Below are 576,716 nucleotides of genomic sequence, written 5' to 3'. Positions count from 1 at the left end.
CAAGCAAGCACTAATCCTCCACTGTGAGCTTCCCGTGGCTGCTGTGTCATCTTCACACGCGTCTAATTAAAGACTTCCCAACCTTTTTGGAACAAACGCACTGTGTACTTAGTCTTTGCCCTGTCATAGCCACATCCATTAGTTCCATTTGCATACATGTTCAATTCCACTGCCCTCTAATGAGCGTCAGCACAAAGACGGCCTTTCGTCTTTAAACCCAAAAGGTAAATATTGTGTTTTTTTCCCGTCTTCGCACGGCACCCAGGAGCCGCCGTGCCGTGTCTGTGATGTGTCAGTGCATCTGTAAACCACTCAAGGGGACTCTCAGGCCCTTTTTACACACCAGACCTCGCCCCACTGCACCTGAACAATGCACTAGTTCTTTGCCGGACCGAGTCCAGCACTGCTGCGCTGCAAGTAAAAATCAAACCTTTGTAAGTCCCCAAAAGACCAGGACTAGGAGAATGCAACACAAGTGTTTTTCTGCAATAAAACCGAGTTTAACCATTCTTTCATCACTTTAATGACAACTATATGCTTTAGGTGGGGGGTTTATTCCTGCATCACCAGCCAATGGTGAAAAACCCAAAAAATACTTGGTTACTGAGCCTCAAGAGACAAACACCTCATCTAATGTAATGTAATGAATATTTGAAGTCGAACTGTTTAGGGATTATAGACGTCCCCAGACTGTTCTGTGATAATATTTTTATGAATTATTTGAATCTATTCTATTAATGCATGTTAGCATTTTAGCTAATTTATTCATGTCGAAAGGCAACTACACACATGGTATGATGTGGAGACATTATGTGACTGCCTTAACACTTTTGGGACTTGAGGCTGTCTCGCTAGGTGCTCGCATGGTAGCCGTAGGCATGTTAGCATTGTAGCTAATTTACTCATGTCTAAAGGCAACTACACAAATGGTATGATGTGGGGACATTATGGGACTGCCTTAACACTTTTGGGACTTGAGGCTGTCTCGCTAGGTGCTAGCATGGTAGCCGTTAGCATGTTAGCATTGTAGCTAATTTACTCATGTCTAAAGGCAACTACACACATGGTATGATGTGGGGACATTATGGGACTGCCTTAACACTTTTGGGACTTGAGGCTGTCTCGCTAGGTGCTAGCATGGTAGCCGTTAGCATGTTAGCATTTAAGCTAATTTACAAAAGCTACTTTTGGTTGCCATTTTGTTAGCAAGCGAATGGGATGCTAACCGGACGTTTTGTCATAGAAAGAACACAACAGGACTCGGGCAGTCTATTAATAACACGACAAGACGTGCGCCATATTGTATGCTAATCTGAAGCTGTACGCAAAGCGGGGAAACATTTTCAACATGAACCGAAAAACACGCCAAATAAGGCCCCACTGTGTTGCCTCGTCAGCACCCGCCCTAATCCTTCTGTTTCAGCCAATCAGATTACACCTTGCCTCCGTCCTGTTATCTGCTGTGTTTCTCTTGCTTCCGCCATTGTTGGTTCCCCCCACACGTCCCACCAAAGAATAAGTGACACAAATGTGAGATGATTAAATACTGTAGGTTTATTTGAAATACAGATGTGTACATTTTGAATCAACCCCTGATGGGGAAAGGGGGGGCGGGGGAGCATCACAGTTCAGTTCTAGAATAATATCAGTTCACACGTCTCTTCGTGCCTAAAAAAAAACAAAAAAAAACAACAAAACCTCAGTGTTTTCTGCTCAAACATCAGAAATAGGATAGGTTTCTGTATATACAGCATTCTTGTACGACAAGAAATAGCACATTCTCCATACATCACTTCAGTGATGATTAACATTGATTTACTGGATACAAAGAGACAATGCATATGCGAGGACTGGTGCTAGATCAGCTAAATTTGGCAAGTCAAATTCATGACCGACTCCGTAGCAGAGGTGGAAAACAACGGCTAAATTAATAAATCCCTGAACATTTAAATGTGCAAAACGGTTGAAAAAAAAAAAACATCGTAGAAAAGCTAGAAAAAACAAAGCATCACATTGCACTTCCTTCTGTGTGTGTGTGAACGTGATGTGACATGAGCTTACTGTTGTGTTTTCATTGAGATACATAAGCAAGAAAAAACTCCAATGACATAAAAAAAAAATCCCTTTACAGAAGAGTCTTCATTATGGTATCACACAAATAAATACATTGCATCCAAGCCATCACTTTACATTATATTACCATTGCTGCATGATATAACTATATTTATATATATATATAGATATATCTCTAATAGAATTCATTACAAATTTGGTAGCATTAAAAACAATGAAAGGAAGTTAAGAGGAAGCTTAGTTCATTCATTCAAGAGGATGCATGTGTGTGAACTCATCAGGTTTGGCGAGCGTCATCACGCAGAGAAGCTAAAGCTAATCATCCGTCTCACACACACACACACACACACACACACACACACTCAGTGTCTCTTATTCCTCAAGTCATCCGTGTATTGTATCTCCTTGCAAGCTCAAAGTGCTTTTTCCTCTCTTTTATGCACCTGTTCCAAACTATTAGTGGCTTTTTAAGGTTTCCGTCAAAAATGTGGCTTCGTTTTTTTTACTTGCACTTGCATGGCTTCATTGCATGTTTTTAATAGGACTTTTTTCCGCTTCCACCTCACGCACACAATAGCCGTCTTTGTGTTGGGTGAAATCTATCTTTACAAGAGTCTCTGCGACGTGAAACCAAGCATCAGAGAGAAAGAGAGAGAAAGCCAGCTCACTGATAAGGCAGTGTGGATAAAAGGTTTCCTCAAAGAAAATATTGCTGTTGATATACATCATAATTCCCCGTAATCATCCCCAAGTCACAAGAATAGGATCTCATTTACTTTTAGAAAGAAAAAAACATATATACATACTATAAATTATGAATATATATATATATATAATCCAGTGTCCTTTTTTATTTTAGATTTCCAGATTGATCCGTCTGAAACCGGCTTTCAGCCCTCACATGGAGATGACAAAAAAAAAAACCTTCAGAATTTCGGTTATATTTCGCTGGCACCGTCTGACGCTGATTGAAGTGCTCAAAGCTCCGATAGGATGCGCGTGAGGCTTAACGGAAAACAGATTCGGAATGCGGACGGGAGAGCTTTAAGGCTGATTGACTGACTCGTGCACCGCAGCGCTTCGTGGCGAGAGTCATGGCGACGCCGCAAGAGACGGAGAAATCACATGGTTACATTTGTCCCTTCGTGTGTGTCGGGTGTTCAACAGCAGGTTTTGGGTTGGTTTGCAGCTTTGGTCTGTTTACAGCAGTGGTGTCCAAAGGTCAGCCTGGGGGGGGGCAGCTCCTTTATTTTCTTGGCCTGCGGTAGATTTTAGAAATATATATTTTGAAGTTTTTGTTCTGTAAAAAACATATCGCTTTTAATTGACTAGCAAAATTTTTCTTTTAATTTTTTTTGTACAATTGTCAATTAGAAAAAAAATCTTTCCAATTTGACTTTGTCCAAAAAAAACAATTTTAAATTAACAGAAAAAATTTTACCCACATATTTCATACATACGGCAAAACAATTTAATTTTTTTTTAGAACTTATAATTTTTTTTAATTGACAAACAAAATGTTTTTAAAAAATCAAAATAATTGTATTATTAATTTAACAATTGTAGATTAAAAACCTTTAAAAAGTAATCCATCATCTGGTATCATGTTTGACTTAAAAAAAATCACAGAAAAAAATATTTTTAGAATATTTAGAAGTTTTTTTCTATGTAAAAAAGGGCATTTTTCTCAATTTGTTTGGATTGAAGAATACTTTATACTATGTCATTTCAACAATTGATTTTTCATTGACTTTTTAAAATTATCCAGAAATAAGTAGACTTTTGTTGTTATTGGCTTTGACTTTGTCCAAAGGAGAAAAAAACGTAGAATAAATTTATAGATAATATTTTATCATACGTATTTATATAGTCAGGAAAATAATTTCAATTGAAAAAATAAAATATATTGTCCAATATTTAACCAATATCATGATCGGATTGAGTTGGGATTGAGTATCAAAGTTGTTCCATTTTTCTATGGGCCGCCCTTGGTTAGAGAAGCTTTGGACACCCCTGGTTTACAGGCTTTACATGATGAAGTCACATTCAAGTTAATTGGGGTGGGGTCAGGGGGGGGTTTGCAGCTTCTAAATAAAAAGCATCTGCATTGACGAGAAAGGCCGCATCATGCATGGAAAGCTAAGTCTGTGATGATGATGATGATGATGATGATGATGACGTCAGTGCAAAGTGCGGAGGAATGTAATGACGCGATGGCACTTGGTGCAGATTGACAGCCGACGGACGGACAAGCACACAGACGAAGACGGAAAGGTCAGGTTCATGGTCAGCATTCAGTAGTATGGCATCAGGGGACGGAGGAGGAGGAGGAGGGAGGGGGGGGTCACGTCCTCCCTTGAAGGTCGACCGGATCCTCACAGATGGAGGTGAAGAGGACGCCAGACGTCGCCTTCTCACCAGCTTGGGATTTCGGAAGGCGTCTCCGGGAAGGGGCAAGACGCTCCCTAGTGTCTCGTTGGAGGCTGCCCTCCACCGCTTTGCTCAAAGGTTGCTGGCGTGGGTGTGGTGTCAAAAAAATCAGCTGCTTCTTTTCTTCAGACTCCGCGTTGTCGTCCATCTTGTCGGTCATGTTGACACCTGAGAGGCGGAGAAGTGGGATTGGGTGGTTAGTGTCCTCTCGATAAATTAAATTAAATTAAATTAAATTAAATTAAATTAAATTAAATTAAATTAAATTAAATTAAATTAAATTAAATTAAATTAAATTAAATTAAATTAAATTAAATTAAATTAAATTAAAAAAAACTTCAACTATATTAGGAAAGCAGGAAGTGAACAAATGTAACAGTTAGTGATTGTAAAAGTACCAGATGGAGGGGTAGGATTTAGTAAGCTTTGCTTCTTCCTACTCCTTTTTTTTTTTTTTTTTTTTTTTGTCCCGTCCAGCCATTGGGGCAGATAGTATTGTTGATCTAGATTCAATTGTAATCTGATGCATGTTCAAATGAAATTAAACCATTACCATAATATTCTGCCTTTATTCCCTTATGAGAACTTTTTCACAACCAAATTTTTCAACGATATTTGTTTCTAATAGACCAACTTAAAAAATATAAATTTGAACTCTTCACTCCTAAAATAAATAAACGCTGCTGAATAAATGAGGATGACGAGCAGCCCTAATCTCCTAAACTGTTACACATCACAAGCGATCCCGTAGGAAGCTCAGATACGGCAAGCCCCAATTAACATTCTCCACGGGTGGACTCAGTCCGACTCCGCCCTGTGCGTTAACTTCAGGACATCCTCTCGCTAGTGGCTGTCAAACGGGTCAGCGTGAGATCTGACAGCGGAACTTCACAGGTTAGCCCGTGGAGGAAAATCACATCTAGGAGCGAAACCCGTCCAGTCGCTGCTGTCCCGAGTGGTAAAGTGTTTATACAGCTGCAGGCCGTCATGGAGTAGAAGCTCTAGAACGTCAGTCGTTATCTGGGAATGTCGTTATTTTCGCTGATGTCGAATTCGAGAACACCTAACGCGGATGGGACTAAGATTAAAGTCCAAAAGTCCAAATCCTGTTCGCATCTATACACCAAAGAACTTTATTCATTCATTTTCTACCGCTTTTTCCTCACAAAAAAGCGGGGGTGGTGGAGCCTATCCCAGCTGTCTTCGGGCGAGAGGCGGGTACACCCTGGACTGAAACAACTACAGTTCCCATGATGCTTTCGGAAGACAGACCCTTGTATTAATATCACATGTTTTAATAGACGTCCTGTTTTGATCTGACAAATCTTAAGTACCTTTGATCAAGTGTGGTATTACGATTACGCTTGCAGGGGTGCTGGAGCCTATCCCAGCTGTCTTGGGACGAGAGGCGGGGTTCACCCCGGACTAGTGGTCGGCCAATCACAGGGCACATATAGACAAACAACCATTCACACTCACATTCATACCTATGGACAATTTGGAGTCGCCAATTAACCTAGCATGTTTTTGGAATGTGGGAAAAACCCACGCATGCACGGGGAGAACATGCAAACTCCACACAGAGATGACCGAGGGTGGAATCGAACACTGTCCTCCTAGCTGTGAGGTCTGTGCGCTAACCACTCGACCACCGTGCCGCCCCCAAAGAACTTTATCCGAGCGTTTTATTCACAATAGAAATAGCATTAAATGGCTAGGAAGTCCATGAACATGCAGGGGGGGGGTCATCTACTGTAGACGGAGTCCAAAAGTGGAACTCTGCCAAACTCCGTGGTTGTCACTAATCCCATTGTTGCAGCACTTGTAGGTTGCGTTCAGGGCACCACTAGGCGAACTACAATAGACAACGCCGTCTGTTATCACCACATCACAACAATGGCACCTTGGAAAAGCCCGGAAGACACTGTAGCTGTCCGATGTCGGGCCAACACCTTCCCTGTCTCCTTCAGCAGATGGAAGAGATGCCGAGAGCGGGAATGAGTGGAGAGTAGGCTATTTGGAGATTTGATGGGCTTAAGGAGCACAAATAACGTCCATCTGGTGGAAATGGCGCTTTAAGGGAATTGTTTGGGGGAAACTTTTTCCACCGGAGGTCACATTTTAAAATTCTATTTTTAGAATCAGCAGCGGGCCACAAACGGCTCCCGGGCCACACGTTGGACACCCGTGACATTGTGTATGCAGGCTATTTTACATGATTTGAAATGACATGAAGGCACACACGGAGGTGGTTGTGGGGTTTTTCCTAGAGAATGAGGTTCAGGCTGGGGGGGGGGGGGGGGTGTACCAAAACATGTGTTGGTATGGATGCAGGGAAAATATTTAGGTCACAGGCTGGTGGTATCAGGAAGGTCCTGACAGATGGCCGTAGACCATTAATTCCATACCATTGTCTTGGGGTGGGGGCGGCACGGCGATGGAGTGGTTAGCGCACAGACCTCACTGCGAGGACACCAGGGTTCAATTCCACCCTCGGCCATCTCTGTGTGGAGTTTGCATGTTACATGCTCGGTTAATTGGCGACTTAATTGGTGAGTGTGAATGGTTGTTTGTAATTATTTTAGAATTAATCTAATTTATTTTGGGATTAATCAAGTTACTTACAACAAATAAAATGAAACATTATGTACTGGGGGCTGCAAGGCAGTCGAGTGGTTAACACGCAGACCTCACAGCTAGGAGACCAGGGTTCAATTCCACCCTCGGCCATCTCTGTGTGGAGTTTGCATGTTCTCCCCGTGCATGCGTGGGTTTTCTCCGGGTACTCCGGTTTCCTCCCACATTCCATTCATTTTCTACCGCTTTTCCTCACGAAGGTCGCGGGGGGTGCTGGAGCCTATCCCAGAGGAGGGGTACACCCTGGACTGGTGGCCAGCCAATCACAGGGCACATAAAGACAAACAACCATTCACACTCACATTCATACCTATGGACAATTTGGAGTCGCCAATTAACCGAGCATGTTTTTTTTGGAATGTGGGAGGAAACCGGAGTACCCGGAGAAATTTATTTCTTAGTCAGGAACTGGTATTTACCCGAAACTCATATATGTTCGACTGCTGTTTCCTAAAGCACGGAAAAATGTCGATTTTTTTTTCTGATGAAAAACATGAATCTAATCTTTCTGTGCCATGCAGCCGTGTAATTTAATGTAATTTAATGTAATTTAATGTAATTTAATATAATTTAATGTAATTTAATGTAATTTTTATTATTTATTTTTGTTATATACCAAAGTACTAAGTGATATGAGCATCCAATGCCATAATGGGTACCATAGTAAGTGTCAATATAGTGATATATATATAGCACATCATGACGGGTTCAATCCTTATTATTTTAGCTGTTTGAAGATGAACTATATCCAATATTATATCCTATATTATGGTAACAAAGTCATAATATTAAGAAATGAAAACCTCCAAAGATGATTTAAGAAGAAAGCTGAAATATTTGTACCATTTGCCAAGTTGATAATGATAATACACTTTTAGCGACCCGCCTTCCTTTCCACTTTATGTGCATACAATGTTTGCCACATAATCATAAATAATCATACATTGTACAACAAGAGCGGCACAACTTTGAACTTGAGTCCAAACACGATAACCTTTTACTCGTAAGTCATTAGTCGTCATGAGGGAGTGTTGTTCTTCGATATCGGCCCACGCGTCCCTGTCCCCCCCACCCCACCCATTGTTCTACGGTGCCGAGCTGGCCGCCGTGCTGCCCTTTTACCCCTGGTTAATAATTAGAGCGTTTCTCCGCCGTGTGTGTGTGAGTCCGATAAAAAGGCCACAGGAAGGAGGGAAGGCCAGCTCGGGCTTTTGATAAGATTCCAGATCGTTGGTGAAGTAACCACGCCAAGAATGTTAAGACAATGCCACTGTAAGCAAGCCGTCAGTCATGTGTGTATTACTCCGTGCTAGCCAAGTCTGGATAACCTCATGTCAGAGTGTGTGTGTGTGTGTGGGGGGGGGATTAATATGCGGGCCTTTGAATGAAAGGAAATGGAAGAGGAGAAAAGTCTGTTTACCTGATCACACCTTGACTGAAGTGGACGGTCGAGAAAGCTGGCTCAACCTGATGGGAGAGAGAAGAATTGTTGTATAATTAATCCTGCATACTTGGGGGTTCGGGGGGGGGTACCCCAAATTCAGACTTCACTGACCCCAAATTCTGCCTAGCAACCAGGACCACATACAGTAGTATCTCGCCCACCGGTAAGCATAAATGTAGATTGGCGAATGCGTGTATCGGGTGGACGTGGGGGGGATGGGGCGGGGGGCACGCAATGAGTCCGAGCTATTTACGGCAACTCCGCATCCCGAAATAAAAGAACCGACCACCTCAAAAATAAAACGATGCTGCTTGAAGCTGGAAATAGAGAGACGCGCTCCAGTGGGTAAACTTGTTCAGATCCGCTGCTTTTAAAAATAGATACGCAACCACGTACCCCGGGGGAGGGGGTTGGTGGGGGCGCCGCTCGGTAAAGTCAAGGGGAATTTATTTATCGGAGGCTTTATAGCGTGAATGTAATCTATAAATATCAGCGGTGGAACAACCCTTTGTCGTACAACGTCGTCTTCGGCGCTCTCGTTCCCTTGGGGGACGCCGTTACGTAACAACTGCTGCTCTTCAAGTTTTTCTTCATTGATAGATTTCCGAGACAAATTCATAAGAACTGATGACTTAAGACATAAAGTACTCTAAGATCATAATGTTTCTGCACTTTTCCGGCAAAGAAAGCAAAGTAATATGACAGAATATCAATAAATACTATGTTTTAGATGGTAGTCCTGTCCTCACGAGGGTCGTGGGGGGTGCTGGAGCCTATCCCAGCTGTCTTCAGGGCGAGAGGCAGGGGTACACCCTGGACTGGTGGCCAGCCAATCACAGGGCACATATCGACAAACAACCATTCACACTCACATTCATACCTATGGACAATTTGGAGTGGCTAATTAACCTAGCATGTTTTTTTGGAAAACCCACGCATGCACGGGGAGAACATGCAAACTCCACACAGAGATGGCCGAGGGTGGAATTGAACCCTGGTCTCCTAGCTGTGAGGTCTGCGCGCTAACCACTAGACACTAGTTTTATTGAATTTTATGTAATTTAATTTTATGTAATTTAATTTTATTTAATTTTTATTTATTTTTATTATTTATTATTTTATTATGTTTTTAGTATTAGGTCTCCTAGCTGTGAGGTCTGCGCGCTAACCACACGACCGCCGTGCAGTGAATAGGATAATACGAAACATTTATCCAGTGGAACCGTTAAGAAGGTCCGCCTTTAACCGAAACAGATGCTAACCAAGTCAATAACATTAATCCTTTGGGAGCAGACACGTTTTCAATGAAAGTAAAAGTAGCTTTTAATGTTCATTTATCACTTTCATTTCTGCATGTAAAAGTATAAAAACATGTTTTATATCGTATGCTACTCAGAAAGTGTATGTAAACTGAGGCGCATTTTTGCTGTTAACTGAAAAAACATGCTAACCGGGCCTGTATTTCAAATTAATATTGTTCTATTGGACACAGTGTTTTGTAATTGATCCACACGGTATTACAGACGAGCGACTGTAACCGACAAAGTGGCTTTTTTCGGGGTCATTCTTTCGATGTACTGCCTTTTTCCAGAAGCTGGGCCCAAGGAAACCACATCACAGCGTACTTATGGCAGGCATGGACCTACACCGCTGCTGTAAAATAATAATTTAACAATACACGGAGGAAATATTAACGGCTTGGATGGTAGCCTGGCAGGCGCATTTCAAAGCAAATTGGTGGTTTCCCACAAAAGCCTTTCAAACATTGATTTTTTTTTCTGTTTAAACTGCAGCCAGTTCCTCCTATTTGTCTCCGATGGGGGGTGTTTTTGGGTGTGGGACGATGCAGACAAAGCCAGCGCCTGCAGACAAGACGTCAGGCATCAGACTGCCATCCTGTCTAAAAATGTCCCCCATCTTCAGCAGGAAGGAAGTCATTTCTGAGAGTGCTGGCAGCAGGGGAGTATGTCCATGTGATAAAAAAAAAAAAAAGTGGGACAAAATAAGCAGCAAGAAAACAAGAAGTGATGTTTCTCCCCTCGAAAGAGGATGATGGGCTGTTTGCTTTGGCCTTTTAAGGCTGCGTGCAGCTACCGTGCCCTCTGTTTTCTTCACAATGGGGTGTTAAGAGAGAGAGCCAGGAAGACGACGGGTGGCAGCTGCTAGAAAAAAGGAAGGACTCGAACTTTAACTCCAACAACTCCGATACAACTTAAACAACTTAAATATCGGTCCTACATTTATTTCATCTACATATTTAGACCATGAAAACATACCATGTAAGGGTTTGAATGGCTTAAAGAATGCTAACAATGCTAACGCCTAGCATAATAATGCCTACTCGTAAAAACGGTAAAAAAATGCTACTTTAATATTACCATGCTCGCGATGCTGACATGCTAACGCCTAGCATAACAATACTAATTGTATGCGCCAACCTCTGAAAATGTTAGTATACTTATGTTAGCAATGCTAACATGAGCATGCTAGCACCTAGCATAATAATGCCTACCCATAAAAACGGTAAAAAAATGCTATTACTTTAATATTAGCATGCTAGCAATGCTGACATGCTAACGCCTAGCATAATAATGGCTTAAAGAATGCTAACAATGCTAACACCTAGCATAATAATACTAATTGTATGCGCCTACCTCTGAAAATGTTCGTATACTTATGTTAGCAATGCTAACATGAGCATGCTAGCACCTAGCATAATAATGCCTACCCGTAAAAACGGTAAAAAATGCTACTACTTTAATATTAACATGCTAGCAATGCTGACATGTTAACGCCTAGCATAATGGCTTAAAGAATGCTAACAATGATAACGCCTATCATAACAATACTAATTGTATGCGCCTACCTCTGAAAATGTTAGTATACTTATGTTAGCAATGCGAACATGAGCATGCTAGCACCTAGCATAATAATGCCTACTCGTAAAAACGGTAAAAAAAATTTGACTATGTTAATATTAGCATGCTCGCAATTCTGACATGCTAACGCCTAGCATAAAAATACTAATTATATGCGCCTACCTCTGAAAATGTTGGTAAAAACGGTAAAAAAAATTCTACTACGTTAATATTAACATGCTAGCAATGCTGACATGCTAACGCCGAACATGATAGTGGTGTTTATATACGCATCTTCCCATGAAAATAGCAAAAAATAATGCTGGCATGCTAATGTTAGCATGCTAGCAATGCTAACATGCTAATGTTAGCCATTTATTTGTGGAATTATATGCTCAAGTGTGAAATATTCCAGGTATTTTCAATCCCTGGTAATAAATAATACCAAACCACGTACTGATCCTGTGCCTTGTCTCGGTCGTCCAAAAAGAAGAGGGCGGTGGCCAGGAAGAACATGCCGCCCAGGACGATGATGAAGGGACATAGCATGAGGGCGTAGCCCAGGCTGAGGAAGCTCCACAGCGCTGACGTAGCGTAGCTTTCACGTAAGCCGTCTGAAATCTGCGCCGAGAAGAAGAGAAAGGAAGATTAAGCGTATGCAACATATGTGTGGTGGACAGGAAGTGACGTCGGAGGTTCAGAGTTGAGTTTTAGCTTTTATGGCCACAATAGAGGCAGTGTTAGTATTAAAATAAATAAATAAATCAATAAAAATTAAATAATAATAAAAATTAAATAAAATTAAATTATGTAAAATTAAATAAAATTAAATAAAATTAAATTACATAAAATTAAATAAAATTAAATAAAATTAAATAAAATTAAATAAAATTTAATTAAATAAGTGGTCGAGTGGTTAGCGCGCAGACCTCACAGCTAGGAGACCCGAGTTCAATCCCACTCTCGGCCATCTCTGTGTGGAGTTTGCATGTTCTCCCCGTGCATGCGTGGGTTTTCCGGTTCTCCGGGTACTCCGGTTTCCTCCCACATTCCAAAAACATGCTAGGTTAATTGGCGACTCCAAATTGTCCATAGGTATGAATGTGAGTGTGAATGGTTGTTTGTCTATATGTGCCCTGTGATTGGCTGGCCACCAGTCCAGGGTGTCCCGAAGTCCCGAAGACAGCTGGGATAGGTTCCAGCACCGGTAGAAAATGAATAAATATTATTATTATTACTACTACTACGGTGCCTATTGTGCATTAAAAACCTGCTTGTGTTCCTCAGTAACATTGCTGACACCTAGTGACCAGTGTTGAGTACTACACAGCATTACATCTTTGAATGTACTTTTAATGCTTGAAAATGCTTCATTTTTCCCATAAAATCTGCTTAAATATACACATTTTTGTACTAATGGTTGTATTCATCTATGAAATATGAAAAGTTGTAACCGCTCATGATAGGCGGAAGCCGTGTTGTGTAATATGTGGAAAAAAAACATGCTAGCAAGACACCGACACATAAAAAGATAAGAATAACACCCAGCGGTGTGAACGTGGGTTCATCATTCATATCGTAAATGTGATAGAGTAATTGTGCCCGTAAATCAGGTGTAAGAGCTTCTTGTCGGGTCAAAGGTCACATTGAGTATACGCCGCACATCAGCAAAATGAGAACATCGGTGGAAGGAAGTGCTGACAGGAGGATGCGTGCGTATTATATCATCCATGTGCACACTTTCTTTGACTTGCCCGCCTCCCACTCTGCCAGCTGCCATGTCCCACTCATGGAAAATGATCCGGTTATGTGTTTTTCTCTTGGGATTCCTACGTGACAACTGCCTACCAGCCACATCTCGGCTCACTGACAACAGAGTGTGCGGGCGTACAAGCCATTAAAGTCCACTCCGCTGCAGAAGGTTGAGGAAGTTCATCCTCGGAGCGCAAGTCAAAAAAACAGCCGAGTCGGCTTTCTCGTTCAGAAAGCTGCATGGGGTGACGGTGCCTACGCTCGCTACGCACGTCACACTTGGATGCTATACCTCAGCTAGGAACACAGGGAGTGGGCGATGACGCACTTGGAGGATTCTGGCCGTGGAGTTGTCATTGGCACATTAAAAAAAAACAAAAAACGACCCAGTATCGATGTTCTAGCTAACGTGGGACATTTGTTCTACAAAACATGGCCGTGATCATCTTACTTTGGTTCCATTTCCAGCATTGGGGGGTTCAAACACAACGCCTTTAAGCTTATCAGCGCTTGGAGATGATCCACTTCTCATTTTTTTTCTTTCTGATTCACTAATCAAAGGCTTTCTAACCGAGGCGCCCATGAGCATTGCATCAGTCACACAGCATACCATAGGTAGAAAAAATACAAAAACAAAAGCATTTTTTGCAGGTAATTTTTTTTCACTCTGGAGTATAAGTTGCAGGAACAGCCAACCTATGAAAAAAAGTGCAACTTATAGTCCAGAAAATACGGGATATATATTAAATTATTTATATTATATTACATGGTATTATTTATATATATTTAACATTTATTTTAACATTTATATTTCACATTTTCTTTAGTTTTAACATTTATTTTCTGATTTTTTTTCTATTCATTTATAAGTCGCTCTGGAGTATAAGTTGCAGGAACAGCCAACCTAGGAAAAAATGTGCGACTTATAGTCCAGAAAATACGGGATATATATTATATTATTTATATTATATTACATGGTATTATTTATATATATTTAACATTTATTTTAACATTTATATTTCACATTTTCTTTAGTTTTAACATTTATTTTCTCATTTTTTTTATATTCATTTATAAGTCACTCTGGAGTATAAGTTGCAGGAACAGCCAACCTAGGAAAAAATGTGCGACTTATAGTCCAGAAAATACAGGATATATATTATATTATTTATATTATATTACATGATATTATTTATATATATTTAACATTTATTTTAACATTTATATTTCACATTTTCTTTAGTTTTAACATTTATTTTCAGATTTTTTTTATATTCATTTATAAGTCGCTCTGGAGTATAAGTTGCAGGAACAGCCAACCTAGGAAAAAAAGTGTGACTTATAGTCTGCAAAAATACGGTCCATATTGTATCCACTTTAGAAGTGGTTGGCCTACATTCCACAGTCCTGATTGGTCAAATTCAGTTGATCAGTGGATCATATTCACAATTCAATATTCTCGTTCCTGCAAAGTCAACATTTTGGGTGGGTAAAAAATTTGGCCGTGATTCCAATTCCATCACTTTACATTAGTGGTGAGTACCTCCACATTGTCTCCTTTAAAATGTGCTGAGTCAGTGTGTGAGGCATATTAGGGCCTAAAGCGAGACTCTGATTCATGGCTTCCTTTATCATGAACCAACCATGCCAACTGAAGAGAGAATGGGAGAGGATTATTGCAAATGTTTGCAAATGCAAGAGCAAAATCAGCTTTTTTATGGGTTGGTTCGTTGCTATGACACCCCCACCCGCGCCTGGTCAACGATATAAGGTTGTGAGGGTCTTACCAGGCCTATCAGGTACGGACTTCCCGCATCGCCCAGGAGGTGGGAGGTGAAGCTCTGAAACGCCACCGCTGTTGCCCTCCGCGTGGGAATAACCACAAACTGCACAAAGACAAGAAGACGTGGACATCACGGAAGGAAAATGGAGTCAGAGATGTGTCATACCGTTTATTCATGGATTGGTGATTTTTATTTCATTTTTTAATCACTTTTTTGTAATAATAAATTAGTATTAAACACTCTCTTGACAGTTAATAATATTAAAATTACATGTTCAAAATATTTAATTTAATTGTCTCAAAAGTTAATATAGTTGTTGATTTTAAAAAATTACAAAATTTTTAAAAAACAATACATTTGATTAAAAAAAACATTGCCTCTCCAGTTAATAATGTGAATTAATTGATTATTATAATATTTATTTTAAATGATAAATTAGATTAAAACCATTTATTCATGGATTGGAGATTTTTATTTCATTGTTAATAACTTTTTTGTAATAAATTAGTATTAAACACTCTCTTGACGGTTAATAATATTAAAATTACATGTTCAAAATATTTAATTTAATTGTCTTAAAATAATATATTAATAATAATATATTAATATATATTAATATAGTTGTTGATTAAAAAAACAAATTTACAAGATTTAAAAAAATACAATACATTTGATTAAAACATTGCCTCTCCAGTTAATAATGTGAATTAATTGATTATTATAATTTTTATTTTAAATGATAAATTAGATAAAAACATTGTCTCAACCATTACTATAGGTAATTGAACTTGAATTACATAATTTTATTTTTTTAATAATTATTTTTTTATTACATAAAAAATATTTCAATTAAAACAATGCTTCCATAGTTAATTGATTGATTAAAAAACTTTTTTATATAATGAATTAGATGAAAACATTGCTTCTGCAGTTAAAAATGTCTGTGAACAGATTATCTGAAATTCCTATTTTGGTGAAAAATGATTCCGTGTTCCGAGATATGAAGTCACAGACGTTATACAAAAATTCAGTTCAGCGTTTTCCGAAAAAATACTTTTCAATACACTTAAAAGACATTTTGAGGGCAGACCAAATGGCAGCACAACGTGGGCATTTGTAATGACATTTATCATAATAAAAGAATTCCCATAGACGCCAAGACTAAGTATAGCTTCCCAGTACTTACCATTAAGATGTCGGCCGTTATGGCCCAGTTGAGGAAGAGCAGCGTCTCTCCTATGAAGATGCAAACCTAAATAAAGAAGACGACATTTAGCACCATACAGAGTGGCCATTGAGACGGAGCAGTTTCCACTGTGTGGCAAAGAGGAAGCCGCGAGGGGGGACGTGGACGTTACGGTTCCCTCAGTATGTGTGGCCGGGCGCCGCCGCCGCCGCTGAGGAAAACTGCTTTGGTTGTGCTGCGGTGGAAAAACATCTTATTAGGATTTGGCTCGACTCTACGAAAACACGCGGGTCTTCGGCTTGATTCTGATGAGACAAGCCGAAAAACTGCACGGATGATAAAGATTATACGCTTTACATATATTATATATATATATATAATATATATATACATATATATATATATATAGGATTTACAGGGTGGAGCAGTAAACTTTGAATAGCTTGTTGTGGTGGCACTCGAACGTTGTGGGACGGCTGCTATTGCCATTTAGACATTTTCTTCCAAACAAACCCTTTGGGGATTTGTTTGCAGTGGAACCTATGCGGTCCGCTTTTAAACGGGCCTGTTGATGTGAGTTTCCTGCTGAGGGAACACCCCTCGCTCGGGCGCCAGCGCTCTGGCCGCGCCTGATATCGTAGGAGCGGACACACGACGCGACCCCCAGACGGTACGAATTAGCGATGTGTTGATGAGACAACAGCTGCCAGAGGTCAGTCTGCCCGGACGAGGCAAAGCGGACCGTGTCGCGTTCTATAATGTGACACATCTGTCGGCGCCGTGCCGTGAAAGCAGAGCTTGTATCTCACGTACGAGGGCGGCTGCTCCGTCAGAGGATTTCATGTTTTAACAGACGAGAGCTCTCACCTGTTTTTGACACTCAGGAAGTCGGCTTCTTGCAGAAATATCATTATTAGTTAGATCGGGGGGGGGGGCATACCTGTTCCACATGGTGGACAATGGAAGGACGAAAGGACCACTTTGATGATGTAAGACGTTCTAGGCTACGTATTTCTAGAAGAAACCACCTCAGCTTTGTGATCCGGGTGGAAAAGGCCGATTATTAGAATGTATTTTAGTCTTAGCTTCGTTTTTCCTGGGTATTTTTCATCGTACGACTTTATTCCCATAATATATAGCTTTATTCCCATAATACTTGACTTTATTCCCATAATATATGGCTTTATTCCCATAATACTTGACTTTATTCCCATAATACTTGACTTTATTCCCATAATATTTGACTTTATTCCCATAATACTTGACTTTATTCCCATAATATTTGACTATTCTCATAATATATGGCTTTATTCCCATAATATATGGCTTTATTCCCATAATATTTGACTTTATTCCCATAATATATGGTTTTATTCCCATAATATATGGTTTTATTCCCATAATATTTGACTTTATTCCCATAATATTTGACTATTCCCATAATATATGGCTTTATTCTCATAATATATGGCTTTATTCCCATAATATTTGACTTTATTCCCATAATAGTTGACTTTATTCCTATATTTGACTTTATTCCCATAATATATGGCTTTATTCCCATACTATTTGACTTTATTCCCATAATACTTGACTTTATTCCCATAATATTTGACTCTATTCCCATAATATATGGCTTTATTTCCATAATATTTGACTTTATTCCAATAATACTTTACTTTGGTCCTATAATATTTGACTTTATTCCCATAATATTTGACTTTATTCCCATAATACTTGACTTAAGTCCTATAATATTTTACTTTATTCCCATAATATTTGACTTTATTCCCATAATACTTGACTTTAGTCCTATAATATATGACTTTATTCCCATAATATTTGACTTTATTCCCATAATACTTTGACTTTTCCCCCCCCAAATATATTGTCTCTTTAATATTTCAACTCAGATACTAAAATTTCCCATCATATTTTACTTTCTCTTCATATTTTGACTTTATTCTCAGTTGTTTTTTCCAATTACTGCTGTTTGTTTCTGCTTTTTTTTTTTTTAACATTAAAAAAAATTTTTTACAAAAATTTTGTAAATATTCTTGTAATAGTATGACTGGTTCTTCAACCTATTTTTCCAAAAATGACTTCATATGTTGATCCATCTTTTTCCACTTTGCTGCATCATGAGTGGCCAACTGCGTTGTTGTTGTTGTGAGCAATTTCCTGTTTTTTCTTTGTGTTTGATAAAAGTGAGAAGTACGTCTGTTAAATATTTCTCGATCATTTGTCAGCCGTTGGTGGCCAAACATGCACGTCAGGCATCTCCAACATGCGAGTCTTACATAAGCTCCTGTGATGTTCTTCTTTGCCACGACAAAGATGAGGCAGATGAAGATGGCTGAGCCCAGCATGCTGACGGCGCACACCAGCGGGTCGGCTCGCTCCGTCTTCTGGCGGCACAGACGCGTGGTGGCGGCCCCGATGAGCACGCCTAACAGGCCCGTGACGCAGGTGATGGCCCCGAAGATGAGACTGAAACGTAGAAGGGATATTGTCGTTCATGTACGTGGAACATTTTGATCGGAAGAGGAAGCGGTAGAGCGATTTCTCTCACGTCTCCGTGCTGCTGCAGATCTCCTTGGTGCCGCACGGCTCTGCGGTCTTCTGCACCACCTGAGCTCTGGCCAGGTAAATGGGAATCCACATCCCGAACGCACCAGTGGCGAAGGACACGGCTGCGGACGCCATGGAGGAGAACACATAGCTCCGACTACACAGGGGAAAAAAAATACAATCAGCAAAGATAAACTACAATAGCACTTATTATTATTATCCTATTTTCTGGACTATAAGTTGCAATAATAAATGCAATAATTAGGTAGAAAAAAAACATACATAAATCGCACTGGAGTATAAGTCGCACAAGGCCAAAAATGAATAATTAGGTACAAAAAAACATACATAAGTCGCACTGGAGTATAAGCCGCACAAGGCCAAAAATGCATAATTGGGTAGAAAAAAACATACATAAGTTGCACTGGAGTATAAGTCGCACAAGCTCAAAAATGCATAATTAAGTAGAAAAAACATACATAAGTCGCACTGGAGTATGAGTCGCACAAGGCCAAAAATGCATAATTGGGTAGAAAGAAAACATACATAAGTCGCACAAGGCCAAAAATGCATAATTAAGTAGAAAAAACATACATAAGTCGCACTGAAGTATAAGTCGCACAAAGCCAAAAATGCATAATTAGGTAGAAAAAAACATACATAAGTCACACAAGGCCAAAAATGCATAATTAGGTACAAAAAACATACATAAGTCGCACTGAAGTATAAGTCGCACAAGGCCAAAAATGCATAATTAGCTAGAAAAAAAACATACATAAGTCGCACTGGTGTATAAGTCGCACAAGGCCAAAAATGAATAATTAGGTACAAAAAAACATACATAAGTCGCACTGGAGTATAAGCCGCACAAGGCCAAAAATGCATAATTGGGTAGAAAAAAACATACATAAGTTGCACTGGAGTATAAGTGGCATTTTTTGCGGGTAATTTATTTTAACTACTTGACCAAAACAGACATTACGTCCTCTTGGAAGGCAAGTTCTAACATTAATAAAAAAATAATAATTTAATATAAACATGAACAGAAAAGGTGTCCAGTTTTTATGTAACATAAACACTTTTTTCATTTATAAGTCGCTCTGGAGTATAAGTCGCAGGAACAGCCAACCTAGGAAAAAAAGTGCGACTTATAGTCTGGAAAATACGGTATTGGTATTGCTATGATGATATGATGAGGAGAGTCTAAGCTAAGCTCCAGCTTAGCTCGTATTCCTCCGCGCCTATGTTGACGTTCTCAGTACCGTTTGCGAGCACTTCCACTCGGCCGGGCGGTAGAGCTAAAAATCGAAAATCCAAAAGCTGTCGAGTGGAAGATGTTAAACCAACCAGACTTGATGTCAGCAAAATATTGGCAAAATCGACAGAGTCCAAGATTTGAAGACACCCGAAAAAATCAGCACACACTTACATGATTAAAAAAAAAAATGGCCGTGTGTGTTCTAAGGCGCCTACTGCTGCTCGAAATGAAAGCATTATTAAGTCATTGTCTAAGTCACTAACTTCACGTTGTGTTGTTCATGAAGGTTTAAAAACACGAAACAATGTTTGAACGCTGAATTGTGGCCACGTGAAGCCTTAAAGCGTCTTTGACCAGAAGTGCTAAATAAAGTGAAATGCAGCGAGAGCTGACAGTTTTATGTCGGGGACAAAAATAACACGCCATTAGAAACGGCGTCCAGACGTGCTGAATGTAGAAGATTGTGTTGCCCGACACTGGCGCTATTCCTCAGATGAAGAACATGGCGCCTCACTTGGACTACACGTTGCAATACGCCCCCACGGGAGGACTTTTTAAAGCTATTTTAAGAAATGTGGCGACCAAAAAAGGTCATATAACAAAAGTGACACACATCCAAAAGCTGCCCTCGCTCGCGGTTTGAACGTGCGTGATTGACAACAGCTCGTTGCGTCTGATGATTTTCACGCCATTGACGGCGTCAGCGTGCTAAGGATGTCGATTTGAATCTAAAAGCCGAAAGCTTACTTTTTCGCCAGCGCCTTCATGTCGCACAGCCACGACGTGCTCGTCTTGATGCGTCCTCCCATCTGGTCGGCGCTTCCTCGCTTTGGCTCAGGCACAAAGAGCAGGATCAGAGTTCCCGCGGTCATGCCCAAAACTGGAGACACCTATTCGGGAAAGGAGAGTTTCGATAAAAGGAATAAACCTTGGAGGTACAAAAACCAGGTGTACTGCATCTGGACGTTGGGGCTGGACTTAGTCCATACCATCCGGTCTTGGTGCAGCAAGGCTCCTAAGAAGGGTTTTGGCTTTGACAACCGGTCCTCAGTTAAATGTGAACTGTTCTTATGCACTAAGAGGCAGGGGTGTCACAATTTAGGATCACAATTTAAGATATTATGTTGTATTGTCGACAAAGATCATGTTTGACGGTGAAGGGTGGCTGACGTCATCGGCAGGGTTTTCAGATTTTATCACTCTGGGGGGAAAAAATACTGTTTCAGGGAACAGAGAATCATATATACCGTATTTTCCGGACTATAAGTCACACTTTTTTTCCTAGGTTGGCTGTTCCTGCAACTTATACTCCAGAGCAACTTATAAATGAATATAAAAAAAGAAAATAAACGTTAAAACAAAAGACAAATGTAAAATATAAATGTTAAAATAAATGTTAAATATATATAAATAATATAATGTAATATAATATAAATAATATAATGTAATATAATATAAATAATATAATGTAATATAATATAAATTATATAATGTAATATAATATAAATTATATAATATAAAGTAATATATATAGACCATATTTTGCAGACTATAAGTCACACTTTCATAGGTTGGCTGTTCCTGCAACTCATACTCCAGAGCAACTTATAAATGAATATTAAAAGAGCTTTTATTGTAGAAAATCGGAACCAAAGCACTGAAAAAATTTGTATATTTTTCTGTATTTAATAAATGCGTTTTTTTGGTTTTTTTGGGGGGGGGGGGGCCCTAGCCCAGACCCTAGCTCCAGTGGCCCCCGGGTAAATTGAGTTTGAGACCCCTGATTTAAAAGATATGTTCTATATATGTCCTCTCAGTAATAGCCAGGTAACAAAAGAATTAAATTTATGAATATGATTCTTTTGAGGTTAATTTTACCATTTTTGGAAATTAAAATGGAGGGGTATTTCATATTTCATAGTCTATATCGTATATTGTTTGTCATAACATTTTTAGTATGCAGTCATGCAAGGCAACCTATGTTTAAAAAAACAAAACAACCTTTTCACCCTTGGTAATAATTCAACAAGGCACAGTGAAACCATGACCTTTGAACCCCCGACTCCCACAGGGCCCATTAGGCACTTCCTGTATGTACGTATGTATGGATGGTTGGCAATCCCTCATATTAGCGACCGCTCGCCCTCCCCTGCACCTTCTCTCCACGGACCCCCCTTTTTGCCAACCACGTTTTGTGCAAACAAGGAGCCTCGCAGGAACCCGACGGGCGAAAACAAGCGGAAACCGTCGAGTCATTTCAGCGACAGCAGGATACGACTAAAGCGAACACGTTTCATGTCTTCATATCTGTTTTCCTATGAATGCCACAACGGTGATGAATTGGCTTTTGGGATTGTGGTGTTGGAATGTCACTGCGGCCGCGGTGGACCCGACGGCGCCCGGCTCATTGTTATGTTTTTTAATGTTCCAACAAGTCCAGTAGGAACTGACTTCCTGTTTTCTCAAACCTCGCCAACTGTCGCTCATATCCAGGAATCCAAAGGAATCGGCGGTGACCTGCTGTGACGGAACATTTAGTTTGTGTCTTTTAAATGTCAGTCGCTTCATTACGAGGAGTCGCAGCCTTTAAATTGTTTCAGGGTTTTTTTTTTAAAAGCTGACCCTGAAGTCAGCCTCACCCGGGGTGGGGGTGTCCTGTTAGACCTTTCATTGCTGGAGCTTCATTATGGCCGCCGTGCTTTTAAAGGCGGCTCACGTCTGCAGTGTTTTGTCTTGCATTCACTGGAGCCACGGTAAAAAGAGCATGGAGACAAAAATGTCTTACGGGGGTGTCCAAACTTTTTCCACTGACGGCCACTTACTGAAACATCAACAGATGTGGGGAGCCATTTTGTCGACGGGCAATATAGACACCTTTTGGTTAAATATACCGTATTTTCTGGAATATAAGTCACTCCGGAGTATAAGTCGCACAAGGCCAACAATGCATAATTAGGTAGAAAAAACATATATAAATCGCACAGGGCCAAAAATGCATAACTAGGTAGAAAAAACATATATAAGTCGCACTGGAGTATAAGTCGCACAAGGCCAAAAAAGCATAATTAGGTAGAAAAAAACATACATAAGTCACACTGGAGTATAAGTCGCATTTTTTGCGGGTATTTTCCAAACAACTTGACCAAAACAGACATTACGTTCTCTTGGAAGGCAAGTCTTTGACTTTTTTTTACTTTTTATCATTTATAAGTCGCTCTGGAGTATAAGTCGCAGGAACAGCCAACCTAGGAAAAAAAGTGCAACTTATAGTCCAGAAAATACGGTATCTAGACGGTAACGATTCTTTTTTCAGTCAATTACCATATTTTCTGGACTATAAGTCGCTCCGGAGTATAAGTCGCACAAGGCCAAAAATGCATAATTAGGTAGAAAAAAAACATATAAGTCGCACTGGAGTATAAGTCGCATTTTTTGCGGGTAATTTATTTTCCAAACTACTTGACCAAAACAGACATTACGTCCTCTTGGAAGGCAAGTCATTGACTTTTTTTTTTTTTTACTTTTTTTCATTTATAAGTCGCTCTGGAGTATAAGTCGCAGGAACAGCCAACCTAGGAAAAAAGTGCCACTTATAGTCCGGAAAATACGGTATTTAGACGGTAACGATTCTTTTTTCAGTCGATTGCCGTATTTTCTGGACTATCAGTCGCTCCAGAGTATAAGTCGCACAAGATGCATAGTTAAGTAGAAAAAAACATACATAAGTCGCGCTGGAGTATAAGTCGCATTTTTTGCCGGTAGTTTATTTTATGACCAAAACAGACATTACGTCCTCTTGGAAGGCAAGTTGTAAGATATGCTAACACAATGGTTATTCAGCTACACAAAAAATAAACATGAACACAAAAGATGTCCAGTGTTTATGGAACATAAACACTTTTTTCATTTATAAGTCGCTCTGGAGTATAAGTCGCAGGAACAGCCAACCTAGGAAAAAAAGTGCAACTTATAGTCCCGGAAAATACGGTTTATGACGCTTGAACGGACGGTGAATTTGGGGAGGTATAGAATAATATATTACATTATATTTTTTATAAATATTTAACATTTATTTGAACATTTATATTTCACATTTGTCTTTACTTTTAACATTTATTTTCCTATTTTTTTAATATTCATTTATAAGTCGCTCTGGAGTATAAGTCGCAGGAACAGCCAACTTATGAAAAACAGTGCGACTTGAACCTCGGTTAGCATCCACCTTGGTTAGCATGTTTTTCTGTTAAATTTATGCCAAAACTTTGCCTTGGTTTAAGTACATTTTCTGTTTTGTCGTTATTAATGCGCTGCACGAGTCCGACTTTTTAATCACCAGTCGTCCTTAGCTTCCAACAAAGAAGCTAGCCCGTTTATGATATCCGTAGCGGTTGTTTTTACAGTTTTGCAGGTAGTCTATTAACAGAAAAACAAACGCTCGTCTGGTTCATCCGTCAAACCAGCTGGGATCGCTGATGACAAGCGGTACAGCGACTGTACGGACGGACGGACGGATGGTATAAAAAAAGCATTTTCCTTCATGCTACATGATGCTACCAGTAGTGAAAGGTTTTCTTATATAGACTCCGGGGCTTGAACTGATGCCAGTATGTGTGTGTGTGCGAGTCGTTAAGCCTTCAGCTCTATTTGCACTGTCACTTCATTGCAATGTCCAACCATGTGTGTCCCCTTGGTGTTCACTCAAAAACGACCCTTCTGAACCCGGATCCATCACCAACTGGACCACTACCCTGCAGGAGGGCCTCTAAATCTGTCTTTGTGTTTGTTTGTGTGTGTGTGTGTGTGTGTGTGTGTGTGCGTCCTTACCCTTAGTGCCCAGTGCCAATCTCCTGCAGCTACTTTGGCGCTGGTGCCCAGGATGTAACCCAATCCGCTGCAGGAAAACAGAACAACTGCCGATTACACACACACACATCAGCGACACATGGATGTTATTTCTATATGAAGAATATGACTCATGCGCCCGACTTTGCCGTGTTTGTTTTCCGCCCTTTTAGTTTACCACTAAACGCATCCTGTTTGTAGCCTGATTAAAGACTTGCGTCTCCGCACTTGACAGCCTGAGATGAAGAGTGGTAGTGAAAACAGTTGTGATTGGCTACTGTGTATTTAAATTGTGTCTGTTTGCAGTGAAGGGGGGGGGGGTCACGATTGCGGTAAAAAATCCCATCAGTGTGATAGACTGAAATGGCAACATAACCTGCAAATTTACTGGAAACGGTCGACTGAATGAAAAAAAAAAAAAAGAGGCGCATCGATTTCCTGTGAATATCAGTGGGAAAGAAGGACAAAGTCAGAAGCCAAAAATATACCACTTCCACATGGAATGGGAGGAGAGGTTTTTTTTTCACTCTCACATGATCACACTCTAAACCCGAATGTTCAAAGTACTTAAATAAATGAAGTTATGCATACTCAAATTTCTTTAAAAAAGTTCTAATAACTTAATTATGTCAAGTTCATTTAACATGTTGTTCCATTTTGAGTACTTTCAACTAATATGTTTTGATTAAATTGAACTATGGTTATATTAAATTAAATAAATTAAGTTATGCATCCTCAAAGTTTGTAAAAAAGTTCTAATAACTTTCATTTAACATGTTCCATTTTGAGTACTTTTAACTAATATGTTTGATATGGATGCTGTATGGTATCATGTACCCAGAAAAAATTATTACGTTTGATTCATGTTCATGTTAAAGGTTAAATAACTGTTAATAGTTATCCTCCCGATCCGTGTGGAAGTGGTAAGTTTTTGGCTATTTAAGTTTAAAGGAAATAATTTGAAGGCTACCGTTTAGGTGGCTAGCTCTCTAGTTTGCGAGTTAGCATGTGTCTCAAGACCCTGTTCATTTTAATCTGAAAAAAATCATTTGTCTACCCACCAACTATATGTGCTTTCTTAAGTTTTTATTATTATTATTATTATATATTTTTATTACTGATTGATTGACTTTCTTTATTCTTGATTTGTTTATTTATTTTTCATCTTATTTTGTGTAGAAAAATAAAAAGTAAGATATTTGAGAACAGTGAAATGTTTTATCAGAGCTTTTCTTGTAGAAAATCGGAACCAAAGCAAAGTTTATTCATTTTTCTGTTTTTAATAAATGCGTTTTTTTGTTTTTTTGGAAAAAACCTGATGCGGCCCAGTCTCGCCCAGACCCTAGCTCCAGTGGCCCCCAAGTAAATACTTGGGGAATTGGGGAATTATGGTTGCCCCTTCATGGGTAAAAGGGACTGTGTGAATTTCAGAGGCTATGGCTATCCCGGGCTAGTAAGAGGCTATTTTTTCAACTTAGCATCTTCCACCCATGAAAGTAGATTACGTAAGTATTCAGCATATTATAATGTAAGCGGTAATGCTACATTGCTTCGGTAGTATTCTGCATGTATGAGGTCTGCATGTTGGTACGCGCTTTACCGTGCATAACGTTCAACCTCAAAGGGCCGACTGCGCTCCAACCACCGGTGCATTCATCTTTTATTTATTTAGCTTTGTTTACTTTCTCCCAATGGTCCATTTTCTTATGGAATACATCAAAAAGTTCCCATACTCATGCAGTACTTCTTTACAAAATACAAACAGTTACGTGCGGAAGCGACCCATCTGGATAATTGATAATTGATAATTCTCGAGAGTGGAGTTTCCACGTTTTTCTGGTGCTTACCTTCCCAGCGGGATGGCCAGGTAGAAGACGGAGAGCATCATGGTGCGTCTGTTGTTGGTGAACAAGTCTCCTATGATGGTGGGGGAGATGGAGGAGTAGCTGGACTCCCCGATGCCCACCAGGCCCCTGGAGAGCACAAACAGCCAGTAGTACTGCAAAGAGAAAGAGAAGCAGACGGTGAAGGTCAGTGAGCGACATCGTCTGGCTTCTCGACAAACATCGAACGTAGGAGGAGGCCACCTTGACAGAAAGGGAAATATGTTATATTAAATCATCTGATAACATTACATCAACTGTTTCCATGGCAACACACTCTCTGGATACAGACTCCTGATGCTGCAAAATATTAGTTCCTTCAACTATTTGTGGGCGGCGTAATTTAACGCACAATTTGATCAAGCGGGAGGCTGAGATGGATTGTATTGGTTACAGATTATGCGTATCACGTTCATCGCCTCAGCACCTTGTACTGTAGATACTGCCATCAAAGCAGTTTCTATTTAGGCTACCATAAAAAATTGTACAAAAGGTGTAGTTACACAACATCACAATATCCCGTCAAAGCATCTTCGTGCTGGAAAAAAACACTGAGTCACGTTCATCGCTTCAGCACCTTGTACTGTAGATACTGCCATCAAAGCAGTTTCTATTTAGGCTGCCATAAAAAAATGTACAAAAGGTGTAGTTACACAACATCACATTATCCCGTCAAAGTATCATCGTGCTGGAAAAAAACATCGAGTCACGTTCATCGCTTCAGCACCTTGTACTGTAGATACTGCCATCAAAGCAGTTTCTATTTAGGCTGCCATAAAAAAATGTAAAAAAGGTGTAGTTACACAACATCACATTATCCCGTCAAAGTATCGTCGTGCTGGAAAAAAACATCGAGTCACGTTCATCGCTTCAGCACCTTGTACTGTAGATACTGCCATCAAAGCAGTTTCTATTTAGGCTGCCATAAAAAAATGTACAAAAGGTGTAGTTACACAACATCATAATATCCCATCAAAGCATCTTCCTGCTGGAAAACATTGAGTCACGTTCATCGCTTCAGCACCTTGTACTGTAGATACTGCCATCAAAGCAGTTTCTATTTAGGTTACCATAAAAAATTGTACAAAAGGTGTAGTTACACAACATCACAATATCCCGTCAAAGCATCTTTGTGCTGGAAAAAAACACTGAGTCACGTTCATCGCTTCAGCACCTTGTACTGTAGATACTGCCATCAAAGCAGTTTCTATTTAGGCTGCCATAAAAAAATGTACAAAAGGTGTAGTTACACAACATCACATTATCCCGTCAAAGTATCATCGTGCTGGAAAAAAACACAGAGTCACGTTCATCGCTTCAGCACCTTGTACTGTAGATACTGCCATCAAAGCAGTTTCTATTTAGGCTACCATAAAGAAAAACTGTACAAAAGGTGTAGTTACACAACATCACAATATCCCGTCAAAGCATCTTCGTGCTGGAAAAAAATCCATGGAGTCACGTTCATCGCTTCAGCACCTTGTACTGTAGATACTGCCATCAAAACAGTTTCTATTTAGGCTGCCTTAAAAAATTGTACAAAAGGTGTAGTTACACAACATCACAATATCCCGTCAAAGCATTTTCCTGCTGGAAAACATTGAGTCACGTTCTTCAGCACCTTGTACTGTAGATACTGCCATCAAAGCAGTTTCTATTTGTCTTCTCGCTTTGGGCAGCGGTTAATTGGTTCCCAGGCTGACCGCGTTACAGGATTCATTAACAAATATAATATTTTCCTATTTGGAGCATGGAAAACCGATTTGACTTTTTAACATCATTAGAGCCCTGTAGTCATGACATAACACCCCTATAGTCACATTTATGCTACAATTATTCATTGTTTACACCACATTGCAACTCGGGGAGATTTGAGAGCGCCGCTAACTAGCAAGCTAGTCAGTTAGTATCAGAAAATTGGGTGTCCTAATTTTTTCAAATCTCTAAATTACATTTTTTGGCGCCCCCTGTGGGTTGTACTCAATGTCCTAGCATACATGGAATACAGATATTGTCATAGTCGTTGACTTATGGGTAATTACTAACTAAGTCCCACCTGATGTCGGCCATGTTTTTCAATCAAACGTGCTAAAATTTCACTAGCATGCATTTAAAAGTTGTGTACCAAATGTTGTGGTAATTTGTATAAATATGCTAACGTTCCAGGTTGTTTTTAAAATCATAAATCCACACTCTAAGGGCTTATAAGTGGCAATTAGTCACCATGTTTGACGACATGGTGTATTTTAGTTCAATGCGGTTAGAACACTCAAGAACATGTGCTTGAAGAGCCCTAAAGTGGCTGAGGACAGGTCCTTAGGGTGGGGGATGGTGGGGGATGGGGGGGGGGGCGCTTCATCCCATCTCAGCCATAATCCGCCTGACTGCCATCTTGGAGCACCCCCCCCCCACACACACACACACACACACACTCCCCCCCAGAGACCATCTCGGCGCTGTCATTGCTTCTGCAGCTCCTGGCTGTGCAGGAAGCCGACCCGTTCGCTGGAGACGTGACACGGGGCGAGCCGGCGGCGCTGCTCTGCAGTCACGCCGAGCGCTGCGACAACTTGACAGGCTCGGCGGTTCATGCTGCGTGTGCCTGTCAGTCAAGGATGGCATCGTTCGGACTTTTTGTTATGGAAGCTACATTTTTAGAGGAACTTTGATAAGTCAATACACGAATATATGTATGTGAAACTTGAAATTATTATTCATTCATTCATTTTCGCCTATCCCAGCTGTCTTGGGGCGAGATGCAGGGGTACACCCTGGACTGGTCGCCAGTCCAGTCACAATTTTGGGCACAATTTATTCAAAATGATTTAAATTATATGTGCAATTTACTGTTTATGCTGTACAATGTTGTTCATAATTGATGTCATCTATTCATTCTCCACATTATTATTATTATTATTATTATTCATTCATTTTATACCGCTTTTTCCTCACGAGGGTCGCGGGCGGGGCGGGGGGGCTGGAGCCTATCCCAGCTGTCTTTGGGCGAGAGGCGGGGTACACCTTGGACTGGGCACAATTTATTCAAAATTATTTTATGTGCAATTTACTGTTTACTTTGAAAAATTTCAAAATTATTTTATGTGCAATTTACTGTTTACTTTGAAAATTTTCAAAATTATTTTATGTGCAATTTACTGTTTACTTTGAAAAATTTTAAAATTATTTTATGTGCAATTTACTGTTTACTTTGTACATTGTTGTTCATATTTGATGTCATCTATTTATTCTCTACATTATTATTATTATTATTATTTATTGTTGCCAAAATACATAAACTAAGCCACAACATGAACAACAAATTTAATGAAATTTTAAATTTTAAATTTTAAATTTTAAATTTTAAATTTTAAATTTTAAATTTTAAATTTTAAATTTTAAATTTTAAATTTTAAATTTTAAATTTTAAATTTTAAATTTTAAATTTTAAATTTTAATTTAAAATTCATTAAAATTCATTAAATTCAATAACATTTTAAAATTTAATTTAAAATTTAAAATTTAAAATTTAAAATTTAAAATTTAAAATTTAAAATTTAAAATTTAAAATTTACATTAAATTAAAAATAATAACATGGGATTATTATTATTATCTATTATTATTATTTTACGGGAGCCAGGCAACGACATTTCATTGGCAATTCCACTGCTGTGTTATTGTGCAATGACAATAAAGGAAGTCTATATGTGCAACAGGACGAAATCTGACACCGATATCACATTTTTATCCTGATATCGAGCCGATAATTATTGTTACCGATATTTATCGGACATCCCTAATATTTAATAAAGTAGATCATTTTAAAAGTAGCTAAGTGAGGGCGATACGGTACTACATCCCATCTTGAAGCCCCTGCCATCTTGAATGCTAACGAAGGCTTATGCTGTGCTAGTAAATCTTCCCATGTACAGTAATTACCCCTGAGAGTAATTAAATAACGTAATGAACACAGAGGCTCTTAAAGATATCAAAGCTAACTGTCAGGGTAGTGAAAGCACCATCTTATCTCCAGACAAAGCAAAGGCTTCCATTAGTTCATTGGATGAAGCTGGAAGAAAGAGACGTTAAAAAAAAAAAAGTGTCTGGAGCGTGTCATTCCATTTCCATCGTTTTGCATAATAAGCGTATCGGCGGTAATCGGCTCGCACACTGTGGACATGTGCCGCCGTTGTTCCGCGGTGTCGCTGCAACTTACGTCCTCGCCGATGAAGGAGCTCAGCAGCGTCACGGTGGACCAGAAGAAAATGCCGCAGCTCAGGATGGCCTTTCTGTTGAAGCGGTCGCCCAGGTAACCGAAGATGGGAGCCGCCACCATGAAGCTGCAGATGAACACTGTGGAAGAAGGAAGAAATGATGATGATGACGGCGGCCATGATTCTCATTTTTTAAAAGGTGCTTGAACTTGTGTTGACTAGTTAGGAGGCCTCATTCCCCCGGGACTGAGTCCATATTGCCGGTCAAGGTCAGGACACAGAGCCGCGTTTTGCCTTTTTAATCCTCTCAAATCTGACTTTGGAATCTTTGTGAAGCAGAAAGGGCAGCGGTTTTGCTCTTGACAGCTGTTTTGACACACAGGCAGCATAAAGACGTAGAGGAGGAAAGTGAAAAGAGAAAAAAAAAAAAAAAAAAGAGGAGGGGGTGAGGACGTTACATAACATACACACATCCCAGTTTTCACAGAGGCTCAACAGGATAAGAGACGGGAATCAAACGTTATACGCCGTTAATAAACACATCTCCTTTTCTGACCCTTTTGTCGACATAAAATTGCAGGCTCAATAAAAAAAAAATGTATCGGCCAGTTTAAGTCGGCACGTAGTATTAATAACTCCATCATCACTAAACTGCAACATAACTACTGTACTTACACACCCTAGTAAACAAATACGCATACTGAAGCAGATTTGATGTACTATAGGGGTGTTATTTCATGTCTACAGGGCTCTAATAATATAAAAAGCCGTATTCAAAAAGTTGTAAACAGGTTTTTTTATGCTCAAACTACAAAAATATTCCATTTATAAATAAGGAATCAATAAATTGGGAATGGGCTGCACGGTGGTCGAGTGGTTAGGGCGCAGACCTCACAGCCAGGAGACATATATAATATAGAATATAGAATATTTCAACTTTGTTCTGAAAATTATTTTTGTAAAAATGCTTTTTCTCCAATTCTTTTGACTTTATTCTTGTACAAAAACAAATTCCCCATTTTTGCTGTTTTTTTGTGTAGTTTTCTTTATTTAATAATAAATTAATAAATATAAATAAATAAATTATGCAATAAATACATGCAATAAATAAATAAATAAATTATGCAATAAATTAAAATTAATTATATATTTAGAATGTGCTCTCGGGCCACACTTTGGACACCCTTGTTCTGTCCTATAAAATGACTGCTGACGTGTTTTGTTTTGTTTTTTTCTTGGTAATGGTAGGCTGCACGGCGGTTGAGTGGTTAGCGCGCAGACCTCACAGCTAGGAGATCCGAGTTCAATCCCATGTCCTCCCCGTGCATGCGTGGGTTTTCTCCGGGTACTCCGGTTTCCTCCCACATTCCAAAAACATGCTAGGTTAATTAGCGACTCCAAATTGTCCATAGGTATGAATGTGAGTGTGAATGGTTGTTTGTCTATATGTGAGCTGTGATTGGCTGGCCACCGGTCCAGGGTGTACCCCGCCTCTTGCACCTCGAAGATAGCTGGGATAGGCTCCAGCACCCCCCGCGATGAAAATGAATGAATGAATGAATAAATTGTGAATTAACTGGAACCAATTAACTGCAATCAGCGAGGAATGACTATATATATATATATATATATATATATAATATACATAAGTAAATAGTTCCTCTTATGTCGATGTGGTCAGCCAATCAAAGTGCTTCCACTGTATTATGTGGACAGTTTGAACATTAAACACTTTCATACGCCTCATAAAGGATGATTCAAACTAATTAAAAACCGAGCAGTTACATAAGAATAATATAATAGCTTTAATTATCCTGTTAGGGGGCGAGCTGGAGCCTATCCCAGCCAGTCAATAACAAGTCACAGTATATTACTACCCCATTTGGTGTGCCTCCATCATTGGCGCTGATTGCGTAACGCTAAACGACTCTGTTGACGGCTCCACGCAGGTTCCACTCTGAAGAGCTTTGCTAAGTCACACATCATAATTCCAGCATTTTTCTTGCACAACTGGTGTGACACCAGGCCAGAAAGACACGAGCAAGAACACACACACACACACACACACACAGTGTGGGCCCCCAGCTGGTCCATATGCCTTTTAAAAGGAAAGGCCGTAGACCATTACTCACTCTTTAGCAGCTTGTCATTAATGGCTCCATTTGAGGTCATTAGCAAAGTCCCACATCACCGTCTCCACGTTTGTCTTTATTTCTTCTGACATCCTAATTTGTTGGTCAGATAAGCCATTCCTGACGCCTCGTTATCGCCCAAGCAAAGTCAAGTCCCTGGACAACGTGTTCGCAATTATTCAGGCGACTTAAAACGGCTGAATTTTAAAAAGATTTGTACATGAATAGACCGCAGGACCGGGTCTTCGTGACTTAGTCCACAACATAAACCGGACTAACTTAGGCGGCTTCCAGTGTACTTTCCTAATAATGCATACAAAACTGGGCCATGATCACAACTGGAACCCAAATCCATTGGGCTCCTCCATTATCCGGGTCTGGGTCATGGGGGCAGCAGTCTCATTAGGGAAGCCCAGACTTCCCCGGGCCACCTCCTGCAGCTCCACTGGGAGGACACCAAAGCGTTCCCAGGCCAGCTGTGAAATCCCGATAACGTGTCCTAAGTCTGCCTTATATAGGGTGGGCATGCCCAGAACACCTCACCATTTTGAGCTAACTCAAATTACTCAAATTTCTTCTAAACTTCAGTCGCCAAAAATTTACCACTTCCACATGGGATGTGAGAAGACCTTTTTTTCACTCTAATCTCATCCAAAATGGTCAAAATCATGCTAACATGCTAATGCTATTAAACACATGCAAAACTATATCCACATCTACAACCCGCAAGGCATGCTCATTAGGGAAGCCCAGACTTCCCAGTCCCCGGTCACCTCCTTCAGCTCCACTGGGAGGACACCAAGGCGTTCCCAGGCCAGCTGTGAAATCTCTCTCGTGTGTCCTAGGTCTGCCTTGTACCGGGTGGGCATGCCCAGAACACCTCACCATGAAGGTGTCCGGCCGAGCTCACTCAAATTACTCAAATTTCTTCTAAACTTCAGTCGCCAAAAATTTACCACTTCCACATGGGATGTGAGAAGACCTTTTTTTCCACTCTAATCTCATCGAAAATGGTCAAAATCATGCTAACATGCTAATGCTATTAAACACATGCAAAACTATATCCACATCTACAACCCGCAAGGCATGCTCATTAGGGAAGCCCAGATTTCCCGGTCCCCGGCCACCTCCTCCAGCTCCACTGGGAGGACACCAAGGCGTTCCCAGGCCAGCTGTGAAATCTCTCTCGTGTGTCCTAGGTCTGCCTTGTACCGGGTGGGCATGCCCAGAACACCTCACCATGGAGGGGTCCGGCCGAGCTAACTCAAATTACTCAAATTTCTTCTAAACTTCAGTCGCCAAAAATTTACCCCTTCCACATGGGATGTGAGAAGACCTTTTTTTCCACTCTAATCTCATCGAAAATGGTCAAAATCATGCTAACATGCTAATGCTATTAAACACATGCAAAACTATATCCACATCTACACCCCGCAAGGCATGCTCATTAGGGAAGCCCAGACTTCCCTGCCCCCGGCCACCTCCTCCAGCTCCACTGGGAGGACACCAAGGCGTTCCCAGGTCAGCTGTGAAATCCCTCTAGCGTGTCCTAGGTCTGCCTTGTACCGGGTGGGCATGCCCAGAACACCTCACCGGGAAGGGGTCCGGCCGAGCTAAACAGTTTGCTAAAATTTCTTCTAAACTTCAGTCGTCAAAAATTTACCACTTCCACATGGGATGGGAGAAGACTTTTTTTTCACTCGAATCTCATTGAAAATGGTCAAAATCATGCTAACATGCTAATGCTATTAAACACATGCAAAACGATATCCACATCTACGACCCGCAAGGCATGCTGGGTAACCGTGTGAAAGTTCCCTCCATGAAATTTGCTGGTTTTGAGGGTAACTCATGCTCCTCCAGGACGTCCCTGTTATGTTGCGTTCAAGCGCTCAAGAAAATCTATCATGACTTCTCACCACCGTGCTTACTTTAATGAATCCTGTATGATTTTTTGAAACAATAAGAAGTGGTTCTGCTTAGGAACATACTAACTCACGTGGAATTAATTGAATGAAAGGTACAGATGAAATATAAATCCATACAGTCATCATTTGGAAGTGGAAAGGTACACTCCATCATACCACACCATACAGTAAACATCCCTTCAGTATGAATCATGCATAAATTGCAGCCCGTCCGCAAAAGCCACATTCCAAAGTATCCACCTTCTTCCTGTTTAGTCGGACAAACAGGACAAATCCACGCTGAAAGCTTTCACAGAGAGAAATCCCCAAAGCTCAGCGATCTTTAAAAATAGTAAATGTAGTCATGCTAATATAGCAGTAGAACCCAAACAGTCCCATGGATGTTTACGCTGCGGGCCCGAGGGGAGGCCAGGATTTGAACATCTAATTTGGGGATTAAAACGCTTCTTTTTTTTTCTTCACCTATTTATTTAAAATTAGCATTTAACTCCGGATGCGAAACGGAACAGTTAGGTTAAGCAATCGCACGTCACGTTTAAGTCTCCGTCTGCTTCTAGTCTGGTTCTAAAAGTCGCCCGGACTCGGTGACTGACATGTCGTGGTGACTCAAGGGAGTGCCAAACCTGTTCTTTCCAAATGACATGCATATTTCCCATTGACACTCAGCGAGCGAAATACGTCAATTACAGCCGTGTGAGAACATTCCACGGCCGACCGATGACTTAGTCGGACGACGTGATGGACACGTCAACGACAGGAATCATTGTGATGAATTCTAACTTGTGTGAAACAAATAGAAAGTCAAACCATCCTCACACTTTGAATTATTCGTATGTGAAGTCCCATTGGTCGGGTGGCGATATTGTACGTAGCCTCACACACATAAATAACCCACCATGGGGCAAAAAAACCCCCCAAAAAAACAGTGCCGGCATAATTTTTTGGAGAAAATTTCAAGTAAACTTTCATTTTGACACAAATTTTTTACCATATATGTTTCACCAAAATACATAAAAAACTAAGCCACAACATGAACAACACAAAAAATATGTGCCTTTTCACTTCCTGGTTGCTGTGCTGGGTATATTTCCATTGGACGTCTTATAAAAGGCTGTTTTTCTATCTTCAAAAAACCAAACATGCTCTCTTTTATGATGCAGTTTCATTATCACCTCTTTTTACCTCTAGTGTAAAAAAACATCAACTATAAATACACAAATGAGTTAATAATTTGTGATGTTTTCTGGTTGAATGCGTACATATTATTTTCATTTTTGCATGCAAGCATTTTCCAAACATAAAAATGTCTAAATGAAGTAAAATGCATTGAAAGACACTGATGTAGCATTCGACACTGACCACTAGGTGTCAGTAATGTTACCGTTATGCTCGGTGAGACAAACAATCGCCAGATTTGATTGCCTTTTGTTGCAGGTTTGAATTATCGGCCGTACTAAGTACTGACCTGTTATTTACTGTCAGGAAAGTACACACCATGCTGGTAAAATAAGTAAAAAAAAAAAAGGTAAATTAAATTAAATTAAATTAAATTAAAAATAATAACATGGGATTCTAAGTCCTTTGTGGAATGCTACTTTCAAAACAGGTGAGTTAATATGTCATCAAACGACAACAGAGTCAAAGTATTTTTCCAGTCCATCCAACTGAGAATTACTACAATTGCTAGTATCCCCAATACTTTGAAGACATAAAGGCAGACATTAAGGTCTCGCTTAAATTAAATTAAATTAAATTAAATTAAATTAAATTAAATTAAATTAAATTAAATTAAATTAAATTAAATTAAATTAAATTAAATTAAATTAAATTAAATTAAATTAAATTAAATTAAATTAAATTAAAAATACTAACATGGGATTCTAAGTCCTTTGTCATCTCAGAAAAAAAACCAATTTAAATTAAATTAAATTAAATTAAAAATACTAACATAGGATTCTAAGTCCTTTGTCATCTCAGAAAAAAAATTTAAATTAAATTAAATTAAAAACATGGGATTCTAAGTCCTTTGTGCAGCGCTACTTTCAAAACAGGTGAGTTAATACATCACCAAAAGATAACACAGTCAAAGTATTTTTCCAGTCCATCCAACTGAGAATTACTACAATTGCTCGTATCCCCAATACTTTGATGACATAAAGGCAGACATTAAGGTCTCGCTTTGATTGTTGGCCAGCAGCTCCACAAAACCTCTTGAGATGACTCACCCATGAATGCAAGGTACAGTGAATAGGGAGCATCAAGAGGAAATGCGGACACAATTCTATTTATACGAGAGCGTTTAGCCGTGTGCTGTTTACTCACTCGGCCTGTGCAAACACATTTGCCCGTGAAGCCCAGGACTCGCCGGAAGCCGGCCGGCACCTGGGAGGCTCGACTGTGGGACAGATGTTTTGTTTGAATGCGAGTAGAATGGTAGCGTTTGACTGTTTGAATGGAATGGTTTATACTTGCTCTAAAAGGGGGACGGTAAGATGATGCCATTCGCAAACAGACCTTGAAGGCAACAAAGCTTTTTTATTCACAAGCACCAAAGTGTTTGGAAATGCTGAAAGCATCTGCCGAGTCTGGAGGGGAGTCGAGGTTATCGACAATTTCATGTTTTACTGTCCGAATAACTGCTAACAAAGGAAGTGGTGGTGGTGACGCAATGCCGTATATATCGTCTTTGCGCCGATGCTCGGAGCTCCTCGGAGAAGAGAGGCGTATTTCCCATCGTAAGTCTTTCAGCCGTGAAACCTGACAGTCAGGACAGACAAAGCTGGAGGAATTTGACCATTTACACCAGAAAAGGAGACGGTCTGAGGAGCAAAGAGACGCAACAATAAGCGGGTCTGTACGTGTCTGCAGGCTAGACGGTGTCAATCAGTCTCGTTTGCAGACACGGTTTCTGTGACAGGGTTTATCACACGGCTATTCCCCGCATAAATACCGCCTCCCTCCCCACCTTTGCTTAGCAACGAATGTTTGTATGAACGGCTACCATCACTCTAATATTGACCCATCTTCACTTTCATATAAAATTTAATAAAAATTAAATTAAATTAAATTAAGTATAATTTAATTTAATTTAATTTAATTTAATTTAATTTAATTTAATTTAATTTAATTTAATTTAATTTAATTTAATTTAATTTAATTTAATTTAATTTAATTGCTGCACGGTGGTCAAGTGGTAAGCGTGCAGACCTCACAGCTAGGAGGACCAGGGTTTGATTCCACCCTCGGCCATCTCTGTGTGGAGTTTGCATGTTCTCCCGGTGCATGCGTGATTTTTCTCCGGGTACTCCGGTTTCCTCCCACATTCCAAAAACATGCTAGGTTAATTAGCGACTCCAAATTGTCCATAGGTATGAATGTGAGTGTGAATGGTTGTTTGTCTATATGTGCCCTGTGATTGGCTGGCCACCAGTCCAGGGTGTACCCCGCCTCTTGCCTTGAAGACAGCTGGGATAGGCTCCAGCACCCCTCTTGACCCCCGTGAGGATAAGCGGTAGAAAATGAATGAATGATTGTGCACTGGGGGGGGGGTGTACAACGATGAATCTCGCACACAATAAAACTAAAATAAAGTAAAATTATTCCAACAACATGCATGCTAGATTAATTGGCGACTCCAAATTGTCCATAGGTATGAATGTGAGTGTGAATGGTTGTTTGTCTATATGTGCCCTGTGATTGGCTGGCCACCAGTCCAGGGTGTACAAGACAACTGGGATAGGCTCCAGCACCCCCTGCTACCCTTGTCGGAAAAAGCGGTAGAAAATGAATGAATGAATGAAAACTAAAATGAATGTTTCCGGTGCATATTCACTCAAACAAGTGAGATTGCTTTCGCTATTTTCAGCCATGTTGCTAAGCAACCACGGTAACTCCAACGTAAAGCTGTAAATTTGTGCGTGTTTATTGCCACCCTGTCAGCGCTCAGACAATGCGATGCGCTGAACATACAAGAATCCCCAGCCTGGATGCTGCTGACACGCCGCCGCTTTAAGCACGTCAGGAACTCACCCCGGAACAGGACATAGTAGCTATGATGCCGCAGCTTATTCATCCATGCGGAGGGACCTGGAACATGTTGAAGTGTGCAAATAATTAGCACTTATGCTATTAGCGCCAGGAGAGGGCCGCATACTGAAACGTCACGGAAGCGGGAGCCATTATCATATTTACAATTTAGCAGAAGGATGACATTTGAACAGAAAGTTCAACTTTATCGTCAGATATAATATTTTGACTATCATCATAAAATTTCCCTTTTATTTACTTTGTAGAAATATTTCAACTTCCTTCTCATACATTTTCTAATATTATGACTTTAGACAATAAAAAAACAACTACAGGCTCTTAATAGCCCGTGGGCTGCAGTTTGAACACCCCTGTTTTAGCATCTGTGGTGGGTAATTAGATACCGCTAATTATTGGCCCGATATCAGTAGCGGAATTTTTCCAGATCATGAAAAGCAATATTAAAAAAAAAAGATATGTCATGTTACACATATCGGTATCGGCTGATATCAGTATCCGCTGATTATGGTATCGGTTGATATCGGTATTGGCTGATATCAGTATCGTCTGATATTGGTATTGGTTGATATTGGTATCGGCTGATTATGGTATCGGTTGATATTGGTATCAGCTGATATCAGTATTGGCATCGGTTGATATCGGTATCGGTTGATATCGGTATCGGTTGATATCAGTATCGGCAGATATCGGTATTGCTTGATATCAGTATCGGCTGATATCGGTATCGGAAATTGAGAGTTGGATGATATCGGCATATCGGTTTTCAGCAAAAAAGTCAATATCGGACATCCCTACTGGCGAGCGGTGGGCCATTAAACAAGCCACCGCGGACCCCAAATGGCCCACGGGCCTCATTTTGGACACCAATGATTTTTCTTTTTTTTTGCTTAAATATAGTCATAAAGTAAAGAAAGAAAAAGGGTGTACATTTACGAGAGAAAAACGGCAAACATTTGCAAGCAATATTACAAGAATAAATTTGGAAAATTTACAAGGAAAAAAAAAACGTTCCAAGAATAAAGTCGTAAATCTATGAGAGAAAAACGGTGTACATTTACAAGCAAAAAAGTCGTAATGTACAGAATTAACTTGTAAATTTGCAAGAATAAAGTCACAAAGTCGTACATTTGTGCCAGAAAAACTTTAAATTTGTAAATATACAAGAAAAAAAAAATTACATTTCCAAGAATAATGTAAATTTCCAAAAGGAAAAAAAATTCCATGCCAAAAAAATCAGGAAAAAAAATTTCAGGCAAGCTTTTATTTATAATGTGGCAGCAAAACAGAGCAGTTGAGCCCAAACAGATTAGCATGTCCAGCCCTTCTCATTACAGACCCCGCCCCTCCCCACGCCCGGGGCCAAAGGTCACATATATTAAGTCCCCCCTTTTCATAGCTGTCTCAAGCAATGCCTGATTCTCAAAATCTTTCATTTTTTTCTGCTGTATTTTTCTATTTCTTGTAATATTCTGACTTTATTATGATAACATGGATGTTTGACATTACTGGCTGAAGGAATTGGGATTCAAACCAGCGGCCGCTGCTGTAATTTGACAAACTGTCAAATCCAAATATGACATGTTCTGCTCCTGCGGTTGCGAGGCGGACATTGAATGGTGCGTAAATGTTTGTTTTGGCTTCTGTGCCACACAAAACCGTATACCAACAACATTAGCATTTGTACGTTTTCTGGGAAAAGAGGGAATTCTGGTCTTTCCACAACCATGGCATGATTTTGGTCTATCCTGTTCATGAGCATGTTTTATTTATATTTATAATATTTCATATTACCCAATGTGTGTGTGTGATCTATCAAGTGTACAGCTGGGAGTCTCTCATGATTAATGGGACGGCCTGCGGAGTCTGTGACACTCGTATTTGGATCTTCACGCGTATCAGGATTCGGCCTTCGGGATTCCCCCTTCGTGTGGCGCCCTATATATTCCCGCATTCCAACCATTTCTGATCACCACAAGTTTTACCCCCGCAACCCTCCCCTCCCTCTGTTCTAGTCCTGACCGGTGTTGGGTTACCGATCTGTCGGCTGCCTTTTGATGAAGTCTGGGAAGTTTTTTGCAGCTCTCTCGTCTGCATGTGAACAAATAATTCCTACACAACTCCCGCTTAATCCCGTTTTTATTGTATCCCATCTTCCCGCCTTTCCGAGCTGGTAGCCGGTGCTTGTCACAGCTGCAGTTGATCTCCACTACCTGCCGTGTGAGGGCTGCAGCTGGGGGGAATTAGGAAAAAGGGAAGGGGGGCCGGCAACATCATCTACTGCAGGGGTTGATGTTTACGTTTTACTGGGCATGCCCCATTGACTATTCTGTTGGATTATAGCGCCGCATGGAGACAAGAGATTGGAATATTCCTTTCCATGGATACCATTGTTTTCAGAAATTCCTCATTAAAACAAAAATAAATTGGTGGTATCGACCTGATCCAGATCCGTCTTTCTCAGGAATGGTGATCGACGACCACCCGGAAAATTGTAATCGCTGCACCCTTCATATTTTATAGCCGTCGTTTCATTTGCCGAGTGAAACACAGCCAACATTTAACCGTGTCTTTGCATTTATTTAAATCAGGGGTTTCAAACACGCGGCCCGTGGGCCAAATGTGGCCCGCAGGACACTAGTTTGAGGCCCCCGCCTTGATATGAAAGTTTATTGTTAGTGCGGCACGCGCAAGTATGATATGGATGCTGTATGGTATCATGTACCCAGAAAAAAATTATTACGTTTGATTCATGTTCATGTTAAAGGTTAAATAACTGTTAATAGTTATCCTCCCTATCCGTGTGGAAGTGGTAAGTTTTTGGCTATTTAAGTTGAAAGGAAATAACTTGGAGGCTACCGTTTAGGTCGCTAGATGTCTAGTTTGCGAGTTAGCATGTGTCTCAAGACCCTGCAGTTGCGCAATATGTTGTAAATAAAAAGAGTATAAATGTGACTATAGTCGTGTTTTGTCATGTCTACAGGGCTCTAATAATGCTTTGTTCATTTTAATCTGAAAAAAATCATTTGTCTACCCACCAACTATATGTGGTTTCTTAATTTTTAATTATTTGCCAATTTTTTATTATTTATTATTATATTTATTTATTACTGATTGATTGATTTTCTTTATTCTTGATGTTATTTCGTGTAGAAAAATAAAAAGTAAGATATTTGAGAACAGTGGAATGTTTTATCAGAACTTTTATTGTAGAAAATTGGACCCAAAGCAAAGTTAATTCATTTTTCTGTTTTTAATAAATGCGTTTTTTGTTTTTTTTTTTAAAAACCTGATGCGGCCCAGCCTTGCCCAGACCCTAGCTCCAGTGGCCCCCCAAGTAAATTGAGTTTAAGACCCCTGATCTACTGTATGTTTTTTTTGTTTTTTTTAGCAGCCCAGGCTATAAGCAAACACATATGCTACCAATAAGATACACAGCTTTTCAAGGCTGCTGGAATAATAAAAATTGATTTTTTTTTCTCAGGGTTGCTCGCTGTGACTGCTAACACAGCTGAGCATAAAAATCCAGCCCGGCACAGCGGTTATTGTTCTTTTTTTTTTTTTTTTTTTGCTTAGTACGCTTAGTACTGAAGCAGCCGGCATAATGACGACGACAGCCGACCCCGCTTGTTTGAATTTGTCGTTACGCTAATAGGATATGAAAAATAGAGCTGACACGCTCGTCTTAAAGGGGACACACACACTCTTCATGTGTAGCGGCGCTATCTTTGACCTTGGCTAAATAAATGGGGCCGACCTTAGCATAAAAATTCACCGTAGAATGTAAACACTAAGGGTCGCTAACTAGTGTGCAGCTAAGAGAGGAAAGCAGTACTAGTAGTAGTACTAGTAGTAGTACTAGTAGTGGAGGCGTTGCAGCCCCATCAAAAGGAAGCTTAGACAACACTTAATGACAAGAGGTATGCATGCGTGGGCGTCATTACCACCCGAGGGCGTGCGGGCCCCAGCTCTCCGGCCCGTCCGTCACGGAGATGCTCTCACCTGAGCCCCGCAGACTCGGGGGCTCTTTGGCTGGAAATGGCAGCCCTGCACTAATGGCCCTCGGGGCTGTCTGAGGTGAGTGACGCTCTCACACAGCTGTGAAGCGGACCCGTCCCCGAGGGGGCGCAGAGGGCAGGAAAGGTTAATGGAAGCGGGGTTTTCACCTGGATGGTATTACCTTTGGTTCAAGAAATTGGAGTTGTCGATGTCACACGGGGTTTTTGCACAAAGTGCTTTGAGGCAAATGAGAAATAAAGTCCTAATAGGATTAATTATCCCCAAGTGGGACGGGGTGGAAGCCATGTTGGATGTACGCAGGCTTTTAATGAGGAGCCGTCGGCATACTGTCTGTGCGCCATTCCGTGTTGGACTGCCCACCTTGTGTGTAACGTGACACTCAGACACGCACGCTCTCACACGGCAACTGACATGACGGCGCTCGGCTCTTAACATGGTGTCAGTCTGTCATTGGGCTGCTATGTGAGCTCCAGGAATGAGGCCACAGGTGCCGTGGGAGACTTGCACCGCCGGCGCTGACAAAACATCTCCCCGGTATCGACGACGTTTATTTTTTTTATTGTGGTGCTTTTATTTGCCCCACAATGGCGTCATGACTTGATGGAATGGTGTTTGTTTACCTAATTTATAAAAGCACCTTGGTTACCGTCATGTGTGTTATTTTGGGTCATTTTTTGTATTTCTCAACTTTCTTTGGCTCGGTTGCGGGTTATTTTGAAGCCATAAAGAAGAAAATTTAAGCAGGGACTTGTGGCGTAACAATGTTAGTTAGCAAATAACTACAGTCAACCCCTGATGACATCATAGATGGGTGACGGATGATTTGTGATTTAAAAAAAAAAATGTTAAGAACACAGTTGGACACTCACTGTATGCTAACCGAGGTTCCACTACATTAGCATCAGTGTTGACGAGTTTTAATGAAACTTGGCCTTTTGCTGTTTTTTACCCTTTTTTTTTTTTACATTTTCCATATGTTTCAACTCTCAAATAATTTTTGTAAATTTTTCTTCTAATATTAGAACTTTTTTGGCTTTATTCACATAATATTATAACTATATTATCATATTATAACATTAAATTATGATTAGATTATTCTTGAAAATTTTCCACTTTTTTGTCTTTATATTTTGACTTTATTCTTTATTTAATTACTGCTTTATTATTAATATTGCAGCTTTATTCTTGGAAATTTTCTTCTTGAAATGATGACTTTATTTACACAATATTTTGACTTTATTTCTCATATGATATTTCCAAAAAATTACATCTTTATTCATTCATTCATTTGTTGTTTTTCACAGTGTCACTTTAAAAAATCTCGAATATTTGAACTTTCTGCTCCTACAATGATTTTTTGTTCTAATATTGTGACGTTGCTCTTGTGAAATTCTTCTTAAGATTTTGACTTTTTTCTTTTAATATTTTGACTTTATACTTTCCATTTTGTTTGTTTTTTTGCCTTGTTAAATTGTATTTTCAGAATGTGCCACAAATGGCCCCCAGGTCTCACCTTGGACACCCCTGTTCCATAATATTGACACTACAACAGACATTACCTACAGACCCGCTATGAGTTTTTTCTTGCCTTTTCTTCCCATATTCTCTATCAAAGTTTGAACTTTCTTTGTAAGTCATAAAAAAAAGCACACAGAAAATACGCAGTGCGCTTGAACACCTCAACAGCGCATGACGCACTTTGCTTATTAGACAGAAGAAGTTTTTTCACTATTCTGTGATTCTAGGAACAAACAAATTAAATATTTAAATAGCTTCCTTGTCTGGAATCTGTCTATAGTGTCCTAACTCTGAAAGAACCACTAGCCATTTTCCGACAGGTGGACACCTGTTTGATGATTTTAGTGGCGTACGGACACCGCCGTTCGTGGATGAACCACGTTCCGTCCAATGGAAGCCTCTCCGGTTTCCTTCTCCGCGGTGAGAAGTCAATCAGTGCTTGATCAGCTGTTTGGACCCCCTCACAGCTGCTCCTATTTTGTCTCCTTCCCTTAGTCGCTATCCCCTCGGTACCTCGCTCTCTCGTTCTATCAGCAGTTTGGCAGCTGTCCTCGCCTCGTTGTCGCTCCCGCTGGCACCTTACAAGAGTTTGAGAGACTCGGGGTTGAAGGCAAATGGAGCGGAGAAGAAAGATGCACCTGTGGCCAGCGGCTTTTAATCTCATGCATTATTTATTCCCAAAGCCAAATCATTGCAAGTCCTTCTCCTGCCCGAGACCAGAATAGAAAGATGACCCCGTGATTCGCCGACATCACCGCGCGTCTATGCGTGTGTCTCTATATCAGGAATATTTTTATAGGACGTGTCTCGTAGGAGGGCAGCTGTGGTCGGGCGATTGGAACGCTGCTCCCGTTCACTTCCTGTCAAAAAGCAGCTTGAAACAGAACGCTATTGAAGGAATCACCTCTTATTTGTCCAATCAACACATGTGACGTATCTACGTTATCATATTACCCGAATTAAGTCAGAATATTACAAGAAATAGAAAAATACAGCAGAAAAAATGAAAGATTTTGAGAATCAGGCATTGCATGAGACAGCTATGAAAAGGGGGGACTTAATATATGTGACCTTTGGACCCGGGCATATGGAGGGGCGGGGTCAGGAGTGAGAAGGGCTGGACTGTGCTCAACTGCTCTGTTTTGCTGCCACATTATAAATAAAAGCTTACATAAACTTTTTTTTTCTAGATTTTTTTTGGCATGGAATTTTTTTCCTCTTGGAAATTTACATTATTCTTGGAAATGTAAATTTTTTTTCTCAGAAATGTATTCTTGTATATCACTTTTTTACTTGTAAATTTACAAATTTTTTTCTCGTGCAAATTTACTACTTTTTTCCGCATAAATTTGTGACTTTACTCTTGCAAATGTACAAGTTTATTCTGTAAATTACTATTTTTTTTCTTGTAAATGTACGCCGTTTTTCTCTCCGAGATTTCCGACTTTATTCTTGTAACGTTTTTTTTTTCCTCATAAATTTTCCAACTTTATTCTTGTAATATTACAACTGTTTTTGCTTGCAAATGCTGTTTTTCTCTTGTAAATGTACAAGTATATTCTCGTAAATTTTCTTTATTCATGACTATATTTACGCGAAAAAAAATCATATACGACTTTTTTTCTCCTAAATTTTCTCGTGAATTTGTGACTTTATTCTTACAAATTTTCAAGTCTATTCTGTAAATTACTATTTTTTTTCTTGTAAATGTACGCCGTTTTTCTCTCCGAGATTTCCGACTTTATTCTTGTAACGTTTTTTTTTTCCTCATAAATTTTCCAACTTTATTCTTGTAATATTACAACTGTTTTTGCTTGCAAATGCTGTTTTTCTCTTGTAAATGTACAAGTATATTCTCGTAAATTTTCTTTATTCATGACTATATTTACGCGAAAAAAAAATCATTTACGACTTTTTTTTCTCCTAAATTTTCTCGTGAATTTGTGACTTTATTCTTACAAATTTTCAAGTTTATTCTGTAAATTACTACTTTTTTGCTTGTTACTGTACAATGTTTTTCTCGAGTAGATTTACGACTTTATTCTTGTAACGTTTTTCCTTTATTATTGTATTATTACAACCTTTTTGTTTGCCGTTTTTCTATATTCTCGTCAAAAAGCAGCTTGAAACAGAACGCTATTGAAGGAATCACCTCTTATTTGTCCAATCAACACATGTGACTTCGGCGTGTAATTATGTCAAATATTCATGTTATCGTATTACCCGAATTAAGTCAGAATATTACAAGAAATAGAAAAATACAGCAGAAAAAATGAAAGATTTTGAGAATCAGGCATTGCATGAGACAGCTATGAAAAGGGGGGACTTAATAGATGTGACCTTTGGCCCCGGGCGTATGAAGGGGCGGGGTCAGGGGTGAGAAGGGCTGGACATGCTAATCTGGTTGTGCTCAACTGCTCTGTTTTGCTGCCACATTATAAATAAAAGCTTGCCTGAAATTTTTTTTCTTGATTTTTTTTGGCATGGAATTTTTTTTCCTCTTGGAAATTTACATTATTCTTGGAAATGTACATTTTTTTTCCTCAGAAATGTATTCTTATATATCACTTTTTTACTTGTAAATTTACACGTTTTTTTTTCTCGCGCGCAAATTTACTTTAATTTTTTACGTGTAAATTTGTGACTTTATTCTAGCAGTAAAGTCAAGTGTATTGATGACTTTGTCTCCCAAGATACGTGGACTTCTGTGATTATGGATCAATCTTCCGGCGGTCTCTAGTTTAGATTTTGGTTATGTTGACGAACCCCTCCTCAGCCCGCCTGGGGGTGTTGACATTGACGGCTTCCACTCTAAGCTGTCACATGATCAGGAGAGTCTATAGTCTAAGTACTGTAGAATGTACATACAGTTTCATCGGGAACCCAAGCTAGGTCACGGTCCCGTTCAGGGTTCAGTTTGTTTTTTTGTTTTTTTTTAAAGGTGTGAGGAAAGCGAGACAACGCCCGCTGCCTGTCAAACACCTCCCCCGGTAGTTTGTGTTCCCAGGTGGAGGGGGGGGGCTAACACGACAAAGGCGGCGAAGAGGGAGCGAAGGCAGAGCAGGTCTGGCTCGCAGGTGCTCACAGAGACTGGGATTGTTCTCCTCTGGGGGGGGGGGGGGGGGGGACGTAGGTGGAGATGGGAGTGGTGACCCGAAGCGGAGTGGACGCGCATACTGTAAATACATCCAACCGCCCTCATTACATTACATCACATCACCCCGTAACTTGGCCTGACGTTCGCACCTAGGCTCCCGGACTGCGCCCACCCGCTCCCCACACATCACAAATCCGGGACATGTAGCATTCCTCAGTGTGTTGTGAGGAAAGGTCGTCTGGGGATCAGGGGCCAAGCGGAGTCTGAGCCACAACAGGTCGAGACAGGCCAAACAACAGCGTACGTAGGTTTGCTACTTTTAGCACTGGCGGCTGACGTGGAGACGCAGGAGGGCACGTCGGGAACGTCGGGAACGTCGGGCGTGTGTGAATAACTCCAATTAACGTCCGTATGAGTCAAAGTGTTTCTTGTTGACATTCCATAGGAATCTTCTGTTGCGACATGCGCTACAGAGGCGTTGATGCTTAGCTGTCAAACGGCAAAGTAATAAAACAGGAGATGCTACAATGGAATTGGGTGAAAATTAAGATTCCGGAGTGATGAAATGGGTTTTCGACTGGGAAAAAACAAAATGATTACCGTAAATTCCAGACTATAAAAGCACCACAATGAAATAAACATCGATACCGTTTTCCCACGGCACCTGTGGCCTCATTTTAGGAGCAGAAAGTTTAAATATTCAAGATTTTTTTTAAAGTGAAACTGTGGAAAAACAACAAATGAATTAATGAATAAAGATGTAATTTTTTGGAAATATAATATGAGAAATAAAGTCAAAATACTGTGTAAATAAAGTCATAATTTTAAAAACAAAATTTCCAAGAATAAAGCTGCAATATTAATAATAAAGCAGTCATTTTACAAGAATAAAGTCAAAATATAAAGACAAAAAAGTGGAAATTTTTCAAGAATAATCTAATAATAATTTAATGTTATAATATGATAATATAGTTATAATATTATGTGAATAAAACCAAAAAAGTTATATTAGAAGAAAAATTTACAAAAATTGTGTAAATATAGTCATCATTTTAAAAACAAAATTTCCAAGAATAAAGCTGCAATATTAATAATAAAGCAGTATTTTTACAAGAATAAAGTCAAAATATAAAGACAAAAAAAGTGGACATTTTTCAAGAATAATCCAATAATAATTGGGTGAAAAAATTAGATTCCGGAGTGATGAAATTGGTTTTTGACTGGGGAAAAAACAAAATGATTACCGTAAATTTCCGGACTATAAGCCTCTACTTTTTTCCCAAACTTTTCCCAAAGTCATAATTCTAAAAAACAAAATTTCCAAGAATAAACCTACAATATTAATAATAAAGCAGTAATTTTACAAGAATAAAGTCAAAATATAAAGACAAAAAAAGTGGAAATTTTTCAAGAATAATCCAATAATAATAGGGTGAAAAAATTAGATTACGGAGTGATGAAATGGGTTTTCAACTGGGAAAAAACAAAATGATTACCGTGAATTCCGGACTATAAGCCAAAAACTAAATTCCCAAGAACAAAGCTGCAATATTAACAATAAAGCAGTAATTTTACGATAATAAAGTCAAAATACGAAGACAAAAAAGTGGATTTTTTTCAAGAATAATCCAATAATAATTTTATGTTATAATATGATAATATAGTTATAATATTATGTGAATCAAGTCAAAAAATTATAGAAATAAAGTTGTAATATTGGGAAAAAATTACAAAGATTATTTGAGAGGTGAAATATATGGAAAATGTAAAAAACAAACAAAAAAATGGGTAAAAAACAGCAAAAGGCCAAGTTTAAATAAAACTCGTCGACACTGATGCTAATGTAGTGGAACCTCGGTTAGCATACATTGAGTGTCCAGCTGTGTTCTTAACATTTTTTGCCCGTTTTTTTTGTTTTTTTTTCTTCCCCTGGATGGTATTTTTACTCGAAGACACCATTGAGGTCACCCCAAGTTTGTCCAGGAACATCAAGCATAGCAGGAAAACACTGAGCTGTATTCTTTCCCAAACTCAAGCTAGCCCGCTTGGCCTCAATGGAGCTTTGTGTGCAGGACCCGTGGACGTTGAAATGACTCTGAGGCCACACTGAGACAAGACTGGCTCCTGTCCTCCAATAAGAGGTCTTTGCAAAGGTATCTCCCTAAAAAGGTGGATTCATTAGAACCCAGATTGGAGGAAACCCTGCCCTAAGTCGAGGTGCACACACATTATAGCTGCAAGCCTGCCTTCAATCCCGATTTCGGATTTGTTTTCCTTTCTTGCTTTGACCGCTGCTGCAGAAGTAAGGCAACACCGGCTCCCAGAACACCCCATTAACGCTCCGTTATGTAACTATTTACTTTAACGTAAGACCTTCATTAATAGCAGGCAATTTTGATGACACGCCAACCGCTAATAGGGAGAACGGTGCACGTGCTCATCAAGCAAAAAAACACATCGTTCCCTACAGCCGAAGCATTGCACTGACACGTCATAAAACAAGCTTTTTGTCAGCATATTCCGCACCTGCATTTTTATATCATTAGCATTTTATGGAGGTGCCAATGATTTCACTGCATGTGCACGACCACTGGGATTAAAGAAGACGTACCTGTTTGTAGCAAGGCCACTCCGCTGTCAGACACCTCGTAATGCTTCTGGATGTCCTGCGCCACGCCTGCGAACAGGAGAGGAACATCTTCATGAGTTTACACGACACCGTTCTTCATTTAGTGACAAGCTGCAGACTCACGATGGACGGACGGCACATGTTCATGTGACGGTTATTATTCCTAAAAGAAGCAAAATATTGATTTCTCTATTCAAATGTTCTCAGCAAAATACTTCAGGGACAAAAAGTAGTGAAATTTGTCTCGGTTTAGGTCAGGGGTCTCAAACACGCGGCCCGCGGGCCAAATGTGGTCCGCAGGACACTAGTTTGAGGCCCCCGCGCAAGTTTGATATGGATGCTGTATGGTATCATGTACCCAGAAAAAATTATTACGTTTGATTCATGTTCATGTTAAAGGTTAAATAACTGTTAATAGTTATCCTCCCTATCCGTGTGGAAGTGGTAAGTTTTTGGCTATTTAAGTTGAAAGGGAATAACTTGAAGGCTACCGTTTTAGGTGGCTAGCGCTCTAGTTTGCGAGTTAGCATGTGTCTCGAGACCCTGCAGTTGCGCAATATGTTGTAAATAAAAAGAGTATAAATGTGACTATAGTCGTGTTTTGTCATGTCTACAGGGCTCTAATAATGCTTTGTTCATTTTAATCTGAAAAAAAATAATTTGTCTACCCACCAACTATATGTGGTTTCTTAAGTTTTTACTATTTGCCGTTTTATTATTATTATTATATTTATTTATTTATTACTGATTAATTGATTTTCTTTATTCTTGATTTGTTTATTTATTTTTCATCTTATTTTGTGTAGAAAAATAAAAAGTAAGATATTTGAGAACAGTGGAATGTTTTATCAGAGCTTTTATTGTAGAAAATCGAAACCAAAGCAAAGTTTATTCATTTTTCTGTTTTTAATAAATGCGTTTTTTTGTTTTTTTTTTTGGAAAACCTGATGCGGCCCAGTCTCGCCCAGACCCTAACTCCAGTGGCCCCCAGGTAAATTGAGTTTGAGTCCCCTGATTTAAATAAAGGTGCAAATTGTGTTTTCAAACTATATCCAAGCGCGGCGAGCCGTGTAATGAACCGTGCTAATCTGTAACGGATTACAGAGAGCAAGTAGCTCTTTGTTTGCGTAGCGGCCTATCGGAACTCTCATCTCCACTCTCGGCGAGGCCCCCCTTAAAGCCGGCAAAGCAAACATCGTCCACTCTGTTTGTCTAATCCGCCGAGATGTTTCTTCTCCCGTACGCTCGTAAAAGAAACGCAACGGCAGAAATTCTAAGATGTTTCATTCCGATGAGGTAACACAAAGACAAATCCTCGCCCAAGCCGGCAGCACTTAGAGGTGTTGCCATGGCGATGTTGGTGCGGGTATTCCAAAACGATAAAGGTCAAGCAACCACGCAGGAATTGAGCTGTCTTTTTTTTTTTATACTGACACTGCAGAGGCAGAAGTGGTCTTCGGTTTTGGGGTCCTTGTTTTGCCGTATCTTTGTGCGCGACCAATTGGGCTATCCCGCCTCCAATCCAAGACTTAAAGATGGTATTATTTGCGGATGATACCACTGCTTTTTGTTCTGGAGGGAGGACAGACGGTCACACTAAAAAGATGGTTTGATGATAATAGATTGTCCTTGAACTTAAATAAAACTAAAATCATGATGTTTGCTAACAGCAGAAAGGACACGCACCAGCAAATACAAATAGACGGTGTGGACATTGAAAGGGTGAACCAAAATACATTTCTGGGAACCTCATATTACAAATATACAACATAAGGTGGCCGGAAATATTGCAATATTGAACAAAGCAAAAATTTGTTCTCAATCAGAAATCACTCCACACTCTTTATTGCTCTCTGGTTCTACCATATCTTACTTATTGTATGGAAATATGGGCTAATAACTATAAAAGCAATCTTCACTCGCTATAAATGTACTGCAAAAAAAAGGTCAGTAAGGATAATTCATAATGCCGCCTACAGAGAACATATAATTGATGTTCTTCAGAGCCTGCATGATAAAATGAATACGAATGAGTGTGATCGGGAAACAAATACACAACACTGTGTGTACACGACAAAAACATGAACCCGTAAGATAAATAATTTACCACTTCCACACTGAATGGGAGTAGAGGCTAATGGTCGGGTAATGGTCTTTGAATTAGTCTTCTGAATGCCTTATCTTATCTATTATGTGGAAATATGGGCTAATAACTATAAAAGCAATCTTCACTCGCTAAATGTACTGCAAAAAAAAGTCAGTAAGGATAATTCAGAATGCCGCCTATACAGAGAACATACTAACTCCTTATTTCTAAAATCACAAATACTTCAACTTGCTGATATAGTTCATCTTCAAACAGCTAAAATAATAATGCATAAGGCTAAAAATAACCAATTAGTTAAAAATGTCATCCAATACTTCTCTACAAGAGAGGAGAAATATGATCTCAGGGAAGAAGTACATCTGAAACACTTCTATGCTGGGACTACATTAAAAAGCAAAAGCATTTCAGTATGTGGAATCAAACTATGGGATGGATTGAGTAAGGGAATCAAACAATGCACAACGATGAGCCAATTCAAGAAACAATACAAGCAGTTGATGTTTGCTAAATACAAGGATGAAGAGTCTTGAACCAGTCATGATGTGCTATATATATATCACTATATTGACACTTACTATGGTACCCATTATGGCATTGTATATGTGACAAAAAAATAAATTATTTTATTTTATTTTATTTTGATTTATTTTGATTTAATTTAATTTTTTATTTTTTATTTTACTTTTCTTTTCTTTTCTTTTATGAAAGCAGGAAGTGAACAAATGTAACAGTTACTGATTGTAAAAGTACCAGATGGAGGGGTTAGGGTTAGGGTTAGGTTTTTATTTTATTTTATTTTATTTTAATTTAATTTAATTTAATTTAATTTAATTTAATTTAATTTAATTTAATTTAATTTAATTTAATTTAATTTTTTTTATTTTACTTTTCTTTTCTTTTATGAAAGCAGGAAGTGAACAAATGTAACAGTTACTGATTGTAAAAGTACCAGATGAAGGGGTAGGATTTAATAAGCTTTGCTTCTTCCTACTCCTTTTGGACATGTGGAACTGGGAACTGATTATGGGATGCATTCAATTGTAATCTGATGCATGTTCAAATGAAATAAAACCATTACCGTTACCAATGCGTCTGGGAATCGGTCGTGCGTTCATGCAACGTGATTAAAAACTTTATCTGATGAACATATCTCATCAGCTTTTCTCATCATTCTTGAAATGGTAATAAGACTTTGTGGGCAGTCTGTGCACCTCAGTGGATTCATCTCATTAAAGCAAAGTTAATGATTTTCTCAGACCTGCGGGGATTTTGTGTGCATGTGAGAATGACGCAAGAGCCATCAGAGGAATGTGGACACACCTGATTGAACATATTACCCAACTACAACAATGTACACTAACCAGCTACTATCAGCCCCGCCTGTTGGAATACACCGACACCCTCCCGGGGGGAACAGACCACCCCCGGTTCATGGAACCAGGAAGTAGCTTGTCATCTATCAAACACAACCACAACCAAAAACAATGTAATTTTTGTGTTGTTGAAGCGTACACAGAACGCGTACGCTGCCTACAGCCGCAAACAGAGACTTCATACATAAGTCGGTGCAATGCAGAGCTGACGCTTATTCCTACCCGCTCATGAAGTCTGCCTTTGTGACCCCATTTTTGAGCGAGCGGAAAGGGGACCCAAATTAGTAAACATAGCACACATGCGCCATTTACAAGAGCCAACGTGCAGGGTTTGAATATGAACGGCGCTGTTAGCTGTTTGGCTATTGTAGGGATGCTACCATTGTTATCGGATGGCATTTTCAGTGTATTGTAGCGTTGCTGCTATTATTATGGGCTGGCAATTTCAGTCTATTGTAGGCATGCTCCCGTCGTTATCGGTTGTACCTAATGCCTGTAGCGAAACCCCGCATGGTGAGTCCCCCGCGATATCACTCAGATGATCGGAATCGCATCTCTGGTGTTACGCTTACGTTACGTTACGCTTGACAGAAAAGCTTGAGTAATTGAGACACCCACGGTGACGCTAAAGGTAACACATGTGGAACACACGACCACACGGACGATGCAGTATTTAGCATATTCGCTTACACGCCAATATATGCAAAGCAATGCTATTTTTGACTCATTTTCAACCCGCAAGGCATGCTGGGTAACTTTCTGTTGGGCAGGTGTGGTTTATTTATTTCAGTCATTTTTGTTTATTTTTATTTATTGATTTATTTATATGACATATATATGCATTTATTTTATTTTTTATTATTATTAAATTTAATAATTAATATTTTATGACATATATGCATTTATTCTAACATTTAAATTGAATAATTAATATTTTATGACATATATGCATTTATTTTTAATTTTTAATTTAATAATTAATATTTTATTTTATTAGTAATTTCGATTTTTTTAATGTATTTATGCCCTCATTAATTAATTTTATTTTATTATACTTTTATTTAAGTGAAACCAAGCAAATTTGTTTTTGGGAAATTGACTGTCGTGTTTCTTAAATCTGTCATCTTTTGAATCATGAATAGACATAATTACATGTCCAATGAGGAAGATCATAACTTCTCAGGCTGGGCTGCATCAGGTTTTCCAAAAAAAAACCACACACATTTATTAAAAATAGAAAAATGAATAAACTTTGCTTTTGTTCCGATTTTCTACAAAAAAAGCTCTGATAAAACATTCCACTGTTCTCAAATATCTTACTTTTTATTTTTCTACACAAAATAAGATGAAAAATAAATAAACAAATCAAGAATAAAGAAAATCAATCAGTAATAAATAAATAAATTAAACAATAATAATAATAATAAACTGACAAATAATAAAAACTTAAGAAAGCACATATAGTTGGTGGGTAGACAAATGATTTTTTTCAGATTAAAATGAACAAAGCATTATTAGAGCCCTGTAGACATGACAAAACACGACTATAGTCACATTTATACTCTTTTTATTTACAACATATTGCGCAACTGCAGGGTCTTGAGACACATGCTAACTCGCAAACTAGAGAGCTAGCGACCTTAAACGGTAGCCTTCAAGTTATTTCCTTTAAACTTAAAGAGCCAAAAACTTACCACTTCCACACGGATAGGGAGGATAACTATTAACAGTTATTTAACCTTTAACATGAACATGAATCAAACGTAATAATTTTTTCTGGGTACATGATACCATACAGCATCCATATCAAACTTGCGGCGGGCCGCACTGACATTGAACTTTCATATCAAGGCGGGGGCCTCAAACTAGTGTCCTGCGGGCCACATTTGGCCCGCGGGCCGCGTGTTTGAGACCCCTGCTCTATATAGTACAGCGTGTGTTTGAAAGGCAACCAGTGGATGGAAGTCATTCATTCTGGCCAAAATCTGGCGTGAAGCGGTAGACCGCCGTGCTCATGCGGCTCAATCCCCCCCCCCCCCCTTCCTTCCCTTCATTCCGGCTAAGGAGGGCGATCACCCAGTCAGTATAAATAGTCGGTGAGAGACCGAGGCAGGAAATATAATAACTAAGGAGAAAGTGCATGTTTGGGTTTGTTCTTATGATCAGTTTTTAGATACGAGCATGAGAGAGACAAACAAACGTGCAGAAAAGGGCCGCCGTGTAAAGCGGTTACGACGCAAGCGAAGAGAAGCCGACCACAAATATGTCCGACTGTGGCCGTTGGGGCTCCTGACCGACTGTTCTCCTCCCTCGCCATGTGGCCACAACGGGCGAGGAAGCCATTTTTTTTTTTTTCATTTCAATACTTTTTCCTGCCACACAGAAAGGAAATGTGCTGCAAATGTCTTGAGAAACACATCAGCGCTGACTTCATGGCTTCACGGCTTATTGAGGCGGATTCCAACCCCCCCACAAAAATAACAAGAGGTGGGAAGTCCTGGTTGAGAACGTACAGGAGTCACGTCAACGACTTCTATGATATATGACAACGCAGACACTCCGACTCGTCACATTGATTCGCTAATCAAAAGCTTCCATTCAGCTCCGGATCTCGTGGCGCATTATTCCCAGCCAGTACGTGCTAAATATTTCATATCTGTAGTGAGAATACACGGTGAAGCGCCGGGAGAGCAGACTGAACCTATAGCTCATCAATAATCCATCCAGGATCCGCTTGTTCACAGGAGATTATGCATCGGATGAAATGGGAACGGGGGGGGCAAAGGTATTTGAGGGGGGGGCTGACAAGGTGGTCTCCATTAAATACCCGAAGGGCGTTGAACTCGACCTTCACAGCAGACATCTGTGAGCGATAAGACCAGAACTTAACACACACGATCTGGACAATAGCTTTGCAGATATTTACGTTTTGCTGGAACGCTGTCCAGGCACGGGCGAGTACCGATCCCATTGCTGGGATCAGCCGTACGCTTGTCTTTTATTCGGCAAAATACAATCGAATTAATTATTCACAAGATATATTACATATTATGCTAGTTTATTGTGTCAACTATATATTTTGGTGCGATAGCTTAGCATTTTTTTAAGTGTTACCATACATCCATCGCTCATAAACACATTGTATACATTATCGGGTTTGCAACAAAATAAGAAGATCGAGTCAGAGTTGTCAACAAAGCGATCATTCGATCAAAAATACATTCGAGTGAGCCTCGATTTGCCTATTTTTTGATTTACATACAAAAATACAAGCCAAAATTTCACCTTGGGTAGCAAAAATTTGTATTTTTAAGAATGTACACTGTTAGTGTACGTCCTAGTTAGCATGTTTTTTGGTTTACATAAAAAATACAAGCCAAACTTTCACCTTGGGTAGCAAACATTTTTATTTTCAAGGATGTACACTGGAACCTCTGTTAGTGTACGCCCCAGTTAGCATGTTTTTTGGTTTACATAAAAAATGCAAACCAAAATTTCACCTTGGGTAGCAAAAATTTTTATTTTCAAGGATGTACACTGGAACCTCTGTTAGTGTACACCCCAGTTAGCATGTTTTTTGGTTTACATAAAAAATGCAAACCAAAATTTCACCTTGGGTAGCAAAAATTTTTATTTTCAAGGATGTACACTGGAACCTCTGTTAGTGTACGCCCCAGTTAGCATGTTTTTTGGTTTACATAAAAAATGCAAACCAAAATTTCACCTTGAGTCGCAAACATTAAAATTTTCAAAAATGTACACTGGAACCTCTGTTAGTGTACGTCCTAGTTAGCATGTTTTTTGGTTTACAGAAAAAATGCAAGCCAAAATTTCACCTTGAGTCGCAAACATTAAATTTTTCAAAGATGTACACTAGAACCTCTGTTAGTGTACACCCCAGTTAGCATGTTTTTTGGTTTACATAAAAAATGTAAACCAAAATTTCACCTTTTACATTTAAAAGGTTTACCTTGGTTCGTGTCCATGTTCTGTTTCAAGAAAGTTCAGTGTAACCTTGGTTAGCATATGCTCCAGTTAGAACATTTTTCCTTTTACATATAAAATTTTGGCCGAAATTTCACCTTGGTTCGTGTCCATTTTCTGTTTCAAGCAACAAGAGTATAACCTTGGTTAGCGTACGCCCTGGTTAGCACATTTTTCCATTTATATATAAAATTTTGGCCGAAATTTCACCAAGGTTTGTGTCCATTTTCTGTTTCAAGCAAGTAGAGTATAACCTTGGTTAGCGGACGCCCCAGTTAGAACATTTTTCCTTTTACATATAAAATTTTGGCCGAAATTTCACCTTGGTTCGTGTCCATGTTCTGTTTCAAGCAAGTAGAGTGTAACCTTGGTTAGCGTACGCCCCAGTTACAACATTTTTCCTTTTACATATAAAATTTTGGCCGAAATTTCACCTTGGTTCGTGTCCATTTTCTGTTTCAAGCAACAAGAGTATAACCTTGGTTAGCGTACGCCCCAGTTAGCACATTTTTCCATTTATATATAAAATTTTGGCTGAAATTTCACCTTGGTTTGTGTCCATTTTCTGTTTCAAGCAAGTAGAGTGTAACCTTGGTTAGCGGACGCCCCAGTTAGCACATTTTTCCTTTTATATATAACATGTTGGCCAAAATTTCACCTTGGTTTGTGTCCATTTTCTGTTTCAAGCAACAAGAGTATAACCTTGGTTAGCGTACGCCCCGGTAAGCACATTTTGGCCAAATTTGCATTTATGTACATTTGAAATAGTTTTCTGGCACGGCCACCCCGGTCAGCCTTATCACTGCTTCGCATCACAAGAAGCCTGCCTGGAAGTCTGATGCGGATTGGAGTCATTGTCTATTTTTAATGAGCTTGTATCTCCCCACACGCGTTGGACGATGAGACTGATATGAATCAGCTGAAACATCCTCGCTGTGTAATTATTACAAACAGCCAAGATAAGCTTCGACTATCTTCAAGGTTTTTTTTTTATTAACGCAAGACAACTTTAATTATGCCAGGATGAAGCTGTGTGTGTCTTTCGACCGTGAAAATAATCCACTGATGCGCTCCTGATGAAGTCACGGTGGCGGTGCCGAGCAAAGTCATTGTTTAAGAAGATAGGCTTTGTTTTTGGTATGGAAAGAAAAAAAAAACACAACTTATAGCTTTTTAATAGGCGCAGACCATCAAACGCTAAATGTGGTTTTTGGTTTCTGGACCGTGCGTACTGGAATGTCACCATGTCTCCTTCGTGCGACGTCTTCCACCACTTCCACTCCAGTACATGAAAAAGGATTCCCTTCTGGGCAGCCATAACGACTACATTGGGCCCATAAATAATAACATATCTTGTGTCATTTCAACATTTATTTCCATGCTACAAATTCTGAGATGTATAAATACGAGAGCTGAACATGTTATTACCGTCCCGAGACTTCCGTCCTGACTTCTCGGACCCACACGGATCGTCACGTTGACATGAGCGGTTGTCAGCGTAACCCAATCAAACCGTTGCTTGTACTTTTGTCTGGGACTTTTGGTCACAGAACTTTTGGAGAAATTCTTCATTTTTTTAACCTACGGCAGTTTTTGGACTTTGACATAATTACAAATCTGCTTTTGGGCCATTCCGATAAAATAAAATGCCGAAATGCACAGCATAGCGGCCTGCACATTGATGTGATTGCATATGTAAGAAATACAATTCAATGTCTGTCGGTGAAAAATTGTATTATTAGTATGAGATTTGGTCTTTTTTTCTATTTTTATCTTTTTTTAAAATATATTATATTATATATATTATTATTTTATATATATATTAATATTATATATATATTTAATAACTTTGTATTATTTGTATTATTTATATATAATTATTTATATTTTATATAAATTTATATACATTTTATTTATATTATTTTTTATTATCTATTCAATATATATATTAATATTATATATATTTAATATATTTTTATTATTTATATATATTTATATTTTATATAAATAAATACATTTATATAAATTTTATTTATATTATTATTTTTTATTATTATATATTTAATATATTTTTCCTGAAATAATAATAATAAAATAATAAAATAAAATATAAAATATAATATTTTATTAAATATATAATATATCAAATAATAATAATATGTAATATTAGGATTTTATTCCCATAATATTTTGACTTTATTCCAAAAATATAATAACTTTTTCCCAAAAATGGAAACTTTATTTTGCTTGTTTCTCATAATATTACAACTATTTTTTTCCCGTATTTCAACTCTGTGCTGCTGAAACAACATTATTTTTTTCTGCAATTTTCCTGAAACTTACCAATGTTTTACAGCTGAATAATAAAGAACACAAAAAGGTAAAATGATGAAAGTTCCACGTCTAAATAATCATAGAACCCAATATTCTGTATGCCTTGAAAGATCACTCCCAATCATCTAACATGGCCGGTACTGAAAGTGAGTCAAAAAAAGAACCTGACCCATTTTCTAAATATGGATGACGATATTCACAACTGAGAATTGGAGATGCACGGACTCGGTGTGTGTCGATCCAAGTCCAAGTCCAAGTCCAAGCATCATCCCGCCTCTACGCCTTGCATCATCCCAGCAGCCCACGTAGCGACTGCGCGGTGGGCAGCCTCAGGCCTGGCACGCTAATAAGTCAGTCATTAAACGCTGTGAAATCAACCTTTGAACTGAAAACGCCCGTGCACATGCTCGCCGTTCGGAAATTCACTGCATTGATTTTGAAGCGCAATGACGGCGGGGGGGGGGGGGTTCTTGGATGATGTGACTGCAACTGCTGCGACCGTGATGCAGGCAGACGTGGATGCAAGGACGCTAAAAATGATGGAACAAACGCAGCTTTGCCTTGCGCCTGAATAGAAAATATTATTATATAATCCACGCCCCCCCCCCCCCCCCCCCCCCCCGCGCCCCCGCCCCCCCAGCTGTTGACGCTATCACATGTAAATACGAGGAAAGATTATCTTTATTCCTGAAGCCGGGATGTTCAAATGCAGCGCCGCTGTCAATAAACTGCCACATACGACAGCTGTCAGAGTTTGCATAAATACGCCAGTTAATATTACATTTATATTAATATTTAATATTTACTCAAATATAATATTTTATTCAAGTAATTTTTGGGCTTTTTTTTAATTTTTCAAATACGTTTGTTTCTCGTAATGTTGCGACTATTTCAGCTCTATGCTCCTAAAATGATGTTTATTGCTATGACTACATTATTATTATTATTAGGGATGTCCGATATTGGCTTTTTTGCAAAAAATCGATATGCCAATATTGTCCGACTCTGATATGTGTAACATGACACAACTCCTATAGTGTAAGGAACACATATGTGGATTTTTTTTAATGATTGGGGGAAAAAATCTGATACCAATGTCCACCGATATCATATTTTTATGTTGAAATTGGGCCGATTTTTATATGTGCCGATAATTATCGGCAATAATAATTATATATAATAATTATTAGTAGTAGTAATAATAATATTATAAAATATAATATCATGTATATATGTATATGTATATAATGTATTATAATAATATAATATAATAATTATTGTTATTATTATTACGTTGACATAACTCCTATGGGGTTAGGAACACATATGTGGATTTTTTTAGTGATTGGGGGGGAAAAATCTGACATCAACGTCGACCAATATCACATTTTTATGTTGAAAATGGGCCGATTTTTATGCATGCTCATAATTATTGGCAATAATCATTATATATAATATATAATTATTATTATTATTGTGAGTAGTAATAATAATTATTATTAATTATAATAATAATAATATATTATATAATATCATGTATATATGTACGTATATATATACATATGTATATAATGTATTATAATAATATAATATAATAATTGTTATTATTATTACGTTATTATCTGTTTTGGTTAGGTGTGACTCTAACCAAAACAGATGCCGTGTCAAATTTTTCCCAGAATAAATAATAATGGAAAAGCAATATACCATCGATACGGGGAAAATGCCATATGTTTTGGTTAGAGTCGGACGCTAACGGAGGTGCCACTGTAATGCTGCTTTGTGTTGCCATCATTAGATTTCCTATCAAGTTGGTGCTAACAGCCTCCTTATCTTTTTACCGTTCGGTAGCTTGCCGAGTCAACGGCTTGCTCGTTGATCTTTGACATGTTAAGGGGGGGTTGAGGGGGGGGTTGCGCTCTGGTAATCACTGCGCCAGAGATACTTGAGGGATTCCGCACGTTGCTGTGTAAGGCACACTGTCAAGCAATAATTCCAGTCTGGACTCCCTGAATTCCATCTCCGTGAGAATAAATAAATAAGAGCGGTAGAGACTTGTTGTACAGGTCAACTGTTTTGGTTTTAGTCACGCAGCTGACCTTTTTGATGCTAATGCTACATTTACATTTCCTTCAGAAATGTCCTCGTTTTTCCACACAGGACAGAATACTGAAAAAACAAAGGATGCGTGGGCCACCTTGATATTGGTTACTTTTAGCTAGCAACCATTCACACTCACATTCATACCTATGGACAATTTGGAGTCGCTAATTAACCTAGCATGTTTTTGGAATGTGGGAGGAAACCGGAGTACCCGGAGAAAACCCACGCATGCACGGGGAGAACATGCAAACTCCACACAGAGATGGCCGAGGGTGGAATCGAACCCTGGTCTCCTAGCTGTCTACTATATTGTGTAATATATTCTTTAAAGTTGACTATAGGGGTGTTATTTCATCTCCAGAGAGCTCTAATAATGTGTAAACATGAAAATCATCTATTTATAAATAAGGAATCAGTCATTCATTCATTCATTTTCTACCGCTTTTTCCTCACAAGGGTCGTGGGGGTGCTGGAGCCTATCCCAGCTGTCTTCGGGCGAGAGGCGGGGTACACCCTGGACTGGTGGCCAGCCAATCACAGGGCACATATAGACAAACAACCATTCACACTCACATTCATACCTATGGACAATTTGGAGTGGCTAATTAACCTAGCATGTTTTTGGAATGTGGGAGGAAACCGGAGTACCCGGAGAAAACCCACGCATGCACGGGGAGAACATGCAAACTCCACACAGAGATGGCCGAGGGTGGAATCGAACCCTGGTCTCCTAGCTGTGAGGTCTTTATGTCTACTATATTGTGTAATATATTCTTTAAAGTTGACTATAGGGGTGTTATTTCATCTCCAGAGAGCTCTAATAATGTGTAAAGAGGTTTTTGATGCTCTAACTATGAAAATCTTCCATTTATAAATAAGGAATCATACTTTGCGGAAATTCACTTATCACATTTGGGTATGGAACCGATAAACTTCCGATTTAGTAATTAATTTATTACCAACTTAGGATGATTCCGATGTGTCTATTTTGGTGAAAAGATCACACGAATGTTGAATTGCAAATGTGCGGGATCCAGTGTACGTGGTCCTAATTGACCCAGTGGTTGACTCCCCTGACTTCCGTACAGGCTGTGATTGGCTGCATGAGCAGCAGTAGTCCCAAATCAACAGGGATAGGTAGTCTCCAGCTCCCGGACAGGACAGGATAAGCATTGGAAAAAGGAGATAATTTAAACAAAATGGCAAAGTGTGAAGTTTCGGAGATTCCCAAAGTGAAAAAGGAACCAAAAAGTGACTTTCCACGTTTCCATTCCATGTCGAGTTCACGTCTGCGGTGAAAGCTGATGCAAGGGGGAGTGTGTTTGCTCGATGGTAAAAATCCGGGGTGGCCACATGAAAGAATCTGCAGGGGCAGAGGAAGGAGCACTGTCTAATTCCATTGGTTTCTATTACAGACGTCAGCTAAATTGGAGCCTTAAGAACACACGGCGTGTTTGCTCGCCGTGCAGCACGCTAGGATATCGAAATAAAGACATTACTAAGAAATATGTCTGGAAAAGTCCGCCATGTGGTTGTCGGTGACTCTATTTTAACACCAGGGTATAAAAATCTAAATAGGAGATGTTGTTGACATGCAGTAAAAGTAAACCCAAAGTGTTGACTTGAAGGGATGATCTAATTGGAAACAGCCAGGAATCAGAAGAAAGGAGCAGCCGCCATAAAAACTTGTGCAACTGTTCTGTGCCGACCTTTCATGTGTAAAAGAAATGAAACAAGATCCGCACACAGCCTAGCACTGTTTACATATGCGGTGATGTAACAGCTAACAATTACCCCCCCCCCATTCCAAAATCCCTGCATGCCAGTGATCCCCACTCGGGGTTCGAACATCGCTCCCTCGCTGTGTTGCGCTTGTCTGACTATGGCTAAGTCACTTTACACCGATAAAAAACTAGCTTACATGACATTACCTTAACTTGCACGACGGAGTCTATGCAGAATGAAAAAAGCTCCTCCCATTTTGTGTGGAAGTGGTCCCATTTAGGCTTGTGACTTTATCATTTTCTACGGTTTTCAGTACAAAAAATCTTCTATTTATTATTAAATTCACTTATCACGGTCTAGTCTGGACCCAATTAACTAGAATCAGAAGATAAGACATAAATAAGACTCGTGCTCGGGTGTTTCAACAAATGTCTCATGGGTGCGCGGACATTTTCTGACAAACAATCAGCCATGTTTATTCATTTTTGAAAACTGGCAAGCAAGAGTCTATGCAGAATGAAAAAAGTTCCTCCCATTTTGTGTGGAAGTGGTCCCATTTAGGCTTGTGACTTTGTCCTTTTCTATGGTTTTAAGTACAAAAATCTTCTATTTATTATTAAATTCACTTATCACAGTCAAGTCTGGACTCAATCAACTGCGCTAAACAAGGGATGACTGCACTTGGTGCAGAATGAAAAAAAGCTCTCCTCACATTTTGTGTGGAAGTGGTCCCATTTAGGCTTGTGACTTTGTCCTTTTGTATGGTTTTAAGTACAAAAATCTTCGATTTATTATTAAATTCACTTATCACAGTCAAGTCTGGACTCAATCAACTGCGCTAAACGAGGGACGACTGCACTTGAATATCCAGTCATCCAAACCGTTCATCGCTTTTAATTGGTTCCAGGCCAGACTGTCCTAAATATGTTTCCACAGATTAGGTTTCCTTATTTATAAATCAAACTTTTTGGTAGTTAGCGCATTCAGAACAACTTTCAACATGGTTTTTAATACTGTTAGAGCTCTGTAGACATACAATAACACCCCTATAGTCACCTTTATACTCATATTACCCAATATAGTACATGGAATCAGAAGATAAGACATAAATAAGACTCATACTCGGGTGTTTCAATAAATATCTCACATTTCCTGACAAACAATCGGCCATATTTATTAATTTTTGAAAACTGCCAAGCAAGAGTCTATGCAGAATGAAAAAATCTCTCCTCCCATTTTGTGTGGAAGTGGTCCCATTTAGACATAAATAAGACTTGTGCTCGGGTGTTTCAATAAATATCTCACATTTCCTGACAAACAATCGGCCATATTTATTAATTTTTGAAAACTGCCAAGCAAGAGTTTATGCAGAATGAAAAAATCTCTCCTCCCATTTTGTGTGGAAGTGGTCCCATTTAGACATAAATAAGACTTATTCTCGGGTGTTTCAATAAATTTCCTGACAAACAATCGGCCATATTTATTAATTTTGAAAACTGCCAAGCAACTGCTGTCGTTTGATTCACCGTGGAACTGAAACTCGGTTCCCTTCCGCTACAGCCAACACTTCCACACACGCCAGACGGCGGCGGCGACGGCGGCGTGTGACATCATGTAGCGGCGAGGAAATACGTGGTACGCATTTATCCCGTACCCATGTGTCGATGCCGGTCGAGAGTCGCGTTGGGTCGGGATGTGGACGATAACCAAAACACGCAGCCTGTCAGACTGGATGTATCGCTACATCTTTATTCCTGCGTGACAAAGAGCTTGTCTTAAGAGGATTATCACCACAGCTCGTCTACGTCTAAGCGCAAGATGCCAAAAGTTCACAAGCAGAGAGCTCCTCCGCTCGCCCAATGGGACGCATCCTTGTTTTGGCGCATTCCTGGAGTGACAGCTTGACGCGTTTTTTTTTTTTTCACGTGCATGAAGCCCGGGGCCCTAATCTGCAGCTCCCCAACAGATTAGCATGCGGCCCTCAAATTACCCCCCTTTACTGGCTCTCGGAGGGGGGTGCGCACGAGACTGCGGCGGAGTTAAAAGAGATCAAGGTTGCAAATAACTTCAAGTGGCGAGTGTCTGCTTCGCATATCCTCATATTCGCTGGAAAAAAAAGAAAAAAAACGACTTAATCCCTTCTTTATGATAAGCTCGAGGGGTGTCTGCTGTGCAACCAAGTCCAGGGTTTAAGGGTTCCAAGCAGCCTCAAATTCAATTAAATGTAAGGGTAATAAAAAAAAGTATTTGAGGTGATTTAATGGTTTAAAGTTACAGGGACGGTACACCATAATATATTTATGTACATACATAAATGTATTATTCAACAAGTAGGCTGGAAAGGAAGTACTTTAACACTTAAAGAACCTTATATAGCGTCATATACCGTATTTTCCGGACTATAAGTGGCACTTTTTTCCTAGGTTGGCTGTTCCTGCGACTTATACTCCAGAGCAACTTATAAATTAATATTAAAAAAAATAAGAAAATAAATGTTAAATATATATAAATAATATAATGTAATATAATATAAATAATATAATATAATAAATAAATAAATAAATATATATATAGATACCGTATTTTCCGGACAAAAAGTTGCGCTTTTTTTTTCCCATAGGTTGGCTGTTCCTGCAACTTATACTCCAGAGCGACTTATAAATGAATATAAAAAAATAAGAAAATAAATGTTAAAATAAATGTTTAATATATATAAATAATATAATGTAATATAATATAAATAATATATTGTAATGTAATATAATATATATATATATATATATACCGTATTTTCCAGACTATAAGTCGCACTTTTTTCCCTAGGTTGGCTGTTCCTGCGACTTATACTCCAGAGCGACTAATATATAAATATTATAATGTAATGTAAATATGTAAATATTATAATATAATGTTATATATATATATATACCATATTTTCTGGACTATAAGTCACGACTTATAAATGAATTTAAAAAAATAAGAAAATAAATGTTAAAACTAAGGACAAATGTGAAATATAAATGTTGAAATAAATATTAAGTATATATATATATATATACTGTATTTTCCAGACTATAAGTGGCAATTTTTCATAGGTTGGCTGTTCCTGTAACTTATAGTCCAGAGCGACTTATAAATTAATATTTAAAAAAGAATAAAAAAAATAAATGTTAAAACTAAGGACAAATGTGAAATATAAATGTTAAAATAAATGTTAATTTCCGGACTATAAGTGGCACTTTTTTCCATAGGTTGGCTGTTGACTTATACTCTGAAGTGACTTATACTCCATAAAATACAGTAGTTATTGTTTTGATGTCATTAACATCAACCTGCCCTCAGGCACCGAAGTAGGAAATGAGCCACTAGCGACAGTATAATATTCCATATTTACATTTCATGTCGATGAATATGGACTGTAATCCACAAACAAATCCATCATACTCCGACATCCCTGGAAGGTGGTCAGGAAAAGCCCCTCCTTGCATCCACGGCCGTGCGTAGTATAATGCGGCCTTGTCTGCGTCAGACAGTCATAAAAAGGACCACAGGGCGCTCTACGTCAACGCCGTGACTCAGCTGAGCTCAAAAATGGACGTGGTCCTTCGTTGTCATTGGCTGCCTTTGCCCTTTAGCAAAACCTGAAGGGTCGTCGGACCTGGACTTGTATTAAGACCACAATGCATCTTCTACATGCTACACAACTACCAACAAGTTGGGCAAGGGAGTGTGTATATATGTGTGTATATGTGTGTATATGTGTGTGTGTGTGGTTTTGGTTTCATTTTCTGTCTGCTGCACATCACCGGGTGCAATTTTCCCAACATTCCTGCCAGGCAGAAAAGCTCCGGTGTCTGGAACGGTCACTCTCTGTAGTACTGACAATGCTTTAGTGATCCCCCCCCCCACCCCCCCCCAAACACACACACACACACACTCCAGTCACGGCTATCGGTACAAAGACCTTTTGACGTTCAGGAGAAGGAGGAGGGGGTGTGGCCTGTCTTCATCCCAATGCAGCCTCCATTCTACGTCCACTTTCTTCCAACGGGGCCCGCCTTCCACTGCAGCAGCCGGCCCCTCCTCCCATCACAACTCCCCTCTCTCATTCATCCCGGGAATGGTGGTCTGGATGTGTGTGTGTGTGTGGATGCGGGAGAGAGAGGGGGGGGGGGCATTTATTCCATGAATGCTTTCTGAGGGTGTGCGCTCATGTCTGCGTAATTGACTTGGGATTAGGATGAGTGGGATTTTTTTGGGGAAAACGGAAAGCAAAACACCCGTTTCTTTCCCTCGGTGTTCCCAGATCCGACTTCCACGCAGCAGACCTTGAATTATTTGGTATAAGCGACTTTACGGGAGTTATTTTTCCTTGGGAAAAAAGACCGGATACACTGTGTTGGGAAGATTCAACCGTCTAATTACTGATGCCGTGTCGCTCGCCCAGCAGAACAGGAGAGAAAGCCCGGAGATGTTCCTGCTAGGGAATTTTTCCAAGGGTCCGATGCCCATCCCGGACATACATAATGCAAAACATTATGGTGCCGCACCCACATCCACCCAATGACCACAACTCATCTTCCCAAAAGTTCTCACAGGACCTTCTCAAGGTGGACAGAATGGGAATGTCGGAATCCCTTGGAATAATATCCACAAATGCATCAAGCTAGCATTCGTTATTTGTACAACAGCAATTGAATGCAACACTGAAGAAACGCAGGATTAACACCCGATTGCCTCATCTCAGCATCTCACAACCAAGCTGAAGAAAAAAAAAAAAAAAAAAAAAGCTTCATCAACACACCACACCCCCCCCCCCCCCCCCCCCCAACAGGAAGTGATGGCACCTTGTCTCCTCTTTAAATCTATTTTGAGACATCAATACTGTAGGCTATTGATCAATGTGTAATCATTCGTCCACAGTAAAGCGTTTCCTTGAGAGACGGGCTTGATTCAATCAGCACCACTGTGGTCTACGCAAGCACGTAAACGCACCGCAAGTGTGGACGGTCCACGGCGGTGAGGCAATCCCATTGTTCCGCCCGCCTCAGCTGAGGTGAGCGGATGAAGACCGAAGACAATTCAATATGTCCGCATAAAAAGCAGATTAACGTGTGTGTTTTTTTATCGGCAAATTAAAATAAAAAAGCTCTCTTACCGGCTACGGTGTATCTGTCCATGTAATTGAGGACGTTCCCAAAACTGAGGATCCCAGCAGCGGCAGCCGGCGAGCGGCACCGGAGCAGCGCGGCGCGAAATTTCTGCCCGGGTTTGCAGGCGTGGAGGTCCGGGTTGGCTTTAAGCGCAGCGGGGCTCATGCTGCCCGACAGCGTGCGCACCTCTTCGGAACTGCCGCAGGCTTCCAGCTGGCATCCATCGCCGTCCACGCACATTTTCTGGCGCAAAGTGACAGCGAGAAGAAAAAAAACAAAAAAAACGGAGAAGGACAAGAAATACTTGGAAGAAAGAGCAGCCTAAGGAATCCGCTCGTCTAGTCTAGTTGTCCTAAAACCTGGAGCGCAGGATGAGCTCCTGTCCGGATCATATTTTTCCACCAGTGACTGACGGCAGGAGCGCTCCTCACTTGACTTTTTTTTTTTTTCCCCAGGCTGTCAAGGCAAAGCGAGCGCAGGGGGCGTGGTGACATTATGTAGACCACGCCCCGTGCGTGTCCCGCAGCCAATGAGAGAAGCCCCCCCCCACGATTAGGCTGCAGATGCCGGGGAAACTACTGCAAAGCGTGGAGGGGCTGGATAAGATAACTGATGGGGAAGACTGGGTGGGAACCGCGATTAATGACTTCTTATCACGGCTTGTAGTACTCTGTGGAAATGTTATGTTTAAAGTACTACATTGTATGGATGTGTAGGATATGTATGTAATACCCGGGCAGCCACAGGAACCCCAATGTGGTGCCGAGACCAGGAGTTCTAAAATGTTCTCCAAGTGGGACCAATGGTCAATAAGTCGTATTTAATTGTATTATTTTTACATTATTATTTCATTTTTAGAATTCATTTTTTATGTATTTGTATTATTTTTTGCTGTCATTTCAGCTATTATTTTTATTTTTATGATATTTTGCATTTTTATTTAATTGAGTTTAATTTTGACATTTAATTAGTCATTTTATTTGTATGTATTTTTTACACTACTTTTATTCAAGTCATAGTTTTTTTATTATTATTATTTTTTTTTATGCTTTAATTTCAGTTCATAAATGTTTATTATTTTTGACGTTTTTATTTAATTCATTTTAAAAAAGCGGTAGAAAATGAATGAATTAATTTTTATTTATTTTGTTAGTTTTTACACTTACTTTTATTTAAGTCATTGACATTTTTGTCTTTATTTGTATTTTTTATGCTTTCATTTCAGTTCATAAATTTTTATTATTTTTTATGTTTTTATTTAATTCATTTTTAAAAAAGCGGTAGAAAATGAATGAATGAATGAATTTTTATTTATTTTGATAGTGTTTACACTTACTTTTATTTAAGTCATTTTTAGTTCTACATTTTTTGACGTTTTTGTCTTTATTTGTATTTTTTATGCTTTCATTTCAGTTCATACATTTTTATTATTTTTGACATTTTTATTGAATTCATTTAAAAAATATTATTTTTACACTTACTTTTATTTAAGTAATTTTTAGTTATACTTTTTTTGACGTTTTTGTCTTCATTTGTATTTTTTATGCTTTCATTTCAGTTCATGAATTTTTAGTATTTTTGACATTTTTATTGAATTCATTTCAAATTTTTATTTAGACTTTATTGCCATAGTATTTAGACTTTAATGCCATAATATGTAGACTTTATTCCCATAATATTTAGACTTTATTCCCACAATATTTAAACTTGATTTCCACAATATTTAGACTTTAGTCCCAAAATATTTAGACTTTACTTCCATAATATTTAGACTTTATTGCCATAATATGTAGACTTTATTTCCACAATATTTAGACTTTATTTCCACAATATTTAGACTTTATTCCCATAATATTTAGACTTTACTTCCATAATATTTAGACTTTATTGCCATAATATGTAGACTTTATTTCCACAATATTTAGACTTTATTTCCACAATATTTAGACTTTATTCCCATAATATTTAGACTTTATTGCCATAGTATTTAGACTTTAATGGCATTATATTTAGACTTTATTCCCAAAATATTTAGACTTTACTTCCATAATATTTAGACTTTATTGCCATAATATGTAGACTTTATTCCCATAATATTTGGACTTTATTCCCACAATATTTAAACTTGATTTCCACAATATTTAGACTTTAGTCCCAAAATATTTAGACTTTGTTGCCATAATATGTAGACTTTATTCCCATAATATTTAGACTTTATTGCCACAACTTAACTCGTCGGACTGACTCAGAGAAGAAGAACCGAGGAAGGGAGCCGCGAGTGCACAGTTGTTCTTTCTTCGGGATGTGTTTGATATGCGGCTCATGTCTGCGGGACCCTGTGTGGTTTTTTTCTGTCAAACAGAAGAGCTGGGCGGACTCGGACCTATCTCTGGCAGCTTTTCTTGCTATGTGGCCCGGAGCCACTGAGTCACCGCTCGGCTCTCTGAAGCCTTCCTTCCTGTCTCGGCTCAGGGCTGAGCCTCTAGTGCAGGATGGGAGATAACCGGCTAATCGCCGGGCCCAGCGACCGCTCGGCGATAAGGACGCATCAACATGCAAATAAAGTAGAAGAAGACGGAATGGCTGTCAGCTTGTTTACATACCGGCGGTCTCTGCCGTCTTCTCGTCTTGCGATCATTCGAATCGTCTGAGTCGTTCTTTCTGTTGTCGGTCAGACGCTTGGTGACATCACAAAGATATCAAACAAGTCGACTTCCCATTTTTCTGCATTTGAAAGACGTACATTTTTACATCATAGTCATAATAAGAAGAACTCTTTGATGAACACACTGGTCATGTGATGCTTATCTTATTTTATTGCTTTTATTGCTATCTTTTTGGATGCAGAAACACGCGGCGATTACGCCCAACGCACCGATTACGCCCAACGCACCGATTACGCCCAACGCATCGACAACGGCAACTGGAGTTAGAGCAGGTGACAAAACAGGCAAAACAGGAAGTGACAAAATAAGAGGCTACAAATGGAACCGGTGAATAAAAGGAGAAAATAAGCAATCTGTCACGCAGGCAAACAAACACACATAGGGTGTGACGGAGATGACATCACTTCCTGTTGTGTGCAGAACAACCAATACTGGCTTAGCTTTTTTTTTTTTTTTTAGGTTTGATAAACGAAGGATTATCTGACTTTTCATCCAGTTGGGTTCGGACTTTTTGAAAGGATGCAAAGGCCACTTTGATATTTTCATGTAGTATTAAACACGTACTACATGTACTGTAAATATGAAAAGAATATATGAAAATGTATTTAAGGTTTGTGGTCAGGTTTTGTAGATTTTTGCTTTTTTATTATTATTAATTTTCCAAATATTTCAACTCTCTTCTTAGATATTTAACTTATTATTTACGTTACATTTAACTTATTTATTTTATTATTCATTGCCATAATATTTAGACTTTATTGTCATTATATTTAGACTTTATTCCCATAATATTTAGACTTTATTTCTACAATATTTAGACTTTATTCCCATAATATTTAGACTTTATTTCTACAATATTTAGACTTTATTCCCACAATATTTAGACTTTATTTCTACAATATTTAGACTTTATTCCCACAATATTTAAACTTTATTCCCACAATATTTAGACTTTATTTCCACAATATTAAGACTTTATTCTCATAATACTTGGAATTTATTCCCCCAAATATTTAGATTCTATTCTCATAATATTTATACTTTATTGCCACAATATTTAGACTTTATTCCCATAATATTTTGACTTTATTCCCATAATATTTTGACTTTATTCCCACAATATTTAGACTTAATTCCCACAATATTTAGACTTTATTGCCATAATATTTTGACTTTATTGCCACAATATTTAGACGTTATTGCCATAATATTTACACTTTATTGTCATTGTATTTAGACTTTATTCCCATAATATTTAGACTTTATTTCTACAATATTTAGACTTTATTGCCACAATATTTAGACGTTATTGCCATAATATTTAGACTTTATTGCCATAATATGGAGACTTTATTCCCATAAATATTTAATCTTTATTCCCACAATATTTAGACTTTATTTCCACAATACTTAGACTTTATTCTCATAATATTTAGAATTTATTCCCCCAAATATTTAGATTTTATTCCCATCATATTTAGACTTTATTGCCACAATATTTACATTTTATTCCCACAATATTTAGACTTTATTCTCATAATATTTAGAATTTATTCCCCCAAATATTTAGATTTTATTCCCATAATATTTATACTTTATTCCCACAATATTTAGACTTTATTCCCATAATATTTAGACTTTATTCCCATAATATTGAAACTTTACGCCATTAAATGTCATTACTTTTCATATTCATAAAACTACATATTCTCATTATTAGCATTTCACTTATTTCTCTTAGTATTGTGACTTTATTCTTGTAAAAATGACTCCTGTTGTGTTTTTTTTTATGTTATTTTTATTGTAAGAATGCCTTTTTAGAGGGTGTGGTAGTCCAATAAAAAAACAGCCACGGGGCCCCAAGTGCCCCCCCCCCTCCCCATGAAATCTCTGCAATAAGAGGATGACTGGAGATGGCTCATTGTATCCTAGCCAATACTAAAAGTATGTTAAAAAATAAAATATCAACAATAAAATGTATGAAAAATGAGCATTAAACATCAGAAATACGTACACAAAGTACACAAAGTATTCAGGTATTCACTTGGAGTTTTTTACGTTGAGCCCTGAGATGAGAGCAAACAATAGTATTTCCAAATACAGTAATCACACAACCTTTGTTTTCCTTTGTCGCTCCAATGAGTCGTGTTTACGTCCACTTTAATGCACACATTTCCCCTTCCTGGACTCATGGAACATTCTTCACACCAAACGTCCTGGTTTCCGCGGGTACACAATGTACGCCGAACAACTGGAAGGAGAGAATGGACATGGACGTACCTCGCCCGCTCATAAAACATACACAATTTCCAACACTGTAGGAAATGACCCACGGTGGCCATTCGCTGTGGGGGGGGGAGCTAATGAAGCGTCTAGCTGGACCTGCTCCTAAACACGTTTTAAGACCTGATCCACCAGAAGATGGGAACATGTCCTCGAAGGGATCAGCGTTGACAGTTTTACAAACATATTTCATTTCATGGGTTTTTTTTACTCGCTTTTTGCTAATAATTTTGTACTTTATACTAATGAATCAATCTGCTCTGTTTTATGGTTGACTACTTATTATTACTTCAAAAATACCTGTTTACGCATTATTAGAGCTCTCTGGACATGAAATAACACCCCTATAGTCAACTTTAAATAATATATTACACAATATATTATTATTACAATATATATTTATATGCATATACATATATATACATATATAAGAAGATGCATTCAAAGACATTATATATATATATGTTTGTATTGTTGTTTTTAGCCAATTTTATGCTAACAAAATGCTTAATTTAGTTTAATTATGTGAAATATGCATATATTTATATGCATATACATATATATACATATATATAAGAAGATGCTTTCAAAGACATTATATATATATGTATGTATATGCATATAAATATATGCATATTTCACATAATTAAACTAAATTAAGCATTTTGTTAGCATAAAATTGGCTAAAAACAACAATACAAACATATATATATATATAATGTCTTTGAATGCATCTTCTTATATATATGTATATATATGTATATGCATATAAATATATGCATATTTCACATAATTAAACTAAATTAAGCATTTTGTTAGCATAAAATTGGCTAAAAAACAACAATACAAACACGTCTCGAAGAAGATGCATTCAAAGACATTTTATCAACATGTAGTACTCTACAGCGGTCACTAGGTGTCAGTAATGTTACATTGATGAGACCATGTAAAAGAAGGGAACACAACAGGGAACTCTTCCAATACTAACATGTGTGAGTCTATATTATGTCTTATGTGTTGTATTTACTATTATTATGTTTACTATATTGTGTAATATATTCCTTAAAGTTGACTATAGGGGTGTTATTTCATGTCCAGAGAGCTCTAATAATGCATAAAACAGGTTTTCTGTGGTCTAATTATGAAAATCTTCCATTTGTAAATAAGGAATCATGCATTTATTCATTCATTTTCTACCGTGGGGGGTCGTGGGGGGTGCTGGAGCCTATCCCAGCACATATAGACAAACAACCATTCACACTCACATTCATACCTATGGACAATTTGGAGTCGCTAATTAACCTAGCATGTTTTTGGAATATGGGAGGAAACCGTAAACTCCACACAGAGATGGCCGAGGGTGGAATTGAACCCTGGTCTCTTAGCTGTGAGGTCTGCGCGCTAACCACTCGACAGCCCTCCAATACTAACATGTATGAGTCTATATTATGTCGTATATTTCGTATTTAGTATTATTATGTCTACTATGTTGTGTAATATATTCCTTAAAGTTGACTATAGGGGTGTTATTTCATGTCCAGAGAGCTCTAATAATGCGTAAAACAGGTTTTCGGTGGTCTAATTACAAAAATCTTCCATTTATAAATCAGGAACCGATAAATATCGGTTTACTACGCATATTGGTATCAGTATCGGCTGATATCGGTATGGGAAATTGAGAGTTGGACAATATCGGACAACTCTAATATTTATATATTGAAATAAATAATAATTTCCTCTGTCAAAGGAAATAGTATTATCGGACACTATTTATTATTATTATTTTCTACTATTATTTTTGTAATTAGACCACCGAAAACCTGTTATGCATTATTAGAGCTCTCTGGACATGAAATAACACCCCTATAGTCAACTTCAAAGAATATATGACACAATATAGTAGACATACGACATATAAGACAATACTATATCGGACCCCCCCCCCCCCCCGCCTGACTGAAACCTTTTGAACATTTCAAGTTCCAGGTGTGTCCCACACAAAATAAACATCACCACAGTGGACTTTGGGAGCAGCTGACGTCTTGTGGCGTTGACCACCTGACTTCGTTTTTTAGAGCCGGTGCCGTCTGGCCTTCGATCGGACTTGAGGTGTCTGTTCTACCATTTTGACATTTCCGCAAACCCCCTCCCCCCCTTGACCTCCGTGTTGTCTGTTCCGGAGCAACTGCTCTCCTCCTGCCATGACTCCTCACTGAAGTGGAGCAGCTGAGCAATGACCGGATCTGTGCCGCTGTGCGTACGATGAAGCAGGAGCAGCAGGCCGAGGGACAGCGGCGACTACATTTAATATTCAAGGGCAAAGACGGCATATTTTATTAGCTATTTTCATTATTTATTCCGCAGATGGGTCTCCTTGGTCCCGGGTCACTCGTCTCGGTTGCGGCGACTTAACAGTCTGCTGTGATATCATCATCTTACACGTCCTGGCGCTGAATAATTCCCCTCGGCTTCAATTCTTAATGCAGCTAAAGTAAACGTACATTCAGGTCTGCTTAAACGGACACAATGGGAGCCGCTACACAACACAAGTCCACATGAGCCGCCAGACCAGATCTGCGTGGTGCTGCGGCTCGTATTTATAGTCTTCATGGGGCTTTGTAATTACCACCTTGCATTCGCTCCATCCCGGCGGCCAGCAGGATTCTGGAACAGGAATGCTAAATACATAGAGGCGGACGGCATTGGGCCATTGTAGCGCCAACCGCACAGTTGGATGAGTGTCGCTTACGGTCCGCACCGTGACTGCGACTCGTTTGTGCGACTTTCCGATGAGCTTAAGGTATTTGATGAACAGATATAAAAAGCTGGGCTGCACGGTGGATGAGTGGTTAGCGCGCAGACCTCTCAGCTAGGAGACCCGTGTTCAATTCCACCATCGGACTTCTCTGTTTGCATGTTCTCCCCGTGCATGCGAAAAAAAATCTGATACCAACGTTGACCGATATCACATTTTTATGTTTTTATGGGTACCAATAAGTATCTGCAATAATAATTATATATAATATGTAATAATTATTATAATAATAATTATTATTATTCTCATTATTATATAATATAATATACATTTTTATGTTGAAATTGGGCCAATTTTTATGGGTACCGATAATTATCGGCAATAATAATTATATATAATATATAATAATAATTATTATTATTTTTATCATTATTATATAATGATAATAATTATTAGCATTCAATAATAATAATCATTATTATCATTATTATATCATTATAATAATTATTATTATTCTTATTATTATATAATGATAATAATAACTCTTATTATTGTTATAATTATTGTTATTATTATTATCAGGCATCCCGAGTTATTACTGGATGAGATTATTTATTCCCATAAAATTGTGACTTTTTTCTCAATATTTTGACTTTATTGTCATGAAAATGGCTGCACGGCGGAAGAGTGGTTATCGCGCAGACCTCACAGCTAGGAGACCTGTGTTCAATTCCACCATCGGCCATCTCTGTGTGGAGTTTGCATGTTCTCCCCGTGCACGCGTGGGTTTTCTCCGGGTACTCCGGTTTCCTCCCACATTCCAAAAACATGCTAGGTTAATTAGCGACTCCAAATTGTCCATAGGTATGAATGTGAGTGTGAATGGTTGTTTGTCTATATGTGCCCTGTGATTGGCTGGCTCGCCCGAGAATGTTATTTTGTCATCCAAAATGTCATTTTATTTCATCTACACGTATGAACACGGTGCTTATAACATGACTGCCTTCCAAGCTGCTTCATGACTAAAACGCTCCCCATCCTTGAGTAAACACTGACCGCATCCGCCCCCCCCCCATTGATCGACCCCTGACAATTTATTATCCATTGTGACAGTTTTCCTGTGCAGCCAGGGTGGACAGGGGAAACGGAGAGGTATGCAGATAAAGTAGTCAGAAACATGGCACACAATAGCCATTGTCTTTTAATTGCAGGTCGGACTGTTACCCCAAGAATGTTTTCCACATACCTTTCAGGGGGGGGGGGGGGTGGGGGGTGTGAGCGTGTTTGCTTGCACATGCGTGTCTGTCTGTCGGCTCTGTTTCCTCAGCATGGTGAGTAATAACTTCTCCAAAATGACAAGTTCAAGGCCGGACGGCTCGGAGAGAAAAGGAAAAAACAGCAAATTCCATAATGAAACTTCTAACAATGCCTTGGCATCCACACGCTGTGGCTGGTGTGGAAGTGTTTTGTGTTTTGTGTGTTGAACTCGTCCACTCCATCGGGGCAGACCTGGACGATGAAACGCCGCATTCTTCCTCTGCAGCTGGGGTGTCCAAACCTTCCCCACAGAAGGCCACGTACTGAAATAGAAAAGGATACACGGACCACTTTGATATTTTAAGAGGTTATATATATTTCCAGTTTTAAAACATCCGACATCACATTTAAATATGCTTTCATTTATGTTATTTACATATTTTATTATTATTTATTTTATTATTATATTATATTATATTATATTATATTATATTATATTATATTATATTATATTATATTATATTATATTATATTATATTATATTATATTACATTGTATTATGACATTATTTTATTATTTATTATTTATTATTTATTATTTATTATTTATTATTTATTATTTATTATTTATTATTTATTATTTATTATTTATTATTTATTTCAATTGTATTGTATTGTAATATTAGATTAGATTAGATTGGATTAGATTCGATTTATTATTATTTATTTATTATTATGTATTTATTATTATTTATTTATTATTATTTATTTATTATTATTTATATTATTTTATTTTATTTATTTAATGTATTAATTTCAATTATTTGTGCAATTTACTGTTTACGCTGTACATTGTTGTTCATATTTGGTGTCATCTATTTATTCTCCACATTATTATTACTGTCATTATCATTATTATTATTATTATTATTATTATTATTATCATCTATCCATCTATCCATCTATCCATCTATCCATCTATCCATCTATCCATCCATCCATCTAGTGGCATCTCATTGTCAACAATAATGCAGCAGCACCCCCTGGTGGACACTTTAAGAGCAGACTTTGGATGCTTCGTGTTAAAAGGCAGATATGCCTGCGATTGGATGGCGACCAGTCCCGCCCGAGGTCAGCTGGGGTAGGCTCCAGCATACCCACCCAACCCTAATGTGTATAGAAAATGTATGTATGGAAGGCAGATATGCATAAACCCATAATCATAATCATTTGGAGCAACAATGAATTCCACCATAGATATGTATCATCTGGTCTTCATTGGGGGGGCTGGGGGGGGTCCCTGCTGCTGCTGCTGCCTCTTCTGTATAGATGGAGATTATTTCTTGGTGTTCAGCATTTTTAAGGATGAGGGTTCCGGAACATTTGATGGGTGTCAGCGGAAATTCCGGAGTGTCATTTAGATAAGAAAATGTGATGACGGTGCAGAAATGAAAGGAGTGCGATATTATCACGGAACGTCGCTGGGATTGAAAGCCGGTAGGTACGCTTTCTCGGAACGTCCAGGCCATTTTGAAGCTAATTTCGCACTGAACAGGAAGTCCCCCTGTGCACCATTTTTGCAGTGTACAGTTACCCAATGATCATTAATTTTCTACCGCTTATCCTCACGAGGGCCACGGGCGTGCTGGAGCCTATCCCAGCTGTCTTCGGGCGAGAGGCGGGGTACACCTTGAAAATGATTCCTTATTTATGAATGATAGAGCATAGGAAATCTGTTTCTGACCATCTAAATATGGCTTTTGACATTATTAGAGCCCTCTAGACATGAACTAGCACCCCTATAGTCACCTTTACACTTGTATTACCCAATATAGTAGACATAAAAAAATAAAATAAGCCATCTTAGACATAACTAAGACATGTCGCATGTTCCTATAAATCTGCCCACGAGGGTAGCAGTGCGGCGGGCGGACAGGAAGTGAGGTCAGAGTTGAGATCTAGCTTGCGTGGGTTACTGCAGCAACAGTAGCCTATGTTTTTATTTGGGATGTCTGTTTCTGATTATTCGAAGCTGCAATAAAAGCCTGGATCGGGTCTGGTGCTTGTGTGTCTCACCCAACATTAGAGTGTGTGTGTGTAAAAAGAGCTGCTTCTTGTCAGCAATCAACACCAATACCATACATTCCCTTCAATTAAAAAATACATTTAATGCCGAGCTGCTGTTACATATTTTGCGCATTGTTCGGTTCCACAGTGGGCTCGGGTGCGGGACCTTGCAGGGGGGGATCTACTGGGAAAAGACAAGAAATAAAACAAATATATAAACACAAGCCAGTAAAACTGCCCTGTCGGGACATCGTCCTCACACACTAAACAATGAAATTGATGGGAATGCTATCAATGCAGACTGACAATGTCGGCTTTATCTGCCTAAGCCAATCCCAGGCTTGAGCATGTAACTGAAGAACTCCACCAGGGCGGGCGTTATCATGCTGTCAGTGGAATAAAAAGCTACCCTTCAGCCATCCCTCCAATCAGGAATACACAATACTTACCTTCTCCCAACTGCATAGCTGCCCTTCGGTCGTTGTTGATGTAAAGAGCCGTCATGAGGAAGAAAATTCCCCCAAGGATCCCAACAAAAGGGCACAACAGGAAGCTGTACTGTAAACTCGGGAAGCTCCAGTCGGTGGATGCCGGCTTGGATCTGTGTATGGCGTCAGAAATCTGCCGGTACAAGTTTGAAGATAACGTTAGTGCACGGCGGGCACCGGTTAGCACACAGGAAATACATTTATTTCATCTTCTCACCGTTCCTATCAGATAAGGACTCCCGGCGTCCCCGAGAAGGTGGCAGACTGTGATCTGCAGAGCCTCGCCTGTGGCCCTTTTGGTCGGGACGACAACGTACTAAAGGCAAAGAAATGATAACGCCTGACTTCATATTTATCATACAGAACTATATCTAGCTTGAGCTGTCAATCTTACCAGAAGCATATCAGCCAGGGGGGACCAGTTCAGTGATAACAGTACTTCAGCGATGAAAATGAAGACCTGGAATGCAGTATTGATGACAGGGGTGTCACTAGGTTATGAGGACAGGGGGTCTTAGCCCCCTGGAGATGCACAGGATATGAATGAATGTAGTAGACATTCAAAAAAAATCTAAAAAACAAATAATACCGGGATATAACTTCCCCACTTTTGGACAGATTTAGTAGAGATACTTAATTGTTTTAGCCTGAGCTTTTTTGTCCAAAAAAAAATCTATAATAGTTTTTAAAAATCAATAAAAATATTTATTTTATTTTATTTTATTTTATTTTATTTTATTTTATTTTATTTTATTTTATTTTATTTTATTTTATTTTATTTTATTTTATTTTATTTTATTTTATTTTATTTTATTTTATTCAGTAGTAGTTGTAGGCTAGTATTAGCCTGCTTTTGCCCTATTATATGAAATTTGTCAGAGATTTTCTTTTGGGTAAAAAAAATCTATAAAAAATAATTTTTAATCCATAAAAAAATATCAAATTATTTAGGAGGGCTTAAGAACATTTTAGGCCATTTTTTAAAAATAGGCCTAATAACACCACTGGTTGTAATAATAACAAAATAAAATGTTTTCCCACATTGCATGCCGATGCAAGCAAAAAAAAGGCTTGAATGCTCAGAAAAAAAAAATTAAATCAATAAAAAATCAATACAAATATCAAATTATTTAGGGAGGCTTAAGAACATTTTAGGCCATTTTTAAAAAATAGGCCTAATGACGCCACTGGGTGTAATAATAAGAAAATAAATTGTTTTCCTGCATTGTTTGCATGCCGCTGCAAGCAAAAAAAAAGGCTTAAATGCGAGATTTTTTTTGTAAAAAAAAAATCAATAAAATATTTTTAAAAATCAATAAAAAATATAAAATTATTTAGGGGGGGCTTAAGAACATTATAGGAGGACTGGAGCCCCCCCCCAAAATAGGCCTAATGACGCCACTGATGGATGATATAAGTCAGTAAACATGAGATTAAATCAGTGGTTCTGTGGAATTTCCAAGGCTCCACTGTATATACATAATGACCTTTACTCTACTTTACTCTTTAAAAATGAGCGGTGGGCCATAAATGTCCCCCAGACCACACTTTGAACACCCTTGCTCATGCCACACTCTGCAACCAACCCTAACTCTCATCGACTATTTCGCCTGTTAGCCTCCTTGGTCAAAATGGGGGATAAAGGGGGAGTGTAATTCATCGATGTGTTACGCCGCTACATTTTATTGCAAATGTTGATCTGAAATCAACATACTTACATAGGTGGCTGGAATGTTGGCCGTTGCCACGAAGATGCTGATGAAGAGGCAGGGAACGGATCCCAGCATTCCTCCAGCACAGATGAGCGGATCTGCGTTGGGCACCTTGTTCTTCAACCATCTGGACAGGCCAGTGCCGAGACAGACTCCGAGAATGCCCGAGACCACCGTGACGGCGCCGAAGATAAAACTGTACTGGGTGCGGAGTCGGAGAGCAATGTCAAAAAAGTCCGCAGGTAAGAAGCAGAGCAATGATGTACACGGCACCTGTCCGTGGAGTTGCACGCCGCCGTGGAACACGGGGACACGAGTCCCTGAGACACCCGAGCCCTGAACAGAAAGGTGGGCATCCAGAAAGCCAGGGCTCCGGTGAGGAAGGCCATTGCTGTGACACCCAGAGATGACCACACGTAACTTTTACTGGGATGACAGAAAAACAGCTCACGTACAAATCACACACACTTCATGTCACAGCTTCGGGTTCGATGCCGTACTTTTTCAGAAGATACTTGACGTCCTCCAGGTAAGAGCTCTGCTCATGAACGCCATGGCCGTTGTTTTCCGCAGCACCTCTGGATGGGTTCGGGCATAAGAGCACCAGTAAAATAAGCCCAACGAGACCCAAAATGGGTGTGAGCTGTCAACACAACACATGCAAAGCAATCAATCACTGCTGGTGGTTTGTTCACGTTTTCCAATTCATTAATTATGGCTTCTCACCCTCAGAGACCAGTGCCAGTCTCCAGTGAGGCTGGCTATCGATGAGCCTGCGATGTAGCCCAGCCCGCTAAAAACACACAGGAACGGCATTTTAGGAGGATTAGTACACTGTCTTGATAGTGTTCACCAGGGGCGTCACGAGGTTCTGAGGACGGGGGGGGGGGCTTAGCCCCCTGGAGATGCACCGGTGCATGATGAATCATATGAATGAATGTAGTAGATACTAAAAAAAAAATCCCAAAAACAAATAAGGAACAAGAACCAGGATGTTTTTTTTTTAAAAAAATCAATAATTTTTTTTAATCAATAAAAAAATAGAAAATAATTGTATTATATTTTTATTTATATATATATATTTTATTTTATTTTATTTTAGACTATATATTATACTATATATTATACTATATATTATACTATATATTATACTATTTTAGGGGAGTGGAGCCCCCCTAAAATAGGCCTAAAATCCACAAAGAAATTTTAAATCAATAAAAAAATACAAATTTATTTCATTATATTATTATATTTATTTTATTTTATTTTATTTTATTTTATTTTATTATTATTATATTATTATTTATTTATAGGGGGGTGGACTATTTTAGGGGCCTAATGACGCCACAGATTGTTGATATAAGTCAGTATATAAGTCAGTAAACATGACATTAAATCAGTGGTTCTTTTTTACTTTTACTCTATTTTAAAAATGAGCGGTGGGCCATAAATGTCCCCCAGACCACACTTTGGACACCCCTGCTCATGCCGCACTCATCGACTATTTCGCCTGTTAGCCTCCTTTGTCAAAATGGAGGATATAGGTCCTAAATAGTCCTAATGACGCCACTGGTGTTCACATTGGAAGACCATAACCTTCCAACCGGGATGAAGATGTAGAAAGCCGAGATCATGATGGTCCGTTGTGTCCCAGTGAAAAGGTCCCCGATGATGGTGGGGGCGATAGTGGAATAGCTGGCCTCTCCTATCCCCACAAGGCCCCGTAACAGCACCAGAAGCCAAAAATACTTGAGCAATAGATAGATATGGAAATGTTAAAATGCATCATTTTTACACATACGGTAAATACAAACAGCACCAAAAGTAAAACAGTAGCCTTCCCAACGCCCCCCCGGACCCCATCCTGACTCTGAACCACCCCACCCAGATCACAGTAATAAAGGATAAAACATGCATAGCTTAACTACCACAAAAATGTGAGCTTTTTGTGTGCTTGCAAAGCAACGTGGTACAATTATGTATTCGTATGTTTTTCCAAAACAACTTCCCTTTTGGCCAGTAAACACACGGGGACAGGAAGGAATCCAGTTTGACATCACGACCGTTTCACATACCGACTCGGTGACAAAAGAGCTGGCGGTTGCAGTCACAAGCCACACACTCAAACCGCCGGCCATGATGTATATCCGGTTGTAGCGGTCGCCAAGGTAACCAAAGAGCGGGGCCGCCACTAGGAAGCTGCAGATAAAAACTGTGAGCGCTTTAGTATCATATGTGACCCACGGAGTCCATCTTTTACGAGAACAACAGCCATTTTGAACCTTGATAGTCGTTATTGACGTGCATTACGAGGCTTGTTTGGTGCAGTACAGTCATTATTTGTTGTTATTAATTGGCAGAATCCTTTTTCATAATCGCAATGCAGCATAAAAAACCCGTTTGTCACCTTTGAAATGTTAGCATTATTAGAGCCCTCTAGACATGAAATAACACCCCTATAGTCATATTTAGGGGATTTTTTTTGTCGTTTTCAACCAAATTCATGCAATAATTCTGATCCTTTTAGTGGATTCGGGCGAAGAAACTGATGCAACAGCAAACTGTATGTTCTGCAATTGAATTGCAGCACTTGTTGCGTCATTCCGTGTGAGGCAATGTAGGGTGTAGAACTTTCGAAATGAGCGAGCGTATCTTCTTACCTGTCTGCAGAAGTCCTGCTATACTGTCGCTGATGTCAAAGAAGGTCTGAATGTTTAGCAGAACGCCTACGGACGATAAGAGCCGGCTGTTTGTAACGCCGTCCAACGCGGTAACGAGCGGTGTGCACAAACCTGCTATTGTGTATCGTTCCATGTAGTTGAGTAAATTGATGTAGCAGAGCACGGCCACTGCGACATAGGCGCGTCTGTGCGACGGGGAAGGTCTCTGGTCCAGTTTGGGTGTGAGTGAAGAAAGGCTGTTCACAAAGGAACCATAGTGCAGGCCGGAGCTGGAACCCAGACTCCTTCGAGGTAGCCGCCCACCCTGCGGGGACGGAGAGGATCCTTTCGGTTCCATGGTGAGCAAGATCACTCTTCACCTGGACTGGAAGGGGTGGGAGCGTAACCTAGTTTCAGGAAAATCGAAAACATGTCTTATGAAACGTGTTTAGCTACTAAATATTAATAGGACATTGACAAGTTTAGCATTTCAGGTTTTGCTAATTCTAACAGCTTCAGGGGGAATCACATGGCCTTGTATTCCTATTCAACATTTATTATAAGCTAATGCGCTACTTATTCTAAAGGTCTGCAACCTCACATGACAACAATAATGGAAAATACGCTCTCTAAAAAATCAACCTTTCAATTTCAAGTAATCTGACATACTTGCTGACGATCCAGCTCATTCCAAAAGTGATGGTCGTCAGATGGCAGTGGATCCGTGCGTCTCTGCGGGCGGGAGGAAGCCAAATGAAGCTTGAGCTCTCAAATTGGGTTACCAATGGGAGGGACAGCCCATTTTGGGATGGTCGAAGGCTTTCACTCGGCTCTTCACTGTCTCGCAACACCGTAAACAGTCCATCTGTCGCTCTCGCCTCTTTCGTTCTCCCCGTACCGTACGAGACAAGAGGAAGGAAGTGAAGCGAAAAAAAACTTTTACTTTTATCAAACACGACGAGACACATTTTCTTCTGCTGTCCTCGGACTTAGTCGACATGTAGTCGGTGCTTTTTTTCTGCAGAAAACACATTGATAAATGAATTTCCGCAATATAGGATTCGGTGTTAATAAATGGAATAATTTTGTTTGAGACAGTGTTTGGCCGTGTGAGACAGTGTACAAACATAGATACATATTTAGGGCAAATAATTGTTTTTAACCTACTGGTACCAATCTGGGGCGTACAAAAACCGAGGCTCCAGTGTACCTGGGAGGAGATTTTAGTTGAGTGCCGTGAAAATAAACAAAATTTCACAATTTCCACTGCATTTCAGCCCTGCCACAAAAGGACCAGCTGACATGTAAGTGATTTGCTGGTTAACAAAGGTGAGAGTGTTGACAAGGACAGAGGCTGAAAGTGACTCGGCCATTCTGGTTGAATGAGAATAACAGTAGTTACAGCATAGAAAAACTGTTTATGACTTTGTAAATATGGTATTTAACACTATTAGAAGCACTGCACTAAGTAACTACAGGTACTGTACTGTTGTTGCTCACCTACCATGTTTATTCGTATGTCTGAGTATTTTTTTTTCTGCAGAAAGTCAGTGTTTTGCAAGTCTCAAGTCTCAAGTAAAGACACCCAAGTCCAAGTCAAGTCTCAAGTCAGGTCTCAAGTCAAGTCTCAAGTCAAGTCTCAAGTCAAGTCTCAAGTCAAGTCTCAAGTCAAGTCTCAAGTCAAGTCTCAAGTCAAGTCTCAAGTCAAGTCAAGACAGGTTGAGTCATGTCCAAAGTCTTTGTTTTGAAATTTTCGAGTCCTTACAACTCATAATGTTCACCATATAAACCACCATGATCCTGTAATTTGCGGATTAAATTCTCCTCGGGAGCTTGCTGACACATCCCGATGTCAATCACTGCCACTCTCCAACAGGTTGACGCCCATGTTGATTGTTCTTAAACCCGATTTTCAGCAGATGCATTCAATGAGGCAGATTCTGTGGGGGAATGTGATGCCTTGCTGGAAATGACATAATAAGAGTCACGTGGGTTGAATACTTTGAATGGGGACACGACAGGAAGTCCCTATTGACGAGTAATTGACAACAGACAAAATCTAATGAATCGGTGAAGTTCCTCAGTGGAAGACAGCCCAACGTCTGACACTTTAAACATGTTTAATAAGTCTGTGAGGCTTATTTAGGTATTAAACTTGATGAATTGACGCAGCGCCACTGCTTGACCTGCATCTTAGTAGCCGTTGTTTAATTCCTAGCACCTACCCCTGCAGCGCTGATAATGCAAGTGTTTGTTTTTTCAGTATACTTGTTTTCAAGTTGAAAACGCATATGAAAGACATGCCTCTCCCAAGAAAATAAGCAAATTGGAGTTCAAAAAACAAAACCCAGAGGCAATGTAGCTTGTGCAGTGACTACTGTAATAATAATCATGGTGAGACCCATAATATGTGTATTGTATTGCGCAAAGACCGTCATTCTTGTCACCATTCTTGTTATTATGTAACTGAAAATTACTTTATTGGTGGCCTACATTTTAAAGAGTGACCGTTGGACCTGACAGCTGACTGTCAGCATCGTCATATGACCAACCAGCTCAGCGCATTTTAAAGATTAAAACCAGAAACGACGAGTTGACCACTATTGCTCAACATAAAAATTCAATTTTAACCTCTGCTTTATCATACTCTTTGCTTGACATATGGATGTAAGGCCAAAAAACATGCAAAAAATAACTTTTTTTCTTCATACTTTACTATTATCACTTCTCAACGCAATGTATTTAGTTAATTCATTACGGGGGAATTTCAAATGTCATTTATAGTAATCTTATTTTATTTTTATTTATACATGATATAGTCGTCAAATGTTATGACGTCACATCCGTTGTGTTTACTATGAATATCACTGAAGTTGTAACACCACTTCTACTGCCTAATAAAGGGTACGGAAGCTTGTTTCCGCCACTGGGAAAAAAATATCCCAACTGTAAATCGGAATTACGAGATAAAAAGTCGAAATTACGAGACAAAAAGTCGAAATTACGAGATAGAGAGTCGAAATTACGAGATAAAAAGTCGACATTTTGAAATTATGAGATACCAACTGCGCATGTGCTGCAGGTGCAGTCTTTTTCACAGTCGTCTTCGTAACTTGGCAAAATGGCTGTTCTGAAAACAGTTGTGAATATCCCTTTTATTATTTCGATGCCTCAATTTTCTTTCCAATATGCGTTTGCTGATTACAATTCCATGTGAATTCACCAGCAAATGAAGTATTTCATCACTTGTAAAGCCACACTTAAAGTACTCCTCAATGTACTCACAATCCATGTCTGAACAGGAGAGAAAAGAGCTATCTCATTATTTCGACTCTTTATCTAATTTTTATGACTTTTTAGCTCATAATTTCGACTTTCTTATCTCAAAATATCGACTTTTTTATCTCGTTATTTCGACTTTCTATCTCAGAATTTCGACTTTCTATCTCAGAATTTCGACTTTTTAGCTAATTACTTCGACTTACCATTGGGATATTTTTTTCAGTGGCGGAAACAGGCTTCCATAAAAGGGATAAATTATAAAAACAGTAAATAAAGTTTCACTCACACCTATATAAGCCACATTAATTTCAAGTTGAAGTACTTTGTCACTAGATGGCAGCAACGCACACTACATCATCTGCCAGGAAACCAACGAAGAAGGGCTCCACCACTGGAGGGAGATCTGCAGCAAACGCCGGAGAAGAAGACGAATGCGACGACGAAGAAGAAGAACAAGAAGGATGTCGAGAATGCTAAACGGAAAATAGAGGAGACGGCGGATTGAACAGTAAACGAGACTACAACGCTGTTACCTCTGCATATTACTGTCCACAATAGCTGCGTTACATTGGCTAAAGCATGACAGAGCCTCAATCAGCGCTGTTACTCAGGAGACAGCTCGCAGGTAACTGAACATTCGGCGTTAGCCGACGCTAGCTAGGAACATGTAGCCGTTACTCTGTCAACGGCGGGTTTCCCTACAGTAACGCGAATGCCCCCACACATAAACTAGGTTACGGTTTTCGATGCGACTGCTGTCGGGCACAGTCCTCCCCTGGCACCGTAGCGTCCCACGACGATGCTGCAATGATGCTCCTAAGTTGGACGCTGTCAGAAGTCCCAGCTACTATTTAAGGGGAGCTAGCCGTCATCAGCGTTAGCATCGCTACTGTTTACATACGCTTCATCGGACCTACTGTGAGATTAAATGACTTTTTCCGCGATATTACTTGCCAGATATGTCACTGCAGGTAATGTCCTGTTAAAACCCTGCCGTACAGGACCCGGTTTCTCTTCAAATCAGCGTTTGATAAGTTGGCTAACGTTACCTGCTGTCACTGCACTTGGCTTCCATCCGCCAGACTACCACAAGCTAATGTTGATTTGACCTCCCCCCCCTCCTCCGTACTACTGACTACCCCTGCTTTTGTTGACCCTCCCTCGCTGTCTAAATCCATCAAATGACCAGACAGAGTTTAAAGTATCAGGGGTCTGTTTGTGTAAAACTGGGCCACTTTCAGACCACAGTTCTTTTATAAGGGTTGTCTAGGGTGAGCTAGCAACAAGTATGCTCTCAACAAAGGCTGTTTTTAACCAGGTTTTTGTTTTAAAAATACATTTGACACAGGGTTTCCACCAAAGTATCACTAATTTGGCATCTCCTTTAAACTAATGTACATTGACAGTTAACCCAATACAAAGTGGAACAATCCCCCGCCCTGTAGACTTTGCGTTTTTGTGTTCCTCATGCTTTCAACCAGCCGCTGTATGATCTGACTTGGCATTTCTTTGTACCTCCAGAGCTGAATAAAAACCCAGTAGAGGGATTCTCCGCAGGCCTGATTGAGGATAATGATCTGTACAGATGGGAAGTACTAATCATCGGCCCGCCAGACACGCTTTAGTAAGTATTCCATTGATAATGCTGCACGATTCAGTATTGCATTGTTTTCTGAGCAGACTCTTGTCACTGCTGTCTGCTGCTTTCAATGTGTTTGGAAATGTTAATAGTAATATTTCTATTTGGCCCTTTTTTAATGTTCGCAGTGAAGGTGGTGTGTTTAAAGCTCATCTGACATTTCCCAAAGACTACCCTCTCAGGCCACCTAAAATGAAATTTATCACAGATATTTGGCATCCTAATGGTAGGTACAGACAGGAGATTCACATTGTGTTTTGCAAAAAGTACATATGGCTGGAAGATGAACAAGGTTTACGTCCTGTTTCACTGTTGAAATATGTGGCTCTACAACTCCAAACACCAACACGCAGAACACGTATTCATTCGAAGTGGATATAGAAAGTACGCCTATAAAATGGGGTGGGGGGCAAAACACATTTTAGGGGGCAAATGTACTAAAAGTGTGCACACCCTCAAAGAACACTTTTTCATTTAAGCATTGAATCTTTTTGGGGTGGGGTTTTAGGTCTGGGCTCTAGTCCGACCTGATGAACCGATAATACGCATTTGATGAAGACCAACTTTTATACTTCTGCTTGTCTCGAAAGCGTTTTTACCGCCTCAAAATGTAGACCCAGCCCAGTTTGGAAGGACGACCTCTTCTCCTCCTCTGATATATTTCTAACAGCACACAGAATCCATGACCCCTGTAGCCTTCATTAGCATTACATCATCTTTATCCTTAATGATCCCCCCAAAAGGGCAGTTTTCCTTAAAGGTGTGCACACTTATGTAGATTATGTTACATAAAAAAGTTGTATACTTCTGCCCCAACTTTTCTACTTGAATGAATTGTACAGGTTACATTGTGTTACATTTTCATGCTGTAGCCCCTATAATGACTTGCCATCTTTAAAAAAAATGTGCACAACTTGTATTAAAATATTGCCGAGCCGCACTCCTAGAGTGGAGATGCAACGTGAGAACAAAATAAGAAAAATGTGAATGGCTCCTCTAAATGGGAGCAGTTGTTATGACCTGAGTCGTTTCGTGCATTAAATATGTCCATCCTTTTTTTTGTAGTTGACAAGAATGGCGATGTATGTATTTCTATTTTACACGAACCCGGGGAAGACAAGTATGGCTATGAAAAACCCGAAGAGCGTTGGCTTCCCATCCATACAGTTGAAACTATCATGATTAGCGTTATCTCCATGCTGGCAGACCCAAATGGTGACTCGCCAGCCAATGTGGATGCAGCGGTAGGTTTGCTTCTTCGTCATCATTTCTTCCAACTCAATCATTTTGTAAAATGATTTCTTTTTTATTATTCTTTATCTGCAGAAAGAGTGGCGGGAGGACAGGCATGGAGCCTTTAAAAGAAAAGTTGCACGCTGTGTACGGAAAAGCCAAGAGACTGCATTTGAGTGATATTTAGCAAGAATCTAGAGTCATATTTTCAGGGTGAGTATATGAATATTTTGTTCTTATAAACACACTCCTGCCTGACTCATTCAATGCCAGCCTTGTCAAAAGACATCCCTCTCAGTCCGGCCATTTTAGATGATTTGGACTGATTATATTATGATATTGTGTTCTACTTCTAGCACATACCAAAAAAGTAGCTTTAGAAATCAGCAGAACATAGGTAGGGTTCAGCGAAATATCGGTTCTCAACAGAAAAAAGGATGAAAAACAGCTTTTTGTGAAAACATTCCGAGCATAACTTTCAATTTGACTGTTATTATTATTATTCAGGATTTTTTGTTGAAATCTCTCCCCCTTTTGTTCCTGTGCGGCGATGGCTCTGAGCGATCTGTCGCTAACAATGCATGATATCCGTCATGTGCTTTCCCGCAGGTCTCCAATTGAAAGTCAACACGGCGCTGTTTCCTGCACTCTTCCACCATATTGCCAGCCTCGTCCTCCTCTTATTTTGGCGGGATGACTACGACTGGCTCCTCTCAGCTGCAATAGAACATTATACCGTGACCACCACAGCTGACAGATCACCACCGAGCAAGTGCCAAGTGAAAAAAATGGAAAAACAAACAAACAAACAAAAAAACATTTTTGCAAGTCTATGAACTGCTTCAACATTCAGGAAGATATTGTAAAGACATGTACATAGCACAGACTGAACACGATAATATACAGTTCCGGTCAGAGGTTTACATACACTCATTATGGAAGTGAATGTCGCATACATTACGGGACCTTAATGATGGATTTGAACCAGGTTTTTTTCTAGGGTGGAACTATTATACAACAAATTTCGTCAATGTTTTTTTTTTTAAACAACAGGTTTTATTGAAATAATATTTTGTTAAATTAAATGTCCCTTAGCAAGTTTCACCTCAACCAGACACTTTTGGCTGGATATTTGACCACTCTTTGGTTGTTGACAATCTGCAGTGCAGAATTTGCCCCGAAAGACTTGTAGTTCCTTGAACTCACCATCAATGCCAAAGAGACACTACCTGCTGCAGTCGATCAGTAATCACTAAGGAAAAATGTGTATATATATATAAAAGCACCATTTTATTCTAAAGTATTTCGGTGACTATATGTATAGTCCCGTGATCACGGTTGACTGCGGCTGGCCATGTCTCTTGGGCACTCTTACGTATCTGTGGAAACGTGAGAAAAGCCAAAATATATTCCCAATCTTGCACCCAGTTACTGTTTTTATCGTTCCATCTTGGAAAATTCATCTTAGCAATTCATATAAATCATTAAGCCTCCCCCATGGTGAGTGTATATGGAAACTCCTGAACTGTATAAGCTCTGTCTCCATACATCACAAACCTAGAGTAAATGAATAGCGCTAGATCACATTTATTTTTCTTCATTTTCCTCAACTTTCCTCCAAGGGTTGTTTCAGCCGGAGGGCCTTGAACGGAGCATTGCAATGCTGCTGCCAAGCGCTTGATTGACTCAAGCGCGATTCGAATGGCAGCATCCCTCCACGTCTGGCACCTCTTCAAACATCCGACATGTTCCACACTTCAGTAATTACTGACTTTATTTTAGCAATTCAAAAGTCTTAGTTTCCCGTTCTAGCATCTTAAGCAAAACAACCTGACCATTCACGTTTGCGCATGCTCCTTTTTCTTTGTTGCAAAAGTGCCTCCAAGATAGAATGCTTCAACCTGCGTTGGTTTGCCATGAGAAGAAATGCTGTATCGGCATTGTTTGAATTGGTCAGATTGCCAGCTCACTTGCCATTTCATAGTGTTGCTCCCAATTTAATGTAGCAATAAACACCTAGTAGAATATAAAATACAATTTGAGGTCCTCCAAAATTCTGCTCTCTCAGTAACTGCTCTTTTTTTTTTGTCAGTGTTGTCCAAAGTAAAACTTGTTATGCATGCCTATCTTGATTTTTTTAATTTAATTTAATTTTTTTTCTGGATGTTTTGGCGATTTTGTTTGTGAATGTTTGTATGTATGCCCATTTTGTCGTGCTGTTCCTTCCTCTGATCTACCATCTCATTATTATTCTGCTTAATGTACAAAGACAAATTACTGATGTACGTTTTTCATCTTATGAAATCTGTCACCTGTAGTAAGTTCTTCTAAAAGATGTTCTTTTTCCAATATGCACTTTGTCTGTTTTATTCCGGCGTGGTTGTGGATCGATACAAAATTCATGTTATCATCTATGAACATGCAATTTGAACACTTTACAGTGGAACCTCGGTTAGCGTCCTTATTTGTTCCAGAAGATCCGACTAACCGAAACAACACTGTTGTGTAACTACTTTAGGGAGACACACAAGAAGGGTAACGGGATGGCTGAATTAACGTTCCGCCCTGATATTATACAAATAATACAATGACATACAAACAAAATACAAATGACACATAAACAAACATGGTTTCTAAAGTGGAATTACATGTTAGTTGACTCCCCAAAATCACTCAATTCATATCGACTTCACTGTCACGTGATAACTGTCCACATGCCGGACGCGTACTTGAACGCAACACTTTCACTACTCTCGGGCTAAACTTGTCTTATCGCGAGAAAGACGCCCGGTCACGAAGCGAACGCAGAGCAACATGGCGGAAGGTATGAGAGTGATTTTTTTTGGAGGGGTCTTGCCCGTCCACTCCCTTTTATTCCCGCAGACGTGCTGCGCTGTTTGACTCTGTCAAGTGTCGTTTAAGACGCGTATATAAGTAGTCATTGTTGCGGGTGAACTGCGACATTGTTATTGCCATGTAGGGCTTGGACATGTTAGGCAGGCTTTATCAGCATCGGCGTTGCTAGCTTAATTTATTAGCTGCTTCGACTTCACTGGACTAGCTAAAAGACGATGGCGTTTTGTTCTTACTAAAAACCTTATTGTAGCTGGCTGGTGTGCTTGCATAAAAACGTTTAATTCTTGATTTTTTTTAAGGTGGGAGATAATTGTTAAAGTCATAGCTCGCTTTAAATGGTCATCGAGTAAATTAATGTAAGCAGAATTATGTGTCCTGGTCATGTCGAGTAAATGAGGTTATGTATATACATTATATATATATATACATTATCCTATAATCAAGTGTCAGGACCATTAACCTCATTACAAGGCTGCTGTCCTCACCTGTAGAAAAATAGTAAACACTCCAGTGGTGCCTGTGCTGTCAACTGAAAGTACTTTGTTTTATATGTTTTCCAAAGTGTATACATGAATGAATACTTATTCAAGTTAGCGAGATTTCAAGTAGTTTACGTAGTCATTACGCAGCGTTTGGTCAATTAATGTACAGATGCTGCCCCTACAGCCTACCACCCCACTTCCTGTGTGGGTGGTCATCACGTGTTTTTTTTTTTTAGAAATCACATGACCAGCCACTATGCCAGCAACGGTTTACAAGGCAGGACAAAGTAACTCGCCTCCTCAGCACTTTTTGCTTTCCTTCGCAAAAACTTTAGTGTTGTAACGGAAGGAAATCGGACCCTGCGGACTTGCCTGAGTCATGAATTAGTGTTTCAACATGAAGAGTCTTGTTAGAGCAGTGGTTCTCAAATGGTGGGTCGGGACACAAAAGTGGGTTACAGACCACAGGTCAGAAATGACATTAAAATATGCAATATATAACTAATCTCTGGCTTATTTTGAAGTACATGAGCCAACATTTTAGTCAAATTACCGCTTAGCATACATATGTATGTACACTGTACAACTAGTTCTAAGTCAAATATCTGATTTTGTCTTTTAATATTTAATTTAAATGTATGCATTCATTGTATGCATGCATCATGCTTCCTCATTTCCTTGGGAAAATGCGAAAATAATTTTTTCTAAAATGCACTTTGGATGTAATTATATGTATTAATGTGTTAACAGGTGAGGTGATTAAAAAAAAAAACATTATTTTCCTTGGATTAACAAGTAGAAGTAGAAAAAAGAAAAATAAATGATGAAAATAAATTCTTGCTAAAAAGAAAAAAATGCCACAGAAAGAAGGTAATCATTACTAATTATTATATAATATTTATATAAAATATAAAAATATAATAAAATATTATTGTATAATTATTCTCAAGGTAATAATTTTTTAAGATATTCTACTTCTATTAAGTATGCTGGAACATGCAAATTTCCCCATGGGGATGAATAAAGTATCTACCTACCTACCTATTAAATATCTCACAATTATGAATTTTTATCTCATCATTGGAACTTGCCAAAGGTAATTTGGTAGAGACGAACAGTTATTAAGTTATAAAAAAATCATTCAAATGCAAGAATTGCGTACCTCCTTAAAATAGTATGGAAGATGCTTTATTTCATTTCCCAAATCTCCTTGTAACAGTGCACCGAATCCACGACTCCTTTAGCATTCGTTAGCATTTAATCATCTTTTTGCGCTTGAGACCAAAAGAGCAGCCAGTGTTGGTGGGTGTTTGTCCTTTCTATGAGCTTTTTATTATGTTCACTTTTTCTTTTCTTTGGCGAACCCCTGCTGGGGAACTATAATGAAGTGCAAACAGTTAACTTAAAACACCATTTTTATTTCGGAAATGCAGTATTTTTCCTCTCAAGAGTACTTCCAAGACTCAAAAAGTAAGCTTTCTAAAGCCCTGAATTGTCGTCTGTTTGTCGTCACAGAGGAGGTGGCCAAGCTGCAGAAGCATCTGGCCCTGCTCAGGCAGGAGTACGTAAAGATGCAGCAGAAGCTGGCGGACACCGAGAGACGCTGCGCCGTGCTTGCCTCTCAGGTTCCCGGCCAAGGCCCGAGCAGCCCGTCATCTGAAGACACCTTCATTAGTCGCCTGCTGGACATTGTATCAGACCTGTTTCAGCAGGACCAGTACAGGTGAGAGCTGTGATGCGCTGAAAAGGACACCTTTGGAAAAGCAAATGTATTCAAGGGAATCTGTCTTCGAATTACAGTGATCTGCGAGTGAAAGTTGCTGGGTATGAGCTCAGCGCCCATAAGTTTGTCCTGGCTGCTCGCAGCGATGTCTGGAGCCTCAGCAATATGACCACCACCTCTGAATTGGACCTATCTGGTAGGTTCACTGTCCTAAAGTAGCATTCTAACAAACAGTCATTTAATAGACTGGACTGGGTAGGATGACAAATATTTATTTTAGTAAGTCACTTTATTTATTAAGTGTGGACATTTAACTTGTCAAAGTCCAAGCTGCTTTTCCACGAAGACAATTTGCCTCAACTACTGACCAGTACCTTCAGTACCTTGCTTCAACATCGCCTGTGTCTGTAGACTGCAAGCCTGAGGTTGCCATGGCGATGTTGCGCTGGGTGTACACTGACAAGTTGGAGCTCAGTGAGGACGACGCATTTCTCATTGCCTTGATGAAGTTGGCCAACCGCTTCCAGCTTCAGATGCTCAGAGAAAGGTCAGCAAGTCATCAAACACTGAACACATACGGATACTTTACACCAGGGGTCTCAAACACGCGGACACTAGTTTGAGGCCCCCGCCATGATATGAAAGTTTAATGTTAGTGCGGCCCGCGCAAGTTTGATATGGATGCTGTATGGTATCATGTACCCAGAAAAAATTATTACGTTTGATTAATGTTCATGTTAAAGGTTAAATAACTGTTAATAGTTATCCTCTCTATCCGTGTGGAAGTGGTAAGTTTTTGGCTATTTAAGTTTAAAGGAAATAACTTGAAGGCTACCGTTTAGGTCGCTAGCTCTCTAGTTTGCGAGTTAGCATGTGTCTCAAGACCCTGTAGTTGCGCAATATGTTGTAAATAAAAAGAGTATAAATGTGACTATAGTCGTGTTTTGTCATGTCTACAGGGCTCTAATAATGCTTTGTTCATTTTAATAATAATAATAATTTGTCTACCCACCAACTATATGTGGTTTCTTAATTTTTTATTATTTGCCATTTAATTATTATTATTATATTTATTTATTACTGATTGATTGATTTTCTTTTCTTGATTTGTGTATTTATTTTTCATCTTATTTTGTGTAGAAAAATAAAAAGTTGCGAAAAAATGCACGAGATATACTGTACCTAATGAATGTCCAACAAAAGCTATGCAGCATACCGACCTGCGTGTCCACGTATTACCTTTTTAGGTGTGAAAAAGGTGTCATGTCTTCGGTGAACGTCAGGAACTGTATTCGCTTCTACCAAACTGCCGAGGAGCTAAATGCCACGACACTGATGAACTACTGTGGAGAGATTATAGCCAGCCACTGGGTGAGTTCCTCCATATGCAGTCGCGCTCAAACTCTTTCTCAGTTTGGTATATTGCGTATAAATCAACGGTCAAGTCTGTGTACAGAATTGCGGGGGTTACGTTCAAAGCCTAGCAACGAATGGTGAAAATCAGCGTGTTGATTAAGCTGCTGTTGTTTTCATCTACTCTGTTTTTAATTATTTCCTCACCTCTATAACTTGTTTATTATGCAGGAAATCAATGAAATCAATTTGCGTCAGCCCACCACAAATGAATCTATGTAAAAAGATGGCATGCCTGAAAAGTTTGAAGACTAGTTTACTCACCGGGCAAACAATTTGTGATCAAAAATGGCGTGCATTGGCACAGCATTACACAAGTCAAGGACCGTTTACGTCTAGTGTACGACGCAGCATGCAGGGCGGTCATTGTTTCCGCATCCGTGAACCTGTCAGCAGTTGTGTCATGCCACACAACAGCAGGCATCACCCCTAGCTTCATTCAGTCCTCTATTTGCAAGGGACCTACAAAATATTGATCTGTAGGAAAGAAGCTCTCATTTCAGGAGAGTGAGTTAAATCTATATACGATCTCGCAGCTGCAGAAAGAGCAGGAAGGAGGCATAAACTAGAAAAAAAAAAGCATGGACTCTTAGGGAGAGGGAATGGCGGACCAGAAGACAGAAATGAGAATGATTTTCGCAGCACTTGGAGGAATTTTTGTCTTGTCGTCTCTTTCAGGATGACCTGAGGAAAGAAGATTTCAGCACCATGAGTGCCCAGCTTTTGTACAAGATGATCAAGTCCAAAACAGACTATCCTCTCCACAAAGCCATCAAAGTCGAGCGAGAAGATGTGGTTTTCCTCTATCTCATTGAGATGGACTCGCAGGTCTGCTGCTCTTGACTAACATCTTGACTTATGATGGAAGTAGCAGGGTAGAATAAAGAGTTTTTATTGCGCTATAAACAGTTTTGTGGCGTTCTCTTAGCTGCCCGGCAAGTTGAATGAACTGGACAACAATGGCGACTTGGCTCTAGACCTGGCACTCTCACGGAAATTGGAAAGTATTGCCACTACTCTCGTTAACAACAAAGCTGATGTGGATATGGGGGACCAGAGCGGATGGAGCCTTCTGCACAAGGCCATCCAAAGAGGTTTGAAGTCACTACTTAAAACGTCCATTCGGCCTTTGAATTCAAATACGCCCCTCAAGATATCAGTGGAATATCTGCTGCATTCACAATAAAACAAAATATCTCATCCTAATGTCTCTCTCTCTCTCTCTTTTTTTTTTTTTTTCAGGTGATGAATTTGCTTCCGTCTTCCTGATTCGTCACTCGGCTCAGGTCAACGCTGCCACCGTGGGGGCGGTGGAAACCCCTCTTCACCTCGTTTGTTCCTTCAGCCCCAAGAAACACTCTGCAGATGTGATGTGCGGCATGGCGCAGATTGCAGGAGCCCTGCTCAAGGCCGGAGCCAACCCCAACATGCAGAACAGCAAGGGCAGGTTGGTCACATGCTTTATCAACATACCGGGATTGGGTATAATGCAGTCAAAAAAATAATAAATGAGAATACGTCTAAAATCGGAGAATAACATTTACAACAACAAAGTTGAAATAGTTGGGGAAAAAACACTGGATATGTTATTTATATATTATAAAAATGTTATTTTAGAAGGTCATAATATTATGAAAAATGACAAAATGAAATTGTAATTTTTGGATAATTGGGATGAGGAAAAGGTTCTATTAGAATAAAGTCAGAATATTATGAGAATAGAAACAGAGTCCAATAGTCCGAATATTACAAAATGAAATTATATTCATGTTATAAAAATGTTATTTTAGAAGGTCATAATATTATGAAAAATAACAAAAATGAAATTGTAATTTTTGGATAATTGGGATGAGGAAAAGGTTCTATTAGAATAAAGTCAGAATATTATGAGAATAGAAACAAAGTCCAATAGTCCTAATATTACAAAATGAAATTATATTCATGTTATAAAAATGTTATTTTAGGTCATAATATTATGAAAAATAACAAAATAAAATTGTAATTTTTTGATAATTCAGATGAGGAAAAAGTTCTATTAGAATAAAGTCAGAATATTATGAGAATAGAAACAGAGTCCAATTGTCCGAATATTACAAAATGAAATTATATTTATGTTATAAAAATGTTATTTTAGAAGGTCATAATATTATGGAAAATAACAAAATAAAATTGTAATTTTTGGATAATTGGGATGAGGAATATTATGAGAATAGAAACAGAGTCCATTAGTCCTAATATTACAAAATGAAATTTTATTTAAAAAAAAAAACACACACACAACAGCAATAATAATATGCTTTTTCACTTCTAACACAAAATGAAATATATATGTATATGTTATATCTACATCTCTGTGTCCTTTGTTAGAACTCCTTTGCACGAAGCCGTGTCTTCGGGGAATGAGCCGGTCTTCAGCCAGCTCCTGGAGTGCAGACAGTAAGTTCCTCTCATGTAAAACTGATTTGGCAACATAATTCACTTTATGAATTACAATCTCACACGTATTCTCAGTTTAGCAATTTCTCGCTGCACATTGAAGTTTTTTTTTAATTTTTTTTGTCCACTGTATGTTCTGCTAGCCTTGACCTGGAACTGAAAGACCACGAGGGCAGCACACCTCTGTGGCTGGCGCTGCAGTACATCACCGTCTCCTCGGACACTTCTGTCAATCCATTCGATGACGATGCTCCGTTCGTGAACGGCACCTCATTCGATGAAAATAGCTTTGCAGCACAGCTCATCCAGAGGGGGAGCAATGCAGATGCGCCAGATATGTCAACAGGTGTGGCTCCGTTTTTAGCCTTTTTATTCCTTTTTAACACCTTAACCTTCAGTGTATTGTATTCTCATCTTCTTGCAGGAAACTGCCTAATGCAAAGAGCAACTTGTGTAGCCAATGAGGAAGCTGCTCTTTTCCTCGCCACTCATGGGGCAAAGGTCAACCATGTTAACAAGTGGGTGCGTACAACATTGCTAAGTCAGCTAAGCACAGTTTGTTGTTGTTGTTAGTACGCTAATGCCGCTGTTGGTGGTTGACGAGAGACTCTGTGCACTTCAGTCGCTTTATGACCAAAGCAGAGAACACATGCAGTGGACATTCACACAGGAGCTGCTGTCGGCCACTCTCTACACTGCTAACATGCTGGTAGCGCTCAGCTAATAGTCAACTCGAGCTAGCTGACGTCACTCACTCGTCACTTCACAGGCCCCGCTTCTTAAAGGAGTGTGTGTATTTTTTGAAAATTTGTTTTTATTCATTTAGACATTTTTTGTGCTTAAATACTGAATTTAGACCATGAATATGTAAAACTTGCTTAAATATATATTATATTTTTTGCAAATAGACCACATTTAAGAATTAAACGGCTATCATTTATTCATTTTTGGTAAACCCCAAAAATGAGGGTGTGATGTTTGGAGCCATGATGCAGCAAGGGACAACTATAATTTTAATCATATATATATATGATATTTATCCGATTTCAGGGGGAAAGCCCTCTTCATACAGCATGCCGCTGTGGCCTCGCCAGCCTGACGGCCGAGCTGCTCCAGCAGGGGGCAAACCCCAACCTGCAGACCCAGAAAGCTTTGCCTGATGACACTTTTGGTGTGGCGATGCAGACCCCCCTCCACTTGGCCATCGCTCACAACCACCCAGATGTGGTCTCTGTCATCCTTGAGCAGAAAGGTGAGGATTTTCTTCACAAAGGAAGGTCTTCAAGTTGTTTTATTAGACAAGCACAAGCCCGTATTATGTAAAATTGTTTATTTTTTCCCTTTGTGACTATGTTGCAGCAAATGCACTACATGCCTCCAACAATTTCCAGATCATTCCAGACTTCAGTCTCAAAGACTCTATGGACCAGACAGTGTTGGGCTTGGCCCTCTGGACAGGTACATGGGAATGGGATTCAAATGGAATGTCTTTGACATGGTGTACGTCTGCATTGGGTTGTGTGACTTTGCCAATTCCGCCGTCAGGTATGCACACCATAGCAGCTCAACTGCTGGGCTCTGGAGCGTCTATCAATGACACCATGTCCAACGGTCAAACCCTACTCCACATGGCCATCCAAAGACAAGACAGCAAGAGCGCCCTTTTCCTTCTCGAGCACCAGGCAGACATCAACGTCCGGTAACCCCTTTAACCAACACATTAGTTGTACTTTTCATTGTTTTTTGGACAATTTATCTTTTAAAATGTATGTATTTTTCATGTCAGGACCCTGGAGGGACAAACAGCACTGCAGTTGGCCATCAGTAACCAGCTGCCGCTAGTAGTGGATGCTATTTGCACACGAGGAGCCGATATGTCTGTAGTTGATGACAAAGGGGACCCTCCTTTGTGGCTGGCTTTGGAGAATGGCCTGGAAGATATTGCTTCCACACTGGCAAGAAACCTTTCCATCCTAATTTATTATACTGACCGCTTACGCTTGGGGTTGGACCCAATTTGTTGTTTACTCGTGTTGATGCTTCGACAACAAAAACGTACATTTTGGCATTTTCTCCTGCTCTCCAAGGTCCGTCATGGTTGCGATGCGACGTGTTGGAGCAAAGGTCCTTCTGGCTGCCAGCAGACCCTCCTGCACAGAGCCGTTGATGAGAACAACGAGGTCTCGGCTTGCTTCCTCATCCGCAGGTTTGAAAGCCACTCCTTTTCCACCATGAAACATTCTTGTTAACTCCGCCCAAAGATGCACGGTAACATAATATACTGCATGTCTGCCCAGCGGTTGCGACGTGAACAGCCCGAGACGGCCCGGCCCAAACGGGGAAGGAGAAGAAGAGGCCCGAGACGGACAAATGCCTCTCCACCTAGCCAGCAGCTGGGGACTGGAGGAGGTGGTGCAGTGCCTTTTGGAGTTTGGAGCTAATGTGAACACGCAGGTCAGTCTCATCCAATTTGTATTTCATCTTCATCACCACTGAGGGCGTTCTAAAAATATGCTTTCACTTTGCCAGGATTCAGAGGGTAGAACGCCTATCCATGCTGCCATTAGCAACCAGCACAACGTTATTATACAGCTCCTGATTTCCCATCCAGACATCCGTCTTAACATTCGCGACCGCCAAGGAATGACACCATTTGCCTGTGCTATGACGCACAAGAACAACAAGGCGGCCGAAGCGATCCTCAAAAGGGAGCCAGGTGCTGCTGAGCAGGTCGGAATGTCACCAAAACGCCACTTCCTCTCCAAGGTCATCCCCAGCATTTATCCGAGACCTTAATTTCTCTGTCCAGGTTGACAACAAAGGGCGAAATTTCCTCCATGTGGCTGTGCAAAACTCCGACATCGAAAGCGTCCTGTTCCTGATCAGTGTTCAAGCTAATGTCAACTCCAGGGTTCAGGATGCTGCTAAACTCACCCCTCTCCACTTGGCAGTGCAGGCTGGGTCGGAGATCATTGTTCGAAATCTGGTATTGTATTTCCTCCTGGTATTGTTTTTCCTTCATTTATTTTGACCTTTTACCTTCAATTCTGTTTTTTTTTTCTCTTTGACTTTCCAGCTGCTTGCAGGAGCCAAGGTGAATGAGCTGACCAAACACCGACAGACTGCCCTGCACTTGGCCGCTCAGCAGGACCTGGCCACAATTTGTTCTGTTCTCTTGGAGAATGGCGTTGATTTTGCTGCTGAGGACGAGAATGGCAACAACGGTACGTTTCATGGCGCTTTTCTAGTGATATGCGTTTCAGAATCCGCTTTACTGGCCAAGAATGCCAACACAAACACGGGATTTCTTGCTGTATATTCCAGAATCGGCTGCTTGTATTGGAGTGCCAATATCAGAAATGTTTGATGCAGGCCAATATAATACATTTTTTGCTGATATTGGTCCAATATCGGCGGCACGGCGGTCTAGTGGTTAGGGCGCAGACCTCACACCTAGGAGACCAGGGTTCAATTCCACCCTCAGCCATCTCTGTGTGGGTTTTCTCCGGGTACTCCGGTTTCCTCCCACATTCCAAAAACATGCTAGGTTAATTGGCGACTCCAAATTGTCCATAGGTATGAATGTGAGTGTGAATGGTTGTTTGTCTATATGTGCCCTGTGATTGGCTGGCTCGCCCAAAGACAGCTGGGATAGGCTCCAGCACACCCGGGATCCTTGTGAGGAAAATGCGGTAGAAAATGAATGAATGAATGAATGGTCCAATATCAATAGTGGGACAGCCCTAGTTTGAATGCATACAAAGGATAGCAATGAACATTTTTGGAGGAAAAAAACCCTCCATTGCTGATGTGTGGTAGGCAAATACTAGATGATAAATTATACATTTCAGCAGAATATAAGCTCTTTTTTCCCTGCAACACAAGATGGGTCAACATTATCTGCACATCCTCTCAATGCAAAGTGAATGTACTCTGTTGTAACACAGCGCTTCCATGTGTGTTTTTTTTCCCAGCTCTTCATCTGGCTGTGATGCAGGGTCGCCTTAACAATGTCAGATCCCTCCTCACAGAGTCCAACATCGATGCTGAAGCCTTTAATCTCAGGTATATTTCAGTTTTCGATATGATTTCTGCAAAACATAACTGCATGAATTTGTCCTATCATTACTTTAGAGGTCAGTCCCCAATGCACATTCTAGGCCATTACGGTAAAGAGAATGCTGCTGCCATTTTTGAGTTGTTCCTGGAGTGTATGCCCGAATACCCTTTGGACAAGCCGGATAACGAGGGTAACACAGGTAACCTGACACGATCTCTTATTTATGGCACAACAGCCGCACACCTGTGATGGGTGAAATGAACACGACACGACTTTGTTTGCAGTTTTGCTCCTGGCCTACATGAAGGGAAACGCAAACCTGTGCCGCGCCATCGTGAGGGCTGGCGCTCGCCTGGGCATCAATAACAATCAGGGCATCAACATTTTCAACTACCAGGTGGCAACAAAACAGCTGCTGTTCCGCCTTCTCGGTGAGTTGATGCCTTATTTGCAATGGTCTGATCTTGTCTGTGTGACAGATTCCGGCTGTCAGATTGTGGATCTCTATGCTTAGATGTTGTTTTAAAGTGAAAGACGCATAAACTGTCTACAAACTGAGGTGTAATTTATATTGTCATATTGTTAAATTATGTGCAATACAATCAGTTAATTCAGTTAATTTTAAAATCTAAGTATCTTCACAACATTGTACAGTCATCCCTCGTTTATCGTTTATTAAACGTCCCAGACCTAATAAGGGCATTTTCGCAAAGTAGGATTCGATATTAATAAATGGAATACATAAAAAAACTGTTTAGTGATCTTCTAAATTCCAAGTGTGTGTGTGTACTGCTGAATACCAAATAAGCCCCTCTACCTGCCCACACGCAAAACCTTAAATTATTATTATTATTTATTCTAAATTATTTCAATTATTTGTACAAATTACTGTTTACGCTGTACATTGTTCATATTTGATGACATCCATTTATTCTCCACATTATTATTATTATTATTATTATACGGGAGCCAGGCAACAACATTTCGTTGGCAATGTCACTGCTGTTATTGTGCAATGACAATAAAGGCGCCTGGTTAGTGCGCAGATCTCACAGCTAGGAGACCAGGGTTCAATTCCACCCTTGGCCATCTCTGTGTGGAGTTTGCATGTTCTCCCCGTGCATGCGTGGGTTTTCTCCGGGTACTCCGGTTTCCTCCCACATTCCAAAAAAACATGCTAGGTTAATTAGCGACTCCAAATTGTCCATAGGTATGAATGTGAGTGTGAATGGTTGTTTGTCTATATGTGCCCTGTGATTGGCTGGCCACCAGTCGACCCCGCCTCTCGCCCAAAGACAGCTGGGATAGGCTCCAGCACCCCCGCGACCCTCGTGAGGAAAAAGCGTTAGAAAATGAATGAATGACAATAAAGAGTCTATCTAGCTATATATTAAACCAGCACAAATTACCAGAACAATTACTGACACCTAGAGGTCAATGTAGGATACTACAATCGCAATTACAATGCTTGTTCTGCCTTTTGTTTTTTATTTCATTTCCACATTTTGATGATTGATAATGCTTAATTTAGGCCGAAAATACATTTTTTACAAATAGGCTATATTCAGGCCAAAATGGCGATCATCTTATTAATTTCTGAAGAAAAAAAAAAACATGTTTGAACTGCTACGTATCAAGGGACAACTGTATCATGTTCTTCTATTACTTATTTCTTTTCCAATAGATATGCTATCCAAAGAGCCTCCTTGGTGTGATGGATCCAACTGCTATGAGTGCGCTGCCAAGTTTGGCGTTACAACAAGGAAGCATCACTGGTTAGTAACACGCCACCCCTACACTCCTCACGGGGGTTACCTTCCGGAGTCATTGATACATACCCGTAGAAATGGGTACCCATTAAAAACCCTACTACTAGTTTGAGGATGATGTTCTCCTCAGATTTTGGATCAACATTTGTTGAACATTGTTGTAAATCTAATAACAATTTAAGATTGCTTCCGTAGCCAACCACATTTTGCCTGTCAAACCGAGCTTTCAAAGACTGCCTAAATGACACCATCAAAAACATAAACATGTAAATATTGTGCAGAGGTACGTGTATGCTGTGTACATTTTCCCAGAAATACCATGTATTTATACCTCTCTTCTCTCTCTGTGTCTCCAGCCGTCACTGTGGGCGCCTCTTGTGCCACAAGTGCTCCATAAAGGAGATCCCCATCATCAAGTTTGACCTGAACAAGCCCATGAGGGTGTGTGACATCTGCTTTGATGTGCTAACTCTGGGTGGGGTGTCGTAATGCAACGGCCTGGACATTCTCCACCTGCCGATGCTGGCCAGGCCCAGCCCAACTTAGCAGTTACTGGGGGGGGGGGCGCAGACGCACCGGGTAGCAGGACGTACTAACCAAGAATATTCCAGACAATTCTGGACCAGTGTCTTTATACTACGCCAGTATGTGAAAACAATTTCATGTTTTAGTGGGACTTTATACCTTTTTTTTGTTTGTTTCAATCAAACGATGTCAAAACATCCATTTGCCAACCGCTGGACTGAGGTAACTTACTTTTCACGGTCACTGCACTTCAATGATACACATCAGTACCAAAACACTGTTATGAAGGTGTTTACCTGTGGTTTATTACGTCATCAACGCAGGTTTGTTGCTACATGATGTGACCTGCCCATAGACAAAAACGTTAGGAAGCGTCTCACCATCAAAATCGTGTGAACCTGTACAACAACATTTGGATCACTATTTTATGTATTACTGGGTATCCGATTCCAAATCATAACATACAGTTCAACTTAACTTGGGGGGGGGGGGGTACCACACTGCAAAGTGTTCAATATAAAAAAAAGCCTTGGTTCTTGTTTAAAGGAAAAGTGCATTTTGGGGGGAAAATTTTGCCCATCCTTACGTAAGACATGAACACACGTTCTTGTCTTTTCTGGGCATTCTAAAGATATAAAAACAGATAAAGAGGCAGCTCATTACAGCACATAATGGGACACGCCACCAATGAGGCTGAGGCATCACGTGACTGTGAAAAAAACACCAAAGTTAAACGTTGACACAATATCAACACTGCCATCTTGTGGTCACAATGAGGTAGAGCATTGAATAATTCAGAGCAGTAAAATATGACACTTCAAACTTATGTGATGCACAGTGGACCGGTGATTAGCATGTTGGCCACACAGTCAGTAGATCCGGGTTTGAATCTCCTTTGGAGTTTGTATGTCCTCCAGTTTCCTCCCACACGTTTGCTTAATTGCAGACTCTAAATTAATATTCATATCTACGAATATGCAGTGGTGACCACTCTGGCCCTAAGTCAGCTGGGATAGGCTCCAGCATACCCACGCCACCCTAGTGAGGATAAGCGGCGTAAGGAGATGGATGTCAAAGTTGTGTGATGTTGAGCGTCGACAGATGCGGTCCGCCCACGCTCTATTGGCGGCGACATTGTTGCTTTTGGCGGCGATCATATAATCATAACGCTACAAATAATTACTTGCTTGTCTTGTGAGAAATACTCTGTCTGGGATCCCTTCACTTTCGAGCGGAAGCAGAATAATATTGGCGTTTCATGTGAACGAGCATGAAAAAAATTATAAATAAATATTAATAAAAAAATTATTAATAACCCTGTGATTGGCTGGCGACCAGACCAGGGTGTACCCAGCCTCTCGCCCGAAAGACAGCTGGGATAGGCTCCAGCACCCTGCAACCCTCGTGAGGATAAGTGGTAGAAAATGAATGATTTAGTCACAATTGTAATCAAATTAATCACAATTAATTACCATTTGCAACTGTGGTTATTAACTTCATTCATTCATTTTCAAGTAGTAGAAAATGAATGAAGTTAATAACCACAGTTGCAAATGGTAATAAATTGTTTTTAATTAATTAAACCACAGATGCAAATGGTAATTAATTATTAATGTAATTATTTGTAATTAATTGCCATTTGCAAATTGTAATTAATTAAATTAATTTTCATTATTACTATTTGCAAATGGTAATTAATTAAATTAATTAATTATAATTAATTACCATTTGCAACTGTAGCTATTAACTTCATTCATTCATTTTCAAGTGGTAGAAAATGAATGAAGTTAATAACCACAGTTGCAAATGGTAATTAATTGTGATTAATTTGATTACAATTGTGACTAAATCAACATTTTCAAGTGGTAGACAATGAATGAATGAAGTCAATAACCACCGTCACACTTGAGCTGCATCTTGAGCACAAAGCACAAGTTTGTTGAGACACTTTTGCAGTATACACCCCCCCCCCCAAACAATTTTTACTATGCCTCTGCAAGTACTATAATTTGCCTTTCATGATGTCATGATTTTTAAAATGTATACATTCCAATCTGGACTTGGCCCCGAGGCCCCTGGTCGATCATGATGCCAGTCCCCCACGACGACGCCCCCTAGTTATTCCCCGCTTTCTTTCATTTCCCCCAAGCCTAACAGCTGCACTTTATCGAGATCATGTGACATGTCGGACGGTTTAGGAGATGATGGACAGATATCAACGGCCAAGCGGGGGCGGCCTCGTTAAGAATTGTTCAATTGTACAGATAAATGTGTGATATTTTTGACCACTGCAACCATTTTTGTACTTTAAATGCAGTTTGTGATTGTCATTGTGACAGACCTAAATCTTGCCTCTGTTAATCTTTTATGCACATTTATGCACATCGTATCTGTATGCTCAGATATCTAGCCTGTCTCTCCCTCGTGTATCCTTTTAGAAAAAAGGAGTCTTTACATAAAGGTCATGTAAAACAAAACCATGGTTGTAATTCATGGTAAAGATCATGAACCACTTCCCCATTCAGACGTTACTGCCACGTGAATGTCTTGTTTTTAAGACGCTAGTTTTCTACTAAAGAGCACGAGTCGGCATACGTCGGGCAGCCTTCATATTCCTGGAGGTTGGGGTTCTCCTCGGCTGCTGGTGCGTCTTTCACACAGACACATCGGGCCCCGTTAGCGCCTGGAGAAAATAGTTTCCTTGGGACACCCGGCCAGCTCCTTTCTACTCCGCCGCTGATGATGGGACAGAATATTGGGGGCATAAAGTCAATCTCACAAATATTTACGCCTGTTTCTGCCACTGAAGCAAATAAAATATGCCAACGATAAGTCATAATTAGGTGATTGCCAAGTGTCATGTGACCATGGCTAATGGTAATTAACTTCATTTATTCATTTTCTACCACTTGAAAATTAATGAAGTTAATAACCACAGTTGCGAATGCTAATTGTGATTAATTTGATTACATATTCAAGTGGTAGAAAATGAATGAATGAAGTTAATAACCACAGTTGCAAATGGTAATTAATTGTGATTAATTTGATTACAAATTAATTCGGGTGTAATTTCATTACAATTGTGACTAAATCAACGGTGGTTATTAACTTCATTCATTTTCATGAATTTTTCATTTTGAATGAATGAAGTAAACAACCACAGTTGCAAATGGTAATTAATTGTGATTAATTTGATTACAAATTAATTTGAATTAAATCAACGGTGGTTATTAACTTCATTCATTTTCTACCACTTGAAAATGAATGAATGAAGTTAATAACCACCGTTGATTTAATAAAAATTAATTTGTAATCAAATTAAACAACCACAGTTGCAAATGGTAATTAATTGTGATTAATTTGATTACAAATTAATTTGAATTAAATCAACGGTGGTTATTAACTTCATTCATTTTCTACCACTTGAAAATGAATGAATGAAGTTAATAACCACCGTTGATTTAATAAAAATTAATTTGTAATCAAATTAATCACAATTAATTACCATTTGCAACTGTGGTTGTTAACTTCATTCATTTTCTACCACTTGAAAATGAATGAATGAAGTTAATAACCACAGTTGCAAATGGTAATTAATTGTGATTAATTTGATTACAAATTAATTCGGGCGGAATTTGATTACAATTGTGACTAAATCAACGGTGGTTATTAACTTCATTCATTCATTTTCTACCACTTGAAAATGAATGAATGAAGTTAATAACCACCGTCACATTTGAGCTGCATCTTGGGCACAAAGCACATGGCTCCAGTGAATAAGGCAGTTTGTATCTCATAATTATCACTTTCTCATGTCAACTTGTCATAATTCTGACTTTATCTCATAATATTGACTCATGTGATAACTATGACTTACCATTGGGATTAAAAAAAAATTTTTTTCAGTGGCAGCAACGGGCTTCCAGCAACTGCACCGACAATTATCACCGCACAATGTTTATAAATTTGCAGTAGTTGAAATAGCTCAACATGTAATATAACGCACACTATTTTCTATTGAATGTTTGTATATTTGGCTAAAAAATATTTTAATTACAATTGGTTATGATTCATTTTAAGTGCAAATACACAATCCCTACATTAAGTTGATGACAACACTGCAGTCACATCCTCTTAGCAACTTATTTCTACCAGCGCTTTGCCATTTATTTATTTACCTTTTGTTGGAGCACCAGACCCTCCCTCCCCTTGCAGAGCTCCACTCCGAGTTGCAAGCAGGGAAATGACGCATCTCTGCCTCAGACTCTGCTTTGATTCGTCGACCCTCTGCGAGCAACTCTTCGACATGCAAGAGGATCTCCGTGGGCTCTCCACTTTCAGAGTAGAACCGACCTGTCACCAAACCTGAAAAATCCACACGAAAACACACAAATCAGAGTTGATATGTTACTATAGGGGTGTTAGTTCATGTCTAAAGGGCTCTAATAATGTTAAATCAGGGGTCTCAAACTCAATTTACTTGGGGGGCCACTGGAGCTCGGGTCTGGGTGAGACTGGGACGCATCAGGTTTTCCAAAAAAAAACAAAAACGCATTTATTAAAAACAAAAAAATTTTTAAAACTTTGCTTTGGTTCCAATTTTCTACAAGAAAAGCTCTGATAAAACATTCCACTGTTCTCAAATATCTTACTTTTTATTTTTCTACACAAAATAAGATGAAAAATAAATAAACAAATCAAGAATAAAGAAAATCAATCAATCAGTAATAAATAAATATAATAATAATAATAAAACGGCAAATAATAAAAACTTAAGAAACCACATATAGTTGGTGGGTAGACAAATGATTTTTTTCAGATTAAAATGAACAAAGCATTATTAGAGCCCTGTAGACATGACAAAACACGACTATAGTCACATTTATACTTTTTATTTACAACATATTGCGCAACTGCAGGGTCTTGAGACACATGCTAACTCGCAAACTAGAGAGCTAGCCACCTAAACGGTAGCCTTCAAGTTATTTCCTTTAAACTTAAATAGCCAAAAACCTACCACTTCCACACAAATAGGGAGGATAACAGTTATTTAACCTTTAACATGAACATGAATCAAACGTAATAATTTTTTCTGGGTACATGATACCATACAGCATCCATATCAAACTTGCGCGGGGCCGCACTAACATTAAACTTTCATATCAAGGCGGGGGCCTCAAACTAGTGTCCTGCGGGCCACATTTGGCCCGCGGGCCGCGTGTTTGAGACCCCTGTGTTAAATCCTATTTAAAAGTTTGTGAACAGGTTTTGTATGCTCTTAACTATGAAAATATACCGTATTGTACGTACCTACAGTATGATAGGTCCTCTGATAAAAGGCCAGCCAGTCAAACAAGGCCACGACCTGCAATGGGGACAGACTGGACACATCATCTGTCAAGCCGCCTTCAGTGAAATCTCCGGTGATGAAGGCCAGCGATGAATCTTTTCCTGAAAATACACCAGCATTTAAGGGAGGGTGAGTTTTTGTTAAGTTTTTTTCCACCATACAGAAAACCTATACCACATTTTCAGTTCAATGTAAGTCCAAATATGCTAGTATGCTAATATGCTAACCCTAACCGGGGGTGTCCAAATGTTTTCCAGTGAGTGAATATAAGTCCAGCCTGCTGTACAATATATATAACATTCAATATCATATATTCAATTGGAGTTTACCTGCCATAAAATGATAAGCACCGCCGGGTCCATAATGCTTGAGGCCATTGTTTACATCAAACACCCGGCCCAATATGGCGAGGTAAACACCCTCGCTTCCTTCCTCTCCGTCGTACAGCGACAACTCCTGGCCGCTCAGGAGCCGCGTCGGCGTTGATTTACTTCTCAAATGTAACCACCACTGGCGAGGAAAGAACACCATAGACGCCGACAATATCGCTACTAATACGTAACCGAGCATGGCGCAGGTGAAGGTAGCACCTCTCCGTGTTCCTCCGCATCCATCCCTCCAAATCATCAGCCGCCTCGCAGGTGCTTCCGTGAGCGAAGAAGAAGAAGCCGCGCATGCGCAAAGCTTAGCGACGTTTCAGGCAAGTCGACGTACAGTACGTCAATGCGGTAGTAGTGTAGCTTAGAGAGCCGTGTGTTATCCTCTACAATCGGTCCCAAACTGCCTTTCTGCCGGCAGGAACACATTAATTCGGTGAAGTGTCATCCAAACCGCTATGGGGAACGCAGAGAGCGGCTGCGGAGGAGGCAGCGGCGACGACGAAGACGTAGAAACGGAGAGCCCCGCTCTGGCGGAAGACAGTCCGGCCTCTGCGGCCACAGGCGGCGGAGGAGGCACCGGTCCCGGGAGAGGCGGAAGAGCACCCAAGAATGTCGCCGTGCCCACCGGAGGACCGCCGAGCCCCGGTGTCCTTTTCGAACAAGTAAAACTAAGAGAAGCAGCGGCCCGTATCAGCGACTCGGGAGTCGTCATCCGGGAGTCTGTCCTGGCGGGGAACGAAGGAGTGCTGGTCCGGTGGCTGGAGGAGCGGCTCAACCGAGGGGAAGAGTCCGTCAATGTGGAACAGTTTTGTGAGATGTTGGAGAGCAGGGACGCCCCCAGGGACGAGTGTGAAGAGGTACGGTCTAATGTGGAAGATCCACAAAATCTAATGAGTTAACGATGAAGCCTGAGGACGTACACTAGCTGGCATTTTAGTAGGCACACCTAAGAGGATCAATATTCACAACATAATTGGCACTTTCTGAGACCTATTTGTTTACCAGCTGGGTAGAAGGTCACAAAACTGCAGTACTAGAGACACTTCCAGGTCAATACAACCCCTGACAATGTCAAACAAAACTCAATTGAGCCTGGCTGTTTTACTAAGAGCCCTGAACTGCTCTTGTCACTTTTTGCTGATCAGGTTTATTGGTTTGTGTTGTTTGAACTTTGACCTTATTTGTGTAACCAAAGGGCGTGAATGAATGGTCCTACCGGTGAAAGTGTTCTTTAGTCTAAATGGAGCTGGAATGTCACCAAAAAGCTGCACTCGGAACCCGCTCGTGTACCCAGAAAAGTACCATGTACTTTTTTGAATGATTATTTATATATAAGCTAGAACAGCGGTGGGCAAACTGCGACCCGCGGGCCACATCTGCCTACCCAGCATGTCTTATGGGCGTCTGGAAAGTTTTGAGTTTTGAGTTTAAGTTGTTGTTTATCTCCCAGATATTAGTAGTAGTTGACTAGTAGTTGGCTGTGGATGTGTTGTGTTTTTGTTTTGTCGCACCGTGAGCAAGTAATAATAATAATAATTATCATTATAATTATTATTATCGCCCTCATATTAGTAGTAGTTGACTTGCTGTGGATGTGTTGTGTTTTTTGTTGCACCGTGAGCAAGTAATAATAATAATAATTATCTCCCTCATATTAGTAGTAGTTGACTTGCTGTGGATGTGTTGTGTTTTTGTTTTGTCGCACCGTGAGCAAGTAATAATAATAATAGTAATTATTATTATCTCCCTCATATTAGTAGTAGTTGACTTGCTGTGGATGTGTTGTGTTTTTGTTTTGTCGCACCGTGAGTAAGTAATAATAATAATAATAATAATAATAATTATCATTATTATTATCTCCCTCATATTAGTCGTAGTTGAGTTGCTGTGGATGTGTTGTGTTTTTGTTTTGTCGCACCGTGAGCAAGTATGTTGTCTTTAGTAATAATAATAATAATTTTTTTTGTATAGCGCTTTTCAGAGTACTCAAAAACGCTTTACAGTAGAGAAAAAAAAATAATCTAATTGAGAGTAAACGATGCATTAAAATACAATATCTATACATTCATTCATTTTCCTCACGAGGGTCGCGGGGGGTGTTGGAGCCTATCCCAGCTGTCTTCGGGCGAGAGGCGGGGTACACCATGGACCGGTGGCCAGCCAATCACGGGGGCACATATAGACAAACAACCATTCACACTCACATTCATACCTATGGACAATTTGGAGTCATGGAATGTGGGAGGAAACCGGAGTACCCGGAGAAAACCCACTCATGCACGGGGAGAACATGCAAACTCCACACAGAGATGGCCGAGGGTGGGATTGAATTCGGGTCTCCTAGCTGTGAGGTCTGCGCGCTAACCACTCATCCGCCGTGCAGCCTCCATACATTCATTCAGACATTAAAAGCGGATTTAAACAGGTGGGTTTTGAGTGTTTTTTTGAAGGTCGGAAGGTCGGGGCAATGAGTCCCAGAGAGTTGGGGTAGCGATGGAGAAGGCTCTTTAACCCAATGTGTCCCACCCCTGATTTACCGTCTTCGTCTCAGGCCTTTGGACAGTTCGATGCCGAAGGAGACGGGGTGGTGGATGTAGAGAGCATGCTGATCACTCTTAAGAATTCCAACGGAGCTAATCTACGGGGAGAGCTGAGTCATGTAATACGACAGCTACAGGCGTGCTCCCTGACCCCAGGTATGTGACGACTTGACGCAATTAAACTGAAATGACCCGGACTTCAATATTGTGCTTTTCTCATGCTCATTCCGCAGGTTTTGTTGACATTTTCTCCAAGAGCAAAGACCGCTTAGGCTCGCATGCCTTCAAGATCCTGAAATTCTTGCACAGGAATCATATTCCCAGCAGTGCCATCCCTTTCCCTATTTTGGAGGGCTACAACAGTATCTGCACCATGAGGTCTAGCGTCATCCAGGACTTCCTGGAATTCCTACTGCAAAAGGAAAAAGGTGAAAAGGGTTTACTTTTTTGTTCCTTAACCCTCAGAAGAAGTCTTACCGTGTCTCATTTTTGTTCTTCTCGTTCAGATCTGGATATTCAGTACAGAGCAGAGCTGGACCGTGACCCGGAAGTGGACAAGGTCAAGGTGGTGACACAGTGCTACAGCTCCATCGAAGCATCATCCAACGTCGCGGATGTTTACAAGATGACAAACGGGGAAACATCGTCGTTCTGGCAGTCGGACGGCAGTGCACGCTCGCACTGGATAAGGCACGGGCAGCTCCTCTTAAATATGTGATCATGGGTCTCGTACTTCGGTACGGGACAAAACATAAAATAAATAAATAAATAAATAAAAACTTAACTATAGGAAAGCAAAAAAAATTTGCTATATAAAAAAAATTATAAAAAAATAAAGTAAAAATTTTTTTTTAGGAAAGCAGGAAGTGAACAAATGTAACAGTTACTGATTGTAGAAGTACCAGATGGAGGGGTAGGATTTAATAAGCTTTGCTTCTTCCTACTCCTTTTGGACATGTGGAACTGTGAACTGATCTAATTACGTGATGCATTCAATTGTAATCTGATGCATGTTCAAATGACGTCAAACCATTACCATTACCATTACCATGTGAAGTCAACCAGTTTCAACCCTGAACCTTGTCTCCTTTTGCCTTCCCAGATTGAAACTGAAACCAGACTTGGTTTTGAGGCGTCTGGCCATCGCTGTGGCGGCCAATGACCACAGCTACATGCCTCAGCTGGTCTCGGTCATGGTGGGCAAAAATCGTCATTCCCTGCACAAGATCAGAGATATCCGCATCCCCAGCAACGTGACGGGTTACGTTGCCCTCTTGGAGAACGCCAACGTCACGCACCCCTGTGAGTCACCACTTCCTGCCATTCGGTTGCAATCATTTTTATGTTGTTTAGGTGCATGGTGGCCACACAGTATTATTCTATTATTCTTATAATTGATCCGGGCATCTCCATCAGTATGCCGACGTCTTTGTGTCTTCCTCAAATCCCAGACATCCAAATCAACATCAAGCGGTGCCTGAGCGATGGCTGCGATACACGGATCCATGGTTTGAAGACACTGGGTTATCAGATCACCAAGAATAAAGAGGTGTCCGTCTCGGATGCTTCGGCCATCTGGTACTTGTCTCTCCTCACCTCCTTGGTCACCGCCTCGATGGAGACCAACCCTGCTCTGGCTCAGACTGTACTTCAGAGCACTCAGTAAGACACTGTGGTTTCTCATGGAGGAAGTTAGAATATGCGGCTGGGTGTACTTCCTTGTCTACACTTCAGTAGCTACGCTGTTAGCTTCTGTTCACTACTTAGGAATGCGATCAACTTGGATGTTGAATGCAGCCGTCTGATTGATTGTGTTTCCCAGGAAAGCGTTACAACACATGCCACCATTGTCCCTCACGCCGTCATCCACCGACTTCCCCAAGTTCTTCTCCTTGAACATCCTGGAGGAGGTGGACGCATTTCTCTTGAGGATAGCAGAGTAAGTGCATTGACGCACTCAACGAGAGCTGGTATCGTCCAGGGTTGTCGCGATACCAGAATTTTGTTTTGCATGGTATGTTGAGTTTGAGCGACAGTTTGAGCACGGTGTCGCCTCATTTCACCACTTTCACCTGGTTCATTGTCGCAATGTGCCTACAGTTCCTTGGAGTGATTAGCTTGCCAATACTTTTTTTGTATTTTACATGCCTTAAATTAGGGGTCCCCAACCTTTTTTACACCACCGACCGGTGGGATTTGGGTCTTTTTTTCACGGACCGGCAATTTGTGGCAGAAAAATACAGCCAATATAAAATAACACAAGCAAATGTTAAGTGCAAGGAAAATATAACCCACCCACTGAATCAGTGGGAGGCCTGAGCTTGTTTTGTTGAGACGAGATGGTCCCATCTAGGTGTGATGGGAGACGTTAATAAATTACCATATTTTCTGGACTATAAGGCAAGTTCTAACATGAATAAAAGAATAAAAGAACAGGCTGAATAGGTGTAAGATATGCTAACACAATGGTTATTCAGCTACACAAAAACATAACAGAAAAGGTGTCCAGTGTTTATGTAACACAAACACTTTTTTCATTTATAAGTTGCTCTGGAGTATAAGTTGCAGGAACAGCCAACCTAGGGAAAAAAAGTGTGACTTATAGTCCGGAAAATACGGTATTTAGACAGTAACAATTCTTTTTTCAGTCGATTACCATATTTTCTGGACTATAAGTTGCTCCAGAGTATAAGTCGCACAAGGCCAAAAAAGCATAATTAGGTAGAAAAAAAACATACATAAGTCGCTCTGGAGTATAAGTCGCAGGAACAGCCAACCTATGAAAAAAGTGCCACTTATAGTCCAGAAAATATGGTATATATACCATATTTTTTCTGGAGTATAAGTCGCACAATGCCAAAAATGCACAATTAGGTAGAAAAAAAACATACATAAGTCGCACTGGAGTATAAGTGGCATTTTTTGCGGGTAATTTATTTTCCAAACTACTTGACCAAAACAGACATTACGTCCTCTTGGAAGGCAAGTTCTAACATGAATAAAAGAATAGAGAACAGGCTGAATAGGTGTAAGATATGCTAACACAATGCTTATTCAGCTACACAAAAAATAAACATGAACACAAAAGGTGTCCAGATTTATAAGTCGCTCTGGAGTATAAGTCGCAGGAACAGCCAACCTAGGAAAAAAAGTGCCACTTATAGTCCAAAAAATATGGTATATATACCATATTTTCTGGAGTATAAGTCACACAAGGCCAAAAATGCATAATTAGGTAGAAAAAAACATACATAAGTCGCACTGGAGTATAAGTGGCATTTTTTGCGGGTAATTTATTTTTTATGGAACATAAACACTTTTTTCATTTATAAGTCGCTCTGGAGTATAAGTCACAGGAACAGCCAACCCTGGAAAAAAATTGTGACTTATAGTCTGGTAAATACGGTATTTATTATTTTTGTGCGGCCCGGTAACAAATGCGCCACGGATCGGTACCGGTCCCCGGCCCGGCGGTTGGGGACCCCTGCCTTAAAGGGAATAATGCTTTGTGTTCCGAAAATCTGACCTGAGACAATCTGATTTTTAATCTAAAAAAATATATAAAGTATATGATTGACTGCAGATGTTTGTGTCTTTTTACCCGGGAAGCTGCTGCGTGAGTCCTGATGCTGAGCTGACCCTCCTCGCCTTCGCTCTGGCCAGAGGCAGCGTAGCCAAAGTGCTCCAAGCCCTTTCCTGCATCAGCGATCACTTACAGACGGAATACAAGGCCTCCTCTCTCATCGTTTCAATGGCCTCCGTCAGGCTGCAGCTTCTCTATCGAAACGGTAACGTGTCTTGATGGCTGCTTTGGAACAAATTTAGATCTGTCACTGATCAAGTCATACAATACACATGTGGGAAACTTCAAATGTGGATATATTTATACATATTATATATGTTTTAATAACCATCTGAATGATATATGTCATCACAGGGAAGCCCCTGCAGCTGCACTTACAGGCCTGCGACGTGAAGAGTAAAGAGGAGAAATCAGGACCAGAGAACATGTTTACAGAATCCTCCACCGGAGATGGTGAGTCATGTTGGGAAATAAATGTACTGTCAAATGATTTAGTCAGGGGGTGCACGGTGGTCGAGTGGTGGTCGAGCACGCAGGAGACCTGAGTTCAATCCCACCCTCGGCCATCTATTGTTCTTCCCGTGCATGCGTGGGTTTTCTTCGGGTACTCCGGTTTCCTCCCACATTCCAAAAACATGCTAGGTTAATTAGCGACAAATTGTCCATAGGTATGAATGTGAGTGTGAATGGTTGTTTGTCTATATGTGCCCTGTGATTGGCTGGCCACCAGTCCAGGGTGTACCCCGCCTCTCGCCCAAAGATAGCTGGGATAGGCTCCTGCTGGGATAGGCTCGCGACCCTCGTGAGGATAAGCGGTGTGAATGATTTAGTCAAAATTGTAATCAAATTAATCGCGATTGTCATCTTAATCACAATTAATTCCCATTTGCAACTCTATGCCCATTTTACTGTATTTTATGAACAAAAAAGATAAAGAAGAAGCAAAGCTTATTAAATCCTACCCATCCATCTGGTACTTTTACAATGAGTAACTGTTACATTTGTTCACTTCCTGCTTTCCATAATTCAGTTTAAGTTTTTTTTTTTTGTTTTTTTATTTTTTTGTTTTTTTTTAATAATACAAATACACCATCTAGTTTTTTAAGTCGAACACGAGTTCGTGTTATGAGTTATGCTAGTGAGTGATAAGAAAATCCACTCGCTGTTTCCCTTTTTGTATTTCTATTTATTTAACCCACACATACACGCACAATAAAGACTTTGTTGTGTGTTGTTGTTCCGATTGCCCCTGAATGCACCTCGCTGTCGTCCAGTGACAATGAGGAAGTGTTGTTCCGAGGAGGACTAGTGGCATGTTTGTGAGTTTGTGATACATATACGGTGTTGAAATTGCACTGCTATTGTGTTCAGGTCAGAATAAAGCATGCATTAATATTGTTACAAATATTACCTTAAGTAATGAAATAAATTAGTTACTGCCCTTAAAGCGCTATTTTTTTGACAGCCCTAGAAAATATATTTTGCATCATCATAACCAAACCCTGAAGTTCCAACCACACAATTGTTCTTCTGAAGGTTTTCTCACCGAAAGTGGCAAGAAGAAAGCCAGCGTGATCCTGTCCACCGAGGACCACACCAATTTTCAGGTCACTCAAATGAAGATCAATGTGAGTATCCTAAAGCTCCTGTTGCTGTGGATTTGGTAGCACTCACAGAACGGGAAATATCTGCATATACTCGTCTCTGTTTTTGGTTAAGGTGCGAAAAGGGGCCATTGGAGCAAAATGTGGCTTGGTGTTTGCCTACAAGGACGAAGAACCGTTTGACGCAGAAAAACACTTCAAGAGGTTCAGCAAGTATGACGCGTGGGACTACCGGGACTACAAAGACTTTGTACAAGACAAGTAAGCTTTGCTTCAGAACTAATGCTAATTGTTTCAATACTGTGTGACGTTCGCGGTGGCGTGTCTTTGAGGACAATCAGCCAATCACGAGCTACCAGTGGACTCACTGCTAGCTTGTCAACCCACTGAAAAATCACAGGATGTCATTATATATTATAACAGTATAACAACTGTATGACTCAATGGATCACTTTGCTACGAACACTAAATTCATCACACAATAACTTAATATTCAAAAGCTTTACTGAATGCTTTGCGTCTCTGCAATGCGTTAATTGGAGCTCTGCAATGACATCAACCTCCCTCTAGGGCAGTGATTTTTTTTAGGGCACTTTTTAAATTAACATATATTAATAATTTTCTGCAAATATTATGTAATTGTCACTGGTGTAAAGACTGGCAGAGCAATGTAATATTCGTCCGTGTGGCAACATGTAGCTGATAAATTAGTATGCGGATCAAAAGGATCTGCTGTGGCGATTCCGTAATCAGGAAAAAGCTGAAAGAAGCAAATAATGTTGGTTATTAGTGTGCCGCAAAATTTTAAATGTCGTAAAAAAAACGTGCCGTGGCTCAAAAAAGGTTGAAAAACACTGCTCTAGGGTCTGAGTTTCCTGTTCCTCTGGCACCCTCTGGTGGACAGAAGCAGCATTGCCTCACCATCCATTCATTTGCTGCTAGGTTGCTGTGTGATGAATTTAATGTTGTTTGTAAGATGACACCGTGAGTCAGACTCCTGTAATTTCCAATTGCAGCTCATGATTGGCTTCTAAATTTAGTGCGCCTTATACAACATTTACGGCATTTACGGTATAAGAGCAGACCGAGCCAGACCAAAAGTCTGGGAACGGAACCGGCACGACACCAGAGGACCACCTACATATGCTGTGTAAAAGGAGTTAGTGTTTATGTCTGGACTGTGGATACCCCCCGAGTGAAAGCTGACACACCATCCTGTCACTTGACCTACAGCGTGAGGATTCCAGCAGTGTCCGAGGATGATCCCATTGGTTGGTTTGAGGTGGAGGAGGACTGGAATGATGTGGAGATCAAGCTGCAGCAGTGTCGTGTCGCAAAGGTACATTCTACGTCAACTCGCACAACTCATTGCCTTGTTTTCTTCGCATGACAAAACACGACTATAGTCACATTTATAATCTTTTTTTATTTACAACATATTGCGCAACTGCAGGGTCTTGAGACACATGCTAACTCGCAAACTAGAGAGCTAGCCACCTAAACGGTAGCCTTCAAGTTATTTCCTTTCAACTTAAATAGCCAAAAACTTACCACTTCCACACGGATAGGGAGGATAACTATTAACAGTTATTTAACCTTTAACATGAACATGAATCAAATGTAATAATTTTTTCTGGGTACATGATACCATACAGCATCCGTATCAAACTTGCGCGGGCCGCACTAACATTAAACTTTCATATCAAGGCGGGGGCCTCAAACTAGTGTCCTGCGGGCCACATTTGGGCCAAGTGTTTGAGACCCCTGACTTAGTGGAAATAGGGTTTTATCTATCACACGTTCATTTCAGACAATACTGCATCCAATAGTTGAAATACTAGCGTTTCAAGAAATGCTGCATATGTTTTAAAGACCAGTGGTTTATTTGGTCTAAAAAAATGCTGTCAATAATATCGCTTAGCATCAATTCACGGGAGAATAAACATTTCAAAACACATCTGCATTGTTTTGTGACTTAGCTAAATAAAAAAAAGACTTTGTCCAGTCCTATTTTGTTTTATTTTGCTTTAAAAGACAATGTTCTGTAGACGCTCTTTCACATCGAGAGGAGTCAGTTGAGGTGGCTCGGGCATCTAGTCCGGATGCCTCCCGGACGCCTCCCTGGTGAGGTGTTCCGGGCATGCCCAGCCGGGAAAGGGCCCTAGGGCAGACCTAGGACACGCATTATGTCTCACAGCTGGCCTGGGAACACCTTGGTGTCCTCCCGGTGGAGCTGGATTAGGTGGCCGGTGACTGGGAAGTCTGGACTTCCCTACTAAGACTGCTGCCCCCGCTACCCGGACCCGGATAAGCGGAGGAAAATGGATGGATGTTCTGTAGACCCAATCACCTCGTCTTTTGACAACCCCAGCACGGCATGGTTTTCACTCTTGGACTTGTGTCTCTGTTCTGGTTTCAGTTTCTGATGGTAAAGTTCCTGTGCACCAGGCAGGACACCGCTGAGCGCCTCGGGGTGCAGTCTCTCAGCTTCAGCGGCTACTCCTGCGTTGAAACCGAGAAGCTGGGAGACCTTGACGACCTCGGCTCTGAGAGAGAGCGCAGCAAACACGATGCAGTCACCGGCCTTTGTCTTCTGAACAAAACCTTGTTCTTCATTCAGCAGCTTACACAGGATTTGGTAATTATATGATATTATATGATATTATATGATATTATATGATATTATATTGTATATTATATTATATTATATTATATTATATTATATTATATTATATTATATTATATTATATTATATTATATTATATTATATTATATTATATTATATTATATTATATTATATTATATTATATTCCGCTCCACTGGAATAACTCCTAATAACTCATCAATCGCTGTAGTCCAATGCATGAGAAATTGTCATAAAAGATGATGCATTTTGATGTGGTTTTAAGCACTTGAACTAAGACAAAAACAGTAAAATGTACTTTAAAAACAACGGGGGGCCCCCTACAAATCTCGGGGCCAAAGGTTTGTGCCATTTCGATTTTTTGACTCTTTCCCGACAGGATACCTCTCACTTAAAGTTAAAGTATCTTCTGGACTTCACTGGGCTTAACCTGGACCTCTTCTGGAGCTTCTACAGTAAACTGATGGTGATGTGAGTATTGTTGATCTTTTTTAGTTTTATTGTATGTGCATTGCTACAGTATGGGGGGGGTCTTACTGCAAATGTGCGTTTGGCTTTCCATCAGTGAGGGAGAAGAGGTGTCGAGGAGTCGAATCCATCTGCTCCAGTTACTGCAGAACTGTTTCCCCATGCTGCCCAGCCCTTTGCCGTCTCGGCCCGCAGAGGCCAGCGGAGCATCGGTTGACCCGGCGGCAGACGGAGCGTCCGCATCCGAGCCTGTCAGTGATTCTGTCAGAGCCGTTCAGGAGCTTTACTCTCACCTCTGCCACAGTATGAACCATAGACCTATCATCCATGGACACCAATAAGTAGATTTATGGGGGGTAAAAAATGGAGATTAGCGGTAACATGTCAACACTTGTTTCAGTCGTGAATGAGCCTGAGGGGGAGACATTAGTGGAAAAAGCCTTACGCAAGGAGGCCGTGACGGCCATTCTTATTGGAGCAGCCGTCTTCTTCCCCGATAAGCACATCAGGCGGGACAGACTCTTCAACATGATGGTATGTTTACATATTTCTTCATGAAATTGACCTTTGTGTACAGGATGTCGTTTTCTTGCAGAAAAATATCACAGAAGATCAGCTGCCGTCAGTCAAAGTGACGTTTGAGTCGCTGTGTAATTACTTCAGGTATGTCTGCCACGGGGATGCCAACACATGGCACTCTCACATATGACGTACACATGTTTCTACATTTAGTGACCAGGATCCGAGTGGCCTTCTACTTCTGCCGCCTAAAGGCGCCAACGCAGACTTCGACATCCACCCAAGTCTGGCAGTAATGGAGACGCTGCTGCAGGTGGCAACACGAGAGGTGAGGTCACCGGCACATGATGACGTGTTGCGGTTGTGGTGAGGTCACGGTCCTGCAAGTATACGATCTTGTATTGTAAAGAGCGTGAGGTCGACATACGGATCGGTGCAGCCTCGGCAGCAATGCGGTCGCTGTACCGGACCGTCGTGGTGATGACCGTCTATGGTCATGAACTTTGGGTCATGACCAAAAGAATGAGATGGCGGATACAGGCGGCTGAAATGAGTTTCCTCCGTAGGGTAGCTGGACTCACCCTAAGACAGAGGTCTCAAACTCAATTTACTTGGGGGCCACTGGAGCTAGGGTCTGGGTGAGACTGGGCCGCATCAGGGTTTTCCAAAAAAAAAAAAATGCATTTATTAAAAACAGAAAAATGAATAAACTTTGCTTTGGTTCCGATTTTCTACAAGAAAAACTCTGATAAAACATTCCACTGTTCTCAAATATCTTACTTTTTATTTTTCTACACAAAATAAGATGAAAAATAAATAAACAAATCAAGAATAAAGAAAATCAATCAGTAATAAATAAATAAATATAATAATAATAATAAAACGGCGAATAATAAAAACTCCAGATTACAATGAACAAAGCATTATTAGAGCCCTGTAGACATGACAAAACACGACTATAGTCACATTTATACTCTTTTTATTTACAACATATTGCGCAACTGCAGGGTCTTGAGACACATGCTAACTCGCAAACTAGAGAGCTAGCCACCTAAACGGTAGCCTTCAAGTTATTTCCTTTCAACTTAAATAGCCAAAAACTTACCACTTCCACACGGATAGGGAGGATAACTATTAACAGTTATTTAACCTTTAACATGAACATGAATCAAACGTAATAATTTTTTCTGGGTACATGATACCATACAGCATCCATATCAAACTTGCGCGGGCCGCACTAACATTAAACTTTCATACCAAGGCGGGGGCCACATTTGGATGGATTGATGGATGGTATTGTAAAGAAGGCGATTTGTTGCATTCTACCTTTTTTTTTTTTTTTTTAAATCTCCAGTGTGAAGTCATGATGGTGGATGAGAGCGGTGGATCCAGTAGAACAGTGATGCTGTCCTTGTTCTGGGCTCTGCAAGGTAGCCTCCTCTCTTGGTGCTACCTCCAACTCAAAGGAACCACCTCCACCGCTGCTACCATGGAGCTGGCCAGAGACATGCTATTACAATGTGAGACATATTGCCTTTGCTTCTTTTTTATTTTTATTTATTTGGGTAAATATATGAAACATTACAGTGCATTATTTATTATTTATTATTTATTATTTATTATTTATTATTTATTATTTATTATTTATTATTTATTATTTAATATTTAATATTTATTATTTATTATTTATTATTTATTATTTATTATTTATTATTTATTATTTATTATTTATTATTTATTATTTATTATTTATTATTATTACATTTGTATTCAGCTATCTGATCACAAGCCCAAAAGGAGTAGGCTGAAGAATCTTTATCATTATTACCATCATTATAATCATCATTAATATTACCATTTCCATCATTATAGTTAACAATTTTTTGATTTGTATTTATTTATTATTATTTAATTTTACAGTCTTCATTGCTTCTTGTAGAGTGCTTTCTGAAATCCGCAGTACTTTCTTGCTGCAGCCACATTTATAGACAGTACAGCACAAAATAGGATCAAATAAAAAATAACAGTGACATCTCCAATGTTGTTTTCATCCTGCTGCCTTCACAGATGTGAACCTGTTCTTGGCCAGTATTAAAGGCATACTCGGTTCCCTGCTGGAGAAGTACACCGGCACCGAGATCACCAACAAACTAGGCGACTCCATCTTTGCCACGGTCTTCAGACAGCTGGTAATTCTCTCGCTTGTACAAGCGTATTTGAGTCGATGACGACGTTGATAAATGAATGAATGAACATTTACTCCGCTAGCTCGTTTTCCTCCTGGAACTTTGCTCTTTGGACATTCCTCACTGTCTGCTGCTCAGGAGCTTCTCGTCTCTGATTGAACTCCTCAAAAGTCTTTCCAGTAGCACGGGAAACATCTTTTCTAAGGTAAGTCTCATATATGATAATGATATAATATTAGTTACATATTATCAGAAGATAAATTCCAAAAACATGCTAGGTTAACTGGCGACTCCAAATTGTCCATAGGTGAATTGTCCAATGTGAGTGTGAATGGTTGTTTGTCTATATGTGCCCTGTGATTGGCTGGCCACCAGTCCAGGGTGTACCCCGCCTCTCGCCCGAAGACAGCTGGGATAGGCTCCAGCACCCCCCACCACCCTCGTGAGGATAAGCGATAGAAAATGAATGAATGAATGAAAATGCATTTGTAGTAATTAGTAGTAGAAGTAGTAATTATTATTTTAATTATAATTTGTGAGTAGGTGAAAATACAGTCGAGAGAGTACAGCAGAAAGTCGACAATTTGTATTTATTTAAGTTTTATTTATGCCGTTTTATTATTATATTTATTTATTTATTACTGATTGATTGATTTTCTTTATTTTTGATTTGTTTATTTTTCATCTTATTTTGTGTAGAAAAATAAAAAAGATATTTGAGAACAGTGGAATGTTTTATCAGAGCTTTTCTTGTAGAAAATTGGAACCAAAGTTTTTTTTATTTTTTTGTTTTTAATAAATGCGTTTTTTGGGGGTTTTTTTTTGAAAACCTGATGCGGCCCAGTCTCACCCAGACCCTAGCTCCAGTGACCCCCAAGTAAATTGAGTTTGAGACCCCTTTGTTTTGACTGTACCTTTTAAGATAATAGCTTTAGTGGGATTTTCCTACATCCATAAATGATTTCCTTCACATGCCACCATTAGGACGACCAAGAGAGCTGGCACCAGCCCCAGCAGCCTGTGGTGCTCAGGACCTGGACCATGGAGTCCTCCCATAACTACGAAGACAGCCGCCATGAGACCAGCATCTTCGCCTGCCCCGGTGCGACCTGCTTTGAAGTCGAGTTCGATGAACGCTGCGAGACGGAGAAGAGGTGAGATTGAATGGCCTCCGAACGACAATTTGACATTTTTATGTCGTTCACTCGCCATTCTTAGAATATTCCAGAAGTAATCCGATTACATGGGAGTACTGTACATCACAAACTGTAGTCCTAACAAGCGGGGGGGGGGGGTCACCAAACCCCCCTGGAAAACTTTAGTCGCAATGGTCACAAAAAACGACATTGAATTTCATTGTAAACACGTAGCGATTCTGGAAATTATGGTCCATATTTTATTCAAAAATATACAGTTTTTGCACGTTTTTGTTGTTAGTTTATTTTTGTTTCTTCTTTCACCTCATATTTCATCCCAAATAATACTATGTATTATGCATAATACCTTGAGAAGCATTTGTTTACTTTAGGTCAGAGGTGTTACTCCGATGATGTCATTTCCGGAAATGATGCTTCGTTGCGACAACAAGCTCGTCATGGCTGGAGCCATGAGCTATAAATATCATTTTTGTGATTTTACACACAAAAGTCTGTATTTAATACTTTTAATTTATTGTTGAAGTGTATTGAATACGGACGGCACGGTGGTCGAGTGGTTAGCGCGCAGGCCTCACAGCTAGGAGACCAGGGTTCAATTCCACCCTAAAATTGATTGTGACCTTTTATTTTGAACCCTCCCTTTCTCTCTTCAATTGCCATAATTGTACCTCACACACTAAATTAAACTTAAATAAATACAAATTGTCGACTCGGTCGACCTCACAGCTAGGAGACCAGGGTTCAATTCCACCCTCGGCCATCTCTGTGTGGAGCTTGCATGTTCTCCCCGTGCATGCGTGGGTTTTCTCCGGGTACTCCGGTTTCCTCCCACATTCCAAAAACATGCTAGGTTAATTAGCGACTCCAAATTGTCCATAGGTATGAATGTGAGTGTGAATGGTTGTTTGTCTATATGTGCCCTGTGATTGGCTGGCCACCAGTCCAGGGTGTACCCCGCCTCTCTCGCCCGAAGACAGCTGGGATAGGCTCCAGCACCCCCCGCGACCCTCGTGTGAGGAAAAGCGGTAGAAAATGAATGAATGAAAGTGTATTGAATGCGGGCGGCCATGGTGGTCGAGTGGTTAGCGCGCAGGCCTCACAGCTAGGAGACAGGGGTTCAATTCCACCCTCGGCCATCTCTGTGTGGAGTTTGCATGTTCTCCCCCGTGCATGTGTGGGTTTTCTCCAGGTACTCCGGTTTCTTCCCACATTCCAAAAACATGCTAGGAAGACAGCTGGGATAGGCTCCAGCACCCCCGCGAACCTCGTGAGGAAAAAGCGTTAGAAAATGAATGAATGTATTGAATTCCTGTTCCCATGTAGTTTTTTTACTCATTTCCAATTCCTAGGTATGACTACCTGGAATTCACTGACTCCAGGGGCGGGAAGTTTCGCTACGACATGAAGGTTGGAACCGAGAAATGGCCAAAGGTAAGAATTAGCCATCCAGCCACAGGATGCCTCCGTATTTCACACCTTTAGAACCTTTCACCTTTCACCTTGCTTTTCTCTGCTTTCTTTAGAAGGTAACGTTTGACACGGGCCCCCAGCTCCAGTTCTTGTTCCACTCTGACAGCAGCAATAACGAGTGGGGTTACAAGTTTACCGTGACAGCTATGGGTCTGCCCGACATCACCATTTCGTGGATGTCTGACCTGCAGCTGCTCGTGGCTCGCTTAATGGGGCGTCTTGCCTCCAGAACGCTGGCGCTCAAATCGCCTCATGGTGAGATTATGCCTTATTATTATGTTGTTTAATTCTATGTTTCATATTCATACTCCATCCTGTAATATTTTACAGTAACGTGATTGCAATGTCATTGTCTGCTGTCTGTACTATAATGTATGCAGAGGTACGCTCTGTGAAAGAGCTTCCACCTTGGAAAGTGTCCCATGTTCAGTCTTCACCTCTGTGGAAACCCATTCTCCGACATGGCTTGTGTGAGTCAAGGGACACGGGTCAGAACCAATCAGTTCAGGTATGTTATGTTTCCACCTCGTTTGGACTCTTGCTACAAAACCAGACCCTTACACTGTTTTTGTGTACGTCTTAGATCAACACATATAAACCTGATGACGTAATGAGGTTCCTGGAGAACTTTGCCCGATGGAACCCTTCCCAAGAGACGACAGACACCGGAACGGAACTGTTGAGGATCCTTGTGCAGTGCTGCCGAAAACAGGCAGTGAGGACTGAGGTCGCCACGGGGTCGATGACGGACCATGCGGTGAATGCCATTTGGGCGGCCATGGTGTACCATACACCCGCCCTCGTCCATGCCTTGAACACCTACGGTAATGCTAACTTAATATCAGCGCTAATAGCAGGGAGGTGGGAAGGGACTTGAGAAAAATGGCGTGGATTCAACAATGGCGGGAACGGAGTGAGCTCTCAGTCATACGGTCGTTTGGTGTTGGTTTTGGGTGGGAAATGCTGCTGATGCGTTCAGGTCAGATTAAATTTACCAAAGAGACGCTTTGTGACTGTTAAGGGATAGTAAGCTATGCTTCCGTCTGCCGTCATAACAGAGAGGTGTGGTACGTACCCTAATTCAGGAATTAAATTACTGAAATAAATGAGTTACCAGCACTATTTTTTACATTTATCATCACACGTGCACTTCCTAGATCAATGTCATAACTGATCCACGTTATAAGTAATGGTAATGGTAATGGTTTTATTTCATTTGAACATGCATCAGATTACAATTGAATGCATCACATAATCAGTTCACAGTTCCACATGTCCAAAAGGAGTAGGAAGAAGCAAAGCTTATTAAATCCTACCCCTCCATCTGGTACTTTTACAATCAGTAACTGTTACATTTGTTCACTTCCTGCTTTCCTAATATAGTTATTTTTTAATCAAAATAAAATAAAATAAAATTACATGAAATTAAATAAAATTGAATTTAATAAAAAAAAAATTTTTGGTCACATACCGAAATATGAGGTGATATAAGCATCCAATGACATAATGGGTACCCCTCCATCTGGTACTTTTACAATCACTAACGGTTACATTTGTTCACTTCCTGCTTTCCTAATATAATTAATTTTTTTAATTAAAATAAAATTACATACAATTACATAAAATTAAATAAAATTGTATTTAATTAATTAATTTATTTTTTTGTCACATACCAAACTGCGAGGTGATATGAGCATCCAATGCCATAATGGGTACCATAGTAAGTGTCAATATAGTGATATATATAGCACATCATGACTGGTTCAAGACTCTTCATCCTTGTATTTAGCAAACATCAACTGCTTGTATTGTTTCTTGAATTGGCTCATCGTTGTGCATTGTTTGATTTCCTTACTCAATCCATCTCATAGTTTGATTCCACATACTGAAATGCTATGGCTTTTTAACGTAGTCCTAGCATAGAAGTGTTTCGAGTGTACTTCTTCCCTGAGATCATATTTCTCCTCTCTTGTAGAGAAGTATTGGATGACATTTTTAGCTAATTGGTTATTTTTAGCCTTATGCATTATTATTTTAGCTGTTTGAAGATGAACTATATCAGCAAGTTGAAGTATTTGTGATTTTAGAAATAAGGAGTTAGTATGTCCTCTGTAGGCGGCATCCTGAATTATCCTTACTGGCCTTTTTTGCAGTACATTTATCGAGTTTGCTTTTATAATTATTACCCCATATTTCCACACAATCGATAAGATAAGGCATTCAGAAGACTAATTCAAAGACCATTACCCGACCTAAAAGCCTCTACTCCCATTCAGTGTGGAAGTGGTAAATTATTTGACATCTTACGGGTTCATGTTTTTGTCGTGTACACACAGTGTTGTGTATTTGTTTCCCGATCACACTCATTCGTATTCATTTTATCATGCAGGCTCTGAAGAACATCAATTATATGTTCTCTGTATGCGGCATTATGAATTATCCTTACTGACCTTTTTTTGCAGTACATTTAGCAAGTGATTGCTTTTATAGTTATTAGCCCATATTTTCCACACAATAAGTAAGATATGGTAGAACCAGAGAGCAATAAAGAGTGTGGAGTGATTTCTGATTGAGAACAAATTTTGCTTTGTATCAATATGTCATTCTGTTTTTTGTATAAATAGTCAATCAGGAATGCAAGGCGTGTTTCAGTGAGGACTTTGTGCAGGTGTATTCGCTGGCTGACGGCATCAGAACTTGGATGGTAAGGATTTCCTGTGCATTCATGACTTCATAAACCGCTGAATTTCCTGTCACAATCACATTTTATCTGTTAGTTGGAGATGAAGCAGAGATATATCGTGGGTAAAATGAACGCTCCGGACGAGAAGGAAGCCGGTCCCGATGAGGTTACTATGGAGACACTAGGTGAGGATGCTTCCTAATCATCGTCTTTCCTGTTTATACTATTTTTGCTCATGTGTGCCTTTCTTTTTCTGCAGCTGAGATGTGCATTGAAAAGTCCCTCCTGCTCTTCAGGTTTTCCCCTTGCGGCATGCTGGCCGCGGACTGTGATTGGTCCAAAACTGCAGAGGGCAGCAGCGCTCCTCTACACCGCCCTATCTCAATCTCCGAAGACGACTTCCAGGCCAGCTCCTCGCTTGAGCATCCGACAGTGTCAGTGTCAGACAACGTCGAGGCCAAGCCAGGACATAGCCACGTCCCAATCCCCTCGTGTGTGCACTGCAAGGCAGGCCACAAAGGCTCCACAGAGAGCCTCTCATCCTGGGGAGCCGGGAGTCCGGCCTCTCCTTCTGCCTTATCCCACAAAGCCTCATTCAGCCGGGCACGACTGCGCCTCCTCTCATGCCGCTCTATGGAAGAACCCTGCTCGACCCCCTCTATCAGGGATCGCTACCAAGTTCTCAAACACATACTGAACTTCATAAAGGACAATGCTCTCACAACAGCAAAGTGAGTAACGTCCAAGCTCCTGTTATATTTCACTGTTTAGCTTTAAGATCATGTTTTTCTTTCATCTAGTATCCTGCAGACCCTGTCCCTGAACAAAGCCCAGGCTGTTAGTGTGTGCAGAGTCCTGGAGATCGTTCAAGAGTGTTTGCATTCCCTGGGAAAGCCGCACCTTTTCCAAGCCCCCTGCATCCTGTTTCTGCAGGAACTGTTGACATGTCAGAAAGACTTCACCAGGTGCACACTCTTAAACGTTTTGCATTACAGCAGGGGTCTCAAATTCAATTTACTTGGGAGCTAGGGTCTGGGTGAGACTGGGCCGCATCAGGTTTTCCAAAAAAAAACAACAAAAAACGCATTTATTAAAAACAGAAAAATGAATAAATTTTGCTTTGGTTCCGATTTTCTACAAGAAAAGCTCTGATAAAACATTCCACTGTTCTCAAATACAGTGAAGAAAATAAGTATTTGAACACCCTGCTATTTTGCTATTTCTCCCACTTAGAAATCATGGAGGGGTCTGAAATTTTCATCGTAGGTGCATGTCCACTGTGAGAGAGATAAACTAAAAAGAAAAATCCAGAAATCACAATGCATGATTTTTTAACAATTTATTTGTGTGATACAGCTGCAAATAAGTATTTGAACACCTGAGAAAATGAATGTTAATATTTGGTACAGTAGCCTTTGTTTGCTATTACAGAGGTCAAACGTTTCCTGTAGTTTTTCACCAGGTTTGCACACACTGCAGGAGGGATCTTGGCCCACTCCTCCACACAGATCTTCTCTAGATCAGTCAGGTTTCTGGGCTGTCGCTGAGAAACACGGAGTTTGAGCTCCCTCCAAAGATTTTCGATTGGGTTCAGGTCTGGAGACTGGCTGGGCCATGCTAGAACCTTGATATGCTTCTTACGGAGCCACTCCTTGGTTTTCCTGGCTGTGTGCTTCGGGTCGTTGTCGTGTTGGAAGACCCAGCCACGACCCATCTTCAATGCTCTGACAGAGGGAAGGAGGTTGTTCCCCAAAATCTCACAATACACGGCCCCAGTCATCCTCTCTTTAATGCAGTGCACTCGTCCTGTCCCATGTGCAGAAAAACACCCCCAAAGCATGATGCTACCACCCCCATGCTTCACAGTAGGGATGGTGTTCTTCGGATTGTACTCTTCATTCTTCTTCCTCCAAACACGCTTATTGGAATTATGACCAAAAAGTTCTATTTTGGTCTCATCTGAACATAAAACTTTCTCCCATGACTCCTCTGTATCATCCAAATGGTCATATGCAAACTTAAGACGGGCCTTGACATGTGCTGGTTTAAGCAGGGGAACCTTTCGTGCCATGCATGATTTCACATCATGACGTCTTAGTGTATTACCTACAGTAACCTTGGAAACGGTGGTCCCAGCTCTTTTCAGGTCATTGACCAAGTCCTGTCGTGTAGTTCTGGGCTGATTCCTCACCTTTCTTAGAATCATTGAGACCCCACGAGGTGATATCTTGCATGGGGCTCCACTCCGATTGAGATCGACCGTCATGTTTAGCTTCTTCCATTTTCTAATGATAGCTCCAACAGTGGACCTTTTTTCACCAAGCTGCTTGGTAATTGCTCCGTAGCCCTTTCCAGCCTTGTGGAGGTGTACAATTTTGTCTCTGGTGTCTTTGGACAGCTCTTTGGTCTTCGCCATGTTACAAGTTAAAGTCTTACTGATTGTATGGGGTGGACAGGTGTCTTTATGCAGCTAACGACCTCAAACAGGTGCATCTGATTCAGGATGATACATGGAGTGCAGGTGGACTTCTAATGGGCAGACTAACAGGTCTTTCAGGGTCAGAATTCTAGATGATACACAGGTGTTCAAATACTTATTTGCAGCTGTATCACACAAATAAATTGTTAAAAAATCATGCATTGTGATTTCTGGATTTTTCTTTTTAGTTTATCTCTCTCACAGTGGACATGCACCTACGATGAAAATTTCAGACCCCTCCATGATTTCTAAGTGGGAGAAATAGCAAAATAGCAGGGTGTTCAAATACTTATTTTCTTCACTGTATCTTACTTTTTATTTTTCTACACAAAATAAGATGAAAAATAAATAAACAAATCAAGAATAAAGAAAATCAATCAATCAGTAATAAATAAATAAATATAATAATAATAATAAAACGGCAAATAATAAAAAACTTAAGAAACCACATATAGTTGGTGGGTAGACAAATGATTTTTTTCAGATTAAAATGAACAAAGCATTATTAGAGCCCTGTAGACATGACAAAACACAACTATAGTCACATTTATACTCTTTTTATTTACAACATATTGCGCAACTGCAGGGTCTTGAGACACATGCTAACTCGCAAACTAGAGAGCTAGCGACCTAAACGGTAGCCTTGAAGTTATTTCCTTTAAACTTAAATAGCCAAAAACTTACCACTTCCACACGGATAGGGAGGATAACTATTAACAGTTATTTAACCTTTAACATGAACATTAATCAAACGTAATAATTTTTAACATTAAACTTTCATATCAAGGCGGGGGCCTCAAACTAGTGTCCTGCGGGCAACATTTGGCCCGCGGGCCGCGTGTTTGAGACCCCTGCATTACAGTATACGTTTGTGTCTCTCGAGATTGATTGATTGATTGACTCGGTTTAATTCAAAATGTTTTTTTCCAGTTATTTCTCTCAGCTGTCAGACAGCGAGCGAGAGCTCGGAGAACAAGTGCGGCGATCCTACCACCAGCTGATCCTCATCCTGGTCGAGGCGGTCCAAGGTTTCAATAGCCTCAATGAAAAGTAAGAGTGATTGCAGACGGGATTTATGTCAGGAAGTGTGTGTGTGTGTGTGTGACGAGCGGTGTAACCATACCCTGATCACCCCTCCCCCACCAGAGCTCTTCTACCAGCCCTGTCTTGTGTGCAAACCTGCTTGTTGCACCTCCTAGACATGAATTGGGATGTGCACGACCTTCCTCTGTTTCTCAACATCAAGCTTCCTGAACTCCTGCTAAGCATGTCCCAGGAGAACATTAGCGTTCATGACATTGCCATCAGGTAATATACAGAAAAGATGGCACCTCTGTGCTATGTATCGGCCTTTTATGCACCACTCGACCATTCTTTCATATTTGAAGCATAAAAACAATCTTCCTCACTCTGAAAAATTATCATTTAATATTTTTTTCTCATTAGTCAGTGGACAGAAGAGGATGAAATTGCAGACTACAAAAAGAACCAGGAGTGGATGGACGAGTGCATGGACGGCATGTTTGAAAAGTGGTATGACAAAATCGATGAAGAGGACTCCATGGAGGACAGACGAAAGGTACGGAAGAAAAAAAACATTGAATATTGTATCTGACACCAATGTTGCAAATGTTCCTAATACATTCCACAGATGCACATGTTCATTGCCCGTCATTGTGACCTGCTCAATGTTGTGATCTCCTGTGACGGCTGTGAGAGGATGGCACCTTGGCACCGCTACCGGTGTCTGCAGTGCATGGATATGGACCTCTGCAAGACATGCTTCCTCAGTGAGTTTCCTATCCATCTCACTACTTGCTTTCCATGCACCGTTATTCACGGTGTCGACGCAACAGTGTTTAAGCTGCAGCCACTAAGTTTACTAAGAAAAACAGATTTGTACATTGTATACTATATTGACAGTTACTATGGTACCCATTATGTCATTGTATGGCCATATCACCTCGTACTTTGGTATGTGACAAAAAAAAATTAAATAAAATTAAGTAAAATTAAATAAAATTAAATTACATAAAATTAAATAAAATTAAATTACATAAAATTTAATAAAATTAAATTACATACAATTTAATAAAATTAAATTACATAAAATTAAATTACATAAAATTAAATTACATAAAACTAAATAAAATTAAATAAAATTATTATTTTTTATTATATTAGGAAAGCAGGAAGTGAACAAATGTAACAGTTACTGATTGTAAAAGTACCAGACGGAGGGGTAGGATTGAATAAACTTTGCTTCTTCCTACTCCTACTGTGAACTGATTATGTGATGCATTCAATTGTAATCTGATGCATGAAATCAAACCATTACCATTACATTTACTGTATAAGCTTGTCAACCAATTGCAAATTGCAGGAGGTCATTACTCAATATAACAGTCTGACTCCTGGTGACATTGTACAAAGAATGCTAAAATCATCACACAGCAACTTAATGTAATAAATAACTTTAAAAAAATATGTGAGTGCCAGTATGAGTTTGAAATAAAAAAATATGCATTTTTACTTCTTCCCATAATGCATTTCACCCCAGCAAAGCATTTAATCGGTTAAGGCTGCCTGTAAATACTGCCTCTGTCTACCAGAGGAGCCCATATCCCAGAAGGAGGCTGACATCATTGCAGCGCCAACCAACGTTCCACTGTACATCAAAACAAAATATGTATGTCTGCTTATCCGTGTGTTTTTAAACAGGCGGCGCCAAGCCCGAAGGCCACGAGGATGACCACGAGATGGTGAACATGGAGTACGCCTGCGACCATTGCCAGGGGCTCATTGTCGGCAGCAGGATCAACTGCAACGTGTGCGAAGACTTTGACTTGTGCTTTGGCTGTTACAACGCAAAGAAATACCCTGACAGGTGAAGCATACGAGTCACGCATCGAAGTGTCGTAACTTTCCCCGCTAACGCCCGTACTGTCCAACAAACCTCTAGCCACCTGCCCACTCATCGCATCACAGTTTTCCCGATGGTGACCATTCGAATAAGTGACCGCCATCGCTTGATCCAACCGTACGTGCACAACTACTCCTGGCTTCTGTTTGCCGCTTTGGCCCTCTACACGTCTTCAGAAGTGAGCACTAAGAACCAGATAGAGGGCCAATCTCTAGATGATGTCACCTTGGGTCAGGCCTCAGCCTTGCAGACGTGCTGCTCCAAGCTCATCACCGATTGCTTGCTCAAAGGCCAGACCAGAAAAGGTAACAATGCTCGTTGGACTGTGGGGACTTTATTTAATTTAATTCAATTTAAATATATCTTACATGCTGGTGATTGTCCGTAGGTCTCCGTTCTTCAGCCTTGCTCAATCTGCTGCTGTCCAACGAATCGGCCTCCGACAGCGAGCTCTGTCCAGTCTCCCCGGAGTCTCTCTCTCAGGAGGTCAGCACCGCCACCGACACCTCGTCTCTCCCTGGCAGCACTGCAGCCGTCTGCTCCCCTTCTTCACCGAAAGACAAGGTGAGGAACCCAAATACCGCTCTGCTATTAGTAGCACAGAAGACATGTAGCACCTAGCTATAAATGTGTTGTTGCTGTGCATAGACTTAGAGGTCAAATGTAAGACGATTGCAATTGTTGGCTGTATTGTTCTACGCTGATCACTTTTTTTTTAAATTATATAATTATATGAAACATTACAGTGCATTTCTTACATCAATCAAAATATAAATTTCCATTATTTACATTTGTTTCAACTATCTGATCACAAGCCCAAAAGGAGTAGGCAGAAGCAAAAGCTTATAAATGCTTACCCCTTTTTTGCAAGATATAATCATGTTATTATTAGATGTTATTATTATCATTGTAATATTATTATTGTTATTATTCATTCATTCATTTTCTACCGCTTTTCCTCGCGAGGATCGCGGGGGTGGTGCTGGAGCCTATCCCAGCTGTCTTTGGCGAGAGGCGGGGTACACCCTGGACTGGTCGCCAGCCAATCACAGATTATTGTTATTATCATTATCATTATTATCATTCATTCATTCATTCATTTTCTACCGCTTTTTCCTCACGATGGTCGCGGGGGGTGCTGGAGCCTATCCCAGCTGTCTTCGGGCGAGAGGCGGGGTACACCCTGGACTGGTCGCCAGCCAATCACAGATTATTGTTATAATTGTTATAACCATTATTATTGTTATTATTATCACCATTATTATAATCATCATTAATATTACCATTTTCATCATTGTAGTTGTAACAATTTTTGGATTTTTTTTTTCTTTTTAAAATTATTTAATCTGTTGTCCGTGTTGTTTGCACCATGAATGTGGTGGGTGTTTGTGTTAGTGACCCTGTTTGTTTGTTTGTGCAGCACAAATGCTTATTTACTAAGCTAATCATTATAATCATTATGATACTAATCATTATAGTTGTAACAATTTGGGGATTTTTTTTAAAATTAAATTAAATTATCTTGGTGTCAGTAATTTTTTGAGGCGATAAGAACAACAGGCTTCCAATGACAGGCACAATAATAATAATAACATAATAATAATAATAATAACACTAACTACACTTCCTGTCCGCCACCCATAGTGGGCATCAGAATACATTTACTGTGACACACAGCACACAAGTCTTCTTATTATAAGTACGATATTGGGTCGTACCAATGTAAAGGTAACTGTATGGGTGTTTTTGAGGGATTACTGTGGTGTATTTCTTCTTATTCAGGCCAATTTAAAAGCTTGTGCTATAAAAACGATGAGTTTAATCAGAAGATGCTGTCCTCTCTCACCTCCAGAGTAAGCCATCGGGAAAAGACCAAAAGCCAAAGGAGGTGAACTCTCCTCTGACGGCTCCTTCAGAAATGTTTTTACCACAGAGTACAACGGAAATTGAGAAAAGGAGGCTCGTTACCCAGGATACTTTGGAGTCAGTCAGCCTCAGTAAAACACCTTCTGTGTCCAGCGAGGACCCCCTTTCCCCTGTCATCAGACGTACGTTCTTTCATGACCCACAATTGGTATTAATTCATGATCTATGCACAGAAACCCCATTTCTAAACCCCTTTTTGTTATTATTTCCCAGCTTCAGAGCACAGCCCAGCATCGGACACTGTAAAGGAGACGGATGACCTGCTGCCCAAGGTTCCCCTCCAGGAACACGTCTTTTCAGAGTGCTCCAGAGAGAGGATCCTTGGACTTTTAGCAGCCATGCTGCCACCAGTCAAACCGGTATGTTATTTTTATTCAGAGTATATTTGGCAGTGATTGATTTAGTTGGTTTTAGTTTGCTTCATTCTCGCCTGAAGACAGCTGGGATAGGCTCCAGCACCCCCGCGACCCTCGTGATGATAAGCGGTAGAAAATGAATGAATGAATGAGTTTGCTTCATTGCTTTCTGAGATCACACATTCAACACTCTTAAACGCTCGTCTTTATGAACGATGATCGAAGACATTTTTAGCACATTTAACTAAAACTCCGACAGTAAATTTATGAAAAGCTTTTGTAATCTGCTTCATTATTCAACATATTCTAAGGCAGGGGTCTCAAACACGCGGCCCGCGGGCCAAATGTGGCCCGCAGGACACTAGTTTGAGGCCCCCACCTTGATATGGATGCTGTATGGTATCATGTACCCATAGAAAATTATTACGTTTGATTAATGTTCATGTTAAAGGTTAAATAACTGTTAATAGTTATCCTCCCTATCCGTGTGGAAGTGGTAAGTTTTTGGCTATTTAAGTTTAAAGGAAATAACTTGAAGGCTAACGTTTAGGTGGCTAGCTCTCTAGTTTGCGAGTTAGCATGTGTCTCAAGACCCTGCAGTTGCGCAATATGTTGTAAATAAAAAGAGTATAAATGTGACTATAGTCGTGTTTTGTCATGTCTACAGGGCTCTAATAATGCTTTGTTCATTTTAATCTGAAAAAAAACAATTTGTCTACCCACCAACTATATGTGGTTTCTTAAGTTTTTATTATTTGCCCTTTTATTATTATTATATTTATGTATTACTGATTGATTGATTTTCTTTATTCTTGATTTGTTTATTTATTTTTCATCTTATTTTGTGTAGAAAAATAAAAAGTAAGATATTTGAGAACAGTGGAATGTTTTATCAGAGCTTTTCTTGTAGAAAATCGGAACCAAAGTAAAAATTTATTCATTTTTCTGTTTTTAATAAATGTTTTTAATAAATTTTTTAATACTTTATTTTTATTTATTTATAATTTTTTAATCAAAACATCAACAGCAATACAAACAGCACACAATTTTGGCTATCCCACATTCTCTGTCGTGGTGCAATTTGAGTCATTTCCTTGATTTTTGTATTGTGTTCATCACACAAAGCCAGTCCTCCAGTACCGGGGGTCTTGGATTAATCCATTTTTTGGTAATGGCTTTTTTACCTGCTACCAACATGATTTTATCTATCTAAGTCACACCGTAACTCAAAATCCTCTCCATGGTTTTACATACCCTCTTCCAAAAATTAATGATATAGTGCCGTTTTTGAATCAGAATTGTTTTTTTTGTCTTTTCAGGGGAGCACTCTGTGTCTGCCAAGCGTGAGCGCCATCCTGCACCAGCTTTTCAGGGTCGTCATTTCCAATGCTGGTTCTCTCAATGAGACGTACCACCTCACTCTGGGCCTACTGGGCCAGTTACTGATGCGAATCCCTCCCATTGAGGCCGACTGCGCCGTCACCGAGGCCCTGACGGACAAATATGAGCTGCTAACACAGGGAGAGGCAGCCATTTCCGACACCAATGGCTGGAAGACGATCCAGTTGTTGTTTTGCTTGGGAGCCGTTTGTTTAGACAGGTATTTTATTCCCGTCCCAGTAAAAGCTCTCGCCGTTTCCATGTTGACCCATCTCTTCTTTTATTGTGTTTTCCAGTCGTATTGGTCTGGATTGGGCCTGCACAGTTGCAGATATTTTGCACAATCTCAACACTTGTCCCGAATGGAGCACCGTCATCGCTGCCTTCACTGACCATTGCATTCTGCAGCTTCCACAAACTCTCAAACGTACCAACCTCTTCACTCTGCTGGTGTTAGTGGGATTTCCCGAGGTAGGAATAAATACATCATGTAGTGTTGCACTCTGGAAAGGATGACAGCGCTCTATTACCCGATGCTTCTCAAATAGTGGCTTTGCCCCCCTTTCGGGGGTGTGGTCAACTGTCAGGGAGCGCGTGAGATGCAGGGAGGACTTTGAGTATTAGTGCAGACCTGCCAACGTATGAATTAGTCGTACTTGGCATACAATTAGACCAGGGGTCTCAAACCCGCGGGCCGCTACATGAGCCGAGATACACCACAAGACCAAAACTAGCCCCAAGCTATGGAACTCTCTCAAGTAAAAAAAAAAGGCCCCCCAACATCGAAAGCTTTAAGTCTCATCTTTTACTTGAGTGTACTAAATGTACTGCAAAAAAGGTCAGTAAGGATAATTCATAATGCCGCCTACAGAAAACATACTAACTCAGGGGTTTCAAAACGCTAGTTTGAGGCCCCCACCTTGATACCAAAGTTTAATGTTGAAATGACAGCTTAAAGCTGTGTGCACACCGGACACAATTAACATGACTTTGCCCCCGCCCATACTGTCTTACCCTACCCTGTTACCCCGCCCTGTTTTGCTTTGGATTAGCAACGAAGCTAAAGGCTTATATGACGCCGGGTTACAAAATAAATGCAGGAAATGCACGTCGAGATAAAGCATCTCATTAAAACATGTTGTTAAAGTTACGACGCCGCTCCCAGATTGGAACTGAGTACGATGCTAACTTGCTAATTGGGTCAAATTATGAAGTTTCATTAATGTTCATGTTAAAGGTTAAATAACTGTTAATACTGTACATTTCAATCTGGAAAAAATAATTTCTCTACCAACTGTATGTGGTTTCTTATTTGCTGTTTTATTATTATTTTACTTATTTATTACTGATTGATTGATTTATTGTCTTTATTCTTAATTTGTTTATTTTTTTAAATCTTATTTTGTGTATAGAAAAATGAAAATTAAGATATTTGAGAACAGTGGAATGTTTTATTAGATATTTTGGTGTGGAAAACCGGAACCAAAGTACTTAAAAAGTGTAGGGTATAGCAGAAGCAAAAGTATTGAAGATAGTTTTTTTTTATTGATTTTTTTTCCAGTTTTTAATAAATGCGTTTTGTTTTTTTTGTTTTTTTTTTTAAACCTGATGCGGCCCAGCTTCACCCAGAACCGAGCTCCGGTGGCCCCCAGTTAAATTGAGTTTAAGACCCCTGAATTAGACTCTTCAATGCACCTGCATTCAGTCCAGTCCAGTCCAGTCCAGTATCTCAAATCGGGGGACGGTAAAACATTCCTGCCCCACAGTGGCTGCATGATGGCAAATAATTGAAACCCGCCGCTAACCAAAGTGTTCTTCTGAATCTCTTCCACAAATAATGACCGCCATCTGTCCCTCGCAGGTGCTGTGCGTTGGCACACAGACGGTGTTTGTTGACAACGCCAACGAACACCACAACATGATCTTGCTCAAACATTTTACTGAAACAAACCAAGCGGCCGTGGTGGACATTAAGACACGCAAGAGAAAAACAGGTCAGTATCAAGTATCAAGTTCTGAAGCACCGGTAAACATGGAACGAGGAACGAGGACTAAGCTGTGCTTTAACTCTTGTACACAGTGAAGGACTATCAACTCATCCAGTCTCAGGATTCGACAGCATGCCTTCCAGGGCAGGCGGAGAGCCAGTGTTCTCCTAAGACGCTGCTCAGCCGCTACCTGGCCAACTTCATCTCCATCATCTGCCACCTGCTGCAGACCGGCCAGGAAAATTGTTCTCCAGATGCTGTGGAGGCGTCCTGGGTTCTCTCCTTGGCGCTTAAAGGCCTCTACAACACAGTAAAGGTACTTGTTGGGAACATTTGCCTCAGTGAGTATAGTTTCTGGGGAAACGATAAACATGGAAAACCGGATGTGTATTCCATGTGTTTTCCTCTTCCTCTTGTGTTAGCTTTCTGGTATCATCTCTTATGTTACCAGGTCGGTTTTGACCCATGTATTAAATCAGATATAAAATACACTAAAAATAATAAGTTACCAACAAATTTGCTTCTCATGTCTTGGTTACCTTCTTAGGCTTCCTCATCCATGAAAATATTGCTTTTAATACTTTTAGTGTGGGCATGTAGGCCTTTTTTTGTCACTATACCCCTCCATTTTAATTTCCAAAAATGGTAAAATGAACCTCAAAAGAATCATATTCATAAATTGAAGGTTCTTTTGTTACCTGGCTATTACTGAGAGCTATAGAACATATCTCTTAAATCAATTAGTTTTATTTATTTTCTCATTTTAGTAGAAACATTTATGGCAGGGGTCTCAAACTCAATTTACTTGGGGGCCACTGGAGCTCGGGTCTGGGTGAGACTGGGCCGCATCAGGTTTTCCAAAAAAAAAACAAACTCATTTATTAAAAACATAAAAATTTAAAAAACTTCGCTTCGGTTCCAATTTTCTACAAGAAAAGCTCTGATAAAACATTCCACTGTTCTCAAATATCTTACTTTTTATTTTTCTACACAAAATAAGATGAAAAATAAATAAACAAATCAAGAATAAAGAAAATCAATCCATCAGTAATAAATAAATAAATATAATAATAATAATAAAACGGCAAATAATAAAAACTTAAGAAACCACATATAGTTGGTGGGTAGACAAATGATTTTTTTCCGATTAAAATGAACAAAGCATTATTAGAGCCCTGTAGACATGACAAAACACGACTATAGTCACATTTATACTCTTTTTATTTACAACATATTGCGCAACTGCAGGGTCTTGAGACACATGCTAACTCGCAAACTAGAGAGCTAGCCACCTAAACGGTAGCCTTCAAGTTATTTCCTTTCAACTTAAATAGCCAAAAACTTACCACTTCCACACGGATAGGGGGGATAACTATTAACAGTTATTTAACCTTTAACATGAACATGAATCAAACGTAATAATTTTTTCTGGGTACATGATACCATACAGCATCCATATCAAACTTGCGTGGGCCGCACTAACATTAAACTTTCATATCAAGGCGGGGGCCTCAAACTGGTTTCCTGCGGACCACATTTGGCCCGCGGGCCGTGTGTTTGAGACCCCTGATCTATGGTGTAATTATTTTTTTGTTGTTGTTGTTGAAATAGAGTTTCCTGACAAAGTCAAAAAGCCTTGATGCAATAAACAAATGTTATGTGATTCTTTTTATGCATTAAAATGTAAAACAGGTCGGTGCCGACGCTAACACAAGAGGAGAGTTAAAATACACAAAACTATTAATGTTATCAGTATGACATCATAATTACCTGATATTTATTGTGCACCACGATGTCCTCCTTTGCTATTCTCATCCATTGTTGTTCCGTGTAGAACATCGGAGTGGCGCAGGCTCAGGAAGCTATCCGCCAGTCGGGATTGACGCAGCTGCTCGTGAGGAAGTGCAGCAAGGGGACGGGCTTCAGCAAGCTGTGGTTGTTGCGAGATCTAGAAATTCTCTCCATCATGCTATATTCCTCCAAGCGGGAAATACATTCCATGGCTCAGGACCCCGAGCGGGACCAAAGGGAGCAGGATAAAGAGCACGACTCGGATCACTCCAGCAGCATCGCCGACGACAAGGACGTCAACAAGCCCGATCCGCTAGACGGTCTCGATGAAGAGACGAAGATTTGCTTTCAGGTGATGAGGGAGACTTCCGGCAGTGGAAATAGTTTTAAACAATTAAATCCATTTTCCTCCACAGATTACCCATGATGCCTTAAACGCGCCTCTACCCATTCTACGAGCCATGTATGAGTTGCAGATGAAGAAAACAGACTCATTCTTTCTGGAGGTGCAGAAAAGGTCAGTTTGAAGAATGTGTGGTTTTTTTTTTGCATACCTGCAGTAGAAGTTTTTTTTTTTTAACTTTATTTGAGACACATGCTAACTCGCAAACTAGAGAGCTAGCGACCTAAACGGTAGCCTTCAAGTTATTTCCTTTAAACTTAAATAGCCAAAAACTTACCACTTCCACACGGATAGGGAGGATAACTATTAACAGTTATTTAACCTTTAACATGAACATTAATCATTCATTCATTCATTCATTTTCTACCGCTTTTCCTCACGAGGGTCGCGGGGGGTGCTGGAGCCTATCCCAGCTGTCTTCGGGCGAGAGGCGGGGTACACCCTGGACTGGTGGCCAGCCAATTTTTTTTTTAACTTTATTTGAGACACATGCTAACTCGCAAACTAGAGAGCTAGCGACCTAAACGGTAGCCTTCAAGTTATTTCCTTTAAACTTAAATAGCCAAAAACTTACCACTTCCACACGGATAGGGAGGATAACTATTAACAGTTATTTAACCTTTAACATGAACATTAATCATTCATTCATTCATTTTCTACCGCTTTTCCTCACGAGGGTCGCGGGGGGTGCTGGAGCCTATCCCAGCTGTCTTCGGGCAAGAGGCGGGGTACACCCTGGACTGGTGGCCAGCCAATCACAGGGCACATATAGACAAACAACCATTCACACTCACATTCATACCTATGGACAAATTGGAGTCGCCAATTAATTTTGGAATGTGGGAGGAAACCGGAGTACCCGGAGAAAACCCACGCATGCACAAGGGAGAACATGCAAACTCCACACAGAGATGGCCGTGGGTGGAATTGAACCCTGGTCCTCCGAGCTGTTAGGTCTGCGTGCTAACCACTCGACCGCTGTGCCGCCCTTCAGTGCAGTAGTCAAGTTAAAAAAAAAGCATATAAAAGTAGAGTAAAAAAGACAATTTAACAAGATATATACAAGATATATACAATATATCCAAAATATACACATAGTATTGCACAGGAGCATATGCAGGAGCAGACATATTGCAGATATATTAATTTTAGTGCAATGATAAACGGGTCATACTGCAAATAATGACTGGTGTATACAGATGAGTAAAGTCACATATGAGTGTAAGCCATTTCTTGGTAATGACGTTTTTACCTGCCACCAACATGATTTATATAAATCTTTTCTTCACACAAAGTCTCCTACCATGTGGCCCAGATACAATGTCTCACATGAAAAAGTCACACTGTAACCCAAAAGTGAAGTTCGGCTTCTTGTTTTACGTGATCACATGTCTTCCCCCCCCCCCCCCCCCCCCCAGATTTGACGGAGAGGAGATTAAAACAGACGAGACAATCCGCACTTTAGCTCAGAAATGGCAGCCAACCCGACGACCTCACTCAGAGGAGCGAAACATCAAGGCTGTTGACACCGATATGATTGTGGCGTCCTGCATCGTAAGTTACCGACACACCGTGTTGCATTTTTTGACAAAACTTTCTGGTATCATCTCTAAAATACACTAAAAATTTAAAAATCAAATTTGCTTCTCATGTCTTGGTTACCTTCTTAGGCTTCCTCATCCATGAAAATGTTGCTTTTAATACTTTTGGTGTGGTAATGTAGGCCTTTTTTTGTCACTATACCCCTCCATTTTAATTTCCAAAAATGGTAAAATGAACCTCAAAAGAATCATATTCATAAATTGGAGGTTCTTTTGTTACCTGGCTATTACTGAGAGGTATAGAACATATCTCTTAAATCAATTAGTTTTATTTATTTTCTCATTTTAGTATTAATCACTAAAGAAACATCTATGGCAGGGGTCTCAAACTCAGTTTACTTGGGGGCCACTGGAGCTAGGGTCTGGGTGAGACTAGGCCGCATCAGGTTTAAAAAAAAACGCATTTATTAAAAACAAAAAAATTAAAAAAACTTGGCTTTGGTTCCAATTTTCTACAAGAAAAGCTCTGATAAAAAATTCCACTGTTCTCAAATATCTTACTTTTTATTTTTCTACACAAAATAAGATGAAAAATAAATAAACAAATCAAGAATAAAGAAAATCAATCAATCAGTAATAAATAAATATAATAATAATAAAACAGCAAATAATAAAAACTTAAGAAACCACATATAGTTGGTGGGTAGACAAATTATTTTTTTCAGATTAAAATGAACAAAGCATTATTAGAGCCCTGTAGACATGACAAAACACGACTATAGTCACATTTATACTCTTTTTATTTACAACATATTGCGCAACTGCAGGGTCTTGAGACACATGCTAACTCGCAAACTAGACAGCTAGCCACCTAAACGGTAGCCTTCAAGTTATTTCCTTTAAACTTAAATAGCCAAAAACTTACCACTTCCACACGGATAGGGAGGATAACTATTAACAGTTATTTAACCTTTAACATGAACATGAATCAAACGTAATAATTTTTTCTGGGTACATGATACCATACAGCATCCATATCAAACTTGCGCGGGCCGCACTGACATTAAACTTTCATATCAAGGCGGGGGCCTCAAAGTAGTGTCCTGCGGGCCACATTTGGCCCGCGGGCCGTGTGTTGGAGACCCCTGATCTATGGTGTTGGGGTGAATTTTGACCCATATATATTAATGTCAAGAAAAGGTAGAAAAAGTTATTGTTTTGTAAAAAAAAATTTAAAAACTTTGCTTTGGTTCCAATTTTCTATCAGAGAAGAGCTCTGATAAAACATTCCACTGTTCTCAAATATCTTACTTTTTTATTTTTCTACACAAAATTAGATGAAAATGGTTACCTTCTTAGGCGTCCTCATCCATGAAAATGTTGGTTTTAATACTTTTGGTGTGGGCATGTAGGCCTTTTTTTGTCACTATATTCCTCCATTTCTATTTCCCAAAATGGTGAACTGAACCTCAAAAGAATCATATTCATAAATGGAAGGTTCTTTTGTTACCTGGCTATTACTGAGAGCTATAGAACATATCTCTTAAATCAATTAGAAAGACAACAACGTGGTAAATGTCGTCCTTTTTCCCACAGTCTAAACCCGGTCAATGTGACAAAGCCACGGAGGAGATCAACGTCGTGACGCAGCGACTCATCACCAACTCGGAGAGCGACTTGCAGCTAAGCTACGCCAAACAACGACGCACGAAAAGCTCGGCTTTGCTGCACAAAGAACTGGATGTTCGCAGCAATCGGGCGGTCGGTCAGTACTTGGTGAAGGTCAACCACGCCATCGCCACGCTGTACGCCCGTCACGTGCTCGCGTCCTTGCTGGCCGATTGGCCTGTTGAGGCGGCGTTGAGCGAGGAGGCCTTAGAACTGAACGGTGCGTCTCACATGGCCTACATCTTGGATATGTTGATGCAGCTGGAGGAGCGGATGCTATGGGAGAAGGTGAGACGTGGGAGGAGCTCGGATCAGCAAGAAGTTAATGAATTTCCATTCAAACTTGTATAATTATGCTTTATTATCGTTGGACAGATTCTCCAGCGGGTATTGAAAGGCTGCAGCCAAAGTATGCTCTGCAGCTTGTCCCTCACCGCCTGTCAGTTCATGGAAGAACCAGGCATGGCCGTGCAGGTCAGAGAATCCAAACACCCGTACGACAACAACACTAACTTTGAGGTGAGCGTCTTTGCTGGTTCGTTTTTGTCGAGTGCGTGCAGTTTTCGCTCACTTTCACTTTCACTTTCTCAGGACAAGGTGCACATCCCAGGGGCCATCTACTTGTCTGTGAAATTCGATTCCCGCTGCCACACAGAGGAAGGTTGCGATGAATTTATCATGTCCAGCAGTAGCGACTTCCTGCAGGACGTCCACGTCTTCAGTGGCTCCCCTCAGAAATGGTCTGATTTTGAGATTCCAGGTGAGAATCGTTATGAGACTCCCCGTCAGCAACATGCGGCGTTCCACACAGGACCTCACAGCAAGGAGACCAGGGTTCAGTTCCACCCTCGGCCATTTCTGTGTGGAGTTTGCATGTTCTCCCCGTGCATGCGTGGGTTTTCTCCGGTTACTCCGGTTTCCTCCCACATAAAAAAAAAACATGCTAGGTTAATTAGCGACTCCAAATTGTCCATAGGTATGAATGTGAGTGTGAATGGTTGTTTGTCTATATGTGCCCTGTGATTGGCTGGCCACCAGTCCAGGGTGTACCATGCCTCTCGGCAAAAGACAGTTGGGATAGGCTCCAGCACCTCTGCAAGCTATCGTAATTTGGACACTTGATCAAACGTACTTAAGATTTGTCAGATTAAAACATGCGGCATATTAAAACGTGTGATACTAATACAAGGGTCTGTCTTCCGAAAGCATCATGGGAACTGTAGTTGTTTCAGTCCAGGGTGTACCCCGCCTCTCGCCCGAAGACAGCTGGGATAGGCTCCAGCACCCCCTGCGACCCTCGTGAGGAAAAAGCGGTAGAAAATGAATGAATGAATGAATGATCACAAGCCCAAGAGCAGTAGGCTGAAGCAAAAGCTTATGAATGCTTTTTTTGCAAACTATCATCATGTTCATGCCACAGTCTTGTTTTCCCGTGTTATTATTATCATTGTAATATTATATTGTTATTATCATTATTACCATTAATGTTATATTATCATCATTATTATAATTAATTAATGTATACTTAAATAATATAAATTTAAATTAATTTCCTAATTAATGATTTAATTAATTAAATTAAGATTTTTATTATTAAATTAATTAAATTAATATTTTAATTATTTTATTTATATTTTAATAATTTAATTAATATTACCATTTACATCATTGTAGTTGTAACAATTTTTGGATTTTTTTTTCTTTTTTAAATTATTTAATCTGTCCGTGTTGTTTGCACCATGAATGTGGTGGGTGTTTGTGTTTGTGTTAGTGACCCTGTTTGTTTGTTTGTTTGTGCAGCACAAATGCTTATTTACTAAGCTGCTAGCTGAAGTTTGCTTCTTTGAACATGCATACCGATTACACGCATACAGCGACTAAGTTGCTAAAAATTGTAGCATTCCCATTATATTATATATTATATATGTGTTTATGAGCATGTGTGAATTTGGTGTGTATGGTAAACAATAACATGTCCACTATCTTTTTCCCAGGTGACACCCTGTACTACAAGTTCACGTCAGACATGAGCAACACAGAGTGGGGCTACAAGTTCACCATCACAGGAGGTCACAGGGGTCGCTTCCAGACAGGTACAGATAGACCTCTTTGAATCCTTGGTCTCCACACCACACTATCTATCTATTCATAACGAGCCGTCTTGTTCGACTCTTTGTCCCTTTGAATCAGGTTTCGAGATCCTGAAACAAATGTTGACGGATGACCAAGTGCTCGCTCAGCTGCCATTGGCCGATATCTGGGAATGGCAAGTGGGCGTGGCTTGTCGCCAAACGGGGAACCAGAGACTCAAAGCTATTCACTTGTTGCTACGTCTCCTGCAGTGTCAATCCCAGACGTAAGAATGAAGCGATATTTGTTTTTCAGAGCACCAGAATGCCCGTGAATGTCTGGAAATGATAAAAAAATATGAAATGATAAATAATATAATTTGTAAAAAGGTTAAAAGGGGCCTCCCACACTTTACACACCCATTTTCTAACACAGTGCCATTCACTTGGACACCACATAGTCAAATCTTATTTTGCTCTTCTGCATAATCTTTGCATAAAAACCTTCATAAATTCACTCATGTCCTGCTTTCACCACAGACATGTGGTACAGGATGTGTTTAGAAATTTGCCTGATTGAGGCGCTGTCTGGGCACAGCGGCCACACTCAAGGTTAGGATGTCCTATCTGCTCAATAAGCGAAATGATTTGTACTTGTTTTTTTTTTTTTTTCATTATGGCATCATCATAACCGATGCCCGACTTCTTTTACTACAGTTCTCAGTTTTAACCTTGTGCCATCTTTGTCTAAGTACGGATTTGTATGCACTGCAGAGCCTATGTGCTGACCCTGCTTCGACCTCTGTGGCAGCTCTTTATGTCAATGGAAAACAACTTGAGCCAGGACCCGACCAGCATCACTGTGCTGCTGCCTCTTCACAGAGCTCTCACAGAACTCTTCTTCATAGCAGAGGCCCGCGCCATTGTGAGTAAACGTCACCCACGCAAGGCAAAAGAAAACAAAAGAACAAACACGTCACATCTGGCATTGTGGACAATTTGCTTGAGAGGGAAAAGAGTGTGAAGTGAAACTCTGTGGTATTTTTATCTCCTTGGGGTCGCCTGCAGGGTGCACCTTCAACTATGACACATTTTGGTACAATCAAATAACATTTACAGTATTTGATATTTGGTCATGGTAATGGTTTCATTTCATTTGAACATGCATCAGATTACAATTGAATGCATCACATAATCAATTCACAGTTCCACACGTCCAAAAGGAGTAGGAAGAAGCAAAGCTTATTAAATCCTACCCCTCCATCTGGTACTTTTACAATCAGTAACTGTTACATTTGTTCACTTCCTGCTTTCCTAATATAGTTTAAGTTTGTTTTTATTTTATTTTAATTGTAATTTTTGTATTTATTCATTTATTTTTTAAATTATATATATATATATATATAATATTATTTTAATATATATATTTATTTTTTTATATATAATATTTTTTAAATAAATTTATAATTTATTTATTTTATTTATTTTATTTATTTATATAGTAATAATCGGCAGCACGGCGGTCGAGTGGTTAGCGCACAGACCTCACAGCTAGGAGACCAGGTTTCAATTCCACCCTCGGCCATCTCTGTGTGGAGTTTGCATGTTCTCCCCGTGCATTCTCCGGGTACTCCGGTTTCCTCCCACATTCCAAAAAAAAACATGCTCGTTTAATTAGCGACTCCAAATTGTCCATAGGTATGAATGTGAGTGTGAATGGTTGTTTGTCTATATGTGCCCTGCGATTGGCTGGCCACCAGTCCAGTGTGTACCCCGCCTCTCGCCCCTAGACAGCTGGGATAGGCTCCAGCACCCCCGCGACCCTCGTGAGGAAAAGCGGTAGAAAATGAATGAATGAATAACTGTTACATTTGTTCACTTCCTGCTTTCCTAATATAGTTTGTTTGTTTTTTTATTTTTTTTTAATTCATTTATTTTTTAATTTATTTTTTAAATAAATGTATAATTTATTTGATCAAATATGTAGTAATAATCAATTCTTTGGGAGTTTTTTGTGTGATAATGAACATCTTATTCTGTATGACCTCCATCCATGTTTTTTCCCCCTACCCACCTGCTCTTTATTGGGCTTGGGGCCAAAGTTCAGCCCCACCATCTGCCAGACGGCCAACTGCTGCACCGCATCCGTTACTCGCTGTCATCCATCGCTTTCGCTCTCTTCTTGCATTGAATTATTAATAATAACAGAAGTCTCCTGGATTATAAACATTGCCATCGGCCAGGAGTCCCGAACCCCCCGCCCCCCTCCAACCCTCGGTACAACAAAACTCACTCCATACCCACCTCATTGGGTTTGTTGTATCTGATGTAACGCTTGGAATTCATTTCCAGCTACTGAATGTTGGGGTATAACAGCGAAGGCAGTACCTACCAAACACACCAGAGGACAGTAGTACAGCTCTGAGGTTTTTGCTGTTCAAAGTAGCACATCACCCCGTGGTGTTTTTCCAAGTTCTTCGCTTAACTTCACCTGGTGTGAATGGAGACTGAAATATAAGATATGAAAATAAGATCTTATGAAAATAATATAACAAGCAACTGTGGTTCTTGGTTAAGTCTATAAGGCACAATATTGCAAAAAAAAAACTTGAATAAGCCTAATACAATATATGTGAATAAAGCAGAACAATTGCAAAATTGCAAGAACATTTGCTTGGAGGATATCTGACAAGACTTCCATTGCTACTATTTTTCAGGTCCCCTGAGAACATATGAACTTTTTACCCCAGGAAATATTAGTTATATTTAGCAATCAAAACAATATGTCATGTACTACTGAGTGTACAAATTGCGTGCGGATGTTCCCCAGCATAAACATTCGGAGTGCTGCACAACTGATTGGTTTACCACGGCCCCTCTGGACTGTCTCAAGGGCCGTAAATGCTCCATTTAGCTGGTCTCGGCCCATTTACCTTATCCGTGCTCCTCAACATATTCATGTAAAGGTCTTGTAGCCTCACGCTGTACTTTGTTTATGATACATATAATGTTTCCGACATTCCACAGGTCAGGTTTGACGTAGAGAACGGAGACGAAGGGGGTGGTCAGGTCAAATTTTTAATTGAATGTAACTTATGAGGGGGCTATTTAGTTTAGTGTTGAGGAATGCAGCAGAAGATGATGAATTTGCTACATTTTTTGCACTCTTTTTCCAGACACAGGGAGTCCTCCAGGAGTACTTGTTAGCCATGACCACTGATGAGCAACTCCTGAATCACACAGCGTTGGTAAGGTTTTATTTACATATTCAATATATATAGTACCATACCGGGGGTCCTCGGGTTGCAAATGAGTGATGTTAGTCGGAACCTAAATCATACCTTGCATATAGTGCAGGGGTGGGCAAACTACGGCCCGGGGGCCACATCCGGCCCGCCAAGTGTTTGAATACGGCCCGCCCAATCTTTCCAAAGTATTTCATTTAAACTCAACAAACAACCTGGCATCATGGCCTGAGCCAACCTTTTGATGGTTTTATCAATTTCGTTTTTTGACATGGTCTGTTGTTTACAAAGTGCTCCTGAAAAAAGGGACACAAGTACATAATAATAATAATAATAATAATAATAATAATAATAATAATAATAATAATAATAATAATTATTATTATTATTATTATTATTATTATTATTATTATTATTATTATTATTATTATTATTATTATTAGATTATTATAATAATTATTAGAACTATTATGATTATTATAACTATTATATTAATGCTAATTATTATATTAATTATATATAATATTATTGTTATATTTGCATATTTTACATAATAATAATATAATAATTATTATTTTAATTTTATTGTAATTATTATAATATTTTATTATTTTTAAAATATTTAAATATAAATATAAAATAATAAATAATAATAACAGATTGCATGACAATTTTACAGATACAATAATACCAGGTGGACTGTTACGTGTAAAATATATAGTCTGCCCCCCCCCGTGTAAATTTTGTCATATCAATGCGGCCCGCGAGCCAAAAAGTTTGCCCACCCCTGATATAGTGATAGCAGTCACTATTCCCCTACAACCAGTTTTGTTGTCCCATCTTGGCCATTGTCGTGTGTCTCTTTATGTTCAAGTCCGGCTGACTTTTCGCTGCTCGTTTTCTTCCGTTCACATCCAGCTGACACAAAATCCTGGCTTTGTATGCGCGGCGAGCACTCTGCGCTAATGTATCCGATAATTGCAGTCTATTATCATTTGTGTCAGAGCAGCCAGAGCAGGCCTGCGGTGCTCACTCTGCTGACCGTTTTAACGGAGCCTGAAGGTGAACCAAAGGTGCATGCATGGGTGATGCCATGGGCTGATACAAACAATGTAGGTGGATCAGTTGCGTGGTGACTGAATGCCTGTCAGGGTGAAAAACGAAACCAAGCCATGTGGGACACGCTAGGGCTGATGTAAGATTCACAAGGTTGAACCCAAATATAAATATAATGGTAATGGTAATGGTTGAATTTCATTTGAACATGCATCAGATTACAATTGAATGCATCACATAATCAGTTCACAGTTCCACATGTCCAAAAGGAGTAGGAAGAAGCAAAGCTTATTAAATCCTACCCCTCCATCTGGTACTTTTACAATCAGTAACTGTTACATTTGTTCACTTCCTGCTTTCCTAATATAAAAATTTTTTTAATTTAATTTAGTTTTATGTAATTTAGTTTTATTTAATTTTAATTTTTTTGTCACATACCAAAGTACTCGGTGATATGAGCATCCAATGCCATAATGGGTACCATAGTAAGTGTCAATATAGTGATATATATAGCACATCATGACTGGTTCAAGACTCTTCATCCTTGGATTTAGCAAACATCAACTGCTTGTATTGTTTCTTGAATTGGCTCATCGTTGTGCATTGTTTGATTTCCTTACTCAATCCATCCCATAGTTTGATTCCACATACTGAAATGCTATGGCTAGCATAACGTAGTCCTAGCATAGAAGTGTTTCAGATGTACTTCTTCCCTGAGATCATATTTCTCCTCTCTTGTAGAGAAGTATTGGATGACATTTTTAGCTAATTGGTTATTTTTAGCCTTATGCATTATTATTTTAGCTGTTTCAAGATGAACTATATCAGCAAGTTGAAGTATTTGTGATTTTAGAAATAAGGAGTTAGTATGTTCTCTGTATAGGCGGCATTATGAATTATCCTTACTGGCCTTTTTTGCAGTACATTTAGCGAGTGAATATTGCTTTTATAGTTATTAGCCCATATTTCCACACAATAAGTAAGATAAGGCATTCAGAAGACTTTGTAGCCAGCCATAGATGCACAGTGGGAAAAAAAAAACTCTACTCCCATTCAGTGTGGAAGTGGTAAATTAATTTGTATTTATTTTATCATGCAGGCTCTGAAGAACATCGCTGCCATCAGCCTGGCTATCAATTACCCCAATAAATCTACCAAGCTGCTCAACGTGTCCACATGAGGGATTCGGACTCAGAGCGACCATGAAGGGTGAGGGAGAAAACGCTCCACCCTTTAGCAGCCAGTGCTTTTTTTTTTTTTTTTTTTTTTTTTTTTTTAAATTCCTGTGACAGGAAACCAACTGGCGGCTCTCAGCAGCACTACGGACTCGAACTGCTGAAGTCGACTCAAAAGAGCACCTTTTACACTTCCTCACAACCCCCTTTGCCTTAGGTGAAGCCCATACGTCTCATGTGCATTCACATGTGGATAATGTGCTCCTTTTTTTTTTTTAATTATGTCTTTTTTTACTGGATGATGATAATGATGCTGTGATGAAGGACTCGGATTTTTGCCAAATTCCCAGCGTTTACCCCTTTTGCCTGTTTTTATTCAATCCGCAACAAGAGCCTCCCGGTGGGGGGGGGGGGTTATGCAGTCGAGCGCCATGAAAAACGGGTCACACAAACGCCTTAGTCGTCTCAGCGGATATGCAGAGCATCCTAAAATACTGTCCGGGACAGTGAAGTCTTATTTGCCGTCACAGGGGGGAAAAAAAGCTGAACTATTTCCTTTTCTCCTATGCTATGTTCTTTCTTTCCAGGCGACCACGCAAAAGAACGACAGTAGTATTTTTCGTAGGGAAGGGGGGGGGCTCATGTTCCAGGATATAATAATCAGTATGTGTAAAACATGTATGTGTGCCAGATAAACTTGATGCCATAGCTATTGTCTCGACATATGGGGGGTGGTTAGTGTTGGGAAAACCGAGCGCATACAGTTGCAGTGTGACTCTCATGGCTTTTATTACCGCGTCACTCAACAGTTATGATGTCATCTCATACGAATGCATGAATCTTAAATGTCTTTATTTTTAGCCGCAGACTTAAAAATGTAACGTATTATTTTATTTGTACCTCAAGTCCCAAAAAATCAGGCAGAGAAATTACATCACATGATATAGTAGATCACCCCGCCGGCGGTCCAGGAAAAAGGGGGGGGGGGGCGCTGGCTGACCAGTCAAGTCAATTCACTCAACATTTTCCAGCAGGATGACGACTTGTCAAGACGCGATGACGCGATGCACGTTTTGTGAGTACGATACCGTATACTGACTGTAACGCCTTCTTAATGTGTGAAATTAATTACAGTGACAGGCGGGGCATAGGGTTTGATGCCCGATTAATCAGTTAGCCAATTAATCAACAACTATTTAACTATCTCCAATTTCAGCCTCTCAAATTAATTTCTTTACTCATTCGTGAAAGCAGACCTATTATGTTTTTGACTCTTTTCTGATTAATTTGCCAACTGTTGGTGTTTAGTTTATCTTGATTTGTGTTGTTAATTAATTCAGATTAATCGGCTAAGAAGATACTCATGGGGATTCTCAACCAGTGGGTCGTGGGTTTTTGCCTAGGGGGGGGTAAACAATAATAACGACACCTCATGTTATGTCTCGCCGAGTGGGGACTTAACGTGGCAGTCCGTCCGACACCCAGCTGCAGATCTCCGCTGGAAAAAAAAGAGACAGCGTCTCACTGCTGCGGCTCACGTTGTGTCGCTAACAGCCCCTTTAATGTTACGTACTTGAGAAGTAAAATGTCCGCATCGTGCCTCACGGTGTTTTGGAATCTCCATTCCAACATCTCAGTGTGGAATTTGCTTCTTCTCGACTTCCCACATTCCAAAATAAAAAAATAATAATAATCGATAGATCACCCATGACCTTGCAGAAGGACAGATATCTTTTCAAAATAAGGGACAGTCTTTCCTTCACATTGAACCGAACCGCTGTAAAAAGTTGAAGAATTGACGTAAGCGGATGATTACCTCATCTTATGAAGATCTTGCATGTGATGCTTCCTTTCGAGGTCTTCAGTCTCCTCACTAACGCCAGATTTTATTTGCCAAATACACAATTGTTTGTTGTTTCGGAGCACGTTGACGATGATGGTGGTCGCTTTCACGCTGTTTATTAGTAATTAATCATGTGACACGCAGAGAAATCATGTTAGTTTATACCAAAGAAAATGACCACTGTAAACATCTCACTGTTCCTCACATATCTCATGAGTTAAAGAGCCTGAGCAGGAGAAACTTTCATAGATAATTCTGTCTCTTTTATTTAATTTTTATTTTTTTTTTTATGACGGTCCTACAAGGAAAAGTCGGAGAACTTATATCCTTTTGTTTACACCAACGTCAGCTTGAGGAAAAATATATGGAATCCCATTTCTGCCACTGAAAGAAAAAAAAATACCCCAATGGTGCTGTCAATCATAATTGTGAGATTAAAGTCAGAATTATGAGATATAATGTTGAAAATATAAAGTCTATAAAGTAAAATTATGAGATTTTATTTATGAGATTAAAAACCTCAAAAGTTATTTAATAAAAATTTAAATTATGAGATAAAAAGTCATTAAAAAAGTTAAAAAAGTAAAAAAGTTAAAAGATAAAAAGTCAGAAATTAGAACAATCCCAATTAAGGGATAAAAAGTCAAAATGATGAGATACAAACCGCGCATGTGCCGAGTGCCAATTATTAATATAATAAAAGATAATTATCTCATCATTCTGATTTTTCATGTCATAATTATGACTTTTCTATTCCCTAATTTTGACTTTTTATCTCGTAATTTCAACTTTTTATCACTCATAATTATGACTTTCCTATTCCCTAATTTTGACTTTTTATCTCGTAATTTCAACTTTTTATCACTCATAATTATGACTTTCCTAGTCCCTAATTTTGACTTTATATCTTGTAATTTCAACTTTTTTTCACTCATAATTATGACTTTCCTAGTCCCTAATTTTGACTTTATATCTTGTAATTTCAACTTTTTATCACTCATAATTATGACTTTCCTAGTCCCTAATTTTGACTTTTTATCTCGTAATTTCAACTTTTTATCACTCATAATTATGACTTTCCTATTCCCTAATTTTGACTTTTTATCTCGTAATTTCAACTTTTTATCACTCATAATTATGACTTTCCTAGTCCCTAATTTTGACTTTATATCTTGTAATTTCAACTTTTTATCACTCATAATTATGACTTTCCTAGTCCCTAATTTTGACTTTTTATCTTGTAATTTCAACTTTTTTTCACTCATAATTATGACTTTTTATCTCGTTTTTGACTTCATATCTCATAATTATGACTTAGCATCGGGGTTAGCGGGCTTCCATAAAAATGACACAGGAAGAAGTGAAACCTCTAAAACGCCTCAGCAATCTACAACGTGCCTAAGATTATAACAATGAAGCAATCATAATTTAAGTCCAGTTTATTCATTGAATTTACAAGAAGAAATTTTATTCTTTTCATATGTTTTTTTTTTTTTTTCCTTTTTGTGTAATTTTGTTTTTTGGGATGCTGGAGTCATTTGAATGTACATATCCTGTGTGACTAATCCATGCATCGGAGAAGGACAGCAACATTAGTGGGCACTAGCAGATGGACACTTGGAGTCTGCTTTTGTATGCATGCCACCTCCAAGGCAACCAGAGGACGACTTGGGTTCATCCATTTCTAATAAAATAGAAATGACGTCAATACAGCTTCACTTCCGCTGTCTTTTTTTTTTTTTTTTTACATATCTTCATTTTGTAACAAAACCAATAATGTTGTGAATTATCTTTTACAGACATTTGAGGTATTGTAGGGCTGGATTTCATGCAGAATGAATGACGTCCTGTAGCGTTCACTGTGGGAACGGAACTGGAGGAGTGTGGTGGAAAATGAGCTCCGCTGAGCCCCGATTGTCCCATGGAGTGGATTACTGTAATACTACCAAGAAGCAGAAATGCATCAAGCACACAGGTAACCATAGCCCCCCCCCCCCCCCCCCCCCAAAAAAAAAACGACCTGCGATTAGCTGAAGCTAAAGTGTTCCATTTCAATGTGAGTCAAATTTAAGAAAATAAAAGCACTAAACGAGGGCGGCACGGTGGTCTAGTGGTTAGCGCGCAGACCTCACAGCTAGGAGACCAGGGTTCAATTCCACCCTCGGCCATCTCTGTGTGGAGTTTGCATGTTCTCCCCGTGCATGCGTGGGTTTTCTCCGGGTACTCCGGTTTCCTCCCACATTCCAAAAACATGCTAGGTTAATTAGCCACTCCAAATTGTCCATAGCCAATTGTCCCCTGTGATTGGCTGGTCACCCTGGACTGGTGGGCACATATAGACAAACAACCATTCACACTCACATTCATACCTATGGACAATTTGGAGTCGCTAATTAACCTAGCATGTTTTTTTTTTTGGAATGTGGGAGGAAACCGGAGTACCCGGAGAAAACCCACACAGAGATGGCAGAGGGTGGGATTGAACTCTGGTCTCCTAGCTGTGACGTCTGCGCGCTAACCACTCGCCCGCCGTGCCGCCGATTAGTACTACCGTGCAGCCTTCCTTTTCAAAAGCCACTTAACCCGTTTACAGAACATCTAAAACTGGTTTATGTGTCGACCTTTCTCCTCCAAATGAATCAAACCGTGACCTTGAACCCGAGGCACATATCGCGCCGTGACGGTAATTATGCCTCACCGCCACTCACACACACACACACACACTCACACACACACACACACACGCCTTACCCCGCCATGCATTTCTACCTGCAAAAAAGACACCTGAAGCAACTAAAAATATCACAAACATTAAACCCGCCCTCGTCATCTCCACTCAGCCACTGACTCTCCCTGTAATCTGGGGACTCGGACAGCGGCGAGGGGAAGGTAATGATGACCGCCGGGGCGATAATGACATCAAATGGAGGAAATACTCAATAAAGCGGCAGATGACTCGGTGACCCCGCGGTGCCTCGTTGGAGCTCCCACTCCGGGATGAGTCAGCGCTCCCTTCTGATCGTCGGGCCTGGTGGCGTCAGTAAAAAAAAAAAAAAGAGCGTGCTGCGTTTGAGGCCGTTGTATCAGACAGACTCATTGATTAATTTGCAGGGCGTGTGCTTTCTCTTCATGTCTCTCCATTAGTTCTTTTTGGCTGCAAAATAACCCACAGTGGGGCTAAATTAGGCCAGCATCAATTTCCTGCATATGAAGACGGGATAGTTCGGAATAGTGTCGGAATAGTTTAGAGCTTCTGCTTTCGTTTCTTTTCCTTGTTCAAGTTCTTGGTTCTCATCTATTCTTTGTGCACCTTTGATCCCTTTTGAGCGTTCCGATGTAAAGGCTGCCACATCTTCACCTCGTAATAATGAGACCCACTTCCTGTCACCCACCTGGGACAAGGGGGGGCCAGTTTGGGTCACCTCTCATGGCGCTCGGGGATAATTGGGTGGTTGGAATGATCCGGGGAGAATACGAGACAATGAAGCTCCGTGTTCATATTTAGCAACTCCGCGGAATGACGTCGTGTCGTTGCAACAGGAAAAGGGACGCGGGTTTCTGGCGTTGATCTCGTGGCGTGGCTCATCCGGAAGATCTATCTGGGTTAGGTGACCACCTGTGGCACCGGAATTCGCCGCCGTGCTAAGCCTGTTAAGTCATTTGGTTGATTAGGACCAGGGTTGCGGTTCAGATGCGTTGTCCCTGGCACAGGACTTTGGATCATGGAAACACAAGTCAAATCAGATGGAATAAAGTCGGGGGGTCGCGGAGTACTGATGCCGGAGGTGTGGACTCGACTTGAATCATTTTCATGACTTGGAATTCCACAATATCATCAAAGATTTGGACTTCGACTAATGATTCAGGACTGATGACTTAGTTATGCTAGTATGCACCAGGGGCGTCACTAGGGTCTGAGGACGGGGGGGGGGCTTAGCCCCCTGGAGATGGACAGGATACTAGGCTAGTATTAGCCTGCTTATTGGCTTGCTTATTAGCCTGCTTTTGCCCTATTATATGAAATTTGTCAGATTTCTTTTGTAAAAAAAAAAAAAATTAATCAATTAAAAATAAAAAATAAAATCAATAAAAAATATAAAATTATTTAGGGGGGCTTAAGAACGTTTTAGGCCATTTTTTTAAAATAGGCTTACTTATTAGCCTGCTTTTGCCCTATTATATGAAATTTGTCAGAGATTTCTTTTGTAAAAAACAAAAAATTTTAATCATTAAAAAATAAAAATAAAATCAATAAAAAATATCAAATTATTTAGGGGGGGCTTAAGAACATTTTAGGCCATTTTTTAAAATAGGCTTGCTTATTAGCCTGCTTTTGCCCTATTATATGAAATTTGTCAGAGATTTCTTTTGTAAAAAAAAAAAAGTAATCAATTAAAAATAAAAAATAAAATCAATAAAAAATATAAAACTATTTAGGGGGGCTTAAGAACGTTTTAGGCCATTTTTTAAAAATAGGCTTACTTATTAGCCTGCTTTTGCCCTATTATATGAAATTTGTCAGAGATTTCTTTTGTAAAAAACAAAAAATTTTAATCATTAAAAAATAAAAATAAAATCAATAAAAAATATCAAATTATTTAGGGGGGGCTTAAGAACATTTTAGGCCATTTTTTAAAATAGGCTTGCTTATTAGCCTGCTTTTGCCCTATTATATGAAATTTGTCAGAGATTTCTTTTGTAAAAAAAAATGTAATCAATAAAAGATAAAAATAAAATCAATACAAAATATCAAATTATTTAGGGGGGCTTAAGAACATTTTAGGCCATTTTTTAAAATGGGCTTGCTTATTAGCCTGCTTTTGCCCTATTATATGAAATTTTTTTTGTAAAAAAAATAAAAACAACAGTGATCAATTACATAATAAGAATTATTATATTATTCATTAGCCTATTATTATTACTAACATCATTATTTTTCTTCTGATTATTACTACGACTAGTAGTAGTAGTAATAGGCTAGTATTAGCCTGCCTTTTTTTGTTTAAAATAAAATCAATAAAAAAATTTTTAAATCAATAAAAAAAATATTACATTTTTAAGGGAGCTTAAGAACATTTTAGGCCATTTTTTAAAATAGAAATAAAATAAAAATAAAATAAAAAAGGTTCTTCAGCCAATGTACGTATGTGTTCCAGGTTTAACAGAGTTTGCCACTTGCACCGAGCAGCAACCTATTTTTTCTCGCGCTGATCGGAAGGTCACGCTTGTGTGCATGCGAATGTAAGCGAAAACCTTCATCCAAAGTCCATTAATGTGCCTCCTTTGCAAAAAAAAAAAAAAAAAAAAAAGAAAAGAAAAGAAAAAACCCACAAGCGCTTAACTTGTTCCACTTTCCAGAGCCTCAGAATGGGGTCACACGGCACTGTCCTACTTGTTTGGTTAACTTGTCACCCTGCTACACAAGAAGCCCGGCTGTGAAAGGTGATACTTTAATTCCCTCGTTTTGATGGAGGCGCGCTTAGTAACCCTCTCGGCCGATGACATGGACACAAAGAGGTTCCGGCCTCAATGACTAAGATGTGATGAATAGTTCAAGTCCTTCTCTCTTATTATGTTTGAACTGTGACAGGCGGACGCTTTATACAATACAGGAACTTCTTCTCTTGTGTGGAACTCCGAAAGACGTTGAGGGAATGTTCTTCCAAACCTACTTTTTACTGATGAAATGTCTCATCAGTAATAATTAACAAATGACATTTTATTTTTTCAAAACACATTTCTCTCACACGAGCGCGGCCATGCTGGTGTTATCCTCACCTTGCCATCTTGTTTGCATCCTTGCCTGCCCTCATTTGTCAGTCAAATGCTTCACATACTTGCTCTCAATCACAAATCACTCCACGCTCGTCATTGCTCTCTGGTTCGACCGTATCTTACTTATTGTGTGGAAATATGGGGTAGTCACTCGCTAAATGTACTGTAAAAAAAAAAGGTCAGTAAGGATAATTCATAATGCCGCCTACAGAGAACATACTAACTCTTTATTTCTAAAATCATAAATACTTGCTGATATAGTTCATCTTCAAAAAGCTAAAATAATAATGCATAAGACTGAAAATAACCAATTACCTAAAAATGTCATCCAATACTAGATATCAGGGAAGAACTACTACAAGAACTACATTTCAAATACTTATATGCTATGATAAGGTTATGGTCATATCACCATGTACTTCGGAATGTTTAATTAAATTAAATTAAATTAAATTAAATTAAATTAAATTAAATTAAATTAAATTAAATTAAATTAAAATACATTTAATTTAATTTTAAAAAAACCTAAATTATATTAGGAAAGCAGGAAGTGAACAAATGTAACAGTTACTGGTTGTAAAAGTACCAGATGGAGGGGTAGGATTTAATAAGCTTTGCTTCTTCCTACTCCTTTTTGGACATGTGGAACTGTGAACTGATTATGGGATGCATTCAATTGTAATCTGATGCATGTTCAAATGAAATTCTACCATTACCATTACATACGTCATCCTGCCACACAATCCTAAACAATAAACAATAATAAACAATCCTCCTTCCTAAATAAGGACAAGACACTTCGGAATCTAATGTAAAAATAAACATATGAAATATAATACCCAGGTACGATGCAGATACGACCACGGAGCATCCCTGTATCATACTTGAATAGATATTATGTAATACTTGACACATTGTGTAGGTGCGATAACACAATTCCACAGTGACGCTAAATTTGCATGGTAAGCAAAATGATGTGAAAACAAAGGACGCAGCACCAAGATGGATGACAACTTTATTTATCGCCGAGAGAAATTCTGCTAATAAAAGTGTCCTAATTAACGGGTACTCCGGTTTTCTCCCCCATTCCAAAAAAACATGCTAGGCTAATTAGCGACTCCAAATTGTCCATATAGGTATAAATGTGAGTGTGAATGGTTGTTTGTCTATATGTGCCCTGTGATTGGCCGGCCACCAGTCCAGGGTGTACCCCGCCTCTCTCGCCCGAAGAGTGACACACTTGGCTCATAAACGTGTTTGATAAAATTAGGTCACATTAAAGATGGATTTATATGAAGGCAATATTTACAGGAAATGCAGCTGGAATAGGTGCAGATTCTGGAAGATCTAAAAAAAAGTGTCCTAAGAGAAAAGTGTCCTAATTAATGTAATCACTTCAAAATAGGAGTTTAGAAAAATAAGACAATAAAAGAAAAATGTTGTGTTGAAAGGTTGTATCAGTGGAGCACGGCAGTGATAGTAATCTGCCGCTGAAACCGCTGAGAAAACGCATCCGAGAGCGTTTCTTTTTCGGCGGCTTCGCAACAAGCAGCATATCACGCATCATCAACGTACTGAGCATGTGCGGTGACCAGCTAATATCTCATTTGCAAATTATTTACGTCTATTTTGGGTCATAACGACCACTTTTTCCAGCCATTTGATGTATTTCGGATCCTCTTTTGGGTCATGTCGCGCTCCGCCGTACCGTATAGTCAGCTGGGCTTTGCATCTAGGCCGCGCAGGCGAGCTCGCCGCTGTTGAGAACGGCGGCCCTTGGCTGGGAAGAGAGCGGTGTAATCAGGGCAGCGTTTTATTTAAAGTCTGTAACGTGGGCAGCAGCTTCTCTCCAGGGCTTTGCCGCATCAGCGCACGGTTGGTTCCTCGCCCGATGTGATCGGGCCTCCGAAACTTTTAACACCTCAGCTTTACTCCTCCGACTCTGCAGCTGGTTGGACAGCCGAGCCGTGCGTGTTTTCCTCGATAATGCGTTGCACCGAAGAGACGCCGCACGGCCTCTTTTGTGTGAAAATGTTAACATGTGAGTGGGCGTGTGTGTGTTTGCCCACGGGTGGGTGAAAATTTGACAGCTTGCTAAATCATGTGGGAGGAGTTTTCTCAGCGTGTACTGTCATACCTCGACAGATTTTGCAGCTTCACTCCATCACGGTTGTTCAGAAATATGTCTCGTGGCGGAGTCCGGACTACTAGTAGAAACATTTCACATATAAACGTAGCATACATGAACCAAAATACAAATATAAGGCATTCAGAAGACACATTCAAAGATGAAATGTAGTACTCTACACTGGTCACTAGGTGTCATTGATGAGACAATAGCACCACAGGAAGTACCGTATGGAACAGAACGACCTTATTTCAAGTCTACAATAATAATAATAATAATAATAATAATGTTAAAGGGCTGCACAGTGGTGAAGTGGTTAGCGCTAGTAGCTACGAGACCCGAGTTCAATCCCACCCTCGGCGATCTCTGTGTGTTTTTTTTTATATTTGACCCAATTAGCATGTTAGCATCGTACTCGGTTCCAATCTGGGAGCGGCGTCGTAACTTTAACAACATGTTTTAATGAGATGCTTTATCTCGACGTGTATTTTCCGTTTGATTCCAAATCATTTCCTGCATTTATTTGTAACCCAGCGTCATATAAGCCTTTAGCTTCATTGCTAATCCAAAGCGTAACAGGGTAGGGTAAGACAGTATGGGCGGGGGCAAAATCATGTTTAATTGTGTCCGGTGTGCACACAGCTTTAAGCTGTAATTTTCAACATTAAACTTTGGTATCAAGGTGGGGGCCTCAAACGAGTGTCTTGCGGGCCACAGTTGTCCCGCGGGCCGAGAGTTTGAGACCCCTGCTTTACAGTAAAACACAGAGGGACACACTTACAGGAAATGGCTTGGCTCATAAATAATCGTGCTTGATAAAATTAGGTCACATTAAAGATGGATTTATATGAAGGCAATATTTACAGGAAATGCAGCTGGAATAGGTGCAGATTCTGGAAGATCTAAAAAAATGTTGTGCGCGGGATATTGTGTGTAGCTGCTCTATAGCTGCTTTATAGCTGCTCTATATCTTTCTAATGTAAGATTCAATGTAACCATTGAATGCTATAGAATCTACACTAATTATTTTGAATTATGAATTATTATTATTTTGTGAATCCGATCTTAACCCGTGCATGTAGAAGCGTATCGAACGGAAAGTTCGATCCCAAGTGGCGTCGGAATGAAATGTTTAGCATCCTACTTCCTGTTGGAGAGCATCTGTTGTCATGAAGCTGCCATCCGCCCTCCTTCCAATAAAGTGGAACAGCCCCCGCACCCCCCCCCCCCCGCCCCCCAGCATCGCCACAATGTCTATTTCCCGGGTCAATGATTAGCAGTCGCTACCTCCCGACCAGACGTGACAACATCCTTTGTTGCAGTCGGCCTGTGGTGACGGGAAGGTGTGATTATTGCTTATTTACATAAAGTGGCTCTAACGTGCCGCCCCATCAACGGGGGCGCTTACCAGGCCGCACAAATGATCACAAGCGACAGGGAATCATTGCGAGAAATGACTTTTGATGGGCGATTCATTGCAAAAGGCCGCTTTGCCATGAATATATTTAATATCAATATTCTGGTCTGCTTTGCATTCATTGTCTGTCTGGAACCTTTCAGGAAGTTGGATTCCAAGGAACACGGTTATGGAGGAACTTCAACCTCAGACTTTGGGTTTAGGGATCTTCCGATCAGGATTTTACACTGCAGATCCCGATAATCCATGAGTGAAATCCACCGATCGAGAGGTTAGCTAGGAGACCCGAGTTCAATCCCACCCTCGGCCAGCTCTGTGTGGAGTTTGCATGTTTTCTCCGGGTACTCCGATTTCCTCCCACATTCCAAAAACATGCTCGGCTAATTAGCGACGTACGGAACAGAACGATTGGACCATAAGGGTCTTATTTCAAATCAATAATAATAATAATGTTAAAAGGCTACACGGCGGGGAAGTGGTTGGCGCGAGTAGCTACGACACCCAAGTTCAATCCCACCCTTGGCGATTTTCTCTGGGTACTCCGGTTTCCTCCCACATTCCAAAAACAGGCTAGGTTAATTAGCGACTCCAAATTGTCCATAGGTATGAATGTGAGTGTGAATGGTTGTTTGTCTATATGTGCCCTGTGATTGGCTGGCCACCAGTCCAGGGTGTACCCCACCTCTCTCGCCGGAAAACAGCTGGGATAGGCTCCAGCACCCCCGCGGTAGAAAATGAATGAATGAATGAACATTAGTAGAGCCCTCTAGACATGAACTAACACCCCTATAGTCAACTTTACACTCATATTCCCCAATATAATATAATATTCCAACTTGAGGCTGCACAACGGGTGAGTGGTTAGCGCGCAGACCTCACAGCTAGGAGACCCGAGTTCAATTCCACCCTCGGCCATCTCTGTGTGGAGTTTGCATGTTCTCCCCGTGCATGCGTGGGTTTTCTCCGGGTACTCCGGTTTCCTCCCACATTCCAAAAACATGCTAGGTTAATTAGCCACTCCAAATTGTCCATAGGTATGAATGTGAGTGTGAATGGTTGTTTGTCTATATGTGCCCTGTGATTGGCTGGCCACCAGTCCAGGAGACAGCTGGGATAGGCTCCAGCACCCCCGCGAATGAATGAATGAATGAATGAATGAATAAAATCGATTGATACCAATACTGATCAAATGACGATGGCGACTATAAAATGAAGCTAATGGACTGTTTGGGAATAAACAAATAGAATTTGATGGAAAGAATACTCGGTATGTACAGTATATGTACAGTATATATTACAGTATATATACAGTATATACATCATAGTTGCTGAATGTGCTTGGTCCCTTGCTAAACATCTGGGGGTTGCTTTGAGTTATTGCATGCTAAAAATATTCTCATGACAGACCCCCCCTTACCCCCCCCCCACCCCCCCAAAGCTGTAGTTTTCCCAGGTCTGCTCCATCCTCTATGGTGCAACCGCATAACTGAATAAGTGGTAGAGAAAATAGGTTGATGAAAAATCATGGCCGATGCCAAGGTCAGAATTTGATGGCAGCCATAAGCATCATATGGAAGGTGGGATGGGGGGGGCGGGGGGGCGGTGTATTTTTCATTCTTTGGAGGCTATATCTCATTTCCTTTATGTTAATGAACGCTGCAGGCTAAGGTGTTGGAAAACACGATTGGAGGTCTGTGTGGAAAATGTGTGATTGGTGCAGTCCCCAAGTGTGCACCACGGAAGGAGGGGGCGGGGGCGGGGGGGGGGGGGGCAGAGAGAAAGAGCACAGGACAGAAGAGGGTTAACTATTGTTGGAGAAAGAGGGTACGAGTACGACAGTTGTGTCGTTTGAATCGAGATGTGCCATACGACTCAGAGAGTATTATAGCGTATAGCTTAACGTGTTGTGAGTTTATTGCGTATAAAGTAGTTTCTGTGTGATTGAACCTACTTTAATTGAGGAAAGTCTCCTCCTTCCTCAACCTGGATGGCGAGGCTGCACAGGTTGTTTGTCAAAACAGGATGAACTTGAGAAGAAGGTTCCTGCCAAGTCTCCTTGACAGAACAGTCTGGCACGAAACAAGAACATAGCAGGTGTGTGTGTGTGTGTGTGTGTGTGATATGTGCTTTGTCATTGTCACCATTAAACACCCCCCCCCCCCTTACATTGTGCTTGTTATTGTGTCGGAACACCCCCCCCCCCCCCAAAAAAAAGCATGGTAGCTTCCTTCAGGGTGTTTGGCAAAGGCCTACACCTGAAATCTGAACCAACACACAGCGGAATGATTCAAATAAGACCAGGTAGGGTGACCACACGTCCTATTTTACCAGGACGTGTCCACATGTCATAAATGATGTAATAATTGCAATGTTGAAATAAGTGGAGGTGAATCACAGGAATAATTATTGCTTCCGTTTATGGAATTTATGTCAGAACCAGTGGCGTCATTAGGCCTAAAATGTTATTAGGCCCCTCTAAATAATTTAAGATTTTTTTTTAATTTATTATTTTTTTTTAATTTAAAAAAAATCTCTGACAAATTTTATATAATAGGGCAAAAGCAGGCTAATAAGCAAGCCTACTACTACTAGTAGTAGTAGTAATAATCAAAAGAATAATAATGATAATAGTCATAATAATAGGCTAATGAATAATATAATAAATATTATTATATATTTGATCACTGTTTAATTTTTTTATTTTTATTGTTTTTTTTTACAAAAAAAATATCTGACAAATTTTATATAATAGGGGCAAAAGCAGGCAAATAAGCAAGCCAATAAGCAGGCTAATACTAACCTACTACTACTATTAGTAGTAGTAATAATAATCAGAAAAATTATAATGATGATAGTAATAATATTAGGCTAATTAATAATATAATAATGATTATTATATAATTGATCACTGTTGATTTTTTTTTACAAAAAAAATCTCTGACAAATTTTATATAATAGGGCAAAAGCAGGCTAATAATAATAATCATAATAATAATAATGATTATAGTAATAATAATAGGCTAATTAATAATATAATTATTATTATTATTATATAATTGATCACTGTTGATTTTTTTATTTTTATTGATTTTTTTTACAAAAAAGATCTGACAATTTTTATATAATAGGGCAAAAGCAGGCTAATAATAATAATCATAATAATAATAATGATGATAGTAATAATAATAGGCTAATTAATAATATAATTATTATTATTATATAATTGATCACTGTTGATTTTTTTATTTTTATTGATTTTTTTACAAAAAAATATCTGACAAATTTTATATAATAGGGCAAAAGCAGGCTAATAAGCAAGCCAATAAGCAGGCTAATACGAGCCTACTACTAGTAGTAGTAATAATAATCATAATAATAATAATGATGATAGTTATAATAAATAGGCTAATTGATGATATAATAATGATTATTATATCATTGATCACTGTTGATCACTGGGCCTAAAACAATTGTTCTTGTTCCTTATTTGTTTTTGGGATTTTTTGAATTTTTTGAACGTCTACTACATTCATTCATATCCTGTGCATCTCCAGGGGGCTAAGCCCCCCCCTGTCCTCAGACCCTAGTGACGCCCCTGGTCAGAACATTCCACGCAGTATATCCACCCTCCGGGTCCACCATCACGTACTTTTGCATGCACACCCAGCCTGTTGGAGGGGGAGCCTTGGGTTCCATATTTAGCCAAGCATGACGTCACTCACCAGTCCCGAATCATGCTACTACGAACGACGTGGAAGAGGTGCTGCCGGCCAGGTAGGAGCAGCCAATGGGAGCTCAGCAACACAAAAAGAGGCGGTGCACGCCGGCTAACACGCGCGCACACACGCGCACCCCAACACACACACACACACACACACAGTGAAAACACCTTCACATGCAGATGAAGTCGACAGCAGGCGATTAATTGAAGCGGAGTTGTGTGTGTGTGTGCGTGTGTATATGTGTGTGCGTGTGTGCCTCCTTCACGGCCGGAGGATTTCTTCTTCTTCTTCTTCTTCTTCTTCTTCTTCAGGCTGGGACAGGTGATCTCTAGCACGGAGACATTTCCAGCCCGCCTCAGCGTCCATCTGCGGAAATTGTGTCAGATGTTCAACTCCACGCGTTCTCACCTCGCCGTCTGAAGACAAACATACTCCGCCGAGATGGAAAATGCGCACACGAAATCGGCGAGTGAAGTTTTAGACTTCTTCGGCGTGAACGAGAACACCGGGCTGACTCAAGAACAAGTCAAAGTGCATTTGGACAAATACGGACCGAACGGTGAGTACAACCGGACGGCTTTTCCTTGCCTGCCTTTTTAATCTCTCCCGGTAGCCGCCACCGTTTCTAGCAACACGACTCCCCAACTACAGCCGTTAGCTTCCAGACTACCGCACAGTTGTTGCTATTGTGTCCGGAGGATGACGTTCATTGATGGGCATCGATGTTGACAACACACGGTGCATTACAAGGGACCGTCAACATTTAGCTAACCTACACTTTGACCTCTTAAACCACCCACAAGATTAGCCCAAAAGGTATTTTTTTTCTCTTGGGGTGCTTGATTCATGAATGTTATGTTCAACAAACACACACCTAAACACTGTAAACATTGTAAACATTGTAAACATTGGCACCAGGAAGTACACCGTTCAACTCCATGAATGGGTGATGAAAGCTAACATCCTGATCAACCTGTTTCACTCTAAACATTAGTTTCCCAAAAAAAAAGCCTCATACTTTGCTACTTAAGTCACAAAATGGGGGCTTTCACATCATCACTGAAGCTAAAGGTCGATGAAAAGATTGTTTTTTTTGCACAATTTGCACAATAAATTGGTGGTTGATGTCTTCCCCAAAGGTGACAGGAAAAGCCCCAAACTGTCAGGTCATGTTAGCCAATCAGAATCCTGAAGAAAGCTCTAGAAAAAGGCACAGTACAGGTTGGAGATTGGGGTATACACTGGAGTATTGGTTGAAGTATACACCAGTATGTCGTGTTGATGAATTAAAGCCGTAAGTACTTACTTATTGTTTTCCCATACATTTATTTATTTGTATTGCACTCATAAACACATTATTATGGGACTGTATGTGACTGGAGCTTCATGTTCCAAATCCATACAGTAGAGAGCATCTTAACTCTGCTCCTGAACACACCTCACACGCCCCTGGTGGACAGGGAATAAGAAGAAGACGTAGCAGGAGGGATCAGTGTTGCCAACTTATCTAATTTGTCACTAAGTCATTTATTCAATCAGAATCCTGAAGAAAGCTCTAGAAAAAGGCACAGTACAGGTTGGAGATTGGGGTATACACTGGAGTATTGGTTGAAGTATACACCAGTATGTCGTGTTGATGAATTAAAGCCATATTATTTTCCCATACATTTATTTCTTTGTATTGCACTCATAAACACATTATTATGGGACTGTATGTGACTGGAGCTTCATGTTCCAAATCCATACAGTAGAGGGCATCGTAACTCTGCTCCTGAACACACCTCACACGCCCCTGGTCGGCAGGGAATAAGAAGAAGACGTAGCAGGAGGGATCAGTGTTGCCAACTTAGCTGCTAAGTCATTTATTCAACAAATCTTGAGGCTTTTGCTGGTCTTATAGGACACATTGGGGGGGGGGGGGGGGGGTGACCAAAACAGATGTTTTGCTTTTCGTGGTCTTGAATTAGTTCCTGAAGTGCCCACTCTTAGCTGAATCCATAAATAATGTTGCTCCAAATAATGTACAGTATTTACAGTATGCGATGCTGCGGATGTGATGTTTTGGATTTGTTGCACCGTGAGCAAGTATGTGGTTCTGTTTTGCTTTTCGTGGTCTTGAATTAGTTCCTGAAGTGCCCACTCTAACTGAATCCATAAATAATGTCGAACCAAATAATGTACAGTATTTACAGTATGTGATGCTGCGGATGTGATGTTTTGGATTTGTTGCACCGTGAGCAAGTATGTGGTTCTGTTTTGAACACTACCTATATATATTATAGACTCCCCCTCCCCCTCCTTTTTAAACCACCCCTGCCCGATACGGACCAAACCAAACACAACAAATCAGTGTTTTCAAGTTGTGAGTATCTTCTTGTAGATAATAAATTTGTCTTCCTTCATGGATGGTTTGGTCTAGTTTCCATGCTGTATGGGTGAGGATTTGGATAAGCACCAGGAAGTAGTCTGAGACGGCCGAACAAAACCAAAAGTCAGACATGACCCAACGATTATTTCTACCATGTAAGTGAGCATCTCTTGGCTGGCGTTCTGTGCAACGATGCGTACCATCATGGCAGACATGACCCTACTGGATGATGGCGGTAATGTCGGGAGCAAACAGCCCCCCCCCCCCTCCCCCCACCCCCGCCTTTCCCTCTTGGCCTGTCATTTGCATGTGTGGCCAAGCTGCGGAGTGCTGTATAGCACCATAATGTGCAAGTCAAACAGTTGGCCTCTTGTTTGCAGCACAGCCGCTCTACACAGGGGCTCGCCATGACTTCATGGAAAAAGCAACGTCTCGCCACAGATAACATCTCTCTTCGCTTTTAGTTGTGAACTTCCTGCCTGTGTGTGTGTGTGTGTGACTGCATAGATAATAGTTGTTGCAAGGGAATACCCGTTTCCCTCTTTTGGGGCCAAGAGCTGACTTTATTACCGTGTCCACTCTAGTTTGTCGTCTAATATTAAGCCTTGCATACTTTGTTGACTTCTTTCCTGCGTGTTATTGCAAGGGTAATGCACAGCTGAGGCTACAACTTCTTCCTCTCTTCTCGGAAAATGTAGGCTTCCGAGCGGATTGCAAGGTGTTTAGCGTTTTGCAGTCATAACTTGCATGCATGTACTGTAGTTGAGGCAGGGTTACCCAAACCTCATTACTAGCATTTTTGTCTTGTTGTGGACATGACAGAATACATCAAACATTATCTTCTCGAGTCAAACATCTGCACGATGAAAGGATTATTAAAATTTTTAAATTTTTAAATTTTTAATTTTTTTTTAATTTTATTATTTTTTATTTTTTATTTTTTATTTTTTATTTTTTATTTTTTATTTTTTATTTTTTATTTTTTATTTTTTATTTTTTATTTTTTATTTTTTATTTTTTATTTTTTATTTTTTATTTTTTTATTTTTAATTATTTTTTTTAATTATTTTTTTATTTTTAACCAGAAGCGAGGTATCAAATGTGAACAAAAATTCAGCGGCATGTGATGTTTCTTGTTTGTTTGTCCATCTGTTTGTTTTGCATGGGCCGCGCCACTTTGATTGCTGCGGGGGTGGACACTTCCATTGTCGCCGTAGTGACTCAAAGTGTGAAAAATACAACAAGAGAAATCCAACACACAAACACACTACTTGATGCAGCTTCAAGTCATCAACAATAAACTATGACAATATTCGATATCTATTTATTTATTAAATCTATTTACTTTTATTCTTATTAGAGCCGCAACAATTCAATCAAAGACCCAAATAATTAACAACTATTTTGGTCGTTGATTAATATATTTTTAAAAATTTTAATATGTAAATATCCTTTGATTTCAGGTTCTGAAATGTGAATATTTATCATTTCCTTAGTCATCATCCATGAAAGCAGACCTATTATCTTGGTGTTTGAGCCAAAACAAGATCTCCACATTTATCAGCTTGGACTTTGGAAAATATTGATGTACATTTTTGCCTTCTTTCTGATATGTTGCCTGTGACCCACAAGGAAAATACTCATCATTGTATTTTTATATTTATATTTTTACAATGTATCCTTAGTTTTAGTTTTTTGCTGTGTAGGCTGCATTTAGAGGTGAAAGAAACATGAAAAGCAGCTCTCAATGGAGGAGGGGGGGCAGCTTTTCATGCATTTTCTAACATGGAGTAAAATGAGCTTTAGTGTGAACGTCTGTACTGTGGTATTATTTACCCCCCCCCCCTTCCCGTTCCCTGTCTGAGCTGACCCTCCATTCACACCTTCTGATTATGCCCCCCCCACCAACAAATCCTTTTATTTGGAGTCCATACGCTCCTCACACACTTCATTCACGGCAGGAATGAAGTAAATTTACTGCAGGGAAGCACACCCCGCCTCCCAGTAAGTCACTGTATCACACACACACACACACACACACACACACACAAAAACACACACACACACTGCAGGAATTTTGTGCTTAGAAACTTCCAAAAAAGGGGGTGACTGTTTCCAAGAGTGGACGTACTATACTGCATATTCTAAAAATAGAATTAGACAACAACAGCAAAAAAATGGTAAAAATTGAAAGGAGAAAAAGGTACTACTAATAAAAAAAAAAAAAGAAAAAAAAAATTCTGACTGGTCGCCAACCAATCACAGGGCACAGACAAACATCTAATTTCTGTAATTTCTGAAAATGAAATATATTGTATTGTTCACGAGGTGATGATGTCACCATGTCGTGACCAAAGTCGAGTCCTTGTTCTTGTTCTAGTTCCTGTGCTGCGGCAAAAACACTCAAAGGGCTGAAATGCCTCACTCGTTGGAGCTCGGAGACATGTTCCACGGTCTCCTCTCCTCCTCCACGCCAACACACTCTCGAGTGCGCTCCTCGCTCCAACGTTTGTTTGCCCTCCGCTTTAATTGCCTGAAGGTTATCTAATTGGGACGGGTGGGGGGGGGGGGGGGTCTATGGTCTATGTAGGCTGTTGAGTCACTTCCGGGGCGCTGAGTGTCATCTCTCCCGCTTGAGCATCTGTCAATCACCGTTATGGCAAGCTTTTTGACTTGTGGGCCACGATGGTTTAGAGATGTGGATGTTGTTTATGGAAAGTATGTACCACTAAATATATGTAAAGTACTCATTGTACAGTGGTACATGGTGCTGAGGTATTCTTTTTATAACGTTACAATCCAATTTTTTATGCCTGCCTAAGCAGGCCAGTCAGTTGAATCTCCTGTCAGTTTTGCTCTAAATTGGCTAGAAGGGATCAAGTTAGCGTTTTATCTTCTACTCTGACATGACAGTCGGAAACAAGGAAGTTTCTGTCAGTCTTGCTTTGACATTTGATAGTGATTGCTCGGCGCCTACGACCGTTATGTGTGCTAGAATTTAAAGCTGCATTGCCTTGAATAAAATCGCTATTAGATGACTATAGGGCTGCTGTCTAGAGGTCTCTAATAATGTTAAAAACTGTATTTAGAAGGTTGTAAAGCTGCTCTTACTGCAAAAATATTTTCCTTATAGGATTTTTGGACGAGTGGTTAGCGTGTAGGGCTCACAGCTAGGAGACCCGAGTTCAATTCCACCCTCGGCCATCTCTGTGTGGAGTTTGCATGTTCTCCCCGTGCATGCTGGCTTTTCTCCAGGGTCTCCGGTTTCGTCCCCCATTCCAAAAACACAGAGGAAGTTCAACCTCAGACTTTGGCTTTAGGGATCTTCCGATCAGGATTTTACACTGCCGATCCCGATAACCCATGAGTGAAATCCACCGGCCGAGTGGTTAGCTAGGAGACCCGAGTTCAATCCCACCCTCGGCCATCTCTGTGTGGAGTTTGCATGTTTTCTCCGGGTACTCCGGTTTCCTCCCACATTCCAAAAAAAAAACATGCTAGGTTAATTAGCGACTCCAAATTGTCCATAGGTATGAATGTGAGTGTGAATGGTTGTTTGTCTATATGTGCCCTGTGATTGGCTGGCCACCAGTCCAGGGTGTACCCCGCCTCTCATCCCAAAGACAGCTGGGATAGGCTCCAGCACCGCCGCGACCCTCGTGAGGATAAGTGGTAGAAATAGAATGAATAAGGACGACTTGGTAGAAATTCACGTACCACGGTTGGGTCTGGGACCAGTTGTATAACTCCTATTTGTATCTGACAAATTTCAGAGCAAAACTGTAAGAAATAAAGTAAGATATTACAGTTATTCCTATATTTCTATAATCAGCCTCTTTTAAGAGTGGTTTGGTTCCCGTTTGTTTAGTGACATGCTGTATTTTCTGACTGTGAGTGAGTGACAGGCAGCTTGTTTGGTTGTGCTGCGGAGAAATGATAAGTCACCGGGTGACGCATCTTCCCCTTCTCTCAATGTGGACACGATGCCGCGAGATATTTACAGACATGATGTAACGCTTTGGGGGCTCATTTTAATCAAGCAAACACAGAATTTACCCAACTCTTGCAGCGTCGTGTTCCTACTGCTGGCTAGGAAAGCATGGAAGACCTGCTTTTCAGTGTCGCGTTCAGTCTTACACTGCAGATTAATTAATCGATATTATTGGTTATTCTCTAATATTTCAGAAGGGGGGGCTGACAAAATGTCTTAGAGGGGGCATGACTGAAAATAAATGCAAAGCACTGCTTTAACCTCACAAAATTGACACAAAATAAAGTCAAAATTACATAAAAATGACTGAATTAATCGAAACAAACACCTTCAGATTAATTAACCAAGAAAATAATCATTAGTTGCAGCCTTATGAACATGGAAAATATATGGAGAACATGGAGGAACTGTTGAGCACGCTCTTCAGTACTGATTTTTTTTTCGGTAAATGCGGGACCTCGTCCCACATGTTGACATCTTCTTCGATGCAAACAAGAGAGGATTTGATTGGCCAATGTTTGGACACCGGTGGAACATTGTTCAGGTTTCTGCTATCCTTCCATCACTGGGCTCGGAAACAAACTCCCTGCTGTCTCCAGGAAGTGTTTCCACTTTTTCTTGGCACTGACCCCCTTTGTGTAAACACGCTTTTTTTTTTTTTTTAATTCATTGTTTGAGAGGAGCCGGGGAGGTGTGATGGGTACACGTCTGCAAGGGGAAGTCCGTATTCAGGAATGTGCCAGGGCCAGCCTCGCATGGACCGACTGAGGGAATCCTTGGCAGAGGGAAGCCAGGGGAACCCGTTGAGCACCGCGGCCCCTCCCTCTCGTCCTCTCAGTCAGTCTTTTGTCTTCAGAGCTTGACTCTCCGCCGGTCTGCCAACCATCAAAACAAGCAAGGGAGCGCGGTAACTGTGCTTATGTCAAAGCGGTGAAGCATGGAAAAAAAACGGTAGAAGCCACTTCTCCTTTTTAGCTGCTGCTGACGGAGTGCGACCAGAATTCCCCTCCGACTGCACCCGTGTCCAACCTGAACTCTAAAAACCCTTGAGACGGCAAGTTTGAAGCTATCCGCTGTGACTCAACAACACTTACGCCCAGGCAGAGCATGAAATTGATTTATCCTTCAATCGTCCTGCTGGTCTGGGCTGCAGCGTCTTTCACCGCCAGCGTAAATAGTCTTGTGGACGGGGTGTCCATGAAGCTGGGGTTCGACAATGACTGCTTCAATCGCTTTAGAGCAACCGGTCCGGGACGTACCCCTCCTGGGATAGGCTCCAGCATAACCCCGTGACTTTAGTGAGGCTAAGCAACATAGATGACTGGATTTTAGAGTAGGTTTCACATGAGCACAGATAAATGGATAAGTAATCATCCTTCCGCTTTATTTGTTCGTCCACGATGGCTACGGTTTATGTCTGCATATTCACGTCATTCCAACGCATTCAACCAACTATAAGTCGCTCCGGAGCACAAGTCGCACCAGCCAAAAAATGTGCAATGACGAAGAAACAAACATATCGTATTTTTGCGGATGATAAGTCGCACTTTTCGCTGTTCCTTATACTCCAGAGCGACTTATAAATGAAAAAAGTGTTTATGTTCCATAAACACTGGACACCTTTTCTCTTCATGTTTATTTTTTGTTACCCGCAAAAAATGCGACTTATACTCCAGTGAGACTTACAGTGAAGAAAATAAGTATTTGAACACCCTGCTATTTTGCTATTTCTCCCACTTAGAAATCATGGAGGGGTCTGAAATTTTCATCGTAGGTGCATGTCCACTGTGAGAGAGATAAACTAAAAAGAAAAATCCAGAAATCACAATGCATGATTTTTTAACAATTTATTTGTGTGATACAGCTGCAAATAAGTATTTGAACACCTGAGAAAATGAATGTTAATATTTGGTACAGTAGCCTTTGTTTGCTATTACAGAGGTCAAACGTTTCCTGTAGTTTTTCACCAGGTTTGCACACACTGCAGGAGGGATCTTGGCCCACTCCTCCACACAGATCTTCTCTAGATCAGTCAGGTTTCTGGGCTGTCGCTGAGAAACACGGAGTTTGAGCTCCCTCCAAAGATTTTCGATTGGGTTCAGGTCTGGAGACTGGCTGGGCCATGCTAGAACCTTGATATGCTTCTTACGGAGCCACTCCTTGGTTTTCCTGGCTGTGTGCTTCGGGTCGTTGTCGTGTTGGAAGACCCAGCCACGACCCATCTTCAATGCTCTGACAGAGGGAAGGAGGTTGTTCCCCAAAATCTCACAATACACGGCCCCAGTCATCCTCTCTTTAATGCAGTGCACTCGTCCTGTCCCATGTGCAGAAAAACACCCCCAAAGCATGATGCTACCACCCCCATGCTTCACAGTAGGGATGGTGTTCTTCGGATTGTACTCTTCATTCTTCTTCCTCCAAACACGCTTATTGGAATTATGACCAAAAAGTTCTATTTTGGTCTCATCTGACCATAAAACTTTCTCCCATGACTCCTCTGTATCATCCAAATGGTCATATGCAAACTTAAGACGGGCCTTGACATGTGCTGGTTTAAGCAGGGGAACCTTTCGTGCCATGCATGATTTCACATCATGACGTCTTAGTGTATTACCTACAGTAACCTTGGAAACGGTGGTCCCAGCTCTTTTCTGGTCATTGACCAAGTCCTGTCGTGTAGTTCTGGGCTGATTCCTCACCTTTCTTAGAATCATTGAGACCCCACGAGGTGATATCTTGCATGGGGCTCCACTCCGATTGAGATTGACCGTCATGTTTAGCTTCTTCCATTTTCTAATGATAGCTCCAACAGTGGACCTTTTTTCACCAAGCTGCTTGGTAATTGCTCCGTAGCCCTTTCCAGCCTTGTGGAGGTGTACAATTTTGTCTCTGGTGTCTTTGGACAGCTCTTTGGTCTTCGCCATGTTACAAGTTAAAGTCTTACTGATTGTATGGGGTGGACAGGTGTCTTTATGCAGCTAACGACCTCAAACAGGTGCATCTGATTCAGGATGATACATGGAGTGCAGGTGGACTTCTAATGGGCAGACTAACAGGTCTTTCAGGGTCAGAATTCTAGATGATACACAGGTGTTCAAATACTTATTTGCAGCTGTATCACACAAATAAATTGTTAAAAAATCATGCATTGTGATTTCTGGATTTTTCTTTTTAGTTTATCTCTCTCACAGTGGACATGCACCTACGATGAAAATTTCAGACCCCTCCATGATTTCTAAGTGGGAGAAATAGCAAAATAGCAGGGTGTTCAAATACTTATTTTCTTCACTGTATGTATGTTTTTTTTTTTTACCTAATTATGTATTTTTATCCTTGAGCGACTTATAGTCCAGAAAATACGGTGGCTATATACCGTATTTATATGCTGGACTATAAGTGGCACTTTTTTTCCTAGGTTGGCGGTTCCTGCGACTTATACTCCAGAGCGACTTATAAATGAAAAAAGTGTTTATGTCATATAAACACTGGACACCTTTTGTGTTCATGTTTATTTTTTGTTCCCCGCAAAAAATGCGACTTATACTCCAGTGCGACTTATGTATGTTTTTTTTTTTTTTACCTAATTATGTATTTTTGGCCTTGAGCGACTTATAGTCCAGAAAATACGGTATATATACACCTTATTTTCCGGACTATAAGTGGCACTTTTTTTCCTAGGTTGGCTGTTCCTGCAACTTATACTCCAGAGCGACTTATAAATGAAAAAAGTGTTTATGTTCCATAAACACAGGACACCTTTTGTGTTCATGTTTATTTTTTGTGTAGCTGAATAAGCATTGTGTTAGCATATCTTACACCTATTCAGCCTGTTCTCTATTCTTTTATTCATGTTAGAACTTGCCTTCCAAGAGGACGTAATGTCTGTTTTGGTCAAGTAGTTAAAATAAATTACCTGCAAAAAATGTGACTTATACTCCAGTGCGACTTATGTATGTTTTTTTCTGCCTAATTATGTATTTTTGGCCTTGTGCGACTTATACTCCGGAGCGACTTATAGGCCAGAAAATATGTTATATATACACTGTAAGTCGCACTGGAATATAAGTCACATATTACGGTAATATATTAACTCCATATATTAACTCCTATTCAGATATCTACAGCCTAAACAAGCCAACTAGCTTACTTGCATGTTGTAATCTGCAGAATACGATTGCCTTGGAGTGACACCAGACCACTTTCTCGTTACGTTATTTCTCTTTCCGCTTGTGTCATGTACAAACCGACTGCCGGGAGTTTGTTTTTGGAACGGACGCCGCAGCCTGTCGTCACAGTCGTCTCCCTTTCCAGCTCCTTTCCCCACATGGTCACGTTTCATCCGCGTGTAGCGAGGTCTGGTCAAAACACGGCGGAGAAACACGCTGCTTGGGGGTCACCGCCCACCGCATGTCGCTGCTTTTCCCACTGCTGATGTCACAGATCAGCTTTGGAATCAGACCTGACCATGCAGATCTGTGATGGAGCTGTGGTGATGGTTACCAACAGGACTTGGAATGACTTGTGTGGGGGGTGTTGTGATCCGGTACTCGAACCGTAGCAGAAAAAAAAAACAATGCAGCTTTTGAAAAATAATTTTGTGTGAGAATACCACTCTAGACTCCAGACTGAAACCATCAACTTATGAACTAACTTTTGTGTTTCCTCATTTTGCCCCCCCAACCCCCACCCCACCAACTCCTCTTCTGGCTCCGCCTCCACCTGTTCCTTCACAACGCTCGTCACGTGACACCTCCAGAGCTCCCAGCGGAAGAAGGTAAATATTGATTATTCCTGATATCTCTCGCCTGATTGCATCTCTGGAGCTAGCCAATGCTACGTGCTAATCTGGCCAGATCTTCTGACGCCAGCTCTTGCGACACCCCTATTGGCTGGCTGGCGTCATTCATTCCTTCCGGAAGATCCGATTCTAACCGTATTCTCAAGTTTGGTCTGGTGTTCTCGGTAACGGTTTGTATTTTGTGCATTGCAGGGAAGTCCCTGTGGGAGCTGGTGGTGGAGCAGTTTGAAAACCTTCTGGTCAGGATCCTGCTTCTCGCCGCCTGCGTCTCCTTTGTAAGTAGGGCCGAGCGTATATTAAGATAAGATAAGATAAGATATGCCTTTATTCGTCCCTCAGTGGGGAAATTTGCATTGCACAGCAGCAAGAGTACAGAATCAAAAAAAAAGGCCAGTAAGGATAATTCATAATGCAGCCTACAGAGAACATACTAACTCCTTATTTCTAAAATCACAAATACTTCAACTTGCTGATATAGTTCATCTTCAAACAGCCAAAATAATAATGCATAAGGCTAAAAATAACCAATTAGCTAAAAATGTCATCCAATACTTCTCTACAAGAGAGGAGAAGTATGATCTCAGGGAAGAAGTATGTACATTTGAAACACTTCTATGCTAGGACTACGTTAAAAAGCCATAGCATTTCAGTATGTGGAATCAAACTATGGGATGGATTGAGTAAGGAAATCAAACGATGAGCCAATTCAAGAAACAATACAAGCAGTTGATGTTTGCTAAATACAAGGTAACTGGTAATACCAGTCATAATGTGCTATATATTATGCTATGCATTATTTAAAAAAATACAAAAAAAAACAAAAAAAACCTTAAACTGTATTATGGAAAGCAGGAAGTGAACAAATGTAACGGTTACTGATTGTAAAAGTACAAGATGGAGGGGTAGGATTTAATAAGCTTTGCTTCTTCCTACTCCTTTTGGACATGTGGAACTGGGAACTGATTATGGGATGCATTCAATTGTAATCTGATGCATGTTCAAATGAAATAATACCATTACCATTACCAAGGCTGGCCGTACAGTGGACAAGTGGTTTGCAAACCCCTCCCACACAATTTCTGCTATCGGGAACAGTGCTGGTATCGGTATCGGTTTTACCCTCGTTCAAATGCAAGCTCCACTGGTGGAAACGTGTACCATAGAGGATTTCTTCATCCAGTGTTGGTCCAGTTTTTAGGAAGGGGAACAGGGAGACTCCCTTTGGAAACCCGACCATCCATCACAAGTCCTTTTTGAGTGGTGAAGGTAGGAAAGGGGTGGAGCGGGGGAATCCTGACTACATATGAACTTTTTTTTTTTTTTTTTTTTTTTTTCCATCTATTACAGCACGTCTCTGGTGTTTTGGAATGGAATTGCTTTTAGCTATTTCTGAAAGTAGGAAAATTGCTCTAAAAATGCGTATGACACAATATGGCCTCTCTCGCAGCTCGGCGTGCAGGCGGAGGCTGGAAGAGCTCATTTTCCGCATGTTATGTTAGATTGACTTTTCACTGTAAATACGCTGGTAAAGTGGAGCGGCGAAGCCAAGCTGTGATGTATGACATGCCCAAACAACTTTTTCTAACGGCATACAGTATTTGCACATCCTTAGCGTGGCTGAAAGTTAAAGCTAGGTTAAACCTGAGTTGATTTGTCTCGTATTTAGAATACGCCCAAACATCAGCCAGCAAATCTTTGATTGTGCTTCTCACACACACGGTTTGAGTCCATCCACCGTATCAAGTACTGCAGTAATTATAGAGCATTGGGCCCTAAAATGTCTTTTTTTTTAAGTAGAAAAGGAAGCTTCAGATGTATAAAATGGCCCAGCGGTTTTACTAACCAATGGCAGATTTGCAATCCGCTTCTAATTGGGACTCAATGAGGCATTCAAATGACTTTTAAAGCAACTTTATTGCTGCAGTTACTTGAGGGACCCCTGAATGCAACACTCCTCATTCATTACATTTGCTGTCGGAATGGAACAAAAGGAAAACCACACGCCAGGGTGTCCGAAGTGCCGCATGTTGGCACATGTTGTTATTGGCTGATATCGGTTTTCTGCAAAAAAGCCTCTATTGGACATCCCAAGATACAAGACATTTGTTCACTTCCTGTATTCCAAATGAACTCTTTGCTCGTTTAAAATAGATAGGAAAGTTGTAAGGTGATGTAACAATATAACAAAAATAGTTCTTGTCACTATCATGAATTTATATAACAGTCAAAACAAATATTAAGATAATTAAATATATTTATAACTTGTGCTCAATAATTGTTAAAAAAAATAAAACAAAAAATCAGCAAAAATTGAAAAATAATCAGTAATTTTACAAGAAAATGGTTGTAATCTAGCGGCCACAATAACCTTTTATTATGTTGAAAAATAAAATTTTATTAGCATAAAATTGAAATATTGACAGTTATTATGAGAAAAAAGAAAATGTAAATGATGGAAAATTAGGTTGCAGAAATGCTACAAGAATAAAGTCAAAATATTAAGACCATCAGGACAAATAACATTTAGTAGCATAGTAGTAGCGGTGGCGGTCTGAATACTCGCTAAAAATAGCCACAAAGTTCAGAAAAAGCAGATTTGACTGTACGGCCCTGGAACCTCCAATCATGGCGAGTCCCATTAACATGTGTTTTATGAGAAACATAAGGTTGGATTTAATCCCTGCAGCAAAGTTGATGAATGACCAGCTACTAATTACAAATGATTGTGTGTTGGACTAATTAGCGCTGCATGGTTGACTTCGTTTTACAGACGGATTTGCTAAATATTTGACTTTGTCATCTTCTCATTATGTTGAAGTCTGACATGTTTGTGGTCTTTAAGTCTATTTATGGAAAGAAAAAAAAACAATGCTTTTTTTCAAGAACTTAAATGCTGCGTTAGATGAATTCATACAATTTGTGAACGGCTCTTGGCTAACGCTATCACATGACCATGGAAACTTTTATGCAAACCAAACCAAATACCAATGAAGTGTATGAGTTCGGAGTATTTCAAGGTAACGGCATTGAAGTAAGTGTAAACAGGATTCCAAATACCATATCATACGGATCCATTTTCTACCTATTTTACCTGAAGTAGGCTTTCTCGGCAGGGGGGGGGGGGCCTCCAAGAGCCGTGGGCATCGCCTTTTCTTCCTAAACACACACCTCAAGCTCCATCGGGTTCGGCTGTTGTGTGTATGATGTAACTTTGTCTACTTGATATTTGTCTAGGTGTTGGCTCTGTTTGAGGAGGGGGAGGAGACCGCCACCGCCTTTGTGGAGCCTGTCGTCATCCTCCTTATCCTCATCGCTAACGCCGTCATTGGTGTCTGGCAGGTGAGATAGGCTTTTGCGAGAGGTTTCATACTATTGCTAAGAACGGCTAGCGGCCGTGCGGTTGCATCTCCAACGCCGCTTTATGCATTCATGTATTCAGACCAAAGTGAAAAGATGTCAGCACAACAATACAGAAAATTCACTGTTAAATTCAATTTATGCCGTTTTTATGGTTTTTTTTTAAACAAAAACCAAGTTCCAACATTTGTTTCAACTCAAAAGTTGAGTCCACTGAAGGATTATTTTTCCTTATCACACAAATATGCGTTCAATCCAAACCATCTCTTATCTGCTTCATCTCCTTTTAAACAGGAACGGAATGCCGAGAACGCCATCGAGGCTCTGAAAGAATACGAACCCGAAATGGGCAAAGTGTACCGCATGAACCGGAAGGCCGTGCAGAGAATCAAAGCCAGGGAAATCGTTCCGGGAGACGTCGTGGAGGTGGCGGGTAAGCGTTTATTCTTCCCCCCAGCTCCGGGTGCGCTTTTTGCTGTCAGAAACCCGCACAGAAAACGTTCACTCCCACACACTTTGACGCCCATTCATGAGTCTGGAAATACCACTGGAATATCACACAACCGGATTACATAAGAGTCTTTCCCCCGGATTTGCAGGTGCCAGGACTACGGTCCAGTTGTGTACGTATGTGTGTAGCTCTGTAGGAGTAAACCTCCCCTTGTATTTAAAGCCCGCTTTAACCGTCCGCAGCTTTTCCATTTCCTTTTGATTTCCATACGCTCAGTCTCGCCACCTGGACGCAGCTGGATGTTTGTCAGGTCTTCACTCACACACACACACACACACACACACACAGCCCTTGCTGTAAGATGGCCTGCGTGTGGGCAGTCCGGTCTAAAAATAGTCCTGCTGCCACTCTGGTTCCGGCACATCTGTCTTGTGCCAGACTTGGCGTGCGTGAAGCTAACATCAAGGCGAAATCCCGTCCGAGTAAGCTAGCCTGGACCGTAATCCATCGCCTTCGCTCCACGGCTTGTGATTCGCCTGATAGTTTGGGGGGATTTGCGGGAGACCCCCCCCTACCCCCCCAGCCCCCCATGTGTGAGTCAGCTCAGGCTGCTTCCAATAATGAGCACAGAGTGGCAGGAACACGGATGAGACATGAAGTGAGGTTTTTAAAGTACACATGATGTCATTTGGCCTCTTCGCTCTTGCTCATAAACTCATTATAACGGGACTGGGTTTCACGACAATCCTGCAAAAAACTCATCGTCATCAGATTTCATCAGAAAAAAAAGGTAATCAGCAAAATAACATTGCTAAGTTTCAGGAAAATATCTGTTCCTGACTAAAAAATTGAGAAAACCGGCTTAGGAATACATTTCAAGCATTAGAGCCCTCTAAATTTGAAATAGCACCCCCATAGTCACTTTACCGACAACCATTCACACTCACACCTATGGACAATTTGGAGTCGCTAATTAACCTAGCATGTTTTTGGAATGTGGGAGGAAACCGGAGTACCGCGGGAAAACCCACGCATGCACGGGGAGAACATGCAAACTCCACACAGAGATGGCCGAGGGGTGGAATTGAACCCTGTTCTCCTAGCTGTGAGGTCTGCGCGCTAACCACTCGACCGCCATGCAGCCCCCCCGTCTTTCATCAGAAAAAAAAGGTTTAGTAATCAGCAAAATAACATAGCTAAGTTTCAGGGAAATATCTGTTCCTGACTAAAAAATGGAGAAAACCGGCTTACAAATATATTTCAAGCATTAGAGCCCTCTAAATTTGAAATAGCACCCCCATAGTCACTTTACCGACAACCATTCACGCTCACATTCATACCTATGGACAATTTGGAGTCGCTAATTAACCTAGCATGTTTTTGGAATGTGGGAGGAAACCGGAGTACCGCGGGAAAACCCACGCATGCACGGGGAGAACATGCAAACTCCACACAGAGATAGCCGAGGGGTGGAATTGAACCCTGGTTTCCTAGCTGTGAGGTCTGCGCGCTAACCGCCCACTTTCTCATATATTTATATAATAGATTTGGCGCCACCTGTTTGCCGTCACTCATAAACATATAGCGTGTGGTCCCGACTCCGTACACTAGATGGCACTAAGTCTGCTTCTTACCACGCATATTGCCACAGGTAGATTGCAATCCTTTGGGACAACACTGACCAAAGCGCCTCAAGAGTAGTTTATCTGACAGATCACAGAGCCTAGTTTACATAACGTTTGGAGTGACTTCCTTTATACGCCCCCCCCCCCCTTTTGTGTGCCTGTGACCAATACCTCTTTGGAATTCGGGCTTGTCGCCGCCGGCTTGTTCCTTCACACAAGATATACAGGCAAGCCCACACAGGTAGTGAAGCCTCCGAACCGCTCCACTCCACCGCCTACCCTCACAGACGCTGTCAACACCCCACCGTCACCACGACAACGACCCCTGCTCTCTTTTCGCTCTTACATCTGCGACTCCGGCGTTCGCGCGGGTTGAGGTGTTCCGCCACCTGGTTGCCGCTGCGCGAGTCTCATGCAAATCAACCAACCGCTGTTTATTGGCGGCTGCAAGTTAAACTTGGTTTCTTTTTATTTTGGAATATTTTTATGTACCCGCCTTACGCATCCATCCAGGGGCTTTGGCAACGGCTTTATTTTTCATTTGAAAAATCTCCATTACCCGTGGAGGATGTTTATATCAATATATTATTTTATTGCATTTATATGTTAGATTTGAAGCCCAGACATTACTCAGGAAGGACATTTTGGTTCCTTTGAACACCATTAAATGTTGATTTCTAACATAGATGATCATATACTGTAAGTGAGTGATATCATGTTTTGTTTTAAAATGATAGATTTTTTTTACATGTTTTGGACAATGAACTTGAGATTATGGTAATGGTTTTATTTCATTTGAACATGCATCAGATTACAATTGAATGCATCCCATAATCAGTTCACAGTTCCACATGTCCAAAAAGGAGTAGGAAGAAGCAAAGCTCATTAAATCCTACCCCTCCATCTGGTACTTTTACAATCAGTAACTGTTACATTTGTTCACTTCCTGCTTTCCATAATACAGTTTAAGGTTTTTTTTTTAAAATAATGCACCTTGTAACGAAGTACAAGGTGATATGACCAAACAATGCCATAATGGGTACCATAGTAACTGTCAATATAGTTATATATATAGCACATCGTGACTGGTTCTATATATATCACTATATAGACTGTTACTATGGTTTATTAGAAAGACCAGATTAGAAAGACCTCTTGGTCTCCTGGACTTTGACGTTTTGGACGTCTGGCCGTTTTAAGATTTTCGTATAGCAACATATTTTCCTGTAGAAGTTTTCATTTATTCTGGAAGTTCGTTTAGGTTGTATTGATTTGTCTCCACGTTTTGATCAAATTTCACCTCGCATTATTCCTAAATGTGTGTCTTGTCGCGTGTCCATTTTGAAGCCAGGCAGTGGTTCTCATCTGGTTTGGCTGTGGGGGCCGCAATCAGCCCTAGCTGACAAGCGGTGACCCAAATTGTGGAATTTTTTAAACTCTAACTTCTCAAATATCTACTATTTAAAATAAAACCGCACTTTGGAGCAAAGAAGTGGCAAAGACGATTGGAATAATTTTATTTGAATCAAATCTAGCAAAGGTGACAACCTTTTTCACAGTCACAACAAACGTAGATACGAGTACGAACACGGGTACGAACACGGGTACGAACACGGGTACGGACACGGGTACGGACACGGGTACGGACACGCGTACGACACGAGTACGACACGAATACAGCAGCATCGCCAATCGCCGATTGAAAGCTAACAGGGGCCATTTTCATCACAAAGATGTGAGTAATAAAGCGCTAACGATATTAAGTGTCACTTATGTTTTGACCAATTCCAATAAAAGCGTTGATTGACTGCTCGCGTGATAATACTCCCCGAGGAAGAAAGGGCTTGATCTAGTTCAGGAAATAGAAGATTTTTTTTCATATTCAAACTTATTAGAAGATGATAAACATTAATATTTCAAAGGACTTTTGGAGGGGTATATAAAACATTTGCGCCCCAAAGTCGGCAGATCTTACTTTTTCAGGCTTCTGATGGGTGCTTTTCACATAGAAGTTTTTTTTTGGCAGATCTTGTGAGGATATACGTTGTCACTAATATCACTAATTGTTCTCTTTTGATGATTTTGTCAAAATATATCTGTGTTATGGATGCTTTGAAATGAAATATTTTGGGAAATTTGCATGGAAACCTCACTTAGAATGCCGAGAGATATGAGTATACGCAGTCATCGTGCGCGATAATCCACCGTGATCCCCCCTCAAACTGGCGACAAAGAAAATAAAGTCATATTCTCCTTCATTTCATTGAATTTCCAGCCCCCCGCCCGCCCTCCCCCGGTTAACCAAAGGTTGGTTCCACTGGAAATTGATGTGAAGAGGCTAAAATGAAGTGTAGGGAGGGGACTGGAAATGGACACAATTTACCACAAATAAGTCAAAGGAGAGAAAATAAAATGGATATTTACTTTAAAATTCCATCCCGGCAGCATGCTTGCCCTTTGGTAGGTACAATGCGGACCACCGCTTTTTGCGCCTCCGCTGGAACTTTCCTTGAGGTTTTTATTGGGGTGAGAGCCGTGGTCGGGTTGTCAGGACGGTGTGAGGCGTTACAGAAGACCTGAAGAGATGGAAACCTGCGCTGGGCTTCTCTCGCTCGCGAGTCACGGTGATGCCGCATGTGAATGAATGTCAACTTTGCCAGGATATTATGCAAGACTCTGAAACACTTATATTCTAGGACTAGGTTAAAAATCCATTTCATTTCAGTATGTGGAATCAAACTATGGAATGGATTGAGTAAGGAAATCAAACAATGCACAACGATGAGCCAATTCAAGAAACAATACAAGCAGTTGATGTTTGCTAAATACAAGGATGAAGAGTCTTGAACCAGTCATGATGTGCTATATATATCACTATATTGACACTTACTATGGTACCCATTATGTCATTGGATGGTCACATCACCTTGTACTTTGGTACGAGGCACATTAAATTCTAAAAAATTATAAAAAAATAAAATTTAAATAAAAAAAAATTCAATAAAAAAAATTATGAAAGCAGGAAGTGAACAAACTTTTGGTACCCACAATAATAATTAATACCTCAATGGCGGTATAAAGCGGAGTTGGAAAGAGCAAAGGGAGTATAAAGGTAGGCGTTCTCTCTCTCGTACTCGGCTAGTCAGGCCTTGGCCAGCGTGACGCCCCCAGCCATCTCCCCCACACCTAACCCTAACATCATACATAAATGGAAATAACCAACTTCCCTTTTCAGCGCCGACATCTGCACGGTGGTTCAGAGGGTTATTGCCCCGGGACCAACCCAAATTAATGACTTTATTTACGTGTTCAGCTGAGTGCTACGCCATGTTTTTTTTTCTTTTTTTCAGTTGGTGACAAGGTTCCTGCAGACATCAGGGTGACCTCCATCAAGTCCACCACCTTGCGAGTGGACCAGTCCATCCTCACAGGCAATCCTCATTTCTCACTTAATATGTTCCAAAAGTTCAACGGGATTGTATGAAAACCGTTTGGGCACCCAGCTAATTTGTTCTGCGCACATTTTTTGCTATTAGGAGTATTTGCTACTATGAACACATGCTATTGTTCTTCTTGATGTCACTTCCCTTGGACATCTTGTACAATCTTTTCTTCAGGGGAGTCTGTGTCTATCATCAAACACACGGACCCAGTTCCTGACCCCAGAGCCGTCAATCAAGACAAGAAGAACATGCTGTTTTCTGTAAGCGCACCACTTGAATCGCTAACGTGATTTTAGCCAAGCATGACGTAAATAAGGACAAGCTGTCTATGCACCCCCCCCCCCCCCAACCTTTAGGACCATACAGATTTTATTTTTCTTCCCCAACTGAACAAAACAGGTCAATTACAACATTTCATTGACTGACAAGAACAACTTGTACTCCTACGGATTTCACCGCGCAAGGCATATTTCATCATTACATGACCTGAAATCAACCGCTCAGTTTTCCCATCTCGGAACAAGAATAGCCTCTGGCCTTTTGTAAAGAAAATGACACACATGGAAATGAAACGCAGGTCACGCAGCGTCACGGGTGAACGTTTTCATACTTTTATTTATGATTGATGTCGTCGTGGTTAAAGTGTTTCATCGTTGGTAATGTCTCCAAACGCACGGGCTTGTCGTCAAACGTCAGTAAACAAGTACTCGCTTTCTCATCTTGGATAAAAGGCATCATTTTCCATCAACTTTTCGACTTTTCGCACTCTTGACTTGTGCTACACAACATGGAGAAACACCAGAGCGTCTCGTAGGGTTTGGCCCGCCATCAGCCCCTCGCTGACGAGCGGCGACCCAAATTGTGGAAATTTTAACTTCTCAAATATCTGATATTTAAAAGAAAACCGCATTTTGGAGCGGCGAAGGCGATTGGAATTTTATGATTTAAAAAAAATATATATCTAATCTCAGTTTGTAGAGACGAGTACAACAGCATCGCTAGTGTCATCAGTCATTTATTAGCTTCTTAGCTTCCTTTGAACCAGGGGTCTCAAACTCAATTTACTTGGGGGCCACTGGAGCTAGGGTCTGGGTGAGACTGGGATCAGGTTTTCAAAAAAAAAACAAAAAAAAAACGCATTTATTAAAAACAAAAAAATTAAAAAAAACTTCGCTTTGGTTCCAATTTTCTACAAGAAAAGCTCTGATGAAACATTCCACTGTTCTCAAATATCTTACTTTTTATTTTTCTACACAAAATAAGATGAAAAATAAATAAACAAATCAAGAATAAAGAAAATCAATCAATCAGTAATAAATATAATAATAATAATAATAATAATAATAATAAAAGGGCAAATAATAAAAACTTAAGAAACCACATATAGTTTGTGGGTAAACAAATGATTTTTTTCAGATTAAAATGAACAAAGCATTATTAGAGCCCTGTAGACATGACAAAACACGACTATAGTCACATTTATACTCTTTTTATTTACAACATATTGCGCAACTGCAGGGTCTTGAGACACATGCTAACTCGCAAAGTAGAGAGCTAGCGACCTAAACGGTAGCCTTCAAGTTATTTCCTTTCAACTTAAATAGCCAAAACCTTACCACTTCCACACGGATAGGGAGGATAACTATTAACAGTTATTTAACCTTTAACATGAACATGAATCAAACGTAATAATTTTTTCTGGGTACATGATACCATACAGCATCCATATCAAACTTGCGCGGGCCGCACTAACATTGAACTTTCATATCGAGGCGGGGGCCTCAAACTAGTGTCCTGTGGGCCACATTTGGCCCACGGGCCGCATGTTTGAGACCAATACAGGAATAACCATAATAATCATGTTTTTTATTGATATGAGCTAATCATTATTGATGTCCTGTTTGCAAAATCCGCTCACAATTTCTGCTACACAAATCATACTGACCACGTACAGGAAAGACGATAACAGTCGTTACCGTACGTGTCCACCGCCGTCACACGCCCCAAACGCTTTCTGTTTTCCTTCTAACACACCGGCTGTAAAGCAAGAAACTATAAGCTAGCTAAGCGGACAAATGACTCCACATACGAAAAAATGATGTAGTGTGATGATTGAATGCGGAAAAAACTAAGCAAGGTTTGACTCCCATCAGGCTTCCATCCAATATTGACCTCCACTAATAACTCCTATCACTTGGTTTATGTTAATGGAATGATACATAATTTCCATTTCTTATCTTCGCAGGGCACCAACATTGCTGCTGGCCGTGCTACAGGTGTCGTCGTGGCGACCGGTGTCTCCACCGAAATCGGAAAAATCCGCAATCAGATGGCGGCCACGGAGCAGGAAAAGACGCCACTGCAGCAGAAGCTGGATGAGTTCGGCCAGCAGCTCTCCAAGGTCATCTCGCTCGTATGTGTGGCGGTGTGGATGATCAATATCGGTCACTTCGGGGACCCCGTCCACGGGGGCTCCTGGGTGCGTGGGGCCATTTATTACTTTAAGATAGCGGTGGCGTTGGCTGTGGCCGCCATCCCTGAGGGTCTCCCTGCTGTCATCACCACCTGCCTCGCCCTCGGCACCCGGCGTATGGCCAAGAAGAACGCCATCGTACGCAGTCTGCCCTCGGTGGAGACCCTCGGCTGCACATCGGTTATTTGCTCTGACAAGACGGGGACCCTCACCACCAATCAAATGTCCGTTTGTCGAGTAAGTGGCAATCTCCAAACTCATATCATGTCCAGTGCCCGCTTCAGCCAATGTTGTCATAAAATTTGAGACCCCAAAAAATTATGTTTATGAAAATGTCAGTTTATATGGACATGTGTGAGCCCAGCTCTGGTCTGATTTCAGTGTTCTGGTTATTTATCAGGGTTATGTAAGTGAAGATTCTCTAAACAATATGCGTTCAAAAGAGTAATACCGACATTTCTATGACAAAAATGTCTTACCTTGACGTCATATTAATGCAACAAAAAATGTGTAGCCAAGTCATACTGAATGATGATGACTGATCGGAGCCATGGGCTTGCACAACAATTTGTTGTGGGACCACTTCCACATCCCTCGGGAGCGGCTAGACATAGTATAAAACTCCCTTGCCCTGCAAGCCACGGGGTCGTCCCAAGCAGTCGTAGAAGTCGTTTTTCCAATCCACACTGCTCGCCTCTTTTAATTCCAGTAACCACTTATGAACCTGATGTGGCCCACAGACTGCAGTTTGCCCACCCCTGCTCCCTGCGCTTGGGCACAGTCAAGGCGGAACAGAACGATCCAAAGACGCAAGCTTAGCATTGTCCAAAGTGCATTATTGATGTTAGTAATCACTCCGCGCGCCCCACCCCCGACTGATTTAATTCAATAAGAGCTCGGTTACAGTTACATAACGCAAATTTATATGAGGATAAATGCCTCGCACAATATTATCTTTAACGTTTTTCAGTCATGTGGGAAGTTCTGAATTATTCATACCAATGTTCTCAGATCCTCCTTCTTCTGTGTTTATCTTTCCCTTCTTTTGAAGGAAGAATGCTCATATTTTAGCGTATTTCAAACATGCCTCATAAAGAACATGATGTTGATACTACAACGTCACATCCAACCAGGGTTGGGAAGAAGCACTTTTTATGTCATCTGACCCATTCTCCATGTTTCCATGGAAGGGGGCGTTGCAAGGAGGTGGTCTCAAAAAGGAGACCACGACGCCCAACACTAAGGGGACCTATTCTGCTCATTTTTCGGCCGTTTCTATTGAGTTGTGGACTCCTACAGAGCAGCTACACACGGAAAGCTTTCTAGATCTTCCAGAATCTGCACCTATTCCAGCTGTTCAAATTCAAATTCTGTTTGAATTTATTCCACCCATAGCCCGCCTCCGATGGGATTGGTCCCACTCAGCTTGTACAGCGAACAGCTAGTACACTTTGTGCCCATATAAGGAAGTCAGTGAGTCGGTGTTCTGAAACCGAGCGTTCCGAGCCATCCCGAACTTCTTTCAGGGCTCATTTCCAAATATGCAAACCTCATAATCTGAAACTTTGGCATGGTTTAACACCAGAATGCTACATTCGAACAACATCTAGAGGTCAGAAAAGTCCCCTTTAACATGGAAACTTGAACATTATTTAACATGCTGCTGGCCAATGAAAAAGCAGCCGTGGGCCACAATTTGGACACCCCTGTAATAAGAAATGTACAACATGATTGTGTCCGACCCAAGCCTAAGTGGACAACGTGTTGGCTTTTTTTTTTTTAGAGACATGATCATATCCCTCCTTGCAGCCCAGAACAACGTGACTGTGTTCCACCATGATTTCATGCTTTGCACTTGGACTGGTTTTCCATTGAGTGGTCCCAATAACACTGAAACCTGGAGGGCACCCCAGCATTCACCTTCATATCCTGACATGGACTTCCGTTTTCCCTTGAAACACATCTCAACACAAGCCCAGAGGAAGCGAGGAGATGAATCCGGTCTTGTGGCACTACCACTGAGTCACATGGATCACACTGTGCCTTGTTTCCGTGGAGACCACAGCAGATGAGATAGTGAGGGGAAAAGGAACAACGTTATTATATTTCTCTCTTCCGGCTTTGTGCTGCTCTGTGTGTGTGCGCGCTTGTGGGAGTCCCAACTGTTCAGTTGTTGATCTGTTCAAGAGGTACGGGACTGTGTCTCCTCGTCATTTGGAACATTTGGGAATGTGCAGGAGGAGCCTTTGATTCAAATCCCTGTCTGTCGCTGTTAGTTAACCAGATGACGAAGCGACAATGAAGCACTTTCTTTTAACGTGGTGCCTTGACAGTGTCAGGACGACCCAACCCTTCTGTTCCGCTGATATTGCAATAACATTCCTTTTCGTTGCCTTTGATTGTCATCTCATGGGAAAAATATCAATATTTTATGAGGTTGCACATTAGAAAATTAGGCTGGGAAGAAGTTACAATAGTCGGAGAATGTCATATAATCTGATGTCATCTTACGGGGAATAAAAGTAGTAATTTTACAAGAATGAATTTGCAATATCATGATGAAAACGCAGAAATTTGCAACATTAGACATTATTTTAAAACCGTAAAATAACATCAGGAAACACTTGTTGAAAAATTAGATGAGGAAAAAGTTATAATATTCCAAGTAAAACACCGAAATATTATGGGAATGAAGTTACAACATTAGAAGAAAAAATGTTCCAATATTTGGGGGTGGGGAATAACAGTAGAAGAGGAAAACCAAACAAAACATTTTAAGTATTTTATGTATATTTTTTTCTTGACATGTATAAAACCGCATAGCCAAATGTGTTGCTTTACCAAATGTAAAATATCAAAGTATCCGCTTCATCCTCGGTGGAAACATTTTTCATACCTGAAATCTGCTTTTTTAAATAATCAAACACCAAAATAGCTGCTGATTAATTGGATGATAGATTAATTGTTGCAGCTCTCCATATGAATTAATCAGCTAAAAGTTACTTATTGTCATTGAAACGGACAGTACACATCTACCGACCATGCAAAGTTGATTTTACACGTAATTAACTCACCATCTGTGCTTGTCATATTCAAAGCGAAGGCAGTGAAGAATCAGACTCTTTTCTTGCCTTCCCCCCCAGATGTTCATTGCCGACAAGGTGCAGGATTCAAGTTGCGCCCTGCATGAGTTCTCCATAACAGGATCCACATACGCTCCCGAAGGCCAAATGTGAGTTTCCATCATACAACACAAACAGTGCTAAAGTCTGCAAGTACAAGACTATGTCCTTTCTTTTCTTAGAAATTCAAATTCAATTCTTATTCTCACTCTAAAGAGCTTCAAATTGCATAAAGAAGAAATGGGAGTGAGACCAAACTTTTGATTATGCAATTTATTGCAAACAAGCCTTACACAGTACAGTAAAGTGGGCTCTTCAACTTTAAGGCAGAAATGTAAGACAGAAATAAAATGTTCAAAAGAAGGACTGCACCATTTTTAATCACCTCAAAAGTTGATATAGGTGTGCTTCAGGCGAGACGGGAATGTTGCTCCAGGCTTCACGGAGGGCATCCACTCTCTCTGGAACTGATGTCCATTTTTTTACACTTCCCTTGCCATCCATCCCAAAATGTTCTCCATGGGATTTAAACCAGGGGAACATGCAAAAAGTGAGCTTATTCCTCTGGAAGAAGTCCTTTGTCAGGCGGGCATTGAAGTGCAGCGTTGTCCTGCTTGGGAACAGCCACTCGTCACCATCCAGACGAGGGCCTTCAGTCACGAGGGATGCCCCCTGCAACATCTCCACATAGACATGTTTAGTGTTTGACGCCCCTGCACAACCTGAAGCTCCATTGTTCCATTGAAGCATCATGAAGCCGGCCCCTCCACCCTTCAATGTCCCACGTTTGGTGCTCTAATGCAAATTCCAAATAGTCAATTTTGTGTCATTGAAGGAGACGAGGCCGTTTGAAGACATTTTTTTCTCCTTAAAACGTTTTTGTCGCTCATGCCGTCTGATTATTATCGGACCGCCTGCAAAAAAAAAACCTTCTTTCATCGTCCCGTGTTTTGTTGATGGACAGTCGGCTCATTATCGGTGACATTTTTGGAGGTTTACTTCTCGACTCTTTTGTTCCATAACCTACAGGATGCTCGAAGAAGTTTCAAATGACTTTTTTTTACCGTGTTCGAACTCCGCAGCAATGGCGCTCTGGGAGAGGCCTTGCTTATGCAGATCAACAATACCATCACGTTGGTCTTCAAAAGGTCATGACAGAAAATGACATTGAGTCCAAATGTTGAATTTTAAAGTGCTTATTTGCACTAAATTGCTGACTCAAAATGTTTTTGTCTCACTCCTGTTCCTTCTTTTTGCGTTTTGAAGCTCTTACGTAGAACCTCAAGTCAATTCCTTAAAATTTCAATCAAGGGTGTATATTATTAAATAATTGATTTATTATTACATAATATCGTATATTATATAATAGTAACAACGTTGTTTGTTTAGCTACACATGTGACTACATGAAGCGTCGATTTCATAACAGCCCAGTGTGGGTTTATTGTGTGTGGGAGCTTTGCTAGCAACGACTGTGTTCTCTACTGGGAAGGTCGTCACGCAACTAAGCGCTGCTTCCAGAACACACGCTCTCGCAGTCGCACACAGACACAAAAAGAGTGTTTACCGCCGCGCAACTATTGTTTCCCCCGCTGAGCCCTGCAATGCTAAACAAACCGGTGTCTCCCGCCATAAATATTAATGACTGGGAAGTGTTTTTCACTTGCGAGTCACGTTTGTTTGTGTGTGGTTTTTTTTTTTTTTTTTTGCTGCAGACTGAAAGGAGACAGGTCCGTCCAGTGTGGAGACTATGATGGACTTTTGGAGTTGGCCACTGTGTGTTCCATGTGCAATGACTCCTCACTGGATTACAATGAGGTCATTAAAAGACACACACACACACACATCATGGACATAATAATAAGTACAGCGTCGTTGCCATACATGCAACAAAAGCACCCACATACAAGATGATGTCGTTTTGCTTCTTGTACATTCAGTCTGCCGTGGAGCTAATTTTATCCTTGTGTCTGATCTCTGGTTGAAATTGCTTTTCTCACCTCTTTTGTCATCGCCACCGTATCTTGGTAACTACACTGGCGAGTCAGGCCACGGATAACGCCGCCTAAACGGTACATATCCTCCACAGTTTAAAACAGCCATGTTTACCACCACTTTAATGTGTTTTATGTGACGGAGTACTCTGGTGGCGCTCGGGCAGGAAGGAGAGCAGCTTTATTGCTTTGTGCTGTCACACAAACAAATGATTGGCCATTAGGGCGCCCCCCCCCCCCCACTCCACTTACCAGCACCTTTTTAGAGGGACTTTGCTTGTATGACTCACCATGGGTGGGGGGGTTTAAACATTCTCCTTGACAAGATGTTTTGACACCAGAGGGAACATGGGGGGGAATTATTGCAGGTGTGTTTGGGGTGCCATTCAGTATCAAGTCTGGAGAAAGGTCACTCTGACCAAAAGCAGCGTCATTTTCCTAATAACTCTCTCCTTGACCTCTGGTAAACTTCAGAGTATCATACATATATAAATATCACACATCAGGGGTCTCAAACACACTAGTTTGAGGCCCCCGCCTTGATATGAAAGTTTAATAATGGCCCGCGCAAGTTTGATATGGATGCTGTATGGTATCATGTACCCAGAAAAAATTATTACGTTTGATTCATGTTCATGTTAAAGGTTAAATAACTGTTAATAGTTATCCTCCCTATCCGTGTGGAAGTGGTAAGTTTTTGGCTATTTAAGTTGAAAGGAAATAACTCGAAGGCTACCGTTTAGGTCGCTAGCTCTCTAGTTTGCGAGTTAGCATGTGTCTCAAGACCCTGCAGTTGCGCAATATGTTGTAAATAAAAAAAGAGTATAAATGTGACTATAGTCGTGTTTTGTCATGTCTACAGGGCTCTAATAATGCTTTGTTCATTTTAATCTGAAAAAAATCATTTGTCTACCCACCAACTATATGTGGTTTCTTAAGTTTTTATTATTTGCCGTTTTATTATTATATTTATATTTATTTATTTATTACTGATTGATTGATTTTCTTTATTCTTGATTTGTTTATTTATTTTTCATCTTATTTTGTGTAGAAAAATAAAAAGTAAGATATTTGAGAACAGTGGAACGTTTTATCAGAGCTTTTTTTATAGAAATTTTTTTAAATTTTTTTTGTTTTTAATTAATGCGTTTTTTTTGTTTGTTTTTTTTTGGAAAACCCGATGCGGCCCAGTCTCACCCAGACCCGAGCTCCAGTGGCCCCCAAGTAAATTGAGTTTGAGACCCCTGTCATACATGTTATTACGGATGGCCGATATTGACTTTTTTGCCGAAAACTGTTATGCTGATAATTATCAGTAACGATCACTCTTCATATATGTAGGCTGTTTTTCCACATGATTATGTAGCATGTGCGAATGTGGTGTGTTTGTGTGTTCTCCCAGGGCAAAGGGGTGTACGAGAAAGTGGGTGAAGCCACAGAGACGGCCCTGACGACCTTGGTGGAGAAGATGAACGTCTTCAAAACGGACCTATCCGGACTCAGCAAGGTGGAGCGTGCTGGGGCCTGTAATTCGGTGAGCCACATGAGGAAGTACGGAACTAACAGAATTAGCAGCAGTCGTTGGGAGGCGTGACGCCGGGCGTTCATCTTCACCAACAGGAAGCCATGTTGTTGTAGTTATTATTTTGTCATCATAAAAGCCTTTTGCGGCAATCAAGTCTGGTGCTTGTGTGTCTCACCAAATATTATAGTAACATTACTGACATTACCTAGTGGGCCAGTGTAAAACGCTACATAGCCTACATGCCTTTGAATGCATCTTCTATTTGTATTTTAATTTTTAATGTATGTAATTTAGCTATTTTTGTGTTTGAAAATGCTTAATAATAATATATTTATTTTTTCCTGTTGCTCATCTTTTAGGTGATCAAGCAGCTGATGAAAAAAGACTTCACCTTGGAGTTCTCTCGTGACCGCAAGTCCATGTCGGTCTACTGCACGCCAGTCAAGCCAGGCTCACAGAGCAAGATGTTCGTTAAGGTATGTTTGAAGACCACCATTACAGACCCCCCCTCGTCGTCCCAAATGCCGTATTATAATCAGTTACGTTCGTCAGTCAGTCAGTTAGGGTTGTGTCCAACAGGGTGCGCCGGAGAGCGTGATCGAGCGCTGTCAGTACCTGCGAGTGGGAACTGGGAAGGTGACGCTGACGCCGGCCTTACGGGACCAGCTCATGTCCAAGGTCCGTGACTGGGGCACGGGGAGGGACACCCTGCGATGCCTGGCCTTGGCCACCCGCGACAACCCACCACGCAAAGAGCAAATGGACTTGGAGAATTCCAGCAAGTTTGTAGATTATGAGGTAAAGTAGGTGTGCAACTTTGACAAAACGTTGTGAATTAAAGATAGTTAGTTATTTAATAATAATAATAAAAATGTAACATACGTACATCAGTGGCATTACTTGGATTCTATATCCTGGTCGCTTGTTGCTAGGCAGAGTTTGTAGGTCTTAATCATAGCATGACTAATTGAAATACTTTTTTAAAAATATTTTGCCAAAATTTTTGTTTGTTTTTCATATTATGACTTTTTAAATATTATGTATTTTTCCTCAGTATGACCTTTTTCTCATAAAATTCTCACTTTTTCTTGTTCGATTCCAACTTTTTCTTTTAATATTTTGACTTGATTTTGTTAAATTCTGGCTTTTTCTAAATTACAACTTTCTTCTTGTAATTTTCTTCTAATTCTGACTTCCTGACATAATATTTTGACTTTATTTGTGTAATATTGTAACTTTTCTGCAGCCTAATTTTTATGAAATTACAGCGTTTTGTTTTGTTTTTCATAATATTATGACTTTTTTCTTATAATATATTACAATGTTATTCTCTTAAAATTATGACTTTTTCACATCTGATTACAACTTTTTTCTTGCAATATTTTGACTTTATATGAAACATCATAATCCTTTTTCTTCCATAATTCAGTTGGGCCTCACATTCATTGGCTGCGTGGGCATGCTGGACCCGCCCAGGAAGGAGGTGATAGGCTCGGTGAAACTGTGCAACGAGGCAGGAATCCGTGTCATCATGATCACAGGGGACAACAAGGGCACGGCCGTGGCCATCTGCAGACGGATCGGCATCTTCGGGGAGGAGGAGGACGTGAAGGGGAAGGCCTACACCGGCCGTGAGTTCGATGACCTCTCCCCGGAAGCCCAGAAAGAAGCCGTGAAACACGCTCGTTGTTTCGCGCGTGTGGAGCCGGCTCACAAGTCAAAGATTGTGGGATACCTGCAGTCCTTCGATGAGATCACTGCCATGGTGAGGAGAATGAAGGACATCACTCTTGTGACAAAAAGAGGCAGAGAGGCCGACAAAATGTGTGACGAAGGAATTATTCATTTATTCATTCATCCCTTTTCTACCGCTTATCCTCACGGGGGTGCTGGAGCCTATCCCAGCTGTCTTCGGGAGAGAGGCAGGTGTACACCCTGGACTGGTGGCCAGCCAATCACAGGGCACATATAGACAAACAACCATTCACGCTCACATTCATACCTATGGACAATTTGGAGTCGCCAATTAACCTAGCATGTTTTTGGAATGTGGGAGGAAGGAAGGAAAGAAGGAAGGAAGGAAGGAATTCAGGAAGGAAGGAATTCAGGAAGGAAGGAATTCAAGAAGGAAGGATTCGGGAAGGAAGGAATTCAGGAAGGAATTCAGGAAGGAATTCAGGAAGGAATTCAGGAAGGAATTCAGGAAGGAATTCAGGAAGGAATTCAGGAAGGAATTCAGGAAGGAAGGAAGGAAGGAAGGAATTCAGGAAGGAAGGAAGGAATTCAGGAAGGAAGGAAGGAAGGAGTTCAGGAAGGAAGGAGTTCAGGAAGGAAGGAAGGAAGGAAGGAAGGAGTTCAGGAAGGAAGGAGTTCAGGAATTCAGGAAGGAAGGAGTTCAGGAAGGAAGGAATTCAGGAAGGAAGGAATTGAGGAAGGAATTGAGGAAGGAATTGAGGAAGGAATTGAGGAAGGAATTGAGGGAGGAATTCAGGGAGGAATTCAGGGAGGAATTCAGGAAGGAAGGAATTCAGGAAAGAAGGAAAGAAGGAATAATGTTGACTTTTAGCATCATCATAGTGAAAACATGAGGAACACCTCCCAGCATGATGGAGCCCACTTCCACGTGAATGCAAATACCTTTTGTGGTTCCAGACCGGAGATGGCGTGAATGACGCCCCCGCCTTGAAGAAAGCAGAGATCGGCATCGCCATGGGTTCCGGCACGGCGGTGGCCAAATCGGCATCAGAGATGGTTCTTTCTGACGACAACTTCTCCACCATCGTGTCCGCCGTGGAGGAGGGCAGGGCCATCTACAACAACATGAAGCAGTTCATCAGATACCTCATCTCCTCCAACGTGGGGGAGGTCGTATGGTGAGAAGCGCCACGGCCATCTCCACCATCTCCACGCCCACATCCGCTTCCACTGCTAACGTTGAGGTGCGTTTGGATGCAGCATTTTCCTGACGGCAATTCTGGGGCTCCCCGAGGCTCTGATACCTGTCCAGTTGTTGTGGGTCAACCTGGTGACCGATGGCTTGCCCGCCACCGCCCTGGGGTTTAACCCCCCAGACCTGGACATCATGGATAAACCTCCACGGAACCCTAAAGAACCTCTCATCTCGGGATGGCTTTTCTTTCGTTACCTGGCCATTGGAGGTACGCTTCTTACTCAAAGAGGTGTTATTATGACTTAAGATGGACGACATCAAAAAGGCGTGGTTCATATCTCCTAGGTTACGTGGGTCTCGGAACAGTGAGCGCCGCCACGTGGTGGTACCTGTTTGATGACCAGGGGCCGCAGGTGTCCTTCTACCAGCTGGTGAGTCCTTGGCTTCCTAAGAATCTTATCCATTGTGGTTCCAATGATGACATGGTGACAACCGTACGCCCCCCCCCCTCCCACACAGAGACACTTCATGCAGTGCACCGAGGACAACCCGGTGTTCCAGGGCATCGATTGTGAAGTGTTTGAATCCCGCTATCCCACCACCATGGCCCTGTCTGTGCTGGTCACCATCGAAATGTTCAACGCCCTCAACAGGTCAGTGTCGTCTTTCTTTTTTTAAAATGTCACGCTCAAATGTCAACTGTAAGACGGTGATGATTGACAAGCAGGACACCACGCCCCCTGTCCAAAGCCTTACACATCCGCCTGAGGGATAACCGCACGACTTCCATGTCAGAACACACAACACACCCATGGCAAATAAGGAGCATAGCAAACAAACTTCATCTTGCTTTTGGAAAACAGACATTTGCGGAGGAAAGGAAGATATCGGTATTGAAGGCCCCTTTTTTTTTTGCAGTCACCAACCACTCCACTTAAATATCAGGCAAAATACACGACCTCCTAAATGCTTTCATTCATTCATTCAAGTTAGAGTTGGAAGGCGCAGGGGCGCCGACGCAACACAGGGGGGCGCTAATTCCCCACATAGCAACACATTGCACGCCACCACTGAGTGACCTGACGCAAATAGACATACAGTCGTCCCTCGGTTTATAAATTTAATATTTAGAACTCTTAAATATTGCTTTTAACGTTATTAGAGCCGTATAGACATGTAATACCTTCTTAAAGTCACTTTTACACTGGTGGTATTATCTATAATATGGTAGCCATAATAACAGAAATAACAGACATTACATAGACTCACGTTAGCATTCATGGCTATTGTCTATTGTCTCATTAATGGAACTTTGCTGACACCTAGTGTCCAGTGTGGGATACTGCAGCGGTGCAGAGAACACATGCAGTTCTCATGCTCTCATTCTCATGCAGCTAATCTTGCTAATCATTTGACACGCAGCACTTGTACGCTAGCTAGCTCCACATAGACATGCCATGAGGAGAATCGAACCCGGGTCTTCCCGATCTGTGTGGCCTGCATGATAAACACTTGTCCACCATGCAGCCTTGTTGTTGTGATGATTCATTGTAATTAATTCACAGTTTTTACTACCCCAACATTTTTTTTGTTGTACTACCCCAACATGATGTAACGTGTTTCCAGACCCTTCCATGGGCTGAATGACCCCCCCCCCATGGTGTTCGAGTTATTGCCCGTACCCTCCTCCCTTTTGCACGTATTGTATGTTGAGAATTAGAACATTTAAAATTGCAGCCCTCATTTCTCCTGTCATATTGTCATGGTTGATGGATGCAACTTCCCCCCCCAACAGTTTGTCTGAGAACCAGTCCCTGCTGAGAATGCCTCCCTGGGTCAATATTTGGCTACTGGGCGCCATTGTCCTTTCGCTGTCCCTCCACTTCTTAATCCTCTATGTTGACCCTCTGCCAGTGAGTATTTGCCTTTTAGACTCTTTCTTCATGTTTGTGGGGACATCTTCATTAAGCCACCATCTCCGCTAATAGGTGGGGTGTGTCCAAATGGAAGGAAGTGTGGAGGGGGGGCACTTTAGTACGTTTTGTACCTACCCATCATTGAAACGGTTGTAAAAATGTATTTTTTTATAACGCACACCCCCTCCTGCTAGCATGAAGTTGGCGTTCTGCTCCGATTTCGGATCAGCATTTGCAATTAAAGTGACTGTTGGAATTGTCAGGTCAGGTTCAACTCTCGCTTCACTAGCAACAGAAGCTAAATGTTCGCTCAGTGGGTGTCTACATAGTTTGAGGATTGGTTTTAGGAGCCTATAGAAAGCCCTCACCCAAAAATAAAAAATAAAGGCCAGCATTGTTAGTCCAGTGAACGGCGTCATGCCACATTTATTGATGTGTCTGGGCACTGGGTACGATGGAAGCCGGTTTGAGCTCCAGTGATATAGCTAGGCGTATGTGCTGTTCCTAAGCCACAATTGGAAACCCGGAACGCCAGAACATGATGGACTCTGTTGATGATAGACCACGTCCAGGGTGAGAAAGACCAGGTCGCTACATCTGCTTTAGTTTTGTTGTAAAATTAGGCTACTTTTTCCTTTTATTTAATATCTAAATTGACTCAGAAGGAGTTAATTTTTACTTCCATGGTGGAGGCTTTCCTTTTCTTTGGCGCACTGCCACTTGTGAGGCATAATGTAAAAGATAACATCACTTCTGAGTTATCTTCACCGTATTTTTCACTCGTGTTTACCGACCAAAATGACATTTTTCATAAATATATGGGCGTAACCACGAAATGGACTCAAACAGAAGACCACCCGTACTGCACCCGGTCTCCTGCGAGGCTTTATTAACTCTTCCCATGCTTCTGTTGTCCAGCTGATCTTCCAGGTGACCCCCCTTCGCTGGTCTCAGTGGATCGTGGTCCTGAAAATCTCTATCCCGGTCATCCTCCTTGACGAGGCACTGAAGTATATTTCCAGGAACCATCTGGATGGTAATTCCACGGCTTTGGTGTATTCCACATTTGAAGTATTTCTGATAGCCACTGAATCTTCTCATGATGGTTTCAATCTGAGGATTTCATCCTTCTGACTGTCTTCTTTTCTCCTCTGCATTTCTAATGCAGCCTAAATTCTTATCTCCCCTTCTATGGAAAGGTATAAAGCTTGTAGTCCCTCTTGGAAGTATTTACTATATATACTTTATACTATATACTATAATACTACCATGACATCTTATGTTTGTTCTGGCTTTGGCAGGTGACGAGAATAAGTACCGGAGGAGATGGCAGCAGAACTAAAGTCGTCCCCCTCAAACACACTCCCATTGTCAGACCCCCCGTCCCTCTTACAACACATCCACCCCCCCCCCCTTCGTCTCCACGCTCCCGACTCCTCCCTGCTGTCGGACGCACCGCAACTCAATTCCGAAGTCAAGAGGCATGAATGAGAAGGGATGTGTGCTCCTGCAAGCTTCGCTGTGGGTGTGTGTGTGTGTGGGGGGGGGGGGGGGGGGGTCAGAGGAACGGACATTAATAATGCAGGGTGGGTGGGGTGTGACAAGCGTCTCTTGTGGAGAGCTACCAAACCTGTGTGTGTTGTGTTGTGTTCATGTTCATGTGTGTGTGTGTCCACATGGTGGTACTGCCCGAGCTTCTGCAAAAATCCTTTTTTCCGAGGAGCGTGACGTCACGATCAGCGAGCGTCCTCGTCTTGCTTCCGTCTTTGTCCTTCTGCTCTCGTGCTGCGGTGGTCCTCTAAAGGTGTGAATAGCTTTACCGTACGCGTCCTTCAGCGCTTTATCACAAATACCGCCACAAAAAAAAAAATACAAAATCTGGACATCTTTTCGGTTATCGCTCATGTTGCACCAGCGTATGCGTTGTACTGTATATATACTGTATGTAGTACTCGATATTCATGTAACCTCATAGACATTTCAGGCTTTAAGTCTCACTGATTGTATCCTCCACGTTTACACCGACTCCTGATGGCAAAAGAAAAATGGCTGTTTTGTTGTTTTGCCCAATTTAAGTACGGATTTCGACATTTTTAGGCTACGGTCTTAAACGTTTGATCGCTTTGTTTGCAATCCAACAGCGCAAAATCAGGATACTTCTTGTAGTTCCATCCCATCTTCATGAATGAGTTCTGTTCCAAGTCTGTCACACTGACACACGAAGGACATTAAAACAATAAAAATAGAATAATAAAATATTGACCTGCACGGTGGTCGAGTGGTTAGCCACAGGCCACACAGCTAGGAGACCCGAGTTCAATCCCGTGCATGCGTGGGTTTTCTCTGGGTACTCCGGTTTCCTCCCACATTCCAAAAACATGCTAGGTTAATTAGCGACTCCAAATTGTCCATAGGTATGAATGTGAGTGTGAATGGTTGTTTGTCTATATGTGCCCTGTGATTGGCTGGCCACCAGTCCAGGGTGTACCCCGCCTCTCGCCCAAAAGACAGCTGGGATAGGCCCCGGCACCCCTGCAAGAAAACGTAATACCACACTTGATCAAACATACATAAGATTTGTCAGATGAAAACATAGGACGTCTATTAAAACGTGTGATACTAATAAAAGGGTCTGTCTTCCCGAAAGCATCATGGGAACTGTAGTTGTTTCAGTCCAGGGCGTACCCGCCTCTCGCCCGAAGACAGCTGGGATAGGCTCCAGCACCCCTGCAAGCGTAATCACAATACCACACTTGATCAAACGTACTTAAGATTTGTCAGATCCAAACATGCGGCATAGGACGTCTATTAAAACGTGTGATACTAATACAAGGGTCTGTCTTTCAAAAGCATTATGGGAACTGTAGTTGTTTCAGTCCAGGGCGTAGCCGCCTCTCACCCGAAGACAGCTGGGATAGGCTCCGGCACGCCCCGCGATGAAAATGAATGAATAATAAAATATTGAGGGCGGCACGGCGGTCTAGTGGTTAGCGCGCAGACCTCACAGCTAGGAGACCAGGGTTCAATTCCACCCTCGGCCATCTCAGTGTGGAGTTTGCATGTTCTCCCCGTGCATGCGTGGGTTTTCTCCGGGTACTCCGGTTTTCCTCCCACATTCCAAAAACATGCTAGGTTAATTAGCCACTCCAAATTGTCCGTAGGTATGAATGTGAGTGTGAATGGTTGTTTGTCTATATGCGCCCTGTGATTGGCTGGCCACCAGTCCAGGGTGTACCCCGCCTCTTGCCCAAAGTCATTGTCCCAAATTAGTCTAGAAGGGTAAGGTCCTCTTCTAGGTCTCCTTGTAACAGCGCACAGACTCCATGACCCCTTTAGCGTTCATTAGCATCCAATAATCCTCATTATTGATGGTCGCAGCTAATATTGATGGGCGTGTTTGCCCTCTCTGGGTTTTTTTATGTCGTTAATTTTCATTTCCATGGTGATGGCTTTCCTTTTCTTTGGCGCACTGCCGCTTGGGTGCAAATGTAAGCTAGTTCTCCATGAGTTTTCTGACCGGTCGGAGTCATTTCCCATCGGATCACGAGCATGCCTTATGAATCACACATTGACATTCAAATGAATGTTTCATTTTGAATCCATCAGTCCTATCCGGCCCCCCAAAAAGTGAGTTTTCGGACGCGTTTGTGTCGTTTGTCGTTTGTCGTTTGTCGTGTTCGTGCGCTGCTCTCTTCGCTCGTCCTGCTTTCTAAAGTGCTTTTGGAACTTGCTTGGATGGAACGTTTGAAAGCCAATGAATGTACTCGACTGAATGAACATGCAAGGTGTCCATGCTTTCCATGGTTTAGATCTTTTAACTCTCCGTGGTTTGTTCGATGCCGGTGCCTCTGCGCTGCGTGACCTGGGTCTTTTTTTTTTGTTTCTGCCCCCTTTGTGCACGTTTTTTCTTTCTTTTTTGTTTATTTCGGCTTTTCCCCTGATTTAATAACGCCAATTCATTTAGCTACATCAACATGCTGGCACCCCAGGGGGTCTGTCTGTACAGGCTTATTTACTACTGAACCCTCAATTCTGTACAAAAGATGAATATACCTTTGCATGGAATCATGTTACTGTAACGATAACTTATACAGTTTCAGCGCTTCTTTACCGTTTTTGTAGATTAGATTTCTTTGGTTTTTACCGTTTCTGGGTTTTTGTGCGTGACTGTAGGGCGCCAGGATGGCGTAGGGTTCATTAACGACGCTGGCTAACTGATGGCTTCGGTTTTCCGGAATGGGAATGATGAAGAATGTGTGATTGAACTGTGTCCGGTTTACACTGAGCGGCGATGGATCCTGGGGGGGATTAATAAGTTTTACGACGACAGTTGAAGGCTTTGCTCCGGGTTCAGGCTCTAGAGACTTTTGGGCCCTTTTTTTTTTTTTTTAAAGAGGACCGTCATCAAGGTCACTTTGAATATTTCCCCTCACCAAATGAAGCGGGTCGGTGGCACCAGTACGGTCTCTAGAGCTGTGAAAACACGAAAGGATTGCCTTGTGGACAATGTGGGCACCGTTTTATAAATGACAAAGACATGGAAATAAAGATTATTTATCTTGTTATTTATTCTGACTTTCTCTTGTATTTTTTATAATGCTGTCAAAAAGTCATTTCTTTATCGCATTGGCGTAATTAACGCATTAACTGTTTTATGTATGGCGCAGTTATTTGAAATAAAAGTCACGACATGTCTTTTCACCATTTCAAACAACACGTGTGCAATTGGAGCTTCAACCACAAGAGGGCGACATTACACCTCAGTTGCACTCCACTGCTCGGTGGCGACTGGCTCTTGTTTTGACGTTGCTCAATAAATCTAATAAATTGATCTAAAAATCTGTGTTGTAAGGAGAGCCAACTCTGTGTCATTCCACACATCAAGACTTAGATCAGGGGTCTCAAACACGCGACCCGCGGGCCAAATGTGGCCCGCAGGACACTAGTTTGAGGCCCCCGCCTTGATATGAAAGTTTAATGTTAGTGCGGCCCGCGCAAGTTTGATATGGATGCTGTATGGTATCATGTACCCAGAAAAAATTATTACGTTTGATTAATATTTATGTTAAAGGTTAAATAACTGTTAATAGTTATCCTCCCTATCCGTGTGGAAGTGGTAAGTTTTTGGCTATTTAAGTTGAAAGGAAATAACTCGAAGGCTACCGTTTAGGTCGCTAGCTCTCTAGTTTGCGAGTTAGCATGTGTCTCAAGACCCTGCAGTTGCGCAATATGTTGTAAATAAAAAAGAGTATAAATGTGACTATAGTCGTGTTTTGTCATGTCTAGTCTACTAGAGTCTACTTTCACCCCCCATTCCTGTAAGAATGAATCCAAGTATTTAGGTGCAGGTGAATGGAGGAAGTCCCACACGGACAAACCGGATCAAGCCAAAGGTAAAAGTTGCATTCCCGCCAGCCGGTCATGACGTGTTTCGGGATGTCCTTGGCAGCCGTGTGAATCCTCTCTGAATACAAATAGAAATGCTTTGTCGGTTTCACTAAGACATCTGCATAATGCATCCTCAGAAGGTCGTTATTATCCAGCAGGATGATATTCAGACCCTGGCAGGAGGCTCATGGGGTCCATTTAACCGAGCGGCCAACATTTACATGTAAGGCCATGTTGCTACGGAGCTGCCCGGCGTGAATTATGAGCACAAGCAGAGGATAAGACATTCTCAGGTCAATGCTATTCATCTCTGGTGTTTGTTCCAAGGGGGGGTCACTCTGGGAAAAATGAAAATGAAAGGCCTCACGAGAAGTTACCTAATGGAAATAATATAATGGAATAAAATCTATACCGTATTTTCTGGACTATAAGTCGCTCCGGAGTATAAGTCCTACAAAAAAAAAAAAACATACATAAGTCGCACTGGAGTATAAGTGGCATTTTTTAATGTAATTTATTTTCCAAACTACTTGACCAAAACAGACATTACGTCCTCTTGGAAGGCAAGTTCTAACATGAATAAAAGAATAGAGAACAGGCTGAATAGGTGTAAGATATGCTAACACAATGCTTATTCAGCTACACAAAAAATAAACATGAACACAAAAGGTGTCCAGTGTTTATGGAACATAAACACTTTTTTTCATTTATAAGTCGCTCTGGAGTATAAGTCGCAGGAACAGCCAACCTAGGAAAAAAGTGCCACTTATAGTCCAAAAAATACGGTATATATATATATATATAACATTATATTATATTACATGATATTATTTATATATATTTAACATTTATTTCAACATTTATATTTCACATTTGTCTTTAGTTTTAACAATTATTTTCTTATTTTTTTATATTAATTTATAAGTCGCTCTGGAGTATAAGTCGCAGGAACAGCCAACCTAGGAAAAAAAGTGACACTTATAGTCCGGAAAATACGGTATATATATATATATATATATATATATATATATATACACACATATAAAACATTATTACATTTTATATTCATTTATAAGTCGCTCTGGAGTATAAGTTGCAGGAACAGCCAACCTATGGAAAAAAGTGCGACTTATAGTCCCGAAAATATGGTATATATATATTTTTTTATCTTTAGTTTTAACATTTATTTTGCATTTAACATTTCTATTTCACATTTACGTTTATATCAAACATGTATTTATCACATTTATATGTATTATTCATTATTCAATTTACAAATTTCCCCACTGAGGGACGAATAAAGGCATATCTTAATCATGTTTATCTAACATTTGGCTTTATGAAGTATCTTTAGGAAGCCCTGTGATTGGCTGGCCTCTCGCCCGAAGATAGCTGGGATAGGCTCCAGCACCTCTCGACCCTGGTGAGGATAAGGGTAGAAAATGAATGAATGAATGAAAGAAAGAATGAAAGCACCTTTAGGCGGTGTTGCACCGGCAATGACGTCACTAATGAATCCCAAATCCCAGGTGATCTCCACCCATCTTCACCTCTGAGAGATGATTCAATTGGTGGCCATTTGGGAAACACTGCAATAAAAACATGTCGGCGGCAGGGGCATTTATTTCCCACTCGAATAAATCCGCCTTAAAGACAGAATCCAAGCAAGAATGGCGATCTTAGCGCCGGTCGTGGGTAGCAGACAACGTGACTGTGGCGTGTGGTGTTCAACGTGACATGCAATGGCGCCCGGAACAGGACGGATGATAGGACCCGTTGAAGAACTGAAGGCTGAATAACTAAAGTTATGCTTTTCCGTGTGCAGCAGCAGCAGCAGCGGCAGCAGCGGTGAGAGACAAAGCAGCGAGTGTTTTTTCCACGCGTGGAGGGCAGCCGGCTCCGTCTGGCTCGCTGGTTCTCCGCCTCGCGAACAAAAGCAGGAGGCTCCGGTGTGGTCGCCGTATTCGGGACGAGGGTCTCGGATGGGACGCGTCTCAGACCAGCCGTCCCGGCTTTCACGTCGCGAAGAGGCGAAGCTCATTTATTTGGAATCCGAACGGGACATTTTGAATCTCTGACACCGGAAAAAAAAGAATCGTTCATTTGGGTGAGTCAAACTTTTACGATTATTTCATTCCGATTCCTCGTTTGCGTGTGTTTGTGTGCGGGTGTGCAAAATACTGCCAGGCCAAAATATGGGGAAGTGGATGGGACAAATGCTGATGCAAATATACAAAACGCCGCGCCCGTCCTTCTGGTACAGTTCTTGACTGGAGACCGGAGACCCCCCCTAGGACTGCAGACCCTCGGGATTCCAACCACTTCCACAGCACACACGTCCGCAAAAGGATGTGCGGCATGCACCCGGAGTGACGCTAACCGCCCTTAATCCGCCTAATACACCTTGGCCGTGCACTGTATGGCAACATGTATGTTTTTACACTAATACTACACTAATACTACTAATATTACTACAAGTATTATAAATGAAAGTACACATTCTGTTTTTTTCACACTGCAAGAAGTAAAAAGTTGAGGCATATTACTGCAGTATTTCATCATAAAGTATCTTCTCCATTTGTCCTGTGTTGCCCAAACCGGTACAAATATTGTCCAAAAACAATATTTACTTTCATTTTAACGATACCTAAAATTTACTGAATTTTCCGATATGCAAGTTGAACGGAATAATAATTAAAATACAGTAGAACCTTGGTTATGGCCATTCAGACCCGACTCTATCTGAAACGTACTCTAACCCAAACCCATAAGAAATAAGGGAAGTCCAATTTATCCAAACATGCACGGTGTGGAAGTGGTTTTTCGTGGGTTTTCTCTGGGTACTCCGGTTTCCTCCCACATTCCCAAAACATGCTAGGCTAATTGGCGATTCCAAATTGTCCATTTGAGTTTGAATGGTTTATATGTGGCCTCTGATTGGCTGGCGATGGTGTGCCCCGCCTCTTGCCCGAAGACAGCTGGGATAGGCTCCAGCACCCCTCGTGAGGATAAGCGGTATCAATCAATGTTACACACAAAACCCGTGTTTTATAGTTTTACATGCAGCAACGGGACGAATAAGACACAAGATCAATGCCACCTTCATGTTTTGCCATGAGTTATTCTTTTCATTCAGTCGTGTTTCTCACCTTAAGTCTCTTTTTCTTTCGATCACGGCTGCACGATAACCCAAAGTGGAACCAAAGAAAGTTTCACATGCCAGCATTTAGATAAAAACACTATTGAATTAAAAAAATAACTCATAGCAAAACAGGCAGGTGGCGTTTGTGTTGATTATAGAACTATAAATAGAACATTTTTGAGATTTCTTCTAACCTGCCGAGTCGGTTGGGGATAATTATTATTAATTGAATGTTCCAGCCTTTGAAAAAAAAAGCCCTGGGGTGTTTTTGCAAGAGTGTTGCCGAGCAGCTCCACTCCCCTCTTGAGTGTTCATTACAGTCGTGGACATAAATATGCAGCGTGACGCGCATCATGTCCAGCTTCACAACGCGGTGGCCTCGTTTGCCCTGTTCCGTCCTCAAACGTGGCTGCTGACCGCAGAAGAAAAAAACGGCGTTTCTGACGTTGATTTAGGGTTAGCAACCTGCGGCTCCCTTTTGCAATGCTTGAATATTTTTTTTAACACCCGAGTGTGGAAAATGCATGTCTTTGTAATGAGTTAAAAAAAATAGAGATAGTCATTGCATAATAACACAGCAGTGAAATTGCCAACAAAATGTCGTTGCCTGGCTCCCGTATAATAATAAATAATAATAATAATGTGGAGAATAAATAGATGACATCAAATATGAACAACAATGTACAGCGTAAACAGTAAATTGCACAAATAATTGAAATAATCCTTATCTTATGGGTAGGAAGTTAAAATGGTTGTTTTTTAATTTTAAACTTGTCTTATACATTTCTTAGCTATACCTTTTTAAGGTACTTTCATTCATTCTACCGCATATCCTCACGAGGGTTGCGGGGGTGCTGGAGCCTATCCCAGCTGTCTTGGGGCGAGTGGCGGGATACACCCTGGACTGGTGGCCAGCCAATCACAAGGCACATATAGACAAACAACCATTCACACTCACATTCATACCTATGGACAATTTGGAGTCAAAAATTGTCAACCCATCGAAAATCTCAAGAGGTCAACAGTCTGTGACACACTGTGTCATCTTTCAAAGAACACATTACTAACAGCACTAAATTCATCACACAGCAACTTAACACTCAAATGATTAATTCATACATTCATTCATTTTCTACCGCTTATCCTCACGAGGGTCGCAGGGGGTGCTGGAGCCTATCCCAGCTGTCTTCGGGCGAGAGGCGGCATACACCCTGGACTGGTCGCCAGTCAATCACAGGGCACATATAGACAAACAACCATTCACACTCTCATTCATACCTATGGACAATTTGGAGTAAAAAAAATTGGAGTCAAAAATTGTCAACCCATCGAAAATCTCAAGAGGTCAACAGTCTGTGACACACTGTGTCATCTTTCAAAGAACACATTACTAACAGCACTAAATTCATCACACAGCAACTTAACACTCAAATGATTAATTCATACATTCATTCATTTTCTACGCTTATCCTCACGAGGGTTGCGGGGGTGCTGGAGCTTATCCCAGCTGTCTTCGGGCGAGAGGCGGGGTACACCCTGGACTGGTGGCCAGCCAATCACAGGGCACATATAGACAAACAACCATTCATACTCACATTCATACCTATGGACAATTTGGAGTAAAAAAAATTGGAGTCAAAAATTGTCAACCCATCGAAAATCTCAAGAGGTCAACAGTCTGTGACACACTGTGTCATCTTTCAAAGAACACATTACTAACAGCACTAAATTCATCACACAGCAACTTAACACTCAAATGATTAATTCATACATTCATTCATTTTCTACCGCTTATCCTCACGAGGGTCGCAGGGGGTGCTGGAGCCTATCCCAGCTGTCTTCGGGCGAGAGGCGGGGTACACCCTGGACTGGTGGCCAGCCAATCACAGGGCACATATAGACAAACAACCATTCACACTCACATTCATACCTATGGACAATTTGGAGTCGACAATTAGCCTAGCATGTTTTTGGAATGTGGGAGGAAACCGGAGTACCCGGAGAAAACCCACGCATGCACGGCTAGCTGTGAGGTCTGCGCGCTAATCACTAGACCTATGGACAATAATTTTGAATAAATAATAATAATTTGTATAATGATAATTATAAAAAAATTAAAAATAAATAATAATTTACACATACATTTATGTAAGTTTATCCCCAATACTAGCATTAATATAAGAGTATAAAATAAAAATATAAAATAAAATAAATAAAAATATGAGTATTTTGAACTACTTTGATACCCCCAAATTCCCTCCAATGTAGTTTTAAGCATACTATGTTTTGCGGCTGAAGACTATTTTTTTTAGTGGGCAAGTGGGTGAAATGGCTCTTTTCATAGTAAAGGTTGCCGACCCCTGTTGTAGGGCGGACGAATGCTATGCACAAATCCTTTTCTGCACCAACCGCGTTCCCCCCCCCCATATGAGCGTCACTTTGTCAATGCTCGGCTTTAACCAGAAAGGCTCCTTCCCTCCGGCCGTCATGCAGAAGTGAAACCCAGCCACAGAAAAAGAGGCCGCGTCAAGATTTCATAGCCCCGACGCTCCTCTGGGAAATGACTTCATTAAAAGCGAGGGGACGCGGAAATTGCTGTGTGAAAGGGAGCGAGGACTCACGCAGGCTTGTGTTTTATATCCTTTATCCAAACATACCCTGACATATTTTTCGCTCGTGTTAAGTACGCCTGATCTTGAAGTTGGACAAAGACCAGAACGGCAGTGCTGTATGATGAACATCACGTCCTGTTGTTTTCTATTTTCCAGGTAATCATAACAAATGACGCTTAATACCGCAAAGTGCTCTTCCCAGTACCGTCCAACCAAAACACTTTGGTGGAAAATGAGAATTCGGGATTATATTTGGGTCAGTGTCCTAACGTGACATAGCAAGCGAAACTGAAAGTTATTTCAAAGCAATTTGCATATTAAAATAAAGTCTATCTTGTTTTGCTTATCTGAGGTCAGTCGGGTGACGGAGGCAGCAGCCTAAGGAAGGAAGCTAGCCTAAGTCTAAGCTTAAACTTAAACTTCCCCGGCTCCGTGCCACCACAGGAAACTTGTGCATGACAAGTTTTGTACTTGGCAGCAACGTCTTTTTTGACTGCTGATATCACTCCTCCTCTGAGCTACTTAGCACAATAGCAAACACTGTTGTTGTTGTTAGCATGATGAACTTGGTTGTATTAAACTTCCCCGGCTCCGAAACTTGTGCATGACAAGTTTTGTACTTGGCAGCAACGTCTTTTTGACTGCCACACGGCTGATATCACTCCTACTCCTAGCTACTTAGCACACTAGCAACACTGTTGTTGTTGTTAGCATGATGAACTTGGTTGTATTAAACTTCCCTGGCTCCGTGCCACCACAGGAAATTTGTGCATGAAAAGTTTTGTACTTGGCAGCAACGTTTTTTTTGACTGACATACGGCTGATATCACTCCTCTTCTGAGCTACTTAGCACAATAGCAAACACTGTTGTTGTTGTTAGCATGATGAACTTGGTTGTATTAAACTTCCCCGGCTCCGAAACTTGTGCATGACAAGTTTTGTACTTGGCAGCAACGTTTTTTTGACTGCCACACGGCTGATATCACTCCTCCTCCGAGCTACTTAGCACAATAGCAAACACTGTTGTTGTTGTTGGCATGATGAACTTGGTTGTATTAAACTTCCCCGGCTCCGAAACTTGTGCATGACAAGTTTTGTACTTGGCAGCAACGTTTTTTTGACTGCCACACAACTGATATCACTCCTCCTCCGAGCTACTTAGCACACTAGCAAACACTGTTGTTGTTGTTAGCGCGATGAAATTGGTTGTATTAAACTTCCCCGGCTCCGTGCCACCACAGGAAACTTGTGCATGACAAGTTTTGTACTTGGCAGCAACGTTTTTTTGACTGCCACACGGCTGATATCACTCCTCCTCTGAGCTACTTAGCACAATAGCAAACACTGTTGTTGTTGTTAGCATGATGAACTTGGTTGTATTAAACTTCCCCGGCTCCGAAACTTGTGCATGACAAGTTTTGTACTTGGCAGCAACGTTTTTTTTGACTGCCACACGGCTGATATCACTCCTCCTCCGAGCTACTTAGCACAATAGCAAACACTGTTGTTGTTGTTAGCATGATGAACTTGGTTGTATTAAACTTCCCCGGCTCCGAAACTTGTGCATGACAAGTTTTGTACTTGGCAGCAACGTCTTTTTGACTGCCACACGGCTGATATCACTCCTACTCCTAGCTACTTAGCACACTAGCAACACTGTTGTTGTTGTTAGCATGATGAACTTGGTTGTATTAAATTTCCCTGGCTCCGTGCCACCACAGGAAACTTGTGCATGACAAGTTTTGTACTTGGCAGCAACGTTTTTTTGACTGCCACACGGCTGATATCACCCCTCCACCGAGCTACTTAGCACTTAGCACACTAGCAAACACTGTTGTTGTTGTTGATGGCAGGATGAACTTGGTTGTATTAAACTTCCCTGGCTCCGTGCCACCACAGGAAACTTGTGCATGACAAGTTTTGTACTTGGCAGCAACGTTTTTTTGACTGCCACACGGCTGATATCACCCCTCCACCGAGCTACTTAGCACTTAGCACACTAGCAAACACTGTTGTTGTTGTTGATGGCAGGATGAACTTGGTTGTATTAAACTTCCCTGGCTCCGTGCCACCACAGGAAACTTGTGCATGACAAGTTTTGTACTTGGCAGCAACGTTTTTTTGACTGCCACACGGCTGATATCACTCCCAATATCTGAAGCGTTCAGATATTCAGGAATATTGAATCCATGTCTGGGAAGCTTTCCGGCAAACATTTTAATTTTTTAGCGTTTAGAAATAAATATTAACAAAATAGTTTATTTAGAACGTTTTTTTTCTGGGGAGCTAAAGACCTACCTCACAGTTTGATGTTCAACGCCGGATTTCCATTTTACTTTCCAACTACCTTGGTTAGTGTCGCTAATCCATTCCAGAAGGTCTGACTTTAACCAAATCATATTTTCTGGTAAGAAACAATTCCAGGAAGACAGGGAATGAGGAATTATGATGGAATACTGATGAATCCAATTGTTATTCATATTGTACATAAACAGGAAAAATGTATGCGAATCAGGGCTAGGTTGTGGACTTTAACCAAAAAAACACTGTAACCAGGGTGTATGCTAACCGAGGTTGGGCCCCGCCCTTTTGAGATCTTTACCATGACTTCATTTGCTGTCATATTTATAAATGAAACAACCTCCAATCCCAACATAGACGGTAATTTGCCTCGTTTTTTTTTTTCTCGTTGTAACCAGCGACGCGCTTTAGCAACTTTGGAGGGATTCACCACGCCGAACACGATTAGGCTGCTTTGTTGATAAGGCGGTCGGCGTTGTCGTAGCGAGTGAATACACCAAGACATTTGCGGGCCTCATTAGTCTGCGCTCAGCCTCATCTGCATGTTAGCCTTCATTATTCAAAGCGTAACCAGCAAAGGACTCTGGGGGTCCTCAGATCTTTCAGTTAACCGAGGCAAAGTGTTCGTATGCACTTCACCCCATTTGCACTCACCCCCCCCCACTCCCCCACCCCCCAAACCCGCTTTATAAAAGGCACCATCAGCAACGAGGCGCCTACCGGGGGAACCTACGTCCTTTCATATTCCGCATTAAAAGGGATGCTTGACGGGGATGCTCGGCCACCTAACATCATTTTATTTCAGAAGGAGCTTTTATACTCGTGTCATCACGGCCGCTTTATGGGAGAGCCGTGATCGATTCATTACACCCGAGTTCAAAGTTCAGACGGTGGTACATTCGCCAATTACTGCTAGCAATTAACACGGCTTCTGGGCTTGGGGAATCCTTTGGAAAAAATATCTGACACACCATGAGCCAACTGAGTCAAAAATAATGAGAAAAGAGTCATAATAAAATAAAATAAAATAATAATAAAATTATAAAAAAATAAGGAGAAAAATTCAAAATAAAATAAGGAATATAAATATAAATATAAATATAAATATAAATATAAATATAAATATAAATATAAATATAAATATAAATATAAATATAAATATAAATATAAATATAAATATAAATATAAATAGCGTTTGCTTCAGCAGGTTTGTCCTCCCAGAACTCTTTGAAACGAATGTAGACACAGTGACAAGTACTGCGTATGTACTACTGCGTCTGTACTACTGCATGTGTACTACTGCATCTTTTCCATTCAAGCCACACGTAGCAACCATCCGACATGTGCAACTATTGTGAGAAGCGGATTAACAGATGGTGTTTTATTTGTGTACGTCTATTTGCTGTGTGTGTGTGGGGGGGGGGGGGGGCGAGGAGGGGGGGTTCAACTGATTATCTTTCATGTCCCCTTTTCCTCATGCCATGTGGAATCCAAAAAAAAAAAACACACACACAAAATATATTTCCAGAGAGGAGCCTTGAGCTACTTTGTCCATAAAAAAAAATCATTTTAATATTTTTTTTTTGGGGGGGGGGGGGCAGTTCAAGATTGCTGTTTTCAGTTCATTTGATTATTATTAAGTTCCATGCGGACCGGGGGGGGGGGGGGCGGGTAAACGGCCGCTGACGTCATCTCGTCTATACGGAGAATTCATCCAATTTTCTGACCTCATCATTTCTCACATCCAATCCTGGGAATCGACCAAGTGTGGCGTCTTTTAAGTGGATTGCACCGAGGCGGGGGAGTAGCTCACATTATTGATGTGAGGGGGGAAAAAAAAAAAAAAAAAAAAAAGAAACCATCGGCTCAAAAGCATGAAAGTATTTTCATTTATCAGGAGGAAACTGAGCCTCCGTCTTTCAAATAACCTTGGATGGAGTTAAGTAAGATCTTGGATGCTGAAAGAGGTTTTAAATGTTCATGTCTCATTTAGGAAGACACAAAAAGGCCGTTATAATGTTTTCCGATAATTTGGCGGAGTGATTGCATTAATTATGTGACATCTTCCCATGGGATTAGACTGTTATTTTTCTAATTGCTGTGATTTCCGGTGTAAAAGCCACTATTTTTGTCTTGAACTTTTAAGCCCTGCAGATTACACATCAGACAACGTTAGCCAAATAGGTTCTGCCATTGGACAATATGCCTGTCAATCAACGTAAAAGTGTAACGTTCCATCAACAGTCGCTTGTGTTGCACGTCTTCAGGCAAGCCAAAGGCATCCAGGCAAGACAAGGGAGAAGAAGTAGGCCAGTAAAAGTCCTTAAGGGGGTCCCTGCCGGACTGTAAGCTCTCTGCCCGCCGAGCACCCTCTGTAATCACCGAGGGTGCCTGGGATCAAGTCCATGGATGTTGATGTAATCGCCCTTTTTGGCTCTTGCTACACAACATGTTCATCCTCTCTGACATAATATGTCCTCGGTTAGCAAAAATGGAATGTTTAGCACTCACCAAATCTGTCAAACCCGACACGACTTGGCACCAGCGATCATGCTATCATGCTATCATGCTATCATGCTATCATGCTATCATGCTAGGCCAAGTTCTCAAGTTCTGCCTTGCTTCTCGCTTCCATCTTAATGCTGCGTTTTACCAAGACGTTGTTGTAGGATGCTAAGCTATAATATCACAGCATGCTAAGCTATAATATCACAGCATGCTAAGCTATAATATCACAACATGCTAAGCTATAATATCACAACATGCTAAGCTATAATATCACAGCATGCTAAGCTATAATATCACAGCATGCTAAGCTATAATATCACAACATGCTAAGCTATAATATCACAGCATGCTAAGCTATGATATCACAGCATGCTAAGCTATAATATCACAGCATGCTAAGCTATAATATCACAACAGGCTAAGCTATAATATCACAACATGCTAAGCTATAATATCACAGCATGCTAAGCTATAATATCACAGCATGCTAAGCTATAATATCACAACATGCTAAGCTATAATATCACAACATGCTAAGCTATAATATCACAGCATGCTAAGCTATAATATCACAGCATGCTAAGCTATAATATCACAGCATGCTAAGCTATAATATCACAGCATGCTAAGCTATAATATCACAGCATGCTAAGCTATAATATCACAGCATGCTAAGCTATAATATCACAGCATGCTAAGCTATAATATCACACAATATCCATAAAGGCCTACTTGGATCGCATCCGTTACAGTATCAAAGCTGTACTTAATGTTAGTGGATTTATGGCATGATGTCATTGGCAGTTCCTCCTTAGTTCCTTAGTAACTACTCTAAATGTACGTGCCTTGGTCATTAGTTCCTTAGTAACTACTCTAAATGTATGTACCTTGGTCATTAGTTCATTTATTACACAGTAACTACTCTAAATGTATGTGCCTTCGTCATTAGTTCATTTATTACACAGTAACTACTCTAAATGTATGTGCCCTGGTCACTAGTTCCTCAGTAACTACTCTAAATGTATGTACCCCTGTCATTAGTTCCGCAGTAACTACTCTAAATGTATGTACCTCGGTCATTAGTTCCTCAGTAACCACTCTAAATGTATGTGCCTCAGTCATTAGTTTCTCAGTAACTACTCTAAATGTATGTGCCTTGGTCACTTGTTCCTCAGTAACTACTCTAAATGTATGTACCTTGGTCATTAGTTTCTTAGTAACTACTCTAAACATATGTGCATTAGTCATTAGTTCCTCAGTAACTACTCAATGTATGTGCCTTAGTGGTTAGTTCCTTAGTAACTACTCTAAATGTATGTGCCTTGGCCATTAGTTCTTTATTTATTACTCTGTAACTACTCTAAACATGTGCATTACTTAATTAGTTCATCAATAACTACTCTAAATATATGTGCTTTGCTCATTAGTTCCTTAGTAACTACTCTAAATGTATGTACTGTGGTCATTAGTTCCTCAGTAACTACTCTAAATGTATGTACTGTGGTCATTAGTTCCTCAGTAACTACTCTAAATGTATGTGCCTCAGCCATTAGTTCCTCAGTAACTACTCTCAATGTATGTACCCCAGTCATTAGTTCATTAGTAACTACTCTAAATATAGTATGTGCATTTGTCATTATTTCATTAGTTCCTCGGTAACTACTCTAAATGTATGCGATTTGGTCGTTTGATCCTCATTAGTTCCTCAGTCACTACTCTATATGCCTCGGACATTTTCCCTCATTAGTTCCTTAGTAACTACTCTAAATGTATGTGCATTAGGCATTTGTTCCTCATTGGTCCATTAGTAACTACTCTAAATGTATGTGCCTCAGTCATTAGTTGTCATTAGGTCCTCAGTAACGACTGTTTTTGTGTCATGATTGTAAAATGAGAGCTTATTTAAACAGGAAATGATTGCTTCCTTTTTTGGTTCCAATCCAGTTTGAGTGTTTGAGTGTGCAGGTCCTAATCCGTGCCGGGTTTGAATCCTTTGCTCTCAACTATACAGTACGTTCTGTGTGCAGGCAGCTCACCGAGCTTGTCACACATTTCTAACAATGAGGAGAGGAGCCGGGGATCAGTGGGATGTTCTGAGGGATTAGGAGGGCACTGAGCTCCACACTCTGAAGGGGGGGGGTGCTTTCTCATTTCAAGCAGGAGCATCATAATCCCATGCGGGTTCACGTCGTCGCAGCTTTCCAGCGCTGTGATATTGAGTTTCTCTTTCAAGCCCCTGGGTGGCTCTTGATTACCCGAGCGCCTTCGGACCAGTGCAGCACCTTCTATAAATAGATGATCAACCACAAGAAGGAAACTTGTGATGATAGGAAAGATCTGAATAAGTCTTGCCTGGAGCAGAAGAGGCGTCTGGTCCGGCCTTGTTAGAGAGGAACCTGTGTTGGAACGTCTATTGAGGACTCTCAGGTCAGTCCTGCTGGAAGATCAGTCAGTGAGAGTAGAGGAGAAATAATTGGCTCATCCAACATGGCAGTTTGCACCGTTGTATCCCAGGTAATCCTGGATATACCCAATGCCGGGTGGGGCAATCCAACATGGCTGATCACGTACACGTGTGTGTATTGTGTTTTTTTGCCATCACGTTTAATTGATGCATGGGGGTGTTTAATAGATTTACGGAGTTGTTTCTGCTACATTTGCCTGCTAATCCTGTGGATTAAATTAAGGACTCCCGGGGATTAGTCTTGTGTCAAGTGAGCAAATCACCTAATCACGTAATCATCACATTTGCATAATCAGTCATGATCAGCAGTTTTTTTAATGTTACAAACAAGACGGAGCCCCCTGGGGGTGCTTTTACACGGGGGGGTCACACATGTCAAGAGTCGCCATAGATTTGGCGGCCATTGTGTTTAGGAAAAAGCAGAACGTAGCGCAGGGGTGACCCAACGTTTTCCACCGGCTGGAGCCTATCCCAGCTGTCTTGGAGCGAGAGGCGGGGTACACCCTGGACTGGTGGCCAGCCAATCACAGGGCACATATAGACAAACAACCATTCACACTCACATTCATACCTATGGACAATTTGGAGTCGCTAATTAACCTAGCATGTTTTTGGAATGTGGGAGGAAACCGGAGTACCCGGAGAAAACCCACGCATGTACGGGGAGAACATGCAAATTGAGGGTGGGATTGAACTCGGGTCTCCTCGCTGTGATGTCTGCGCGCTAACCACTCTTATCTTATTTATGTTTTTAAGATGTCTTACAAGTGTAAAGGTGACTATAGGGGTGTTATTTCATGTCTACAGGGCTCTAATGTTAAAAAAAAACATGTTTAGAAGGTCATAAACAGATTTTCTATGCTCTAACTATGAAAATATTCCATTTAGTAATATTGAATCCGGGCCGCACGGTGTGCAAGTGGAGTTTGCATGTTCGCGGGTTTCCTCCCACATTCCAAAAAACATGCTAGGTTAATTAGCGACTCCAAATTGTCCATAGGTATGAATGTGAGTGTGAATGGTTGTTTGTCTATATGTGCCCTGTGATTGGCTGGCCACCAGTCCAGGGTGTACCGAAGACAGCTGGGATAGGCTCCAGCAACCCTGCGACCCTTGTGAGGATAAGCGGTAGAAAATGAATGAATGATTATTACTACTACTACTAGTAGTAGTAGTAGTAGTAGTAGTAGTAGTCTAGTATTAGCCTGCTTATTGGCTTGCTTATTAGCCTGCTTTTGCAGTATAAATTTTTTTTGTCAAAAAAAAAAATCTATTGGAAAAAATATCAAATTATTTTGGGGGGGCTTAAGAACATTTTAAAATAGTCCTAATGACACCACCAAGTAAAAAAAAAAAACATGCTAGGTTAATTAGCCACTCCAAATTGTCCATAGGTATGAATGTGAGTGTGAATGGTTGTTTGTCTATATGTGCCCTGTGATTGGCTGGCCACCAGTCCAGGGTGTAGAAGACCACTGGGATAGGTTCCAGCATACAAAAAGGATAAATTGAAAATGTAGTCCTCCTGGATTAACCGATTAATCCCACAATCCTCATGCTGCCTCCTTTTGTGGCCCCTGGTTGAAAAGCGACAAAACGTATCCAAAGAAAAGCCATTTATGTAAGACGTTTTGTATCATAATTGATATGTACTCGCCACGTCATACATTTTGCTGAGTCAGAACCACAATAGCAGCATATTAGTTATTGTTCCGTTATTTGAAAATGCCAGCCGTTCTGTGATTTGTGTGTGAATGCGTGTCATCGTTAGCGCCGCTAATGTGCTACATTGACTGACTGACGGAGGACGTCGCCTTGCATTGTTGGCGCCCTTTCCGACGGCAATTATTTCAATTCGTTTTTTCCCCCATTCTCATCGTGGACGGCCGATTTCTATTCGCCATCGGTTTCTCCACGGTCCTTTTGAGACGCTGAGCTCCATGTGATGCCAAAATCACTCCATAATCTCACCTTAAAGGCTCACTCAAGGATGAGGCCTAATCACTCCCGAGTGGGTGGTGGGGACGGTGGGGGGGGGGTGTCTCATTTCATTCTGCTTCATGGTGTGGGTGTGTTGGTGTGTTGGTGTGGGCAGGTGCGTGTTTGCAAGCTGTACCCTCATCCATCAGGAGAAGCTCGTTGATGCCCCCCCCCTTCCCACTCCCACTCCTCCTCTCATCTTTTGCTCAGCGTTTCACGGGATCGTCTGTGTGAGTAATATGAAATGTGACAGGTGAAGGAAAGTGGAGGCCTCGTCATCCTGTGGGCGTAGGGAGAGGCGAGCTACATGAAGGCAACACCCCCCCCCCATCCAGGTTTGCATGATTACATGGTGATTATGCAATTTACTTATATAAATCTGAAGCAAAAACATGCACTACAAGGATTGACACATTATACACATGTGTCAAACTCAGGCTCGGGGGCCAAATCTGGCCCACGGAATTAAAAAGTAGCATTGACTTGGGCCCGCCTTGTCGACCTTATGAAGCGATTCCTTTGGAATATAGCACAAATTCACAACCACAAGAATGTTCCGTTCATACATTTACGATGCCGCGTATCCTCAGGAGGGTCGGCGGTGTATGTTGGAGCCCATCCCAGCTCTCCTCTGGCGACATTCAAACCCAAATCTTCCACTTTTCCTGACTGTGTCGTGTAGAAATAAATCCTCCACCCGAGGACTCTAAGTGGGTTTCGAATAAAGGATAAGGGAATCTTAAAGAACCAAATCATAGAATGAAAACCAGATGGTTTATTCCTGACAGCAATACCTAATACAGACATCCGGGCTTATCTGCAGTCCCTGTATACCTACAAGTAAGCGGGTGTTATTACGGCATAGCTCTCTTTCCCTGCCCGGCCTTTCATACACTCAAGATTGTGTAAGATGCTGGAGTCCTGGACCAAATAAATCTTCCATCTGAGGACTCTAAGTGGGTTTCGAATAGAGGATAAGGGAAGCTTAAAGAACCAAATCATAGAATGAGAACCAGATGGTTTATTCCTGACAACAATACCTAATACAGACATCCGGGCTTATCTGTAGTCCCTGTATACCTACAAGTAAGCGGGTGTTATTACAGCACAGCTCTCTTTCCCTGCCCGGCCTTTTATACACTCAAGATTGTGTAAGATGCTGGAGTCCTGGACCAATCAGCTTTCAGAATATGTGTTTGCTTTAACTTTTATCTTTAGCTAGCAAAAACGAGCAAATACCTTCAGTAGCCAACATGCATCTTATTTCAACGTACATATGTGGACGCAGTGACCACAGCTCATGTAGCCTGTTAGCTTGCGTTAGCGTCAGTCAATACAAATAAATGAATACAGCTATCAACGTCTGCAAGGTCAGAACGCTGCAGTAGAAAACCAGAGGGATCCATCTCTATTTATATTGGGGGGGGGGGGGTGATGCGCCTGTTCTTTGCTCTCCGTCAAAGGAGAACAAGAAGACAAAAACAAAACCGCTCCTTGAAGATTTCCTCTGCGTGCAATATGGAGGCATGTTCGCTGTGTCTCAGCCTTTGCAAATAATTTTTATTTTGTTCTGGCCTTGGGTCCTTTTGTTTGCCGCCTGTATGCAATTGAATCCCGGGACAGACTAATAGAAAGTAGCTAAGGGTGAAAGTGGTCCACTAATGGATTCCAACCACTTCTATGCTCTTAGCATTACTAAACTTGTGCAAAATGGTCGCTGTTGAAAGCACTTCACCATCCAGCCGTGGCCCTCAAGGCCGTCATGATCAATTTTTCTTTCATGCATTTTTTATTTTTTATTTTAAATTACAGCCAGACTTGCTAAGTGGGACAAATGAAGGACGGACTCTTGTTGAAATGTCATTTGTTTCTTATGTTTATAAAGAAACATACAATTAACCTAATTATTCTAATCGGTAATCCCTTCTTTATCGGTTTCAGACCCGACAAGTACGGTTCATTATATCTAAATGACACTTTTTTTTATGTAGTTTGTAGAAATCCTCCCCCTGAGGATTCTAAGTGGGTTTCAAATAGAGGATAAGGGAATCTTAAAGAACCAAATTGTAGATTCCTGGCAACAATACCTAATACAGACATCCAGGCTTATCTGCAGTCCCTGTATACCTACAAGTAAGCGGGTCTTATTACAGCGCAGCTGCAAAAAAAGCACCCTTCCTTTCCCTGCCTGGCTGGCCTTTTATACACTCAAGATTGTGTATGAGGCTGGACTCCTGGACCAATCAGCTTTCGCCACTGCCCTTGCTTGACCCGCTTCTTTCATGGTGCTTCTGTTTTCGTTTGTTCGCGGGGGCTTTTCCTTTGTTGCAAAGCAAGCTGTCATATGCGTACCTGATGTTTCCACCTTAACTCTGTTAGTCCATCCATCCCTCCATTCATCCATCCACCCAACCATCCCTCCATCCAACCATCCACCCACCCATCCAACCAACCACCCACTCATCCATCCATCCATCCAACCATCCACCCACCCATGCAACCATCCACCCACTTATCCATCCATCCAACCATTCACCCACCCATCCAACCATTTACCCATCCATTCAAACATTCATCCATCCAACCAATCATCCATCCAACCATCATTCATCCACCCACCCACCCACCCATCCAACCATCATTCGCCAACCCACCCATTCATCCACCGAATCATCCCTCCATCCAACCATCCATCCACCCATCCAACCATCCCTCCATCCATTCATCCATCCAACCAATCATCCATCCATCCACACACCCACCCATCCCACCATCCATCCAGCCAACCCACCCATTCATCCACCAAATCATCCCTCCATTCATCCATCCATCCAACCATTCACCCATCCAACCATCATCCATCCACCCACCCACCCACCCACCCACCCAACCAAGGAAAGAAGGAAAGAAGGAAGGAAGGAAAGAAGGGAGGAAGGAAAGAAGGAAGGAAAGAAGGAAGGAAGGACAGAAGGATGGAAGGAAAGAAGGAAGGAAGGAAGGAAGGAAGGAAGGAAGGAAGGAAGGAAAGATGGATGGAAGGAAGGAAAGAAGGAAAGAAGGAAGGAAGGAAACAAGGAAGGAATGAGGGAAGGAAACAAGGAAGGAAGGAAGGAAGGAAGCCACCCACCCATCCAACCATCTATGCATCCGTCACATTAGTCCTTTTTTTGTGTGGGTGCGTGTATAAGTATCTTTTGTCTGTATTTGTGAGACTATGAGTTTGTTTTAGCTTATATCTTCAGCTAGCACAATTGAGCAAATACCTTCAAGTTGGAGCAGTGGAAACCTGCTTGTGACCTTCTAAATATGGTCTCCAACATCATTACATCGTAGGTGTATCCTGTTCTCTAATGTTCAACATTGAAACATCGAAAATGGGCATTGAAACAAGGACTTGAATTTGAACAAAGTCCAAAATAAGTCCAAAATAAGTCCAAAATAAGTCCAAAATAAGTCCAAAATAAGTCCAAAATAAGCGATATAATAAGTTATTCTTTCTCGGCGTAGCTGAGCGCAAACATGATTAAAATGCAATGTCTGCTTTAACAAAGTCTACTTCCTCTTTCAGGTCCGGTTAATCCCAGGTTGATGCTGTCGGGTGCGCGACAGTACTCCCCCTGCCGCCTCCACCGCGCCCACGTCTCTTCCCGCCATGGCGATGAGCAGCCAGCCCGGCTTGGAGAGGCTGGAGTCCACTTCTGAGGAACAAGCCGGCAGTCTCACAGACATCCTGGCCGCCATGTCCACGGACGACCTCGGTGGTTCCGTGCGGAATGGAGGGGCTCAGCCCGCAAGGACTCACCCGTCACGGCATCAGTTGTCTGGGAGGAAGTTCTCTCTGCAGGAAAGGGGTACTTACTTATCCTCTGCGGGGGGCTGCACACATGTCTCCCCCCGGGTGGCTCGAAGGCCTACAGTGGAGTCCAAACGTGTGTCCATATCCGACTCTCAGGTAAGATGCTTTTGGTCGTGATTCCAGCAAAACCTGTTTGGGTTTGTTCGATTCCATTGTTCAGTGTTTGTACTTATTTTAGATACAGTATCCCAACAGTACACCATTCTTTCATATTTCTAACCTGTGCCCGCCAATCAGCATCCTCCAACAATCCTCCGAGCCCCGCTACCTGTTTTTTGGTCTCGTTTCACGCCTCAAGCGTCGCTCTGGCTCTCAACAGAGATGCTTTTTCCATCAATTTCACCACGGCTCCATCTCCTCTGATCCTACTCTCGCAACCACTCACTGATTTTGGGGGGTGTTTTGCTCCAACGCCATTCAAAGCCCGCTGGCTAACTGACTGACCCTGATCGGTAGTGTCGCGCTGGTTGCTATGGAGCCGCAAAGCCGCTTTTGAAGCAGTAGCGCTCTAATGGGCTTGCAGACCGTCAACAGGAAGTAGCGTCATCTACCTATAGTACATCAGAAATCAGCAAAAATGTTGCTTTCACACCAGTGGCGGCGATGATGATGATGATGATGACGATGATGATTGGGATTCTTACTTCCCTGCCTCTTTCCCCGCCTCCAGGACTGTATCCAGTTAAACCAGTATAAACTGAAGAGTGAGATTGGAAAGGTAAGTTCTCTGAAGGATACTTGTATGTTTGTTTTATGAACAAACAGCAGAACGTGTGGCTAAAATCCGGAATTCCGTTGAACGCCTCGTGTTGTGTTTGCAGGGCTCCTACGGCGTGGTCAAACTGGCCTACAACGAGGATGATGACAAACATTATGTAAGTTAAGCACATTTATTTTCCCAACTAGGTGTGATGGGAGTCGTTGATAAATTATTTTGAATTTTTGTGCGGCCCGGTAGCAAATGCGCCACGGACCGGTACCGGCCCCCGGTCCAGCAGTTGGGGACCCCTGGTCTACTTAATGGTCGTTGTTTTTAAGGCATACAATGAAATAAGACAGCAGTTCTGTTCGATAAGAGTATACAGCAGGGGTGTTCACAGTGTGGCCCGGGGGCCATTTGCGGCCTGCGGTTGTAGTTGTTGACCCTCGGCACATTCTGAAAAAGATAATTCTTAATATTATGAAAAACAAGTCATAATTTTACAAAAGGCTATAAAATCAAGTGAGTTAGGCTGGAAACGACTTATGTCGTAATTTCACTTTAAAAGGTGGCGGCTATCGGAGTGATGACATCACAATCATTCTATAGCTGTGTTCGAAACCGCATACTTAGCTACTACTCATGCTAACTCTTTGAGTATGCAGTGTGTCTGTACTGGCAGTAAGCCATTTTTGAGTATGCGAGAAGTTGCCGGATGTTTACTACATTGGCCAGAAATGTCGAATATGTATCATCAGCTTACTACTCACACTCAAATTACCCAGGATGCAACGCGATGTTGGCTGAACACTAATCAGTGAAAGCAGTGATTTATTACTATGTTTTTTTTTTATGAGAAAAGTAAGGGGGCGACATATGGAAAAATGAAAATATGCTCGGGTCACTTTGATATTTTGTCAATCAATGTAGATATGCTAAGAAGTGATGTATAGTTCAAGAAAAAACTGAATCTCAGCTTTGGGATATACGCTAGGTGAAAAAGCATATTATATATTATCAACATTTTTTCACAGTTTTGCTGTTTTTTTTGTGTTAATATTCAAAATATTTCAACTTCCTTGTCAAATAATGTTTGGAAAATTAATGTTGACTTTATTAGTATAATATTCAAATATATTTTTCCAAATATATGCCATAATATTACTATTTAAAAAAAACTGTATGCTACTAAAATAACAGTTTATTCTTGTAAAATTGTATTGTTTTTCTCTTAATTTTTTAAATTAAAGTTTATAAAATTACAGCTGTTTTTTTCCATTTCTTTAGTTTTTTTCTCATTTATTTTCCAAACTATTGAAACTTTGTTCCTGTAAATTTCCGTCTCATAATTATTACTTTATTACTCATAGCCTAATCTTTTTTGCAGAAATTATTTAAATATAAATAATTATATATATATATTTAATAATGTATAATATATTTAATTATATATATATAATATAATCATAATATATAATAACAAATAATAATATATTTGTAATCTCATTAGATTGCAATTTGTACTTTATTCATGTAAAATTTTTCCATTTTTGCTGTTTTTTTTCGTTTCCTTGTTAGATTATATAAATAAAATGTGCCGTGGGTCAATAAAAAGACAGCCGTGGGCCACACTTTGGACACCCGTGATGTAAAGCTATCAGTCAGCTCACCCTCCACGCTGGGCTTTTTTTGTGCTCGCTTTTTACGCCCACCATCCAACCTGAACACCTACACCGGAGTCTGATGCTCAAAGAAAGGAACGCTGGCCAAACACAGAAGAATAACAACTGCTGTCCAATAGAATGTTGCCGTATCGGTGAATCCAAGGACAGATGGTGCCTCAGAGATGTTGACGGAGGCATCCACTTTCATCCTTCAGATTCACAAGGAGACAAAACGAGTACAGACGCACTTCTTGTTTTCCATCTCCGATGTGTAAACATTCAGATGAGCTTTGTTTTCTTACATTTGGAAGCCTGTTTCGACACAGATTATGCAGCGTGACGGAAATCCCGGGTCCTCCGGGGGCTGCTTGTAGCTTGTGTGGGACGACATCTGTAAATATGCCAAATAACAAATGACAGGAATGAAGAGCCGAGCGGATGATTATGACTATTTCCTGGCAATTTGAGTTTTGGGTTTGTTTTTCAATCGTTCCCATTTGCACTAATTTCATCATGTATACACGTGTGCAGCAAAGTGGCTAAAAATGTAGCACTTATCAATAACGTCAACAGTAGCTTAAGCTCCTCCTTCGGGGATGTGTAGCGGGATTTTCAGTACTTGTTCGGCCACCATTAGTGTGTGTTGCTTTCACTCCCAACCTGCATGGCCATGTATTGGAAAATACAAATGTAAAGGTGCCTGAGGGGGTGCTATTTAATGTCTAGAGGGCTCTAATGTTAAATTGTTAAATTTACAAGATCATGCACAGGTTGTCTATACCATAACCACCCCCCACACACCCCCTCCAACACATACTTGCTGTGCTAAGGAGCTCCATTAGTGTAAAAAAAAATTAAAAAATACTGTGCAATAAACCGTGCAATAAAAGTAAACAGGAGAGAATAAACTTGTATTTTAGGAAAATTATGTTGGGGAAAAAGTTCTAAGATTATGGGAATAAAGTCATAATATTACGATTAAGATTCTTTAAGAAGAAAATTAGAAAAAAAAATACCAGAAATGACAAAAAAGCTGTAATTTTGCAAGAACAAAGTCAAAACATTAAGAGAAAAAAATATTCAAACAAGAAAAACTAGAATAAATAATCATATATTATTAATAATATATAATATTATGAGGGAAATTTTTGCATTAGTAGCATAGAGTTGAAATATTGATGAAAATGTTTTATTTTGAACCCATAAAATTACGAGAGAGAGTCTAAATGAAGTTGCAATTCTTGGAGGGAAATTAAGCTAGGGAAATTAGTTGTTGAATTAGTTGTAATATTACGGGAATAAAGTCAAAATATTATGAAAGTAAAATTTGCTAAGATTATTTAAGAAGAAAAAAAAAATACTGTGCAATAAAAGTGTGACTAAAACAATGCAATTCTAGAAAGTTCTGCATAGTTCCTTTTCACTGTAATCCGTAATGACGCAACAAGGCAAAAACACTTTAGCTCATTAGCACGGACGTGACAAAATCATATTTTAAGTAGATCAGTTGAGTTTCTTTCTTGGCTGTTGTCCCATTATCCGAAATAGTCGTCTGCCAAAGTTTTTTTTTTTTTTTGAGCATCCCCAGTGAGAAAGCCTGTTAACATGGTTTCATTTTTGCAGCCACCGATGATGATGATACATTTTATTTTTCAATAACCACATTCAACTAAAATACATACATGCAGTTTATAGAAGTACTGTACTGTGTATTAGCGGTGTCGCGTGGTTAAAATGTGTGTTCCAGTATCTGCGTCATAACATACCTCATACATGGAAGACAATTAGCAACATGCCATTCAAGCCCCACCTCCGTAATACAGTGGGATGCATGTCTGAAAGCTGTGGAAAAACCCCTCCATAATGCAACCCAGTTTAGAAACACTCGTCTACCTGGGGAAAAACACACATGGGTGTCCAATATTATGTCCCTTACCAAAATGACTTTCTATTTCCAGGCCATGAAGTTGGTTTCCAAGAAGAAGTTAATGAAGCAATGTGGTTTTCCACGTAAGTCACGTTATGTTCCTGGTATACGAGACCAAATAAAGAAAGGACGTCACAAAGGTCATGTAATCACAAAGGCCTTGTTGAATGTATTACTGTATGCAGCGTTTTACCATACATGTTTTTGTGCTGCATTTGGACTGATTTCACTCATCAACACATTATAATGGGACTGGGTCTGTCTTATTGGGCACTTTTGAAGTAGTGGTGTTCATAGTCCAGCCTGGATTTAATACGAAAACCTTTTTAAAAAGCATTAATTAAGTCAGAATATTAAGAAAAAAGTTACAATCTGTTGAGAAAAGGTTGTAATTTCACTAGAATAACATAAGAAAAATATTAAATATTATTTAATATTAAAGAAAAAATATAGTATTTTTAAGCTGTTTTCAAAAATAAACAGGAGAGAATAAACTTGTATTTTAGGAAAATTATGTTGGGGAAAAAGTTCTAAGATTATGGGAATAAAGTCATAATATTACGATTAAGATTCTTTAAGAAGAAAATTAGAAAAAAAAATACCAGAAATGACAAAAAAGCTGTAATTTTGCAAGAACAAAGTCAAAACATTAAGAGAAAAAACTATTCAAACAAGAAAAACTAGAATAAATAATCATATATTATTAATAATATATAATATTATGAGGGAAATTTTTGCATTAGTAACATAGAGTTGAAATATTGATGAAATTTTTTTATTTTGAACCCATAAAATTACGAGAGTGAGTCTAAATGAAGTTGCAATTCTTGGAGGGAAATTAAGCTAGGGAAATTAGTTGTTGAATTAGTTGTAATATTACGGGAATAAAGTCAAAATATTATGAAAGTAAAATTTGCTAAGATTATTTAAGAAGAAAGTTGAAATATTTGGAAAATTGAGTTTATTTATTACAAAACTGTGTCTGGTGTGTGTGTGTTGGTCTGTGGGGTTCTCCAGGTCGCCCACCTCCTCGAGGGCCCAAGGCAGTCCAAGGAGAGCAGCCCAAATTTTTAGGACCGTTGGAAAGAGTTTACCAAGAGATCGCCATCCTTAAAAAACTGGATCATGTCAACATTGTCAAATTAGTGGAGGTGAGACACTAACGTTAGCATGTTAATGTTAGCATAGTCGCCTTTAAAGTCATTTTATAAGTACAAACTTACAGAAACACTAAACGTTAGCATGTTAGCATTTTTAGCATGCTAATGTTAGAATAATAACCTTTTATAGACATTTTCATTGGTATTAACATTGGCAGGCGCTCAGCGCTATCATGCTAGGTTTTGCATGCTAGCATTTTTAACATGCTAACATTAGCATAGTAACATTTTAGCCATTTTCATGAGTAGAAACATTAACCGGTGTTGCTACAATGTTTGGTGTTAGCATGCTAGTGCTAGCATAACTCGTGTTAGCATAGTAATCATGCTAATGTTAGCATGTTTGCATTGTAGCATGCTACCATTAGCATAGTAGCGTTTTTAGCCATGTTCACATTTAACATTTTCAGAGTAGAAGTGGTTAGGGCGCAGGCCACACAGCTAGGAGACCCTGAGTTCGATTCCACCCTTGGCCATCTACGTGCAGAGTTTGCTTGATCTCCCCCGTGCATGCGTGGGTTTTCTCCGGGGACTCCGGTTTCCTACCACATTCCAAAAACATGCTAGGTTAATTAGCGACTCCAAATTGTCCATAGGTATGAATGTGAGTGTGAATGGTTGTTTGTCTATATGTGCCCTGTGATTGGCTGGCCACCAGTCCAGGGTGTACCCCGCCTCTCGCCCAAAGACAGCTGGGATAGGCTCCAGCAACCAACCGCAGAATGACTCTAAATAAGTCAGGAAAGTTGTTGTAGGTTCTGTCTGAGTAATAGAAGCACTTTCATTATGGTCTCCCTAATAGACGGCAGTGCGGTGCTTCTGTCATCACTGATTTTCCATTTTCAAACATTTGAACCCACGCAGAGCAGATTAAAAGCAATGGGAGCGTTGTGTCCATTTGTCACAGATGACATATCATCCGCGCTGAGTCATGCACAGTGACACATTCTTTCTTTTAAAACAGCCAGCTCGATTTTTTAGAACTTCCCTGCAAGCCGGTTTACCTTTTATGCAACCCTAATACGTCTTAGTCAGCCCCTGCATTAGTCAACAACCACTACACAAATCCAAATGTTATGCATTCAGTGTTGGATAAAGTACCGTTTATGCTAGATATTTTTGGTCCTTTAATAAGCAAAACCATTTATATTAGAAACAACATTCTATTAATGCTGTGGTGTCCAAAGTGCTGCCTGGGGGCCATTTGCGGGACGCAGGTGTATTTTTATTGCATTGTAAAAGTATTGAAATTAAGATTGTAATTCTAAAGTCAAATAATTTTACTTGAATTAAGTCATTATAATATTAAGAGAAAACAAATTATTATTTAATGAGAAAATAATAAAAAATGTATTTAATAAAAATATTTTTATGAATTAATTAAATGTAATAATTAATGAATAAATAAATTTGTTTTTAATTCAAATTGTAATTGTAAAGGCAAGTATTACTGTTTAATTAATAAAAAAAATATATTAATTAATTACATTTAATAATGAATACATTATAAATAAATAATTAATTACAAAAAATGTCATTAAAAATGTAATTGTAAAGTCAAGTAATTTTACTTGAATTAAGTCACTATGATATTAAGAGAAACAAAATTGTAATCTAATGAGAAATAAATAAAAAATGTATTTAATTTAAAAATATTTAGTAATTAAATTTAATTATTAATAAATAAAAAATATATATTTTATTAATTAAAATTGTTATCGTAAAGTCAAGTATTAATGTATTAATAAAAAATATTTTTATTAATTAAATTTAATAATTAATAACTAATTAATTAATTACATTACTTTTTTGAATTAAAATTGTAATTGTAAAGTCAAGTAATTTTACTTGAATCAAGTCATTATAACATTAAGAGAAACAAAATTGGAATCTAATGAGAAAAAATGTATTAATTAATACAAATTATTTTTATATTTAAAAAAATTTGTTTATATGTTGTAATAATATGAGAGATGAATAAATTTGTAATTTTAGGAGAAGTAGGTTGGGGAAGTCTTTTTTTTTTGTCTGAAATGGCTTATTTCCTCTTGTTATGTCTACTGCTGTATATTGGGTAATCGAGTGTAAAAGTGCCCGCAGGGGTGTTACTTCACGTCTAGAGGGCTGTCGTAATACTGAAAATATTCCATTCCTAAATAAGGAATCCGACTTCTTTTAACAAGGTGGGTCTGTAACCGATGAACAGTGATAAATGAGGGATTGCTGTATCGGTGGTAGTTGTCTCATGGTGTATTTTTGGGGTGTAGTTTGGATCTGGAAAAGGTACAGCGCCCTGAAGTTGTTGTTGTCATACAATTAGAGTCCAAGTACGCCCACAGGTTATCAGTTTTTGTTTAAGCATTGCGAGGATGACATTTTTAAATCAAAAGCTCCTCTGCTGTCTGTTGCTAAACTGTAAGCTGCTTTTGTGTGTGTGTGTGTGTGTGTGTGTGTGTGTGTGTGTGTAAAGGTCAACCATTAAAAACATCTGAGTTCAAAACAACTCCGCAGCTGTCAGGATGAATTTTTTTTTTTTTTTTTTAATATAAGAGCCGGTCCACACGCACGGTGCGTCATCCTTCTAATGATGATCTCCTTGACTTTGTTTATATGGCAGGTGCTGGATGACCCTGCGGAGGACAACCTTCACATGGGTATGAACGCAGTATTTTCTTCCTGCTTTTCAGACCAGTTTTTTGTATTTCCTATTTTGCCTTTGGCACTTGAGACACGCAGTACGGCACAAACAAGTGTTCATAACTAATTCACCAGGTCACAGTTGGAGAATGTTCTTCACGTGGCACATTCATGCTCTAGTTCAATGCAATATGAATTTTCTGCTTGGAGGCTACCCCCCCCCCCCCCCCATTGTCAATTGATTTGTTTTGTCTTTAACGTTCCTATTTCTTTCCTTTTGCAGTGTTCGAGCTGATGCGCAAAGGGTAAGTAAAGATCTTGTCCTTTGTTAATAATTGAAAGCTCATCCCCTCCCTTTTTATTCCTCCACTTCCTCATTTCTTCATTCCCTCCATCTATCAACCCCGCTGCCTCCGTCTGTTTCTTCAGTGTTCTTCCGAGCAGGTCTCTGCTGATCATATTTTCATCATACGTTCAAATTTATTAACAATAGAAATCCATGCCTTTTTGCTCAGAATGTGTTCTAATAATCTGAGGTCAGTTGCTACTAAAAGTACAATGGAACCTCAAATAGAAACTAAAAAAAATACATTCATTCATTTTCTACCGCTTATCCTCACGAGGGTTGCGATGCGTGCTGGAGCCTATCCCAGCTGTCTTCAAGCAAGAGGCGGGGTACACGCTGGACTGGTGGCCAGCCAATCACAGGGCACATATAGACAAACAACCATTCACACTCACATTCATACCTATGGACAAATTTGGAGTCGCCAATTAACCGGTGGCTAACAGTCTAAAAATAAAGAATTCATTTCAAGAAATGCTGCAAATGTTTGGCAGACAGTATGAATGGCCTGCAAGAAAATACGTGTCACAAACGGCAATTCTACAACTTCGCAGAGTGAACGATGATAGTGCAATATTTCCTTGACTATATCATATGGTATCATAATTTTTGGATTATTAATATTAATATATTTTGTGGCCGTATTCAACAACAAATAAGTAATTCATTCATTCATTTTCTACCACTATTTTTTATGAGTTTTTGAGTTTTTTTATGTGTAATAATAGCATGTTAGCATTTTTAGCATGCCAATGTTAGCATAGTAACCTTTTTTAGACATTTTCATTAGTATTAACATTGGCAGGCGCTCAGCACTATCATGCTATTTTTTGCATGCTAGCATTTTTAACATGCTAACATTAGCATAGTAACATTTTCGCCATTTTCATGAGTAGAAACTTATATAAACAGGTGTTGCTACAATGTTAGGCTGCTAGTGCTAGCATAACTAGTGTTAGCATGTTTGCATTGGTAGCATGCTACCATTAGCATAGTAGCATTTTTAGCCATTTTCACATTTAACATTGTCAGAGTACAAGTGGTTAGGGCGCAGGCCACACAGCTAGGAGACCAGGGTTCAATTCCACCCTTGCACGTTCTCCCCGTGCATGCGTGGGTTTTCTCCGGGTACTCCGGTTTCCTCTCACATTCCAAAAACATGCTAGGTTAATTAGCGACTCCAAATTGTCCATAGGTATGAATGTGAGTGTGAATGGTTGTTTGTCTATATGTGCCCTGTGATTGGCTGGCCACCAGTCCAGGGTTTACCAGACAGCTGGGATAGGCTCCAGCACCCTTATGAGGATAAGCGGTAGAAAACGAATGAATGTAAGTGTTAGCACGTCTGCATCATAGTTTGGGTTTTGTCTGGAGAGAGTCAGCAAATTCTTGCCATGCTTCCATGCAGCCTGAGTGATGTTTGGTCACGTGGACATTGGAGATAGGTTGGACTGTAGAAATGATGCTGGAGTCTCCACCAATGCATCCTTGTGTGTGCACCGACAGGCCAGTGATGGAAGTGCCTACAGACAATCCTTTGTCAGAAGAACAGGCAAGGTTATACCTCCGAGACATCATCCTCGGTATAGAGTACTGTAAGTATCCCTCACATGTAGGCAGACTGAGCAAAGTACAGTCATGGAAAAATGTAGGACGTCTTCCAAGAAGATGAATGTCATCTCCCAATGTTCCTTCTTAGTTTGTTTGTCATTACTAAAAAAAATAATTCAGTGCCACTTTAGTGTTTTTGTTCGCTTGTTTCTGTCAGGCTAATCAATAATGAGCCTACCTTATGTGCAGTGAAAGTGTAACCTGCTGCGGTACATTACTTTTACACGGCTTGAGGAATAATGACCAGGAATCGATACTGTCTCTCCATTGCAGTTTTTGAGTTCGTCTGCGGAGACACCGAAAAACATTTGTTTGACAGACTGCTTAATGCTAAAAGTCTTAAAATGTTAGACTTCAAGGTCTTCACATCATAATGTGTCGATTACTAACTACCACAGCTATGAAATGTACTCCTTAGAATATTAGAATATTTTGGGGGAAGATGTACTTCATCCGTGTTAACGCTGATGTCTTGTAACGTGGATATTGTTACAACCAGGGGCGTCACTATGTAGGCTAGTATTAGCCTGCTTTTGCCTTATTATATAAAATTTTATAAAATGTTTTGTAAAAAAAAATTAAAAAATCAATAAAAAATATTAATAAAATCAATAAAAAATTGAAAATTATTTAGGGGGGCTTAAGAACATTTTAGACCATTTTTTAAAATAGGCTTGCTTATTAGCCTGCTTTTGCCCTATTATATAAAATTACTACTACTAGTAGTAGTAGTACTATTAGGCTACTATTAGCCTGCTTATTGGCTTGCTTACTAGCCTGCTTTTGCCCTATTATATGAAATTTGTCAGAGATTTCTTTCCTTTTTTTTAATCAATAAAAAAAAATTAAATCAATAAAAATATCACATTATTTATGGGGCTTGAGAACATTTTAGGCCATTTTTTAAAATAGGCTTAATAGCCTGCTTTTGCCCTATTATATAAAATTTGTCAGATTTCTTTAAAAAGATATATTTTTTTAAATCAATAAAAAATAAAAATAAAATCAATAAAAATATCAAATTATTTAGGGGGGCTTAAGAACATTTTAGGCCATTTTTTAAATAGGCTTATTAGCCTGCTTTTGCCCTATTATATGAAATTTGTCAGCGATTTCTTTTGTAAAAAATTTTTTTTAATCAATAAAAAATAAAAATAAAATCAATAAAAAATATCACATTATTTATGGGGGCTTAACAACATTTTAGGCCATTTTTTAAAATAGGCTTAATAGCCTGCTTTTGCCCTATTATATAAAATTTGTCAGATTTCTTTAAAAAGATATATTTTTTTAAATCAATAAAAAATAAAAATAAAATCAATAAAAATATCAAATTATTTAGGGGGGCTTAAGAACATTTTAGGCCATTTTTTAAATAGGCTTATTAGCCTGCTTTTGCCCTATTATATGAAATTTGTCAGCGATTTCTTTTGTAAAAAAATTTTTTTAATCAATAAAAAATAAAAATAAAATCAATAAAAAATATCACATTATTTATGGGGGCTTAAGAACATTTTAGGCCATTTTTTAAAATAGGCTTAATAGCCTGTTTTTGCCCTATTATATAAAATTATGAAACCAGCAAGCTGTCTACGGGTGAAAATCACACCAACTCAAACGTTGGCCGTAGTTGCTGCCATTTTAGCCAATGAACTCCCACTTGTGCGTCCACAGTACACTACCAGAAGATTGTACACCGGGACATCAAACCTTCAAATTTGTTGCTGGGGGATGACGGCCATGTGAAGATTGCCGATTTTGGAGTGAGCAACCAGTTTGAGGGCACGGACGCTATGCTGTCAGGAACGGCTGGTACTCCTGCCTTCATGGCACCAGAGACCTTGTCCGACAAACGCAAGAGCTTCAGCGGGAAGGTAAGTTGGCTTACAGTAGATACACTAGATCAGCATTGACGTCAAGTCAGTATCTAGTAGATGCATTGTCAATCAGGCTGGCACATCTGGACATTAGGGCTGGGACGACGTGTCGGCGTCATCGATGACATCGACACAAAAAATACGTTCGTTCCGACTCAACACCTCACCAACCAGTGCTGTGTCGGTCATGAACAAAACGGTCGGCGGACTGAACGGGTATTTTATGGGCGGTTCATTCGTTCGCAAAAAAGAAATTATTTTGACCCGTTTGTTCACAAACGCCACACCAATACTCAGAATCAAAACATGGCGGCGGCCACGGCGACAAGTTTCAGTGACTCCGGCCAGAAGAAAAGATGGCGCAACAGAGTATCCAAAATATGGGGACTTTCAGGGATTAATCAATGCATCGAAAAACTATTTTCTAGATCAGAGGTCTCAAACATGCGGCCCGCGGGCCAAATGTGGCCCGCAGGACACTAGTTTGAGGCCCCCGCCTTGATATGAAAGTTTAATGTCAGTGCGGCCCGCGCAAGTTTGATATGGATGCTGTATGGTATCATGTACCCAGAAAAAATTATTACGTTTGATTCATGTTCATGTTAAAGGTTAAATAACTGTTAATAGTTATCCTCCCTATCCGTGTGGAAGTGGTAAGTTTTTGGCTATTTAAGTTTAAAAGGAAATAACTTGAAGGCTACCGTTTAGGTGGCTAGCTCTCTAGTTTGCGAGTTAGCATGTGTCTCAAGACCCTGCAGTTGCGCAATATGTTGTAAATAAAAAGAGTATAAATGTGACTATAGTCGTGTTTTGTCATGTCTACAGGGCTCTAATAATGCTTTGTTCATTTTAATCTGAAAAAAAATCATTTGTCTACCCACAAACTATATGTGGTTTAAGTTTTTATTATTTGCCGTTTTATTATTATATTTATTTATTACCGATTGATTGATTTTCTTTATTCTTGATTTGTTTATTTATTTTTCATCTTATTTTGTGTAGAAAAACAAAACTTCATTTTTCTGTTTTTAATAAATGCGTTTTTGCGCCCAGACCCGGGCTCCAGTGGCCCCCAAGTAAATTGAGTTTGAGACCCCTGTTCTAGATTAATGGTTTAACCCAGCCCTAGTGGACATGCAATATTTCCCCATTCCTCCTTGCATGAGAGCTCAAACTGTGGCTTTCGAGTCCTGGACCGGTTCTCTAGAACATTGACCTTGCTGCCTTTGTGAACCGGTTCTGTGTAGTTTTTTGTTTTTCTGTTTATGCTTGGGGTCGTTGTCTTGCTGAAAAATAAAGTTCTCTTGAAGGTTGAAACGGATAACGCTCCAGGATTCGTGCTTTCGCTCTACCTTCAAAAGCCTCCCCGAGCCTGCTGCTATGAATCATCCCCACCGCCATGCTGTCATGGCGGTGCGTTTGTGGTCATGTGCCAAAAAGCTCAATTCTTCCTTCCATTTCTTAATTAAGGATTTAAGTTCACTCTGCGGGATGCCGAGTGAGTTTGAAACGTCTCTGTAATCATCTCCTGTCCTAAACGTCTCAATTACTTCTTAGGTGTTGGGTGTTTTGGTTAGAGTCCGACCTTGACACTAACCAAGGTTCCAATGTTTTATGTCGAGTTTTGTAACATTCGAATACATGTCGTTTTTTTAAAGGCGCTGGATGTTTGGGCCATGGGAGTCACGCTCTACTGTTTCATCTTTGGAAAGGCAAGTTCACATCTTTTCTTTGTCTTGTTACTCTGTTGTAGGGGTGTGTATTGGCAACAATCTGGCGATACGATACGGCTCACAATACGATATATCTCGATACTGTTAACAAGGTGATATTCTTTTTTTGTTTTTCTTGTAGTTAAAGATTATTTCCTGGAAAAACTGAATTACATCAGCAATATGCACTTACTAAACGCATTTTTATTCCATTAGAACAGAATGTTATGCTGTATCACAAACTTTCCTCTGAAAAAACTTAAAATATAAATAAAGTAAATAAATATATAAATAAAGCTTTAACATCCAGCTTTAAATTTACAACAAAAAAAAAATCCATAAAAAACAAATAAATTAAATTATGTCTCAAGATCCTGCTCAAATGTTCATTCTATTAGCTGTGAAAAAATGCAGAGTATACAGTCCCTGACTTATCCACCATCAGAAGAGTATTTTTGTGAAACAAAGTAACTAATATCAGTAAAAAGTCCTTTTAGGATGCTTGAAATGAGCATTATTTAACTAAATAGTGATCAATTTTCTCTAGTTTTTCTCGCAAACTAGAGAGCTAGCCACCTAAACGGTAGCCTTCAATTTATTTCCTTTCAACTTAAATAGCCCAAAACTTACCACTTCCACACGGATAGGGAGGATAACTTTTAACAGTTATTTAACCTTTAACATGAACATGAATCAAACGTAATAATTTTTTCTGGGTACATGATACCATACAGCATCCATATCAAACTTGCGCGGGCCGCACTAACATTAAACTTTCATATCAAGGCGGGGGCCTCAAACTAGTGTCCTGCGGGCCACATTTGGCCCGCGGGCCGCATGTTTGAGACAGTCTATGATAAATGCCTAAAAATATCCATATCATACTTTTTATTATCAATACAGTATCGTGATATATCGCCGAAACAATATATTTTTTACACCCCTACTCTGTTGACGATTTAACTGTGTTGGTATAGGCTGGAATCACATGTGATTTAACATAGTTTGCGTGCCCTGCAGAGAGAACACTTTCATGCAGTGGATTCATTGATCTTAATGAATGTCAAACATCTCATTATCTGCCTGGATTTTACATTTTTTACTGTAGCAAGAGAGTCATTTAATGTACCTTTCCTGTGTTTGGCCACCGTTTTCTGCGCCTCGCCCGCAGTGCCCGTTCATCGACGAGTATATAATGGCTTTGCACAATAAGATAAGGACCAGGCCTGTGGATTTCCCAGAAATGTAAGTTCCACCTCCTTCCCGTGCTGCTTCACTTGCCACATTATTAAAAAAAAAAAAAGAGACAGCCGCGTCCAGTTTTTACAGTCTACAGATTAGGTCGTTATCTTCTGTATTTGCCACTCGGCTCATTTGCATCCCAGACACAAACATGTCAGTGCCTTGCCAGCATGCACTAAATGTCACACGCATGTGATCAAAACAAGCGGAGAGATCCCAACACTTTTGTCTTATTCCTGGCTTTTCCCGGTGACGAGGTAGCGCTCCGGCCGCTTACACCGTACTATGATTTCTCTCCATTTATTTAGACCAAAAATCAGTGAAGAGCTGCAGACCCTGATCTTACGGATGCTGGATAAGAACCCAGACACCCGGATCACCATACCTGAAATAAAGGTAACATGATCCCATGGGGGGGCGGGGTTTGTGGTTTGTTCAACATGCCCCGAGGCATGATGGAACCTGTTTGTTCCAGGCTCAAACAGCACCAGTAGGGAGTCCCTTTTGTCTTTGCGTGTCCCAGACCACAATGAAATGATGCGTCAATGAGTCATCTTCCCGCTGGCGAATGTAGTGGCGTTTGTGGAAGTCACAGGAAGCATCCTGTATTTGTGAACACGCCAGTCATTGTTTGCCATGAGCTTGTTAAGGGCAACCATTGTTTATATTCAAGTTATACTTCGGTACAATTTCTTACAGTGACTTTAGTTGGTGATTAATGATGTTCGCTGATTTTAGGTGGACCAATGGGTGACTCGGGGGGGCAACGAGCCCCTACCTCTGGAGGAGGAGCACTGCACTGTGGTGGAGGTGACAGAAGAGGACATCAAGAACTCGGTCAAGTTTGTTCCCAGCCTCTCTGCTGTGGTAAGGGACGTGAAATCATTCTCGTTTATCCCGAAGGTGCAAGTCTGAGCAGCGCAAAGTCAGGCATAGTCGTGAGGGAAGGATGCTTTAATTTTTTGTGGAATTAATAGTTGTCAAAAATGATCTTGTATGGTAATGGTAATGGTTGAATTTCATTTGAACATGCATCAGATTACAATTGAATGCATCACATAATCAGTTCCCAGTTCCACATGTCCAAAAGGAGTAGGAAGAAGCAAAGCTTATTAAATCCTACCCCTCCATCTGGTACTTTTACAATCAGTAACTGTTACATTTGTTCACTTCCTGCTTTCCTAATATAGTTTTTTATTTTTATTTTTATTTTTATTTTTATTTTTATTTTTATTTTTATTTTTATTTTTATTTTTATTTTTATTTTTATTTTTAGACCAGGGTTACAGACAGCTGGTATAGGCTCCAGAACCCCCCGCGACCCTCGTGAGGAAGAAGCAGTAGAAAATGAATGAATGAAAATATTTTTATTTTTAGGTATTTATTTTCATTTTTATTTTTAGTTATTTAATTTTAGGTATTTATTTTTATTTTTAGGTATTTATTTTTACTTTTAGGTATTTATTTTTATTTTTAGGTATTTTATGTATTTATGTTTACTTTTAGGTATTTATTTTTAGGTATTTTATGTATTTATTTTTAGGTATTTTATGTATTTATTTTTATTTTTAGGTATTTTATGTATTTATTTTTATTTTTAGGTATTTTATGTATTCATTTTTATGTATTTATTTTTGTTTTTATTTTTTATTTCTATTTTTTTTATTAATTGAATGGAATGGAATGAATGCAATAGATTGTTGAGGAAGAAGACGACATGTTAAATGATATCTATTGTGACAAATACAACGTACGTATATGCGTTTGAGACTTTGCTGTGACTGTTTCAGATCCTGGTCAAAGCCATGTTGAGGAAACGATCCTTCAGCAACCCGTTTGAGTGTCCGAGCCGAAGGGAGGAGAGATCCATGTCTGCACCAGGCAGCCTGCTCATGTAAGTATAGATCTATGTTCCACTGATCTCCGATGTAAGATCGCTTGAGGTTCAGGCTGTAATTACTGCAATACTCTTCTCTCTGCTGTACCGGGTAGCCGGCATCATTGCGGCAGCTCGAGCTGCTACTTTGTCTTGTCACCATAACGCCATAATTCATTCTATAGACGTACATATGCAATGGAGCTGACAGCTTTTATTGGTGTTTCTTTTATATGTGGTGTCGGATACATATCACCGACAGAAGGATTCGGAATACACGAACGCTTCCGGGCCCGATGCAGCTTTTCACTCTGACCTTGCTTTTTCCAGTTGGCACTTGCACAAGTGTTGATGAAACAGCAAATGGCTGTCATCTTTCTTCCCAAAGCACCTGCACCTATTAAACGCTGTTATGTGACCCACACACACTCACGGAGATGAGCAATTATCGCTGAGCAGAGTGAAATCTCCCACTGTGAAAGTAATGGCGCCTGCTTGTACGGTGTTCTATTGTGCGCTGCCGTCCGATTTGACACGCAGAATGTTCTTCAAAAGGTCCTGAAATAAAGTAAAAACAAAGAAATCTCGAATATCTCACAGGACTTTGGCTTTAGAAATGTCACGCATGCATTGATTCTGTATCCGAATCCCGCCCTTTGCGGACCCCAAAAGGTTGACAAGGCCTGCTGTACACTGACAAGGACTAGTACACTAATCCCTCGTTTATCACTGTTCACTGGTTCCAGACCTGACCGTGATAAGTGAATTTTCTTAAAGTAGGGTTCCTATTTTATCAATGGAATATTTTGGTAGTTAGCGCATCAAAAACCTGTTCATGACCTTCTAAATATGTTTTTTTTTACATTATTAGAGCCCTGTTGACATGATTAATAAACTAGTATAAGACAAAATGAGACTGAAATTACATCACAGTATCACAGAGTACTTCCTGCGGTAGCTTTTGTATCATCAATGAAATATTACTGATACTTAATGTACTTGAAAATACTGAATATAGAACAAAAATACATACAATTTGCTTAAATATGCATTTTTTGAATGAATAATCGGCTGTAGTCAACCACCAAACAGTGATGATTTACCAAAATTTCTGCTTTACCAAAATAAGCTGCAGGTATCCATATTGTAACATGGGATATTTAGTACACAGAAAGATTTTTTTTTTAAACTTTCATAAAACATGCTAATACATTAGATTAAAAAAGCCCAAATGGGCCTCAGATTGATCCCTGAGGAATACCCGTTGACAACTCTAGCGGCTCTGATCTGCACTACCTCTCAAAAGTTTGGGAACACTTGCAAATTGTTTTGCTTTCCAAAGAAAAACACATTTTCTTACATTTCACAAACAAATGAATCAGATGATTTTCAAAAAAAGATTTTTTGCATATCCTGGTATGGCTGCTAATCCAAGTTCATCATTTTATAAGGCTAATGGATAATTAGAAAAGCCATCTAAAGATCTAAACTAAAACTAAAATCTCTTACCATGCTGCTAACTACTCCCTTCAGACAGCAGCAAAACTGGGTCTAACAAGGACAGAAAAACGATGCATATCTGAGTGTGTAGTTTAAGACAAAGACTCCTCACAAGTCGTCACCTGGCAGCTGCGCTAAATAGTAGCCGTCAAACACCAGGGTCAGTATCAACAGTGAAGTGGCGACTTCAGGATGCTGGACTTCATGGCAGAGACTGCCAAGAAAGATCTCAGACTGGCCAAAAGAATGTCCAAGTGATCCCAAACATTTGAGCGGTAGTGTATGTTTGTCAATAAAACCATTACATACGACATATGATGCAATCCATTTCACAGCTGTAGTAAGTGTTCTTCGCAAATTGGCATCACAATTGAACAGCCTTATAATTCCTTCATCACACACCTTGTCAGCCTCTCACTCTTTTCTTGTTGCTTTTTGTGTCACTCTTGTCTCGAGGCAAATTAGTTTTACCGGGTACTCCGGTTTCCTCCCACATTCCAAAAACATGCTAGGTTAATTGGCCACTCCAAATTGTCCATAGGTATGAATGTGAGTGTGAATGGTTGTTTGTCTATGTGTGCCCTGTGATTGGCTGGCCACCAGACATATGATGCAATCCATTTCACAGCTGCAGTAAGTGGTCTTCGCAAATTGGCATCGCAATTGAACAGCCTCATAATTCCTTCATCACACACCTTGTCAGCCTCTCACTCTTTTCTTGTTGCTTTTTGTGTCACTTTTGTCTCGAGGCAAATTGTTCAGGTTGAACTAGCCTGTTCATCACAAAGTAGTTTGGCTTTTCGAAACCTGTTGGTGATAGCGGACAATTATTTGATTTCTAAATAAGGAACCCTACTTGGTGGAAATTCATTTATCGGGGTTGAGTCTGGAACCAATTAACCACGGTGAAAGAGGGATAACTGTACTCACTTTTGCAATGTGGCTTGTCATTGTGAGCACATAAACACACCAAAAAACATGCTTAAAATCCAACACGAGCAGTCTGATTCAATACATCTGGCCTTTGAAATAATTGTTACTATCTGCCATTTGCGTCTCCCTCGGAAATTGCATACTACGGATGTTGAGAAGTGAAGTCAACAAGCTAAAAGAAAGGAATTAACTGAGGACTATCCTGTCGGTTGCCATTTAGATGCGGCATACAGCACAGCAAATGTCATTCACACAATTAAGTGTGACTCGGTTTCTTCTGTCTTTAAGATGCGCTTAAATAGTAAGATATTAAAAAAATGAATGTATTTTTTTTTGTAGCAGGATTAATAAATTCCATCTACCGCACAAAGTGCAGGCACCATGTGCTTTTCTATTTCGGTTTCCCACTACCATTTGACTTCTCCGTCTTTTCTCCCACTTTGCTGCAGGGACTCTTGGCCTTTCCGGCCTTCTTTAAAACTTCACCCCTCGCTCAGGTAACGCTATGTGCAAAACACACACGGGACGTTATTAGATACACCTGCAAAAGCTCATGATCCAGGACTGAGAGCCGGACGGAAAATTGTACCGTGGTGTCGTTGTGATTGCATGGTGAACTGATGAATGTCGTCATGGTAACAACGCTAACGTGAGAAAATAACTTCTTTACACTTTCCTGGATTTTGTGTCATCCTAACAATTTTATTCATGCTCACGTTTGATTTTTGATACTCACATACGTTCATTTATTTGGGGGTACAGATACATTTGGACCGCCACAAATCCATTTGGCACTACCTTTTTTTTAATCTTCATTTGCACCAAAAGTGTTCTAGTTTGTTTCATTGTAGAAATCAGTGCCGTGTTTTTTATTCGTAGGCGATCCTCCTTTAGTCACTGTCACATCATTCATTTGGACCGCCACAAATCCATTTGGCGCTACCTTTTTTAAGCTTCATTTGCACCAAAAGTGTCCTAGTTTGTTTCATTGTAGAAATCAGTGCCGTGTTTTTTATTCATAGGCGATCCTCCTTTAGTCACTGTCACATCATTCATTTGGACCGCCACAAATCCATTTGGCGCTACCTTTTTTAAGCTTCATTTGCACCAAAAGTGTCCTAGTTTGTTTCATTGTAGAAATCAGTGCCGTGTTTTTTATTCGTAGGCGATCCTCCTTTAGTCACTGTCACATCATTCATTTGGACCGCCACAAATCCATTTGGCGCTACCTTTTTTAAGCTTCATTTGCACCAAAAGTGTCCTAGTTTGTTTCATTGTAGAAATCAGTGCCGTGTTTTTTATTCGTAGGCGAGCCTCCTTTAGTCACTGTCACATCATTCATTTGGACCGCCACAAATCCATTTGGCGCTACCTTTTTTTAATCTTCATTTGCATCAAAAGTGTTCTAGTTTGTTTCATTGTAGAAATCAGTGCCGTGTTTTTTATTCATATGCGATCCTCCTTTAGTCACTGTAGCATCATTCATTTGGACCGCCACAAATCCATTTGGCACTACCTTTTTCTAATCTTCATTTGCACCAAAAGTGTTTTAGTTTGTTTCATCGTAGAAATCAGTGCCGTGCTTTTTATTCATATGCGATCTTCCTTTAGTAACTGTCGCATCATTGTGTCGCATCATTCATTTGGACCGCCACAAATACATGTGAACTTTTAACACTTCTTTTTGTGTAGCTTGTCGTTACAACTCCATGCAGTAGCTGGCGTCGTAACTCAGTACTAATCGTAAGGTCTGTGTTCGTCAAGATGCACAATGACGTGTCGACGTCATTTAAAATCAATCAATCAAATGAATGTTTATTATCATCATACTGATTTATGACTTTAGTCCCACAAGAAAAACATGTCTGTGCATTTTGCATTGGATCTCCTTAGATTATGCAGGTGTACCTAATGATGTGGCCGCAGGGTGTCGTCTGCAACCAGCCGTCTACTCTTGCTTATCTCATTGGCGAGCGGTGATTTTTCGCCGCTCGTTTCCCCACCTCAGAAGTTTCCTCGTCATCGTGCTGCCGCCGTCATTTTAACGCTGCTTCACGCATCATCATCATCAGCGTCTTTGTTCATTCAGAACTCATCCTGAAGGAAAGTCCTGCTCCGGTCGCCCCGCTGCCTTTTGGAGAGAGTTGTTAGCCGGTTATTTATATTTCCCCCCCCCTCTTTTCAGAAAGAGCAGCACAGGTGATGGACCCAGAGAAGGAGAGCTGGAGGATCTGCATGAAGATGAAGCCTCCTCTTGAGTCTTATAGACGCAAACTTCCTTCTCCTGTCTTGTCCTTCATGTTCTCCACTGCGGAGAAGCTCCTAAATGCAACGTGATTTCAATATGCTGCTTTTTATACTCAGGCTTGCTTTTCTTTGCACTTCCTGTTGACCTCAAAGTAAGCAACTCCACTCCTCCTTTTTTTAAAAGAACCTACTGGTCAAGAAGAAGGACATGAGGGATTTTTTTTTACTTTTATTGTTGTTATATTTATATTTTTTGTCTTACAGTGATATAGGGCTTTTAATTTCCAACAAGTTATTAATGTTGTACTTACACATTACGTTTTATCAGTGTTATCAGTCATTCATTCATTTTCTACCGCTTATCCTCACGAGAGTTGTGGCGGTGCTGGAGCCTATCCCAGCTGTCTTCAGGCGAGAGACTGGTGGCCAGCCAATCACAATGGCACATATAGACAAACAACCATTCACACTCACATTCAAAACCTATGGACAATTTGGAGTCGCCAATTAACCAGTGGCTAATAGTCTAAAAATAAAGAATTCATTTCAAGAAATGCTGCAAATGTTTGACAGACAGTATGAATGTCCAGCAAAAAAATGGCAATTCCACAACTTCAGAGTGAACGATGATGCTAACCACTCGGTTATCATTCATATTCAGTCATATTTTCTTATTTATTTCCTGGGCTATATTCATTGTCCTATGGCTGTGTGGGAACTTCTGACGCGTTTTATTGTCCTATAGATCGGGACTTATTATTTACAACACATTGCGTAACTCTTATGCTGTGGGGACACAAAACAGTCGCTAGATAGCAAGCATCAAATTTACTTCTTAACTGAAGAAGCCAAAAAGTACCACTTCCACACAGAATGGGAGGATAACCTTTTTTAACCTAATAATAATAATAGAGCATAGACTACCACCAAACAGCCATCATTAAATCATTAATTTATGGAAAAACACAATATGGCGGGGGAGCGATATTACGAGGGACGACTTCATCGTATTTCATCACAACCCAATCACAGATTAGATCTTATTAAGTGTTTTTTTTGTGTTTGTTTGTCTCAATATAGTTTTTTCTCGCTACTGATTGTGTACTGATGAGGGAAACTCAATGAAGGGCTTTTTTTTTTTTAAACTCTTAAGAAGTTTTGTATACGCAACAATCTGGCACTCACGCTTGTCCATAGTGCAAATTGTGTCGTCCACCTTAAAGGCTAATTCACTGCTTGCACTTTACATGACTTGATTTACTGTAAATATGGACGTACCTGAATATGCCAGACCTGCTACTCTACGCTGTACATGAACAAGACATGGACTGCATTATCTGTAAAAGACGGTAGATGCTTTCCTCCTGCATGCCACAGTTGTGCCGCCACCAATAACACACTTTGTACCGTAATTAGAACACGGTAAGAGCTTTTAAGTGCACTTCCGGAGCTACTGGAACAGTAAGGCTAGTTTGGACACCCCTGTGGATCCCACCCACACGTAATGTTGCTCTATGGTCTCGTACTCAACAAACCCAAACATTTGAAGTCTTTAGCGCAGGGGTCTCAAACTCAATTTACCTGGGGGCCACTGGAGCTAGGATCTGGGCAAGGCTGGGCCGCATCAGGTTTTTTCCCCCCAAAAAAACGCATTTATTAAAAACAAACTTTTTCAGTGCTTTGGTTCCGATTTTCTACAATAAAAGTTCTGATAAAACATTCCACTGTTCTTAAATATCTTAATTTTTATTTTTCTGCACAAAATAAGATGAAAAATAAATAAATAAATCAAGAATAAAGAAAATCAATCAGTAATAAATACATATAATAATAATTATAAAACGGCAAATAATAAAAACTTAAGAAACCACATATAGTTGGTGGGTAGACAAATGATTTTTTTCAGATTAAAATGAACAAAGCATTATTAGAGCCCTGTAGACATGACAAAACACGACTATAGTCACATTTATACTCTTTTTATTTACAACATATTGCGCAACTGCAGGGTCTTGAGACACATGCTAACTCGCAAACTAGAGAGCTAGCGACCTAAACGGTAGCCTTCAAGTTATTTCCTTTCAACTTAAATAGCCAAAAACTTACCACTTCCACACGGATAGGGAGGATAACTATTAACAGTTATTTAACCTTTAACATGAACATGAATCAAACGTAATAATTTTTTCTGGGTACATGATACCATACAGCATCCATATCAAACTTGCGCGGGCCGCACTAACATTGAACTTTCATATCAAGGCGGGGGCCTCAAACTAGTGTCCTGCGGGCCACATTTGGCTGCGTGTTTGAGACCCCTGCTTTAGCAAGATTCATGGAATCGATCTCACTGTTCCAATAACTCTGGAAGCCCCCGCCTAAAACGCTCTTTATTCGTATTTCCAGCATGCGTCAGTCAGTCGATGAGTGGCCATATGTGTCATTATCTAAACCTCGTGCAGAATTCCGGGGCTCCAAAATGTCACAGACGCTGCATTTAAAGCAATTCTAGGAGTAGACGGAACTGTTGCATGATCGATTTGAACAATCTGCATGTCAAAGGAACTTTGGTAGACTGCTGGGATTTTCTGTCTGCATGATGTGGCAGATCTTGACCCAGCAGCAACTCTAGTCGTTTCACTACATCGTAGAAATAATATCACATGAATGGGATTTGGCAGGAGGTATCCCGATTCTTTTTTTAGCCTCCTTTTGTGACTGCAGTTCTTAAGGAAGAGAGAAAATCATACGTCTACGGGAAATGGATGATAAATGGGTCCTATTTATATGTGTGAGCTGTTTTGTATTTTACTGTCCTGATGAGATGTTGACGTTCTGTGTTGTCTTTATACCTGTCGTTATACAAATGTATTTACTGTATGAACAGAATCCTGGCACATCCTCACTGTAAATATGTACTTTTATATGCATATATATATGTAAACATAAAGCTATTTTTGCATGCCTTTTCTACACTTTGATTTGAGAGACAATAAAAATGAAACCTTGAATCCTTTTTATTATATTTGTGCTTCCTCTGCAGCTGACACATAATCTTGTAGTTAATATGTCATCTTTTATTGAATTTCATTGTTATCATAAAACCTGGACAGTGGCAGGAAATGGATGACACAAGATACCTTTTTGGGACACTTCATTAGGTACACTCGCACATTTGAATGACATCCAAAGTATGTGGGGAAAAAAATTGCCTTTATGAAGAAAGTGCTTATGGGAAAAAAAAATTGCCATTATGAAGAAAGTGCTTATGCCAAATGAAAAGGCACAAAGTATTGTATGGTCACCATTTGTTGACTACTATTGCACCGGTGTTGAGCAAAATACGAAAAAAGTTATTTCTGTAAATGTACATTGCAGCCAAGGTTGTAGCACCAAACTCTAGGCCCCTGCACAAATGCCTATACAAACTTTTTGCAATTTTTTTCGACGACCTTGAACGCTACAAAGTGGAATGAACCATTTAGCACTTTTGCTAGGTGGGTGTAGCTTGTGTCAGACCGTCTGGAGTTCATTAAAGCAACCTTGTTATTGAACGTTTACAGCGAAATTTATTTTATTTTAACATTTATGGCGTAACCTTTCATAAAGGAAATGTTGAAATTAAATAAATCTTAAAAACTTTACGAAAACATTCTCTCTCATCCTACCCCATTCTTCGACGCCATTGTGTACAGCCTCAAAGGAACTACAGTGTGCCGCTGGTCAGAGAAACAAACAGCAGAAAAAATACATGTTTATTAATTATTAAAAACTATGGAAGCTCGTTTAAACCCTGTTTATATCGTTTAAAATATCCCAATGGTAAGTCATCATTTTTAATAAAAAAAAAACGAAATTATGAGATACAAAACTGCGCACGCGCAAGAGGGTAGCACATGCGCAGTTTGTATGTAATTGAGACTTTTTTTTATCTTTTAATTATTGATTAATTCTCATAATTGTTATCTCATAATTAAATTATGACTTACCATTCGGATTTGTTTGTCTTTCAGTGGCTGAAACGGGCTTTCATAAAAAACTGAGCGTTTTTGTAATCTCAGAATTGACGATACAGCTGGTGTATTGGATGTGTACCAAATGTGTACATTTCGACACATATTCTGTAGCTTATGGTGCTTGTAACAACGGTTGTTGAGGAATTCACTGCCAGAAGATGACGTCTCAGTCAGAAGAATTATTTTTTCTGTCCTTTGTGTTGATTTGTTGGGCCTTTTTGGGAGATTCCACCAGTCCATGACGTAAAATAACACCGCCATTACGGTGATAGTTCCCCCCACGGTGGTCACTTCTATTGGAAGAATGGTCAACACAGGCAACAGGTAAGTGATCATTGTTGATGGTTGTAATTTAATGTTCTCGTTAGAAAAAAAAAACTTACTTTTGATTCATCTGTCTCTGTGCTGCCCGCCTCTGAGTCAGGGTCCTGCAGCATACAAGCACAGGAAATCAAACGCTCAGGTAGTGCAAATAGGCGGAAAGCTGAACATGACGGGCACCGGTGTTTCCCACAGGACTGCAATCTATCTGTGGCATTGGCTTGAGCGGTGGTAGGGGGAAACAAAGCGAAGAGTAAAACTTACAGCGCCATCTACTGTATGGTACACGGACAGTCCTGTCATAATGTGTTAAGATTGTGTTAAGATTAATGTTAATTAATCTGTGTCGGTCCGTATGTATTAGTGGCAGGCCGCTGGGGATGTAAATTTATGATGGATGATATGATTGAAAAATGGTATATTCTAAACACACAACGATTCGATTTGTTGAAGTAGACAATCTTACATTATAATGGATGCTTTTAATTTGATGTTGTTCCTGTCGTTCCTTTCGCCGACACCCCAGGCTCTCCTTGAAATGATGGAACTGTCAACCGGTTCCTCGTCCTCAGATACCCGGTGCATCTTTCTACAATTGATTAATCTAAAAAGATTTATGAGTGAGTGTTATCGATCCAGGCGTCCCCTATTGGTGAGACCGTATCGCTCACTTGTCAAACTACGTAGATATCCGGTTGCATCGGTTTGTTATTCACAACCCGACAGGCCGCCACAAATAAATGAGTGTATGGGAAACACCGGATGTGCAGGAAGAATCTATAGTCTGTCTACACTCACATGTGACTGAGCAGTGTCTTGAGCTTGTCCTGCTTTGGCTTCGTTGGCGTAAAAGATGCTTGTGTCTAAAGTGAGTGATTCGCTGTCGGTCTGTAAATACAAAATGCGCTGCCTGTTTTTTTTCCTTCTTTTAACTGCATGAAGCAAATGTTATTATGGGAAAATATATTGCATTGATGTGTTTTCATGTTTCCTACAGTGTTTGCAACCAGTGGGCTGTTCCCTACAAATGTCTCTGCTGCCATCTTGTGGTCAAAAAATTAATAGCGTTTGTCTTGAAAGCTTGGGATCTCACCTGTGCATGTGTATCTGTGTATTTGAATTTCATGTTCTTGTAAAATTCTCTTTTCGGGAGCAAATACAGCAACACCAAATCGCAGACCACAGTTGCCTGAAACAAATAAATGAACAATTGAATGGATGGTTGATTTTCCTAAAAAGGCAAAAACAAACATACCACTCCGAAAATGCCCACTCCGGAGCCGATTGCTGTCAGTGTTGGGATGATGTCAAATTTTCTTGCCTGTGAATCCAGAGCATAGCGTTATCAGGAAAACCAGCAAGCACAACATTAGGTACACTTGCATAATCGACACGTGGGCCTCAGTTCACAACCTAGTGTGGTTTTTGAACCAAATTACGTACATATTAATGAACTCATTCAATCCCGGCCATTTTTCAAAAGACAACCCCTTGTTAGTAATCAGAACGTCGATAAGTTTTAGGAAAATATCAGTTCCCAACTAGAAAAGAGCTATTTGTGAAAATATATATTTCAAGCCCAACTTGACACAAATATTTTTTGCTTTTGTGACAACTCAAATATCCAAACAACTATGCCAACATAAAGAACACAAAAATAACAAGCACGACGGGGCGCTGCAATGACGTCAGCCTCCCTCTGTGCTCCTCTGGCTTCCTCTGGTGGACAGAGAAAGCATTGCAGCACCCCTTCAGCCGTAACCAATGAGTGTTAAGTTGCTCTGTGATGAATTTAGCATTCTTGTAAGATGACATGCTGACCGTTATATCGATTAATGACGATTTCTAATGGGTTGACAAGCGTGTTGTGAGTGAGTTATCTATTGTGTAGGCGTACCCAATTAAGTGGGACTTACCAGTGATTGCACGATGATGTCTATCCTGATGCCGAACACTTTAAGGAGGGTTCTTTTCTGTACCTTGTCCTCCATGTAATGTTTTGCATACCTGAAGACATTCAAAAGAAATTATACATATTTCCATTTTACACTGAAGTATTAGGGCCACATTGATTCAATAACAATGAGATTTTCAGAATAAAGTAGTTAAAGCAGTTCATTAGCATGATGAGTACTAATCGTAAAAAAAAAGTGCTGATGGTGGAACGTATTTACACACCGAAAGTTGTAGCCGACTGACGCTCTGGCCTTGTCTGTCTCTGCAGGGTTCCCATAGAGCCCGTGGAAGTTGTACGTGGGTTTACAGTGTTTGACGTCCACATCGAAGTTGCACGTCCAGTCAACCACGATGCCGATGGCGCCTCCCTTGCACACGAGGAGAACATGACGTATGGTACGTCAATGATTTGTGGTGAGCAGCAGTTTTTTGTCATTGTTTTGGTTGCGTTTAGGGCCGCGGCTAACCATTATTGACTTTTTATTTGCTGGAAAAAAGTTTGGACACCCCTGTACAAGCAACGATGATGGCTAAGGAGAACAATCAGATAATGGGGCAATTTATTGGATGATTGATTAATCATTTCTTCCTCATTTAGTCTCTTTTTCTACCATTAATTATTCGATTAATTATTCTTATTGATCTTGCAGGGCTTGCTAAATTCCATACATTAAAAAATTTAGTTCAAATTGTAAAAAAATACAAACATTTGGTAGATCCTTTGTATGAAACTCACCACTTTTGCTATAGTTTGGAAATTGAATCCAGACTCCTTGACAATGTCTCCCAGTCGGAAAATAGGACACAGTGGAGCCTCCTTGGAATGATGGAGACACTTGCTGATATACGCTGCATCAATGCCCTCCACTAGGTTACTCCTGCAAAAGCACAAAAATACGGTGTCGTGTATATTTCACCGCAGGTTCAATTCCGTATACAAGCAATAGAAGCAATACCATCCAATTTATTTGTTACACTTCCTTTGATATTTGATACTAACAATAGGCTTTTCTTGATGAGATTCAGTTTTTTCTTCCAAAATATCAAAGTGGCCTTCACATCTTTTCATTTTTCAGTATGTGGCCCTCGGTGGAAAAAGTTTGGACACCCCTGCCTCACTTCAACACATGAATGGATGTCTGTTATTGTTTAATATCACATTGCATCCTGATTTGGTCATATATTAACAGAGAGGAGGAGGTCCTTCACCTTGTTACGCCAAATATGGGGAACGTTACAGAGTTCTTGATGAAGAGTGTGTAGTTCTCTGCAGACATCAACAGAGGGGGGCTGGATGGAAAAAAAAAAAAACAACAAGAAGAGATGAGCATCTCATCCATCGTGCAGGTAATATTTATTTTAACCAGAGTGGAAAAATAATCAGTGTTTTCCATGCGTTCATTTATCTGTGGTGTTTGTGTAGTTTGTCATTACAACTCCGTACAGTAGATGGCATCGTAACTTTGCTTCTTAACACACCTCATAAGCGTCAGGTCTGCCAGAAAATACAATGGAATAAATCATGGATCTTTGCTGGTTGAATATAGGCTATTCGTAGTCAGAAATATGCATATTTAAGTTTTTGGTTTTTGCCTGAATTTAAGTATTATCAAGCATAAAAAGGCTAAATGAACTAAAATATGTGATGAATAATGATTTCACAACAGGCACAATAATCCTTATCACACCCTACTGTTGTGGCGGTAGCCCACGCCAAGCTAAAACTCAACACTGAACTCCTGATGTCACTTCCTGTCACAAGTACAAGTCTTATTTATGTCTTACATGTCATATTTTCTCTTATTATGTCTACTATATCAGGTAATATGAGTGTAAAGGTGACTTTAGGGGTGCTATTCTGTGTCTAGAGGGCTCTAGACGTTTTGTAAACATGTTTTCTTTCCTCTCACTTTAAAAATATTCATATTTTAAATATAAAATAAGGAATCCTACTTAGTGGAAATGATTATTTATCAGGGTCAGGTATGGCATATTTAGTGAATGTTCAGACATATCTGTTCATCAATATAGTGAGATATTAGCTGCATGATGAAACACTGAACTCCTGACCTCACTTCCTGTCACAAGTACAAGTCTTATTTATGTCTTACATGTCATATTTTCTCTTATTATGTCTACTATAGCAGGTAATATGAGCGTAAAGGTGACTTTAGGGGTGCTATTCTGTGTCTAGAGGGCTCTAGACGTTTTGTAAACATGTTTTCTTTCCTGTCACTTTAAAAATATTCATATTTTAAATATAAAATTAGGAATCCTACTGAGTGGAAATGATTATTTATCAGGGTCAGGTATGGCATATTTAGTGAATGTTCAGACCCGTCTGTTCATCAATATAATGAGATATGATGAAACATAGTTGTTGGAAGGGGGCCGCACGATGGTGGAGTGGTCTCCAATCTCCGCTCGGGCATCTCTGTGCGGAGTTTGCATGTTCTCCTCGTGCTTGTGTGGGTTTTATATATGTGTCTATATGTGACGTGTGATTGGCTGGTGACCAGTCCAGGGTGTACCCCGCCTCTCGCCCAAAGACCCGCAACCCGAGTGACGATAAGCGGTGTAGAAAATGGATGGATGGGTGTTGTGAGGCGTGTCATGTCTACCGTTGCACAAAATGAAACTAACAAGCCTCGGTCAAAAAGCATCATTATGCAAACAGACCTCATGTTTTGCACTTACTCCGGTATGCTGTGGTCGTTCTCAACAGGACACCAAGCCAGAACCTCACAGGTCTTTGTGGCATTGACACACACGCCGGTCATTTGCCCTTGAAACGACAAGACAACAATATCCATCATCACTGCGGCACTAATCAGGCACTGTTTGTTTTGAAAAGCAGAAGAAACGAACACATACACGCCACTCCAGAAATGTTCTTCTTCCACTTATCTTTAATTAGCATCAACGGCAGCGAGCGAGCGAGCGAGATGTGAAGCAAATGCTGACAAGTACTTCCCATATCTTATCTCATCTTGCCCTGACGTTATATCGCTCCGTGCTGCGAGCAGCTTCATCGTGTACTGGACCAGTTCTAGAAGCCATGCTCCAGGTTCTTGCTAGTTAGTGATGCAGCAATGCTTTTGCCCAATTGGACAAACATCGGCGACTCTTCTTGTTAATTTGGCATGAACGGTACATGAAAGGCCAAAGACCTTCCATAAATTGTAATGAATTTGAACCTATTAAAGTAGCTCTCGTGTGCACGGTTGTTTGTTTTAGTGCTACAGCAACATTTACACTATGAGCCTATGCCTATGTGGACATGTTTACTAGCTTAAGGCAGGGTTTCATTGACGCTTGAGCGAGCAACAAGACAAGATAGAAGTGAACACAATGTCCAGTGGCAAGGACATTGCTTTTTTTTAGGAATAGAAGGAGAGATGCAACGTTTAACAGCCGTGAGTCATTATCACATGCATCCAAGACTTGTCAGCGGCCAAAGCCCATTTTGCAAACACAGTGCAGGTGAGATGTTTTATCTCATCCGTCCCGTGACCATCATCACGTCTTAAAAAGGCTTTGACAAGTTTGACAAGGGCTTACGGCGGCGGCCAAATCAAATAAGGCAATGATCTCAAGCGATCTTTGTTTCTCCACAGAAAGACAAGACGGTTATTCAGTGACGACTGAAGCGGTCAAACACACTCTCAGGCCGTCAGGATTTACCATGTCCCGTACGTTTGAAAGTCCCTCCTTCGCAGTCGGCGTCCGAGCTGCAATTGTGCTTGCCTGGAAGCTGTTGGGAACAGTGAATGAACTGGGGTCAGTTTATTTCTATACTGTAGCATAATTATATGGAATATAGCATAATTACTCTAGTTAGAGTCATCCAAGTACTTATACTGATATATGCAGTATACAGGTATTTGTTTAGATGACACTAACTACAGTTATATAGTATACTGTATCAGAATTGATAAGCTGGCGAACATGAATGATTGGTGATTAACTTAAGTGGGTTCCACTGTTCATACTCTCCTGTTGAAAAATTGAAATATTTTACATTTTGGCCACACAGTCTCCCCTGTGCCTGCGTGGGTTTTCTCCGGGTACTCTGGTTTCCTCCCCCATTCCAAAAACATGCATGTTAGCTTCATTGGTGACTGTAAATCATCCATAGGTATGAATGTGAGTGCCAGTGGCTTCATTAGGCTGTCATCAGCCCCCCCTAAAATGTTCTTGAGTCCCCCCTAAATAATTGTTTATATTTTATATTTTATATTTTATATTTTATATTTTATATTTTATATTTTATATTTTATATTTTATATTTTATATTTTATATTTTATATTTTATATTTTATATTTAAAGCGGTAGAAAATGAATGAATGAATATTTTTTATTGATTTTTTTTCAAAAAAAATTCTCTGACAAATTTCAGATAATAGGGCAAAAGCAGGCTATAATAATGATTATTATGTAATTGATTACTGTTGATTTTTTTTAGTTTTTATTGATTTTTTTTAACAAAAAAAATCTCTGACAAATGTCATATAATAGAGCAAAAGCAGGCTAATAAGCAAGCCAATAAGCAGGCTAATACTAGCCTACTACTACTACTAGCAGTAGTAGTAATAATCAGAAGAAGAAGAATAATGATAGTAATAATAATAGGCTAATGACTAATATAATAATGATTATTATATCATTGATGACTGTCCACTGGACAGAATGGTTGCAGAGATTGAGCAGTGGTTTTGCAGTATAGATTGTGTGTACTTGTGTACATTTAATGGTGGCCCGGTTCTTGTTCCTTATTTGTTTTGGGGATTTTTTTGAAGAATGTGTACTACATTCATCCATATCCTGTGCACCCCCCCCCCCCCCCCCCCACGTACCACGTACCTCAGGACACGTTCCCATCTTCTGACCTTCAGTTATAATGTAGTTAGTCATGACCACAAAGGATGAATCTCCCTGTAGTAACAGTTGAAGGAGATATATATTGAAAAAAATGACAGTTTCATATCAGACACATATGTATAATCAATTGTGAACATGAATGTAATCAATTTTATACATCAACTTAGATCTCTCTATCCCTTTGATGCTGTGTGCTGTGTAAGTCCAGCACTTGCAAATCTAAAAATGGCTAAATGGTCTATTTTTTTTTAATTATTATTTTTTTTTTTTGCTAAATGGTCTATTTAAGGCATTCATTCAAATATGGCACTTATTTTCTGTTATTAATTCTACCATATTGGGTACTACAAGTGTAAAGATGACTATAGGGGTGTTATTTCATGTATCAAGGGCTCTAATAATATCGAAAACCATATTTCGAAGGTTGTAAACAGGTTTTCTATGCTCTCCGTGTGTAAGTACTCCACTTATAAATAAGAAATCCTACTTTGTGGAAATTTACTTCCTGCCTGGAACCAATGAACTGTAATAAACTAGGGACTACTGTATATACTGTACATGTATGTACATAGTATACCAAGTTTCTATCTCGTGTTTTATTGAAAGCAGCCTTGACCTGCTGGAAGGGCTGCGCCCAGAATATTAAAGCAAACAAGACAATCACTGTGTCTCCCACAGTTAACAGGACCTAGTAACATTTTAGGTAAACATAGTATATTTGACTACAGTCTATATTTTCATAGGCTGTTTGCTCTGTTCTTTATAGGAAGGGAGCACAAGGACACCAATCTGTGCTCGCCTCGTATGTGTCGTCACTGATTGCATCTGGCATCAAATGAAGCCAAAGTTTGAATGTTTAGATGTTTTTAGACCGGCTCGGCGTGACGTTCATGTACTCCGACAGGTTGCTTCAACTTTGGACGCTGTGATCCAAACAATAACACTGATTCCTCTTGTTGGTCTTCATTACGATCAGAGCCACCGACCTGCGGCGGGAAGACATAGTCGGCCACGTCCCACACTCTCTCGTCTCCGGTCACGTTGGTGTAGCCCACCCCTTTCATTTTGGTGAAGACGGAGCTGACGGCCGTATCTGTAGACTGGTAGCCTTTCTCGTAGATGAACACCCACCTGAACAGGACGCAGGATACAAGCGGTCAGGCCTGTCATCACCTCGCTCTCCAGCTACACCCCAGGCAAGCATCCAAGCCCACAGGCAAGGACATGTGTACCCGTGATGTTGACATTACACTCCAGCAGCACACCTTGCACCCACGTGATTCACTGGAGTTGCATAATGTCACTGTCTTCTCATTTAAATGCTTGCTAAAGTTCAAATATTACACCTGAATACAGACCCTCCCGGGTAAGATGCCTGATTTTGCAGGAGTTCCACGAATTTGGATGGAAATGGGGTTTTTTTTAGGTGTTGCGAAAGTGAATGAGCTGTCCTATCTAGTGTTTGAGCATAACCTTAGTCCAGCCCTAGGCTGGGAGAGCTAGTCTCCACAGAACGGGAGCTTTCCTAACTAATTTTTGAGCATGGACTGATAAAGTTTGCACAGATGAGAGACGGAATATATTCTAAGACAACTTGGGGGTTAGGATGTCGTTTTTTTCTGGGGGTTTTTCAACTTGCTTCTAATGCAACTTTCAACTCAACAGGGGCCCCAGAAGCACCCAAAAAGGGCATAAAATGCCAATGTTTGAAGGCGGTGATTTTTGACAAAAAATGTAAGGGGTTGTTAGTGGTTTTTTTCTGTTTTTTTCAACTTGCTTCAAATGCACTTTTCTGGTCGAAAAACCAGGGGAAACCTCACACACACTCAACAGGGGCCCCAGAAGCACCCAAAAAGGGCATAAAATGCCAATGTTCAAGGACGGTGATTTTTGACAAAAAAACGTAAGGGGTTAGTTTTTTTCTGTTTTTTTTTTCTGTTTTTTTTCTGTTTTTTTCAACTTGCTTCTAATGCAACTTTCTGGTCAACAAACCAGGGGAAACCTCACACACACACACACAACAGGGGCCCCAGAAGCATCCAAAAAGGGCATCAAATGCCAATGTTCGAGGATGGTGATTTTTGACAAAAAACGTAAGGGGTTAGTTTTTTTCAGTTTTTTCTGTTTTTTTCAGTTTTTTTCAACTTGCTTCTAATGCAACTTTCTGGTCAAAAAAACAGTGGAAACCTCACACACACACAACAGGGGCCCCAGAAGCACCCAAAAAGGGCATAAAATGCCAATGTTCGAGGACGGTGATTTTTGACAAAAAACACAAGGGGTTAGTTTTTTTCTGTTTTTTTCTGTTTTTTTTCAACTTGCTTCTAATGCACTTTTCCGATCCTAAAAACAGAGGAGACATCTCACACACTCAACAGGGGCCCCAGAAGCACCCAAAAAGGACATAAAATGCCAATGTTCGAGGGCGGTGATTTTTGACAAAAAAAACGTAAGGGGTTGTTAGTATGTCGGTTTTTTCTGTTTTTTTCAACTTGCTTCTAAAGCACTTTTCTGGTCAAAAAAAACAGAGGAAACATCTCACAGACTCAACAGGGGCCCCAGACGCACCCAAAAAGGGGCAAACATGCATGCAAGCATGGGTCAAGTCGTCGCCCCATACAGTTCCAGTACAGTACCGTTGCTGTTACCATCAATAATTGTATGTAAAATACGGCAAACGCTTCCTCTTGTTATGAAAGTTTAGATTTAAGGAGGCAGTGGAAAGCCATTAAAAGAAGAAAGAAAGCGTGAAAAATGGCAGAATCTTCCCGACCAGCAGCGGAAGGGAGATGTGTGTCTGCTGCGGCAGGAAGGGAGAGGCGAGACAGAAAGGAGGCTTCTTGATGTGCTGAGGGCTTTTCTCCCAGCGTTCTGTGTTGCTGCGATTAGCGCTCATTGTCTTAAACATCCCCAACCTCCAACAATCCTGATTGTCATTTTGCATCAATTTAAATGTGGCATTCAGGGACTTAATTGGAAGAATGTCTCGTTTGCGCTGACCGCCCGCCGTCGATGACGTGCATCACTTTCTGCCTCCATTCAAGGAGATTACTTTTTGGGTGAAACGCTCTTCCTTTTCATGTTGTATTTTTGGAAAGATTTATGCAAAACACCGCCTGCTGTGTGTGTGTGTGTGTGTGTGTGTGTGTGTATGCTCGCTAAACTGTTGAATTTTCATGCACTGGGAAGAAAATGTCACTGGAGCTTCAGAAAGTCCACATTTATGCTTCTCTCGCAGACTTGGTGAAATTAGAAATGTAAATGAAATCAAAGTTATCTTACAAGCCAATCAGCGGCGCACTGAAGGGGCTGACTTCTACTTCACTGGAGATGGTAGCATCGCAACCACAATGTCTTCGTCTTCCTTGATGGACAAGGAGGATGGCGGCCATATCGCCAGACAATGTACACATTAATAAATGCATGACAAACAATAAAATTGTGACAGTTTGTAGTGTAGCGGTACACAGTGTTGACTTTTGTAGTGTAGTGGTACACAGTGTTGCCTTTTGTAGTGTAGTGGTACACAATGTTGACTTTTGTAGTGTAGCGGTACACAATGTTGACTTTTGTAGTGTAGTGGTACACAGTGTTGCCTTTTGTAGTGTAGTGGTACACAATGTTGACTTTTGTAGTGTAGTGGTACACAGTGTTGCCTTTTGTAGTGTAGTGGTACACAGTGTTGCCTTTTGTAGTGTAGTGGCACAGTGTTGCCTTTTGTAGTGTAGCGGTACACAGTGTTGCCTTTTGTAGTGTAGTGGTACACACTGTTGACTTTTGTAGTGTAGCGGTACACACTGTTGACATTTGTAGTGTAGCGGTACACATTGTTGTTTTTTGTAGTGTAGCGGTACACACTGTTGCCTTTTGTAGTGTAGTGGTACACACTGTTGACTTTTGTAGTGTAGCGGTACACACTGTTGACTTTTGTAGTGTAGCGGTACACATTGTTGTTTTTTGTAGTGTAGCGGTACACACTGTTGCCTTTTGTAGTGTAGCGGTACACAGTGTTGCCTTTTGTAGTGTAGCGGTACACACTGTTGCCTTTTGTAGTGTAGCGGTACACACTGTTGACTTTTGTAGGGTAGCGGTACACACTGTTGACTTTTGTAGTGTAGCGGTACACATTGTTGTTTTTTGTAGTGTAGCAGTACACACTGTTGCCTTTTGTAGTGTAGTGGTACACAGTGTTGCCTTTTGTAGTGTAGTGGTACACGGTGTTGCCTTTTGTAGTGTAGCGGTACACATTGTGGCCTTTTGTTTGCTTTATTCTCACAATATTACAACTTTTTTGTGAAAATTTTCCAATTTGCGACTGTGTGCTGGAGCCTATCCCACCCTGGACTGGTGGCCAGCCAATCACAGGGCACATATAGACAAACAACCATTCACACTCACATTCATAGCTATGGTCAATTTAGAGAACATCTAAACATGCAAACTCCACACAGAGATGGCCGAGGGTGGAATTGAACCCTGGTCTCCGAGCTGTGAGGTCTGCGCACTAACCACGAGACCGCCGTGACGCCCCCTAGTTAATTTAGTAGCTTGAAATATTAAACAAAAAAAATAATAAATAAATAAAATAATATTATGAGATGGAAAACAACAAATGAAGTTATAATTTATGGGAAATTAGGTTGCAGAAAAAATTATAATATTCTGACTTTTTGTATGATTTTTTTCTCATAAATGTATGACTTTTTAATTTATGTACAACTTTATTATATAACTGTAGTCTCTAAATCTGAGGTTATTTTGGTTTCAATGTGTCCCTAATACTCGGTCGTAACTTGGCTTAGTTTAACGCCCAAACAAACCAAAGGTAGGAGGAAGGTAACAGGTCCCGACGCTGTTTGCCAGCCAATTGGGCAGCAGTCGATTATGATCTATGTTAGCTTATGTCCCAGCTTGTTTGTCACACGCAGCTCCTCGGCATAAACACACACGAGTGCTCTCATTCCACACTAACAATAACAAAAAAGCGAGATCCCGTCCTCCTCCAAAGTGTTGCAAAAGAAAGCAGACTGCATTCTTGGGAGAAGAAGGACAATCGTGTAAATGCGTCCATCCGTCGTACGTTGCAAGTTGGTGCACGTGTGTGCATGCGGCGAGTGGTCAACGCAAGCAACGCTGCCTCAACTTGAAAAATGACTCATCGGCTTTTTTTTTCCGTTTGCAGACACGTTCGCAACAGAAGCACCCATTCGGATGAGGAAGCTGTCGGAATTCCGAGGTCACCCTCGGGGGTCATTTTGAAGACAGTCTCTGTCTAACAAGCTCAGCCTCGCAAGAGAAGACACCCCCCCCCCCCCCCCCCCCCGCATTTCCCAAAAAAAAGTCTTACCCGATGATGTAAGCCAAGACGCCCAGCTGGATGAGACGACACACCACCCCGACTCTCCTGTTCCTGACCAGAACCTGCCGTGGGGTCTCATACTCGAAAAAGAAGTCGGAGAGGGCGTTGGTGATTTGGCTCTTCATTTTAAGGCGGCTGACCCACAGAGAGACCAGGGTCTCCTCACCCCACTCGCATAGAAGCACACCCCTCACTTCCTCGCCGCTGCCTCCTCTCCTCTCATCAGGAATGTCAGATGTGCTTCATGAGAAGTCCTGAAACGTGGACTTCCTCCCTCCCATGCTCTCTCTCTCTCTCCTTCTCTCTCTCTATCGCTCTCCCTCGTTTCTCCCCAGCTTGTGGATCTGTACGTTCATCCTACATCTCCATCTTTATTGTACCTCTGAAGGCAAACATTCACTTTTTTTTCTCTGAATTTTATGGCATTACGCAACAGTTGCCGCACCTAAGCACAGGATCTTGCAGTAATCGAACCTTATGACACCCTCTTCCTGCATGGCAAGGGCTCTCTTTAAGTAATCAAACCTTATCGTTATCCCACTGACAGCCTCTTCCTGCGTGCAAGGCGGAGATAGGTGCCGCGCGAGCTCAAGACAAATACATATTGCTTGTTTGCATATTCTCGTGTCACTGTTCGCAGACGTTAAGCCATCTTCCTCGTGTCCTCATCCTCGTGTGGTGTGGGGGGCACATACATTTCTCTACTTCTGGGAGGTTCTTGCATGTAATGTACAACCATTAGAACAAGGAAGTGGTATAGAAATATATACGTATACTGTATATATACTTTGGATATAACATGACAAAATGTTTGTCCCCTCAAAAAATGGCTCAGGTCAAATTCCCACTCCGTTTAGCTATGGGAGACACACTGATAGGAATTTAGGCACCGCAGAATTGAGACGAATGAACAAAAGAACATTTTCATGCCGCCAGTGATATCTCGCCACTCAAAAAAGGGGAAAAAGTCAGCTGATTATTAAAGTTAATATGATCCGCCCGTTCGGAATCATGCACACACCTCACCTCGCCAAGGAGTTGTTACAGTTTAGGTGTGTGTTTTCCAGTATTAGACGGACTCGGGTCATTGTTCCGGATGCCCCCGGGGGCCATTTGTGGCCCTCAGTTGTTTTTTTTTTAATGGCACACATCACATTCTAAAAATATTATTTAGCAAGAAAACAAAAAAAAAACAAGCGGCAAACATAAAAATAAAAATCAGCAGACAAAAAAAAAATTCAGAAAAAGTTGAAATTAAGTCAATAACACTAAAATATTAGGAGGAAAAATAATTTATATTCTTTTTTTAGGACTGTACCAATAATTATCGACCTGATAGCATAAAAATGCAGTTTCAGATGATATCACTTGAAATATTAAACAAAAAAAACATTCTTTTTTTAAAAGTCATAATATTATGAGATGGAAAACAAAAATGAAGTTATAATTTATGGGAAATTAGGTTGCAGAAAAAATTATAATATTCTGACTTTTTGTATATTTTTTTTTCTCATAAATGTATGACTTTTTAATTTATGTACAACTTTATTATATAACTGTAGTCTCTAAATCTGAGGTTATTTTGGTTTCAATGTGTCCCTAATACTCTTTCGTAACTTGGCTTAGTTTAATGCCCATTTTTTTTAAGTCATAATATTATGAGATGGAAAACAACAAATGAAGTTATAATTTATGGGAAATTAGGTTGCAGAAAAAATTATAATAAAGAAAATAAAAAATAAAGTCACAAAAATAAAAGTCAAACTATGGGAATAAAGTCATAATTTTATGAAAAGAACATTTAAGAATACTATTTAAGTTAAGAATAAAGTTTAAATATTTAGATTTTTTCATAGCAAAAATGGGTGAAAAAGAGCAAAAACCAGAGTTAATTCGAAAATAGGCTTTTCCACCTCAGTTACAAAGCTGAGATGCATCCATCCACCCATTTTTTTTTCTATGCCGCTCATTGGGGTTGTAGGTATGCTGGAGCCTATCCTAGCTGACTTTGGGTACACAATTTGGAGTTGCCAATTAACATAACAGTTTTTTTTTAAATATATATATATACACAGTATAACTTCTTAGCATTTCTACATGTTTTGCTTAAAAAAAATATCAAAGTTGCCCTTGCATCTTTTCATTTGTTGCTATGTGTACCAAATTTGGACACCCCAGGGTTAAAGAATTCTATTGCAGTCACACCAGGCAAAGTGTAGCTGTTACTCAAGTTGACAGTTTAAATATGAAATGATTATAGAAAGAGGACAGAAACATTGTTGTCAGGGGAAGACAAATGCAACTGAGCTGCAGCCAGACAGCAAAGTATTTCCACTAAAAACAAGAGCAGGTTATTTACTGACACGTTCCAGACAAGCGTGGCTATGTTGGATGCTAATGATCGTTTAATCATTCTTATTTAGCAGTGCGGGAGAAAGGTGAAAAGAACAACTCCATGTGCTTTTAATGACACAAGGAAACACTTGGTGGATTATTTCCAGTCTTTCTTTGAGTCTTTCTGTTGATTTATTTCATCCGAGGTGGCGGTTGTCATTACTTACTTGCTAGGGGGCAAGTGGAATGTACCATCTTTATTGTGTACATGAATGTAGTGTGTTGCAAAGCATGCTGCGGGTTTGACTTTGGGATTATTTTGAGTATTTGTGTTTTATTTCTATTATGAAATTTGTCAGTTGTCATTAAGAACTTGCGAGAAGCGATTGCAAGACTTGTTGAGGGTTTGAATCCCAGTTTGAGCATCCCTATGTGGAGTTTGCGTGTCCTCCCTGTGCATGCTTGGCTTTTCTCTGAGTGACCCGGCCTCTTGGTACATTCCAAAAATATGCATGTTAGGTTGATTGGAGATTCTAAACCAGGGGTGTCCCAAATATGACCTTTGTTGACCTTTGGCAGCTTGTTTTTTTATTGGCCGGCGGCCATTGTAGAAATACATTTTTTAACCAAAACACCCAGAAAAAACTGAGCGAAAAGGCAAAATCTCAAGAGAAGAAGCTGACATTTTACATAAATAACTAATAATAAAACAAACCATTGCCTTTAAATAGGGATAATGTTTTTTTTTAATCAAATCAAAATAAAAAAAATATATAGAAATATCAATTTACCCCACCTCCCACCCACATTCTTTCATTTTCAGTATGCAGCCCTCGGTGGAAGAAGTTTGGACGCCTCGGTTCCAAACTGTCCATAGGTGTGTCCAACAGTTGTTTATATATTTGTGCGTTGTGATTGGCTCCTGACAAATCCAGGGTGTGCCGCACCTACCGCCCGAAGACAGTTGGGAAAGGCTTACTCGGTATCCAAACCACAGTGATATACATATTTTATACAGTTTTCCATACAAATATATCTCAAACCGTGACAAAACTGCACATGGTTACATTTGTTAACGCAGAATATTTATCACTGACCGTGAGATAAACCTTGCAGTCCGAATTGAGGGTGCCCTACTTTCTATATGACGTCAAACACTTGCGACGATTTTTACCTCGTGGGCCATTTTTTTTTAGCGTTAGCAAAACAACCGCACAGAGAAGACAGCTTGTGCTCTCAGGAAAGCTTCTCTTCGAGATCATGCCCTATGATCCCGATCATCCTCCGGCTAAAAAATTTAAGCCGGCGTCCGTTTTCTTCCGCCTCGACAAGCAGAAACCTGGCATGCTGCTGCCCGGGAAGGCAAAAGCCATCACACCGATTGAAGTCCAAAGGAAACAACTTCCTATTTACCAAGCCAGGACTCAGCTTGTGAGCCAACTGAGACAGCTCCATAATGCCATCCTCATTGGTAAAGTCACACACGGCACGCCTCGTTAGCTCAGGGCTGCGAAGAAATGTTTTGTTTTGAGCTAACTGATTTAGTTTAATTCCATCATGTCATAAACAGGAACATCCTTTATTGCATTACTATCAAATTAGTGAAGCATCCTCAAAAGTAGAAAGTATCAATATAGACGTAATTGTCCCGTATTTACAATCCCTCAAAATAGGATTCTTTTATAAATGAAATATTTCCGTCTACAATCTTTTTTAAGGGGATCTATTATGCTTTTTCCACTTTTATGACCAATAAATGTAGTTAAAGTGTTATATTCTTGTATTAAACCACAACAAAATTTCAGATAATTAGGTTTGCGCATTTGGAAGTGAGTCTTATAAGAAGTTTGGGATTGCTCAAAATGCTCGGTTTGAAAAGGCGGGGTAAAACCAATCCTTTGTGATGTCACAGAGGGGCGGGCTTCCTTAAATGGTTCATAGTTAGCCAGCACTTTGGGCGTGTGACCAATCACAGCGCAGTGGGCATACCCATAGGCGGGCTTTGGATGGAATAAATTAAAACAAACCGTTTTGGCAGGAAGCACAACAATAGGTGCAGATTCTGGAAGATCTAAAAAATGTTCTGTGTGGGTTATTGTGTGTAGCTGCTCTATAGGAGACAATAACAGCATACAAAGGGTGGGAAAATTGGCACTATAGATCCCCTTTAAATATTATTAGAGCCGTCTGCACAGTAACTTGTGTTGTTATTTTATTATTGTACCTGGTGTATTGTACCTCATTTAAACCATAAAAACCAGTTGTTGAACCAGTATACTTTTCCCAGTATGGTCTATTCATCCACCATACATGAAAGCATAGCATCTCTCTGTCATCTTTTCATGTGTAATATTTTACGTGCCATGTTTTTGACTGGAACAACTTCTGTTGCCAGGCGAGACGGGCTCAGGGAAGACCACGCAGATTCCCCAGTTCCTGTACGAGGCTGGGATCGGACGCCAGGGCCTAGTTGCAATCACTCAGCCCCGCCGAGTGGCCGCTATCTCGCTGGCAGGAAGGGTGGCCGAGGAGAAGAGGACGCAGCTTGGCAAGCTGGTACGTCCGCGGAATGGACCCTTTTTCTGCAATTCTGTCTTGCATCGCGAGTTCGCAAAATCAATTCAAAGTCAATGACTGCGAAGTAGGATTGATTATTTATAAATGGGACATTTTGTAGTTCGACCATGGAAAAGCTGTTTTCAACCTTCTAAATATTATTTTTAATATTGTTACAGCCCTCGAGACGTGAAATAACACTTGTATGATCACCTTTCCATATTACCTAATATAGTAGCTATAATAACATGCATATATAAATATGAATATTTTCTGACTGACCACAGAACAGTGCTGATTCATTCATGAATACATTCTGGAAAGGCTGTGAAGGAGTGAAGCCACGGAATTTTAAACGAGAAAGGTGGCGGTATTGGAATTACAATTTTTAATTTCTTTAATTTCTTATTTTTTCCACAATTTTTTGACAATAAATAAAATGCTATTTTGGGCAAATTTGATTTATTCTCACCAAGCAAACATCCATCCCTCACCAATAATCAGTGCCTTATATTCATAAGTAGTCCTATTTGTTGGCTAATATTGTTCCTTATCGTGTTGCCAGGTGGGTTACTCGGTGCGATTTGAGGATGTCACATCCCCCGAGACCAAGCTGAAGTTCATGACGGACGGCATGCTTCTGCGTGAGGCCATTGGTGACCCCTTACTGCTGCGCTACACCGTAGTCATCCTGGATGAAGCTCACGAGCGCACGGTGCACACTGACGTACTCTTCGGAGTGGTTAAAACGGCGCAACGCAGACGCAGAGAACTTGATAAGATTCCTCTGAAGGTAAGAGGCCTTACTCCCTATATATTTCCTTTAGCTCAGTTTCTTGCCTCCAACCGTTTTTGTGCTCAGGTCATCGTGATGTCGGCCACGATGGATGTGGACCTGTTCTCTGAATACTTCAACAAGTCACCTGTGCTGTACCTGGAAGGCAGACAACACCCCATTCAGATCTTCTACACCAAGCAGCCTCAGTCCGACTATCTGCAAGCTGCTCTTGTCACCGTGTTCCAGATACACCAGGTAGTCTTTAATATCTACTCTCTGTGGAAAGAAACGCATAAACTGGATTTAAAATGGAACACAGGCTGAATAGGATTAATTAACTACTATTGTGTATTCCATTAATGTTGTTTTTTTCATTGAAAAATCCTCTGATTTCTGAATATTATTTAATTCCCTGAGTCATCCATGAAAGCTGGCTTATTATCTTTATGTTTTATGCTCAAGGAGATATATTGCAGACCAAACTGGTTCATGTTAATTTGGTCCATCCATGTTAATAACTAAGAACATAATTATTGCAGTTTCAGGATCTTTTTATAGCACCGACCAGGGGTGTCCAAAGGGCGGCTGCGGGGACATCTGGGGTTATATTAGCAGAAAAAATAACATCATTTTACTAGCAAGTTGGAATATTCATTTATTTTCTACCGCTTATCCTCACGAGGGTCGCGGGGGTGCTGGAGCCTATCCCAGCTGTCTTCGGACGAGAGGCGGGGTACACCCTGGACTGGTAGCCAGCCAATCACAGGGCACATATAGACAAACAACCATTCACACTCACATTCATACCTATGGACAATTTGGAGTCACCACATGCTAGTAAAAACCTAGCATGTTTTTGGAATGTGGGAGGAAACCATACAGCCCAGTAATAAAATTATTTTTCATATTTAAAAAATAGATAAAAATATGGAAACTAATAGAAATCAAAATACATCTAAATTCATATTTTAGGTATTTTTTTAAATTATTATATATATAATGTCAGTGTTTTTTGTACATTTATTTTTTGGCAATATTCATTCATTCATTTTCTACCGCTTATCCTCACAAGGGTTGCTGGAGCCTATCCCAGCTGTCTTCGGGCGAGAGGCGTGGTACACCCTGGACTGGTGGCCAGCCAATCACAGGGCACATATAGACAAACAACCATTCACACTCACATTCATACCTATGGACAATTTGGAGTCGCTAATTAACCTAGCATGTTTTTGGAATGTGGGAAGAAACAGGAATACCCGGAGAAAACCCACGCATGCACGGGGAGAACATGCAAACTCCACACAGAGATGGCCGAAGGTGGGATAACCACTCGACTGCCGTGCAGCCGAGTTTGAGAGCGGTAGCACCAAATTTAACACACCAGCTACCCGTTCACACCTAACGTCTTGTAACACAAACAGGTCACATGACCTGCAGGAGGAAACATGGCAGTAAATTTCCACTGCTATGCAAGCTGTACATCGTATCAAAGTGGCGTTTCCTTTGTGTTGACCCATGAAAAGAGTAGTATATTTGAATATATAAGAGTAGAATATGAGAATATAATATTGAAAATGGTGGTCATGAGGCTGTCGTTGCACAGGAAGCGCCCCCATCACATGACATCCTAGTCTTCATGACGGGCCAGGAGGAGATCGAAGCCCTCGCCAGGACGTGCCGAGACATTGCCAAGCATCTGCCAGACAGCTGTGGACCCATGGTGGTCGTCCCGCTGTACGCATCCTTGCCCCCAACCCAGCAGCTGCGGGTCTTTCAGGCAGCTCCAAAGGTAAGAATGGGTCCAAACGATGATGCGTTTATTTTCACATTGCTTCTTATCATTTTAGTCAATGCTTCTCTTTCCGCTTTTTTCCAGGGTTGTCGGAAGGTGATCTTGTCGACTAACATAGCCGAGACGTCAGTTACAATATCCGGGATCAAATACGTTATCGACACAGGCATGGTGAAGGCCAAACGTTTCAACCCTGGTAAGATAATGGGTGTGCGTGTGTTTGTGAACGCAACACAGCGGTATGCCTTTTCGCCTTCCTGGTTGCTGCTGAGCATGTATATTTATTTCAATGGGAAACATGCATGCAGAGCTCTTATGAAATGCACTGCTGCCACCTTGTGGACGGTTTTTTTATTAACAGTTTTTTTGTTGGTTTTGCTGCCCCACTGTGGCCAAAACGTGAATTGATGGGGTAAATAAACAAATAGAAAACAGCTGCCTTTCATGGAAAGTATTCAGCTTACATTTTAGTATCACAAAATCTCGTTGTGAGCATTAAATGTTGTTTGTGATTGTGTAATTGTTGAAGCTAATGTGTTTTTTTCCAGACAGCGGCTTGGAGGTCCTGGCAGTGCAGCGGGTTTCTAAAGCGCAGGCATGGCAGCGAGCAGGCCGTTCTGGCAGGGAGGACTCAGGATTTTGTTATCGTCTTTACACTGAGCAGGAATTTGACAACCTCATCCCCATGACTGTGCCCGAGATTCAGAGGTGATTTTTTTTTTTAAGTACCGGTGTATATATACGCATAAAGTCTGCATTCTCCTTCTGCTGCCTTTGGCAGGTGCAACTTAGCCAGCGTGATGCTACAGCTCATGGCGTTAGGGATTCAAGATGTGCTCAATTTTGATTTCATGTCCAAGCCCTCGCCAGGTAAGACGCAACAGGTCACGAACCGCAAAGCATTCCTCCATCCGCTGACATCCGCGATGTCTCTGCTGTACCACAGAGGCCATTCGCTCAGCCGTGGAGCATTTAGAGCTGCTGGGGGCCGTGGAACGAAACGAGGGGCACGTTCTCCTCACCGCTTTGGGAAAGAGGATGTCCAACTTCCCTCTGGAGCCGAGATACGCCAAGGTAGTACTCCGAGGAATTTATATATCAGGGGTGTCCAACGTGTGTCCTGCAGCAATTTTACTATAATATTATCAAAATATTCAATATAAAAATGAGAAACTTTTTACTTGAAATATGAGGAAGTATAATGTAATTTTAGTCAAATTAAGTTTGGGAAAAAGTTGTCATGTTGTAAATATTGTAGGAATAAATAATAATAATAATTATTATTATTTATTATTTACGCCTACAATATTTAAAACATGTTTTAAATATTTAAAATTTAAAACATGTTTTAAATATTGTAGGAATAAATAATAATAATAATACATGTTTTAAATATAAATAATAATAATATAAAACAAACATGTTTTAAATATTGTAGGAATAAATAATAATAATAATTATTATTATTTACTATTATTTATTATTTAAATAATAATAATAATTATTATTATTATTTACTCCTACAATATTTAAAACATGACAACTATTTTTATAATTATTAATATATAATAATAACAATTATTATTATTATTATTATTTACTCCTACAATATTTAAAACATGACAACTTGTCATGAAAAAGTTGTCATGTTTTAATAATAATTATTATTAGTAAATAATAATAATTATTATTATTATTTATGTCTACAATATTTAAAACATGACAACTTTTAATTATTATTATTAATAATAAATAAAATAATAATAATTTTACAAAGATGACTGAAAAAAGTTAAGATATTTGGAAATTTTTAAATAAAATTCGTCCCAAAAATATGTCCTTTTTTAATTTTTAAACCAATATCACAAAACTGAGATGCAGTTTTTTCTTGGAATATATATAACGTCCACTTCCGCTCCCCTCGTAGACCATCCTGCTGTCCCCCAGCTATTCCTGCTCAGACGAGATTCTCAGCATCGTGTCTCTGCTGTCGGTGGACACCGTGCTCTATAACCCTCCGGCACGGCGAGAGGAAGTGCTGGCCGTGCGAAAGAAGTTCACGTCCAGCGAAGGAGATCACATGACACTCCTCAACATCTACAGAGCGTTCAAGAAAGTCAGCGGAAATAAGGTGAGGAAGATGGCTTGTAATAAGCTGTGGTAGATATCAGACGACCGACTTCGAGCTGCGTTTCTTTTTAAAGGAGTGGTGTCGGGAAAACTTTGTCAACAGCAGGAACATGGGGCTCGTGAAAGAGGTCCAAGCTCAACTCCGAGAAATCTGCCTTAAGGTACAACACAGTCATCATCTCTTTTTGCCTCTCATATCTGTACGTTATTGGTCGTCTTGGTTATTGAATTAATTAACAATACAGAAGATAAAATTCTAATGAATTCCGTTCTGCTTGCTCCATCAGCTGAATCTAAAGCTGGAGTCATGCGGCTCCGACACAGGGAAGGTCCGCCAGTGCCTCGCCCACGGGATGTTCATCAACGCGGCGGAGCTTCAACCCGACGGCACCTATTTAGCCCTGGACGCTCACCAGTCGGTGGCCATCCACCCTTCCTCTGTCCTCTTCCAGGCCAAGCCGGCGTACGTGGTCTTCAACGAGCTGCTGCACACCTCACGCTGCTACATGAGGGACTTGTGTCTCGTCGACGCCGATTGGCTGCTCGACGCCGCGCCGGAGTACTTCGGACGGAAACTGCATCTCACCAAGAGCTAAGCGGATATGAAGGACGACCACGGCTTATTTAGTGATGGCGATGGATTGCACTCCCTCCCACTTCCACACAAAGATAGAAGTTTATACTAATGCATTTTACACTATGTGGCCCTCACTGGAAAATGTTGGGACCCCCCTGCTTTAGACAAACATACAAGATCTTCTCTAGGCTGTGGCTGTAGAGTACTTCCAGACAAGTCAGTTACACAACTCAGAAAAAGTGAAATGTTCAGTGTTTTGATACTTTTTTGTGAATTGTGCCCTTCAGCTCCTTGTGAAGGGAAAAAAAAAAGGAATGAAACCTTGGACGTGCGTTCGCAAGAAGGTCCAAGTTCAAATGTAAAGGATTTTTAGCTTCATCCTGAAATTTCGCCGGAAAGCCAAATTTCCATACCTTGTTGTGATTTGTGTATGTTGTTGCATTTTAAACAGACACTTCCTTTTATATCTGTCCACATCAGCACGCACTTGTGCATGCCTTTTTTTTTTTTTACACCTTTTCTAAACGGTAAAAGAAGCATGGGAATGTCATCAAATTCTACCTTTTTGCTATTGTCTGCGTTTAGCTGAAAAACCTCCAGGTTCAACCGATGTAAGCAATGCACGTAGATTGTGAACAATGATCTGACTACTCAGGTCTTTTGCACTTTGTAGAATGTCAGTGAGAAGCATCGTTTGTGTTTTTGTACACTAGACTCAGGATTGTACAGTATATATATATATATATATATATCAGGTTTTTCAGACCTTATGAAAGCCACATATGCATGTCTTTTAATTGTGGGAATACACTTGATAAAATTCGACACCACTTTTCATCAATTTATTCTTGGCACGGTGGGGGGTAGCAATGACCCCACAACAATCAGTTGTCAATTCAATGATTTTCCGTGACTTTAAATTTTTCCCCAAATTAAAAAAAATCCCATTGAAAATGAATGGGCCATTTTTTTTTGTTACAAATCCACCAAATTAACATTACAGTAAAGCTGCAATCTATTATAAACAGCATATCTTGGCAACACAGTCAAATGTAATATAGGTGCAATTCTGCATTATTATACATACACAAAATAATTTTATTATGAAATAAAGGAAGACACATTTTTGCAAGAGCTTGCCAAACTTTTGCGACAGAACACAATAACTTGTTTTGCGTAATCTTGCAAAACTATGTGACACACGGCTTGTCTGGTAAATCGGCAGTCATGTAAGAAAATAAACGAATGTGCTGCTCTTAATTTGAAAGTTCAACGCAAACATCCGCTCTGAACACGGAAGTAGCGGAAGTACAATGTTTTTAACGCTTAATGCAGCTTTGCTTCATCTAGCAAAAATATGTTATCTGCAATATTTTTTTCCTACATGTCCCCCCAGGGGCTCTGTAAAGTTTGTGTGTCATCCTGAATGATTTTATATTGGCGTGATTAAAAATCCCATTGTGTTTGGGGGAGGGAGGGGCGGAGGAGAAAAAAGAAAAATAGCCGTAGTGAGGAAAGAAAATTACTCGAAAATAGTAAACTAATTTACATGTGTGTACAGTAAAATGTAATTTATACGTGCTTTATATTTTTATTTAATTATTCAAAAGCCGCTCAATGACATACTACTTCCGGTGTAAAGGTCATAGTTACGACAGGTCAATGTGCCCTTCGGCACGTGTGCTGTACTAGTTTCCGCCTCCAGTGCTAGCACAGCGAGCCGGTGTTTTCGGTACTGTAAAAATAATCTCCTCTGTCGTTAAACGTTTTTTTTTCCATTATCATTCTCAATTGTCATGCTTAAGTCAGTTGTCCGTGCGGCGGCGGCGGCCGCTTTTCGCCTTCCGACCGCCACCACATCCACAGCGCGGGCTCTTCCGCTCAGATGCCCGACGCTGTGCTCGCCAAGCTCGGCCACTGCCAGACCCTTCACCCGGTCCCTTTGGATGATGAATGGCAGCGGAGCGTCGGGGTACAGACCGAAGTTGTTCACTTCCAAAGTGTTGAATCCTTCGGCGTCGTGTGGATGCGGTGGGCTGCATACGGAAGGTAAATGTAATGTTTGGCAGCTGTAGGTTACTGGTGTAACTAGAGAGTTTATCGTTAACGTTGCCATTTGAGTAAATGATTATACGGGGGTTATGTTAGCTTAAATACACATGGAACCAATTAAGTGACTGAATGCTAATGCTAGCGATACCTTGTTAGCGTTCACCTTGAATAATGCTAAATGTGTACACTAGTGGGCAGAATAGTGTATTCTGATATGGCAATTTAATTGATAAGTCAAGGTCTTTTTTTGTTTTTGGAGCTTCAACAGCCAAGAAAAAGTCAAGTAACCTCCATCCCCTTTTTTATTTTGAACTACAGGTGACAAAGCATTTGGGCAATTTCTGTTTGATGAAATCAAAGAGGAGAAAAAACTCAAGAAAAGTGAAACCTTACCGAAGATGTCAGGAGGTTGGCAACTGACTTTGGACGGCACCGAGGCGCAACTAATTAAGCACGCTGCTGCAGAAAAGTAAGACTTTCGTCGTTTTATTCAGCCAATCTCTGCACCGCTGATGCACTCGTCTCCTCTTTTTCTTCTTTAGAATCACCGTCACCTTCAATGTCAACAACAGCATCCTTCCCAACTTTGCAGAAGAGGAACACCAAGGACAACAGAAGTCAGAAGAGGAGGTAACAGAAGTCATACCTTCATTATGTTGTAATTTTTTGTGAAAAATACCGTTCTTATTCTCGTCACAGGTGGAAATTTTGTCAACACCCAACTTTGTTGTGGAAGTAACAAAACAGGCTGCGAAACACAGCCTGGTGATCGACTGCCAGTTCCTGCAAGATGAGGTAGCGCACATACATGCGAGATTCATACACGTTACATTTCAGGTAAAATGTGAGCTGCTGTTTCCAGGTGGGACATGAAGGAGAGGAGAGCGACATCTTTGGTATATGCGAGGTCAGCTTCCAGCCAGAGGGTGAAGAAGATTGGAAAGAGACCAGTTACACGTTAACAAAAGACTCTCTGAATGATGTGAGTTTTGACACAAGTGGAACCCGGGTTATCGCACATTCGCTATATGTTGAAAAAATATGGCTTATAATTGCTCTTAAGTCAAATGCATTAGTGGGGGTGGGGTCCTCATTACCTCTTTTTGCCTCTTATACACAAAAATAGTCTAAATACCTTCTTGGGATTGGGTGTTTGGGTTTATAAAAACATCCTTTAGTACCTTTAGTGTCAGTGTGGGGCCACAAAATCATCAACAACAAAAAACCAAAACACATGTAACAGTTTTAGTTGTCTTCTTTCAGGACCTTTATGACCACATGATGGACTTTCTAGCCGACCGGGGAGTCGACAACACCTTTGCTGATGAACTGATAGAGCTGAGCACCGCCATCGAGCATCAAGAGTACATCAAATTCCTTGAAGATCTCAAAACCTTTGTTAAATGTGACTAATGTATTTACAGAAGAGACAGGCGTCCCGTCATAGTCCCCCTCTCCAGGAAGACTTAGGAGCAGGTGAACCACGTCGGCAGTCGTTGCGTTATTTAGATTACACATGCTGGCAATGTTTAAATGGGTCTGTTTTGCGGTTCACGTCAATGCTAGCGCTTTTGGCTCTGTTCTAGTTTTGGCAGTGTTCGACTCTCAAACCGATGACCACATTATTACTTCCAAATAATAAGTTATTTTGTCAACGAGGCATACAGAGCACTACGCCACAGCTTGATCAGAGAAACAAATGTGCAATAAAATGCTTTGATAATAGCAGTTATCCCTTTTTTATTATTTTTTTTAAGTCCCATTGTTGCATCTGTCAGATTTACAGAACCGAGTAAACAATTGACTCTTTAATGTTCGAACCCCTATTTGGGATGGAAGGGGGTTCTAAGGGAGGACAGCATACATGCACAGCGCCCAAGTGGAAGAGTCCATCCCCAACTCACGAGGACTGGTTCCGGAGCTGGAGCCGTGCATCAAGGTGAGAACTATCTTGCTGCAACTCCGAGGTCTCAGACGCCAGGCTCGTAAGTATTAAAATGAGCTTCAGTTACAATTACTAATTTGTTATAAAAATTTAAAAAAGTGGATTAAGTCCTTTATATTGTGTACAGTCATTCCAGGCCACTTTGTGTTTTGAATTTTGAGGTTTCACAATCACATTTTTTTAAATTTAATTTATTTAAATAATTTGTTATAAATTAACGTTATGGGCTACAAGTTAGTTATTAAACAAAATCCAAATAGTCAGAAATAAAATATAATATTTTAAAAGTTAAGATGAAATATTTGTATTAAATACTTACATTTAAATAAATTAATAAATATGATTTAGAATGCAATTTATTTCATTAAAATAAACTGAAAGTAGCAAAGTAAGTTTTTAAGTAACATTCATATTCAGGGTTTACATCCGCCCCTAGTTCCGCCCCTGGATGTTAATTAGGTCTATCAATCATTAGCATCTCTGGTTCCTTAAGGACTTTAACACCATGGAAGTTGACAGAATTGAGTTACACAACCTTTCACTCACACATGGACCAACGCGGTCGACTTGGTGCCCACTAACCGGTGACCGCACTCGCTTTCAGGGGGAGGAGGAGCAAGGAAGAGCAGGTCCCTTGCTAGCTTGACCACGCAGCCACAAACCGCGCCATGGCGACTAAAAGCAGACTCGGTCCACTCTCCAGGAGCGACCACCGCGACTCTTCCGAGTCCGAGCCGGAGGTGGAACACCTCTGGACGCCCGTCAGCGGGCTGGCCTACGGGCCTTACCCCTACACGCAGGTCATCCACAGCGGACACTTCATGGTGTCGTCACCCCACAGCGACGCAGCTCCGCGCGGGAGGAGAGGCGCAGGGTGTCCCGGGTACGACTTTGACACGGTAAACCGGACCTGGTGCCAGACGTACCGCTACGGACCGCTCAGCGCCCGCAGCCTGAGCATCGACCCCACGCTCACACGCTTGTTTGAGTGCATGTCCCTGGCCTACAGGTGGGTTCTTTCTTTGGTGAACCGTCCCCATTTTCTTGCTTGACACGTTTACATTACTTCAAATAACTTTATTTAGTATTTATTCATGAACACGATCTGTTCATTGTATTGCACTTCCTCTTTATGGATGTTTCACAGTCCTGGTGAATAAGCTAACGATATCCAATACTGCCTTTCTTTTCTCAGTGATTTTGTTCATTTTGAATTAAAACTATCATTCTCGGGCATAGAAGTGCGATACTAAAAAGCATGAACACATTAAAAGCATGAAGATTGTAAAAGCGATAGAATTGAAGCAAGTCTATGTTGTAGAGATGCGCCAGTCGTAAACGAATCGTTCAAACCTCGCGGGTTTTGTCTTTGACTCAATTGATGACATGAGGATTCAGTCTGGTTCTGTTTGGAAGAGGATTTTTTTGTGTGTGTGCTGGTCTCTTGTGCAACAGGTTGGAAACTTGACTATAAACTGGACTTTGATTCTAGTCGGCTGCACAGGAAATATTGGATTGTAACTGAGGTAAAGCACAGACGTACCGTAAAATGGTGTTCCTCTGGTTTTTCTTTGGTTGTTAGGGGTTTTTTTGTGTCTTGTCCTGGTGAGACAAACAGTAAATTGGCCTAAAGGTTAGGATCAGTTGTTTTTGGTTTGGTTTTGCTGACATGATGTACTCTGCTGCGTATTTTCCATAAAAACGCTTTCCTCCAAATGGTAGCAAATGGCTATCTTTATTTTGTTGAGTGTGTTTCCCCCGGCTCAGCTTCCCAGCAACACACGAGAAGATCCACTCTCGACCCCCGTTAAAGCAGATGGAGCCAGGAAAACAAGGGGTCAATTAGCAAGATGGGGGTCCAATTAGTCAAATTCGGGACAGCTTTTCAACAAAGGCAGGTGTTCCGCTGTCATCATTTATTTCCTTCTTACCTCATTTAACACAAAGACGTTTTTATCATCCCGAATGCGACATATTGATACGTCTTTTACGTTTTTACTAATGCATTTCATTTCAGAGCATTTTAAGTAATAAAAACGGCCACAAGGTGGCAGAAGTGCTATTGTCCACACACAGTTTCGTTGTCAATGTTTATGGTGTCATATTTATAAATAAGTGGTTATTTTGTTTATATTAGTATAGTTTAGATATTTGTCACAAAAGCAAAACATATTTGTGTCAAAGTTTGCTTGAAATGAAAAAAAATATGTTTTTCTCCCTTTTTTTTTTAGTTGGGAGCTGATATTTTCCTGAAACGTACCTATTGTATATTCTAACGGTCGTCTTTTTCTGTTTTTTCAGTCAAAATCGTTTAAAATGCCCGGTACTGGAGGCTGGTCTTTTGAAAAATGGTTTAGAGGCCATTGTTGAAAAAAAAATGCAACAAAAATTCTTGCTTTTTTTTTTTTTGTCCCTGTAGTGGCAAGATAGTTTCTCCCAAGTGGAAGTCTTTTAAGGGTCTGCGGTTGCTGTGGAGGGACAAGATCCGTCTCAACAATGCCATCTGGAGAGCTTGGTTCATCCAGTGTGAGTCCTTGTATCGCTAAAGAACTTTGAAGGCGGCCAAAGCCAACACTGTGTTCTACTGTGTGTAGACGTGGAGAAGAGGAAGAACCCCGTGTGCGGCTTCGTCACCCCGTTGGAGGGATCGGAGGCGGATGCACACAGAAAGCCTGAAGTGAGTCATTACCAGTGGCGAAATAATTAGGGATTTTTTATTTATTTTTTAATGTTTATTATTTATATTTCTTTTTTAATTTATATTTTTTTTAAATTTATTTAAAAAAAATTTCATAGATTTTTTTTTTCCAGAAAGCCTGAGGTGAGTCACTACCAGTGGCATCATTAGGCCTATTTTAGCGGGGCTTTAGCCCCCCTGAAATAATTAGAGACTTTTTTATTTTTAAATTTTTATTATTTATATTTATTTTTTAATTTACATTTTTTTAAATTAATTTTTTACATTTTTTCATAGATTTTTTTTTTCAGAAAGCCTGAGGTGAGTCATTACCAGTGGCGTCATTAGGCCTATTTTAACGGGGCTTTAGCCCCCCTGAAATAATTAGAGATTATTCATTTATTTTTTAATATTTATTAGTTATATTTATTTTTTAATTTATTTTAAAAAAAATTCATAGATTTTTTTTTTTACAAAAAAATCTCTGACAAAATTTCGTATAATAAGGCAAAAGCAAGTTATAAGCAAGCCAATAAGCAGGCAAATACTAGCCTGCTACTACTACTACTATTAGTAGTAGTAATAATCAGAAAAAGAATAATGATGATAGTAATAATAATAGGCTAAATAATAACATAATAATTATGATATCATTGATGACTGTCCAGTGGACAGAATGGTTGCAGAGCTTGAGCAGCGGTTTTGCAGTATAGATTGTGTGTACTTGTGTACATTTAATGGTGGCCTAAAACAATTGAGTATCTCTACTAAATCTGTCCAAAAGTGGGAAAGTTATATCCCGGTTCTTGTTCCTTATTTGTTTTTTGGATTTTTTTGAACGTGTACTACATTCATTCATATCCTGTGCATCTCCAGGGGGCTAAGCCCCCTTGACCTCAGAACCTAGTGACGCCCCTGGTCATTACCATTGTTTTGTTTTGTTTCTTTTTTACTCCCAACGTGCTTTGGAAGTGATCTACTTGCAATTGTTTTGTTTCATCCAAACAGGCGATTGTCTTAGAGGGCAGCTACTGGAAGCGACGGATTGAAGTGGTCATCAACGAGTATCACAAGTGGAGGATATATTACAAGAAGAGAGTAAGTCTTCCTGTCTTCCTCTCATTTTTTATTGTTAAAGGTCTATTCCAGCTTCATGTGTTCACCTCATGTTCCCTCCCTTGCAGCTTCGGAAAGAGAAGGATGGCATTTTATCAATGCTGCAAGAGGTATGACAACACATTATTTTATGCTAACATTGATCATACCTAAAGAAAGAGAGAGAGAGACTATTTCATTTTATTATGAAACACTATTTCTTAGTTGTTCATACCAGGTAATATTATTCCCATCATAGGGTCTACAACGGCACAATGAATCCGTTCCAAAAGGTCCAACACGAACTCCAACATCGATTTTTCCGATAAGAAATCACGTAAATTCAATTCAAATTCAGACATCCAAAAATATTAGTCCCTCGTTCATCACGGCTAATTGTTTCCAGATCCGACCACCATCATGAATTTCTACCAAATAGCATTCAATTATATTCAATGAAATATTTTTATACCTGTTTACGGTCTAAAATGCAGATTTTAATGTTATTAGAGCCCTCTCGACATGACATAACACCCCTACATTTGTATTACCTATTACAGTTGACATAATTAGAGTAAATAAGTCATGTGTTTTACAGTAAATGTGTTGCTCAAGGGAACGGTGCAAAGGGGGCCAGGGGTGTTTTTAGCGTCATTTTAGCGATCATGCTAACCGAAGACTGGAGTAAATTTCATTTATACAGGTGGAATTTTTCATATACAGTTACACCAATTCCCCCCCCCAAATTGTGACCATATAACAGGGGTCTCAAACACGCGGCCCGCGGGCCAAATGTGGCCCGCAGGACACTAGTTTGAGGCCCCTGCCTTGATATGAAAGTTTAATGTTAGTGCGGCCCGCGCAAGTTTGATATGGATGCTGTATGGTATCATGTACCCAGAAAAAAATTATTACGTTTGATTCATGTTCATGTTAAAGGTTAAATAACTGTTAATAGTTATCCTCCCTATCCGTGTGGAAGTGGTAAGTTTTTGGCTATTTAAGTTGAAAGGAAATAACTTGAAGGCTACCGTTTAGGTCGCTAGCTCTCTAGTTTGCGAGTTAGCATGTGTCTCAAGACCCTGCAGTTGCGCAATATGTTGTAAATAAAAAGAGTATAAATGTGACTATAGTCGTGTTTTGTCATGTCTACAGGGCTCTAATAATGCTTTGTTCATTTTAATCGGAAAAAAATAATTTGTCTACCCACCAACTATATGTGGTTTCTTAAGTTTTTATTATTTGCCGTTTTATTATTATTATTATATTTATTTATTACTGATTGATTTACTGATGCGGCCCAGTCTCACCCAGACTCGAGCTCCAGTGGCCCCCAAGTAAATTGAGCTTGAGACCCCTGCCATATAATATTACCGTAGTACATTTTAACAAAATACTGCAACTTTATGGCGTTTCTAAATCAAAAGATGCAAGTGTAATTGCTCGGATGTTGACTGTAGCTGCAACGTATCATCGTCCTAGCAAACCGGAGAAAGCGGCGGCTGCGAAAAAGAAGTCATCAAAACACGGAAGGACTTGCGTCATACGTGGCCCCAACATGTGGGCAGGTGACGCATGTCGATTGGCGGCAGCTACAATACCCCCCCACCCCCACCCCCCGCGCTTCTTCAGACCTCTTTATTTTGCGTGAAATAGCGCTAGAATTTAATGTCATTTAATCACATCTGACCTACTTCCTGTGGAGCTTTCACGGGAGGGTAATAAATAAATAAAAAAAAAAAGAGGAGCTGCACGTTCGGCGGTGACGCCACTTGCAGGAGCAATCAAAAGATGGAGAAAGGAAAGAAAAGCGACGCGGAAGAAAGGCGATGAGGACAGAAACTGAAAGCATCATGGTGGTGTTCAAGTCTGGAAACGTGCCCTGATCCGCCGCTTCCACCGCCGCCCGTTTGCGTCGCTGGATGCTAAAATCACGATAATGACTATAAAATAAACGCTACGGGTTGCGGCTTGTAGGTCAAAGGTCACTACAAACGTACCCGTCTTCCCAAAGTCTTATCTTCGATTTTTAGATTGCAACCACGTTTTTATCATTTTACCTTTATGCTCCTTTCTCAATGCAATCAAGATGTACAATAATCAATAATCCCGTCTGTTGCGGCGAGCTAAAACCGCAACACACACCAACACAAGTCTTATTTTGTCTACTATATTAGGTAATTTTAATGTAAATATAACTATAGGGGTGCTATTTCATGTCGAGAGGGCTCTAATAACTACAGAAAATTATTGCGATTCATTGGTTGGATTGAATGACCTATCACTTTATGCTATGTTATTGATTATATTAGGGCGGCACGGCGGTCGAGTGGTTAGCGCGCAGACCTCACAGCTAGGAGACCAGGGTTCAATTCCACCCTCGGCATGTCCTTTGCTTTTTTCCGGGTACTCCCACATTCCAAAAACATGCTAGGTTAATTAGCGACTCCAAATTGTCCATAGGTATGAATGTGAGTGTGAATGGTTGTTTGTCTATATGCGCCCTGTGATTGGCTGGCGACTAGTCCAGGGTGTACCCCAGCTGTCTCGCCCAAAGACAGCTGGGATAGGCTCCAGCACCCCCCGCGACCCTCGTGAGGAAAAAGCGGTAGAAAATGAATGAATGAATGAAACTATAGGGATGTTATTTCATGTCGAGAGGGCTCTAATAACTACAGAAAATTATTGCGATTCATTGGTTGGATTGAATGATCTATCACTTTATGCTATGTTATTGATTATATTAGGGCGGCAGTGGTGAGTTTTTAGCACGCAGACCTCACAGCTAGGAGACCAGGGTTCAATTCCACCCTCGGCCATCTCTGTGTGGAGTTTGCATGTTCTCCCCGTGCATGCGTGGGTTTTCTCCGGGTACTCCGATTTCCTCCCACATTCCAAAAACATACTGTATAAACAAATAGCTTCCCATTTCAATTGAATGTTGATGTTAATCTACCGATGTGCTAGACAGGACTATAACGTGCATCTTCAACAAGCACGTGAACCGCAGTTCAACGACATCATCTCGTACGTCTAAGAAAGAAAGCAGGGCATCCCTCAAAAAAAGGCTGGGCGGAATCAGAAATTGCAAGTTAGCTATTTTCCTTTCTTCAGTGAGCTGACAGTTTGTGTTGATGGGGGGGGGGTCTTAGTCCTTCGCCCCGTTCATCCGCATGTGAGGATGACTGCCAGAATCAGGTCAGGGACAAAGGACTGTCCTTGTTATAGAAATGGTGAGACGTCAAGATAAATGAACATAATGATTGGGGTTTGTACTTTTCAACAGTATGTCATGTGACACACACACACGGTCTTTCAATGACAGCAAATCAAGAGGCAAAAAAAAACAAATTACAACAGGAAATACGTAATCAAAACAGGTTGTGGTCCACGCCGGGCTTCCCTATAAATGAGACCTCAGACTGATCAGAATGAAACAAACCATCTTGAGCAGCAGGAAGTTTCCTTCTCGAGCGTTTCCTCTGGATTTATACTCAATTCCTCTGGCTTTGGAAGACAGGTACGTAGGTCCTGTAGACTATTTGGCTGTTCATTTGCACGGATCTAACTGAGCAGTAGTTGCAGTACAGCGGAACCTTGGTTAGCGTCCGCCCCGGTTTGCATGTTTTGCCTCGGTTTGCGTACATTCGTTACAACGTACAAACGTGAGTGTTTCTTGTGGCGTTATGAGTACACTGCATGAGTCCAGCTGGGTTCTTAATGTACAGCGGAACCTTGGTTAGCATCCGCCCCGGTTAGCATTTTTTGTCTCGGTTTGCACACATTCCCTGGTTAGCGTTTCTTGTGGCGTTATGAGTACACTGCATGAGTCCAGCTGGGTTCTTAATGTACAGTGGAACCTTGGTTAGCGTCCGCCCCGGTTTGCATGTTTTGCCTCAGTTTGCGTACATTCGTTACAACGTACAAACGTGAATGTTTCTTGTGGCATTATGAGTACACTGCATGAGTCCAGCTGGGTTCTTAATGTACAGCGGAACCTTGGTTAGCATCCGCCCCGGTTAGCATCTTTTGCCTCGGTTTGCGTACATTCCCTGGTTAGCGTTTCTTGTGGCGTTATTAGTACACTGCATGAGTCCAGCTGGGTTCTTAATGTACAGTGGAACCTTGGTTAGCATCCGCTCTGGTTAGCATGTTTTGCCTCTGTTTGTGTACATTCCCTGGTTAGCGTTTCTTCTGGCGTTATTAGTACACTGCATGAGTCCAGCTGGGTTCTTAATGTACAGTGGAACCTTGGTTAGCATCCGCTCTGGTTCGCATTTTTTGCCTCGGTTTGTGTACATTCCATGGTTATCGTTTCTTGTGGCGTTATGAGTACACTGCATGAGTCCAGCTGGGTTCTTAATGTACAGTGGAACCTTGGTTAGCATCCGCTCTGGTTAGCATGTTTTGCCTCTGTTTGTGTACATTCCCTGGTTAGCGTTTCTTCTGGCGTTATTAGTACACTGCGTGAGTCCAGCTGAGTTCTTAATGTACAGTGGAACCTTGGTTAGCATCCGCTCTGGTTAGTATTTTTTGCCTCGGTTTGTGAACATTCCATGCTTATCGTTTCTTGTGGTGTTATTAGTACACTGCATGAGTCCAGCTGGGTTCTTAAAGTACAGTGGACCCTTGGTTAGCGTCCGCCCCGGTTAGCATTTTTTGCCTCGGTTTGTATACATACCCTGGTTAGCATTTCTTGTTGCGTTATTAATACACTGCGCGAGTCCAGCTGGGTTCTAAATGTACAGTGGAACCTTGGTTAGCGTCGTTCCAGTAGTTCTGACTCGACTTAAACATACTCGAACCAAAGTCAAAGACAAAATGTTAACGCTAAAGACAATGTTATAGTTTTGGTATCCAGAAAAAAATTGTAAATACACAAGTGATGAATGAATGAGATAAACATTGAAAGTTAGCCCTTTCATTTGTGGATGTAAAACTGTGATTACAAAATGATGCCATACTGTTTGCTAGCTCATAGGATGCTAACAAGGAAAGATGTCTGCCAATAAAGGTATAGGGTATAATATAATAATAATAAATATAAAAGTAAACTAAAACTAAAATTTTGGACATTAACCAAAAAAACATGAATACTTATGGAAAGAGCATATATTTCGGTTAAAGTCGGACCAGTATATCTCGGGCATCTTAATGGGAACACCTCAATATGTCAGAATGTACTACCTTATATTCAAACACTCTATATGCATCATGCTGCAGTTGTCCAGGCCAGAACTCGGCCTATTGTTTACATTTCTGTCCAATCTCCTCCAGGGCCAAATCTGCCAGGAAAAGCTGGATAAATGGTCCAGTCAGATGTATCCAGAACCGGAGGCGACCCCTGCGGACACGCACATGTTTGACTTGGATTACCTCCTGTCCGACATCTCCGACACCTTGTTCACAATGACGCAAAAGCCGTGTCCCTGGGCCAGTGAGCAAAACAGTAAGTGGTAGCGTAGCTGTCTTTTAATACAGTCCGTCACTGTGCATTGTACATCATTTTTATGTATTTTCTTCTATACAAAACATCTTATTTACTCTAAGTTGGTTATCATTTATAAATGTGATAATACAGCTAAATGTGGGTTCTTAATGTACAGCGGAACCTTGGTTAGCGTCCGCCCCGGTTAGCATGTTTTGCCTCGGTTTGTATACATTCCCTGGTTAGCGTTTCTTGTGGCGTTATTAGTACACTACATGAGTCCAGGTGGGTTCTTAATGTACAGCGGAACCTTGGTTAGCGTCCGCCCCGGTTAGCATGTTTTGCCTCGGTTTGTATACATTCCCTGGTTAGCGTTTCTTGTGGCGTTATTAGTACACTACATGAGTCCAGCTGGGTTCTTAATGTACAGCGGAACCTTGGTTAGCATCCGCCCCAGTTAGCATGCTTTGCCTCGGTTTGCGTGCATTCCATGGTTATTGTTTCTTGTGCCATTATTAGGACACTGCATGAGTCCAGCTGGGTTCTTAATGTACAGCGGAACCTTGGTTAGCGTCCGCCCCGGTTAGCATGTTTTGCCTCGGTTTGCGTACATTCCCTGGTTAGCGTTTCTTGTGGCGTTATTAGTACACTACATGAGTCCAGCTGGGTTCTTAATGTACAGCGGAACCTTGGTTAGCATCCGCCCCGGTTAGCATGCTTTGCCTCGGTTTGCGTACATTCGTTACAACGTACAAACGTGAGTGTTTCTTGTGGCGTTATGAGTACACTGCATGAGTCCAGCTGGGTTCTTAATGTACAGCGGAACCTTGGTTAGCGTCCGCCCCGGTTAGCATGTTTTGCCTCGGTTTGTATACATTCCCTGGTTAGCGTTTCTTGCGGCGTTATTAGTACACTACATGAGTCCAGCTGGGTTCTTAATGTACAGCGGAACCTTGGTTAGCATCCGCCCCGGTTAGCATGCTTTGCCTCGGTTTGCGTACATTCCATGGTTATTGTTTCTTGTGCCGTTATTAGTACACTGCATGAGTCCAGCTGGGTTCTTAATGTACAGTGGAACCTTGGTTAGCATCCGCCCCGGTTAGCATGTTTTGCCTCGGTTTGCGTACATTCCCTGGTTAGCGTTTCTTGTGGCGTTATGAGTACACTGCATGAGTCCAGCTGGGTTCTTAATGTATAGTGGAACCTTGGTTAGCATCTGCCCCGGTTAGCATGTTTTGCCTCGGTTTGCGTACATTCCCTGGTTAGCGTTTCTTGTGGCGTTATGAGTACACTGCATGAGTCCAGCTGGGTTCTTAATGTATAGTGGAACCTTGGTTAGCATCTGCCCCGGTTAGCATGTTTTGCCTCGGTTTGCGTACATTCCCTGGTAAATATTTCTTGCGGCGTTATGAGTACACTGCATGAGTCCAGCTGGGTTCTTAATGTACAGCGGAACCTTGGTTAGCGTCTGCCCCGGTTAGCATGTTTTGCCTCGGTTTGCGTACATTCCCTGCTTAGCGTTTCTTGTGGCGTTATGAGTACACTGCATGAGTCCAGCTGGGTTCTTAATGTACAGTGGAACCTTGGTTAGCATCCGCCCCGGTTAGCATGTTTTGCCTCGGTTTGCGTACATTCCCTGGAAAGCGTTTCTTGTGGCGTTATTAGTACACTGCATGAGTCCAGCTGGGTTCTTAATGTACAGTGGAACCTTGGTTAGCATCTGCTCTGGTTAGTATTTTTTTCCTCGGTTTACTAAACAGGCCCCATTTTTTGTGTTTATGCTTCATTTATTACGTTTTTTTACAGCTTACACTACCAATGCGGACATGATCCAGCCGGGCCTGACGCCTCTGCAGCCCAACCTGGACGATTTCATGGATATACCAGGTACACATGACCCAAGTGGCGGTAGGTGACGACATTACGTTAACCGGATTGGCGATCTAACATACTATGGCTGTATGTTAAAAGCGGACATTTAGACACATAAATATCTATTTATTATCAATGTTGGGTTATCAGCTAGCGGCACAACACCTGAAGTCCTCCTAAGCACTCGGGAGTGTGACCAACCACAGCGGAGTGGGCGTGACTGGAGGCGGAGCGTGGGTGGAATAAATTAAAACAGACCATTTTCGCGGGAAGTACGAAATCCGAAGAAATACAGCTGGAATAGGTGCAGATTCTGAAAGATGTTGAAAGCTCTGTGCTGGTTATTATGTGTAGCTGCTCTATAGGAGTCCACAACTCAATACATACGTAGGGCCGAAAAATGAGCATAATAGATCCCCTTTAATAAAGACCCCCATAAAAGTGTGATGGCTGTACTTGTGCAGCGTGTGTGTTTACTGGCCTGACAGAGTCCTCGGTGAGAACTATTGCTTCATCCAATGTAGGTCACGACTCTGGGGGGGGGGGGGGTGCAGTAGTTGCTACGGCCCTTGTGATACTGTCAGTGAGGCAATCTCCGTCCACAAGGCAGCCACTACAACCCACCCAACGTGTTGATGCAATATGTCTGTGTTGGTGCGGGGCGCCGTATGGGGGTGTGTGTTGGGGGGTTGGATATTCAGTAGAGCTTTAGATCTTCGGGAAGGAAGGAAACTTTTATTTATAACGTGGCAGCAAAACAGAGCAGTTGCTCATTTAGCATTTAGGACTAGCATTTAGCATGTCGAGTCCTTCCTGGTTCCTCTTCTTTTCCCCGCCCACTCCACATGCCCAAGACCAAAGGTCACAAAAGCCCCCCCTTTTCTTAGCCCAGTTTTATTTTGTAAATGTAGGCCTTTTATTCTCTTAATTCTTGTACTTTTACCATTTTATTCTCGTAAATATACCACTTTTTTTTGAAATCTCAGATTATTTTAATGCTTAGTCATAACAGCTGTGGAAAGGGGCGACTTTTGTGACTTTTGTCCTTGAGCAAAGGTTATATTAGGAATTTTTGTCCTGTAAATTTATGACTTTTTTTCACTTTTTTCCTCATAAAATTACAACTTTATTCTTAAAATCTCGGATTTTGGTGTTTTTTTCCAGCGTGGCTCTAATACTCGTAATTTGGTAGTGTGGACCTCCATCTAGCCCCCCATTTTCTATGCCACTTATCCTGTAGTGTAGTATTGGATTGTATTGTATTGCATTGTATTGGATTGTACAAATGGCCATACATTGAAGTTTGTGTATGAAGCAGAACATGTTTACATAATAAATATATTGTACTCCATAATGAGGTTCATCCTCATGGTTTTTCAATATTTTGAAAAAACATAATTAAAAGATAATGTATAATATAATTTTTAAAATTATAAAAATGACAATTTTAAAGTCATTACACCACAATCCAAGTCAGGTCTTTGGAAGTCTTTGATGATACGGTCAAGTCAAGTCCAAAGTCATCAGAATTATGACTCGAGTCCGAGTCGCAAAACATGGTCGCTATGGCGCTGATGTCCTTCTTTTTGCAGATATCTTCATGAACCATCGGGGCCAACCTTGTGAGCAGACACCCGGTTTTGCGGACTCGGGATATTTTGAGAGTTCCTTTGCCCCCGTTCCGGCCGTACACTCGGCTCCTCAGCTCCTCGGTGACACCCAGCCTTCTCAAGTAGCCACTTGATGAACACGCTACTGTATGCTAGCAGATAAATGACCGCCATGTTGTCTTTTTTTTTGGTTTTTGTTTTGCAGGCTGATTTGGTTCAGGCCTCAACATCTAACACGGAAAGGGATCGGACCCCACTGAGCCAGGAATGTGATGGATACCACTCATCCAGCATGCCGTACGGACCCCACTCATACGCCGATCCCCTCATTTCGCCGCAGTTCACCACCGTGGACCACGTGGTCTCCACCGCCGTCCCTTTCTTCTACCCGCTCGCGTGCCACAAGTTTGGCTACCACACAACCACCGCCGGGGGGACCCCGACCGTCATCACTCACACCGCCTCCACAGTGGGGAGTACGCAGCAGCAGGTCCAAGGTTTCCCTCATCCGGGGGGCACGTACCCCCAGCCATGCCAGTTCGTGTCCGATCCGCTCCACGCAGCATCCGGCGGCTGCTTCCCGGCCCCTGGACAAGTGGCGTCTCCGGACGTGAGAGGGAAGCACAAGCAAAAGAGAGGCGGAGTGAGGACGCTTGGTCATCCCGAGGGGCCGTCTTATCCGTCGTCCGCTGGCACGGCGCCCACTAGCTGCCTGGCGAAGCTTCTCTCCACAGGTGACATTGGGCTTGTGTTTGAGCCCCTCCCCCCTCAACCACATTACAAAATTGTGTTGGTTTGTGCTTACAGGGAAGCCATCTGTTGGATTTGAAACTGGTCATGTGACAGTCAAAGGTCAGAAGTCATCATCTCCCAGCTCTTTGGTAAACGCCTTAAATTGTTCAGAATTACATCTGTCAATCAATATGAGTTTGCTTCAGTGGAAATGATGTCCATTCATAAACAAAATGGCACACTGTATGATAATAATTGTATTCATAATGGTGAGTCACGACGTACCGGAGTTCAAGTCTGGATCAGACCTGGTCCACTTTAATCCCCCAGGCTCCCTCCGGAGGCGGGGCTTTATCTCAGCTGCAGCATGGAAGCAGCTGGCATCCGGGGATCCCGCTCTTGATGCCGTTGCACAACCACAGTTCAGCCGAGGGACACAGCGGAGCGCACGGGAGAACCTCCGGAGGCTCCGCCCTGCTCGCTCATGACGCCGCACACGCCAGCACGGCGCTTCTCATTCCCAAGACCGAGAAACTGTCACCCGTTCGGCTCCATGACACCGAGAGGAGCAGGTTCACAGGTAAGAAGGATGCACTTTGAGATATGATAGAAAGGGCTGCACGGTGGGTGAGTGGTTGGTGCGCAGACCTCACCCAGAGTTCAATTCCACCCACCGGCATCTCTGTGTGAAGTTTGCATGTTCTCCCCATGTTTCCTCCCACATTCCAAAAACATGCTAGGTTAATTAGCGACTCCAAATTGTCCATAGGTATGAATGTGAGTGTGAATGGTTGTTTGTCTATATGTGCCCTGTGATTGGCTGGCCACCAGTCCAGGGTTGTATCCCGCCTCTTGCCCGAAAACAGCTGGGATAGACTCCAGCACCCCGCGACCCTTGTGAGGAAATGAAAAGTCAGCATTTCCAGAAATGCAGCAAATGTTTGACAGACAGTACAATTGCATGTGAGAAAATACATGCCAGGCAACTCCAAATTGTCCATAGGTATGAATGTGAGTGTGAATGGTTGTTTGTCTATATGTGCCCTGTGATTGGCTGGCCACCAGTCCAGGGTGTACCCCGCCTCTTGCCCTAAGACTGCTGGGATAGGCTCCAGCATACCCCCATGCCCCTAATGAGGATTTTTGTGAAAATGCCAACTTTTTCTCTAAATCTTTTGACTTTATTCTTGTACAAAACTTTATTTTTCAAATTTTTGCTGTTTTTTTTTTTGGTTTAGTTTTCTTGTGAAATTATATATTTAGAATGTGCTCCCGGGCCACACTTTGGAGACCCCTGTTCTGTCCTGTAAAACGACTGCTGACTTGTTTTGTTTTTTTCTTGGTAATGGTAGGCTGCACGGTGGTTGAGTGGTTAGCGTGCAGACCTCACAGCTAGGAGACCCGAGTTCAATCCCACCCTCGGCCATCTCTGTGTGGAGTTTGCATGTTCTCCCCGTGCATGCGTGGGTTTTCTCCGGGTACTCCGGTTTCCTCCCACATTCCAAAAACATGCTAGGTTAATTAGCCACTCCAAATTGTCCATAGGTATGAATGTGAGTGTGAATGGTTGTTTGTCTATATGTGCCCTGTGATTGGCTGGCCACCAGTCCAGGGTGTACCCCGCCTCTCGCCCTAAGACTAATGAGGATAAGCGGCATCAATATTTCAACTTTGTTCCTAAAATTACATTATTTTTGTGAACATTTTTTCTCTAAATCTTTTGACTTTATTCTTGTACAAAAAATAAATTTTCACATTTTTGCTGTTTTTTTTTGGTTTAGTTTTCTTGTGAAATTATATATTTAGAATGTGCTCTTTTCTTGCCATTTTTTGCAATTTTTTTTTTACATTTTCTAAATATTTTCAACCCATATAAACTTTGTAAATGTTCTTTTTTTAAATACATCATTATAATTTTATTCCCATCCTATTTTCACTTTATTCCCATAATCTTCTAACCTAATGTTCCCAAATTATTTTATTTTATTTTGTACTGAAATAATGTTTTTCCTCCTAAAATAACGTTATTGTAAAATAAGATTTGACATTGACCTTGTAACGGATGTTTATTCTCTCCTAGTTGATTTCCCAGCATATCCGGGCCAGTCATCAACTCCCGTTCCTTTAGACAAAGCCTCTACTCCGGATTGTGGATATGGAAAAATTGACTCAAGTAAGGTGAGGACGTACTTCTCAGTCGTAAGATGATCCCGTGTGCCGATGCGTTTCAGTATTGCGTTTTGTGTTTTTGTGCAGCAAACGGAGACCAGGAGGATCACTCACATCTCCGCCGAGCAGAAGAGGCGTTTCAATATCAAACTGGGATTTGACACTTTGCATAACCTCGTCACGACGCTCAGCTCTCAGCCGAGCGTGAAGGTACGGTGAAATTACAGGTGGAATGAAACGAGTGTTTGAGGTGTCGGGTTGAAATCCAGCATCTGTCGGTTCAGATCAGCAAAGCCACCACGCTGCAGAAGACCGCGGAGTACATCGGCAAGATGCAGCAGGAGAGGGCTCTCCTGCACGAGGAGGCGCAGCGACTCCGAGATGAGATCCAGCTTCTCAACTCTGCCATCAAGTATGCGGAGTCTTTTTTTTCCTCGAAAGCGAACCCCGTTGATGAGCAGACGCCGTGTCTCCGTTCTTGACTCTCTGGTCTCCATTGCAGTTCCTGCCAGCAGCAGCTCCCGGCCACCGGCGTTCCCATCACACGCCAGCGCTTCGACCACATGAGGCAAAAGTTCCGTGAGTACGTCCAGGCGCAGACTCTGCAAAACTGGAAGTTCTGGATTGTATCCTTTCCTGAGTGGGCGGGGTCATCATGATGTCATCAAATGCAGAATTCTGAGTATGTTGATGAGTATGACATCGGCTAATGCTAACATTCAGGCTTTAATGCGGTCTTTTGTTTTAGAAAAACGACACTGGTCATTCGGTGTCAGTAATGTTACTGTAATGGTCGGTGACACACAAGCACCAGACTCGACGGGCACAACAGCAGGCTTTTATTTCAGGTTCCAATGATTTCACAACGGGCGTCAGAATCGATCTGATAAAACATTCCACTGTTCTCAAATATCTTAATTTTTATTTTTCTGCACAAAATAAGATGAAAAATAAACAAATCGAGAATAAATAAATATAATAATAATAAAACGGCAAATAATAAAAACTTAAGAAAGCACATATAGTTGGTGGGTAGACAAATGATTTTTTTCAGATTAAAATTACCAAAGCATTATTAGAGCCCTGTAGACATGACAAAACACGACTATAGTCACATTTATACTCTTTTTATTTACAACATATTGCGCAACTGCAGGGTCTCGAGACACATGCTAACTCGCAAACTAGAGAGCTAGCCACCTAAACGGTAGCCTTCAAGTTATTTCCTTTAAACTTAAATAGCCAAAAACTTACCACTTCCACACGGATAGGGAGGATAACTATTAACAGTTATTTAACCTTTAACATGAACATGAATCAAATGTAATAATTTTTTCTGGGTACATGATACCATACAGCATCCATATCATACTTGCACGGGCCGCACTAACATTAAACTTTCATATCAAGGCAGGGGCCTCAAAATGGCGCGTTTGAGACCCCTGCGCTACCAGAAATAGAGTGTCTGTCTTGTCCTCAACTGGGTATCAGTTCAGCATCATCATCGAGCCCCTCTTTGAGTCCTATAATGGGATGGTGTCCACCGCCAGTGTGGAGCAACTGTGCCAGTCCACTCTGTCCTGGCTGGACCAACACTGTTCCCTGCCGTCCCTAAGACCCAGTGAGTACGGAGTCACGCTGTCCAATAACTTTGGACAGCTGAGGTTGGCAATCGGGCATAACACCCCCCCCCCCCTTACTTCCTGCAGTGGTCCTGAGTTCACTCCGCCTCCTGAGCACCTCTACGTCCATCCTGACCGACCCAAGCCTCCTACCGGAGCAGGCCACCCTCGCTGTCACCCAGGGTGACCCTGCTGGCGCCCCGGACCACCACTCCGTACAGAACCCTCCTCAAGACAATACCTGCAACATGTGACTGGAGGAGAACCGTCATTTTTCATAAAAGTCAACAGAAAAAGAATGTATGCCAAAAAGTCGTTAGAATTACGATATGGAACATTTTAACACAAACGTTCCGCTGGGGAAGACCGGAGGGAAGTTTTAGTATTACTCCCAATTTCTAAGAAAAGTTTTCATGTTTACTTCCTTGTGTTAGTAAGTGTTGTGTTTGGGAAAAAATACTGCGAATAAAAACAGCATTTTGCTTAATTATCGGGCTCAAAATCCGTCCTCCAGTTCAACTTATTGGTTGTTTTTAGTTATAGCGTTTTCTAAAAATAAAATGGATTAATTATTAATGGGATATATTGTTTATGGCTAATATAAGCTTAGCATATATTTATTTACACCAGATGGCTTTTGGTAATAGTTTAATTTCATTTGAACATGCATCAGATTACAATTGAGTACTTTTACAATCAGTAACTGTTACATTTGTTCACTTCCTGCTTTCCTACTATTGATATTCACGTACCGAAGTACGAGGTGATATGACCATACAATGAAATGATAACTGTCAAGTTTTTTGGTATTAGTATCTTTAATGCGCTTTACCAACTCACGTCGTCAGTGGCAAAAGTTAGGACACCTCTTGGTAAAACGTAAATATATTATATAAAAAACGTAAATATATTGAAAAATGTGCAATAATTTTTAAAGAATAATCACAAAACATGATGCAAAAAAGGTTTTATTGTAAACTGTAAAGTGAACTGAAGCGTGCTATCATTGAAAGCGCCCCTGTCTTACATCATTCCTCCGGTAGGTGGCGCCACATCACCCAAGACAAACAGAGCGACCTCCGTTCCGATAGAGGGCGCTGCTTCACAGTCCGCCATGTTGGACAGCTTTTTTGTGTGTGTGTGTGTGTGTGTGTGTGTGTGTGTGTGTGTGTGTGTGTGTGTGTGTGTGTGTGTGTTGTTGTTCCCACAGCTCGGCGCTGAGCTGTCCACTTCAGCACCACAAGCTAATGTTGCCACGGAGGAGCGGCTCCACATCAGCACCGGCGCCCAGGACAGAATTCCCCAAATTCCCATCCAAGATCCATCAGCCGGAAACGCTTTGCAACTCCGTGGCCGAAGACTGCGGGAAAAGGTAAGCGTTTTGGAAGAGATCAAGTTGAAAATAACTGACCTCCATGCCGAATAAGCTGCTCTTTTCCGAGACTTTACGAGCGAGTTGACCGAGTCGGTGTTTACGTTAGCATGTGTACACGCTAGCATCCTTTCTTTGTTCGTTTTTCGGCAACAAAAGGCGGCATGCCCCGCTGGCCGTGCAGATGGTGTTGCCCTCGTCCTCGTCCGTGTTCGCAGCCTCTCCTCCGCCAGCTGCCGTCTCATTGTTTCCGCTCCTCCTCCTCCTCCTCCTCCTCCTCCTCCTCCTCCTCCAGCTACGGGACAACATGGCACATCTTTGTCGTAGCTCATCTATTCTCGTTCCATAAAATAGTGTAGATTAGGTCACAACACCAGTTGAGTTCAATATCACCGCTATTTGCTCTTTCGGGGGTTATTAAGGTTGGACTTCTTAAATATTCATTGTCATAAATTGCCTCATTCAGTGATATTAAGTATGGTATTATGATATTAGTATATTAAGTATTTCCAAAGATTTATTTTCTTTCACTTACTATTATAGTATAGAATATAGTATACTATACTATACTATACTCTATACTATACTATATACTCGGGTATAGTATAGTATACTCTATACTATATACTCGAGTATAGTATAGTATAGTAAAGTATACTATACTATATTCTATACTATACTACACTATACTATACTATAATATATACTATACTATACTTTATACTATATCCTATACTCGATACCATACTATTCTATACTCTATACTATACTCTATACTAGAATATAGTATAGTAAAGTATACTATACTATATTCTATACTGTACTATATAGTATACAATACTATATTCTATACTGTACTATATAGTATACAATACTATATTCTATACGATACTCTATACCACACTATATACTATTCTATACTATATACTATACTATATTCTATACTATACTATAAAGTATACTGTACTATATAGTATACTATACAACTCTATACTATACCATACTCTCCTCTATACCATACTATATATTATACTATACTCTATACTATAGTATACCATACTATATTCTATACTATTCTGTACTGTACTATACTCTATACCACACTATATACTATTCTATACTATATACTATACTATATTCTATACTATACTATAAAGTATACTGTACTATATAGTATACTATACAACTCTATACTATACCATACTCTCCTCTATACCATACTATACTCTATTCCATACTATACTATACTATATTCTATACTGTACTGTACTATACTCTATACCATACTATATACTATATTCTATATACTATATTCTATACTATAGTATACCATATTATATACTATTCTATACTATATACTATATTCTATATTCTACGTATACTATATTCTATACTATAGTATACCATACTATATACTATACTGTACTACTATATACTAACTGAACAGAAACCAGGCAGGTAAAAAGGTTCCAGCTTAGACTGGAATCCTCTGAAATCCGCATTAACGTATGAAGAGAATTGATAATCCATATTATTGATCCCAGTGTCTCGTTCAAAGTTAACTTTATTGATACGTCTACCCTGATTTCTGCTGTTTTACTCGCGTATGAGTAAAACCTATGATGAATATTTTGGCTGCATGGAATTCCAAATGGCTGTATGGAATAATTCCGTGGTGATTCAAAGGCTACCAGACCCAAAGGACCAGAATCTTATGGTGGTTGACTGGTCCGATGCTCCAAGTACAGAAATGAAGCAAAGCCAAAACAACAGAAATAAATTGAATGGGGGAAATGCTGCAAATGAATATGGATTAAAAAAAAAAACAAAAACAAACGCGGAACAAAAATCCCCAAAAAGGTTTTGGAATAAAACAGGTTTTTGGCTTTGGATTGTTTCTGTGTTTGCAGCATCGGGCCACCGTAGTTGCTTGGATCAATTCTTGATGGCTTCTTGATAGCAATGGACTTTATGCTACCCTCTTTCTCTTTTATCTAAAAGGCTTACGGGAGAGACCATGTAGGGAGTACGGACTTCCATGTTGGTGATGTTTGTGTTCATTGGTGTGTTGCTTAGCACATGTGGTACTTTTAAGTACAGCGATACTGGAGCTGCACCCCCCTTTTGCTGTCAAAATGATAACAAAACTTGAATTCCATTCAACCAGATTGGCCGGGAATGGTTCTGGATCTCGGTCCTTTGTGGCAAAGTGCGTTACCGGTTGATGAACAAGGTGCAGCACGGTGACTTAGCGGTTAGCATGTCGACCTCATAGTCAGGTGACTGAAGGTTTCAATCTGCATTGGAGCATTTGACTTAATTAGTTAATATGAATAAGAGATAAAAGTGTTAATCTTCTGAAAAAAAAAAATCTTAATTTTACAAGAATAAGCTTGTAATATTTCAAGGGAAAATATTATTTTAGAAGTAAATAGTTGAAGCATTAAAGAAAAAAGTTGTAATATGAGAAAAATAAAACAATAATACATTAGCTTGGGGATGTTTTGAGGGTAAAATGTAAATATTTTCAGATGAAGTCATAAAATTCCATGAATACATTTGAAATATTGATGGAATTTTTTTTTTTAAATACAAAAAAAGCAAACTGGTGTGTTGTACGGTGAAGAAGTCCAGAGTCTACCCCGCCCCAGCTCACCTATAACCCAATGATAACAAGCGTGAATAAACAAAAGAGTCACTGTCTCCTGGCTGGCTCGCCACACTGTTTCTCCTGGCTGGCTCGCCACACTTCCATGAAGTGTGGCGAGCCAGCCAGGAGAAACAGCGAAACAGCCAAACCTCTGCTTCTGTGGGTTTGGACTTTTTCTTTGCGGTAACGCTTTAAGCAACTAGAAAGATCAAGAGTATATCTGCTTCAATTTCCCATCAAAGCCAAACGTTGTCCCACATTCCTCCTCATCAAAATGCGGAAAAACAGATTAAAATCGACATCAAAGATTAAAAACTGAATAATTCAACTCAACTTGTAGAGTCGGAGAGAAGGTGTTTGTCCTTCCGACGCGAATTATTCATAAAATGTAATGTTTTATTCATATTTCTATCCATTGTTAGGTAATTGAAGTTTTTTACGCTGTTGCTTGATTGGAAAAAATGGGAATGTTGTGTAGCAAAAACGGTGCATGAAATGGGATTATTGACGTCAACAAACATTTGAGGAACTGAGCTATTCTATTCTGGCCGCACCCGCTTGAAGCTGTCACACGGTTACTGTTGGACTGCATGTTAGCCATCTTTGGTGTGTGTGTGTGTGTGTGTGTGTGTGTGTGTGTGTGCGCTCTCTCGGGATCGCCTTCCTCCACCCCGCTGACTTTAGAGTTTCTTTGAACTCGCTCATCAGAGCAGATGTAAAATATACAAAGATAGATTAAAAAAAAAAAAAGGGGAAAGCGAAACAATGACAAATGATGGCGCCGTTTGGAGAAAATATCGTCATATCGAGTGTCACGTTTGGAGCTGACATCGTATTATATCGGCCGTGTTAGCTTCTGTCGACCAGATAATCAATAATGGATGGATCGGTATCACGTTCCATCATGATTCTGGTGGCCTTTTCAGGACTTGTGTGTGGGTGCGGTCTAAAGAAAACCAAAACGGAATACAATATGAATGAAAAAGTAGCGTATCTTCCCCAAATATTGGCCTCCACTCAAACAGCCTTTCATAATAATTACAGGGTGAATCATCCACTTGGGCAAAAATTATTCAATTTATCTCCAATTGGGTTCATCTCAGTCATGGCTAGATCTGCAAACTGAACCTATTTCAATATGAAAATGACAGCGGCGTTGATGTAAATGGTAAAAAATGCTAAAAACCCAAGTCGATATCCGTAGCCTCATTTATTTTATTTTACTTTTATTCAAGTCAAACCAAGCAAATGGATTTTTTTTTCGGAAATTGTCTGTCGTGTTTCTAAAATCTGCCCTGTGAGGCCTGCGCGCTAACCACTCGACTGCCGTGCAGCCCAATTTATTCCTTAGTTAGCATTTTATTTATATTACTGAAATATTTAACTTACTATTCTATTCAACTTCCATGTCATAAATACCATATTTTTTTGTGTTTTTGTGTATTTAAAATAAAAAATATATTTAAAAAAAAATAAATAATAAAATTATTTTTAAAAATAAAAGAATTTTAAAAATAATAAAATAATAATAATAAATAATTTAAAAAATGATAAAAATGTAAATGTTAAATTCAATGATACCTTTTTAACGTCCTACCCTGGCGAGATATTTTTCGTGCACGCTCGCCACCGCCATCGTATGAGCCTGTTGTGATCAGCATTGAAAGTCATTTATCGGCATATTCTAATCACGTACTTTTCTACGGAAATCGGACTATTTTGAGCGGTTGCAATCAGTGACATGAATATTGAGTTTTTGGCGTCCGTGTAGGAGACCACGTAGGATGGGATCCGTCGGTCAATAGCTTTGTCTTTTTTTTATTAAAAACCACGACATAACCGCCCCCCAATTAACGCTCCACTCGAGCCACGCTGAACGGTGGCAACATTTGTTTTGCAGCATGTCGAGCGTAATTGCTGTGAAGGAACAGTACCGTCGGGGTCGGGCGCGATGAGTGACAGTTTCTCATCAAGTGAAACCAGCAGCAGATGACAAAATGTCATCAGAGCCGAGCTGAGCTGCACCGCGGGGCGCAGTTCCATTTATTTAGCCACAAGCCGAGATATAGGGCACAGGGGAGCACAAGGCAGGAACGGTGAAGCTGTAAGTAAAATAAACACTGCTAAAAATATCACAGGGTGCAGGGATTTGACCTTTTTCTTCGCGGAACAAAAAGCCAAAGTATCATTCCGTAACACTGTTGTTGTTGTTCTGCCCGCTGCTATTAGGAGCAGAATGGACCCAAAATAAACATTTCTCAGTGGCACAGCGAAGACGGCTATATAATAAATTCTACCTTAAGAATGACATCAGTCCACTGAAGACCCCATTTTGTACTGTAATAGTGGAGGGGGTTACAAAACCCCCGTTTTGAAGTACTAGAGAAATATTTATCTGTATTGTACAAACTGATCCTCAAACTGAAACCCAGAAAATGCAACAAAATGGAGAACATACAAACATATTGAAGAGTCGCATTGCATTGTTTAGTTTTTTCCTGATTACGCAATGTTTATGATCCGCATATTGATTTTTGACTTGACCCTGACGAAAGTCAAATATGGCAATAAAGTCAAAATTATGAGAGGAAAAAATTTGAAATTGTTGGCCAGTTAACTAAAACTGCAAAAATTGGAAAAAAAAATTATGGGGATAAAGGTGAAATATTAAAGAAAAAAAGATGGTATTTTGTCGAGAAATATTAGGAGAAACAAACAAAACTAAAAATAAGTTTATAATTTTTAGAAAACGAGATTGTGGAAAAGGTTACAAAGTCAAATATGGCAATAAAGTCAAAATTATGAGAAGAAAAATGTTGAAATTGTTGGCCAGTTAACAAAAACAACTGCAAAAATTGGGAAAAAAAAGAGAATAAAGTTGAAATATTAAAGAAAAAAAGATGGTATTTTGTCGAGAAATATTAGGAGAAACAAACAAAACTAAAAATAAGTTTATAATTTTTAGAAAACGAGATTGTGGAAAAGGTTGCAAAGTCAAATATGGCAATAAAGTCAAAATTATGAGAAGAAAAATGTTGAAATTGTTGGCCAGTTAACAAAAACAACTGCAAAAATTGGGAAAAAAAAGAGAATAAAGTTGAAATATTAAAGAAAAAAAGATGGTATTTTGTCGAGAAATATTAGGAGAAACAAACAAAACTAATAATAATTTTGTCATTTTTGGAAAACGAGATTGTGGAAAAGGTTGCAAAGTCAAATATGGCAATAAAGTCAAAATTATGAGAGGAAAAATGTTGAAATTGTTGGCCAGTTAACAAAAACAACTGTAAAAATTGTAAAAAAAAATTATGATAAAGTCAAAATTATTGTTATGAGAAAAAACCTATAATTTGATGAGAATTAACTCGCTAAAATTAATGTAATTTTAGTAGCATGGAATTGAAATATTAAAGGAAAAAACATATATTTTTTAATTGTAATATAAAAAACAAAGTTGTAGTTAGTGGAAAATGAGGTCAGAGAAGAAGTTCTCATACTACGAGAATGAAGTCATAATGTTACAAAAATAAAACATATGGAGATTAAATAAGAACAAAGGTGAAATGTTTGAAAAAAAAAAAAAAAGCAACGCTAGTACGACCGCACGCCTGAAGTTGCCGGACCGTCTGTGTATCCATGGTAACCACTCTCCCTGGGGACGGAGTTAACAGGTAATAGACATGGATAGTGGCTTGTCAATTATTTAGAAGGTCAATCAGGGATTGTGTGGCAGACGCAGCCTGGACTGAAATGGCGGGGGATGGGACGGGGGGGTGGGGGGGGTGATGTCATCATCTGACGGTGCCTACTGAGGCCTCCTCCTCCTTTTGTGAGAGTCAGCAAATGGTCCGCTTGAAGTTTCTGGAGGTATTGGCTTCTCAATAAAGTCAACACACGATGACATGATGTTATTATATTTAATCCCTTTAAGTCGCTCCCACTTATTCTGACAACCCATCCATCAGCAAGTCCCGATTCGTGAATAAAAACGGGAAATAAAATAACTGCAAAATGTTGATGTGGAAGGCAACATAAGCTAACACTCAAAGTCTGCTTCAGAATTTTTTGATAAAACTGCCCGAGTTTATCAAAGAGTTTATAAAAATATAACATTCTAAAAATTACAATGGAAAAAGCGGAATTTGGAAAAGCATTAAAAAATAGATTTAATCCAAAGTTGAGGGTCCAAGTCAAGTCTCAAGTCATGACAAAACAAGACAAGTCAGGTCTGATCCGAAGTCACAGGATTGACATTTATTAGTTCTTCCAAGTCATTGTGCCCCAAATAAAAATGGACCCCCTCCATCGCTGCCACTCTTCGGGAGCCTGGCACTCACAGTTGTAAGCCACACCCCCTGTGGTCTGTTTGAAAACCTGATTGGACGTTAGCAGATGCATTCGATTCGTGAGTTGAATACTTGGAATGAAGGCACATTTTTTCTCAACGCTCTCACTGAAAATCGTCACAACAAAGTCTGAGTCAGGTCCAGAGTCATTGATGGAAAAGTCGAGTTGCAAGTCTTTTGATGACTTTTGATGATTTTGGTGTCCAAAGTCATCAAAATTGTGACTTGAGTCCAACTCTGGTTGATACTAAACAGTGTTGTTGTGTTTGGTCAACAAGGTTATTTTTAAACGTGCTCTATAAATAAGCTTTGACTTGACTTGACTTGACTTATGTGTGGAAAGCTAAAATGGAAGCACCCCCAAGTGGAGACTAGTGTGTGTGTGTGTGTGTGTTTGTGTAGATAAGCTGCAATGCCCAACCAGAAATGTCCATTTTGGGAATCTCAAATTTCAGGAATCTCCTGAAAAGTAGAGCAAAACTAAAGCAAACAGGTATTGTATGTTTTTCAATTGTCGGCCCACTCTAGTCCCAAGGAAACAATTAGGATGGGTTTCACTTTCCATCCTTCACACAGGAGCATAACGAGCCTGCAGCGGCTGTTGGCTGCTTGGAGGCGGCAGGGAAGGAACTGCCAGAGCTTTTTGAAAGGAAAGGATTTCAACTCGAGCTGAAAAGAAGAACCTCCTTCAATGAGGGACTGAAGGAATTTGATTGGATGGGCCCCAAACCTACATGTTCACATGGGTTTATGTTTAAAATATTCCTCTTTTGTTATCCTGGGTTTCATTGTTAGCCCACTTCCTAAATCTTGTCATTGGCCAGGTGGGAGGACCTCCCAAATTTTCCACAAAATCTTGGGAATTTCTCCCTGCTTTAGGAAGTCCATGTACGGCATCTTACCATGTGTCAGTGGTGATCGGCCATCGCTAGAAAATGGCAGCCAGAAAGGCTTTTTGAGAATTGTGTATGTAAATTACTCTAATTCAGGACTGGGATCATTTTTCTGTTTTTTTTCGGTTGGGGAAAAAATATTCAAATATGGCAATAATGTGTATAATATTACAAAAAATTATTGAAGTTGAACGTAAAATATTTTGAAAATGTAAAAAAAAAAAAAAAAAAAAAGTGAAGTTGAGTGGTTAGCACGCAGACCTCACAGCTAGGACACCCGAGTTCAATTCCACCCTCGGCCATCTCCATTCACACTCACATTCATCCCTATGGACAATTTGGAGTCGCCAGTTAACCTAGCATGTTTTTGGAATGGCGGAGGAAACATGCAAACTCCACTTGACCACCGTGCGGGCCGGATTCAATATTACTAAATGAAATATTTTCATAGTTTGAGCATAGAAATTTTTTTTGGTTTAATTTATGACCTTCCAAACATATTTTTTTTAACATTATTAGAGCCTTGCAGACATGAAATAACACCCCTATAGTAACCTTTACACTTGTAAGACATCTTAAACATGAATAAGATAAGAGGCAGGGCTGCACGGCGGTCGAGTGGTTAGCACGAAGACCTCACAGCTAGGACACCCGAGTTCAATTCCACCCTCGGCCATCTCCATTCACACTCACATTCATACCTATGGATAATTTGGAGTCGCCAGTTAACCTAGCATGTTTTTGGAATGGCGGAGGAAACATGCAAACTCCACTTGACCACCGTGCGGGCCAGATTCAATATTACTAAATGGAATATTTTCATAGTTTGAGCATAGAAAATCTTTTTTTTTTGTTTAATTTATGACCTTCTAAACATGGTTTTTAACATTGTTAGAGCCTTGCAGACATGAAATAACACCCCTATAGTCACCTTTACGCGGTAGAAAATGAATGAATGTTGCAGTTTGTTTCTTAAATATAACCTCTCAGCATATCTTTAGAAAATATCATTGTCCTTGCATCTTTCCATTTTTCGATATGTGGCCCCCGGCTGGAAAAGGGTGGTACCCCCCTCGATGGAAACAACATATTCTTATGTCCTTAAAACTGGAACGTGCTCGCTTCCTCCCACCGTTGATTTGTTTCTAGAAAGAAGTAAGTCAAGCACAGGCTGAGCCTCTGCAGAGATTTAAGCCAGAGTGCTGCACAGGAAACAGATGGTGACGGGGGCGGGGGCGGGGGCGGTTGAGGGGAGGGGCGGTGCACTCTTAGGTGCGCTGCCTGGCCAGAGGATATTGCTGCAAGCCTGGACACACGGCCCAGGGGATTAATAAGACCATCATGGCTGAGAAGGCCACAGAAGGGATGTGCCAGTGCGAGATGGGGGGGGATGGGGGCATGGGGGGGTGGGGGCGGCGAGTATGTTTAGTGATGATCCATTTGTTCCCTTTTAATGTCATAATTTGATTTATCTTTAGAGGACAATTACAGTCCATTGGAGCCATGATAGCAAAGGAGGTTTTGAGAGTCCGCGATTGGCTGGCGACCAGGCCAGGGTGTACCCCGCCCCCCCCCCCGCCCAAAGTCAACTGGGATAGGCTCCAGCATACCCAATCCAATCCACTTTATTTATATAGCACATTTTATAAACAGAGTTTCCAAAGTGCTGCACAGACTAGTAAAATAAAAGTAAAATAAAATAAAAATTATGTTATTAAAAATAGTTATTTTTTCCTCACAATATTACAAAGTTATTCTCGTCAAAATTTTGACTTTTTCTCTTCAAAGTTTGAGGTTACTTTGTAAAATGACTGCTGATTTTTCCATTTTTCGGTGTTGCACAGACTAGTAAAATAAAAGTAAAATAAAATAAAATAATACCCAGTGACCCTAATGAGGCTTAAGCGACATGTTTCTTGAATTTTTTTCTTTAGTTAGTATGGTTTGACGAGCGAGAAATGCGGCCGCCCAAAGTCAGCTGGGGTAGGCTCCAGCGTACAAGCAACATAGGAGAATGAATGAATTGTAGGTCAACCAGCATCCCAACTTTTATCAGCTCATGTTTTTCTCTGATCTAATCCACGACCGCATCCTCGCTCCGGTTATTTATTTGCGGTGAGGTTAGGATTATAGCCGTGTGTCTCCTGCGGAAGGCGGCATAATCCTCCGTGTAGTTTGCAGATTAGAAGCTTCTGCTTTTTGAAGATTTCGCTATATATCAACCCCCCTCCCCCCCCACCACCCCCCCACCGCCGGCGTGTAAACACATTGCAGAGATGATTAGCTGAGAAACACGACTTTGGTCGGCAACGTCACCGCCAACCCTAAAAATAAAGATCCCGGGGTAAAAGCACGGGTGCATCGTATATCCACGCCTGTATGGCGTCTGGAGGCGGTGCCATGCCGCTTGGCGCGTCAGAGCCCACCGGCGCCGATTCTTGACTTGACAGACGGCCGCCAGGAGATGGGGAATACGAGCAGGCAGACAAGAGGCGGGATGATTGCGGAATCGGGGGTTTTGTTTCCTGTTATCGGTTATCGGTTATTGAGGTTTTGTTTTCGATGTGACATATTTCTGTACGGTGTACGCAACATGGATGACCTTCAGCTTTGACTGCCACATTTCCGTTCTAATTTCTCCCGTATCTTCGGAGAGTTAGCTCGCTGACCCACTGCATGTATGTTATGGAACCTCGGTTTACATACGCCTCGGTTTTCAGGATAGGCCTGGTCCCAAATCCAAGGGAATATCAATGGCTGCGACTGCGTCCTTAGATGTGAATATGTCGATGTTCCACAGACCATGATGGAATCACAGACTGGATCAATCGCTATCGTTTTCATGCACCTTCCTGTCTCGTCGTCTTCCTCGGTTTTCCGGTCTCTTTGTCATTTCGTCTCAGTTTACACTCGATACCGCTGTGTACATGTGTCGAGTATCCATCGCCATCCGCACCGCCAGCAACTGCGGTATTGAGGTGTGTCGTTTTGCGTAGTCCGAGTCCGTGTCGTAGGAAGGCCTTTTTGCGCAGGCCGACCTTGACGGGGGCGTCTGCTGTTAGAGTCCCTTCACGTTGAGAAGACTTGGCTCCTTATCTCGACAGGCAGCGGATCTGTAATGGATTGGATTGTTACAAGCGCTTTTCTCGACGACCGAAGTGCTTCACGTCGAAGCCGTTATCCTTTCACTCCAACGATAAAATAAAATGTCGAATATTTGAGCAGAAAACCGACAAAATGTAAAGCTCAATTCTGAATGTTTGAAATGTTTGAGACTTGAAACCAAGCATCCATCCGTCCGTGACAGTGCGAGATGGGGGGGGGTGGGGGCATGGAAGGTGGGGGCGGCGAGTATGTTTAGTGATGATCCATTTGTTCCCTTTTAATGTCACAATTTGATTTATCTTTAGAGGACAATTACAGTCCATTGGAGCCATGATAGCAAAGGAGGTTATGGGAGTCCGCGATTGGCTGGCGACCAGGCCAGGGTGTACCCCGCCTCCCCCCGCCCTAAGTCAACTGGGATAGGCTCCAGCATACCCAATCCAATCCACATTATTTATATAGCACATTTTATAAACAGAGTTTCCAAAGTGCTGCACAGACTAGTAAAATAAAAGTAAAATAAAAGTAAAATAAAAGTAAAATAAAAGTAAAATAAAAGTAAAATAATATCCAGTGACCCTAATGAGGGTTAAGCGACATGTTTCTTGTGAATTTTCTTCTCCTAATTACAAGTTAGTCCCATAATATTTGGACTTTATTCTAACATTATAACTTTTTATTATTTTTTTTCTTTTAATATTTCAACTTTATGCTACTAAAAATAATGTTATTTTTCACCCACAATATTACAAGGTTATTCTCGTCAAAATTTTGACTTTTTCTCTTCAAAGTTTGAGGTTACTTTGTAAAATGACTGCTGATTTTTTCATTTTTCAGTGTTGCACAGACTAGTAAAATAAAAGTAAAATAATATAAAATAATACCCAGTGACCCTTGACTTTTTCTCTTCAAAGTTTGAGACAAACATATATATAAGACAAACATTTGATGAAGACAGAGTTCTTATAAAAGGCACTTAAAACCGCGCCAAACATGCTCTCTTTTATTGTGCAGTTGCATCATCACCTCTTTTTAATGTATAAATACGTCTTTGAGAGCGAGCAGTCGGGTTGAAAAAACTCTCAAATACGTCTTCGGTAGCAAATCATTCAATATCAAATCAGTCAATAACATTCATCATAAACCAACTGAAAAATGTATAATTCATGTAATGACTATCGGACAATTTCAGTCCTGGATGATCGGAATCGGAATAAGCAGCAGGAAACCTGATCGGAACATTCCGAGTTCCAAAAGAATGAGAGTTAATTGTTCTGTGGCAAAGTTTGTTTGGGGGGGGCACCAAAGGTGGTTCTTTAAGAGGGTAAATGAACCCATTTGTGCCGCACGTGTGCTAATGATAGTCTGCCTAATGAATCATAGCCCCCTAATTCTAATTAGCTTATTGTTGTCATCGTTCTAGCTCACCGCGTTCTCTAATTAACAGGAATTGCCAGTTCAGCTTGTTAGAAAGCAAGAATCGAATCTTATGCGGCGCTTCCACGGCGGGTCTCCATGTTGTCGTCTTATCTTGCCTTGTTGTGGCACCGTCCTCGCCTCTTCTTCCAACCGGCTTCTCTCGCTTTTATCCAATTAAGAAGCTTTTGAAGAGGCGGTACCGGCACTCCGTCGTGCTGGCTTCAGCTCTGGAGATTATTGCTTTATTACAAAAGGCGTCTGTAAACACAGTCCGACTGTTTGGTATAGTCGAAAAGTCTGTCTTTGGTTCACGGTATCGGACTTGGTTCGCTTTTTCCTGTGATTCTCTTCATTACTGTCGATTAAATTGGTGTACCGAGGCACAACTTTACTGAACACTGTTTGATCCACCGGCGAATATACAAGTGCAGAAATGCAAGCGACCTGACTGAAATCAAATATCTTCTTCAAAGTTTGGGTCGGGGAACCTCAAAATAGTATGGCCTAAATGACATAACCCCTTCTTGGTCCGCGGTGCTGCTCCTGAAGGTACCCGGAATATTGTGTTCCGGAGGACCAGTATGTAGTCATTGCATAACCAAAAGAAACGTTAGACTCTCTCTTTCATCCAAAAAAATGTAGTTTCTACCTTTTCCCGTTCTGTAGTAATCAGCAGTAGAACATACGTAGGTACGTTTCGGCTAAATGTCACTTCTCAACAAAAAAGGACGATAAAACAGCTTTTTGCAAAAAATGCATTTCAAGCATAACTTTCATTTGCCACAAATTTAGCTAAATGTATAGCCACAATATCCCAGATAAACAATTTTACCGCAAATTTTTTAACAAAAATGATTGTTGTACATGAAAATACACATATAAAAATATGAACTATTTACAATTTGTGTGCATGCATGCAATGCATAATGCTAATGTCTGCAACAAAACTCCTTTTTTACAACTCATTTCTACAGTAGCTTAAATTGCACCAAACATGCTCTCTTTTATTGTGCAGTTGCATCATCACCTCTATTTGACGTATAAGTACGTTTTCGGGAGTGAGCAGTCGGGTTAAAAAAACCCTCAAATACATCTTTGGTAGCGAATTAATTAATTGTTCAATACTATTAACTAAATTGAGTTTAATAATAATAATAATACATTTTATTTAAAAGCGCCTTTCAGGACACTCAAGGTCGCTGTACAGAAGATACTAAAAAACACCAATATAAAACACAAGATAAAAGACAACATACAGTAAACCTCGGATATATCGGATTCAATTGTTCCCACCGGTTTTGTCCGATATAAATGTGAATTATTTAAAGTGATCATGGGTCAATTATAATGAGGAAGGAAGACAAACATATTGAATTGTCTGCTTCATTTAAGTCATCCCTTTAAAGATCCACCCTGCTTATTCATGGTCTTTATTAGCATACATTTTGCCCCTAATATGATTATTACTATTATGGTGGAGGACCATCTGACCGGCGGTTCATGCTCCCCAACTGGCGTCATCAGTCACTGAAAATGAATGCATTCCATTTCAGTCAGAAGTAAAGGCATCCATTATGGACAAATTGGACGTTGATATGCAACACAGTAAGCTATTGGTCAACATTATTATTATGATGGAATTTAAAATGGCCTCGTGTTTGTTTAATAATTCAGCGAGCGGCAAAACCTTGCACGTTCCGTGCTGCCGTACCTCCAGATGTTGCATTCACAGTTCAAATATAATTAGCTTTTACTGGGGGTTGTAAACATGCCGGAGAGCCAATAAATCTTCTAATTGGAGCTGACAGTCGTACTTATAAACCTGGCACATTGAACGCATCAACCGGAAATGAGCTCCAATACGTTTCTCAAACGCACTGAGAGGAGGCGTCAAGTAGCTTCTGACGTGATGATACGTTAGATCAGGGGTCTCAAACACGCGGCCCGCGGGCCAAATGTGGCCCGCAGGACGCTAGTTTGAGGCCCCCGCCTTGATATGAAAGTTTAATGTTAGTGCGGCCCGAGCATGTTTGATATGGATGCTGTATGGCAGGGGTCTCAAACTCAATTTACCTGGGGGCCACTGGAGCTAGGGTCTGGGCAAGGCTGGGCCGCATCAGGTTTTCCAAAAAAAAACCAAAAACATTTATTAAAAACAGAAAAATATACAAACTTTTTCAGTGCTTTGGTTCCGATTTTCTACAATAAAAGCTCTGATAAAACATTCCACTGTTCTCAAATATCTTACTTTTTATTTTTCTACACAAAATAAGATGAAAATAAATAAACAAATCAAGAATAAAGAAAATCAATCAGTAATAAATAAATATAATAATAATAATAATAATAATAATAATAATAATAAAACAGCAAATAATAAAAACTTAAGAAAGCACATATAGTTGGTGGGTAGACAAATGATTTTTTTCAGATTAAAATGAACAAAGCATTATTAGAGCCCTGTAGACATGACAAAACACGACTATAGTCACATTTATACTCTTTTTATTTACAACATATTGCGCAACTGCAGGGTCTTGAGACACATGCTAACTCGCAAACTAGAGAGCTAGCCACCTAAACGGTAGCCTTCAAGTTATTTCCTTTCAACTTAAATAGCCAAAAACTTACCACTTCCACACGGATAGGGAGGATAACTATTAACAGTTATTTAACCTTTAACATGAACATGAATCAAACGTAATAATTTTTTCTGGGTACATGATACCATACAGCATCCATATCAAACTTGCATGGGCCGCACTAACATTAAACTTTTATATCAAGGCGGGGGCCTCAAACTCGTGTCCTGCGGGCCACATTTGGGCTGCGGGCCGCGTGTTTGAGACCCCTGCTGTATGGTATCATGTACCCAGAAATAATTATTACGTTTGATTCATGTTCATGTTAAAGGTTAAATAACTGTTAATAGTTATCCTCCCAATCCGTGTGGAAGTGGTAAGTTTGATATGGATGCTGTATGGTATCATGTACCCAGAAAAAATTATTACGTTTGATTAATGTTCATGTTAAAGGTTAAATAAATGTTAATAGTTATCCTCCCTATCCGTGTGGAAGTGGTAAGTTTTTGGCTATTTAAGTTGAAAGGAAATAACTTGAAGGCTCAGTCTCACCCAGACTCTAGCTCCAGTGGCCCCCAGGTAAATTGAGTTTGAGACCCCTGCATTAGATCATACGTGACGTTTATAAAGGAGATAATATTGCAAGTAAAGCAAGCGTGAAGGTAAACAATCTTTAAATAACCTCGCTTGGTAGCTCATATTCATCATCATCCATAATGACAACAATCTTCCAAGCTAAATGCTCCATCTTTTAACACCGCGAGTCCCATAAAAATACGAGGCATATGCATCATAAAATGTGCTTGAGAGTCGCTGAAGGGGTTTGAACATCATATTACGACCCCGCTGTAAACATTTAAAATGTACAATGATGCTCAAGCAGCAAAGACAAGTTTCTTACTTATTTGTTTACATTTCACGTTCCACGTACTACAAGACCATCTTTATGTCACTCATCAGGACTTGGATCCCAGCATCGGAATTGAGCGTAGCCGTTGATGGTGGAGAACTAATCACATAATTTGATACACGCGCCTGTAGCTCAGTGGCGATGAGGCTGACTCCCCCGTGTAATTAATCAGCCGTTTGGGCTCATAAATCATCACTCTGGATGATTTTGGTTTTGCATAAAGCTGCGCCACAGCAGCCGACGGGCGCTTGCTGCTCGTGAGCAAATGTCTTAAAGGGTCTTGGCAGGAAAAAACCCAGACTGAGAATCCGTTTGGGTAGTGGGCTAAACATACGTCCATGGTTAATATACAAGACTTAGCGTCTCATTTAACTCGTTTTCTCACGCTAGAATGTACGGAAAAGGAAAATAAATATGTGTTCATAAAAAAGTGCAGTTCCCCTTTAAGAGCTGAAAATAAAAGGTACGTTATTAGTTTTTGTCACATTTGACTCAAAGGAAGAACTCATGCTACCAAAAAGAAAACAATCTCTCTCTCTCTCTCTCTCTCTCTCTCTCTCTCTATCTATCTATCTATCTATCTATCTATCGATCTCTCGATCTATCGATCTCTCGATCTATCGATCAAGAAAACAACCTGACCGGGTCCTTTTTGACCCACTTATGGAAGGTTGGGGTAGTAACACAAAAACAAAAAATTCTTAAAATGTATAAAAGATAAGTTAAAAATGTGAACGGCATGATATCAAAAAGATGTTTTTTGAGGAATACCTGGAATATGAAATGATAAAAAAATTCATGACAAAGATATTTCAAGAAAACAACCTGACAGGGTCATTTTTGACCCACTTATGGAAGGTTGGGGTAGTAACACAAAAACAAAAATTTCTTAAAATGTGCAAAAGAAAAGTTAAAAATGTGAACGGCATGATATCGAAAACATGTTTTTTGAGGAATACCTGGAATATGAAATGATAATTTTTCATTACGAAGATATTTCAAGAAAACAACCTGAGCGGGTCATTTTTGACCCACTTATGCATCTAAGGGTTAAATACTGGCCTCTGTGGAGTAAATCCACCCTAATGATAAGGTAGTGCTTCTTACTTTATGGTTCAACCTGAACAAAAATGCTCCTTTAATTGAGTTTTTTTTAAGTGCAGCCCATTTTTGACTGACTGAGGAGACAAAGAGCAGAAATGACTTGAAGCCTCTGAGGTATTTTCTTCAATTAGAGCCAACTCTCAACGCTCCACTCCCACTTTGCTTCTCTGCCCCTTTTGTCATAGCGTGGTTACTCACTCAACGGGCTTCCGCATGACAAGCCGTGAGCTTGGTGAAGAATAGCAGAAACTAGCTGGAATATGGAATATGATTGGTTGCTAGAGCTGTACTTTATTGCACTAACTCGTGGATTAACGTCTGGATCTTTCGTTCATGTACTGTAAGAAACGGCAACAATTCTACTGTCGATCCAGTGGTCAAGTGGTTTTGGGACATGGCGTTATGACGGACAGGGAGGCACTCCAAGTCAGCGGCCCACTCCTGATCCATCCGACCGGGGCCTTGTTTTGTAGTCCCCGTGAGAACACGGAGCCTTAAGTTGAGTTTTTGACACAGCGAGCATCGTCTTTGTCGGCCACACTTTGTCGGTGACAGGACAGTGCTCGAACCGTGAGCTCCGACCAGCTAGGCAGTTAAGAGTCTGCCGGGCTACTCGACTAGAGTGCGAAAAGTCAATCTCTTCAACCTTGTCTTCCCAGAATTCTCTCTGGTTTCCTGTCAAGGCAGTCTCCAGTCAGGCTGGCTTTTCCTTTCCTTTCATTTGCTGCCTCGCATATTCTTGGATTTTGTTTCTCTCTGAAATCATTCTTGTGTGGTTCTAAATATAATACTAAAAATATCATACAAGTGATTATTCCTAACCAAAATGGCAAAATTGGCATAAAAATGCATTGATTCTAGTATGGGTGATTTTTGAGCCACTTATGTAAGAGTGTAGGGTCCAGTCACTCGTGCATCGAAGGGTTAAACCATTTTATCTTCCATAGAAACATTGCAGGGGTGTCTTGGATTACCGTATATACAAATCAACACATATTTCTGTGTTTACAAAGACAGGACTGTTGAGACTTAATAGACAGATGGTTATGCATATGCTGTGCTCAAAGTGTCCTGCTGTGTAGATTCAAAATGTAAAAAAAAAAAAAAATACACTTCTATCAATAAACAATAAACTATCCGTTTATTGAGATGCCGACTACTGATTGTGTTGCATGAAACAAAATGTCTGCTTTTGTTTCCGCGGCAGAAAAACTCAACAGCAATAAATGACAGTTCATTTCTAGTCCAACCTCTTATCGTTCTCTATCAATTGAGAAATTGCTGTAATGTTATTGGTCCCTTCTCTAATGCCTCATTAGTAGAATGATTATGCAAATGAGGTTTTATCCCCGGCTTGTCCATCAGGAATGTTTTACTCTGTAATTTGGAGACTATTGCAATTTTGAAGTGCTTTATGAGTGGTCATAGAAGAAGACAAATATTATTACTAGTTACAAAGAGCGTTTATTGAAATGGAACCGGGCGGCATGGCGGTCGAGTGGTTAGCGCACGGACCTCACGGCTAGGAGACCAGGAGTTCGATTCCACCCTCGGCCATCTCTGTGTGGAGAAATGCTGTAAATGTTTGACAGACAGTACAATGTGAGCAAATACATGCCAGGCAGCACGGCGGACGAGTGGTTAGCGCGCAGACCTCACAGCTAGGAGACTAGGGTTCGATTCCACCTGAAACATATCCACCTGACTCAGTTTTCCCATCTGGGAAAAAAAACTACACATCAAGATACAGCGCCTTCGTCAGAGCAGTGCAAAACGGTGTACGTTTTCAGAAAGTGTACTTTGAAAAGAAATGCTTCTCTTTAATACAGTTGAAAAGTCAGCATTTCCAGAAATGCTGCAAATGTTTGACAGACAGTACAATTGCATGTGAGAAAATACATGCCAGGCGGCATGGCGACAGAGTAGTTAGCGCACAGACCTCACAGCTAGGAGACCAGGGTTCGATTCCACCCTCGGCCATCTCTGTGTGGAGTTTGCATGTTCTCCCCGTGCATGCGTGGGTTTTCTCCGGGTACTCCGGTTTCCTCCCACATTCCAAAAAAAACATGCTAGGTTAATTAGCGACTCCAAATTGCTCATAGGTATGAATGTGAGTGTGAATGGTTGTTTGTCTATATGTGCCCTGTGATTGGCTGGCCACCAGTCCAGCCACCCGCATGTCGCCTGAAGTCAAATGGGATAGGCTCCAGCGTACGGTTAAGAAAATGGATGGATAACAATCATGATGATTGGACACCACATGATTTTTAGATACTGTATAAGGGCTTATGGCATGAATAAAATAGAAAGACATATTTCCTTTGGTAGATTTAGTGTGATATGCTGGCGACAGCTGGGATAGGCTCCAGCACCCCCGCGACCCTCGTGAAGAAAAGCGGTAGAAAATGAATGAATGAATGAATGAAATGGAACCGTTTTACACGCCCGTGCAACTGTAGCGGAAAACGTTGACAAGTCTATTAATGCAGCACTGCAGATAACCTTCAGTCCCTGCAGAGGACTCGTACACAATTACCCGTGTGCTCAAATGCCTTTCTTATCTTATTTGTTACACCGTTCACAAGAGACGTTTTTCCGTCAGTCTGCATCATCACATGCATATTAGTGTAATGTAAGCACTTCAAATTATATTATGTTTGCCGCATCGTGTGGAGCTTCTCCAACGCTGGTGGTGTTGAAAAGCGTGACATTTTTTCATAGCAACGTGCATGTATGTGGCGACGGTTGTTGGGTTTGCGACCCGGTGGCCAAACATGCTGTCAGACCCAAATGTCATTAATTATGATCCTCCCCTCTGGCCAAAAAGCCAAACCTGACACGTCCACCTTAAACTTTCACAGCTACTGACCACACGGGGATGTCGACTGGAAGAAATTCTCATTTTTTTACTGCCCACAACGATATCAGTTGTTGTGGTTTAGTGGCTGTTTACATGAGAATCAGCTGTCAGTCACCTTTGGCGAGCCATCCAGGTGCAACTTTTATATACTTTCGACCAGGGGTCTCAAACACGCGGCCCGCGGGCCAAATGTGGCCCACAGGACGCCAGTTTGAGGCCCCCGCCTTGATATGAAAGTTTAATGTTAGCGCGGCCCGCGCAAGTTTGATATGGATGCTGTATGGTATCATGTACCCAGAAAAAATGATTACGTTTGATTAATGTTCATGTTAAAGGTTAAATAACTGTTAATAGTTATCCTCCCTATCCGTGTGGAAGTGGTAAGTTTTTGGCTATTTAAGTTGAAAGGAAATAACTTGAAGGCTACCGTTTAGGTCGCTAGCTCTCTAGTTTGCGAGTTAGCATGTGTCTCAAGACCCTGCAGTTGCGCAATATGTTGTAAATAAAAAGAGTATAAATGTGACTATAGTCGTGTTTTGTCATGTCTACAGGGCTCTAATAATGCTTTGTTCATTTTAATCTGAAAAAAATCATTTGTCTACCCGCCAACTATATGTGCTTTCTTAAGTTTTTATTATTTGCCGTTTTATTATTATTATTATATTTATTTATTACTGATTGATTGATTTTCTTTATTCTTGATTTGTTTATTTATTTTTCATTTTATTTTGCGCAGAAAAATAACAATTATTTGAGAACAGTGGAATGTTTTATCAGAGCTTTTATTGTAGAAAATCGGAACCAAAGCACTGAAAAAGTTTGTATATTTTTCTGCTTTTAATAAATGCGTTTTTTTTTTTTTTTGAAAACCTGATGCGGCCTAGTCTCGCCCAGACCCTAGCTCCAGTGGCCCCCAGGTAAATTGAGTTTGAGACCCCTGCTTTAGACAATAGGCATAAATCTTATGAGCATGAGTCTGGTCTTGTCAACAAACCAACTGGCACACATCTCATGATGTTTTATTCATAACGAATGTTTAGCTTGCCACAACATCATTGGTCTGTTTTAGTTCAGCACAAAAACACAGGCATTTACTTGCTTCTGGTGTGTCCCGTGGTTTCTGGACAACTGACAACATAATGTTGTCTGTTTTAAAACGGCGACTAATGGAACTGTTGCCGTATAAACCGGGCCTTAATTAAAAGGAAAAGTGCGTAAACGCTTCAAGTTCTGAGGATTTTTATCATCCTTTTTTTCCCCCGAGATGAGAGCGTTGTTGATTTGTGATGAGCGTGTGCTGCTGTCACGGAATATCAAGTGGTAATTTATGGTTTAATAGATTCAGCGGTGATACTTCCTGCTGTCCTGCCACCTGTTCGCTCGCTAAAGGCTGAGTCATTATGCAGAGAGCCAACACTCCTCTGCAGAGAGCAGCAAACGCTATTAAATTATATGCGAGGACGACGTTAAAAAGCCATAGCATTTCAGTATGTGGAATCAAACTATGGGATGGATTGAGTAAGGAAATCAAACAATGCACAACGATGAGCCAATTCAAGAAACAATACAAGCAGTTGATGTTTGCTAAATACAAGGATGAAGAGTCTTGAACCAGTCATGATGTGCTGTATATATCACTAAATTGATACTTACTATGGTACCCATTATGGCATTGGATGCTCATATCATACGTGACAAAAAAATAAATAAATAAATAATAAATTAAAAAATGTCATACATTTTTTTTACATTATTTTTTACATTTAAAAACATAAAAAAATAATAACACTATACTATACTATAATATCACTATATTGACAGTTACTATGGTACCCATTATGTCATTGGATGCTCATATCATACGTGACAAAAAATAAATAAATAAATAATAAATTAAAAAATGTCATACATTTTTTTTACATTATTTTTACATTTAAAAACATAAAAAAATAATAACACTATACTATACTATAATATCACTATATTGACAGTTACTATGGTACCCATTATGTCATTGGATGCTCATATCATACGTGACAATAAATAAATAAATAAATAATAAATAAAAAAATGTCATACATTTTTTTAAAATTATTTTTTACATTTAAAAACATAAAAAAATAATAACACTATACTATACTATAATATCACTATATTGACAGTTACTATGGTACCCATTATGTCATTGGATGGTCATATCACCTCCTACTTTGGTACGGGACAAAAAATAAAAAATAAAAATAAAAAATTAAAAAAAAAAAAATAAGATGAGAAATTAATAAAATAAATTAATAAATAAAATAAATTTGCTAAATACAAGGATGAAGAGTCTTGAACCAGTCACCAAATGTGCTATATAAATCACATTATTGACACAAAAAATAAAAAATAAATTAAATTAAATTAAATTAAATTAAATTAAATTAAATTAAATTAAATTAAATTAAATTAAATTAAATTAAATTAAATTAAATTAAATTAAATTAAATTAAATTAAATTAAATTAAATTAAATACATTAGGAAAGCAGGAAGTGAACAAATGTAACAGTTACTGATTGCAAAAGTACCAGATGGAGGGGTAGGATTTAATAAGCTTTGCTTCTTCCTACTCCTTTTGGACATGTGGAACTGGGAACTGATTATGTGATGCATTCAATTGTAATCTGATGCATGTTCAAATGAAATTAAACCATTACCATTACCATTAACCATGCAAAGTCTTCCATGTGCATACACAACTTCAACTTAAGATAAGATCGGAGTCTGGTTTTTGCCCATCCCATCGCGGCGTCTTCATGTCTGAACTTCAGCCCTCTGTGACAGTGATAAAGTGCCTTGTCTGTAGCCCCTCTGTGAAAAATGAGTCGCAGTGGGAGACCCCCGGGTACGTGAAAGCCATCCTCTCCTCCTGTGCCTTCCACTATAGGCTTAATAGGACAATTCATCTTAATCCAAATATCCCTGAGCCACTTGTACCAGGTGACATTTCATTTTTTAAAATATAACAACCTGTTATTTTTATTCAGTCAAGAAGCCACAAAGACCAACATCTGCAATCAGCAGTCAGTGGATGTCAAAGATAAAGAATTCATTTCAAGAAATGCTGCAAATGTTTGGCAGACAGTATGAATAGCCTGCAAGAAAATACGTGTCACAAACGGCAATTCCACAACTTTACAGAGTGAACAATGATATAATATATAATAAAAGGCAATATTTCCTTTACTATGTCATGATATGGTATCATAATTTTTGAACTATTAATATTAATATATTTTGTGGCTGTATTCAACCACAAAACAGGAATTCATTCATTTTCTACCGCTTATCCTCACAAGGGTCGCGGGGGTGCTGGAGCCTATCCCAGCTGCCTTGGGGCGAGAGGCTGGGTACACCCTGGACTGGTGGCCAGCCAATCACAGGGCACATATAGACAAACAACCATTCACACTCACATTCATACCTATGGACAATTTGGAGTCGCCAAATTAACCTAGCTTTTAGTTTTTGGAATGGAGGAGGAAACCGGAGTACCCGGGGTGGAATTGAACTCGGCTGTCCTAGCTGCGAGGCCTGCATGCTAACCACTAGGTCACCGTGCAGCTGAGATTTCAAAATTAATTTTAAAAATGAATGACAGTGCAAACCAACTTTTTTTTTTTCAATGAACCGAGTCACAAAAGAATGCAGGCGAGTTTTTTGCCCCACAGTTTGACGCTCAAAGACACTCTTGTCAACATTTCTGAGACCAAATAAACCACTGATACTAATTTATAATAATATAGTAGTCTAAAACGTGACGAAAAACTGGCTAGGTATCCAGAAGCCAATCAGACTCTGCTCTGTTTTGCAGCCACAATTTATTATTATTTTTTGATATTTTGTATGGCTATTGTCAGACAGCATCATTTGCGTCTGGTATACGGAGGGTTGCTGCCTAAAAGAGCACGGTCCCTGTCAGCGCCGTTGTGAGTAATGCACGTCTGCATGTAGCCTGAATGCAACTCACAGATCATTTGGATGTGCTGCTCGATTGAGACAGAAATCTTGCAGCTTGTCCAGAGATGTTAGCATCAAACCAGCAAGATGAGGTTCTGCTCGGTATGCCAACCTTTTTTCCAGCTTGTTGGTGGTCGATGAACATGACTGGCATGCACTTGAGGGGACTGTTTTTGAAATATTGTGTTGTATTTTATTATATTAAATAATTTTTTCGTGGTGGATACCTTTTCTATAATGTGCTGATCATACAGATAATTGTGTCCAATATGCTGATACGGCATAAGCTGATATCTCTTATGTAAGCTTCTATCTATCTGTAAAATCCTCGGCTCAGGTCGTCTAGGATCTTACTACCTTTTGATCTCTTGGATCCAGACATCTTTCAGCTCTCAGATCCAATATTGTAACCATTAAGTTGCAGTTTGCACATTACTAAAAGTGTGTTGAGACCCAGGAGCCGTCAGCACAAACGGGGCCGGTATGCCTAATTTGTTTGTGGTGGTGACATAAAAGGCAACACAACGTTGTAAACAGTTACAAAGTTACCCACCTCAATCATATCCACCCGACTCAGTTTTCCCATCTGGGAAAAAAAACTACACATCAAGATACAGCGCCTTCGTCGGAGCAGTGCAAAACAGTGTACGTTTACAGAAAGTGTACTTTGAAAAGAAATGTTTCTCTTTAATACAGTTGAAAAGTCAGCATTTCCAGAAATGCTGCAAATGTTTGACAGACAGTACGATTGCATGTGAGGAAAATACATGCCATAAATGCTAATTCCGCTAATTCCGCAACATTACATTGTGAAAGATGTGTCTCGAGAATGTAAACCAGGGGTCTCAAACTCAATTTACCTGGGGGCCACTGGAGCTCGGGTCTGGGTGAGACTGGGCCGCATCAGGTTTTCCAAAAAAAAAAAAAACGCATTTATTAAAAACAGAAAAATATATAAATAAACTTTGCTTTGGTTCTGATTTTCTACAAGAAAAGCTCTGATAAAACATTCCACTGTTCTCAAATATCTTACTTTTTATTTTTAGGGATAGGGAGGATAACTATTAACAGTTATTTAACCTTTAACATGAACATGAATCAAACGTAATAATTTTTTCTGGGTACATGATACCATACAGCATCCATATCAAACTTGCGCGGGCCGCACTAACATTAAACTTTCATATCAAGGCGGGGGCCTCAAACTAGTGTCCTGCGGGCCACATTTGGCCCGCGGGCCGCATGTTTGAGACCCCTGATGTAAACAAAGCACAAAACTACAGATCATAACAAAATACCCACTTATAAAACTGATATCCACAATTTTTAATTTTAACACCAATTTGTCTTTGTGTCCACAGACTCCGGTCATCATGTATGACGCAACAAGGGTGCCATCTCCAAAGGATGGTCCAAAAGGGCTGTCCAAGCCACAGGTCCCCGTAACAGGACCAGACTTGGGAACAACAACAGTAGGAGTCTTAACACCAGCTACGGCCCAGCAAGCTAAAACTGAGGAAGGACAGTCCGGCGCGGAGGAGGAGGAAGAGGAGGAGGAGCCAAAACCAGAACCGGTCCTGGTGAAAAAGCCCCAAAGAGAGATACTGGACCATGAGAGGAAGAGGAGGGTGGAGCTGAAATGCATGGAGCTCCAAGAGATGATGGAGGAGCAAGGGTAAGCCTGCTTTTAATTTCTAAAACTTGACTGGTTTATTGAGTTCCTGGCCGCGTTCCACAGCTTCCACAGTGTCGTTGAGAAGGTGACATTGATTGACATGAGTTTGTATGTTCAGGTGGTCCTCGGTTTATGATGTTTCATGCTTTCATGCTTACACTGAGGAAGAATAACACGGCTTATTAGCTCACTTTTAGGACTTCAGTGTGTCCGCCGAGTTACTGTGCGCCAAAGAAAAGGAAAGCCATCACCATGGAACAGAATAGCCAAGTCTGGTGCCTTCAGAAGAAGGATGCTCAAATGATGAAGGGGGGGCTGGTGTTTCTAAGTACAGTACAGAGAAATTTACCAACATGGCTAACAAAGATGGAATACAAGATGAAGGAGCTCCACTCGCTCATCAGACTCCTTGAAGGACAGCGACCACTCACTTCAGCATTAAAGCTCCGGACCGACTCGGGGCGTCTTGTTTGGCGGTAATTGAGAGAGCAGGATTACGGAATAGAGACGAGGAGAATAGATGCCAGTCATGAGACGTGATTAAGAGGGTGGCTGGAGCCGTGCCTGAGTCATTGTTGTGCCTGAGGACTCGGGAAGGAACATCCGGAATGATGATCACATGCTTGGAACATATTAGAAAGTCTCAGTCATTTACACTTGGCGGCACGGTGGTCGAGTGTTTAGCGCGCGGACCTCACAGCTAGGAGACCAGGGTTCAATCCCTGCATGTTCTCCCCGTGCATGCGTGGGTTTTTTCCGGGTACTCCGGTTTCCTCCCACATTCCAAAAACATGCTAGGTTAATTAGCCACTCCAAATTTGTCCATAGGTATGAATGTGAGTGTGAATGGTTGTTTGTCTATATGTGCCCTGTGATTGGCTGGCGACCAGTCCAGGGTGTACCCCGCCTCTCGCTCCCGAAGACAGCTGGGATAGGCTCCAGCACCCACCGCGACCCTCGTGAGGAACTGAAAAGTCAGCATTTCCAGAAATGCATCAAATGTTTGACAGACAGTACAATTTCATGTGAGAAAATACATGCCAGGCGGCACGGCGGCCAAGTGGTTAGCGCGTGGAATTCACAGCTAAGAGACCAGGGTTCGATTCCACCCTCTGCCATTTCTGTGTGGAGTTTGCATGTTCTCCCCGTGCATGCGTGGGTTTTCTCCGGGTACTCCGGTTTCCTCCCACATTCCAAAAACATGCTAGGTTAATTAGCCACTCCAAATTGTCCATAGGTATGAATGTGAGTGTGAATGGTTGTTTGTCTATATGTGCCCTGTGATTGGCTGGCGACCAGTCCGGGGTGTACCCCGCCTCTCGCTCCCGAAGACAGCTGGGATAGGCTCCAGCATCCCCCGCGACCCTCGTGAGGAACTGAAAAGTCAGCATTTCCAGAAATGCAGCAAATGTTTGACAGACAGTACAATTTCATGTGAGAAAATACATGCCAGGCGGCACGGCGGTCGAGTGGTTAGCGCACAGACCTCACAGCTAGGAGACTAGGGTTCGATTCCACCCTCGGCCATCTCTGTGTGGAGTTTGCATGTTCTCCCCGTGCATGCGTGGGTTTTCTCCGGGTACTCCGGTTTCCTCCCACATTCCAAAAACATGCTAGGTTAATTAGCCACTCCAAATTGTCCATAGGTATGAATGTGAGTGTGAATGGTTGTTTGTCTGTATGTTGGGGGGCGGGTGAATGGTCTGAAATATCGATGGATCTGTTCTGATGCATGTATTGGAGTTGTGTATTGTGCTTATGTAAACAAAAATACTAATTTAGGACATTCTATGACTTGGCTTCTAATACTTCAGACAATGTCCATGTTTATTTAGCCAAAGAACCCAATTTTCTGTGTGCCTTGAAAAATCCGTGGGAATCGTCCTAAAATGGCCGGTACTGAAAGGACTGGGACTGAACAAGCTAACCAAACAAAAGATGCAATTATTCAGTATCATGTATTTGTGCTATTTCATAAAGACTCGGTAGCTCCTCACCTGAAATAGAAACGTGGGGGTGTTCACGTTGCCTTGTGTCTCCACATCGTCTTCCAATCCCTCTAACTCCACTGCGGCAGATTGATGGCCGCGCTCTTTAATAGATGCACAACAGTCCCTGAGCACAAACGGCGGAAGCAGCCTTTACAAACGCAACACGGAGATAACACGGAAAGTACAACCCCTTACGGACAAGACGGCTATTGAACGCAGTCTCTGGGCGACGGCGGGAGTTAATGAACGGAATCGATGACTGCAATCACCATCTTTCATTTTAGCGATTAGTTACGGCGTAGATGAAGTGGCACACGCTAATCGATGCCTCTTGTCTTCCTGTCCTCCCAAATAACCAAGACTTTTAATGTAGCGCTGATGGGCTCGGCGCCACAGGGCTCAAATCCCACAGACGCTCCTATGAATGAGAATGAGGGCGGTATGACATTTTTACTCGGACGCAGTATTAGTCTATATATTTGACCACTCTCTGTGGTCCATCTTGTTATACCCGATGCTAACACGCTACCTTCACAGTTGCAAGAAGTGTTAATTAAAAGCCCATGTGTTGTTTCAGTGAGCACATTCACACAACAGCTTCTGACAAAGATCCGATATTTGGGCTTTTAAACTGATCAATTCAACTCTCCATTGATTTTTCCCTCACTTCTTTTGAATGTAGCTGAAATATTTCGCTGCTATAGAAGGTTTTTAACGGTTACGTAATAATTGGATTCTTTTCCCAAAAGATTTTTTTGTCCATAGATTACCGCCAATGTGTAATCCTGACTATCGACCGCCAATTGTCAGGCGGTGCTTGTGTTGGCGATTGTAAATGCAAGTACACAGTTTGTACTCGGTATTTACAAGACATTCTTTTCCCAAAAGATTTTTTTGTCCATAGATTACCGCCAATGTGTAATCCTGACTATCGACCGCCAATTGTCAGGCGGTGCTTGTGTTGGCGATTGTAAATGCAAGTATACAGTTTGTACACAGTATTTACAAGACAATGCAGTAGTGGGAAGATGGGAATTTTTTATAATATCTTTCTGGATGTTATGAAATTCACGAGGAAGTAATCTCAATTGGGAATCAGTTGGGAACTGATGCCCCAAATGTTCTCCATTGGACTTCAGATCAGAATCAGAATCAGAAAAGGGTTTATTGCCAGGTATGATCAAACACGTACTAGGAATTTGTTTTGGTATAGTAGGTGCAGACACATTTATTAAAAAAGAATGAAAAAATACAAAATATACAGAATAACAGTATAAATATATGTACACAGTCTGTTTTTTTTTTGTTATTCCGGAAGTGCAGTCTGATTGTTTTTCCTAAAAGTCCAAACTGGGCGTTAATGTAACGCATATAGTGAAATCAAAGGAATACGCATGGTGGTCAAAAAGAGTGACCTTATTCCGTATTTCCTGTCGAAAAAAATTCAGTCATTACCACACAGACGAGGGCCTTCAGTCATGAAGGATACCCCCAGTAACATCTCCACAGAACCGCCATTTGACGCCCATGAACCACCTGAAGCTCAATTAATCCATTGACCGAAAAAGTCCCAGGACCATGATACCACCACCCAAACATCTCAGAATTTTGTCATGCCAGTAACGTTGGAAACCATCAGGACTGTCAAATTTACCTCCACCCTTCAATGTCCCATGATCTGCAGAACCTCCAGATGCTAATACCACTCATACGATTGGCACAATGTCAAGGAGAAAGCAACTAACTGTCCCTTTCTGAGCCTTCGATGTACATGCAACCTTTTTTCAATCACCTCCGATGTCGCCAAAAACACGTAAGGACTGTTGTAAAATGTCAGGAAGCACCTATCACACGGTAATATGTCCTGTCCTCCACATGGAAGTCATGAATATTAAGTGTTTTTGGGCTTCTATTGTGCTGAGCTGTGACAGGTTCCCGGGTTGAGAGAGAGATTGCCCAACACAAGGATCTGATGCTGCTGTCAGACTTTCTGGACCATCTTTCAGCTTGTCCTAATCACATTCTCCACGCTGTCAGTGTTTGGATGGCGACAACTCAGGAGACTTAGAATCAGGATTCTGGTTAATGCATGAAAAGTAAACACCCCTTTTTCTTCTCTGGGATGAACTGCTGGTTACTTTATAAGCCAGCCTAATTCTGATTCAGCGCTTAGGTTCGATTCTTTTGACTGTCCATTGACATATGACGTCAAAGTTGGATTTTCCTTGTCGACTTTTTGGATGATTCGGTTGTCAACAACTTTTTTCAACTAAATTCCATACAACATCTCAGCTCACGTGCGGGCAAAGCCTCCCACACCTTGGTGACTCAGTCTTGGCTTGTTTCTCATTGAGTGAGCATCATCCATAATCTGAGACTTTTTCTGTAATTTTCCTGTAATCCCGAGAGGCGGGGTACACCCTGGACTGGTGGCCAGCCAATCACAGGGCACATATAGACAAACAACCATTCACACTCACATTCATACCTATGGACAATTTGGAGTCGCCTGGCATGTATTTTCTCACATGCAATTGTACTGTCTGTCAAACATTTGCTGCATTTCTGGAAATGCTGACTTTTAATTTCCTCACAAGGGTCGCGGGGTGCTGGAGTCTATCCCAGCTGTCTTCGGGCAAGAGGCGGGATACAACCCTGGACTGGTGGCCAGCCAATCACAGGGCACATATAGACAAACAACCATTCACACTCACATTCATACCTATGGACAATTTGGAGTCGCCAATTAACCTAGCATGTTTTTGGAATGTGGGAGGAAACCGGAGTACCCGGAGAAAACCAACGCATGCACGGGGAGAACATGCAAACTCCACACAGAGATGGCCGGAATTGAACCCTGGTCTCCTAGCTGTGAGGTCTGCGTGCTAACCACTCGACCGCCGTGCCGCCCGTCTAAAAATCATGTGGTGTCCAATCATCATGATTGTTATCCATCCATTTTCTTAACCGTACGCTGGAGCCTATCCCATCTGACTTCAGGCGAGAGGTGGGGCACAACCCTGGACTGGTTGCCAGCCAATCACAGGGCACATATAGACAAACAACCATTCACACTCACATTCATACCTATGGACAATTTGGAGTCGCTAATTAGCCTAGCATGTTTTTGGAATGGGGGAGGAAACCGGAGTACCCGGAGAAAAGCCACGCAAACTCCACAGAGAGATGGTCGAGGGTGGGATTGAACTCGGGTCCCTCGCTCTAACCACTCGATCACCGTGCAGCCTGGTAAATAAAGTTAAAATTTAAAAAAGGTAAATAAAATTTCTTAAAATGTATAAAAGATAAGTTAAAAATATGAATGGCATGATATTTTTTTTGAGGAATACCTGGAATATGAAATGATAACATTTTTTAATTACGAAGATATTTCAAGAAAACAACCTGACCGGGTCATTTTTGACCCACTTATGGAAGGTTGGGGTAGTAACACAAAAGCAAAAATTTCTTAAAATATATAAAAAATGAGTTACAAATGTGAACGGCATGATATCAAAAACATGTTTTTTGAGGAATACCTGGAATATGAAATGATAAAAAAAATTTATTACGAAGATATTTCAAGAAAACAACCTGACCGGGTCATTTTTGCCCCACTTATGCATCTAAGGGTTAATAAAGCCAATCAGCCACCAGTCCACGACCGTCGTCATCGTTCGATATCTGTCTCCTGGTCATATTTTCTTACAGCTTTATAAATTCCCCTCCTATTTCTCTTCAAACTTCTCTGTACCTCATTAGAGCTCATTACCGCAACCGGGTGAGAACGTGGGAGATGATGCGATGAGCTCAGTGTGGCCTTTTTCTCCGACATGTGCAGACCAGCATGTCTGTTTTATGACAATCTGTTAACACAAGAGGACGTATATATAACTGCCTCAGTTATGATTGTTCAGCGAAGCCGCATGAATTATTACTACATCCTTTGCGGAGTCGTCGCCACTCCTACTATGAGAAGCTGCATCGAGCATTCTAAGAGGGCTTGATTTATTCATCTGCATTCTCCACCGACAATTTCCATGATATAAAATAGGAATATAGAAGACCTGCAATGAATTTAATGCAGGGCCGCAGTAATCTACAGTGTCATCACTTGATGTCAGTTTGTTGAATCCTCTCTGGACAAGTAGCGCTTTTTCCAGGTTAATCAAAGAGAACATTCAGCGTGTCATACAGGTACTAATTCAAGCACGGCTTGTCAAGATCAGAAGCTGGTCTGCCTTTCTTTTTTTTTTTTTTTTCTCCCGATATTGACTTCTTTGTGCAAATGTGCGGCACTTACGACACTTGACAGCTTCCCTGCTGCAGTCTGGCTCGCAGCTTTTTGAATTTGCACCTCGCTCATTGACATTCACGCTGCCTCCCTTTTGACGCCGATAAGCAATCGCCCATGCTTGTCCGCTAACAACACTGGACATGTCATCTGATGGCGGTCTCGCTTACGGCGGTGTCTTTCTGTCCACGTCAGGTACACAGAGGAGGAGATTCGACAGAAAGTGACCACGTTCAGACAAATGCTGATGGACAAAGAAGGCGTCATCACCAGAGAGGGCTCACAACCTGTGTAAGTGTTGGTCTAGCTTCTAGCTTAAGCTTCTAGCTTAAGTTGGTTTAGGTTGATAAGAAAAACAAATGCATTCATGCTATATATGTTAATGATGTTTTAATATTTAAAAAAACAACATGGTGTCCAATCATCATGATTGTTATCCCTGACACTGCAAGGTCCCACATAATCACAGCATCTTTGCGTACGTCTCGTGAACTTTTCTTTCTTTCCGAGTTTTAGTTCATTTATCCATTTTTATGCTTGAAAATGCTTAAACTGTGTACGCAATGTTTATGATTTGCTTCAATATGCATATCTTAATCTTAATCTTAATATATTGTAACTAATAATAGGCCGTATTCAACCAAAAACTAGCTTGGCAGTCTACCCTAGCTAGTGTATCTACCGTATTTTCTGGACTATAAGTCGCTCCGGAGTATAAGTCACATAAGGCCAAAAATGCATAATTAGGTCAAAAAAAAACATACATAAGTCAAATTTTTTGCAGGTAATTTATTTTAACTATTTTATTTTAACTTTATGTAACATAAACACTTTTTTCATTTATAAGTCGCTCTGGAGTATAAGTCGCAGGAACAGCCAACCTAGGAAAAAAAGTGCCACTTATAGTCTGGAAAATAAGATATATACACCGTATTTTTTGGACAATAAGTCGCACAAGGCCAAAAATACCTAATTAGGTGAAAAAAAAAACATACATAAGTCGCACTGGAGTATAAGTCGCATTTTTTGCGAGTAACAAAAAATAAACATGAACACAAAAGGTGTCCAGTGTTTATGTAACATCAACACTTTTTTCATTTATAAGTCGCTCTGGAGTATAAGTCGCAGGAACAGCCAACTGAGGAAAAAAAGTGTGACTTATAGTCCGGAAAATACAGTAATTCACTAAAAGCATTGTTAAGAGGAATTACAACCACACGCAAAGAAAAAATAAAATGTCCATTTGATTGTCTTAAATCCTCACTATGGAGTTTATCTTTATTTTCTGACCCAACAACATCAGCAGTTGACCTGAGTAAGTCCTTCAAACTGTTAGTGTAAATAAGACGGAAAGTCGGTATAGCGGTGGTGCCGTGACCTTGTTGTCTGTAAAGTAATCACCAGTCATGGCACCCTGCTTCCGTCTCTCAAACTCAATGAATGATCCTTCCTCCTCTGCACCTCCGCCGGTCTCTGACATTTAGGAAGAGTACACTGAAAAGTGCAGGCTGCCTTCCAAGAATGCAGGAGGACTTATGGAAGATATTGATGTACATAGAGGAGGATAAATAAAAGCAAAGATGTAGGGTAGGAGTGCCGCATTAGAGTCCATTTAGGATTTTAGGCTCTGATGGAGTTCCTGCAAAATACTCTGCGAAAGCCTTGATGGAGAAAACCGGAAAAGGTTGCAATTTGCAAGGATGTCCCTGACACTTTTACAGCCCTCTGCACTCACACGGGTCTTGCACAAATAAAGACCGTAGTTGGCAATGGATGGCTGTCGAGACAAAAGAGGCAACAGTATAGTAGCTTGCTTTTAATACTTGTGGTCATGGTAATTTCATTTGAACATGCATCAGATTACAATTGAATGCATCACATAATCGGTTCACAGTTCCACATGTCCAAAAGGGGTAGGAAGAACCAAAGTTTATTAAATCCTACCCCTCCATCTGGTACTTTTACAATCAGTAACTGTTACATTTGTTCACTTCCTGCTTTCCTAATATAAAGTTGTTTTTTTTATTTTATTTTTGTCACGTACGAGGTGATATGACCATACAAGGACATAATCGATACCATAGTAACTGTCAAGTTTTTTGGTATTTGTATCTTTAATGCGCTTTATCAACTCACGTCGTCAGTGGCAAAAGTTAGGACACCCCTTGGTAAGTGGTTAGCTTTTAAAACGTCAGTGGAAATATTGAAAAATGTGCAGTAATTGTACAAGAGTAATGTCAAAACATGATGCAAAAAAGGTTTTACTGTAAAATTTTTATTTTTATTTTTATTTTTATTTTTATTTTTATTTTTATTTTTATTTTTATTTTTATTTTTATTTTTATTTTTATTTTTATTTTTATTTTTATTTTTATTTTTATTTGTCACGTACCGAAGTACAAGGTGATAAAAAATAAACACTACTAGGGCTGCACCTCAGAATTATTTTGACATGGAGTCTTGTTTAGACCCTCGGCGGAACAAATCAATAGGAACCAAACAGGAACTGGTCGTGGTTTGGTGTGCAACATATTAAATTGGAGGCAAAAGTGATCCCGGTTTTCCAAAGTAGAGTATGTAAACTAGAGTATGTGAATATCGAGCTTACATCGGCTTTCAAATCGGAAATTGCTGAGCAGGTCTTATACGGTTATTGGACTCTTATTGTGGAGAATTCTTGGAGCAGTCACCAAAACATCCACGGTGCTGAGAAGCCTTGATAGAATGTGACGTGGTCGGAGCAGAATTGATCTGTTTGGCAATTTTTTTTTTTTTTACGGAAAGATTTCTGCTCCTGAACGCAGGCAGGCTGCATCATAAGCAGACATCTACAAGCAGCTTCCTTATTCAGTTCATCTTTATTCAAATCCCATATTTTTGCACAGAGCCTCGTACTATTGACCGCCTGAGCCCCTCGGTGGCGGCTTACCGCTTGTACACACGGGCTGGAAAACAGCCTGGAGCAAACACGCTCGCACGTAATTCTGTTTACCAATATCCTCAATTGATTTCATGCTGGGGAGCCGGGACCACTAAGTCATGTAAAGTATAAAACCTCTCATAGATACTTTAGATACTGTCCGATCAGCTGATGTCACTGACCCCCCCCCCCTCTGATGTCATGTTTTAGGGTCAACCACTTGCACTACTATCCTGAAAGGTACGAAGATGATGCTGAATTGGTTGGCGATGAAGACGGAGACTACGCCTACGATGATTATCACAGTGATAACAGGTCCATCGCATACTCAAACGCACGCACGCACGCCGGCATCATGGTGGCTCTCGTGATAAATTCAGTCTCCAAAACCGTCGTCTCAGGATGAAAATGTCCTCACCAAGCTCGTGTGCCTGCTCAAAGTCAAATACCTATTATTATTATTATTATTATTATTATTATGGTCATTATTGTGTTTTCAAAGTAATGATTCAGATGGATGCTCTAAAGAGTGTAATCTCCCAGAAAAATGATTTCACGTTGTGTATCGGAGCCTATACTTGCTGGAAAGGCTTCAGTCAATTGACACATGGAATCATATTTCTTCCCCTGCAGATAGCGCCATCAAACCAAGGGAAATCTATAAGCATGCAGAGTTACGAATGCTACCGTATAGCATAGGCTATAGCATAGTAGGCTGTAGCATAGGCTATAGCATAGGCGATAGCATAGGCCAGTGATTCCCAAAGTGTGGGCTGCGGCCCCCTGGTGGGCCGTGGTGGTACTGCATGTGGGCCATGCGAGGTCATTAAAAATATGATTCATTTTTGCAGATATGATTTTTTTACATTATTTTTATTGTAAAATATTTATTGCACAATTAAAAAAATATATTTTTAGGCTTAAGTAATACACTTTTGAGTCTTATTGACCTGTATTGTTATTGACCTGAATCTTAATAATAATATATATATAAATAATAATAAATAATAATAAAATATTATATATAAATAATAATAAATAAATTATATATATAATAAAATATTATATATAAATAATATGAACACTAATTAATAAATAATAATAAATTATTATTATTATTATTATTATTAAGTGTTCTGAGAACGCAGCATTTCGTCAGATTTCTACAAAATAATTTTGTTTGTCACTCACATCCCTCCTCTGTTTTTCTATGAATGTATCAGACTGAAGAGGAAATCCAACAGCTCTCCATCCCCTCGCCCAAAGAAAAAAAAGAAGAAGAAATCCAGCCGCAGGAGAAGTAGGTGAGTGTTCTCCACCTCGTAAAGGATCTTCTTCTATTTATTTTTTTCTGCAAGGATCTCCTATTGTACATTATTTAAGTAGTTTGTCATAGGTGAAATGTTCGTTGTTATTGTTATTCCTTACTGATGATAAAAATGTATTAATATTGATTGATGATTTCATCCTGGATATTGGACAAAATACGTATACAAAAGCCTGATAGTATCATGGTTTTATTGAGTAGCTATGATATGAAGTGAAATTGCATACTGGAAAATGATTTGCGGTGGAGGTCATTACTGGTTCTGCCTCACAGATCATACCGACTAAGTACAGCTACTTAGTCAGTGCGCTAGCAGGCTCACCAGTTATCATCAAATTTATTTCTTCTAAACTTGAGAAGCCGAAAACCTACCACTTCCACACAGAATGGGAGGATAACTTATTTTCACTTCATCATGTCGGACACGCTACGGCTGACTTCATGCAGTGTTAAGGTAATGTGATGTAAGTTAAAGTCTCAATGTTTCGTGTCAATACTGCTGCCTAGTGAATATGTTTTGGCGAATAATAGACCGTAGTCTACCACAAAGCGGCTTAATTTGTTTGTTTTTGACAAAAATGCTATCTAGTGAGGGAGCGATAATAAAACCGTGATTTGCAAGGGATGACTGTACAGTATGTACAGTATGTACAGTATATACAGTATATACAGCGTATTGCCAAGGAGTCATCAGATCAAAGGCAAGCTTCAGACACAAATATTGACTAAATTCTAACCAAGGTTTGATGCCGCTGTGAGGCTGACTACACTACTTTTGTCTCCATCTTTAGATTTGGCAGTTCATCACCCACTCGCAGAGAGAAGAAGAAAAAAAGTGGCAAGAAACACAAACGTGACAGGTGTGTATGTGTGTATGTGTGTGTGTGTGTGTGTGTGTGTGTGTGTGAGTGACTGATGTTCAGGGATGAAGTCTGGCTTGTACTAATCCCCAGTATAGAGTTACTGACTTTACGTCGACGTTTATCACTAATCACTACCATTATTTTCACCTTTCATGCTTTGCCATATGTTGCTTTCGCTTTCACTTTCACTCTAGAAGAGAAAGATGCTCAGCAGGGAAGGAATGAAAGAAAAGAAATTGAAGGACAGGAAGAAAAATGGAAGATGAAAAAGGAGAAAATACAGGGAGGTGCAGGATAATAGGAAGGAAAGAAAGGCAGAAAAGGACGAGAAAGTAAAGGTCAGATGGTGAAAGCAAAGAAGGAGAGTCGCGTCAACGACAGGTAAGAAGGCAGGAGTGAAAATGTGCTTAAAACTTCATCAAACCGTCATGATTGCTTCGATCGCTCCCCCCGCTCGCTTCTCATGCAATGGACTATTCCGTTTTACTGCGCATGTGCGGACTGATACCGGAAGACAGTAGTAAAACAAACTTGCTAGCATAGTTGGTTGGAAAACGAAGGCGAAGGAGAAGTCGAAATGAAGAAAAACACAATAGGAAAACGTTTTTTTTTTAAATCAAAAACTGGTTTTGACAGTAATGTAACACAAGGACAGCAGCAGCAGTGACGTTTTTCATCACAAAGGTGAAAAGCATATATAAGAAAAGTAATAAGACCAGCGTAGCTACTGTGAAAGATGGAGGACACTCGCTAACATTTTAAGGCTGTTTTGCTGCATCCGACAAGTCTTTAATCTGTACGGGCTACAATGACATCTCAAGATTTACCAAGCTTGGTCTCAGTCACAAGTCATGGGTCCCCCAATAGGACCCAAAAAAGTGGACTGTTGTGACGGGGCCATCTTTAAACCGTGATTGAGGGCCCATTGAACATTTATGCTAACATGCAGTCTGTACAGAGCTGGAAGATTTTGCTGTTGAGTTGAGCCAAAATACCTCAAAAGGTTGTGCAACAAATCATCATTTTTGTCCAGGCTGGTTCTCTTGAACCCCAATTCAGCAAAGACTGATTTTCATCTCTTCATTTTTAGTAGTTTTCATTTTTTTTTTTTAAAATTCCACCAGGTAAGTCTGAGAGGGAAAAAACTATTCTGTTCATGGTGTGTATCATAAGGAATTGAACCGATTCTACTGTAGAATGCCCCTTATTATTGGCTGAATGCGCCGCTTTTCGAAGCAGGCCTGAAAAGGGAGCCGATCCCCACGTTGCCAAACACAATGACACCCTCGTTCCCCACTTGTCATCGATCCCGCTTCTTCTTCAATCCCTTTTGTCCCCTCTTCTGTCCCTTGAGCCTAAAAACACCACAGCCGCTCTGCAATGCAGGTGTTGACGCATGAATAATGTATAGCTGACACACACACGCGGACCGCATGAAGGGTTCCACCCCAGAAACAGCCTCCCTTGTTGCTTTTTATCCTTTTAGGTTCTTCATAAGGACGTGAAGGGATGGGCGGAAAATGACTTATATGGCGGCTTGTTTGTCACAAACACTTTTGGAGCTGTGTGTTAGGGGAACACACTTCCTCCGTTTATGCAGCCGGTACGCGATTCCCGCGATTTGTTCAGTGACATAAACAGTAATGACTTCTGGAGGAACACCTCGTTTTCAGTCGCTCCCAGTCGGTTCCCTGGTTGACAGTCAATCAGCCCACTTCCGCTGTACACCGTCGGTAAGAATCGGCAGGGGAGACGTGGGAGTCCTCTGTCAAATGGCAACAAACTCCCACGGCTCTGTCTCTCTCATCTCCATGGAAACCGCACTGAAGCTGAGAGTGATGGGAAACGACTCAATATGTGTTAACAGTAGGGATGCTCCCATCAGGGTTTTATGCTGCTGTATTAAATTGAGGTTTTTTTAACGTTCTACCAGCTTCAGTGGGATGTGTTGGTAGTTAAGTTCCACACAGCAAACATTATGTTTTTGTTTTGGCACTCCACTGTGAAGGAAAGTGGGAGGAGCACGAAGGATGCATGGAGTGCTGCCGACTGCGATCGTTCTAGCTGGCATTGAAAGGCGTTTATCGGCATATACCGATCACATGATTTTCATCAGCTGTTACCGATCATTGGCCGATAAAGCGGCGCATCCGCTGTTGACAGGTATTGGTGACTGAACTGACATACTGTCCATCACTTTATTGATACCGATATCGTTAGGCTTCGTCTACTGGGATGCTGCAATATACGTTTTGGAAAAAGTGCCAAAATGACGCAAAGTGACTCTTGAGTGATTTTTCTTGAGGTGTGATCTTACATTACTAGTATTCAAGCCTTACAGATTGTAAACCCTGTAGCCATTTTACAGGAATAAAGTCAAAATATTACATGTAAAAAGTTGATCTCAAGTTAATCTAATGAGACAAAGTTGGAATATTTGTACAATGAAAAAATAAAAAGAACAGCAAAGTGGGGAAAAAAAGAGTGGCCCTTGCATCATTTGTCACTGGAAAAAGTTAGGACACCCCTGATGTCAAGTACACAGCCTGGTTAGAAATATCCATCTTCTGTGGCGTATACTCCATGAATAATTCAGTTCAAGCAGCTGTCATGTAATCATTATTTTTGCCTCCACAGGTCTGCATCCGGCTCCAGCAAAAAGCGCAGGTACAGGTATGTGTGTGAAAACAGAATATACAGTACAGTAACTATAAATAAACGGGAGGGGGAGGTCAGAGATTTGAGAATAAAGTCATAAATTGACGAGAAAGAAAGTCATCAATTTACAGGAATAAATAATTATTATGATAGGAATAATTTGGAGAAAAAAACTCACCTCTTTCTGCGATGTAAATTGCAAAAAAAAAAAAAAGTATTTCGAGAATGAAGTCCGAACATTCATTCATTCGTTCATTTTCTACCGCTTATCCTCACAAGGGTCGCGGGGGGTGCTGGAGCCTATCCCAGCAGTCTTAGTCTCACGCTTATACTCCATTGCAAAAAAAACAAATAATAATGTGGTTCTTTTCGAAGTAAAAATTACAAAAAATAATCATGTTTTGATCCAATATCCTAGACATGTGTGGACTAAAAACATCATGTATATATAAGCATAAGAGTAAAAGGAATATCTTTTTTTCAGGTCAGGAAGCCCGAAGGACAAGCACAAAGACAAGAGCAAACCGAAAAAGAGGTGAGACACACATCATCCCTGCAAGATGTCTCCTAGCATCTGCCATGCTAATGTGAAGCTGCCAGGCTATCTATATTTATATGCCCATGCATGTCATTGGAGATTATGGCCATACTGCACATTTTATCGCTATCCCAATTTCAGCGAACAAAGCAAATATGAGACAAACAGTAAATGAATTTGGTCCCATTTCATACATTTTGATCGGTATTTCACGTCCTTTTTTTTGTCAAATTCAGCCCCCCCAGCATGTTAAAGGGAGTAAATCACCAATTGCTTCTTTTCCGGCTATGCAGTCCTGACCTACTTTAAATAGCACCAGACGGATGACTGAGTTATCGGCGATGTACGCATACATTACAAATTACTCGGTATTTGTGCATGTGTGTGTGTGTGTCCGTTTGTGGCCGTGCGTTTAGCTCCCCCGCCGAGACCCCCAGAAGGAGCATACAGCGCCAGGGCAGCTGCTGCAGCAGCCGCAGCGCCTCCCTCACATCCACACGGAGCACCTCCAAGTCTCCCAGCAGGTACGTTCAAGAAAACTCGCACGTACTCTATGCATTATTTTACTCCCCGTTGTCTCACCATTTTGTACTTCATTGATGAGCGCTCCTCGGGGGAACATTGGGATGAAAATGGAGCTCCTTGGCGTATCTTATTATCGCCCCCTTTAATTGCTGACATTCATATCATAATACCCATTGTACGTCACGCTGTTAAGACAGTTGTGTTATCGAAATGACAGCCGATTTCATGAAAATGACAACTTGATGAGATGTGTTTGAGCCAAAAATGCAATTTCTACACCGTAATCCAAACCGTAATAAGGTTAGTTCAAATTGACTTCAGAAAATGTTGAAAACCTTGATAACACAATTCATTCATTTTCTACCGCTTATCCTCACGAGGGTCGCGGGGGGTGCTGGAGCCTATCCCAGCTGTCTTCAGACGAGAATCTAGTCGCTGGATGTGTGGTTTACACAAGCAAATAACAAAGATTGGCACTTAGGTTCTGTAGCGAAACGAACGGCGGGAGTGAACCCTCCTGTTAGTTATTGAGTCTCTTTGTTCTAGTGGGGAGAGGCGGGGCGCGAGCGAGTGTGTACAGAGTGTGCAAAGTGTATTCATTCATTCGTGGGTGCTGGAGCCTATCCCAGCTGTCTTCAAGCGACAGGCGAGGTACACCCTGGACTGGTGTCCAGCCAATCACAGGGCACATATAGACAAACAACCATTCACACTCACATTCATACCTTTGGACAATTTGGAGTCGCTAATTTAACCTAGCATGTTTTTGGAATGTGGTAGGAAACCGGAGTACCCGGAGAAAACCCACACATACACAGGGAGAACATACAAACTCCACACAGAGATGGCCGAGGGTGGAATTGATGATAAGACAATTCAATTGACAATATTATTATTCATTTTAATAAATTTTTCATTATGATCTCATGACTGTATGTCGCTGTATACTTGATACTGCAAGTCCTTATGTCGGCCATCTTGGCCAGTAGGTATGATGTAACAACTCCCACAAACGGGGGATTTATTGCTTTCATTTGAGCTCCGAAACCCATCCCCCCCGCCCCCCGGACTTCATCCTGGACTACAACTAGCCAAAGCGTATCTTTACTGCTTTATTCTGCATACTTGTGGGCGGACAATTGGAGTTCTGGGAGCAATGTTCCTGTGCTGGTGACAGTAATCTCCGTGCCTCTGTTCCCTCAGACTGAACTCCAAACACAGGAAAGATGGAAAGAAGGCAGCGTCTCCGTCCTCCGGCCCCAACAGCCCCGCAGCTTGGCCCAACGGCGACCCCACCCAGCGCAGTCATAACGGCAAAGCCGGCAGACTCAACAACACTGAGGGCAATAAGGTGCAAGATGTATGTCATCTTCTCTATTCTGCTGTGCTAAGCCCCACCCCCCCCCCCCCCCAACCTACCCACTAAAATGTGAAAGCTAGTCCTTCATAGGTTACAGGGCACATTTTCTATCACCGTCCTTGTTTCTGATGCATAGCAGACCTGCTGCTTTCTTTCTGGCTTTCTTTGACTTCTCTGACATCTTGTTCATTGTTCTTGTTTGGTGGCAACAGAGAAGAAGGTTCTGGGTTGTGTGTGTGTGTGTGTGTGTGTTCCGCATAGATCTTCAGCCTTAGCGTACTTTCCTCACGTGCACAATGCAGCCCCCCAGACCCAGTGTGATACCAGAATAATGAGCACAGCTTTATGAGGTCCGAGGTATGACCACGTCAAACGTCAGTGTGTTTTCCAAAACAATGAAAAGTTCAAAGCTAAACATGAATTAGATTGCATAGACCTAAGAGCTAAGAGCTTCCTGTTCTTTTACGTTCTCCTATTACCTAACTAATGGGTCATCTCAGAGGTTTCCATACGAGCCTGTAGCTTACATGCTGCTGGAGGACTAGTCCATATAGTCCACATACCCTAAATGCTCCAATTAACGCCCCCATTCAGTTAGCCACCAAATCATTATTCAGTCTCTTTGTCCTAGTGGGGAGAGGCGGGGCACGAGCGAGTGTGTACAGAGTGTGCAAAGTGTATTCATTCATTCATTCATTTTCTACCGCTTATCCTCATGAGGGTCGCGGGGGGTGCTGGAGCCTATCCCAGCTGTCTTCGGGCGAGAGGCGGGGTACAGCCAATCACAGGGCACATATAGACAAACAACCATTCACACTCACATTCATACCTATGGACAATTTGGAGTCGCCAATTAACCTAGCATGTTTTTGGAATGTGGGAGGAAACTGGAGAAAACCCACGCACGAAAACTCCACACAGAGATGGCCGAGGGTGGAATTGAACCTGGGTCTCCTAGCTGTGAGTCCTGCGCGCTAACCGCTCGGCAGCCATAAAGTGTATTCATACCTATGGACAATTTGGAGTGGCAAATTTAATTCAGCATGTTTTTGGAATGTGGGAGGAAACCGGAGAAAACCCACGCATGAAAACTCCACACAGAGATGGCCGAGGGTGGAATTGAACCCGGGTCTCCTAGCTGTGAGGCCTGCACGCTAACCGCTTGAACACCGTGCAGTTGCAAAGTATATTACCGGGTAATTTTCTTTTTTTGGGTCAATTTTCCGACAACATAAGTGGATCAGAAATATTGGGATTATTGTTATTAGCAAACTTTAATTAACTTAACAAATGAACCTACTCCTGATGAATGAATCATTCCTATTTGAGGTTGTGGCTATAATTGGAGCGTTTACGGTCGTCGTTAGTCGCCACTAACTGATCAGGACACAAGAAAACACAACTTAAGCTGTTATGTTTGATTGAAAGGTAGAATAAGTACAAACATGGAATAGTTTTCCCAGGATGAATACAAGCAAAGCCCCCCAGTGGACACAAAAGCCCTTTCTAACTCAATCTGGGGAGGCGACTGTTTTGTTCTTGTGTGTGTCTTATGAGGCCTCATCTGCTCTCTCTCTCTCTCTCTCTCTCTTGCTTCTACCATTCATTATTCCCCCTTTCCCCTCTAATCCATCCAAATGATATTTCACAATGAATAAATGCCCCAATGTCTCTGTCTTGTTCACATAAAAAGCACTCAAATGCTTTGGAGCTGGACCAGCTAGGTTAACTGGGTATGTGGAATCGTTTCTTCTTGTCAATACCGTTGTCTTTCTGTTAAACACAAGCTTTGCTCAGTGATAGATCCTCCTCTCCTCCAGGCGCACGACAGCTCCGTCTAAGCCACTGGAGTTCATGAATTACGCTCCTCCTGACTGCTTTAACGTGCCAGTTTGCATGCTGCCTCCAGGGGGCGGTATCCTCTCTGCGATTGACTCGAATGTCTCTAATCCAAGCAATTTGGGAGGCGGTAGTTTTTTTTGTTTTTTTTTTTTTTGAGGTGTGGCGAAGGCACGTTTTGACTGCCGCTGAACATTTCAAGCAGCATCTTTCCATCTGAGCAGGCGCTAACCTCCAACAGGAGGAGACGTGTGAACGTTTGTGGGTCATCTTAAGTTTGAGCATCTTAACTTTGGTGCTGCAGCTGCAAATGTTCGTTTTTTTTTTTATGGTTAGGTTCAAGTCTGTGTTGTTTGGGTCTGTCTCTTCTCAAAACAATCCGGGATGCTTCCCATGCAAAAGCAGAGTGGGGGTTTGCACCAACCGGCTTGCCTGGTAAACGAAGCGATGGAGCACAAGTATCTGTTTCAGTATTCTTTGACATGCTTTGTCGGGGGAGGGGGGTGATGTACATTTTCATTTTGTAAATTATTGTTCCCCTTACGGTATTACAGACCTCTCAGGGCTCGTTTACTGATTGCATCATTAACAGTTGCATCATTAAGTAGGAGGTCACAAAAGACTCCACAGAGGCTTTTGTGACCTCTTGAAAGAGTCGTCGCTGCACTCCTGGGGTCATTTTGGTTGGCTTTTTCTGTGAAGGTTCACCACCATTTGTGGGTAACGGCTCTCCCTGTGGTTGGCTGGGGTCCCAAAGCTTTAGAAATGGGTTTAAAATCTTTTCCACTTTAATAGATCTCAATTAATCTCATTTAATATAATTTAAGTGTGACAAACGTGCAAAAAACGTCCTCTATTGGCCAGAGAAGCTGTCCTATCTAGTCTTTAAGCATGAACGGATAAGCAGTGCAACGTCTTCTCCTTGCGATGGATTCAATGCCCCTGGGAAAGAAAGAATACATACTGTTTAACGTATGTCAGGGTTGATTCTCACCCGTCTTGACAAAAAGTGGCACCCAATCAGAAGGGAAGCATCCCGGATGTTGACACCCCCCCCCACACACACACACACGTGAGCGAGACAGGCTCAAACCGACCGTGTCCTCAACTCCTTCGTTTGTCGACTCAAGACCATGTGGGACGATTCACACTTCAATGAACATGATTTTGTATTTTAAAGGGACCCAAGCCATTTTTGAACACGAGTTCCCTTGTCGCATGATCAGTTCAAACGCTTTGCTCTTATTTCACGGCTTCAGCGTTGGTCAGTGAACGCCACACAATGACCTACCAAAGGAGCTGACATCATCAAGTGTTAGCGTTAGCGGTAGCAGTAGCAGGCCAAAAATATGACTGGGGTCCCTTTCAAATGTGCCGACTCTCTGTAGTTCATCTTAGCAGTGACTGCCCCCCCCCCCCCCCCTTCGACACTCTACCCCCCCCTTCCTCATTTTTGTCTGTGAATCACAACGCACTCTTGTTGCCGTGACATTTTTTTTTCTCCCCACCGCATGCCCCCCCCTCCTGTCACGTCTAGCTACTCTACATGGATGTCCACTAATATGACAATAAAGTACTGTACAGTATATCCATTCACCTCCACCCCCCCCCCCCCCCCCTCTGTTTGGATACAAACATGGCTGCATTGGTACAAGCGAAAAAGACAAATCATGTCGTTTCGAGATCCATCCTAATTTTCCATCTGGATTACATACAGGATCTATATATTTTACATTTCTTTCCATTTTGCTTTTGGGTTTGTTTATTTCTCCTTAGTGTCTGGACAAACTATGTAGCCTGATACTAAAAGAGGTCATTGTCTTTTTCCCATATCGCTGCGGAGAACATTCCCTTCTCCTTTCTTTCTTTCCTTTTTTTGTTGATCTTGCATACGTGTCACTGATTGAAACGGAAGGTAGGTAACGCTTTGCCTCCGCACGTGATCTTTATGCCGATGAGAATGTGACAACGCACCTTAGCCTGAGTGACGTCAGTGTCTCTCTCTCTCTCTCTCTCTCTCTCTATCTCTCTCTGTTGTGGTCTTAAACAAGTTAATGTACTTCATCAATTATGATTTGACTCTGAAGATTTAATTACGTTACTGACTTAGCTTTTGGGGTTTTGTTTTCCTGCGCCTCCAATTCATTCCGAAATATCCCGCTCAACCTTCCTGGTTCATTTCTCTATCTGCATTTGTATATTTTTTTTTTTCTGTTTTGATATAGAATGCCTTCCTGTTTGTCCAGCATCTCTTTGTTTGTCGATGACTTAGTACATCCGTCCTATGATTTACAACAGACTGATTTTCATGATAGTTCCAAGCAGCTGTCATCAAGTTTTCTTATTATATCGCTTTTTTGTGTTTTTGCCTGGAGGACAGGGGTCCTTCTTACTTTTGCGGCCATTATGACCACCTGCACATTTCTACCAGATCCAATACAAGAGCTGCTAACCGAGACTTAGAAATATCTGGTTTTGATACTCGGATAAGGCCCGGGTTACTATGCTGCATCCAATAATGAAAGGGATTAATCCATCTATTAGATTCAGCCACAATGAACGATAACGCACGATGATGATGATGACATGGACGACAAAGCCCAACACGAGCTGATGCTTTCCACTAGCACGGGAAAGAGATGTGCAACTATGCATCTTCAGCTCCTTTCCTTCTTTCCTTTCCTGCGTTTGTGACGCCACCCGCAGGTCGTTCTCCATACAAACAAAGCACTCAGCCAGCATGGACTTCATTCTCTATTATTACGCATATATATATCATGCTTCGATAAATACATTATTATCAACTTCAAGTGAATATTTGTTTTATTGCAAAAAAATATATTTTTTGAGGGTGTGTGAGGGTTTTTCCCCTACAATAAAAAAATTTATTATGATTAATACATATTGGAATAAAAATATGCAAATGTGCGAGGTTGCAAATGCTGGGTTTTTTTGTGTAAAAATGCGGGGATCCACGATACAGTCATCCCTCATTTATCGCGGTTCATTGTTTCCAGACTCGACCGTGATAAGTGAAGTGAATTTCCACCAAGTATTCATAAATCCTATTATTTTCACATATAGCGCATGTAAAAACCACCCTTAAAGCGACCTTACACTCCTATTAACCAATATAGTCCAGTAGACATAATAAGAGAAAATAAGACAAAACTTGTTCTGGTGTGTCAGGGGACAGGAAGTGACGTCGAGGGTCCTGAGTTGAGTTTTCACCAAAACCTGCGATAAAAGACTTTATCTCATCCGGCGATGGAGACTGGTGCTTGTGTGTCTCACCAAACTGTATCAGTAACATCGCTGACACCTAGTGATCAGTGTGCAATACCACATGTTACAATGTCTTTGAACACATCGTCTGAATGCCTTATATTTATATTTTCTGTACTTCCTGCGGCAGGCATTAATGTAACATTACGGACACCTAGTCATTATATAATGTACCACGTTTTTGAATGTGTCTTCTGAACACGTTAAAATGGAATTTTTGTTTATTTTGTCGCTGTTATGCAAAAAATACGTAGAGTTTATATAAATATTCATTGATTTTTGACTAACAATCGACGTATTCAAGCACAAATGAACGGATATGTTTTGGAAAAACCAACGCAAAATTGGAACACCTCGGAGAATATTCTTTTGGTACAGCCTTTGCACTGGATGTAATGACAATGTGTAAGTGGTCGTAATGTTAGCCTGCTTGGTGAGTTTAATGCATGAGAGGCTAACCATTGGGGTTCATGATGTCCTTTGGAGAGCTATTCTATTGCCTGCGGACGCGGCGTGTTACTCGGTCACCTACACGTGATGTCTATGATGCTGGCGTTGGTCTTGAGATGATTTTCCATTATCCTTTTAAAAGAGCGGTGGTCTTGAAAAGTTAAAGTCAAAAGAAAAGGATACTTGGCCATTTCGGTCGGCAGTGCCTGGTGTTATGTGGCGGAAGCTCCACTGAGATATTTTAACAACAATGCTAATCATTCACGTGAGCACAGACCGCCGTAGCCGGTCTCAACGATAAAAAGCAGCGCTAAACGATGCTCCGGAAGGTGACTGGTCCCAGAGGAAGTACTCTGTGCGAGGGGAGGGGGTCCCTTGCACATGGCGGTTTTCCTCTTTGTTGTCACTTCTTTTCCATTGATTTCCATGCACTGTGTCATGACTCACTGACAGGAAGGGTTTTGTGTCTTTTTCTCTTGCATTTTGTGACTCTAATGATGCACTTATGTTGCCCCACTTTTCCCTTTTCTTCATACCTTACCTACTAAAGGAGGGAATACCACTTTATTGGTAAGTGGATGTTAACCAAAAGGGAGTTAAACAAGAATAACCATGAAAAAAAAAAACAGTAGAAGAAAAACGGGTCGCTGTTCACATCTCAGCACTTGTCTTCAGGGAAAAAAAAAAAAAAGTAATCCAGAAAGAGAAAAATTGAGTAGCAGATGATTTTTTTTCTTTTTTTTTTTCTGATTCGACTGATTGAATAATTGTGATCTTTATTTCGTTCCCTCCATTTCTGTGATGTTCCGTCCAGTTGTCTTCGTTTTGTTTCATTTCTTTGAACTCATTCAAATGAAAGAAGTCCTCTTTTTCTACTCTCCACTATCTGTAGCTCTTTACTTTCTGCCTCTGTTCTATGATTTGGTTCATTTATTTTGCTATTTTTCCCCCCCTATTTTCCTTCTCCTCTCAGTTTGGTTTTGTTGTTTTGTTTTTGCAGTTATGATTTTCTTCAACTCATTATGGTTTTGCATGCCAAGTATTGCATGCGCTGCACCATAGAGGACTATCTATCTATTACCTTTAAGCCTTTTGGACAAAACTTAGATCTTTTTCTTTCTCATGTTACCTTCTTTTGGTGCCGTAGCGCTCACTCGCACGGTTGAACACATTCTAATGCTCCTTTTCTCCTTTTTTTTGTCTTCTTTTTTTCTTTGTTGGTCATCATTTTCTTTTACAGAAGCTCCGCCCGTTGGCCGCCGGCTCAGCCAGCATCCAGTCGGCTTTGCTGAGAGAGCAGAAGCTCCACGGCGCCCCCGGCAGGAGCCAAGCCGCGCAGACGTGGGACGCGGGCGATGTCGGGAGTGCGGATGGCAAGAGCGCGGTTGTCGTCGGTCACAGGACGGGGAGAAGACAGAGCCAGCGAGACCGGAACCGGAGCTCCCGCTCTCCTGCTCACAGCAGTGACTCGGGACATTCCCAACGCAACCACACGCACAGAGGGAAGACCCGGCATCAGAGAAAGTAAGAAGAACCTCCATCAGTATTTACAATTTATGTATTACACAATACTCCTCGTGGGATGGAATGATGATGATGTGAAGCCACCTTTGATGATGGACTCGGCGTCTCCCTCAGGATAAAAAGCAGCCACTCCTCCAAGCGTCACCGCCGCTCCGGTCGAGGTCAGGCACACCACCGCAGCCCGTCGGCATCTTCGGGCCGCCACTCGTCCGGGAGAAAGAAGGAGGCGTCACGAAGCAAACAGAACGCGAGACATCGCAGCAGCTCCTGGAGCAGCGAGCACTCCTCCTGTGCCCACCGGGACCGGGGCCCCAGCAAGACCAAGTCTCCTCACGCCAGACTGAACGCCTCCAGGTGAGCACGCCCCTCACGGAGATTCCGCTTGCGTCGCCCGCTCTGAACCAAGTCCCGCCCGCCTCGCAGAGAGAGGGACAGCCAGAACCGTTGCGACAGCGACGCCGACAGCCGGGCCCGACGCCGCTCTCGGAGTTATTCGCCCATTCGCAAACGGAGGAGAGATTCGCCCAGTTTCATGGAGGCTCGCAGGATCACCAGGTCAGATCAATAACCTCTTTAGGGCTTGAACTCGGAGCGCTTGACTGAGTGCTCTCCATTGTTGACTGCAGTATACCTGCATATAGTACCTGTATGTAGTACAGTAGTATTTTTTTCCCCATTTTTGCTGTTGCTTTAAAAAAAAAATGTCACATTTAGTTGCATTCCGGGCCGCAAATAGCCCCGAGGCCGCACTTTGGATACCTCTGGGTTAGTCACGTTTATTTCATGTTTGAATTATCTCACAACAGACAAAATAGTTCCTAACATAAGCTACATGATGCACACCAACTCGAAGCTAAAACTCAACCCTGAACCACGACGTCACTTCCTGTCCGCCCCCCCCCCACTCAGGACCCTGGCACACATTTCCCCCTTCTGTCTTATATCTGTCTGAAATGGCTTATTTTCCCTCATTATCTTGACTATATTGGGTAATCGGAGTGTAAAGGTGAGTGTAGGGGTGTTATATCATGTCTAGAAGGCTCTTGTGATGTTAAAAAACAGATTTCGAAGATCGTACACAGGTTTTCCAGGCTACAAAAATATTCCATATATGAATAAGGAATCCTACCGTGTGGAAATTCACTTTCACACTGTGGAACTTACTTGCATTGGCTTGCAAATGATGATTATTAATTATGTTTTTTTTTATTATTCAATTGTTTGTTTGGCGTCAAATAAGCTTGCCACCCTTAGAAATGACAAAGGTGAAATGTGCTGTCATCTTTCGCTCCAGCTCTTTAAGGTTCTGACGGCAAGACAACAGGATGCGGCTGAGCTGGCTGCAGCCTGGTTACCGTGGTAACAGTTGCCAGGCGCTAGGACCCTGCCAGTATGACTCCTGATGCTTGACTGAGCAGTAAAACACCCCCCGAGAGTAAAGCAGACTCTGTTCCTGTCTCTCCTCCTCCGATCCTCCTCCACATCCTTCCTGAAATTCACAGCGACTCTCAAGCTCCGCCCACTCGCTAATGTAACAGCCGGGCGCTATCAAGGCTCTTTCAGCGGACACAAGGCTAGGCTTGTGACTTGTAGTGTGCCTTGATAGCGTCCATCACTAACCACACTGTTCTTATCTGCGGGTGAGATGTTCCTTTGGGTGCTAACGGCTAATGACCTCACAGGAAGTGCTTCCAGAGTGGCTAATTAACACGGCAGTCCATGCGCTTAAACTAACTGCATTCTCTGGTCTTTTTTTTAACCCACTTACAGTATCGCCGTCCTGATTATAGCCTTAACAATGACCTTGACCTCACGCAGATGTTGACCACTGACCGTCTGTCCCCCCCCTCCCCCCAGCGCTCGGAAACGCCCCATCCCCTACTACCGGCCCAGCCCGTCATCGTCCAGCTACGACAGCAGTCCCTCGCGCTCCAGCCGCAGCCGCAGTCGCAGCTACAGCAGCTACAGTCGCAGTCGCAGCAGGAGCCGCAGCAGAAGCAGGAGTCGGAGTCGCAGTCGGAGCTGGAGCCGCAGTCGCAGTCACAGCTGGAGTCGGAGCAGGAGTCGCTCTCGAAGCCACCACAGCTACTCCAGCCGCAGCAGTTACGACAGCCCCGGCTTCTGACGGACAAGACTACAGTCGGGTTTGTGATGCATTTAATGTGCGCCCCAAAGCCCCTTCCATCCTAGACCGGAGTCTCTCTGCTGCGGTCTGGTAGAACAGAGATCATACGTTGGCGGTCTCTCACTCGCTCCTTAAATACCAGACCAACACGACTTATGGTCATTTTAATATTTGGACAATGCTTATCTTTTAGCTGGAACTGACATAAGAACAATTGACAAATCAAATACTTTCATATTTGACCCAAAATTAAGGCCTTTTTCAAATGTATACTTAAAGTTCAATTCCACTGTACTGCCAATATACTGTATGCTAGGCTACCTGGAAAATTACACGAGTGTAACATCCGATAATTCATAATTTTTTAACAACCAATTGACTTCCGGAGCCCAATCTACTCTAATATTTCCAACTTTCCATTTTATTACAAATGTTGATCTGAAATCGGAGGAGAATGTCAACATCAAGCAAGCAGAGTGAGCGAACCACGCATCAAAAATAGACATGCCGTGCTTGTGGCGCCACGTATACGTACGACGTCGGGATGTAACGCACCACCATTCCCTGGGGGTCCCGGAGTGTGACACCCCCCACCATGAAAATTTTCATTGTCTTCAAGTCTCTTCCAGCTAAAAGATATAGTCCGACGTATGACGAGTCTTTAACTGTGCACAATAGTCCAGGATCTGACCGAGCCCTTTGAACAAAGCTCGCCGTTTGTCGGCACTTTTATTTATTTCTTCCACAAAGCAACCAAAAGATATAAATATGTATTATATATTCATCAACAGTAGGTGCTGTGAAAAAAAAGACACATCATAAATAACACAAAGACCTTGACTTCCTGGAAGCAATGAGATTCATGTAAGTATAAGAGGACTCAACAGGAAGCAGAAGGTGGAAAAAATACGTTTTTATGCTAAAAAAAAATGGCATTGTATAGGTTTGAGTGTATAGATGGCTTTGTAAACTATGCACTGTATTTAGGCATTTAGTTCCAAGAGTCGCGGTGACGACGCATGATGCATCAAAAACGACGCGGAGCTGCCAGGGTGCGTTCAGGCTTCTCACGTTTGAACCGATGTTCCAATGACTTCAAAAAATGTGTTCAAAAATGACAAGAAAATGTACAGGATACAGTAGATCCCCGCATGTTCGATATTCGGCGGTTTTTGTTTTTAAAGAAAAATGTTTTTGGATCTGGAAATAAGCCGCAATTTTTGATAATGTTTTTTCATCAAGCGTTAAGATTTCGCACTTTGTTTGGTGGTTCTTAAACATACCGTAGTGCTGCATGCGTTGCAAAAGTGAATGCAACTATGAAAATATACGGTATGATGATAAGTCGGGTGTAGATCACGTAGACGCGGCCTTCTCTGACCCGCTAGCCTCCATCAGGCTAAAGCAGGGGTGGGCAAACTACGGCCCGGGGGCCACATCCGGCCCGCCAAGTCTTTGAATACGGCCCGCCCAATCTTTCTAAAGTATTTCATTTAAACTCAACATACAACCTGGCATCATGGCCTGAGACAACCTTTTGATGGTTTTATCAATTTCGTTTTTTGACATGGTCTGTTGTTTACAAAGTGCTCCTGAAAAAAGGGACACAAGCACATTATTATTAGATTATTATTAGATTATTATAATTATTATATTAATGCTAATTATTATATTAATTATATATAATATTATTGTTATATTTGCATATTTTACATAATAATAATATAATAATTATTATTTAATTGTATTGTAATTACTATAATATTTTATTATTTTTTAAATATTTAAATATAAATATAAAATAATAAATAATAATAGCAGATTGCATGACAATTTTACAGATTACAATAATACCAGGTGGACTGTTACGTGCCCCCCCCGTAAATTTGGTCATATCAATATCGGCCCGCGAGTCAAAAAGTTTGCCCACCCCTGGGCTAAAGGCTGCACCGTGATTCCCGATTCCATCCGTTCGTCGATCATCTTCCATGACCGTGTCTAAAACCGACATTTTTATGAGCGTCTCAAGTACTCACCATTCAACGATTGGTCCCGGACCCTAACCCCCACCCCACAAAAGCGGGGATCTACTGTATTTAATACAAAGTATAAAAGTATACAAAGTATAAAAATAACCCTTTTAGTTTGGAATATGATCTTAGTTTTCAACATCAGTCTTTGTTTTGTTTGGTTCGGAGGACCGAACCACAAGTGGGAATGCAGCGTTTAAGGCAGGGGTCCCCAACCGGCGGGCCGGGGACCGGTACGGGTACGGTGGCGTGTTTGCTACCGGGCCGCACAGAAATAATAATAGTAATTTATTAACGACTGACTGTCTCCCATCACACCTAGATGGGACCGTCTCGTCTCAACCAAACGAGCTCTCAGGCCTCCCACTGATTCAGCGGGTGAGTTATATTTTATTTTTTATATTTGCTGTATTTTTCTGACCCAAATCACACCGGTCCGTGGTGAGAAAAAGGGTTGGGGACCCCTGGTTTACGGTACGCCCGCCGTCCTCGTCCACACGCAGATGAATTAGTCAAAAACTGTCACATGTTACCTGAACTCCGGTACAGGAAAACCTACTGCAAAATTCTCCATGCACATGTTTTTATTTATTTATTTTGTGAATGCACTGTATTATTTATTTATTGATATATTTATTTATGTATCGGTCTATTTATTATCAGCTATTTATTATTTCTTATATCGCGTCACAAGTCATTCCATGTCGCTGTGTACCCTACCGTCCATGTTGAATGGAGGCTGGGTGAACATTTCTCTCTTGTATCGTAACCATGGGTACGGAAGCGAACCCTCACTCCTGACTGTCGTTTAATGTGAGGAGAGAATATGGACTCAAACGTTGCGGGGAAAGCGTGCACAAAGCCAGGCCAAATACTACAAAAGGTACTGAAGAAAAATACTGAAAATATCTGACATATTGGAGGATCGTCTCCAGACCAACACAGTCAGGGTGCGCCTCAAGTCTTCCTAACACGTATGTCATCATGTCCCAGCTTAGATATGCACCAGGATCCATCCACCCCCCCCCCCCCCCCCCCCTCCAAACCTGTCCATTTACTCCAAATATGGCACTGCCCCCTTTGGTCCACCGGGTCCTTCTTTGTCGTGTACACGTTAATATTCCTGACAATAAACTGAAAGAAATGGGCAAAAGACATCCACTTCCTGTTTTTCTCTGTTGATGATAACTGACCACCGTGTTGAAGGAAAGCTATTATGGCGGCGTAAACAAACCCCGGACGATATCTTACAAAAATGTCGGATGTTAACTGAAAAATGCTATACATATAGCATTTTGTGTAAAAAAGTATATACGTGATCCCTCACATCCTTTGAATGAATATATATAAATATATATAAAATAATCAGTTTAATTTATATATTAATAATATATAATAAGTTATATATAATAATAATAAGTTAAAAAATATATATAAATAAATACAAATATATATATATATATATATATATATATATATATAGCATTTTGTGTAAAAAAGTATATATGTGATCCCTCACATCCTTTGATTTTTATACCTTACATAATGGTTTTCTTTCACAAAATCAATCATTTCATATATATATAAATTTAAAATATATATATAAATACAAATATATATATTGCATTTTGTGTAAAAAAGTATATACGTGATCTTTCACATCCTTTGATTTTTATACCTTATATAACTGTTTTCTTTTGCAAAAAAATATATATTTAAAAATATATAAAAATATATTAAAAAAAATATATATATATCGCATTTTGTGTAAAAAAAATATACATAGTATATACATGATCCCTCACATCCTTTGATTTTTATGTCTTATATAACAGTTTTCTTTTGAAAAATCAATAATTTGAAATATATATATATATATATATATATATATATATATATATATATATATATATATATATATATATATATATATATACGTATTCCATGCCTTCCATGCATACTGTACATTATGCTCACAATTTGGCAACGCACCACTGGGCACATCTAATCTTGGGGCTTCACTCGATCACACTTTTTCAGAATACAGTGGTGCCTTGGTTAACATTCGCCCTGGTTAGCACATTTTTCAGTATAAGGTATAAAAATGAAAGGATGTGAGGGGTCACGTTTATACTTTTTTTTTTTACACAAAATGCCTTATATATATATGTGTGTGTATATATATATATATATATATATATATATATATATATATATATATATATATATATAGCATTTTGTGCTTTAAAAAAAAAGTCCCAATATGCATGGAAGGCCGCCATGCAAAGTTCTTTATGATGTTATGTAATGTAATGTAATCCAACCCCTGTCAGACTTCCCAGCAGCCTTCTGGATTGTTCTCCTGGATGTTTGGGCCATCCACAAAGGAGGGAGGGGCGGGTGATGTGCGGAGGGAGGTTTAACAGCTCACCGGTCAGCTGTCATCGGGGAGGGCCTTCCTGTCGGATTCCATTGCAGTGCGAGTCGTCTGCTCCAAATAGATGTTCCCGTAGCTTCCATGAGCGTGTGTGCGGGGGGGGGGGGGGGTGTCGCTGTATAAATAAAAGGCGGGCTGCGTGTCGGGGGGGGGGACATTCTCAGAGAGACCAAAGGCCACCGGCAGCTCTCTTCTCCACCACAACACCCACCATGGCAGAGAGACGTATCCCTTTCACCATGCTCCGCACCCCGAGCTGGGACCCCTTCCGCGACTGGAACCCGACCAGCCGCATCTTCGACCAGACCTTCGGGATGCCCGCCACCGTGGAGGACTTCCCCACCACCCACTGGCCGGGCTACATGCGGCCTTCCATGCTTCCCGCGGAGATGGCCGCCATGATGCCCCACACGCCCATCATGTACCCGGGCGCCGTCATGGCCCAGCAGGCTCGCGCCCTGTCCCGCCAGATGAGCAGCGGCGTTTCGGAGATCAAGCAGACCCAAGACAACTGGAAGGTGTCTCTGGACGTCAATCACTTCTCACCTGAGGAGCTGGTAGTCAAGACCAAGGATGGCGTCGTGGAAATTACTGGTGAGGCCTCACTTCCTGTTTGGACTTCTAATGTTTGTGTACTTGGGTTCGGGTTCATGTTGGGGTTAGAGGTTAAGATAAGGGTTTGCATTGGGGTTAGGCTTAGAGATTTTAGTCTAGAGTCCAGACACGATCCTTATGACGGAAAGGTGTTGTCGCCATGGTTACATAAGAACTTGGAACAATGCAGTGCTGTTTTCCAGTGTGCTGCTGGTGGGTGTGGGCTTCTCGGATGAAAGCCTGCCAAAAAGAGGAACATGTGGGGGTAGGCTGGAGTTCTCGGTCGCTGATATCACCGATAGAATGTTTTCACCATTTTTTAATCACATCCTCTGGGGGTTGGCATACTTTGAAAAGAACAGCCGGTTCTCTTTCGGGACGTGGCCCCTCACTGCCAGCACATAGTTTGGGCCAGATAACGATGAGCAAAGCTCAGGGGTTCAACTTCAGGGCGGGTTGCAACCATCCGTGGTCTTATGTCACAGCTAACGAAACCAATCTGCTTTCATGGTCGCCTGTCAGCTTTAGTTTTTGGACAAACATGACATGACGATGCTTAAGTCGGTATCTCACATGCTGGACTGACGGCCTTTATCTGCCCGTTACCACAACAAACATTCCATAACGACGCATCTCGGGACCTGAGGAGCTTACGGAGTATAATAGTGTTTGCTGAGGATCCCCATGGGAATGCTATGACTCTGCTATGGAAAGATGTGCCAGATGAAAATAGCTCTGCAGCTAAAATAGCACCAATGCTGGTGAAACGTGCATTCCTATCTTCATCCGATGGATGAGAAGACGCTTTTAGTACGTGACGTGACGTGACGTGACGCCTGCGTGTGGAAACGTTTTAAACATCCGTACATTTTAGCAGCTTATTTGTTGTACACGGTTTACAAAGTACTACATGACAAAAGTGCTCTGTCACAATCTCAATTCAATTCCTTATTACGGCCACTAGATGTCGACAAAAAGACACCCAGCATTTTTTTCATTTAAAGGCAGCACATAGTAAGTGCAACTTATACTGCAGAAAACACAGTATTTCCCAGTCACAGAATACGTTTGTATTTTTTTTTCTCTCTCATCCGCAGGCAAGCATGAAGAGCGTAAGGACGAACACGGCTTTGTATCCCGATGCTTCACCAGGAAATACACGTAAGTATTTCATTTCAAGGTTTCGTCATGCTTGGAGGGAAAAGGATTATACTAAATACATTATACGTATATGAAGAAATAAAATTCAAGTAATTTGTTTATATATATATATATATATATATAGCATTTTGTGTAAAAAAAAAGAAGTATAAGTATATACGTGATCCTGCCCTTCTTTGATTTTTATACCTTATATAACAGCTTTCTTTTGCAAAATCAATAATTTCAAATATATATTTTTAAAATATATATATTTTTTATATATATCATTTTGTGTAAAAAAAGTATATATGTGATCCCTCACATCCTTTGATTTTTTAAATATATAAAATTATATATAATTAAATATATTATTTATAAAATATTAATATTAGATTATATTAAATATATTAAAATAAATAAATTTATATATATATATAAATTTATATATATATAAATGTATATATATATCATTTTGTGTAAAAAAATACATGATCCCTCACATCCTTTGATTTTTTATATATAAAATAATTTAATATATTATTTATAAAATATTAATATTAGATTATATTAAATATATTAAAATATATATATTATTATATATATAATATATATTACAATATATTTTATAATATAATATAAATATATTAATATTTATAATATAATAATATTATATTGAATATATTAAAAATAAATAAATTTGAAAATATATATACATATGTAGCATTTTGTGTTAAAAACAAGTGTATACGTGATCCCTCACATCCTTTGATTTTTATACCTTATATAATAGTTTTCTTTTGCAAAATCAATCATTTGAAATATATATATATTTAAAAAATAAAACAACAATATGTATCCATTAAATAAATTTCTTAATTTCTTCCCAAATTATCTTACTTTTTTTTCAAGCGTCATTGCTTTAGTAGAAGAAGAAATGCAGGCCTTAAATGAAGCCCTATTTCCTGTAGTTGGCTCGCTATAAAAAGCCATCCTCTATCCACTTCCTGTGGCTTTGCTGCTCTCTAGCGGCCACGCTGATAACTAACCAGCATCTTTAATAGTTGCAGTGACCCTTTGGGCTTCCCCGGCCTTTAATGGCGCATTTATCTCTCTGTGCAGCCTCCCCCCGAGCGCCAACGTGGAGAAGGTGACCTCCTCCTTGTCACCTGACGGCGTGCTGACGGTGGAGGCCCCTCTCGCCAAGCCGGCCATCGAGGCCGCAGAGACCTCCATACCCGTCGTCACTGCGGACAGCAAAAGTGGGGCGGTGAAGAAATAGGAGGCTCACGCGCAAATCCACGCATGCCAATAGGTTTTTTTTAACGGCAACAAAGAGCTGAGCAGAGAGCACCTTGTTTTATGTCTGTTGATGTTCTACCGAGCACACGCTGCCCCGCCTTTCTACGCCTGACTTCCAAAAAGCAGACCGAGCCTGATGGATGTCTGCAAATAGACTTCTTTCATCCTGATTTAGGAAAGAGAAAGTAACAAAGCAAGAATAAAGATGCAGTGACCTACCCAGTCTCTATTTTTACCTCCTTTATTCGACCATTTTTAGCTTCTTATTGAAAAGCTTATATCGTTCTGTTTGTCCCTTTAGGTTGAGCTCCAGGATCTGCTTTGTTGTTATTCAGTGAGCTGGGATAGGCTCCAGCTCACCCACACCCTGGTATTCTGACCTGTATTGTCTCATCATTGAGCATCATACAACAGGGTTCCCAAAGTGCGGACCGGGGGCCATTTGTAGAAATAAAATGAAACAGCAAAAGAGCACAATGTAGAAAGTTGAAATGTTCATACTAATAACTTGTCTTAAAATATACAGTATATGACGTTTTTTAAATTACTTTTTAAACTATATTTACTGTAATCAAAGGTTGCAAGGGGGCCATATTTAATATGTTTTATATTTTTTAATACCTTTAAATATATTTTATAATATAATATAAATTTATTAATATTCATTTCTATATTTAAAAAATATTTTATATATTTTCAATATACAAAAAATATTTTTAAATGATGAATTATTCATGGTGGGATACATAAACGATTCACACAGCGTCACGTGATAGGTTTGTAGCTCGCGTGACAAAGTGTTTCACTTTTTTTGCCTTAGTTCCTGTTTTGATACTCTTATTTTGTACTTTTTCCTGTTTGGCCTCTGCTGTTTTCTGCCTGCTTCACGTCGCTCGCGTGACAAAGTGTTTCACTTTTATGCCTTACTTCCTGTTTTGATACTCTTATTTTGTACTTGTTCCTGTTTGGCCTCTGCTGTTTTCTGCCTGCTTCACGTGCTCGCGTGACAGCGTGTTTCACTTTTATGCCTTAGTTCCTGTTTTGATACTCTTATTTTGTACTTTTTCCTGTTTTGCCTCTGCTGTTTTCTGCTCGCTTTACGTCGTAGCTCCAACGCACCTGTCGCCCATTGATGTTTTGATTGTTTAGATGATCCTTCGGCGTCTGTCGATTATTGGGGCATTGCTGCTCCTGTTTACGTTTATTTCTGTTCATAATCGGGTCCCTGTCTATGATATCATAAATACTTTTGACCTACTTTTGGGGGTCGTCACCACCTAGCCAAGACGTAACAAATAGAGATTGGAGTTCAAACAACAATAAGGTAACTGGATGGGCAGCTGACGATTTAGTCTTTATCAATCAGTTAATCAGTTAACCCGTCATGTGCTCTGCTTTTTCTCATCAGACTAAAGAACCTGATAAAAGACACAGAAACACTACAGTACACGGAGTACCTCCAAAGAAGACTGGCAAGTACTACTGTAAATACTTACACCACGACTGTCATGGCGGTTCATGTCAATGTACACCATTTCCGGGACTACGATGTCTTTTAAAGTGGCTTTATGTCATTCATACATTCCACTCAGTGGTATTATTTTATTATGTGTTATAGTATTATATTATTATTATTATTATTATATTATTGACCAGTCCAGGGTGTACCCCGCCTCTCACCCGAAGACAGCTGGGATAGGCTCCAGCACACCATGCGGCCCTCGTGAGGATAAGCAGTAGAAAATGAATGAATGAATGAATAACAAAAATTTTATTTTTATTCTAATTATATTATATTATATTATAATAATATTATAATTATATTATAATTTTTTATATTTAATATTTATATATTTTATTCTTTTATATATAATATAATTATATAATATAATATTATATAATATTATAATATTATAATTATATTCATTCATTTTCTACCGCTTATCCTCACGAGGGTTGCGGGGGTTGCTGGAGCCTATCCCAGCTGTCTTCGGGACCATTCACATTCATTATTGTTATAATTATATTATTATAGTATAGTATTATGGTATTATTTCTCCTATGTACAGTACATGCATTCCCGCTCATGTGTCTCATTGCCATGGAAACAGCCCCGTCACCAAATAGCTGCCGGCAATGATGTCCGCACTCTACCTGCTCACACTAAAAGTGAGGAGCGAATGATGATTGGGGCGTGGAGGTCATTCTGTGGGGGGGGGGGGGGGGTCGGGGGGGCTGTCAGTAAAGGATCAAATGGAAGACGTATCAGCACAAGTGGTGATGGAGTCTTCCGTCCTCTCTGTGTTCATGTTGCCGGCCAGCCCACTAATGCACATACTAACCCCACTCCTGACTGTGGAGCTGCAGGCCACTTCTATTTTTAGATCTCTCCGCTATGCACCGGGCCTCCAGCATGTCGTGGAGTTCCACTGGGCGGATAACGCGTGTGGATTCTTTTTATTCCGCCTCCGAATTCATGGTATTGCAAGCCAAAGGGCTGTTATATTATCTCGGTGATAACTGTGTGTGTATGTTATATCCGGGGTCAAATGGTCTCAACCTGGCACCCCCCCCCCCCAAAAAAAAAAAAAAACATAAATGTGGACTTTGTGCTCTCCAGGGGAAATAACATCCAAAGCATGTCAGCGTTTCCTGTGAGTCACGGCTTCCTTGCAGTTAAACGCAGACATGAATGATTCATGTTCGGTTCTCATCAAACCGGCAGCACTCGAGCTTTTCTAGCAGGGCGGGGCCCAAGAATGGTTATTTAATATGATGATATTGTACTCCATAGATATCTACTTCTATTCATCTATTTCTGTTACTCCTCCAGAGGTAAGGCAATGATGCTGACCCCTGGTGGTGATGGTTTGTACTTTATAAGGAGTAGAGATGCCACTGGGATGCTGCTTTCAGGGACAGCCTGGTATTGACAAACGGGCCCCTGAAGACTGGGGTCAGGTTTGGTGCATCCAGAAGAATGCGTGTCCAGACAAGAAAAGGTGAGCGCTACCATCAGTCCCGTGTCTCGCCCACAGTAGAGCATCCAGAAATTATTCATGTGGGGGGGGGTTGCTTCTCAGCCAAAGGATGGGCTAAGAAGACAGCCATAAGTAAAGAATGGTACCAGAACATCCTCCAGAAGGAGCTCCTCCCAAGCAGTCAAGAACTGGTTAGTGACTTTTCCTAAGGCAAAAGTCATAACCAATTAGGGTTGGGTAACGGGGTCCTTAGTATTTCCATCATCCAGCCATTGTCTTCCGCTTGTGGGGTCGCAGGGACAGCAGTCCCCAGTCCCCGGTCCCCGGTCACCTCTTCCAGTTCCACAGGGAGGACACCAAGGCCTTCCCAGGCCAGCTGTGAGACATACCGTATTTTCTGGAGTATAAGTCGCACAAGGCCAAAAATGCATAATTAGGTAGAAAAAAACATACATAAGTCGCACTGGAGTATAAGTCGCACTAGGCCAAAAATGCATAATTGGGTCGAAAAAAGCATACATAAGTCGTATAAGGCCAAAAATGCATAATTGGGCAGAAAAAAAAATGTATAAGTCGCATAAGGCCAAAAATGCATAATTTGGTAGAAAAAAAAGCATGCATAAGTCGTACTGGAGTATAAGTCGCACAAGGCTAAAAATGCATAATTGGGTAGAAAAAAAGCATACATAAGTCGCACAATGCCAAAAATACATAATTAGGTAGAAAAAAACATTCATAAGTCGCACAAAGCCAAAAATGCATAAGTAGGTAGAAAAAAAACATACATAAGTCGCACTGGAGTATAAGTCGCACTAGGCCAAAAATGCATAATTGGGTTGAAAACAGCATACATAAGTCGCATAAGGCCAAAAATGCATAATTAGGTAGAAAAAAAGCATACATAAGTCGTACAAGGCCAAAAATGCATAATTAGGTAGAAAAAAAGCATACATAAGTCGCACAAAGCCAAAAATGCATAAGTAGGTAGAAAAAAAACATACATAAGTCGCACTGGAGTATAAGTCGCACTAGGCCAAAAATGCATAATTGGGTTGAAAAAAGCATACATAAGTCGCATAAGGCCAAAAATGCATAATTGGGCAGAAAAAAAAATATATAAGTCGCATAAGGCCAAAAATGCATAATTCGGTAGAGAAAGCATACATAAGTCGCACAAGGCTAAAAATGCATAATTGGGTAGAAAAAAAGCATACATAAGTCGCACAATGCCAAAAATACATAATTAGGTAGAAAAAAGCATTCATAAGTCGCACTGGAGTGTAAGTCGCACAAGGCCAAAAATGCATAAGTAGGTAGAAAAAAAAGCATACATAAGTCGTACAAGGCCAAAAATGCATAATTAGGTAGAAAAAAAGCATACATAAGTCGCACAAAGCCAAAAATGCATAAGTAGGTAGAAAAAAAACATACATAAGTCGCACTGGAGTATAAGACGCACAAGGCCAAAAATGCGGAGCGTGATGCTAATATACCGTATGGTTGAGTCACTCGGCTACGCCACGTGTGTGTACCGCAGACATCTGCTCTAAAAACAAACCACTTCCACATTACTGAGGTTCCTCCCAGTTGAGCAACAATGTCTTCATCTGTAGTCTCCACTCCTCCTTCAGCCATGCTCATTCTCAATGCTCATTTATATACCATTTATACCACACGGCCAGCCCCTAATAATAACCAATCACCATCACCATGGTAACACCTGATAAAAACACTGACAACCAACACTTGCGTCATTCTCAAAGCCACCATAGTTGTTTATTTGTACGCCATTTTCCCGTATGTCTAATTTAATGGAAGCTTCATGTCGACACGTCCCAAAGCGTCCCGAGCACGTTTCCTCCTGGCCAAGAACTTGCATGTCAACATGGTCGTGTCTGTAACAGATCAATTTATTGGTAACAATAACCCTTTTGGTATAGTGTTTCAGTTTCAGCAAATGGAATAAAGAAAACACATTCAAATAAAGTCTAGCTAACAATTGCCATAAAAAGAAATAAATAGAAAATAATAATATTAAGATCTAGTATTTACCATAACATCTACAGTATAAGTTCATCTAGAAATACATCACCAGCATGCACAATACTTGTACTATGGAGAATACTGGAGCAGTTGGCATCTCGAACACCGAAGAAGGGAAGAAAAGAAAGACTGTCGTAGGCGAGTGCGTCTCTTCCGGACCAAAACCGAACTGCAGATCAAGTCCACAAAGCCAACCTTCTCTCACCATTGCACGAGTGCTGCCCGTGGCGAGTACTTCACGTCTGTGCTTCCGTGCGCTCTTTCACTCGGTTTCACTCCGTCCTGAAGAGTACGAGTTCGGAAGCGTCGGCAATTGTGATTTCTGTGAATGCCCCCCCCCCCCCCCCCCCCCCCCGCACAGGTGGGGAGGGAATGGAGTGACGACAATACTGACACTACGGATTAGGTGTCCAAAAACGGTTAATTTATTTAGTAAAGCACATCAGCACATGGTAGGGACAAGCTGCACTAAAGTTTAACTTCATGGTCTATTTTTAGTAACAGTATGATCATGTGACTTTGGACGCACAAAGCGAAACAAAGAAAAAAAAACAAAACAAAAAAAAAACAAAAACACTTCATGTAATTCTCAACAACGGAGACGACCTGCTTTGCACTCCGACTAAAGATGCCACGTCGATACGCATGTGGGTGGACGCCCCCCGCCCCCTCACCCGCCCCCCCCGCTCGCTAAGCAAGGCCGCGACGTTCAAGCTTACTCGAATTTTCACAAACTCAAAACTCGTGGCTGCGACGCCTCCGTTTCGTTTGCGCCGCGATGACGCGCGTCTTTTTTTTTTTTTTACGTTGCTTGGCTCCAATGGCGCCCCCGCCCCCCAGCTTGCACCCTTCTTAACGCCATTCTAGCAAATGCTGCAGAGGCTACCATAACTTGAGTTGACACCTCCTAACTTGGGTTATCGCCCCCCCCCCTTCACGATTTCAACCGATTTCACGTTGAATGTGTGTAAAAATAAATAAAAGCAGCCGTGTTCGTACCTTGGGTAAATGGGCTGCCGCCCCCCCTCCCCGGCCCCCCTCCCGCCATTTAGCTTAATTTCTAAGTTTTTCGCTAGGATTCGATTTCGTCATTTGTGAGCGCGACGGTTTGTGTTGTTTTGGCAGAATGCGGTTGCAGACTTTTTTTTTTTTTTCTTTTCTTTCGTTTCTTTTTTTGTGTTTTTTTTTTTTAGTTGTTGCCCTCGCCGCCCTCGTCGTCCTGCTGGTCGCTCGTCCACAGCGTCAAGTTGTCTCGTAGCAGCTGCATGATGAGGGTGGAGTCTTTGTAGGAGTCCTCGTTGAGGGTGTCCAGCTCGGCGATGGCGTCGTCGAAGGCGGTCTTGGCCAGGTGGCACGCCTGCTCGGGGGCGTTCTGGATCTCGTAGTAGAAGACGGAGTAGTTGAGCGCCAGGCCCAGGCGGATGGGGTGGGTGGGCTGCATGTGCTCCTTGCTGATCTCGTGCGCCTCGCTGTAGGACTTCTCGGAGGACTCCACCACGGCGGAGCGCTTCTCGCCGGTGGCCACCTCGGCCAGGTAGCGGTAGTAGTCGCCCTTCATCTTCAGGTAGAAGACTTTGCTCTCGTGCTGCGTCTCGTTGCAGTTCTTGATCAGGAAGTTGTCCAGGAGGTTGAGCACGTCCTGGCACACGGCCTCCAGCTCCTTCTCGATCTTTTCCCGGTAGGCGCGCACCATTTCGATTTTCTTCTCGTTGCCGTCGGCCGACGTCTTCTGCTCGATGCTGGAGATGACGCGCCAGGAGGAACGCCTCGCCCCCACCACGTTCTTGTAGGCGACGGAGAGAAGGTTCCTCTCCTCGTTGGACAGCGCCTCGTTCAGCTCCGTGACCTGAGACGCAGAGCAAAATACACGCAGGGGTTTAGTCGACCATTGATGCTCCGACAAAGACGCAGACGCCCTAAGACACGCCCCCCCCCCCGGCACAATGACATCATCCTCTTTCGTGAATGCTGATTTGCTGTCATTGTCGCTCAAAGCTTGTTTTGTTGTCTTTTGACAGTCCGCTGTCTGTCTAAAAGGGATTTAATCCTTTTTACCCCCCCCCCCCGGGACTCTGCAGCAGGGGCGTCCTTACAGGCCTTTTCACAGTGGAAAGCCTGTTGTTGCTTTCTTTTTCAGTTCAATTCCATGAGCAGAAGCGGGAGGGCCCCCGGCCCCCAGCCCCCGGCCCCCAGCCCCCGGCCCAGCCCTTTCACAATGTCTGTAGTGAAAACCAGCCGTCCGACCATCCGTGTTCCGTATCGCGTGTCCTCATTAGGGTCACGGGTGAGCTGGAGCCTATCCCAGCCGACTCTGGATTGGATCGCGGGGCACAGTTTTTGTGTCACACCCCCCCCGGGGGTCGCATACTTGCCTTTTTTTAAGACATGCAAGAGTCAAAAAGTACCAAAAAATATGAAAATTGTATGATTTGATGCGGACTCGGCGTTGGATCTCACAGTGAGGTTACCTGCGGAAGACGGGAGAAAGCGGGGAGGAGACGCTAATCTGCTGGCGCAAGCTCCTGTTTCCATGGCAACGACAAAATTTTATCAGTTCTAATCTCCAGTGGAAAGGATGCTGACACGGCTATTGGTGTGGACAAAGCTGCGGCAGTGTGGGTGGGAATCCCTGCAAATAAACCAGTTCCTATCTCACGCTTTTCAGCCCCCCCCCCCCCCCCCTTTTTTTTTATTTATTAATTTTTTTCAAGGGACACCAGACACTGCATGTTAAAAGAAACAATCTGGAAAGCTAAAAGAACCTGATTTTTTTATGTGTATATGTATACCGATTAATCGATTATCCAATTAATCAACAACTATTTTGGTATTCCAAAATATCGTTTTTGGATTTTAGCCTCTCAAATGTGAATATTTTTCACAAAAATTTTCAAAAAAAAGACGTTTTCTGAGTTTGATTCATATTGATCGTCTAGGGCAGGGGTCTCAAACACGCGGCCCGCGGGCCAAATGTGGCCCGCAGGACACTGCTTTGAGGCCCCCGCCTTGATATGAAAGTTTAATGTTTGATATGGATGCTGTATGGTATCATGTACCCAGAAAAAATTATTACGTTTGATTCATGTTCATGTTAAAGGTTAAATAACTGTTAATAGTTATCCTCCCTATCCGTGTGGAAGTGGTAAGTTTTTGGCTATTTAAGTTTAAAGGAAATAACTTTAAGGCTACCGTTTAGGTCGCTAGCTCTCTAGTTTGCGAGTTAGCATGTGTCTCAAGACCCTGCAGTTGCGCAATATGTTGTAAATAAAAAGAGTATAAATGTGACTATAGTCGTGTTTTGTCATGTCTACAGGGCTCTAATAATGCTTTGTTTATTTTAATCTGAAAAAAATCATTTGTCTACCCACCAACTATATGTGCTTTCTTAAGTTTTTATTATTTGCCCTTTTGTTATTATTATTATATTTATTTATTTATTACTGATTGATTGATTTTCTTTATTCTTGATTTGTTTATTTATTTTTCATCTTATTTTGTGCACAAAAATAAAAATTAAGATATTTGAGAACAGTGGAATGTTTTATCAGAGCTTTTATTGTAGAAAATGAAGTGGCCCCCAGGTAAACCCCTGGTCTGGGGCCTAAACAAAAACTGTAATCCCTCGTTTATCACGGTTAATTGGTTTCCAGACCCGACCGTGATAAGTGAAATTCTGTATCGTAGGATTCCTTATTTGTCAGTGGAATATTTTTGTACTTAAAAGCATAGATAACCTCTTCATGACCTTCTAAATACAGTTGTTAGCATTATTAGAGCCCTCTAGTCATGACATAACACCCCTATAATCACATTTACGCTCGTATTACCCAAAATAGTAGACTTAATAATACAAAAGGACATGTAACAACATGGATGCATGTGTTAGCATTGACACCGTACTTCCTGTGGCGGCTATTGTCTCGTTACTGACATCTAGTGACCAGTGTGGAACACTACTGTAATGTCAATGGGAACAACGCATTTCGCCTTCCGTGGAATGTCTGCAGGGAATTTGTCGAAATGAGAAGTACCCACGCGATCAACGCCATGTTTGTTTACAAGTTAGCTCGGAACTCGAGTGCTTCTCCGCAGGATGCTAATTTTCTCGGCGCCATAAATAAACTGCCCTCTGTAACTGTAACTGTAACTGTACGGAAGGAGAGAATACGATAAAGCGACAGTAGTTGCGTAATGAGCTCGCTTACAAGCGCACAGGAAAGTCACCCTCCTCGCCGTAGCTCGTGATCACGTGATCATCCGTGTAGCGAAGGAACCCGACGGACGGCCAATTACAACCAAACGAACAAGAACGAGAAGGCTCAGGAAAAACAACCGCGGCCAGCTTCGTGTCTGAGCTAGAAAGCCCTGACGGAAGCCGGCGGTGCCACCGTATAACAATGGCGGTCTGTCTACCCCGTAATGCTCATCAATGGCGGCCGCGCTCGCTGTCTCTCTCTCTCTCGTGACTCATCCTTACACACCACGGCACTGGAACCTCCAAACGAGTGACGGCAATCGATAGCTTCCCATTTTGACAGCGCTCCCAGGTCGTTAATAACCACAGGAAACAGACAGGGAGGGGGTTGACAGGGGGGGGTGCTCGGAATTGAATGACCACGAGCTCACGTTTCATTTGCCGAGGTTACGATGCGTGCAACGATGACGTTACAGCCCCTTTTCATAGCACAGCAGCCCCCGTTTTCCATTCCGACCGCACGCTCCCTCGCTCGGCGAAGTCCTCAAGGCTCAACTGAGCTGATGTGACAAGCCCCCCCCCCCCGCTGACCCTCTTTTTCAGGCGGCGGAGCACAAAGGCGCAGTGGCCCACCTGACGTCACTGGCGGCGTGAATAGACATTGTCGCTTGCTTTTCACCGCAAAAGCGCGACTAAGTGGGGGGGGGGGGGATTGAGGCGGCGTATAAAGTTACGGCGATGGCACTTGGACTTCTTTGTTTCCGCGTGTGACGACATTTCCTACTCGTGCGGTCGCTGGGGATATCGGAAACTCAGATTTGTCGCGAGCTGGTGGACGGGAAGCAAATATGGAAATGGAGCAGTACTGTAAGACGGTGGAAGGACGGTAGTTACCGTAAAACAGCCATGATGGTCCAATAAATACCATTAGTGCTGAATCCAAAGTCCACTCCACCCTCTGGTCGCCCTTCTGGGGTGGGGGTCACACTCACAAGATTCTGTTCATAGTTTTTATGGACAGAATTTCTACATCATCTCTGCTATCCACAGATGAAGTGGTCCTGATGGCCTCATCAGGATGAGACCTTCAGTGTCTAGGATTAGACTCTGAGGCCATGGATCTCGGTCAGAAAAGGGTTGGGGGGTGATGTCTTGGAGTCCAGTTGGAGGGGTTTGAGTACCTCGGGTACTGTAGTAATGCGGTCGCTGTAGCGGAGGACCGTCACGGTGAAAAAAAAGCTGAGCCAGGAGCCAAAGATTCGATATGATGGATGTTCCCACCTTCACTTATGGTCAGAAGTTTTGGGTCGTGACCAAAAGAACAAGATGGCCGATACAAGCCGCCGAAAGGTGGCTGGACTCGTGCTAAGTCAGGGTGAGGCGCTCGATTATCTGGGACGAACTCAGCGTGGGGGCGTTGCTCCTTCACATCGAGAGGAGCCAACTGAGGTGGCTTAGGATCTAGTCTGGATGGGGTGTTCAGGGTGTTCAAGACCAGCCAGGAGGAGGCCCTGGACTAATGAAACTGGACTAATTCAACACGTCTTATTTTGCCAAGTGTCCTGTTCAGCCATGCATGCGTATATGGTAATGGTAATGGTAATGGTAATGGTAATGGTAATGGTTTAATTTCATTTGAACATGCATCAGATTACAATTGAATGCATCCCATAATCAGTTCCCAGTTCCACATGTCCAAAAGGAGAAGGAAGAAGCAAAGCTTATTAAATCCTACCCCTCCATCTGGTACTTTTACAATCACTAACTGTTACATTTGTTCACTTCCTGCTTTCTTAATATAATTTAAGTATTTTTTTTATTTTATAAATTTTAATTTAAATTTTACACTTTTTTTTATATTTTTACACTTTACACTTTGTACAATATGTTCTTGCCGTATAACTGTTACATTTGTTCACTTCCTGCTTTCCTAATATAATTTAAGTATTTTTTTATTTTAGAATTTTTTTTTTAAATTTTACACTTTTTTATATTTTTACACTTTACACTTTTTAAAATATTTTTACACTTTACACTTTTTAAAATATTTTTGCACTTTATACTTTGTATAATATGTTCTTGCCGTATAACTGTTTATTCCTTCTAAAATAATATCTCATGCGAGTCGAATCTTTACAGTAAATATGGCAATTACCATATTTTGTCATACAATCTATTAAACGATGACATTTACGATAAGTTTAGACATTCGGGATGCTACGGTTCAGTCCGTTCTTCACATGATCCTTCATAATTCAGGTGCGGGACAATCCGTTGTCGAAAAATGTTGTCAAACATCTCCTGGCCCCAATGTCAAGGTGCAGTGCTGCGAATATTAAGGATATATTATTAGGTATATTGGGTATATTCAGACTATTAATATTAGGTAAAGAAACTAAAATAATCGACAGGCTCTTACTGTTCCACTTGCACCTTCCTAGAAAGAAACCCCCTTAAACCGGGGGGGGGGGGTTTAGAGGATTACAGGTTTAAACAGGAATGATGAAAGCGGAATTTTACAAAACTTCCACGATGAGAACATTTTCAAAGGCTTGTGGTTTGGATGTGGCCAAAGCGAGACATCTTTTTGATATAGCTTGAATTAAAAACAATAAAAAAAATGTTCATTTAAAAAGCTAAGCTGACGAAATGTCCGCACCTGAGGTTTCTATTTGCCACTTTGAGATGCTGCCCACCTGCCTCAGTGCCTGCTAATTAATTAGCATGCCAGCAGCGTCCTGAGAGTATCCGCATGTCATCTCACGCCAGTGCTCTTTAGGGTGTGCACGTTGCCAAAAGAACCGGTTTTGAAGTGCGGTTCAAATGCTGCACATTGCTGCAAAAATACAAGTATGGATGGAAACCATCATGGCTCTTTGTGACTCACTCGGTTCTTTTGGGAACGTCCTGAAATGTCTGGGAATACTGATCATACCCATCTGAGGTCTGTTGGTGTGTATTGGATGTACTATGTATGTACTATGGATGTACTATGTATGTACTATGTATGTATGTAGGATGTATCTGACTTCATTGGAGCTACCGGTTTACTATGTCCAACAACTACGGTAATATTCCGACATTAGGAAACGATCGGATCATTTGCATCAGTATGCCTGTACAGTCTACTGCAGGGGTCTCAAACTCAATTTACTTGGGGGCCACTGGAGCTAGGGTCTGGGTGAGACTGGGCCCCATCGGGTTTTCCCAAAAAAACCAAAAAAACGCATTTATTAAAAACAGAAAAATGAATAAACTTGGCTTCGGTTTTGATTTTCTACAAGAAAAGCTCTGATAAAAAATTCCACTGTTTTTATTTTTCTACACAAAATAAGATGAAAAATAAATAAACAAATCAAGAATAAAGAAAATCAATCAATCAGTAATAAATAAATAAATATAATAATAATAATAATAAAACGGCAAATAATAAAAACTTAAGAAAGCACATATAGTTGGTGGGTAGACAAATGATTTTTTCAGATTAAAATGAACAAAGCATTATTAGAGCCCTGTAGACATGACAAAACACGACTATAGTCACATTTATACTCTTTTTATTTACAACATATTGCGCAACTGCAGGGTCTTGAGACACATGCTAACTCGCAAACTAGAGAGCTAGCGACCTAAACGGTAGCCTTCAAGTTATTTCCTTTCAACTTAAATAGCCAAAAACTTTACCACTTCCACACGGATAGGGAGGATAACTATTAACAGTTATTTAACCTTTAACATGAACATGAATCAAACGTAATAATTTTTTCTGGGTACATGATACCATACAGCATCCATATCAAACTTGCACGGGCCGCACTAACATGAAACTTTCATATCAAGGCGGGGGCCTCAAACTAGTGTCCTGCGGGCCGCATTTGGCCCGCGGGCCGCGTGTTTGAGACCCCTGGTCTACTGCAAACGTATCAAATGAGAACTGCAGTTTTATGTGTTTCAAGTATGATGGTACTGACCAATGGCCACGGCCGCCTTGCTGCTGTCTGGCCTGTTAATGATTCCTCAGCTTGTTTGTTTAGTCGCCCTGTTTCATTCAAAGTGTCTGCTCTTGCGACGGTGCCTGTTTCCCAGTTCGATATCGTTGGGCGGAGGAGTGGGTCGAACATCTGCCTCACAGTGGAGGTCTGGGTTTGAATCCCGGTTGAAATAATCTCTGGAATTGGCATTTTCTGTCAGAAACACACGTTCGGCTTATTGAGCCTGGAAATTACTCATAGTTTGTGGCAATTTGAAAGAGTCAATATATTATATAATAATAATATATATAAAATAATAAATAAATAAAATAATATATATAAAATAATAAATAAATAAAATAATATATATAAAATAATAAATAAATAAAATAATATATATTTTAAAAAGCCTCATAAAATCAACAATAATGCTAATTTAGCCACCTGTAGGTTTGCGTTGACAGTCACATATGCTGATATTCTTGTGGCACACATCAGAAAATTGTATCAGTATCAGGACATAACCAAATTCAGGTATCAGGGATCAGATCAGGAAAAAAAAATCACCCAATCGTCATCATTATTGGAGCCCTCCAGACATAAAATAACACCCCTAGAGTCACCTTCATGCTCGTTATTACCCAATATAGTACACATAAATAAAGGCTCATGCTCGTGTGTGTGTGTGTTGCTGTAACTGTGTGACGGCGCTCTGGGAGCCAAGTGGGGCGACAGACAGGAAGTGACATCAGGGGTTTAGCGTTGCGCTTGAACTTGTCTTGGGTTACAAGCGCAGCAATAGCTTATGTTAAGGATTAATGGGCTTGCTGTGAGATCAAAAAATAAATAAATAAAATAAAAGAAGAAGAAAGAGTGCAAGTATTTCGGCTAAGGCAGTTTGTGGAGGACTTGCTGCGACATCTGTTCTGTGGAACGCGCGTGGGTGGCAGGTATGGTGGAACATTGCCGTGAGCCGCTTCACTGACACTTTAAAAAAAAAAAAAAATCAGAACTTTTGCCCATTTCGATGACAAGCTTTATCCAAGTCTCGCACAGTAAACCCCGCCTTCAATGACGTATAGGTTGGATACGTATACAGTGTTCCCTCGTTTATGGCGGGGATAGGTTCCCAAAATAGATGGACTTCCTTTATTGTCATTGCATAATAACACAGCAGTGAAATTACCAACAAAATGTTGTTGCCTGGCTCCCGTATAATAATAAATAACAATAATAATAATAATAGGGGGCGGCACGGTGGTCTAGTGGTTAGCGTGCAGACCTCACAGCTAGGAAACCCGAGTTCAATTCCACCCTCGGCCATCTCTGTGTGGAGTTTGCATGTTCTCCCCGTGCATGCGTGGGTTTTCTCCGGGTACTCCGGTTTCCTCCCACATTCCAAAAAAAACATGCTAGGTTAATTAGCCACTCCAAATTGTCCATAGGTATGAATGTGAGTGTGAATGGTTGTTTGTCTATATGTGCCCTGTGATTGGCTGGCCACCAGTCCAGGGTGTACCCCGCCTCTCGCTTGAAGACAGCTGGGATAGGCTCCAGCAACCCCCGCGAGGAAAAGCGGTAAATGAATGAATGAATAATAATGACTCGCAATAAGTGATTGACAGTTGTCTACAGCCAAACAGGACACAGAACCAAAACCCGTTCATTAAAAAAATAAAAAATAAAAAATCGAGTGAACCAGACCGCAGTATATGGATACATATCGGATTTATACCGAAATACAAAAAAAATCTGAATTGCACCGTTTACACTGACATGAAAAAAATCCAACACAGGTCACATGATCGTAAATGACCTGCAGTGTGAACGTAGCCACATGATTGGCCGCCAACCAGTCCGGGCGTACCCAAGGCTCACTGGGGTGACACCTCACTTGGGATGAGGATGGCTGGGTATGTTTCACCTTTTCCAATTTCCCACTTTTTCCCACCGCACAATTCCAATAGTGATGTTATCCGTTACACGGAATTCTGTCCGCCTATCAGCAAATGACTAGTTTGCTAAGTTGCTAATGGAGCATAACAACAGTAGCTGTGACAATATGTCAGTCAGGGATGGTGCACTAATGGCCGGGGCCTGCGTGGCATCCTCGTCGGCGGATGCTGCGGCACGCCTCTCCCGTGCTCGGATGGCTGCGAGCCCGGCGGTGCGTGGATGCGGATGCGGATGCAAGGACCGTTTGCTGCAATATGACAATTAAGAGAGCTTCCCGGAAAGTTGCGTGTCCTCCTCCTCCTCCTTCTCCTCCTCCTCCTACACCCGCCTCTACTAAACAGGCGCATATCTTGCGCACGCCATCTGCGCCAAATCGATCGATGACGAGCAACCTTGAGCCAACATTGCTCTTCCTAATGCGTCAAACGCGTCGAGTGTTTCCACACCAGAAAAAATAAGTGCTAATTCACAGCCAATCAATGCTAATTCAATATCGCGTAAAACGGAACCGGGGGGCCCGCAGACCACAGTGGTGCCACCCAACTCCGCTAAATCAGCAACTCTGTACTGTTCCATGACCTGTGACGGTAAAACATTCCGTTATATGCGCCTTCATCTTATCACTATCGGGTGGCTCGGTGCTGCGTTCACGACTACGCGCGCACACACCGTAAAAAAGGGAGACCAGTGAAAGGCACCGCCCCAAGATCAAGCGGTCCGCATTCTCACCACCAGCAGCACTATTAATACTCTAAATGGGTGGTTGGAGCCCAAATGAGACAAAAGTAACGGTCCGTTCTCTCCGGTAGCGTTCCCGTAAGAACACGGGAATTACGGGCTTTGTAACGCCGCTCCAGATGACGTTGTCCAAACCGGAACATAACCGCATTCTACGTCGCTTACAGGTGTATCGTCATTCAAACGGACGTCTTTAATTATAACTTTCATACACCAAAATCACGGTTGTTGTTCTGATGAGGTTAAAAACCCACACCTTGCGTACTTAGCACGCAGATTCTTGTCTTTCCTGGCTTGCACTCTCGCACGCAAACGCATCTTTTTTTTTTTTTTTTTTACGTCTGCGGGAACGCATTCAAATGACAAATGAAGCAAACCATCAAAAAAAGGTCATTGCCAAGCCAAGCCAAGCCAAGCCAAGCCGGGCTACTTACCGACTTCATGGCTGCTGCCATATCGTCATATCTCTCAGCCTGCTCGGCCAGCCTGGCCTTCTGCACCAGTTGCTCGCGGTCCACCATGTTGGATATTGAGCGTGTTAATAATCGTCAGGAACCGGACGTCGTCGGCCTCAAATGTATGACTGTGTACGCCTTTAACGGAGAGCAACGGTCCTCTCGCCGCAGCTGCTGCCTGCTGTCTGTGGGCCTGCGGACGCGGGACACCCCTCCCCCTCGGAGCGCTTTCCTCCGCGGCTCGTCACCGCCCAGCTAGGCGTGTCGTGGTGAGGTCATGTAACGAACCTGGTAGCCACCCCAGCCCGTGTACTGCATTAGAGCCAAGGGTGGGCAATACTCGGGATACTAGGATACTGATTTGTTTTGATTTGATCATACAGGACTGTGATGGTAGATGAAACATATTTTTAGAATATATAAATACAGCAAAATAAGAAAATGGAACCGCCTACCATTGTGGTAGGTTGGGGATGCAGTCCAGAGCTTCTGGCCCAGGTCTGCAGTCTCCTGCCCCGCCTAGCTGCCCGGTGTCTGGCCTTCTAGTTTCCAACTATTTCAACTTCTTTCTTCTTACAATTATGACTTTTTTCCCCATAATTTAGATTTTATTCCTATAAAGTTTTTTCTTCTATAAAGATTTTTCAATCATTCATTCATTTTCTGACGCTTATCCTCACAAGGGTCGCGGGGGGTGCTGGAGCCTATCCCAGCTGTCTTCGGGCGAGAGGCGGGGTACACCAGCCAGCCAATCACAGGGCACATACGTATAGACAAACAACCATTCACACTCACATTCATACCTATGGACAATTTGGAGTGGCTAATTAACCTAGCATGTTTTTGGAATGCGGGAGGAAACCGGAGTACCCGGAGAAAACCCACACAGAGATGGCCGAGGGTGGGATTGAACCCGGGTCTCCTTGCTGTGAGGTCTGCGCGCAAATTTTTGCTCCTTTTTTTTTGCAACTTTTTTGCTCCTGATATTATGACAATAAAATAAATAAAATAAATAAAATAAATAAAATAAATAAAATAAATAAAATAAATAAAAACTCAAAATAAATATGAATAAGTAAAATAAATAAATAAAAATAAATAAAAATAAAAATTAATAATTTGACTTTCTTGTGAAATTACTGCCGATTTTGTCGTTGAGTTGTAGGTTTCTCGTTTAATTCTATTTTTTAGAATGTGCAATAGGCCAATAAAAAGACAACCGCGGGCCACAAATGGCCCCTGGGCCACACTAAGGACACCCCTGATGTACTCTGTGTCGGTCGCCGGTCAATATGGATGGCGTCTTGTCATGTTTATTTTGCTTTTTGCTTGAGTCCAACTGCGTTTTTAAGAAAATGTGCCTGTTGAATACAAGAGATTACTCCTAGTAAAATATGAAGGTGGATATTACACTGGCTATTATAAAGGTAATATGTGTAACACTACATGTTGTCAATTATTGGAATAGAGAAGTTGTGTTGTATTACTAAATTCCAACTCTTAAAATGTGAGTACTTTGAACAGAAATGGACATTTATTGGAGAAGTTCTTCATTCCAGTCAACTGCTGTAGTGTTTACTTACTATTCCCACTAGATGGCACTATAACCCTGACTTCATGTCATGTAACCATTTGAGATGCTGATGCACCAACATCATTGTTAGCTCTTCTTGGTCTCTCTTTCCAGAAAAGAACTATTTTCAGTGTAGTTGTGTCGTGTAAATATCCATGGCAAACATAAGCACACCAAAAAGATAAGCCATACTGAAAAATAACATTTATTTTATCAGATGTAGTGTACTGATTGCTGATTTCTATTCATGTCTATGCAAGGTTTAACCTAATACAGGTATCATTTATTTGTAAAGATAGAGATACAGCATAGCATAGGAGAGGACGGGTCTTATGTTTATGTTTTGCTAAAGTCAGATAAAAGCTAAAACCTGTCGTTTGCATACATGCTGTTGTGTCGCGGCTGAGAAATAAATCATTGAGCGTTCGCTGATCAATTCCGACTCATTTGGGACACATGAGCACTCCGATCCAATCAGATTACTCCGTCCCCCAGTGGCCATATTTACACGGCGTGCAGTATTGCTATGATATGCTGTAATGCGTGAAACAACTTTGTGTTTGCTCGGGCGAAACAATAATAATTAATGCTGTTACATTTATGACATGTTTGGCGGGAAATGTCACATAAACACATGATTCATGCTCCCATTTAGATTTCCGAGATGTAAGCAAATGACATCTCAAGTTATTGGTTGTCTAAAATCATCACACAGTCACCTAACACCCAAAAGGTAGGTAAGAAATATGCAATAAAGTACCAATACGAGTTTAAATAAAACAACTATTTTAACGGTTTCCCATCAGACATTTCTTCCCAGAAACATATTTCATTGGCCATGGCTGCCGGGGTGGGGGTGGGGGACTGGGGGCGCTGCTATGGCTGGTGGGCAAGCAAATGACTGACATCTCAAATTATTGGTTGTCTAAAATCATCACACAGTAACCTAACACCCAAAAGGCAGGTAAGAAATATGCAATAAAGTACCAATACGAGTTTAAATAAAACAACTATTTTAACGTTTTCCCATCATACATTTCTTCCCAGAAACATATTTCATTGGCCATGGCTGCCGGGGTGGGGGGGGGCTGCTATGGCTGGTGGGCAAGCAAATGACTGACATCTCAAATTATTGGTTGTCTAAAATCATCACACAGTAACCTAACACTCAGCATTCATTAGTAATATCCACGGCAAGTTCATTATAAAGTGCTTAATAGGCATATAAATCTGAAACGTAAGCAGAAAGTGTCACATGTCAAGGATGCGTTTTGACATTTGCCTTATTTACACATTGTACACGAATCCAAGTTCGGTACAACGATTCTTTGACAATCATAACGGTGAACAGGTGACGCCCACGTCCTCCGAATGGTCGCAGTTGTGCACATCCCAGCCGATGTGAGAGCAATGCAGCAGGGAGTCTTCTTTGCCGGTGCACTTGAGATTGTCCATCAGGATTGTTCCCGTGCCGGGCCCAAAGTGGGCCTCCCCCCATGCTGTTGAAGCCGTCCCGCAGCCCATCTGCCGGCACACGACCATGGCGTCAGCGATGTCCCAGGCGTCATCGCACACGGTGCCCCATTCGGATTTGAGGAACATCTCCACGCGACCCTCGCAGGGGTCCTCACCACCAATCAGTCTCAGACTTCCTGTAGAAAGAAGGAAGTCTTCAACAAAACGCACCTAAGAGGCGGTAGAGAAGGAAAATGATGGTTGCAGTCGTCCGTGATGCAAACCGATACCTTCAGCAAGCGATGTGGAGATATTGGCCATCATGACCGGTGCCCTGGAGGGTTCTTCAGATTGGCCAAAGTCACGGGCAAGTCCTAATCCGCTGATGGGTTGGAACGCTGGGAAAAGCAAACATTTATAAATATTAGAAAATAAGTGATTTCACTTAAATATGTAAATATTAGTCAACAGCAACACAGCTATTTTTAGATGAAACTTTTTATTATTCATTTTCCAGCCAATCACAGGGCACATATAGACAAACAACCATTCACACTCAAATTCATACCTATGGACAATTTGGAGTCGCTAATTAACCTAGCATGTTTTTTGGAATGTGGGAGGAAAACCGGAGTACCCGGAGAAAACCCACACATGCACGGGGAGAACATGCAAACTCCACACAGAGATGGCCGAGGGTGGAATTGAACCCTGGTCTCCTAGCTGTGAGGTCTGCGCGCTAACCACTCAACCGCCTTGCAGCCCTAACTCTCATTATGTCAACTATATTGGGGAATGTGAGTGTAAAATTGACTATAGGGGTGTTAGTTCATGTCTAAAGGGCTCTACTAATGTTCATTCATTCATTCATTTTCTACCGCTTATCCTCACGAGGGTCACGGGGGTGCTGGAGCCTATCCCAGCTGTCTTCAGGGGCGAGAAGCGGGGTACACCCTGGACTGGTGGCCAGCCAATCACAGGGCACATATAGACAAACAACCATTCACACTCACATTCATACCTATGGACAATTTGGAGTCGCTAATTAACCTAGCATGTTTTTGGAATGTGGGAGGAAACCGGAGTACCCGGAGAAAACCCACGCATGCACGGGGAGATGGCCGAGGGTGGAATTGAACCCTGGTCTCCTAGCTGTGAGGTCTGCGCGCTAACCACACGACCACCGTGCCGCCCACATTTTATTATATCTTATGTTAATTTTTTTGTATTATTTTATATTTAATTTTATTTTGAAGAGACGGGCATTGACTGGCTACCACTGCCGACCCGCCAACTGGAGAGCAGTGTGGTTGATGGTTCAAACGCCCTGTGTAAGTTCAACCCAAACTGATGACATCTTCTCCTGGCCAAAAGTATGTATTTAATAGTAGTATTTATGTATTTAATAGCAGTAGATTTACTATCAACGGAAAATGAGTTGACACGGTACTCCACACAGAGATGGCCGAGGGTGGAATTGAACCCTGGTCTCCTAGCTGTGAGGTCAGTGCGCTAACCACTTGACCACCGTGCCGCTCCATTATTTATTAAGGGAGAATTCAAATTCATATTTGAAAGTGTTTGACGATCTGGAACATTTGTCGTCTACTCGAAGAGAAAAATTCCACTTGAGCCTTACGTGAACAGACAACTCCAGCATCCTCATGATGGCCGCAGTTGTGCTGACCCGCGCCCGAGTGCGTGCACTCGGAGATGTCTGTCTCGTCGCCATGACACTCTACATTGTCCAGCAGGATCGGACCCGTGCCATAACCGAAGAAGGCCTTAGACTTGGCCTCGAGAGCATCGCCGCAACCAATCTGCCTACACACCACATCGGCGTTGGCCAAGTCCCAGCCATCGTCACACACGGTCCCCCAGACGTTGTTGTACTGTACTTCCACACGGCCGCTGCAGATGCTCTCTCCGTTGGCCAAGCGGATGCCCATGAAGCCTGCGTGGGAAGACATATTTACACTCGAGTTCTGTCTTATACATTCTGTTTGTATTTAAGCCTACAGTGTTTGTTACCTTTTTTGGTAGCAGTTGTGCTAATACGTTCTGTTGCTGTGACGTCATTATTTGTCACTGGAGGAAAAAAGGATACAATGCGAAACAAATGATTAATTGATTCTTAAAATTGATTAATGGCGTTACATTTATGACATTCTTGGCGGGAAATGTCACAGAAACATATGATTCATGCTCCCATATAGATTTCCTAGATGTAAGCAAATGGCATCTCAACATCCCAAGTTATTGGTTGTCTAAAATCATCACACAGTCACCTAACACCCAAAAGGTAGGTAAGAAATATGCAATAAAGTACCAATACGAGTTTATATAAAACAACAATTTTAACGGTTTCCCATCATACATTTCTTCCCAGAAACATATTTCATTGGCCATGGCTGACGGGGGGTGGGGGGTGGGGGGTGGGCGCGCTGCTATGGCTGGTGGGCAAGCAAATGACTGACATCTCAAGTTATTGATTGTCTAAAATCATCACACAGTCACCTAACACCCAAAAGGTAGGTAAGAAATATGTAATAAAGTACCAATACGAGTTTAAATAAAACAACAATTTTAATGGTTTCCCATCATACATTTCTTCCCAGAAACATATTTCATTGGCCATGGCTGACGGGGGGTGGGGGCTGGGCGCGCTGCTATGGCTGGTGGGCAAGCAAATGACCAGCTATGGCTGGTGGGGCAAGCAAATGACTGACATCTCAAGTTATTGATTGTCTAAAATCATCACACAGTCACCTAACACCCAAAAGGTAGGTAAGAAATATGTAATAAAGTACCAATACGAGTTTAAATAAAACAACAATTTTAACGTTTTCCCATCATACATTTCTTCCCAGAAACATATTTCATTGGCCATGGCTGACGGGGGGTGTGGGCGGGGGGGGTGCTGCTATGGCTGGTGGGCAAGGAAATGACCAGCTACGGCTGGTGGGGCAAGCAAATGACTGACATCTCAAGTTATTGGTTGTCTAAAATCATCACACAGTCACCTAACACCCAAAAGGTAGGTAAGAACCAACCTTCCGTTTTCATTGTTGACCAGATCCCAGATCCCTGGCTTCCAGTGGAAGGGTGAACTGTGGGCGCATGGGGGGTTTCTGTACCTGGATAGAAGAGAAATGAGACTAGCTAAGAAACTCACCAGGAAAACCTACAAAGCAAAACCACCCATGATACTGGAACCCTGACTAAATTGTTTGTAATTGTTTATGATTAGATGATTATGAACCAAGGTACCAAAACTTTTAGACGTTTTAAGGCCCAGAGTAGCATACCAGAGCAGGTGACCCCGGCGTCTTCATGATGGCCGCAGTTGTGGTTGCCCCAACCAAGGTGGACACATTTAGTCAACTGCAGCTCGTGTCCCTGACAGTCGATATTGTCCAGAAAAATATGCCCGGTGCCGAAACCATACTCGGAGTTGGTGTGAGCAGAAAGGGCGGCGCCGCAGCCGAGCTGCCGGCACACAACTTGAGCCTCTTTCATGTCCCAATCATCGTCGCACACCGTCCCCCACTTTCCCTGGTAGTAGATCTCCACCCGGCCCCCACACGCGTCTTGTCCATCCACTAGACGGATTTTGCCATCTAAAAAGGGGAGAAATATTTATTAGGTGCGTTACACATTTTTCCGGAAGAATGCATAGTAATATCAACACGGGCTGGGCGGGTTGATCCAAATATCCACGGTATCGATACCAATTTCCCCCCCATTGACCGCCATTCATTTGACACTCTGTCATATTTTCAGACATTTTCCCCCCCATTGACCGCCATTCATTTCACACTTTGTCATATTTTCAGTCCCAACGGGGTGTGTTTGAACGTCAGGCCGGGGGCCTGAAGGCTTGGGGCGGCCGGACAGCATGAGGAGGCCCGCTGCAGGATGCACGGAAATCTTGGAAATAAGCCCCCCCGTCGGCTGTTTTACCTTCTCCCAAAGGTAAATCCCGAAAATCCCTGGTCCCAACGGGGCAAGTTTAAAAGTAAGGCCGAACCCCTGGAGCCCCGAGGCGGCCTGGAAGTGGGACGAAATGCCGCTGGAAGGGTGTCGAATATTCTCATTCCTCTAGTTTTTTGTATTTTCGGGATATTACTGAAAATGGTTCTGTTGTCTGTTGAAACTGTTTAGGTTGTCTTCAGAGACATTTCCCGTCTGAGTAGGCTTCATCTTATCATGCTCAAAGACTAGATAGGACAGCTCCAGGGGACACTTTGGACATCCCTGTTTTGAGTATTGTTCTATTACTACAGTAAACCTCGGATATATCGGATTCAATTGTTCCCACTGGTTTTGTCCGATATAAGCGAAATCCGTTATATGCGTATACCGGAAAATGTCAGTTTTCGGATTTATATCCGGATTTATATCCGGCTATTGACAAGTCGGCAAGTTCCCATACATTTCAATAGCATGTGACGTCATTATCGTTTGCACTTACGTTTATCGTTTGGTTTCTAAACCTCGCTAATAGCAACAAGAAGGCATTTCTACAGATTTGAGATTTTTTTTTTAATTTCGTTGTACATGCTCATGTACATGTCCGTAATTCATACAAAGATGTTATAATCTTCAGCTTTGGCTGTGAACATGGATCAAAGATGGATCAAAGGCCACGATGCGGCCATCCGATATATGCGAGCGAAATTGGAACGGGACTGGAGATTTTGTCCGAAATAGGCGAAATTCCTTATATGCAATGAATTTTTATTGGAAATGCATTACAGAAAAATTGGTTCTTTTTTATCTGTCCGTTGTGAGCAAATTTCCGATATATCCGAGGTTTACTGTACATTGATAAATTGTTGACAAATACGTAAAATTCTGTAAAATTATCCTGTGTTTTATTCTGGACACAAACAGTCCTAAAATTATTCAATGATCTTAAAAATGTTGCGGTAAAAAGTTGACTTACCAGACTGTGAGTTCTTGGAATGCTTTGTGGTAACATCCCCGGAAGTATTTGCTCCTGCAACCAGTGGTTCTAACGGCAGAATAAAAAAAAACACTTCCATTAGTTGTCCGTTACTACCCCAGATAAATAAACGACACGACTGAACACCTTAGTCTTTCCAAGTTTTATTACCTCGGCATATGATGGCCACGTCCTCGTAGTGGTAACAGTTGTGTACACCCCAGCTGAGACTGTCACACTGACCAAGGTTTGTTTCGCCCCCTCTGCAGTCCACGTTATCCAGCGCAATGAGTCCCGAGCCTTGTCCGTACTGGGAGCTGCTGCCCACCGCCACAGCCACGCCGCAGTTCAGCTGGCGACACACAACTTGGGCGTCCACCATGTCCCAGTCATCATCGCAGACTGTGCCCCAGGTATCGTTGTAGCGCACCTCCACGCGGCCCTCGCATCTGTTGCGCCCGTTTAACAGTTCCACTTTTAAAAGACAAGTGAATCGTCAGTGGCGCCCGGCTGACGGTTTTGAATCGTTTGAATTCGTGGCAATCAAAGTTGTGTCTGATTCTGATTCCAAGACTTCTTGGATCTGCCGTGGCGTCCGGCAGAGGTGGGAACAAGTCGGTCTCAAGAAAGTCTCAGGTCTTTACTCTCAGGTCTCAACCAACTTTTGTGGTAGACTGTGGTGTGTTATTAGTCATAACGTAAATTGAATATCTAGTATTCTGTATATGTAGTGGCGGCATGGTGGTCGAGTGGTTAGCGCGCAGACCTCACAGCTAGAAGGACTGGGGTTCAATTCCACCCTTGGCCATCTCTGTTGCATGTTCTCCCCGTGGGTTTTCCCCGGGTACTCCGGTTTCCTCCCACATTCCAAAAACATGCTAGGTTCATTGTCCATAGGTATGAATGTGAGTGTGAATGGTTGTTTGTCTATATGTGCCCTGTGATTGGCTGGTGTACCCCGCCTCTTGCCCAAAGACAGCTGGGATAGGCTCCAGCTCCGCGCGACCCTCATGAGGAAAAGCGGTAGAAAATCAATGAATGAATGTATATGTAGTATTACCTTACATTACATTACCTTTACCATTAACAACAGCACGTAGTCATGGAGTCAGCCATGGCAGGTGGAATATATATCATGTGGGAACTCTGATAGAGTGAACAAAAGTTCTCCTCACATTCAGTGTGGAAGTGGTAGGTTTGGGGCTTTTTAAGTTTAAAAAAAATAATAATTTGAGGATAATAATAATTTAAGAATTGTGTAATGTGTTTTAAGTAATGAATAACAGGAGTGTAAAGGTGAGTTAGTTCATGTCCGTTAAAATCCATATTTAGACATTTAGAAATTTTATTTGTTAGTCGAATCCTTTGAATGAGGACTTGACGCGGTCACTTGACAATATTTTCAAGTCATCAGACTAAAGTCCAAGTTAAGTCCCGAGTCATTGATGTCAAAGTCATCAAACATTGCGACTGGAGTGTGACTCAAATGATAAATATCCGATTCCATACGTTTCCATTCCACTACCGTGACTCAAACGTCAAAGTGGGCCACACGAGTTAAAAAGATCTGAATTGGGTCACTTGAACCATGCAAAAGTAAAGTAACTTTAGAGGCGCTGGTTCAACACGCAACTGCTCCGATTTAAGGATATAATACCTTCTGGGAGAAGTAGTAGTTTTTCCGTAGTAAGGGTACACGACCCTTGGAAGTGAATGAGGAAAAGGATGTCGGACAGGTTGCTGTGACCTTGTTTGGAAGGCCTTAGGCATTGATTCACTTCTGTCTTTTTTTCCAAGCAAGATATCAACACTCATTGACTGTATTCTTTGTGGTGGCCTGGCTTGCTTTTTAGTCCGGGTCATGAGATTCTGGGGCAGGTCTATGTACTGTACGTAGGTGTCGGTGTTGTAATTCATGCTTACCGTCGTAATGCCTCCTCACTGGGGATTGCAAGTTATTGGCTGAAACGGGCAACAGGAGAAGATAGGGTACAGTGAGAATATTATCACGTTACAGATCAGGAAAAAGCCAAGTTGTCATTCAGAATTGAACCACCGGCTACACGTGATGTGCTTTTTCCTGCAGGAGTTTCTGGCTCTCTTCAAAAGACATTCTCACACCTCAGGAATTGTGTCTCGGGTTTCACTAACACAAAGCCCTCACGGGCAATTTAGCGTTTCAGAACATCACAGCTAATGTAGGTCATTTCACAGGCCTCTCCCTTTTGTATTCAATATTCAAACATATGCATTTCACATGCGATACTAGCGACACTGTTTCACGTTCACATCATTCACATGGAAGGTTAGTGTTTGTAGGACACGCTTCCTCCTTTCATGAAAATGAAATGGTTACTTACGTGGTAAATCCCGTCGGTTGACTTTCAGGTCTCCTGAAATTAGAAGAAATCACAATACACAAATTACTATTTGTTGGAAAAGAAAAATGGAAACATTTCACATAATACCTAATACAAAATACACAATACATAGTCTCGTGTTGTTTCGATGCAGACAAAAACAAACAGACAAAAAACAGACTGTGTACATATATTTATACTGTTTATTCTGTATATTTTGTATTTTCATTTTTTTTAATAGATTTGTCTGCACCTACTTCACTAAAACAAATTCCTAGTATGTGTTTGATCATACCTGGCAATAAAACCATTTCTGATTCTGAAAAAGTCTACAGTCATGGGCAAAATATTTGAGTTTGACACAAGTTTTGGTTTTGACAAAGTTTGATCATACCTGGCAATAAAACCATTTCTGATTCTGATTCTGAAAAAGTCTACAGTCATGGGCAAAATATTTGAGATTGACACAAGTTTTGGTTTTGACAAAGTTTGATCATACCTGGCAATAAAACCATTTCTGATTCTGATTCTGAAAAAGTCTACAGTCATGGGCAAAATATTTGAGATTGACACAAGTTTTGGTTTTGACAAAGTTTGATCATACCTGGCAATAAAACCATTTCTGATTCTGATTCTGAAAAAGTCTACAGTCATGGGCAAAATATTTGAGATTGACACAAGTTTTGGTTTTGACAAAGTTTCCGTCTTCGGTTCAGTAAGTTTGCTTCTTATTGGCCGCTACAATAAGTTTACGTAGAGTTAAAATGTTCAGTATTGACCCTTTTTCAATTCACCGTGGCATGGGATTAAGGTCTTAGGGATTTCCTGGCTATGGACCCAAAATGGCAATGCTAGAACTTTTGCCTCAAGCATTGTATGTCACCAAACTGTTCTTTGGTGGTCAGGAGAAGTTGCTTTCGGGGGACAAGAAGTCTTCTTTCAAAAGTCTTCACCATACTGTTCGAGCAAGCGCTGCATTGGTGGTGTCCCGATCCCTTACATGTAACGAAGGTTAACAGAGAAAAAACAAAGATTCCAAGCTGTTTTAAAGCTTCCAGTCTGTTATTCTCATTCAATCAGGATGACCGAGTCATCTTCAACCTCTGTCCTTGTCAACACTCTCCTATGTTAACCAGCAAATTACTAACATGATGTCAGCTGGTCCATTTGTGGCAGCGCTGAAATGCAGGGGAAATTGTGTTGTTGTTAATTTTCATGGCAAAGAGGGACTTGTCACTCTTTACAATATTCTATTGTAGAGTATACGTAAATTAAAACAATAAAAACAGAGAGAACAGATTTTGTGGAAATTAATATTTACCTGCAAAAGCCTGCAGTTCTCACGCAAAAGGCCTTATCTACACGGAATTCACAAGCAGGAATGCCTGGTGTGTCATTGTTTAAACAACGATGCACCTGACTTGCCATGACTGGAGTTTGACTTGCACAACGACAATAACAAACATGCTGATAAATCTAACAGAATGACAGATTGTTTTTATCCTCGATTGACCTTGAATAGATTGGACAGGTGCATCGGTGGACTATACAAGTCAAATATTTTCATGCTATCATTCAATACACTTGAAGGAGCGTCACTGGTTTAAACAATGATACACTTGACTTGCCATGACTGGAGTTTGAGTTGCACAACAATAACAAACATGCTGTTAAACATAACAGAGTGACAGTTTGTTTTTATCCTCGATTGACCCTGAATAGATTGGACAGGTGCACCGCTGGACTGTACAAGTCAAATATTCTCATGCTGCGATACAATACACTTGAAATAAATAACTGGCGGTGAATAGTTGTGATGCTGTCAGTGAAACAGATTCCAGCTCAATTCAAAGTAACTTAAGTGTTTGTGCATCTTCAGCCTCTGTCCTTGTCAACACTCTCCTATGTTAACCAGCAAATCGCATGATGACGTCAACATGATGTCAGCTGGTCCTTTTGTGGCAGGGCTGAAATGCAGTGGAAATTGGGTTTTTGTTTATTTTCATGACACTCAACTAAAATCTCCTCCCAGGTACACTGGAGCTTTAGTTTTTGTACGCCATCAGCTGACATCAACATGCTGGTCCTTTTGTGGCAGGGCTGAAATGCAGTGGAAATTGTGTTTTTGTTTATTTTCATGACACTCAACTAAAATCTCTTCCCAGGTACACTGGAGCTTTGGTTTTTGTACGCCATCAGCTGACATCAACATGCTAGTCGTTTTGTGGCAGGGCTGAAATGCAGTGGAAATTGGGTTTTCGTTTATTTTCATGACACTCAACTAAAATCTCCTCCCAGGTACACTGGAGCTTTAGTTTTTGTACACCCCAGTTTTTGTACGCCATCAGCTGACTATCAACATGCTGGTTCTTTTGTGGCAGGGCTGAAATGCAGTGGAAATTGGGTTTTCGTTTATTTTCATGACACTCAACTAAAATCTCCTCCCAGGTACACTGGAGCTTTGGTTTTTGTACGCCCCAGCTTGGTACCATTTGGTTAAAAACAATAAACAAATAAAAACTTAATTAATAGTAAAACATAATTTAAAAAAATTAAAAATAAATAATAAAAAATAACAATAAATGATACATAATATTAATATTAATTAATAATAAATATATTAATAAAATTAATAATAAAATCAATAAATATGTATCTATTTTTGTACGCTGTCTCATATGACCAAACAGTTCCAAAACAAACCAAAGCTAGGGTCAATCAGGACACCATATTGTGATTTAAAATATATATATACATATAGTATATATAAAACAAGCATTTACAATAAGTGAGATGTTGTGGAAAAAAGTATAGCTGATATTTGTGTAATGGTACTGCACAGTGAGAGATAATGAGCTACATTGCAGTATGAGTATTTCGGCCCACTCACCAAATCGTGACAACACACTGACAGCCACCAGGATGCAGGACCCGAGCAACGTCACCAATAGCCAGATCATGGGATTCCAACACCGCCACGCGCTCTCCGCCACGCGCTGGCCTCGCATGGCTGCCTGACTGACCATCTGCTTGGAACACATTTGCACACTTTGACACTCTCATTCTACAACAAACAAATCACTTCAGTGTGTCCTAGTTCCGCTGTAGCCTAAATATGCTATCGGATTGTTTTCCGGTTGTGCCTGCAGCTGCGGTGCTTATTGATAATTGTGTGCAGAACGGAGTGCAGACTTTGGAAAACGAGCAGTTAGAATCCAAATAGTTCAGAGAGATCCTGTGAAATGCGAGGCAGGGAGTGAGTTTTCCCTTTGGCGACAGGTGGGAAGCAAAGGGCAGGTGTCACCTGTGTTGTGATTTTCCATATTGTGGGGGATTCCCTTGAGACTAAGAATTTTGGGATTTACCGACTATCACTCAGCAATCAAGGGTAGCTAATACAGGAGGAAGCCAACATTCTTCTAAGGGACAACGTGTGATGAATGACAATTTTCAGGGTAAAACAGGTGAAATGTGTGAAAAGTATTTGTATATTCATTCATTCATTTTCTACCGCTTTTTCCTCACGAGGGTCGCGGGGGATGCTGGAGCCTATCCCAGCTGTCTTTGGGTGAGAGACGGGATAGACCCTGGACTGGTGGCCAGCCAATCACAGGGCACATATAGACAAACAACCATTCACACTCACATTCATACCTATGGACAATTTGGAGTCGCTAATCGCTAATTAGCCTAGCATGTTTTTGGAATGCACGCATGCACGGGGAGAACATGCAAACGCCACACAGAGATGGCCGAGGGTGGAATTGAACCCTGGTCTCCTCGCTGTGAGGGCTGCGCGCTAACCACTAGACCGCCGTGCCGCCCTGCCTCTTATCCTATTTTACAAGTTTATTTTACAAGTGTAAAGGTGACTATAGGGGTGTTATTTCATGTCTGCAAGGCTCTAATAATGTTAAAAAGAAGGTCATAAATTCATTCATTTTGTACCGCTTTTCCTCACAAGGGTCACGGTGGTGCTGGAGCCTATCCCAGCTATCCCAATTTGGAGTCGGCAATTAACCTAGAGGAAACCGGAATACCCGGAGAAAACCCACGCATGCACAGGGAGAACATGCAAACACCACACAGAGACCGCCGTGCCGCCCTGCCTCTTATCCTATTTTACAAGTTTATTTTACAAGTGTAAAGGTGACTATAGGGGTGTTATTTCATGTCTGCAAGGCTCTAATAATGTTAAAAAACATATTTAGAAGGTCATAAATTAAACAAAAAAAAAAAGATTTTCTATGCTCAAACTATGAAAATATTCCATTTAGTAATATTGAATCCGGCCCGCACGGTGGACAAGTGGTGTTTGCATATTTCCCCCGCCATTCCAAAACCATGCTAGGTTAATTGGCGACTCCAAATTGTCCATAGGTATGAATGTGAGTGTGAATGGAGATGGAATTGAACTCGGGTGTCCTAGCTGTGAGGTCTGTGCGCTAACCACACGTCCACCGTGCTTTCCACCCCAGCTTTGTGATATCAAATTTTATTTTTATAAAATTTTATTAGCTACACTAATTGACTTTGTCACCTACTGTGTAAAAATGCTAAATTGTTGACATTGTTCAGATAGCTTAGCATAAATTGATTGGAATTAGCACCTTTAACGGGCAAAGTGTGCCCCCCCCCGCGTCCTTTAATTTTCCTGTACGCAACCCTCAGTGGAAAAAGTTTGGACCCCCCCGGTATCATGACTTTTGGAGATGGCAGTGTTTGGGTTATTTGTCTTTTCCGTCGTAGAATTCCCCCTGACCTTACACAGGAATGTGTATTTGGGAATGATGAGAGGCGAATTTGATATTGGCCCCTGGAGATAGTGGACATTCCGGACTCGGGGGCACAAAAAGACATTTCTGCTTTCTATGGCCGCCGTCGTCAGGCATAAACACTGCTTCCTGTAATCTGTCACTAAAACGCTTCAGCACCTGATGACACTGCAGGGGCGCCTCTCATCTCCTGGACAACAGGACGGGGGGGGGGGGGGGGGGGGGGTACTGTATGCTTCACTCTCTTGCTCATCTCCGGTACGTTTTGGCCAATTGGAAGGACAGGAGCGAGTGGCTAGTTTTATTTAGCTCCTATTTTTTTTTAACAAATAACAAATCAAAGACATGATATAAACAAGAAATGAAAGAGGAAAAATGTTCCATTCCTAATGATATTATATAGCACAGAGAATAATGCTTAAACTCCCTTTTCACTTCGCTATGCTGAGAAATAGCTAAAAGATCTCCAAAATATTTGTCAAAAATACCAAAATACGCCAACGAAGTTTAGTTCAATTGAAATATTTTTCATATCTTTAGCCACGGGTACTGTATGCTTCACTCTCTCGCTCATCTCCGGTACGTTTTGGCCAATTGGAAGGACAGGAACGAGTGGCTAGTTTTATTTAGCTCCTTTTTTTTAAACAAATAACAAATCAAAGACATGATATAAACAAGAAATGAAAGAGGAAAAATGTTCCATTCCTAATGGATATTATATAGCACAGAGAATAATGTTTAAACTCCCATTTTCATTTCCCTATGCTGAGAAATAGCTAAAAGATCTCCAAAATATTTGTCAAAAATGCCAAAATACGCCAACAAAGTTTAGTTTAATTGAGATATTTTTCAGTTAAATTAACAGGATGTGAATTAGTACATGAAGTACTGCAGTGTCAAAAATGCCAAAATACGCCAATGAAGTTTAGTTCAATTGAGATATTTTTCAGTTAAATTAACAGGATGTGAATTAGTACATGAAGTACTGCAGTGTATAGTTTTTATTATCAACTTTGACAAAGCGGACAGACAGGGATTATAATATATACTGTAAAGTGTAGCACGTTTTGTCAAAATATACATTTGCATTTATAGAATTGGAGATAATAAAGCTAAATTAATCAAAATGATACATACCTGTTTGCGAAAATGTCCCAAAATATGACTAAACAAAAAAAAAAAATGTATACACAGAGAGCGCGGATAGAAAAAAAATAATAATTCCACGTCTCCTGAATAGCACAGAAACTTCAGAAAATCTCCAGCCGCTCGTCTCTTAGGTCTTTCATCTCCTCAGCTTGTGCCTGACTATAAATATCTGGCTTTGGCGCCAGCGATTACGTAAAACAATAAATAACGCATCTTTGTTTATGATGTTCCACCCGCCTATATTTACAAAGCAGGAGGGGCAAAACAAACAAAGAAGGAAAGCCAACACTTCATTGGTAACCTTGCATCTCCTGTTACAGGTAAAGCTCCCTCATGGTCCCGTCCCACTCGTCGGCACACTCTCATTGGGAGAGAGGACCGCTCAGATTGTGTGTGTGTGTGTGTGTGTGTGTGTGTGTGTTTTTGCATTTTTGGGTGTGGCGACACAGACTCAGAAACACAAAATGACTTGCTGAGAAAATTATATTTAAAGCTTAATTTTTTCCAAGATGATATACCCTGACAAACCCTAAGGATTGTAAACTGGTCAAAGCGCCTCGGTTAACATCCGCCCCGGTTACCATATATTTCGGTTCATTCATTCATTTTCTACCGCTTTGCCTCACAAGGGTCGCAGGGGTGCTGGAGCCTATCCCAGCTGTCTTCGGGCGAGAGGCGGGGTACACCCTGGACTGGTGGCCAGCCAATCACAGGGCACATATAGACAAACAACCATTCACACTCACATTCATACCTATGGACAATTTGGAGTCGCTAATTAACCTAGCATGTTTTTGGAATGTGGGAGGAAACACTTTCCGGAGGAAACCGGGGAGAACATCTCCACACTCCAAACTCCACACAGAGATGGCCGAGGGTGGAATTGAACCCTGGTCTCCTAGCTGTGAGGTCTGCGCTCTAACCACTAGACCGCCCTGCCGACTATATTTTGGTTAACAACCAAAATATTTGTTCAACTTTGCCCAGACTTGCGTTCGCCGACTTGTCTCGTGTCCAGAATACCGCCTGGTTTGTCTGTGCGGCCATCTTGGATGAAGTGCACAAACATACTTGCATAGCGGGCCACGGGCGCCATTACGTACATCACCAAGCGCATGGACCGCACCAACGAGAAAGACGATGGACTCTACCGAGACAAGGGTGCAAAACCTCAGAAAATGACATGTAATATCGGTATGACATGTAACTATCGGTATGACACGTAACTATCGGTGTGACATGTAACTATCGGTATGACACGTAACTATCGGTATGACACGTAACTATCGGTATGACACGTAACTATCGGTGTGACACGTAACTATCGGTATGATACGTAACTATCGGTATGACACGTAACTATCGGTATGATACGTAACTATCGGTATGACACGTAACTATCGGTATGACACGTAACTATCGGTATGATACGTAACTATCGGTATGACACGTAACTATCGGTATGACACGTAACTATCGGTATGATACGTAACTATCGGTATGACACGTAACTATCGGTATGACATGTAACTATCGGTATGACATGTTACTATCGGTATGACACGTAACTATCGGTATGACATGTAACTATCGGTATGACATGTAACTATCGGTATGACACGTAACTATCGGTATGACACGTAACTATCGGTATGACACGTAACTATCGGTGTGACACGTAACTATCGGTATGACACGTAACTATCGGTATGACATGTAACTATCGGTATGACATGTAACTATCGGTATGACACGTAACTATCGGTATGACACGTAACTATCGGTATGACATGCAACTATCGGTATGACATGTAACTATCGGTATGACATGTAACTATCGGTATGACATGTAATATCGGTATGACATGTAATATCGGTATGACATGTAATATCGGTATGACATGTAACTATCGGTATGACACGTAACTATCGGTATGACATGTAACTATCGGTATGACATGTAACTATCGGTATGACACGTAACTATCGGTATGACACGTAACTATCGGTATGACACGTAACTATCGGTATGACACGTAACTATCGGTATGACACGTAACTATCGGTATGACACGTAACTATCGGTATGACACGTAACTATCGGTATGACATGTTACGGCGCAGTGTGGTTTTCATCCTGTTGTGGGAACTGTACGGAATTTTATACTCTCAGCAGGGTCTTTGAGGATGTGTTTTGTGGACTCGGAGAACGGATTTAAGGAATCCTGTAGGTGATTCTCCAGGGATATTGGACCGCCTAATTCAGACGATGAGTCAGTTGGACTCTGTTGGACTCTGTTGGACTCTGCTAGGGCTGCCCCGTCACTGATTCTGTTTCGATTCTGAATTTCTAGAAGCAGCTAGAGCACTGAGCGAATCCGGTTTGGTGGATGCAGAATTGGGTCTCTGGTTTTGTGGATGATGTGGCTCTGCTGTCTTCACCAGAAAGTGACATTGAGCTCTTGCTGGATTGGTTCGCAGCCAAATGTGGGGATCAGCCCTGTAACTGGTCACCGGCACACATCAAGGTAGGGATTTAGGTCCAGTTCTGTTAAAACTCTCCAGATGCTGATGGTTTTGAGGCTGTTGCTTGGCAAATCAAAGTATTGCCGTTGATTGCATTGAGAACAAAGACACCAACTGTCTGTTGGTTGACTTTCCAAACTTTGTCACGTATTGTGAGCTTTTATGAACTGGCATAATGGCATTTTTTGTGTCGCAAGGTCAGCTATTGTTCACGCCTGCAGCAGTTTACATAACTCGGAGATCCTCAGCTCTTAAGGCTTTATGTCACAACTTGGAATCCTCACAATGATATGGGTCAGCTCCTCACTCGTCATCTGGTAATGAGCCATGAATTTAAACTAAACCTATATAGTACAATGCAACTTCCTGACACCTTTTGTCATTGGGCGTATAGCTGAACTAGGTCATGAAGAGGTGCAGTTTTGTATTGCAAGAGCTGCAGTCGTGCGGTACAGTTACAAAATACTACACATCACAGTTTAGAGTTACATCCTGTATATAACAAGTGAGTAGAACTGCCTATACAGTATGTATGACAGAGCCTTGTCAGTTCAACAATTGCACCCGCGCTTCTACCACTCCTTTTTTTGGATACCACGGTCTTATGTAACTTCTTGTATATTCATTCATTCAGGATGAACAAATTAAAATAGTCAATACTTAAATCCGGTCCTGGTATAATTGGAAGCATTAGGGGCTACTGACTTATTTATTTTGTTTCTGAGATTAACTAATAAAGATATTTTATGGTTTTGCAACAAACCCCGTTAGGTTAGTGTACAACAAAATCTAGACTGAAGTGCGGCCCGCAACTTTTGAATATTATTTTATCAAAATGGTTCTTTCTGTTGAATCCGGTATGTCAGTCACATCCACAAATGATGAAAACATAACATCTTTCCTTGTGTTTTTCTTGTAATATCATGATGATGATAATATGCTTTGTCACCTACAGTATCACACAGAACTGAGATGTCTCTTTCGGCTTTTTCAGTCTGTTTAATGTGTAACAAATTAGCATGTACATTAGATTGGTTTTTATTGTTTTTATAAAATGTAAGTAATTGCCCCCTGTGATTATTTAGTAACAGAAAACGTTTGGAAACTCCTTAAACTCTGCACTGAGAGGCCTGGATGCGGTGCACCGGCCGCATTTCACCACTAGTAGTCCTCATCTCACACAACAGCAATTGGACTAATGTTGCCTTTAAGGCTATTAGTAATTTATAAACTTTCACCACTGCGTTGCACAATATTTTTTTGTGATTATTACAAATTATTACAAAAAATAAAGAAACAATACGACTGTACGATACAAAATTATATTAAAAGGGCCACAGAGAAGTGTCCGACAGAAGTGCGCAGACGGAGGCCCCCTGAAGGCAGCATTGTTCCTGGACAGGTCAATTAGAGTAATGGGAATTTCGGCTCTTCAAAGGTAGCTGGTTCTTTTGGCTCGGCTCCCTAAAGGGTATCCAGTGCTCCTGGTTTCTTATATTTTTGTCATGCAAAAAAAGCCTTTGTTTCCTGTTGACCATTTTCATCCCCTTTACAACCCGTGTGTGCGCACTATACAAAATGGAACTATCATTTTGAAAACGGCTCGTGCAGATCGAAGAGCTGTCTCTGAGAGCCGCTTCGTTCGCGAATCGCCCACCGCCAGTCAGTGGGAAGACATGGCTCCTTGCGGATAAACAAACCCCCTCTCGCGTGGCTCCAAGAACTTAACGTAACTAACCTTAACATCGTTTTTATCACTGTAACGTGGAATTTTTAACACGGAATATCAAGTCACAGAAAACGACTGCAATGAAAACGAAGTCACTTTGCACGAATCCGCCATGAGGTGAGTTTGCTCCAAGTTGCGCTAGACATTGACCGTTAAGCTAATGTTGGCTAACTAACCGAATCATTTAACCAGTCGTAGCTAGTTCTAGCTCAGTTTCTCCCGAATTGTATTGCTTGTAATTTTTTGTTCACGTAATACCGTCATTATATTGTAGCCTCACGTAAGCCAATTAAATAGCTGACTGCTAATAAGGCATTGACTGTAGTCCCATTATCTCTGTAATACGAAGCGTCCCTGTGTGTTTACAGTAGTAGTCCATTACAGGGACGTGTTGTCCTTGTTTCCTTCCTTTACATTATCACTTGACAATAACTATTCGTTTAGCTTGAGCTGTAACTTCTGACGAATTCATACATTTATATTAATTTCAAGGAAATATCCAATGACTAATCCATCAAAACATACCTACTACATTCAACTTAAAGTCATAAGAGTCCTGCATTCTTCTATTTTTCTTCCCCTCCTAATCAAATGACTTCATATTTTCTTCTGTTTTATAGTGTTTGTATTTCATGCCATATCAATTAACTACATCATTCTCCCCGTTTCTCATCTTTCCAGTGGCTCTATATAGCAACTGCATGCTGCATGTCTTGACGTAAAGCATCCATCATCCATCCACACCTCAGTCTTGACCCACTCTGGAGATATGACTCGGTCACTATTCCCCGTCCGTGCATGTCGTGCTGTGAGTGTGGCACAATGAGAAAAGACGGGGATAACCCTCAGATATTTTCAACCAAGAAACAATGCCGGGGCCAGATGAACTGTGGACCAGAGTTAGTTGCGGCTTTGGAAGTTGAGAAGAACCAACCAGAGCGGGATGCAGAGCAGACGCAAGCGGCGTACGAGCAGCAGACTTCCCGACATGCTTGCCAAAAGCACTTCAACAGACCACGGTGCCCCTTTAAAGACAATGGGCGATACGCTAACACTGAGGCCGGCCCTTCCATTCAGAGAAAACAGACAAATTTAGAGCAGCTGCTGCTGACCTTGTCTGGGAAGATAAATAGTGAGCAGGGAGTCTATAAATTGCATCAGAGGGAGGACTTGGAGCTCGAAAAGGCCATCATCCTCTGCCACCTGCTGGAGACCCACCAGGAATTTCTGCATAAACGACAGAAAGCAAGAAAACTAACCCAGAATGGCAGCTGCGTCGGTGCGATTGTGCCGCATCTGACCGACTCTCGGACCGGACTGCATAGATACACGAGCGCTTCGTGCTCATCGCAGAAGAAGGCCAAGCAAGTCCAGTCAGAATGCAGCGTCTCGGACGTCGATGACCCCTGCGCCACCGCCGCAGTCGTGGACACCTGTTGGAGCAGCGCTATAAAAATTTGTCACCCTCACAACACTCCCCATGCATCGTGGGACGGCCAGCCCCCTCGTCACGCAAAGTCTACCAAGTCAGACGGGTCTCCTCCCTCCAAAAGCATGGAACGAAACTTGGAGGTAAGTTCAGTTATTTTTCCTTGAATCACTTTTAATGTCCTACCTATTAAATTGATGATCAAAATAATGATTCTGTGTTTAAACAACATGGCCATAGGAGATATGGCTATTTGGATTTAAAGTACTTAAGCATCATTTTATGTTATCTATTGCGAGATTTATTTAACTTTTTAATTTCAGCCAGTGGCTCTGAACTGGAGAATTGAACTTGATAAAACATTTTTTTGGGTTGTGCATTCAGTGTTGACAAAAAAATACAAAAATCACAGCGTAAAATCACTAACAATCACAATCTTGTCAGCCTTTGAATTGTTTTCTCAAGTGTGAAACTGCAACTCCACAATAAAATTAGTCCCACTTGCTCAAATGCCTGCCTCATGAATCCCCCCCCCCACCCCCCCGTGTTGCAGTGTGTGCTGCCCCCTTGAACAATCAATAGGGAGCCAACATCATTCCAGCGTCGTCTCCATGGAAACCAGCAGTAGTCGCTGTTATGATTGGACCCTGCCTGAATTCTTGCCTTTTCATGATAGGACGATGGAAGCGGCCCTCCCCACCCCCCCCTTCCTCTCAATGACACACACCGTCTCACACACACATTTTTTCCCGTCGTCCTTTTTCTGTGTCGGAAGTATAAAAGATTGTCATGTCGTCTCGCATCTGGGTGAAAGCAATACGACGCTCCGATGAGGGATGGATGCTCAATGAAGAGCTAAAATAACGCAGACGTCTCAGCCTTACTGGGAGGGGGACTGGAATAACGGACCTGGTGCTTGGATTCCCCTTGTTTGCTATTTTAGTTTGGGCCTGTATGTCATTTTCAACGTGATGTACGTTTCTGGATGTTACACATCGCCTGTCGGGCAACTTGCTACAGCGTGGATACGTCGTCTCCGTTAGGAAGAAAAGCATCAAACTCTGAGGCTTGACTTTGCACTGAGGATGAAGTGTGGTCCGGAATGCTAACGGGAACTTCACAGTCACCGAATCGCCATCAGATGCTAAAGTATGTCCTGTCTTTTTCAAGCCCGCTGTTTTGGATTACGTCATCGCTCAGAGAGGGACGAGGTGCTTTTGCAAGAAAGATCTTTTCCCGATGCGGAATAGTGACTATCGCCTGAAGGAGTGTTTATGCCAGAGAGGGAACACGCTGTGCTCCAGCAATTCTATAAGCATTGAGAAATGTGAAAGGGTGGGACATGTGACATTTCAACCAGACTGTGAAAACCACTTCTGTGTATGGTCTTCCTCATGATTCCAAGGAAAACCTGCCAGATCTGTTCCAATTCCAAGTCAGCCTCGGCTTCGTCTGCACTCCTCGGCTAAGTCGGAGTGATGTATGACCTGTGGACTCGACCAGAGCAGCCTAAACCTATATCGGTACAAGTCCACATGGAGAACCAACCTCTGGGAGAAATGCAACAAGAGTTGAAGACATCAGAAGAACACAGAGACGATAGACGCGGGCTGACGGACAAGGCCATGCTAGCCTCGGCTAATGTGACTTCAAGTTCGTTGCTGGGGAAGAGACACCATTCGCTTTATGCTAACCTCAATGCATTTGAAGCAGAAGGAAAACACAAGGTATTTGTTTTGTGTGTTCTCGTGGTATTTCATGTTTTAAGCTAAGAAACATGTGAGTAGCAGCCACAAACTGGTGCAACACCGAAACTATTTTCCACTGGTAGATCACAGAAAAATGCAAAAGTTGAGAGATTTGGTAAATGAGTACTTTCTACAGGTTGATGCTGCGCTGATTAATATCTCAGTGCGTGGGCATGTATAATACTTGGTGGAGTTAATGGCGCAGTGAGTAATTAGTTCCTCAGGAAGTGCAACGTCACGCATGTGGGATGCAAAGGCCAAGGACCTGATCTTGAGACCGGACTGCTTGTTTTTGTGTGAAACTCCTAAATGAGAAATTATAAGTTTTTTCTTTTGCCGCAAATCCGATCATAGGTTCCAAATTATCTACATGCCTTCATATTTGATCATCTTCTGACGGGTGTATTTTCGGTTAATCCCAAGATTAAGATTAAGATATGCCTTTATTCGTCCCTCAGTGGGGATATTTGTATTGCACAGCAGCAAGAGTACAGAGTCAGTTAAGCAGTACAAAATACACAATATAGAAAAATAAACAATATAAACAACAACAAGTATTAACAAAATCAACAGTTTTTCCCAGAGTTATATACAATACAGTATGTAGATAATATGAAAGGAGATGAGATATATGACCAGTCTATACACTGAGATCTTGTTAGAGAGTTAATATGAGGCATTATGGAAATACTTCACATAGAACTTAGTATATTGCATTTAAAGCCCTTATTATTGCACATGGAGGTTGATCAGATATTGCACAGTGAATGGGGTCTGGAGTAACTATACTGACTATAAAAGCAAGTATTACACAGATGTACATAGTGGTGTAGAAGGACTTTGATTCATCTCTTAAAGAATATGCTTAGAAATAATTTCAGAAACAAAGGGCAGTCGTGCCAAAATGTTAGACTCGTTAAATTTGCATGACCGCCATGGCACTCACAGGGTGTTGTACAAATGTGTTGAGAAGAAATACTTTTTCCTGTACCGGTACCAGCAACGCATGTCTTTCTTGACCTATTTTGTACCTGTGGGAAAGTGGAAAGTAGGCCGTGAAAGTGTTATTGTGGAAGACCTCATTATCAGGCTGCACCACGGTGACTATGCCTGAAATGTTTTTTTTTATATTTGAATATGTTTAAAACATTAAATATTCCTACTCTGCTTACCAATCTTTAACTTGACGATAGTGATCTGTGTCTTTATGTAACAAATACGCCTATCTGTACTAGATCATGGATATAAATACGTTCATAGCTACATTTCCACACGGATCTAGAACCTGGTTATCCATGTGTATTGTGTATTTGTTTTGCTTGTTATGCTGTGGTTGATGAATGATTGATAGGATGGGGTTTGGGTATTCTCTGGAGACTCCCGTCTCAGCCCCCCCAACCCAAACATCAGTGTCTGGCTGTCTGCTTAGAAAGCGTATCGATGCTCTCTACGGAAAACAGAGGTCATGCACTGCCTTCGCTGTCTCATGCAAATGCAGTCACTTTCAGTAGTGGCCTGTATTTGATTGTATACTATATATATATATATATATATACACATGCATTTTGGTATTGCATTATGAATAAGAAATGATATCCGTACTCACTCCATATCCAAAAGTGTAATAAGTAGAATGCATTCAGTGACGCTGTTCAAACCAATTTTTCTCTTATGATGAAGATTCAAAAATGTCCAGAACAACAAGTAGACATGACTTATTTTTGAAGACAATTTGCTAAGTCGTTCTTCGTTATTCTTCCATCATACCCAGCTACGTAGTTACTACGTCACATATTATATAGGCCCATCCATTTTCTTCCGCTTATTCGGGTCACTGGAGCAGCAGACTTCCCAGACTCCGGTCACCTCTTCCTGTTTCACGGGGAGGACACTGAGGCGTTCCCAAGCCAGCTGGGAGACATATTCCTCCCAGTTGGTCACATTGTAGGGCGGTAGGGTAGAGGATTTCCTAGGCCAAGGTTGCTTACCAAGACAGCATGAGATGATATATCATGTTTTTGAGTTTTTACAAAAACAGACCGTTTAAATTGAGATTCCGGGTTGTCGGGTGTTTGCTCGGCCGTACTGGAAAATCATATTGTCGTGCAACCAAGAGTTACCTACAGTATGTCACTACAGTACTACAAAATGTAGCATCATTTTGAGGCTGTATTGCCTGCCTCTGGTACAAACACTGGAAAGCATATTTTATTTATGTATTATTTCGGCCTTGCTGAGAAGCCCGGTGGGGGGGGGGGGTGTAAGCTGTGTCATATGTTGGCTCTTTGTTCTCTTGCTTTGTTAGGCAGACCCCCCGAATTGCTCAGCGTTACCCCAAGGGTATAGAGCAGTGATAAATGCAGGAGATTTGCAAGGACACTTCATTGAGCCTCCTTATGATTTATATATGAGCATTAGGAGCTTCGGTCTCAATGCTTCGGCCATCTTTCTTTATATTGAATGGAATTCATGTCAGTAATGATATATTTCATGTAGCGTCTGGCCTTATCATGGAAGCAATATTGAACTCCTTTAGGATTAGGACTACTTATTTTATTTAGTGTTTTTCAATGTGTTTATTTCATTGGAGCTCATTTGCTATGCGTTGGTGGGCGGGGATTTAGAATTGAAATGTTGGTCTTTGGGCTGGAGACCAGCGGTGTCCAATGTGTGGGCGCGGGGCGTACAAGATTTGACAAGGTGCTTGTGCACTACCTGCCCCCTAGCGTGTCCTAGGTCCGCCCCGGGGCCTTCTCCCGTCTGGGTATGCCCGGAACACCTCACCGGGGAGGCATCCGGAGTAGATGCCCGAGCCACCTCAACTGGCTCCTCTCCATGTGGAGGAGAAGCGGCTCTACTCTGAGCCCCTCCCAATATCTCCTCGGATGAGTCCAGCTTACCCGATGGAGGAAACTCATTTCAGCCGCTTGTATCCACGATCTACTTTTTACAGTATCAATACAATTTCATCCTCCATCTTAGCCATCGCTTCCTTTGTGTGGAAAATAGAAGACTGCCTGAAGCCTTTTATTAGAATTAAATGTCTCAGTAAAGTAATCAAGCTTCCATCCGTATTGGTTTCAAGAGCTGATGCAGCAAAGTCAGCGTTTCACAGCATCAATATGTGGAAATGCAATTTTTCCTTTGCTGAATCACGTCTTCCTAGTGAAGTTTCCAGCCAAACCAACTTAATCAGTTCCATATCATACACACATACTGCATGTATACAAATGGAGTAGAAGGAGAGGACTAATACTGCTGCTACCCTGACAGCTTGTGTTTTTGACCCCTGGCCTCTTGCCTCCGACTTGCATCCGCCTCGCTACCCGACCCAGGTCCATGTGCTGTGGGAGTGGAACAGGCCGAATGCTAATTCTCATCCTCTTTTAGATCCATCATCATTGTTGATTAGCTTGCTTTGTAAAAGTCTTCTTATTGTTTGCCCATTTCTCACCACATAGCAGGCATACGACAACAATGCAAACCACTCGGCAGACGACAAATTCAATTTATTAAAGAATTGTCAACGTGGTCTAGCTTCCTTTTCTGTTGTTTGTGATTTCATGGTTTATTTTTTATGCCACTCACGCTAAAGGATTCACCTCTCTTAGCGGCGCGGCGTGGGTGGACAGCTCTTGTGTCTGTTACGCTGAGGTAGTGTGATGATGTAATACATAGGTGGGCTGATGGAGACCGTGTCATGAAAAGCTCTTCCTTCATTTCCTGCAGAATTGACAAACCGACCCGAGAAGCCCCCAAACGGAATGCCAACGATTTAGACTAAATGATAAATGACTTTCTTTGTGAGGCGCTGTCGGGCTAACTTGCTGTTTTTGTTTTCCAGAATGGCACAGACTATCGGTTTCTGGTCCGACAGAACTTTGAACTCTTGCGTGCGCTGGATGAGCTGGAGAAGACTTGCAGCATCCTGAGGGAGGAGAATGGCCTGCTGGTAGGATTACAAGCAACAGCGTATATATATTCTTCACTGCTGAATTTCAAGCAGAGGTGCAACAGTTAATCAGTGAATCTATGATTAATCGATCATCCAATTCATCAACAGTTATTTTGGGATTAGAACCCTGGCCTGATATTGTCCAGTAAAGGCTTCCACATACTGTATATTCATAGTCCTCTGTCCTCTCCTAGGACTCCTCATCATGAAGGCATCAGATGAATACAACAAAGAAATGTCCCTTTACTTGAATATGTTTTGAAGATAATGTTTTTTGGGGTTAGAATAATGTTCTATCAGAGAGAAAGACGAACATTTATTTAAGAAGAAAGTTGAAATAAAACAGAAAAAATGGGACAAGACCAAAGTTCATATTAATAATACACTTGATATTTTTATTTTGTGTCAGAAAAAAAAGTCACCTGTTGTCTGTTTTGCCGTCCAGCTTTGTTTTGGAGACCAGCAAGTTGTGCAAAAAGTACTAGAACATTTGGACATTGGGAAGTTGAACCTGCTGATTGCAGTTTCATTTTAGCTTCACCCTGAAATCGCCCAAAAAGCCCAACATCGGCGTTCCTCACCATGCTGTTTCTTTCACCCATGTGCTTAGCGGAAGAGCAGCGCTCCAGAGACGGAGGAGAAGGTCAGGCGACTGCGGAGGAAGAACACAGAGCTGGCAGTTCTTGCCAAGAAGCTGGAGGAGAGAGCCAGGAAGTTGCAAGAGGCCAACCTCAAAATGGTAAACGCCGCAAATAAAATACCACAAATGGACGTGTATTACCCCCACTTTGACCCAAACCATCCTCCACCATACGCTTCCTTCTTGTAGGTGAGTTCTCCATCGCTGATAAGGCCCGGGTCAGTGGAACAGTATAAGCGAGCGTTTGCGCGGCAGCGAGCGCGTGACCTTGCCCAGCACGCCGATGCAATGTTGTGTAAGGACAAGGAGATCGCTGCACTGCAGCGGGGGTTTCAAGAACTGGAGACACAACACGGCGCCGCAAAGGTACACATTTAAATATCTCTCTCTAAATCCATGTTATATTTGTGGATGGACTTGGTCTCCATTTGTATTGTTATTACTGATTATCACTGATTACTGATTGTTATTACTGATCTTGAAGGGGAAGTTGTCACTATTACTCCCCAGCTTCTTCAGGCTCATAGCGACACACGCATGCCCTCTGCTGGCCAGCAGTGGTAATGCAAAAAATGTCTAAAAATACCCTCCCAAACAGGCTGCATCATTGCTGATGTTCACATCAGAGGTTCTCCACTGGTGGGGCGCCGGTCACAGACAGTGAATCAGAAATGACTTAAAAATATATCATGTTTAGTAAACATAAAAATGATAATACATAAAAGGATTATTTGTATTAATATTAAATCCTACTTGTCAGCTCACCTCGGACAAGCAGAGAAGTATAGAAAGATGAATGGAGGGGTGGTCATGTGATGAGTACCGTTACAGGAACTGAATAGTCAGTTTTCTAACATATCTCCTCCGTTGCCCGTATCCGTGTAGGGTTCCCCTACCCCGTCAAAAGGACTGGAATTCGAGAAGCTTCTCAGGCAGTCCCAGAGGGAGGTGCTTCGCCTCCAAAGACAGCTGTCAGTCACCTCATCTACACAGCACCCAAACCGAAATCCTGATCCCGGTGGCCCAGAGAAGTGTGAGATGCCTGCAGAGGCCGAGGGTGTGTCAGAAAAGGTAAAAATCACTCCCTCGCATCCATGCGGTTATTAAAGCAAACAAACTGTGACCGGGCGGAATATAGTAGCACACTTTTATTGTCGTTACCGCCGCAGACCTGAAGGACAAGAAACCTGGTCTGGCCGTGTAACATTTGTCCCTAAATCTGAGGATATGTTTACGCTGGCATGCATGCTGTTTTGCCGCGTTATATAATGGCATGTCGTTTGATCCGATACTAATCTGCCACAAGCCATAATGAGATGATTCCCTGTCTTGAACTTGGACCTGGTCAAAGATACAGAACTCCCAAACACTGATCCTCTCCTTTTTAATTTAATACCTACATCATCTGGCTTGGATTCCTAGAATCACATCTTACCTTATTGATGCCTCCGTGTGTTGACCGCTGGCAATAAAGATGGACTTCCACTTGGAGGGCATCATGGATGTATGAATATGTTACATAATGCACCATTTACATCATTTATTAAGGACATATTTGGTGAAAACTATCTTCTGTCACATTGAATTTCTTTGTATTGATAACTTGACACCCGCAATACGATATTGTCTCCCTGCACCGCCCCTCACGTCCAGTTTTTCCCTCCTGAAGCTCAAATGAGAATACCGATTGTGGTAATCTCTGCTTTGTGGGACGCACACACGCACTCACAGTGGCACACGCACAGCCAGAACGGGGCCATGTTGTGTGAACTCTAATCCCCTCTAACAACAGAATGGTACAGTCCAGTAATCCGCTCTCTGTTGCTGTGGCAGCGGTGAGAGGGTTTTGGGTGGTAGGTAAGACTCCAGCCGCACCAAAGACTTTTTTTACCTAGCCCTGCTCTGGATAACTAGCAGGCCCGGCGGAAGCCTCGATGTTGCCACAGATCATGCCAAAGGGGTAGGTCATTCGATGAGTTTGTGTCGTGTTTGTGCCTCCACGTTCAGCTCACTAGATATACCTTGCAGGTAAGGTTTGAGCCGTGCAAAACTCAAAGGTTGGGTCATGACATGAATCTGGGTGTCCTATCGTGAATCTGGCTTGATAACGGCGCTTGCTGAAGGCATTACGTATTGCTTTATTTAGTTGATGACTATGTTGCCAGCTCCTGGAACTGTTATATCATGACTGGTAGCAACCAAGGGGATTTAGCATTTAGCTTTGCTAGTTGTTTTAACATTTATTGCATGCAGATTAGGATTGACAAATGTTTTTTTTTTTTAAATAAATACCAGTGAGCGTACATGAGGCCTAGTCAAGGGCAATCAAACAACTTAACATGTACCTCCGTTTGGAGGGCTCCAGATGCTGCATTTATACACACTGGCCATGATAGAATGCGACTGCCCCGGAATGCCGGACATCCATATGATCCGTTTCAAACAAAAAATGAACGGCCAGGCCAATCCATTAAGGTGCTTTTAAAAGAAGTGATCCAGTTACCCGTTTCAGTAGTCTGCAGGGATTACACCAATGTGCTTATGGCACTCACTGCATGCAGAATGGGGTATCTCTGCCTTAGTGCACCAAGTCCCAGTTTGGTGTGGACTGTGTTGGCGTGAAGTCTGTGGCGTGTACATCACAGTGGAAGGCTCGTGCACGCAGAGGTGCTTTTAAAAGCAAAAACTCCTCCCTTCCACTTCATCTAGGGATGTTCCATCATGTGGGCATCTCTAATTTTTTAAAACAATCATGAATTTAATAAGTAATAATTTAAGTGTGTCCTCCAGTTTAAGGAAAGCGCTTCTACTGTAATGAACCTACATCTCAATACAATCCCAATAATAGGAACTGAATACAGTGGAACCTTGCTTAGCATTACATTTTTATGCCATACAGTCCCACATTTTTGTTTTTCATAAATTCATAAATAATGCCGTTATATGGTATAATATGGCCTAAAACTGTATTTAAGCACATTTGACCATTTTTTAAATTTGCCTAAAGTCAACATTTTCAAGCATAAAATGAACTAAAAGACACATTGAAATTGTGAATGCGGTATCCTACACTGGTCACTAGGTGTCAGTAATGTAACGTAATGTAACTGTAATATTCAGTGAGACAAGCACAAGATGTGATGGTCGGGACAACTTTGCGTGTTTGAATGATCTTACAAGGTACAGGCATAATAATAATAATAATAATAAAATAAAAATAATCATAAACAAGGGCTGCTGTTGTGGCCCTAAGCTAAAACTCAACCCTGAAACCCCGGCACCACTTCCTGTCCTCCACACCTCCGTAACTATTTAACTAACGGCTCACTTCCACCCCTATATATACTATATCCAGTTTGACGATGACTTTAAGGGTGTTATTTCATGACAGGACGGCTCTAATAATGTTAAAAACGGCACTCACGAGTCAGTCAGAGGCTCTTCAGTGGCTTGAACAGGATGTTGCTCTTTTGCCACAGGAAGCAGTAGCAGTACTGCTAACATAGCGCATGCAGTGAAATGAACAGGGAGGGTCACTAAGCAGAACACTGACTGTGCAACATAAAAGATTAAAGGGATAAACCCAGAAAAGGTAAGTAACCCACACAGGGCAACTACTAATACTACAGGAAATAATAAACATAACGGAGTAGCAAAGACTAGCGAGTCCTATAAACAACCAGTGCAGTTGGGTAGCAATACGGGTAGTCTGGATGCATCACTGTCACAACAAATTAGCTATGCAGTACTTAGTACATAGAAGGTCCTGTTGCAGTTGTCCTGCCATTTTTCGATGCCATTGAACAATAGACAGACAAACAGAGTGATGATGGGATGCGGTTGGAGAACCCGCAGAGAGGAGAACAACAACAGTAGATGGTAACAATAACAACAGAATCTGTTGGAATGTGGTTAGAGAACCCGTTGATGGGCGGAGTGAGAGAGGAAAAAACAATATGAGACAGTACAATAATCCCCCGTTTAGCACGGTTAGGTGGTTCCAGGTGGTTCCTGACCATGACTAGCGCTCTCTGCCAAGTAGGATTCCTTATTTATAACAACGTGTGGTGGAGGTAAGAAAGTAATGCTGTACAACACAGCGAACCACCTTCTCGATCAATAAATTGGACATGATTTGGCATTAGACGTGTGTCTATGTATAAGATCTCAGAGCTGAGAGTGGCGTAACGCAGATCTGGACCAGGTCCCCAAAAAGATTTCTGCTGCACAGTCTTAAGACCCTTCAACGTAGCTTGGCTTGGGTGGTAGGGTGGTCATCTCTCAACTAGAAGCATGTGGGTTCGATCACCCCAACACATTGGTCTCAAATTCAATTTATCTGGGGGCCACTGGAGCTAGGGTCTGGGTGAGACTGGGCCGCATCAGGTTTCCCCCCCCCCAAAAAAAACGCATTTATTAAAAACAGAAAATCAATCAGTAATAAATAAATAAACATAATAATAACAATAAAATGGCAAATAATAAAAAGTTAAGAAACCACATATAGTTGGTGGGTAGACAAATAATTTTTTTCAGATTAAAATGAACAAAGCATTATTAGAGCCCTGTAGACATGACAAAACACGACTGTAGTCACATTTATACTCTTTTTATTTACAACATATTGCGCAACTGCAGGGTCTTGAGACACATGCTAACTCGCAAACTAGCGAGCTAGCAACCTAAATGGTAGCCTTCAAGTTATTTCCTTTAAACTTAAATAGCCCAAAACTTACCACTTCCACACGGATAGGGAGGATAACTATTAAGTTATTTAACCTTTAACATGAACATGAATCAAACGTAATAATTTTTTCTGGGTACATGATACCATACAGCATCCATATCAAACTTGCGCGGGCCGCACTGACATTAAACTTTCATATCAAGGCGGGGGCCTCAAACTCGTGTCCTGCGGGCCACATTTGGGCCGCGTGTTTGAGACCCCTGGTCTTAGACGTGTGTCTTTAACTCTCTATCATACATTTCTTGTCCCAACAGTCTGTAACAATGCCACAATGGTACGATCCGAGCAAGTTCCCTTCTTTGTGTCTCGTGTCCATTGCCACACTATCAGATACCAGTTTCATCAAGACTCTTCTCTGATACTCGCTATCCTTTTGTAATCCCATTTTTACAACTGTAAAGGCTCAACAGACTTTTGTTGGAACTTTGCCCCGATCTTTACCTTTTCCCAATCCAGTCTTTGAGCTCTACCAGTTCATTCCACTTGTTTTTTGTTGTTGTTGTTGTCGGTGCTGAAGGATTTGCCAGCTGAGTAGTCGGCACGTTGGCTGAGGAGAGCAAGAGTTTGGAACTGTGGGCTTTGCATGTTCTTTCCATGTGTGAGTGGGCAAATAAGACCAAGTCTTTCGAGGTCTTGCAGGTATTTATACATAAACAAAACAACTTAAGTCACAATATTTACAACTATATCCGAGCATGATGATACAGCGTATAGGAGGAGCTCCTTTTGCAAACTGGTGTGTGGCTGAGTGTTGCTGATCCTATTAGGTCACGGCCTTGGCTTCACTAGCACAGTCACTTCTTCACTGAGCATAAGTAGGTTTGTGCTAAAATTAGATAATGATTCCTGACTCCATTGCACTTAACAGCCTGACCCCCACCCAGCTGGGCGACGGGCAGCAAGGAGCAGTTTATAGAGTGAGAGCTATGCGGCCCTTAGTAAGACGAGTTAGCATGCTGGGAAATGTTTAAGTCATTACACTCTGCTTAATTCAAGCTTCCTGCTAATGTGTTGTAGTCATGTTGCAGCTTTGAGGGAATCCCCTTTGGATTATTCATTGAGTGAAGTTGAACAAGGGGGAAAGAAGCTTGCTAATAATCCTTCACTCACAAGTTGTGGGTGGGGGGGGTCATGTTTAGCGCAACTCGTAGTGCGATGATATTGGGAATTGGTAAGGAGGCGTGATTCATTGGTGCAGGGAGTGGAGATCCAGGCGTGCAGAGCAGCTCCACAAGCCCGGGAAGTGCGCTTAAAAAACCCAAACCCTGCTAACAACGTACCGTTACACAATGACACCTTGCTGCCTGTGCGGGGTGACTGACTTGTTCAATCTCCGCCTCTCTTTTACAGGTTGTAGGAGAGGCCCCGTGTGCGCCATTAGATGAGTATCCATCTAGGTGTGAGAAGACTCCCGGAGAGGAGGAGGAGTCGGGGCTGCCAGTGACGCCCCAATCGGGCCTCAGCCCGACCCCCTCCCAGCAGGAGGAAGGATCAGAGGAGAAGCATCTTCACTACCTGGTCAGCATCCTCTGCTTCATATGACGCCAATAAATACCACTGCTATATTTTAATTAAGCACCAATCCCAGTCTACTGGCCACAGAAACCAACCTTGGCTTTACAGTTGCCACCTGAGGAAACCCCATTGTCTGATTTGTCATTCAGATGTCCATAACAAATAATCACACTCCATCACAGCAGTAATATTTAATTGTCCTGTGGCCTTGAAATAAGCTGATTTCTCCTATGCTGGCCCGACATGTAAGCTGCATTTAAAATAATTAAATGATGCTAAGCTTTGTAAGGGCTCCTCGCTATCATGACAGAGCGATGCTCTATGCAAGTCATGAATGACATAGTACTCTGTCAGCGAGAATACAAAAAATCGTGCACCTCATTCTGTACACGGTTCCTCTGATCTGGCCCAAACGCCAATTTCAGAACCACCTCAACTGTTCTCCGAATGAACAGTTCTTGTCATTTCAGGAGCGTGAGCTGACCAAGAAGAGAAAAGAATGTGAAAATCTTGAGCATGAAGTCAAGAAGCGGCAGAGGAAATGTCAGGATTTGGTAAGTTTTTTTCTTATAACCGCTTTTTCAGGACTAGATGTCACCCGGGAGTATAAGTTGCATCAGTTAAAAATGCATCATGAAGACGGAAAAAAACATAAGTCACACTGGAGTGTAGATCACATTAATTTAGAAATCATTTTACAAAATGCAAGACCAAGATTTTTTATATTTGTATATTTTATATTATTTTTACATTATTTTATGTTTGATTTTTATATATTTTATATTATATATTTTTATATTTGTAATATGTTAGATTTGTAATATGAGAAGCAATTCTTTTGGATATAAAACCACTGCAGAGACATAAGAGATGGCCGCCGCTCATACTTGTAGCATATAGCAAGCTAACCAGCTAACTAGTCAGCCTCTAATTTATTTGTTCCAAACTTGATTACATTCAGTTTCAAAAAGAGTAAGGAATGACAAAGAAGCCAAAAATGTACCACTTCCACACATAATGGGAGGAGAATTTGTTTTTTTGGTTTTTTTTAACTTTAACATGCCTGTCATGGCTGATTCCATGCACTGTTATGTTATTTATGCTAATGTCTATGAACTCAGATGCCACTTATATTCCATAAAATGTATGCATGATGTCGACTGTGGACTTGTACGCATATAAAACCTTTGAAATGGTTTCGTTTTAAAATGTCTTGGGGTTCCATGACAGGAGAGCCAGCTTGAGGATGAGCGGGGCAAAAATGAGCAACTAAAGGAGGAGGCGGATCTCCTCAGGAGGAAGTCACAGCTGCTCGACCAGGTTGGTGCCCCGCTGGCCCGTCAGCACCGTCGTTGGCTTAGTCGACCTGCCGGTGCAGAATAACCGACGTGAACGTCCATAAGCATGCTGGGGTTGGCCTGAAGCGAGGAGAGTGATCCGTGTCAACCTGTCATCTTTGTCAGACTCGAGTTGAGAATGAGGAGCTGAGGGAAGAACTCTCTAAAGTGACCGCTCAACACAATTCCGTTCTCGAGGAGAACCAGAGACTCCGTGCCAAACTGGAGAACCTAGAGCAGGTCCTAAAGGTACAAGCGGGACTCGAATCACTTTCACCAGTCAAACCTGACCATTCACTACTGTTGTTTCCTGTCGCTGTGAGCAGCATATGCGAGAGGTCGCTGAGCGAAGGCAGCAGTTGGAATTGGAACATGAGCAGGCTCTGGCTATCCTTAAGTTCAAGCAGGATGAAATCAAGCGATTGCAACGGGTAAGAACATTCTGACAGATACGCCAGTGAAACCTTTGCCCAGCAGGAGGCAACCTCAGGGCACCAATAAACCACCAAGCATCATTTCAGTGACTTTGTCTTCCTTTTTTTAGGCTCAGTTATTTGCCAAGAGAGAACATGAAGGGGTGGTTCAGATGCTGGAGGTGAGTTTCAATTCCACTGGTGTGAAATGGTGGAATATACCGTGCATCATATTTACTGGCTGTGTACACACGACACGGTCCAAATATATTTATGGGTCCCATATTTCTATTTGAGACTTCATATATATTCCATCTTTGTTTGTTTCTCTTAATATTATGAAATATTTGTTTAATAATTCAATTATATGTGAGTGTTTTCTCTTAATATTTTTCACTTAGTATAATCATACTGTTTACTTAATATTTAGTTTTTATTAAATTATTATTAAAATTATTATTAAATTATTATTATAATTAAAATATTATTATTATTAAATTATTAGTAGTAAATTATTATCAAATTATTATTAATTATATTAATTATATTATTAATTATTATATTATTAATTATTATTAAATTATTTCCCAATTTTAGACTTTTTTTCTTTTCTTTTTTTGCTTATTTAATTGTGTTTTAAGAATATGAGGGCCGATTTTAAAATATATATAAAAAAACAGCCACAGGTCGTACATGGACACCCCTGTGCTTCCCCTGTGCCCCTTTGGTTGCTAAGTGAATGGTGTATTTTATTTTAGGACTTGACTCAGCTTGTGTTGCGGAGGGAGCTGGTAGAGTATCGCTGCCCCTTGATATAATATCTCTTCCTTCCTCTTTGCTCTGTTGGTTGCGCATTCTGTCCCTTTACTTATGAACTCGAATGCATGACGAGAGAAAGTCTCTTACCCTCCTGAAAAACAGAAGTTGTGTCAAAGCCTCGCTTGTGCTCTCCGCCTCCATTGGCTGCAATTGGTCAGATTGTAACAATGATACGTTGCCCAAGTGGCTGCTGAGGGCTAAGACGCATTCTGGTGATACTGACCACACTGACAGGATTTTCTTGCTCACTCCGATTTCAGTCTGCTGCTTCCCATTACCTTACGACTGTATTACTCAGAAGCATGCATGTGTATTTGAATGTCTTTTTTTTTTCCTCTGTGTTAAATCTGCGCTAACCAGAGTACACTGGACTGCATGCAGGTACTGTTGACTTTTAGCCTACTTGATCCCATCCACCACATTAATTAATCTTTCCCACACAAAATCCTTCCTAACCTGTAGGTAGAAACACAACCCCAAATTACTCAATTAGCTTCATTTAAAGCAATCAGCCTTTGGAAGTTGACAGGCTTTTATAACGGCGTTTGCTTTGTAGCTTGTCTTAGCGGGGGTAGGGGAGTTTAGTAAGTGAACCCCGTATTTAATCAAATACTTATTTGTACATCTTCAGCTCACTATGAATCGTGTACTGTTTTGTCAGTACTTAAGTAGAATTTGAGCATAGGTGAGAGCTGACAGGAAATGTTCAGACTGTGCGAAGGCTTACCAGGAAACCCCCACCGCAAGCACACGTAAACTAAGCACCGTACAGAACCTCAGCGACGCCAGGACTTAAACTCCCTCGTCGTCTTCTTCTCATTCCCCACCCTTTTCCCTCTGATCCTTGTGTTTTTTTATGGCAAGTAGTATGATCCGTATATAGTACTCTAGAAGCTGATAATTGCTTTTCCTGACTACTGCAAATAAATAAGATTTATAAGATCAGATGTAAAGTATCTGCATCTGGGCTGGGGACCCCGCCAAGAAAACAGAATAAAGCTACAAAGTCAGGAATGCAAACCACACCCAGATACTGTAAAATAGAACTGCCTCAGTGTGTGAGTGTGTGTTTTGTCTTTGTTTGGCAGAAATATGAGTGTGCATCAGGGGTGCGGCAAGGTCAAAACGTGACGAGATTTCTGCAATAATATGCGTAAATTATGCCATAATACATGAATTTAATTAATTACGCTGTAAAATAAAAATGGACTCATCCCTCATGTCTTGCCTCCAAGCAGGCAGGGTGAGGGGTCATTCTGTGCATTGGTTCAGAACAACAACAGAACAACAACATTTGCTCAGAGTGAGACCTCTTGTCAGTCATACAGCCACATTCCTTAGCTCCCATGTGGTAATGAACAAGGAAGCCCCCCTTAATAATAATGTGGTACAATAAACATTCATATTAAAATCTCGTCTCGTCTTGTTCTCGTAGACCCAATCTCGTGCACCCGTCTCGTCTTGTGACACCCCTAGTGTGGATACATTTCTAAATGTTTGTTTTTTTTCCCTGTTCGATTGCTTTGGCCCGCTGTGCAGTCAAAGGTACGAGACCTGGAGGAGAAATGCCGCAGCCAGAGTGAGCAGTTTGGCTTGTTGTCACAAGAGTTGGAGAAGTTTCGACTGCAGGCGTCCAAGGCAGACCTGGCCGGCTCCGGCCTTCTCAACAATCCCAGTTTCTCTGTCCTGACCAACGGAGTGGGCCTGTCCACCGAGCGAGGTAACCCTTTCTGCTTTGTAAATTGTCTTCTTGTATTTATGGTAATGGTTTTATTTCATTTGAACATGTGTCAGATTACAATTAAATGCATCACATAATCAGTTCACAGTTCCACATGTCCAAAAGGAGTAGGAAGAAGCAAAGCTTATTAAATCCTACCCCTCCATTTGGTACTTTTACAATCAGTAACTGTTTCAGTAATTTGTTCACTTCCTGCCTTTCTCATATGAATGAAATATTTTTTAAATTTATTTTATTAATTTAATTTTTTTTTTTATTAAAATTTTATTTTTTATACACTTTGTATAATATGTTCTTGCCATAGAACTGTTTATTCCTTCTAAAAGAATCTTTCACACGAGTAGAATCTTTCCACTAAATACGGCATTTACCATATTTTGTCATACAATCTATTAAACGATGACATTTACAGTAAGTTTAGACATTCGGGATGCTACGGTTCAGTCCATCCTTCACATGATCCTTCATAATTCAAGTGCGGGACAATCCGCCTAAATGTTGTCGAAAAGCGTGAAGGATCTTCTCAGCATCTGTCGCCTTGGCTCCAATGTCAAGATGCGGTACACCGTTTTTGAACGGACGTCTACGATGAAATCGAGAAGGGCGCTGCGAATGTTAGATTTGTTCACTTCCTGCTTTCCTAATATATTTATGACTTCATTCCTGTCATATTTTGACTTTATTCTTGTAACATAACTTTTTTTCAGCAACTCGTTTATTCCTAAAACTCTCAACTTTATTTGTTGTTTTGTTTTTCGTATTACCACATATCACCACCAAAAATAACATATTTTTTCTTTAATATTTTAACTTAATGCTACTGAAATGACATTATTTTTACTCATGACATTATGAAGTACTGCATTAGATTACAAATTGGCTTGATGGAGCTGTCGTGAAAAATAAGTTTTCTCGAATAGCTGCCATCCAAAACTGAGCGAACTCTAAAAAGGATTTTCCACGCTCTGCCCATGCATATAACCGCTCACTTGTCCATGTGATTCAGACTGCACAGACAGCTCATGGGATATGGAGTCACTGAGCGAAATAGCCTTCTGGAGTCTCGAGGGAGGTGACAATCTCTCCTACCCTGAGGGTAATGATCCGGCTCGGTGTCTGTCGGGTGTTGTCACTAAAGCATGGCATGTCCTAACTTATCATTTCACCCACACTTGCTTGAAACGACCCCATTTGCATGCATGACGCTCCGTGCTCGAGAGCCGAGGTGAAAGCTGTCTGTGGAATCAGTTAAGCCCCTTAGCGATGCTGGTGTGACACATGCTACCGCAAGGTAGTGTGACCTCTGACTCCAGGCAGATGGAGGCAGGATTTCTGTCCACCGTTTAATCAGCCAGGTTCAACCTTGAGCATTCTGCATGTTAACCAGTGACCTAACCCAGCGACGGACCCCTCGTTGATCCAGAAGAGTTAGCGACGAAAGAGTTGCCGTCTCCTCTCAAGTGGATTGTCCTGCAGGCTTATCTCTCCTGTGCCTCCCTCTTGTTAGATGTTGCTGCCGCGCTACGGATGGGGACCACCCCCCATGCCGCAGGTCTTTCCAGGGTGGAGCGCTCCCCCGTCGCCAAGCATCGAGAGCTTCCGACCATCAGCGTCCACAAGTCGGCCTCATCCTCCAGCAAGTCTGAGACCGCGAGCGTCACCCCCAAGTCTGACACCCATCTCAGTCCGCACAAATCAAGCCCGACACACGAGGTACCAGCAATGGCGGCGTCGCTGTCGTTACGTATACGCAGACCTGTGTTTCATCACTCGCTTGGCCTTTATCTTATCCTTCACCCTGTCATACATCGACACATACAACAGGATGGCCTCCGCTTGCGTGAGGCCGTCTGATTACAAACAGGTAGATAAGCCAATTCTATTTGTGGCGCTCCAAATTTATTTGAGGCGGCCCTCCCTGAATGTATCTATATATGCAACAGCACACAAGCCTGGTGTCGCTTATTCAGCGGCTCTTATTGAGACGTTTATCCAAAATTCTGTGTGTTGTGTGACAGACAGGTTAGGTCAAAGGTCTTTTCATCTCGTCTCCCAGCAATTCAATAAAGCTCATGTCGAATAAAATAATCCACCTGCCACTGTGGATTATGTGGGTCGTACAGTAGTAGTTGTAAAATGGTTTAGCGGGGAGCTATAAATATGCTTGCTTACTGTATAATGTGTTACGATGATGAATGGAAATCTCCACTACAGGTGTCACTCACCCACACACTCATCTCCCCGCGTTTGTAACACATTTTTATATCGACAAAATTGTTGACATAGAGACCAATAAAGGCCAATCACATCCAAATGTGTCGTCCGGCTTGACCCCTTGTGGTGTTGTCAGGTTGACACGGCCAGCGAAGTGGAGGAATTGGACATTGACACGGCCCCGGCACCTTGCGCAGCCAGCAGAGGAGCAGCCAAGCTTCAGGTTTTTATTGCACGATACAGGTCCGTAACATTTTTGTACAATTAAGACTCAATAAAGGAATACGGTCTGACTCCTTGAAACGGAACTTTAAACAGCTATAATCCTTACGATGGCCCAAATGATAACCCTGAAGTGGAGCTGCCGCTCACCGCAGGAGAATACATCTACGTGTACGGAGGCATGGACGATGATGGCTTCTATGAAGGTATGTTAGCACCATATGTTGTTTTATGTGCAATTTCATATTTCCGTGTTTCCTTTTTTTATTGTAGGCGAATTGAAAGATGGGAGGAGAGGGCTGGTCCCCTCCAACTTTGTGGAACGTGTATCCGACGACGACGTGATGGGCTGCCACCCTCCGGACGCCGGCGACATGTCCCACAACTCCTTGCCCGACAGCAGTTTGCACAGTGCCAGCCACCAGTATCACCTCCACACGGGTGTACGCGCCTCAGAGAGGACAGAGGCCTCTTCTGCCTCTGGCCCCGCCTCAGCCTCTTCCAATTCGGCCTTGGCTGTCTCAGCCCCCCTCACCAATGGCCTGGACTTGGATTTGGAGGAGGTGGGAGTGGACACGGTGCCTTACCCACGTAAGCTCACCCTCATCAAGCAGCTTGCCAAGAGCATCATCATCAGCTGGGACCCCCCACTGGTGCCGGCTGGGTGGGGCAATGTGTGGAGCTATAATGTGTATGTGGACCAGGAGCTGCGGCTTAATGTGCCCTTCGGTGCCCAAACCAAAGCGGTGCTGGAGAGGCTGGACATCAACCTCAAGGCCTACCGCGTATCTGTGCAAAGCCTGACAGAAAAGGGCCCCTCAGACCAGCTGCGATGCAGCATGCTCATTGGTCGGGACGTTTGCGTGGCGCCGACGCAGCTGCGTGTGGACGGCGTCACCGCCACCTCTGCCAACCTGTCCTGGCTGCCCTGCAACAGTAACTATGTGCACATTGTGTCCTTGAATGAGCAAGAGTGTGAGCTGGTGAAGGCTGGATGCTACTCGCTGTGCCTCAATAACCTCTTACCCAGCCTGCAGTACGCCGTCAAAGTGGAGGCACGGCCGCACCGCACGCCGTGGGAGTTACCCGTGGAGCGGCGTGAACGCAGGAGTGCTACCCTCAATTTCAGCACGTTGACGGCAGGTCAGGAGTCTGACTTTCATTTTTCAAAATACACATTCTGGTTCGTTAGCTCCTCGTTACTCACAGTACGTGTGAGCGTATGAGGACGTTGGAGGTTTCGTGACTCATTTTAGGACCCGTTATTGCAGTGATTCTGAACTGGTGGGTTGCAGAGCTGATTTCAGTGGGCAAAGAAATAGTTTAACAACCCGATTTCTGTGAATGCACCTTGCGTGTGCCATGATTATGGCCGACTTTGTCAAACTTCTGCGGGACGGGAAGTGGGGACTTATCTGCTGGAGGAGAGCGTGCCATAAAGAGAAAGACAGCCCCTTTAGATAGTTAGATCTGCATTTTGGATCACCTGCTTTGGGGCGATGGTGGGTCATGCAGCTAAACCAGTTGAGAACCACTGCACAATTGTACACTCTCCCAGTTCTTACCCAACACTGATTTGTTAGCCCACTGTGGCACCGCGCTAGGAGTAATAATAGACTTAACATTTCATTTAAAAGCTTATAAAACATGAATCAATCAACATACGGTTTTGTGTTGTAGTACCGCCACTGTGTTCACATGTGTGAGTTTGTCTTTATTTGGATATCGTGAACCGTGTCCGCTTTTAATTCACGTTCACTTAATGATCACCCAAATTTGCTTAAGTTTCATGCCCGCAGTCTGGGAACGCAGGTATTTCTCAATGTCCCTTTCAGAGTAGTTGTTGTAATTTTCTTGCTAGACGTCTGTGTTCGTTGTGGTAATTCTCTCATCCCCAGCACTAGTTTTGACATACAGTAATCCCTCGTTTATCACGGGTAATTGGTTTCAGACCCGACAAGTAGTATTCCCTATTATAAATGGAATATTTTTGTAGTTTCAGCATAGAAAACCTGTTTACAACCTTCTAAAAATGGTTTTAACATTATTAGAGCTCTATAGCCATAAAATAACACCCCTATAGTCACTTTTACGTGTGTGTTGCCCAACATAGTAGACATAATAACAGAAAATATGCCACAAGTAAGGCTCGTACTGGTGTGTGTTGCTGGAACTATGATCTGCTGTCGGACAAATGAGGTTCAGAGTTGAGTTTTAGTACGTCCTGGGTTACGCTCGCAACACGAGACCCGTGTTTGGGAATTACTGTGCCTGTGAGATAATTCAAACATGCAATAAAATCCTGTTGTACCGGCTATCGGGTCTGGTGCTTGTGTGTCCCATCCAACATTGGGTGACATGACTGACAACTAGTAAGTAGGGCTGTGACGTAACCGTCAATGTAGAATACGTCTTTGAATGCGTCTCCTGAGTGCCTACAGTCATGGTCTAATAATTTTTTCATGGCTGTATTTTAGTTTTAGATATTTTTTTAAGCTTGTAAAGGCTCAACTTGGGCAGACAAATGCTTCAATATGCATTTTTTTAATATTAATAATAGGCCGTATTTAACCATGAAACAGCATGAAGCTGTGAAATTAGAAGTGTGAAGTGACGAGGGACGACTGTACTGCTATTCATTTGAGTTTGTATGGATATCAAAACATCTGTCTGTACTTTTTACTTATTATTTTAATGTTGTTAGGCCCTCCAGATGCTCCACTGGATGTACAGTTGGAGCATGGTCCTTCCCCAGGGATTGCCCTCATCAGCTGGCTGCCAGTGACCATTGATAGCGCTGGAACCTCCAATGGAGTCCGTGTCACTGGGTACACCATATACGCAGATAGGAAAAAGGTACGATGGACGGCTTTCTTTTTTTCGGTTTTGATGTCCTTTTGTATCTGTGACGTAAAAGTTTCAAACAGGTTGTTGTTCTTCTTCAATCTCAGGTGCTGGAGGTGTCCTCCCCAACAGCTGGCAGTGCTCTGCTGGGCCCGTCCCAAATCCAGTCCCTGCAGGGAGCTCAGGACCTCACTGTCCGGACCATGTCTGCCCATGGGGAGTCCTGTGATTCTTTTCCAGTCAATGTGCCCTCCAAGCTCGCCGCCATCATGGCCGGCCTTGCCGCCGCAACCCCAGCTATGCCGCCCCTTGCCTGCACCCCTGTCGGACCCACACCGCTTAGTTTTGGGAACTCTGCTGCCAAAATCTCCACGTTGCCCAACACTTTACCAACAGAAAGACGCATGACAGGCCTCACAGTGGAGGATGTTGCCAACCGTCCTCATGTGCCTCACTCAGAAGCGTTTGTGTCATCAGCCTCGTTTGTGAAGGCCTGGGCCAACCCTCCATCTGCCGCTGCAACGGCCGACTGTGAGGCCACGTTGCCTGCCACGTCCTGTGTCACCCCAGTGGTAATCCTAACTCACCCTTCATGCGATACACCGTTGTCTTCCAGTTGAAACATGGGCTTGCTTTCCTCTCTCCAGATTAATGTGACACCCCCTACCTCGTCAGCTCCCCAACCGTCCCCTGGAACCGAACCTGCTCCTGCAACGACGGCGCTGACCCAAGCCACCACGTTGGAGCAGCGCAGAGACGCAGACAGCCCCGGAACAATACGTCCTTTTCCGTCCATCACAGAGTTCATCGAGGATCCCTGTGCCAAACTCGGAACCCCGGAGCGCATTCCCACACCGCCCAAAGCCCCAATCACAGACCTCCTCAACCCTCAGGACACGCTAATCCTCCGACCCCCCAGTACTTCACCACTGGATTCCGAGGTCGAGGAGGAACCTGAGAACAAGCGCTTGGTGTCCATCGAGGAGTTCTTGAGACAGGACCAAGACCCAGGGGTCAACAGGACCCAGGAAGTGAGTGCTGAATGATTGACATCCTTCTGCAATATGCAGATGTATTGTCTGGATTTTACTCTGGATTTGATGTTCCTCTCATTGTAGGGTTACAGTAGAGAGGCAGTGGAGCATCCCAGTGACTTCCTCAATGACAACAGTCGCTCAGATCTGTCTGATATCTTAGAAGAGGACGAAGAGGAGCTTTACTCTGACCACTTTGGGGACGCGCCCACCAGGGGATACACAGTTACAGCGAACAGGGTATGTGGGAATAAGTACTCCTTTACTCTGCACCCATGAGTAGGAACGGGTAACATAAGCTTAATGGAGCCCAAAACGATATTCAAATGGGAAACCATAGAAATTGCGTCCCAATAATGTTTTTAAGGGAATTTTGTCACATAAAAGTTTAGCAGAATAGTAAAAATTAAATATTAAACATTATATAAATTATATATTTCAATAAAATCCGCAACAAATTACAATAATGCAGCATACATCAAACACACAGTGTTTTTATTTTGGATTGTAATGTTGATGTTGAAAAATCCTGCTGTTTGTGAATGCACCTCACTCACCGTGATGGGTTGATGCAAGGCAATATTGTGTTGCTGTTGTGGACAGCTGAGCTCTGCTGTTGGGGTGTTAAGGTCTCTAATCGTGTTTAAAGAGAGCGTGGGGCTCTGGGGGCTTCTGTCAAGAACAGCAGGACTTTACTGACTTGCACAATCTCACCTGGAGTTGTGCTCATTTAGCACCTGAATGAGGCACCGATAGCTAGTTTAAAAACAATGTCTGCTTGAATATTTATTTACATGCCTGATTGTGATTCTTGTTGTTTTATCTTTTCTTTCCTTTTGCATGTCCTGGTTGTTCTCTTCCTTTCACCTAAATGTTTCCTTATTTCTACTCAACGATGTTCCGGCCTCTCCTTCTGGCCCTTCCTGGCCTTTATGGTCTATGGTCGCAGATAAGCAAATCTGAGCCTTCAGACAGTGACGAAGATGTTCTTGAGAGGATCCTCAAGTTACCCCCTCAGGTCTGCCGCAACAAGCAGCTCTTCAGCATCCCTGAGGTGACAGAGGAGGAAGACTGCGGTCGGCAAGAGCCTTTACCTCGTCACATACCGTCGAGGCATAGCCGTCTTCACCCCAGAGATACGGAACACCTTCATCACGTTCCGCAACGTCACCCTCCATACCCCGGCCCTCACTTTCCCCCTCAGCACCACCACTTCAACATCGATCCCAGATCCCAAACCAAAGAGCCTTTATCGAGGCAAGGACCTTTACCAGTCAAACCCAAGATGCAGCACAGAGTCCACTATGCAGATGCAGTAGACAGCGTAAATTATCCTGGTGAAAAGGAAGTGCGTTTATGTGAAGGTCCGACCAGCAGGCGCGTGTCTGCTCGCTGTCCACCCCAGTCCAGCCCCAACAAAGACAGAGCGCTACTCAAAGGGTTAGGGGACCGCCTTAGGAGGGAGGCCATGCTCAGGAGTCAGATGGCTGCGGGCCATGGCCCTCCCCTGCCAAGACCCTACCCGGTCAGCAAAACAGTACGTACCGTGAGGTCCCCCATCAGTCGTGGGATGGAGATCGATGTGGAGTACGGCACAGATGACGTTGATGAACCGGGGCCGTGCACCGCGGGGGAGGTGGTGATGGAACAGATGAGCTCAGAGTGGTGGATCGAGGGGGAGAGGGAACATATCGGACCCTCCTACCACCAGGGGACGAAGGCTAACACCTTGGTAAACCTTGCTGCGGCATTCTCCAGCCTCCATCTTCCCCAAGCAGTCCTGGTCCTTCCCTTTGAATCCTATTACTAGTTGTCCTGTAACGTTGTGATTGATGGAGCTTGGTGAAGAAGGAAGACAGTGTTCAGAATTAGTCATCCTTGGTATTGTTAGGAATGGAACATGTTCCATCTGCTTTGAATGAGACGCATTGAAAGCTTTTGCCATGTTAGGAATGGAATATGTTCAGAATTAGTCATCCTTGGCATTGTTAGGAATGGAACATGTTCCCTCTTCTTTGAATGAGACACATTGAAGGCTTTTGCCATGTTAGGAATGGAATATGCTCAGAATTAGTCATCCTTGGCATTGTTAGGAATGGAACATGTTCCATCTGCTTTGAATGAGACACATTGAAAGCTTTTGCCATGTTAGGAATGGAATATGTTCAGAATTAGTCATCCTTGGCATTGTTAGGAATGGAACATGTTCTCTCTGCTTTGAATGAGACACATTGAAAGCTTTTGCCATGTTAGGAATGGAATATGTTCCCTCTGCTTTCAGCCTCAAACACGGTAAGAATGGAATATGTTACCTCAACATGTCTCGTTCAAAGTAGTGGGAAAATATTCCATTCCTAACAGCATAGCTGAATGTTAACTCTTCCCGTCTTTTAGCAGCGTAGATCACAGGTGTCGAATTGTTTCCCCACGAATTCCCTCATTGTGCTTCCCTCTAATAAACAATGATGGTAATAGTTGGCAATCATTCAGAGTTAGATGGTTTTCTCATTGCCTATTTGTGTTTATTGTGCAGGAACCCAGTCCTCCAACAGGATCTGAAGCAGGTCCATCTTGGGGCCCTGATTCCGAGCAATCCTCGAAACCCGTTGGTTTGCAAGGCAAGCGGCTCAAAGGTCAGTGAGACTTTGGTCTTCCTTACCGCTTCTTCTAAATGCTTTTTTTCCCCCTACGCCAACGTGCACTAGAAGTGATGCCGACACACGCCTGCGCTTTCTGCGGAGAAGTCTCCACTTCTGTCCCACATGCTGGTAGTCAGATTAGCAGCGTGTGTGACGAGGGAGGGGTGTCGGCAGCGGTGGAGAAGTGGGAGATGGCCCGCTAAGCTGAGAACCGGCTTAACTTAAAGTGGCTTGTCATGACAGGAGGAAGTGACAGATATTAAAATAGTAACATTGATTCGCCAACCAAACGTGTGATGATATTGGAGCCGCTCTCTGCCTCCTCTCTCGTCGCTTGTCTTTTTTTTTTTTTTATAATGAAGCCGTTTCCGTTTTTGTGTGCACACGCTAGAGTACGCACCAAAATAAACACGCTCATAAGCGGAGGAAGGGACCAGGAGACATTGTGCTTTTATTATTAACCAGCAAGGATGTGAAAGTGTGCAAGTTCTCTGTCCATGATTCTTGCCACAGATGGCCTGATTCTCCATAATGAGATAGAGAACAGCTCTCTTCAGAGCAGCTTACAGCCCCACCACAGCTCTTCAAATTTGTCTCACTTTGTCAAATAGGATAGACATGTACATACGCTCTTTGGTGGCACCGCCGTTATGCGTCACTCCTGCATTGCCGAGAACCGTGCTGGAGTATGACTTTTCATTTCATCCATAAGATGATGCAGCATTTTCTGAGAAACCTTACACGATGTTGAGTACGTGATGCCTCGCTGGGGAACGTTATCAGATCGAGATCAGAGATTGGGTCAAACAGTTTCCCTTCTTGCTGAGTGTTGCAGATCATGAACGAGTGTGTGTTTGTCAAACAGCTCACACAGCTTAGGATCAGTGGTTTAGCTTGATTACCTCTTTTGAGGACACGCCTCGGCTCAGCAAGCAGCAGTTCATAGCCGCAGTGGGGGAAGGGCAAACACCCGAAACCCAAAACTACAGTATATATATGTGTGTGTGTGTGTATACGTATATGATACATATGTATATAATATAAACAAAGGGTGGGACAAAAGTAGGGTTACCTTAACAATCCATCAATACATTTTCTATGCCACCTGTCCTCATCAGGATCACGGATGTTTTGGATATAAATCATAGAAAATAATACTGAACCTTTATGTAAAATGTAAAAAATCTGGTAACTAACTGTAACCCTACTTTTGTAGGGTTAATCACAATTAATCACAGACGGACATTTCTGTGTGCTGTCAGATGCAAATTCAGGCAAGCAGTGTGGATGATGTAGACCCGGCTTACAAACGACTTTTCTAGCCTGGTAAAGATGGATATATCATTTACTCAAGTACGCTGGTGGTCCCTGAAAGTTGCCCCCAACAAAAAGCGGGGGTGTCCTGGACCTGCTGCAGCGGTGAACATCAGTGGCCAGTGTTGTTGATCAATAAGGCCATTTGTATTTGAAGACGCCTCTTCTGTTTGTTTCTGTCTGCAGGTTGTTTTGACTCACCCAAGACAAAAGGAGACACGCGCATCTTTGTGGCCCTCTTCCCTTACGACCCTGCCACCATGTCACCCAACCCGGATGCCCCCGAGGAGGAGCTGCCTTTTCGAGAGGGACAGATCATCACAGTATGTCCCCACACAGCTCGGGCACTGACTGGCAGCCTCTGTTTACAACTTAACTCGTCACATTTGCAGTGTTCTTATAAATACGCATCCTCACGCGCATTACTAATGAGCATTGTAACTCGTACACATCGCTGAGGTCACTTTTTTTGCAGTTGCAAGTAGAGCAGATTTCTGTCTTCTCCGCTCAGGTTTACGGCGATAAAGACGCCGACGGCTTCTACCGAGGGGAGTCTGCTGGCCGTTTGGGCTACGTACCCTGCAACATGGTGTCTGAGATCCAGGTGGAGGATGAGGAAACCCGACAGCAACTACTGCAGCAGGGCTTCTTGTCTACTGAGGCCTCCTTGGAGAAGATAGGTATGCAGAGCACCAGATGATGTGTTATTTCTGTTATTATTAATAGTACAGGTTAATGTGTTGGCATTCATACGATCACTATAATTCATGTTGTCAAGTGGTAAGCGAAAGTAGCTGCACACAAACAAAATTATTATTATTTTTATTTATTTATTATTATTTTTTTATGGAATATTTTATTATTTATTTATTATTTTTATTTGTAATTATTAATAATAATTAATAATAATTATTATAATAATTATTATTATTTCCATTATTATTATTACACCCTGTGCAAGGACCAACTGACAGATCTAAAGACAAACCTTTTTTGGAATTTTACCCATCAGAGACGATCCTTATGTGAGACATGAGCACTGTCTTTCTCTTCTGTGTGCGTTCCAAATAGAGAAAAACAGCTAGCACCAGCTAATGATACAGGTAATGGTAATGGGAGTCACCTATGTAGAGCCCCCAAAAGACAGCCCCTTCAGTGCCATTTTAGTTGCTTTTAGAATATTGTGTTCTATGGCTTTATAAACATGGAACCTACCAAAAGAAATATTACATTCTCATCCTTCATCAGAAAAAAATAAGTTTGCTTCTACCTTATACTGTTCTTTAGTAATCAGCAGTCGAACAAAAAGGGAAATATCAGTTCCTGACTATAAACATACATTTGAAGCATTCAAATTCACTTTGACACAAATATTTTGGAGTCCTTGCATGGGCGTGTTGGCTCTGCTGGACCAAAAGTCATCTTTGATATCAAAGAAATAATGTTGACCGTGTTTCTACTAAGGAAATCATCACACCATTGGTTTTTCATGCTGACACCTTGCTTCTGTTTCCTGCTCGCACACACACACACACACACACACGTAGTCTCGAACCTTTTCACTTCCACTTGCTGCTCACTGGTTGTTACTGGCTTTTTCATTGTCACCTTGTTGGGTCGGCTTTGCACCACTGTCCTCCGTGGTTTGACTTTTGGTTTCACATATTTTGGTTTTCTATTCTCAAACTCCATGAAGGCACTCGTACACATGCACAGCTTCCACGTCGCCCTGTCCCGCCACCGAAACCGAGACGATCCAAGAAAGGTGTGTCTCGCTGCAGATTGTCTCCCACCGCCCTCCTTTTGTTGTCTTCTCCGGTTTGCTCGTCTTTCTGTCCGTTTGGCTTCAGCATGCGCTTTGTCACTTCATACGCTGCATCTGAACTGTAACCACAGTACATCTCTTGCATGTCACTCACTAAAGCCTTTTTCTTCTCTTCTCCTACAGTGGAACCTCTAAAGTCAAACTCGGCCATTTTGGATTTGACCCAGAGTAAAAGTTCAGAATACAGCTGGAAAATGTAGATTTTGCACTGTTGGATCACAGGAGCTTGGAAGTATAGCTTCAAAATGCAAAACGAAGAGACAAAAAAATGTATATACATTGCAAACAAGCATTAAAGTGAAATAGGCTGTTGGTCATAGTTTAGCAAAGTACCTTTAAAATAGAAATAAGTAGCTGCTAGCTTCCAGGAGGCTTCACGGAGGGCATCCGCTGTCTGGAACCGATTCCTCTGGAAGAAGTGCAGTTGTTGTGTTGAAAAAGCCAGTCATTACCACACAGACATGGGCCTTCAGTCATGACTGATGCCCCCGCCTGCCATTAGACGCCCCTGCACAACCTGAAGCTCCATTGTTCCATTGAAGGATGATGATAGTGTCATGCCAGTAATGTTGGAAGCCATCAGGATCGTCGAGGTGACATTTTTTTTCTCATCAGAGACTCTACTTAGGACCGCCTTAAGATCCAACAGTGCAAAATATTAATTTGTACAGTTTTTAAATTTTTGTCAGGAGTGTATGATGCCAGAAAGTGAATCCAAAGACCTCAGCTTTCTGTTGCAGTCGACAAAGCAAATGATTTGTTTTCATGTGAAATCAAGATGCTTCCTTTTGGATTGAGAATGCATCACGGGCCACTAAACAGCAGCTTGTGGGCCACAAATGATCTCTGTGCCGGACTTTGGACCACCCTGACATAAAGGATGTGTGATACTTAGTCCAATTGCAGAAGCGGACCGGTCAATGGCACCTTTAGTTTTGTACCCGTAGGACAGTTAAAGTTAAAATGTTTCTTAATATGACAACGGAACACATCATTTCTATTTCCATTTTACCTTCCGGCAAAAATCAATTTTAAAGCCAAACAAACGAGATGAATAAGGATTGTTTCCCACTGTAGAGCTTACACTGTACTCTTAATCTGAATGCTCACTGACTTCCTTTCTCCTGCGTCATCCCTGTTGCATCTCACAAAAGCTGCATTTCTTCCTCACGTATTGGATTGTTTATCCCCTCTGATCACTGCTGAGTAATACACACTAATTCAAGTCACACTCGTTTTTCCACCTTTTGAGGTGTAATGTGTATGTATTTATTACTAATATTGCATGTGATTGGTCGAATGTTGCGTGCTGTTTTACCCCTCACCTGGTCTTTTCCAGTGGAGTCTGCGGCACTCTGGGAGGAGAGCATAGACTCCTCCAGTCCAGGTTTGTGGGTTTTGTTTTCTCTCTTTCCCTGCATGATCACATGGACAAGCAGTGAACTGCACCAACATAAACAATAAAATAACTATTTACAATGTAACACTATTAACTGTGTTGTGTGCACATATGTGCATACGTGTGTTTGCATGTGCATGCAAATTAAAATGTCCCTACAATGCGTAACTTCCTGCACGCTACACTCCTCCACTTACTTCCTCTTTCCTGTCATGTGTCCTTCCTCCAGGACATCCCTGCTAGCTGTTATGAAATGCACGCTGCCACCTTGTGGCCATTCTTATGGATGAAAAGTGCTCTGAAGTGTTCATGCATTTAGTGGAGAGTTGCATCATCACCTCTTTATGCCTCCGTTTATAGATTATAGATACGTTGTTGTGATCTGGCTTTTGGGTTGACACAAACATGGAAATATGTCTTTGATATTGAAAGAGTTCATTATGTTGACTGCTGAAAATGGCTAATATGCTAACACTGAAATAGAAACTGCTTAATCCATCCCCCCCAAGTGTTCTTTCCTCAGGTTGCATGGTTGCAGGTTCTTCATTGTTGCTTGCAGTGGAGGTTTCCTTTGCACAGACTGCATGGAGTAGAGTCGTCATAATCTGCCTGCTGACGGCCACAGCAAACATGTTATAATGACTTTCCTCCACCTTGTGTGTCTGCACAGGTCCAAGCCAGGCAGCTGCCCCGTGTGCGGGAGGGAAGCCGGTCCCGGGCTCTCGCAAGATGTTGGCTATCTTTGATTACGATCCACGAGAAAGCTCCCCCAACTCTGATATAGAGGTCCGTTGGGGCGCACGCAGCAGAGAAGAGCCCCGCCCTATTGTTTTGTCGCTCATTGTGTTTTGTTGTTTTAGGCTGAGTTGACTTTCAGCGCTGGAGACGTCATCCACGTGATTGGAGACATGGATGAAGATGGCTTCTTCTATGTATGCGGTCATTGTACTTCTATTACTTCTGCAATCTATCTGTGGCGTGGGGCTGGAGTGGGGAGGGGTGTCTAGATGACAAAGGTGCCAGTAGTTGTTCTCACATCTGATGTGGTGTGTTCTCCCAAGGGCGACCTGAATGGACAGCGAGGGTTGGTGCCCTCCAATTTCCTGCAGGCTTTTCCAGAGAACGCCCCAGCCGAGCAGGTCCCAGCTCAGCCTGCGGCGGAACCCAAGAAAGAATCACAGGTAGCATTTGCATGTTACCGTGGAACCCGTCCATAACCTGTCCAATGTCCATGAGCCGGTTCAGAATGTTTTTTTTTTTTTTTGTATGACTAAAAGGTGCCTTAGATGGTCAACCGTTTTTGTTGGCATGAAGTTTCTGGAAACATGACATAGTATTCTTTACTTGATCATCATCACCTAGCAGCATGAAACACAAACAGCGATACCGCTACGAAAGACAGTTTGGGTTATGTGAGCAACCACTTATGTCGACGCAAGGGGTGTCAACATAAACGGGTTCCACTGCACTGGCATGTTTCGTGTATGGTCATATGAATGTTTTTCAGGCCGACTGTCTCCTGCCGTTGTTTGTTGTTGTTGTCTTAACGACTCTTTCATTCTTCTTCCTGCTGTATCTCGCATGGCCTTTTGCAGAAACAGAAACGAACCGTGCACTTTGAGACTTGATTGTAAGTGTTGGAGCATCTTAGTGGTCCCCGATCCACTTCCTGTCCGTGTCCCAATCCCTCCCTCCACCGTCCTTGCATTGAATCCCAAATCCAAATGTGCTTTTGGTTCCGAGAGCCCTTGAATACGTTTGTGTTTATGTGGTAGCAGCTGTGCTTCAGCACATCCAGCATGGAAATCTTTCCTTTTCTGCAATGTCATTTGTTTCCTCCTGAAGGGAAGCTCCTCCCCAGAACCGCAGGAGGCGGAGCCCTCGGTACTCCCAGACGCTCCGAGCCCACAAACGGAACCCCCTGCCCCCGATCAACCCACGCACGTCGACCCGCAACCCCCGTCCGCAGCTGCCCCCGCATGCGCCACATCAGACCTGGGCAAGGATCCAAGCCCGGTTCCAGTGCAGGCCTCTGCTCCCACCCCCGACCTCGCGGCAACGCAGCTGCACACAGACTGCTCTACACCGGGCAAAAAGAAGAAAGGCTTCTTCTCCAAAGGCAAGAAACTCTTCAAAAGATTCGGATCCAGCAAGAAAGACTGAAAGGCAGGACGTCTGACTTGACACTCATTGCATCAAAGCACTTTCCTCACCGTCACGTAGTAGTTAGTTAGTAGTTAGTTAGTAGTTAGTTAGTAGTTAGTTAGCTAGGAGCACTGCTACATTAGCAGGGAACTACAATACCGCTGGCCTTGCTAATATGCTCTAATAATTCCTCCTGATTGGAAGCCAGGCTTTAATGCAGCGTCCTTCCGCTTCTCTCATCTCCGGAGAGATCCACCGTTTGGTAGTCGTCGCACCGGCCAGGACTGGAGGCAGCGTGGAAGGCTCGTATGGCTACGCTGGTGGTCCAGAACCCGGGCTATCCTAGCATGCAGTTGTACTCTAGCAAGGCCGCTCCGAGCTTGAGTGAATTAGGTTCGTTTTTAACGACGTTCTGACTGTTTATGCCACGGGGTGTCCAAACTTTTTCCACCACGGAGTGAAAAAATGAAAGGATGCCATCATTAATATAATATACTAATATAAGGCATTCACCCGTCTAATTGCTGGAAGTTTGAATGATCTCACAACAGCACAATAATCCTAATGACTAAAACATAAGCTAGTGTTGAGGCCACGCCAAGATAAAACTCTGCTCTGAACCGCCAACGTCACTTCCTGTCCACCCGTCACTCCGCTCCCCAAAGTGGAACGCATTTACTGCAACACACATTAGCATGAGTCTTTGTTTCTGTTGTGTCTACTATATTGCGTGATACCAGCGTAAAGGTGACTATAGGGGTGTTATCTCTTGTCTAGTGGACTCTAACAGTGTTGAAAAAAAAAGCTTGTAAACCGGTTTTCTATGCCCTAACTTCTAACTTAACTACATTGCAGTGTTGGAAAGCCTTGGTGGAGAAGGTTTGGACACCCTAGCATGAAATTCTATTGCTCCCGCTGAGTGCAGCCAAGCATGTGTGTGTGTGTGTGCGTGTGTGCGTGTGTGTGTGTGTGTGTGTGCGTGTGCATACGGCCCAAAGCAAATTAACACAGGAACTCTTGCTGGTGTAACCGATGCATCCAAAATGTTTGCGCTCATGAGAATTGAGTAGCGTTCCATACAAAAAAGTGACTTTAAATCGTAACATTTAGCATTTGTACAGTTAACTAGCGCTAGCAGCACAAAGAGTGCATCACTGCATCACACACGCTGCTCACAAACGGACTCGTATCCATTCACGTATGGGGCAATATGAGTAACATGCATGTTTTTTTTTTGGACAATAGCAACATAACATAGTTGATACATATAAATAATACTTGAATGCTTTTTTTTCAGTCGTCATCCACTGAAGTAACACCGCTTGTTGTGTAAAGCAAGGTCTGTTGGTGTTGGTGACGACTTCGGGCTGTTTTAGTCGAAGCCGAGTCCTCACATTTGGTGAAAAAAGGAGAAAAAAAAGTGCAGAAAATTGCCAAACTCTTATCGGTGCTTTTACTGTGAAGGCAGGAGAATCCAGTCCGGGTGACTTTTTAGCTTGTCGAGCGTGCACGATGATGCCAAGATGACAAAGGCAGGTACAGGTATGACGTGTGGACGCTTCAGGGAATCGGGAAAAGGGGGCAAACACTTTTTTTTGGAGGGTTGCCGAAGTGCGCGGCAAATCTTTGTGCTGTTGTTGTGTTCACGGCCTTGACTGCACCAGTTAGTAGCGCTCTGCTTAGCAACCCACATACGCGTAGAGTAGATTTAGCCTTACAGGAAGACGTTGTGTAGTCTTAATTTTGTTGTTTACAGGATCTTTATTGATTGCATGTTGCCGTCTTCTGCCTTATTTATTATGTATTTGTTTTTATTTACATCTACAATGTCAATTGTAGATTGAGATGCAGTGAGGTAGGAGTTATGTATATAATGGACACCCCGTACATTTTTATATTATATATATAATATATATATATTTAAGAAAAAAGTTTTTCTTACCTTTTTGGAAGCTGGTGTGTAAATGTTCCTATTTTTGCCCATGCAGTGTTGACGGGGGTATCTGAAGGTGTGAGCTTGTGATGCTTGCTTTTTACATCAAATAAAGGATGTATATTTTCACATAAAACACAAACGTGTGGGGGAAAAAAAATTATCTTTATTTCATACTCATATAACGATGACTAAGTTGAGGAAAAGAGTCGTTCGGCAGGCTTTGCTCGCTGCCACACGGCGCCCATGTGAACCGGCGAAATGGCGACACTCTGGGTGCCGTGTGGCCGGGGCAGACAAAAGCCGCTTCCTCTTTTTTTTTTTTTCACTTCCTGGGAGAGGCCGCCATGTTCCTGAAGCCGACAGTACACTCATCCATAAAGTAGGAAACACTACACTGTGGCAACAAGTTTTTAGTAGTGCTTTCTACTTTATGGATGACTGCACTGTATGTCCAATGGTCGTCTTCGGTCCACGTTACGCAATCACGCTTCCTCGTCCGTTTGCAGACTCAAACACTTCAAACATAATCACTTGTTTGCTTCATCTAAATGCATCTGTTTTGTTTTCCAAGTGAAAAAAAAAGCATCCGCCGCCGCCGCCCGTGTCCCCTGCCTGAAGGAAGCGCTATCTGGAGGAAGCCATTTTGTCCGGCATGAGTAAGCTTTTCTGTCACACTCACAAGGTATGTCACAAAACAGAGGTTAAACCACATTAAACATACGACATGTGACCGTTTCGCCAGCAGGAAGTCCAACTTTTCAGTCCAACTTCCTTTCACCGCGGCACCATCAAAGTCTGTCAAATCGCTTTCAGAGATCTTCGCACCCGTCGTCACTAAAATTCTAACATCGGTCGAAAAGCTCCCTGATCATACTTTACCTCGGTGGTTTCTTCAGCCAGCTCCGCAGGTCGCCGTCGCCGTCGCTCGGGTTGGACAAAGTGAGCGAAGAAGAAGTCTGCGTCTCCTTTTGAAGCCTCTTCCACCACGTGACGTAACCACAGGAAGAGGTCTAACAGTCGCAGCCGCGCTCCTTCTTCTGCTCTTCCGTCTTTACTGTTGTACCTTCTGCACACGCGTAGAGCGCTTGTGATATCACCCCCGCCGCCCCCCACTACCCCCACCCAGACCACCACACACACGTGCACGTTGAGACATTTGAGGCGAGAGTTTTAAGGCCGGTAGCTAATTTATTCATACTTACCCCCATATTGGGATTTAAACCATAAATATTAGTATCCATATTTAGATTCCTTGACCATGAAAACATACCATTAGCAAATGGATTACCAGTGCTATCGATATTAGTTCTGTAGTTATTCACAGAAATGACATTTTCTGTAATGGCGGTTTTATTCTGTCTCTCGAGTGGTTTATTTGCTCTCTAAAAATGTAGACAATAATATTGCTTAGGGTCAATTTGTGGGACAATAATCCTGTGGGACTGCTCATCTCGAAACCACAGCTCATCTCTGGGGGCACTTTTTTTTGTTTTTAGCACTTTTGCTAAAAAAAAAAAAAAAAATGCAGCAGCGATAGGAACAAGCCCCTGGCGTCGTAGTGATCAGTGGCGTCATTAGGCCTATTTTAGAGGGTCTTCAGTCCCTCTAAAAATGTTCTTAAGCCCCCCCCCCCCAAATAATTTGATATTTTTTATTGATTTTTTATTTTTTTACAAAAAAAATATTGGACAAATGTCATATAATAGGGCAAAAGCAGGCTAATACTAGCCTACTACTACTAGTAGTAGAATGATGATAGTAATAATAGGCTGATTAATAATATAATGATTATTATTATATAATTGATGACTGTCCACTGGACAGAATGGTTGCAGAGCTTGTGTACATTGTGTGTACCTGTGTACATTTAATGGTGGCCTAAAACAATTGAGTATCTCTACTAAATCTGTCCAAAAGTGGGAAAGTTATATCCCGGTTCTTGTTCCTTATTTGTGTTTTCGGATTTTTTTTGAATGTCTACTACATTCATTCATATCCTGTGCACCCCCCCCCCCCCCCCCATGTCCTCAGAACGCAGTGACGCTCCTGGTAGTGATGCTAAGATTTCGATGTGTTGAAATTCAATGGGTTTTTTGGACATGACGGTAACATTACTGACTCCTGAACGCCTTATGATTGTATTGTTGTTCATGTTGCCATGCTGGAAAATACTAAGTTAGGTAAAATAGATGTAAAATTTGCATCAATATGCATTTTTTGGATAAATAATAGGCCGAAACAGCATGAATTCTTAATTAAATTATAAAACCGTGAAAGTAAAGCCACAAAATTTAAAGCGTGCACACATGCAAACGTGTCTTTATTACTTTGTGTGGACCACATCACTAATGGTGTGTGTGGGGAGGTATTCTTTGAACCGCTTTTGTAGGTTAGCAGCTGAGGGGCAAAGTGAGCGTCGTGGGATTGGGGAACCAGTGACACGTACTTCACGCAAACGGGGGTTGGCTCCAGCTGTGCCGGTAAGGAAGGCCTTCCTGAGCCCAAACGGCTTCTTGCGATATCTACCTTATCTTGGCCGGCAGCTATCTCAGCTTTACCCCCCCCCCCCCCTCTTGTGCACACTCACCCCCATGGGTTGCCGAGCAGCTGCTCAACGCTCACTGAAGATGTCATTTGGAAAAGGAAGTGAAATCCTCATGACCATCGGCCTGGGGTTGTTTCTGTAGCTACCAAAGAGAGGAAGTTGGCGTGAAACGTGAACGTGTGTCAATGCTGTCCACCCCCCCCCCTCCCACTTTATCAGTGGCGTCCCCTTCCTCTCGCCTACTTTGTCGCCCACGACGACACAGCCTTTTCAGTCGAAGTCGTTGGGCCTGCTCGCCAAAGAGCTGACATGTCCAAATAAGGGCAAAAGCGACAAGTTTGCAAGCCGTGTGTGCGTGAAAACCCAACGCCGCACGCTTCAGCTGCGCCGCGTCTGCCTTCCTGTTTGACGAAGCCTGCGGTCGGCTCGAAGTCTTGCAGCACGGCGCTCAAGAGCTCTCGGTTTTGTTTTTGCTAAGACGCTCTCTGGAGATGACTTCGCCCGCACCAAGTGGAAGGTGTGGTGCAAACGGGCACGGGTGACCTTTGGGGTGACCTTCTGTCGCCGAAATGCACAAAACTCGGCGACACCAACAGCTCGTCTTCTGGAAGCATTTTAGAATTAGACGATTTACAAAAAATGCGATGCTCAACCTGCTGGGTCGTATTTTAAAATAGCTAATATCTTTTGTTCTTACATGCTAACGTTTACAATCTTGGTTGAAGTTGTAGGGCAGTATTTGGTCTTTAGGATTGTGCCTTACTACAGTACTACAGTACTACAGTAATCCCTCTTTTATAGATATAGACTTTCTTTATTGTCATTGCACAATAACACAGCAGTGAAATTGCCAACGAAATGTCGTTGCCTGGCTCCCGTGTAATATTTTTTGTATTTATTTATTTATTTATTATATATTTTTTTATTTGATCAACTCCCAACGTGAAGTAGGATTCTTTATTTAGATATGTTCATAGTTCATAGAAAACCTGTTTTACAAGCTTCTAAATCTGTTTTTTTTTTTACATTAGAGACCTTTACACGTGAAATAACACCCCTATAATTATATTTTTTCTGATATTACCCAATAGAGTAGACATAAGAGATAAAATAAAACTTGTGCTCTTGTTGGTTGCTGTAAATGTTTTCCGGAGACGATTTAGAGCTGGTTGTTTAGTTTTACGGAAGCTAATTGGACCTTTTTTGCAGCCCTTAGTGGAAAAAGTTTTCACCCATGCTTTACGTGGGTGGGTGGGGGCTTGCACTCACCTTTCCTCCCATGCTCGTGACCCCAAGTCATCATGTTACAGTGAAATGAACACCATGGTCTTCAATACTGAGCAAAAACGGTGATATAATCTAGGCTCACATTCCCTTGACGGCATAAATAACATAGAAAGCCTCCATCCTATACTTTGTGTAGGCTTTTGCCAATAATATCAACAAGGCCGCATTATGCTTCCCCCTGGTGGCAATATCAAGTACTACACATTGGTTAAATCACTCAAACGACGCCATTCAGAAAAACGGTTGCATAAAAGTTAGAGGTCGGTAGTCTAAGTACTGTATTTTAGTGTGCAATGTAAGACACAAAGCTACCAAACCAAGACCTCCAATTCTAAAACACAAAACCTTTATTTGTCATGGAACAAAGACAGTCAAAAAAAAGGACTACTTCTGAAGGGAAGTTCCTGAAGATTATCACGAACATGAAAATGAATGAAAACGTTTTTTTTTTTCTTTTACATCACTATTTACAAAAGTAGAGTTGCCGAAGTGACATCCAAGCTAAGGTGTCGTCGTCGCTTATGTCTTCACTGCCGTATCTCTGGACTTGTAAATCACTCTTCTACTCTTCAGCTCTCTCACCACACCTGCAGGAAAACAACGCAAAAGGTGAGACTGGGGGACATGGAACGCCATCAAACGCTACACATTGAGATCAATGTTGTTTACCTGGGGGTAGTCTGCCAGTAACGGACACCGCATAGACGCCTGGCTTGAAGTTTCCTGCAGGGCAGCGTATAAAAGATACGATGAATCAATCAGATAAAGAGCACCATGAGTACTGGATTGGCTTAGAAAGATGCTGTGTAGAAATCTTACCTATTCTCTGCCATTTTGCTACCCAGCTGTCCTCCGGGCTCATCATGGCTACCACGCTGTGGTAATAAATAAAAACAATAATGGGACAACTGTACTGGATGACCACTTCGGTTTTTAAAGTATTTTTTACCCATCAAATGAAGAACTGGTGCATTCATAAACCATCTCTCTGTTCCCCTTCATCTGAAGGTACACCTCACAGTTGTCACAGCCGTCATACTCGAACTGGTCGATCGTCTGTGGAAGAAAAGGCAACGTATATTAACTTATCGCAAGCAAACAGCTCAAAATACAGATAAATGCGGATAATAAGCATGTGTTAACGATTGCTTTCGTGTATTTATGACACGAACGAAGCCATAATAAACCAGAAACAATACGCGGAAAACGGCTACGTGTTAGCAGAAAAGCTAGCAAACGTTTTTCCCTTCTTAAATCGATTTACCTTCACTAAGGAGCAAAGCAAACATGCCCGTAGATGGCGGAGGTCTTTAGGGACTGTTTCCAAAGCCATTACGATGTACTTGTGAGGAAAAAGTATACAGAAAAGTCGATCCAGACAGACAAACTATTTAGCTTGTTTCGACACCAAGACTATTACGTCATTGCCAGCAACCAGGAGAGAAAGGACCCAAACGTTCTCATTTTTAGGTATCGTGTTTAGGTGCCTGTTCACAAAGCCTTTAACACTTAAAACAGCAGCATAACCTAATATAAATATACATTTTCTGTGTAACGTAAAATGTAATTAAATTAGATATAAATTCCGGTATATTGTTGTTTTATTGTTGGGACTCGTCGTCGTCCATACAGGCTAACGCCTGTCCCAGCCGAGGGAATTTAACTCATTTCTCGTTAGAAGTTATAAAAAGCTGATACCCATGACCTTTTTTTCATTTTATCAGTTATTATTAATATCTATATCAACAGTGCATATCAATTCAGTCATCGTTGTACACTACTATACTGTACAAGAAGCTAAATGGCGATTTCGCCAAGATGGGTAGCTCACTCTTAGGAAAACACTGCCCTCTAGCGTTTTGGAAGAGATTTGCAAGGCAAGAGCACAGCACTTTAATGTTTTTTTTTAGTTTTTGCTTTTCTTTACTTATTTTCCACTATTGACAAATCATTAAAACCCTCGAGGGGATTAAAAAGTTGATTTAGTTGGTTTCAGGTCGAAAATAAATTTGCAATGTGATGTCAAACTGCGTAGTTTGAACACTTGAGGGGGCCATGCTACTGTTTAGCTTCTTTCACCCAATCTGGTCTCACGATCCGCCTTGAAGCGTTGGCTGGTTGCCTTCAGGTTAACTCGGAAAACAGTAAGGCGAGTCACTCTCACCGTTTACAAACGCGAACTCTAAAACTTGCTTTATCTCTTTCAAACAAGCGTTATCCCACGTCTCCACCCAAACTTGCTGTAGAAGTAGCGGCTAATTCATAAGTCACGGCGTCCTCGCTGTGATTTTATGGACAAATCTCTGTCAAAGCCGTGAAGGCAGCAGGCCAAGTGAAGCAGGTAGCGGCTGTAAATGAGATCCCGCGGGGTGGAGGGGAGCGACACACGGACCCGGAGGTGGATACGTGGGACGGTACACGCCGTCTCTCGGGTCGACTAACTTCACATGAGGATCACATGGAGTTCGAACCACTCTCTGGCGCCCGGTTGATGAATTTCACCCACTCGTTGTTCCACCCCTCGGAGCACCGTATCCAGTTTCGCGTAGCGCCTAGCCGAGCCACGGAAAAAGTGGCTTCAATGGGAACCTCGGCACCGACGACGGACTATTGGGAATAACTCGAGTGTGCTTTTCCGTCCACGGAGGTGTTGTTCTTCTTCGACTTTGCGTGAAAGAGGCGGTGCGGTGATTCAGTCGTGGAAGAAATATTTGTAGCAACGTTGGAGTTGTAAACATGTTACTTAACCTTTTGGCTGCTCTCTGATGTACCCACGCGCTGCGTGTCGTTGCGGCGGCAACCTGTAACGTTGCCTTTGAAGTTCGGCGTGTCTCTTCCGTGTGTGTGTGTGTGTGTGTGGAAGTGTGTGTGTGTCCGTCCAGAAAAATGTGGCGCCCTCGGGACTTGCTATTTTGTAACTCTGTTTGTCAACTTCCCCGCACGGCGTGTGGAAGTGGGTGCCGCGAGTGTAATTGGCGTTACGGGCGTTAGTGGCCATCGTCGTGGGTGATTAGTTTGACACGGCAGCCTTACCGGAGGACATGCGGGGACTTTTTGTCATGACTTTGAGTAAAAGCGCTTGCGATTGGAATACACGCGTGGATCATCCAGCGGAGACGTGGGACTCTGAATTGGAAAGTGTAACGCCGTAGAAGAAGAAGAAGCCAAGCGGGGAGATTTTTATTTTTATTTTTTATTTTTTTTCTTTGAAAGCACATTTCCACAAGTGTTTTGCTTTTTAACGTCCCCACTTGCGGTGCTTTCGCCAGCCTTTGAAGACCCACCATGCGCGGCCGGGCTCCGCCGCTTCAGCCGAAGCCATGACCGTCCCCCCGCGGCGCCTGGCCGGCTTCTGGCCGTTGCTGCTCTTGGCGGCCCTGCAGGTGGTGCTGGGCCAGCCGGGCCTGGAGCCCGAGCGGCCGGCCTTCCGAGCGCTCATCACGGTGACGCTGCTGAGGCACGACCCGACGGGCGCTCCCATCGTTCTGGAGGGAATGTTCGTGGGGGCCAGTGCCGGTTACGCGGAGGGGAAGCTCATGCAGGTAAGACCCCCGAAAACGATCTCTTTGAACGGTAACAGCACAGGTTTGATTCCAGGTTTGCAGGTCTGTGTCTGCACACTCATTGGCCACAACATTAGGTACACCTGCACCAGATAATACAAGACTGTTGCACACAACAACTTCACTTTTAACCCAAATTAAGAAAAAAAATCATATTTTGGTGCAAAACCATCGTGAAATTCAAGGTACAAACCCTAACTTTTGTTATTGCGCAAAATTCCACTCATTGGCCACGACATTAGGTACACCTGCACCAGATAATGCAGCGCTGTTGCACAGAACAACTTCAATTTTAACCCAAATTGAGAAAAAAAATCATATTTTGGTGCAAAACCATCATGAAGGTACAAACCGTAACTTTTGTTATTGCACGAGCACAAAATTGCACAAAATTCCACTCATTGGCCGCAAGATTAGGAACACCTGCACCAGATAATGCAGCGCTGTTGCACAGAACAACTTCAATTTTAACCCAAATTAAGAAAAAAAAATCATATTTTGGTGCAAAACCATCATGAAGGTACAAACCATAACTTTTGTTATTGCACGAGCACAAAATTGCACAAAATTCCACTCATTGGCCGCAAGATTAGGAACACCTGCACCAGATAATGCAGGGCTGTTGCACAGAACAACTTCACTTTTAACCCAAGTTAAGAAAAAAAATCATATTTTGGTGCAAAACCATCGTGAAATTCAAGGTACAAACCGTAACTTTTGTTATTGCACAAAATTCCATTCATTGGCCACAACATTAGGTACACCTGCACCAGATAATACAAGACTGTTGCACACAACAACTTCACTTTTAACCCAAATTAAGAAAAAAAATCATATTTTGGTGCAAAACCATCGTGAAATTCAAGGTACAAACCCTAACTTTTGTTATTGCACAAAATTCCAATCATTGGCCACGACATTAGGTACACCTGCACCAGATAATGCAGGGCTGTTGCACAGAACAACTTCAATTTTAACCCAAATTAAGAAAAAAAAATCATATTTTGGTGCAAAACCATCATGAATTTCAAGGTACAAACCGTAACTTTTGTTATTGCACGAGTACAAAATTGCACAAAATTCCACTCATTGGCCACAACATTAGGTACACCTGCACCAGATAATGCAGGGCTGTTGCACAGAACAACTTAAATTTTAACCCAAATTAAGGAAAAAAATCATATTTTGGTGCAAAACCATCATGAATTTCAAGGTACAAACCGTAACTTTTGTTATTGCACAAAATTCCACTCATTGGCCACAACATTAGGTACACCTGCACCAGATAATACAGGGCTGTTGCACAGAACAACTTAAATTTTAACCCAAATTAAGAAAAAAAAAACATATTTTGGTGCAAAACCATCGTGAAATTCAAGGTACCCCGGTATCGATCGATTTGTGCGCTAACGATGGATCCATCCCGGGGCGCAGCGCTATCGATCGATCGCGCAGATCACTCGTTAGCGCGTCACATACAGATATGATGTGGCGATGACAGGCTATATATACATATTATATATTTGGAGCTAAACTTTGCCAAATCACATCATTAGCTGACAGTCAACACAACCCATGTGACTTTGCAGTGCGGTCCGTCACCCCCCCCCCAACCCCTCATTGCATCATACAGGTGTTCCCAAAAAACACCCCACCCATGCAGCTAACCAACCGCAGCCTCGCACACGTCTCTCTGTACGACAACAGCCCGGCCGTGTACCTAATGAAGTGACCGGTGCATGTTGTGTCTGCACACACACACACAACAACGGTGGGTGGTCTCAGCTTTGCTGTCATCGCCGAAGACGACTTCTAATCAAAAGGCATTCAGATGTTCTCCATGTTTGGGTTCCTCTGTTGTTTTCTCACCCCCCCCTCCCTCCCCAACACGGTAGTTTGACATCTCGTAACGCCGCCGGTTGCCGTCATCCGTCCTGCAGTGACCTCGCAATCTGTCCTCAAACGTCTCACGCCGGACGGAACGGATCTCGTTTCCGCGACAGTCGTGAAGACGTACGTGTTGTTTAGCGTGTCGGCTTCAAACATCATCCTCTGATATTTACGATATCAAACCTTCGTCCAACAACTTTATTATCAAGGTGTGGTGGCAGACGGTTAAATGACACATTTTAATCCGTGCACAGCTGTAATTTCAGCTTAAGTGTTTTTTTTCCCACAGCCTGTGTAAAAAAAAAAAAAAAAAAATTCTATTCAGTGTCCATATTTAGCATTCAGAAGCGGATTACGGTTGCCGGGCCGTAAATCTCCGCTGTGCCAATTTATTTACCGTCTCCTAAGAAACGGGACGAGCCAACGGCGGCACAGCAGGATCTCGTCTCTCTTCACTCGCCAGGTGTTGCGGGGTCATGCGAACGCCGCACTCCGCCACCGCTGATAATGACAATTCCACGGCTTCTCCCCGGAGATAGCTCACCATTAGACACGGCGAACAGGCACTCCGCCTAAAAGTGAATGCGCTTGTTGTGGGAAAACAAGTTCTGATCCGGCATTGCTGACATCAAACGTGCTCCGGGAATTCCAGCGTCCTTTATTGTTCCTCATAAAGGTTTCACACACTTTTGTAAATCTGTGGGCCGGAACACAAATGTGCAGTGAGATAATGTAGAGATGGCGTCTGTGCTGCAAAGCACTCATCTAACGTGCTGTAAAGCGGTGGGTCGGGACCCAAAAGTGGGTCGCAGAGACGTTTTTAGTAGGGAAAATATTTTTAAAAAAATAATGCAATAACTAGGAAGTCACAAGTCACTCGGTACACAGATACACAAGATTGGGGTACAACCCGGACTGGCCGGTGTGATTAACTAATTAATTTATGATCGTCCCGGGCCTACTGCACGTGCGACATTTTTATTCTGAACGTGAACTCAATTTTTAATAATGGTCTCATCTACACCGCCGCCGCCGCCACAAGGTGCGTGTTTCTGAGTGACTGTCAAGGACATCAAGTCTTAACTTGACGTCCGTCCAACACACAGCTGCAGATACCTGCTGGAGAAGAGGCCGCCATAAAGAGACAGCGTCTCAGCGCCGCTGCTCACATTGTATTGAACACAGTCCGTTAAAATATACTGTATTTTCTGGACTATAAATAGCACTTTTTTTCCTAGGTTGGCTGTTCCTGTGACTTATACTCCAGAGCGACTTATAAATGAATATTAAAAAAATGAGAAAATAAATGTTAAATATGTAAAAATAATATATAATGTGATATACTGTATAATGTAATATATATATATATACACCGTATTTTCCGAACAATAAGTGGCACTTTTTTTCCTAGGTTGGCTGTTCCTGCAACTTATACTCCAGAGCGACTTATAAATGAATATAAAAAAAAGAAAATAAATGTTAAAACTAAAGACAAATGTGAAATATAAATGTTAAATATAGATATTATAAATAAAATATATATAATTTTTATATATATATACATATATATATATATAAATAAAATAAATTACCCGCAAAAAATGCCACTTATACTCCAGTGGGACTTATGTATGTTTTTTTCTACCTTATGCATTTTTGGCCTTGTGCGACTTATACTCCAGTGCGACTTGTGTTTTTTTCTACCTAACTATGCATTTTTGGCCTTGTGCGACTTATGTATGTTTTTTTCTACCTAACTATGCATTTTTGGCTTGTGCGACTTATGTATGTCTTTTTCTACCTAATTATGCATTTTTGGCTTTGTGCGACTTATACTCCAGTGCGGCTTATGTATGTTGTTTTTCTACCTAACTATGCATTTTTGGCCTTGTGCGACTTATGTATGTTTTTTTCTACCTAACTATGCATTTTTGGCTTGTGCGACTTATGTATGTCTTTTTCTACCTAATTATGCATTTTTGGCATTGTGTGACTTATACTCCAGTGCGACTTATGTATGTCTTTTTCTACCTAACTATGCATTTTTGGCCTTGTGCGACTTATACTCTGGAGCTACTTATAGTCCAGAAAATACGGTAATATAAAGTTTGTCTTATTCTATCAAGTTTTCTTCTTGGTCCTGTCCAAAGATGAGAAGGTATTTTTTTTTTAGTAGAAGCTGCAGGATGCTCTTTGTTGCAACTCTGACTTGTCGCAACAGGTCTTCAAGGGCCTGTGCAGGCTGCTTTATGGTCCCGCTTTATGTTCTTGCCTGCTCGTGCATGGGTGGGGGGTGGTGGTGGGGGGGGTGTACGGGGGGGGGGAGGCTGAGGTTCCTCCAGGTTCTGTGGCTTTCGACACCTTTCACTCAGCTTACCTCGCTTTTGTGTGAAATCTGTCAAGCGGTACTGCTCTTGGGTTGCTTTCAGCTCCACACAGAAGCTCACTCAGTTAGGACCTTGACGTCGGGACGCAACCGGGTCAACCTCCGATTTGTCCATAAAGAATCATTCCTCGTACGTACATACAGTATTTTTACACTCTTAGTCATCGGAGGAATGGAAATTCCATGGTTATTGAACATTATTATAAAACCCGACGTGGTTTTATTGAGTGTCTGTGATGGGAAGTGGAATGGCGTCCTGTGATAGGATTTTCAGTGGAAGTCATTAGTGATGTGCTGTTTTGCAAAATACGCACACAATTTCTGCTTCACAGATAATATCGATACCGAGTACAGGAACGTTGGAAATCTTTTGTATCTGTGGCCATTACACGCGTTAATCATCGTGGGGAGCGCCTTGAACGCCTTTTCTGTTTGTCCAGCTGCAGAGCGAGACGCTAGTCTCTAGTTAGGAGCAACTGTACTTTATTTACGGATACGCTACCGCTCAAAAGTTTGGGATCACTTGAAAATGTCTTTGTTTTCTAAAGAAAAACACATTTTCATACATTTCACAAACGGGTTTTTGTGTCATTGTCATGTCAGTGTATGGTCATATCACCTCGTACTTCGGTACATGAAATAAAAAAAATTAGAAAAAATAGAAAAAAATATATAAAAAAAAAAAAAATTAATAAAATTAATATTTTAAAAATAAATAATTATTAATTTTTTAATTAAAATGTAACTATTATTATTTATTTATTTTTTAAATTATATTAAATTATATTAGGAAAGCAGGAAGTGAACAAATGTAACAGTTACTGATTGTAAAAGTACCATTTCAAAAACAATTAAAATGAATCAGATGATCTTCAAAGAACGACCTACATTTTTGCATAGAGGCCTACTATCAACAACTGTCAGTCCTCTGCATCAATCTCCTGGTATGGCTGCTAAACCAAGTTTCTCATTTTATAAGATTAATAGACGATTAGAAAAGCCATCTAAAAATCTAAACTAAAACTAAAATCTCTTACCATGCTGTTAACTACTCCCTTCAGACAGCAGCACAAACTGGGTCTAACAAGGACAGAAAAACGCTATTTCTCAGACTAGCCAAAAACATTTCCCAAACTTTTGAGCGGTAGTGTAAGTGTTGTCTTCAATTCGTAGGACTTTTACGGTGAATTTTTGAGGTTCCGTCTTTCCGTGTAAATAATTACACCTCAGGACTTTGCTGCTTTTGGTGGCCATCTTCCTCCGCTCTCCACAGCGTCGGCGCTGGACACGTGCCACGTCCTCTCCGCGGACATGTTCATTGGAAAAACTTGGCCAGAGTCTGGCAACTCTATTAGGAGAAAGTACAGAGGAATTTTTGGAGTGTATCCCCTTTCCAGACACGGAGCTTATACGGTGGCGGCGGAGGAAGTGCAAAGGCTTCTGGGATGACTTTGAACTTGAGAGGACTGTCAGCGGTATCCTGGCTTCTGTAGCGAGACGGACTAGAAGTTCATCCTTCGCCGGAACATTCTAGAAGCTACCCTGTAACTAAGTTGGCATTTTCCGCTCGGCTTTTTTTTTGGGATGTTGAGTTGACCTTCGGGCATCTTGGAACGCCAATGAACTTTGAAGCCCCCCATCTCCATGTCTTGTAAGGTAGTGGCCGCCCCCCCCCAGTTTGCTGCCCGAGTGTGTTGGCCTCTCGGGCCCTCCTCGGCGTAGACCTTTGGGAACGAGGGATGGGAGGGCGGAGGAGGCGCTGAGGGAGAAGATCAAAGTGTGTCCAGTTCCGAACGTGAGCTGGGATGATTAAAAGCCAAGAGTGTTTACACTGCGCTTCCCATACGGGCCCGTTACCCCCCCTCCCTCTAGATTTCCTGTCCATACTTCCTCGCTCCCTGGATGAGATAAAAGCCTGTCCAGGGCTCCCCGTGGCTGCCGGGAGCAGCTGCTGAGCGGAGTCGTGCTTATTCATCCACATTCCACACACGGATCGTTGTGGTTGTTTGTTTTCCTCAAACGTCGCTAGGTCCTTTTTTACCAACTCCTTGCATCAAATTAGTGTTTGTGATTGACAGGTCCTGTATCGGTGCTATAGCCGACGCCACATAGGAACATCCATGCAATCCTGGGATGAGGAAAATAAACATCACGGAACGTCAGTCGGTGCCACCAACTAAAAAATGTTGACTTAAAATTTGAGGCCCAAAGCGGTCATTTCTGTGAACAATGGGCCGGATTGTGTCCATGTGTGTTGTAGCATTGTATGCTACGTCATTATATCATCAAGATAGCTCAGCATTACACACAGTGACTTCCTGTTCAGTGCAAAATAGGCTTCAAAATGAAAGCATGGCAGTGTTAAGCTGGTTTTAGTTTCCATTTAGCCATTCATCAACCATTATATCATCAAGATAGCAATTGTTTAATACCTTAGCATTACACACAGTGACTTCCTGTTCAGTGCAAAGTAGGCTTCGAAATGAAAGCATGGCAGCGTTAAGCTGGTTTTAGTTTCCATTTAGCCATTCATCAACCATTATATCATCAAGATAGCAATTGTTTAATACCTCAGCATTACACACAGTGACTTCCTGTTCAGTGCAAAATAAGCTTCAAAATGAAACCATGGCAGTATTAAGCTGGTTTTCGTTTCCATTTAACCTTTCATCAACCATTATATCATCAAGATAGCTACTGTTTAATACCTCTGCATTACACACAGTGACTTCCTGTTCAGTGCAAAGTAGGCTTCAAAATGAAAGCATGGCAGTGTTAAGCTGGTTTTAGTTTCCATTTAGCCATTCATCAACCATTATATCATCAAGATAGCTACTGTTTAATACCTCTGCATTACACACATTGACTTCCTGTTCAGTGCAAAGTAGGCTTCAAAATGAAAGCATGGCAGTGTTAAGCTGGTTTTAGTTTCCATTTAGCCATTCACCAACCATTATATCAAGATAGCTACTGTTTAATACCTCAGCATTACACACAGTGACTTCCTGTTCAGTGCAAAATAGGCTTCAAAATGAAAGCATGGTAGTATTAAGCTGGTTTTAGTTTAATTTATTTATACCCAACCTCAACGGGTGTATTGGTTATATTTAGCATTTTATACTGTACGTATGAGCGGGAAACATATTCCCGCTCCAAGCTAACAGGTGAAGTTCCGCTGCTGTTTTTCTTCGCTTGTCTTTTCTCCTCTCCTGCTGCAATTCCTGCGCGTTACCTCCTTTCCCGCCGAGCCGCCTCCTACCGCGTTCTGACAGCTCTTTTAAGATGGTTGTAATTCACCGAGGGTGCTTCACTTTCAAGGACAAAAATGGCTACACGCTCTCAAAAGGCAGGAAGCGCTCATTTCGCTGAGAGGCCGCAGGAAAAGAGTCATCACCATTCCATAGATAAATACTCTCTGACAAACTCCCGCTCTCTTTTGGGCTCCCGTTGCTCCGTCACGCCGGCCTTTTCCTTTCGACCGAGCTGACTTTTCAAAACACGTCCCAGCAGTGTCATTTTGAGCTATTTGGCTGGTGGATGACATCTTAAAGGTATTTGTAGTCTGTGTTTATGACGACTAAATTAGTGGCCAAAGCAGCGGAGAGCTCCTTCCTGCACACCGAGAGCCAAATGTGGAAGCGAAGGATTCTGCTCTTTCTGCTCCAACGCTTTGGTTCAGCCATCCAAGAAAACGAGCGCTCACCTGAGGGGACGGTTGGAGTCTTTATGGCGGTGTGCAGTCAGGGCCAGCAAAGCCTTCTCTGCTGGCCCCGAACGCCGTCGGAGGCCCTGATGTTATACTGATGTATAACTTCAATTTTGAAGCGCCAAAGAACTGGAGTCTGGCGGGTGTTGGCACGTCTGGCCTGGCAGGGGGCGCCTTGCCGGGGAGCGTGGGCCTACCCCGGCGAGGGGGCTCCGCCAGTGTCAGGGGTTGGGTGTCGTCCACCAGCGCAACCTTCAGACAGTCTCCCGTCGGCCACCCATGTCCAAAACAAAATACTTGTCGCCGTGCTCCAGGACCCTGGACATGACATGAAAGCCCCGTCTCTCAACCACAACAGGAAGTGGAAAACCCCCGTCCCTTGCGCCCACCCCTCCGGGTGGCAACCCCTCCCCTATCGATCGTTCCGGGGTGAATTATGTCCCGGTAACCTACCACTACACTAGCCCCCCCAGAATTCACCCATAGTCAAAATCGTTGGGGACAACCGCACGACCCCACTACCCCGGCGAGGGGGCTCCGCCAGTGTCAGGGGTTGGGTGTCGTCCACCAGCGCAAACTTCAGCCGGTCCACCGAGACAGTCTCCCGTCGGCCACCCATGTCCAAAAACAAAATACTTGTCGCCGTGCTCCAGGACCCTGGACATGACATGAAAGCCCCGTCTCTCAACCACAACAGGAAGTGGAAAACCCCCGTCCCTTGCGCCCACCCCTCCGGGTGGCAACCCCTCCCCTATCGATCGTTCCGGGGTGAATTATGTCCCGGTAACCTACCACTACACTAGCCCCCCCAGAATTCACCCATAGTCAAAATCGTTGGGGACAACCGCACGACCCCACTACCCCGGCGAGGGGGCTCCGCCAGTGTCAGGGGTTGGGTGTCGTCCACCAGCGCAAACTTCAGCCGGTCCACCGAGACAGTCTCCCGTCGGCCACCCATGTCCAAAAACAAAATACTTGTCGCCGTGCTCCAGGACCCTGGACATGACATGAAAGCCCCGTCTCTCAACCACAACAGGAAGTGGAAAACCCCCGTCCCTTGCGCCCACCCCTCCGGGTGGCAACCCCTCCCCTATCGATCGTTCCGGGGTGAATTATGTCCCGGTAACCTACCACTACACTAGCCCCCCCAGAATTCACCCATAGTCAAAATCGTTGGGGACAACCGCACGACCCCACTACCCCGGCGAGGGGGCTCTGCCAGTGTCAGGGGTTGGGTGTCGTCCACCAGCGCAAACTTCAGCCGGTCCACCGAGACAGTCTCCCGTCGGCCACCCATGTCCAAAAACAAAATACTTGTCGCCGTGCTCCAGGACCCTGTATGGTCCGTCATAGGGTGGGCGTCGGGGTCACCAGTGAAGCACCGAAGAACTGGAGTCTGAGGCGGAGTGCCGAATTTGGGAGAAAACTTTATCTTTCCTGCAAACATTAACTTGCACTCTTTGTTACGTAAAGACATGAAAGCCCCGTCTCTCAACCACAACAGGAAGCGGAAAACCCCCGTCCCTTGCGCCCACCCCTCCGGGTGGCAACCCCTCCCCTATCGATCATTCCGGGGTGAATTATGTCCCGGTACCTACCACTACAATTTCTTTCTATTCGGGAACGTGTATGCCGGGAATGTTATTCCATGATGGCCCTGCCGTGCAGGGTGGGGCATCTCACCTTTTGTTCCGATTCGCCGAGCAGGGTGCCCCTTGGAGGAGTTGCCAGGTGGGGGAGTTGGGCTCCTAGCCGCACAGAACTTGTTCCTTATCACTAAATGTTCTTGTAGGTTGGCCTCCTTAAATATTGTAGCAATAAATGGAACAGACGGGAAACACGTGCGGACTTATTGCTCCGAGACGGCGGCTACATTTCATAGACGAGCGCCAAAATGATACAAAGCCAAAATGATGATGTGTGATTTCATGACACATGCCTCCACCGCATGTGATAGAGATTCATTCGCCCCCCCGATACGGTATAATGGAGGGGGGAACACTGACTGTTTGTAATTAAGTCTGGGTCAGGCTCATCTTTGCCTTATGCCAATTATTTTCGCTCATAGTCGCCCCCCCCCCAGTGGGACCCCCACATTGAAGATGGCAACCGGAACCGGTGATGTCATCAACAGTTAACGTGTTAAGACTAAACACATTTTTTGTGTTTTACAGTTGTAGTTTTACATACATAAAACAATTCTCGGGGTCTCGGGCGTGCTGGAGCCTATCCCAGCTGTCCTCGGTCGAGAACTGCGCCCGGACTGGTGGCCAGCCAATCACAGGGCACATATAGACAAACAACCATTCACACTCACATTCATACCTATGGACAATTTGGAGTTGCTAATTAACCTAGCATGTTTTTGGAACGTCGGAGGAAACCGGAGTACCCGGAGAAAACCCACGCGTGCACGGGGAGAACATGCAAACTCCACACAGAGATGGCCCGAGGTTGGGACCGAACTCGGGTCCCCTAGCTGTGAGGTCTGTGCGCTAACCACTCATCCACCGTGCAGTCATGATACATAATAAAAACAATATTTATTATTACTTACTTATCGCACTAGCATGCTCTGCTAAACTAAGCCAAGGAGTTTCCGCCAACTTTTTTGCGGTCACCATTTCAACATTCGTTCAGGAGGGATTCGTGTTATTGATGGGATTCCGCCATCGAACTCGGGTCTCCTAGCTGTCTAGCCTGCACACTAACCACTCGTCCATAGCGCACTGTTCTTAATAACTTCCATCGTGTTTCTCACCTTTTTTATGAAAAAAATGATGCCAAAAAAAAACTTTTGAGAAACACTATTTAATTCATGAACTAACTCATGTCAAAACAAGAAGGTGGTGGTGTAGGTTGATCTTGCCGTCACATCGTGTCTTTGGGGACAGTCAATCATCAATCAAATCACGTCTTCAAAGAAGGCAAAAGTAACCAACAAATGAGATTAGCATGAATTAGCATAAACACGTTAGCATGAATCGACGTCGCAGTTTGTTTTCGCGTGCGACCCCGTACGCAAGCCTTCTATGGGCAGGAACAGACGAGCGCATCTTGAATACAACAGGAGGACAGTGATGATGGATGGATGCATGGAAAGATGGATTACCCACATGCACCAAAGCCGTGGAAATCCCCGATGTCGACGTGGGCAATATTACAGAGATGGCAGACCACTGGAGGCCAACCACAACTTGCGGAAAAGGGTTTGATTCTATGAAGCTCTTGAAGCATAATTACTGTGTGTCTATATGCCCTTATAAATTGAGTCTTAGGAATTGGTGTCAACATGTAATTTTTCGTCCTTTGGTGTCCTGGAAATGATGTAAACAAGAGCTAATGCTCTTACAGGAGCTCATATGGCCGATTAACACCACATTTCCATTAAAGCCACGACTCCGCTGCAGTTTAGTCCAGTGGTTGTCATCTGGCGTGGCTATGGGACCCGCCGTCACTCTCAGTGACACTGTTTCTCTTTATGGCGAGCTCTTCTCCAGTGGATATCTGCAGCTGGGTCCTTCCCCTCCTGGTCAAGGAGAAGGAACGTTTGCGTGGGGAACCACGCAATTGAGGCGGAATCTCATCACAAACACGAATCCACTCCCAAACGAACAAAACATGTCGAAATGGTGACCGCAAAAGTTGGCGGAAACTCCTTGGCTTAGTTTAGCAGAGCATGCTAGTACCATAAGTAAGTCATAATAAATATTGTTTTTATTATCATGGGCTGCACGGTGGTCAAGTGGTTAGCGCGCAGCTAGGAGACTCGGGTTCAATCCCACCCTCGGGCATTTCTGTGTGGAGTTTGCTTGTTCTCCCCGTGCATGCGTGGGTTTTCTCCGGGTACTCCGGTTTCCTCCCACATTCCAAAAACATGCTAGGTTAATTAGCCACTCCAAATTGTCCATAGGTATGAATGTGAGTGTGAATGGTTGTTTGTCTATATGTGCCCTGTGATTGGCTGGCCACCGTTTATCCCCAGCTGGGATAGGCTCCAGCACCCCCCGCCACCCTCGTCAGGATAAGGATAAGCAGTAGAAAATGAATGAATGAATTATGTATCATTGCACTACAAATTCCGTATTAGTTAATCATGGAACTATTTATATGAATAAATCAGGAAAGGCATCAAGGAGACTCGTCCCAATCGGCCATGACCCCCCCCCCCCCCCCCCCACTGGCTGCTTGTAATTAGAAGCAGTCCCTCGCTGTGCCTCCCTCTCTTGTCCCAAGTTAAATACCTTGGCACCCCGATGGAATGCTGACAGACGGCTGTTTTGGGTGCTCTGTGAGGCAGGAGAGCCCCCTTTATGGCCGTTACTTTTTCACATACTCACCTGTCGCCAACAGAAGCCCCCCATGTAGTTATTAAACTCATTAACATATGATTGATAATGATTAACATAGTAGCATGTACAAGCTAGCATGCTAATATTAGCATGGTAGCATTTTTTTTACCCCTTAATTATTAGCACATGCAAGCTCTACCATGCTGGGTGTTGCATGCTAATGTTAGCATGTTAGCATTGTTAGCACAATAATGTTAGCATAGTAGCATTATGGCTATATCACACCAGGTGTTAGCATGTAAGAGCTAGCATGCTAATATTAGCATGGTAGCATTTTTTTTACCCCTTTGTAATTATTAGCACACGCAAGCTCTGCCATGCTGGGTGTTGCATGCTGACGTGTTAACATTGTTAGCAAAATAACATTAGCATAGTAGTATTATAGCTATATCACACCAACTGTTAGCATGTAAGAGCTAGCATGCTAATATTAGCATGGTAGCATTTTTTTACCCCTTTGTAATTATTAGCACACACAAGCTCTACCATGCTGGGTGTTGCATGCTAACATTAGCATCTTAGCATTGTTAGCACAATAACGTTAGCATATTAGCATTATAGCTATATCACCAGGTGTTACATGCCAACACCAGGTGTTAGCATGTAAAAACTAGCATGCTAATATTAGCATGGTAGCATTTTTTTTACCCCTTTCTAATTATTAGCACACGCTGGGTGTTGCATGCTAACGTTAGCATGTTAGCATTGTTAGCACAATAACATAGTAGCATTATAGCTATATCACACCACGTGTTAGCATGTAAGAGCTAGCATGCTAATATTAGCATGGTAGCATTTTTTTTACCCCTTTGTAATTATTAGCACACGCAAGCGCTACCATGCTGGGTGTTTCAAGCTAATGTTAGCATTGTTAGCACAGTAACGTTAGCATAGTAGCATTTTCACTGTTTTCACAAGTACAGACTCATCTCAACACTTTGTGCTATCACGCTAGGTATCATTTATACAGCCACTTTAAATTTTGGTGCCATTTAAACACGACTTTTTTTGCTCGGACACTTTCCTGCTCATTTCTGTTTTTCCGATCGAAAACTTTTTAAAGACGGGTGACCCCGAATGCATCGCCTGTTCTCTTCAAAGACCGAGCCCACAGACTAGTAGTGATATATATTTTTATGAGGTAACCTGTGTTTACATTTACTCCCAACACTTCCATTAATGTGTATTTAAGAAAAAAAACTCATGAAAAGCGATAAAAGTATTTGTCAAAGCCATTTCGCTGATACCCAAGTGGAGCAAGCGTGCCAGAAAAGATGTAATTTTTTCGGGCAGTCACGCATAATAGTTGCCGTTACTCTATTATTAGCGTGGATGTGCCGGATAGAAGCATGGTGTTCATTTACGGTTAAGCGCGGCGTTACGCAGCAGTATCACCGAAAAGCAAGTTTAAAGACTAAAGCAGAGCTGCGAGCGGTTTGGTGTTTGGTCTGCTTGCTCCGAGATTAGCGCAAGCAGGTTGGCCCGAGGCTTAGTTAATGACATGTCTATCTCTGCAGCCCTTGGGCTGCCTGCAGGCGCGGGGACTCATAATAGCAGGACACACTCACTTACTGTATATGCGTGAGCACCGGCGGCGAATATATATACGACCACACAGAGTCGCCATGGCAGGCTAACATTGCGGTGGAGAGAAACAACATAAAATGTCTGAGCCCTGCCAAATGGAACGGGGGGGCATGGTCAGCCACAAGTAGTCGGTGACATGCAGATGACAAACCGTGCTCCTCGTGACATTAAGTCCTAATCACATTTTCCAGAGCTTGGAAGTCTTTGTGAGTAAGTGAAGTAGTATGAAAATAAAGTTGTAGCGCAGCAGGCACCCAAAGTGGCGGGACTATATTGGGGCCTGGAAGCCGAAAGCCGTGGATTTATGGCTTATGGATGGCTCTCCTTCCCACGCTGTTTGTGTTCTCTTTATGAATTATTGAAGCATTTGGTGCGCAATTCGTGACCGGAAACGGCCTAACTTATTTTCACCTTGTCATGACAATATGACAATAGCCACATTTACATGAGGAAAGCAATGGTATACACCAGGGGTCTCAAACACGCGGCCCGCGGGCCAAATATGGCCCGCGGGACACTAGTTTGAGGCCCCCGCCTTGATATGAAAGTTTAATGTTAGTGCAGCCCGCGCAAGTTTGATACGGATGCTGTATGGTATCATGTACCCAGAAAAAAATATTACGTTTGATTAATGTTCATGTTAAAGGTTAAATAACTGTTAATAGTTATCCTCCTTATCCGTGTGGAAGTGGTACTTTTTTTGGCTATTTAAGTTGAAAGGAAATAACTTGAAGGCTACCGTTTAGGTGGCTAGCTCTCTAGTTTGCGAGTTAGCATGTGTCTCAAGACCCTGCAGTTGCGCAATATGTTGTAAATAAAAAGAGTATAAATGTGACTATAGTCGTGTTTTGTCATGTCTACAGGGCTCTAATAATGCTTTGTTCATTTTAATCTGAAAAAAATCATTTGTCTACCCACCAACTATATGTGGTTTCTTAAGTTTTTATTATTATTATTATATTTATTTATTACTGATTGATTGATTTTCTTTATTCTTGATTTGTTTATTTATTTTTCATCTTATTTTGTGCAGAAAAATAAAAATTAAGATATTTGAGAACAGTGGAATGTTTTATCAGAGCTTTTATTGTAGAAAATCGGAACCAAGGCACTGAAAAAGTTTGTATATTTTTCTGTTTTTAATAAAAACCTTGCCCAGTCACCACTTCCTGCTTCCATGAAGCAGCCCTGGCATCATTGGGTGACTCCACAACAGTAGCCACCAACCCCTTAACTGATGAAGGAAATCATACCAGACACCTAAAACCTAAGTCTCGGTCCCGTCAGAGGACAGTTTATATCCTTCAATTCCTCCGGTATTTTATGGCGAAAGCCTCGCTGAGTGCTAGTTACAGCGCTGTCCTATATCAGTCAGCAGCCTGTTTATGAAGCTCCAGTCCAAACCCAAGAGTCAGGAGCCGAGCCAAGCGTCGCAGCGGTCTGCCAGATCAATCTGGGAGCGCGCAAGGGAGGGAAGGTTGGGCTTTGAAAGGAAGAAGGGCGAGGAGGGCGAGGAGGGCGGGGGGGGGGGGATCTAGCGGCGTGTCGATGCAGTTCTCTGACCTACCTCCATGCCACTGACTTCCACTGTTTGCCCACTCTGTTAACTATTACCGAAAAGGCTGTGTGTCTTGGCGGGCGCCCAGCGCTCTTCCACATACTGTGGCCCGTCATCAAAGGAGACGCGGCGCTACAAGCCTTGGAGTCCTTCCAAAAGGCCACAGTTTCAGCCTCAAGACCAAAGCCCGCGCTGTAGCACTGCGACTAGCGCTCTCCTAACCTCCTCCTGTTACTTCTTTGTCCTTATACCCCCCCCCACGCCCACCCCCCCGTGCTTGAACATGCATGCTGGTGAAACGGCACTTGGCAGGTACCTCACCCACGCACTCGTCTTTTTATAACCTCTTTCATGTCCGCCTTCGTTTTTTTTTTGCCATGGCGTGGCTGCAGTACAAAGTCACTGAAAATAGAGCACGTTTTTTTTTTTTTTTTTGGGGGGGGGGGGGCATAGTTAAAGTTGCAGCGCCCTGCTCCTTATGGTTTGTTTCTCATTGTTGACATACGTCTCATACAGTTTAAGTACCGAGGGTTTAATTAGGGTTGGGAATTATGGGATGCTGGTGCCAAATCAAGACTTTGGGAACGCTGCCAAACGGCATCTGAACCGGTACTTAAAAAAAAAAAAAAAAAAAAAAAAAATAGTGTCCAAAATGAAAATATATTGTGTATTAACGGAGCAAAATGAAGTTAGTTAGAAGACGGTATTTGCGCAATATCGCCTTCAAGCACGTGTTGGTGCACGAGGTGAAGTTGCCAGCGTTTTTCGCTCGATGCTCACCGTCGGGAATATCACATGACAAAGGCAGAAACGCATCACCGATCAAGAATGAATTCGCTGCATTTTCAGGTAGTTCTTTTTTCTTTTCATGGGAGTTAATATGATTTTTTTGTAGCTAAAATATTTGACAGCCTTTTTCTCTCTTTGACGTTACAAAAGGGACGTGAATGAGGGGATGTCGTCGTATGATGCCGCTTATTTGATCAGGTGGCAGCCTCGCCACACTGCAGCCAGGTGGTCACCTTCGGTCTGTACACATGGCGCCTTGTTTTGACGTGTAACTTGGAATCAGATTCTTCGTCATTAATGAGGTAAACAAAAGGTGCTTTGTGGTGTGTGTGTGTGTGTGTGTGTGTGTGTGTGGCACGGTGATGTTGTTTGTCCTCGGGACATAAAGTGCTGCCTGTGTTGGTTCAGTTAAGCCGTCCAATCGGAAGAGATGATGGTTTCCTCGAATACGTTGCGTACGTAGCGTCCTCCATTCACATACAAGTTCCATTAATCCTTGGCCTGCACTGGACGGTGCGTTGCAAGGGAGGGAGAGACACTGACGGACAGATGTCTAAATTCACCTGATTATTCTTTGATCACTGCGACCGGAAGAATGTAACACACAATAGCCACGTATACATGGACCCAAATATTCCAATAGCCACGTATACATGGACCCAAATATTCCAATAGCCACGTATACATGGACCCAAATATTCCAATAGCCACGTATACATGGACCCAAATATTCCAATAGCCACGTATACATGGACCCAAATATTCCAATTCCATTCGCTTTATTTGCGGAAACGTAAAGAATGTAACCTTTGTATACACCTCATTCCCAAAGAAAAGTGCCAATCCCAATGAAAATATAATGGGATTCCCGGGGTTGGAATATTCCTTTACCCCAATCCGATTGAGGTATCTTGTACCCGCTCAAACGGAAAGTTGTCAGGGTGCGTTCTTCTTCCTGGTGTTTTTCTTCTTCTCTTGTTTATTGGCGGTTGGCAAGCAGCTTTCGTGTGCATTAGCGCCACCTGTGGAACAGAATCTAAACCCTTCTATAATTTATTCATAAAAAAATAAAATATATATCTATATAAAACATGTCCCGAGTTTAATGCTAAAATATTAGCAATTTAATCTTTTCCCGTTTAAATTTATCCCGGGTGCGTTCTTTCAGCGCATGCTCAGATATGACGTAACACGCAGATCCAGACATTCGACAGTTTTAAAAATGGAGGCCAGCAATCGGCACTGGACTGCTAAGGAAAGTTTGTTTTTGATGGACGGACGAAGGAAAAACTGGCAATACGGAGTTATTCCAACAAAGTCATGGAAGTCGGTATCAAGTGATGTTGATGTTTAGGTTTTGCTGGGCATGCCCCATTGACTATTTTGTTGGATTATAGCGGCGCATGTAGACAAGAGATTGGAATATTCCTTTTCCATGGATACCATTGTTTTCGGAAAGAGAAAAACTCATGTAAACGTGGCTAATGAAGGTTCAAGTTCTTAAGTAAGTAAGTTCTTAAGCATTTGGAAGATAGCTCGGTGTCGAGGAGGGCACATTGACGCCCCAGAGATTGGGTCTTTGGACCGTAATCGGCTTTCGAAACCAGAGTACAAATTGAGATTTCCGACATTCGACTTCCTTTAGCGGCGGTTCAGTAGCTTCAGTCCACATCGAGATCAATTTAGAGAGGCTAGCCAGTCCCCGCCCCCCCTTCAGTTTTTCCCCTTGTCCGCCAGCTCTGTGACACCTTTTGTCTTCTGGAATAATGATTTCCTTTTGGGTCATCTCTCCAGCCTTTTCAGGGCAGTGAAAGTGGATCTGTCCAGATGGTCTCCGTTACATAGCTCATCAGATAGGGAGCGCCAGATAAGTCCCCTCTGTATAATAAATGTCTCATATTTGATCTTCACAGGTGGGAGTGATCTGGCAACACCGAAGCCCCGCTGCCTCTCCGGGGACAGTTTGCACAAACACTCGCTTTTTAGTATGAAAAGGACGCGTCCGGTTGCCTTTTGATATCCAAGGCGTCGTGCAAACAAAATGTCAAAAACACGCCCCCCCCATCCCCCCCCACCCCTAATGCAGACATTTCCCGTGTGTGCGCGGGAAGGTGAAAGGTTAAGGAATCATCGCTCATTCAGTCGACCATACCGAGCTTCCAGGAAGCTCTGCGGTGTGAATCGTAAACAGGTTCACCCCCAACCCACGTCCTCTCAACCGAGCCCGCATTGTACAGGAGTACTTTTGCCTCGCCGGGTTCAAAGTTCGAGCCCGGCAATCATTGACTACGCGGCGTTTTGATGGAAAGGAATGTACTGGCGAATCAAACGGAAACATCAGAAGGCTTGGCTGCGGAATAGACAAGAGATCGTAAATATGGCGGAAAGTAAATAGCACAGGCAGAATGTCAGGCTTCCTTGTTAGCCCGTATAATGTTGCACGGCTGCGGTCTCCATGGGAGGCAACCCTAGCTGTGAGTTATGCTTCCCCATCTAGCAGTGGGTGTGCAGCACTTGTTCTGGCCCGACGCTCAAAACCTTTGCTTGTCAATCATTTTTCAGAGAGTTTTTTTTTTTTTTGTTTTTTTTTCGACTTGTAGATGATTGGCCACAGGAAGCAGGGGTGTGTTTGACCGGGCCTCTGCACGGTGTCTTTTTGGTAACACATGGATGCTTTGTTCTCTGCTGCACCGTGGCGCCGCTTTGACATGCGACTTAACAAAATAATTTTATTTTGTTTTTCTAGTGGTGGAGTCTGAAGAGCAAATTGATAACAAATCTTTCTCGAACTGATCCAAGCCACATGTTGAACTTGTTTGGCAGATTGGATTTCGACTGAGCTGTTTTCAGTCCCAATGTTCTGGTCGTTAAAATTGGCGTATTTAACGACAATGTCAAGTGATGCGCTGATGTAACAGGACAATGCCACTAAGCCTGATTCCCTTCTGCCAAGTCTCTTATTGGGTTGTCCAGATCTTATATTGATATCAGATACCGGGCTGATATCAACAAAAAAAAAAAGCGCAATCTTAGTTAGCGTCATTAATTTGTTCCAGAATAATCAAAATGGATGTTAACCAAATCCATTTCCCCAATACTCCTTTATTTCGAAAATCACAAATACTTCAACTCGCTGATATAGTTAATTTTCAAACAGCTAAAATAATAATGCATAAGGCTAAAAATAACGTCTTTGGTACCAGCAAGCTCGGTTTAAGGCTGCAATCAATCAAAGGAACATAGTTCTTCACTTGCTAAATGTACTGCAAAAAAGGTCAGTAAGGATAATTCATAATGCCGCCTATAGAGAACATTAATAAATCATGATTAATCACCATTAGCAACTATGTCTGAAATATGCCCATTTTCACCTTATTTAATGAACAGAATAATACATGACAGGACAGGATTTTTAGAATATTTATATGTATTAACAGCTCCAAATGAACTGAATTTGTCAATTAAACTAAAACATACCACACGAGTCTAAAAATCTACTTGTCTAACGCTAGTAATTTAACATTAACAGCTAAATGTACTGCAAAAAAGGCCAGTAAGGATAATTCATAATGCAGCCTACAGAGAACATACTAACTCCTTATTTCTAAAATCACAAATACTTCAACTTGCTGATATAGTTCATCTTCAAACAGCTAAAATAATAATGCATAAGGCTAAAAATAACCAATTAGCTAAAAATGTCATCCAATACTTCTCTACAAGAGAGGAGAAATATGATCTCAGGGAAGAAGTACATTTGAAACACTTCTATGCTAGGACTACGTTATGCTAGCCATAGCATTTCAGTATATGGAATCAAACTATGGAATGGATTGAGTAAGGAAATCAAACAATGCACAACGATGAGCCAATTCAAGAAACAATACAAGCAGTTGATGTTTGCTAAATACAAGGATGAAGAGTCTTGAACCAGTCATGATGTGCTATATATATCACTATATTGACACTTACTATGGTACCCATTATGGCATTGGATGCTCATATACCTAGTACTTCGGTACGAGGTATATTATTTACAAAAAAAAAACAAAAAAAAACCTTAAACTATATTAGGAAAGCAGGAAGTGAACAAATGTAACAGTTAGTGATTGTAAAAGTACCAGATGGAGGGGTAGGATTTAATAAGCTTTGCTTCTTCCTACTCCTTTTGGACATGTGGAACTGTGAACTGATTATGGGATGCATTCAATTGTAATCTGATGCATGTGATGCATGCGGAATAAACAAACCGTTTCGATCATCGCTGGCTTTGTCAGTCAGATCTTATCAGTGACTCCTTTGATCAGGCGCTTTTTAGTCGGTCTGAAGCTTGGCATGACTCGGGTGCAGTCAGCGGTGCAGCAAATATGAGGGAAATGTGACTTTAAGGATTTTGTGCACCGATGGGAATTGGGAATATTAACTGTATGGTTCTGTAAGACGAGATAGGACAGCTCTAGTCTGAGGAAAAACCGTTCCCGTCTGGGAATGGAGGATAAATACACCGGATCCTGCACCGATTTCTCAGACTGGATCTGTCCTATCTAGTCCGATGAGCAATTGTCCAACCTAGTCATGGACCTGAACAGTCCAGCTGCGATCCAGTCAGTGACCTGGATGAGATTGTGGTTTTGTGGTGACTAGCTACCCAGAAGTGCGCTGGAGAATCGGCAGCTCGGACTCTCGCTTTCTTTTAGAGAAGCACCGCCAACTGACCGCCTGGTTATTACATGGTTTGTCGGTATCAGCCTTCAACCTTCGGTCTCGGGCTGATACTGACACTTGGGGGCGTGATACCTGGCCTGATACCAGACTTATTACTTATTATCACGTACTATTTAATCAAAAGACCATTTTGTTTCCAGTTTATTACATGTTTATTACATGTTTAGCTTTGGTTTTTCCATCACGTAACGTTCCAGAGAGTTGAATTTTGATTTGAGAGCATCGGGCTCGTATTCATCCCCATTTTCGTTTCTGATTGATAAAATCAGAATACTTTCTACGAGTCTTCGTTGGTTCTTGCAGTTGATTGAGCCATTCAGAAAAAAGCTTGAGGTCGCCCTTGGTTTTTTTCCGATTTGTATTTGCATTTTTAGTTTTTTTTCGATCATTTCAAGAGTGTCCTCCTCGTTAATGGTGATAAAACGTTCAATTTCTAACATTCTGTTTGCTATTTTCCCCTATTTGTCTTTCGCCGGGAGTGTCAACCGCTGACATGTTGACAGAGCACAGACGGCAGCAAAACAAACGCTCGTGCGCTGTTCTCTGATTGGTTGTTTCACGGGCACGATACCGGAGCAGCGCGCTCTTGAGTGGACAGCTACGGGGGCTGATACTGAACATGGTTAAACTCTATATTTTATCAGTATCACTGCCCTGGGCTTTTTCCCGTATCATTCATGGGCGGTTTCTAGGGTACAGGCCCAATTAATACTGTAGTGTGTGATAATCCTAATTATCACATACTACAGTATTAATTGGACCTTCGGTCTCTGGCTGATACTGACACTTGGGGGCATGATACCTGGCCTGATACCAGACAAACCATGTGATAACCTCTAAGGATCAAGGATGCTGCTATGACACGGTTTACAAACCAGATATCCGATTGTATTCCTTTATCTTTTACAAGCCTCGTGATTCGGATATATCGTTTTTTGAAAGACCTTCATAGAGTTTGTGCATATACACACTGAAACTCTTATTTTATTGTACTCAAGATCGAGCATAAACTGTGGATTTGGGCAGGTCTTGGCCCACGAACCATCAGTCTTTTGTATTTCTTTCCACCATGTTTGGTTCTGTTAAGCCTTTCAGAGGAACTATTCTTTTTTTTTTTTAGGGGGCTTGCATCGATTGAGTAGGTGAACACGATTGACAACTTGTGTGTGTGAACTTGAGCATGAAAAGCGAGCCTTCACACGGTGAGGTCACTGCTCATGGGCCCTTTTGTGGGGGGGGTGACGTCGGGGGAGCAGTACGGACCGACTGCGGAAGAAGAGCAGTGTGGGAACCAACTGGCACGGAGAATGTGGGTCGGTTTCTGGAGCCCAACAATCCGTATGTTGATGTCTTCCCTGGGTGGCCTACTTCTCTGCACCAGAGCGGGTCGCTGGGGTTTTTCCTAGGGCGGCCGAGGGAGCTTTGGGGCAGGGACACGCGGTATTGAACCTACCATCCTGCTGCATGATGGATGTGCTGCGCTCCCGGCTAAATATAACAAGGACTCATTCCATGTGGTGTCAAAATAGGTGCTCCACATGATACTAAACATACCGACCTGTTGCAAACGAAGGACGGAAGTGTTTGTTTTGCTAGCTAGCAAGCTAGGGAGCTACCCAGTTAGCCTCAAATTCTAAACTTTGTAAACCAAAAACTTACCACTACTGTTGTTGTTAAGGTAATGTCTCAATGTTTTGTCATTACAGTACTAATAATACACCGTATTCTACTACCAAATAGCAGTCATTAATTTATTAATTTCAGAAAAAACGTGATAAAACGAAGGCGCAATGATGGTACCGCGACATTGTGAGAAATGACTGTATAGATCAGGGGTCTCAAACACGGTAGCCTTCCAAGTTATTTCCTTTAATCTTAAATAGCCAAAAACTTACCACTTCCACACGGATAGGGAGGATAACTATTAACAGTTATTTAACCTTTAACATGAACATGAATCAAACGTAATAATTTTTTCTGGGTACATGATACCATACAGCATCCATATCAAACTTGCGCGGGCCGCACTAACATTAAACTTTCATATCAAGGCGGGGGCCTCAAACTAGTGTCCTGCGGGCCACATTTGGCCCGCGGGCCGCGTGTTTGAGACCCCTGCCCTAAAATGAGTATCTTGTTTATCGTGGTTAATTCATCCATGGAGTCGGATTAAATTTTTAATACATCAAATATTTTCACAGTTTTCACAGTAACTTTCATATCAAGGCGGGGGCCTCAAACTAGTGTCCTGCGGGCCACATTTGGCGCGTGTTTGAGACCCCTGCTCTCGACTTTTATTCGTCTACTTGCTAGTTTTCTCTTCACGGCCGGCTACCCTTTAATGTGAATATGCCGTGGAATTATTTGTTTACATATAAATTCCGGACTTGACACGCAATTCCTGACTGAAAATGGTGGGCATTGGTAAGAAATAACCCCGTATGACATATTCGCACCCCCATACCCCGAGTTATTGTCACTCAAACTGCCACCCCGATTTGCACTTTCTTTGTTTTTGACCAAAAATCTGACTGGGATCCAACAATGGATGACAACGCAGAAACCCAACAATCTTTAAAGAAGTAAAATCTCGAAAAGGGAACACTCATTCCAAAACGACAGATGCGCACGTTCCATACAAGAGGGGCAATGCTGGTTGCGCAACTGAACTGAACAGTGCAGCTGCACAACGGGACATCATGCGATCCTCTCCGATTGGTGCAGCCCAGCACGGCGAGGGGCAGCTGGCTCGATATCGCCTTGGCTTGGCTCGGTTTGGACTTGTTTGACGGTGAAGAATCTGTGAACTGTAAACCAAAGGGTCTTCCTGCCAGCTGCTTGTGATTTCTTCGGGACGCTAACAAGCATTTCATTCTATTTGTGTCGCTCTGGCAACATGTGGCCTTGGGGGGGGGCACCTTGTGTGAAGACGGCGCATGCCGAGTGCGGAGTTAGCACGTTCGGTCAATGTTTCCCACCCATTCCTGCGTCGGCACGGGGGGTCCGGGCTTGGTGCTTTTTGTAACCCGATGCATGTTGGTAACGCCATTTTATGCTTTTGCACAAGACGTGAGGGGAAGACTGAGATGAGCATCTACCGGGGGGGGGGGGGGGCTCGGATGGGCCGGCAGAGGGCGAGGAACAGCTGGCCTTTCATTGACAGGATTTAAGTGTGAGCAGTTAAGATTTCACTCCGAGGAAGGAGAGTGGGGAGTGGGGGGGTGGATGATTCCGTTCCAACTGCAGTGCTACAGACTAAAGCCTAGAGATTACGGATGCTGTGGAATTGCCACGCGGAAAGAAGGAAAACCGATATCATTATCATGGCAGTGAAGGCTAATTCTGAGGCAAAAAAGTGAAAACAATCAACAAGCAAAAAGCTGTGTGGAATGTACAGTATGGTATCATTGCACTGCCCCCCCCCCAAAAAAAACATATTTTTATTTTTTTGTTTTTTTTTGTTTTTTTTCCTTTTCTATCCCCTCCGCTCCAAATTTGATCACACCAACGGTACGCTTCTTCATCTATACCAGGGGTTTAAAGCTCAATTTACCTGGGGGCCACTGGAGCTAGGGTCTGGGCAAGGCTGGTCCGCATCAGGTTTTCCAAAAAAAAAAAAATGCATTTATGTATTCATCTATAGTCACATTTATACTCTTTTTTATTTACAACATATTGCGCAACTGCAGGGTCTTGAGACACATGCTAACTCGCAAACTAGAAAGCTAGCGACCTAAACGGTAGCCTTCAAGTTATTTCCTTTCAACTTAAATAGCCAAAAACTTACCACTTCCACACGGATTGGGAGGATAACTATTAACAGTTATTTAACCTTTAACATGAACATGAATCAAACGTAATAATTTTTTCTGGGTACATGATACCATACAGCATCCATATCAAACTTGCGCGGGCCGCACTAACATTAAACTTTCATATCAAGGCAGGGGCCTCAAACTAGTGACCTGCGGGCCACGTGTTTGAGACCCCTGGTCTAGAGAGACAATAACACAACGCCATTGTGAAGGCACACATCCGAAAACCGGAAAGGACACATTATAAATGACGTGCGTAAGAAATGAATGAGTGGATCCTATTGTTACTCGCCGTCGCCACCTGCTTGCAGCTGTGGTTGCAGCGATCTGGCGTATTTGGCTCGGGGCCTGGCAGTTTCTAACAGGACACATTTGATGCGCTTCATGTGGACTGTCGGGACAGCGGACCGCTTGCCAAACGGAGTGCTTTCCTAATCCGCGTGTAGACAGGAATACTTGGAAAACCAAAGGCTGGTGAAGGAGCGGCCGTCGGCGGCCGTGGAAGATTGGATAACAAGTGAAAAATATTGAAACATAAACTCCGCCATGACCGTGTCCTCTGAGTTATGATGCTGCTGGAAGCCAAAACAATAAGAGCTCTATTATGGCGTCCCTCTTGAGACGCCATATTTACTTGTTCCCTTGCCAAAGTGTCTGTTGAATCCCATAACTCTTCTCTGACATCACATGTGGCTTCCATAGCCTTCCTTCCGTGTTCCATAGATAACCGCACAGCTGATGATGATCTAATTGAATGGTGATGTAATTAAGTCTGTCCCAAGCCAATATTGATAACGACCCTGACTTCACTCTATCACGTTTTTTATAAAAATATTCAAGTGGACCTGTTATGCTTTTTCCACTTTTCTGAGCTATCGATGTTAACGATGCGATGTCACGGTTTCAGATAATGACGCTGGCTCACTGTGATGTCACAGTGAGCTGGACTTCCTTATATGGGCGTGCCCGGGTACGAGCCGTACAAGCCGAGTGGGACTAATCACGGCGGAGTGGGCGTGCCTGGAGGCGGGCCGTGCGTGGAATAAATTAAAACAGACCGTTTTGGGAAATCCAGGGAATAGGTGCAGATTCTGGAAGTTATATTCTAGGGCAGGGGTCAGCAACCTGCGGCTCCAGAGCCGCATGTGGCTCTTCAGCCTCTTTATTGTGGCTCCCTTTGCGATGCTTGAATATTTTTAACACCCGAGTGGGGAAAATGCACGTCTTTTGTAATGAGTTTTAAAAAATCCAACTTTGTCTGAGACCATGAATGCATCCTGAGTGAGTTCTGACTGCTATCCAGTTCAGTACATGAAGAAAAACAAGTAATACTTACCTACAAATCTAAAAAATAAATTCGAGATAATTTAAAAACAGCGGCATGGGAACTTGTTTTTACGTTTACAGTAGTTTACACATACATTTATGTAAGTTTATCTCCAAAACTAGCAAGAGTACTCCAACTCGTCTTTTCTTATCTGAACTACTTTGATACCCCCAAATTCCCTCCAATGTTGTTTTAAACATAATATATGTTTTGCGGCTCCAGGCTATTTTTCTTCAGTGGGCATTGGGTAAAATGGCTCTTTTCATAGTAAAGGTTGCCGACCCCTGTTCTAGGGTTATTGTGTGTAGCTGCTCTATCGGAGTCCACAACTCAATACAAAGTCCTGGAAATGAGCATAATAAATCATTGACAAATCATGTGAATACACCCTATTATTAGTCAAAAATATACATACCATATTGATGCACATGTTATGTATTTTGGGCCGAAAGTATGTGTTTTTGCGTGTTTTTTCCGTGGCACAAGATTAAAATAAAAAATGAAAATATGACGCGAAGACTATCGGTGCCCGTTTTCCTCATCTCTAACCTCCAAACATGCAGGAAGCGGGTTCACTCTGTGCATTGGTTCAGCGCCTCGCACTTCATAGAACAGAGTGAGACCCTGTGAGTTTCTGTGGGTGGAGGCGGGGCCACAAAGCGAGGTGGTAGAAATTAGGGGTTGTGGACCCCGATCTCATGCGTCGTCTCATCTTGTGAGTTGGGTGACTGTAATATCGTTCAGCGTGAATTTGTGGGACAATAAGCATTTTTTCTTTCAAATTCAGGAAGAGGAACATAAGCCAGGTTTTAGACCGCTACGTCACGTCTGCAGTCTTCCTGCGGCTCTAATCAGCAGACTAAGACGAGTTAGTCACGGCTCCAGAAAGAAAGGATGCGGTTGAAAGAGGACAGATGACGTATTCATCTGGCCAATTTAGAGGAAGCGTAGCATGCAGAGATGTCTCTTGAAGCATCACGGCGAAGGCCAGATTCCACACAGGTGCGACTCAGGCCCCCCCCCCCCAACCCGCTTGTGTCCGCATGTGTTTTGCCACCTTCAGCTCGGCGTGTTTTGTCGAAGGCCCTCATCTCCCTGATGATGGCGGGTTTCTGCATGTACGGTCTTTGTTTCTTATCGCCAAGCCTACATTGCTTATCGGTCTCCTTTTATACACTAGGGCTTTTTCTTTTCCCAGGAACGTCAGAGCAGCCGGAAGCTAGCCGTGTTGGGGAGTCTAGAAGTTCTTAGGATAATATACAGGTTGATGACGTACGTACGACTTCCGTTCTTATTCTGTCTATTCTAGACATTTAAAAAGTTCAAATCGTCTGCAAGTGTTCAAGTGCACATGCAGTATGTTTGATTTCCTGTATGTCACTGTTCGGTACAGATACCATAGTATCTATAGTAGTACCGAGCAAGTAAATGTTGCTTATTAAGTAATGATACCCTAAAATGCGTATCTCGTTTATTGTGGTTAATTGGTCCACAGAGTACATTTTTATACATCAAATATTTTCACAGTTACAACATGTAAAAAAAATACTCTTGTTTTACCTCTGTATTAACGAATTAATGTTGTATTTTAATGTATCTTTTACTCTGTTTACTTGTTTTTATTCAACTCCATTGTTCTGTGCCTTTGTGTATTTTGGAAAGCGCTATACAAATAAAATGTATTATTATTAGCATTAGGGCGGCACGGCGGTCGAGTGGTTAGCGCGCAGACCTCACAGCTAGGAGACCAGGGTTCAATTCCACCCTCGGCTATCTCTGTGCGGAGTTTGCATGTTCTCCCCGTGCATGCGTGGGTTTTCTCCGGGTACTCCGGTTTCCTCCCACATTCCAAAAAAACATGCTAGGCTAATTAGCCACTCCAAATTGTCCATAGGTATGAATGTGAGTGTGAATGGTTGTTTGTCTATATGTGCTCTGTGATTGGCTGGCCACCAGTCCAGGGTGTACCCCGCCTCTCGCCCGAAGACAGCTGGGATAGGCTCCAGCACCCTCTGCGACCCTCGTGAAAAAAAAGCGGTAGAAAATGAATGAATGAATTATTAGCATTAACGTTATTAGAGCCCCGTAGACATGAAATAACACCCCTATAGTCACCTTAATGATAGAAAAATAAGATATTTGAGACATAAATAAATAAGACTCACGCTTGTGTGTGTTGCACTAAATGTGGCGAGCAGGAAGTGACATCGGGGGTTCGGATTTGGGTTTTAGCCTGTGTTGTTATTTAGGATTATTATGTTATTATTAGAATGGTTGTTTGTCTATATGTGCCCTGTGATTGGCTGGCCACCAGTCCAGGTTGTACCCCGCCTCTCGCCTAAAGACAGCTGGAATAGGCTCCAGCACCCCACGCGACCCTCGTGAGGAAAACGGTAGAAAATGAATGAATGTTATTATGATTATGATTATTATTGTGCCTGATTATTATTGTTTGTTTTGCTCCAGCATTTCTTGGCATCGTCAGTTTTTGAGAGTCACATTCTGGCTTCATGTTCATCTTAAAAGAGACTCTCCCAATCTCTGAATGCATGCCTGCAAGAGCCTATTTTTCTCCTTGGGGGGGCTCACAGCTTGTCAGGCATGTGTTTGATTCCTATCTGATTCACCTGCCCTCCTACATTGTCCCGATTGGCCTGCAGGCCCGAATGAAGCGCGGCGCTTCCAATTGGATACACACCAAAGGAGTGTCCCAGGACTTTGCTCGGGGCCAGATTCATCACATTCAACTCCCGAAGCCTCTAATTAAGCCTCAGAAGGGAGTGGCGGCTTTCATTAGCCAGAACCTGGTTTTGAAAGAAGATCAGGATGGCTCGGAAAATGTTTGCTTTTGTGTCCCGATGAAGCAACGCTGGAGGAGCCCGGGATGGACCAATGACTCCTCCAGATGTTTTGAGCGTAGCAGCAACAGCAAAGCAGCTGGAATTGTTATCTCCTTTTTATTAGCGCTGCATTTAATGTGGAAAACACCCCACGCCGGCGCTACTTCCTCCTCAGACGAGAGGCTTCCACCTGCCGGTTGACTTTTGGAATCCTCAGGAGGTTTGTCATTCACTCCGGGGAATTCAGTGTAAAGTCCCGGAGAATAGTTCCCGAGGGGTCTCAAGGTGGAAATCAATGTTCCTAATTTGCACGTGGAAAAGTCCGGCATGGCGTCCTACTTTCCTCTGGGCCTTCGCCACTGATAACGGCGCTCCCTCGTGATGAATGTCTGAGATTCTCTACCTGTCTCTCCAACTTAACAACATGTTCTCCCGGTGGGAGGAAGTGCTTTGGATGTCGTTGCCCGACTACCCAGAGGGGCTGCATGTTGAGACGCACCCCTCCCCTCTTTCCTTTCACACCCCATGCGCCCGACTCCCGGCACATTCATCTCTCCTGGGGCGACAGTCGCGGCTCCGTTTACTCAAAGCGTCTGAGGTGCTCATGATGAAACCGATGAGAGTCACTGGGCGTAACCATACTTTGGCTTGCAAAATTCCAGGAATTTTGGAGTGGGAAAACTTGAGAAACTCAGAATTTATGGGAATTAACAGGAAGAAAATCGACGTTTGCTAAAATTCCAGGTATATTCCATAAAGGGAACTTGAAAATATCGTTTGAACACTTGGACACGACTTGGACTCATGAGGAGTTTTTCTCTTTCCGAATGACCTTTCCGAAAACAATGGTATCCATGGAAAGGAATATTCCAATCTCTTGTCTCCATGCGCCGCTATAATCCAACAGAATAGTCAATGGGGCATGCCCAGTAAAACGTAAACATCAACATCACTTGATACCGACTTCCCCGAGTTTTTCCTTCACTTGTTGGAATAACTCCGTATTGCAAGTTTTTCCTTTGTTCCGGTTTTGGAATTTAGTTTGGATCAAAAACAAACTTTCCTTAGCAGTCCAGTGCCGATTGCTCGCCGCTAGAAAGAAAATCGACATTTGCTAAAATTCCAGGTATATTCCTTAAAGGGAACTTAAAAGTTGTACTTGAAAATATCGTTTGAACACTTGGACACGACTTGGACTCATGAGGAGTTTTTCTCTTTCCGAATGACCTTTCCGAAAACAATGGTATCCATGGAAAGGAATATTCCAATCTCTTGTCTCCATGTGCTGCTATAATCCAACAGAATAGTCAATGGGGCATGCCCAGTAAAACGTAAACATCAACATCACGTGACACCGACTTTCCTGACTTTTTCTTTCACTTGTTGGAATAACTCTGTATTGCCAGTTTTTCCTTCATTCCGGTTTTGGAATTTAGTTTGGATCAAAAACAAACTTTCCTTAGCAGTCCAGTGCCGATTGCTCGCCGCTAGAAAGAAAATCGACATTTGCTAAAATTCCAGGTATATTCCTTAAAGGGAACTTAAAAGTTGTACTTGAAAATATCGTTTGAACACTTGGACACGACTTGGACTCATGAGGAGTTTTTCTCTTTCCGAATGACCTTTCCGAAAACAATGGTATCCATGGAAAGGAATATTCCAATCTTGTCTACATGTGCTGCTATAATCCAACAAAATAGTCAATGGGGCATGCCCAGTAAAACGTAAACATCAACATCACGTGACACCGACTTTCCCGACTTTTTCTTTCACTTGTTGGAATAACTCCGTATTGCCAGTTTTTCCTTCGTTCCGGTTTTGGAATTTAGTTTGGATCAATAACAAACTTTCCTTAGCAGTCCAGTGCCGATTGCTCGCCGCTAGGAAGAAAATCGACATTTGCTAAAATTCCAGGTATATTCCATAAAGGGAACTTGAAAATATCGTTTGAACACTTGGACACGACTTGGACTCATGAGGAGTTTTTTTCCTTCCGAATGACCTTTCCGAAAAAAAACAATGGTATACATGGAAAGGAATATTCCAATCCCTTGTCTACATGCGCCGCTATAATCCAACAGAATAGTCAATGGGGCATGCCCAGTAAAACGTAAACATGACACGTGACACCGACTTTCCCGATTTTTTCTTTCACTTGTTGGAATAACTCCGTATTGCCAGTTTTTCCTTCGTCCGGTCTTGAAATTTAGTTTTGGATCCAGTGCTGATTGCTGGCCTCCATTTTTAAAACGGAAGAACGTCTGGAGCTGCGTGTTACGTCATATCTGCAAAAAAAGCGAATGCAATCGGAATATTTGGGTCCATGTATACGTGGCTATTGGAATATTTGGGTCCATGTATACGTGGCTATTGGAATATTTGGGTCCATGTATACGTGGCTATTGGAATATTTGGGTCCATGTATACGTGGCTATTGGAATATTTGGGTCCATGTATACGTGGCTATTGGAATATTTGGGTCCATGTATACGTGGCTATTGGAATATTTGGGTCCATGTATACGTGGCTATTGGAATATTTGGGTCCATGTATAAAAGTTGATCTGTTCATACAGTGTGTTGAGTAAAATGTGTCCCCGTTCAACTAAAAGGATGGTTATGTGATTACCAGGAAGACAACGTTTCCCTCTGAACCCGCCTTAATGAATGCTAATCCTTCAACGGCCAATCAAATTAAGAACAAACAAGGAGGGTGTGGATTACATTTCTGGGCACTGACTCAACCGTGACTGCTATGTCTGCACTTTTAGTCTTCTCGCGTCTCGGGCGTGTGTGGCTGCAAACGCTGCTTGATGTGACAGGAATGTCGAAAGTAAACCGCCGTCTTCAACGGTTCTTCATAAACACAGATGGACGCTCGCATGTAAACACCGGCCAGACAGGGGACGGTCCCAAACTGGGCTTGTCCCGATCGCTATTTGGATTCATTGATAATCGATTGTGTCAACTGTTTGTACTTTAAGTGAGCTTAAAATAAAATCGATAAAATAACTGATGCAGTTTTTAGAGTCACAGGTCGTAACCATACAAAATTCCAGGGATTTTCAGAGTTGGACAACTGGGAAATGGAACAAAGTATGTTCTATTCTTCTTTCTCCCAACTCCGCCCTCTAGTTTCTACCAAAAATATCCCAACTTCCAATTCATTCCCATCCGTCTTATCCAACTTTGAATTTCCAAAATCCTCCCTCGATCTTTGTTGGCATGTTTGTTGGCAGGAAATCGATGTTGACTTGGTTTTATTCCAGTAATCTGCAATCTGACCAGTTACTGCTGAACAGGGTCTTGTTGAGTAACGGGGTTTTGCAAATATTGTTTGATTCCACGTACTTGGATGTACTTTGTGTTGCTTTATACAAGCTTGTATATACTATTTGAGCAGCTGGATTTTTAGTGGTTTGGCCCTCGGGCAAGTGATAAAGCTTTTCCTGTATGGGAGGTCTCTGCACAAATGTTGTCGTTCTTCAAGCTCAGGAATAAACCTTCACAATTAATTAGTTAATTAGATGATAAAGTTATGATTGTAAATCGTTGGATACTTTAACATATCCTTTCATTGTGTATCATAAGCAGAGCATAAGGAATAATGATATGGCATCATTTTCTAAACCTGAGTGACGTGACGCCTTGGAGGCTTTCTAGGTGGGGTGGGGTGGTGGGTGTGGGGGGGGGGGTATAATGTGTTTTTGAGCCAACAACAGGGACCGAAAGAGCAGATATAACCACTTTAGTTCATAATCAATATTGGAATATTTGGGTCCATGTATGCTATGTGGCTATTGGAATATTTGGGTCCATGTATACGTGGCTATTGGAATATTTGGGTCCATGTATACGTGGCTATTGGAATATTTGGGTCCATGTATACGTGGCTATTGGAATATTTGGGTCCATGTATACGTGGCTATTGGAATATTTGGGTCCATGTATACGTGGCTATTGGAATATTTGGGTCCATGTATACGTGGCTATTGGAATATTTGGGTCCATGTATACGTGGCTATGCAGATATAACCACTTCAGTTCATAATCGGCATCAAGCACAGTCGTAGTATTCCGCCTACGGTGACGACTCACATCCGGATCCGTCCTCATCTCGCCCCGAATCGACCTGTCGTGTCGGGATGACTAAATATCTTCTTTCATGTGCCGCTGTTGACTTGACGTTGTTCGGTCGCGACTAATGGGACGGCTTCTCCATGCTGACATGCTTAGCGAGAGACACACCCACAGCTTGCCTAACCGTGTTGGGAGTCGCACACAAAGAGGTTTAATTCCTCTGCACTTACTGAGCTTGTCTTGACTCCGTGAGTCACTGCTTCAAAAGGAAAAGTCAACGCTCGGCTTTGAGGGGAACGCAACAGCAGCTGCTGGATTAATACGCTCCCGATCATAATTGAACATGAATCAAACGTAATAATTTTTTCTGGGTACATGATACCATACAGCATCCATATCAAACTTGCGCGGGCCGCACTAACATTAAACTTTCATATCAAGGAGGGGGCTTCAAACTAGTGTCCTGCGGGCCAAACACGGCCTTTTTCTATATTAAAGAAAACATTTCTTTTTCAAAAGTTGTAATACGATGATAAACAAAAAAAATCATAATAAATTTGAGAATCATGACAATTAAATTCATGAAGATTATTTAATATCACCTCGTACTTTGGTACGAGGTACAATATTTTAAAAAAATCAACAACCTTAAACTATACTAGGAAAGCAGGAAGTGAACAAATGTAACAGTTAGTGATTGTAAAAGTACCAGATGGAGGGGTAGGATTTAATAAGCTTTGCTTCTTCCTACTCCTTTTGGACATGTGGAACTGTGAACTGATTATGGGATGCATTCAATTGTAATTTGATGCATGTTCAAATGAAATTAAACCATTACCATTACCATTACCATAATATTGTGAAGGTTCACATTAGTCACTTTTTCGCCTGTATAGCAGCTGAGATACATTTTTTTCTTAACTCCTTAATTCATCATTCATGCAGTGGCCTTTCTGAGTGGGGACACCCCCTGGTTGAAAGCGTCATCTTTTCAAGTATAATACATTTTACCCACCGACTGATATATCCAGTCTGTGAAAACCGGGTTAGTTCAGGTGAGCCTGTCATCACAAACTTGTGATTATCTTCAAAACGAAGTTCACCACTTCATGATCTGATTTCTCGTACAGCGAGTACAGTAAACCCAAGTTCCACTCAGCATGGGACATTATGGAGGGGACATACTTTGGTGCGTCGCTCGTGGAATGCCCCTGAGGTCAGAAAATTCGTAATGTGAACCAAAAAAAAACACACCCTTTGGGTTCAGGTCTAGAGACATACCTGACCGCTCCACCACCTTCAGCTTCTTCAGGAAGGAGTGTCATCTTGGAGGTGCGTTTGGGTTCCTTATTAAGCAAGTCAATTCCCAAAGAGGAGGGATCATACTCTGTCACGATGTCACAGTACTTGTTGGAATTCAAATGCAGCTCACCGATGTTGGCAGTCGTCATGAAGTCCCAGACGCTCTCACCGCCATGCTTGGCGACACAGTACGTCCTTGTCTTGCCAACTCGGCAATAATGACTTGGTGATGATTGTAAATTTTAATTGTTGTACACTAATGCAGTAATACACAATGCTAATACGCAATCCGGAGCAAAAGTAAAATTGCAAGAATTGACATTTTGCACTGGAGGACGTTCTAAGTAGAGCAGGGGTCTCAAACACGCGGCCCACATGCCAAATGTGGCCCGCCTTGATATGAAAGTTTAATGTGCGACCCGCGCAAGTTTGATATGGATGCTGTATGGTATCATGTACCCAGAAAAAATTATTACGTTTGATTCATGTTCATGTTAAAGGTTAAATAACTGTTAATAGTTATCCTCCCTATCCGTTCCGAGGGAACGCTGGGGCTTTTATCCTCCGACGTTATCGTTTACCTGTCATGACTGCAGTTTTATGTGATTATTTATGGCCGTCTACGCTTTGGCTCCTCTCAGCCCTTTTCTCCTCTGCCTTTGGCTGCAGCAGGTGTGTCTGCCTCGTCAGCCCAGGAGATGTTCTGGCTGGCTGGCCAACAAAGGATCAGGTACAAAAATGGATCAGGAAATTCTGGTTCCACTTTATACGCCGGCCCCTCCCCTCGCATGTCTGCACAAACCGCAAACCAACCCCCGATCCACCCACAGCGGCAGGGAAAGGTGATGACAACTTATTGCCATCGGTTGTCACTACCTGCCGGTAAGTAGCGCGTTTCCTCGCCGTACGCCTCAATTAGCGCCGATTTGACCCCAAACAGACTTTTTAGCCTGTTAGCACACAAACCCGACACCTGATGATGTCACTCTTTGTGTAGATCGCTCACACACACATGCCGGTCCCCGTCCCATAGTGCTCGTACCCTCAGGGCCAGCGCAGGAAGTGTAGAGGTCTAATGTTAGACTACTGATGGGGGGGGCGAGATCAAGTTGCAGGGCCACAACCAGCTCCCCATTGTCAGGATGGTTTGATCTCCCTCACTCAGTGGACTTCAGGGTTCTGTTTGTGTTTTGGTGGACTGCTGGACCTGCCCACAATGTCCCAGCGGTTGTCTGGATTCCTTGCTAGCATGCAGGAACGCCGCCGTTCCTGCCATGGACGCCTCGACTAAAATGGCCCCAATTCCATGATCATGAAAAATGGGTTTGATTGTCTGGAATTAATTGTCAAAATGGAGTCGAGATTCAGTTGTTTCGGATAACATGATGTCCGCTATGGCAGCGTTCCATACAATTCCAGTTTCGGAACAGGACAGGACAATCGGAATGAGGTCTGGAATTAATTGTCAAAATGGAGCACACGGTCGGGATTCAGTTGTTTCGGATAACATGATGTCCGCTATGGCAGCGTTCCATACAATTCCAGTTTCGGAACAGGACAGGACAATCGGAATGAGGTCTGGAATTAATTGTCAAAATGGAGTACACGGTCGGGATTCAGTTGTTTCGGATAACATGATGACCGCTATGGCAGCGTTCCATACAATTCCAGTTTCGGAACAGGACAGGACAATCGGAATGAGGTCTGGAATTAATTGTCAAAATGGAGCACACGGTCGGGATTCAGTTGTTTCGGATAACATGATGTCCGCTATGGCAGCGTTCCATACAATTCCAGTTTCGGAACAGGACAGGACAATCGGAATGAGGTCTGGAATTAATTGTCAAAATGGAGTACACGGTCGGGATTCAGTTGTTTCGGATAACATGATGACCGCTATGGCAGCGTTCCATACAATTCCAGTTTCGGAACAGGACAGGACAATCGGAATGAGGTCTGGAATTAATTGTCAAAATGGAGCACACGGTCGGGATTCAGTTGTTTCGGATAACATGATGTCCGCTATGGCAGCGTTCCATACAATTCCAGTTTCGGAACAGGACAGGACAATCGGAATGAGGTCTGGAATTAATTGTCAAAATGGAGTACACGGTCGGGATTCAGTTGTTTCGGATAACATGATGTCCGCTATGGCAGCGTTCCATACAATTCCAGTTTCGGAACAGGACAGGACAATTGGAATGAGGTCTGGAATTAATTGTCAAAATGGAGTACACGGTCGGGATTCAGTTGTTTCGGATAACACGATGTCCGCTATGGCAGCGTTCCATACAATTCCAGTTTCGGAACAGGACAGGACAATCGGAAAAGAGATTTTCCCAGCCATCCATATTCAGGGGTCAGGTTAGCGGGGGAACCCAACTCCTCTATTCTGAGGCTTTACCAGGCCAGTTGAGAGACATGGTCTCTCCTCGAGTCCTGGGTCTCTCACCTCACCTGGGAGCCGACCGGGAGGCATCTGGACCCAATGTCTGTGCCACGTGTCCCCTGGATGCCGGTGCTTTCTACCCTAAGCAGAGGAAAGTCATTTCGGTACAAAACTGATGAGGGTAGGAGCCAAAAATATAAGACATGACTCGGACTTTAGCCGCCATGATGGTGAGCAGAATCCAGAAACTAGATTCATAACGCTGTTTTTTGTAAATAATTTCTATTAATTTAGCGTTTTTTTTGGTAGGAACGTAGATTGAGAGTTTATCCTTTCGAGTCCCGGGTCAGCGCCATCTTCGCCACTACGGACAGATCCCATAATCACGCACCAACCTGGCCTTTCCCACCGCATTAAGATCATTAGTTTAAAAAGGCTATTAATGGGGCGGCACGGCGGTCTAGTGGTTAGCGCGCAGACCTCACAGCTAGGAGACCAGGGTTCAATTCCACTCTTGGCCATCTCTGTGTGGAGCATGCGTGGGTTTTCTCCGGGTACTCCGGTTTCCTCCTGCATTCCTAAAACATGCTAGGTTAATTAGCGACTCCAAATTGTCCATAGGTATGAATGTGAGTGTGAATGGTTGTTTGTCTATATGTGCCCTGTGATTGGCTGGCCACCAGTCCAGGGTGTACCCCGCCTCTCGCCCGAAGACAGCTGGGATAGGCTCCAGCACCCCCCGCGTGTGAGGAAAAAGCGTTAGAAAATGAATGAATGAAAGGCTATTAATGAGTTAATTGCTTATTAATTTCCTACAAAGGCCATTTCGTCGCACGGCCATCGGTTTTATTTACCCTCCACATATTATAAGTCCATTTCTGTTCAATTGAATAAGACTTCTAATTAAAAATAGGATCTTTTGACTTACTATAATGGCCCTTTAATGATAGACACACTAAGCACAAATAGAACAATGCGTTAGATGGTTTTTTTTTTCTTTCCGATCGGACCTTTAATTAGGACTTGGAGACGCTTTTGGAAGCCATACTTAGGACGTGATGTTTGCCACTATTGTGCGAAAAAAAAAAAAAAAGGAGAAGGGAAACCGTTTAACCTGAAAAGTCCTTAAAGGGTTTGTGCTCATGTTGGTGTTGCTGGTCATACTGGTCATGCTGGTATTTTTATCGTACGGTTTGTGGAAATGGTACATAAATCCACACCTCGTATTGAAGATGTTTTGATGTTTTCATCATAAATGTCATCAGACACATTCGACTCAGTACAAAATGACACCAATGCAATGGAAGACCTCCAAAACTCCACCATTCCCGTTCAGCCCGCATGCTCTTGGGGCGACAAGATCAGCAGCAGCAGCAGGCAGGGGCGAGTGACCAGGGTCCCCACTGTGGTCTTGCAGGAGAGTCGTGTCTGACCAGTAAAACCACAGCGTCCCTCTCGTCAAGACATGTATCCGAGTACTGGAACACACGAGCGGTGCCGAGTTCCAATTTAAACGGTCGTCTGTGACGGCACAAACATTGACGACAGACCGACTCCGGACCCGGGTACCGTTTTATCCCGGAGAGGGAGAGAACAGGCGACTACTGAAAGGTCCTTAAAAGCAGGAAGTAGCGTACCAGAATGCGGTAGAAGGACACTATGTGTTTTGCCGTCTGAGGGAGATCTCTTCTAAGCTCAACACGCTTATCCCCTTCTGTAATTATGTGCCAAAAATATTTTTTGGAGCAAGAATGTATAAATAATGTTTGCAAAAACCACCCCCCTTTTCTGAGACTTTGGGGAGATATTTTGGATATGTCATCGAGTTCATGCAAGCGCCTGAAAAGAATGATGCAGTTTCCTTCATCTGACTTAAAGGGACGGCGTTTATTCATTCAACAACAAGTGCTCGGTTGCACAACAAGATGGCCGCCAGGCTAGCGCATGCTGCCGCATCCTTCTTAGTCGTCCCGGCTACCTTTCAGTGGAAGGCGTTTCATTTGCGGCTTTTCCAACACATGAAGGGAATTCTCTGTGCTTGCCCACGCCCGTGCCCGCTCTCACCTAATTAGGCTAATTGTTGACTTTCAAGGTGTTGAAAATTAGCATCATTAATAACTGGCAGACGGACTTGCGTTAATTATACTGCACATTCAGGTTGGATGCATTTGATCATAAAAGACGAGACTGCGACAGGCCCCTGATTGGCCTCTGGTTTTGTGCTTAGGAATGGCACACGGTGCCAAGTCAAGGCCGAGCTCAGCATTAATTGCCTTCCTTGGTAATTGGTAATGGTAATGGTTGAATTTCATTTGAACATGCATCAGATTACAATTGAATGCATGTAATTTAATTTTATTAAATTTTTATTTATTACTTTTTTTTGTTACATACTAAAGTAGGAGGTGATATGAGTATCCAATGCCATAATGGTTACCATAGTAAGTATTATAATTTTTTTATGTTTTTAAATTAAAAAAATTAATTATAAAATTATTACATTTTTAATTTATTATTTATTTATTTATTGTCACGTATGATATGACCATAAAATGACATAATGGGTACCATAGTAACTGTCAATATAGTGATATTATAGTATAGTGTTATTATTTTTTTATGTTTTAAAATTTAAAAAAATGTATAAAAAATTTAATAAATTTTTTAATTATTATTTATTTATTTATTTATTTTGTCTCATATGATATGAGCATCCAATGCCATAATGGGTACCATAGTGCGTGTCAATATAGTGATATATATAGCACATCATGACTGGTTCAAGACTCTTCATCCTTGTATTTAGCAAACATCAACTGCTTGTATTGTTTCTTGAATTGGCTCATCGTTGTGCATTGTTTGATTCCCTTACTCAATCCATCCCATAGTTTGATTCCACATACTGAAATGCTATGGCTAGCATAACGTAGTCCTAGCATAGAAGTGTTTCAAATGTACTTCTTCCCTGAGATCATATTTCTCCTCTCTTGTAGAGAAGTATTGGATGACATTTTTAGCTAATTGGTTATTTTTAGCCTTATGCATTATTATTTTAGCTGTTTGAAGATGAACTATATCAGCAAGTTGAAGTATTTGTGATTTTTTAGAAATAAGGAGTTAGTATGTCCTCTGTAGGCGGCATTATGAATTATCCTTACTGGCCTTTTTTGCAGTACATTTAGCGAGTGAAGAACTATGTTCCTTTGATTGATTGCGAGCTTGCTGGTACCAAAGGCGTTCGAGTACGTGCACAAATGGCGTGCACAGGCTCCTTTCACACAAAATCAACACTGTATTAGCCGGGGTTCTGATGCTGATGTTTCTTAATATATCAAGAGGGCGGATCCATACTGTCAATCAATGCATGGCTGCACGATTTGCACGAAATGAAGTCGGTGCACATAAGGTCACCGGACGTTATTGTCAGAAAGAAATGTCGATGTCGTTTCAAGGCAATGCACAGATGCCTAAAAGACGTTTGCAAGAGCGGCCACCCCCACTCGCTGTTTTCCCGGTGACCTAAAACATAGTTTAGGGTGGATGAAAGGCCAGAACGCATAGAAAAATATATGTTCTAAAAATAGCCGCGCTTGTGTGGACACGGCTTTAAACTTTTTAGTGCACCCAAAACAAACTAGAACTCCAAAACCTTGCTGGTACCGATCCACGCGCGCCCGCAAGCCTTTGTTTCCCACTCCCGTCACGCGCGCTCGCTGCAGCGACGAGAGTGGCGTTCCAAAGGGCAGAAGTGTTTACCTGCCCACTTCAGTGGATTCCTCAGCCCGCCGGCTCAGACGCCGAGGTATAGGCTGCGGTGCCTGCATGTCTGCCGTCTGCACCGGAGACATTCTTAGCCTGGTATCACTGCTGCACGTGCAACAAAGATGCTGAAAGGCCGTATTGAAGCGCCGCTAAGCATGCAGTGTATAGTGGCGGTTGGGGGTGGGGGGCACGGCAATTAGATATTTAGAGTTGCATGGTATGGTATGGTTCCCCGTGGTCGGTGGGACGGGAGTGCCGGAAGATAAGAGGTGTGAGCGTGTGAGCATGTGATCAGTAGAAGCAGCTTTTCCAAACATCACTGATGGAATGTTACACAATAAATATCGTATTTTCCGGACTATAAGTCGCACAAGGCCAAAAATGCATACCGTATTTTCCATATACTCCATACCAAATTATAAATTCATATGAAAAAAAGAAAAGAAATGTTAAAACTAAAGACAAATGTGAAATATAAATGTTAAATATATAATAGAAATATATAAAATTTTAAATATATATAAATATAAAAATAAAATACAAATATATAATATAAATATATAAAATTTTAAATATATATAAATATAAAAATAAAATAAAAATATATATAAATATACAAATAAAATAAATATAAATATATAAAATTTTAAATATATACATATAAATATAAAATAAAATAAAAATATATACATAAAAATGTAATATATATAATAATGTAATAATATATAATTAATATAATGTAATATAATAGGATGTAATATATAATATATATATATATACACCGTATTTTCTGGACTATAAGTCGCACAAGGCCAAAAATGCATACCGTATTTTCCATATACACCAGAGCAACTTATAAATTCATATGAAAAAAAGAAAATACATGTTAAAACTAAAGACAAATGTGAAATATAAATGTTAAATATATAATATAAATATATAACATTTTAAATATATATATAAATATAAAAATAAAATAAAAATATATACATAAAAATGTAATATAATATAAATAATATAATGTAATATAATAGGATGTAATATATATTACTATATATACCGTATTTTCTGGACTATAAGTCGCACAAGGCCAAAAATGCATACCATATTTTCCATATACTCCAGAGCAACTTATAAATTCATTAAAAAAAGAGAAAAGAAATGTTAAAACTAAAGACAAATGTGAAATATAAATGTTACATATATAATATAAATATATAAAATTTTAAATATATATAAATATAAAAATAAAATAAAAATATATACATAAAAATGTAATATAATATCAATAATATAGTGTAATATAAGAGGATGTAATATATAATATATATATATAGTATTTTCCAGACTTATACTCCAGTGCGACTTATGTATGTTTTTTTCGATTTTTTTTTTTTTTTGCATTTTTGGCTTTGTGCGACTTATACTCCGGAGCGACTTATATTGCTTACATATTTTCAACTTTCATATTTCCCTAGGGAATGCCCCGATACAACTTTATCACTTCCGATACTTTACGTCAAAAGCCTAGGTTCAAACCCGACACGAGGAGTGGAAGTCTTTTCTGTTTCAAGAGTTTTGTGTTTTTGCCTGCGATGACGTCGGCCCCTTACTCACTTGCTATTGGATGGACGTCAGTATGAGGTTCATATGAGGTTTATTATAATTACATTCTAATCCCAGGGTGCTTGTACGGAGAATCGAACCCAATTTTTCTCGATCTCCTGGCTAAATTGAATTTCTACGACTCTTCTGCACTCGGTGTGTATGCTAGCCCCGCCTACTCCACCCACCAAGACTGGCAAATGGGCTCACTCTGTTCATGCCGTTGTTCTAAACCAGCGAACTCTCTTCCTGCTTATTTGGAGGGAAGAGACAAGGAAGACTATATCATTGCCCCCCCCCCTTTTTATCCTTCTTTTGTAGGTTAATGACACACTGGTAACTTGTGTGTGTGTGTGTGTGCGTGTGCATGTGCGTGCGTGTTTGTGTGATACGGAGACCGAAGCGACTTCAAAGCGGCGTGGCAGCATTTCTGGCAGCCCAGCCTGTTTACTCTGCTCAGTGGAGTCTGCATTCCTCTGTCTCATTTTTCCATGGCATTCCATGAGGAGCTACATGCTCTTGGCCCGGTGCCCACACCACGGCAACGTTCACCTCCACCGACCCCTCCACGCCCCCCTCCACCCCACCCCCCTGTATTGAACACACACCACTTCTGCACAGCCCAGCGCTCTGCTTCTGGGACCTCCCATTCACAGGTGGAGATCCAGAACCTCATGGTTTGTCGTGAGAAGCCTTCTGCACGTTTCCGACCGACCAATCCCGAGGTGTTGTCTGAGCAGCCGGGGGAGGGGGGGTCACATGAGATGCTGTTTTGCTGCTATTTACTGTTGAGTTGCTAAGGAGTTGCTAAGTGTGCGGACAGTGTGACCGCATGAACGCTGGAGAAGATCAGGAATAACGTGGGGAAGCCTTTCATTTATTTGTCGTGTACACTTTGCCGCAGTGAAGGCCTCACTCTGTGACATCGCTGGAAAAAAGAAAGAGTGGTGGAATCCTTCCGTGTTCCATGACATAATGTCAGGGTATGACGTGCACGGACATAATTTAATGTTTTTTGTAGTTCTTCCACCTACGCCAGGGGTCTCAAACTCAATTTACCTGGGGGCCACTGGAGCTAGGGTCTGGGTGAGGCTGGGCTGCATCAGGTTTTCACAAAAAAAAAACGCATTTATTAAAAACAGAAAAATGAATAAACTTTGCTTTGGTTCCAATTTTCTACAATAAAAGTTCTGATAAAACATTCCACTGTTCTCAAATATCTTACTTTTTATTTTTCTACACAAAATAAGATGAAAAATAAATAAAGAAATAAATAAAGAAAATCAATTAATCAGTAATAACTAAATATAATAATAATAATAAAACGTCAAATAATAAAAACTTAAGAAAGCACATATAGTTGGTGGGTAGACAAATTATTTTTTTTCAGATTAAAATGAACAAAGCATTATTAGAGCCCTGTAGACATGACAAAACACGACTATAGTCACATTTATACTCTTTTTATTTACAACATATTGCGCAACTGCAGGGTCTTGAGACACATGCTAACTTGCAAACTAGAGAGCTAGCGACCTAAACGGTAGCCTCCGAGTTATTTCCTTTCAACTTAAAAAGTCCAAAACTTACCACTTCCACACGGATAGGGAGGATAACTATTAACAGTTATTTAACCTTTAACATGAACATGAATCAAACGTAATAATTTTTTCTGGGTACATGATACCATACAGCATCCATATCAAACTTGCGAGGGCCGTACTAACATTAAACTTTCATATTGAGGCGGGGGCCTCAAACTAGTGTCCTGCGGGCCACATTTGGCCCGCGGGCCGCGTGTTTGAGACCCCTGACATACGCGTTTTGGACTTTCTAAAATAGCAAACTGGTTTTCACTTTGTTGTTTATACCGGATGTTGTCATTCCGTGGAATATTTCCAAGGAAGTGATACAGGGCAGCCCGTTATGTAGTATTTTATCAGCCGTACCGCCGTGCGTCTGCTGGTAAAATAAACTTTTTACAGTCGGCATGACAGCGGCATTGCCCTCATCCACGCTGCAGTACAGTCACGCCCTTATCTTCATCCCAGGTCCCGCAGCCGCTGCTATGGGGAAAACACTTCCTCTCAAACAGCTACAGCATCGGGTTACAAATGTTTAGATAAGCTCTGCTTCATTGCCTTTGGTGACACATGGAGATATACGCCCGGGATCGGGGTTGGGCGATATGAACCTTGGCGTCATTCACAATATTTTTGGGATGTATCGCCATGTGATGATATAATTCAATGCCGCATGTTTTGATCTGACAAATCTTAAGTACGTTTGATCAAGTGTAGTATTATGATAGCTTGCAGGGGTGCTGGAGCCTATCCCAGCTGTCTTCAGGCGAGAGGCGGGGTACACCTTGGACTGAAACAACTCCAGTTCCCATGATGCTTTCGGAAGACAGACCCTTGTATTAGTATCACACGTTTTAATAGACGTCCTATGCCGCATGTTTTCATCTGACAAATCTTAAGTACGTTTGATCAAGTGTGATATTGCGATAGCTTGCAGGGGTGCTGGAGCCTATCCCAGCTGTCTTCAGGCGAGAGGCGGGGTACACCTTGGACTGAAACAACTACAGTTCCCATGATGCTTTCGGAAGACAGACCCTTGTATTAGTATCACACGTTTTAATAGACGTCCTATGCCGCATGTTTTCATCTGACAAATCTTAAGTACGTTTGATCAAGTGTGATATTGCGATAGCTTGCAGGGGTGCTGGAGCCTATCCCAGCTGTCTTCAGGCGAAAGGCGGGGTACACCCTGGATTGAAACAACTACAGTTCCCATGATGCTTTCGGAAAACAGACCCTTGTATTAGTATCACACGTTTTAATACACGTCCTATGCTGCATGTTTTGATCTGACAAATCTTAAGTACTTTTGATCAAGTGTGGTATTATGATAGCTTGTAGGGGTGCTGCAACCTATCCCAGCTGTTTTGGGGCGAGAGGCAGGGTACAACCCTGAACTGGTGGCCAGCCAATCACAGGGCACATATAGACAAACAACCATTCACACTCACATTCATACCTATGGACAATTTGGAGTCGCTAATTAACCTAGCATGTTTTTGGAATGTGGGAGGAAACCGGAGTACCCGGAGAAAACCTGGGAGAACATGCAAACTGGAGGGTGGGATTGAACTCGGGGTCTCCTAGCTGTGAGGTCTGCGTGCTAACCTCTCAACCGCTGTGCAGCCGGAATAATTTACACTGGTATAGTCATAACAATACGACTATCTCACGAGTGACTGATGGGGTGAAAAGTTGGACTCCTGGAAAGTGAGCGAGGTAACGGGCGGCCAGGGGCCAGAGGAAGCCTGGAGGACGTGTGGATGCGGCCCCCACGTCTACGGGGAAGAGGGATCACTGCAATGCTAACAAACTGGCGGGTTAGCGAGCCGCTGACCTGTTATGACAGGGAAGTGTTGTGTTTACGTTTAACCCCCGGCTTTGAAATCTATGCCTTAGCAGCGCTAGCCCCGGCCTGATGGAGCGCTGGTGTGTGTATGTATATATATATATATATATATATATATTGCAATATATTATATTACATTATTACATTATATTATTTATATTATATTACATTATATTATTTATATATATTTAACATTTTATATATTTATATTATATATTTAACATTTATATTTCACATTTGATTTTAGTTTTAACATTTATTTTCTTTTTTTATATTAATTTATAAGTTGCTCTGGAGTATATGGAAAATATGGTATGCATTTTTGTATATATATATATATATATATATATATATATATATATATTTAACAATTTCTATATTTATATTACACATTTAACATTTATGGATGGCATGGCGGTCGAGTGGTTAGCGCGCAGACCTCACAGCTAGGAGACCCGGGTTCAATTCCACCCTCGGCCATCTCTGTGTGGAGTTTGCATGTTCTCCCCGTGCATGCGTGGGTTTTCTCCAGGTACTCCGGTTTTCCTCCCACATTCCAAAAACATGCTAGGTTAATTAGCCACTCCAAATTGTCCATAGGTATGAATGTGAGTGTGAATGGTTGTTTGTCTATATGTGCCCTGTGATTTGCTGGCCACCAGTCCAGGGTTGTACCCCGCCTCTCGCCCCAAGACAGCTGGGATAGGCTCCAAGGCTGCAAGCTATCGTAATACCACACTTGATCAAACGTACTTAAGATTTGTCAGATCAAAACATGCGGCATAGGACGTCTATTATAACATGTGATACTAATACAAGGGTCTGTCTTCTGAAAGCATCATGGGAACTGTAGTTGTTTCAGTTGTTTTCAGCCCGAAGACAGCTGGGATAGGCTCCAGCACCCCCTGCTACCCTCGTGAGGAAAAGCGGTAGAAAATGAATGAATGAATTTAACATTTATATTTCACATTTGTCTTAAATTTTAACATTTCTTTTTTTTTTATATATTAATTTATAAGACGCAGGAACAGCCAACCTATAAAAAAAGTGCGACTCATAGTCTGGAAAATACAGTATTTACAGTATGAACCTTTTATACGAATGTAGCATCATCAGATACAAAAGGAGTGCGGTTAGTGGAGTGTGTGTGTGTGTGTGTGTGTGTGTGTGTGTGTGTGTGTGTTTGTGTGTGTGTGTGCTGATTCCAAGTCCTCCGACAAATGTGAAATGTGAGAAAAGCCTCAGTGTTTTGGCGCTGAGCGTTCCCCTCTGAACCGGGCGGCCAGATGAAGACGCACGAGGCCGCGTCCAATTATCAAGGCAGACAATGTTCGCCACATCAAACCATCCACCTGTTGTTTACATCTCGTCCTCAGCGCGTCCCGAACATCTGCCAACGGAGGTCATTTGAGCGCCGATTCCTCCCTGCCCGCCTTATTTCTATCGCATGCAAACACATGTGCGAGCGCCCGCAGCCACACTCGCTCAATTATCCAACGTTTACGTTTTGGATGTTGAGCAAACTTCTTATCTGGTTTATCTTCCACAAATGATTAGAAACATTATTTTGATCAGCATTTTAAGTTTTTTTTTCATTTATTTAATCACATTGCATTCCATTCCGAGCCCGGTGGGCAACATCTGCAGCAGCGAACGCTACTTCTTTCTTCTGCGGATTCCTCTATGCGGCCCCGGGGGCCATTTGCAGCCCATGACACATTCTAAAAATATCGTTTAGCAAGAAAAGTTGAAAAACAACAACATACAACAATAATTGCTCAAAAAAGTTGAAGAAAAAAACCCAAAAAAACAACAGCTGTAATTTTTACGAAAATATAGCCAACAACATACAACAATAATAACAGCAGAAGGAGAAAAAGCAGAAGCAGTTCTCCAGGAATCGGGTCAAAATATGGAAGGGAAAAAGTTGGAATTTCATGAGAAAAAGTTGGAAATTTTGTAAAAAAATATGTAATATTTTAATAGCATGAAATGTTAATATTAATGTTAAATATAAAATATTTTAAGTCATAATATTCTGAGAAACGAATGTTACGAGAATAAATCTTATGGGAAGGAAAGTATTAGAGAGGAAAATTACTCAAAAAATTACAAACAAAAAACAAAAAACAACAACAGCTGTAATTTTTACGAGAATATAGCCAACAACACACAACAATAATAACAGCAAAAGGGGAAAAATCAGCAGTAGTTCTCCAGGAATCGGGTCAAAATATGGAGGGGAAAAAGTTGGAATTTCATGAGAAAATTTTGAATTTTGCAAAAAATAAAAATTAATTTTTATATAATAAAATAATTTATATATTAATATTAAATATAACATGTTTTTAAGTCATAATATACTGAGAAACAAACCAAATAAAGTTGGAATTTTTGGGAAAATTTGGTTGCAGGAAAAATTTGAATGCTGCCAGAATAAATCTTATGGAAAGGAAAATATTAGGAGAGGAAAATTACTCAAAAAAAACAAACAAAAAAACAACAGCTGTCATTTTTACGAGAATAACGCCAACAACATACAATAATAATAACAGCAAAAGGGGAAAAATCAGTCGTAATTCTCCAGGAATCGGGTCAAAATATGGAGGGGGAAAAATTGGAATTTTGCAAAAAAAAAAAGTAGTAGCATGAAATTGAAATATTAGAGGAAAAATGTTTTTTTAAGTCATAATATTCTGACAAATTTTGGGAAGAATTTGAATGCTACGAAAATAAATCTTATGGAAAGGAAAATATTAGGAGAGGAAAATTTACTCAAAGAAATTGGAAAAATTAAGAAAAAAACACAACAAAAAATTTTTTTTAGAGAATAAAGCCAAAATATAATGCGAAAAAAATGTCATTGTAATTGCATAAAGTCAAAATATTAACCAAAAGTTCTAACATTATATTGTAATTTTTTTTCCGAGAATAAAACATAGGAATATTATACAGGTGCTGTCTTTGAAGCCAAAAAAGAGGTCAGGGTATTTTATGAGCATGTAAAACTACATTGAAGGCTGTCGCTTTGTCAATCATTGATGGAGAAGCCGGGTCATTTGGTGAGCATGATCTTGGCCGGATCCAAGGGGGGCGGGGGGGGGGGGGGGGGGGGGGTCGAGCTCCATTGATAAAGCATCTTCCCTCTCTTGGTTTATTTGGCAGCGTAACAACAATCAACATCACTCGGATGCGTTTACGTTGAAGCGTCCGCCCGATGGCCATTTTTAGAAGAGGACAAGCCGCCAGTAACGTAGCGGTGGAGTCTGATGAGCCTCTTGGCCGCAACACTGGCTGGCAGCAGATGAACTAGAAAGCCCTCTCGCTGATTATTGGCACGTGAAAAAAGAACATCCGCGGGCCCGAGCAAAGGGGAAAATATTATTGACTGCTCACCACAGCTACTATTTATTTTTCTCTTTTTCTGTCCATGTGTTTGTTTTCCAGGCTGTTAGTTTCTTGCCTCGGAATATTTTTGTAAGCGCCTTTGATTGAACTGGAAAGGAATGCCTTTAATGGTGGCTACAAAAGAGCCAAGGGACAAGTCCCCGTCAGTTTGCCACAGATCCAGACAGATGAGGAGGACGAGGCGGCGGAATGGAGGACCGAGCATTGTTAGCAGTTTGAGGGGAACCGTTGGCGTGCCCTGTGGTTTCTCGTGTCGTTGTAATGGAGACTCGGTGATTTGGTTTTCCCGGGGGCCCGCACACACAAGAAAACAAATGAAGACGTTTCAGTCCGTCCCCGTGCCGTTTGGAGCCCGGCGGCCGTGTGTTTTTAAGTGGGTAGATGGCACCCACGACGCGGCGCACGGAGAATGCTGGCGGCCATTTCTGATTGGAAGTGGTGAAGTGGGCGGGTCCCAAGTAGAACATAATGCTCACTCTTGTTGTAAAACCTCAGTCGTTTACTGGCGGAGGACAGTGATAGTAATCTGCCACTCAAACTGCTCTTCTGTTGGGGGATTTGATCATTTTTATTCATTTTTTCAAAAATGTTTAATTTATTTTTTACAAAAAAAATCTCTGACAAATTTCATATAATAGGGCAAAAGCAGGCTAATACTAGCCTCGTACTACTACTACTACTAATCATCAGAAGAAGAATAATGATGATAGTGATAATAATAGGCTAATTAATAATATAATAATAATATAATATGATTATTATATTTGTTGGAATGTGGCGTGGCGTGGCGTTGGGGGGGAGGAATGATCACCTCAGTCGTTTACTGGCGGAGGACAGTGATAGTAATCTGCCACTCAAACTGCTCTTCTGTTGGGGGATTTGATCATTTTTATTCATTTTTTCAAAATTTTTAATTTATTTTTTACAAAAAAAAACTCTGACAAATTTCATATAATAGGGCAAAAGCAGGCTAATACTAGCCTCGTACTACTACTACTACTAATCATCAGAAGAAGAATAATGATGATAGTGATAATAATAGGCTAATTAATAATATAATAATAATAATATAATATGATTATTATATTTGTTGGAATGTGGCGTGGCGTTGGGGGGGAGGAATGATCACCTCAGTCTTTCACTGGCTAAGGACAGTGATAGTAATCTGCCACTCAAACTGCTCTTCTGTTGGGAGATGATGCTGGTTGTCTCCTCAGAGTCCTCTGCTCTGCCACAGATGTCATCAGACTGTCCTGCTCAATAACACACCCTGACCCTCACCCTGACACACCCTTTAAAACAGGGGTCTCAAACTCACGGCGGCCCGCGGGACGCTAGTTTGAGGCCCAAAAGTCACCCACGATTCCTCTTCAGTGTTTCCTTCCAATGAACCCAGTCTGTGTTTCTTGTTTTGCCAGTATCACCCTCTGTCTCTGTGCAACACGAGCGAAGATGAACGACCAGAGAGCGACTTCATCACCATTGTCAAGCTGGAGCACAGCATCCTGCCCTGCCCGCCGCTGCTGGATAAGGTAGAGGTCAACCACGCGCCCCCGCCACCAAAAGCCTGTTTCCTTTTCCCACCAGTCGCATCTTCATCATCTTTCCAGAGCAATTCCACTGTGAAGTATTTGGAAGAGTCAAATGTGGGTTTTTTTTGGGGGGGGGGGGTTCTGACTCAGAGGTGGGCTGCTGTGAAACGAGTGGTTTCAGGACCCAGCTGTCACGAAAAACAACCTTTTTAAAAGTCAGATTAGCATATTAGCATCCTTGGATTAACCGATTGGAAAAGAGTTCTCTCTCTACTGGAGCACAGCCGCCGTTCGGCACACACAACGGTCTGACGGCGGGATCGAACCCGGAATAAATAGTGGCCAAGTGGGTCAGGATTGTGTATAAATGGCTAAATATTCCTAGCTGTTCAAGCTAATGCGTGTCCATGTTTGGTATACATTGTATACCGTTGTAATAGCGCAGGGGTCAGCAACCCACGGCTCCAGAGCCGCATGTGTAATAGCATTAGTGGCTGCTAAGGGCATCAGGTACACTAACCCCCCCCAAAAGGATTTTTGGAGTTTTTCATTCTGCAGTTTGCATTCTGCAATTAAGTAAGATTCAATAGTAAAGGTTGCTGACCCCTGTAATAGCATTAGTGGCTGCTAAGGGCATCAGGTACACCCCCCCCCTCCCAAAAAAGGATTTTTTGAGTTTTTCATTCTGCAGTTTGCATTCTGCAATTAAGTAAGATTCAATAGTAAAGGTTGCCGACCCCTGTAATAGCATTAGTGGCTGCTAAGGGCATCAGGCACACTACCCCCCCGCCTCCCCCAAAAAAATGATTTTTGGAGTTTTTCATTCTGCATTTTGCATTCTGCAATTAAGTAAGATTCAATCGTAAAGGTTGCCGACCCCTGTAATAGCATTAGTGGCTGCTAAGGGCATCAGTTACACTACCCCCCCCCCCCCCAAAAAAAAAGGATTTTTGGAGTTTTTCATTCTGCATTTTGCATTCTGCAATTAAGTAAGATTCAATAGTAAAGGTTGCCGACCCCTGTAATAGCATTAGTGGCTGCTAAGGGCATCAGGCACACTACCCCCCCACCCCAAAAAAAAGATTTTTGGAGTTTTGCATTCTGCAGTTTACATTCTGCAATTAAGTAAGATTCAATAGTAAAGGTTGCCGACCCCTGTAATAGCGTTAGTGGCTGCTAAGGGCATCAGGTACACTACCCCCCCCCCCCCCCCCCAAAAAAAAGTTTTTTTTGAGTTTTTCATTCTGCAGTTTGCATTCTGCGATTAAGGAAGATTCAATAGTAAAGGTTGCCGACCCCTGTAATAGCGTTAGTGGCTGCTAAGGGCATCAGTTACACTACCCCCCCCCCAAAAAAAAAGGATTTTTGGAGTTTTTCATTCTGCATTTTGCATTCTGCAATTAAGTAAGATTCAATAGTAAAGGTTGCCGACCCCTGTAATAGCCCCCCCAGTGGGAACCAAAGCGAGCGGGCGATGAAGAGAAGAAATGGTTTTGATTCAAAGCGTTCATGGCATCCCCGTGTTGTCCCATAAACAAGACACTTTCCCGGACAAAAGCCTGTTGCTTCCGAGTGCTTCCTCCCTCCCCTGCAGATCGCCTTTGAAACCAAGAAGGGGGGGGGGGGGGGGCGGATGGAGGGAGGGAGGGTGTTTCTGTTGTTGTGGCGGTCTGGAAAATACGTGTTCCGATATATTCTTCCACTCCAGCCGCCTGCATCCTTGCTTCCTCGGTGAATAGCAGGGTTGTTCTCCTGGGGATTCATCAGTATCCGGATCAAAAAGATCCACCGCGGCGACTCCGTAATCAGGAAAAGACACGGACATCATGCAGCTGCCGGAGCGTTGGCTCTCCTTTTGAAAAGGATGAGGCAGATGGTTTGGATGCTGTGGCGCTGGGTCAGCCGTGGTTCTTTGAACGGGACTTGTTTACAGTTTAGTCTGACTTCAACCCCCCCACCACAACCCCCACCCCACTCATCTATAGATACTCTGAGACCCACAGAGGTGCTCATGTTGCGCCACGCACTAAAAATAGACCGGAATCCAAATATTGCGAACCCCTCCAATGTCTAAGAATAATTGTTTTATTATTGAATTTCCTAATTTACCATCGTCTGTGAAGGCAACATTAGCATTTCATGTTCATTTTGATGGTTTCTCCAAACTCTCTGACGCATCAACAAGTGTAACGCTTTCTCCAGCTGTACATCACAGGTTGTGTTGGTGTGTTCGGCCTTCAGATGTGTGTTAGGCCCTCTACTGGTACACACGCGGTACCAGTAGAACCCAAAGCTCAGTGTTGATACACTAATATATACACACACTGAATGCATCACTTTGTTTAATGGTAATGGTTTAATTACATTTGAACATGCATCAGATTACAATTGAGTGCATCCCATAATCAGTTCCCAGTTCCACATGTCCAAAAGGAGTAGGAAGAAGCAAAGCTTATTAAATCCTACCCCTCCATCTGGTACTTTTACAATCAGTAACTGTTACATTTGTTCACTTCCTGCTTTCCTAATGTAGTTTAAGGTATTTTTTTTTTTATTTTTGTTTTTTTTGTCCCGTACCAAAGTACGAGGTGATATGACCATACGTACAATGACATAATGGGTACCATAGTAACTGTCAATATAGTGATCTTATAGTATAGTATAGTGTTATTTTTTTATGTTTTTAAATTTTTTTTTTTTTATAAAAAAATATCTATTACATTTTTTAATTTATTATTTATTTATTTATATATTTATTTTTTGTCACGTATGATATGACCATACAATGACATAATAGGTACCATAGTAACTGTCAATATAGTGATATTATAGTATAGTATAGTATAGTGTTATTATTATTTTTTTATGTTTTTAAATAAAAGAAGTAATTAAAAAAATTACATTTTTTAATTTATTATTTTTATTTTATTTTATGTCACATATGATATGACCATACAATGACATAATAGGTACCATAGTAACTGTCAATATAGTGATATTATAGTATCGTATAGTGTTATTATTTATTTATTTTTTTTTTAAGTAAAAAAATTTAATAAAAAAATATTAAATTTTTAAATTTATTATTAATTATTTATTTATTTTTTGTCACGTATGATATGACCATACAATGACATAATAGGTACCATAGTAACTGTCAATATAGTGATATTATAGTATAGTATAGTGTTATTATTATTATTTTTTAATGTTTTTAAATAAAAAAAATGTAATAAAAAATGTTATTACATTTTTTAATTTATTATTTATTTATTTATTTTTTGTCTCATATGATATGAGCATCCAATGCCATAATGGGTACCATAGTAAGTGTCAATATAGTGATATATATAGCACATCATGACTGGTTCAAGACTCTTCATCCTTGTATTTAGCAAACATCAACTGCTTGTATTGTTTCTTGAATTGGCTCATCGTTGTGCATTGTTTGATTTCCTTACTCAATCCATCCCATAGTTTGATTCCACATATTGAAATGCTATGTAATCAGTTTAATCAGATCCATGATCCAACGAGACGTATCAAAACAGCTGCCGTTCCGAACATCGACCATTTCAGCTGTCCCGTTTGCACAGAAATCGATACGACTGTCGATACCTCCGTAGCTAATCAGAGCAGCGTTCTGCAATGCCTTTCCATTTCAACATCGGCGGAGCATTCCTGGCCCTAAACGAGGAGGCTTCCAGTCCGAGCCAACTGGAGGATTTGGAGGTTGGTGGGCAGCGGTTGATTTTTGGGGTGGGGACGAATAAAAAGCAGGGCTGATACTTTCACACAGAGAATGAGTCCTGTTCTGGTCTTTGTGTATTGAACCATCGCAGTTAATGAAAATGTTTAGCCGAGACTAATCCTCGTAACGTGGACGGTCATGGGTCATTAGCGATGGTTCACCAACAGTAGCGCCACACATGGATTATGCTGACAAGCTGAGGGCGGAGGGTGGACCGCATCTTTCCCCCCCTCGGCATTCGGGAACAACTTTGAGGTGAAAGAAAACGGGCAGCGTGGGAGGAAGTTAGCACACACACAATGGCGCGTTCAAGGACCGTTGAAAAACATGCAAAACTTGTGTTTTTTCTCCATGTATATGATATTTGAATAAAATAGTAACCCATATTCGAATACCGTAACCCGGTCTTAGTGTCTTATTCCAATGGACTGACTTATCCGGGGGGCTTCCTGGAGGTCCAATGGACCGACTTATCCGGGGGGCTTCCCGGAGGTGTGATCCGTCCGCTCCACTCCGACCAGTTATTGGCTTTTCTGTTGACACTAAAGCCTAGAAACGGTTCTCAAAGACCCACATGACTCATTGAGCAAATACATTGCGGCGATGCCAAGCGGCCCGAGTCTAAACTCCACACGAGGCTTACTGTACTTTGCTCGGAATAAAAAAACCGTAATCTACAAAGTTCAAAGCCCGCATAGGCCTAGTTTTCTTTCATTCACACAAACTGCGTATTCACACAAAGAATCCCCCGGTTTTAATTCCGCAAGCTCGCCGCTGATTGTGAAGCGGTCGTGCCCGTGTCTGAACTTGTTGACTCTTATTGAAAGCCTCGCTCGTGGATTCGACTTCTCTCGGATGAAAAAGGGATTCGGAATTGATTGTGCTGTAATCCTGTTGTCGTCAGCGAGGCTTTTCCTGTGCATGTGCTGGGATTTTTCTGTTACTGCAAAGAAAGAAAAAATGATTCCATATTACGTTATCATGGTAAAATACCAAAGCAAGGGTAGATACCAAAGTTCTAGCATGTAACTAGCATGCACCTAATATGGAAAATGAAGTGCTGGTGGCATCTGCCATGTTTGAAATGAGTCAATGCGCCACCGGGTTGCCAGACGGTTACGCAGGAACCGGCGTACCTTAATGAGCACGCAGCCGTCACGTTTACCGACCTCGGAAATGGTGACGTCTTCTCTTTGAGCCTAAAATTCGAAGGTCTTGCACCCTTGTCTCGGTGTACGGTCCATCGCCGCTCTCTTTTGTGCCAAGCAAAATTTTTGCACAAATTTTGGATGTTAACCGAAAAATGCGCTAACCAGGGTTGGATGTTATCCGAGGTACCGCTGTAGAATACGACAGGAAATGCCATTGAAAACTGTATTTACAACTTAAGCCCACCCGGCAGGCGACCCCAAGGCACAATGTCAGACCTAGAAAACCCATGCATGTGTTGGTGTACGTTTAGTATGTGCCATTCGTTGCTACGGCGACGACGGCTTGGTAGCTGGATGGACTTTTGTAGACTTTGAAGATAACCCCCCCCCCCTGGTTTAGGATATGTCGTAGGATCTCCTATGGTGGTCAGGCAGTGACAGGAAGTGGTTAAAAAAAACGTGGGAAGCACGAAGACAAATGACCCTCAACAATGTTTTTGTCTCATTATCTGTAGGGGGGGGGGGGGGGGGGCTCTGACCTTAGTCTATTCCTGCCTGGTGTTTAGTACTTAAAGGAAGTTATTTATCCACAATCCGTATGTGAGACTTGAACACGCTCTTTTTTTTTTTCTTTCTAAAGTTATAAAAACAGCTAAAAAGAGGCAGGTAGCTATTTTTCGGAATGTTACTATAACATATTAACAGCTAGCTGTAGCCTAAACAACAAAATATAACCAGTTCACTTGCAGATTATGATCTTCAGAATATCATTTCTTCATTTGGGTTCCGTCTTTCTAAATTTATGTTTACATTTTATTTATTTATTTATTTATTTTTTTTATTTTTATTTTTATTTTTATTTTTATTTTTATTTTTATTTTTATTTTTATTTTTATTTTTATTTTTATTTTCAGTGGTACAAGAGGGATAGGATCGTCAGAATATTATTTCTGCATTTGTGTTCCATCTTTTTAAATTTTTATTTTTATTTTTATTTTTATTTTTATTTTTATTTTTATTTTTATTTTTATTTTTATTTTTATTTTTATTTTTATTTTCAGTGGTACAAGAGGGATAGGATCGTCAGAATATTATTTCTGCATTTGTGTTCCATCTTTCAATATTTTTATTTTTATTTTTATTTTTATTTTTATTTTTATTTTTATTTTTATTTTTATTTTTATTTTTATTTTTATTTTTATTTTCAGTGGTACAAGAGGGATAGGATTGTCAGAATATTATTTCTGCATTTGTGTTCCATCTTTCAATATTTTTATTTTTATTTTTATTTTTATTTTTATTTTTATTTTTATTTTTATTTTTATTTTTATTTTTATTTTTATTTTTATTTTTATTTTTATTTTTATTTGCTTCCTTCCCGGGGCGCATTGATTTCACATAGTGAAAAATCTAGTTTTTTATTTCAGAAGGCTGTATCGGCAGAATAGTTGCACCCCTGATTTTATCTGTTTTTATATCTTTAAAACGCAGAGAAAAGACAAGGACGTGTTCATGTCTCACGTAAAGATTGTCGATGATGGGCAAAATTCCAAAAACTGCAGTTTTCCTTGAAGGCATGACTAGCAGTGGCAGCGACAACTGCATCCAACATGTCTCTTTGGATTGGAGACAACATCTGGAAAAAGTGGGATTTTTCCACTTTGAGGGCAAATCTTAAAAGCAGCAGGTACGCAAAGTGACGGTAGACTTTGGACTTCCGACTTAGTGCCAAGTCCAGCAAGAACCGTACGATCCTTAACTTCATGCTCTCTGAGAGCCTGGTGTATGAATTATGAATATCTGCGCATTTTATAGCATTTGAAATATAAGAGAAATTGTTAATCACTGCTTAAAAGTAAAAAAAAAAAAACACTCTTCAAGGTTCCTTTCTTCCTGTTTGCCTGAAGGCCAAATTCTCTGTGCTGCTTGAGTCCGCTTTGATCATTTGATCTGAAACGCAGCAGCTTCATAATCACGTAAAAGTCGCTTAAGGCTCATCTCTCGCCAGCCCTCGCAAATGTTTTCCCCGCTTTGAACTGCTCAAAACCCCGCGGTGCATTTCGGTCGCGTTTCCTGTCCGTATTCCTTCAGCCTTGCGTTTTTGCACCGGCCTGACCCTCGTTCCGCTCGGCCTTTCCCTCCCATTTCCTCTCTCGCTAAACTTAGGCGCTGTCTTATTTCATCATGTCAGAGTGAAGATAACTCTGTCCTAAGTACTTCAAGTAGTCTAATGATTACCTTCGCTTGCTTCAGCCCGTTGCTCTCGGTCTGGCTCTTGCTTTAAACTTCATTTTTAGGGCATGGCGTTCCGTCTTGAGGTATTTTCCTTCGCCTGTGTCCTTTCACTCGTCGTGATTCCGACAAGGAAACCACATCTAGGAATTGTTTGCGGTACGGACGGACGGGAAACTGTATAAGCGAAAAAAGTAGCTCACTTTTAAAACTGGTAACCTTCCTCTTGTGTTAGATTTCGGGTATCATCTCTTATGTTAGCGGGTCGGTTTTGACCCGCGTATTAAATCAGATATAAAATACACTAAAAATAATAACCATCAAATTTGATTCTCATGTCTTGGTTACCTTCTTAGGCTTCCTCATACATTAAAATGTTGCTTTTAATACTTTTGGTGTGGGCATGTAGGCCTTTTTTTGTCACTATACCCCTCCATTTTAATTTCTAAAAAAATAAACCTCAAAAGAATCATATTCATAAATTGGAGGTTCTTTTGTTACCTGGCTCTTAAATCAATTAGTTTTATTTATTTTCTCATTTCAGTATTAATCACTAAAGAAACATCTATGGCAGGGGTCTCAAACACGCGGCCCGCGGGCCAAATGTGGCCCGCAGGATACTAGTTTGAGGGCCCCCGCCTTGATATGAAAGTTTAATGTTAGTGCGGATGCTGTATGGTATCATGTACCCAGAAAAAATTATTACGTTTCATTAATGTTCATGTTAAAGGTTAAATAACTTAATAGTTATCCTCCCTATCCGTGTGGAAGTGGTAAGTTTTTGGCTATTTATATGCCCGTTTTTAGTGTATGTTATTGAAAGAAATATAAACGCCTGATCCAGTATATATTTGTACTTTTTTTTTTAACCACAGTGAAATGGCGTTAACTTAAACGGGCGACCAAGTCGGCTACGGTACGCGCGTACGGCGAGGCGTGTTCGCCACAAGCTACACAGACACGCCCATCGTAAGCCTCAAATAAACAAACGTACGGAAAACACTAATCGTATGCGCGCCAGACGATTGTGGATGGCAGGTTTAAAGGTCACAGCACCGTGACACCCAGAGGTCAAAGGTCTCTCACAGGTCAACGGTGACCAGATGTCACTCGGACCTGCAGCATTGTTGCCGTTCAGGTCAGTGCGGTGCTGTCATCACGACGTCATCACGCCTAACGTGTGCCCCCCCCCAAGAATGTTTATTCTTAGTTGATCACGCATGACATACGGGATATCGTGACGGTTCTGCTTTTTCTCGGTTCTTGGCTCGCCGTGCCTTTTTTTCTCCACCCGCACTGAAATGTAAGTCATTGGAGTCTTGTCGAGTTTGACGTCACCACCACCGCAAAACTTTTATACACAAACAGTGAGATGTCTGCCGTGCCGCACGGTGGGAAGTGCTCCTCCAAAATAGAAGCGCTTGGAATGTCACTTGTATGTGTGTATCGCAAAATACCTTCCAGACATTTTTTTTTATAATACACATGTAATCCAATTTAGGCAGTTGAATGACAAAATGGTTTGGCTGCATAGAAAAAAAATGGAAAACATGTGAATGATCAAAATGTTAATAGAGCCGAAGTCGAGGCAACGCATAAAATACTTAAACCATAAGAAGATGTTTTTCATTTCACACTAAAATTATCGCAAAAATTACAAATAAGTGTAGAAAAACACGTTTCCTTAATGGAGTTCAGGACACATGGTGCAATTGACTTTTGTATGGAATTGGTTCTGGCATTAACTTGAGTTTATTATTATTATTTTGTTGTTCCTGGAATTAAATACTTAAATACCTAAAATAATTTGATAATTTTTATTGATTTTTTGTAAAAAAATTTATTGATTTTTTTTTTTTTTATTTATTGATTTTTTAAAAATTTTTACGAAAAAAAATCTCAGACAAATTTCATATAATAGGGCAAAAGCAGGCTAATACTAAACACATTTCCTTAATTGGGTTCAGGACACATGATGCAATTGACTTTTGCATGGAATTGGTTCCGGTATTAACTTGAGTTTTAATGTTTTGAGTCGTTTTTCCCGGATTTTCTGCGTCATTTAGGTGGAATATCGGTTTAGGACGGTTGTTTAATGTCCTTAGTGGGTGGAGCTGGCATAAAGGAGGCGGGGCCTCTTCCTCTCGCTCTCTCAATTATTACATCCTGGTTTGGAAGGATTGTTTTTTTTTGTTCCATGCTTATTATTATTTTGTTATTCCTGGAATTAAATACTTAATTTTCCTTTGACCTATCATGGCATCAGTGGCGTTCAGCCCACCTAAAATAATTTGATCATTTTTTTAACATTTTTTACAAATTTTTTAAATTGATTTTTTACAATTTTTTTACAAAATCTCTGACAAATTTCATATAATAGGGCAAAAGCAGGCTAATACTAAACACGTTTCCTTAATGGAGTTCAGGGCACATTGACTTTTGCATGGAATTTTGTTCCGAGCATTAACTTGTTTACACGTTTTGAGGGGATTTTCCCGGATTTCCCAGCATATTGTTGAGACACTAAAGGTAGCGAAATTTCTCATTCATAAAAAAAACAGTTTCACTATCATAAATAAATGAATTCATAACACAATAAATGAAAAGAACTTGTCTTATCATCAAACAGACAGGAAGAGGGTTCACTCTGTGCATTATTACTTCAACATGAAGGGGCTTCATGGGACAACCATAGAACAACAGCAACACGGAGTGAGACCTCTGGTCGGTCACACAGTCCCTGGAGGGGGGGGGGCTGCTAGCATAAACACGGAGAGCCTCGTGAGGAGCAATGCAATACAATGTTGGAAGCAAAAATCCCCCAAGTGGGAATATTCTGGCTTTAATCAACACGGAATGGCCGGCATGCTCAATTTGTTCGTGACATCAAAACAAATATCCAACCACCCCAGTTTTCCCACAAACTAAATATAAATGGGATTTACCAAATTTACCGAACGGTAGTAGTCGTAGTAGTAGTACTACTCGTAGTAGCTCCACTTTGAGCTCGGGCATCTGGTCTGAGCTGGTGTTCAGGACCCATCCACCCATTGGGAGGCCTCAGGGAAGCCCTTGGGATCCGCCCGGGAGGAGGAGAGGATTCCGATTGTATGAAAGTATCAAAGTCGGTAGCGGCAATTACAGTATGAGGTTTCGGCGGTGAACCGATGGATATCGATATTTTGTCCAGAATTAAATACAGCTCCGCCTGGCAGTTGGCCACGCCCCCCCCCCCCCCCCCCCCCCCCCCCCGAACCAGAAAGCAGCATGCTAACCAACAAACAGATGGACCAACCACAAATATGATGCTGTAATTATGACCCGTTTGATGCCCAGTCCAGCCTTGGCAGAGGTCTGAACCCCCGGCTTAGCGACATTGCAGTCATAATTGATTATTATAGCATTGACCTCACTCCGCACGTTGCCTTAGTGTTCATCTCAGGGATGCTCTTGGTTGCATCTCAAGGCCTTCCGATCCAGGCAGCACATGTCTCATTCCTCACTGCAAACAAGGATTTCATCAGGCTGTCGTCGCCGCCGGGCCGCAGAGGTTTGCAGGAACATCAGACGCTAAAAATAGACGCCGCACGATAGGCCCAAATGGAGGCCAAAGCCAGATGACATTGCTCGCTTCCAAAATGTGGCCTTCAGTATAGGCACATTTATACTCTTTTTATTTAGCCTTCAAGTTATTTCCTTTCAACTTAAATAGCCAAAAACTTACCACTTCCACACGGATAGGGAGGATAACTATTAACAGTTATTTAACCTTTAACATGAACATGAATCAAACGTAATAATTTTTTCTGGGTACATGATACCATACAGTATCCATATCAAACTTGCGCGGGCCACACTAACATTAAACTTTCATATCAAGGCAGGGGCCTCAAACTAGTGTCCTGCCGCATGTTTGAGACCCCTGATTTTGATATTCCTGGAATTAAATTCTTAATTTTCCTTTGACCTATCGTGGCATCAGGGGCGTCATTAGGCCTATTTTAAATTATTTTAAATTTTAAATTATTTCTATTGTAAATTATTTCTAAAATAATTTGATCATTTTTATTGATTTTTTTAAAATTTTTTTAGTGATTTTTAAATTTTTTTACAAAAAAAATCTCTGACAAATTTCATATAATAGGTCAAAAGCAGGCTAATACTATCCTCGTACTACTACTACTACTAGTAGTAGTAGTAATCATCAGAAGAAGAATAATGATGATAGTAATAATAATAGGCTAATTAATAATATAATAATGATTATTATATGTGGCGTGGCGTGGCGTTGGGGGGAGGAATGATGACCTCAGTCGTTCACTGGCTAAGGACAGTGATAGTAATCTGCCACTCAAACTGCTCTTCTGTGGGGAAATGATGCTGGTTGTCTCCTCGGTGTCCTCTGCTCTGCCACTGATGTCATCTGACGATGAACAAACAAGACAAGGACACAACATTTACCCAATTACCCAAGTCCCATTTTGGGGGGGAACAAGAAACCTACACCATATATTTTCATATCCTTGCATTTTTGTCATTACTGCCAAGATTTAATTCCGTGTTTTGCAGTCGCCGATGCGCTAATCCGCCGCCTCTCGCTGATGACTGAAGCCTTCCCAAGGCTGCACGACGTTTATTACACCAGTCGTTATAATCGGCCCTTTGATCCTCTCAGCTTTTTGAAAGTCAAAATAGCTCTGCAGATGAAATCGGGCCCGGTCTTGCCCCGGCTGAGGCCCCGAGGACGCCTTGAGGTAGGAAAGCCGAGTACAGAACAATAACAGCGCATTCCCGGGGACCTTAAGACGGGACTACGCCATTCCCAAATATGTATCAGTAATCCATAGAAGCTCTTCAATAAGACGTCTGCTCAAGTTTGGATCGTTTTATTGTGATTTGATGCGCTGCCTTTGAATGGCGGCTCCGGAGCCACAATGAATGAAGCGTTCCCGCCAAGACATTCCTTTCTTAACGACAAAGGCAAATGTCCTCCTTTGCCGCTCTTCGCTTCTCTCGGAAAGCTTTTCCAAGTCAGGTATTTGGCCGCCTGTTGACAATATAACAATAAAAGTTGATGGATGCTATACGTCTCTTCGTGACAAACGAGATAAGCGCGACAGGAAACTGGCTAATTCCGACTTGTGCGGACTTGAAGCTTGAGTGAGCTTTGGCGCTTGGAAACATTTACGTCTACGGTTTCTGCTGCAAACGGTTAATACGTTTATTGATATTGTTTTCCTCGAAATTCCTCCCCCTTCCGGATGCCAAGTTGATATTCGGAGGAGAATTCCTTTCATGGATTGATGATGTTGATGTTAACACTCGGAACTACTGGAAAACTGCATTCCTAAAGTGGAGTTCAGGACTGGACGCGGATGAACAGACGGATGATTTTAGTTATGGATATCTTATTATCGGGCTGCACGGTGGTCGAGTGGTTAGCGCGCAGACCTCACAGCTAGGAAACCCGAGTTCAATCCCACCCTGTGCATGTTCTTCTCGGACAAGGAGACTATAGGGGTGTTATTTCATGTCTGGGGGTCTCCAATAATGGTAGAAAGAAAAGTTGAAGCTCATAAACAGGTTTGACATGCTCTGACTACAAAAATATTCCATTTATTAATATTGAATCCTACTTTAAAATTAGAGATTAATTAGAAATTAATTAATTAGAAATTAATTATCATGGTAGAGTCTGGAACCAATTAACCGTGACGAACGAGTGACGACTGTTTCTTCCTCTTTTTCTTTTTTCTGAAATAGATGCAGCGTTACTTATTTGATGCTTGATGAACCAAGGTGACTATAGGGGTGTTATTTTATGTCTGGAGGGCTCCAATAATAGTAGAAAGAAAAGTTGAAGCTCATAAGCAGGTTTGACATGCTCTAACTACAAAAATATTCAGTTTATTAATATTGAAGCCTACTTTAAAATTTGAAATTAATTAGAAATTAATTAATTAGAAATTAATTATCACGGTAGAGTCTGGAACCAATTAACCGTGATGAACGAGGGACGACTGTATCTTACTCTTCTTTTTTTTATGAAATAGTTACAGGTACAGCATTACTTATTTGATGCTTGATAAAACCAAGGCGACTATAGGGGTGTTATTTCATGTCTGGAGGGCTCCAATAATAGTAGAAAGAAAAGTTGAAGCTCATAAACAGGTTTTACATGCTCTAACTACAAACATATTCCATTTATTAATATTGTAGCCTACTTTAAAATTAGAAATTAATTAGAAATTAATTAATTAGAAATTAATTATCACGGTAGAGTCTGGAACCAATTAACAGTGATGAATGAGGGATGACTGTATCTTACTCTTCTTTTTTCTGGAATAGATACAGCGTTATTTGATGCTTGATAAACCAAGGTGACTATAGGGGTGTTATTTTGTGTCTGGAGGGCTCCAATAATGGATTTTGCCTGAAATAAGTCAAAGAAAAAGTGAGACAGATACGACGTTACTTATTCCATGTTTGATAAATGAGGTCGTTAACCACGATTGCATCTCCGACTAACTTGAGGGACATTCAGCGTACGACCGCTATACTCGGGAAACACCCTCTTTGCGAGGGAATCCGATGGCCGCATGCCAGAGTCAAAGAGGTGAATGGGTTGATTGAGTGGGCGGGGTGGGACGATGCCAGAGGCCGATCCCATCTGTCGTCTTTCTCAACTTCAAGTCAGCTGGGTCAGGACCAAGACTGGGAGAAGTTGTGGTGGGTTTCCTCTTCCACCCTTCTTACATCCCGATGGCATCACTCCCATTCCCATTCCCATTCCCATGCACACCTAACACTCCGCCTGGCACATCCCAGTTCTCTTTGTGCTTCTTTTCAGATCTGCATTAGAATGTTGTTTTGGTACGGCAGCAAGTGGAGGCACGCTGAGCCTCTGTTCAATCCCCTTGGCAACCAGACGGAGGTTTTTCACGCAGCTTTCATGAGATTAAGTGAAAAAGAGCAGATTTTCCCGTGTGGCGTCGCACTTCACGTTCTTCTCTCGCTTGTCATCTTTGTCTTTGTCCTTCGCGTTCCCTCGACTTCTTTTCAAGGCCGAAAGCAGACAGCGAGCTGAAAGCAGACAGTCTTCGGTTACCAATACGAGCGTGAAGTGTCACCCAGTCAAGCAGGGGTGTCCAAACTGTGGTTTCTTCATGGACCATGGTACATTCTAGAAATATCATTTCACAAGAAAAGCACAATATCGATAACAATATCGGGCGGAGCATGCTTTTACGGGATTGGACAGGAATTCCGATGTCTCCATTCCACTGTGGAAAGTTCCGGCGCATTATTTTTTATTTTAATAAGACAAAAAAGACAAAACATCCACCTTCTCCCTGCACACAGTGGATGGATGGATGGATGGATGGATGGATGGATGGATGGATACCCGTATAATAATGTGGAGAATAAATAGATGACATCAAATATGAACAATGTACAGCGTAAACAGTAATTTGTACAAATAATTTAGAATAAAGAATAATAATATAAAGTTTTGGTTGTTGCATGTGGGCAGGTAGAGGGGCATTATTTGGCATTGAAGAGGGGCATTATTTGGCATGATTAATCATTGACTGTGACTTTACTGTTGTTCCCACGTTTTCCAGCCAGTCGTCAGGGAACTAGAAATGATCTACTGCATTTTCTAATCTAGTATATGTTCTCAAACCGGGTCTTTGATCTACAGAAAGACATGGCTTCACGCCTGGCCTGCTCCCAGTAAGAATTCCTGGAAGCTTACTGGAGCTGTTGAATGAGACGGAGCGCTATAGTGGACGGCGTTTGCTCGACACTGTCAGAGGGGTGTCAGGATGTCACTTACTGGCCTGATTAAATAACAGGATGCTTTGTGAAAACAGGAGCATTATCTGTGTTTTAAACGGCCAGGAAAGACCCTCTAATTAGCTTCTGAGTCTCTGTGCCGCCGCCTGACCGTGGCGGAAAAAATGTCTCAGCCACTCAGAAAATGAGGGAAATTCTAAATAGTCACAAATGATAGTGCAAGGGTCACATAGTGAAAAATGAAAGGTTTTTTACAAAAAAAACGCATTTATTAAAAACAGAAAAATATACAAACTTTTTCAGTGCTTTGGTTCAGATTTTCTACAATAAAAGTTCTGATAAAACATTCCACTGTTCTCAAATATCTTCATTTTTATTTTTCTACACAAAATAAGATGAAAAATAAATAAACAAATCAAGAATAAAGAAAATCAATCAATCAGTAATAAATAATAAAATTACCAAAGCATTATTAGAGCCCTGTAGACATGACAAAACACGACTATAGTCACATTTATACTCTTTTTATTTACAACATATTGCGCAACTGCAGGGTCTTGAGACACATGCTAACTCGCAAACTAGAGAGCTAGCCACCTAAACGGTAGCCTTCAAGTTATTTCCTTTCAACTTAAATAGCCAAAAACTTACCACTTCCACACGGATAGGGAGGATAACTATTAGCAGTTATTTAACCTTTAACATGAACATGAATCAAACGTAATAATTTTTTCTGGGTACATGATACCATACAGCATCCATATCAAACTTGCGCGGGCCGCACTAACATTAAACTTTCATATCAAGGCGGGGCCCTCAAACGAGTGTCCTGCGGGCCACATTTGGCCCGCGGGCCGCGTGTTTGAGACCCCTGGTTTAAACTTTGCACTTTTACCCCTTTTTTTATTTTTTCTCATAATATTGCAACATTATTTTAAAAAAATTAATTAAAATTAATTAATTAAAATTAACTACTTAAATTAAAATTTAATTAAAATTAATTTTAATTAATTACAATTAAATTTTCCTGCTGTTTTTTTTGTTTTAATTTTTTTTTCAAAGGCCACTAAAAAACTGCCACTGGCAGAAAATGGCCATCAGGCCGCAGTTTGGACACCCCTGTTGTAGCGGGAATTAATCCAAGTCAGGCAGCCACGAAGAGAGTGGTGAGTCCTACCCGAATGAAACCACGACTACTCTGTCAGACGGTGTCATGCGGTACATTTGTTCACTTCCTGTATTCCAGATGTGATATGCTGATATTAGTGATGTGTCCTATTTTTACAACGTGCCGCGGCCCCACTTCAGAGGAGACCTTCCCGTACTGCATGTGTGAGCGTGGATCAGAGCGGAGCCCGTCAGGCCCGTCATCGGCTTTTTTTCTGGCATCCACATCAGTCCCGTCTGCGCCGCACGCTACAGGCACTCGCCGCCGCTCGCTTTCATGTCCCGGGGTTTAGCAAGCGATAGTGTATCAGGTGGCATTTGGATGTCTCCTGTCACCTTGCGACTTGCCTTTCAAATCTGTGTCAGGCTCCGCCTCTTCCTTGCTGATGAAGCGTTGGGATGAAACACTTTCTTTTTGCAACGTTGTGTGTGTGTGTGTGTGTGTGTGTGTGTGTGTGTGCGTGTGTGTGTTTTGGTGAATGGGAGGGGTAACGCCGCGTGATTCAGACCCACCCCTCGGGCTTAATACTTTACCAGAGAGTGGAGAATCTGCTCACCTGCCCCGACATGTCGCCCGGCCCCTCCCCCTCACGTTGGACCACCCCCCCCCCCACCCGCCACCCCCCAGCCTTTTCCAGTGGGCCCACATCAAAGTCGGTAATGGATACCCAGCAGGGCCACACCTTCTTCATCCAATTCAACTGCCACTGGAGTACCCAGCCGTCACACACGTATGCCAGCTATTCATGCACGGTTACGCTCCAAAGATCAGCTTAACTTCTATCAAAGCAGTCGGGAACGCATCCAGGAACGCATCCAGGAACGCATCCAGGAACGCATCCAGGAGCCCGTTTCACACAGCCTCCAAAAGGGCACTCCGACTACACAAACTATAATAACTCAAATATTAACAGGGTTTTTATTTGGGTAATATATAGTAATATTTATGGGTAATATATACATAGATGGGTGTACCGTAATTTCTGGACCAGTATATTAGCCCCGCCCACTAAATTTAAAGCAGAAACAAACATGGTGTCCACGTTATTACCGTATTTTCCGGACTATAAGTTGCACTTTTTTTCCTAGGTTGGCTGTTCCTGCGACTTATACTCCAGAGCGACTTATAAATGAATATAAAAAAATAACAAAATAAATGTTTAAACTAAAGACAAATGTGAAATATAGATGTTAAAATAAATGTAAAATATATATAATAATATAATATAAATAATATAATGTAATATAATATAATTATATAAATACCATGTTTTCCAGACTATAAGTGGCACTCTTTTTCCTAGGTTGGCTGTTCCTGCGACTTATACTCCAGAGCGACTTATAAATGAATATAAAAAAATAAGAAAATAAATGTTAAAACTAAGGACAAATGTGAAATATAAATGTTAAATATATATAATAATATAATATAAATAATATAATGTAATATATAATTATATAAATACCATATTTTCCAGACTATAAGTGGCACTCTTTTTCCTAGGTTGGCTGTTCCTGCGACTTATACTCCAGAGCGACTTATAAATGAATATAAAAAATAAGAAAATACATGTTAAAACTAAGGACAAATGTGAAATATAAATGTTAAATATATATAATAATATAATATAAATAATATAATGTAATTATATAAATACCATATTTTCCAGACTATAAGTGGCACTCTTTTTCCAAGGTTAGCCTTTTAGCTTGAGTTGTCCGAAATGCGACTTATACTTCAGTGCGACTTGTGTATGTTTTTTTCTACCTAATTATGCATTTTTGGCCTCATGCAACTTATACTCCGGAGCGACTTATAGTCCAGAAAATACGGTATATAGGATTATTAGTACACAGAAAGATTATACACAAGGATTTTTTAAACTTTTGATTAAATAAATGCTTTTTTCATGCTTTTTTGTGCCAAACAGCGTGTCATGTGGTTAGTTAAAAAGTAGTCTTCTTCACAATTGAACGGCCTCATAATTCCTTCATCACACATTTTGTCAGCCTCTCTCTTGACGTCTTTCGTCTTGAGGCAAATTAGCCTTTTAGCTTGAGTTGTCCGAAATGCGACTTATACTCCAGTGCGACTTATGTATGTTTTTTAGTACACAGAAAGATTATACACAAGGATTTTTTTTTAATTTTTGATTAAATATTTGCGTTTTTCATGCTTTTTTTGTGCCAAACAGCGTGTCATGTGGTTAGTTTAAAAATAATCTTCTTCACAATTGAACGGCCTCATAATTCCTTCATCACACATTTTGTCAGCCTCTCTCTTGACGTCTTGAGGCAAATTAGCCTTTTAGCTTGAGCTTAGTTGTCCTTTTCAACAACAGGAACTTTCATCTCTTTTGGGGTCAAAAGGCTTCATAGGAATAGATGTATTTTTAATAGCATAGACGTCATCCTTTGGGGGGGGCAATAGTTGATGCAATAAAAGCACTTATGACTTGCCCATGACTGGCCCGGATTGTTATTTTTAATGGTGGAAACAATGAGGAAAGGATGCTTCCAAGGGGAAGTTGTTGAAATGAGGGAGAGGAAAAGTTGAAGCAAAGCTTTCATAGAAATCATCTGTTTCAGGTCAAACGGTCACCAGCGTAAAGTCTTCATCGCCCGAGTGTTTGAATGCGGCCCTCCCGTTCTTTCCAAAGTATTTCATTGGAACTCAACATACAACCTGGCAACATGGCTCAAACCAACCTTTTGATGGTTTTATCAATTTGGTTATTCGATGCGGTCTGCTGTGCTCAAAGTGCTCCTGGAAAAAGGGACGATGGGCGACCGGGGTGGGGTTTTTTTGTTCGTTTTTTTTTTGTTTTTTTTCTCTTGACTTTTCTTTTTTATTAGTTTTTTTATTCATTCTGAAGAGTGGAAAGTGCATTATAAATTGAATCCATTATTGTTATTATTATTATTGTGATTGTCATTATTATTGTTATTATTATCATTATTATTATTATTATTATTATTATTATTATTGCCCTGTGATTGGCTGGCGACCAGTCCAGGGTGTACCCCGCCTCACGCCAGACAGCTGGGATAGGCTCCAGCACCCCCCGTGACCTTCGTGAGGAAAAGCGGTAGAAAATGACTGAATGAATATTATTATTATTATTACTATTATTATTCCTATTACATATCACAGATTGCATGACACTTTTACAGATACAATAATTCCAGGTGGACTGTTACGTGTAAAATATAGTCTGCCTCTATTATTATTGTGATTGTTATTATCATTATTATTATTATTATTATTATTATTATTATTATTATTATTATTATTATTATTATTATTATTATTGCCCTGTGATTGGCTGGCTACCAGTCCAGGGTGTACCCCGCCTCACACCTGAAGACAGCTGGGATAGGCTCCAGCACCCCCCCCGCGACCCTGTGAGGAAAAGCGGTAGAGAATGAATGAATTATTATTATTATTATTATTATTATTATTACATATCGCAGATTGCATGACACTTTTACAGATACAATAATTCCAGGTGGACTGTTACGTCTAAAATATATCCCCCCCCCCCCCCCCCCCCCCGCCCACCCCTGCCGTAGCGGCTTCCAGTAAAGCTGCACACGTCGTCCTTGTAGCTGAGCTTTAAAGGTTCCACCATTTATTTCAAGTCCCGATGTCAAAGTGTCCAGATGAGACGAGACATCTCACTTCATAACTCGGGGAGGAGCACAGGAAGTCCTTGGGGGGGTCAAATTCTCCACATTAAAGGGGATGCCCTCTCAAAGCCGACGTCCGCGACGTAAAAATGGAGCCTGCACCTGTTTTGGCTGCCATCTCGCCCCGCTATCATCACCGCCCGCCCACAAGCCCGTCTGCTCCTCATTTAGCCAAACGCCGTGTCCCTGTCCCGCGGTAATGTGCCGAGCCGTTGTGCAGAAATGACAGGGCAGGGAGGAACCGGCCTCGGGCCTGCCGGCCCCCGCAGCTCCGTAGTCTGTCATTACGTACTTTAATGCAAGTGCAGCAGCGCCGCCATGCTCTCCTCACTTTTCCCCCTCAAACCTGCTCTCCTTCGCTTTTTTTTCCCCCTTTTTTTTTACTCTCACTTCCTGGAGTCGCACACCATTCCAGTGTGTAATTTGCTTGATCCGAACGATGCGGGTAGTCGCGCCGGGAAGAGCGATTGTCCCCACAAGAGCCATTAAGCGTGATTGATTATGAAATGGAGTCCGGTGGCCTGTTTTTAAATAGCGCTCTAAATTGAGTTTGAAACGTCTGATTTGACGTACGGAATATTTCAATATTTCAATATTTCAATATTTCAGGCCACCCTAGCATCGCCGGGTATTTCTTTGTAGATATTTCACATGAGTCGTTGTACAAATACACAACGCCACATGAGAATTACACGCAGGTACTGTCGCTACTTCCTGCTTTATCTCATGTGAGAAGAGCGGACAGCTGCCGAGGAAAACATAAACACAAGGTCAGATTCCCAAAGTCACTCTTGTGTTGGACGCTCACGTTGCTCAACACACACGCTCTTGTCGTACAGGAGGTCCTCGGTCTACGTACACATCGAGTATACATACGTACGTAGAACCTTATGGCTTCATGAGCTGCTTGGTTGTCACAGTCCATTTCGTAGCAGCAGATCCTTTCACGTTCAAGGATACCATCTTGAAACCATATTTGAACAACAAACTTCATTTTTATATTCACAAATAAATACTTGATTATTTAGTTTGTCGGTAGCTGACACGGCAGCTCCGGTTTCCAAGATGGACGTATTTCCATTTCACTAGGATACAAGGATGAAGAGTCTTGAACCAGTCATGTTGTGTTGTATATATATATATATATATATATATCGCTATATTGACAGTTACTATGGTAACCATGATGTCATTGGATGGTTCATATCACCTCGTACTTCGGTACAGGACAAAAAGTTCAAAAATAAAAAACCTTAAACTATATTAGTTAAATAAAATATATTAGAAAAAGTTAAATAAAATTAAGTAAAATTAAATTAAATTTTATAAAAATTTTATGTAATTTAATTAATTATTTAATTTATGTAATTTAAAAATTAAAAAATAAAAAACCTTAAACTATATTAGTTAAATAAAATACATTAGAAAAAGTTAAATAAAATTAAATACAATTAATTAAATTACATAAAATTTAATAAAATTTAATTTAATTTGTAATGTAAATTACATACAATTTAATTTACATAAAATTTAATTTAATTGTATTTAATTTTATTAAACGTTTTCTTATATATTTTACTAAACTAATATAGTTTAAGGTTTTGAATTTTTAAATTACAATTAAATTACATAAAATTTAATAAAATTTAATTTAATTTAATAAAAAAAATAAATTATACTAGGAAAGCAGGAAGTGAACAAATGTAACAGTTACTGATTGTAAAAGTACCAGATGGAGGGGTAGGATTTAATGAGCTTTGCTTCTTCCTACTCCTTTTGGACATGTGGAACTGGGAACTGATTATGTGATGCATTCAAGTGTAATGTGATGCATGTTCAAATGAAATTAAACCATTACCATTACCAACTACAGAATGGATGAGGGCCTCAGAGGAGAGCCGCTGCTCCTTCAAATCGAGAGGAGCCGGTTGAGGTGGCTCGGGCATCTGGTTCCTCCCTGGTGAGGTGTTCCGGGCATGCCCAGTCGGACGTAGGCCAGTTAAAACCACCATTAGAGTTAAACACATAGCAAATAGTGAGACATTTAAAACGATGCCGCCGGTCGGTGATGGAATGACCTTTGCCCTCGTGGATGTGAAGTACCTTGTGGATGTTCTCCCCTCTGCTAAGTAGAACACATTGCGACGGCAAGGCCGGCCCACAGACCGCACTCCAGCCTGGATGTAAACCAACAGAAGTGGTCGGCCACCCACTGGCTCCATGTGATGTTTGCTCAGTTTGAGCTGTGATTAGCACCTCGGCCAATCGGTGCCGAGTATGCTGAGGTGTAGCAAAAACTCTTGCTTTCTTTTGTTTGGGTGCTCTACTCGTGTGAATCTCCATTTCCTGTCCGGTGCACAAAACTCAGATGGAATACATAAACACTGATTCTCGTGTCGAGCAGCACCAAAGTCTAGCTGACCTCAGATTTAGTGGAAATAAATACTCCTAGCAAGAAAGTATTGCAGTGTATTTGTGTTTTCTAATAACTTGGGTGTCGGTGTTTAACATGCAGGTACAAGATGTTCATGGTCTTTTGTTAGTAGTACAACAGGAAACACAATGTGTACAGTAGAAGCTGCATGTTTACTATCCAGCATTCACAGCCATGCACATTTTTGTAGATTTTTGCAGCAAAAAGTTATTTTTTTCTTCAAAAATATGCTGTTTTTCACAATAAGTCGCTAATGAAAAGAAGTTCTCCTCACATTCAGTGTGGAAGTGGTACCTTTTTGGCTTCTCTGCCCTTCGTCCCACTCTGTTTTTAAACCTTTTCTGAAGTTTAGAATACACTGCACTGCAGGCAAGTGGTTAGCGCGCAGAATTCACAGCTAGGAGACCCAGGTTCAATTCCACCCTAGGTCATCTCTGTATGGAGTTTGCATGTTCTTCCCGTGCATGCGTGGGTTTGTTGTTTTTTTTTTTTTTCAAAAATATGCTGTTTTTCACAATAAGTCGCTAATGAAAAGAAGTTCTCCTCACATTCAGTGTGGAAGTGGTACCTTTTTGGCTTCTCTGCCCTTTGTCCCACTCAGTTTTTAAACCTTTTCTGAAGTTTAGAATACACTGAATACACTGAAATTTCACGTATCGTTAAAGTATGGTATCGCTGCCCGTGCATCGAGATGTGTATCGAATCGTCCTAGGTGCTGAGATTCACACCCCTAATAGTTACCATCATGTCATTTCCAATACGATCGAGTGAGAAGAAGTTCTCCTCCCATTCAGTGTGGAAGTGGTACCTTTTTGGCTTCTCTGCCCTTTGTCCCACTCAGTTTTTAAACCTTTTCTGAAGTTTAGAATACACTGAATACACTGAAATTTCACGTATCGTTAAAGTATCGTATCGCTGCCCGTGCATCGAGATGTGTATCGAATCGCCCTAGGTGCTGAGATTCACACCCCTAATAGTTACCATCATGTCATTTCCAATACGATCGAGTGAGAAGAAGTTCTCCTCCCATTCAGTGTGGAAGTGGTACCTTTTTGGCTTCTCTGCCCTTCGTCCCACTCAGTTTTTAAACCTTTTCTGAAGTTTAGAATACTCTGAATATGTCACGGCTGCACGGCGGTCGAGTGGTTAGCGCGCAGAATTCACAGCTAGGAGACCCAGGTTCAATTCCACCCTCGGCCATCTCTGTATGGAGTTTGCATGTTCTCCCCGTGAATGCGTAGGTTTTCTCCGGGTACTCCGGTTTCCTCCCACATTCCAAAAACATGCTAGGTTAAATTAGCCACTCCAAATTGTCCATAGGTATGAATGTGAGTGTGAATGGTTGTTTGTCTATATGTGCCCTGTGATTGGCTGACCACCAGTCCAGGGTGTACCCCACCCTCAGACAGCTGGGATAGGCTCCAGCACACCTCCGAAAGATAAGTGGTAGAAAATGAATGAATGAATGAATGTCGTTTTGTCAGGCATTGGTCATTTAGTTTGGTCCTTGAACGCACCATAGTGGTGTTACTGGCAATCGGGACTACTTTACATGTTCTCTCTGCCATCATCGGCAGGGAAAACATCGCCAAATAAAAAGCCAAAGAATTCCACGCCAAATCGGGAATGTCCGTGCTTTTTTTTTTCCTGTCATTTCACGGACACCGTCGTGCTCTTGTTTTATGTGCGGGCGGCGCTCCTTTACACCTTGCTCCCTTGCTCATGTACACAAAGGAAGTGTCTGTTCCTCGCTCGTCATGTATTAACCGTCCCTCTTTGAAGTGTTAAAAAGTGATCCCGGTTCAATGGCGGCGCTCGACAAACAACAAACGTTTTTCATTAACTTGTCAAACCCGGTGACACTTTTAACTGAGCACTCCTACCCCACCGGTGTGTGTGTGTGTGTGTGTGTGTGTGTGTGTACATCTCCTTTGTGTTGCCGTTGCTGATTAGGTGTTCACATGTGTCTCCTCATTAAATGTAAGCAGAATGGCGTTTGTGTATTTTGTACTACTGACTGGACCCGCCTTGCATCGCTGTCCAATCCCCAAACCCTGACGAGCTGACGCCAGACTGAAATGCTATAGTTAACATGCTAACTGTTCACATGCTAACAATGATGTATGGCAGGGGTCTCAAACTCAATTTACCTGGGGGCCACCGGAGCTAGGTTCCGGGTGAAGCCGGGCCGCATCAGGTTTTAAAAAAAAAAAAAAAAAACACATTTATTAAAAATTGGAAAAAAAATCAATAAAAAAAATATCTTCAATGCTTTTGCGTCTGCTATAAACTACACTTTTTCAGTACTTTGGTTCCGGTTTTCCACACCAAAATATCTCATAAAACATTCCGCTGTTCTCAAATATCTTAATTTTTATTTTTCTATACACAAAATAAAATAAAAAAAATAAACAAATTAAGAATAAAGACAATAAATCAATAAATCAGTAATAAATAAGTAAAATAATAATAAAACAGCAAATAAGAAAAATGTAAGAAACCACATACAGTTGGTAGAGAAATTATTTTTTCCAGATTCAAATGTACAGTATTAACAGTTATTTAACCTTTAACATGAACATTAATGAAACTTCATAATTTGACCCAATTAGCATGTTAGCATCATACTCAGTTCCAATCTGGGAGCGGCGTCGTAACTTTAACAACATGTTTGATGAGATGCTTTATCTTGACGTGTATTTTCCCGTTTGATTCCAAATCATTTCCTGCATTTATTTGTAACCCAGCGTCATATAAGCCTTTAGCTTCATTGCTAATCCAAAGCAAAACATTGCGGGGTAACAGGGTAGGGTAACAGTATGGGCGGGGGCAAAATCATGTTTAATTGTGTCCGCTGTGCACACAGCTTTAAGCTGTCATTTCAAGGTGGGGGCCTCAAACTAACGTCTTGCGGACCGCATTTGGCCCGCTGGCCGCGAGTTTGAAACCCCTGATGTATGGTAATGGATAAAATGGTCGTAATATGCTAACCTTACCTTGCTAACAATGCAAGCTCTAAACATGTAACTTGATACAACCTTTACCGCAAAGCATGCTGGGAAGCCCCAAGCAGCACACCATGTGATTGCATAGTAAATAATTGCTACAACGGCCAGCAGCCCCCAGGTATATTAGGTTTGAGACCCCTGATTTGGAGTCTCCAATTATAAAATGCGAGAACATTCAAACTCCAGACACCTCAACCACTAATCCACCGTGCCGCCATCTCCATTACGAAACAATAATACCAATAACGCAACTCACAGTTTCCAACATGTCCGTGCAGCAAAGTGGAAGCGTGGCCTTGAGTTTCCCATGATGATGTTTTCAGAGGGAAGCGGACTTGTTTTCAACAAGGATTCTCATGGTGAGACCGCCACCTAGTGATGGAGTCACTACTGTAAACTTTGCAGAAGCGGGCCTGCACAAGCACGTTTAGCATTTGTGTATTATATTACACGATGCCGTTATGATGATTAATGACGTGCATGTTTACTTTCCTGAGTGCGGCCTCCTGTGTTCCCCCCGCAGGCCCACATGGCGCTGGACAAGGGAGCTCAGGCCGTTATTTTCGACGTCAGCGATGACGCCGGTGCGGCTGCTGAGGTGAGTACGAAGACACCGGGACCTTTGAATCACGCATATGATGCTTAATTCTGCGATATACACACACACGCAGCTGAGGACGGCGGGAGCTGAGGGAAACGCCCTTCCCCGCCCAGTCGTGCTTGTGGACGCTGAGGATGCGGAGGAGTTGATGGGTCTGGTCAACAAGAACGAGGAAGCCGAAGTCCGTATTGAGATCTTGGTGGAGCAGCCGAAATGGGTAAGCGGACTGAAATTTTTTCAATCACATGATCCAAGAATTCCTTTTTACTCTGTGCCGAATTAACTTCTGGTATGAAATTACAAATGAAAGAGGTGTGTAATGTTATTGACGGGTCACGCAGACTCGGTCAATAATGGCGACCGAGGGGGTCTGCAGGGGTCTCAAACTCAATTTACTTGGGGGCCACTGGAGCTAGGGTCTGGGTGAGACTGGGCCGCATCAGGTTTTCCAAAAAAAAACAAAACACATTTATTAAAAACAAAAAAATTAAAAAAAAACGTCGCTTTTTTTCCACATTTATACTCTTTATTTACAACATATTGCGCAACTGCAGGGTCTTGAGACACATGCTAACTCGCAAACTAGAGAGCTAGCGACCTAAACGGTAGCCTCCAAGTTATTTCCTTTCAACTTAAAAAGCCAAAAACTTACCACTTCCACACGGATAGGGAGGATAACTATTAACAGTTATTTAACTTTTAACATGAACATGAATCAAACGTAATAATTTTTTCTGGGTACACGATACCATACAGCATCCATATGCGGGCCGCACTAACATTAAACTTTCATATCAAGGCAGGGGCCTCAAAGTAGTGTCTTGCGGGCCACATTTGGCCCGCGGGCCGCGTGTTTGAGACCTCTGATTTTGATATTCCTGGAATTAAATTCTTACATTTCCTTTGGCCTATCGTGGCATCAGGGGCGTCATTCGGCCTGTTTTTAATTATTTTTAATTATTTCTATTATAAATTATTTCTAAAATAATTTGATCATTTTTATTGATTTTTTAAAAATTTTTAATTGATTTTTTATTTTTTTACAAAAAAAATCTCTGACAAATTTCATATAATAGGGCAAAAGCAGGCTAATACTAGCCTTGTATTACTACTAGTAGTAGTAGTAGTAATCATCAGAAGAACAATAATGATGATAGTAATAATAATAGACTAATTAATAATATAATAATGATTATTATATGTGTTGGAATGTGGCGTGGCGTTGGGGAGAGGAATGATCACCTCAGTCCCCCCAGTCACGGATAGAGAGGATAACTATTAACAGTTATTTAACCTTTAACATGAACATGAATCAAACGTAATAATTTTTTCTGGGTACATGATACCATACAGCATCCATATCAAACTTGCGCGGGCCGCACTAACATGAAACTTTCATATCAAGGCGGGGGCCTCAAACTAGTGTCCTGCGGGCCACATTTGGCCCGCGGGGCCGCGTGTTTGAGACCCCTGCCCTAAATGGTCCGTATGTGTGTAACTGACTGGTGACCAGTCCAAAGTGTTCCCCACTCCACCGTCACATGGTGTGAGGCGGTGGGGGCGAACCCACTCAACCCAACCGAGGGATGACTGTGATGCTTCTTTGTGGGCGTTGCCGTCATAAAGTCATCACTATTTGCTCAATTTTCAGCCCCATTATAACGTGGTCATCCTCCTCACCATTGTCTTGGCTATTTTGATCATCATCCTCATCTTTGCTTTCCGCTACAAGTGCAAATCCAACAGAACTTGGGTAAGGCCTGGTAGCATCACATTTTTTTTTAGACGCACACTTCGGCTTTCTCACCTGTACCCTTTATTTTTATTTTTTCCAACGCAGGACGCCGTCCATCAGCAGACCATGCACGCCATCAGTCGTTTAGAAACCAAAACCTACATCTCATCCCAGGGCTGCTCAGGCACGCAGCGCTCCCACGGCGGCAGTTCCAACTCCGGCCCGGTCTGTGCCATATGCCTGGAGGAATTCCAGGACGGCCAGGTAAGTGGAATCGAACCCCAGTTATGATGTTTTGGCTCCTTCTTTACATCTCTCTCTTCCTCTTCAACCAAGCATCTGAGGATCATCTCCTGCGGTCATGAGTTTCATAAAGATTGCGTGGATCCTTGGCTGCTGCAGCATCGTACCTGTCCTCTGTGCATGCACAACATCATGGGTGAGGATAAGCCCATTTGCAGTTAAGTGTTGCGTCATCAAAGTCACTATACAGCAGCTTTATCAAAGACGTACAAAGATAACCACAATCTCTACGGACACAGGACGCAACAAAAGTGTCATTGGTTCCGTGCCCAACTTCCAGAAATGACGCTTAGTCACGGCTGGCGTCACGGACTAGAATGTCATTTTTGCAAATTTAATGGTAATGGTTTAATTTCATTTGAACATGCATCAGATGACAATTGAATGCATCACATAATCAGTTCACAGTTCCACATGTCCAAAAGGAGTAGGAAGAAGCAAAGCTTATTAAATCCTACCCCTCCATCTGGCACTTTTATAATCAGTAACTGTTACATTTGTTCACTTCCTGCTTTCCATAATACAGTTTAAGGTTTTTTTTTTTAATTTTTAAATTTTGTAATTTTTTGTCCCGTACTGAAGTACGAGGTAATATTACATATTTTCTATATTGGTACTTTTACAATCAGTAACTGTTACATTTGTTCACTTCCTGCTTTCCATAATACAGTTTAAGGTTGTTGTTGTTGTTTTTTTAATTTTGTAATTTTTTGTCCCGTACTGAAGTACGAGGTAATATTACATATTTTCTATATTGGTACTTTTACAATCAGTAACTGTTACGTTTGTTCACTTCCTGCTTTCCATAATACAGTTTAAGATTGTTGTTTTTTTTTATTTTGTAATTTTTTGTCCCGTACTGAAGTACGAGGTAATATTACATATTTTCTATATTAGTACTTTTACAATCGATAACTGTTACATTTGTTCACTTCCTGCTTTCCCAATATAATTTTTTTAAATTTTATTTTATTTAATTTTATTTTTATTATTATAATTTTTTTGTCACATACCGACGTACTCGGTGATATGATCATCCAATGCCATAATGGGTACCATAGTGCGTGTCAATATAGTGATATATATAGCACATCATGACTGGTTCAAGACTCTTCATCCTTGTATTTAGCAAACATCAACTGCTTGTATTGTTTCTTGAATTGGCTCATCGTTGTGCATTGTTTGATTTCCTTACTCAATCCATCCCATAGTTTGATTCCACATACTGAAATGCTATGGCTAGCATAACGTAGTCCTAGCATAGAAGTGTTTCAAATGTACTTCTTCCCTGAGATCATATTTCTCCTCTCTTGTAGAGAAGTATTGGATGACATTTTTAGCTAATTGGTTATTTTTAGCCTTATGTATTATTTTAGCTGTTTGAAGATGAACTATATCAGCAAGTTGAAGTATTTGTGATTTTTTAGAAATAAGGAGTTAGTATGTCCTCTGTAGGCGGCATTATGAATTATCCTTACTGGCCTTTTTTGCAGTACATTTATCGAGTGAAGATTGCTTTTATAGTTATTAGCCCATATTTCCATACAATAAGTAAGATATGGTAGAACCAGAGAGCAATAAAGAGTGTGGAGTGATTTCTGATTGAGAATGAAATTTTGCTTTGTTCAATATTGAAATATTTCTGGCCACCTTATGTTGTATATTTGTAATATGAGGTTTCCAGCTTATATTTTCATCTATTGTGATCCCCAGAAATGTATTTTCCTTCACCCTTTCGATGTCTACACCAAGTATTTGTATTTGCTGGTGCGTGTCCTTTCTGCTGTTAGCAAACAGCATGATTTTAGTTTTATTTAGGTTCAAACGATATATAACATATGTAAGCAAAGTCGACCAATCAAGAAGGTTCCACGCTAGCAATGAATCTAGCAAATAAATCTGTTTTTCAGTATAAGAGAGGACCACCTCAATATTGGTTGATACTGGATTATGGGGGTCTACCTAACGAATGAAAAACCTGATGTCCAATCAGTGCTGAGTTGTCTTCTAACCGCACTTGTAATCCACAGGGACGGAGCGGCAGCCCCACAGGAACAGACTCCAGTCCAGTCTGGAACGAAGTTTCCTTCACCCCCAGCCTTACAGCAGCCCCCGAAACCACCCGTTCCCCCAGCACGCCGTCCCTTTCTCCATGAGGCCGCACTATCCTCGCGGACCTTCAGGCTCCTATCCGCCGGTCTCGCACTACAATACGTCTTCTCCCATGGACAGCCAAACACTGCGTCTGCTCACCAGCAGGTCTTTGGGCGCCCCTTGTGAGTACCACTTACCTTCAGAGGGTCCCAGGAGGCCCCACAGGACTGGCGGGAACTGCAGGACAACCCACCATTACACGCCCCGCCGGTCCTGCCCAAACTATCGCTCATCCTGCCCAGCTCAGCGTAGCACCTCCGTGTCCAGAGCCAACCACACCGCGTCAGCCGCCCCGCACCCCCGTCGAGCGGCCGGCCACGGTCGGCTGGACGGGGGCAGCTGCTCCGGCGGCAGCTACCACACGGATCGCAGCGGGTATTTAGCCGACGGGCCGGCGAGCGACTCCAGTTCGGGGCCGTGCCACGGCTCGTCCAGCGACTCGGTTCTCAATTGTACCGATGTGTCCATGCAGGGGGTGTACGGCAGCTGGTCCACTTTCCGTAGCTCGCTGAGTAGCGACTACGATCCCTTTGGGTATTATGGGCCGGGCTCCGGGCGAGCCCCACGCAGAGACAGCCTGGAGTTGGATGCCCAGGCCCGGCCCAGGTCTCTGGACTTGGTGGTGAATAAAGTGGGCTGCTCCGAGGAGCCGCCGCAGACGGTGTTTAACCACATCCACTACCACCGCCATCGACACCACCACTATGAGGAAGGGGAGCCCGGCCAGGGCCCAAGCAGAGCCTCAGATGAGGAGCAGGGGGCCACAGCAGCAGGTGGTGCGCCTCTTGCGCATCTCTTGGACAAAGACTCGTCTGTCGGCCCTCCCCAGCCCGCTCGTTGCCAGTGCACAAAACCAGACTGTACCAATGTGCCCGGCTGTGGGACAGAGAGTCGGGATACCAACCTGAGCACCTCGGGGCCCCCGGTGCTGGTGTCTCCTATCCCGATACAGCTACAAACCCACTGCTACCACCAGGGACACCCAACCGCGGCTCTGGGGCGGGGATGCGTCCAAGACCCCCTCTCCGTTCACTTCCACCGGAGCTTGGACCTTCAGGACGATCGGAGCAGCCGAATCCACTACGGCCAGGGTTCGGGATTCTGCCGCTCTCCCCCCGAGCGGTGCCCCGCCCCCCTCCCTGTACCTCTCATTCTGGACTCGGGAGGTTTAGACGACTGGCCTTGCTGCGCCGGGTCCCACGTTGTGTGGCACAAACGAGTGCAGGAGGCGCACTCTGAGCCTCAGCTTCTGGGGACCAGGACCTCTATTGAGTGGCCCCCCTGCAGGCTCCACCGTGGACTTGCTGCGGACCGCAACGCAGATATTTGTTTATGTTGCCAAAACATATACCGCCATCAGGGTGAGTGTTTGCTTTTATCCTTCATCACAACAAAACGTCGTTCTAGTTGTGTTCAATTGTGTGTGTGTGTGCCCCCCCCCCCCCCAGGATCTGAAGAGGAGTCTGGAGTGTGACAGCTTCTTCCCACAATACACTAGAACCCGTTTAAGTCGACAACCCATCTATGTGTACCAACTCGAGTCTTCTTTTTACAAAAAAAGCCCACTTAGTCAGTTCATGTCGTGGGGCTCAACTGAACGTCAGGGGGCGGGGGTAAGGGGGCGGGGGGCGCTGGAGATTTCCGACGGGGTGAGGCAACTAGTATTTAAACAGCAATTAAGTTAACGCTACACTTTAGCCGACACAGTGGAACCTTGGTTAGCGGCATTAATCCGTTCCCGAAGATCCGACTGGAACCGGAACTCCGTTCCATTCATTTTCTACCGCTTTTCCTCACGAGGGTCGCGGAAGTTGCTGGAGCCTATCCCAGCTGTCTCCGGGCGAGAGGCGGGGTACACCCTGGACTGGTGGCCAGCCAATCACAGGGCACATATAGACAAACAACCATTCACACTCACATTCATACCTATGGACAATTTGGAGTCGCTAATTAACCTAGCATGTTTTTTTTGGAATGTGGGAGGAAACCGGAGTACCCGGAGAAAACCCATGCGTGCACGGGGAGAACATGCAAACTCCACACAGAGATGGCCGAGGGTGGAATTGAACCCTGGTTTCCTAGCTGTGAGGTCTGCGCGCTAACCACTAGACCGCCGTGCCGCCCACAACCAAACTTGTTAACCCAAAATATGTTTTTATAGTTTTATTATTATTAAACAATTCAAATGTACATGAATGTTTGAAGAACGGGATAAACAAACATTTAAGGAGGACGGGATTGTTGCCAAAGATTCAATGCGGCGGCGCGATCAACACCGACACCACCTTCCTGTTTTGCCATGAGTTATTTCTCACCTCAGGTCTCTGCTTTTCTTTGGATGATGGCTGCAAAATAGCCTCAAGTAGAGCCAAAGAAGGTTGCAAAGGTTTGCTAAGGAAGGTGAGAATCGAATGGAATTGAAGAAATAACGTGAAGGTGTCGTCCATGTTGATCTTGCTACCACAATCACATCAGTGAAGATGCTCGTCGCTCGTTGTGAAACCATAAAAACATGTCTTGCGTTAACATTTTGGAGACAAAACGGTTTTAATTTGAAGTCCAGACGGGAACCGACGCCGACATCGGGTTCCTGTTCTCGTGTATTAGCAAGCTAATGGGCTGCTAGCAAGAACGTTTTATGATTTAAAAAAAAAAAAACAGTGTATGAATAACACGACTAGACACGTCGGGGGTCGACATGAACGGGTTCCACTGCATCACGCTGCTACTCAGGAGCCAGAATGGACAGTCCTCCTTGCCGCCTCGCCCCCCCTCTCCCTTTCTGCTGCCACTAGTGCCTGGAGGATTCTTTATCCCAGCTCTGCATTGTTCTCTTCCAAATAATTCATGGCAAAACAGTTTGGATCAGACCCGGAATAATGAACAAATATTCCGTGTTTGGGATTATGATAATGATAATGATGATGATGATCAGGAGCTGCTGAGGGGGAAGACACTACAAGGGGGCCCTGGCTGTGGGAGCCTTCGTCTCGACTCGACACGAGACCGGGACGGCTCACTGTGGTACCCCCCCCTCTCTCCTCTTCCTCAGTCTTCATCTTGTTGTCACTCTTAGCCTACCTCAGCTCACGTTTTGTCTTGCCTGACGCACAGGGTCTTTCAAGGTACTGCTGTAGTTTTTGTAAGCCGCATCCACGTAGCCCCCCCCCCAACCCCCCCAAGCCTAACAGGTGATGAGGTCTGTCAGAGGGAAAGGTGGATGGTGGGCCTATCAGACAGTGAATGTTCTCTGAAGTGGCCTCCTTTTCAATACTTCAATAATGGCAGCTCTTTTCATCATGGTTTTTTTTTGTGTTTAGTACCATTTCTTTATTTTTTTTTATTTTTTTTTCAAAATGACTGAATTGTGTTGCCATTTGGATACCTTGATGCCATTTTTCTTTGCTTTTTTGGGGGGGACGCTGACAATTTCTGCTTGTTTCCCCAGCAACTAAAGCCCAGGTCCTCATTGTAGCCCTAAAAAAAAAAACAGTGCCTTCTGAATAATAATGATAATAACAATACAAATATAACTGGAATAAAGCCACGGTAGCACGAACTTGAAGCGTCTTACAGCAATGATGCAAGAAAAAAGTCATGACATTTCGGAAAAATAAGCTGACAATTTCTGCTTGTTTCCCCAGCAACTAAAGCCCAGGTCTTCATTGTAGCCCTAAAAAAAACCAGTGCCTTCTGAATAATAAATATAACAAATATAAGTGGAATAAAGCCACGGTAGCATCAAGCTGAAGCATTTTATGGCAATGATGCAAGAAAAAAGTCATGACATTTCGGAAAAATAAGCTACAATACCGTAACCCCTCATTTATCACGGTTAATTAGTTCCAGAGCTGACAGTGATAAGTGAATTTCCACAAAGTAGTAGTATTCTTTATTTAGAAATTGAATATTTTCATAGCGCATAAAAAAAATCTGCTTCCGACCTTCGAAATTCCGATTGAATTCTAAAAATCCTGACTGCATTCTGACCACATTCCGAATATTAGAGGCGCCCCGAATGTTTTAAGCAGGCTAAAAGCTTTTTCGAGGTGGAGTCGAATTGGAAAAATATCTATTGGCATTCGAAAAAAGAACTAAAATGTCGCCTTATTCACATTGCTTCATACGCCAAGGAAAAAAATTCAAAGCCTCTCCGAATATGGAGCAAATTTGGGAAAAAAAAAATTATTCCAGCAGATTGGTTCTTCATGTGACGGCGGCTTTACAGAGTTTAGTCTAAACATTAAAACAAACATTACATCGTTAGTCTCTTCATAATTAATAACTTTTTTTTAATAACTCGTGATTAAGTATCATTTGATGACAAGTCATACATGGGTGACCCCCCCCCCCCACACCAAATTTGAACCAAATGTGGCCCACGAGTCAAAAAGTTTTCCCAACCCTGAACTAAACTAGAACTAGGTTCTTCATCACCGAAAATCTGACCAGAACCCGGCTCCCGGCACTAAGTGGGGGGTGTCAGTCACTGTCAAGGTCGTACAACCCAAACTACCCCTTTCCAGCCTTTTTCATAGCAGTGCCGCTGGGCACGCTTCCGAGCCACCCGCTGATCAAGCCGATGGGCGTTGCAATGTAACGTGTAGCACTTACGCAGGGATGGATATGTGCCTTTTGCATTCACGGGCCTTTTTGCAGATATCCACGTCACAAACCAAAGAGGCGCAATCTTTGCAGAACGCCCCCCCCCGCCGCCGCAACCCTCCCTTGACTTCAGTTACTTTGCATGACACAAAAGTGGCCGTCATTTTTGGGCTAACCGTGCAGAAATGTTCAACCGCAACCCATCAAGCAAGATACCTCACATTGAACATGAACACACAATTCTCCTGGCTTATTGGTGTGTGTGTGCGCATGTGTGTGTGTGTGTGTGTGTGTGTATGTGTGTGACCACGCGGACACGACTGAAAAGCAGCACTTTGGGTGATTTTATAATGAAAAAGAAAAGTTTTTTTAAAAAAAAAGAATTTTTGCATAGCTGCAGTTCCATCCACAAGCTTTTAGTTTGTGTTGTTGCCTACTTGAGCTTAAACTGCCTTTCCTACTAGAGTGCAAAACAAAGAATTCCCTCCATAACGCCAAGGGATCCATCTATCAATATATTTTGGATACTTTGTATACAAAAAAAAAGAGTACAACAAAACAAATAGTGTTGTATTTGATATATAATAGAACATTTCAATACAGTGACATGTCACTAATATATTTATTTACTAATATATTTATCCATTTTGTCCAGGTTTGAATGGGTGGTTTCTCTATAGACCAATTGTGTTTTTCTGTATGGAAACTAACCAGTGCCATCACAAATGTATCAGCCTGTCTTCATTCCAATTATATGCAAATAAATTATTTTGAAATAAATCTTCTTCCTGCTTTTTCCTGCATGACAAAATACTCCTAGTGGTAGACACAGCATCATAGTAGACCAGTCACAAGCAGCTAATGTACTCAATAAAATGCTTTACTTTTATTATAAAATAAATATACTATTTACTTGTAACAGAGCAGTATTGAACAGAAACACCGGAAAACAACTTATAATAAACTTCCGGTTATTAACATAATAAAAGCTTGAAGGACCCCGCGTTATATAGAAAGTGCTAGTTGCAGCGAAGACGATGGATGACGAACGGTTAATCTTTGAAGTGGAGAAATATCACCTTTTATTTGACCCAAAACACCAGTATTACAAGGACAACATAAGAAAAGAAAGAAGAAAAGACACGGCGCTGAGTAACGACAATTTTAGACATTGACGGTAAGCTAATTACACATAATGACGTGCCCTTTTGTTTAGCTAGCTAGCATAAGTACCCAATGCTATGTCTGTCTTGGTTTGTTGTCGAAGAAAAAAAGAGTCAAATACAGCTTTATGCCAAAAATGAGCAAAGGGGCGATAGGGCTGGGGGGTACGTGACGCTGTACTGACGCCTCGAATGTGAATTTAGCTTTTTAAATATTGCGCTAAAAACGCAAAGCGGATGTGACGTATGCTATACACTGCCGGTGTGAATTCAGGGTTGGGCTACTTCCTGGAAATGAATTTATGGATGTTTAGATTTTCTTTTTTTTGTGTGTGTGTGTGTGTTTTTTATGTTTAGATTTTCATGCTATATCGTGTTTTTATAATGTACCCCCCCCCCAACCCAACACACCAGTGCTCCTGTGTGGAATTTCCTTCTTTATTGATCAGTCTGCAATGTTGACATCCTAATGCCGCTTGTCACATGGATGGATATGCCCTGTACAGTAATCCCTCCTATCCCGGGATTGCTCCCATTGCTCCCAGACCCAAGCCTGATAAATATATGATTCATTATTTATAAATGAAATATTATCATAGTTACAGCACCTGTTTACATCCTTCCAAATATGTTTTCTAACATTATTAGAGCCCTTCTTGACATGAAATTACACTCCTACAGTCACCTTTACACCAGTAATACCCAATATAGTAATATAGTAGACAGAAGTAAGACCGAAATAAGGCATAAATAAGACATAATAAGACTCAGGTGTTGCATCCAGACAGTTTTACTCCTGTGGTGGCTATTGCTTCATCAATGTAACATTACTGACACCTAGTGACCAGTGTAGTATACTATATATTATTAAATGTTTTTCAATGTCATATGTTTGTATTTTAGACATTTTTATGCTTCAAAATGCTTCATTTTAGGTAAAAATGTGCTTCAAAATTCAGGTGGTGAGGGATTACTGTACATGCTTCCAAATTCTTACAGGAGTTTTTTTTTTACACCTAAAGTTAAAGGATCAGTAGAAGGCCTCGCCCTGACCCTGGGGTGTCAGCACTGTGAGGTTGCCTCTGGCGTCTTGGTCCTTCTCGATGGCCTCAAAGAGAGACTTGAAGTTTCCTGCCCCAAAGCCCTGGAGATGGAACACACACACACACACAGATGGTTAATTGGCTATAGAGCCTTCTGTCGTATTTCTTATGGGCCTTCGGGGGATCTTCATACTTTGATGTGTGGAGGTGCACTCCTTTTTGAGATGAATCATATAATATGATGAGTGTTGACAGTTGCTGTGGTTCGTGTGCGCTTTCTCGTTTTTATGTGAACTTAGTGAAGGGTCTCAGCAGGGTTCCCGCTGAGAAATAAAGTTTCAAGATTCCACCCCTGCTGAAGTTCAAAAGTTGGTTGTGACTAACGTTCCTAAAAACAGCCGAGCACTCTTCTGTCTATTGAGGATCTTTGGCTCATGTTTTTTGCAGTAGGTGAGAGTTTTGCTCTTGTGTGTTGTTCGTGCCTTCAGGTCAAGATGGCGGCAAACGGTACTCTTTTGAGGGAGGCCATCTATGTTGGACTACTTGACTTTTCACACTGCATGGAGACTGGCTAGTGGCTAGTGGCTAGTGAGCCAGTAGAGTGGGAAAAAAAAAAGGTTCTCCTCTCATTCCGTGTGGAAGTGGTAAGTTTCTGGCTTTTTCATTCTTCGTCCACACATCTGAAACACTTCCTAACTGGTTAGCTTGGCATGCTAGTGGCAGCCATCTTTTGCGCAGTGATCCCAATGTAATGTAATGCAATGTGATGTAAACAAAGGAGTGTAAAAGTAACTATTGGGTGTTATTTCATGTCCACAGGGCTCTAATGATGTCAATACACATATTAGTATACTATTACATAGTATTGCTATGGAGCAATGTATGAAGTCCTGGTCCATTGTGTTCTTATTACTAAAAACTATGAACCAACAGGGTTCGGGGTATGAAAATTTGGTCTTCTAAAAAGTTTATGAATCTGCTGCAATGGTTGCTTACAAAGTGATTGTTCCTCTGGATGACCTCCAAGAAGAGGGTGGGTCTATCCTGCACAGGTTTGGTGAAGATCTGGAGTAGGTAGCCCTTGTCATCAAAGTCCACCAGGATTTTCAATTCCTTTCAAAGACGCAGCAAGTATTTTACTAACGTGCCATGGCAGCCGGGATTATTAATTAGCACGTTTGACGCTTACCTGTAAACGGTCAAGGTCCTCCTTCACCTTTATCTTGGCGCTTCTGAGCTTCTCCCGCAGGCTTTCATAGTAGGTGTCAGGTGCTGAGAGGAACTCCATCCCTCGGGCACGCAGGTTGACAACCTTTTGATGAGATGAGGAGGAGGAGTAAAACAGGTTTTTACTTGAATGCGACTACCTGGGATTTTGAGGATGATTGAACACTCACAGCTTGAATGATGTTTGATGTGTTGAGGGCGATGTGCTGGACGCCTGGGCCGCCGTTGTAGTCCACATATTCCTAAACGCACATCACACAAAGCGCACATCAATCCATTGCACTATTATTTGATAATAATAGTACACTTTATACAGAGTTTGCAATGACAACACAGCTGAACATAAAATGCAGTTTTTAAATCAAACATTTTATTATTAAGGGGGGAAAAATCCACACCCACATGGCCCTGTGCCAGAAAACATCTTCAGGATCCCCAAGACCTTTGGGAAAATACGAGAGAAAAGGTGTGTCCCATTCCAGGTTCTGCAGCAGGACAATGATCCAAAACACACCAGCAAGTCCACCTCTGACTCTGGAGCGGCCTGGTCCAAGTCCTGACCTAAATCCTATGGAGATGCTGTGGCTTCATGCTGGAAAGAGCCTCCAGCGTGGCTGAATGACAACAATCCTGCAAAGATGAGTGGGCCAACATTCCTCCACAGCTGGAAGAGACTCATTGCAAGTTATCACAGACACTTGATTGCAGTTGTTGCTGCTCAGGGTGGCCCAAACACTTATTAGCTTTAGGGGGCCATGACTTTTTCACACAGGGCCATGTAGCTTTGGACTTTTTTTTTCTCCCTTTAATAATAGTATTGATTCATTGATTGTCATTGATTCATATTTAAATGAGTTTGTTGATCTGGAATATTTAAGTGCAAAAAAATAACCACTGTATATATCAAAAAATTGAACCCCCCACCTGTATTTGTGACTTTTTATTTCCCACAGCAGGTTCATTGATGGGCATCTTAATGGTTTCTTCATAGTTGGTCACCACAATGGACCTGAGTGCACTGTACTTTGTGTGGATCTGCTTGTCATCTATGGACCAGAACCGATGGAACATCAAGCACTTCTGATACCTGGGGTGTGCAGGACGGAAAACAAGGAGGACGGGTTTCTTACAAGGAAGGTACTTTGGACATGTTTCATTCACTCTAAAAATTGCCTCATTTCAGACATAGCAACTGGTGATTAATCATGATTAATCTATTTGCATTGATTACTAATTATAATGAACTAATTGTCTACTTCTTTATTATTTTATTTGTTGTTTTTAGGACTGTCAAATGAGTTAACATTTTAATCAGATTAATTAATTTGATTAATTTATTTGACTTGATGACTAATTATTATGACCTAATTGTCTATCTCTTTATTTCATGTATGTTGTTTTTAGTTGAGTATTGAGTAAACTGAGTAAATTGAGTAAACATTTTAATTAATTAGTAGCATCAATTAATTAGACTTGATTACTCTATAAATAAGTGTCTATTTTATTTATGTTTTTATTATTATTTATGTTTTTTTTAGGACTGTCAAATGAGTAACATTTTAATCAGATTAATTAGTAGCATTAATTAATTTGACTTGACTATAAATAACTGTCTCCTTTATTTTATTTATGTTATTTTTAGGACTGTCAAATGAGTAAACATTTTAATCAGATTAATCACAGTTTTCAAATGGTTTAATACTAATTAATCACCACTTGCAATTATGTCTCAGGCATGCCTAGTTTTCTCGTTACGTGTCAGCGCTATCCTCAGACGCCCCGCAAACGAATGCAGTGGTGGTCTGCTTGTCATTCCCACTGAAGGTCACCTCTGTCTGCAACACTTCCACTTCCTGTGTGACTTCATAATACTCCCTTTCCACTCTTATGACCTCGCTATGTTTCAGCCATATTTATTATACGCTTGATGCGTCCTCCTGGTGCACAATGTTTGCATGTCCTTTGGAACAGCGTGTCTGCTGTGTCAGCGGTGTGTGTGTGTGTGTGTGTGTGTGTGTGTGTGTGTGTACGTGCTCTTAAGCACGAGTCTTACCAGTCTGAAACTGGCACCATTTGATCATCTGGCTGGTTTCCCACAATGTGATCAATGAATCTCAGACCTGCTGGTGGACTGCAGAGTCAAGCACACGGGTGTAAATCAAATACAATAATGAATCAAATATGAAGTACAATTGATATTGGAATGTTATGTTAGAGGGACACTCACAGTTTGGCTAGGAGAGGATCTCCAAACAGCGGTTGTTTGTAGCCGGGCAGAAAAAGGCCTTTGTAGGGCTCCAGGTACTCGATGAATGTGTGTGTAGTATCGCCGTACTGCAGACCAAGAGGGTAGTTATTCTCATATGTACATGTCCTGCACTTGTGATCTTTTTTATATTGTGTCAGTGCTTACACACCGTCTGAACCACTGCATATTTCACCCTCCCGTGGATGTCCTGTTCCACCCAGGGCTCCTTCACGATGACCGCTCCTCGCGCCTTGGCCGTCTGTCGTTGGAAACAATGTTATACTGCCCTCCAGCGGTTGGAAAAATACATAGCATCCCATGTTTTTGGACGCACGGCTTGTCTTTTATTGGCCGCAAAATGGCATCATGTGGAAATTACAAAGAAAAATATTTTGGCAAATAAAAAAAATTAAATTACAGATAAACATGAAATAATATAAATACAAAAACAACTGAAGTACAATAGAAATAAAATGTAAATAAGTCAATAAATAATAATTATTAAATACAGCAAATACACTAAGTAGTACAGAAGTTAAAATTGGCAGGAATATATTATAAATATATAAAAATGTGGGAATTGCATGTATACACATTTTTAGAAAATTTAAAAAAATGGAAAATATAAAAAATGTAAAAAAAAGTAAAATAAAGTCCTGTAAATAGGTCAATTAATAAACATGCTAATAAAGAGAAGCACTCCGAAAGTGCAGACCATCATTATGTTAAATGTTAAAGAATCCCCAGATCTAGACGGTGATCCGGATGACCCCCAAAACTGAATCAGTTCTTCTATATCCCATTTCCTAGAACTCCTGAAATGTTCATCCGAATCCATTCAGAACTTCTTAGGTTATTTTGAACACAAACAAACACATAAACGTAACCTCTCCACTGCACATGTAGAAGTGGGAGCATGCGGGGCTGCAGTACGGTGGTGCAGTGCTTAGGACATCTATCAACCTGTTTACATCCGGTATATACGTATACGTGAAACTGTGGTTGTATGCCGCCTTCGGATTTGACTGGAGGTCCCATAGTTCCCCGTATTTCATGTTTGTTTTCGGTGACGACTTTGAACCTCCACTTTGACCTCGACAAAGATAACAAGTTCATAGGAGTCCACCAAACATGAAAACCCCGTCATGTTTACCCGGGTTTCAACACACTCCCCTGCGTGGAGCACGAATACCTGTGAGGCCAAAGCATCCGGACACAAAAGGACTTTTCACCACTTATCAGGACTGAGCTCACTAAAGTTGATAGTGACTTTAGCATATGTTCTATATACTGTATATGTTGATATAGTTTGTATTTTATGGCTTTGTTTTTGACATATTCTTGATAGTCAGCGTTTTAACTTGGGATGACCGATAATTATTGGATTTTTTTCCCCATTATGACAACCGATATGTGTTCATTCCACCGCAGGGGATATTTCATGTTAGCCGTATCGGAAATGGACAGTTGGACAATATCGGCATATCTGTTTCGATATCGCTATATACCATATCGACATGCATGCAAGACTTGTAAGCAAGAATGCAAGTCCAAACGTTTCCCTACAAGACTCTCATCATTCCCAAATGCATTCATTCATTCATTCATTTTCTACCGCTTATCCTCATGAGGGTTGCGGGGGTGCTGGAGCCTATCCCAGCCACCTCAGGCGAGAGGCGGGGTCCACCCTGGACTGTTGTCCAGCCAATCACAGGCCACATATAGACAAACAACCATTCACACTCACATTCATACCTATGGACAATTTGGAGTCGCTAATTAACCTAGCATGTTTTTTTGGAATGTGGGAGGAAACCGGAGTACCCGGAGAGAACCCAAATACATTTAGTTTTACCTTAATTAAATAGTCGCAGTCCTCCACTTGGAACGCGATGTCTTTGGCTCCGTCTCCGTGCTTCATCAAGTGCCATCCCATCTCTAAGAAGACAAGCCGCCAAGCAAGCGTTACACTTGATCATGCATGCTTTGTCACGTGTGTCTGAGCTGGTTCCTTGCCTTCGTTTCCAGGATTGAGCGGCGATTCCAGCACAAATACGATCTACGAGGAGTTCGAGGGCATGCCGGATTACATCCTTGTGAGTATGACGTCACATGATGTCGTTGGAGGATGTTTAAAAAGCGCCAAATGTCTACCTTATCTTGCCTGATGGCATGTGACGCCACCTCTCGGCTGCCAGTCTCCAAGCCCTTGTAGGCCAGAGGCTCGAAACCCATCTTGTCACAGTAGAAGGACGCCGCCTGCAAACACATGACCAAACTACACGGGAGTTTTTCATCACAAGTAAGACAGCCGCCATTAACATTAACACAGGCGTAACACGTGGTTAAACCCAGGCCTTCTCTTCTTCATGTCTCGTACTGATAACTCATTCACTCTATAGCTTTTACACGTTGGCGCTTACAATATGTTGTTCTTTTAATTGTGTTAGCAAAGGAAGAAACACCAATAAACAAATAGAAGTTTTGTTAATGACATTATACACAGACGTATGAAAAAGGGATTTCGTTTTTTTTTTTTTTGCATTTTTTTTTCCATCTATGACAAAACTGAACATCTTTATATTGGTCCTTTTGCTTAATTTTTCACATTAAAAAAATAAAAAAAACTAAAGAAACCCAGCTAGAAATGGCCCCTAGGCCCCACTTTGGACACCCCTGATTGTTGCCTACTTGTTTGTGGACCCTGAGCTCAACCTGAGACTCATTTAAAGCGCTCTAATAAATATATATAAAATATATCAATTTTTCACAATGTAAAAAATAAAGAAACCCAGCTAGAAATGGCCCCTAGGCCCCATTTTGGACACCCCTGATTGTGGTCCACCTGTTTGTGAAACCACCTGAGACTCATTTAAAACACTCAAATCACATTTATTTGAATCGCAATAGCATTTTATTTCATCTTGCTTTTAACGATAAAGACATTTTGTTGAAATATAAAGTAAGGATATTTGACCTGTAGCTTATTTCTTACGTCTTATATGCGGTTGGGTCAGTTATTCAGGGATCGATGTCAATGTCAAAAATACTTTGGACCTGAAATTTCCATACTGACCTGTTTAGCATTGCCGACCCAGAAGGTGATATGATGAAACTTGACAAATTTTCCCCTTTCAGGCTAAAAACATAGATGTGAGAGAAGGACATTTAGCTGGGAAGATGTAAATAAGTTGCTTTTGTATTTTAGAAGCATATTATTGTGATGCAGGACTTACTTTCTCTCCTTTGTCAGTGTAGCTTGTCTGAAATAAACACACAGAAACATAAATGAGTCGGAAGGGATTATGTTTGTAATGCAACGGGTGTTATGGCGTTTAAGAGAGATAATTTTGGGATATTCTTACCATGCTGCGGATGGAGATGGGCCTCGGTTCAACAAAAAGTAAGATCAAAATCAGAGTTTGTCTCTCTGCTGCAGATATGTACTGACCTGACGGTGAGCTGTGATTGGTCATTTGGTATCTACACCCACCTGTCCACCTCCTCCTCCTCTTGTCAATTTCTGTAAAAAAAAAAAAAAGTTAGACTGTAGTCAACTATCAAGGGTAGGACATAGTGTGAACGCACAGTATAAATGTGTGCATGTTTTGATGATATAAACCACTAATATACAAGTGGATGTTCACTCTTTCGCCGCTAGAGGGAGCAACACAGCTTGGTATGACAGTGTACTGTTTTTATTTGCTCATGAGATGAATATTTGAGCAGAAACAAAATGTAGCCAACTAGCTTAAAAATGCCTCCTCCCTCCCATATCCGTGTTGCCAACTTGGACATTTTTCTCGCTAAATATGGAGACTTTCCAAACACTCTCTGTGACTTATTATGTCAAAAGCGACAAGTGACAAATGTAAAGACTTTTCCTGACGTCATTGGGAGAGGTAATAGTAAAAACATATTGTTCTAAGCGGCGAGGGTGGAACCACCTCTGCGATTACCGTGTCACCAGCTCCCAGCACATAGCAACAACACCCTTCTCATATTGTTAAATATATTAATTATGCTCGCGATAATTACATAATTTTATGTTACTGTGCGTTAACTTGCTTCATTCTCAACTCAAATCCCTCACCTTTTCACCCCAATGACGCAATGCCGGGCCGGTCACTGTATACACACTGGCCACGCCTCCACCCTGCTGTGCTCAGCCAATCAGCAGTCAAACCTGAGGTGTTCACTGACTTGCCGTGAGTCGGATATTTGACATTCTCTTCGAAAAGGCACACAAACAACAGTATAGTAAGCCATTTTGAGAAAAAAATATATATAATCTGAGATTTTAAGAATAAAGTCGTAAATTTACGATAATTAAGTCTTAAATTTACAAGAATAAAGTTGTAATATTACATGTTGTGTCAGAGGGACAATAACTCTTCAGGCAAGGTTTTATTTATAATGTGGCGGCATAACTAATTGATCACAAACACATTAACCCCTTTATCCTACTTTGATCTCAGCGTTCATCATGCAGCTCTGGAGCCGCGGGTTGCCAACCTGTTCTAAATGAATCAACTTCACCACAAAGCCGAGGCTTGATAAGGCTTGACTTGCTTGCAGCAAAGAAACATGTTTTAGCCGTGTGTTTACATGACACTAACTGTATTTTGCCTAACTTTTCAAGGTAAAAAAATGTGAATGGACTGAAGGAGAACATACACACACACACGGTGTGTCTTTTGGCTGCCGGTTGTTATTGGAGAGCACATAAGGTCAAATCCTGTCTGTGGCAAACAAGGCCGACTAACAAAAATAAAATCTGGCTTCACCTATTGTACAGGCCATGCAAGTGACAGATGCATGCATTTGCACACATTATTTTCATAATACTGCTTGCTGCATTTTCTATGAAGCTAGCAAATAACTAATTGATCCATTGACTTTTAACCTATTATCAATTATTGCTAAAAAATATATATATATATGTACACACATATGACAGAACTCCATCAGCTGTCACAAATTAGTGTTTAATCTGTTGTGACCATAATTTATTTTGACACATTTTTGGAAAAATATTCTATGACTTGCAACATATTCAGTTCTTCCAACTGAATTTATCGTCAATATATACCTATTTCAAACACAAACAGCACGTACAACGTGTGTGCGTGCCGGAGCACAAGTAGAGCGTCGTGTACGTGTGTCCAGTTTGTGCCGCGCTGTGATTTTCTATTGGTGGCTTTCGGGATTCCTCCTGACATGTGATTGGTTTTCCTGTGGGCGTGTGGGAACCCCTCGCTTTAATGCCGTCGATTCTCATTGGCCGCTGTAAACTCTCTGTCGTAATTGGTCGTAAAGGCCTACTTTACTCTCTTCTTATTGGTCGACGGGCTTGTCATCGGACAAGAATGCGGAAGTCTTGCAGTCTACTGAGTCACCGTCGTGTCAGCTGATTCTCTTTGAGTAAGTTGATTTAACTTTAAAATGATATAACTTTGCAATAAACCCTGCGCACATGACACGTTTGTGGGTTGTCGGGCATGCTTTGGAGACGTAAATCAGAAGCCGGTTTGCATTGTGCTTATACGGAATGATGTAAATACACAACCCGAGCCCCCCACCCCAGTACCATGGCAGTAGCCGGGGCCGGTAACTAGCTTAATGCTAACGTTTGCACACAGACCGCCGCTGTCATTTACTTTCGCTTTTGCCTCGCAATCTTATTTTGTACCATGTCAGCGAGTCAGCTGATGACTGAAGTCCACTTTCGGTTTCGCTGTACACGTTTATGAACTTAGTTCCGTTTTTACACACGCACACCTGTTGTCTGTCACCGATGCGAGCACCTGGTTTGGTGCCACCGTTGGGATGGGAGAATATTCTAGAATCTGGGTTCCCTAAGTGGGGTACGTGAATGAAAATTAAAAACGGCTTGTCTGTATTATCGCGGAACACTGAGATTTCCGTAATGTCCCCGAACTCCTCGTGAACAGTCACAGCAGGTAAGCGGTACAGTGCAGAGGAAAGGTGACAGCATGACGGTGGTGTCACTCTTGTGTGCGATAGATTCAGTAAGTTTGATGCCGTGCATTGCAAGTGTTTGGAATTGTGTGCTAAATAACAGCTAGCCTTCGTCGTTTTCTGATTTGTTGATTGCATGCACCGACTCGGGTAAAGCCCCCAACTTTGCCCGTTTCAATTTGGCCATTTTCTTCGGTTGTCCTTGAACGAATCATATGTGAAGCAAATTGTGACTAATGTCTATGACTTCAACGCTGCACACATTATTTTTCTATTTTTGCTATGCTAAACGAAGAGACTGACGAAAGGTCTCACCCCGTGCATGCCGTTATTCTATGGACAAACTCTCTTCCCGCCTGGTTGGAGGCAAGTGATGCTTAAAACGGACTCGCATGCAGATGGCAATATACTGTATTAGGCCCGCAAAGTTATTGGGTTCATTGTCATTTATTTTGTGATTAATTTTATTATTGTTTCAGGTCTAGTGCCCACAAGGCATTTTTTTTCCTGAATGAGAAATCATGTTTATTTACTATGAGATCTTGTAACAGCCCTATTATTGTTATTATTACTATTCACTTAAAAAGAGTCATGAGTGGCGGTGGATAACGTAGTAGTATCGCTTCTTTCACTGAGTAACCTGGCATTGAAAGAGTGGGAGGGAAACGACAGTAAACTGGAGACACAGGAAGAGGGAGGGAGGAACGGAGGGAGGTGTGTCATGACCTGGATTACAACCAGTGTGTTTGGGGGGACAGCCTCGACTGCAACTTTGCAAGGCATTGAGCTCCTCCAACTTTTAAACTTGCCAATATTTTCAGGAAAGCTGATTGCACACACACACACACACACTGACGGCATTTCATTGTCGGGGTAAGTTTACATTGACTTGAGTGTCATGTTAGCGTTTTCTTTTTCATGGAGTTGTGTACAAAAGGGGGTGTGTCTGTGGGTGGAAGTTTGGGGAAGTGAGACGGCAGCACTGCACTGTGAGAAATGTTGTGTTTTAAGACGTCCTTGTGCTCGGTTAACTGTGTTTTTTCGACAAGACATCGAGCCCGTGGCATAAAACGTCAGCAATGCGTGTGTTATGTCTGGCAGCCTGCATGTGTTGCACTCTGGTCAACTACCTTCCTGGTGCAAGTAGTGGAACCTAGGAGGGCAAACACAATTTGTTGTGGGACGCTGATGCCTTCAGTTTTTGTATAGGAACTAAAGGAAATAGAAATCCTTTCTTTCAGATGTAAATACTCAAACGTTCACTTTCAGGATGAATGATAGATGTGATAAAATGACCACAGGACCGCAGTATTGGTACTGGTGGCTTGTGGGGTCTAATTATCCTCAAATTTGCATAATTGCCCTTGACGCACGGATTTAAAAACAATATTTCTTAGCATTAAATTTGTCATTTTGCATTATTTGTGCAAGAGGCACAAAGAGGTGATGTTTGATGTAGTGTTCTCCCCGTGCATGCGTGGCTTTTCTCCGGGTACGCGTTTCCTCCAACATTCCAAAAACATGCTAGGTTATTTGGCTATTCCAAATTGTCCATAGGTAAGAATGTGAGTGTGAATGGTTGTTTGTCTATATGTGCCCTGTGATTGGCTGGCCACCAGCCAAGGGTGTGTGATAGGCTCCAGCATGCCCACGACCCGTGTGAGGATAAGCGGTAGAAAATGGAGAAATTAAGTAATCAAACCATTAAACAAAGTGCGTTTTATAAGAGCTCGGCATGCATCTACCCCATTGAAATACAATGAGATTTTGCAACTCGCAAGATTAAAATGGGACAATTTCTCATTCTCCTGAACACTAAGGCCTGGGATGATGAGAAATGAAGTAATTAATCACGCAATAAATGAAAATTAACTTTGTCATTTTGCCAGCCTCTACATATTGCCATGTGCATGTGTGTCTGTTTTCCTCATCTCCAGCCTCCAAACAGACGGGAAGAGAGTTCACTGGTGTGCAATGGTTTCAGCACCTTGGCGTGATTGTTCCATAGAGTAATGGCATGAACAGAGTGAGCCCCGATGCCACTTCCTGTATACTCGGCTCGTCTTGTATGGGACATGGACAACAACACACAAGAGCACAAGCCTTATTAAGGTCTTATTTGACGTAACTTCCTGTGTAGTCTTCTTTTCTTGGCCTTTTGTTGTCTTAACCCACCTTGCTGGGCCTAGTTGTTACTTTGTTGCTATTGTCACAAAAAGTCAAAGAAAAAGCAAAATGCGTAATTCCTTTTGATGCGCCTGTAAAATGCGGATGCCTCGCATGACATCATCTTAATGGTGGGCCGTTGTTGTTGCAAAAAGGGCACAAAAAAAGCTACGAATCAATCCTTACATGCGTGATAAGGCGAGTACTCCCCTCTCTCATAGTTCATGTTCATTATTATTGAAGTTCATTATTATTATAGTTCATTATCGTATTACTTCAGTTATAAAACACATAGTTGCCGCTAAGGTCTCGTTTTTGAAGGTCTGAAAATTGTCGGAAAATTTTGAAATGTGCAACCTGCAGGGCCATTTGACACGAGGGGTCCCACTTTATTACTTCCTCTGCAATTATACAGCAATATTGTTCTCCGACTGCAAAACGTCTCGCTTTTAAAGGTCCGAAAATGGTCAATTTTTGAATTGAACAACCTTGACGGTGTTTGACTTCACAGAGCAAAATGCTTGTTTAGGCTGCCAAATATCTCCTTTTTTAAAGGTCGGTGTAGCAATTCCAATTCCACTTACCCAATATCCAATCATTTAGAATGATTTACTGTCAGATCTTCAGAGTTTGTGTGTTGGGTGTGAAGAAGAAATGTGGAATATAGTTAGTTGGCTCCAGCCTGTTACATATGCGTATACCTGCACACCCCTCTGCAGCGTTACGCTTATGGGAGCTTCCTTCCATCTCTTGACTGCTTCTGTTCTACGGCAGCCAGTTCAACCACATCTTTTTGTGATTTCAGTGCCAGTTTGTACTCTGCATGTTGTACTTTAGACAAGGGAAGGGCTGCTTTTCAATGCAGCTCCTTCGCAATTGCATGCGCCGCTCAACCGCCCACGCAAAAACATCTTTGCACACGCCCACTATATCTCAAAGCTTTTTTTTTTTTCCCTTTCCTATGTTGGCAGGAGTTGTCAGTAGCGAGGCCAAGCCCAGCAGACAGGAGAAGAGGGAGGGAAAAGAAGCACCCACACCTACCATCTTCATCATGGTAAGCCAATGGATGAGGGTGGTGCTTGTGTTTCTTCCAAATGCTTCAATCCAGCTGTACTCTCTTTTCCACACACACAAAATGACATTCCGGGACTCCTGCCCTCAAGCAGAAAGTGGCACTATATTTTCAAGTCAAAACAAAGAGCGCTGTGTTGCAACATGTTCGGCATCAGATTGTACTCCGTGTGCTTTTTAAACACGCCGTGCACATTTTTAAGGGTGCAGTCCTAGCGAAGACCGAGGCCCCGTCACTTGGGATCGTTCTGTTCTTTAGTGAAGCTTCTGCTATTGCTAAGACGCCTAGTGGCCATTACTGGTAAAATATGGAGTATTTGTAATAAACCAGTGCAGGGGTTGCAGCTTGTGGAATACTAAAAAAATATAATTTAACAAGAAAAGCAAAAATGGAAAAATTAGAAACATTTATTAAGAGAAAAAAAGCTGCAATCTAACAATATTGTTACATCAGTACACAGTAAAATAACTTCATTTTAGTAGCATAAAATTGTAATCGAAGTTGGCAACCTAACCCGTTAATTGGCAGATTTTATTATCATTGAATATTTTATATGCAAATGAGTTTGTTTGCCAACCCACACTTGAGTATTTAGTACCAGTAATACAGTAAAAATCAGAGGAAATGTGAATATGTAGAGTACATTTGGAATACAGGAAGTGGTCCGAAACTCCTTTTTTAACACGTGGAACTGTGAATTGTACTATGTGATGTATCACAATGTAACTTGTATGCATGTTCAAGATGAGTTAAACACGCCCTGGAGGTTATCATTGCTAGCGGAATGAACTAATATTAAAATACTAGATGAACTCCACATCTGAGCTACAGATGTGGAAGACCTCTCAAACTTCAGTTTGTCTGTATTTGACTGCCTGGTCCTAACGGCATCATCAGAGCAGGACAAAAAGCTATGCTCGTTACAATAGCAATCAGTCTCTTAAGAAGATCAAACGGTCACCAGAAGATGCTCTCGTGATTTTAATAGAACTAATTGGTGCAGCTTTTATTCCGCACAAATGGGAGGTGCGGGAGCAGGATGTGTGTCCCAAGTCTCCGGTCAACTGGGTGGGCAGAATGCAAACATGGCAGGCCGCCCGGCTCTCAGCTTTTATGACCCACACAATCAAGTAGTGGCTTTAATTGACAGCGTGGCTGATCAGCAAATAATGCGTCCACCCAGGCATGTAAATGAGGGCACAGACTTCAGGTTGTCATGGGTTTAAGTCCCGTGTTCACGTTGTCCTTTTACACGTTTCTGTACCCTCTCCCTGTTGAATTAAGACAAAGTAGGAACTTTTTGAAAAGTGAATGCTCACATTTTCTTTATACTCGCAAAACAGATCTTCAGATTATGCTAATGAAGCATGCAATGCATGCAATAACCAAATTATAGCAAAATACTGTAAGTAGTATATGTTATGAACACATGTTACTACATTGTTACAGCATGGATATACTGTAAAACCATGTCAGAACAGAATTAAAAGGCAGTAATAATTATCATTAATTATTACTTTACAAAAAAATAGTAATAATGGACAGCAAGACATCATTGCTTCAAAAAGTGAGTTTGCATCAATTGGTTGTTAATAAAAAAAATCCAAAAATTGTTAAGTATAATGATGAAAATTATAATATTAATGATTATAGATTATAAGATTATAACAATAATGATGATATCAATAATAATATTACAATGATAATAATAACAGGGGAAAACAAGACAGTGGCATGAACATGATTATATCTTGCAAAAAGGGGTAGGCATTTATAAGCTTTTGCTTCAGCCTACTCCTTTTTGGGCTTGTGATCAGATAGCTGAATACAAATGTAAATAATGGAGAGTTGTATTTTGATTGGTGTGGGAGATGCACTGTGGTGTTTCGTGCATTTGCCCAAATAAGTATAATTTTAAAAAAAAAGAAAAAGGAATTTGTGGAAAAGGGCCCCTAGTATGATATCTATCCACTACCGTGGTATCACTGAGTGTGATATATTTCCTTTCTCACTTGTGCTCCCAGATCATGTTCTTTCAGGTGGGGATTGGGAGACATTTTGTTCCATAGGTAATATGATACTTTTAATCCAGCTTCCTGAAGCGGCAATTAATTGCTTTCCGCGTTTCTCACTGAAACAATAATGGAAGGATTGAGTTCATATTGTTTTCCACTCTTGCTGTCGTATTGTCAGCCGGATCATGCAAGCATGGAAGCTGCAGACAATGGTGTTATTTTATCCTACCTCCGTAGCTATAATGTATGGTAATGCTACCCCTTAGCAGTTAGTAGAACAGACCACTGTGCAAGGGAGTTTGTATTGTGGGCTAACATGAGGTCACACGTGTGTTTAGCGTGGTACATGTACTGCCTGACCAAAAAAAAGGTCACCACCTGGATTTAACCAGATGAATAGGTAAGAGCCTCCCATCGGATAATTACTGCATGGGTGATTGTTTCAGCTGGCAGCAAGTTATTTAGTCTGAAGTGATGCGTGAAACAACATCCTGTGGTTGTGGGAAATACGTTTCTTTCAGAAGAGTCAAATCATTGGCATGGGAAAAGATCTAAATCTGATTAAGAACCGTTTAGCGCATTATTAAAACAATTAAGATCAGTTGGGAACATAACCTCCTTGGTGGCGATAATCGGTTACCTGAAAGCGTCTTCCCGGGTGGTAGTTGTGAACAGCCTGGTTTGATGCTTTAACCCTTTATAGGGCACTCACTGAAATACTTAGAAATTTAAAAATTCAATCCTTCAGTGTTGTTGGCGGCTATAAGAAGACATTTTTTCTCTTTTTACTTTTTAAAAAAGTTCCAGGTTTTGGGTGCAAATCAAGATCAAAGAAGTTACCATATACGGTTCCTTGCCCATTTAGGGTATGGACAAGGGACAGGTCAAACTGCACAAGGTGACATCAACACAGGTACTGTAGTTAGAGTGACTGTCATCAACTTATCATGGTTAGTTTTTATGTTTGGCCCGAAAATTGCAACTTCCGACTTCTGAATGAAGAAGGAAGTTTGATACTCTCTGGCTCACTCCTGATTGATCACAGCCCATGACGTCACTTCCTGTGACATTGTCTGATCTTGGCTGATTGGCATGGGAAAGTCACATGACTCTGTTGCCTTGCTGAGACATGGGGAAACCCTGTTTTTTTTTTTTAAGTTACCATATATGGTTACTTGCCCTATTAAGGGTTAAAGCATCTTGCGCCAGGTCAAGGTCAATGCAGTCCTCATGTAGGACATGTCAAGTCTATCATGTAGCCTAATATGTGCTTCTCTATTGTTTAGTCTTTTGAGCTCAGTTGCTTTTTCACTTCCTTATTTCTAGGAAAACAGTGAAAGGTTAACTATGACTTGTATGAAAACAAATATTTCAATTATGCATTCTACAAAGTGTTGATGGAATTTAAAGTAACTGAGTCAGAAAAGGTCTTTGCTTTCAGAATGAGTATTAGACTTGTGCGTAATTATACTTGAAAGTAGAATTAAATGTAAGAGATGGAACAATGTGATTGCGACGGGGCTGCGCATTACACCATGGTCCAATACCAGTGCAGCTGAGAACAAAAAATGAGGATCTGACAGATTTGATATGGCTTCAACTGAGCAACAGGTGGACGATTTTTGTAGAAGTGGAATTCAACAGTGAGACATGAATTCCGCGGAAGAAATAGCAACACCACATCTGTCGGCCTCATCGTAAAGTTAACCAATTGCTGAAGCTGAGAGGAACAAACAAATGGGCATCTGAAAAAAAAGCGGAACACCTCCATGGCCGAGAAAGCATGTGATGGAAAGTTCAAAGCACCGCAACTGCAAATCTTAAATGGGGACCGAAAGAAACCAGCATATCTTGTATGAAATGCACCAAGGAACTGAACAAGTATTAAAGATCACATCATCAAGATCACAATGGAAGACACAACACACAAGCAAAGAATGTTTCGGTCTGAAGCAACGTATTCAGCTTCACTACGATCCGGAACTAGAAACCCATTCATCCACATTCAACTCCAACAAGACTAAATGCAAAGGATTGCTGAACAAGAAGACCATAACGATTGGATTTGGATGATGACACAGATCCCGACGCCAATTTATCCATCCATCTTCTACCACTTATCTGAGGTTGAGTCGCGGGCAAGCAGCCTAATCAGGGAAGCCCAGACTTCCTTCTCCCCAGCGACGTCATCCAGCGTCTCTAAAGTGTCCTGGGTCTTTCCTGATGTGTCCCACCAGTCAGACTGAACATCTCCCCAGCGAGTCGTCCTCTCAATACAGAGGAGCAGCAGTTCTGAGTTTTTTCTCGGATGACAGTCTTACCTTATCCCCACGGGAGAACCCAGCCACTCTCAGAGAAAACTCATTTCGGTCTCTTGTACCCGCGATCTTGTCCTTTTGGTCACTACCCAAAGCTCATAAGACCAAAGACCATAGGTAAGGGTAGGAATGTAGATTGGCTGGATTACTCTGGTGAATTGAGATCTTTCCCTCTTCAACACGGTGGATCAATGCTGAGTACACATCACTGGAGACGACTCGCCGATCCGCGTGGCGGATAATTAATTTTTTTTAGTATCATATATTGATACAATACAATAGTATCAGCAATTGATCTCTATACATGGAGGAGCAACATAACTACGTTAAATCAGCAGCCTGTTAATTGCTCACATGAAGAAATACTGAGCCAATCAACAAACTAAAAAACAAACAAAAAAAGCAGTCTGCATTATAAATCATGTTGGTAATGGGCAAAATACTAAAACCTTTTATTCTTAAAATCACTAATCTAACTACTACTAAAAATGACCATTGCACTTAAATTAGTTTACAACTTCAATCCATAAAATCAATGAAGTGAGTCCAAGTACGATCTCACCACTTATGTAGTATACTTTACTGTTACTGCGTACTTATGCTGTTATGCATTCAGTATGTTGCATATGTCCTGTGTGTTACATAATGCGGAGGGGGGGGGGGTCATACAGCTGAAGGCGAATGGCTGTCACGACTGTCAATGCGGCGGTTGGGGGGTGGGGGATTGGGTGACAAATGCCGGGTCCCCCCCCTCCCCCGTGTTGTGCGGGACAATGTGTGTACATGAAATATTATAGCCATCAGAAGAACATGGTGCCGTTGAACGAAGCAATAGGACGAGGAACCGTACTTGTCATTCATTTCCCAGCCGCCACGTTCAGCGAGGGGACAGGAAGACCTGGCGTCTGTAGAATGCTGTGTCACTGGAGATCACCGCATAGAATCACTTTCCTCGTCACTCAGCCCCCCCCCCCGTCCCCTCCTCTTTCCTTCCCATCCTCTGCAACACAATTGCCTTCCTTTTTAAAAAATCACGTGCCGTCAATGAAACGATTTTGTGCCGGTGTTCGACGCCCGTGCTCTTATGTGCGGGGATGGGCTTTTTCCTTTTAAGCACAGCCTCCACTTGTGTGCTTCATGCCATCACAGCACATGTCGGTTAGGCGCCAGAGCATCCTCGGCGTGCCGGCGGTACAATGAGCTCTACCTTGTTGCTGAGGGGGAAGCTTATTTATGAGATGTCGGTGAAGGGTGAGCTAGAAAGGAGTGGGGGAGGAGTGTTGAGATGAGAGGGAGAATAGAGGAGAAATTTGAGCGTGTGAATATAAGCAGGGATGCTGATGATAATTCAGTAGGCGGGGCTTGGCTGGCAGCTCCCTTTGCCTTTCCATCTGAGCGTCACTCTCCTCGTGTTTTTTTTTTTTTTCCCCCCTCCATTCATTTACTACAGGACTGGACGCATCTGCAGTCGTCGCTTTTTGTTTTTCCTTTCTGTTCCGCTGACCGGGTGGACTACTGCGCTTCTTTGCATCCCGACGGACTACAAGGGCTGCCCTCACACATCTGGGTGGGGGTTGAGGTGTGGTGGGTCCCTGATTTTTCAGAGCCAGGACTGGCTTTTTCTCTCGTCCCACAGAGAGAGGTGGGACTGAGGAGGCAATCGAAAGCGGGGGTTCGTAGTGGAAGAGGGGTGGGAGCAGCGCCTGTTGAGGGGAATAATGGTGACGCCGGCTCCTCGTGCTGTGCTTGTGCTGCTCCTCCATAGGCTGCGTGTCGTCCAGGCACAGCCCCTCATCACCTCGACATGAGCGGTGGAGGAAGGGTGTCCTGCTCCATGCTCAACTGCTTCGTAAGTCTGCAGTTCTTTTTTTTTTTTTTGGTTTTTGGAGCTTTTCCTGTTCTTGTGGCGGTTGAGCATCAGCACCCTCTGCACCCAAACTTGCTGGTGGGCCTGCCCGCCAATCATAGAGGGGAGGGGCTGACTGTGCTGCTTATCCACGTGAGCCCTGCAGCTATTAAGCAACCAATGCAGACTCTTTCTAAAAGTGTACTGTTTTGTGTGTGACATGATGATGATAACGAAATTTCTCCCATTTTGTAAAGTCATCTTCACTGTGTTGTGCGGAGGAGAGCTGGCAGCATGAGGATTCTGATTGGATGGCAGCAGGCAGGCTGGTAAAATGTGATGCCTGGGCTCAAGCACATTGCTCTGTCAGCCTGGTGTGTTCACTGCAGCACCGAGCCGTGTTTCGGGTATGGAGATGTGCAGGGGTATTCGTGACAATGACTGATGGAACAGGTGGTTGACTTAGTTTCTATCTTGGTCCTGGTGGGGGAGAAGGTTGCTGAGGACAGGGTGCCTCATGTCTGGAATTAGCTGAGGAACTGCAAGTCAACCTGACCCTTTTTTTACTGTGACATCACAGCGTTGCTCGTTAGCCCATATTCTTTAACAAATCTTTATTCTACTATTATTAAATGCAATGACGACTACTGTTTATCATCTTGCTGCTGATTTACATCTTTTTTCTAATGCTTTTGAGTCCTCAACATGAGTTTTTACATTTTCTCAAACCTTGCTAGCCGTTGTTACAAGCAATATGTGGCACTTTCATACAAGAAAAACTTAATTTATGACTCCAGCATACAGTGATATCTGTGAAAAGATGATAGTTTTGTGTTGTAATCGTTGCTGAAAAATGTGACGTACACTATCCGGCAGTGATATTTTATCCCGAGGTTAAGTCTTAAAATAAAATAACATTAGACAAGGTAAAAATAATATGGACTTAAACCATTGAATATGAAACACTTAAGTATTTAATCAAGGTTAAATGACGGAACTTAAACCAAATTTAATACTGTTGGGTTTGATTGTGTAAATGGGCCTCCTGGGGCACACCGTTGTCAATTTATGATCCATTTGAAATGTCTGCTTTTCCGCCGAGTCATCGGTTCCTCTTCCACGTCACCGGCTGTATAATTTGTCTGACATCAACCCTCTGCCAGTCCTCTGTCGTGAGATGATGATGTAGCGTTGCTGCTCTTAATTCTCATTAACATCCTTTTGCTGTCTTACTCACGCCATAAAACATATTTATTATATTTATTATATATTATATTTATTATATTTATTTATATGCTTGAATGCTACTAAAATTGAGTCTAAAATGCTTTGTCAACTAAGCTAGCCTATCATATGTAGCTCATCATGGGATTGGTTTTAGCATAGCAAAGAATATCAAAGTGGGCCCCCTGCATCCTTCAACTGCGTGCTGTATGCGGCCCTCGGTGGGAAAGGTTTGGACACCCCTGGACATGACTTGCGTTTTGGTGCTAAATTATTTAGTGTATGTATGTTTCTCTGCAGGCCTTCCTTTGATAACGCAGCGTTCAAGGTTACAAGCTGATATTTTTGCAGAGTGTACAAATCCAAGTCGATTGATCTGTGATCAGGATGGGATGGATTCTGTGTATCATACTTTTTGAAAACCTTCCTTTCTCTTTTCCTAAAGCTGTATATCGCTGAAGTTATAAGACTATAATTGGACAGAAGCTTCAGAACACTGTGATCTCTAAAATATTCATACTGCCAGAGAAGGGACGACGGGGGTGTGTTCTTAACCCATTATGTCGTCTGCAGTGCGACCTGACTCTTCCTGACAGTTTTGCGCCGCGTCTGTCACCGTTTTCCCTTTTTCACCTGCACTCTGTCCCGCTCGTTTGTTAGAAAATGTGCCAAACTGCGTTTAATATGGGCAGCGTCGCATGTCACAAATGTACACGGCTTGTAGGTCCACGAGGTAAACGTTGCATTAGATAGTAGTTCTCTAATCTGCTCACTCTAGGACAAAGCCTCGGCCAGATTTAGTAAATAATCTTTTGAGTAAGGAGAGCAAATTGTTTCCAAAAGCTTAAATGTGAAGCCATTGCTGTTGCCGTGGCAACCGGACACCGATTCTTGGAGCGTGTGTAAGTGTGTTCTTCCTGTTTTGCTATGCTTCTGCAATGATACTCCTATTGAAGTGTACTTTTTCTACAACGATGACCTCCGAGTGCTGTAAACATGTTCACATTCACCTCTCTGCAATCAGCTTGATTACTTTTATCAGCACATCAAGACATTAAATGTGCTCTCGTGTATTACAAAGTGCACAGAGGTTCATGCTCGTACCGCGTGCACACGCCTGGCAGGTTGGGCGCTTGGATTTCTGCTCGGACGCAGGTGGGGGAGGGTGCACTGGCGAAGAGCAGTGACGAAGCAAAAAAACTTTGCTCAGGCCAGCTGTGCTCCATATTTGTTTCTCTTGTCATGTCTCATTCTTTCATCCTGTCAAACTGGTACTCGGGCTTAGCCTCTAAAATGAATGACAGTTTAAGTCCTTCTGTGGACTCTTGACATTGATGAATGAATGAATGATTAGTCGCTTACAGTAAATATTGCAGGTCTACATTGTTTAAAAACAGTACCAATCAAGAGTCTGTCTTTTGTAGAGTATCGTCCACACAAACTCTACTCCTGTTGTTTTTTTTTTTTTTTTTTTTTTTTTTTATTACAATCATCTGAGTGCAGCATCATGGCTGCTTCATCCTAAGAGAATCCAGGAAGAGGTGCCAAAAAGTTAGAGCAGCACAAAGTCGAGGACCAAGCGGGGAGGCTTGATTATTCATTAAGATGCGAGGCCTTGAGATTGAATACACGGTCGGTCCTCTTCAATAATTGCTGGTGAAGAGGAGTTAACATAATAGCTTTTCTAAAATGTATGAACCGTGCCTTGTACGTCAAGGTAACCTTTATTCCCTTTTCAAAAAAACTAATGCGTCAATGCAGGTTGGAGGCTCAGACTGCCCAGCAACAGTACGGAGAAGAGGGATGAACCCATTATGACTCAGGCATGACAGGGTCTTTTGGGTTCTTCTGTGAAAACACAACATTGCCATTGCACGTCTTTCTACAACAGGGGTCTCAAACTCAATTTACCTGGGGGCCACCGGAGCTAGGGTCTGGGCGAGGCTGGGCCGCATCAGGTTTTCCAAATATCTTACTTTTTATTTTTCTACACAAAATAAGATGAAAAATAAATAAACAAATCAAGAATAAAGAAAATCAAGCAGAAATAAATAAATATAATAATAATAATAAAACGGCAAATAATAAAAACTTAAGAAAGCACATATAGTTGGTGGGTAGACAAAAGATTTTTTTCAGATTAAAATGAACAAAGCATTATTAGAGCCCTGTAGACATGACAAAACACGACTATAGTCACATTTATACTCTTTATTTACAACATATTGCGCAACTGCAGGGTCTTGTGACACATGCTAACTCGCAAACTAGAGAGCTAGCGACCTAAACGGTAGCCTCCAAGTTATTTCCTTTTAAACTTAAAAAGCCAAAAACTTACCACTTCCACACGGATAGGGAGGATAACTATTAAGTTATTTAACCTTTAACATGAACATTAATCAAACGTAATAATTTTTTCTGGGTACATGATACCATACAGCATCCATATCAAAACTTGCGCGGGCCGTACTAACATTAAACTTTTATATCAAGGCGGGGGCCTCAAACTAGTGTCCTGCGGGCCACATTTGGCCCGCGGGCCGTGTGTTTGAGACCCCTGTTCTACAAGAAGCATAGTCGTGCCTGTATGTTTGACATTTGTTTTGGGGGATGAGAGTCTTTAGAAAATCCTACAATCTATCATAGCTCCACTTTTCCAATTACGGTACTTCTCAGCCAACTAGTCTCAAGTATCCATGCATGAGGAAGATGGGGGACAGACATAAGTCACACTGGCGTTACAAATTACTTGACCAAAACAGACATTACGTCCTCTTGGAAGGCAAGTTCTAACAATAAAAGAATAGAGAACAGGCTGAATAGGTGTAAGATATGTTAACACAATGCCTATTCAGCTACACAAAAAATAAACATGAACACAAAAGGTGTTTTTCATTTATAAGTCGCTCTGGAGTATAAGTCGCAGGAACAGCCAACCTAGGAAAAAAAAAAAGTGTGACTTATAGTCCGGAAAATACGGAAAATCTTATAAAATAAATCTTATCCCAAGACATAGACGGTAGGTTGAAACTGATTAACATCCAGGATTTTCAGATGATTTTCTGCATTGCCATGGCCTGCTGCTGAGAACCATCCCCAAAACATGATTCACGGGCGAGACCGCTGTGTTTGTGTTGATGTGCTAAGGCTAATTTTTGTCTCATCAGACCTAAAACCTGCTTCTTCATTTGGGCAAATTGCAAGTGAGATTTCATGGGAGCTTTTTTTTCAACTTTGCCACTCTCTCTCGCTCAAGTGACTGGTGAAGGGCCTGTGCAACAGAATGTACAGTCTCTCCCATCTGGTCCTCTGAAGCTCTTAAGTCCTGCAGAGTGGTCGTAGGCGTCTTGGTGGTCTGCCTCACCAGTCTTCCTCTTGCCCGATCACGGCATTTGTGAGGATGGACAGCTCGCCTCTAACGAATAAACCAGGGACAGCTACTTGTTTTCGGATGCGTTCATGCCATTACAGAGAACATACTAACTCCTTATTTCTAAAATCACAAATACTTCAACTTGCTGATATAGTTCATCTTCAAACAGCTAAAATAATAATGCATATGGCTGAAAACAACCAATTAGCTAAAAATGTCATCCAATACTTCTCTACAAGAGAGGAGAAGTATGATCTCAGGGAAGAAGTACATTTGAAACACTTCTATGCTAGGACTACGTTATGCTAGCCATAGCATTTCAGTATATGGAATCAAACTATGGAATGGATTGAGTAAGGAAATCAAACAATGCACAACGATGAGCCAATTCAAGAAACAATACAAGCAGTTGATGTTTGCTAAATACAAGGATGAAGAGTCTTGAACCAGTCATGATGTGCTATATATATCACTATATTGACACTTACTATGGTACCCATTATGGCATTGGATGCTCATATCACCGAGTACTTTGGTACGAGGTACATTATTAAAAAAAAAAAAAAAAACTTAAATTATGGAAAGCAGGAAGTGAACAAATGTAACGGTTACTGATTGTAAAAGTACCAGATGGAGGGGTAGGATTTAATAAGCTTTGCTTCTTCCTACTCCTTTTGGACATGTGGAACTGGGAACTGATTATGATGCATTCAATTGTAATCTGATGCATGTTCAAATGAAATAAAACCATTACATCTGCTAACAAAAGTAATACCACCTCAGTACCACCCCCTTCCTTTGCACTCGATCTTGCACCAAGTTCTCAGACTAAACCTGCCCTATCTAGTTTTTCCCACCTAGTCTTTGAGCATGAAGTGAGGAAGCCAGCTCGGATGAGAAGCAAAAGCGTCTTGAACAACCCGAACAGTTCACCTGTGATCAAATCAATGCCCTGAGAATACAATGATCTGGATCAATGAGAATATTCATAGTCGCTGACACCAACAGACATGAGTCTTCTAACCACCCAATGTAAACCGAGTACCACCCAAGCGCATCAAGACCACCCAAGACCATTTCATTGCAAGGCATGAGCATAGTAGCGTTGACAAATGATCAGTATGCAGCATCCTTTGCCTGCGTTTGTTTCTCTGACATAACCCTCAGTTGTGTCTGTATTTTTTATTGAATTTTTGCTCTGGCGTAGTCAATGTTTAATCCCTTTCATGATGTCTTGTGTGTTAGTAGGTGCACATTGTGAAATATTCCACCGCGTAATACACATCAAAGGCCAACCACCCCGGCAATACAGAGATTATTAACTTTTTTTGTTTAATTTATACTGACCTTCTCGTCCGCCTCCATGACCCCTCCTCTGTAGCATATGCTTTCGGTTGCCAGACTCTTTCATCACATCTCCCGCTTCAACTTTTAAGTATTTTATTTTCATTTATTTGTAGGGTGAAGAGGGGCCTCCCAGTCTGGAGTACATCAAGGCCAAGGATCTATTCCCCCACAAGGAACTGGTGAAGGAGGATGCCAGTCTTCAGGTAAACTAGGCAATATTCAGCAAAGCTTTGATAAATAAACGCAGCTCTGGACAGGGTACATTCCAGTCGTATCAATATTCTTGCCGCCGCTGAACAACGATGGCGAAATCTGACCAGTCGCAGTGAGAGACCACCTCGGTGTGCTTCAAGACCCGACAGGACTTTGTTGTCTTAGACAAGGAGGACAGTTTGGGGCAAGCCTCTTGCAAGTTGCACAAAAACAGACATAACTTCGGACCACCGCCCTGAGCTTAGCAGATGCGATACAGTGGGGTTGAACAGCCATATTTCAAAATGGTGGAACTACTGTTGCGGCCGTAACCCATGACACAAATGTGGTCAAAAAAAGCTATGGAAGCAGCAAAACACACGCAGGTCTCGTGACAAAGGCTAACATCTTGCAATATTTCTGTTTGTTTTATTCTTACTTGATGCTCTCACTTTCTTACTCTCCGTACAAACCCTCCGTGATACCTTCAGTCCCAGTCCGTGTTTCTCAGTGCACTTTTCTCGCAGGCATTCCCCCACTAAATATATCCCTTAACACTCTGCTGCCTTCTCTGCATGCGTGCAGCTGTGTGCACGCTTGCATGTTCCCATTGGTCGGCTTCTTCACCCGGAAGTCACGACTCACGAGTCATTGTTATTCATGAGCTTCTCGCTCTCTCTCTCCCTCTCCTTTTTTTTTTTTTTTTTTTCAAATAATTTCTACTGCTGAAGTGCTTGTGGAGGAAACGTGACACTATGTTCTGCTGCACTTGCAGGCTTTCAGTGACTCATGCGTCTACTTTTGGATTGCAGCTGGTTTGATGCTGTCAGGCGGTACACCATGTTAACTGTGGCCCTCTCAGCGGACATCTTTTGGTCTCTTTCGCCGAGTAGCACACAGACCGGAGCCCTACTTTCTCATTTCTGCTGCTGTTCAATCAATATTTAATTCCATTTGGGTACATCCCCTGACTTGCACAGTTTTGTTTTGTTTTTTTTTGATGTGTGCAAAAAATAATCTTGATATTTTTCAGCATCAACAACATTTGGCTTAATTATATTTAAAGTTACCCCTATTTTCTGGTCATACTAGTAGGCCTATTTTGATGCGGTACATGTGTGACTGCATTTGAATGTTTCCAGGGTCCCAGTGCAGTTGGCTGATGTCAGTCAGCTTGGTGCCTATATTTGGCTGGTTCTGTATCTGACTGTAGAGTACCTTGTGTTTCACTTCCCACGTTAAGCTGGACCCCCATCACGCACCCATCCAGTGTTCAATTATCAATGCAACAGCATTGCAATACATTAGTTTAGTTGTTTTGTTGTTTTTTTTTTTTTAAGTAAGGCTGTTCTGTTAACTCTGTCCGTTAAAGTTTGAATTGAGTTTGATATTTCTGACAGTCTACAAGAATCCTCATCCTCTGTCGCCGGTCGTCTTGCATGCACATGCATCAGTGGGTTTTCTGCATGACTCAGCAATGCATGCTAATGTGGGACAAGATCATGTCGTCCCAACGGCGTCGATGTCTTCAAAACCTGCCGGACGACGAGACTTCCTTTTTTTAATCCTTGATGTGTCGATAAAAGTGACATCGGCAGATGTTGGCGTCGAGATAATCATGCAGATGCGATACGTGTAAACAAGCCATGTTGGTCAGTGCCTATATCAGTTGACTGAGCATAAAAAAAATCATAAAATCTGTGCATGTGATGTGGTCTACATTTTTAAACGTCATGCCTATTATCACCTACAATGTGAAAATGATCCACTGTCATTCTAAACGGTAAATACGACAAATAGGACTATTTTTCAACCAAATGATACCCTGAAATTAGAAAGTGCATATTGTCTAATTACAACGTGTTGAAAAATGATGTATATAATGGAAGTCAATGGGACTTTTTTGGCTCTTAGGGATGTCATAGGGTCGGAAATAAAAGGCATGGACACACCCCATGCATTAAAAACATGATAAAATACACTTCATATTGTACGATGACTGTAAAATGTAGGCAAACCAAGGACAAATTGTGTTGGAATTATTTTACGTTGACTGAAAAACACGCCTAACACACCAAAATTCCACTGTAATTCTGACTCTTATAGTATATCCATTTTTTAAAATGCTTTCAGTCATAATATTACAAAAATAAAATGAAATGCTGTGGGTTTCGATGTGCAGCTTTGGCTTTTGCTCTTCGTAGATGCGGAACGCTGTTGACAAAGGGTTGGGGTTGCTTTGGTGTGCTTGTATTCCTACAATCTGTGTGTTTTGTCTTTACAGGTGCCCTTCCCAGTTCTTCAGGGGGAAGGGGTGGAATATCTTGGCCATGCAGATGAGGCTATCATTGCTATTTCCAACTACAGACTCCACATCAAGTTCAAGGACTCTGTCATCAATGTAAGTGCATGTCAAAGACAAAAAAAACAGTTAATTTTCATATTCGCTGTCAAGTATCAACTTAGTGCGCCGATCTTGGGACAGTTCCTACCAGGAGTATACGCAGGCGTCACTGCCTTCTTGGTTCCTGGCTGGATAGTTTGTTATATCTGGTACTAACGGACTGCCACACCCGGGGCCTCATCTACTGTATAAAAATATTGCGTGAAAGTCTGACTAAACATCTCCGTACACCAGAAACCCAAAATGTGCGCACATACAAAAATATTCAGACCTCTAAAACAATCATGCAAATTGTGTTTTATATACCCACCTTGAGGGGAAGTGTGCGTATACACAACGCTGCCTCAAGTTAGCCCCTTTAAACGCCTCCACTTCACCATTAGAAATGTGAAGCAAAAAGAGGAGTAGGTCTGAATAAGATTCTAAGATTTTTCTTCTCCTCCTGCAGAACTGTGAATTGTACTAGCTGACGTGTTCTGATGTAACTCGTATGCGTGTTGAAAAATGAATGAAAGCGATACCGTTAGCGTAGACGAACTCCTGTATGAATGCCAACAAGCCACAACCTCTGCCCCGCACCCCCCCACCCCCTTCAGGTTATCCTACTATCATACTTCCGAGCTGTTTTCTTGCCCTTTGCTCCTGTCTGTTTGTCTTTCCCTCCATGATTTCAATTTGCCCAGGTTATGTGGCCACGCGGCAGGCGGCACACCGCGTGGGCCACGCTTGTCATCTTCCCACCTCTTTCACGTTTGCGTTCCCTTTTTTTTATAACATGTCATTCTTTTGGTGTTTTATCACCTATTTGTTTTTATTTAATTATTTTTCCATTTCCTCCTGTCTTGTGTCCTCCTCCCTCTCTGTGTGCTCCATGTTGTCGCTGTGTTTTAGACCTACCCAGATGTGGACAATGAAATATCTGTGAGTATGAGTATAAACACCCGCCCCTTTCCACAGAGGAGACAGTTTTTCCTCATCTGCACAATTACACTGCAAGGACAAAGTACATCTCACTGGACTTATGATATAGTAGAATGTAACCCCATCTGGTATTTTGTATATTCAATAAGAATAGATTTGAGACTACTGCACAACTTTGGTAACATTTAAAGTAATTTTTAAAGCCACATTCCAGTGGGCAGTCAGCTGGATAGCAACTGGCTGGTATGACAAAAGGCCTTGCAGCCCAGCGTGGACCAGTCTATTCTAGATCCCAGGGTGCTAACCTTAGCAGATGTGCTGTCTTCTCTGTCGGCAGTGCCACCGGTCTCATCACATGTGCTCTTTGTCCTCCCCCCCCCCACTCACCCCCCCTACAGGTGCCTCTTAGGCTGATCGAGAGCGTGGAGAGCAGGGATATGTTCCAGCTGCATATCATCTGCAAAGACTCCAAAGTTGTCAGGTAATATGGGGAATTCATTCATGAGATTAGAGAATATGGAACACATTTGATTTTTTTTTTTTTTTCCAGCACTGCATCAACGTTTATCATAATTGCTATCAATAATGAAAATGACTATTATTATGTTAGATCAAAGGTGCGTCCCGGGAGCTTGTTTTTACTAGCTCTCGGCATATTGTAAAAATAAACATTAATTCATTTTTAATGACATGGATTATTAGACATGGAAAAAGTTTGGACACACTGTTGAAGCGTTAATGTCAAGTCTATGAAAGAGTATCCGGACTTAGGCTAGCTGGATTTTTTTTTTTTTTCTGATTGAGAACACATTTTTATTTGTATTATGTATTCAGCACTCACAACCCCAAAAATTAGTGGATTTCTTTTTGCAATTTTTTTTTTTTTTTATTTGTTATTGCCCACAGAAAACAAATCTCATCCACTCTTAAGTCAGTAATAAGCATACCAGCGGCCTGCAGAGCAGCGTACTACCGTTTGCCACTTGTAGATCTAGCCTATCAATTATCTATTTTTCATTATCATTATTATTTTTTTTTTTATTTATTAAGCTGGATATTTGAGTTGGCCGCCATATTAGCAATGTCATTTTTTTTTGCTGACCGTGGAATTGCCTTGTTTTATATTTTAGTTCAATTAATTACTAATAATGGGCCACACTCAATTATGAAACGGCAATAAGTTATCAATACATTTTAGAAAAAATTAACTATCGTGAGGACGCAACATAACAAAGGTATCAGGTTCAGGTATTGGCAAATTTAAATAAAATTAGTGACAGATATAAAATATCAAATTCTGATCAAGAGCTGAAAAAAATGTGGCTATAGGAATGTGTTTTTTTGCCCCCCCCCCCCTCCAGATGCCACTTTACAACCTTCAAGCAGTGTCAGGAGTGGGTGAAGCGTCTGACCAGGGCTTTAGCTCATCCGTCTCGTCTCGAGGACCTCTTCGCCCTGGCCTATCATGCATGGTGTCTGGGAGGCAGTGCTGACGACGAGGACCAGCATGTTCATCTTTGTCGTCCGGGTCCGTACACACAACACACACACACACACACACACAAGCCTAAAAATGGTTAGTTTTGTTGTGAACGTGTTCCTTTGCTCCATTTATCTGCAGGTGATCATGTGCGTCAGAGGATGGAGATGGAGGTCAAAAGGATGGGCTTTGACACGCAGAACATCTGGAGAGTGTCAGACATAAATTGCAACTATAAGTATGTCACAGATGTTGTGCCATAAATAGCCTGCCGTGTGATTTATTTATTTTTTTTTTTACCGCATGACGACGATACTGATGAAATGTTAATAGCCATTTTGAGCGTCTGCGTACATTTAGTAGTTTTGAATGCATTGTCTGCCTCATAAATGCCATCAACGATAGACACAAGCACCACTTGAAGAGTACGTGTCTGCAAATCAAGCCGATAAATAGATGTGCGTGCACGTTCACGTAGATGCACGCTCGAGAGCGCAGCCTGCTGAGGGAGCCAGACGTACAGGACAAGTTGCTAATTAAACGAGCTGCAGCCTGCTGAGCCACATGACTCAGCATAGTCTTCTTTTCTCACGCAGACAGCCTCTCTTTTAGATGCTTAGCAGGTGAAATGAAAGATGCATGTCAGATGATGATATAGATGACATTTATATAACCAATATTTGCTTTTTGCATTTTGCGCTGGGCTATTATTGACTCGTTAGTGGCACCCGGGCTGTCCCTAATGTGTATAATGTGACATTACCGACTGTATTTTGTATTGTTAGGTTGTGCTACAGTTACCCACAGAAGCTTCTTGTTCCGATATGGATAACCGACAAGGAGCTGGACAGCGTGGCCTCCTTCAGATCCTGGAAGAGGATTCCTGTGGTGGTCTACAGGTAGGCTAGCTGGCCTGTGCTTCTACCTATATTTACGTTACTTTAACATTGACATTTTTGTTTTTGTGTTTTTTTTTTTAACCCTGATTTTGTTTCTTCAGGCACCAGAAGAATGGGGCCGTGATTGCTCGCTGCAGTCAGCCTGAGATCAGCTGGTGGGGCTGGAGGAACACAGATGACGAGTACTTGGTGACATCGATTGCCAAAGCTTGTCAAATGGACACAGGAACCAAGACTTCCTGTGGCGCACCGGCTTGCCAACAACGCGGGGACGCTCCCGACTCATCGGACAGCGATTTCGGTATAGTGTTATTTTGGTGTCCGCTGTGTACATCAACATTTTAAGAGCAAAAAAAAATAGCGTAAGCATTTTATTGCACACAAGCATTCAAGTCAAATATGATGTTCATCAGCTGGTCAGAAGTTAAGACCACACAAATTACACTCTTCTAATGTACGAGACAGGAAGTGTGTGGATGTGCAACACTGAGTACAGTAAGACAAGAACTTGTACTGTTCCATTCGTGAGAAAAACATGTGATTTTTTTTTTTTTTTTTTTAGTACTGTATCCTCTTAATAACATCACCTGCGACTTCTCAGATCCATTTTCCATTTTCATGCCTTTTCTCACTTCCTCTGCCATTTGGTCACCTCTAAAAATGGAACCCTGTGGTTATAATGCAAGGTAACCGCTAACAATGTCTGTCCTGCCACCCGTGTTGCCAGACTCCTCGCTGACGGGGAACTCGGGCTGTGACGACAACACCGTGCCCCAGAAGCTACTGATCCTGGACGCTCGCTCTTATACAGCAGCCGTGGCCAACCGTGCAAAGGGCGGAGGTTGTGAATGTGAAGGTTAGTAGCGCAAATTGATCAGGTTACTCACTGACTGGGGGCCGCTTTTTGCATGCCATATTCAGCAAGTCTGACACAGTCCAGTCCGAGTGGTCACTAATTATGTCCGGCTTGGAGATTGTAGCTGCTTAGTTAATGTCTGACTTACTGAATAACACACATTATAATTCATTTGTGAATACACGTATACAAGTATAAATACAGTTGTTTGCTAAATAGTGACACAGAAGTGGCGATTCTGTCAACCAATACATAGCGAAGGTGTGTGACATCATCACAATGTGTGTTTAGAGTACTACCCCAACTGCGAGGTGATGTTTATGGGAATGGCCAACATCCACGCCATCCGGAACAGCTTTCAGGCCCTGAGGACAGTCTGCAGTCAGATACCCGACCCTGGAAAGTAAGTTGATCTATTTGACTTTTTTTTTTTTTTTTTCCCTCCAGTGTCTGCTTTGGTGTCCCCCGCCTCCCCTCCCCCGTTTTAATGCTCTCACAGCAAGAGAACAGCTCCACCACACAGAGATGGGATGGGGTAGCTACCCCAGGTTCAGTCTGTCCTCCTGGGTGGACCAGCTGTCTGTCTGGTCACTCAGACGCCGGAGCCATGTGGCATGTTTCTGTTTACCACACTGTTTACATGCTTGGATGTTGTCGGACGGTGTTTCGCTGCTTTGTTTATGTCCGCCCGTGTGTACAAACAGGCTAACCTAGCAGCTGAGAAGTCGGATCAATTTACATGAATGCTTTTGTGTTGCTTTTGCCGTCTAATGAGGCAAAAAGGCTGGCAGGCAAATTGGACAAAATCCCTCCATCCCAGTCTAGTGATTCGTCTGGTGAATACACCAGGGGTCTCAAACTTGCAGCCCGTGGGCCAACGTTAGTTTGAGGCCCCCACCTTGATACCAAATTTTAATGTTGAAATGACAGCTTAAAGCTGTGTGCACACCGGACACAATTAAACATGATTTTGCCCCCGCCCATACTGTCTTACCCTACCCTGTTACCCTGCCCTGTTTTGCTTTGGATTAGCAACGAAGCTAAAGGCTTATATGACGCTGGGTTACAAATAAATGCAGGAAATGATTTGGAATCAAACAGAAAATACACGTCAAGATAAAGCATCTCATCAAACATGTTGTTAAAGTTACGACGCCGCTCCCAGATTGGAACTGATGCTAACTTGCTAATTGGGTCAAATTATGAAGTTTCATTAATGTTCATGTTAAAGGTTAAATAACTGTTAATACTGTACATTTGAATCTGAAAAAAATAATTTCTCTACCAACTGTATGTGGTTTCTTACGTTTTTCTTATTTGCTGTTTTATTATTATTTTACTTATTTATTACTGATTTATTGATTTATTGTCTTTATTCTTAATTTGTTTATTTATTTTTTATCTTATTTTGTGTATAGAAAAATAAAAATGAAGATATTTGAGAACAGTGGAATGTTTTATCAGATATTTTGGTGTGGAAAACCGGAACCAAAGTACTGAAAAAGTGTAGGGTATAGCAGAAGCAAAAGCATTGAAGATAGTTTTTTTTTTTTTTTAATTGATTTTTTTTTTCTAGTTTTTAATAAATGCGTTTTGGGGGTTTTGCGGCCCGGCTTCACCCAGAACCGAGCTCCGGTGGCCCCTTGGTAAATTGAGTTTGAGACCCCTGAAATAGACAGTCTTCACATCACTGCTTTTTACTTGGGACAGTGCATACATTCAAATATTGATCTTCTCTCTAAAAGTGATGTCATCTGTTTGTCGTCTTTTCCTAGCTGGCTTTCAGCTCTGGAGAGCACCCGTTGGCTGCAGCACTTGTCCGTCATGTTGAAGGCAGCCACTCTGGTGTGTTCCTCTGTGGAAAGAGAAGGCCGTCCTGTTCTTGTGCACTGTTCGGACGGGTGGGACCGTACGCCTCAGATTGTCGCTCTGGCCAAAATCCTGTTGGATCCCTACTACAGAACACTAGAGGTGAGGATCCGCAGACTGAATTAATTTCCATCAAAATAACTGTGTACACCTGATGCAAATAGAGTTCCTTAATGTTTGTGAAATGATTTCATTATATTTCATAAGTACTATATGTGTTCCACAGGGTTTCCAGGTGCTCGTAGAGACGGAGTGGCTAGACTACGGTCACAAATTTGGGGACCGCTGCGGCCACCAGGAGAACGCCGATGACGTCAGCGAGCAGTGTCCCGTCTTCCTGCAGTGGCTCGACTGCGTTCACCAGCTGCTCAAACAGTTCCCCTGCCTGTTTGAGTTCAATGAGGCCTTCCTGGTGTGTGGTTTCCACTCGCCTACATTCTAACAATGACCGCTTATGTCGGTTTGCGACTGCCTGCACTTTCAAAGAGGGACATTTTATGCGACTTTACTTTAAACTTCACAGTCATAAATCTTCAATCAATCATTCTGTGCAGGTCAAGCTGGTGCAACATACGTACTCGTGTTTGTACGGTACTTTCCTGTGTAACAACGCCCGTGAGAGGGAGGCCAGGAACATTTACAAACGCACCTGTTCCGTCTGGTCCCTGCTTCGCACAGGAAACAAGAACTTTCAGAACTTCCTCTACATCCCAAGTCACGATGTGGTGAGTTTGGCTCTGCTCCCTGCTGTTTTCCCACTGATCGTGCCACGCTGGGAATCAAAGCCTTGTCATGCATCCAGCCTATATAACGCCTCATATCGTGTACACTGGCAATCCAATCCAAGACCTGCAGCAGGAACTTAGCCTTTCCTAATACAATACAATAAAGTTCATCATACTAAAATGTGTTTGCACCATGCTGGCCCTCGTCAATCTCGGTAATAGAAACATGATGCACACTTACAGACCACTGCAAAGTTAAGCCACACTAATAAGCATTGTTTAACAAAAGTCATGTATGATTTTGCGAAAATCAAAGTCTTGATGCAGTCTTGTTAATATGGAAGACAAATATACCAATAGTAAGTAGTAGTTATGAGAGAAAGGACATATCAGTGTTTTGTTCAACTATGGTAGACTAAATATGGTCGCATGCTACCCCCTGTTGGTGCTGAGCGTTAGCATCGAAAGCTTCAGAGCTCCTTTTATTATCTTTGAACATTTTTAAATGGTCATGGTAATGGCCAGTGTCAGCTGTCAACTCTGTGGTAATCCGTTCATTTCTTAAATGTCGCTCATCGCTATTTCTCTTCAAGGTGCTGCAACCCGTCTGCCATACGCGGGCGTTACATCTGTGGACGGCAGTCTACCTCCCCACTTCTTCCCCCTGCACTGCTGTGGACGATTCTATGGAGATCTACCTGTCCCAGAGCGTCACAGGAGAAGAACTCGCCTCCCGCTCCCTTGACAGGTGTCGTTGACGTTTGTGTTAAATTGGTTAAAAATTCACCTTAACACTATGTTTATTGTCTAAATAGTAAGTAAGCATTTTTGCAAAACATTTTGAAGAAAAAAAAAATCAAAAAGCTGGAATGTGTGTTTGTGTTGAGGCTGTCTCTAGTTCACTGGCGTGCACAGCAATTTGGCGCCGCCTGCTGGTTTGTTTGTAGACTTCAAATATGAGATGACTTGTCTTATTTTAAAACTAGTACAGTAATTACTAAAGTAAACACATGGAAGATGCACATATTTATGCATATGAATATTTAAAGCAATATCTTTTGCCTACAGTAAACATTTTCAAGCATAAAATATGCAAATATAAGGCTTTCTTAGATTTTGGTGATGATGTGTGACATTGTAGGTTGGTCTCGAGGAGTCAGTAATGTTACTGTCATATTCCATCAGACACACAAGCACCAGACTAGTTAGCTGTAACAGCAGGCTTTTATTCCAAATATCTCACAGTAGGTTTTCTTTGCTGTAATTACAAAAATATTTCATTAATAAATAAGGAACCAATTAACTATGATAAACGAGAAATTACTGTACTGTCTTTTTTTAATTAATATTGTTTTGTGTCTTTTTAAAGACTTCCCAAGACCCGATCCATGGACAACCTACTGTCTGCTTTTGAAAATGGCATGCCCCTGACACGAACATCCAGTGACCCCAATCTTAATAAGCACTGCCAGGAGGGGCGCCCCACCCTGGAGGCCGCGTCCGTCCCGGATAGCATCTCTGACGAGGTCATACCTGACAGTGGCGACGGGGAACCCTTGCGGCTGAGCCCCTCCGAGCCCTCGGATGGCGGTTGTGAGGACACTGCAGAGGAGCCGTGTCTCACCACTCAGCCGCTGCCGTCGCTGCCTCTTCCTCCCGTCCACATGGCTTCGGGCGTCATACACACTCCTCTCTTTGCGCCTGTCTTACAACGAGCTTCTTTGCACACCGCTCCCCTTCCTCTTCCAACGACTCTGCTGGAGGCTGAGAACCTGTACAGGACTTCTGAGAGCACCACGCCACCCTGTCTTAATTCAGAGCCTTCCTTACTGTTGACCCACGACTCCACACAACCATCAGCCGCCACAATATGTCCGCTGCCTGACGCCGACATTGACAGTCGGGAAAATGTCCTGCTGCACTCTGCAGACCTCATGGCTGTGAAGCTTCTAACGCCGCAGGTTCCGCTGGAGGACTCCACCGAGACCCTGACAGATCAAGGAGAGCCTCCCCTCGCCCTGCGTCATCAGCAGAGCAGTGGTCATACTCCCGATCATTTCAACGACGAGGAGCAGCAAATAGCAAAAGTAGCAGTCGAGTCGCACAAAGCGGACACGGCCGTAGATGTTGTCAAAGGAAAAGATCGGACGTTAGCCGTTGCAGCATCGCCAATAGACTACATTCAGGGAGCAGCTCGCCATCTGATCTCCCAGAGCCCACTGTCCGACATGTCCCTCTTCGGCTCCCACTGGGAGAGCGTTCAGGGCCTGATGCAGTCCTCCTGCAACGGCGGCAGTCACTGCACCAGCCGCTCTCTGCAGGCCAACACCTACCAGAGCCGCCGACTGGCCCACAAGCTCCTGCGCTCCCAAGGCTTCCCCGTCCCGAACGGCTCCCAGTTCTGCCGCAGGGAGGCGCTCATCCCCGGCATCCCTCTGCAGCCCGCATGGCCGTCTGCCACCAGGAGCGCCGCCCACCCTGGCCTGAATGGAGCTGCTCAAAACAACTGCTCACCGGCCGGCTATCAGCTTCCGCCCGTTTCACACCCCTCACCCTCCGCCTCCAGCTCCCCCCTTCCATCCCAGACTCTGTCTTACCTCGACGACGACGGGCTGCCGGTGCCCATGGACGCGGTTCAGCAAAGACTACGTCAGATCGAAGCCGGCTACAAACAGGAAGTGGAGGTGCTGCGGCAGCAAGTGCGACAGCTGCAGATGAGACTGGAGAGCAAACAATATAGCACCCCCCCCTCGGAGCCGGACATCGACTACGAGGACGACATTGTTAGTAGTTCTTTTTCCTTCCGCTCATCTTTACGTATGCCGTATGCTTAGCCTCGTTGTTGTCTTCTTACTTTCAGACGTGTCTACGGGAGTCGGACACCAGCCACGAGGAAGACTCTCTGTCCACGCATAGCGAAGACCGACTGTCTGAAGGCAGCTGGGATCGAGTGGAGAGCAAGGACACCGAGGTCGGCCTCCTTTTCATACCCCCCCCCCCCCCCCCACACCTTGCACTGTCATGGCTTTCAGCACCCCTAACTAATCCAGTGTGTTCGTGCACAGGTCACAAGGTGGGTGCCCGACCACATGGCCTCTCATTGTTTCCACTGCGACTGTGAGTTCTGGATAGCCAAGCGGCGTCACCACTGCAGGTGGGATTTCACCATGTTTCCATTCACACGAGCCACACAGAAGTGATCTCTTATCAAAGATTAACCCAGCGAAGGAGCCGCTGTACGTTTTCACTGATAACATCACTGGTGGGGTTTCCTTTTTTGTTTCAATTGTTTCTTTCGGCACGTTCTTGAGGTGGTGGGGGTGGGGTTGGGGGGGTGAGGTCCTGCGCTATTAGTACGCCGCACACGTGTTTCACTCCGGCAGCCGAGTAGCATGAGCAACATTTTTAAAGCGCGGTGAGAGGTAGATGAAGCCGCTGGATGCTGACCATGCGGGACACTTTTAATGTAGCTGCTGTCATCTTGACGAGTTCATGAGAAAAGAACATGCATCAGATTACAATTGAATGCATCACATAATCAGTTCCCAGTTCCACATGTCCAAAAGGAGTAGGAAGAAGCAAAGCTTATTAAATCCTACCCCTCCATCTGGTTCTTTTACAATTAGGAACTATATTACATTTGTTCACTTTTCACTCATTTTTAGCTAATTTGTTGTTTTTAGCCTTATGCATTATTTTAGCTGTTTGAAGATGAACTATATCAGCAAGTTGAAGTATTTGTGATTTTAGAAAAGAGTTAGTATGTTCTCTGTAGGCAGCATTATGAATTATCCTTACTGGCCTTTTTTGCTGTACATTTAGCGAGTGAAGATTGCTTTTGTAGTAAACAAACATTTGTTTGTTTGAATAAACATTTTTTTTAACATTTTACATTTTGGAAAATGAGGTGGGGGAAAGTTATATTTTCATGGGAATAAATTCATAATTGCAAGAAGAAAGTTGAAATAGTTGTGGGGAAAAAGAGCTGTCATTTTACTCGATAAAGTTGTATTGTAATGGGAGAAAAATAGCAATTTTACAAGAATGACATTGTAATATTGTGAGGAAAAAATAATGTACTTGGAAAATAATAAGCAAAAATGAGGGAAAAATACAGAATATAACATGTTGGTTGTCATGATGTGGCCCTGGCTGGAAGAGATTCGGACACGGCTGATGTCATCATTCAGTTGCACCATGGTCACGTTCCATCTGCGTCCCCCCCCACTGCAGGAACTGTGGCAACGTCTTCTGTAAAGACTGTTGCCATCTGAAGTTGCCCATCCCGGACCAGCAGCTCTACGACCCGGTGCTGGTGTGCAACACCTGCCACGACCTGCTCCTGGAGTCCCGCACCCGCGAGATCCGCATCCAGCAGTTCAAGAAGGCCATCGCCACAGCCTCCAGTTGAGAGGAACGTCCTCCCCGGAGCTCGGCAATTCATTCACGAGTGGTCGCGCCGACCTGCTGTGGATTTTGGCTGCGAGGGTGTGTGCGGCGGAGGGCGCAGCGAGAAAGAGTCGACCTCCTTTTGATGGGGGGGGGCTCGTTCTGGAAACGGAGGTGCTCTGTGAAGAGGTGAGGCGCAGGGGGAGAAGTGTCCCAGGACCGACTCTTTCTGTTCAGACATTTCAGCCTATAGCATGGCAACGCCCTCTAGTGGTAACCTCAAGTACTGGACACCCGCACTCCCCATCAAGACACCGTCACACTTGACAGGGACAATCGGTCGGCGGTCGGCGACTCCAAGCCTTTAACCCAATCTACTGGAGGTTTTCAGCTTAGGAAAAAAAAAAAGAATTGCTGCTATTGTATTTAAAAGTCTAATTTTCTATTCTTATTTTGTGCACCTCTACGTTGTTGTCTAGCGGAGGGCATCCTGAGACCAAACTGGAGCAAAAGGGAGAAATCTGCTGTCGCCGTTGTATCTTTTGAATGTAAACTGAGCTGAGTTTGTGTGTTTGTTTTGTGTTCGGAGACATGATGCCGAGATTGTGAGGGAAATCTGCGTGGCATGTTGCTGGTATGTTTAAGAGGGAAAGAAAACATCTTCCTGTTTTTGCAGGGAATACTGGGAAGTGACTGAGAATTTTCCAACAGGGTCTGCGATACATGTGACGGGCGGCCCTCAAAAGGCCTCATTGTCCTGATTGGCGTTGTGAGAGAAAAACACTGAACTCTAAAGCTCGGTGGTTCTTTTTCTCAACAGGGGAAGTAAGCCACAGACCCCCCCTGCTCCCACCCCACATTTAAAATATATATATATATATTTGTTTGTGTCTACTGGTTGTTCAATTGTGCCATATTGTTGCTCTTTTGTCTTGTTTTTTTCTTTCCAACAGCAGGCGGCAGGTTGGCTCCTCGTATGTGTTTATGGTACAGGTATTTAGCTGCTAAAGATTAACACATTGTTCTAATCATTCACCGTACGGTCACATGTCACTCAATTAGCCAGCCTAATCATTTACAACCGGAGAAACTCAAGTGTAACATACATACTGATATCTGATCCACGGTGGTGGCTAAAAATGTTGTTCAGTTCGTCAATAACTTGTAAAGAAATGCACTGTAAAAGTTAATTGGCTAAGATAAAAGACTATATGATGGATCCGCTTCCCAGCTTGTGTGTTTTTATAGGACTCTGCAGAGGATCCCCATCCATATCGGAGTCACAACGGGTCCAGAAACACATACATAGGTGGATAGAAAGAAAGCATCGACAGTCGTCCCTCATGGGCTACAGAACCAACCGCCATTTTCCGCTGATGTGGCGGCAGCAGCCTCGGTAGGGAAGTCCAGACTTTCCAGTTCCACCAGGAGGACACCACGGCTTTCCCGGTTCCGCTGTAGGACATGATCCCTACAGTGTGTCCTAGGTCTGCCCATGGGACCTCTGATTATGTTCATCCAACTAAATTTAATATTTTTGTCGTTGGAGAATAGAAGACCTGTATGACTTCCTGAATATGTTTTTTTATATTATTGGCACTCTATAAACACAAAGGAGCACGCCTACAAGCCTGGACTTCCACCTATCACCTGTGGTGGTCCCCAAGGGTCAGTCCCCAGGCCCCATACACGCTACGCCTAGACCACATCACCTTCAGCACCCAGGTCAGCATCTCCTCTGCTTATGTAGCCCTTCTCAGTCACACCTTTCTTACCCCGTCCCCTCCACATGTCCGAGGCCAAAGGTCACATGAGTCCCCCCTTTTCATAAGTTTTTTTCATTTTAACTTTATTCTTGTCAATTTGGTTCTTCAAATCTCAGATTATTTTTAATATTGTGTACCAGGTATTACCTAAGGCAGCTATGAAAAGGGGTACTCATGTGACCTTTGGCCTTGGGATTTTCCCATAAATGTATAACTTTTTCTTGTAAATTTACGTCATTTACTTACTTTTACGGCTTTATTCTATTTTTTCAATGTGGCCCTAATACAGAAAACGATTTGCAAAGTCTATAAACCAGCAAAAAATAAATCATTGTGAATGATTTGGAGTGCAACCGGACATATTTATCTGACGCTGACTAAGTGTAGTTCTGCATGTGTCCACCAGATGACGACATTCCCCGGGTGGCTTGAGAAGAAGCCGCTGCAATCCAATATACTTGTGTAACAAGGGCATGCCGTCCACTGTCGCCAAATCACAATGTCGTTGCACAATTGTTTTCTCTGACTACATCACCCCCCCCCCCAACCCCCACCTCCACCCATCAAGTGTAGAAAGTCATTTCCATGATGGAGCTCATCACCAAGTAGCATGTCTAAGCTTTCAAACGCCATCGTGTTTTTTTAAGCAATCCTGCATTAATGTATAATTTCACTTTTGTTAAAACTTCTTCAGTGAGTCGGATCCATCATTTTAGACGGAGTGGTGAATAATAATGAAGGACCTGGAGGTGCTATTTTTGACAAGGTTGGATATTCAATATGCAGTATAGACGTTTTCCTATTGATTATGAATTTGCCAGCACCTGTAAGGATGACAATAATGGCCGCATCGTTTGACTTTGACTTTCCCTTGCTCTCCCTCTCACTCACCAGCTGGGAGCCTCACTGGGGAAAAAAAAAGGGGGGCCCCTCAGTGAAGATCCATCCGCTGAGAGCCTTTATTTTAGGGGGGAGGGGCCTATCTCTTTCTTTCCTGTGTGGCATGCTGATGGATAAGTATAAGACCCCCCTGCAAGAATGCCACCACATTGGGAAAAACCAAGTCTGCGTTGCCTTCCCTCCGCCGAGATGCAGCACCTCGTCGTGGCCGTCCTCCTGGCGTCCTCCTGGACCTTCTGCACCGGAGCCGGAGGTGAGTGAGCCTGCATCCATCCATCCATTCATCATATTTATGAATCATCATTTGATAAAAATGGTGCGCCCTCTCTTTCTATTATTTATGAGTCAGACCATTCTAATCAATAATGGAATCAAATGATGATTAATAATGATTATTAATGCTCCATTTCTGCCAATCGACACTTCAAACTTGATCTCCCACCTCCAAGAAATATCAAAATACCCAACCATCAAATTGCCGAAGGGGGGGCTCATCCTGGGGGGGGGCGGCTGTTCATGCGCGTATCCACCTGTGCCGTCCATCACTTGTCCGCCTGCGTGTTTCCGACACGCACGTCCGCGTCCTGCCTTCACGGGAGGGGAAGACGGGACTCGCATGGAGCTGATTCACAGACAAGAGGAGGAGGAGGTGCTGAGGATGATTCTCATTCGCTCCTCTCTCCCCCCCTCTTCTCCTTTGCGTCTTTTCTCCACAATTAACCTCCTTGTGACGGTGGCCTACATGAAAAAAGATTAATTCATATTTTTTCTTGCACTATTTTTGCAGGAAAAAAATACCGTTTTTAATATCCAATCTCACCACGTCCTATATAATATTGTTCATTTATTGTTCATTTAATAGCAATTGTACTGTAATAATGATGCAAGTAGATATTGTGGTAATATGACGCATATTATACGCCCTATATAACTTTCATAGAGAATTAATTCATTTTTTTCACAAATAATCTAATCATCTGAAACATACAAAATTATTTTGATACAAAATTAAATATTTTTTTCATATTCAGCGTTTGTTTCTTTAATTAGGTGAACAATATACAGTATAATTAGTAACAATGCTGATGTATTTTTTTGACGTCCACAAATAGTCCCCAGGCCGGACTTTGGACACACCAGGGTGTTCTTCAAGTGACTGCTAAACAGCAATATTCCCCCCCAGGGACCAATAAATCTAATCTAACCCGGAAAAGTCATTTTTTGCCACTGAAAGAAAAAAAAATCCAAATGAAAACTCCTTAAAAAGTGGAATTTATGAAATTAAAAATTCGATACAAATGCGCGAGTGTCGAGTGTCACGTGACACACACTTACTATTTTCTGAATGTATCACTCCGCCGTCTCGTGATGTCACAAAATGAAGCTAGCAGTCGCCAAACTTGTTATTTTATTGACGTGTGTCGCCGTGGACGTCACATTTATGTATGACGCCATTCCCAAGAGAGACTCCATCGTCGTCGGGGGGGGTTAAGGTGGGGGTAAAAGTATCATTTGAAGCAGGCGGAAGCAACCTGAAGTGACACAGCTCGTCTCGGCTACGCGAGTAGACAGGTAGTGTTTATATCCTTTTCTCTGCACGCCTTTTCACGTTCCTAAAATCAAAGCAAAAAACGAACAAAATATTCATAAAAGAACGTAAATTATCTTTTTTTCCTCAATTCTTCAATTTATCCTTTCCTCGCTCCGTTAGCTTGTATTGTTTCTTTGCTCCTCGGGTAGGCTAGCTCTGATTGGTCAACACTTGTGCGGACGGCGATCTGATTGGCGGAGATCCGGCGCCCATTGAAGAGCCTTTATGAATATAATAGTAATGATTGACCTTTCAGATCATCGTTTAACACAATGCAGTATAAATAAAGTAAAAGTAAATGACAAATATCCCTTTATGAGTTCATATCATGTGAAGGTGTACTTCCCTATTGGGAGCCATTAGATCCCAGAGACCCATTAGATCCCAGAGACGATAAAATCTGCAATGAAGTCACCCTGCCATCACCTTGTTGGTTGAATAAATAAGCCGCAGTCATTAAATGAGGAAGAGATCACAGCAGACGCGATATGAATCACAATGCTACAACGGGAGCGTTTCCCGCTCGGCGGGAGTTTATTTTCATCCTCCATTATTGTGCAGGAGCAGGAGGAAGAGGATGACATGGCAAAGACTTCCTCCGCATAAATGCTGGCTGGGAGAAAGCCTTCATACAATTCTAATCAGCCAGCACGAGACCCTCCTGCTATTTCTTTTCAATGGCAGAGGGTGTTTTTCATAAATATTTCATATCTGCGAGCTATAGCGGCAGATATTTGTCTCGGAGTACGGTTGTTGCAGCGTGCGCGCCGATTGTGAAATATTAATAAACTTTGTGAGAATGTGCCGCCCCCACTGCTGGAGTAAACGGTTCTATCTGTGTTTATTCTGATAGAAAGGGAAAATATTTGTGAATATGATGACAGTTCCTGTGTGTTAGGCGTTTGTATGGCCGGGAAGAATAGCCCAGTTAAATAAATAGAAGAACAATTGGCTGGTTGGACAAAATCCCCTCTTAAAATAGTGCTACGGATGCCACAAATTCAATGAAAAATGAGAAGTTGGTGCAAATGATTCCATTGGCTTTCTCTTTCAGACTGGTGCTATCAGTCCCAGTTCACCTGCGACCATCAGTGCAACAGTAAGTTCAACTCAACAAATATTCTCTCATGGTCAACGCCGTCCTGACCAGCGTCTTTACGTTGCAGCTCCGGACAAGTGGAACCACGCAAGCGCCGCCTGCGCTGGGAAGCGCCAATCCCCCATCAACATTGTCACCAGGAAGACTTTGAAAGACGAGCGCTTGACTCCTTTTCAGTTCTCCAACTACCAGCAGATCTTTCGAGGCACCATCAAGAACAACGGCCACTCGGGTGAGCGTGTGCGGTGCGCCGTTTGCTCTGTATGGGTGACGGCTGCGCCGCTTAACTTTTAAATGCGCTTCTTCTTTCCAGTTCAGGTTGGAGTTCCTCACCTGAGCACCATCTCGGGCGGAGGTCTGCCGACCGTCTACAAGGCCGTCCAGTTCCATCTGCACTGGGGAACCAATGGGGGGCCGGGCTCCGAACACACAATCGACGGGGAGCAGTTTCCCATGGAGGTGCGTTTACAGCTGTTTGCGTCTTTGGCCTTGTCGCATGTGGTTCGAACTCGGGGATGTCCCAACTTTGTCCTGTGGTGCGCCAAGAAGGTTTGGCCAGCGCACTTTGCAATTTTAACTAGCGGCGCACCACGGCGCACCACGGCGCAGCACGACGCACCCACGCCCCTGTCCCTCTCACCGACACAAGTGAGGGAGGAGAGAAGGCGTGAAGGGGAGGGACAATTAATCACGATGAATTAATTTGACAACCAAATCTTCAGTTAATCTAGATAGTTAATCTCATAGTTAGTCTAATATTAGTCTAGATAGTTAATCTCACAATGATGATTCATTAATATGCAGAAAACAATAAGCAATAAAGTCATACATAATAAACATCGTTGCTTAAGCCGCTTCCCTGAATAAGCCCCGTCCCAGATTGATTTGAGGTCACGCAGGGAACGCTCTCGGGCTTTTGTGAGCGTTACAGGTTTCTTCATTTCAACATTCCTTAGATTGTTGCCGCTATTGTCGCAAACGCCGCAGTGCCCCCCCCCCCAGACTGATAGTGTTAAGATAGCTTTGTTGGCCCATGTGACCAAAGCAGGTCTTTTGGTCTTGCAGCTGCACATAGTCCACATGAAGCATCACTACACCGACCTGGTGACGGCGCTGGCAGATCCGGAAGGAGTTGCAGTCCTGGGCTTTTTCTATGTGGTAACCATTTGAGTCATGTGATCATGTGCCTTTTAAACACGCCCACTGCCAAGTGGAAACTCAGCAAGTGTTGATCTCTCTGCCGCTTCCGACTTTCAGGTGTCCAACAGCGCGAACCGAAGGTACGACCCCATCATCAGCGCTCTGCGAAGCATCAAAACCACAAGTAGGGGCTGACTTTTCTTCCGAATAATCTAAACCGTATCAGCACGACGGAACATCTGATGGCGTCTCTTTTCAGACGGCAACACATCCTTGCCTCCCGCCTCTCTGGCCCAACTCATTCCTCCTGAGCAGAACCTGACCACCTTCTACCGCTACAAGGGCTCGCTGACCACGCCGGGCTGCACCGAGGCTGTCGTCTGGACTTTGTTTGAGGACCCCATCCCTCTGAGCTCCGAACAGGTTGGGCTTTTGAGGCTTTGAACTTCGGTTGAAATATGCGGTGCAAGGAGAATGATGACTTAAAGAGACGCCACGGCTCCAGATGACATTTGTTTGTCATTTGTTCGTCAGCACAAAACACAAAAGAACACAAAATGATGCTGTGGAGAACATAGAAAGCAGCTGCTGTCCCCTTCCACAAAGTGAAAGTGAAGGTTACCTTTGTTTGTGTGTGTGAGAGAGAAAGAGGGAACAATGCATATTCTAGATATAGTTGCAAATGGTGATTAATCATGATTAATTCATTTGACAAGAGAATCATGTATATATATACAAAAAATATTATGACTAAAAATATTCCAGATATAGTTCAAAAGTACAAATGGTGATTAATCATGATTAATTCATTTGACAAGAGAATCTTCACCAGTGCGTGTATGTATATATGTATACATATATATATATATATATATACACACACACACACACACACACAAAAATATTCTGACTAAAAATATTCCAAATATAGTTGCAAATGGTGATTAATCATGATTAATTCATTTGACAAGAGAATCTTCACGCATGCGTGTGTGTGTATGTGTATATACACACAAAAAATATTCTGACTAAAAATTATTCCAGATATAGTTGCAAATGGTGATTAATCATGATTAATTCATTTGACAAGAGAATCTTCGCCTGTGTGTGTGTGTGTACATATATACTATATATATATATATATATATATATATACATTCAAAAAATATTTTGACTAAAAATATTCCAGATACAGTTGCAAATGGGCATATGCCGATTAATCATGATTAATTAATTTGACAAGAGAAGCTTCACTTTATCTGGAGCTGTTAATACAGGTAAAAAATGTTGACAAATACCAACTCATACAAAAACCAAGGTTTGATTTTCTACACGTTCAAAACCCACAAGGTATGCTGGGGAACCCATTCACGCGCTTCCCAACAGGAAGTTACCCAGCATGCCTTTTGCATGTGCAGTATATTAGTGTACCACATGTGTTGCGTCACATTGTTGTTTTTAGTTGCACCGTGAGGGGGTCATCTGGTTTGGTGACCCCCTGTTGGCGTGTCAAAATACACAAAAGTACACGGTACACAGTACAGGACAAACTAGGACTAGACTAAGTGTAATATTGTGTGAAAACCGAGACGTAAAAACGTAAAAAGTATGAAACATTTTTCGACAAAAACAGAGATTTTATTTTTCCCCTTCAGCTTCGGGCGTTCTCTGAGCTGAAGTTCCACGACGGGAAGTCCATGGTGGGGACTTTCAGGCCGGTGCAGCCCCTCAACGGCCGCCAGGTGTTCCGATCGGGCGGCGTGGTGGTCCCGTTCAGCGCCGCCCTCCTCATGGCCGCCCTGGCTACGGCCCTGGGACTGTCCCAGCCCAACTAGAAGGGGGCGCCCGTGCTGCACTGCGACACTCATGAAGTTCTTCATCATTCCCAAGTTGAAACCCCTGGTTTGTACCACCAACACCACCACCACCACCGCATGGTTCCGACATGGTCGCCCACGTCGTAGTGCAGGCATGACTCAGCGCCGGCCCCCCGCCTCCTCCCCTTAAGACACACATGACAAAGGTGCCCAAGCGACACCTTCGAGGTGCTCTAAGGGGCGGGGCTGCATGCATGCATGCGTAGCGAATCAGTAGGTGGTACATCAGGCTTCCGAGCACTCGTGGCGACTGCAGTCAGACCCCGGCCTGCCATGATATTTCACCGAATCATCATAAACGCCCCCCCCCCCACACACACACATGCGTCCTCTTGCACTTTGGAGCTCATCCCCCTTGAACAATGTCAATCAAATTTAGTCCCCGCTATTTAGTCACCGCGAGTGGCCCCGGTCTCGTGACGAGGCACGTGACGCCCCGGTTCCCTCTCCATGGCACATGAGAACAGTATGGAGCTATTAATAGCACAACTGAGTCACAAAAACAAGCTCCGTTACAAAGTCAGCGGTCAAAGAAGTCGTTCCAAAGTCCAGAAGCTCGCAGCCAACAGGTCAGCAGTCAGCAGTCAGCCAATGAGAACGCGAGGAGCAAATGCACGGCGTGGATCTCCAATTCCACGCCATTATTTTCATCGCCAGCAACTGATAGCTGCATGGATCGGCACGTCTCGATGATGATGATGATGATGAGTGAAGATGCGCGCTCCAAATTCACGCTACGTTCGACTGACGGATCACGGCGTCTGATGATGCGCTGAATGTTACTGACTGTGAAATACATCCTACTGACTTGTCTCCCATCATGCAACAGGGCCTCCCAGATACTTTCTTAAGAGATGGATGCAGTCTTCCAGCCATATTTGTTGTGATGACCAAGGAATCTGGATATTTTTCCATACTTCCATGATGCTTTAACGTATATTTCTATGCCGTTTGTGTATTTCTGCACTGAATGTGTATATTGATAAAAGACGCACATGTTCAAAGTATTTATGTACTACATACATATATATATGAAGTATCACGTTGTTGAACTGGAGTTGTACGCCAATGGCGGCTTGTAATTCTTAAACATGTCATAGAAAATATGAATGTTCAAATTCAACAATAAACTACATATCTGCCTTTTTAATCAACAGCCTCCATGTCCGTCTTTTCACCTGACAAGTCACATGACACTGCACGTTGGTGCCATGATTGACAGCCCACAACCCAATAATAAGAATTCCTGAATGGAAGAGATTAATGCTAATTTATTGGTTTATGCTGGGGTGCACAAAATGTTTTTATTTTGATTTATTTTACCTTTATTTACCCAGGCAAGCAATTTAAGAACAAATCCTTATTTACAAATGCAGCCTGAACAAAGACTAACAACAAACACTAATTATGTAAAATGGCTAAAAAAAAACGCAGTATATTTTACTCCAGTGGTGGGCAAACTATGGCCCGGGGGCCACATCCGGGTCACCAAGTGTTTGAATACGGCCCGCCTGTTCTTTCTAAAGTATTTAATTTCAACTTAACATCATGGCTTCTTGAGCCAACCTTTTTATGGTTTAAGTAGCTGTTTTATTAATATTGTTATGTGGTCTGTTGTTTACAAAGTGCTCCTGAATAAAGGGACACAAGCACATAAAAAAATAAAATTAATAATAATAATAAATTAAATTTATAATGCACTTATAATACATCAAATGAATCATCTAAAATAAAATGATCTAAAGTAAAAATAAAATACAATAAATAAAAGCACAAATTGAATTTAATCCAAAAATAAAAGATCAAATAAGAAATAAAATAGTAAAATAAATATTAAAAACAAGAAGCAAAGCAATAAAAATATAAAAAATAAAACCAATTAAAATAAAATAAAAAGAACTAAAAGACACAGGACCATACGACTCACTCCGAGTTAAAAGCCAGAGTATGAGGCCCCCGCCTTGATATGAAAGTTTAATGTTAGTGCGGCCCGCGCAAGTTTGATATGGATGCTGTATGGTATCATGTACCCAGAAAAAAATATTACGTTTGATTCATGTTCATGTTAAAGGTTAAATAACTGTTAATAGTTATCCTCCCTATCCGTGTGGAAGTGGTAAGTTTTTGGCTATTTAAGTTGAAAGGAAATAACTTGAAGGCTACCGTTTAGGTGGCTAGCTCTCTAGTTTGCGAGTTAGCATGTGTCTCAAGACCCTGCAGTTGCGCAATATGTTGTAAATAAAAAGAGTATAAATGTGACTATAGTCGTGTTTTGTCATGTCGACAGGGCTCTAATAATGCTTTGTTCATTTTAATCTGAAAAAAATCATTTGTCTACCCACCAACTATGTATATGTGGTTCCTCTTGGACCTAGGGTCACGCTGGAGGGGTTATGTCTCACACTGGAACTGGAGGAGGTGGCCGAGGACCACAAAGTCTGGACTTCCATATTCCCCGACCCGGATAAGCGGAAGAAAACGGCCTGCGGTTTGACTCCATGCCACATATTGAAGAAACTGATGAGATGACTCGGTTTGTTTAGCTATGAACCGACCTTGAAGCTATCTGAGGGGGCTGCAGGAAGTGTTTGGCAGGGTCACGTCCAGTGTGCTTCTGGTTCCAAAGAATGGCGTCTTCAGTCCCAGTCCTTGCGAGGACACGGGGTTGTTTCAGGTGATTTAAGAGCGGTGAGGGACACCGCATACCACGAGACGGATCTTAAACATCCTCCCCTTTGATTCCCAATCTTTCCTGATGCTCAAGTGGTGAGAAGTCAAAGCAACCATAACCGGGATGAACAGGATCCTCTTCTGCCTTTTCTCTCGCCTCCATGGTGAAGAGGCTGCAGTCTTCCTGAGTCCGCACATCACAATGCGCCTTTTGATTCCTTAATGGTGGCAAAAAACAATAGAAGGGAAGGGAAAGACAATTAATAACTTCAAATAGGATGGGATTTAGACTAAACAAAAGCACGCAGGTTAGTTGAGGAATAGCGTTATCAGTGTGAGTCCCGTTAATTCCATCATGGAATTATGTTATGTGTGGGAACGCAACAAATGTGGTCATGGAGTTCCACAATGGTTTGCATTTGCGCTAATATTATTATATATAATATTATTCTTTTATTAGAATCAACCCTGGTGGAACCCTGGAATTGGACCACCAGCAGGCCGTAGTGTCCACGGGCCAGATTTGTATTTGTCAGAGAATGCCAGAATTGGGAGGTAAAATTGTACCGTTGCTGTTGACAATTTAGCATAGTTGATTTTTGGTCTTTTTTTATTTTTATTTTTATTTTTATTTTTATTTTTATTTTTATTTTTATTTTTATTTTTATTTTTATTTTTATTTTCTACCGCTTATCCTCGGGGGTGCTGGAGCCTATCCCAGCTGTCTTCAGGCGAGAGGCAGGGTACACCCTGGACTGGTAGCCAGCCAATCACAGGGCACATATAGACAAACAACCATTCACACTCACATTCATACCTATGAACAATTTGGAGTCGCTATTTAATTTTAATTTTAATTTTAATTTTAATTTTAATTTTAATTTTAATTTTAATTTTAATTTTAATTTTAATTTTAATTTTAATTTTAATTTTAATTTTAATTTTAATTTTAATTTTTTTAACAAAATGTTTAAAATAAAAAAAATTCCACTAAAATATTATAAATTAATATCAAAGGTGTTGTACTCCTGATTTAAAAAAAAATGAACTTGCAAAAGTACTTTAAATCGGCCTTGGAAAATCTATCAATCAACAAATAAATGCATTTCTTGATTGGCGGTGCTGCGTGAACAGGAAGTGGATGAGGAAAAAGACAATCCATTGTGACAGAAACAAAGACACCTTCAGTCTCAGCACTCCCAAAGACAAACACGGTGAAGTTTGTTCTTTTCCAGGCAACACTGTTTCTTTTTGGTGGCATTGTTCTGAGGGACGCGGGTCAGCGAGGGGTGAGGGGTCTTTTATAAATACGACAAAAAAATGTTCAAACATACATTGTAGTTTTCAATAATCAAAATATCTTCACCTCAATATGTTGTGAGATGTTTAGAAGTCCGAAAAGTACTGCATTCGGTTGGATCATGTGAGTTACTCTCACATTTCTACAGTATTTGTTAATATAACAATAACATTTCCCCTGGAATAATAATCAGCGATAATAATTCCCTTCATATAAACAACAAAATGGTTCTGTTTTGATTTTTTAGCGTCACGTAATTGAGGAATTCTGTGCAACCAATCAGCGTCTCAGCTTTCGTCACATGACTCCGGAAAACCAATGGCATAGCAAACAGGAAGCCATTGACGCTGTCACCTGGGAAGACATGGGGGTAAGCACTTGCTGCACAGGTAGCTTTGGAATGTATCTTCACGCTGATTAATATTACTTCTAACTTCTTATTTCTTATTATAGGCGCCAGCTACAGCTTCCGGGAGCACCGGAAAGAGCATTTCATTCGTGTACATGCATAACGAACGTAAATGGTAAGTGCTAACGCTAGCTTCAATTAGCTTAGCCATCCGGTCCCATTCGTTTGTATGAGCCGGTTAGCATAAACAGCAATGCCGGATTCTTAAAGGCTTCAACTAAATCAACACCCACATGGCAAAATGTTGTATATTTGTGAAAATTGTTGCGATTTGTTTAATTCTGTTACACTCTTGAACCGAAATCATTGTAATTTATCACTGCTTGTAAATGCAATTCACTTAACTGTTGTGTAGCATTCATAATTGAATGAATACTATAGCACAATATTGTGTTATAGATGGAAATATATTGTTATA

The 576,716-nt window shown here is 41.5% G+C and overlaps 22 protein-coding genes and 2 long non-coding RNA genes across 41 annotated transcripts in view; 16 read left to right on the top strand and 8 right to left on the bottom strand.

Moving 5' to 3' along the window:
* The window catches only part of LOC144894574 (uncharacterized), a 25,459-nt gene extending 6,555 nt beyond the window's left edge, over positions 1 to 18,904 (top strand). Inside the window, exons 2-3 of the long non-coding RNA XR_013625204.1 lie at positions 18,502 to 18,684; positions 18,755 to 18,904. This is a non-coding gene — a long non-coding RNA (uncharacterized LOC144894574). The remainder of the gene's footprint in view (positions 1 to 18,501; positions 18,685 to 18,754) is intronic.
* spns2 (SPNS lysolipid transporter 2, sphingosine-1-phosphate) lies at positions 1,532 to 69,872 on the bottom strand. Of its 2 annotated transcripts, XM_058086303.2 has the most exons (13): positions 69,083 to 69,872; positions 50,281 to 50,346; positions 30,933 to 31,069; positions 26,683 to 26,834; positions 24,818 to 24,884; positions 20,741 to 20,883; positions 18,737 to 18,892; positions 18,465 to 18,654; positions 16,165 to 16,230; positions 14,982 to 15,080; positions 11,900 to 12,063; positions 8,561 to 8,607; positions 1,532 to 4,671 (listed from the first exon to the last, which is right to left on the bottom strand). In XM_058086303.2, the coding sequence occupies exons 1-12, from the start codon at positions 69,315 to 69,317 to the stop codon at positions 8,565 to 8,567; spliced, it is 1,518 nt and encodes a 505-aa protein (XP_057942286.2). In that variant the 5' UTR covers positions 69,318 to 69,872; the 3' UTR covers positions 1,532 to 4,671; positions 8,561 to 8,564. The 2 variants fall into 2 exon arrangements, with proteins under 2 accessions (XP_057942286.2, XP_078643930.1); XM_078787804.1 differs by lacking the exons at positions 50,281 to 50,346; positions 69,083 to 69,872 and adding an exon at positions 33,063 to 33,338.
* An 8,053-nt stretch (positions 69,873 to 77,925) lies between these two features.
* Positions 77,926 to 89,311, bottom strand: spns3 (SPNS lysolipid transporter 3, sphingosine-1-phosphate (putative)). Of its 3 annotated transcripts, XM_078787598.1 has the most exons (14): positions 89,296 to 89,311; positions 85,634 to 85,696; positions 85,097 to 85,371; positions 84,965 to 85,030; positions 84,380 to 84,516; positions 83,901 to 84,052; positions 83,031 to 83,097; positions 82,805 to 82,947; positions 82,578 to 82,730; positions 82,311 to 82,500; positions 80,987 to 81,052; positions 80,810 to 80,908; positions 80,554 to 80,725; positions 77,926 to 78,361 (listed from the first exon to the last, which is right to left on the bottom strand). In XM_078787598.1, exons 3-14 carry the CDS (start codon positions 85,320 to 85,322, stop codon positions 78,201 to 78,203), a joined length of 1,632 nt encoding a protein of 543 aa, XP_078643724.1. In that variant the 5' UTR covers positions 85,323 to 85,371; positions 85,634 to 85,696; positions 89,296 to 89,311; the 3' UTR covers positions 77,926 to 78,200. The 3 variants fall into 3 exon arrangements, with proteins under 3 accessions (XP_078643724.1, XP_078643725.1, XP_057943670.2); XM_078787599.1 differs by lacking the exons at positions 77,926 to 78,361; positions 89,296 to 89,311 and adding an exon at positions 80,186 to 80,285 and having other exon boundaries at positions 85,634 to 85,861; XM_058087687.2 differs by lacking the exons at positions 77,926 to 78,361; positions 89,296 to 89,311 and adding an exon at positions 80,186 to 80,288 and having other exon boundaries at positions 85,634 to 85,859.
* ube2g1a (ubiquitin-conjugating enzyme E2G 1a (UBC7 homolog, yeast)) lies at positions 88,667 to 92,160 on the top strand. The gene is made up of 6 exons (XM_058087692.2): positions 88,667 to 88,871; positions 89,768 to 89,870; positions 90,014 to 90,111; positions 90,951 to 91,129; positions 91,212 to 91,331; positions 91,728 to 92,160. Exons 1-5 carry the CDS (start codon positions 88,826 to 88,828, stop codon positions 91,296 to 91,298), a joined length of 513 nt encoding a protein of 170 aa, XP_057943675.1. The 5' UTR covers positions 88,667 to 88,825; the 3' UTR covers positions 91,299 to 91,331; positions 91,728 to 92,160.
* A 1,645-nt stretch (positions 92,161 to 93,805) lies between these two features.
* On the top strand, positions 93,806 to 107,481 carry ankfy1 (ankyrin repeat and FYVE domain containing 1). Its single transcript, XM_058087882.2, has 25 exons — positions 93,806 to 93,942; positions 95,972 to 96,179; positions 96,257 to 96,375; positions 96,591 to 96,726; positions 97,427 to 97,550; positions 98,271 to 98,420; positions 98,521 to 98,686; positions 98,835 to 99,039; positions 99,960 to 100,028; positions 100,172 to 100,374; positions 100,453 to 100,550; positions 101,079 to 101,280; positions 101,388 to 101,486; positions 101,574 to 101,727; positions 101,815 to 101,983; positions 102,116 to 102,234; positions 102,326 to 102,482; positions 102,558 to 102,758; positions 102,838 to 103,014; positions 103,105 to 103,252; positions 104,003 to 104,093; positions 104,163 to 104,287; positions 104,373 to 104,519; positions 105,773 to 105,863; positions 106,214 to 107,481. Exons 1-25 carry the CDS (start codon positions 93,933 to 93,935, stop codon positions 106,344 to 106,346), a joined length of 3,501 nt encoding a protein of 1,166 aa, XP_057943865.2. The 5' UTR covers positions 93,806 to 93,932; the 3' UTR covers positions 106,347 to 107,481.
* A 1,437-nt stretch (positions 107,482 to 108,918) lies between these two features.
* On the bottom strand, positions 108,919 to 112,767 carry cyb5d2 (cytochrome b5 domain containing 2). Its single transcript, XM_058087171.2, has 4 exons — positions 112,062 to 112,767; positions 111,693 to 111,833; positions 110,561 to 110,747; positions 108,919 to 109,118 (listed from the first exon to the last, which is right to left on the bottom strand). The coding sequence occupies exons 1-4, from the start codon at positions 112,357 to 112,359 to the stop codon at positions 108,944 to 108,946; spliced, it is 801 nt and encodes a 266-aa protein (XP_057943154.2). The 5' UTR covers positions 112,360 to 112,767; the 3' UTR covers positions 108,919 to 108,943.
* zzef1 (zinc finger, ZZ-type with EF hand domain 1) lies at positions 112,427 to 157,816 on the top strand. 2 transcript variants are annotated; one of them, XM_078787803.1, is made up of 55 exons: positions 112,427 to 112,969; positions 114,664 to 114,808; positions 114,886 to 115,080; positions 115,159 to 115,342; positions 115,755 to 115,954; positions 116,104 to 116,314; positions 116,475 to 116,591; positions 118,262 to 118,440; positions 118,590 to 118,688; positions 119,772 to 119,863; positions 119,955 to 120,100; positions 121,073 to 121,178; positions 122,259 to 122,477; positions 122,863 to 122,954; positions 123,049 to 123,254; positions 123,352 to 123,485; positions 123,547 to 123,614; positions 123,684 to 123,798; positions 124,825 to 124,990; positions 125,538 to 125,659; positions 125,739 to 125,861; positions 126,641 to 126,810; positions 128,163 to 128,244; positions 128,337 to 128,538; positions 128,664 to 128,791; positions 128,867 to 129,107; positions 130,908 to 130,987; positions 131,061 to 131,151; positions 131,226 to 131,697; positions 131,767 to 131,931; positions 134,376 to 134,495; positions 134,592 to 134,753; positions 134,892 to 135,024; positions 135,097 to 135,235; positions 136,167 to 136,332; positions 136,408 to 136,673; positions 136,757 to 136,932; positions 138,221 to 138,416; positions 138,508 to 138,653; positions 139,970 to 140,250; positions 140,327 to 140,501; positions 141,892 to 142,024; positions 142,111 to 142,334; positions 143,853 to 144,161; positions 144,226 to 144,326; positions 145,631 to 145,766; positions 147,350 to 147,709; positions 147,797 to 147,940; positions 148,013 to 148,181; positions 149,416 to 149,514; positions 149,612 to 149,777; positions 150,265 to 150,415; positions 152,667 to 152,738; positions 154,891 to 155,000; positions 155,084 to 157,816. In XM_078787803.1, the coding sequence occupies exons 1-54, from the start codon at positions 112,568 to 112,570 to the stop codon at positions 154,969 to 154,971; spliced, it is 9,057 nt and encodes a 3,018-aa protein (XP_078643929.1). In that variant the 5' UTR covers positions 112,427 to 112,567; the 3' UTR covers positions 154,972 to 155,000; positions 155,084 to 157,816. The 2 variants fall into 2 exon arrangements, with proteins under 2 accessions (XP_078643929.1, XP_057943151.2); XM_058087168.2 differs by having other exon boundaries at positions 154,891 to 157,816.
* Positions 157,817 to 169,988: 12,172 nt separating this feature from the next.
* On the top strand, positions 169,989 to 205,354 carry atp2a3 (ATPase sarcoplasmic/endoplasmic reticulum Ca2+ transporting 3). 2 transcript variants are annotated; one of them, XM_058086869.2, is made up of 22 exons: positions 169,989 to 170,410; positions 180,967 to 180,984; positions 181,201 to 181,283; positions 184,243 to 184,347; positions 184,660 to 184,798; positions 189,792 to 189,872; positions 190,059 to 190,144; positions 192,130 to 192,594; positions 195,501 to 195,589; positions 197,194 to 197,296; positions 198,875 to 199,006; positions 199,357 to 199,473; positions 199,577 to 199,795; positions 200,427 to 200,762; positions 201,650 to 201,870; positions 201,953 to 202,155; positions 202,233 to 202,318; positions 202,407 to 202,540; positions 203,683 to 203,800; positions 204,722 to 204,839; positions 204,972 to 205,002; positions 205,105 to 205,354. In XM_058086869.2, the coding sequence occupies exons 1-21, from the start codon at positions 170,293 to 170,295 to the stop codon at positions 204,974 to 204,976; spliced, it is 2,976 nt and encodes a 991-aa protein (XP_057942852.2). In that variant the 5' UTR covers positions 169,989 to 170,292; the 3' UTR covers positions 204,977 to 205,002; positions 205,105 to 205,354. The 2 variants fall into 2 exon arrangements, with proteins under 2 accessions (XP_057942852.2, XP_057942851.2); XM_058086868.2 differs by lacking the exon at positions 204,972 to 205,002.
* A 5,417-nt stretch (positions 205,355 to 210,771) lies between these two features.
* Positions 210,772 to 250,373, top strand: camkk1a (calcium/calmodulin-dependent protein kinase kinase 1, alpha a). 3 transcript variants are annotated; one of them, XM_058087779.2, is made up of 17 exons: positions 210,774 to 211,298; positions 227,767 to 228,150; positions 228,725 to 228,772; positions 228,876 to 228,929; positions 232,377 to 232,428; positions 233,363 to 233,496; positions 236,123 to 236,159; positions 236,426 to 236,447; positions 237,995 to 238,083; positions 239,774 to 239,973; positions 241,635 to 241,688; positions 242,860 to 242,933; positions 243,239 to 243,326; positions 243,669 to 243,797; positions 244,721 to 244,824; positions 247,689 to 247,736; positions 249,425 to 250,373. In XM_058087779.2, exons 2-17 carry the CDS (start codon positions 227,851 to 227,853, stop codon positions 249,495 to 249,497), a joined length of 1,506 nt encoding a protein of 501 aa, XP_057943762.2. In that variant the 5' UTR covers positions 210,774 to 211,298; positions 227,767 to 227,850; the 3' UTR covers positions 249,498 to 250,373. The 3 variants fall into 3 exon arrangements, with proteins under 3 accessions (XP_057943761.2, XP_057943762.2, XP_057943763.2); XM_058087778.2 differs by lacking the exon at positions 247,689 to 247,736 and having other exon boundaries at positions 210,772 to 211,298; positions 242,797 to 242,933; XM_058087780.2 differs by lacking the exon at positions 247,689 to 247,736 and having other exon boundaries at positions 210,776 to 211,298.
* A 2,114-nt stretch (positions 250,374 to 252,487) lies between these two features.
* Positions 252,488 to 266,253, bottom strand: p2rx1 (purinergic receptor P2X, ligand-gated ion channel, 1). 3 transcript variants are annotated; one of them, XM_058087783.2, is made up of 14 exons: positions 266,009 to 266,253; positions 261,648 to 261,792; positions 260,644 to 260,715; positions 259,476 to 259,533; positions 258,477 to 258,564; positions 256,989 to 257,069; positions 256,516 to 256,657; positions 256,002 to 256,147; positions 255,740 to 255,830; positions 255,079 to 255,144; positions 254,917 to 255,012; positions 254,622 to 254,711; positions 253,886 to 253,930; positions 252,488 to 253,795 (listed from the first exon to the last, which is right to left on the bottom strand). In XM_058087783.2, exons 1-14 carry the CDS (start codon positions 266,143 to 266,145, stop codon positions 253,790 to 253,792), a joined length of 1,263 nt encoding a protein of 420 aa, XP_057943766.2. In that variant the 5' UTR covers positions 266,146 to 266,253; the 3' UTR covers positions 252,488 to 253,789. The 3 variants fall into 3 exon arrangements, with proteins under 3 accessions (XP_057943766.2, XP_057943765.2, XP_057943767.2); XM_058087782.2 differs by having other exon boundaries at positions 259,464 to 259,533; positions 266,009 to 266,252; XM_058087784.2 differs by lacking the exon at positions 254,622 to 254,711 and having other exon boundaries at positions 259,464 to 259,533; positions 266,009 to 266,249.
* Positions 255,778 to 262,069, top strand: LOC144894532 (uncharacterized). The gene is made up of 4 exons (XR_013625136.1): positions 255,778 to 256,193; positions 256,970 to 257,126; positions 259,397 to 259,559; positions 261,638 to 262,069. It is a non-coding gene; the product is annotated as an uncharacterized LOC144894532 (long non-coding RNA).
* A 1,954-nt stretch (positions 266,254 to 268,207) lies between the features above and the next one.
* Positions 268,208 to 276,481, top strand: dhx33 (DEAH (Asp-Glu-Ala-His) box polypeptide 33). Its single transcript, XM_058087772.2, has 12 exons — positions 268,208 to 269,825; positions 270,750 to 270,910; positions 271,476 to 271,703; positions 271,773 to 271,943; positions 273,292 to 273,477; positions 273,565 to 273,676; positions 274,029 to 274,188; positions 274,262 to 274,350; positions 274,427 to 274,554; positions 275,408 to 275,611; positions 275,685 to 275,771; positions 275,898 to 276,481. The coding sequence occupies exons 1-12, from the start codon at positions 269,615 to 269,617 to the stop codon at positions 276,204 to 276,206; spliced, it is 2,046 nt and encodes a 681-aa protein (XP_057943755.2). The 5' UTR covers positions 268,208 to 269,614; the 3' UTR covers positions 276,207 to 276,481.
* A 1,385-nt stretch (positions 276,482 to 277,866) lies between these two features.
* c1qbp (complement component 1, q subcomponent binding protein) lies at positions 277,867 to 279,964 on the top strand. The gene is made up of 6 exons (XM_058087785.2): positions 277,867 to 278,236; positions 278,558 to 278,708; positions 278,782 to 278,869; positions 278,939 to 279,034; positions 279,102 to 279,221; positions 279,503 to 279,964. The coding sequence occupies exons 1-6, from the start codon at positions 277,984 to 277,986 to the stop codon at positions 279,650 to 279,652; spliced, it is 858 nt and encodes a 285-aa protein (XP_057943768.2). The 5' UTR covers positions 277,867 to 277,983; the 3' UTR covers positions 279,653 to 279,964.
* A 733-nt stretch (positions 279,965 to 280,697) lies between these two features.
* On the top strand, positions 280,698 to 297,942 carry mlxipl (MLX interacting protein like). 5 transcript variants are annotated; one of them, XM_058087767.2, is made up of 18 exons: positions 280,724 to 280,813; positions 280,888 to 281,193; positions 282,604 to 282,710; positions 282,779 to 282,861; positions 283,870 to 283,959; positions 284,046 to 284,087; positions 289,234 to 289,405; positions 291,191 to 291,271; positions 292,849 to 292,988; positions 293,072 to 293,600; positions 293,674 to 293,747; positions 293,929 to 294,178; positions 295,679 to 295,776; positions 295,855 to 295,977; positions 296,052 to 296,179; positions 296,270 to 296,393; positions 297,259 to 297,388; positions 297,477 to 297,941. In XM_058087767.2, the coding sequence occupies exons 2-18, from the start codon at positions 281,006 to 281,008 to the stop codon at positions 297,641 to 297,643; spliced, it is 2,526 nt and encodes an 841-aa protein (XP_057943750.2). In that variant the 5' UTR covers positions 280,724 to 280,813; positions 280,888 to 281,005; the 3' UTR covers positions 297,644 to 297,941. The 5 variants fall into 5 exon arrangements, with proteins under 5 accessions (XP_057943749.2, XP_078643845.1, XP_057943750.2 ...); XM_058087766.2 differs by having other exon boundaries at positions 280,698 to 281,193; positions 297,477 to 297,942; XM_058087768.2 differs by lacking the exons at positions 280,724 to 280,813; positions 280,888 to 281,193 and adding an exon at positions 281,546 to 281,710 and having other exon boundaries at positions 282,604 to 282,708; positions 297,477 to 297,940.
* A 640-nt stretch (positions 297,943 to 298,582) lies between these two features.
* srrm3 (serine/arginine repetitive matrix 3) lies at positions 298,583 to 351,870 on the top strand. 2 transcript variants are annotated; one of them, XM_058087774.2, is made up of 14 exons: positions 298,583 to 298,761; positions 323,992 to 324,305; positions 330,786 to 330,881; positions 333,721 to 333,825; positions 334,734 to 334,814; positions 335,629 to 335,697; positions 338,338 to 338,373; positions 338,843 to 338,893; positions 339,313 to 339,420; positions 340,625 to 340,772; positions 347,596 to 347,879; positions 347,994 to 348,233; positions 348,303 to 348,434; positions 349,737 to 351,870. In XM_058087774.2, exons 2-14 carry the CDS (start codon positions 324,004 to 324,006, stop codon positions 350,002 to 350,004), a joined length of 1,920 nt encoding a protein of 639 aa, XP_057943757.2. In that variant the 5' UTR covers positions 298,583 to 298,761; positions 323,992 to 324,003; the 3' UTR covers positions 350,005 to 351,870. The 2 variants fall into 2 exon arrangements, with proteins under 2 accessions (XP_057943757.2, XP_057943756.2); XM_058087773.2 differs by having other exon boundaries at positions 340,625 to 340,781.
* A 2,734-nt stretch (positions 351,871 to 354,604) lies between these two features.
* On the top strand, positions 354,605 to 357,725 carry hspb1 (heat shock protein, alpha-crystallin-related, 1). The gene is made up of 3 exons (XM_058087788.2): positions 354,605 to 355,065; positions 356,163 to 356,226; positions 357,328 to 357,725. The coding sequence occupies exons 1-3, from the start codon at positions 354,684 to 354,686 to the stop codon at positions 357,485 to 357,487; spliced, it is 606 nt and encodes a 201-aa protein (XP_057943771.2). The 5' UTR covers positions 354,605 to 354,683; the 3' UTR covers positions 357,488 to 357,725.
* Positions 357,726 to 362,380: 4,655 nt separating this feature from the next.
* On the bottom strand, positions 362,381 to 374,069 carry ywhag1 (3-monooxygenase/tryptophan 5-monooxygenase activation protein, gamma polypeptide 1). The gene is made up of 2 exons (XM_058087787.2): positions 373,826 to 374,069; positions 362,381 to 364,377 (listed from the first exon to the last, which is right to left on the bottom strand). The coding sequence occupies exons 1-2, from the start codon at positions 373,910 to 373,912 to the stop codon at positions 363,721 to 363,723; spliced, it is 744 nt and encodes a 247-aa protein (XP_057943770.1). The 5' UTR covers positions 373,913 to 374,069; the 3' UTR covers positions 362,381 to 363,720.
* A 1,367-nt stretch (positions 374,070 to 375,436) lies between these two features.
* Positions 375,437 to 390,448, bottom strand: LOC131138658 (scavenger receptor cysteine-rich domain-containing group B protein). The gene is made up of 12 exons (XM_078787479.1): positions 390,099 to 390,448; positions 387,073 to 387,211; positions 384,183 to 384,215; positions 383,746 to 383,784; positions 381,994 to 382,296; positions 381,823 to 381,891; positions 380,183 to 380,494; positions 379,928 to 380,011; positions 378,906 to 378,962; positions 378,514 to 378,828; positions 377,165 to 377,272; positions 375,437 to 377,071 (listed from the first exon to the last, which is right to left on the bottom strand). Exons 2-12 carry the CDS (start codon positions 387,206 to 387,208, stop codon positions 376,755 to 376,757), a joined length of 1,773 nt encoding a protein of 590 aa, XP_078643605.1. The 5' UTR covers positions 387,209 to 387,211; positions 390,099 to 390,448; the 3' UTR covers positions 375,437 to 376,754.
* A 3,823-nt stretch (positions 390,449 to 394,271) lies between these two features.
* On the top strand, positions 394,272 to 430,416 carry tspoap1 (TSPO associated protein 1). 2 transcript variants are annotated; one of them, XM_078787490.1, is made up of 34 exons: positions 394,272 to 394,478; positions 395,043 to 395,933; positions 401,383 to 401,490; positions 402,104 to 402,232; positions 402,323 to 402,499; positions 403,019 to 403,204; positions 408,231 to 408,398; positions 408,866 to 408,949; positions 409,626 to 409,715; positions 409,859 to 409,981; positions 410,059 to 410,163; positions 410,277 to 410,327; positions 411,325 to 411,345; positions 412,504 to 412,684; positions 413,712 to 413,801; positions 414,213 to 414,418; positions 415,056 to 415,162; positions 415,238 to 415,347; positions 415,415 to 416,284; positions 416,927 to 416,953; positions 417,846 to 417,997; positions 418,093 to 418,557; positions 418,633 to 419,016; positions 419,104 to 419,259; positions 419,969 to 420,751; positions 421,553 to 421,652; positions 423,159 to 423,295; positions 423,484 to 423,652; positions 424,669 to 424,737; positions 426,137 to 426,184; positions 426,867 to 426,982; positions 427,057 to 427,128; positions 427,258 to 427,377; positions 428,042 to 430,416. In XM_078787490.1, the coding sequence occupies exons 2-34, from the start codon at positions 395,160 to 395,162 to the stop codon at positions 428,357 to 428,359; spliced, it is 6,696 nt and encodes a 2,231-aa protein (XP_078643616.1). In that variant the 5' UTR covers positions 394,272 to 394,478; positions 395,043 to 395,159; the 3' UTR covers positions 428,360 to 430,416. The 2 variants fall into 2 exon arrangements, with proteins under 2 accessions (XP_078643616.1, XP_057943746.2); XM_058087763.2 differs by lacking the exons at positions 394,272 to 394,478; positions 395,043 to 395,933 and adding an exon at positions 396,600 to 397,517 and having other exon boundaries at positions 423,156 to 423,295.
* A 4,154-nt stretch (positions 430,417 to 434,570) lies between these two features.
* supt4h1 (SPT4 homolog, DSIF elongation factor subunit) lies at positions 434,571 to 435,544 on the bottom strand. Its single transcript, XM_058087789.2, has 5 exons — positions 435,374 to 435,544; positions 435,059 to 435,165; positions 434,929 to 434,984; positions 434,779 to 434,832; positions 434,571 to 434,696 (listed from the first exon to the last, which is right to left on the bottom strand). Exons 1-5 carry the CDS (start codon positions 435,440 to 435,442, stop codon positions 434,629 to 434,631), a joined length of 354 nt encoding a protein of 117 aa, XP_057943772.1. The 5' UTR covers positions 435,443 to 435,544; the 3' UTR covers positions 434,571 to 434,628.
* Positions 435,545 to 436,221: 677 nt separating this feature from the next.
* On the top strand, positions 436,222 to 519,746 carry rnf43 (ring finger protein 43). Of its 2 annotated transcripts, none has more exons than XM_058087771.2 (9): positions 436,222 to 437,651; positions 488,043 to 488,156; positions 513,913 to 513,987; positions 514,061 to 514,207; positions 515,642 to 515,743; positions 515,831 to 515,989; positions 516,062 to 516,164; positions 518,059 to 519,543; positions 519,631 to 519,746. In XM_058087771.2, exons 1-9 carry the CDS (start codon positions 437,430 to 437,432, stop codon positions 519,654 to 519,656), a joined length of 2,433 nt encoding a protein of 810 aa, XP_057943754.2. In that variant the 5' UTR covers positions 436,222 to 437,429; the 3' UTR covers positions 519,657 to 519,746. The 2 variants fall into 2 exon arrangements, with proteins under 2 accessions (XP_057943754.2, XP_057943753.2); XM_058087770.2 differs by having other exon boundaries at positions 516,062 to 516,185.
* A 4,519-nt stretch (positions 519,747 to 524,265) lies between these two features.
* hpda (4-hydroxyphenylpyruvate dioxygenase a) lies at positions 524,266 to 531,944 on the bottom strand. The gene is made up of 14 exons (XM_058087781.2): positions 531,834 to 531,944; positions 531,705 to 531,731; positions 531,545 to 531,607; positions 530,623 to 530,727; positions 530,485 to 530,527; positions 530,324 to 530,406; positions 528,638 to 528,727; positions 528,448 to 528,554; positions 528,274 to 528,351; positions 527,145 to 527,307; positions 526,391 to 526,462; positions 526,183 to 526,305; positions 525,990 to 526,106; positions 524,266 to 525,094 (listed from the first exon to the last, which is right to left on the bottom strand). Exons 1-14 carry the CDS (start codon positions 531,942 to 531,944, stop codon positions 524,981 to 524,983), a joined length of 1,296 nt encoding a protein of 431 aa, XP_057943764.2. The 3' UTR covers positions 524,266 to 524,980.
* Positions 531,945 to 543,178: 11,234 nt separating this feature from the next.
* mtmr4 (myotubularin related protein 4) lies at positions 543,179 to 564,765 on the top strand. 2 transcript variants are annotated; one of them, XM_078787551.1, is made up of 19 exons: positions 543,179 to 543,870; positions 549,925 to 550,014; positions 552,288 to 552,404; positions 553,299 to 553,328; positions 553,727 to 553,809; positions 554,690 to 554,856; positions 554,950 to 555,046; positions 555,594 to 555,707; positions 555,809 to 556,008; positions 556,435 to 556,563; positions 556,855 to 556,966; positions 558,339 to 558,534; positions 558,659 to 558,844; positions 558,987 to 559,157; positions 559,751 to 559,905; positions 560,527 to 561,940; positions 562,018 to 562,128; positions 562,223 to 562,311; positions 563,391 to 564,765. In XM_078787551.1, the coding sequence occupies exons 1-19, from the start codon at positions 543,826 to 543,828 to the stop codon at positions 563,566 to 563,568; spliced, it is 3,684 nt and encodes a 1,227-aa protein (XP_078643677.1). In that variant the 5' UTR covers positions 543,179 to 543,825; the 3' UTR covers positions 563,569 to 564,765. The 2 variants fall into 2 exon arrangements, with proteins under 2 accessions (XP_078643677.1, XP_057943103.2); XM_058087120.2 differs by lacking the exon at positions 553,299 to 553,328.
* A 106-nt stretch (positions 564,766 to 564,871) lies between these two features.
* On the top strand, positions 564,872 to 573,069 carry ca4a (carbonic anhydrase IV a). Its single transcript, XM_078787552.1, has 10 exons — positions 564,872 to 565,271; positions 566,007 to 566,078; positions 566,207 to 566,465; positions 568,858 to 568,902; positions 568,970 to 569,134; positions 569,216 to 569,361; positions 569,968 to 570,060; positions 570,160 to 570,226; positions 570,302 to 570,465; positions 571,698 to 573,069. The coding sequence occupies exons 3-10, from the start codon at positions 566,351 to 566,353 to the stop codon at positions 571,875 to 571,877; spliced, it is 975 nt and encodes a 324-aa protein (XP_078643678.1). The 5' UTR covers positions 564,872 to 565,271; positions 566,007 to 566,078; positions 566,207 to 566,350; the 3' UTR covers positions 571,878 to 573,069.
* The last annotated feature ends 3,647 nt before the right edge of the window (positions 573,070 to 576,716 follow it).

The sequence above is a fragment of the Doryrhamphus excisus genome, linkage group LG21 (assembly GCF_037039965.1).
Source record: "Doryrhamphus excisus strain RoL-2023G ecotype Guam linkage group LG21, RoL_Dexc_Guam_v1.1, whole genome shotgun sequence".
Lineage (NCBI taxonomy): Eukaryota > Metazoa > Chordata > Actinopteri > Syngnathiformes > Syngnathidae > Doryrhamphus > Doryrhamphus excisus.
This window is presented reverse-complemented; position numbering and strand designations above follow the sequence as displayed.

What these genes read in the sequence shown, in the direction of transcription:
- spns2 (XM_058086303.2), bottom strand. Translation starts at nt 69,317, where the DNA reads ATGTGCGTGGACGGCGATGGATGCCAGCTGGAAGCCTGCGGCAGTTCC. An exon ending in GGACAGATACACCGTAGCCG is followed by an intron (nt 50,347 to 69,082) that starts GTAAGAGAGCTT and finishes TCCTGTTCGCAG; the next exon opens with GCGTGGCGCAGGACATCCAG. An exon ending in ATGAAGGCGCTGGCGAAAAA is followed by an intron (nt 18,893 to 20,740) that starts GTAAGCTTTCGG and finishes TCCCCTGTGTAG; the next exon opens with TCGGAGCTATGTGTTCTCCT.
- spns3 (XM_078787598.1), bottom strand. Translation starts at nt 85,322, where the DNA reads ATGGAACCGAAAGGATCCTCTCCGTCCCCGCAGGGTGGGCGGCTACCT. An exon ending in GCGTGCAACTCCACGGACAG is followed by an intron (nt 82,501 to 82,577) that starts GTGCCGTGTACA and finishes CACCCAGTACAG; the next exon opens with TTTTATCTTCGGCGCCGTCA. An exon ending in CCCTGGCTGATATGCTTCTG is followed by an intron (nt 80,909 to 80,986) that starts GTAAGATTGACA and finishes CTTTGCCTTTAG; the next exon opens with TACGTTGTCGTCCCGACCAA.
- ube2g1a (XM_058087692.2), top strand. Translation starts at nt 88,826, where the DNA reads ATGACAGAGCCTCAATCAGCGCTGTTACTCAGGAGACAGCTCGCAG. An exon ending in AGATATTTGGCATCCTAATG is followed by an intron (nt 90,112 to 90,950) that starts GTAGGTACAGAC and finishes TTTTTTTTGTAG; the next exon opens with TTGACAAGAATGGCGATGTA. An exon ending in CAGCCAATGTGGATGCAGCG is followed by an intron (nt 91,130 to 91,211) that starts GTAGGTTTGCTT and finishes CTTTATCTGCAG; the next exon opens with AAAGAGTGGCGGGAGGACAG.
- ankfy1 (XM_058087882.2), top strand. An exon ending in GGGCTTGGCCCTCTGGACAG is followed by an intron (nt 101,487 to 101,573) that starts GTACATGGGAAT and finishes TTCCGCCGTCAG; the next exon opens with GTATGCACACCATAGCAGCT. An exon ending in ACAACAAGGAAGCATCACTG is followed by an intron (nt 105,864 to 106,213) that starts GTTAGTAACACG and finishes CTGTGTCTCCAG; the next exon opens with CCGTCACTGTGGGCGCCTCT.
- cyb5d2 (XM_058087171.2), bottom strand. Translation starts at nt 112,359, where the DNA reads ATGATTTGGAGGGATGGATGCGGAGGAACACGGAGAGGTGCTACCTTC. An exon ending in TGCTTATCATTTTATGGCAG is followed by an intron (nt 111,834 to 112,061) that starts GTAAACTCCAAT and finishes GTGTATTTTCAG; the next exon opens with GAAAAGATTCATCGCTGGCC. An exon ending in GTCTGGTGCTCCAACAAAAG is followed by an intron (nt 109,119 to 110,560) that starts GTAAATAAATAA and finishes TCCCATCATCAG; the next exon opens with CGGCGGAGTAGAAAGGAGCT.
- zzef1 (XM_078787803.1), top strand. Translation starts at nt 112,568, where the DNA reads ATGGGGAACGCAGAGAGCGGCTGCGGAGGAGGCAGCGGCGACGACGAA. An exon ending in AGCAGTGTCGTGTCGCAAAG is followed by an intron (nt 121,179 to 122,258) that starts GTACATTCTACG and finishes TTCTGGTTTCAG; the next exon opens with TTTCTGATGGTAAAGTTCCT. An exon ending in CGCTGCGAGACGGAGAAGAG is followed by an intron (nt 126,811 to 128,162) that starts GTGAGATTGAAT and finishes TCCAATTCCTAG; the next exon opens with GTATGACTACCTGGAATTCA.
- atp2a3 (XM_058086868.2), top strand. Translation starts at nt 170,293, where the DNA reads ATGGAAAATGCGCACACGAAATCGGCGAGTGAAGTTTTAGACTTCTTC. An exon ending in TCGCCGCCTGCGTCTCCTTT is followed by an intron (nt 181,284 to 184,242) that starts GTAAGTAGGGCC and finishes ATATTTGTCTAG; the next exon opens with GTGTTGGCTCTGTTTGAGGA. An exon ending in GTGCTGGGGCCTGTAATTCG is followed by an intron (nt 199,007 to 199,356) that starts GTGAGCCACATG and finishes CTCATCTTTTAG; the next exon opens with GTGATCAAGCAGCTGATGAA.
- camkk1a (XM_058087778.2), top strand. Translation starts at nt 227,851, where the DNA reads ATGGCGATGAGCAGCCAGCCCGGCTTGGAGAGGCTGGAGTCCACTTCT. An exon ending in TGTCCATATCCGACTCTCAG is followed by an intron (nt 228,151 to 228,724) that starts GTAAGATGCTTT and finishes CCCCGCCTCCAG; the next exon opens with GACTGTATCCAGTTAAACCA. An exon ending in ACATTGTCAAATTAGTGGAG is followed by an intron (nt 233,497 to 236,122) that starts GTGAGACACTAA and finishes TTTATATGGCAG; the next exon opens with GTGCTGGATGACCCTGCGGA.
- p2rx1 (XM_058087782.2), bottom strand. Translation starts at nt 266,145, where the DNA reads ATGAAGAGCCAAATCACCAACGCCCTCTCCGACTTCTTTTTCGAGTAT. An exon ending in AGATGGGAACGTGTCCTGAG is followed by an intron (nt 259,534 to 260,643) that starts GTACGTGGTACG and finishes TGTTCCCAACAG; the next exon opens with CTTCCAGGCAAGCACAATTG. An exon ending in CCCATATTTGGCGTAACAAG is followed by an intron (nt 256,658 to 256,988) that starts GTGAAGGACCTC and finishes GTGCTTTTGCAG; the next exon opens with GAGTAACCTAGTGGAGGGCA.
- dhx33 (XM_058087772.2), top strand. Translation starts at nt 269,615, where the DNA reads ATGCCCTATGATCCCGATCATCCTCCGGCTAAAAAATTTAAGCCGGCG. An exon ending in CCATAATGCCATCCTCATTG is followed by an intron (nt 269,826 to 270,749) that starts GTAAAGTCACAC and finishes TTCTGTTGCCAG; the next exon opens with GCGAGACGGGCTCAGGGAAG. An exon ending in TCCGAGAAATCTGCCTTAAG is followed by an intron (nt 275,772 to 275,897) that starts GTACAACACAGT and finishes TTGCTCCATCAG; the next exon opens with CTGAATCTAAAGCTGGAGTC.
- c1qbp (XM_058087785.2), top strand. Translation starts at nt 277,984, where the DNA reads ATGCTTAAGTCAGTTGTCCGTGCGGCGGCGGCGGCCGCTTTTCGCCTT. An exon ending in CGGTGGGCTGCATACGGAAG is followed by an intron (nt 278,237 to 278,557) that starts GTAAATGTAATG and finishes TTTGAACTACAG; the next exon opens with GTGACAAAGCATTTGGGCAA. An exon ending in CAAAAGACTCTCTGAATGAT is followed by an intron (nt 279,222 to 279,502) that starts GTGAGTTTTGAC and finishes GTCTTCTTTCAG; the next exon opens with GACCTTTATGACCACATGAT.
- mlxipl (XM_058087766.2), top strand. Translation starts at nt 280,853, where the DNA reads ATGGCGACTAAAAGCAGACTCGGTCCACTCTCCAGGAGCGACCACCGC. An exon ending in GAGAGCTTGGTTCATCCAGT is followed by an intron (nt 282,711 to 282,778) that starts GTGAGTCCTTGT and finishes TACTGTGTGTAG; the next exon opens with ACGTGGAGAAGAGGAAGAAC. An exon ending in CATCATCTCCCAGCTCTTTG is followed by an intron (nt 293,748 to 293,928) that starts GTAAACGCCTTA and finishes TTAATCCCCCAG; the next exon opens with GCTCCCTCCGGAGGCGGGGC.
- srrm3 (XM_058087773.2), top strand. Translation starts at nt 324,004, where the DNA reads ATGTATGACGCAACAAGGGTGCCATCTCCAAAGGATGGTCCAAAAGGG. An exon ending in AGAGAGGGCTCACAACCTGT is followed by an intron (nt 330,882 to 333,720) that starts GTAAGTGTTGGT and finishes GTCATGTTTTAG; the next exon opens with GGTCAACCACTTGCACTACT. An exon ending in GATTATCACAGTGATAACAG is followed by an intron (nt 333,826 to 334,733) that starts GTCCATCGCATA and finishes TGAATGTATCAG; the next exon opens with ACTGAAGAGGAAATCCAACA.
- hspb1 (XM_058087788.2), top strand. Translation starts at nt 354,684, where the DNA reads ATGGCAGAGAGACGTATCCCTTTCACCATGCTCCGCACCCCGAGCTGG. An exon ending in TGGCGTCGTGGAAATTACTG is followed by an intron (nt 355,066 to 356,162) that starts GTGAGGCCTCAC and finishes TCTCATCCGCAG; the next exon opens with GCAAGCATGAAGAGCGTAAG. An exon ending in TGCTTCACCAGGAAATACAC is followed by an intron (nt 356,227 to 357,327) that starts GTAAGTATTTCA and finishes CTCTCTGTGCAG; the next exon opens with CCTCCCCCCGAGCGCCAACG.
- ywhag1 (XM_058087787.2), bottom strand. Translation starts at nt 373,912, where the DNA reads ATGGTGGACCGCGAGCAACTGGTGCAGAAGGCCAGGCTGGCCGAGCAG. An exon ending in TGGCAGCAGCCATGAAGTCG is followed by an intron (nt 364,378 to 373,825) that starts GTAAGTAGCCCG and finishes TCTGCGTCTCAG; the next exon opens with GTCACGGAGCTGAACGAGGC.
- LOC131138658 (XM_078787479.1), bottom strand. Translation starts at nt 387,208, where the DNA reads ATGGTCAGTCAGGCAGCCATGCGAGGCCAGCGCGTGGCGGAGAGCGCG. An exon ending in CAGTGTGTTGTCACGATTTG is followed by an intron (nt 384,216 to 387,072) that starts GTGAGTGGGCCG and finishes TTCTAATTTCAG; the next exon opens with GAGACCTGAAAGTCAACCGA. An exon ending in AGTGAGGAGGCATTACGACG is followed by an intron (nt 382,297 to 383,745) that starts GTAAGCATGAAT and finishes GTCTTTTAAAAG; the next exon opens with TGGAACTGTTAAACGGGCGC.
- tspoap1 (XM_078787490.1), top strand. Translation starts at nt 395,160, where the DNA reads ATGTCGTGCTGTGAGTGTGGCACAATGAGAAAAGACGGGGATAACCCT. An exon ending in GGGAGGAGAATGGCCTGCTG is followed by an intron (nt 401,491 to 402,103) that starts GTAGGATTACAA and finishes CCATGTGCTTAG; the next exon opens with CGGAAGAGCAGCGCTCCAGA. An exon ending in CATAGACTCCTCCAGTCCAG is followed by an intron (nt 426,185 to 426,866) that starts GTTTGTGGGTTT and finishes GTGTCTGCACAG; the next exon opens with GTCCAAGCCAGGCAGCTGCC.
- supt4h1 (XM_058087789.2), bottom strand. Translation starts at nt 435,442, where the DNA reads ATGGCTTTGGAAACAGTCCCTAAAGACCTCCGCCATCTACGGGCATGT. An exon ending in TGCTTTGCTCCTTAGTGAAG is followed by an intron (nt 435,166 to 435,373) that starts GTAAATCGATTT and finishes TTTCTTCCACAG; the next exon opens with ACGATCGACCAGTTCGAGTA. An exon ending in AGCAAAATGGCAGAGAATAG is followed by an intron (nt 434,833 to 434,928) that starts GTAAGATTTCTA and finishes GCTGCCCTGCAG; the next exon opens with GAAACTTCAAGCCAGGCGTC.
- rnf43 (XM_058087770.2), top strand. Translation starts at nt 437,430, where the DNA reads ATGACCGTCCCCCCGCGGCGCCTGGCCGGCTTCTGGCCGTTGCTGCTC. An exon ending in TGGTGGAGCAGCCGAAATGG is followed by an intron (nt 514,208 to 515,641) that starts GTAAGCGGACTG and finishes CTCAATTTTCAG; the next exon opens with CCCCATTATAACGTGGTCAT. An exon ending in GCAAATCCAACAGAACTTGG is followed by an intron (nt 515,744 to 515,830) that starts GTAAGGCCTGGT and finishes TTTCCAACGCAG; the next exon opens with GACGCCGTCCATCAGCAGAC.
- hpda (XM_058087781.2), bottom strand. Translation starts at nt 531,944, where the DNA reads ATGACCAATCACAGCTCACCGTCAGGTCAGTACATATCTGCAGCAGAG. An exon ending in ACTGCGACTATTTAATTAAG is followed by an intron (nt 528,728 to 530,323) that starts GTAAAACTAAAT and finishes TTCCAACGACAG; the next exon opens with ACGGCCAAGGCGCGAGGAGC. An exon ending in AGGACCTTGACCGTTTACAG is followed by an intron (nt 526,107 to 526,182) that starts GTAAGCGTCAAA and finishes CGTCTTTGAAAG; the next exon opens with GAATTGAAAATCCTGGTGGA.
- mtmr4 (XM_078787551.1), top strand. Translation starts at nt 543,826, where the DNA reads ATGAGCGGTGGAGGAAGGGTGTCCTGCTCCATGCTCAACTGCTTC. An exon ending in AGGAGGATGCCAGTCTTCAG is followed by an intron (nt 550,015 to 552,287) that starts GTAAACTAGGCA and finishes TTGTCTTTACAG; the next exon opens with GTGCCCTTCCCAGTTCTTCA. An exon ending in ATTCCTGTGGTGGTCTACAG is followed by an intron (nt 555,708 to 555,808) that starts GTAGGCTAGCTG and finishes TTGTTTCTTCAG; the next exon opens with GCACCAGAAGAATGGGGCCG.
- ca4a (XM_078787552.1), top strand. Translation starts at nt 566,351, where the DNA reads ATGCCACCACATTGGGAAAAACCAAGTCTGCGTTGCCTTCCCTCCGCC. An exon ending in TCCTGGGCTTTTTCTATGTG is followed by an intron (nt 570,061 to 570,159) that starts GTAACCATTTGA and finishes TCCGACTTTCAG; the next exon opens with GTGTCCAACAGCGCGAACCG. An exon ending in GCGAAGCATCAAAACCACAA is followed by an intron (nt 570,227 to 570,301) that starts GTAGGGGCTGAC and finishes GTCTCTTTTCAG; the next exon opens with ACGGCAACACATCCTTGCCT.